Source organism: Orcinus orca, chromosome 10, assembly GCF_937001465.1.
Source record: "Orcinus orca chromosome 10, mOrcOrc1.1, whole genome shotgun sequence".
Classification (NCBI taxonomy): Eukaryota; Metazoa; Chordata; class Mammalia; order Artiodactyla; family Delphinidae; genus Orcinus; species Orcinus orca.
The window spans coordinates 17,207,500-17,704,086 of record NC_064568.1 but is presented as its reverse complement, the minus strand read 5'-3'; the positions used below and the strand labels follow the sequence as shown (position 1 = coordinate 17,704,086).

General features: G+C 44.4%; 1 protein-coding gene and 1 pseudogene across 3 annotated transcripts; both read right to left on the bottom strand.

Annotated features, from left to right (window-relative positions):
• Nucleotides 1-71,538: 71,538 nt before the first annotated feature.
• Nucleotides 71,539-72,217, bottom strand: LOC101281484 (S-phase kinase-associated protein 1-like; annotated as a pseudogene).
• Nucleotides 72,218-237,581: 165,364 nt separating this feature from the next.
• On the bottom strand, nucleotides 237,582-484,968 carry PDZRN3 (PDZ domain containing ring finger 3). Of its 3 annotated transcripts, none has more exons than XM_012532345.3 (10): nucleotides 484,117-484,968; nucleotides 469,047-469,133; nucleotides 462,519-462,626; nucleotides 264,548-264,795; nucleotides 261,346-261,433; nucleotides 245,780-245,878; nucleotides 244,545-244,607; nucleotides 242,168-242,269; nucleotides 240,732-240,848; nucleotides 237,582-240,010 (listed from the first exon to the last, which is right to left on the bottom strand). In XM_012532345.3, exons 1-10 carry the CDS (start codon nucleotides 484,837-484,839, stop codon nucleotides 238,439-238,441), a joined length of 3,207 nt encoding a protein of 1,068 aa, XP_012387799.1. In that variant the 5' UTR covers nucleotides 484,840-484,968; the 3' UTR covers nucleotides 237,582-238,438. The 3 variants fall into 3 exon arrangements, with proteins under 3 accessions (XP_012387799.1, XP_049571514.1, XP_049571515.1); XM_049715557.1 differs by having other exon boundaries at nucleotides 237,582-240,007; XM_049715558.1 differs by lacking the exons at nucleotides 462,519-462,626; nucleotides 469,047-469,133; nucleotides 484,117-484,968 and adding an exon at nucleotides 293,545-293,836.
• Between the last annotated feature and the right edge of the window lie 11,619 nt (nucleotides 484,969-496,587).

Here is a 496,587-nt window from a genome sequence, read left to right as displayed (position 1 = left end):
AAGTGACAAGAGGCATGGAAACAGCATCTGGCAAGGCACCTGCTACACCGTAAGCCTCACTACACGTTCTTGTCAGTGAGTCATCGGTTAAACGGGAATAATAATAGTTCCTACCTCCCAGGGCTGATCTGATGCCGAAGTGCTTTAGTCTCGGTAAAGGGCTAAACCCAGCATCGCACAGGCGGGCTAAATATTAGGGACCTGGGGGCAGCGGCAACGTGCAGCCTTAGTTCTGCCCGAGCCCAGCCAAATCAGCTGTCCGCTCAGGGTCCCTGTTTCCCAGTCTGCGAAATGGGCACAGTCGTAATCTTGCCTCTTGGCCCGGTTGTGAGGATTAAAAGAGGCAACATTGGAACAGCCTGGCCTGCCCCAAGCTCTGGTGACCTTTATCATTCCAGCCTCAACGTGTGCTGTTGCTGTTCATTTATTTGAAAGCACTCAGTCTGATAAACCGACAGCCTCAGAGAACACAATGATTACGGAGAGAAAGTTGCTTTAAGGGATTCCTGGGGAGGCTGCTGGCTTCTGCGTTGGGGTTCCCACCCTTGAGTTCCTGCCGTAACCCTGCCATTAACCTGCCGGGTGACTCCCTCCCTTGGTCTTGGGTTCCCAGTAGTAACGATACAGGGGTGGAATGAGAGCAGCGGTTTTTACCTCGGGGTGGGTTTCAGAGTCACCTGGAGAGCCCACGCCCCACCCTAGGGGTTCTGAGGCTCCAGTGGGGGTATCCTGGGGGCCTGAGGTTTAAATAAGGGTCCAGGGGATTCCGATGCCCACAACAGCCAGAGAAGCTCTGGACCAGGGCGTCTCCAGGGTCCCTTCCACCTGCTCTCTCCAGCCGCGGAGGCAACTCTTGGCAATGAGCCTCACACGGGCTCCGGGAGGGGCTGGGTCACGGGACCTCCCTGTGCTTGGCGTGTCCCTGCCACGTGGGGACGGGGAGGGTTACTGTTTGTGCTTCTCAGAGGCTGGTGAGAATGAGGGGGAAGGGAAGGAGAAAGGCGGGCGCACCTGGCCTCTCTGCGATCTGAATCCATCACTTCCACCTGAAGAGCAGGAATAATAACCCCGCCGCTGGGACTGGAGTGGAGGGAACGAGGCAGAGAGCGGACAGAGCAAAGCTCCCTCAGGCCCACGCAGTTGTTAGACGTTAATAAATCAAATAACAAGCAAAAATGCCGTCCCACGTTTGGAAATGTAAAACTAGTTCTAAGTAACTTAACGGTCAGTGAAGAAATAATGATGAAAATTTCAGTGCTTAGCGCGTAGCTTAAGTGCTGGGCCTGACCCAGAGCAGATCTGTTTAGAAACCGGATGGGGGTCTGCTTTCGCAGGCTGTTAAAGGGGCCTCCGGCCAGTCCCCTACCAGCCGAGTTCTACGCCCTGGAGGCCTGGGGAGGCAGGCAGACAGGGCTGCCAGGTAACACACAGGACGGCCAGTTCAAGTTGAATTTCAGAGACACGATCAATTTTTAGTATAAGTGTGTCCCGTGCACTATTTGGGAGATACTTATGCTTAAAAGATGTCATTGTGTCTCTGAAATTCAAATTGAACTGGACATCCTGTACATGTGTGTATGCACGTGTGTGTGTATGTGCACTTTTAGCCTGGTCACCCTAGCAGGGCACTGCAAGGGTGGGAGGGAAGGGCCTGAGCCCCGTCCCCCCAGGGCAGCTCCCAGCGTCCTCGGAGCAGGGGCTGATCCTCCCAGGCCTTCCCTCCCCCTGCTTCCACTCAGCCTCGCCCTGTTTCACGGCCCTCAGGAGGTACACCTGGGCTGCAGAGGGATCTCGCCTTCCCAGAAGTCTTAGGGCCAACGTGCCCCACGTGTTCCACGCCAGGAGCTGGCGCCGCCCACCCAGCTCCTGCTCGGGCCTCCGGATCTGCGTCTCCTCTTTGCGGCTCCCACCCGGTGCTGGCCCTGGGGCCCGGACTGTGGGGACAGTTCAGGACTTTGCTTCCTTGTGGTGGAGCAGGAAAGACTCTGATCTGGGACTGGATTCACTTGGCCTGAAGCCACATCTTTTATTTTGGAAAACCAGCAAAAGAAAACACAGCTGGGACTCTTCAAACAAACAAAAACCCATCCAGTGGACCTCAGGTAAATCGCCTCCTTTTTCTGACGTTGGCTTCCTTGTCTGTGAAATGGGGATAACTGCACAATCTCACGGATTTGTTATGAGGTCATGCGAGGGGCCCATGCCTAGGCCCAAGAAATGGTATCTGTTGTTGGTTTTATTTAGTGCTGACTTGGACGGTCTTAAGGGGCTCTCTGGGGGTGGGTCTTGAAGCTGCACTTACACGGGACTTCACATAAACTAGAAAATGTCATTTTTAAAGATGGGCGGTGCGCTGAGATGCTCATGAAGATTTTGAGAGCCCCAAATTTCCTTTTGTCTCTGCCACTGATGGGATTTAAACACTTCTGAGCCTGTGTTTCCTCGTGTAAAATAACCCAGGAGTTAAATGAGAACGTCCCTAAGCTTTTGGTGCTATCCTGACCCAGAGCAGGAACTTGCTGTGACTGATGCCCTCAGGACTGCTGTTGCCATGGCCACGTCTGCTGGGGTGGCCCCGGGGCCCTGCAGTGCTTCTGGAGACAGCCAGCCAGGGGGATGGGAGGAGTCTGGTGAAAGCTCCCTTTGCTCTAAAGTCTTCTCTCTGGATGCATGTGGGTCCATAGGAGAGAAGCATTGGGAATTGTTTGATCAGAGAAGTCACCCGCAAAGAGTTCTAGAGAGTTCCGGAGGGGGCTGATGGCTACGAATCGGATCTTGTCAGGTCTTTTTCTGTTTAACTACTGGGGCTTCGAAGTTTTCCTTAAACATTTGAACAAGCTCTCTATATAGCAGAGTCACTTACCTTTCTACCGTATTCCATGAAAACTCCTACCTTTCTGGTTTTTTTCTTTTATATTCTAGTGTTATTTTTCAGCCCATGAGGTTTTACATTAGGTAAATCCAGCAGTTTCCAAATCTGGCTATGCCTGGGGGAATTTGTTTCCAAAAAATGCAGACGCTTGGGCTCTGCCCTCAGCTTCAGAGGGTAACAGGCCTGGGACTCTGTATTTCAAAAAGCTGAAGCCAGGGATCTAATTCTGATGGGTAACCACGCCTGGGAAGCCTGGGTCCAATCTCACTTTTCTGTTTGTCTTTTCTTTCTTTGCTTAAAAGGGAGTAACTTACCCTGAGATCACAGAGCAGCTGTTCTCAATGTGGGGCCTTGTGGTCCCTGGGAACTTGTTAGATAGGCAGACGCGCAGGTCTCGCTGCAGCCCTGTGGAATCAGAAGCTCTGGGGTGGGGCTCAGAGCCCGTGTTGTAACAAGCCCTCCACGTGGTGCTGGCGCCCCTGAAGTTTGGGAACCATGGCAATGGGCTGAATATTTGTTTCTTTAAATTGACTTGTTTAATTCTCCTGGAGTTTAATTTTTTTTAATTTATTTTAAATTTTAAAATTTATTTTTATTTTTATTTTTTGGGTCATGCTGTTCAGCTTGTGGGATCTTAGTTCCCTGACCAGGGATTGAACCCGTGCCCTCGGCTGTGAAAGCACGGAGTCCTAACCACTGGACCACCAGGGAAGTCCCTGGAGTTGAATTTGTGTGCATTTCTCAGCGAGTCATTTCCCCCAGTTGTTAGGAATTTATCCCCCAAATGATTGATTAAATGATTCTTCCCATTCCCGAGCTTTGGAAAGCATTTATTGAGCCCCCATTGCATGCCGGGCTGGCCTAGGTAGAGGGGTTCAAATGCTCAGAATCATATAGGGGTAAATGAGACCCCTGTATGAGTGCTAAAATAGGCCAAAGAAGACAGGCAGCAGCTCCATGGGGGAAATAAAGGCAGGAGAGAGAAGGCGCCTGATGACGGGGAGACAGGGAACGGCTTCACAGAGGGGCCTCTGGCATTCACCTGACATGGGAAAAATGTCCATGCAAGGACTGGATTATCTTCTTTTTTTTTTAAATTAATTAATTAATTTATTTATTTTGGGCTGTGTTAGGTCTTCATTTCTGTGTGAGGGCTTTCTCTAGTTGTGGCAAGTGGGGGCCATTCTTCATCGCAGTGCACGAGCCTCTCACTATCGCAGCCTCTTTTGTTGCAGAGCACAGGCTCCAGATGCACAGCCTCAGCGGCCATGGCTCACGGGCCCAGCCGCTCCGCGGCATGGGAGATCTTCCCGGACCGGTGCACGAACCCGTGTCCCCTGCATTAGCAGGCAGATTCTCAACCACTGTGCCACCAGGGAAGCCCTGGATTACCTTCTTAACTAGTGGTATCTGGAGTAGAAAGAAAGTGCTTCCCGCACTCCCCCCATTCCCCGCCCCCTTGAAGTCCTGGTTCAGTTATGTGCATCCTACTCTTGTTTATGCAAATACATTACAAACATAGATGCCAGTTCTGGGGTGTGCTGCCCTGGCTCCACAGCTTTCCTCCTTCAGCAATATACCACCCCTGCAGGTCAGTGGACAGAGTTTACACTCATTTCTTCTCATAGTGCAGAGTTCTCCATAGTGTGGAATACCTGCTTGATTTAACTGTTCTCACATTGATAGCGTTTAGCCTGCTGTCTAGTTTTTCGCCACTTGAGATGAACAAGGGGGAATTTCGGTAGGTAGGGGTGATGGGTAGCTGGAAGGAGTTTGACTCTTGTTCAGAACAGGGTAAGAAAATTGGGCATGTTTCAACTTTACTAACAGAAAACACTTATCAAGAAAGAGGGGGGCTTCACTGGTGGCGCAGTGGTTAAGAATCCGCCTGCCAATGCAGGGGACACGGGTTTGAGCCCTGGTCCGGGAAGATCCCACATGCTGCGGAGCGACTAAGCCCGTGCACCACAACTAACTGAGCCTGCATGACTAGAGCCCGCGCTCCGCAACGAGAGAAGCCCGCGCAGCAATGAAGACCCAACACAGCCAAAAATAATAAATAAATAAATTTTTTTTTAAAAAAGAAAGGGGGGATAATACTGATTTCTGGTTGGGAAATATCTACACATTAAAAAAGTTGAGAGGAATGAACTGGGTGGGATTTTTCCAGCAGCGCTGGCACCCCTCAGCACTGCATCCCCAGATTCAAATGATCTGGGATCTGCCTTCGAGTGGATGGTCCAGGCGACCAGCACACAGCTGCTTTCTGTCTCCGGCTTGGCAGGACCCAGCTCCAGCTTTCTGCCCCAAGCCTCGATTTCCTTTCATGCTCCGCCCGGGTGGCTTTCCAGGGAAGTCACCTCCACGTATTTTCAGAAATTTACACCAGTCATCAAAGGGGATTGCGTAAGAAACGTTGGCGGCCCCGAGGAGGCTCTGAGCGCTTCAGATCCGGTCTTCTTAGCAACAGGAAGCCCTTTCTTGCTCAGCATAAACAAAGCCGAGCACTTCCCCCACCTCCCTTTCCCCTCCATGTTCAAGTTGGCTTTGAAATTCACAGCAGAACATTTGATTCGAGGTGTGGCCTCATTCTGGCATCAGCCTTAATTCCCATTAACTTACGACGAGTCTGTACCCACTACCTTCCCCCCTCTCACATATAATTTAATAAAAGTCACTTGTGAGAGGGGATTATCATTCAGTTAGCTGGAGTAAAAGGCCGTCTCTGTGTCCCCAAGGCCAATTCCCATTGCTTTCGGGGAGCAGGCACTGGGGGATGGGGGTGGTGTGGGTACGGGTGTTGCAGTTTGAATAATGACCACCAGAGGGAGCACTATGCTTTGAAAACCACCCAATTGTTCCTTTCCATCCTGGAAAAAGGGAGGCCTATTTGCTACCAACCCCGTGTAACAGAGGAGTTGTCATATCCCTTCCACACGTGGAGCAGCTAATGAGATAAGGCGAGAGGTTTCTTGCTGGGAATTTGAGAATTTAAGGAGAGACATGTCCCACAATGCAAATATTAAGCTCTGTAAATAATTCATACCACTGGGCAGCTCGTGGGTGTGGACCTGGTTGGCTGTAGTCAAGTGGCATTTACAGCTCTAAGTGAACGTGGATAGAAGTTTGTTTCCTGCCTTAATGAGTATGTCAGAACCTGCCCTGGAGGCCCTGTTAGCTTTTAAAAACTGATCTTTGGGTAAAGTTGTAAACAAGTGACAATTAATAACACTTTGGTCCCCAGACCTGTTTGATAATTATCTTCAACTGTCTATAGCAGCTCTAAAGAGACCTGTGCTGTGCTTGTTCCGGGTAAAATTATGGATTTGGAAGTCCAGGGAAGAACTGAAGGTAGCAACACAGCCTGATGTACCTGAGTTTGCTCTAGGAAGACTTCCGTTCTCCACTTCCCCTGTCTTGGACACTAGCTGTGTCTGGCACTGGGCTTCATGGGCAACATCTCACTTAATCTTCACGACACTCTAGCAAGGTGGGAGCTTTCATCATACCCAGGAAAAAAGATAAGGAACTGGCTTAGCATAGTTAACTATTTACCTCAGGTCATATGTTTGTGGAGCTGGGATTTGAACCCAGGGCTGCGTGACTTTGTACATTCATTCATTCATCAGACATGTACCGTGTGCCTTTTGTTCTAGGCAGTGTGCTGAGCGATGATGGGGATGCAAATAAGGAATAAGGAAGAGGAGATTTCTTTCCTTGTAGAGTTTACATTCTAGGAGGCAATGGCAGACTGTAAACAAGTAAAGTAAAAAACAAGATGCTTTTGATGGGTGCTCTGGAGAAAACAAAGAGGACGATTTGATAGTCATGGGAGTGGTGCAGGGAAGAAGGACCATTTTAAGTAGGATGTTTGGTGGAGGCTTCATGGAGAGAGGACAGTAGAGTGAAATCTGAGTGGTGAGAAGTTTCCATCCCGGGCCAGATACAAGGAGGAGCATTCCAGAGGGAGGCCCAGCCGGTGCAGAGCCCTTGGATGGGGACAGGCTCAGTGGGCTGGGGTAAGAGCCAGGAGGCCAGAGCACATGAGTGGGGGTGACGGAGATGGGGACAAGGTGGGCAGGCTGGGCTGTGTGTCACCACTGCACTGAGACGCCCCTGAAATTCTCCCCCTTAGAATCCAGCTTCTGGACATATGTGCCGCTGTCAGATGCAAGACGAGCCTGTGGCTGGATTCCAGCTCATGTCACCATTTTTTTTTTTTTTTTTGGTTTAACATTTAATTCATCCTTACTGCATCCCCCACCGCCCCCCCCACCGCCCCCCCCCACCGCCCCCCAATTCCCAAAGGAAGACCCAGCTGCCAGTTCCCTCTTTATTCTAATCTGTCTCTGGGTCCCACCATCTGCTTCTGATCAGGGTAGAAACTGGCATCTTCTCCTCTGTCAGAATCAGCCCTACATCTTTTTTAACCTAACTGGCACTCAGGCACCAAACCTCCAGATCAAGGGCAAGCCAGGCCTCTGGGATGACCAGAGACGTGAGGAGAAGAGAATTCAGCCACATTGAGTTGGAAGGAAAAATCCGGGCTGAGGCACGTGCCAGGATGGTCACTGTGATTTGTCTGCAAAAGGAGGAAAATGGGAACAACTTAGCTGGCTATCAGCGGGCGCTGTCTATCAACAACATTTTGGTCTCTTAATAAAACGGTGTACCGAGCCATCATTAAAATAATGCCATACCGCCTGCCGATGCAGGGGACACGGGTTCGTGCCCCGGTCCGGGAAGATCCCACATGCCGCGGAGCGGCTGGGCCCGTGAGCCATGGCCGCTGAGCCTGCGCGTCCGGAGCCTGTGCTCCGCAACGGGAGGGGCCACAGCAGTGAGAGACCCGCGTACCGCAAATAATAATAATAATGCCATCGAGCCATATTCATGGACCTAAAATGATGACCACCACATAGTGTGAAGAGGAAGAAGCAGACTAGAAAAGAGACTTGTCTGGTTCTGCGTTTGAACAGGTTAGAAGTCTGTGCTTGTGAACATAGGTGCCTAGAAAAAATTTCTCAAGGATCTGCAGCAAAATATTAACATATGAACAAAATATTAGCATATTAACATGTCATGTCTGGATGGTGGGATTCGGGTGATTTTATTTGTGCCTTCTCTTGTTTAAAACGCTTCAGTGGTGCTCACTTTTCTTAGGCTGAAGCTTTCCAGTCCTCACAGGACCTGCTCACAGAGCCTTGTGTTGTCTGACCGCATCATGGGCTGTCTCTCCTTTCTGCCAACGAGCTTTGTCCCTTCCTGTCTCAGGACCTTTGCACAGACTCTTTGCTTTGCGGGAATCTTCTTTCCCGGTAGTCCACCCCACCCACTTGCTCCCTCTCCTTCCTTTACCAGCTTATCTTCACTTTCTTAGAGATCCTGCCCTGCACTGACTGCCTCCGACCAGGCTGCCTCTGTCCCTCCTCCCCCCAGTGAAGCGCCTTTCATCCTTTGCTCCTGCCAGGATATCAATTCCAGGAAGGTGGGCGAGTTTTCAGTCTCAGTCCTGTCTGCTGTGTGTCCCTCACAGCAGCTGCTCAGAGCTTTGCTGAATGAACGACACAAAAACCCTTCTGCCTGTGTAAATACGTTTCTATAACTAGCATTTATCCTTCATTTGGGAAAAAAAATAATGACAAAAATATTTTTTCTGACAGTTCATAATCATTGCAGGAGTGTAAAATAATTCAGAGAATGTTAAATTACCTCTATTATAGCATTCCGTGGATCTGAACACTAAAACGATTCTCATTTGTGGGAAAAAAGGAAAGAAGGGAACGTCAGACCTTTCCATATTCTCTTTCTTTCTTGAAAAGTGTGGTGTGGTGGAATGTGGTCTCTGGGATCAGGCTGCCTAAAATCAATACCTGTCCAGCACCAGTCTTGACCAGCTGTGTGACTCTGAGCAAGTGGCTATACCTCTCTGAGTCTCAGTTCAGATGTATTAAAGGGAGAAAGTAGAAATGCCTGCCTAGGGTTGTTGTGAAAACTAAGTAAGATAATGGATGTAAAGTGCTCAGTAAGGGAATTCACCAGTGAGTATTCACCCAGACACCCACCTGTCTCTTCTTGGCTAACCCGGAGCCCCAAGTTGGCCATTTGGTAACTCCAGAAATATAGGGACATGGTCTGTTTTGCTACCTGCCATAATCCCAGTCCTAGGATGGAACCTAAGACGTATTATGAAGAGTTCAATAAATATTTCTTGAATAAGAAGAAGTTCCTGAGTCTCGTGAGATGCTTGTCAGCATTACTCTGTTTTCTTAGGCTGAGAAGTGGTAAAAATCACTGCTGTTTCTTTTTCTCTGCTTATTTTAGACGCAGCCGTCCTCAGAGGTCAAAAACTGTGAAAATAGAAAGTGAACTTTGGGACTTGAGGTCTGAGGAGCAGTAGCCCTCAGTGATAAGAGAGGATGAACTGCCCCAGGTTGGTTGCCTGAGATGATGTTCCCTGTGGCCCCTTGAGTTGGAGCCTCATTTGACAGGTGTTTGGGTGTTGCTAAGGCCTGTTCTTCTGGTGCTCAAGGCCAAGGGATGGCCCTTTGCTGCCATGTCGTAACCAGATCTTTGGGAGTTCATCCAGTCACATTGGCTGTGGGCAAACCTCCAAGATGTACCTGGTCTCACCCTCTTTGGCCTAATGACTTAGATTCAAAATCTTCATTGAAAGTTTTCTTCCTTACTTCCCTCTCTTTTGCTTCTCTGGGCATCGAGAGATATTCCAAAGGGAATCTATACAGAGAGGAATCTTTTATGAAAAACAGGAAGAACGGCACACAGGTGAAGGGCTCCAACCAGAATTACGAATACACACTCACCAGCCAGTATCCCGTTTGTCTCTTAAAGTGACAGTTGTCTCTTAAAGTGACAGGTTCTAAGCTTTTTCCTGTTCATCCAGAAAAGCTCACAGACCTTTGTTTTGCTTTCTAGGCAAAGGTAAGATCATATCTCTTGAATTTCCTAAACTGTGTCTAGGGGAACTAGGGTCCTGCAATAATGTTGTATTAAATCAGTTAAGTAATTAAAAAATGTGTGTGTTTACACGTTGAACATTTATTGAATCTGTAGTAGGTGACATCAGGTACTGTTGTATTTGCTTTATCTCCATTAACTCAGCTGATCCCCATAACACCTCTGTGAACTTCGTCAACTTTCATCAGTGAAGAAACTGAAACACAGAGAGGGTGAGTAACTTTCCTGAGGTCACACAGTCAGGGGCCGAGTCAGGTTGTGTATCCAGACACTCGTTCCAGAACTTGCACTAAACCACTGTGCTCTGCCACCTCTTAAATAGGTCTGGGGTTTGTGACAGCCCGAGTTACACAGCAGGATTTTGTGCTGTAGGACTTCTCAGAGCCTTTAATATGCTGATGTGCGTTGTGAGTCTCCAGAAGGTCAGAGGAGGGAGCACTTTTCTCAAATTCACTTGACCACACACCCTTTGTCAGACATTCCTATTAACAGCTTCAGGATCTGATGTTCCATGAAAACACTGGGCAGGGAACCCTACGAGTTAGGTTTGGGCATTTTGGCTGTTTCATTAGCAATTCATTTTTAGAGTGAACTATTGCTTTCAAGCGGTTTGTCGCTGGAATGGAACTAAAACTGTAACCCTACTATAAAGATGAACATACTTTTGATTCTGTACCTAATTCCTTCTGTTTAGTAAATTCACCAAGTTTGCTTTCCTGGTCCTGAAAAAGGGGCAGGTCTGGAACTCGGTGGTGCCTGGGGCTATGCACAAGCATTAGTGCTGCTACCGCCCTTGAATCACCTCCTGTTTCATCTTGAGGAAACATTTGTGATTTAGTCTCAGCTGGTCTGGTGAGCACACGGCCCAGCCCACTGAGCCTCCAGACAGTCAGATGAAGGTAGACGTGCCAGACCTGCCAAGGCCCCCCCCTGCCAGGGCAGTGATGCCCAGCTCTGGCTTGTGCTTGGGGAGAGTCCACACACCTTGAAAGTAGGACACGCTGAATCCCACCTGGCTGGCAACGGGTGTGCGTGATGCCTTGAACCCACACTAACCCACACCCACACCAGCCTTGAAGTCCTCATTTCAGTAAATCCAGCAAATAGTTGATTTTCACGAGAGGTGTTTGGGTGGACATTGGCTGAGAGCTGCTGAGAATCAGACTTGTTTCGATTTCTGGGCACAAGGCAGTGGTCCTCAGTCTTCAGTACATCTGAATCCCTTGGAATGCTTGTGAAAACGCAGATTGCTGGGCCCGGCCCCAGAGCTGCTGATTCAGGAGGGCTGGGGTGGGGCCTCAGAATGTGCATTTTTAAGACGCTCACAGGTACTGCTGCTACTGCCGGTCCAGGAACCACACTTGGCCAGAGCCACTGTTTTATTTTTATTTTATTTTATTTTAATTTAATTAATTTAATTTTTCTTTTTATTTCAGTCGCTAGACTCCCAGCTCTGCCATTAAAAAAAAAAAAATTGAGGAGAAATTCACCTGTAGTAAAATTAACATTCTTTTTTTAAAGAGGGGGAATATTTCTTTCCTTTTTTTTTTTTTTTTTTTTTTTGCGGTACGCGGGCCTCTCACTGCTGTGGCCTCTCCCGTTGCGGAGCACAGGCTCCGGACGCGCAGGCTCAGCGGCCATGGCTCACGGGCCCAGCCGCTCTGCAGCATGTGAGATCTTCCCGGACCGGGGCACGAACCCGTGTCCCCTGCATTGGCAGGCGGGCTCCCAGCCACTGCGCCACCAGGGAAGCCCTTTCTTTCCTTTTTTTTAAAAAATATATATTTATTTGGCTGCGCCAGGTCTTAGTTGCGGCATTTGGGGTATAATTCCCTGGCCAGGAATTGAACCTGTGCTCCCTGCTTTGGGAATGTGGAGTCTTAACCGCTGGACCACCAAGGAAGTCCCTAAAATTAACATTAAAAAAATTTTTTTTTTGAATTCTATTTTATTTTTTATACAGCAGGTTCCTATTAGTTATCTATTTTATACATGTTAGTATATATATGTCAATCCCAATCTCCCAATTCATCCCAATTCTGTGTCTCTATTTCTGCCCTGCAAACTAGTTCATCTGTATCATTTTTCTAGGTTTCACATATATGCGTTAATGTACAATATTTGTTTTTCTCTTTCTGACTTCACTCTGTATGACAGTCTCATTGAGTGGAAGCTGCTATTAATACTCTTTTTCTTAATTTGTTACTTCTCAGATCCTGTGATGAGGATTTGGGTACCAGTAGCTTATTTGGGATGTAATCCCAAGAAACATCTTTAGGGGAGTTAAGAAGTAAGATAGGGCAGGGAAACAGTCAATCTAGATGGTCTGTCTTATCAAGCCAGCAACCACTGCAGGCACCTGGAGCTTAATCCTGTTGGAATCACACCTCCCAGCATTATCCCACCACAGGGCAAGGGGCCTGGAGTATTTATACAACAGCTCCTGCCAGCCGTCTGGGAATTCTCCAGTGTTTTGGGCCAGAGAAAGGTGTGGTACTCAGAGAAATCTCCAGGTAAAGAGACTCAGGTGCTGGTCATTGGAGGTCTGACCTATGTGTGCTGAAGTGGCCAAGAGGATGTGGGCTGGTACTGGCAGCATCCTTTGTCTCTTCTACCTGGATGGTTCTGTTCTTGTGCCAGGACCTTCCTTATCTTTCAAGCCCATCTATGTTTGCTCCATCTTCCTTGTGAGATAGACGGATAGTGCTGTTAGAAGCATCTAAATGGCGCGTCTATCTATATTTCTCACAGAGCATAGCATGGTGCTTGCTAAGTAGAAGCTCTTACAAGCAACCCTACTTAACGTCTGATCAGCTGGTGGTGTTCATGCCTCAGGAAAGGTTCTAAGTGAGGCCCTCGGCTTGCCCACCAGGCAATTCTCAGCTGACTGAGCTAAATGTCTCTGCACCCATGCCCCAACACCCCTTGGACTGAGTTTGCTCCCAAACCTGTTTATGTCAATTGTGTTTTAATTTAGAATAACTCAATTCAATTAAATGGATTAATAAATAAATGAATTACATTGAATATCATGTAATCCAATTAGATAAAAGTGCAAAATTTTTCATTTCTATGAAAAGTAAGATGAATGCATTAGAAAGATAATTTGCTAAAAAAATGCTGTTGAATTAGATGTGGGCAAGAAAACTGAAATACTGAAAAAGTTTGTTAAAATGTAGACATAGTCTGCATTCTGATGGCTTTGAAATGCTTGTAGGTTTTCTCTCTTTTGGCAGACCCTGTTGACTGGGTAACTCAACATCTGTTTCAACCTTCTTTCCTCCTGGTCTGACACTTCCATAGAAGCTAAGTACATAAATTCTGAGCTTTCTTTGGAACTGGGTATGTCTGTGATTCCGTTCTGACTGAAGAATAGGTGAAAGTGTCCTGGGGAGGGGGTGATTCTGAGAAAATAGGCTTTTCTGATATAAGGAACAAATGTGATAGGCTCTACTGTTTCATCTTCTTCCTGCCTTGAATGCAGATGTAATGTCTGGAAGTGCAGCAACAATTTTGTGATCATGAGGCTATAAGCCAACACCTAAGGCTAGTAGAGTGGAAAGAGAAAAGAAGCATGGGTCCCTCACAGCATCAATGCCAAAATGCCAACTTTCAAACTCTTTTATATATTAAATAATTAAATGTCTGCATTGCTTCAGCCATTGTTAGTTACAACCCAAAGCATTCCTAATTGATACAGCCTCTTCGAAGAGCTTGAAATCAAACTTTACAAATGGTACATTATCGGTACGGTTCATGCAAGAAAGGTGGTGTACATCTCCAGTCAGGAAACCTATCCTTGGAAGTATTGAGCATTCATCAAAATATTGGCTAGTGAGGGTACATATATGTGTTTTAAGTTAAAATAAAAATTTATATATATAACCTCAATCTAATCTGGAGAAAAACATCAGTCAAGCCCACAGTGAAGAACATTCTCCAGGATACCTGCCCAGGACTCCTCAAGACTGTCACAGTCTTGAAAACAAGGAAGGACTGGGAAACTCTCACAGACCAGAGGAGGCTGGGGAAGCCTGACTGCTAAATGCAGTGTGGAGCCAGGAGAGGATTATGGAACAGAAAGAGAACATTAATGAAGAGAACTGGTGAAATCCACCTCAAGTCTGTAATTATTAGTAAGGTATCACTGTTAGCTTAGTTTTGACAAATGTGTCATAAAATTAGAATATGTTAGTAATGGGGGAAGCTGGCCAAGGGCTATATGGGATTCTCCATTCTATTGTTGCATCTTTGTTCTGTAAACCTAAAATCATTCCAAAATAAAATGTTTACTTAGGGACTTCCCTGGTGGCCCAGTGGTTGAGAATCTGCCTGCCAATGCAGGGGACACGAGTTCGATCCCTGGTCCGGGAAGACTCCACATGCCGTGGAGCAGCTAAGCCCGTGTGCCACAACTACTAAACCCGCGAGCGACAACTGCTGAGTCCGTGTGCCACAACTACTGAAGCCTGCGCACATAGAGCCCGTGCTCTGCAACCAGAAAAGCCACTGCGATGAGAAGCCCGCGCACTGCAACGAAGAGTAGCCCACGCTTGCCATAACTAGAGAAAGCTCGCGCCGCAGTGAAGACCCAACGCAACAACAACAACAAATAAATAAATAAATTAAATGTTTACTTAAAGAATACTATGGGGGCTTCCCTGGTGGCGCAGTGGTTGAGGGTCCGCCTGCCAATGCAGGGGACACGGGTTCGTGCCCCGGTCCGGGAGGATCCCACGTGCCGTGGAGCGGCTGGGCCCTTGGGCCATGGCCGCTGAGCCTGCGCGTCCGGAGCCTGTGCTCCGCAGCGGGAGAGGCCACAGCAGTGAGAGGCCCGCGTACCGATAAAAAAAAAAAAAGAATACTATGTATGCATTATCTATTGTTTTTCATATCGTCACTTGGACAGACTCTTGATTAACTCACCAAGTACCTGCCTTTCAAAGTGAGACATGAGGGCTTCTAGTGCACTTGGGGGAACTTAGTAATGCTTCCCACCTTGGTCACATGGAAGAAGAAAGATTTTACAGGGGACTTTCTCTCCCTTTCCAGTCCACATCTCACAGCTTCCCTATCATAGGGCTGCTCATGATTTTAAAGTTTATTTTTAAAAAAATTTATTTAAAATTTGTATTACTTAAATTGAAATTATTCTCAGTAATTTGTGATATAATTATTTTTACTAATCTAATTTTATGTTTAGTTTTGATATACTTTTTTTTTTAATTTTTATTTTATATTGGAGTATAGCCAATTAACAGTGTTGTGATTGTTTCAGGTGTGCAGCAAAGGGACTCAGCCATACATATACAGGTATCCATTCTCCCCCAGACTCCCCTCCCGTCCAGGCTGCCACATAACATTGAGCAGAGTTTCCTGTGCTATACAGTAGGTCCTTGTTGGTTATCTGTTTTAAATATGGTGGGGTGTATATACACACTGATATACTTTTGTTGTGCTCAGAGAGCAGATAAACGTTGTGGTCAGAGTTGATGTCTTCTGACATGCAGTGATTGGTTTAGGGATACGTGTAGGGCTCAGGACATCGCTGGCATCCCTGGGAATGGTGCCCTGACTTTTGGCTGGGGATGCTAAGCTGATGGATGTCTGCCTGGAGCGGGTGACATCTGTGCCATTGTCAGTGCAGAGGCCTGCATGGCAATGAACCCAGAGGTAAGCAGAGCCCACGCTTACAGACGAGCCTTCCTGACATTGTTTGAGCCACTGGGATCCAGCCACTGTCAAATTCCTGGGCTTTTCCATTTAATGAGCCAGTGAGTTTCCCTGTTCTCTTTTTAAAGCCACGTGGAGTTGGATTTCTATTTCTGTCACTTGCAACTGCAGGAGTTCTGTTGAAACAGTCACTTGTCCCTGTTCCTCTAGGTTACAGTTTGGTCCTCTTCCTCTGCCCTCCCACGGTCATTAGCATGGAGCCATCCACTGCCTTTTCTTGCCCAATATTCCTAACTAGCTCCACTGGGTTGGCGTCCTTGCTCTGCCCCTTCCTAACTATGAGCAAGTTAAAACCAGAGTGAATTCCTTACCTTCTCAGAGCCTCAGTGCTTTGTTTGTAAGATGGGAATAAAAACCCTACCTGAGGGACTTCCCTGGTGGCGCAGTGGTTAGGAATCCACCTGCCAATGCAGGGCACACAGGTTCGAGCCCTGGTCCGGGAAGATCCCACATGCCGCGGAGCAAGTAAGCCCGTGTGCCACAACTACTGAGCCCGCGCTTTAGAGCCCGTGAGCCACAACAACTGAGCCTGCGTGCCACAACTACTGAAGCTCACGTGCCTAGAGCCCGTGCTCTGCAACAAGCGAAGCCACTGCAATGAGAAGCCTGTGCACTGCAACAAAGAGTAGCCCCCACTCGCCGCAACTAGAGAAAGCCTGCACGCAGGAATGAAGACCCAACACAGCCAAAAATAAATAAATAAAATAAATAAATTTATTAAAAAAACAAGCAAAAAAACCCAAAACCCTACCTGAAGGCTTGTTGGGAGAGTGAAATAATGCAACACCTGTAAGGCATTCACAGGGTTCCGTATTAAATATTCAAATGTCAGTTATTTTTATCTTATTGTCAGCAAATGGCACGGTTATCGCAGGCAGTAATCCTATCTTACTTTTCTTTGTATCTTCCACCATACCTGGCACATAGTTGGTGGCTCAACAAATTTAAAAAGTGTTAAGGGCCTCTGTGCTGGTTTCTAGGAATAAAATGATGAGTAAGACAGAGTCTGTTGCCTTAAGTTCTTCAAGGCTAGTGAGAGCCACCACCCAAGGGAACGCCAATCAAGAGCAAAGAGGGAACATACTTAAAATAACACGGGGTCCGTTCATGAAAGCAACACGTATGTACCATGCCAGGCCCTGTGCTAGCAGAGCAGCAGTGAATGGAGACAGGGAAGCCCCTGCCCTCACAGAGAGGTGACGAGACGGATACAGAGCTTGCCTGTACACTTAGGCACAGGTGGAGCGGTGGAGCGTAAATGGAATCAACCCTGAGTTTGAGGGCCCCTCGTCCAGGAAGGATCGAAACTTTATGGCATGTTGGGTGGATGGCCCCAAAGAAAAGCTTTCCCGCCAAACAGGATGGGTCAGATGGCCTCTCTCAGACAGGTAGCTGCTACTTTTAAGTTCAAGCAAAAGAAACTGGCACCAAACTTGTCACAATTTAAATATAATTATTTTCATGATGTTATTACAGAGCAATGAGATATATATCTATATATACATATGTGTGTGTGTGTGTGTGTGTATATATATATATATATATGCATATATATTTTGGCCACGTTGTGCGGCATCTGGGATCTTTGTTCTCCAACCAGGGATCGAACCCACATCCCCTGCAGTGGAAGTGCAGTCTTAATCTCCTGGACCACCAGGGAAGTCCTGAGAGTGATCATATTAATTCAGAGAAAAATAATGTCTCTTGCCACTCCTAGCCCTCGTCGAAGAAAAAAGTAAATTTCCTCTTGCCTCCCTTCTTTATGAAACAAAAGCACTTGAGAAGCCAAATCTAAGCCGTTTCAGGATTGCAGACGTGCAAAAAAACTTTATGAAAAACATTTGACCTGATTTGTTTTACTAATCAACAAAGAACCCTCCCCTGAATGGCATGTTTCACCCGACAGCACACTTTTAATCAAGGCATAAATTGTAGCAAACCGAGGTTTTGAAAAAAACCACAAAGGCCACCTTGCACCAGAAGGATGGGAGCATGTCACAGCAATAACACAGTGGGAACCTGCATGAAAGGAGCGGGGAGTTACTTGGTGAAGGGAATGAACTGTCCGCATGGAATCACAGATTCCTGCCCTGTCTGGATGTGCTGCAAACGGCCACTAGGAAGTGGCTGGAGGAAGTCTCCTGTAGAAGTTCACGGTGACACCTGGTTGTCATCAAGGGGCTGATGGCATCCGTTGGCATCCAGAACAATTAAAGGAGAAAAAAGATGTCAAGAAGTGCATTTCCATGTGAGCCGTAATCTTGGGGCCACAGAGCCGTATTCAGGACTGAGCAGCTGAAACGCCAGGGTCGTTGGGAGAGAATTCCCTGTGGTTCCCTCGGGAGTTGAAGTGCTGACGAGGTCTGTGCTCTGCTTAGGGTGTGCCCGAACCCTGGTGCCTGAGAGTGGATTGTGACAGCCTGTAGGTGAACTTGGCGAAGACGAGAGAAGCTGATCCAGGAACACAATACCCCAGGCTTTTAGGGAGAGAGGCTGCGTCTAGTTTCAGGGCTGTTTACATTCTGGGGCGTTGCTGTGCTTCATTTCCAACTATAAAAAGTTAGCCTTTGAGTTTTCCTGTTTATGCAATAGTTGACAATAATCTTCTAGGGATTAGAGTGGTTCGGATCCTGCGTTAAAGGGGGAGCTGAGTTTCTCCTTCTCTCAATCCCCCTCACCCTCTTTTTCCTCCTTTCTCCCTTCCTTTCTAAGAGATGTCCTCCGTGGAACTCTTAAACCTATATGACAGTTCAAACGTTATGAAGTAGATTTAAAAAACCTTAATACACCCTGCTAGTTAAAATTCAATCATTATAGAAATAATCTCAAAAATAAATGTCTCTCATGATCCCCTTTCCCAAGGATAATGACTTAGCATGGTTTGGTGTCTATCCTTCCAAATTTATTTTTGATGTAAGAACGAACCTGATTGTCTTAACGGAAAGGCGCCGTTCATACGTCTTTACTTCGTTCACCGTTGGTGGTTATTTGTATTTGTGGCTGCCCTGTATCTCTGAATGCCTCGTGACATCTTGACAGTTTTGCGACACGCTGATCTGCTTTGCTTGCTTAATAATCTGTCATGGAGATGTTTCCATATTGGGACTTACTTATGCACTGCTTCATTGCTGTATTTGTTTAATGTCTGTGGCTGCATGGTGTCCCATTCCAGTGTCTTTTCGTCTGTTCCTCCCTGATGGACAGGAGCAGAATGTATAAATTTGGAAACTCAGTCTCTACACATACACACATATAGACAGTTGGAGTTTGTAGCTTTTCTCTGTAGGGTTAAGGAAGAGAGAAATGAGGCTGAGCTTTGTGCGTGCACGTTTATACGTACATGCAGGATCTGTATACCTGCGTGTGAATTCAGAGGTGATGGAATCTCTTCGTGTACGAATTGCTTTTGTGTGGTTATATATATTGCATGGATTATGAGAAAGTTACACTGCTGAAGGTGGTGAAGATCCTGTTCTTCCTAGAAAGGCTTGATAAATAAGAAAGAGACGGTAGGCTGCAGAGTCATGCTTTGAGCTATGCAGGTGGTGGGTCAGAGCCTTGCTTGGAAAAGAGAAACAGAGGGGCCACAAGATCCAGATACCAAAGACCAATGCATAGTAACGGAATGTTAATAAATAATGTTTCAGCCAAGGCAACGTCCCAGGAACTTGGGGGCTGTAGGAAGAACGATGCTAGGAAAGAATGCTGTGTTATTCCAAAGTGGTTTTTTTGTTTGTTTTTGTTTGTTGCGGTACGTGGGCCTCTCACTGTTGTGGTCTCTCCCGTTGCGGAGCACAGGCTCCGGACCCGCAGGCTCAGCGGCCATGGCTCACGGGCCCAGCTGCTCCACTGCATGTGGGATCTTCCCGGACCGGGGCACGAACCCGTGTTCCCTGCATCAGCAGGCGGACTCTCAACCACTGCGCCACCAGGGAAGCCCCTCCAAAGTGTTTTGAAAGGCAAGTTGGATAGAGATGGAAAATGAAAAGTAGGCTGGAAGTCTAAAGAATCAGGGTCGATGCTCCTTTGCCTAGGGATTGTGGGGTAAAGTTAACAAGCACATAGCACTCTTATGGTAAGTTTTATGTCCTTTGCCCATGCAGACGTTGCGAATTGCTGACAGCATCTTTCTTCCTTCGAACTCAAGGCAGCTTCCAAAGTCTCTCTGTATTGTTTGCGAGCAGTCTTTGTCAGAGTTAGCCAGCAAGATGAGATCCGTTTGGTAACCCAAATCTGTAGGGACCTTGTCTTGCAAGGGGCGGGGTGTCAGGGTGGTGGGACTTAGCATTGCCCTTGACGGGTTCTCCTCTCTTTCCAAACCTTTGTCATCCCAGAAGGAAAACAACAACAGAGAAACGCAGTATGGAATATAGTGAGACAAGGAAGGACTTTGGGCTTATCCAGATTAGAAGAAAAGCCACTTGTTAATTTGGGAACTTTAGATAAGTTAACTAATTTATCTTTGACTTAATTTCCTCATTTGTAAAGTAAAGAAAAAAATAACGGCCCCACAAGACCACAAGAGACATTAAAAAGTGAATGGCATGCTCTTTGAAACAATGTAAGTGCTAGATTGATGATTTAGATTTCAATAATGTAAGAGCATTATTTTCTTCTTTACCGTCATCTTGATTTTATTGTTTCTTAGAAAATAGGCTAATTTGCCTCTGGATGGGGCTGCAGAGCTCACAGTGGCCGGTTCAGGATGCTGTCCTCCTCCCGTCCCTCGGCACCCATTGGATCCGAAGGACAGAACCGTGTCTCTCTGACCGGAGTCCTTGGTTGAAGAGTGGGTCCTGACCCAGGTGGGCCCATCGCAGTATCCATTCCCTGGCACGGTGGTTTGGGAACGTGAGCCAAAACAATCCACCCTTTTGCCTGAGCTGTTTGGGTCAAGTTTTCTATCGTGTGTAACTAAGAGAGTGCTAAGAACGGCTAAGGTGCCAGGCTCTGTCTTGTTGTTGTTGTTGTTTTAATATGACTCCTTGATTGAACATCATTGTTGAGACGGGGCTGACCAGGGATTTGGTCCTGAACTCACTGCCCCTGCCTGCTGCTTCTGTCCACTGCTGGAGGCCACACATGCACCAGCCCAGGGCAGGAAAGAGTGGAGACACTGCCCCTTCCAGAAGGGGCCTGAGTGAGGAGGGATAGGACTCAGACCTCGGAGGTTTTGTCTCTTCTCGGGTTATGTTCTCCATAAGGGTCTACCTACCAAGATATCCTCCATGAGTTTTTTTTTTTTTAAATTAATTAAGTATTCATTTGTTGGCTGCGTTGGGTCTTTGTTGCTGCACACAGTCTTTCTCTAGTTGTGGCAAGCGGGGGCTACTCTTTGTTGAGGTGCGTGGGCTTCTCACTGTGGTGGCTTCTCTTGTTGCAGAGGCTTCTCTTGTTGCGGAGCACAGGCTCTAGGCACGCGGGCTTCAGTAGTTGTGCCATGCGGGCTCAGTAGTTGTGGCTTGTGGGCTCTAGAGCGCAGGCTCAGTAGTTGTGGCGTACGGACTTAGTTGCTCTGCGGCAGATGGGATCTCCCCGGATCAGGGATCGAACCTGTGTCCCCTGCATTGGGTCCATGGTTCTATTGGGAGTGTGTAGGCTCTAAGCAACAAATTCAATTGACCACAAAGAGAGGATTTATTGTAACGATAAAGGCACAGTGCCCAGCACTTTACGGATTATGTAATTTAATCCTCACAACTGCAATTACCCGCATTTAACAGATGAAGAAACTGAGGCCCAAAGAGGGTGAGGAACTTTCCCAGGAGTATGCAGCTTGTCGGAGGAACCCTTTTTTAAGGGGTTACTCTCCATCTTGCTTGTAGGTGCCAGGGGCTTGCTCATGGAATCTTTGCCCATTTGTGTCTTTGCTCCGTTCCTTTTCTATATAAGTCAGGGTTTGGTGACTTTCTTAGTTTGCCAGGGCTGCTGTAACGAATTACCACAGGTGGGGTGGCTTAAACAGAAATTTATTTCTCGTAGTTCTGAAGGCTGGAAGTCCAAGCTCAAGGTGTTGGCAGAGAGCAAGTCCTCTCTCCTTGGCTCATAGATGGCCATCTTCTCCCTGTGTCTTTTTATGGTCTTTCCTCCGTGTGTATCTGTGCTCTAGCCTCCTCTTCTTATAAGGACACCAGTCATATTGGGTTAGGGCCCACCCTAATGGCCTCACTTTAACGTAGGTGCCTCTTTAAAGACCTTCATCTTCAAATATGGTCACATTCTAAGGTACTGGGGATTAAGACTTCAACATATGAATTTTTTGGGGGGTGGAGGGAGTGGGGGCACAACTTAGCCCATAACTGTGGCAGAAAACAGAGATCACTCCAGGTATCTTAAGCAGACAGGGATTTAATAAAGGGGACTAGGTAACAGTCCCAGGAGTATGGGTGAAGGAGCAGGCACCCAGAATGTTGAGGAACACTGCAGAACTCAGCCACCAGAGGAGCTGCTGCCTCCTCCACAATCAGGGAAGAGGGGACTGGGGATGCTGTTGCTGGAACTGTTGTCTCTGGAAACACCACCATGCATGGCAGCTGCTCTCTGGAGATCCTGAAGGTGCTGCCCTATGTGTTGGCTTCAGAGCCACACTGAGCCAGGAAAAGCAGATGCCCGCAAGACTGCAGCCCGCTGGGACTGGCTGTGGAAGAATTCAACCCCATCTTCACTATCATGCTTGCTTGCTATGTAGCAGAAACCTCTGTGTCATTTCTCACAGGGGTCTGACTGGTGGAACCTAGTTTATATGACAAGCCCCAGCTGCAAGGTGCTCTGGGAAGTGTAGTACCTTCAAGAGGAAGGCATGCCTGGAAAAGGGCCCAAGGGGTGCTGAGCACAGGTCTATCCACCTATCCTTTATATGCCCATTGGAGCAGCTCCCTGTGCTTACTCAGTTTCTCCCCTTTATAACCTCAACTTATAAATGGCCTTGGCTTGTCATTCTTTCGTGCAGCTTTCACAGCTCACTGCTGCTGTTTCTGTGTTTCTCAGACCAAATATGTGCACAGAAGAATCTGATTAGCTCTGCTCAGTCTTACGAGCTAGGCCACATCACTGGTCACTGCACGGCTCTTGAGTTGATTGGCTGCCCTTAGATCTTGCACCCCTTCTTCATCCAGTCAGCTTTGTCCAAGGAAGGTGGGCGTGCGGTGCAGGTGGTAGGGGATACAGTGTGGCTGCCTCGGCTCCAGTGGCTGAGGGTGGAAGGTTTCAATTGGGAAAGTGTGTGAACGTGATAGACAATCACTGATGATTCTAGCATATTTTACATTCACGATTCAGCTCCGGTCCAGCCTCTACTGTGACTTGAGCGCCATAGCTTCTTTCACTGACTCCTGAGCATCACGTTCTAGTTTCTATGGCACTGAGTTTGTCTTTTACACCTCTGTTTTATTTTACTCCCTAACCCTCTTATCCAAAGTATCACTCCCATTCCTCTCTGTCCTCTCGCCAAGGTTTTGTTTTCATCATATTGTTATATATCTTGTAGGTTTTCACCTGTCTTTATATCCCTCCCTACCTCCCACTAGAAGGTCATCTCCACAAGAGGAGGGACTGGTTTTGTTTTCTGATGCATCCTCAGGACATAGAATTGTGCTCAGTGTATATTTGTGACTGTATTGACTATCTGCTGTTGTTGAGGGTGGAAGGGATGAGTAGCAGACTATGAGTGGTTGACACACAAGCAGAAGGGCATGGTGGTCAAGAACGTGTGATTGAAATGAAGCAGAACTGGGCTTAAATCACGTTTCAACCAAATTCTAGCTATGCAACTTGGGGCTACTTATTTCTTCTCTGAGCCTCGGTGGTCTCATCTGTAAAATGGGGCTAATGGTGACTTGAGATGTCTTTAACACAGCCAGGACTAAGCCTTATATATGTAGAGGGTCCCCATGGAGGCGGTGACAGATGAGCATGATGAACAGGACAGTACATGCCCAGCTAAAGCAGCAGCCTCTGCTTCGTTCCTGCAGGGCATGGAAAATAAATAACCTTGTATGGCCAGCCCTTCAAATACTTTTAGAATTGCTGGGAATCCAGATTCTTAAATGTTGAATCCATGAAAACAGTACCACTCTGTGAGCCAACTAAAAGATATGCACACCCCACACTGTTGGTCTCTTGGGTTGGAGAGTTTGTGACTTTTGATAAAAGCAAATAAGCGCAGTCCATCAGGAAGTCTAAGCTCTGCTCAGAGTCTGACATGGCTGACTGCAGGGAGCTTTGTGACCCATCCGTAACGAACCATGCCCCTCGAACATCCGTGTGGCTGACAGGGTCTTGGTGCTCCGGCCAGGTGTCAGGCCTGAGCCTCTGAGGTGGGAGAGCTGAGTTCAGGACATTTGTCCACCAGAGACCTCCCGGCCCCACATAATATCAAATGGTGAAAGCTCTCTCAGAGATCTCCACCTCAACGTTAAGACCCAGCTCCACTCAACGACCAGCAAGCTACAGTGCTGGGCACCCTATGCCAAACAACTAGCAAGACAGGAACACAACACCACCCATCAGCACAGAGGCTGCCTAAAATCATAATAAGTTCACAGACACCCCAAAACACACCACTGGACGTGGTCCTGCCCACCAGAAAGGCAAGATCCAGGCTCATCCACCAGAACACAGGCACCAGTCCCCTCCACCAGGAAGCCTACACAACCCACTGAACCAACCTTACCCACTGGGAGCAGATGCCAAAAACAATGGGAACTATGAACCTGCAGCCTGCAAAAAGGAGACCCCAAATGCAGTAAGTTATGCAAAATGAGAAGACAGAGAAATACACAGCAGATGAAAGAGCAAGGTAAAATCCCACCAGACTAAACAAATGAAGAGGAAATAGGCAGTCTACCTGAAAAATAATTCAGAATAATGATAGTAAAGATGATCCATTTTTGGAAATAGAATGGAGAAAATACAAGAAACGTTTAACAAGGAACTAGAAGAACTAAAGACAAAAAAAAATGATGAAAAATACAATAAATTAAATTAAAAATTCCCTAGAAGGAATCAATAGCAGAATAACTGAAGCAGAAGAATGGATAAGTGACCTGGAGGATAAAATGTTGGAAATAACTACCGCAGAGCAGAATACAGAAAAAAGAATGAAAAGAATTGAGGACAGTCTCAGAGACCTCTGGGGCAACATTAAACGCACCAACATTTGAACTATAGGGGTCCCAGAAGAAGAAGAGGAAAAAAAAAAGGGACTGAGAAAATATTTGAAGAGATTATAGTTGAAAACTTCCCTAATATGGGAAAGGAAATAGTCAATCAAGTCCAGGAAGCACCGAGAGTCCCATACAGGATAAATCCAAGGAGAAACACACCAAGACACATATTAATCAAACTATCAAAAATAAAATACAAAGAAAAATATTAAAAGCAGCAAGGGGAAAGCAAAATATAACATACAAGGGAATCCCCATAAGGTTAACAGCTGATCTTTCAGCAGAAACTCTGCAAGTCAGAAGGAAGTAGCAGGACATATTTAAAGTGATGAAAGGGAAAAACCCGAAACCAAGATTACTCTACCCAGCAAGGATCTCATTCAGATTCGACGGAGAAATTAAAAGCTTTACAGACAAGCAGAAGCTAAGAGAATTCAGCACCACAAAACCAGCTTTACAACAAATCCTAAGGGAACTTCTGTAGGTAGGAAACACAAGAGAAGGAAACGACCTACAATAACAAACACAAAACAATTAAGAAAATGGTAATAGGAACACACATGTCGATAACTACCTTAAATGTAAATGGATTAAATGCTCTAACCAAAAGGCACAGACTGGCTGAGTGGATACGAAAACAAGACCCATATATATGCAGTCTACAAGAGACCCACTTCAGACCTAGGGACACATACAGACTGAAAGTGAGGGAATGAAAAAAGATATTCCATGCAAATGGAAATCAAAAGAAAGCTGGGGTAGCAATTCTCATATCAGACAAAACAGACTTTAAAATAAAGACTATTACAAGAGAAAAAGAAGGGCACTACATAATGATCAAGTGATCAATCCAAGAAGAAGATATAACAATTATAAATATTTATGCACCCAACATAGGAGCACCTCAATACATAAGGCAAATGCTAACAGCCATAAAAGGGGAAATTGACAGTAACACAATCATAGTAGGGGACTTTAATAGCCCACTTTCACCAATGGACAGATCATCCAAAATGAAAATAAAAAAAGGAAACACAAGCTTTAAATGATACATTAAACAAGATGGACTTAATTGATATTTATAGGACATTCCATCTAAAAACAACAGAATACACTTTCTTCTCAAGTGCTCATGGAACATTTTCCAGGATAGATCACATCTTGGGTCACAAATCAAACCTTGGTAAATTTAAGAAAATTGAAATTGTATCAAGTCTCTTTTCTGACCACAATGCTATGAGACTAGATATCAATTACAGGAAAAAAATCTGTAAAAAATACAAACATATGGAGGCTAAACAATACACTACTAAATAACCAAGAGATCACTGAAGAAATCAAAGAGGAAATCAAAAAATACCTAGAAACAAATGATAGTAAAAACATGATGACCCCAAACCTATGGGATGCAGCAAAAGCAGTTGTAAGAGGGAAGTTTATAGCAATACAATCCTACCTTAAGAAACAAGAAACATCTCAAATAAACAACCTAACCTTACACCTAAAGCAATTAGAGAAAGAAGAACAAAGAAAACCCCAAAGTTAGCAGAAGGAAAGAAATCATAAAGATCAGATCAGAAATAAATGAAAAAGAAATGAAGAAAGCAGTAGCAAAGATCAATAAAACTAAAAGCTGGTTCTTTGAGAAGATAAACAAAATTGATAAACCACTAGCCAGATTCATTAAGAAAAAAAGGGAGAAGACTCAACTCAATAGAATTAGAAATGAAAAAGGAGAAGTAACAACTGGCAGTGCAGAAATACAAAAGCTCATGAGAGATTACTACAAGCAACTCTATGCCAATAAAATGGACAACCTGGAAGAAATGGACAAATTCTTAGAAAAACAAAGCCTTCTGAGACTGAACCAGGAAGAAATAGAAAATATAAACAGACCAATCACAAGCCCTGAAATTGAAACTGTGATTAAAAATCTTCCAACAAAGAAAAGCCTAGGACTAAATGGCTTCACAGGCGAATTCTATCAAACATTTAGAGAAGAGCTAATACCTATCCTTCTTAAACTCTTCCAAAATATAGCAGAGAGAGGAACACTCCCAAACCCATTCTATGAGGCCACCATCACCCTGATACCAAAACCAGGCAAAGATGTCACAAAAAAAAGAAAACTACAGGCCAATATCACTGATGAACATAGATGCAAAAACCCTCAACAAAGTGCTAGCAAACAGAATCCAACAGCACATTAAAAGGGTCATACATCACGATCAAGTGGGGATTATCCCAGACGGCAAGCATTCTTCAATATACTCAAGTCAATGTGATACACCATATTAACAAACTGAAGGAGAAAAGTCATATGATCATCTCAATAGATGCAGAGAAAGCTTTTGACAAAATTCAACACCAATTTATGATAAAAACCCTCCAGAAAATAGGCATAGAGGGAACTTACCTCAACATAATCAAGACCATATATGACAAACCCACAGCCAACATCATCCTCAAAGGTGAAAAACTGAAACCATTTCCACTAAGATTAGGAATAAGACAAGATTGCCCACTCTCACCACTACAATTCAACATAGTTTTGGAAGTTTTAGCCCCAGCAATCAGAGAAGAAAAAGAAGAAAAGGAATCCAAATTGGAAAAGAAGAAGTAAAGCTGTCACTGTTTGCAGATGACATGATACTATACATAGAGAATTCTAAAGATGCTACCAGAAAATTATGGAGCTAATCTATGAAGTTGATAAAGTAGCAAGATACAAAATTAACGCACAGAAATCTCTTGCATTCCTATACACTAATGATGAAAAATCTGAAAGAGAAATTAAGGAATCACTCCCATTTACTATTGCAACAAAAAGAATAAAATATTTAGGAATAAACCTACCTAAGGAGACAAAAGGTCTGTATGCAGAAAACTATAAGACACTGATGAAAGAAATTAAAGATGATACAAACAGATGGAGAGATATACCATGTTCTTGAATTAGAAGAATCAACATTGTGAAAATGACTATATTACCGAAGCAATCTACAGACTCAGTGCAATCCCTATTAAACTACCACTGGCATTTTTCACAGAACTAGAACAAAAAATTTCACAATTTGTATGGAAACACAAAAGACCCCAAATAGCCAAAGCAATCTTGAGAAAGAAAAATGGAGCTGGAGGAATCAGGCTCCCTGGCTTCAGACTGTACTACAAAGCTACAGTAATCAGGACAGTATGGTACTGGCACAAAGACAGAAATATAGATCAGTGGAACAGGATAGAAAGCCCAGAGATAAACGCACACACATATGGTCACCTTATCTTTGATAAAAGAGGCAAGAATATACAATGAAGAAAAGACAGCCTCTTTAATAAGTGGTGTAGGGAAAACTGGACAGCTACATGTAAAACAATGAAATTAGTACACTCCCAAATACCGTACATGAAAATAAACTCAAAATGGATTAGAGACCTAAAGGTAAGGCCAGACACTATAAAAGTCTAGAGGAAAACATAGGCAGAACACTGTATGACATAAATCACAGCAAGATCCTTTTTGACCCACCTCCTAGAGAAATGGAAATAAAAACAAAAATAAACAAATGGTACCTAATGAAACTTAAAAACTTTTGCACAGCAAAGGAAACCATAAACAAGATGAAAAGACAACCGTCCAAATTGGAGAAAATATTTGCCAATGAAGCAACTGACAAAGGATTAATCTCCAAACTATACAGGCAGCTCATGCAGCTCAATATCAAAAAAACAAAGAACGCAATCCAAACATGGGCAGAAGACCTAAACAGACATTTCTCCAAAGAAGATATACAGATTGCCAACCAACACTTGAAAGGATGCTCAACATCACTAATCATTAGAGAAATGCAAATCAAAACTACAATGAGTTATCACCTCACACTGGTCAGAATGGCCATCATCAAAAAAATCTACAAACAATAAATGCTGGAGAGGGTGTGGAGAAAAGGGAACCCTTTTGCACTGTTGGTGGGAATGTAAATTGATACAGCTACTATGGAGAACAGCATGGAGGTTCCTTAAAAAACTGAAAGTAGAACTACCATATGATTCAGCAATCCCACTACTTGGCATATACCCTGTGAAAATCATAATTCAAAAAGAGTCACGTACCACTATGTTCATTGCAGCACTATTTACAATAGTCAGGACCATTGCCAGATGAATGGATAAAGAAGATGTGGCACATATATACAATGGAATATTACTCAGCCATAAAAAGAAATGAAATTGAGTTATTTGTAGTGAGGTGGATGGACTTCAAGACTGTCATACAGAGTGAAGTGAGTCAGAAAGAGAAAAATACCATATGCTAATATATATATGGACATATAGGATATATATATATACTAACATATATATGGAATCTAAAAATAAAAGAAATGGTTCTTAAGAACCTAGGGGCAGGACAGGAATAAAGATGCAGATGTAGAGAATGGACTTGAGGACACGGGGAGGGGGAAGGGTAAGCTGGGACGAAGTGAGAGAGTGGCCTGGACATATATACACTACCAAATGTAGAATAGCTAGTGGGAAGCAGCCGCATAGCACAGGGAGATCAGGTCAGTGCTTTGTGTCCACCTAGAGGGGTGGGATAGGGAGGGTGGGAGGGAGATGCAAGAGGGATGAGATATGGGGATATATGTATATTTATAGCTGATTCACTTTGTTATACAGCAGAAACTAACACACTATTGTAAAGCAGTTTTACTCCAATAAAGATGTTAAAAAAAAAAAAGCAAATAAGCAGCCTTTATAACATTTGTGAGTGATCCAAAATCCTCCACTTTTCCTGTCTTCTCTGTGGCTTTGCCACAGTGTCTCCGACCAAAAGCACAGGCAACCAGAGAGAAATAAACTGAGCTTCACCAAAACACTAAGCATTTGTGGTTCAGAAGACACCGTCAGGAAGGTGAAAAGGCTATTCAGAGACTGGGAGATAATATTTGCATATCACTGTATGTGATAAGAGACTAGTATCTAGAATATATAAGAACTCTTACAATTCAACAATAAAGATGACTCAGTTAATAAATGGGCAAAAGATATGATTAGACATTCCTACAATGTAGAAATGTAGAGGTATAAATGGCCAATAATGGTTAACAAATCAATGCTTAACAAATCAAAACCACAATACATTACCGCTTCACATCCCCTAGGATGGCTACAGTAAAACAGATAAATAATGATAAATGTTGGTGAGAATGTGGAGAAATTGGAACTCTCCTACTTGGCTGGTGGAAATGTAAAATTGTGCAGACACGTTGGAAAACAGCCTGTCATTGCCTCAAAAATTAAACAAAGAGTTACCGTATGACCCAGAAATTCCTCTCCAGGTATATGCCCAAGGGAATTGGAAATACGTGTGCGCGCAAGAGCTCATACATGAATGTTCATAGTGGCATTATTCATCACAGCCCAAACATGGAAACAACCCAAATGTCCATCAGTTGATGAACAGGAAAACAAAACATGTATACACGTACGCGGGAATATTATTCAACTATGAAAAGGAATGTAGTACCGTTACGTGGATGAATCTTAACAACCTTATGCTCAGTGAAAGAAGCCAAAGGCTGTACCTGTACGATTCCGTTTATGTGAAATGTCCAGAATGGGCAAATCTCCAGAGATACACGGTAGATGGGTGGTTGCCAGAGGTGGAGGAAGGGGAAGTGGAAGTACAGACGATGTTATCGTCTGTACCTTTATCCACCTTTGAGCCTGTGTCCTCAAACCCTTTTCTAAGTAGGCTGAGAGTGTCACTTGTAGCCTCTTAGCTTCCCCACGTCCCATCAATCCTAAGCTCTGATGACTCCACTTTCTTTGATTAATGGCTTTCAGGATGGATTTTGCTCCTGCTGGATGTTGGCAAATTGTGGGATGGACTGAGGCCACAAAACCTGTTTTCTTTTGTGGCTTCAGTGAGGTTTGAACCCAAGTCTCCAGAGAGGAAAAATTACTTCTTTAATCCACTACATCAGGAGGCTCCCCTTAATCTGATTCCACTGGGGCCTGATGTGCGCTGGCCACACAGCTGTTGTGGTAATCGACTATTAATCAGGACGCCCACAAATGGAGGGAGAGCTGCTCCACGCTGCTGAAAAGCCTCCGTTGGCTCAGCTGGGCCATGTCAATAAGCCATGTGATCAATGAAGGAATGGCTGTAAAGCACCCTTTTGAAACCTTGAGAGGAATGAGACATTTACAATAGTGAAACGGGATGTTGGGTATCAAAGGATCTGTCACTGCAGCCGTTAAAATAAAGATTTATGGATTTACGGCTCTTTAGTTATTTCCCCCAATTGCAGAGGGATGAGATGTGACATATGGCCTTTCTTGTTGTTAAAGCTCACAGATCAAATGTTATAAATTGTCGTCTCTCACCGGGAGGAATGATAAAGCAAGGGGCTTCCATATTCAAACAAAGAATGAAAGAGTTTATGTTCCAGGTAACACTGTTATTTAGGATAGGCACCATTCTTCTTTTTAAAAATATTTATTTATTTATTTATTTTTGGCTGCATTGGGTCCTCGTTGCTGCGCGCGGGCTTTCTCTAGTTGTGGCGAGCGGGGGCTACTCTTCGTTGTGGTGTGTGGGCTTCTCGCTGCAGTGGCTTCTCTTGTTGCGGAGCATGGGCTCTAGGCAGACGGGCTTCAGTAGTCGTGGCTCACGGGCTCTAGAGCGCAGGCTCAGTAGTTGTGGTGCACAGGCTTAACTGCTCCGCGGCATGTGGGATCTTCCCGGACCAGGGACTGAACACGTGTCCCCTGCCCTGGCAGGCGGATTCTTAAACACTGTGCTACCAGGGAAGTCCCAGAACAGACACCATTCTAAATGCTTTACAGATGCATTCTCTAAGTCTCAACAACAACCCCAGGAGATAGGTGCTGTTATTATACCCATTTTATGGATGAAGACACTGAGACACAGAGAGGTTAAGTGACATAGCCAAGGTCACAAGGGTAGTGGCTGGTAAACTGAGACTGCATGAGATTTCCAGAACTTTTAATGTAGTAATAAGAATGATAAATCTTTAATATCTGGGTAGAGGATATGGCATTTTTCAAATTAATTGTCCAAAGTCAAGATGTTGTAATTTTGCAGAGGAGCTGAATTCAGACCCACACAATCTGGTCCAAATATTTATTAAACCATTCTGTCACACTGTGTCTTAATGTGGCCTAGTTTCTCAAAGCTGTTTTCCCCTAAAATGATAAAAATTAGAACTGTGAGTTCTAAGTCTATGTTTAAAAGCTGATCATCACCCTAGTGTAACTAAATACAGCCTGTCTATCCTGGCAGAGGACATCTGTCATTTTTGCCTGGCTAGCATCCATAATCCCTTCTTTGTCCTATACCCCACTTTTCCTTTGGGGTCCCACACACTCTCCTTGCATGCAGTCAAGGTGTTCTGCTGTTTCCTGCAAAGAGATGAGCACAGGATTCAAGTGAAGGCAGGTAGACACTCCCCTGGGGATTTGAATCTTTTGTAATTGAGCCAGAGGACTCAAGTACAAACAATGGTGGGAGCAGTTGTGTCGCTGCGTGCGGGAGCCTTGATATAGCTGGGCTGCCTACCTTTCTGAGTTACCTTGATTGTGTCTTTTCTGAGATCTGGTTATTGTATTAGTTATCTGTTGGGATAGTAATGCTGCATGAGAAACAGCCACAAAAACTTCAGTAGCATTCAACAATAAGCCTTAGTTGCATGTGTGTCTGGGGTCAGCTGCCTTTTGGCTTTGCTGATTTGCTTGGGTTGCTCACATGACTGGGGCAGATCTGCTGGCTGTCGGCAGATCTAGGGTGGCCTTGGCCGGGCAGCTAAGGTGACTGACTACGCATTACATGTCTCTCATCCTCCATCAGGCTCGTCCTGGCATGTTTTCATGGTGATGGTAGAGGCACAAGAGAGAAAGTCCTAATACTCGAGTCCACTGAGAAACAGAATTCTAATTTTTCCCTTTAAAAAACTATTTTGAGACGATTAAAGAGTCACATGAAGTTGTAAGAGAGACAGCAAGATCCCATGTACCCTTTACCCAATTTCCCTCAGTGATGTTGTCTTGCAAAACTATAGGATCACAACTAGGAGATTGACATTGATGTAACCCACTGATCTTGTTCAGATTTTCCCAGTTTGCTTGCACTCACTTATGTGTGCATATATATTTAGTTCTTTGCAATTTTATCACAGGTGTAGATTTCTGTATCTACCGTTATGGTCAAGATATAGTATAATTTCAACACGACAAAGATCCCTTTTTAGAACCATAACCACCTTTCTCTATCCCCTACACCCCACCCCCAGTCCTTTTTTTTTTTTTTTTTTTTTTGCGGTACGCGGGCCTCTCACTGTTGTGGCCTCTCCCGTTGCGGAGCACGGGCTCCGGACGCGCAGGCTCAGCGGCCATGGCTCACGGGCCCAGCCACTCCGCGGCATGTGGGATCCTCCCGGACCGGGGCACGAACCCGTGTCCCCTGCATAGGCAGGTGGACTCTCAACCACTGTGCCACCAGGGAAGCCCCCACCCCCAGTCTTTAACCCCTGGAAACCACGCATCTTTTTCCATTTCTGTAATTTTGTCATTTCAAGAGTGTTATTTAAATGGAATCATACAGTATATGATCTTTGGGGATTGGCTTTTTCTCAGCATTATTCTTTGGACATTCATCCAAATTGTTGAGATATCAAGTTTGTTCCTTTTTTTTTTTGCAACAGAAAAAATTTTTTAATTTAACTTACATATAATTTTCTATTTCTTTTTGTTGTTTTTTAAATTTTTTTTATCTTTTAACATCTTTATTGGAGTATAATTGCTTTACAATGGTGTGTCAGTTTCTGCTTTATAACAAAGTGAATCAGGTATACATATACATATGTCCCCATATCTTTTCCGTCTTGCATCTCCCTCCCTCCCACCCTCCCTATCCCACCCCTCTAGGTGGTCGAAAAGCACCGAGCTAATCTCCTTGTGCTATGCGGCTGCTTCCCACTAGCTATCTCTTTTACCTTTGGTAGTGTATATATGTCCATGCCACTCTCTTACTTTGTCCCAGCTTACCCTTCCCCCTCCCCATATCCTCAAGTCAATTCTCTAGTAGGTCTGCATCTTTATTCCTGTCCTGCCCGTAGGTTCTTTTGGCCATTTTCTTTTTTTTTTTTTAGATTCCATATATATGTGTTAGCATACGGTATTTGTTTTTCTCTTGAGTTTGTTCCTTTTTATTTCTGAGTAGTATTCCACAGAATTGACCTAGTTTAACCATTCACTGACAGAAATATCTGGTTTGTTTCCAGTTTTTGATTGTTACGAACAAAGCTCCTATTAACAGTTGCTTTTTGTTGCATACATGTTTTTGTGTGATTATAAGTTGCTGTTTCTCTTGATAAACGTCTAAAAGTGCAGTTGTCGGGGTGGGGGGCATATGGTAGTCGCATGTTTACTTGTAGAGTTGACCCTTGAACAAGGTGAGTGTTAGGAGTGCTAACCCTCCCTGAAGTTACAAATCTGCCTGTAACTTACAGTCGGCCGTCTGTATCCGTGGTTCCCTGTATCTGCCAATTTAACCAACCACAGATGGTGTAGTACTGTACTGCTTATTATTGAAAACAATCTGCGTATAGGGGACTTGAGCAGTTCAAACCCATGTTGTTCACGGGTCAACTGTATAAGAAACTGCCACACTCAACGTGGCTTTGCTACTTATCATCCCCAGCAGTGTATGAAGGATCTAGTTTCTCTGCATCCTCACTGGCATTTGCTCGTCACTATGTTTTCTCTCACACTTGATAGGTATGCAGTGATACCTCATTGGGGTGTTAATATCCATTTTCCTGATGACTAATAAAGTTGCAAATCTTTTGATGTCCTTATTTGCAACCTGTATATTATCTTCAGTGCAATGTCTGTTCATATCTTTTGCCCATTTTTAAATTAGATTGCTTGCTTTTTTACTGTTGAGCTTTGAGAGTTCTTTATATAGGCTGTATACCTTTTGATGGACTTATTGTCTCCAAGTCTGTAGTTTGTCTTTCCATATTCTTAACAGGGTCTTCTGAAGAGCAGGTTTCAGCCTTGATGCTGTCCAATTTATCAATTTTTCCTCGTGTGGATTGTGCTTTTGGTGTTAAGTCTAAGTGCTCTTTGCCTAGCCCTAGGTCCCAAACATTTTCTCCTATGTCTGTTTTAAATGTTTTATAGTTTTACATTTTTGTTCGTGATTCATTTTGAGTTGATGGTTGTACAGTGTGTAAGGTTCAAGTCATGGTTCATTTTTAGCCTGTGGATTCTCATTTGCTCCAGCACCAATTGTTGAAAAGGTCATTAAAATGCTTTTGCCCTTTTGTGAAAAATGAGTTGTATATATTTGTGTGTATATGTCTGGGCTCTCTGTTCTGTTGTATCAATCAATGTGTCTCTCCCTAAACCAATACCACATTGTCTTGATGACTGTAGCCATATAATAAGCCTTAATATGAGGTACAGGGAATCCTCCCACTTGGTACTTCTTTTTCAAGATTATTTTTGCTCTTTTAAGTCTTAGGCCTTTCTATATAAATGTTACAGTAAGCTTGTCTATGTCTATGAAAAGCCTTGTTGTGATTTTGACCAAAAGGACATGAAACCTATAGATCAATTTGGAAAGAATAGATATCCTTAATGTGTTGAAACACAATCCTTGAATTTGGCATAGCTTTCCATTTATTTAGGTCTTCTTTGATTTCTTTAATCAGAATTTTGTGATTTTCAGCATACAGATTCGATATCTATTTTGTTGCATGTGTATTTGAACATTTCATTTTCTTTGGTGCAATGGTAAACACAGTTGTGTTTTTAATTTCATTTACCACATGTTCATTTTTAACATGTAGAAATGTGATTGATTTTTGTGTGTTGGTTGATTCTGTACTCTAATACCTTGCTGAACTCACCTGTTAGTTCTAGGAGGATTTTTTCTTCTTTCTTTCTTTCTTTTCTTTTCTTTTTTTTTTCTTTCTTTCTCTCTCTCCCTCTCTCTCTCCCCCTTCCTCTCCCTCTCTCTCTGTCTTTCTTCTCTCTCTCTTTCTCTCTTTGTTTCTTTCTCTCTCTCTCTCTCTTTCTTTCTTTCTCCTTGAGGTTTTCTATATAGACAGTTATAACATCTGCAAATAGGGACAGTTTTACTCCTTACTTTACAATCTGTATGACTTTTATTTCTTTTTCTTGCTTTATTGTACTGGCTGGAAATTTCAGTGCTGTGTTAAATAAGAATTATGACAGAGGACATCTTACTTTGTTTACAGTATTAGGGGGGATGCAGTCAGTCTTTCATCATGAAGTATGACATTAGCTGTAGATTTTTGTAATAGATGCTTTTTATCAAGATGAGGTAGTTCCACTCTATTCCTAGCTTGCTGTGAGTTTTTATCATAAATAAATGTTGGATTTTGTCAAATGCTTTTACTGCATCAATTGATATGATCATATAAATTTTCTCCTTTAGCCTGTTGATATGGTGGATTACACTGATAGATTTTCAAATGTTGAACCAGCCTTGCATACCTGGAATAAATCCCACTTGATTATAATGTATAATTCTTTTTGTACATTGTTGGATTCTATTTGCAGTATGTCATTAAAGATTTTTGCATCTAGGTAGCCTGAGAGATATTCTGTAATTTTCCTTTTTTATTACTGTCTTTTTCAGTTTTTGGTATCAAGGTAATACTGGCCTCATGAATGAGTTGAGAAACATTCCTTTCTCCTCTTTTTTTCTGGTTGAAGAGGTTGTGCGAAGTTGGTGTTGATTCTTCTTTACATTCTCCAGGGAAGCTGTCTAGTCCAGAGCATTTCTTTTATAGGTAGCTTTAACATTGTATATTCAATTTTTTTTAATGATTATAGGAGTATTCAAGTTACCTATCATCTTGGTTAATTTTAATAGTTGGTGGTTTGCAAGAAATTGATGTTTTTCTTCTAAATTGTTGCATTTATGTGTAAAGTTGTTTTTAGTGTGCGCTTATTATCTTCCTTTTTATGGCTTCAGGATCTGTACTGATCTGCCTGTTTCATTCCTGATATTAGTGATTTGTGTCTTTTTTTCTTTTTGTCAGTCTTATTAGAAGTTTTAAAATTTTATAGGTTTTTTTCCCTCCCGATAACCAGTTTTGGTTTCATTGGTTTTCTCTATTTTCTTCATTTTCAATTTCTTTGATTTCTGCACTTACTATTTTTATTTCCTTCTTTCTGTTTGCCTCGGGTTTATCTTTCTTTCCTTTTCCTAATTTTTTTGATGTAGTAACTTAGGTTATTAATTTGAGAACTTTTCTCTTTTCTAATCTAAGCAGTTGGTGTTATAAATTTTTTTCTCGGTATTGCTTTAAATACACCCCACATATTTTAAACTGTTATATTTTAATTTTCATTTGGTTTTTGTGTACTTTAAAATATTTCCTTTGAGGGTTTCCCTTTGACTCATGGATTGTTTGGAAGCATATTATTTAATCTCCAAGTCTTTCTGTTATTGATTTACAGTTTGATTCCATTTTAGTTGAAAAACAAAATGTATGAGTTTAATTCTTTTAAATTTGTTGGGGTTTGTTTTATGTTCCTGGATATGGTTTATCTTGGTAAATGTTCCATGGGCGCTTGAAAAATGTATTCTGCTGTTGCTGGGTGTTGTATAAATGCCAGTTAGTTGCTGTTGGTTGATGGTAGTGTTCAATTATTCTATATTTGTGCCTATTTTCTATCTAATAGATGTATCAGTTACTGAGAGTAGGGTGTTGACACCCCAGGGATAATTGTAAACTTACCTATTTCTCTTTTTTATTTTCTTTTGTGGTATACAGGCCTCTCACTGCTGTGGCCTCTCCCGTTGTGGAGCACAGGCTCCGGACGCGCAGGCCCAGTGGCCATGGCTCACGGGCCCAGCTGCTCCGTGGCATGTGGGATCCTCCCGGACCGGGGCACGAACCCGCGTCCCCTGCATTGGCAGGTAGACTCTCAACCACTGCGCCACCAAGGAAACCCACCTATTTCTCTTTTTAGTTTTTGCTTCATGTGTTTTGAAGCTCTGTTTTTTAGTGCATCCACATTTAGGATCACTATGACTTCCTGATGAATGGATTGTTCTGTCATTATGTAATGTCCTTCTTCGTCCCCTGTAATTTTCTTTGCTCTGAAGTCTACATTACTTGAAATTAATGTAGCCACTTCTGCTTTTTAAAATTATTACTTGTGTTAGCATGATATATCCTTTTCCATTCTTTTACTTTCAAACACTGTCATAGTGTTTGAAGTGAGTTTCTTGTAGACAGTCTATTGGTAGGTCATGTATCTTTATCAATTCTGTGACTCCCTTTTAATTGGTATATTTAGACTACCTACATTTATAATAACTGTTGATATGTTAGAGCTTAACTCTGCCGTTTTATTACTTTCTCTTTGTTTCCTCTGCTTCTCATTTCTCTGCTCCTCTTTTCTTGCCTTCCTATGATTACGTGAATATTTTAAAGAATTCTTTTATATTGTTTTTCTTAGTATCTATTTTATTGTTTGTATTATCTTTTATATTGCAATTTATATATGTATTTTAATGGTTTCCCTAGGTTGTACAATATATTTATGGAGTTTATCACAGCCTGTCACTCTTGCTGGTATTGATGTCTGTCACATTGAATGAAGTACTGAAACCTTAGTTCTATTTAGGTCTCTGTATCACCCCTACTTTTAATTAATTTTTAAAAAAGATTTAATTTTATTTATTTTTGGCTGCATTGGGTCTTCGTTGCTGCATGAGGGCTGTTTCTAGTTGCTGTGAGCAGAGGCTACCCTTCGTTGCGGTGCACAGCCTTCTCATTGTGGTGGCTTCTCTTGTTGCGGAACACGGGCTCTAGGCACGTGAGCTTCAGTAGTTGTGGCTTGCGGGTTCAGTAGTTGTGGCTCGCAGGCTCTAGAGTGCAGGCTTTGTAGCTATGGCACATGGGCTTAGTTGCTCCGAAGCATGTGGGATCTTCCGGGACCAGGGCTCGAACCTGTGTCCCCTGCATTGGCAGGCAGATTCTTATCCACTGCACTGCCAGGGAAGTCCCACCCCTACTTTTTAAATACAATTGTTTCAAGTATTTCCTCTACATGCCTTAAGCACCACAGCAAATGATGTTGCAGTGTTTGCTTCACCCATAAAATATTGTTTAAACAATTCATGAGTATGAGGATACTCTCTTATTTTAACCCCCTTTAAACCAATTCCATTGTTCTTCCTTTTTTTAAAATGAATTTCTTATCCTTCTTCTGTTATTCTCATTCTGGTCTGAGAGTTTCCTTTAGCTATTCTTTAAGGGTAGGTCTGCTAGTGACAGAGTCTCATTTTTTTTTCTCATTTGGCGATGTCTTTATTTCCCCTTTTTTTTTGAACAACAGTTTCACCAGATCCACAACTCATGGTTGACAGTTATTTTCTTTTATCCATTGAAAAATGTGCCTCTCCTTTCTGGTCCCTATGGTTTCAGATGAGAAATGAATTGTTTAAATTGGCATTCCTTTGTAAGTAATGTTAAGTAACCAGTTCCTCTCTGGTTGCTTTTAGCATTTTTTTTTTGTTTTCAAGAGTTTATAACGTGTCTTTGTGTTGATTACTTTGGGTTTATCATATTTGGTGTTTACACAACTTCTTGAATCCATAGGTTTATATTTTTTGTCAAATTTGGGAAGTTTTCAGCCATTGTTTCTTTGAACTTTCTTTTTCTTTTCTTTTTTTTTTTTGCTCCATGCTTTCTCTTTTCCTTTAAGGATTCCAAAGATAAAAATATCTTTCTCTTAGTGTCCCATAGGTCCCTGAGATGCTGTTCATTATTTTTCTTTCATTTTCTCTCTTTTGCTCAGATTGAACAAATTCTATTTATCTGTCCTCACACTGACTCTATATTTTGTCATCTCCACACTATTCTTGAGCCCATGCATTGAATTCTTCTTCTTCTTTTTTTTTTTTGGCGGTACGCGGGCCTCTCACTGTTGTGGCTTCTCCCGTTGCGGAGCACAGGCTTCGGACGCGCAGGCTCAGCGGCCATGGCTCACGGGCCCAGCCGCTCTGCGGCATGTGGGATCTTCCCGGACCAGGGTACGAACCCGTGTCCCCTGCATCGGCAGGTGGACTCTCAACCACTGTGCCATCAGGGAAGCCCTGCATTGAATTCTTAATTTCAGTTTTTGTCTTTTCCAGTTCTATAATTTCCATTTTAAAATGTTTTATTTATTTGCTGAAGTTTTAATTTAAGAACATTTTACTTTGTTTAAGAGAATTAATAATTACTTGTTGAAGGAGTTTTAGGACAGCTACTTTAAAACCTTCATCAGATAGTTCAAACGTCTTATTCATCTCAGTCCTGGTGTCAGTTGATTGTTTTTTCTCATTCAAGTTGAGATTTTCCTAGTTTTAACCCTATTTAAGTCTTTTTAATTTTAGCAGCAAGTCACTTCGTCTGATTTAGTGCGTAGTTCTGGCTACTTTTGTGGGCTGTAGTTTCAGTGACAGTTTAGTTTTCCTCTGCTCTGCTTTTTTCTCTGGCTCCCTCCTGATCCCAGCTGCTGGACCCTCCTGGTGCTGCCCAGGGCTGGGAGGTGGAGGGTGGGCACTTTCCTGTGCCATCTGGTGGTTCTCTGCCACTGGGTGGGGAACCAGGAGGGTCCAGGCTTGCTTCACCTGCTGCTGCTGAGTGAAGGGCTGGAAATGCCAGATCTGGGTTGCCTTTTGTGTGGAGTGCCAGAGATGCTAGTTCTGCTCGTGTAACCTGGTGTGGGATGTGGGTTGATTGCACCTGCCCACATTTCTCTCTTAATGATGCTGTGGGAAGATTAAAATGGCTTGTTCCCTGGAGCTCTGCTGGTGCTGATGTTGCCGGTAGATCAGGCTCTCACTGTCACTGGATATGGGTCTCCTTTCTAATTCCCTGATGAGGACTTTGCCCAGGATATGGCAGACTTTCTTGTGGTTTTTGTTTTATTTTGTTTTTTAATGCCTGTTGATGTTTCTGGGTTATAAACTCTCTGGTACCCTATCTGGGGCATGTGGGAGAAGAAAACCCAGGGAACTTATTGTGTTTTGTTCCTGAAGTCCTGAGGTCCCTAGCCAGCTCACCTTCCTCTCTCCTCCCTTTATGGTCATCTGTCCAATTACTGCTGTGGTACTTGGTGGTACTTAAAGGGCAGCTGTGAGAAAAGAGAATGACACCATCTTGTTACCCAAAGAAGTCCATTTTTAGCCTCTGCTTATATCACATATGCTAACACCCCTTTGGCCAAAGCAAGTCACAGTTGAGCTTACAGCAGCTCAGCCCAGCTATGGTGGGTGGGCCCTGAAACGTTACATGCAGAGCACATGGAGATTGGGAGGGGTGAGAATTTAGGGCCATCTTTGCAAGCGACCACAGTTGTCCTAGTTAACTCCTCTTTTCTTTTGTTTGGGGTCAGTCTTGCTTATAAACAAAGAGCATAGGTGATGCAATTTTCTATCCCATCCTTAGGTTAAAAGTGGATGCCTCTGTGGGCTGTGAAACCTCACAGGGGTTGGGACAATGTACTTCAGTTAGTTACTATATCCTGAGTGTGTAGAGGAGGCAATTCAGCAAAATATGTTGAATTCAACAGCACTGGGGTGTGGCATCTTCCATCTCTGTCAGGATGCACAGTCAACGCGATGCCGCTTTGTTCTTCTTCCCTGTAGGTCTCCAAGCCCAGATTCGGACCCAGATACCCCATGCAGCCATATGTCAGAGTCCAGGCAGTAATATTGATCCGGGTTTATGTGTGCATCTTTACTATGTGATATGGTTGAGTGTGCTGCCCTTGTACTTTCTGTGAAAATGGCTACCACAGACCCCAGATCTCAGTGCTGGGAAGTCTGATAATCTGGGCTGGCACATGTAGAGTTCCCTATTCCTCTTCAGTCATTTGGATGCAGGCCAAAGAAGATTATGAGACTTTATTTGATCTCCCCAGTACCCTAGACTTGGATTTCACAGCTCTCCCTGCAGCTGTATAGAAAGAAGACAGAAGAGAGAACTGTGTCACAATCTCCTCACGCACATTGAATTTGCAAATGCTAGACCCACTAGGATACATTGACCCTCCTGAAAGGGGTTGTACCTGTGGAAAGGGTATATAGTTGGAGGACGTTTTGCCATGTTGCTAAGTCAGATACATAGAAGCGCTGTGTGTATTAGCTCCTTTTGTTATTGCTTTATTCTCGGCATTTAAAACTTCCACAGTAATGAAGATGACATTGCTGTGAGTAGTAATAAGAGCAACTAAAATTGATTCATTTATGCAACAAATATTTATATAAACTTACTAGGTCCTAATAACCCCCTAAGAAGTATGCACTGTGACTCTTCCCATTTTGCAGGTGAGAAAACTGAGGAACAGGGAATTTATGTAATTTGAATAGCTAGGGAGGAGTGAAGCCTGAAAAACGCTCTCCTAGTCCCCTGTTCCTCCATATAACCCCAGTCTTTGGAGAGGAGGAAAGCAGGCAACTGAATTCTCAAAGAAACAATTGCTTCTTTTGACGCTGGAGACACAGGCTGCTCCCACACTCAGCATCTTTTCTTCTCTAGCAGTTCTGCAATATCAGAGGATGGCCTCTGATTTATCTGGTATATCTAAATGCCAATTCTGAGCTGCATATTAATTTCCTCGTAATTTTGGCTTTTATCACAGGGCTTTTATCACATGCTCTCCGAGCGTAGCCTGCCCGCTATAAGTCACTGTCAGCCACCTGTCCCTTCACTCAGATCTGCACCCTAGTCCTGATAGGGAAGGGAAAGGAGTGACAGAGCAGCTGTGCTGTCACTGTCGGGAGTGCCGAGGAAATTAATTGAGAATCAAATATTTGCCTGCTCCAGGGTGATTTATCACAATTAAAAGGAGTAATTATTTGCCCTTTGGTCAATCAGAGATTCTGAGGGTTTGACTGCCGTGCCGTGTAAATAAATCACACTGCAGTAGAAGAGTCTTCTGGATTCGTTAGCACAGCAGAACTTTCCAACTGCGATGCCCGCGGGCGCTCAGGGAAGTGAATTCCTGCACCGGGGAAGGTGCTAAAGGCAGTGCGTCAGGAGCACGTGCAGGGTAGCCCCAGAACCACGGTTTATTCTCACAGTAAATGCAACACAGGGATCTTCTCCCCCGCGAACTGGAACTCTCTGTGGTTTCTTCAGTTGAGACCAGATGTGCTTAAGAGTTGGCTCGGGCTTAGAGTGACTGTGGGGCCAGCTGAGTCTTATTTCCAATCTCATGTTCTCTCTGGGACATACGCTCGTCAAGTGGATGGAGGGCAAAGTCATTTGCACTATTTCAATTATTTTCCTTTCCACCTCTCCCTCTTTTTTTCTTTTTGGCCAGTGCATGTAATTGAATTTGCAAATGCCAAACCCGCTAGGATACAGCCGTCCCCTAGTGAGATACCAAGAAGCCATGACTCTTCAAAGTTAGAAAGCACTTTCGTGACAGTTCTGGAAAATTCCATCCTATAAGCCATGATGACGGCTGGGATTGATTAACTTTCACTAGTGATTCCAGTCAAGCCCAGGGCTGGACCATGTGATCAAAGCAGATGTAGGAGTTAAAATGTAACAGTGTCTTGGTGGCAAAGACTTTTGTCTTCGATAAGGCTCTTACAGATCAACTTTTAGGGATGTTATTTTTAAGCAGGAAAGTGTGGTTTGTGTTGAAGCTTTTTCAGTGAACAGGGGGGTTTCTCATGCTTGCCTGCGAGGCATAAAACTACCCCAGATGAACCGTTTAGAGGCAAGAGCTTGCAGCTCCAGGATTTCGCAGGTTTTTGGAGAGAGGAGAGGGTTTGCTTCCAAAGAAAGTGGGTGGCGTGCGCCACAGTCTGCATATGTGACCTCAGGCTTGCCTGAGCTGTAGCGGAGTCTCCTAATTAACTCGACACAAAACAGCCCTCACCTGCCTGCAGGCTCGCAAGGCCTTTGCCACCGCAGTAACCTGAAACTCTGCCCCTTCTCCTCCCCGGGGGACAACGGATGGCCGCTTTGCACTCAGATGGGAGAATGGGAACTGCCAAGCAGCTGCCCTCGGATGCCCTAAGCCAGCAGAGGGCCCCTGTTCTGTCATTTTCCTTCTGACTTGTTCCCTTTTCTGCTTTAATGACCGAGGCTACCTTTTGGGCCAGCTACTTCCTAATGCTGCCTGTAATTGCTACTCAAATAGTAAAATATACATAACTGGCCGTTTTACCCGGTCATCATTTATGAATATAGCTCGATTAATTGGTTTAGTCAGATGGAGAGGGGCAATAAAAAGTGATTGACTAAAAACAATTAAAACAGTAAAAGTAAATTGTTTGTGTCCATTAAAACCTGCTGAGGCCGTCAGTTGAAAATTGTGGGCCTCCATGTGAAAATTAAAACTATTGATTTTCCCCTGTATGTATGTGAATATCAGAGTTCTAATTTGTTTTGTTTTTTACTGGCTGAAAGCCCCTGCGGTCAAAATGCAGGTGGGCTTTCAATAAGCTCTTTTGGTGGAGTTAATAAAGATTTGGAAAGGCAGATAGGATAAGAAATGGCTGAGATGTTTTAGAGAAGAATTATGTGTCTGGTTGGTACCAACTTGCACTGCTGCATGCTAATACTTTGTAATTTATGGCATTTTGGGGGTGAAAATGGAAAATCAACTGCAGAATATATGATAGTCATAGGTTGAATTTTTAGGGCTTTGCCTTAATTTATGTGAGCGAGATGGATTTTTTTTATTATTGTCATTTAATTTTTTTATGTGCTACACTAAATCTTGTATTCCATGAACTATTATTTTTTAGTGTTCAATTAAAATACCAACATAAAAGGAATTTTACATGGACAAATCTTGACTCATAAGAAGAAAACTTGGAAGAAAAAAACCCTCTGGATCAGATGAGGAGGTTTTTCAGTTGACAGATAGGATGGGATTAAACCTTGGAAGGGTGTAAAAACAGTGCAACATGTTTGGAGTTCCAAGTATTAGGCTGTCACTCATTGTACCAAGTTGGGCATGAGTTAATATCAGGGTTGCATTCTTAATAAATCATACGTTGAGAATGCAAACTGTCATATTTGGTAATTAAGTTAATGATCAGTAAACAAGTCAGACTTTCTTTTAATCTTTAAATATAAGTCAGGCATGTTTTTTAAAGAAGGGTTTATAAGGATGGAGATTTGGCCCTTTGAATATGGCGTTTAAAAAGCTGTTACAGGGACTTCCTTGGTGGTCCAGTGGTTAAGACTCTGTTCTCCCAATGCAGGGGGAACGAGTTCGATCCCTGGTTGGGGAGCTAAGATCCCACATGCCTGGTGCGGCCAAGAAAAAAAAAAAAGTGGAGTTTTTGTTTCATTCTCCACCCCCATCCCACCCTGAAGAGTTTTCTAAGGAGAAAGTAGATTCTTCACCTACAGCAAATGCTGTGTCTTCTGCACAATTCGTTTTGTTTCTCTAAATTTTATTTTTTTCCAGCATTATTGAGATATACTTGATAAATAAAAAATGTATATATTTAAGGTGTAAAAAGTGATGATTTGATATCCATTTACATTGTGAAATGATTACCAGGATCAAGCTAATTAACACGTCCATCACCTCACAGAGTTACTATTTATTGGTGCGGTGATAACATTTCAGATCTACTGTCTTAGCAGATTTTAAGCATGCAATACAATATTATTAACTGTAGTCACCATGCTGCATATTAAATCTCCAGAACTTATTCATCTTGCATGAGAGAACCTTTGTGCCCCTTGACCAACAGCTCCCCCCCTCCCCAGGTCCTGGGAGCCCCCATTCTACTCTCTGCTTCTATGAGTTGGAGTCTTTCCCTCCCCAGATTCCACATATAAACAAAGATCTTACAGTATTTATCTTTCTGTGTCTGGCTTATTTCACTTAGCATCGTGTCCTCAAGGAAGGTGGAATCGAATACTGTTCCACTGTCTGTATTAACCACAATTTGTTTATCCATTCATCTGGCGACAAACACTTAGGTTGTTTCCCTGCCATTGATCATTGCAGCATTAGCCACAATAGCCAAGATAGGGAAACAACCTGAATACTTCTCTTATTAGTGACTTTCAAATGTGAGCGAGCTGGAGACTCCTTTCTGTTTTATAGGTAGATCCTTAGGCACCGCCTGCAGATATTCTGTTGCAAGAGGTAACCAGTTTGTAGGAATATGCATTTTAAAAAGTGTTCTCTTCTGGGTGGCCCTGATGTGGGAAGTCTTGGGACCACACATGGAGATGTGTGTTCCAGAACAACGATGCTTAAACCTTTTGGGGTCAGGAATCCTTGAGAATCTTCTTAGAACAATATACATATTTTTTCTTTCCTGAAAATGTCTCAGTTTCATGATCTTATAGTAAGAACTCCTGCTACAATTTTTTAAATGGGGGATGGGTAAGTAGTTTCACCTGGGAGCATTAAGCAGGGAAATACCCAGGATTCAGTTGGTTTTTATTTGAGGACTCCTCATGGTCCTCAAAGATTTACTTGTCGGTGAGCTGAGGATTTTTGTAATTTGGTGGCTTCTGGCTGGTGTCTGGATGCCAGAGATGCCAGGTAAGTGGTGTCAGGTATGCAGCCTGTGATGTTCTGATCAGTCCCTCTCCTTACTGTGCAGGTTAGTTCTGTGGCCATAACTCTGAAGTTATTTAGGAAAACGAAATCCTGTGCAGATTAAGTTGGTGAATGGTGAATAGGGATTGGGGCATGCTTGGGATGGAGGGGTGTATCCCATGCCCAATGGGGAAACATCATCCCAGCTCTTTCTTGGTGCTAGCAGGCGGGACAAACAGGAGGGTTGGGCTGGCCCTGGTGAGTCACAGGGTCCTGCTGGACTAAGAATAGCTTGTGCTGTAGATTATCAGCTTTGCAGCATTCATCGTCATCTTTTCTGAAAAACAAAAGCTGAAAGCCTTCCTGCTAAATTTAGGAATAAGGCAAGAATGCCTACTCTTACCACTTCTATTCAATGTAGTATTGGAATTTCTAGCCACAGTGATCAGACAAGAAAAAGAAAAAGGTATCCAAATTGGAAGGGAAGAGGTAAAGCTGTCACTATTTGCAGATGCCATGATACTCTATATAGAGAGCCTCAAAGTCTCCATACAAAAACTGGTAGAACTAATAAATGACTTCAGCAAGATAGCAGGATACAAGATTAGTATACATAAGTCTGTTGCTCTTCTTTACACTAATAATGAAATATCAGAAAGAGAAAGTAAAAATAACCCCAATCTGTTTTAAACTGCATAAAAAATGTCTAGGAATAAACTTAACCAAGGAGGTGAAAGACATATGCTGAAAATTATGAAACATTGATAAAAGAAATTGAAGATGATTCAGAGAAATGGAGAGATATCCCATGCTCTTGGATTGGAAGAATTAATACCGTTAAAATGGCCATACTCTTTCTGACTTACTTCACTCTGCATGACAGATTCTAGGTCTGTCCACGTCTCTACAAATGACCCAATTTTGTTCCTTTTTATGGCTGAGTAATACTCCATTGCATACATGCACCACATCTTCTTTATCCATTCATCTGTCGATGGACATCCAGCTTGCTTCCACATCCTGGCCATTGCAAACAGTGCTGCAATGAACACTGGGGTGCATGTCTGTTGTTTTTTTTGCGGTATGCGGGCCTCTCACTGTTGTGGCCTCTCCCATTGCAGAGCACAGGTTCCGGACACGCGGGCCCAGTGGCCATGGCTCACGGACCCAGCCGCTCTGCAGCACGCGGGATCCTCCCCGACCGGGGCACGAACCCGCGTCCCCTGCATCAGCAGGCAGACTCTCAACCACTGCGCCACCAGGGAAGCCCTTGTTTTTGAATTATGGTTTTCTCAGGGTATATACCTGGTAGTGGGATTGCTGGGTCGTATGGTAGTTCTATTTCTAGTTTTTTAAGGAGCCTCCATACTGTTCTCCATAGTGGCTGCACCAATCCACATTCCCACCAGCATTGCACGAGGGTTCCCTCTTATGTGGAATTTAGAAAAATGATACAGATGAACCTATTTGCAGGGCAGGAATAGAGACACAGACGTATAGAATGGATGTGTGGACCCCGGGGTTGGGGGGAAGGTGGGGTGGGATGAACTGGGAGATTGGGATTGACATATATACACTACCATGTGTAAAGCAGATAGCTAGTGGGAACCTCCTGTAGAGTGCAGGGAGCTCAGCATGGTACTCTTTGGTGACCTAGATGGGTGGGATGAGGGGGAGGGAGGTCCAAGGGGGAGGGGATGTATGTATGCATATAGCTGATTCACTTTGTTGTATAGCAGAAACTAACACAACATTGTAAAAGAATATACCCCAATTTTAAAAAATGGCCATACTACCCAAAGCAATCTAAAGATTAATGTGGTTCCTATCAAAATACCCATGACATTTTTCACAGAACAAATAATCCTAAAATTTATATGGAGTCACAAAAGACCCAGAATTGCCAAAGCAGTCCTGAGGAAAAAGAATAAATCTGGGGGCATAACCCATTCAGACTTCAGACTTTACTACAAAGCTACAGTAATCAAAACAGTGTGGTATTAGCACGTAAACAGACATATGGATCAATGGAACAGAATAGAGAGCCCATAAATAAACTCACACACCTACAGTCAATTCATCTACAACAAAAGAGGCAAGAATATACAATGCAGAAAGGACAGTCTCTTCAAAAAGTGGTGCTGGGAAAGCTGGACAACTACATGTAAATCAGTGAAATTAGAACATTCCCTCACACAATATACAAAAATAAACTCAAAATGGTTTAAAGACCTAAATATAAGACATGACATAATAAAACTCCTAGAAGAGAACATAGGCAAAACATTCTCAGACTTTAATCATAGCAATATTTTCTTAGATCAGTCTCCCAAGGCAAAAGAAATAAAAGCAAAAATAAATAAATGGGACCTAATCAGACTTAACTTTTACACAGCAAAGGAAACCATCAGCAAAATGAAAAGACAAGCTATGGAATGGGAGAAGATATTTGTGAATGATGCAACTGACAAGGGATTAATATTCAAAATATACAAATAGCTCATACAACTCAGTATCCAAAAAACAACTCAACCAAAAAATGGGAAGAAGACCTAAATAGACATTTTTCCAAAGAAGACATACAGATGGCCAACAGGCACATGAAAATATGCTCAGCATTGCTAATGATTAGAGAAATGCAAATCAAAACCACTATGAGGTATCACCTCACACCAGTCAGAATGACCATTATCAAAAAGTCTACAAACAATAAATGCTGGAGAGGGTGTGGAGGAAAGGGAACCCTCCCACACTGTTGGCGGGAATGTAAATTGGTACAGTCACTATGGAGAACAGTATGGAGGTTCCTTATAAGACTAAAAATAGAGCTACCATATGACCCAGCAATCCCAATCCTGGGTATATATCCAGAAAAAAAGAAAACTCTAATTCAGAAAGATACATGCACCCCCATGTTTGTAGCAGAACTATTTACAATAGCCAAGACATAGAAACAACCCAAGTGCCCATCAGCAGATGATTGGCTTAAGAAGATGTGAGATATACACACACACACACACACATACATACATACATACATACGTACATACATATGCATACACACAATGGAATATTAGCTGTAAGGAAGAAGGAAACTTTGCCATTTACAGCAACATGAATGGACCTAGAGCATATACTAAGTGAAGTAAGACAAAGACAAATATGTGATATCACTTATGTGTGGAATCTAAAAAACAATACAAATGAATCTATTTACAAAACAGATTCACAGATGTAGAAAACAAACTTATGGTTACCAAAGGGGGCAGGAATAAATTAGGAGTATGGGATTAATAGATACAAACTGCTATACATAAAATAGATAAGCAACAGGGACTTACTATATAGCACAGGAAATTATATTCAATATCTTGTAATAACCTATAATGGAAAATCTGAAAAAAAAATAACTGAATCAATTTGCTGCACTCCTGAAAGTAACACAACAGTGTGAATCAACTACACTTCAATTAAAAAAGAAAGTGAAACTGAATTTAGTAATTTAGGTAGGCAGTACAATTCCAGTGTTCACAACTTTAAAAGTATAAAAGTTGCACATCCTCCTATCACAGGCCTCTGGTTTGTTGTGTAACTTAGAGGAAATTTTATGCAAATGAAATCAGGTAACATGTATATGCAATTATCTTCCTTTTTGTTTTAACACAAATGGTAGCATATGAAACATTGCTTTTTGTTTTAAAATCTAGGTTTGTATTCTTTCCTGGAGCAAAATTCAGAAAGAGACTCTGATAATGCCTGTGTAAATTTTATTGCTCCTTTTTTTTTCATACTGAACACTGTGTATAATCCCAAACAGATGTAGAGTGGGTATAAACATCAGCTCTTTTCTGGAGGGCCGATTCTTCCAGCTTGGAACCATGCTCTGGGGTAAGGCCAGAGACGCTGGATGGTATAAGATGCTGCATTTTAAGTATCCACTAAGGATTCCACTGGGGGTTGTAACAAATAAAAATAGGGAGAAAGATCTGGCCACGATTGGCACAAAGTCCCCTCAAAGTGGTGCTTCTGCTTTCCTGGCTCCCAGGACGGCCCCAGAGGCAGAGGAGGTTGTCTAGGTAGCTCACCTATCCCCTAGTAGAGCACTCAATGGGGAATCAGGGCTGGGGACTGTGGCATGTCACTTTGTTTTTCTCACCTAGAAGATGAAGTTTTTGTGGTTCTTAAACCTGATGATCACGAGAACCCCATGGGGGCTTCTAAAACAGCATGAATCCTGGCCTCTCCCTCTGGCCGTAGTCCTGGTGTGTGGGTCTAGGTTAGTGCATGGTTAACTAGCGCCTCCCCGCACAGCCACCAGGTGATTCTGATGTAGGTGGTCCATGGGCCAGAGGCTTTCTAAAGTCTTGCCAACTCTCAATGGAAATCATTTCATCAGTATCTATTGTATATAAGAACTCGTCTTAGCTGGACCAGTAAGAGTTAGTGTAGGTTTGACTGCCCACCTTCAGGCTGAGTCTGCAACAGATACCGTGTTGTCATCTGTCTTAGACTAAACAGAACTCCCTAAACTGTGAACCACAGAGCCTCAAACTTTCCCACCAATTAACTGCACCAGCTGTGGTTCAGACACCCCCTTCTGTCCTCATTAGGAACAGGTTTATTACCAACCAGCCGCCTTATTAATAATCCCCACGGCCCCCATCGTTCCCGGGAATCCCATATTCCCTGCAGCACCTTGCTCTACAACGTAGCACATGCATAGATGTGGAGGTGTGTGTGTGTGTGTGTGTGTGTGTGTGGGAGAGAGATGTATTTAGGAGTAGACAGGGGTCACTTCTTGTCCAGCTTCATCCCATAGTCCTGATGTCTCCTCCTCCGGCTGATGGGGACAAGAGCTTCTAACACTAACATCATTTTCTTTTCAGTTCACGGCATAATGGTTAAACCCTGAGGTGTTTATTATAGTGTGTTTGGGGACCATCTGTGTCAGAATCCTCTGGGAAGCCTGTCTCAACAGGCAGGTTTCTAGGTCTTAGCAAAGCCCTTTGAATGGGTGTCTGGTGGCAGGGCCGTGGAATCAGAATTTTCACATGGTCCAGGGGTGATAATCACAGCACCAGGGCCAGCATTTCACTGATAGCCTACACACAGGTTTGGTCCTCTTTTGCTGTGACAGCCCTGTGAATGAAGGCTGCGTTAAAGCTTAGCTTTCTGATGGTTTAAATCAAGGGCTCTTTCCAAACCAGATAAACAGGCATTTCTAATTATGGGAGTGTTGCTACTGACACTTTTTTCTTTTGTCGATCTTCTAGCACAGTATCCCATAAACTTTAATATGCTTGTGAATCCCTTGGGGATTTTGTAAAAATACAGATTCTGACTCCGTGAGTCTGGGGTGGGGCCTGGGGCTCTGCATTTCTAAGAAGTGTCCACACAATGCTGACACTGCTCGTCTGTGGATCACACGTGGAGTCGCTCTGTTAGCAGGCAGATGTCTCCCACCTCTGATTGGGGTGCCCTCCCTCCTGGCTGAGGGTGTGTTAATTTAATAGCTCTAAGGCCTGTCACATGCAGCTGCCTGGGCACATGAGTGTCCTGGTACCGCCTCTCAGTTCCTCTGGTTTTATTCCTTTTGTAGATGAAGGAACCTCTGGGAGAGAAGCTGGGCTCTGTCGCCACCCACCTGCACCTGCGGTGGAGAAAGGCAGCCGATGACATCGTGAACCAAAGGGTCTATTGATCCGGGGCGGTGGGCATAGGATTGAATTGGAAGCAGCCCGCTCCAGTGTTTCAAGCGGAGCCTCTGGAGAGCAGAGACCTTCCTTGCTTTTGTTTATTTTGTAATTAAGAGGAAAAGAGCCCAACCTAAAACGTTGCTTGGGGGCCCTGGCCTTTAAATTTATGTCATTGAACACTCTGTGAATCAAGGCACTCAGTGTGGAGCCATCCCTTCTGGTATCAGTTCTCTTTCTCAATGGCTGTATGCAAATTCGCTGGGCTCCCCCGGCAATACGCTTAAGGGGGACGCCAGACCCGGTCCGTCCTAAGCTGGATGTGTGTCGTTGGTTGTGCATCGGCGTCTGAATATGGAACTCCTCCTGCTTTGTCTCCTCAGCCTGGGGAGTGGAGGTGACATCAGTTATTTCAAAGTTATTTCAAAGGCCTGTGTGAGGACTTGGAAGTTCTGATAAATGTGAAGATTTATAAGCCTTAAGTCAGATTCCTGTACAAAGTGATTTCAGTTCAGGAAAACATCTCTTGTGCTGTTTTTTTTCTTTTCTTTTAGAAATCAACAAAATCAAATAACCCTGAAAGATACCTAGTTAAAACATATAAAATTGTTAGTTCCTTTGTGTGGTTTTTAAGTTCAGTTATAGAGAGTTTGCTTTTATCATCTTGATGATTTATTTAGCTTTCCTTAGTTTGGCACCTACCAAGGACCAGGCATTTTGCTAAGTCCTGTGAACGGCAAAAACAAACGAATGGTCAAGCTATAATTGCGCCGTTACAGGATTTCTAGAAATTGTATGTGTGCCTTTCTGTTTACAGAGCAATTTTGTGATATTCAAATAATGCTTTGGGAGGATGGAAGTTGGGAGAGTCTGATGCTGTGATTATATTGTTCCATCATGTTTGTGTAAATATAATTAAACTGATTCCATGTTAGCACAGGCATTGGCTGGCCAGCCCAGATGTCAGTTGCCTGCTCCTTGGAGATCTGATTAAGCTTGCCATGGATGTTTAATTTTGCAGTATTCCAAGGTTCCAGAGACCTGCTCCCTCTTCCCTGGAGACCTAAAGCTTCCTGGACCTTCCTTTCTTGTTGCTTCTCTCTGTCTTCCATTCCTGTTTTCCAAGTGTACTGCTTCGGTTTATATGTGAGTTCATTTAGTCTTTCCAACTAGATTGTCAGGAATTTGAGATCAGGAACTATGGCTGCTTCTAGGGAGTTGCTCACAGTTCTTAGGCTGGGGTTTGATGGGTCCTGCCTCCAAAGCTGGGCTGATCCACGGGGACAGCTAGATTCTCAGAGCACGTGACTTCCGTCTCTGGTGTTGAGGTAGAGACAGAAGTGGGCGGCCCCAAGGTCAGTAATAAGGGGTCCTGAGTTCTGTTCAAAAACCCAAGCAGTCTGGGCTGTGGGGCAGAACGTTTGCCCCTGTCTTTTTAGGTCAATACTTCATTTGCTTTGCCTCCTCTGGTTTATTGTGCCTGATAAAATAGAGTGGTTATTTTACTCTTTCATAATTTCTAACATCAAAGGAAGTTAAGTAGTCATTTCTGCTCTTATTAATTAGTCTTTCCTTTCTCCAGTTAGTTTTCCATTGATGTTCTCAACAGATAAATGCAATGTCATTTATTCCTCTCCATGAAGGCCATTTAAAGTCTTAGTGGATTTAGCTTTTAATGGATTGTTGAATTTTAAGTAGGAAAAAGAAATGGGAACGTAAGTTAGAACAGATACGTTTAAATGGACATGTAAGTTGCTTTCCCCCCTTGGATTCTCCTCTTTCTTAAGCAACTATGCCGTCCAGGCACCCATGAATCACACATGATTGTACTTACATGTACCATCTGTAGTTTGTCATTGGGGGATGGGGGCGGAGGGAACATCTTGGGCAGGTAGTGAAATAATTAAATCTCATGATTTTCTAATCTTTGTGGCAGATGTTCTATTGGTGTTTTTATTCTACTAAATAGTGCTTCATTGCAGAAAGTTTTGGCATTCTTAAGCTTCGGAACTTTAGGTGTTTCCATGATCACAGAAGGCACCTACTCTCAAGGAAACAAAAGTTCTGGGGAGGTTCCCAGAGGTGTCACATTCCCGAGAGGGGGCTGAGGTATTCACAGTTCTAGTTCTGGGAGGACCTGTGGAAAGGCACAGTCATTGCAAAGAATCCGAGCATTTACGTTCCTCAGTTATGTTCATGGACCATGCTGGGCACCTTCGTCAAAGCAGGAGCCAATGTTATCTCTGGTTTAGGAAGAAAAATGCTTTGCTTTGCTTTCTCGTAAACCAGGTTGGCGGGCAGGCCCGTCTATCAAAGGGAAGGTGGTTTGCATGACTTTTTAATTCTATTAGGTTACTTGCTAATTGGAAAATTTAAAACCTGGGTCTACCTTGAAAATGAATAAATAAATCTCTCAGTTTAGGGTGGATAAGTTGTTACACTGCGTGTTACATAACAGTCTTAAGCTGTTTGGGGTTAGTTTCTGTAGTTAAAACAGTGCTTGAAAAAAACTGAGAACGGTCAATGATACCAACATGCAAATATTTGTAGGCAAACAGAAGCAGACCATATCTTCAAGGACTTGAAAGGATGCTTGGCTGGTGTTATCTTCCCAGAAGCTAAAGGCTTACAGCCAACCAGGGCAGAACCTCCCAGTCTGAGCCACCAACTCCTCTTGGAAAAGGTTCACAGCAGGGCTTCCCTGGTGGCGCAGTGGTTGAGAGTCCGCCTGCCGATGCAGGGGGCACGGGTTCGTGCCCCGGTACGGGAAGATCCCACATGCCGCGGAGCGGCTGGGCCCGTGAGCCATGGCCGCTGAGCCTGCGCGTTCGGAGCCTGTGCTCCGCAACGGGAGAGGCCACAACAGTGAGAGGCCCGCACACAGCAAAAAAAAAAAAAAAAAAAAAAGGTTCACAGCAGTATATTTGTCCAGATCCTTATTTTCCCTTTGATTTTTTCTTAACTTGCAGTTTTGATTAATTACAAACATATTGATGTTTGGCTATGAGGTGTGGATGCTTCTCTGTACTTTCTCAGTGAAGGTTAGACTAAGGTGGCACACAAAATCTAATTAGTCCTTTTGAAGTCCCCTCCAGACCCCATTTCTTTCTAAGCCTCTCCCTTGGATAGTCTCAGGTTAAGTGTGTGGTCTCTTCTGGTGTGTGAAAGGGTTTTCATTATGTGTTTAAAAGCAGTTAGCATGCTACACATATGGAAGTATTTAGGGGGAAGTATACTTGTGTCTGCAACCTACTTTGAAATATATGTATATTTCTTATATAAAAAATAAGATGGATGGGTGAAGGAATAGAGCAGTGGATAGATATGTGATAAAATAAGAATAGTAAAATGTGAATTGTAGAATTACATAGTGGGCATATAGAGATTCACTGTAAAATTCAACTTTTATGTATGTAGGGAAATTTTTGTAATAAAATAGTGGGGGGGGGGAAGGGCAGGTTTCTATCATGTAGGATTATCACTCGGATAAAACCCAGGCTACAGAATGAATTAACTGTTAATGCTACAGGGAAACTCGGGGGGTGTTAATTACCTCTGGAGTTTGGAAAATTCTGTCAACATGAATTTGTTATTTTTTAATATATATATTTACAAATTATAAAACCTTGCTTTTTCTTAAAATACAAGAGTTACAGATGTGCATGACTTAAAAAAGTGAAACTTCTGCGAGTATTTCTTTTTTTTTCTTACCCCTTTTTCCCTCCTTGTTTCCATGATTTCTCCAGATTGGAAAAATCTGCATGAGCCTGTATAGCACTTTGTTTTTCAATGGGACCATGATATACAGGTCGTGATAACTTGTTTTTTATCACATAATAAAGGTGGAACATCCTTCCACGGCGTTACGTGTGAATCAACCTGCATTTCTTCTGAAAGCCTCCATGGCACTCCAGTTGTATGAATACGCTGTAGTTGATGTAACCAACTTTTGACTGATATTTTTCAGTTGCCATAACAAAATACCACAGACTGGGTGGCTTAAACAACAGACGTTTATTTTTTCACAGTTCTGGAGGCTGGAATTCCAAGATCAAGGTGCTGGCAGATTCAGTTACTGGTGAGGACTCTCTTCCCAGCCTGTGAGCAGCTGCCTTCTTGCTGTGTCCTCAGATGGCCTTTCCTCTGGGCGTGTGTGGAGGAAGAGATCTCTGGTATCTCTTCCTCTTCTTAATAAGGACACCAGCCCTGTAGGACTGAGGTCCTACCCTTATAACCTCACTTAACCTTCATCACTTCCTTATAGGACCTGTCTCCAAATACAGTGACTTTAGGGTCAGGGCTTCGACATATGTATTTGTGGGGGAAGACCGTTCAGTCCACAACAATAGACATTTAAGTTGTTTCAAATTTGTGGGCTACTATAAGCAAGTCTGCAGTGAATTTACCTGTGCAGTGGATGTGGAATTGCTGGCTTATAGGTTATACACTTTGAATGGGCAATGCTAATTTATCTGTTGGAACTAACTTACGTGATAATTTGTGTTTTCTGCACATTGCCCACAGTCACTTCTTACCAGATCAGTGTTTTTAATACGTGTCAGTGTGATTAGTGAAATATTTTGTGTTAATTTGTTTTTCTTTGATAGCTGGTGATTACACATTATTGTATTTAATTGTCTTTTGTATTCCTCTGGGTTTTCCTCTTCATATCTTTTAGTATGTTTCTACAGGGCTATCTGGATTTTTTTTTAAATTGATTTAAAAGACTCTCTTCACATCAAAGAGTGAAGTCTTTGTTGGTAACAAAGCTTGCGAGCATTTCTCTTCAAGGTATTTTTTTGCCTTTTAATCTTAGTTCTGGGTTTTATAGTTTCTTATCCTACTGAAGCCTTTTCATTTTCTACCGGCAGTTTTAGTATATATATCAGAGTACAACTTTGCTCCTTCGTAAATTGGTGTTGTCCATTTGTCTAACTGCTTCTCCACCTTATCCTCTGTTAGGGGGTAAACTGTGGGCCCCTCAAACTCCTATGTTGAAGGTTTAACCCTCAGGACCTCAAAATGTGACTGTTTTTGGAGATAGGGCTTTAGATAGGTAATTATGGTAAAATTAGGTCGTTAGGGCGGGCCCTAATAAGATGTGACTGGTATCCTTACAAGAAGAAGAGATTAGGACACAGGCCACATAGACTGAGGGGTGATAGTGTGAGGACGCAGTGAGAAGGCAAAGTTCACAAGCCAAGGAGAGAGGCCTCAGAAGACATCAACCCTGCGGACACTTTGATCCTGGATTTCCAGCCTTCAGAACTGTGAGAAGTGGTACCTCCTGTGGTTTTGATGTGCTTTTACTTTTTCCCTAATGACTAATGAGCTGAGCATCTTTCCATGTGTTTATTGGCCATCTGTATATCTTCTCTGAAGAACTGTCTATTTAAGTGCTTTGCCTATTTTTTAATTGAGTTTTTTTGTTGTTAAGTTGGAGGAGTTCTCCTACATGGATTTTGAACTGTTTCCCAAAGTGTGTTCCTTGGAACACTGGTTCTGCAGAATCTTACTTTTTATTTATTTATTTATTTACTTATTTTATTTATTTTTTGGCTGTGTTGGGTCTTTGCTGCTGCGTGCAGGCTTTCTCCAGTCACGGTGAGTGGGGGCTACTCTTGGTTGTGGTGTGCGAGCTTCTCATTGTAGTGGCTTCTCTTGTGGAGCACAGGCTGTAGGCACGCAGGCTCAGTAGTTGTGGCGCACAGGCTTAGCTTCTCCGTGGCACGTGGGATCTTCCTGGACCAGGGCTCGAACCTGTGTCCCCTGCGTTGGCAGGCGGATTCTTAACCACTGTGCCATCTGGGAAGTCCCCTGCAGAATCTAATGGGCTTTTTGAGTAAAAAGGGTTCTGAGACCAAATACTCAGAGTATGCTCTGGGTTAAAGTTTAAATTGGTTTCTTACTAATACATACAGTAAATCTCCATGTGGGGAGAGTATACAATATTTCCCAAACTTAATTGACCACAGAATGCTTTTTATATAGGACATTTTGCAGGACTAGAGTTTTGCAGAACAGGATCTCGAGACTGTTGGCCTTTAGCTGATTCACTATGTCAGCTTCTGTAGATTTCCTTCTTTAACCGTATGCCTACATTATTTTCTCTCTCATTATCTGTTTCCTTAATGGCTTCTGGCTTCTCCTCAGCCTCCTCTCTTCCCTTTTACTCATTCTTTCTAGTCAGTGGGCAACGAATCTTGTTGATCCTTCCTCCCTAAAAGTGTTTTGAATCCACCCAGTTCACTCTGTTTCTTTTTCCTCAGCCTTGGTTGCTTGGACTTCTGCAAAAGTCCAAACCGCTCTTTACATCAGGCTACCAGAATGATCTGTTAAAAATATAAGTTAGATAAAGTCATTTCCCAACTGAAATTCTATAATAGCAGTTAGCAGTGGTGTGTCACAGTCATTTTGGGCTGTGTTGGAAAATATTATTCAAGCAGCAAACTTAGTGATGTCTATTAAAAAAAAAATAAATTAGAGCAGATTCAGTTCTCTCCGATCTGTTCTTCTTGAAAACAGAGAAAACAATCCTTTCTTGAGGGGCAGAGTTAGAGGGGTATGAGGTAGATTGCATATTATCTACTGCCTAATGTCTTTATACCATAATAACCAACTGCTACTGTCCTACAGTTTATATTTTGTGGCAATTATTATAGTAACAATTTGTTTCTTCTTGGCATTTCTTGAGTTTTGGCAAAATGTGATTATACTTCCTGCATCTTAGAAGAAAATGTAAGTAAATCTCACTTCCCAGTGGTTCTCAACAGGGGGCGGTATTTCTTCCAGTCTGGGGTTGTTTGGAATGGGTATGGGAGTTGGGAATGTCATAATTATTGGGAGTGCTACAGGCATGGAGTGTCTGCTGCCCAGGATGTTAAATATCCTGCAATGGATCAAACAGTTCCAGACATAAAGAATTGCCCCACCCCCAAACGTCCTCATCATGAAACACCATAACAGGGCCACAAGTCTAAAACTGTGTGATGGATAATTTCTAAGTGAAACTGCTTTTCCCATCCTCTCTCTCCGTTGCTGGGAACTAAAACTTAAGTCCTTTGTTACTGTGCAGTCTTTGCTACTGATTAATGTGGGTGGGCATTCTTGCTGTTTTTGCTTGTTCCTCTGATCTTAACCCCAGCCCAAGACTTTCCTTTAAATATGCCTGCTTTCTCCCCACAAGGCAGGACGGTAGTTTTCAAGACGCTAGTCTGCTACTCTCCTCATTTGCTGGAAGATCAATAAAGTTCTCTTTCCTTTATCCTCAAAACCTCATCCTTGTTATTCTCATTTGGCATCGGGGACAAGGACCAAATTTTCGATAACGATAGTGTCTGTCATCACAGCGTAAACTTAACCCTGCCTGTGGTCCTTCATCAGACCTAGCCCCTGACTGTGTTTTCAGCCTAACACACATACCCTCTCCTTCTGCTCCCTATTATTCTCCAACACATGCAAATTTATTGGGCAAATGAACCGTTTATGTGTTTTTCTACCTGGAATGCTGTTCTGTTCTTGACTAGTTAAAAAACTCTTCATACTTAGCATTTATTCCTCTGTAAAACCAGCTCTGACCCTTTCTACTCCAAGGGGAGGTTAGTTGCTCTTTTCTCTGTGTTCTCATAGGAGCCAGCATATATCTGGTAGTCACTGGGGATGGTCTAAATATCTTATATCCCCTTGTCTGGGAACATGGTAGGATTATATTCCCCTGTCTCTCCTTAAACTTCAGCAAAATCAAATGACTGTGTAACTGCCCAATGGAAGCTTTAAGAGGCAGTCACAGTAGGCCATTTTCTCTTCCATTCTGCTCTGGTAACTTGAAGTAAGCCACATGGGAGCTGCTCTGACCCTCGGTCCTAGAATTAGGATGGCAGGGAGCTCAAGCACAATTGACATGTAACATGTCAAGAATAAGAAATAAACTATGGCAGCTCTACCCACCCCCAGTCCCTCCCATCAGGAAACTTGCACAAGCTTCTTAGATAGCCTCATCCACCAGAGGGCAGACAGCAGAAGCAAGAATAACTACAGTCCTGCAGCCTGTGGCACAAAAACCACATTCACAGAAAGATAGACAAGATGAAAAGGCAGAGAGCTATGTACCAGATGAAGGAACAAGATAAAACCCCAGAAAAACAACTAAATGAAGTGGAGACAGGCAACCTTCCAGAAAAAGAATTCAGAATAATGATAGTGAAGATGATCCAGAACCTCAGAAAAAGAATAGAGGCAAAGATCGAGAAGATGCGAGAAATATATAACAAAGACCTAGAAGAATTAAAGAACAAACAAACAGAGATGAACAATACAATGACTGAAATGAAAACTACACTGGAAGGAATCAATAGCAGAATAACTGAGGCAGAAGAACAGGTAAGTGACCTGGAAGACAAAATGGTGGAATTCACTGCTGCAGAACAGAATAAAGAAAAAAGAATGAAAAGAAATGAAGACAGCCCAAGAGACCTCTGGGACAACATTAAACGCAACAACATTCACATTATAGGGGTCCCAGAAGGAGAAGAGAGACAGAAAGGACCCGAGAAAATATTTGAAGAGATTATAGTCGAAAACTTCCCTAACATGGGAAAGGAAATAGCCACCCAAGTCCAGAAAGCGCAACGAGTCCCATACAGGATAAACCCAAGGAGAAACACGTCAAGACATGTAGTAATCAAATTGGCAAGAATTAAAGACACAGAAAAATTATTGAAAGAAACAAGAGAAAAGCGACAAATAACATACAAGGGAACTCCCATAAGGTTAACAGCTGATTTCTCAGCAGAAACTCTACAAGCCAGAAGGGAGTGGCATGATATACTTAAAGTGTTGAAAGGAAGAACCTACAACCAAGATTACTCTACCCGGCAAGGATCTCATTCAGATTTCATGGAGAAATCAAAAGCTTTACAGACAAGCAAAAGCTAAGAGAATTCAGCACCACCAAACAGCTCTACAGCAAATGCTAAAGGAACTTCTCTAAGTGGGAAACACAAGAGAAGAAAAGGACCTACAAAAACAAACTAAAACAATTAAGAAAATGGTCATAGGAACATACATATCGATAATTACCTTAAACGTGAATGGATTAAATGTTCCCACCAAAAGACACAGGCTTGCTGAATGGATACAAAAACAAGACCCATATATATGTTGTCTACAAGAGACCTACTTCAGACCTAGGGACACATATGGACTAAAAGTGAGGGGATGGAAAAAGATATTCCATGCAAATGGACATCAAAAGAAAGCTGGAATAACAATACTCATATCAGATAAAATAGACTTTAAAATAAAGACTGTTACAAGAGACACTACATAGGAAGGACACTTCATAATGGAAGGAAGGACACTACATAAAGGAAGGACACTACATAATGATCAAGGGATCAATCCAAGAAGAAGATATAACAATTGTAAATATATATGCCCCCAACATAGGAGCACCTCAATACATAAGGCAACGGCTAAGAGCTATAAAAGAGGAAATTGACAGTAACACAATAATAGTGGGGGACTTTAACACCTCACTTACACCAATGGAAAGATCATCCAGACAGAAAATTAATAAGAAAACACAAGGTTTAAATGACACAATAGACCAGACAGATTTAATTGCTATTTATAGGATATTCCACCCAAAACCAGCAGATTACACTTTCTTCTCAAGTGCACACAGAACATTCTCCATGATAGATCATATCTTGGGTCACAAATCAAGCCCCAGTAAATTTAAGAAAATTGAAATAATCTCAAGCATCTTTTCTGAAGACAATGTTATGAGATTAGAAATGAATTACAGGGAAAAAAATGTAAAAAACACAAACACTTGGAAGCTAAACAATACATTACTAAATAACAAAGAGATCACTGAAGAAATCAAAGAGGGAATCAAAAATACCTAGAGACAAATGACAATGAAAACACGATGATCCAGAACCTATGGGATGCAGCAAGACAGTTCTAAGAGGGACGTTTATAGCTACACAAGCCTACCTCAAGAAACAAGAAAAATCTCAAATAAACCATCTAACCTTACACCTAAAGGAACTAGAGAAACAAGAACAATCAAAACCCAAAGTTAGTAGAAGGAAAGAAATCATAAAGATCAGAGCAGAAATACATGAAACAGAAACAAAGAAAACAATAGCAAAGATCAATAAAAGTAAAAGCTGGTTCTTTGAGAAGATAAACAAAATTGATAACCATTAGCCAGACTCATCACAAAGAAGAGGGAGAGGACTCAAATCAATAAAATTAGAAATGAAAAAGGAGAAGCTACAACAGACACCCCAGAAATACAAAGCATCCTAAGAGACAACTACAAGCAACTCTATGCCAATAAAATGGATAACCTGGAAGAAATGGACAAATTCTTAGAAAGGTATAACCTTCCAAGACTGAACCAGGAAGAAATAGAAAATATGAACAGACCAATCACAAGTAATGAAATTGAAACTGTGATTAAAAATCTTCCAACAAATAAAAGTCCAGGGCCACATGGCTTCACAGGTGAATTCTATCAAACATTTAGAGAAGAGCTAACACCCATCCTTCTCAAATTCTTCCAAAAAATTGCAGAGGAAGGAACACTCCCAAACTCATTCTATGAGGACACCATCACCCTGATACCAAAACCAGACAATGATACCACCAAAAAAGAAATTTACAGACCAATATCACTGATGAATATAGATGCAACAATCCTCAACAATATACTAGGAAACAGAATCCAACAACACATTAAAATGGTCATACACCATGATCAAGTTGGATTTATCCCAGGGACGCAAGGATTCTTCACTATATGAAAATCAATGAGTGTGATACACCGTATTAACAAACTGAGGAAAAAAACCATAAGATCATCTCAATAGATGCAGAAAAAGCTTTTGACAAAATGCAACACCGATTTACGATAAAAACTCTCCAGAAAGTGGGCATAGAGGGAACCTACCTCAACATAATAAAGGCCATATACCACAAACCCACAGCAAACATCATTCTCAATGGTGAAAAACTGAAAGCATTTCCTCTAAGATCAGGACCAGGACAAGGATGTCCATTCTCACCACTATTATTCAACATAGTTTTGGAAGTCCTAGCCATGGCAATCAGAGAAGAAAAAGAAATAAAATGAATACAAATTGGAAAAGAAGAAGTAAAACTGTCACTGTTTGCAGATGACATGATACTATACATAGAGAATCCTAAAGACGCCACCAGAAAACTACTAGAGCTAATCAATGAATTTGGTAAAGTTGTAGGATACAAAATTAATGCACAGAAATCTCTTGCATTCCTATACACTAATGATGAAAAATCTGAAAGGGAATTTATGGAAACACTCCCATTTACCATTGTAACAAAAAGAATAAAATACCTAGGAATAAACCTACCTAGGGAGACAAAAGACCTGTATGCAGAAAACTATAAGACACTGATGAAAGAAATTAAAGATGATACCAACAGATGGAGAGATATACCATGTTCTTGGATTGGAAGAATCAATATTGTGAAAATGACTATACTACCCAAAGCAATCTACAGATTCAGTGCAATCCCTATCAAATTACCAATGGCATTTTTTATGGAACTAGAACAAAAAATCTAAAAATTTGTATGGAGACACAAAAGACCCCGAATAGCCAAAGCAGTCTTGAGGGGAAAAAAACAGAGCTGGAGGAGTCAGACTCCCTGACTTCAGACTATAGTACAAAGCTACAGTAATCAAGACAATATGGTACTGGCCCAAAAACAGAAACATAGATCAATGGAACAAGATAGAAAGCCCAGAGATAAACCCACGCATCTATGGTCAACTAATCTGTGACAAAGGAGGCAAGGATATACAATGGAGAGAAGTCTCTTCAATAAGTAGTGCTGGGAAACTGGACAGCTATATGTAAAAGAATGAAATTAGAACACTCCCCAACACCATACACAAAAATAAACTCAAAATGGATTAGAGGCTTAAATGTAAGACCGGACACTATAAAACTCTTAGAGGAAAACATAGGAAGAATACTCTTTGACATAAATCAGAGAAAGAGGTTTTTTGATCCACCTCCTAGAGAAATGGGAATAAAAGCAAAAATAAACAAATGGGACCTAATGAAACTTAAAAGCTTTTGCACAGCAAAGAAACCATAAACAAGACGAAAAGACAGGCCTCAGAATGGGAGAAAATATTTGCAAAGGAATCACTGGGCAAAGGATTAATCTCCAAAATATATAAACAGTTCATGCAGCTCAATATTAAAAAAACAAACAACCCAATCCAAAAATGGGCAGAAGACCTAAATAGACATTTCTCCAAAGAAGACATACAGATGGCCAAGAAGCACATGAAAAGCTGCTCAACATCACTAATCATTAGAGAAACGCAAATCAAAAGTACAATGAGGTATCACCTCACAGCAGTTAGAATGGGTATCATCAGAATATCTACAAACAAGAAATGCTGGAGAGGGTGTGGAGAAAAGGGAACCCTCTCGCACTGTTGGTGGGAATGTAAATTGATACAGCCACTATGGAGAACAGTAAGGAGGTTCCTTAGAAAAGTAAAAATAGAATTACCATATGATCCAGCAATCCCACTCCTGGGCATATACCCAGAGAAAACCATTATTCAAAAAGACACATGCACCCCATTGTTTATTGTAGCACTATTTACAATAGCAGGTCATGGAAGCAACCTGAATGCCCATCAACAGATGAATGGATAAAGAAGATGTGGTACATATATACAATGGAATATTACTCAGCCATAAAAAGGAACAAAATTGGGTCATTTGTTGAGACGTGGATGGATCTAGAGACTGTCATACAGAGTGAAGTAAGTCAGAAAGAGAAAAACAAATATTGTATATTAATGCATGTATATGGAACCTAGAAAAATGGTACAGATGAACCGGTTTACAGGGCAGAAGTTGAGACACAGATGTAGAGAACAAACGTATGGACATCAAGAGGGGAAAGCTGTGGGGGGTTGGTGGTGGTGGTGTGATGAATTGGGCTATTGGGATTGACATGTATACACTGATGTGTATAAAATTGATGACTAATAAGTACCTGCTGTATAAAAAATAAATTAAAACATTAAAAATTAAAAAGAAATAAGCTATGCTATGTTAAGCCACTGAAATGTTTAGGTTGCTTGTTACTACAGCATAACCATGCTCATATTGATGGATACCCCTGTTACAGCTCTTATCACATGGTGGTGTTACTGTTGATTTTCCATAGTTGAATCTTCACAGCGTTCACTGGAGATTTGTTCTGGTAGAGACTGTGCTGTTTTCACTCCGATGTTGCCAGAATTTTGCAAAGTCACGAGCTGTATTAGTTATTTATTGACACATAACAAATGACCCCAAAACTAGCCATTTAGAGCGATCGTAAACATTATTCTCCTCATGGTTCCAGTGGGTGGTTCTGGCTCTATGTCACTTGTGAGGTTGCAGTCAAGAGATCAGTTGGGGCTCCAGTCCTCTGAAAGCTGGGCAGGGCCTGAAGGATCCAAGTTCAAGGTTGCTTTCTCACATGGCTGGCAAGTTGGTGGCCGTTGCTGAGAAGGCTCCGTTCTTGCCCACAGGGGCCTCTCCACAGGCCGTTTGAATGTCCTCACAACATGGCAGCTGGCTTCCCTCAGGGCAATACAGTAAGTCCCCTACGTACGAACGAGTTCCATTCCGAGAGGGTGTTCTTAAGTCCAATTTGTTCGGAAGTCCAACAAAGTTAGTTTAGGTACCCAACTGACAAAATTGGCTATATAGCACTGAAGTGTAATAGGTTTATAATTCTTTTCACACAAATAATACATAAAAATCAAACACAAAAAATAAAGAAAATATTTTTAATCTTATAGTACAGTACCTTGAAAAGTACAGTAGTGCAGTACAACATCTGGCATACAGGGCTGGCATTGAGTGAACAGGCAAGAAGAGTTACTGACTGGAGGAGGGAGAGGAGGTGGGAGATGGTAGAGCTGAAGGATCGGCAGCAATAGGAGATGGAGGGCGAGCTGCAATTTCACTCACGTCTGACGTTGACAGAATGCAAGTTCGCATCTTTGAAAGTTCGCAAATTGAAGGTTCGTATGTAGGGGACTTAGTGTAATCCAAGGGCGAGTGAGATGGGAGTGATAGTGTCTTTTATGACTTAGCCTCAGAAATCACACACGGTCACATCTGCCACATTCTACTGGTTAGAAGTGATTCACTAAGTTGGGCCCACCTTCAAAAGAAAGAGAATTAGATTCTCCCTTTTGGAGGGAGGAGTGTGACTGTGGTCTGAACATTTGTGCCTCCCCAAATTCCTACCTGAAATTCTGACCCCTGAAGATTATGGGATTAGGGCCTGGGGCATTTGGGAAGTGAGTAGGTCGTAAGAGAGGAGCCCTCATGAATAGAATTAGTGCTCTTGTAAAAGAGACACTCTCAGGGATCCCTTGCCCCTTTCACCATGTAAGGAAAGAGTGAGAAGCCTTCAGCTATGAACTAGGAAGAAGGTTCTCACCACAAGGTGGCCATGCTGGTGCTTTGATGTTGGACTTTCCAGCCAACAGAACAGTGAGAAATAAGTTTCTGTTGCTTATAAGCTACCCAGTCTGTGGTATTTTGTTACCACAGCCTGAATGGACTAAGCCAGGTATCAAAAAAAAAAAAAATTCTGTGACCATGCCTTTAAACGATCACACTAGCACATAATGGGTCCTCAGTAACTACTTCCTGAAGGAATGACCAGCTTTTTTATTCCGTCTGGTAGAAAGTGCCTCAGCCGGTTTTCTCTTTGACTTCAACGTGTCCAAGTTGTTTTTTCCCCTCTCTTCAATTAACCTTTATTTCAAACTTCATCTCTTCATTTCTTTAGCTTATTTATGCTTCAGAGAATGAATTATGTATTACCAGTACCAGACAAGTTTTTTGAGTGTGCCTGAGGAGGTTCAAACAGTAGGAGGGCTAAGTCTCATCTGGCCTGTAAATTAAACCCCCCCAAATCATCACAGGAAATAGAAAATTTTATCCTTTCCAAACGTTGAGAAAATCATCTTTACCTTGTTACTAGAGGTTTTTCCAAACAGCCAGTGAGATGTGGGATTTCATCGTCACCATTTCTAACTGCAAAGAGGATCATTTTCCTCACCTATGGTTTTCGGGACAAAACCCAGGGTGGTCTCATTAGTCAGGTCATTTTGTCAGCTTTAAGCTGATGTAAGATTCTGGGTAGTGTTTCTGTCAACTGCATTGCCTCAGCATGGCCTACAGTGCTAAAAATATTTCTTTCCAAAATGCCTGAACTTCTAGGTTTGTTAAAGTGGGTTGCGTTAAATGTTCACGTCTTCAGTTCAAGAGATATCGTTTACCTCCAGTTTCCTTAGGGAGAAATGGAGCTTCTTGTTGACTAAAGCTCTTCCAGGCACTGTCTTCTCACGGGGAGACCCTTGCTGAGCCATGGCATAGAATCCTCTTGGTTAGTGGTGATTTCTTCCAGCTTCTCAGAGTGGGAATGGGACACCTGGGGGGTCAGGGCTGGTGCACCAACCCAGGTGATGACTCCCGTGTTGGTGAGGAAAGGCTGTAGCTGGAGCCCATCCTTGGCCCTCCATTGTGTACGCACTCTGTGGGAAGTATGGAGGGAGAGGTTCTCCAGCGTTCGTAAGCCACCCCACCATCTGTGCTCCATCTATGGCACTATGTAGAGCCCACGTCTCATCCTCCCCAGAGGAACCCCTCCAGAGCCCAGGCTGTTCAACCCCGTCTGTTTCTCTCCTTCACCGACGTCTCCACTTCTACATATGCTCATCTGCTTTATTTTGGGAGGAAATTTCACTGTACTCTACTGTCTTCTTGTACATTTTATAGCCAAGCTTTACCAGGATGGTTAACTGTTCTCCATTCACTTCCTCACAGTGAAGTCCCTTTTTATCCTCCTGCACTTGCAATATTGCCTGTCTTGTATTCCAGTGCATTGATGTCTCCAGGAAACATTTTGGGAATTGGTGGGGGCCTCATAATGATCGTGGGCCTCTAAAGGAATGTAGCAGGTGGAAACCAGGGATGCGGGATACTCCACACGTATGGATTCGTTCTACACAGTAATGAATTGCTTTAAACCTGTCTAACTCTTCAATGCCCTGCTGGTTACTTTTATGAAAGCAAACCTGTTTGATTGTATAGACGCCAACTACTTTTTATATAATAAAACATTTTTTAAACAGTTTGAGTATATGCTGACTTTTCCAATAATGCTGCTACAAAGAGTTTAGCATCTTAGAAAACTCCCTGACTCCTGGGAGCCACTTGTATTCGGATTGTCAATGCTATACACTCCCCCCATCTGTTCTTTTAATGGCAGTGTTTCTGTGATTCTGCATGTAGGTGCCTTTGTCTTTCTTCTCTAAGACTCTTTTTTCTCCCTTTTCTGCAAATGTACCTACTTTTGGGGCTCTGTATCTCACATGATTATGTCAAATTAATCTAAGCAGCAATGGATTTAGGTTACGTATTGCTTTTAGGTGGAGTAGCTGTACAGTGTAATGATTAAGAGTACAGATTCTGCCCAGCTCTGCCTGGGAACAAGTCCTGGCTCTAACTTTTAGTAGACCTGGGGACACAGCATCCTCATCTACAAATAATGAGACCCACTGAAGAAGCTGGTGGGGGTGAGGGCTAGGTACTTTCCCATAATATCTTTATCAGGGTTTACTGTATAACAAAATGAACTCAGACAAAATTTCTCCACATACACAGGCATTTGTTAGTCAAACAGTAACAAGTGAACAGAAAACATGCATATTCTCTTTTTTTGTGAGTGTGAGACGTGCTCTGTCATTTTTTAGCTGTTCTGGCTTTCACCTTTCACGCAAGGTTGACTTGAGGTGCTCTGACAGGTAGCATCGGGCAAATCCCATAACAGTGGACAAATACAGGACCATTTAGGGATTGAGATTTGGGTACCATTCCCAAGGATGCAGGTCACAGATCTTGGTAGATTCTTATACCTTGTTGGAGGGGGGAGATATCCTAAAAATATGTTAGCCAGAGTACCTTAATGTTGCCTGTAAAGAGTCTTCCTTGAACATTTATTATGCTGTTTAGCAAGCCATTAATTTCACCAGTAAGAGTCTGTTTCTGACGCTCATCATGCTAATTAACCCAACCTTGAGTGCTGATGGAAATACAGATAACAGAAACTTTGTAGTAGCTGCCTCTGGAGTGTGGTCCTTCTGATATGACATCAGTTAATCATTCTGAAATACAGATTTTTTTATTAGAGCAATGCATTGGCCTTTCGTGTTAGAGCTTTGACTAGCTAGAACATACTTAAGTGGGAGCATTTTAGAGTAAATTACAGACCTCGTACCACCTCTTTGGGCTGTTGTGCTGCTTAAGTGAGTTACTATATGTGAAGTGCTTAGAGCAGTTCAAGCGACGTTGTATGTGCTGTATAAGTACAGTTGACTGTTGAGCGACATGGGTTTGAATTGCATGGGTCCACTGACATGTGGATTTTTTTTCAATGGTAAATATACTACAGTACTGTATGATCTGTGGTTGGTTGAATTTGCAGACATGGAGGACCCACCCTAAATTATATGTGGATTTTCAACTGGTGGAGGGTTTGAGCCCCTAACCCTCACGTTGTTCAAGGGTCAACTGTATATGCAGTATTGTTATTATTGTTAGTAGTAGTCTGAGTGCTTTGACATATGTTGTCAGTTTGGTATCCTAATATGGTCTTATTTTCCCACGAATTGGCTGGGTTCTCACACAGCAAACTGAACAAAAAGCATAGTGCAGTCCCTCCACATTATTCAGAGATTGTGTGCTTGCAAATTTACCTACATGCTAAAATTTACTGGTAACCCCCAAATGAATACAGCACTTTCGGTCATTTCTGAGTATGCACAGAGTGGTGAAAAATGAGGGTCTGGGGTCCACCAAAATGACCTGGAACAAGGTGATGTTCTGTCTCCTCATTGCAGCTCTCACACTGTAAACAAGTGTCCTTCTCGTGGGTCATTCAGAGACAAGTTTTGCATTTGTTGTTATTGGTGGTGGGTGATTTCACTGTTTAAACAACACCCTTGCTTAGTGCCAAAGTGTTGTCTAGTCTTCCTAAGTGCAAGAAGGCTGTAGGGTGCCTTATGAGGAAATATGTGTTAGATAAGCTTCATTCAGGCATGAGTTATAGTGCTTTTGTCAGAATTTCAATGCTAATGAATCAATGGCATATTCTAACTAACGTGTCCTTGAGCAGAAACACACGTAACACATTGATTGGTTGATGAAAATGTTGTGATCGGAAGCTCACAGGAACCTAACCCTGTATTTCTCCTAGGAGCCTCGTTCAATACTCATTAAGTCAGTGTTCGTGGCAACTTTATAGAACATAGCGACCATGAGTAATGTGACTGTATCACTTTCTTGAGGCCGCCTTTTCAAAAGTGTTCCTCTGCAATGATTCAAGAATCTCAGGGGCAGGACCGGTTACAAAATTTGTAGGCTCACGCAGAATAAAAATGCAAGACCTGTTGTTCAAAAGTTAAGCAGTTCAAGATGAACATTGAACCAGGTAAGCTGAGCATATGGGGTCCTCTGCGAGTGCAAGTGTCACAGGCCCACAGAGATGGTCCAGCTCATGGGTTTACTCGATCTGAAAGACTGTACCTCAAAACAGCAGGCTGGGAGAGAAGGGGGAGAATGTGATGAGCCCACAATGGCTCCTGCTTTTGGTGGCCGGTGTGGAAGGTGTCACAGTTGAAAGTGAAGGCTCACAGTTCAATGGACACAGCTTGTCCACTAGTGTATAATGTCCTTGCTGGTCCAGGCCCTGCCCAGGCTGCCATGTTCCTATTTTTAGAGTTCCCATCACATGATCAGTTACCCATCCCCAAAGCACAAACGCCATGGGAGGGTAGTCAGCTCTTGGTAGAGTGTGGAGTGCAGCCCAGACTTCTCCCGCCTTTTTGAAGCTCTCTTTGGAGGACTTATTTGGCATCTCATCTCAGTCCCCCCAATGGTTTTCTAAAAGGTTTGATTTGGGGGAAGCAGATGTCCTTAATATTTTTACCCAGGAAGTTCCTGGAACTTGACGCTAATTTGACTTTTCTTATTCTAAAGGTCTTCACAGCACAGCAAGGGGGAGGGGACAGCTTTGCTAACTTAAAGGACCAATTAAAAAAAAAAGAGAGAGAGAGAGAAGATGAGGATTTAACTTTTTTTTTTTGCAAGTTGTTTTATTTACAGTGCCAGCTTTTAAAGGTCACTAAGGTAAAGTTAACTGGACAATAAACTAGGCAGAAATAGCTTTACAAAGAGAGGGGAAGCCCAAAATGCCACTTTCTATAGAGAACCCACAGTTCAAGTTTATTCAGAGCAAAGAAAAAAGAACTTTTGATCATACTAGAAGAAACTGAGCCATGAGTTTGCAATCTGTGCTGCAACTACACATGCAACGAGGATGACATTCTGCTAATACAACTGATTTGCTGCTGCATTTGTGGACCGTTTTTCTAATATTAACAATTATAAACAAAGCAGTGCAACTAGTATTTGCAACAGTCCTTACAGTGTTACAGCATCAGACACAAAATTTCACTTCTCCTCACACCACTGGTTCTCTTTGCATACCTGGGCTTCCTCTTCTTCAATAAAATCATTTTTGATATTGAATGTCTTTCTAATCTCCTCAGGAGTTTTCCCCTTGATCATATTGGCAACAGTCTTGCAGGTAACATCAAGCAAACCTTTGATGTCTAAGTAGTTTGCTGCCAGTATAAGCTCAAAAAGTGTTCCTTGGGCAACTTTCAGGAATTCTTGATCCCAAACAGGGATGTCATCTGTTCGCTTTTCTTTGTCCTCACCATCCTGAGGAGAAGGAGAATCACCCCTGTGGTGGGTGCATCACTGAACGACCTCTTTTAATATCGTTGCGTTAACATTTGGCACGGGGACTGGCTCATCATCTCCTTCATCACCCACTCCCAAATATTTCAGCATGGTCTTAATCGTCACAGATTGTTTCGCAACTTCAACATCAACTTCAAATATCTCTCCATCAGAACTCTGCAACTCAGCTGAAGGCATGGTGTTAGGACTCAAGGAGATGGCAGGCCAGAGGCTGATGAGAGCAGGGCGGCGTCTGCAAAAAGAAAAACAGAAAAGTGGAGAACAAGGGCAGCACTGCAGAGCGGCACGACGTCTGCCTCGATTTAACTTTTTAACTCTCTCCTTCCTCTCTCCTTCCACATACATACACACGCTCATGCACACACTTCCAGTCTCCCTAGCCTGGCAATTCAGTTAAATGATACCTTTTGGTTATATCAATGTCTCGGTTTTCTTACTGTGAAATTTAAATGTAATTCACAATTTTTCTATTTATTATGTCGTGCGTCTTATCATGCATTACTTCCTTTGTTGTACAACTCTGCTTGGAATAAAATTTATTTTTTAATTACTTAAAATAAAAGGGACCAATAGTTTCATCCCCTCAAAGTGTGAAAGCCTGGGAGTTTGGCCGCATGTGAAGAGGCTCCTTATATTACCCTACATAGAAAATAATGACAGTGCGCTCCAAGGTACCGTCTGGCTCTGCCTCGGAGCAGCAGTGAAGAACTGACACAGAGATGTCATACACGTTCATTTCTTTTTTTGGTTTGGCCTGTAAAGAGGTTTTTTTTTTTTGTAAAATTTCAAACAAGTTGTCAATATTTAAATTTCATAAAGAAATCTATTGTAGCCTCTCTGGGAAAAATCTGTGGATCTGAAAACAGATGGCTTATATTCCCACATCTGCCGTGATCTGGAACTGACAGCAGCTTCCCCTACAGGCAAGCACGAGCTTTCCTCTTCCACAGCCCCCTGTGCCCACACCTTCCTTTCACCTGCTGGGCCATGTGGGCAGGGCTGAGAGATGCTGACGGGGACTGTTCTGAACCCACGGGTGCCCAGGTAGTGCCAGTTGTTAAATATTCAATATTTTGAATATCACTCCCTCCTGGAGCCATTTGAGCTGCTAACCTTGCTCTGCAGAGAAGCAGCTGTCAGCTTCTTGCTAAAAAACTAAATTCAGACTCCCGGGTCATTCTGTTACAATGATTAATCTGTTAGATTGTCAGGGTTCTTCACCCTTTCATTTATCCGGAGCGGGGCTTCTAGATGAGTCTAAGGGATTCACTAACTGTGGCCATGTCTCTGCTGATGGAGTGGGCACCCTGGGAAGCCAATCTGCATGAGGACTGAGGCCCTTCCTGGGGGATAATTCGTCCTGATGAAACAAGGAGCCAGCTCTGGAGAGCCCGACCCTGTTAGAGGAAGCTCCGCTGTCAGATGACGGTGTGAAGTCTGTCATCCGGATTTCTCTCTGCATCCAGCCCTCACTGGATTCTCTCTGTACTCTCGGAGAGTAGAGCAACAAGTAAAAAAGGAACAATTTCTCTACAAACCCTTGGGTATCCCTTTAACAGAGTTGAACATAAAGAAGATAAAGAGACATTCTCCCATCAGTTCCCCATGGGCACTTTCAACACTTGGAACACACCTGTACACCTGGCAGACACTCCAGTGCCCCGTGGGAGAAGACATGTGGCCCCTGTGGATGGTTTGGGGTCCTAACTAATCAGCATCACACCTTTCCAGATCCTGAAAGTGTAGCAGACAGAAGGAACCAAATGGGTTCAAACTCAGAAATTGAGAATATGGCAGGGTGGTTATATTGTCTGCAATTTTCTTAAAATATTTCATTGTGGATGGTGGTGTGTGGGGGGTGTGTGTGTGTGTTTATTAACTTCAATATATACCCTAGGAACTGTTGATTAGCATTTCGATTATTTGTAGTCCGGTTACCTATTGCTGCGTAACCCACCCTAAAATTTGCTGGGTTAGAAAACAGCATATTACTATCGATATTTCTCATGGGTCTGTGGTTGGACTGACTCAGGTGGGCAATTCTCACTTGGAGCTTTCTGCGTCGTTGCCGCCTGATGACAGCTGGGGCTGGAGGCACCTGGAGCCTTATCTGGGCTGCATGTCAACATGGATTCTCTCCTCCTGGCTGGCACCTGGGCTGGGATGTCTGGAACAGCTGGGGCCTAGCTGAGCATCTCTTTCCCCTCAACCCCAGCCCCTCCCCTCTCGCTCCTACAATGTGCTGCTGTCTTATTTTGCCCCTTTAGTCTGTTGGTAAATGTCTTTCCCTACTCCCTCCCCACACTTTTATTAACAGTTTCCATATTAAACTCCCCTTGCATTACCCAATCTGAGGGCGTCCTCTCTTTCCTGCCTGGATCCAGACTCAGACACTAGGTCAGCTGGTTTCTCAACTAGGGACCATTTTGTCCTTCAGGAATGTCTGGACAGATTTTTGGCTGCAATTAAGGGAGGATGCTACTGGCATCTAGTGAGTAGAGGCCAGGGATGCCGCTAAACATCCTACAGTGCACAGGACGGCCCACAACAGAGACTTATCCACCCCGAATGTCAGTAGTGCCCAGGCTGAGAAACCGCACTCTAGGTGTTAACTCTCACGTCTGCTCTACAAGTATAAACTCAACACAAATCACATAGGAATAAAACTATATAACCAACGACATTTAAATTAACAATGTTAATTGTAAGTGAAGGATGCTGTTGTTTTGCTGAAATTAAACTGCTGCTCACACAGTACGAGGTGGTCCTGACTGCTGGGCGCTGGTTGCGTGTGAATTTGGTGGATGTCCATCCGTAAACCAGCCAACTCCCTTCTCTCCAGACGTCTCTCTGCTCAAGCTCCCAGGACACCTCTCCTCCTAGGGCACACAGCGGGGTCTTGTTGGCTTTTCCTTGGCATCAATATAATTTTCATCTAAAGTCTACCACTATCGTTTCTCTCATTAACTCGTTTCCATGGAAGTTATGCTAATTGGTACCAATATACACATGATTGCCAAGGAGAACCCTATGACAGTTCTCAATCCTTCAGATATTTTTTTAAGATTTCGTCGAAATGAAGGTAGGAGACTAAAATAGAAGGTTTATAGAGAGCTCATGGCACCCTGAGAAGCTATCCTTGGAGTCCTGGGAGAGAACCACTCTTGTGATGTTCGATGGAAAATGGAAACAGACCCCGTTCCTTCTTGTGGTTGAGGATGGAAATACAGAAAGCCTCCACTGCGGGCAGAAGCCTTTGCTAATGGACAACCACAGCTTTCTTCTTGGCTCTTTTTGTAGTGCCTCAAATATAAAGAAAGGACTTTCTGATTACAGCTTTATCCCCTAGCCACACAGCAGAAGTTCTTACACATTCCAGTCAACATGTTTTGCTTTCTCAGCTCTGGCTTTCTTAATGAACTTCCCCCGTGACAGGAAGATGGCAACATGAAATTCTTCTCTTCATCAAAGATATTTGTTGGATTTCCTCCTTTTTCCCCTGGCTGGGGAAGTGCGTAAGCTTCTGAGGGCTGTTGAGTTTGCACTGTACAGACCAGCTCTGTAAAGAGGCTGTGTTCTCTATTCCACCCAGGACATGCAGACCTCCTTCTTGCATTTAATGACATATCCGGCCTACCAGATCCATCTTGTTTTGCTCTTTCTTTTGTTCACGTGTTAGCACCTTTTGCAAATCTAAAACAATTATGAAGCCATTTAGAAACAATAATGCTTAAGTGCAAATACTTAAATGTTATTAAACTGTTGGCATCTTGCTGAATTATTTCCTTATGGTTAATTACTTCATTTCTTTATAGCTAGCCATGATTGATTCCTGCTTAGGGCTGTTTCTACTCTGTAAGAAAATATAGTTATATACTTTAAAACTGTAAGGGATGCCCACCACTGCTTTCCAAACTCTCTGAAAGCATTTTTTTTTTGGTCATGGGAGTTCTTAATTTTAATTTAGTTTTTATTTTTAAATAAATATTTAGCTACAGTGATTTTGATGAAAAGCTCTTTACTGGCTTAATGAATTTTATGGGTCTATATAACATCAGTGTCTTAATTACTACAAATGGATAATAAACCCTTTCTCATATACGGGAATAGGAAACACACAGAGTGAGTGCCATTAGGAACAATTGGATTTTCACTTGATAATTCAGTAAAAAGAAAAAAAAAAAAACGTAAATACCGCAAATAACAGCCCAAGGGGTAATCTCTGCAGCTCCACCAGAAACCGTAGAGTGTAACTAATTTTTACAGAGATTTTCTCTGTGTTTTTTGGGCTGTGACAAAAGCAAAGTATAAATTCATGCAGGGAATGAAATAGTTGTTCATTTGATAGGTGCTAATTAATTTCTCCCTGTATGTCAGAGACATTTAATTCCTCATCATAAAAGGTCCTTGAATTTAGGAGGACACCCGGAGAGGAATCTGTGACCCCAGGCGAATAGTTGCAGTGTACCAGGAAGAGTATCGTGGGTTCTTATTGTGTGTGTGGCTTTAAGAAATTCACTTGGTTTGAGAAACTGTCACTGCTGATGCAGAGTGGGCTTTGCCTGGTTAGCAAAAGGCCAATCAGAAAATAATCTCAGAGAGGTAGTAGGGTCAGTACTTCAAATAAGTGAATGAAGAGTTATTTAGTAGATCTTGAATGAGCTGTTGAATTGTTGCACTCTTAATATTTACAAATCAGAGGTTTTCAAGCTAGAGTGTGTCTAAGAACTGCTTGGAAAACGAGGTAAAGTGAAGATTTGGGAGCTCTTCTCCAAGAATTGATTCAGCAGGTTTGGGTGGAGTCTAGGAATGCTTTATTGATAAGAATCACAGGAATGGACCACATTTTGAGCACATTGATTTCTTTTGGTGGGTTAAGCATTCCCCTTGAAGTTATTCCTTTTATTTTTTTCCCCCCATTACATAAAAGCATTGAATTTTACTCAGTCCCTCATCAGATGGGCCCAAATTTCAAGTTAAAAATCTTAAGACCTGTTTATACACAGGAGGTATTTTCCCCACCGTCTTGGCCGTGCAATGCGTTATGGTCCTTGGATTGTGGCAGCCCAGAGATCGTTCTAGAAAATGGCAGTTGTTTGAAAAAGCTTGTAAATTGAGTACGTGACTGTATCGCTACCTTTTCTTCATAGCTCTGGTTTGAATTAAGATAGGGAAGCTGCAGCCCAGGTCTGAAGAAAGATTGTGCCCCCAGCTCCAAAAACGTAATTTATAAGCTTCTTGTAACAAGATTTTGGTTGGACCTATGTCTGCGATGTTATTTGATTAAAGATTTATCACTTTAATTGGGGGTTAGCTTTTATTTCTGATCGTATAAAGCATTTCCTTTGTCCTATATTTTTCTCCTTTGCATCCCCACCTCCATTTTTAAACCCTCAGTGCTCCATAATGTGTCGTTTATTTTCAAATGAACTAGTCACAAAACCAAAACATTTTCTTCATCTACTTCAATTTAGGATCTTAAGAAACTGACCCATTTTCCTCTTTGAAAAAAAAAACCCAACGTTTTCCTCTTTGAAAAAAAAAAAAAGGGTCCACCATATCTAACCTAAAAGGACCACTGGGGTCCTAGGTAATTCTTATATATCACTTATTAGTACAAAAATTGAGATTTAAGTTTTGATTCAAAAAGTAACATAGTTTCAATTTTTCAAGGATTTAAAAAGTACAAAGGAGAAAATAAAAATCGCCCATTGTACTACCCTGATGTAACTCAGTTAATATTTTGGCAGAGTTGACTTTCCGTCTTCTAAGCCTAGATTTTGTTAAAAGGAGTTTAAATTTTACAGTACTCGCTCTTAGAAATTTATTAAAAACCTCTGACCTATGTGGCCACGTTTTGTCTTGTGTTTTGGAGCATCTCCTAAGAGGAGAGAGACTACACTGTGGGGTTATTTTTTTTTAAATTTTATTTTACTGAAGTATAGTTGATTTACAATGTTGTGTTAATTTCTGCTGTACAGCAAAGTGGTTCAGTTATATATATATATTTTCTTTTTCATATTCTTTTCCATTATGGTTTATCCCAGGATTTAAAAAAATATATTTATTTACTTATTTATTTATTTGGCTGTGCCAGGTCTTAGTTGCGGCATGTGGCATCTTCATTGCCGCATGTGGGATCCTTAGTTGCGGCATGTGGGCCCTTAGTTGCGGCATGCGGGATCTAGTTCCCTGACCAGGGATTCAACCTGGGCCCCCTGCGTTGGGAGTGTGGAGTCTTAACTGCTGGAACACCAGGGAAGTCCCTATCCCAGGATATTGAATATAGTTCACTGTGCTATACAGTAGGACCTTGTTGTTTATCCATTCTATATATAATAGTTTACATCTGCTAATCCCAAGCTCCCACTCCATCCCTCCCCCACCCCCTCCCCCTTGGCAACCACAGTTCTGTCTCTGTGGGATTGCTGGAGATACTTCTAGGCTTTGCACCAATTCTGTTATGGGCTCTTTGCTACTGGTTCTCTCTCCTAATCCTCTTGGAGGTTATGGGATCCAATCTGGGGGACCAGTGAAAGAAATTTCTCTCCTCCTCTTCTTCCTTCCTCCTCCCCACTCATTCCTTTCCTCAGCTGGCTCTTCTCTGGGTAAAAACACAAACCTTCCTGTGGGCATCTTATTAATCAATACCCACATGACACACTAGAGAGGTAGATTTTTCTCTCTGTTGTGACTGCTGTCATTTGATATTTGCCATGCCAATAGCCACCACGTGCTGTCTTGTAGTTAAATGACATTTATTTGACATCCTTTGTCACATGAGTAATCTTTATCCTATGCTGCCCATTTATCTTCTTCCGGTCTTTTGGTGACAATCTTTGTTCAAATAATAACAGTAGCATGTATCCATCGGTTATTGACCATTTACAGTGTGCCGGGTGCTGGCATGAGTGCTTAAAACATATTTACTCAGAATCCTTGCAGCCTTCTCTGAGGCCAATGATGGCATCATGTTTTGACAGGCGAGGCAGTCAGGTTCAGAGGGTTAAGAAATTTTCTTTGACGTGGCAGGTTCCAATCCTGGTTTCTTGCATTGCTAGCTCGTGGTGACAATAAACGGAGACTGGTTTCTAGGCAGTGTTATTGTTTGTTTTAAAATTCTCTACAGTCAGTGCTCTTTCTTATTTCCTGTACTTGGGGAGGATCACACGTCCCACCCCCCCACCCCCTGGCCCTTGGTACATTCCCGCTTCAAAGATTGCTTTGGCTTCAGGTGAGTTTTGAGCTATTTCTAATCCATTTCTTGATTTCGTTTTCCCACCATTTTTCTCAGATGAAGGCTCCTGGACGACAGTCCGGGCCAGGGTTAGCATTGTTTGATGGAGGACGTCATTGGTCTGAGCACGTGAGCCCATGACCCCACTGCCAGGAAAAGAGGAGCGTGGTGATGCTTCCTGGAGGGCTGAGTTGGCCTCGGTCATTGACATTCTCATCCCAGCCCCCAGGGACACCACTGGCCAGGTGTCTCACCACAGTTGAAATGCCCCATGACCCTGGTACAGAGACAAAGTCAATGGTCTGCATTAAGATCGAATCTCTTTCTAATTTGGGTTCTTTAGGAGGGCGCTCAGATATACCAGTGCCCCCGTTTCCGCCAGATGCAGAAAGAGTACCAACCTAGCTCTCCAGGCCATGCCAGCAAGTTGTGTTCACCAGCTGCATTTACCCCCCTCCTCTGGTTGCATTTTCTTCTAAAATGGCTACTTAACAGCACAATGTAATCTTGATCAGCAAATCCCATTAGGAGATGGTCCCTTTGCAGGACAATCTCATCAGAAATTCCCCTGGAGAAAAAAATTATATTAAATTTGGTTGAGGGAATCCTAATTCCATCCAGTACAGCGTCTCTAAAATATATCCTTCTTGTGATGAGACCAGAAAGGCTTGTGGATTCATCCTTATCTTGCTGGTACTTGCTTCGTAGAGATTTTATTTTTACTGTAGAAATGATAAATACAGCAAGTGTATTCCATTTGGCTTTCCATGTGAGATAAAATACTTACTGAAATGAGGAGTGTTGGAAACCTCTGAGACTAGTAAGTCCATAGAACATCTGGAGGAGAGACCAAGAAAATGCTTTTGTAGGTTTTTGTTGCAGGGAGACAAGTGGGACTTGGGCTGTAGGAGGTCGGTGGCTGAAAGTGCTTTGTCTCATTTGAAAAGACGGAACAGGATTAGGCCGGGAGGTCCCCAAGGAGTTGGGAATCACGTGAACCAAGCCTGTTGTAGGCATAACAGACTTTATGTGTGAGAGTTGCTTTGCCAGTCCTGGGACTATTTGCCTGGAATCCAATCTGGGGGAGGAGGGGTGGCCCCTGCAGGCTCCTGTAACGCCTGGCTTGGTTGGGCCAATGGGATGCGTGAGTGGGAGGTTGGAAGCAGAGGTAGGGGTAAGCCAGGGTCTGTTTCCTCCCGTCCCCACCTTTCTGTCTTGGGCAGTGTCTCTGGCAGCAGCTGTGGTTGCTCGGTGGCCTCAGCCCTGTTGCTTCAGGGCTGTAAGGACTTTCTGCTGTTGCTTTTTCCTGGGGCCGCCTCCCTGTCCCCTATTGGCTTCTCAGCTCTTTCCTCCTTTGGGTAATCAATTCCCTGCTTTAAATTCCCTCTGCTTCAAATGCAGAGAAGTTTCCATTCTTCTGGCAGGATCCTGAAGGATGCAACCTGAATTCTTTTTTTTTAGAAGTGGCCCCATGGGAACCATACATGAACCATACATGAGGCAGATACATGTTTGGTTTATTCTTCACTTACAGTCATTCTTGTCCTTCTGGTTCTTCCTCCTTGTATTCCATCAAGGACCTGTTCTAGACTTGTATCTCTGCTGATCAGAGCGCCATTGGAAAAGAATTGTTGGTTTCATATTGATAAGGTTAATTGACTGGATGGATTTTGGGGGTTCAGTAAATAGACTGAATGCTGCAGCCCCAGAGTTGGGAATAGATAGGAAGCCCAGCACCGCCCTGGTCATAGAAACGCTCCTGCTACTACTTCCATGGCTGACCTTTAACCTGACTTTCCATTCTGATGATCCCCGAGACTCAAGAGTCCTGATGGGTAGAATGCTGTTGGCTGAGCTGAAGTCATGAGGCCCCCTCCATCTGTATCAGGGGACATGGGAGTGGGGAGGAAGGAGCCCCACGCTTTGATTTCCACAATGACTGTGAGTCTCTGTAATTACCATCCCACAAGGACCACACACAAAGGAGGATAGACGATACCCCAGGGGGAACTGGGCCACTGTTGGGAAGGGGGTGTGGAAGCTGGGCAGCCATAGTGGGACCAATATTCGCCACCTGCTTGAGGAAGGGTAGTTCTTGTTGGTTACTCTTCCTATTCCAGCTTCTCTGGGGAGGGTCTCCTAGTCACTACTGGTGTTTTTGCTTTTTGGCATTCAGCTAAGAGCATCGTTTCATTTGTCAGTTTACAGATGAGAAGACAGTGGCCCAAGATGCTGAAATAAATGCCAAAGCTCACACAACTGGAAAAGCAGCACAGCTAGGTTTTAGTTCAGGTGTGTCTGGCCCCAAGGCTTTGGATGGCAACCAGGAAGCCTCCTTCTAGAGAAGCTAGTTATGCATGGTCTTTGGTTGCATCACCTAGAAGGAGCTCTGTAGGATAATCTCCCTTCAGGGACTCATGGTGTATACCATACTAGAGGCTCTGAAAAGTCCTAAAATGATAGACCCTTTAGAGCTTTGTTGAACTTATAATTTACTAGCCTAATTTGACCTTGGAACCCATTCTACTTATTAACATCCGTGTTAGGTAGGATTCTCCGGAGAAACGGAACCAACAGGATACATATTCTAAGCTGGAGAGGCAGGGAAGTTGGTGGTATAATTCCAGGCTGAGTCTGAAGCCTGAGAACCAGGGGAGCCACTGGTGTAAGTCCCAGTCCCAGGGTGGGAGGAGATGAGCTGAGATGTCCCAGCTCCAGCAGGTAGGAAGGACAAGGGACCATTTCCTCCTTCCTCACCTTTTGTTCTATTCAGACCCTCAATGGATTGAGCCTAATCCAAACTGGACTTTGAGTTCCCCAAGTCAGATGCTAATCTCATCCAGAAAGACACTTGCAGACACACCAAGAGATAATGTCTAATCTGGGCAAGCGATGGCTAGTCAAGGCGACACATGAAATTAACCATCACAGTATGTCGTCTGATAGATACCATATTGGAAAATTGCACTGCACCGCCACTCACCCTTCTAGGTGAATAGGTGAGGATGCTCCTGGCTGAAGATGGAGAGCACAGGGGCTATGACTGCTGTAAGGAATGGGGGGAGATATTCTGGTAACTCAGTGTGCTGTGCCACACTGGTGCGGACGATGCCATGCAGTTTTGGTGCCAGGCCAGAAATTCTGGACTTTTTCTTCTCATTCTCAAATAAATAGGCATGCCACCTTGCTACGTCACCTCATAAAATGATTGAAATGGATTTAAGGAGATTTTTGGGACTGTTACGACATCACTTAAGGTAACCAGAAGTCTCCTTGGTGTTTCAAAATTACATTTGGGGCCAACATTGGTTTCAATATTTTGTTACTAGATTATTGTATTCTGGGATTAGAGACACACTCCTGAGGCCATCTTGTCTTTCCCCAACCAAGATGAATAGAAAAGAGGATTCTGTAATTTCATTCATGCATTTTTCATTAAAAAAGCAATCCTGCCTCAAATCTTTTACATCTGACTTTGTTTTAGAAATCAACACAGTAATCTTTCCAGATGGAGAGTTTTCTAACATGCACGTGTATGGGTGTGGGAATTAATGGTGGCAGCAGTGGTGGTCATTTCCTGGTATCATCATTAGAGAATTAAAGAATAAAGTCTCTGAAGAATGACAGTGACTGTGTTTGAACTGTCAGCCATCTTCCCATGACACACTGCAGCTTGCATCTTTTGGCTGTAAAGCTGCAATCCTATAAATCTGGAAAGAGGCAAATTACAAATTAGGCATCTTGTGCTATTAGCTGCAGATTTCATGATAAATCCTGCACATAAAAATTTCCCTGCAGTGGTTCTATCTATGAGAATTTGTACTCCACATAGATCTTTCAAAATGAAGATCGATGAATAATGCTTTGGCTAAGCAATAAATACATAACGAAGCAGCACCTTTGACCTTTCTTGCTTTCTATGAGGTCAAAGTTGGGATAGGTTATAAATCATGATTTATGCCTTTAAATCTCTGTTTTGTTTTTTTTCAAGTAGCCTCTTCCCCGCACTGGTTTGATTTTGAGGTGTTTAATTATTCATCAATCTGCAGTACTTTCACTTCTTCGATATTAGGTATATTTGTTTAATTTTGGATACCATTTGGTTTTTGAGGTTTGCCTTTGTTTTTCCATCACAGTGTATCGTTTTGTTTTTAATCTATTGCATGTTAATAACGTCACTGTGAAGACAGCTGCAGTAATAAAAAGCTAAAAGACATCTGTATATACATGGGATCAACTGCAATGGAAATAATAGATTTTAAAATAGAATTCTGAGGCATTTTCTTCACTGGGTACATCTTTTTCTGTTTTTCTTCAAAACTCAAACATCTAAATGCTCACAGGAGCCGTGGGGACTCAAACACATGGGATGTTTCTCACGCAGTTATAATGACTTTTAAAATACTGCTCAATGGTATAGGCATTTGATGAGAAGGAATTTTTTAAAATAGTGTTTCTTTATAAGATAATTGATTAATAGTAAGAGAAAACTCGAGTTGGTTTTGCAAACCCGGGGATGAGGTGCAGGGGGGAGGCACACATACTTTTCAACCTAGAGAGACAACACCACGCAAGTTCCTTTTTATCTTAGTGGTTGGCTTTAAATTTTAGGGTTGATGGATAGACAAGACCATAATGTATCTAGCCCCTAAATTTTATGCTATCTGATGTTAAAATACATCCATCAACCTTTTAGCATAACTTGATGCTATAATTGGATACTGGCAAAAGCTTGTTTTATACATTACTTCTGTTAATTTGTTTTTAGGCCCCAGTTAAATTTCCCTGCCACTCAGTACCTCATGGCGAAGAGACAGTTGGCAACATACTCAAGAAAAACCCCGGAGTTCCTCACATACAGGGTAAAATACCTCTTTTCTCCCCCATATTGTCTTTGTACCTTGAGAGATAGTTCTGCCAAGGATGAGGTTGTTGAAACAGCACAGAATATTTTAGTGAAAGCAGCATCACCTCATTAAGCATCCTTAGCAAGGATTGAATATGGCCTTGTGGCCACTCTCATGAATATAGTCCCCGCACTAAAAAACATTTATCGCCACCATTAAAAAAGGAACTTTTAAAATGAGTTTGAAAGAAAGCCATTACCTCCTTAACTACCAAATAAACTCAGTGGTCTATGTATATTATGATGAAATATCTCTGGTGCTTCCATCTTATTCTCTTTGTTCTATAAGCTGTAATTCATACCCTGCTTTTGCTGACATTTGGGTGACTCTCCTCTCCAGGTCCCTCCCCTCGCCCGGCAGCAACCTTGGCTCGCTTATGGTTTTTGCTTTGTTTGCTTTATGCTCTTGTTTTCATCTTGGAATCAACTTGTTTGTTCATTATTTTCTTTTTAGCCGCATGTGTGCATGTATGTGTGGATACAGCCTAAGGTATAGAAACTTGAAATAAAAGTTTGTTGCTGTGGAGCATGGTAGGAACAGGCTATCACAGCAAGCATTACGTTTAGATTTCTGTGAGTGTTTCTTGCAAATACTGTAATTCACTGATAAGTATAGACTAGACTGCAACATATTTGGGAAAACTTAAATGAATTGACCTAGATCATCAGGAATAGAGAAGTATCCAGTCACTCCACCATCACACTGACCAAGGTCTAGAAATCTAGCTTCTCGAAAGCTCCATGAATCCTAAGAAGACATAGTCAACAGTTTTCCATGCCGAGGGGGCAGAGCACAAAAGCTTTTCCTTCTCATTTTCTCTTGGCCGCTTTGCAGTAGGTTCTGAATAGGGCTGTGCTCTGTCTTTAAAGGCAACAACAGGAGTGGAGTTTGGCAGAGTCTTTGGTAGGAGTAGTAGAATCCCTGGGAGGTCTGAATTTTTCTGCCGGTCAGCCGTTTTATTAGCCCTGTTCCTAACATATACCCAGCAACATCCAAAATGCTTTGGGCAAGAATTAGCTAAGTCTCTCTCTCCAACTGGCCATGCTTTAATTGCAAATCATTGATACCATTTTATGACTGGAGGGTTCCTGAACTTAATCCCAAGTCTTCTAATGCAAAGGGGCTCACAAGAGAACAACTAACCAACAAGCAAGTAAACAAACAGACACAGTATCTAAGTGAGTGAATGTTCATGTTCATTTTCAGCTCATAATCTCTCTAGTGTGGCTGAGGCCCCAGACTGTGTCCATGGAAGTTCCCACCTGTGACTTCCAGGGCTGGCAAACAGGACGAAGAACAAAAGACTTTGTGGTTGCGGAGTGGCAGGCGGGGTAGGGAACGAGCCAGGAGACCTGGTCTTAATTCCTCCTGTCTCTCCTTCCTAGATGCGACCTGACACCCGGCTAAGGTTCACTTTCTCATCTCGGGAGTCAGGATAAGGCCAGGGGTATGAAAGCAAGCAAAGTAACAGATGTGGAGACACTTATTAATAACATAAATTTCTTAATGATTGTTATTTGGATTGATTTGTGGCAGGACCAGCGTCACGGGAGGTGAGCGATTCAGTCACACCGGGGTCTTGCTCAGAAGGGCCCTGAGCTTGGTTGAATGCTCTCCTGTTGCCATCTTGACATTCTTCATACTTATTGACTACAAGACTCCACAGCCCCACACTTTTATCTTGCACTGGGTCCCCCAGTTCCGTAGCCAGTCCTGACCGTGAGTCCACATTTGGTTTGCACAGATGGATTTGTCCACCTAACAGGTGTTACCGGACCCTGCTCTGGGCAGATGTGATTCTTAGTCCCGCGTCCGTTTCCATCCTCACAGAAAGGCAGCGGCAGATTGACTGGAAAGCTGGTGCCACTGAAGCCTCTGGGTCCCTCCCTTGCGTGGCCCCCTCCAAGGCTTTGGGAGGGCCTTTAGAGATTTTGAAAGTATATTTACGCAAAATTGTATGACCTTCCGCTCCATCTCTGCATCCACCTCTGCTGTCAGGGAGCACTGTTTTGAGATTTATGGGAGTGTTTCTGGTTGTCATAGTAATCGGAGGGGGGCCATGCTGGCCCTTGGTGGGCAGGGTTAAGGATTGCTAGGCTGCCTGACATGCACACGCAGTTGCACATGTTAGAGAATTTCCTTCCTTCCCATGTGATGTTCGAATGACTTAACCAGACATTCTTGTAAGTGAACCCTGGTTTCTGTTTACAGAAGGCAGGATCTTAGTGCCATTTTCCACGTTAGTACAATACATTTTTGCCGGGTTTTAATATACACTGAATCTTCCAGGAATGCAACTGCAGTAAAGTAAAAATAGAGGGCATATTATATAGTGTGCTTCATGTGGAACTTTACTGAGAATTATCCTCTATTTTTGAGGTTCTTAACCCCTGATATGGCGCTCTTGTCTGAGTCCACACTGGCTGAGGCGTTCAGGGTGCTCTGATACACATATATACACAGGTATACTTACTTACATAGGCTTTGTTTAGACATGTCCAGTCCAGACCTAGTGATGATAAGGAGATACAAGCATCTGACATCTTGTTTTTTTTTTTTTTTAAATAAATAAATAAATTTATTTATTTATTTTTGGCTGTGTTGGGTCTTCGTTGCCGAGCGCAGGCTTTTCTGTAGTTGTGGCGAGCGGGCGCTACTCTTTGTTGCGGTGCATGGGCTTCTCATTGTGGTGGCTTCTCTTATCGCAGAGCACGGGCTCTAGGCGTGCAGGCTCAGTAGTTGTGGCGCATGGGCTTAGTTGCTCCGCGGCATGTGGGATCTTCCCGGAGCAGGGTTGGAAGCCGTGTCCCCTGCATTGGCAGGCGGATTCTTAACCACTGCGCCACCGGGGAAGCCCCTGACATCTTGTTATAGATCTAGTTACTGTTGTTGTTCCCGCAAACTAGAGCTTCTGGGCCAAATCCATCCCATGGCCTGTTTCTGTACAGCCCACGAGCTAAGATTGATTCTTACATCTCTAAAGGGTTGTGTATAAAAAAAAAAAAAAAAAAAAGAAGTATGCAACAGAGACTCTCCGTGGCCCGCAAAGCCTGCAGTGTTTACTAAATGATCCTTTACTGGAAAGGTTTGCTGACCCCTGGTCCACCATAATAATGTTCAAGCACCTATATACCACAATACATAGTTCAATTAAATTATTTTCTTTTTTATTTCTCCTTTATGTTAGAGTCAGGACAAGGTATTGATTGAAGCAACTTGTCAGCTGGTAGGATATTTACTACTTCCTTTCCGAGCAGTAGATGATGATGTTATCCACGACCTCTCCATCTCTTGCCTCAAGGTGACCTTCATTCTCAAGCTGGTCCTTCCCACCTGGGAGCAATGCTAGCTTTGGGTGAGGAGGAAATGCGTATCTCCTCACTCCTCCTGCCTCCAGAGAAGCAGGAACTTCTATTACCCTCTCTCTCCACACGGGAGAAGGAGTGACGTCTGATGCTCTTTGCAAGAAGGAACTGGGCACGTGCAACTCAGTGGCCTTTTCTTTTTTGGGATGATCTGTCTTCAAGATGATCGTATTATTGGCTGTTCATGTGACAAGCTTACTAGGGTGGGGCCTGTCCTCCTCCAGTAATAAAGCTGATATTGTTTATCTGTATCATTGACTCCTGTGTCAGGCTCTCTTAATTAGATTTGTATACAGGAGTGGAGAAAGAGTGCGGTTTAACCACCAACTTCCAAACCCCATGTATGACCACAATTCACGGCTTCATTTCACCAGTTTAGCAACCTGGAAAGAAAAGGTTCCTTTCTCTGTATCGTGTTAGCAGAAGTGTCCATCTGACCCTCTTGGATAGCCCTGAGTCCCATGTGTATCCTTGAACCAGTCTTGCAGATCAGCTACGTCTGTGGGTCAGCCCCACTGGGGTCACAGACACAGTGAGCAGAGAAAGGGTGGGGGTCTTAAGACAGTGCTTTCCAAACTGTAATGTACAAACAGGTTACCTGGGTATCTTTTTAAAATGCAGGTTCTGATTCAGTAGGCTCCTCTGGTGGGGCCTGAGATTCTGCATTTCTGACACGCTCCCAGGCGATGCTGATGGTACTGGTCCGCGGACCATCCTTTGCATAACAAGGTTTTAAGGAACATTTTAGTGTGGTTACCATAGGGGTAATGATGGTGGGCAGGGGAAATAACCCACACATGCTCATCGTACTTCCTATTGCCCACCTCTTCTGCTCAGTGAACATGAGTCCCAAACTTCCCATGAAACTTCCCTCAACAACTGCAATCCACAGTGATCTGTTCCTCAGTGATCTCTTTAATGGTTACTGTACGAAATCAATCCAACTTAAAAAAAACATTTTTATTTATTTATTTTATACAGCAGATTCTTATTAGTTATCTATTTTATACATATTAGTGTATACATGTCAATCCCAATCTCCCAATTCATCCCACCCCATCCCCGCTGCCGCTCTCCCCCCTTGGTGTCCATAGGTTTGTTCTCTACGTCTGTGTCTCTCTTTCTGCCTTACAAACAGGTTCATCTGTACCATGTTTCTAGATTTCACATACATGTGTTAGTATACGATATTTGTTTTTCTCTTTCTGACTTCACTCTGTAGGACAGTCTCTAGGTCCATCCACGTCTCTACAAATGGCCCAATTTCGTTCCTTTTTATGGTTGAGTAATATTCCATTGTATACATGTACCACATCTTTATCCATTCGTCTGTCTATGGGCATTTAGGTTGCTTCCATGCCCTGGCTATTGTAAATAGTGCTGCAGTGAACACTGGGGTGCGTGTATCAGGGTTTTTTTTTTGGTATTTATTTATTTACATCTTTATTGGAGTATAATTGCTTTACAATATTGTGTTAATTTCTGCTGTATAACAAAGCGAATCAGCAATATGTACACATATATCCCCATGTCTCCTCCCTCTTGCGTCTCCCTCCCACCCTCCCCATCCCACCCCTCTAGGTGGTCACAAAGCACCGAGCTGATCTCCCTGTGCTATGCGGCTGCTTCCCACTAGCTATCTGTTTTACCTTTGGTAGTGTATATATGTCCAGGCCACTCTCTCACTTCGTCCCAGCTTACCCTTCCCCCTCCCCGTGTCCTCAAGTCCATTCTCTACATCTGCCTCTTTATTCCTGTCCTGCCCCTAGGTTCATCAGAACCTTTTTTTTTTTTCTGGTTCCATATATATGTGTTACCATAAGGTATTTGTTTTTCTCTTTCTGACTTCACTTCACTCTGTATGACAGACTTTAGGTCCATCCACCTCACTACTAATAACTCAATTTCATTTCTTTTTATGGCTGAGTAATATTCCATTGTATATGTGTGCCACGTCTTCTTTATCCATTCATCTGTCGATGGACACTTAGGTTGCTTCCATGTCCTGGCTATTGTAAATAGTGCTGCAGTGAACGTTGTGGTACATGACTCTTTTTGAATTATGGTTTTCTCAGGGTATATGCCCAGTAGTGGGATTGCTGGGTCATATGGTAGTTCTATTTGTAGTTTTTTAAGGAACCTCCATGCTGTTCTCCATAGTGGCTGCACCAGTTTACATTCCCACCAGCAGTGCAAGAGGCTTCCCTTTTCTCCACACCCTCTCCAGCATTTGTTGTTTGTAGATTTTCTGATGATGCCCATTCTAACTGGTGTGAGGTGATACCTCCTTGTAGTTTGATTTGCATTTCCCTAATAATGAGTGATGTCGAGCAGCTTTTCATGTGCTTCTTGGCCATCTGTATGTCTTCTTTGGAGAAATGTCTATTGAGGTCTTCTGCCCATTTTTTGATTGGGTTGTTTGTTTTTTTAATATTGAGCTGCATCAGCTGTTTATATATTTTGGAGATTAATCCTTTGTCTGTTGCTTCATTTGCAAATATTTTCTCCCATTCTGAGGGTTGTCTTTTCATCTTGTTTATCGTTTCCTTTGCTGTGCAAAAGAGTTTAAGTTTCATTAGGTCCCATTTGTTTATTTTTGTTTTTATTAATCCAATTGTTTATGATGGTAAGACATACGGATGTGAAAAAAAATCCTTGAGGAGAAATACATCCTTACAAAACTCGAAGAAAGGAAGAAACATTGTTTCCCACACTGGAGGACATTCCGTAGAGCTTTTGCTCTAAGTCCATCCATTCTACAGGTAGATTGGGACTGAGAGGCTTCTGTGGCCTGGCCCACAGAATAGATAACTTGCTTTGCTGGAGAAAATTGGTTCTACATTGCAAACCAATAATTTATAAAAAACAGTCTTCTGGAACAAAAAAATACTTGGTTGAGCAAGTTCCTTCCGTTGCTTGGGAATAAGCAAGAAATCTGTATATCATTTGAGAGAAGTATATGCCAATGTGGTTACAGTGGTTGATCTGAAGTTGTTGGGCTTGTTCCTTAGTTAGCTAATGCTCTGTAACAAAACATTCCAAAACTTTAGTGGCTTAAAACAACAACCATTCATTTGACTCGGGAGTCTGCCATCTGGGCAGGGTTTGGCAAGGACAGCTCATCTCTGCTCTACTTGGCATCAGTTTGTGGGGGGCAGACACGGGAACAGGAGGGTGGAATCACCTGGCGGGTCACTGGTGTGTCTGGTGGAGACTCAAACAGCTGGGGCTGGACAGCCGGAGCTTAGCGTTTATCTTCTATTTAGTTTCTCCTTGTGATCTCTTCAGCATGGAGACTTCTTTCATGTCCATCCAGGGCTCCCAAAGCCCATGTTGAGAGAGAGAGGGAGAGGGGGAGAGAGAGAGAGAGAGAGAAAGGGGGAAGAGTGGAGAACGCAGCTACAGCCACATCACCTTTTATGACCAATCCTTGGAAATTATACAGCATCACTCGCACTGAATTTTAAGTGATCAATGCAGTTTCAAAGACCCACATAGCTTCAAGGGGAGGAAACATGGATTCTCAATGTGAAGTATCCATTTCACAGTGTAAGAAGAACTTGAGGGGTGGTGTGTGTGTGTATGTGTGTGTTTATAGCCATCTTTAAAAAATAAAAACTGCCACAGAGGCTATGAGTGACATTATAGCCTTTAAAAGATACGTACCTTTTTGATTTTTTCAAGGAGAACATATTGTGTTAATAACCAGAAAAAATTACAGTAAAGCAACTTTGATAAAAAGGACTTTGTATAGGATCTTAGAACCAAAGACTTGGCTAATATATAGTGTTTTTCTTGGCCCTAATCTCCTCGCCCCTCTGATCACTGATTATGACTGAATCAAGCCTGCTCAGCACAGAACAAGCCATTGGTAACCTGGCTGGCCAAATCACAAACAAATTGATTTCTTCTCAGTACTTCTTGATATTTCAGACCAGCAGCAAGTGAAAAGCTGAGGATTTTCTAAGTCAAATTAGAGAACCCCCGCCCCAAAACGCTTGTCAGTCCTTTCTGTTCAGTGGAACTGTGCAATTGCTGAGGCTGGGGTTGGGCTCCAACAGCAATATCATGGCTGCAGGACATGGCGACAGGTGGAGTATGGCGTCTGATAAGCTCAAACTCTCCATCATGGCCTGGCCACATAAGGAGAGCGACAGAAACACTCAGAGAATGAAAACATCCATCAAAGGCTGACAACCGCTGACACAGATTTCCTTTCTGTTACTAAAGGAGCTAGTTAAATGTGATGGAGCTGCTCATAAAAATTCTTTGTTGGTCCTAATGAAACAGCTTTGTATGCCCCATCTCCTTCCTTGTTAGGTGAGCAGAAAAGAAGCACTAGAATGTTCGGTGGCTAACACTGTAGTCTAAGGCAAGGAGACCAGTGACACCCAACTCAGTTGTCTTTTGGAACTGGTGATGACTCGGCGGTGAATTGTTTGAATGGTGGTCTTTGCCACTGAGGGGCTCGTTTTGTTATTGTAGCCAAAGAGCAGATGCTTTAGAGCCAGCGAGAGGTGAGGGAGACAGGATCTGCTCTTCCCTCCATGAGTCTAATGTGTTGCTTTCTTCTGTCATCAAAGATGGTACCTTGAGGCGAGTGAGCTACTTCTTCTAGGGCTCAGCAGAGGAGAGTGATCTGTTCCATGCTGAGGGAAAAACTGGTTTCAGAGGAATTAGTGAATAAGGTACTTTAGTTGCAACATGGTCATTCTTAGGTTGTGTCCCCTTCTTAACTCACCTGCACTGACCACAAAACATCTGGGGTGACGGGGCATTGTCTTGGTCCACATTGATTACTTCCTGTTTCCCAGTGTCCACTGCCAGGAACTTTGATTCCGGTGGCATCCTTGCTTTCCTGACATTGAAGGGGGTGGCCTCTTTGGCCAAGTAGGAGACCTGTGGCCTGTGGGCCCTTGTCCTCCTGTGCTCTACACAGCCATCCCTCCTGAGATCTGACCATCTCCCAGGGCACAGTCAGGGAGCAGGGACTTCTCCGGGCAACGTAGATTGTGACTGTTCTCAGGAACCAGAGACCCCTGTCTTCTTCCCAGTCTGGGGGGATTCCTCTTCCTCATCGTTCTCCTTCCTTTCCAAGCCTCTAGTTTCTTGGCTCATCTAGCATTATGGCTTTCTTGGAGTTGGGCTTTCATAAAACACTGGGAAGGTGGCAACGTCAGTCTGCTTCTGCTCTCTTTCCTATTAAACAAACAAAAAAAATCCCTGAAACAGTTTAGAAGGGACTGTCTACCTTCCAGGAGGGGAAAACAGAGAGAAAAACATATAACGCAGCTTCTCAGAAACATAGCCTTCTCTATCACCAATTCTGGCATGGCGTGCTCTTCTGCAGATGAGGAAATCAAAGCCTGGGGAGATGAAGGGATTTGGACACAGTGACGTTATTAGAGGCTGCTCTAGGCCGAGGTTCTGCCAGTCAAAGCCCAGTATGTCTGAGTATGTCTCCATCATTTGGAACCAACTCTGCTCGTCAAATGGGTAACGCACTTCTGAGTGTTGACTCTTGGCACGGCTACGACTTCTGTCCTCTGGACAGATAGGTGGACCGTCAGAACACCTTGGAATTCCAGCTTTCCAGCTGCCATAGTTGTGTGATTTTGGACAATTCACCAGCCCTCTCTTGATCTCCAATTTTTAAAATTTGAAACACTTCCTAGATCAACCTCAAGAGATGGTGAGGATTAGAGGAAAATTCTGGAAGTCTTCAGTGCGTCATAAGCCCCCCAAGGGTGGGGTGTAAGCGATCAGGATTGCTATGATCTTCCTCTGCTTGCTTCAGACTTCAAGGGATCGTTTTCTTCACCTCTTCTAGTCTTGAAAATCTCCAGAGACCTGACGTCACAGTGTGGGCATTAGAGACATTTATTTGCTTATTATTGTTTTTACGACCTGCGACTATCTCTTGCCTCATTGGGATTTGACTCCTCCTACACAGAAGTAGTTTGGGATGTCATCCTGTTGACAGAAGTCACTGAACAATTAACCTGTGTCCTTGATAGTTTGTTACCAACCTCTAGGCTTTGGTGATGTGTGGCCCTGGGCGTCTCAATGAACCATTGTTCCTCCCTGGTCTCTCGTGAAAGGGATTGACTGTGCTCTAGGGCAGCTCTATCCTGGAGGAAGAAGTTCTCCTTATTGAAAATAAAAGGTTCTTCTCACATCTGCTTTGCCAATACAGCCCCTTCCCTTGCTCAAGGCCTGTAGGTCTTAGGTGCCAAGTAGAGCAGAATGCTTCTTTTGTAGGTCTTTGTTACCATCAACATAATGGAACTCTTGTTTACTTAACGACTTCTTTCCTGACCAGATTGAGTTACCAGGGGTCAGGGCTCCTCTATTCTTTCTAGTATCACCAACACCATGTAGCCGATAGTTCACATATTATATTTGGTGGCTAAAGCTTGTTTTGAGCTGAATTTTCCTCCTGAGTTGCCTTCTCCACACAGTATGGCTGGTGGACTTATGAGCTGTTGGTATTAACCTAGCAAGTTTATTTTGCAGATAAATGGCTTGTTTAACTGCAGAGGGTGAGTAGAGAGACTCATCTTGTGCCATGTACGATTGCACCAGATAGTATGTCGAAGTAGGAGAAATCATGGCGTTGGCAGGTCTGACGTCTTTCTGCGGCAGCTGCCGGAATGCCTCTAGAATTCCTTTGGAAATTGCCTTGAAAATAAGCAGGCTCAGAGTTTCAGAAGGTCATGAGACCAGAATGCATATATGTTAGGCGTGAGGGGAGTGTATAAAAATACATGTTTTAGGCTTTACCGTCAGAGATGAATATTCAGTGGGTTTGAGACGGGACCCAGGAATCTACATATTTAACAACCCCAGATGTTCAGATGAAGGTGGTCCTCCGAACACGGTTTGAGAAACACTGATATTTTCTCCCAATTCCTGAACAAAAAGAAAACCGGACATCCGAGTGATTGGCAACGTTGAGATTTCCGAAGTATTGTGTCGACTAAAAACATTATTCACAACCTACAAGTTGAGAGTTATGTGTTATTTGGTGGGAATTTTTAGGACTTCAAGCCCGGGAGGCAGCATCTCAAGTCAGCTTTAGAGAACTGCTCCGAGGAGGTGAGAGGGGAGCTAGGCTGTATAGGAGTTTTGCAACAAAGGGTGGGTAGTCTGAATGTCAAAAGATTATTGTTAATTAAAGAAAACCAGATATCCCAAGTTAAGGAATTTAGCGCTTTTTTATGTATGGGAAGATGCAAGAGTCTGGGCTCACTGAAATCATTCCTTTGATATGCACCTCAGCTATCTGGGGCTAGTATCTCAAAGTTTCCTCCCTTGAGTCAGGAGGGCTCCCCGGAGGGGGTGGCTGCAGTCTGATGGCTGCTATATGGCAGGTATTCTTTCCTTCCTGAGTTTCCTCAGGGCTCACTGACACACAGCAGAGGGCTGCAGTTGCTGCTGACTGTGACATCCTTTGTTTACTATATGGCAGGAAATATTCCATTTCTCAAATGAAAAGTTGCATGACAATATTTCGGAGAAGGATGAAATCCTTAGAATGCAACATGGGCAAAATACACATTTGCAAGGTGAAGTTCAAATGTGGAAGACTGATATTCTGGTTATCTACTGCTGCATAGACAACTATCTAATCTGTAGGTTAAAATAACCATTTTAGTTTGTTTTCGAATTTTGGGGGGGTCAGGAATTGGCGAAGGACTTGGCAGGGCAGTTGGAGTCTGACTCACAGGCTATCAGCTGGGCCCACACAGCCGGAAGATCCACTTCCACGATGGCCTTTACAATCACATGCCTGGTGCCAACAGTGCTTGTTGGCCTCTCTCTGTCCACATCCTGCAAGGCCTCTCTGTGTGGCTCGACCTTTCCGAGCGTGGTGGTTTCAGCGTAACTGTACTTTTTCACAGTGGCTGACTTTGGAGAAGCAGAAACAGGAAACCACCAGGCCAGTGAAGGGCTACGTGTATAACTGGCGCAGTGTTGCTTCTGGGGCATTGCACTGGTGAAGGCTGCCCAGGTTTAAGGGGATAAAGGAATATACTCTACCACCGGATAGGGTGTTGGGAGGTCTCATTGCAAAAAGAGCCTGTGGGTTGGAGGATGTTGTTGAAGCCATCCTTGGAAAATACAGTCTGCCATGTGTAACTTGCCCGGGATTAGGCCATGAAGAGGTCTCCTGGAGGATGCGTGCCTAGGGAAGGGGTCCCATTGTATGTATCCTTTAGGAACAAGTGCATATATTGGTAATGAAAATGTTGGGGGGTAGACTGTTACAGCACATGCTTAATAATCTCTACGTTTACAGAATGTTTACTCTGTTACTTTGCATATTTTCTTGGCATTTTTGCGAAATGCAAACTCCCATCACACACACTTTCACATTTATTCTCTTTGTCCTGTGTACCTTTGTGAAGAGTAAGACTGCACATAACACGTGCCTCCCATTTCCTGGATGACCTTGGAATGTTCACCTGTACTCATGGGTCACTTTTCAAGTTACATATCCTCTGACTTTTTTTTTCTAGTTAAAAAAATTCATAACCTCGTGTCTTTGGTCCTTAGTGGTGTTTCCTCTTTTCCAATCATACTTTAAAATCCAATTTCATTGTCCCATTAGATGTGGTTCTTCTATTTCGATTTCTGCTTTTTCACTCTTTTGCAATTGGTGCTATCACATCAGTGACACTGACTAGTGGTTTTATTATACAAGAGTGCAAAAGAATTGCCTTTCCTCCACTTTTATAAATGTCGTACCCACATTCGGGCTGTGCATAGATTTCGCTGAAATAACCTGAACTCGTCAGTTGTTCCACAAATAGTTCCTCTCTCTGTTTATGCTAATACTTTACGCTGAACAACAATTTCACACTTAGAACTGTCCCTGTTGGTTTGTCTGTTTTAAATGTCATCTGCTCTATTTATGAACATGGAATGAGCTTACTTAAATTGGATTTCTTGGGTCCAGGACACTTCTGATTTTCCTAATGACCAAATAACCAAAAAAGCAGAACCGATTAAGAAGAAAAAAAAGAAATCTCAGGCATACACAGCCTCCAAGCGGTCAGGGTTTGTTTAAAGCTGCTTTGTTCGGCAGGAATGGTTAATAAAAGAAACATTTCCCCAAAGAATTGTTGTGGTCTTTAATTAAACTCCTTTCGCATAGGTTTGCAATATAGCATTGGACAATATTTGGTCAGTTTCTCTGCCTCTCTTTCTTAGTCACAGGCTGGACTTGATTGGATCCCAGGTCCTAAGGGAACATTAGGAACAGAGAGAGGCAGGCTGCATCCAATGAAAAGTTAATTGTGTTTAAGCTGTGTTGGAAACCAGCCTCCTGTGCACCTCAGCTGAGAGCCAAGTTCAACGTGCAGGTGCCCTGGCTGTCTGGCTGGGTCCACAGCCAAGAGTTGTGTGACACAGAGTTTAGCAGCACAGAGGCTCGGCATCGTGGAAAAGGCCGGTCCTCAGCCTCACCATTTAGCTGTCACGGGCTCTGGAACGATGCACAGTGGAGATGATTGATTCTGCTGGGGCGGGGGGGGGGGGGCTGGAAGTTGGGGTTTTTTCTCTTTGAAAAAAGTGCTCCTGGGCTGCAGTTTCAACATATAGTTCGTTAAGACCCAGAAGTGTCTTGTGGGAAAGCTCTGATGAATTGTTCTAAATGATCAGGAAACTAATCGCTGTTGGAGTTGTTCAAGAAGTATTTCATCTGGCTTTCTTCCCCTCCTTGAATTGAAACTCACTATACCAGAGCAGACATATGCTGTGGGCCATGTTTTTAGAGGAAATGCGCCCTTTCCTTCTTGTCTGCACCTAGGGTGGACCACTCCCATCTCCCCCAGCCTTGGCACATCCCTGCACACACATCATTGGGAAGGGATGCTCGGAGGTCTTCTGGGGGCGCTGTGAACATTCTCTTTCTTCATCTGGATGGTGGTACCACACCCGCACGATTTATGATTACTTATCCACTCGCGTGTTTTACTTACGTTAGGGTGTGAATTAAGATACAAAATTGCTAGTAGTTGAGCGTTTTTCAGCCTATAAAAATGGAAGTTTTATAAGGTTAAACATATATTTTACAAGGAAATCATAAAGTAACGTAGTGCAAATACATCAGTATTTGATCAGTAGTCGTGAGATGTACGTAGGGCAAAAAAAGAGGCATTTTCTATAATCTAGGTGTTGGTGGTAATTATAGAAGCTATTCCATTAAATAAGGGTCCTATTTTCTTTTGCTCTGAGAAACAGTGCAGTGTGGTGCTCCCACAGCCAGACATATTTGGGTTTGAGCCTCTGCTCTACCATCTACCAGCTGGTTGGCCTTGGGGCAAGCTCAGGGCCCCAGTTTTCGCATCTGAAAATAAGGCTGGTAATAGTACGTACTTTCTAGGATTGCTAAGCAGATCATGTTAAATAATAGAGTCGATCCTTGGACAATATGAGTTTGAACTGTATGGGTCCACTTATGTTCAGATTGTTTTCAATAAATACATACTACAGCACTACATGATCTGTGATTGGTTGAATCCCCAGTTGGTTTAAGCCACGGATGCATGAGCTGACTGTAAAGTTATACTCGGATTTTCTACTGCACAGAGGGTCGGTGCCTCTAATCCCTGCATTGTTCAAGGGTCAACTGTAGCTATCTTGCCAGATACATCTCCCACCACATTCCTTTCACATTTGATGCTCTAGATGCTCTGGACTTCTTTTCCCTTGAGTCTTCTGGGTCTTCCCTTCTGCCACTGAGTCTCTGCATGTGCTCTTCCGCTCTCCAGAAAGTTCTTCTCCCATTCCTTTGCCTACATGATTCCCCCTCCTGCTTGGGATCTCAGCTCCCTTCTTGTTTTCTTAGCTGTCCTTGACATCTCTAGCTGGGTCATGATTGTTGACTTAAACTCTAATGGAACCCTGTAACTTTCCTTTGTGACACTGATGACATCTGTGATTTCAGAGTAAGACATGTGATGGTTTGATCCATCTGTCACCCTCATTTGACTGTGAGCTCCATATGGGCAGGAAATGAGATGTTTCATTGTTGTTCTCTGGGGGATCTGGCTCATAGTTGGGGTTCCAGAAATATTTAATGAATGAAGGGGCTTATGTTCTAGCCATTCTTATGATTTAAGACTTTCTGATATTTCTTGTAAAATAATGAAATAGGAAACCATGTACTTAAGCACATGTATATGTGTCTGCGGAAGAGTAATTGATCAACGCATCAGCTTTCAGAAAGTCACTCTTGGCATTTTTTACAAAGTAGGGGGTGGGCAGTGAAGTGCAAGGTTTAAGAGCAAAGTCTTTGCAGAAGTTGAGGTTCAAGCTTAGCTCATCACTTGTGTGCTCTGTGATCTTGGAAAAGATACTTTTTCTGAAACTCAATAACTTTATCTGTAAACTGAATATTAAAACTAGTACCTATATGTTGCAGGTTGAATTATGTCCCTCCAAAACTCACATGTTGAAGTCCTAACCTCCAGCTACCTCAGAAAGTGACCTTATTTGGAGGAAGGGTCTTTACAGAGGTCATTAAATTAAAACAAGGACGTTAGGTTGGACCCTAGTCTGATTGGTGTCCTTATAGAAGGAGAAATTTGGACATAGAAACACAGATAGAGGGAACATGATTAAAGAGATATATAGAGAGAAGATGGCCATCTACAAGCTAAGGAGAGAGGCTCGGAGACGGGCCCCAGAGCCCTCGGAAGGAACCAAAACTGTCAACCCCTTGATTTTGCACTTCTGGCCGCCAGAACCTTGAGGTGTTAGATTTTTGTTGTTTAAGGCACCTAATGTGGTACTTTGTTTCAACAGCTTTAGCAGACGAATATGCTGAATCAGTTTAATATACAGTAATGCTTTGTGTTGAACAATCCAAAAATCTCAGTGACTTACGGCAGAAAACATGCATTTTTCTTGCTTGTGAGCCTGTGGGTTGGTTGAAGTTCACCCAGACTCTAGACCAGTTGGGTTCTGATCCTTGTGCATTTCTCACTCTGGCACTGGCAGCTACCTAGGGCATGTTCTCTCACGGAAGAAGGTAAGAGAAATGCCCAATGCAAATGATGCGGACCCACTGAAAGTCTTTCATGGCACTGTAATCATGCCTGGTATCATTGCGTTGGCTAGAGCAAATCACCTGGCCAAACCTACTTCCGATAGGCTGAAATAGATACACTCTGTCTCCTGTAGGGGGAGGCATTGAGAGCCACATGGAAAAGGCAGTGAAATAATCCAGTTGACCACAGTACCTACACATCACAGGGTTGTCTTCGATAGATAAGATTTTGCAGGTAAAACTCTTTGCACAGTGCCTGGCACCTAGTAGCTGCTGCATAAATGGTCATTGCTATTGTTGTGGTTTTTGTTCTTATTCTTGAACAAATTCTAGTGTTCATCTTCAATTGCAAGTCTTCATGGACACTTTCCTTTCAAACAAGCAGAATTAGCTGAATAAATTGCATTAATACTTGGTTAAGTAGAAGTCTCTGTAGACTGCATTCTCGCATCTGTGATTAATTCTTTTAAATTCTTTTAAATTGCATGTCTGCTTCAGTGGATTGGAACAGAGATATGACTTCAAGCTTATGTTTCTCGTTAGGATGCAGAGGCCACAATTAAATGTACTTTTTCTTCTTCTTCTTTGAAAAAAATCAAAGTCTCTTAAAATGGATTGTTGTGAAAGGACACATAAATATGTCTAAATCGATAGCTGAATTCTCCAAAGCACCATCGAGACAAAACTGTTAAATGTTCTGATTAAATTTGTGATTGGTTAAGCTAGAAATCCATACAGTTGCATGTCACACAATATTTAATAAATGGCATGTAGAGTATCTTAATTGTACCCATTTCTCTCTTCCCTCTGCTTCTAACTGCATAAAGTTATCAAAATCTGGACACTCAAACATTTTTATTTCAACTTGCTTGGTTGGGCTTTGTTCTCTGTATTTCTTGCCGTATTGGGTCTGGTTTTGAGTTAAATATTTCTGACACAACCTTCATGACTCATTTACATTTAAATAGTAACAGGAAATCTCTTTGCCAAGAAGGCTATTGGAATCAAATTTTATACCAGATCTTTTCTTTTAAATACGTTATTATCAAATATTTTGTACATCAAAGTACTTTTTTGCTTTCCTTTTTGTCAATCTAAGTATTTTAGGCTGTATACAAATGTTTCATTTTTCATCTTGGGTGATTATTATTGCTTCTGACGCTCATAATTTATGCCAGTTGCTATAATGTTAAAAATTAGAAACGGACTTCTGAGACGTTCATTGCCATTGAAGTTTTGTTAAAGAGAGTTTAAAATATAATGCATGCCCTTGACCTTGTTATTTCATGTTGAATGAGATCTACCTATAGGATAGGGAGTATATAATTACAGGAAAGGTGATGAAATCAAACGGATTCCTAATCAACAAATTGAGGTGTGATTTACCGACATCCAGATGATGAGAAGATTTAGTGGAACTTGGTGCAAGTTGAAGATGATCAAGAGTAAATCTCTCGAGCTGGGAAAACAAGTATCTTTTTTTTTTTGCAATTAATTAATGAATTGTTTTTGGCCGCGTTTGGTCTTCGCTGCTGTGCGTGGGCCTTCTCCAGTTGCAGCGAGCGGGGGCTATTCTACGTTGCAGTGGGCGGGCTTCTCGTTGCAGTGGCTTCTCTTGTTGCAGAGCATGGGCTCTAGGTGCGTGGGCTTTGGTAGTTGTGGCGCATAGGCTCAGTAGTTGTGGCTCGTGGGCTCTAGAGCGCAGCCTCAGTAGTAGGCTACTGAGTAGGGGTAGTAGTAGTAGGGGTAGCCTTCAGTAGTTGTGGCGCACGGGCTTAGTTGCTCCGCGGCCTGTGGGATCTTCCCGGACCAGGGCCCGAACCCATGTCCCCTGCATTGGCAGGCAGATTCCCAACCACTGTGCCACCAGGGAAGCCCAAAACAAATATCTTTAATAGAGGCTCAGAGAAAAAAAATTCCCAGGCATCCAAGTGGATTTCACCTACCACACTAACTCATATTCCAAGGAACTCTTTTAAGGAGGTATTCGAATCACAGGAAGGTTTCCAAGCTTGTAAACCAACGTCAGTGGCATCAGCTTCATTAGACATTGTTATTCTAGATGTTGTCTGTAGGAGGAAGAACAAAAGCATTGTGTGCTGAGATCTTCTCATGATTCTCCCTGAATTGGATTTTTTTGAAGGGCTGGTTAAAGCCTTGTTTAAAAATAACTTACATTTTACTGAGTACTTAGTTTGTACCAGGCATCGAGGGTCTTACTTATATCAGTTCATCTTATTCCTCCCCAAAGTCTTTTTTTTTTTTGGAGGTGATGGATAGGTTTATTACCTTGGTTACAGTGATGGTTTCACGGGTGTAGGTATATGTCCAAATTCATCAAATTGTATGCGTGTAATATGTGTAGTTTTAAAATATATCAGTTACATCTCAGTAAAGCTTAAATAACATGAGAGGATACAGGTTTCCTGAGCTTGAAAATCTCCCCATTTTCCTCCTGAATCTTCTTTGAGGGAGATTTTTTGTTTTTAACTTTTTATTTTATATTGGAGTATAGCCAATTAACAATGTTGCGATAGTTTCAGGTGCACAGCAACATGGCTCAGCCATACGTATACATGTACCCATTCTCCCCCAGACTCCCGTCCCGTCCAGGCTGCCACGTAACATTGAGCAGAGTTCTCTGTGCTATACAGTAGGTCCTTGTGGGTTATCCTTTTTAAATATAGCAGTGTGTATGTGACAATCCCAAACTTCCTAACTAACCCTTCCCTTTGAGGGAGATCTTTGATGCCCACGTTTCTCCACTACACATCCTCCTGTATCTAGAATTCAGTGAAATTCTCCTGCGAAATCCTCATGTAACAGACTCACTGGGACAGGCAGGGCTGGGGGTGTCCTCCCCAAAGCCTTCTGGGGTAGGTCGTATTATTCCTATTTTCAGAAGACAAAACTGAAGCCCGAGGAGGCTGGGCAGCACTGGAGCTGCACATGAAACCTTGGTGGCCAACCTGGAGTGTCCACGGTCTTAATTACTGTGCTTGTCTTCACACTCTCTTGCTGTCCTTCGTGCAGTCTCTCCCTCATTCCCTTGGGTATATATATAGACACTGTATGTGCTGTGCTCTGTTCTAGACACTGGGGATGAGATGTATTTACAACAGAAACGATGCCTGTCTTCAAGGAGTTGATAGTCTCCTGGGGCAAACAGACAATAAATAAGTAAGCGAACAAAACCATAATGCAATTTCAGGTTGTGCAAAGTGCTATAAAAATAAAGCCATGTCGGGCTAGAAATGCTGGGAGGAGAGATGCTGTCATAGAGATGCTGATGTTTGAGAGATTTCCAACAAGGGATTCAAGATGTTGAAAAATTCATCGACTTGCAAAGTGAGCAAGCCCGCTCTCCCAGTGTAACTCAGGGTGTGATCTGGGACGTCCGGGAAACTCTTTGTTAATCTTTTACCACATTGGACCACAGATGTAGAAAGTTTAAAAGCCTGTAGGCTACATTTTTTTTTTTTTTTTTTGCAGTACGCGGGCCTCTCACTGTTGTGGCCTCTCCCGTTGTGGAGCACAGGCTCCGGACGCGCAGGCTCAGCGGCCATGGCGCCCGGGCCCAGCCGCTCCATGGCATGTGGGATCTTCCCGGCATGGGGCATGAAACCGTGTCCCCTGCATCGGCAGGCGGAGTCTCAACCACTGCGCCACCAGGGAAACCCTAGGCTGCATTTTGAATGATCTCAGAACAAACTTGGGACTTACTTGTTTTGCCCTATTCCCCTCCCCAACCCCCGGTATCTTCCCTTTGAAAATCCAGGCTGGAAGACTCAGCAAATCAACTGTTTTCTCCTTAATTGGGAAGGTACTACAACTGAAATAGTTCCTCTGTATTACAGACCTAGTGGGGCAGATCACCATGGAAGGAACCTGCTGCCATTGAAGAAGATTAGATGGTGGGGGGGGGGATTTAAAAACATTGCAGAGTGATAGTTAGAAACCAATATCAGACTATGTGTTGAAAACTATGAGATAAAAACAGCTCTTAATCATCTGCTTATTACTTCCTTTCTTCATTTAACCAAGTACGGATAGATTAACATCAAGGACTATTGGTGAGCTAGGATGGGGATAAACCAGAAGAGGAATGAGCAGTAGGCTGCATCTCAAGTGCCTGCTCTGATCCTTTTTAGAGGCTTCATGGAGTGCAGTGTTGAGAAGGATTCTGAGGTTGCATTTGGGCTTGATGGTAAGAATGCTGTAGCCAGTAGTGTTTTCTGCTGGGAGCCCAGGTAGGAGGTGTGGTTCTGTGTCTATAGAGTGGCGTTGGAACCAGGTTGTGGAAACCATTATACTGTGACTTCTCTGGCCTGATTGAAGTCAAGCAGCACAGTGAGGAAGTGTAGCAGGTGGATGTTAATTAAGGCTGACTTCCTTCCTCTGTCCCTTCTTAGTTTCCTCCCTCCCCTGCCCTCCTCACCCCTCCATTCCCTTCCTCCTTCTCCTTCTCAGCCACGTAGTACAATAGGACAGTCCATTGTGAGGAAGATCAGAAGTTCTAGAGTTGGGCTCCTTGACTCCCAAGTCTGGTTCTATCACCTTCTACTCGTGTGACCTTGTGCAAGGCACTTCAGCTCCCTTGTCTGCAGTCTGGGAGAACAATGCCTGCTTCCTCATGCCTCTCATTTTCGGTCTCTTGTAATATTACTTAGAAGGACTGCTTCTCAATATGTGACACATACACCCAAATTGGCAGTAAGTCTGAGACAATTTTCGGTGTTTGGCAGACAAGGTGTTAAATAATCCTGTCTTACAGAGTGAGATGTGAGTCTTCTTTGGCTTCTCTTTGAATCCTTCTGTGAAATCAAGGATAAAGTCTCAATGTAGAGTGCTGTTCTCTAACACTTTTTCTAACACTTGCACGTCTACCTTATTAGCTAAAGAACAGACCTGAGGCTCAGAGCTTTCTGTTGGGACCATCTCTAGCCTGAAATTAATGTAATTTGTATCATATCGCATTTTGGAGTTACCTTTCTTCGTGGCAAGCGATACTAGTTTTATGCTGAGAGAGAGGATACAAAATTTCTGTTCACATTTTTGTGCAAAGAGAAAAAGTCAGTCTCTTTTAAGAAAAAATCTCAAATGCACAGTGGAATGGGATATAATCATGACTGAAGCGTGGCATGCGCATGACTAATACTCTGGCGTTTGCAGTGGGATAGATGGAGAAGGACAGCAGAGATGGGCAACCAGTTGGGATTAAATTTGAATATGGTTCTCTCTGTTCAAGCCAAACTGGGCTTCCCTCTGTCCTGCCACCAGCTGTTTGCAGGGCTTTTGCCAGATTGTTCCCTCTGCCCGCCTTTCCACTCCCCTTCACCGAGTATTTTTTTTTGCGGTACGCGGGCCTCTCACTGTTGTGGCCTCTCCCGCTGAGGAGCACAGGCTCCGGACGCGCAGGCTCAGTGGCCATGGCTCATGGGCCCAGCCGCTCTACGGCATGTGGGATCTTCCCGGACCGGGGCACGAACCCGTGTCCCCTGCATCAGCAGGCGGACTCTCAACCACTGCGCCACCAGGGAAGCCCCACCGAGTCTTTTTAATATTTCAGATTTCTGCTCCTTTATCTCATTCTCAAAAAAGCCTTCCTTGATTCCGCATTCAAGGCCATATTCTTTGTTAGTGGTTCTCCTAGACTGGTGTTCAGTCCTTGTGAGCACACATCTCTTGTGAAAACACACAACCAGAGCACACATCTGGCTAATTGTATATTTCTTGGCAAATGTGTTAGTGGTGTCTGCCTGTGCTGTTGAACTCTAGGCTATATGTGGACAGGGCCCATGTGTATTTGAGCTCATCCATTATCCCCAGAACCTACTAGGATGTAGAAGTTATATCTTTGGTAGTTTACTGTAAATATCAATACATCAGTATTGACAATTTCATATATCTTTCCATGTGGGTTGAAGTCAACTTTATATTCTACTTTAGGCATAGTTAATGTCTGGATTAGTGTCATCATGGACCCACACTCCAGGGCAGCCAACAGGTATCGCTCTCTGAATATGCACCATTGGGTCTGTTAATTTACATAAGGGACATTAGAAATAAGTTTTATTACTTATGACGCTTGTTACAGATGGTGAGGCAGGCTTTCTTCAGGACCATCGTGACAGGTGGGTAGTGTCCACTGCAATGGGATGTTACAGCGTGGGAGAGAGATTGGGCCCAACCCTGAATACAGCATGAGAAAGCGGGGATGTATACCAAAGGAGCAGGCTGGGGGTCCGTGGATGGGAAATTACTAAGAGGGAAACATACGGGGTCCAGAGGATTCTGGCCAAACCAACTAACAGGATTCTTGCCGAGGCCAGGCCAGGGTAATCAGACATCACCTGCGGACGGGTGGCGGATGAGGAAAGTGGTCAGATATCGAGGGTGATCGGTCATCGAAGGTGTGGGGAATTTTGATTAAACTAATTCAGCCGGGTTCTTGCTAAAACTGGATTTTACAAGGGATCTAGGAAAAGGTTCGGGAGCCTGACTAAAGCGTGGTCAATAAAGTGTCTTTGTCGGGGTTTAAAAATAAGGTTCATCGAGGTCTAGAAATCCGAAAGGTTCTAGTCCTCTGTTCAAGGGAGAATTCTGTTGCCTGAATTAATTACACAGAGTTGAACCTGCCTTTAGAACACTGTGGTACTTGCCCCAGACTGCATCTATGCAAAGTGCTTTATAACGCGCCTAAAAAGCCTGAGAACAGGGACTTAATTTCCCTCTGCATAGGCCAGGTGGTTTGATTCTCTGGGGACCTGCTTGCTCATAAACGTTTGTAGGGGTGGTGGAATTCAGCGTGAGACTTGCTTTAATCGTGACCTACCACCTGGCTAGGAACAGGGGTTTGAGGAGACCTATGGTTCTCAGCCACCTCTAAACATTGGACGTTACCCAGAGTCACTAAGAGAGCTCGGCAACCATTAATGGCCAGTTGACTTGGTCATCTTACAACAAGAGAGCGATAGACCGTTGTTGAAGGAAGACCTGAATGGGAGAGGCGGGGGTGGGTTGAAGAATGTGGAGACAGAGTTGAAGGACCTTGATGACTGATTTACATGGAGGTGCAGGGCGGGCGGCAATGATGCCTGGTCCTGGGAGCAGGTTTTGAGGTGTGGGTTGGTTGAAGGAGTCTTATTATTCCATCTTGTAAACTGGGCTGGTCCCTGACTCTTTTAGCAAGCAGACAGTGTTGGTTTTTGATAACCTCTCACCTCTCTTTCACTGTGGCCCATTGTGAGATATTTCTTCCACCAGTGCTTCGTCTTAAGTAACATCCTGCCTGTCTGGTGTGCTGTGTGTAACAGCAGGCTCCCAGGCTTTGTTTTCCAGAAAAGGCGCTTCAGGGTCATCTATTTACCCAACCTTTGTTGTGATGATTATGGTTGGAAATCCCATGGGACTCCAGCCCATGTAAATAAATCTTTTATATTCAACTCATTTTAGATTTACTGAAAAGTTGCAAAAATACTGTAGAGAACTCTCTGATACTGCTCACCTTACTTGCCCTTAGCATAACATCTTATATAACCACAGTGTTATTATCAAGAATAAGAATTTGATATTGGCATGATATTATTAACTGAACTACAGACCTTATTTGAAATTCACCAGTTTTTCCTCTGACGCTCTCATTCTGTTTCAAGATCCCATCTAGTCTCACGTGTTGCCTTTGGTTGTTATTTCTCCTTAGTTTCCTCCAGTCTGGGACAATTCCTTGATCTTTCCTCGTCTTCATGACCTTGATACTTTTGAAGAGTACTGGTCACTTATTTTATAAATAAACCTCAACTTGGGTTTGTTCGATGCGTTCTCATGATTGAACCGAGGTTATGCATTTTGGGCATGAATTTAACAAAAATATTGTATCCTTCTCAGTGAATTATATGAAGGGGTTCACGATGTTGATATGTCTCATTACAGGTGAGGTTTTCCTTGATTGCAGCTTGGTACGTTGGTGTTTGCCAAGTTTCTCCTGTGTAAAGTTACTATTTCCTCTTGTAGTTGATAAGCACGTCTGTGATTTTAAACCTGGTAGCATGCCAGTGAGGGTACTGAAATTTTGGACAGGAGAAATTGTCCACCTCCTCCCAACCTTCCTTTAAAAAGCATCCGTTTGAACACGGGGGCTCGTCCTGGAAAACCCACGCAGAATGGTTGATACAGCTCAAATGAAACTATCTCATGGCTGCTTCGGTGGCAATTTTAAAAGATGGAAAAAGTGATAATTCCTTTCTCCCTCCCACCATTAGTGTAGAACCCATCTTTGATCATTTTATCTTCCTGATGAAAAACGTCTGGGTTCCAAATGACTGTAGGAAAATGCTCTAACTACTCCACGTGCCACCGAGGACCCTCCACAGTAGGACTGCGATCGACTTTTCCATTTTCCTTCTTACTTTCTCTCTCCTGTGCCCTCCACGCTCACAGATCCCATATGTCAGCCATGTTCAACCAACAGCGGTCCTTGGGTCTCTGTTTTGGCTTATGCTGTCCTCTCAGCCAGACGTCTCTTCTTTTCTCACCTCTGCCTCTTAAAATGCTTCTTTTGTGTGGATTACATCATTAGTTAATTACATCATTAGTAATTAAGCTATTGTCTCTCAGCTCCGAACCCACCTTTCTCTATTCTGCTCTGCGAGGCTTGGGACACTGCACACCACATTTCTGCTTCGGTCAACTGCTTCCTAGGAGGCTCTGCCAGTGTGGGGAATTAGAGGATACTGGAAGCTCTTGTATTCCTGTGAGCATCACCCCAGTCATTCTTCTTCATGCCAGCAGTGGCATTTCCTTCTCGTAGCAGCACCGGAATTCATCTGCAGGTTTCCCAGCACTGTCAGAATCAGCCACGTCGTACCTTCTCAGACGCTGGTCCTAGCTGCCCGTGCCCTCTCCTTGGATATCAGAGTCCCAGCCGCATGGGAACCCCTCATTTAAGCTCAGAGTTCACAGCACCAGCCTGGCAGTACCTCATCCCCAAAGATCTGCATTTTCAGCTCTGCAGAGAACCTTCTCTAAGCTTTGAGGTTCTAATAATTCCAACCTGTTCCCTTGGTTCCTGCAGTCCTGGGAGTGGTAGCTTTCTCCCTAAGTGGTCGCTTAATGTTCCCTTTTTGCTCTTTATAAAGTTAACAATCTGATCCTTAGGTAATACTTATTTTTATTAAATTCTGTGTTACAAAACCATGCGACCAAACAAAAAACCCTGGTATCGTTTCTCTCTCCTGATGGGACCCTGAATGATATGGACATTGGTACGAGGGGCAGTCCTAAGAAACTGGTGCTCCAAGATGGGTTTGGGGCTTTGTTTCATGGGGCCCTAAGGCTTGGGCACGGCTGGGTTTTGCCAGCGGCAAGTGCGCTGCTGGGGCTCCATGCAAGCAGTCACATCGTAATTTGTGGTACCTTCTGAAGCAAGGATCAGGGGTCCACGTGACTTCTGTCCTTGACTGTAATGGCAGTCGTGATGACTACTAAGATGACACGCTCAGATATTTAAGCTCTCGGCTCATGTCATGGATACAGAACCAGAGAGCTTCCCTGGCAATCTGAAAACAAACTTGCTTACTTACATCATAGTTGGAGATGATGGTGACTCTCTTTGTTATCATGTTTCCCTGGTTTGAGAGAAAGAGAGAGAATATGAATAAACCCAGCTTGGTTAAGAAGTCTCCCCCTGTACAGTGAAGCTCTGGCCAGGCAGGAAATGCCCCACAGTGGGACCAGGGCTGCCAGCTGTGAGCAGCTATTTCGCACAGCAGAGGGTGGCAGCAATACACCAATAGTTGTCTTTTTAAAAAATTGAGATATAATTTACATATAACACTGTGTAAATTTAAGGGGTACAACGTACTTGATACATTTATATTGCAGTATGCTTGCCATCGTAGCAATAGCTAACAGCTCTGTCATGTCACGTCATCATCATTTGTTCTAGTGATGGGAACTATTCAGATCTAGTCTCTTAGGAAGTTTAATGTTTTATTGTCTCTAATCAGTGTACTATGTATTAGGTCTCCAGGACTTACTTATCCACCAGTTGCAAGTATAAGCCCTTAAACAACATCTACCCGATTCTCCTGCCCCCAGCCCCTGGTAACCCATTCTACTTTCTTTTGTTCAAGATTACACATATATGAGGTGTCGTACAGTATGTGTCTTTTTCTCTTTGACTTATCTCACTTAGCATAATGTACTTAAGGTCCATCTATGTTGTTGCAAATGGTGGGATTTCCTTCCTTCTCATGGCTGAGTAATATTCCATGTGTATATATTTCACATCTTCTTTATCCATTCATCTGTTGGTGGGCACTTAGGTTGTTTTCCTATCTTGGCCATTGTAAATGATACTTCAGTAAACATGAGAGTGCATATATTTGATAACCTCTTCTCATTTCCCTGGGGTCTATACCCAGAAGTAGAATTGTTGAATTGTATGGTAGTTGTAGTTTTAATTTTTTGAGGAGCCTCCACTCCGTTCTCCATCGTGGCTGCACCAGGTTACATCACCACCACCACCAGTTGCTGCCTTTAGAATAGGTATGGGGGTGCAGACCGTGGCCCAGGGGAGGAAATCTGGCGCCTGGTCACCTTGAGGGTGGGGAGAATTGTTTTCCAGCTCAATCTCAAAAACAGAGTCTGACCTTTAAACCGAAATGGCCTCCGGCCGATATATGAAGAAGTTGTTTTCGAGAAGGACTTTGAGGGCTTCCCTGGTGGCGCAGTGGTTGAGAGTCTGCCTGCCAATGCAGGGGACACGGGTTCGAGCCCTGGTCTGGGAAGATCCCACATGCCGTGGAGCGACTGGGCCCGTGAGCCACAAATACTGAGCTCTGTGCGTCTGGAGCCTGTGCTCCGCAGCAAGAGAGGCCGCGACAGTGAGAGGTCTGTGCACCGCGATGAAGAGTAGCCCCCACTTGCCACAACTAGAGAAAGCCCTCACACAGAAACGAAGACCCAACACAGCCAAAAATAAATAAATGAATAAATAAATTTATTAAAAAAAAAAAAAAAAGAAGAAGGACTTTGAGAATCAGGGCCAGAGCTTGGCTGCGCTGCACCTTGGTAACAGAGCAGGACTCCGAGTGAGGGAAAGGGACAACCTTTCCTTTTCTTCACGGAGCTCAGTATGGCTCTAGAACGGCAGAGACCGAGGGTTGCTTGGTGCCATGTGCCCCTTGAAAACCCTGTGTGTTTCGTCTTTGGGAGTCTTAAGGAGACTGCAAGCCAGGCAGAGAAACAGCCTTCTCGAAGGGGAGAAGGGGTGGGCAGGGTGGGGCTCTTTCACCCAGCAGATGCCAACCGGGACGCCAGAGAGAAAGACACATCCAAAGGACTTCCCTAAATAGTGAGAGATTTTGAAGTGGCGTCTGAAGAGCCCGTGTAATTCAGATATAAGTGTAATTTCATTTATGCTCTCCTGCTGGCGAAGCTTGGGATTGCTCAGGTTACATTAAAACCTGCCTAAACAACTTTTTTCTTTTTTTTTAAACATAGTATTGTTATTCTGTACCATTAGCCTATGGCAGGCTCTCCTTATCCTGAAGACTTAAGTGTTTGAAACCCAGACCAAGAGAATGGCAAAGAAAGCCGTGGACATAAATCCCCTGGTTTTCACTTGCATGTCTTTTTCACTGGCATCTTTTCAGAGTTTCCAGGAGAATGAAGCTGACTGGCAAGGGGCTTCTGAGACCGTCAATTCCTCAGAGGCACTTTGGAGTTTGTCATTAGCAGACCTGGCCAAGCACACATGGAAATAGCTCATTACTTGTTTTACCTGTTGTTTTAAGAAGGGAGCTTTGAGGCACTTTGAATATTTTGCTGTAGGGGTTTTGGCAAAACATATTTCAAATGCAGGGGGCGGGCAGAACAAACAGTGGGAAAGAGCAAATGAGTGTCCTCTGAAGGAACGCTAGTTAGGACACATGTGTACGTTGCTTGAGGATGTAAATGAGAACACTTGGAGACCCCCTGGTATTATTTCTGAAGCCCTTTACTTATTATTCATGGTTTCATTATGGCCCCTTTTATTCACAGACACATCTAGGAGCAGGGGAGGGGAGGGGGCAGGTGCTGTGGTTAGCCTTAAAAAAATTAAAAAAACTAAACATAAAACTCGCCATATATTTTAGAGTTATAGGTGCATGCATTTTTTTCCCCCCTTCCATCAAATCTTACTTTTCCATTTTAGCCACATAAATGGTTGTCATAGTGACGTTTGCTTCCAGCCTCCGTAGCTTTGGTACGGAGAAGAAAGCTCAGACAGCATCCAGTGACCGTAAATTCGGCTCTAACTGTCTCCTTAGCTCGCTGAAACTCATCAGAAACAAGGGCTGTCGTGGAGCCTCTCCTGCTATCACAGAACAAGTGAAAATGACGTTGAAATTAGGCTACAACGGACCCTTTATCTGAGTTACTCAGAATGGTGTTATTCACTTTTAGGGCAGAGTTTGCAAGCTCAGCATTTCAAAGAACATTTAGCCACAGCAAAAGTCATGATTTCTGTCATCCAGCAGTAAAGTAGGACGTTGAAATCCTTCTAATAATCTCTGCATATCTTGGGTCTGGAGTCGACCCTTAGCAGTGGTGAGATGGCTCAAAAAATAATTTTTCAAAATTTCTTCTCTAAAGATATTTCCTTAAGGATTTTTTTTTTTTTTCATTGAAAGATTTAACTATAATCTGGAGGCAAAGTCTTCAGGTTAAATTCAGCAGTTGAAGGTTCTAAGGTATTGAGCAGACTGTGGAAGACCGCTGAGGTGGAACTAATTTATGGGGGAGGGGATGGAAAAGTAACTTCCTGGTCTTAGTTTAGGTTGAGGGTCTGTCAAGGACTGGTCATTTCCCTCAAGCCTTTCCCGGTGGTCATGTGGGCCTTTTGCTGTGGCCAGTCTAACGTCCATCAGAGTAGGACACGCAGCTGTCAGCAGTGGCACAAAATATGAAAAAAAAAAAAGGCAAAGATGACCCGGGATAATAGATCATCCGAGATGCTTTTGACTGCAAGAAAGAAAATAGCACCTAAAAGTGGCTTAATTTGTTTGGACTTATTTTTCTTCTTATAACAAGAAGTCAGGAGGTAGAGAATTCCAGGGTTGGTTCAGCCAACCCATAATGCCGTAGATCTGGGTCATTGTCTCTGCAGTTTTCTTACTCTTCGCCTCCTGCTGCCACTTCAAGTTCACATCCTGAGTTGTCATCATCCGTTGTTGAAGGAGGGAGAAGATGGGCAGGCTCCGCTTGCTCTTCCATCTGTCTCTTTTTCTCTTTCTCACGCACTTTCTTTTTTAATCTGAGATCTCTCTCTGGTCCTGCAGTTATCCACTTATGTTCACGGGTAGGATCGTATCACACGACAACCCCTGGTGCCAGGAAGGCTGGGAAATTGAGTGTCTGGCATTTTTAGTCTCTATTGTGGGAGGTGGAATCTGCCTACAGAGTAGAAGGGAGAAGTAAATGGTTGGGGTTGAGTGTTGAGAACCAAAAATGTCAGCCCTAGATGGAGTTTGGGAACTGAAAAAACTTCACGGCATTGCTTTGCCCCTCTAGTCTGACTTAGGAGGAAACTGGCACCAGAATAGAATAGATGACCTGCCCGCACAGCTTGGTGTCAGGTGCAAAATTTGAGTCTAGATCTTCCGGCTCACAGCGTCAGTGAGGCTGACGATGACTAACGTCTGACCTGCGTATTCCAGCTGGCACAGTGAGGGCTTTGTTCAGCGTGCCTCAGCTTGCCTAACTTCTGCCTTTAGCATGGAGGGGCCCACAGGCTTCTCAGAGCAGAGGGCACCGATGCTGCGGCGTTTCGCTTCTCCTGCTGAAAAGTGGCCAATCGTTGCTTCCTAATTAAAGATCAGACATGATTTCAGATGGTCCCCTTCCTAAGCTGTCACGGGAGATGTTCCTCATATCTGTCAGTGGCGCTGATCATGTTGTCATTCTTGGCAACGAATTCCTGGAATGAATAATAAAATTATAATAATCTCGCACCAGAGGGAGGACAACCAATTTGTAAAGTCCATTAAGAATTGAGCAAAGGATTGTCCTCTAATGAGGTGGAGCACGTCACGGAGACCATACATCAAGCTGCTCTGTCACCGATGCACAAAGGGATCCTGGAGGGAGGGGCTCCTGCAGGGCTGGCAGACAGGGCGCGTTGTCCTGGAGGCACATTTACATGTTGTCATTGATGGGCTGCCAGAGAAGGGAATGGCAAGAAGAACACCAGCGTTCTCCATTGTGAGGCCTGAGGAGTGTTTATGTCACCAGTGATTCATTCCGCATAGGGCAAGAAGCATTACTCACCATTTCCTCGTGTGCCAGAAAGAGAAATGGAATCAACGGGCATATCATCTCCTTGTTGGAAGATGACAGCTCCCTTATTATAAATCCCCAATAAATTGATGGAAGAGCCGTTCAAGCTTCATAGATATAAATGTTTCCTGGGATTGATGGAAAGTTATTCCTAGAAATGATTTACAGTTTAGGAACCAATCTTTGAATTTTGAGGTATTGTTTTTGGTTTTTGTTTTTCCTCTAGATGTCATGATGCCCCTCAGAGCAGCTGAGTACAAATGGCAAAGTTTTTCCATTGACCCCTTTCCTATACCCACCATTTTCCCACTTCTGTTGCTAAACATTTATAGCTTAAGAAAAGTTAACTTATACCTTCTTTTTGGAGGAAATCTTCTTCCTTTTGAAACTCCTTTATAGGGGAATTTAAAAAGTACAAATCTCCTCGTGACTCTTGGGGAGATGGAACCCTTCCCTGGTAGCACAGAAGCTAAACTACTGCTTGTTACTGTATTTTAAGGAGTTGAAGTGTTTTATTCAATAGATATCTTAGCATTTTTGCTTTCAGTGTCGTTTGTAAATCAGGGTGTTGAGCCCCTTGACTGTCCCTTTGGGAAGGGATTGTGGCTGCAAATGGCTTATCTGTTGAGTTATCAGAGTGCTTCTCCCATGTAGCCTCCAAGGGCCATTTGGGGACTGTCACTTGGTATTTATATTAACGTTGATACTCTTTTTAACCGAGAGCTTTGACAAATGGAACTGGATCGTTTGTCCAGCACCAGGAGCATGTGGGCACTTAATAAGTACCAATCAATAGCTTTTGCTGATACTGGAATGTGGACCCATCTGCTTCCCACATGGCTCCATGGGGAGAGATGTGTCGATAGCTTGTGATTTATTCTAAAAAAGATGCTAAGGGCTGACACTCTGTTGCCTTTGTTGAACCTGCGCTGGTTATGACGGTTACCCAGGTGATGCCGTTTCTGTCTGTCATTTGCTGGGAGCCAGCACTACAGTTCGTCTTCCACCCGATTTGCTCTACTTTTAATTTGCCCCAAGAGCACCTGACTGGGGGGTGAGGGTGTTGTCTGTAACCCTGCCAGCCTTCCAAATGGCTTTGAACCCACACCTCAGCCTCCTGCCTGGACTTCCAAGAAGTCAGAGTTGGCCCTTCCACACTTCACCTAGCTTCTCCAAAGCGGGCAGGATTCTGGTGACTGCTACCTTCTTGCCGTTTCTACAGGAATTGATTCATGCCACCTCTTCCCCCGCAGTCCCAATGCTACATGGATGTGGTGTATAACAACAGTTTACAGAATTTGAGGGTAATGGAGGAGGAGAGCACAGGGAACATGTTAAATCTGAGAATTAGATATCACTTTTTTTTTTTTTAAACCAGTGCCTTGGTTTCCCTCTCTAGGGGCACCCTCACGGGTGGTCTTGACGACTTAGGTTCCGGACTCCTGCCATGCTACTGCCTCCGCTCTCCTCTTTGCTTATTCAGTCGACAAATTTTTTTTTTTTTTTTTTTTTTCCGGTACGTGGGCCTCTCTCTGTTGTGGCCTCTCCCGTTGCGGAGGACAGGCTCCGGACGCGCAGGCTCAGCGGCCATGGCTCACGGGCCTAGCCGCTCCGCGGCATGTGGGATCCTCCCGGACCGGGGCACGAACCCGTGTCCTCTGCATTGGCAGGCGGACCCTCAACCACTGCGCCACCAGGGAAGCCCCCAGTCGACAAATTCTGAGGATCTACTGTGCATCAGGCGCTAGACCAGACGCTTAGACACAGACCAGTAAATGCAAAACAGACTCCAGCCTTGACGTGAGGGGGCTTTTAGTTTACAATGGAGGGTTACAGAGGGGAGGAGAGGTTAACTGCACTACACACAAATGAATTCTAGCTGCGATAAACTGAGATGAGGACTAAAAGAAGGAAAACTGGGTTCTGTGAACAAGATTAGTATTACAGGGCTTCCCTAGTGGCACAGTGGTTGAGAGTCCGCCTGCCGATGCAGGAAACATGGGTTCATGCCCCTGTCCGGGAGGATCCCACATGCCGCGGAGCGGCTGGGCCCGTGAGCCATGGCCGCTGAGCCTGCGCGTCCGGAGCCTGTGCTCCGCAACGGGAGAGACCGCGGCAGTGAGAGGCCCGCGTACCGAAAAAAAAAAAAAAAAAAAAAGATTAGTATTATATCTTCCCTGTTTCCTAGCTCTGTACATCTCCCTGCTTTTACAGGTCACCTTTGAACCTGTGGAACTCCAAATCTCTCTCTCCTCATCTTTCTTTCTTTCTTTCTTCCTTCCTTCCATCCCTTCCTCCCTTTTTCTTTCTTCCCTTCCCTTTCCTCCCTTCCTTCCTTCCTTCCCTCTCTCTTTCACCTCTTTTTGTTTTGATGGCCTCATTCCAGATCTGTCCCAGGTTGGGGATCCTCCCCTTTCCCACCCAAAGAGACTATCAAAATACTTCCTTAAAGAAAGGGCCACCTCCCTGCATAAGAAATATGCTACTACTCTCCTATGGTAAGACCCCAGGGATATGGTTTTATTTTAAATTGCAATTATTTGCTTTCTGAAACACCGTCTTAATATTTTGTTTTAAAATGTGAGATGTCCAAAATGAGGGTGTGAAAGTTGTTTTAGACGGTTTCTGGGAGAATATTAACCAACAACATATTTCATAGTGATACAGACATTTTCTCCACCTCCTTTTATTTTTATTGAGATATAATTGACATATAACATTGCATTAGTTTTAGGTGTATAACATCATGATTTGATATATGCCTATATTGTGAAATGATTACCACAATAAATTTAGTTAGCATCCATTCCACAAAGTTACATATGTGTGTGTGTGTGTGTGTGTGTGTATATGTATGTGTGTATATATATATATAATCTATGATTTTTTTTTCTTATTTCATTATTGCTCCTTCCCTCCCTCTCTTCTCTCCCTTCTTTCTTTCATATTCACTGGAGGGTAAAACCTGCCACTTAGCAGTTGCCCATTTATGTGTTAGCAAACATTTTTGTAGTACTTTTATGTTCCAGGCACTGTTCTGAGCACTCATTCCAAATTGATACTGTCGATTGGGTCCAAGAAAAAAGTCCCAGCTTGGTGCTGTTATGATTTGGTTATTTCCGCCTCTGAGTCCATAATGACCAGCTCTGGGCTCAGAAGCTCTAACGTCTAGCTAGAGTTATAGAACTCTGTTTGGTTTTGTTTCATTTTACTATCTTATTTCAAAGATTATCTTCTACTTATAGAAATCGACTAAAAGTTTCTTTTCAAAGTAAGTTTATTGTTAATGTTACATATAACATGATGGATAAATACATTAGGGTGGGTAGTGCCCGGATATAGCAAAATCATGGAGCTAACTAGACTGTCGAAAGCTTGGAAGTCCTTAGTACCGTGTGTTTCAGCAGAGAATGCAGTGGGCAGGCTCATGTCGTGTAATGAGGATGGAAAAGGATATTGGGTTAACGTCAGAAGACCTGGTGTGAATCCAGGTTTTGCCCCATCTTGTCTACGTGGCCTTGGGTAAGTCACTCTCCCCTCTCAACCTTGATTTCTTCTCCTTCCAAGTGATGATGGATACCGGGCTGCTGTAAAGATTAAATGGGAAAAAGCTTGAGGAAATTCTTGGCATGGTGTCTGGCAAGTAGTTGATGTAGAACAAATGTTTGTTTTTAAGTGGAAATCGCAACATTTTATTGAATTAAGAATTAATTATTTAAAAACTGAAAAGGCCTCATTATGGAAAGCTGCTGGGTTCCAGACCCTGGGTTGTCCATGATGGAGATGAAGGACTGGGCCCCATGCTCCAGGAACTTCAGTGCCACAGGACAGACAAGACACATTTCAGTGAATCCTGGAATGCGAGTTGCGATCATCTTGAGGAAGAAGAGAGAGGTTGGTGCTATGGGAATATTTGACAAGCAGGCTTCACATTTACTGGGGAATGAAAAAGGTGTACCAAGACAACAATGATGACAAGAAAATGCTGAAACTGAGACCCTACCCGCCGCAAATGTGTAGGTGTCAGCCAGACAGAGAGGGGGATGAGGGAATAACATTTAGACGATGAGCCTGCTCTCACTTCTACCTGAGAACTTCACGCTGCCCATCGTGCACAGAACAGATAAACTCATAGCAAGCTCAGTTTATGACATCCATAAAAGGATTTCATCCATCCGCCATTCTCCAGGCCGTCCGTTTATAGTGGTGATCTTTCTTCCTGCTTTATATTACAACCAAAGCTGCTCCTTTTCCAAATTGCCTGGCAGCCAGGGGAGTTTTATGCATGCCTGGGTCTCTAGGAGCAAGCCATGGTTCCAAGGCCTCGATTTCTCCATCTCTGCTGGCCTAGTACACTCATCTCTTCCAGGCACTCCGTCGTCCTTAAAATGAGAGTCTCATTCTGTGATGGCTGATGTTAAGTTTTCCTGAGAGTCATATTTGATGAGGACAAAAGACCAGATTCAATCCTATTAGATGGCATCTCCCTTTATATTTTTGGCTCGTTTTGAAAAGAGGGTCTGTATCGATGTTCACCGTGATATGCCCTGTAAAGAGAGGGGCATGTCAGAAGCCAGGCCTGAATTAGGATGGAGCATATTAAACTTTTCCTATTCATTGGCTTAAAAAAAAATCCCTGTTCCCATAAAGGCAACTTGACCAGAAATGGGTGGTTGCACTAGCTTTCTGCTTCTTGCTTATTATTCCAAGCCAGGGACTCTTTCTGGTTAGGTAAGTTTGCATTTCTACTTTCATTGCTGTAAAAATAGCTCCAGTTCTGTCTAATCTCATCTCTTGCTACTTGTGGGTATGCTAAGCGTGAGCCATACCAAACGTTTTAGTTTCTTGAATAATACTCGTCCCCACTCGCCTCTTGGATCTGCTCATGAAGTTCCCATTTCCTGAAATGCTCCTCTGCCTGGAACACCACCCACCTCCCCATTCACCTGGATGTCTCCTTCCGGTTTCAGCTGATACATAACCCGTGGGACGCTCTCTCTGAAAAGGGCAAGACGAGGTTGGAGCCCCTTTCTCCACACACGCTCAGATGAGGCTCTATAATTCTCCTACCAGGGCACTTATCACAACTGATTATATTAGTCTGATTACTTGTTAGCTTGACCTCCACTCTCTGCTGAGGCTGGGGCAAGCCACCATGTTTGCGTCTGTATCTCCTGAGTCTAGCAAAATCCCTATACCTGGTGTTCAATATATATTTAAATGAATGAATGAATAAATTAATGAGGGAATAATGTGGGTGTTTTCATATGGGCTTGGATTTGCCTTCGAAATCATTAAAAGTCAGTATTTTTCCCAGTCTCTTGATATGTTCCTTTATTTTCACCCAAGACATATCCCTCTTTAAAATGTGTTAAAGGTAAAATACTGTCTTGGGTTTCGTCATCTTCATTATTCAAGGCAGTCCTTATAGGGTAGTATCTTTCTTCCTGTTTTATATTACAATTTGCCTAATTCAAAGTAGTACTACAGGAGTGCTTTTCTAATAGACTCCCAGCAATGAACTCAGTGGCTGAAGCAGGATTGTTGAGGGTAGAAGAAAATTAGTCCAAGCCTGACTTGGCACTGGCCAACTGACTTATCTCTTGAGTTTTTGGTTCCTCATCTGTAAAACAGAGATATTCGTAGTACCTACTTCATAGAATTGGTGTGAAGAGTAAAGGCCGTCTATCTGAATGAAGTATAACTGAGAGGTGACTGTAAAATATTCCTTAGAGCAATGGCCTTTCTCACCAACACGAGTTGTAATGTAATTTCAAAGCTCACGTTAATTTAATTTAATTTTTTTTCACATTAATTTTAAACAGCTAGGATACGGTGTCAGGCACTGGACAAGTACTCAGTAAATAGTAGCCATTACGGTAATGCTCATTCAGATTAGCTTATGAATACACGTCAGTGCTTGCCTCGATCTGGAGCACACTGGACAATGAAAGCATCTTCCAAACTTCTGAGAGGGAAAGCAAATGAACCCTCACCTCTGCCATCTTGAGAAGTCCTCGTCAAAAGATATTTCAAGCATCTCTCAGATCAACCTTCCCGTCACCACCAACTCTTAGGCTCTTGCGGCTGGTGACCCCAGTGACTAAACTCACCCTGTAACAGGGATGATTGTGACAAGGGGCAAATGACTGTGAAGGAAAACTCTTGGGTAGAGGTTGAAGATTAACGCGCGCTTTGCAAATTTCCCTAGAGGCGCTCGTCAGAGAGTTTCAGCCAACTGGCATTATTCATGATCTAGTGTGAAAAATTGGTGCTGAAGCCGCTTTGAGTTTTGAAGGTAATTTGAGCTTTTTATTTGCTTCCGTGGATTTAAGATATTGACCACTTCAGGGAAGTTTTGAAAGAGAGGCTAGCCTCTTTCACCCCACAAAGCAGTATTCACAGCCAATCAGACTGTTTTGGTTAATGAAATACTGTTGACCTCTTTTTGGAAATCACCTTCAGACTTAAAAATATGGTTTTATGCTTAGTTTTCATGGAACTGGGCTCACGTTAGCATTTGATTCTTCTGTCCATTGGGCTCTTCTGCCTGGAAGTAGAAGACAGTATACCTGGAATATCTTTTCTACCTCTGTAGATAAGAGTATACCTAGAATTTCTGGAATTTGACCAGAATTGGATTAATAATAAATCTGGAGTTCACATAGTTTAATTATAATGATCATAATGATGGGCATGAAAGGGAGAATACAGCTGTTTTAGTACACGTTTGTGTGTGTGCATCTGTATATGAACATGTATATATTCTGAGATACATGCGTATGTATATACACATGCACATGTGTACATCCACAGGTAGAATTGCAGTTCATTGGTTTAAAACAGTTGTCACTTGCCAAGATATATAAATGACATAGAACAACCCTTTCAACTTGTAAATTATGCTTGGGACTGATAGTCACGTGAATGTGATCAGCCCTTTTCACCCGTCCCATTCTCCCCCAATTGATGGATCAGTCTATCATGACATCCCCCATGAGACATTCATAGCCTTGCTATCACTACACTTTGTACATTATTTACAGCGGTGTGACTTTAAAATTGAATTATTGGCAGGACTTCCAGGTATGGCTGAATAAGGAAGTCAGTAAATCCTTTCCCCCCAAAACATCTGTAAAGCTGGATGAAATTGACACAGCAACCGTTTCAGCATTCTGGAAATTAACCAACGGCATACAGCAATTTAAGAAGAATTTATGCTTGAAAATCTGCTGAAATTCTAGAACCCTGGGGAAGTCTATGGTGTGCTGGTCTGAAGCTTCTCCCCTTCCCGGCTCAGTTGGTGCTGTTGCAGTAGAATGGCGCTTTTGCAGTTTTGAGCAGTGGGTGACATACTGGTTACTGGTAACCAGCATAGTGCTTTTATGATCTCGGTGACCAGCAAGTGGAGAGGGTCAGTAGCTCTACTAGCCTCAGTTTTCAGTCATGTTTGGGGCATGTTCTGAGGTTGTGTACATGTACAGCTGAGACCAGAGAGAACCTAAGCTATTCATATACTCCTGGCCAACCCTAAACCTTTGCACATATCCACAGAATACATGAAAGGGCCTAGCAGGAAGCAAAAGCTGGGACAGACTTAAGAATAGCCTGACCTTTTAACGTCCACTTTTATCCTCTACCATCAGCAGGAGATAATAGACTTACTGGTTCCAGTGTTTGAGTACAACCTCTTTCTAGTAGCTGACTACTGAGCTATGCTGATACAACCCATATGATGCCAGGTTTAAAAGTAAAATCAAGAACTTAAAAAAGCCTGAACAGAAACAATAGCAGGTACACACTATGGAGGTGATAGGTTTCAAAGTTTAGCCAAGGAAAGTTTCTAAATAAATAGAACCAATGAAATAGCAACAGTTACCATCGCAGGGAACAAATCAGAATCCAGAGTTGCTGCAATACGCTCTCCAAAATGTTCAGCGTTCAACGAAGCAGATGAGACATACAGAAAAACAGGTGTGACCTGTAATTGGAAGAAACTGCAGTTAATAGAACGGTTTCTGAATGTGCCCAGATGTTGGATTTAGCAGACAAAGCTTTCAAAGCAGCTATTAAAAATATGTTCAAAGAACTAAAGGAAACCATGTTTAAACAACTAAAGGAAAGTGTGTTAATCATGGTTCTCCTGAGAAACAGGACCAATAAGATAAAACATATATGTGTATATGTATATATATTATATACACACATACATAAAAACAAAAGGGAGGGGAATGGAGCTATGCTGGGGCAAAGTTTCTATACTTTATTAGTATCATGTTAGTATCAATCTGAAGTAGGTTGCAATAAGTTGACACATGTTGTAATTCCTAGAGTGACCACTAAGAAGATAACAACAACAAAATAACAGAGGAATTAAAATGATGCACTAAAATTTATTTAATACAGGAGAAGGCAATCAAGCAGGAAAAAAGGAACAAAAAGGAAGAAAAAGATACAGGAAACAAAGTGGAAAATATAAATCAAACCATATCAATAATTTCAATAACTGAGAATGATTTAAATATTCTAGTCAAGGAGCAGAGAGTGTCAAATTAGATTTACTAAGAAGCAAGACAGTCCCTGAGAGACAACACAAAGAGCACCATCTAGCAAAGAAAAAAAAATGCATTTGTATAATCAACGTGAAGAAATTTTGTGCTTTAGAGAACACCATTAAGAAAATGAAAAGACAGGACACGCACTGGGAGAAAATATTCAAAATTCATATATCTAGTGAAGGACTGTAGCCAAAATATATTTTAAAAACTCTTACAATTCAATAATAGGAAGACAACCCAGTTTCTAAAAATGGTCAAAAGATTTGAAGAGACATTTCACCAAAGAAGATACAGTGAATAGATGGCTAATAAATGTATGAAACGATGCTCAACATCATAAATCATTACAGAAATTCAAACGAAAACTGACATGAGCTACCACTGCACATCCATTAGAATGGCTATAATCAAAAAGGTGGACAGTACTAAATGCTGACAATATGTAGAGAAATTTTATTATAAAGTACGGATGGGAATATAAAATGGTATAGCCTCTTAGGAAAACAGTTGAACAGATTCTTAAAAAGTTAAAAATAACTCACCATATGACCCAACAATTCTGCTTCTAGGACTCTTTCCAAAAGAAATGAAACCATGAGTCCATATAAAGACATGTACCCATAACAGCATTAGGTATAACAGCCTCAAACTGGAAACAATGTGAAGGGCCATCAGTTGTGACTGGGTACACAAAGTGTGGTACCCATACCTGCTGCAACATAGATGATCCTGAAAAACATGATGACGAATGGAAGGAGCCGGAGGTAAATGACCACATGTTGTATGATTCCATTTATATGGAGAACCCAGAAGAGGACAATCTAATAGAGGTAGAAAGCAGAGCAGTGGTTGCCTTGGGCTGGGTAAGAAAGTAGGGATTAAATCAAAATGGACATGAGAGAACTTTGGGGGGTAATGGCTGAGTTTTATGGTATGTCAGTTATACCTCAATAAAGCTGTTTTTTTAAAAACACTAAATCGTTACATGTTATCTTTGGAAAATTTGATTAAGCCATTCAGAGAAATTCTTCCAGTGTGTGGATATCTGAACAAATGGTCTACTCTTTGGTCACATCTGAGAAAAACTGTTTCAAATGAATATTTGTAGTACGTTACTTAATTTTACTTTGTACCTGTGCTTTACACACACCCAGAAGTATACTCTGAAGCTGCTGGTTTCCCAACTATTCACCTGTGTGGGGTGTCATTGGCAAACAATCTCTTGATGCATAAGAACCTTCCTTCAAGGACAGGACTCATTAAACGTCAATTAGCACAGATTTTTTTTATAATGCTAATTTTGGGACACATTTTCAAAAGTATATTCATATATAGCCCTCCTTCATAGTATATTATAGGATAGAAATACATTTCCCTGTAATCTGCATGCTACATTATTTGCTCTCACTCAGTAGGGTTTGACAGGCAGCAGTGTATGACTCTTGCTGTTGAGTGTCACAAGGTGTTTCATACAGTGAAATCTGTTGGCCAGTTGGTGTCCTGTCACGTTATTTTGAGTGAGTTCTGTAATGTGTTCTGCATCATCTCCTTCTGTTGTCGTGTGCTATCAGACACCCACCCCACTGCTCTTAAATATACACACGTGGTAACTTTCCCTCAATTTTGTTTTCAAGTCTCTGTTGACATGTCTGGCAGGCTCCCTTCCCCCTTATTGCTCAAGGGTGGCCGACGTGCCTCTCCTAACTGTTCCCTTAGTATTTCCTAAATCTTGCTTTCTTGCACTTACCACACTTATGGCAGGCACTGCTGATTACCACCCCAATATCCATTCTTTCTTATTACCAGAACCCTGATTTTTCTCAGAGTAACTGTGTGCCCAGTTAAAAATTCTTACCTTCCCAGACTCCCTTGCAGATGTGTGTGGTCATGTGACCCAGTAGCAGCCAATGAGATGGAAGGGCAAGTCTACAGAGTAAAATTTCCAAGCCATCATATCCATTTAAAAGAGAAGTCAACTAGTCTGTACATTGTTTTGCCCTTGTCCTTCGCTTTGTCTCCTTTGTCCATTTGGAATTCACCTTTGAGCCTTGAGGAGCAGCAGGCTTCTTGTGAGAACAGAAATGAAGCAAAATGTTAAGGATGGCAGAGCAGGAAAATGAACTGTATCTGTGGCCTTTCTCACTGCAGGGACTGCCTTAGATGTCTGGGACTACCTGCCTTTGGATTTCTTTTCACATGGAAACGTATCCGGTTAAGTCAAATCCATGTTTGATTAAAGTATTACATGCAGCTGCACACATTCCTAACTGATAGTACAATCTTCTAACGGGCTATTTACTTAACTGGCTTTATTTCTAAGGAGTAACTTCCTCAGAAGGCAGGAACCCTGTCTTGTTCACTTCTGTATTCTTCGTGACTTGGTGATGAAAGTTGGCACAGAGTAGATGTTTAGTAAAAGTCTGTTGAATAGATAATTGGTTGAGTGAATGAGTCAAGGTGAAAATGTATGGATTTCCCCATGATTTGCATTTACTCTCTTTGGATATTTTCTCTTAGGGAGCTGGGTCTTGAGACCCAATAAGACTTTTTGGCATACTTTCTAGATCAGGATTTCTCAGCCTCGACACAATCAACATTTTGGGCCAGATAATTCTTCATTGTGGGGAAACTGTTCTGGGCATTGTAGGATGTTTGACAGCATCCCTGGTCTCTGCCCGGTGGATCACAGGAGCACCGAACTTCCTCCAGTTGTGACAAACAGTGGTGTTTCCAGACATGGCCCAGTGTCCTCAAGAGGGCAAAATTGCCCCTGGTTGGGAACCACTGGTATGGAGAAGGGATTCTGAACTTGAGTTCTATGAACTACTGGGTAGTATGCGTGCGTGTATGTGTGAAGCCTGTAAATAACACACAAAATTTGCTACGTGTGTGCGTGCATTGTTTTGGGTGGGAGATCTGCATCTCTTATATATCCTCGAAGGCTAATGGTTCCAGCAAAGTTCAGAACCATTGCTCTAGAATTGTCAAGCTGCTTCTAAACTTTTCACTGTGTTCTTTTAACCTCCTATACACTGTTGAACTTAATAGTTAGAGAGGTTAAGACCACTGCTTAATGACTAGGTAAGTTCTAATCAAGTGTTAAAGTCTAATAAACTGCAATTGCTTTGAGGTCCACAAAACAAGCCATTTGAAATATTTTGGAGAGCTGTTATAAATATGGAAATCGAGGACAGTATTCTTGTGCGTTGTAACATAATGGTCAATCCACTTAACAAAGGAGAATCAAATCGCAGTTCTGAAACTCTAAATGCAGCAGTAATTGGATGAAAAGTAAGAAGAGAAACTCTCATAAACAGATTACTTAAAAATGGTCTCAGGTGAATATATACTGGCAGGAAAATTTAAATTATAAAAAAGAAATAAGATGGATGTAAGCATGACTGAACTGAATTTAACGGTTGATGTTCTCACTTACTTAATCACATAATGCCACTACTTGGGACTCTTACTGAAGCAAATCATTTGTTGCATCCAAAGAGAGCCATAATAATGCAGAACGTGCCATGAAATACCCAATTAAATTATTTTAACACGTTGGAGATTGTGGGCCGATGCATGTGTCTTAGTGTTTCCTCAGCCTGACAGTCTGGAGAGTATGATCCATGTTTAATATCTGGTTTGTATTTCTTCGCTCTGACCTGTGTGTGTGTGTGTGTGTGTGTGTGCGCGCGTGTGTGTACGTGTGGATTCATTGCTCTGCTCTAGCTCTGAAAATGTTTGAGCACGGCACAGCCGGGAATATAAGGAATGAAAAGAATCTGTACATAAGACAGTCACCTCCTGCAGCACTCCTAGGGGAAGCTGGGAACGTGACATACCAGGAACTTGGAAATGAGGTTTCCTAAACTTCATACCGCAGCAGAGGCTTATTACGGTGAATGTGCCGGGGGCACGTTCCTTGCTAACCGATAAAATAGAGCTGTGTGATGGAAACAGCTGCTTCACTTGCTTGCATGATTTTTGCGGGTCGGGAGTGGAGAGACTGTACACAACTTCCCTTTCCACCTGTAAAGTGTTTTTACAAATTTCACTTTTAATCATCCAGCTTATTCTTGACTGTAACCAAGTATGTAGATGACCCACGTATAATTTAATTATATATTCTGTGTATAAAAATTATATGCATTCATTAGAGAAAAAAATAAAAAAGAAAATGAGAATTTCCATTTCACCACCAAAAGACAACTGCCCCGTAGTATATTTCCTATTCATATGTATTGAAATCTAAAAAGTTTCTTTTTTTAAAGAAATAGTCTCGGGGCTTCCCTGGTGGCGCAGTGGTTGAGAGTCCGCCTGCCGATGCAGGGGACACGGGTTCGTGCCCCGGTCCGGGAAGATCCCACATGCCGCGGAGCGGCTGGGCCCGTGAGCCATGGCCGCTGAGCCTGCGCGTCCGGAGCCTGTGCTCCGCAATGGGAGAGGCCGCAACAGTGAGAGGCCCGTGTACCACAAACAAAAAAAACAAACAAAAACAAACAAACAAACAAAAGAAATAGTCTCATTAATACAGAAAGCTGGGGAAATAGCCTGTAATACTTGGGCCCAGAAATAGCAGTTTTTCATTTTCGTTTTGTTTTGTTTCTTTGGCTGTGCTGAGCGGCCTGCTGTATCTTAGTTCCCCTACCAGGGATCAAACCTGGGCCCATGGCACTGAAAGCGTGGAGTCCTAACCACTGGACCACCAGGGAATTCCCCAGTTGTTCATTTTTGTATGTTAATGTTCCACTTCCCCCCCCCCAAACACTTTTGCACCCACAGACATTTGTAGATGGGATGTTACCCCACCATGGGTACCCATTCTGTCATGGGTATCTTTCCAAGGCAACAGTCAGACCTGTGTAGGACACAAAACTTTATTGTCTTTATACAAAAAGATATGTTCTACGGGATAGGAGGAGAAGAGATCTACAGAAAGATTTGCAAAAGACAGTAATAGTCTCCCAAGCCCACCATGCTGATATAAGCTATGCTAACACAGATGGACATTTAAAAACACATGTCCATCCATTTTAATTCAATTTTACATGGTATTGTAGAAAGCCAGCTTTCATCTACAAAGTGCTTTCGTGCGAACTATAGGAGGTACTCCGTTCCCGATGGATACAGCTCCTGCTTGCCCCATCGAGCACAGGGAGAGCTCAGAGTGCTCACACGTAAGGAGCAGACCTAGATTCTCTCACTCAGCGACACGTGGAAGACACATACTATCAGCTGGAGATGCACCGCCATCTCCACGTCAACAGCCCCTCTATGAGAGAGAACACTGAGTCTGGTGCCTGCTGCATTCCAGTGCTGTTCTGAGAGTTTTACAGATATCACCCTATTTAACCCTTTAACAGTGATGTAGTGGGTACTGTTATTTTCCCCGTTTCTTTTATGAGAAAACTGAGGCACAAAGAAATTAAATCGCTTGTCCAAAGTCATCCGGCTAGTGAGTGGCAGGGCCGGGATTTGAACTCTGCTCTTAACTGCTCTGCCATTCGAATTCATCTCTTCTTGGCTATTTCTTCTTCTTTTCTTCCTTTTAAAACAATGTTGCAGTGAACATTTTTATCTAATTATTTACTTAGGATCATTTTCTACTTCGTTTTTGTTTAAATAACACGAAATGCCTGACACTGTTATAAACATTTTACCAAAATTAATTCACTTGATTCTCCTACCAACCCTAGGAGTCAGTATTTATTATAAACTTCATATTAGATGAGGCAGAGAGAGATTAACTAAAGTGAGTGCCAGAGCTGAGATTCCCACCCAGGCAGTCTGACTCTAGGACCTGTTCCTTAACCATCAAGTTATGTAGCCTCTTCCTCTCTTCAGGAAGCAAGGAAGTATCACGGGCCTTAAACTGGTTATACAACTACCAGATTACACTCAATAGAAACTATCCCAATGGATGATTTCCATATTAGGGAATTTTGTTCTAGCCATCTTTTCAGATGCACATCAAAATAGAATTTATATCATACCCTATATATAAATTTATTTGTAATTAATTTTTTTATTAAAAGTAACTTAGAAAACGAAAAATAAAGAAAATACTAAATTTGCCAATGACAAATCATGCAGAGATAATTACTGACGTCCTATAGGCTATACAGTACTTTTTTTTTAATGGAAGTAGAACTATACACACATTAAAAATAAAATTGCTATCCTTCTTGCAATGAAAATGATTTTTGACACTAACAGTTATTAAAAAAGTAGTTTTTATTTGTGTCACAGTGAATTGTAAAAATGCAGTATAATATTTAACAAGTCGTTTAATGAAACAGATTACACTGAATTTTTGTTTTTTGCAGGAAAAAAATATTACATTGATGAACGTCTTCATACATTATTCTTGTTATGATTTTTTATTCCCTCAAGATATGTTCTTGGGAGAGGAATAATTCAGTCAAGGGCTATGAATATTTGAGGGCTTTATAGATACACTTTTAGCTAACTTGTAAGAGGCATTTTTCTAAGTTACTATAAACTATAAGAACCATTTTACTCTCTGAATAATATGTGGTTATATATCTAGACCATACCTTACTTAACTCTTTCACTCTAGCGTGATGACTTTATTTAGAGTGGTGTTATTCAATCATTTAAAGTCCCCTTTTGATAAACATTAAAACCTCACACCTCCTTTAATGTAATTTTTAGACAGTATTCAAATCAGTGACAACTTTAGGAATAAAAAATTCATTTTGATTTTGAAAAATTATTCCCTTCAGCCTGAAAAATATTTTATCATTTCTTAGAGTTCAGGTCTGATTGCAACAAATTCTTTTAGTTTTCTTTCATCTGAAGATGTTTTTTTATTTTGCCTTCCTTCTGAAGGACATTTTTGTTGGGCATAGAATTCCTTTTTGACATTATGTTTTTCTTTAGGACTTTACAGGTATAAAAGCTAGTCCATATGATATTATCCCCAATTTTTCTGAGGCTCTGTATATTTTTCTCAATCCTTTTTCTCTGTTTGCTTTAGATTTGGTAATTTCTTTTGACATAGCTTCACTTTTACTAACTCTTTTCCCCGTCATCTCTCTTCTTCTGTTAGGCCCGACCACTGATTTAAATTTCAGATATTTTAATTTTCAGTTGGAGAATTTCCATTGGGGTCTTTTTTCATAGTTTCTATGTCTCTTCTCATTCATCAGGAGAAATTTTAAAATGTACTTCATTAAACATTAGTTAGAACAGCTGTTTCAAATGCCAGCATGGGGTCATTTCTGGATTAGTCTCTGTTTTCTCTACTCTTGCAACTAAGTCATGGTTTCTGATTCTTTGAATATTGAGTAATTTTGGATTGTATCCCCAATACTGTGATGTTATACTGTAGAAATTCTGGATTCCATTATACTCCTCTGAAGACTATTGATGTTTTTGTTTTATCAGGCAATTAACTTGGTTGAATTCAAATGGTTAACTCTGACTTTTGAGCAGCAGCTCGAATCTCTGTTCAGTTCTTTTGTCTTTAGCTGAACTGCTTGGAAATCTGCCCAATTAATATGTCAGCCAGACACTTGTGCAGAAACTACGTATAGAAATTAGAGTTCTTTCACTGTGGCTTTCTCGTCTCTCTCCTTACTTTCTAGCGGCAGTAGTTGACCCAGACTCTATCCTCTTGTTCCTCAGGTCAGAAAAATTAGGATATTTCTTTCAGAGTTTCAGCCACCTCGTGTGGAGCTCAGGCTTAAAGCTGTAGAGACAGGTAACTCATTTTATGCCCTTCCTCCAAGTTTTGACTACCCTCTTGTTATTAAACAACGATTTGCATACCTATTTGTCTAACATATCTTTTCCATGAGAGCACAGGAAAACCTGTGATCCCAGCACATAGGCCTGGTACATAGTAGTATCTCTTTAAATATTTGTTGAGCAAACAAATACAGCCAGGAGATGCTGAGAGTCTAAACCAGGGCACAGGCAATGAGGGTAGAGAAAATAGGGTGTGTTTAAGAGAAACCTCAGAGAGAGCTTTCAAGGAATTGGCTTATTGGCTAGATAGGTGGGGGGACTTGTGGAAGATGGAGGAGTTGAGGTAAAACCTCAAGGACTCTATCTGGGGTACCTTGGCAGATGGTTATATAGGGTCAGTGAATGGGTGCTTGGATTGAGACGGGACTTCTGAGCATTGAGAAAAATGATCCTTTGGTCTTTGCATGTTGTCTCTCCTAATTTTTGATTAGCATTTATCCTGCCCTTGGCCCATCCTCGACTGGAACTGAGATTAAACTGAGACTGGAACTGATCTTTCGATCAGTAGCCAAATTTCTAATTCTTCAGTCCTGATCCGGTGCAGCTGGCTCTGCTGAGAGAGAAATGACCAAGTCTGGGATCCAGGGCATCTATTAAAGAAGGGTGTTTCTCTATGATAAGAAGCTGAGTATTGAAATGTAATCCTCCAAACCCCTGCGTCCCCAGGACTGCATTAAATTGTTCCTATTAGTGTGATTGCTCCAAGATACCCAAAGAGCAGGGGAAATGTTAGAAAGCCTGCAAACGAGGGGAGAGATGCTGGAAGCTGCAGCTCAGTCATGACTTAGGAGCCTCACTAAATTCATAAGCGGAAATGTCTGACAGCCTCGGAACCTGAAATCTTTCATCCTCCTGGTGGAATATGAGTTAGCTGGTGCAGTAAAATGAAAACTGGTGGTGAGCGCGGCAGTCAGGTTAATGTTCCCTTAGCAGCGGGGTTTGGGATGAGAGCATAATTACATGTAGAAACGGTGCCCTGGGCTTCCTTTCCTGCGAGTAGCCACGATAAAGGCAGCTTCTAATACCTGATGCCAGGGCAACCTGCTCTGTCCAGAGGTTTCTCATTAGCGCCTCTGATTTCAGCTGGAGCCACAGGCTTTCGGCTAATCCTTCCGTGGAGAGCGGCTGGTCTTGCCGGCCTCAGTCCAGGCATTTAGCCCCAGGAATGCCTCTCCAGCCACAATTAAGAAAAACAGGTTTCCAAGGGGAGGAACTTGTGGAGGGCTGTGCCTTTCAGCAGGGTGTCTGTCACTATTTCTGTTCTGAGGCGGGTCTCACCAGGATGTCTGGTTCTCTGCCACCCCTCAGGCCATGCACCGGGGGACTGGTTACCTTGCCATGGTCGGGGCCGGGGGGTTGCATGCTCTTCTTGTCATGCCTTTAGAGGTGGAGACAAGGAGATGCTAAAGATAGAAGCCAGCCCAGCAAATGGACGGGGGGTGTCCGAGGGCTCCCCCTCCAATTCCCTCCATTCAGTCACCTTGTGTGTGGTCAGAGCTTCACGTTATTCTTCTGGAAAACAGACCCTGCACTTCTTCTCTGCTGTCCTCCCTTTGCAGCTGTGGTTCACACCTCTGGCTCACAGTGGGTCACACATGCAGCCTTTTATAGACACTCCTGTCCAGGTCCCAGGCCAGAGCTTTGAACTTAGCATCTCATGGGCTGGGCCCTGGAGTTGTGGTTTTTAAGCTCCCCAGGTGACTCTAATGTGTTGCCAGGGCTGAGGGCCCCCTCTCTGCAGGAAGCAGGGAAGAACTTGACCTCATTGTGGGCTGGGCAGAGGGTTGCTATCCATACCCTCGTCTCCCCATCGCCAGCCTCAGATGCCTGCAGGCTTCTGCCCTTCCGCACAAATTGATGTCTGTCCTTGGATGGTACTGGCCATGGGCCAGCAGTTTGGCTGGAAGCCAGACTGTGGATTCCAGTTCACTCTTAAACATTTTAATGTAGTTATTTCAAATATTACTTTGGCTTAACTCACATAAATCTTATCGGAAGCCGTGAGCTCAGCGTCATAGAGATGGGAAAAAAAGGTGGGGTGGGAGACTTAAAGTAGCCGCAGAATCCACTTCTAGCTGTGTGATCTTCAAGAAGTAACTCATACTCTCTGAATCTCAGTTTCTCCACCTATAAAATGGGTAGAGAGTTTACCTGGTGGGGTCGTTACCATGTGCATATTAGGTGACATGTGTGAAAGCATTTTGTAGGAGTAAGGCACTGTGGGAAAGCAACACCTTGGTATGTGATATTGACCAGCCATCTTGCAGATATAGGACTTGAATTACTTGTGCTATGAGTGGTTCAAAGGGGATTCATTACCACTCTTGGAAAGGCCATTCCGAGCACACATTCTGCGGGTGAAACCTTGATGTTTTATTTTTGTGACTGCGGGAGCAGCGGCATCACTAGGATTTAATTCTGCGATCCTCTGTAAGAGTGCCACTCCTACGGCAGAATTATCCATTTTTTTCCAGTACTGGGAATTCTGACCCTGGAATATTTTCACATTTTTCAAAATGATATCTTCTAGCCCGGAGGTTCTTAAACACTAGAGGCATCAGAACCACCTGGAAGGCTTGTTAAGACAGATTGCTGGGCCCTACCCCCAGGCCCAGAGTTTCTGATTCAATAGATCTGGGGTGGGGTCCAAGAACTTGCCTTTCTAACAAGCACCCCGTGGCGCCGATGCTTCTGGTTCAGAGAGCACACGTGGAGAAGCCCTGTGCAGACGGTTTCTGCCGTGTCACAGCATTTCCTCCAGGGCAGCGATTCTTATCCTTAACTGCACATTAGAATCACGCGGGGAGCTTTTAACCATACTGATCTCTGGACCTCACCCCACAGCAATGGCATTGCTCTCTGGAAGTGGGCCCACGGTACCATTATTTAAAAATGGTTCTGTGGGTCATTCTCAGGTGCAGCCAGAGGTGATTTCCCTTCCCGTCTTAGGCCCTATAACACATTTTCCACTCGGCAGCAGAGCCTATTTTGAGAATACACATCAGATTAGCTCATGGCGTTTCTGCTTAAATCCCCTCGCTTACTTTCCGAAGTCCTTAGGAGAAAGTCCTTAGGAGAAAGTCCTAGCCCTGTGCCTCAGCTCCGAAGTCCTGCCACACCTGCTTCCTCCTGACTCGACACCCTCGCTCTGCCATCTGCACATCTCACCTATGTGCCAGAGCACGGGCTTTCTTTTTTCCCTCCGATAGACCTAGCCCTGCCCCGAACCAGGGCCTTGCTCTTGTCCTCTGGCCGGGATGCTCGACCCCACCTCCCAGCACTGCTGTCTCCTTTCGTCCCTCCAGCCTCAGCTCCAGTGTCCCTTCCTCACAGAGGCCTGCCTTGGCCAGCCTGTTAATGGTTAATGGTGATGCCACTACTAAAATAGGTCCTTTCCCATCCCCCAGTTCGTGCACTCCTATTTTCCTGATCACATTTTAGTATCTTGTTTATTTACGTGATTGCTTGTGTATCATCTGTCTCTAGAAATCATTTTCACGAGTGCAGGGACCTTGTCCACTTTATTCATTGCTGTTTCATGTGCTTGCTAAGGCAGAAGGGCCATAGATATATTTATCAAATGAATGAATGAATGAATGAACCCTCCAAATTGTGGGCTACAGGAACCTACTCTGTTTGGCGACTGCAAGGCACCATCACTCCAGACACACGTGACAATAGACTCTTCCAGCCCATTGAGCTCCAGGTGGCCAACACTGGAGGCCACATGCCCGTCAGGTCATCCCTTGAGCCGGCTTGACTGCTTGCTGAGTGCCCATCACAGCTTAGGTCAGACAGTGGGGGGAGAGGCCAGGGCAGACCAGCACTGCATTTGCATTTGGAAGGGAGATTTGACAGGGGTGATGGAGGAGCACTGGCATCCTTTACAACACGGTTCCCTTACAGAGGGGTGGAGCCATGCAAGTGTCAGTAATCGATAATTGCCTATTTTATATGGATGGTTTATAGGCTAATCTCAATTAATTGTTTCTGAAAGAGCAGTAAAATTAGGCAGGGAGGCCATCCGCTGTGATGCCCTGCGAAGTGCAGCAGCACAGACAGGCTGTTAGCATCGCGGAGGTCACAGCAGTCTCTAAGTGAAGGGCATAACGCCTCCAGAACGAGATAAGACGTTCAGCTTCCTGCAGAAGAAAAGGCTGAGAGGACAGAGTCTGTGCTGGAGGAGGGAGGTATAGTCGAGAAGGGTCAGACGGAAAATCGGGTGATCAGAGCAAGCAGGTCTCTTTCTAACAGTGCATTTTCTTTTTCTCTTATACACAAAGAAGTTTTTCACGATCAGTGCGACTCCCTCATCTCTTTGAAGTCGCAGTCTTTTCTCCTTGTACAAAGTGATGCAGCGTGTGCATTTCTATGTGAAACTGAAGTGAGGTGGGAAAAAAATTGTGCTTCTCCAATTATTATCCTTGAATTCCAGGATAATTGACAGGATAGTCCAAAATGTAGCCACCCTTGCTGTTTATCAGTGAGAGGGTGTTAGGGGTGTGTGTGTGTGTGTGTGTGTGTGTGTGTGTATGTGTGCATTTGTCATTAAAAAATTTAATAGTATAGGAGAAGATCTATAACTAGGACGTAATACCTATGTGTTTTCCTTTGTATTGTGGTATAAAGTGTTTTGTACAAACCAGTTTACTTTAAAAAGGATGGGTTGATTTTAAAGAAAACTAGTAAGGAACTATCAGAAGGAAGTAAGGAGATAAAGCAACAATTATTTGGGGTTTGAGAATTCCTGGGAACCAGGACTAGGACACCCAGACCTAAGTAAACGATTAAGCAAATTTCTTCTTTGTTTAACGGATGGAACTGGGAGAAAAATTGGCTTTGCTCAACATCTTCAGCATAAACACTTGAGAAGTGCAAGGTTATCCAGCCCCTCTGACCACCTGTTAATTCGTTGGGTGAGCTGAGCTTCCTCATGGTGGACCCATGGAGCAGAAGAAGATAGCAAAGAGACTGCAATTAGCTGGAGTAACCAAACCAGTGTTGGGTTTTTTTTTTTTTTTGTCAGCGGAAGATAGATGCTGCTGTCACATGACGCTAGCTTCCTTAAAAAACCTGCCCTGGCTCTGGACACAGGAACTCATCAATCTTTCCTAGCAGCCTTTGACCCCAGCAGGAAGACAAAGTTGGGCAAGGCTTAGCAAACTTGGATCTCTTCCTAGTTCAGTTACTCGAGAGGGAACAGTTTGCACTGCTGGTCACACTAAAGTGCCGTCAGTTGCCTGTTTTATGGGAATGCCCCAGAATGAATTTAGCATGGTAGTATTTTCAGATGATTGAAATGTGGGCCTCTCACTGTCAACCGTTGCTAGTAGTTTTGAACACACCAGTAGGTGCTGACAACTGCTCTTAGCCCATTTCTCTTGATGAAGTTACTCTAATTGAAAAGAGACTTGGGTAGGAGAATTTCTTTTTTAAAAAATTTATTTTAGGGCTTCCCAGGTGGCGCAGTGGTTGAGAGTCCGCCTGCCGATGCAGGGGACACGGGTTCGTGCCACAGTCGGGGAAGATCCCACATGCCACGGAGCGGCTGGGCCCGTGAGCCATGGCCCCTGAACCTGCGCGTCTGGAGCCTGTGCTCCACAGCGGGAGAGGCCACAACAGGGGGAGGCCCCTGCATACCGCAAAAAAAAAAAAATTATTTTACTGAAGTATAGTTGATTTACAAAGTTGTGTTAGTTTCTGCTGTACAGCAAAGTTATTCAGTTATACATATATCTATATATTCTTTCTCATATTCTTTTCCATTATGGTTTATCACAGGAGATATATATATATATATATATATATATATATATATATATATATATATTTTGTGATACGTGGGTCTCTTACTGCTGTGGCCTCTCCCGTTGCGGAGCACAGGCTGCGATGCGCAGGCTCAGCGGCTATGGCTCACAGGCCCAGCCGCTCCGCGGCATGTGGGATCTTCCCGGACCAGGGCACGAACCCGTGTCCCCTGCATCGACAGGCAGACTCTCAACCACTGCGCCACCAGAGAAGCCCTATCACAGGTTATTGAATATGGTTCCCTGTGCTATACAGTAGGACCTTGCTGTTCATCCATTCTATATATAATGGTTAGCATCTGCTAATCCCAAACTCCCAATCCATCCTTCCCCTAACCCCATCCCCCTTGGCAACCACAAGTCTGTCCTCTATGTCTGTGGGTCTGTTTATGCTTCCTAGATAACTTCATTTGTGTCATATTTTAGATTCCACATATAAGTGATATCATATGGTATTTGTCTTTCTCTTTCTGACTTACTTCACTTAGTATGATAACCTCTAGGTCCATTCATGTTGCTGCAAATGGCATTCTTTCATCCTTTTTAATGGCTGTGTAGTATTCCATCGTATATGCATACTACATCTTCTTTATCCATTCATCTGTCAATGGACATTTAAGTTGCTTCCATGCCTTGGCTATTGTGAATAGTGCTACTGTGAACATAGGGGTGCGTGTATCTTTTTGAATTATAGTTCTGTCTGGGTATATGCCCAGAAGTGGGATTGCTGGATCATATGACAACTCTATTTTTAGTTTTCTGATGAATCTCCATACTGTTCTCCATAGTGGCTGCACCAATTTACATTCTTGGGTGGGAGAATTTCTAAATATATAGGCACTTTGTTATTGGCGATCTGCACTATTCAACATGGTAACCACTAGCCCCTGGGGCCATTTAAATCTAACTTAATTAAAATTAAATAAAGTTGAAAACTCGCATTAAATGTAAGAGTTAAGGTTCAGCTTAAAATTCTCCTTTGCACCAGCCACACTCCAAATGCTTAATAACATCATATGGCTATTAATACTGGATATCATATTATATAACACAAGTATAGAATATTGATTCAGGACAGAAAGTTCTTTGGACAGTGCTATATGAATGAATCCTTTCTGAAACTGGACAGAATCAGCCTGGTTTCAAGGAGGATCATTGCATCCACGGGGGTTCGAGTGTGTTGGGGTGGAGGTGTCAGCAATCAGCAGTTAGAGATGTTTTTCACTTTTCCAATTCCCAGCCGTTTCTTAGTGTACTTGCATCACCCCCGAATACGTCTCGCATCAGCATACCTACTCCATCTGAGGGTGACTGGCTTCTCCACATGAACGTGTTGTCTGTTCTGGCTTTTCTAATTCAAAGGGATTCTTGCCATTTCTGGAGAGTGTTAATAGTCGATGAATCAAAAAGGGAAAGTCACGGGCTTCCCTGGTGGCGCAGTGGTTGAGAGTCCGCCTGCCGATGCAGGGGACGCGGGTTCGTGCCCCGGTCTGGGAAGATCCCACATGCCACGGAGCGGCTGCGCCCGTGAGCCATGGCCGCTGAGCCTGTGCGTCCGGAGCCTGTTGCTCCGCAACGGGAGAGGCCACAACAGTGAGAGGCCCGCGTACCGCAAAAAAACAAAACAAAAACAAAAACAAAAAAAAGGGAAAGTCACAATTAAATCCATTCTTAAGACTTTCACTGTCTTCATTCTTAAGTCTTCCCCTTAAGGTGGTAAAACAGTCCGTGGTCAGTACTTATCTTGTAAACATACTCTCTACCAAAAAAGATGAAGAGGTGATCTAGAGGTGGGAGGAAATTTATTTTGGAATTTCTCTAGGTGGAGTCAGGACATTGGCTTTTCTAAAAGCCAGGACTGGACGTTTTTGTTGAGTGGATCTTGTCCCTTGCAGCACAGACTCCCTACTGCCCTTTGAGGGATGCAGAAGAGACATCGATTGAGCCTCTGCTAAGAAAACAAGTATCCCCACTCGATTCGAGAAAATACAACGTGTCACACACTTAGTGAAAATCAATGATGCAGGAAAATTTACTGGCCGCTATTCAAATCTCAGTTCCTCTAATTGTAGGGGCTGGAAAAGCCCTGGTTTTTGAAGTTTAGAGGTTTTGCCGTAAGTACAAGTCACTCGCTCTTTGGATGACCTGAAAAGAGTCTCAATTGAGTTGTTTCTTGTGATAATGACATGGGAAACAAGGGGAGGAAGCCAGTGACACAGACACACAGACTGGAGGCGCCTGTGTTCAGAGCTGCTACTGAGGCTGCAGGCTGACTCGGTAGAAGAGGATGATAAAACGATGCTTCTGGTGGGGTTTCTCAAAGCAGGAATCCTCTCCTGGCTCGCTTCACCCGTATAAGTCATCCACCTCGCACTGGCTGGGATTTACGTTTATGACTCAACTTTAGGGAAACCTAGATATTGCTTATAAATAGTTGGATTTGAAGGCAAAGAGGAAAGAGAAGCGGAACCCTCAAGGAGCCCTGGAATCGAAGAGTTGTCTGCTGTGGTCCGAGTTGAGGCAGAAGTCGCCTACCATGCTCCATCCCTTCCATTAAAAAAAGAAATTTAGAAGCAGAATAAGAGAGTTGTAGAATGTAGGGCAGGGGTGGGCTGGAGGATGCCGATACGGAAAGACTGATGAGAAATTGTAAATGAGTATTGAACTGTGGGCAGTAATATGGTGAATTATAGCCCCAGCCCTTGAACGATGGCTGGAAGTCATCAAGTCTCTGGATTTTACTAAGTTGTCGTTCACATGTTATATTAGCTGCAACTGTAACGGCTGCATCCCTCTCGGAATGGCTCTCCAGCCTATGTTACCGCCCCCATGGTACTGATTTTGGGTGGGTAGGCAGTGATTCATGGGGCCCTCCCCACCACCACCTTTCTTCCCCCTAGCTCCGGATTTTCAAGAGTCTTGTGTGAATTGTACTAGTTTAGTGACAACCCAGCAGGAAAACTCATCGTATTTGCAAATGACTGCTTGGGATTTGGGGGAGGCAGGAGGATTAGGGAGAGAATCACCAAATATAAGGTGAAATCATTAAGGCCAGGAATAAGGGGACATTTAAAAATCTATCAGGGACAGGGGGCTTCCCTAGTGGCACAGTAGTTAAGAATCCGCCTGCCAATGCAGGGGACACGGGTTCGAGCCCTGGTCTGGGAAGATCCCACATGCCCCGGAGCAACTAATCCCGTGCACCACAACTACTGAGCCTGCGCTCTAGAGCCCGTGAGCCACAACTCCTGAGCCAGCGTGCCACAACTACTGAAGCCTACACGCCTAGAGCCTGTGCTCCGCAACGAGAAGCCCCGACAATGAGAAGCCCTCACACCACAATGAAGAGTAACCCGCTCGCCACAACTAGAAAAAGCCCGCACACAGCAATCAATACCCAACACAGCCATAAATAAATAAATAAAATTTAAAAAATCTATCAGGGACAGAAGGGAACAGTTCTGCCTGGAGTTCTCACCCGTTAACTCTGGCATCCCTGGGGAAGAAAAGAGGGGAAAATAAATATTTGGGCTGGTTCTGTTTCTGTGTTTTATTGACAGTTTCCACGACACTCTCTCCCTTTTTTGCTGAAAAACTTTCCCAGAGCCCTTCTCCAGTAGGCGAGGGCTCTCCTTGAGATGCAGCGGATGCATCAGTAGTACTTAGGTGCTTTTCTGCCTCTTTCTTCTCAGCTGGGATTTGGGATCGAAGCAGGCTTCTGCTGCCTATCAGTGTTCATCCGGACACGACCCTGGAGTCTCAGTCCAACTCCCCACCACGCCTTGCCCCATTAGGATGAAGGGTGACATTCGTGAGAATCTTAAAATCTGAGGGTTTTTTTTTTTTTTTTACGTTGGGTGATGGCTTGACCTTGATCTTTGATCTAAAAATCCCCAACTTCATTCTGGGTATACTTTCACCGTCATTTTTTCTGTTTTATTCCATTCTATCTCCTTGATTTTAGGTAACGTATTTAGCAGGTAGCTCTCATCTAAAATGTGATATAGTAATTAAAAAGATATAATAATAACAGTAATAGTTATCATTATACTTTTAGTAATATATTACATATTAGTTATAGTAACATGTAATAATTGTTATAGCTGTATACTTTTCTACTGTTGATATAATAATACTCTTTTTGTCACTGCTAACATTTATTGAGCTCTTACTGTGAGCCAGACGATGTGCTAAACACTAATCATGTATTATCTGATTTAATCCTCAGAAAACCCTGTAGGTGAGTTGTATCATTTTACCCAGTTCATAACTGAGGAAACCGAGACTTACAGAATTTAAGGGATATGCCCTAGGACACACAGAGAGATGATGGCAGAGCTGGGCATTCTGCCTCTATTGTCCTCATTTGTCACCTCTGTAAACACTGCTCTGTGATTTGGTGGGGCAAGACAGGTGCCTCCAGGCCCAGGTGTCTGGCCCTCCTTCAAGCCTTCTGTTCTCCGGATGATGGAGAAGCCAATTTCAGCCTCCAAGATGATGTCATTTTCCAATTAATGGATGATGGCCCCAGGCCCGATTAGTTGGCCGGCGTGGTGGGTTTCAAGGTGGCTGTTTAGTGGATCATGGGGCCAGTGCACATATGGGTCACCCCATCCTTTCTGACCCCAAGTGATGCATTGGTAGATGGGTGTGGGGCTCCATCCAGCAGTAGGTGCGTTCTGCAGGGTGCAGCCCCGGGGGGCAGTGCAGTGAATCCAGTCTGTAGATTAGCAGGATCTCTCCTCCCACTGCTGGCTGCCTCATCTAAGTAACGTGTGAGGAACTGTGCAGGGAGCCCGTGATGATGAATTACAGCTGGCGCCGGGGCTGGGAAGTGGGCAAAATCGACCCAGTCTTGTCTTTGTTCTCACTGACAAGAATAACAACAAATCCCAATTGCTGAAGGTAGAACCTTCCACCTCATCCCATGGAATCAAAAGGGCCTGAGTTTGCCTTATTCACTCCGCTCTGGGGTCCGCAGATCAGTGCACAGGGCTAGTCTGGGCAGCCACATGCTGGCATATATCTTGGAAGCAGCAAGAAAAAAGCATCTGGAATTTGTCCTGTAACATATACCTGGGAATTTACAACAGTGTTGTCCTTCCAGCCCATACTCTGAGCCCCTAGCAAGTCCAAAGGCCCACCCGTGGACCTTCCTGCTAGAGGACATTCCAGAGAGGCCCCTTATCCCAGCGGAGGAGGGTTGCCTGGGGCAGTCACAGTTCACAGCCATCGTTCTAGAATAATTATTAATAGCGTCTCTTTTCACTCTTCAGAGTTCCTGTTGGAATATAAATTATGTGGTCATTTTATGACCTTGTACAGAACAAGAGCGCTGGCGTCCACAGCCGAAGTGTGAACCTTGGCTTTTCCTATTCAAATCTCTGCGGCCTTGCACCATTAGCTTTCTAAGCCTTCACTGCTTCACCTCTAAAATGGGAGGAATCATGGCCACTGTGCCTGAGGCCGGTTCTGAGGATTAAATGAGATGGTGTATGTGAAGGGCTTAGTAGGAGGGGCCTACATGATAGGCACTGTGCACACTGCATCTAGATGTGGCGGTGAGTGTGGCTCTTGGACATTCTGGAGTGCCAGCAATGCAAAGTAGCTTGTTTTCTATACGTCAGTTGAATTTCTGGTTCAGACCCTCCTTTTTTTTTTTTTTTTAAATGGAGAAGGTGACATGACCTTCACCTTCTTTTTTTAAAAAAATTAATCGATGTATTTATTTTTGCTGTGTTGGGTCTTCATTTCTGTGCGAGGGCTTTCTCTAGTTGTGGCAAGCGGGGGCCACTCTTCATCGCGGTGCGCGGGCCTCTCGCTATGGCGACCTCTCTTGTTGCGGAGCACAGGCTCCAGACGCGCAGGCTCAGTAGTTGTGGCTCACGGGCCTAGTTGCTCCACGGCATGTGGGATCCTTCCAGACCAGGGCTCAAACCCATGTCCCCTGCATTAGCAGGCAGATTCTCAACCACTGCGCCACCAGGGAAGCCCGTGACCCTCCTTTTTTTTGAGGCTGATAACACCAATCTATGAGTGTCAGATTTTGACCCTGCTGGTGAATAGCTGTGCTCCCTAAAGTAATTTTGCAGTTCCTCACTCAGTGTCGCCTTCTGTAAGTTGAACTGATTTGTTACACTTTGAGACTCTGGAAGCTGAAGCCAAGTGTCTGCTTTCAAATCCTGGCTCATGTACCGCATTGCCATGTGACCTTGGGGGGGACTCCTTTGCCTCTTTGTGTCTGCTTCCCATCTGCAAAATGGGCATAGAATCTGCCCTATAGGGTGTTATGAGAATTAAACGTGTGAACACACATAAGCCTCTGAACTGTCCCCAGCAAATAGTGAGCATTTGGTGAATGATAAATATAGTGTCATTTTTCTGGCAAGTATGAAGAAATGTTTTAAAAAGTTCATGATCCCATTATCTAGAGATATCCACTGTTAAAATTTTAGTGTATTTCCTTTCATTTATATTTTCATACCTAATATTTTAAAAATAGAGTAATGACGCACAGACCCTTGGCACTGCGTTTTCTTAGGTCACAGTTTTTTCCCCCATTTCATTGGTGTTAAACTCAATTTTTTTCTTTTTCGCGGTACGCGGGCCTCTCACTATTGTGGCCTCTCCCGTTGCGGAGCACAAGCTCCGGACGCGCAGGCTCAGCGGCCATGGCTCATGGGCCCAGCTGCTCCGCGACATGTGGGATCTTCCCGGACCGGGGCACGAACCCGCGTCCCCTGCATCGGCAGGCGGACTCTCAACCACTGCGTCACCAGGGAAGCCCTAAACTCAAATTTTATTAGCAGCATTATATTCCATCACAGGATGAAAATTATTTATTTTTTATATTTTTTTATTTTTTATTTTTGCGGTACGCGGACCTCTCACTGTTGTGGCCTCTCCCGTTGCGGAGCACAGGCTCCGGACGCGCAGGCTCAGCGGCCACGGCTCACGGGCCCAGCCGCTCCGCAGCATGTGGGATCTTCCCGGACCGGGGCACGAACCCGTGTCCCCTGCATCGGCAGGCGGACTCTCAACCACTGCGCCACTAGGGAAGCCCGAAAATTATTTTTTATTCTCCTGCTATTATATATATTTACATGATTTCTAACTTTATTCTCTTATTTGCTAAACAAAATATTTTGTTCAGCAAATATTTTGAACGAAGACTGCAGAAATTTCTGGACCCCTTCTTTGGTTACTTCCTTTGGATGGAGTCCTACCTGCAGAAACACTGGGCCGGTGAATATTGATCGTTTTTCAGGTTCTTGATATAGATTGTCAAGTCGAGCTCTAGAAATGTACCAAATTTATGTTCTTAGCAGCAGAGTGTAACAGTGCCGTTTTATCACACCTTCACCAGTGTTCTCTTTTTTTTTTTTCTCTCACTCGCTGGCTTTTGTAAACAACCTACTCTGTTATCTCTAGACCAGTGCTGTTTAATAGAACTTTCTGGGATGATGGAAATGTTCTTTATCAGCATTGTCCAGTATGATAGCCACTAATCTCGTGGGGCTATTGGGCTTTTGAAATGTGGCTAATGCACCCAAGGAAGTGCATTTTTAATTTCACTTGGATCAGTTTGAATTTACAGAGCCACATGCGACTGGTGTTTGTGGTATTGGCCAGTTCAGCTTCTGAAATCCACCGTGACCACGGCGGAACAGCACGGTGTGTTGTCACCCTGGAGCTCGTTTTGTGTTTTCGTCTGGTCCACACGGGGGAGCAGAGCGAGTGGCCAGACCACCGTCAGTCAGTGCTATTGGGGAAATAATCTCCTTTTCCTCCTGCGTCCCTCAGCAGCCCTCCCAGAAGGCCACCAGCCCCGAGAGCTGAGGATACTTCTTGCATTAAAGAAGATTTAAGTTGCGTACAAAATTGTTGGCCGCTTTCTTTTCCTTATGTTCCAAGGTTGCTGCCTCTCATACCCCGTTATTCTTAGACCTATTTCCCAGGTGCTATACAAGCCCCGGAATAGTGGTCCCGCTGCTGCTCTGCCACTGGCTCGTATTGGTTTGGAAAGTGATGAGCTGGTTCTCTGCTTCCCGCTGCCCTTTCCACAGATGATGCCTCTCGTAGCTCAGAGTCCAGGGCTTCCGCTTCTCACTCCGCAAATGCTTAGCTTGTAACGCCTTCCAGTAGTGTTTGTCCCAGTCACGTGACTGGTGACACACAGCGGTTTGGTGCAGGCCTGAGCTCAGGACCTTGAGCTGCGAAGTGTGACTCCGCCCGTCTGCTCAGCCCCGGCCCGTGGGGCCAGAGTGGAGCGAGCCCCAGACGCCCAAGGCGACAGCTGCTGAATGGCTATTGGCAGATGTGGACATGCCCTGTGGTCTCCTCCTGCCCACATCAGAAGAGAAACTAATGTCACGCTGTATCTTCTTGTTGTTTCACTCTTGGCAAGCCCAAGCTACTGATCATCTCATTTATCAATAGTTGGACTCATTTTCAAAACCCTGAAAGAAACAGGCAGCAAGAAGCAGTTTTTAAAAAAAGGCTTAAAATCTGCTTTGGGGTAGCACTCATCCACCGTTCTGTTCAGATAAGAGTTCACTTGCGTGGTCCCCCTGGGGTCTGTCCTTGCCTTTTATTTTTTAATCATAACTTTTAATTCCACTAATTTAAGAAAAGTCCAGGAAATGACACATGTAAACTCTTACGTATGAATTCGCTCTAAGGCGCATTCTTCCCCATGTAGCTGGGACACTAAGAGACAGCCCTCTTGGACGGTGCCCGTGAGTTTGCTGAGTGTCAGGCGTGAGCTCTGTGCTTTGCATGGATTACTGTGTTTAATCCTTACAACATTTTCCTAGAGGCAGTGACGTTTTTATTTCCAGCTGCAAATGAAGTGGTTTTAAGGGTAGAGAAGGTAGGTGGCTTGCTTCATGTTACCCATTTAGTAGGTGATAAAGCTGGGATTGTATTCCAAGCAAATGGACTCGAGGGTCTGTATGCCTGCCCTATGTACTTAACATACTTACAAAGGTGAACAAATGTGCCAGGCACTGTGCTGGGCATTTTATGAGGATTCTTCTTTTATAATTGTTTTTTAACTCTCCCAACAACCTTATAGGCTATGGGTACTACTCTTGCCCCCAATTTACAGACGCATAAACTGAGGCTTATAGACTTGAGGGAGGGGATCCCAGGTCACATAGGAAGGAAAGTGGTGGAACCTGGGTGGGCGAAAGTTTGGCTCTTCACAGAGCCCAAGTTCTTAACTACCAGGTTATACTTCTACCCTAGCAGTTTGGAGGTTTACATAGGGAGGTGGCCAGAGTGTCATTTCTTAGAGCTTGCCAACTGATAAATAATATAGTTACATGCTTTTCAATTAAATTAGATCTGTGCTGATTGGTGAGAGAGACTTAATGGTATCCATCAGTGCTTCTTGAACTCATAGTCATGGTGAAGGACCAGATTTTTAAAAACTTTCCAATCCAGTATAGCCCCACCATACATAGATAATGATGGTGCTTGGGCCACACACAATTCGCTAGGGAGTTGGAAAGACCCAGAATTCCGAGAGACTGGAAATGTCAGCATTGTCAACTTGCTATAAAGGTTGCTCAATGCTTATCCTCAGTTTCTGTACTTACGTCATTGCAGACAGGCAACAAAGAGTTCATGGATCAGTGCTGGCCGTGGACCACAATTTGAAACTCATTTCCAAACATGAGATTTCAGGCTCAGGTTTCAGGAAACACTCATTCTAGCTCTGCCTCTACCTTGCAGAGTGGCCCTAGGAAAGTCACTTAACCTCTCTGAGTTTAAGATTCTTCATCTGTCAGTGGATAGGTTTGGAGCAGACAAATACAAGATCCCCGCCAGTTCCCAGGCGCTAAGATTCTATGTGGGTTTTGAGGGTCTCCTGCACTAGAGATGCCTGCGATCAGAAGTGCAGGAACAACACACTTTTAGAATATGCTGAAAATGGTCTGTTTCTTAACAGTGCCTGGCACAGGTGACTTGGGAGCTTTGCCTTATAAAGGGCTCTTGTGACTGATAGCCTGTGACACCCATTTGTTTGACAAATGAATTCCAAGGGCATGGGAGTAGGTTGAATTTGCTGAGCATCAAAGCATGTGCAATGTGCCCAAGTGAGTTTTGTGTGGTCAATCTTTGAGTTTAATTACAGTGATAGTTAAAATAACAGGAAATATAATGAGGTTTGTAAAGTACAATTCCCTTGTTGGTTGTTAAGTCTGGTTTCTTTTCACATCAGTCAGGAAACTGGAGCTGGTGTCCTGGGTTTCTATATCAATAGTATTTGAGAAAGTGATTCAAGGGCCTCTGCTTATATTGCAGCGTCAGTGAGATTCCTTTAGTCTGTGTTTTCTAAATTCTCACCATCATCTAAAGTGTGGTCCATGGACCAGCAGCCTCGAAATCTCCTAGGAACTTGTTAGAAATGCAGAATCTCAGGTCTTACCCCAAACCAAATGAGTTAGAATCTGCTTTCTAAGAAGATCCCCAAGTGAACCTTATGTATTAAAGTATAAGAAGGGCAGTTCGTGGGCCCTGGAATTGCTCTTGCAAAGGTGAAAATGGAAGACTTAGTCATTCAGTGAGTGGCACTCTCGGTGGCCTGTTGGATGGCAGGCCTTACACCGGGCACTGGCCTGGCGTTTAAAGGGGACAGATCTGGTCTCCTCCTCACAGAGAGACACCACACGGTCATGTACCTCACACTGAACTTGGTGCTCTGATAGGACCCATGAATGGGTCCATGCACATCCAGAGGACGGGTGCTCACCCAGTCCACGGAGGTCAGGGAGGGCTTCCTGGGGCTATGGCTTTTAAGCTAAGACACAAAAGTATGATTAAAAATACTGGCGAAATGCTGTTGCTCCTCGTTGGGGGAGAGGGACTTGCTTTGCTCTCTGTCCTGGAAGGTTCCTGATTCCCCTAGACCAGTGGTGTGTAATCTGTGGCCCACGGGGCCCAACCCAGCCCACTATTTATTTTTGGAAATGAAATTTTATTGGAGCACAGCCTTGCTCATTTGTTTATATATTGTCTGTGGCTACCCTCCTGATAAACAGCAGAGTTGAGTAGTTGCAACAGAAACTCTATAGCCTGCAAAGTGAAAATGTGTTTACCGTCTGCGCCTTTAAAGAAAATGTTCTCAGACTTCTCTTCCAGAGCGTGGTTCCCAAAGTGTGGATTCCAGCTCAGCATCGTCGCTGTTGGCTGGGGACTCTCTAGATGGGAAAATTCTCAGGCCCCACCCCAGACTCATTGAATCAGATTCCGGGGGCGAGGCGCAGTGATGTGTTTTTAACAAGTCCTGCCGGCGATTCTGATGCACAGAAAGTTCCAGAAATACTCCCTCAGACCGGACTCTGCTGTGCTGTGGGACCTTCCCGTAGTCACATCTTCTCCCTAGACCGCGAGGCTCATTCTGTCCTCCAGACCCCAGCTCAGACAACCCCCTTCAGAAAGACCTTCTTTGGACACACAGTCTAAAGGGGGCTCCTTAGCCAGTCTGACCCATCACCTATTCTTCTATTTCTCATGGCTCCTATTCTATTTCCCCCACTTTTTAAAATTCATACCACACCCCCCTTTTTAAATCTGCAAAGTCATTCTCTCTTAGCTTCAGTTTCCTCATCTTTAAAATGGGGATGCTAATAGTACCAGTGCTACCAGCTTATTGTGGGGGAGGAATTGAGTGACCATGTTAAGTACTTAGGCTCTGGCACCTGTAGGTGTTAGCCTGAGAGATGACACAGTGCTCGACAGGTGTCCTGTGGCAGGAGTCACTTGTCATGGTGAGTGAACTGGCCTTGGTTTGGAACTCATATCTCCTGGACTCAAAGTTCTTTTCTTTTTTTTATAATTTTTTTTTTAATCATTGTGTTCTGAATTCACAGCATTTTAAAAAATTTAGTTTTTACTTCAGACTGTGTTGGGTCTTCATTGCTGTGCACGGGCTTTCTCTAGTTGCGGCGAGAGGGGGCTACTCTTCGTTGCGGTGCGTGGGCTTCTCATTGTGGTGGCCTTTCTTGTTGCGGAGCCCATGCTTCAGTAGTTATGGCTCACGGGCTCTAGAGCGCAGGCTCAGCAGTTGTGGCGCACGGACTTAGTTGCTCCGCGGTATGTGGGATCTTCCGGGACCAGGGCTCGAACCCCTGTCCCCTGCATTGGCAAGTGGATTCTTAACCACCGAGCCACCAGGGAAGTCCCTCAAAGTTATTTTCACTGGGCCCTCTGGTTCTCTGTTCTGGTAACTGGACCAGTGGAATGTTGTAGCTGGTGAAGCTTGAAGATCATCAGGTCTAATGCTCTTGTTTTCCAAGGGAGCTGGGCCTTGGTAGGAAGTCCCGTGTGCTCTGTTGCTGTGGAATGCTAACAAGTACTTGACATGTCCTATCTCTTTAGTTCCACAACCACTCCTCCATGTCCGCAAGTTGAGGAGAAACGCTCAAAGAATTTCACTGACTTGGCTAAGATCAAGAGCGGTGGCTCACACACAAAGGTCTGTGTTCTTAACAATTTAATAAGCTTATCCAATGAGGTCACAAGGAAGTGTGATTTCTGCCTGGGGTGGCTCCTTCTGAGGTTGTATTCTTCCAGAAGAGTAGGGTCTCAACCCCCAACCTTGACATCAAACTCGCCAGCACTCTTACTGCCTCTGCTGGTGTGGCATTGATAGCCTTCTCTCCATGGACACGTGATTCAGGGAAACCTGGGTATAGGAAATGCCCAACCGACACAGCGGGCTCCCTTCCCTTGTATGCTGCACTTCTTTCATGACCTTTGAAATGGTCGGCACTGAACTCAGCACTGCTGGAATAGCCTTTCGCAGCCAATTAGCTTGAGATCTGGTTGGAGGTAGGGTGCAGGGGACAAAAAACCCGCCCCACCAAAAAGACACTATGTAGGGAATTAGATTGTCAGGGTTACTTACAAAGGTAAGGGCAGTAACATACCCACTTAAACATGGAGAAAATTTCCCCTAAGATGCCTATGGAAAAATATTAGCATGCAATGAAGAATTGTTGGAAAAACAGATACTTTCTTATAATTTCCTTGCATGTTTTAAGGGAGAGGCCCTTTGAAATGAGGCAGGCATGAGCCAGGTCCTCCTTGTTCATAGAATGAGACAATAGGAAGGGATGCTGGCTGTCCCAGGCAGCTCAGCTCAGGACTTTGTAATTACTTTCATCCTGATAACATGCTGGGCCAGGATATTTTTATTGCTTTGCAAAGAAGAACTGCCCTCGAGTTATCTAAGAAAAGCCAGTCAAAGGCACGTTTATAAAGGGATTGACCTTAAGATAATAATAAAGTGTGTGGCTGAGGGAGTGTGGAGGCATATTGGGTTTGTGCGGGATTTGGAGGGAAGGGGGTTGTCACTGGGAATCGAAGGGCAGAGGAAGGATCGGAGAGCTGGAACCTAGCAAATGAGGGAAATGCACGTGGGTTCTTTTATTGTGCTCTGACTTGGAGAGGCCCGAGGTAGTTATAGAATGGAGATCATCATGGTGCCCTGTGCTCGTATGGCTTTCCTTGAGGCAGTTTCAGTGTTTGGAAAGTGCAGGAAGAAGAAAAAGGGATTTAAAATAAAACCACTAGTTCAGTGCTTTGTACTGTGTCCTCTTCCAGAATGTCATACAGCTGGAATCACAGAGGACGTAGCTTTTTCAGATTGGATAACTACATTCTCAGTGACTGATTCGGAGACATTTAATCAACAAATAGGTTTATTTGCTTGGGTTCTGCAGGTGGATAGGTGTCTGGTTGCTCTGGAGGCTAACATAACACTGTAAAGCAAAAGTTGGCAAGTTTTTTCCATACAGGACCAGACAGTAACCATTTTAGGCTTTGTGGGTCAAGAGGCAAAATGAAGGACATTAGGCAGGTATTTGTACAATCATTTATGATATAACCACTTAAAGATGTAAAGGTCGGGACTTCCCTGGCGGTCCAGTGGTTAAGAATCCATGCTTCCACTGCAGGGGGCATGGGTTCGATCCCTGGTTGGGGAACTAAGATCCCGCATGGTGCACGGTGTGGCCAAACATACCCACATACACGCATAAATAAATAAATAAATAAATAAATAAAATAGACGAGACCCTAGGGGTTAATATCCAAAATATATGAACAGCTCATACAACTTAACATTAAAAAAAAGATGTAAAAATCATTCTTAGCTCATGGGACATACTGGATTGGGCCCACGACTATAGTTGGCTTACCTCTGATACTATAGATTTAGAGAGAGAACTCAGCATCCAGACAGCCATCCCCTCTTCAGTTTGCCACGGATCACTCCACTCCCATAAGCTGACTGCTTCCTCTATTTACATCACCTGTCTGACCCGTTTAGGCCACTAAGTTTGCAACTCCTGGGCTCAAGGAATGAGCGCTAAAGCATAAAATCGTCCTTCAGATACTTTATATGTCATGTCTTCAAAGAGCTGGTGTCAATGTTGCGTATGAGGGGAATGAAGACGAACAGTTGAGGGTGGGGTAGCGTTACAAGCTGAGAGAACAAGGACTAGGGGCTCCGGTAGGTGGTTCTCTTTGGTTGGAGTAATCCATTTGAGCAAAAGCAGGCCTGGCTCTGCCATCTACAGGCTGTGTGACCTTGGACCAGCCAGCTCTCCAAGACTCAGTGTCTTCATCCATAAAATGGGGATGATGATCCCAGCCTTCTGGCTGGATAGGCTCGTTGTGAGACTCAGGTCATATTCCTTTTCTTTTTTTTTTAAATATTTATTTATTTATTTATGGCTGTGTTGGGTCTTCATTTCTGTGCGAGGGCTTTCTCTAGTTGTGGCAAGCGGGGGCCACTCTTCATCGCGGTGCGCGGGCCTCTCGCTATTGCGGCCTCTCTTGTTGCGGAGCACAGGCTCCAGACGTGCAGGCTCAGTAGTTGTGGCTCATGGGCCTAGCTGCTCCGCGGCATGTGGGATCTTCCCAGACCAGGCTCGAACCTGTGTCCCCTGCATTGGCAGGCAGACTCTGAACCACTGCGCCACCAGGGAAGCCCAGGTTATATTCTTTTATTATGTGAGGCTGTGTTGGGAAGTATAGTATTTAGTATTTTTTTCTCCTGTATTTAGTATTTTTGACTTTGGATCATGGAAGATTGAATGAAGGTAAGTTTGAAGAGTGATTTGAAGGGCCTGGGAACCATAGCCTAAGAGACCAGAATTGGAGACTCTTAAATGGTTTAGTTTTAGAAATGAGAAGAAAATGTGTCACCGTTTGACAGACAGTTCTTGAGAAGCTGTTACTCTGTAAAGCCTGATGGATGAGAAGTGTCCATTTAGAGACTTAATTAGGACAAACAGAGTAGCTCCCTTTGGTCCAGAGTCTGGCCCTTAGCCATGTGGCCTCCAACGGTCCACAGTGTCCTGACTGTGTTCATCTTTCAGGACAGGACTCAGGCTGGCAAGACTCTCGTGACCAATGTTCCAGAACCAGACTCTTAATTTATTCATTTCTAGTGAAAAGTTCTAGTGCCAAAGGGATCACAGCACTCATGCCTGGTGATCCTCTGCTTCTCTCCCTCTTTGCAGAACCATGTGGAAGCCCAGTTGGACCCAGAAAGTTGCCTGGGGAGTGAGGTGTGGGCACCAGAGAGGCGAGTGAACTGAGTCCACAGGTTCGGGGTGGGGGTAGCCTGTTTCTGTCATATCCCAAGTTCCCGTGGATGGCTTTGCCCAGGAGACAGGAAAACTCAGTCTTTTGCCTGAAATTTCCTATATCTCTCTGTAAAAATATATACCTATTTCCAACAGCCTTTGGAAAATGCAGACACACACACACAAATAGAAGTGGTCTGTAATTCCATCACTCAGTTCTACCCGCAGTTAATATGTAATGGTAAGTTTTTTCTATGTGTATACACATTTTAAACAAGAATGTCATTATAGAATGCAAAAGTGGACTAGTCAGGGTTCTCAAGAGAAACAGGACCAACAGGATCGATCGAGGTCCTTCCATCCATCCATCCATCCATCCATCCATCCATCCAGAGACAGAGGTGATGGAGAGTGGGGGGAGTAGAAAATACCCAAGGGATTGGCTCTGGCTCACACAGTTACGGAGGGTGAGAAGTCCTGGGGTGGGAATCAAGATGGTGGAGTAGTAGGATGTGGAACTCACCTCTCCCCACAAATACATCAAGAGAAGTCCCAAGATCTGGGTCACCAAACTGGAGACCCTGGTGTAGCACCAGTCCCAAAGCCGGCAGGCTCGAGACCCAAGTAGAGCCAATGTTTCAGTTCTAGCCTGAAAGCAGGACAAGACTGATGTTCTAGCTCAAGGCAATCAGGCAGGAGCTTCCTCTTATTCTAGGGCAGGTCAACCATTTTGTTTTATTCAGGACTTCAATGCGTTGGATGGGGTCGCTCACATCGGGGAGGGCCATCTGCTTTACTCAGTCTACTGATTGACGTATCATCTCATCCAGAAACACACTCAGAATAATATTTAACCAAACATCTGGGCACCCCATGGCCCAGTCCGGTTGACAGATAAAAATTAACTGTCGCAAATGCTGCTTTAGTATTTATATACCTTTTCCATATAATATATTGGGAATATTTTCCATTTCATTACATAACCTTCCACAACACCTTTTAAGTTATACCACGTTTTAATGAACCATTTCACCATTGTTGTACATTTACATTGTCCTTCCTAGGTTTTGGTGCACTTCCTAAAATCCTTTCTGAAACAATAATAGTATAAATAAAGAAGTAATATACTCTATAAATAAAAGGCGTAATACAGTTAACCCTTCAACACCACTGGGGTTAGGGGAATCTCCGTCTGCACACTCAGAAATCCACGTATAACTTATAGTCGGCCCTCTGTATCCTGGGTTCCTCCTGATCTGGAGTTCCACATCTCCAGATTCAACCAACATCAAACTGTAATATTCACTATTGAAAAAATCAGCATATAAATGGATCTGTACATTTCAAACCTGTGTTGTTCAAGGGTCACCTGTAAACATCATAGGGGATAAAATGCCTCCCCAGGCAATGATATGTTATTCCACTGTCGCAGATGGCCCATGGGTCTGACTCATGGGACAAGTCTAGTTGCATTGCCTGAAACCCCTTTATATAGATTTTTCCGTTTTCTCTCTGGTCAGCACCTGCCAACCCTTTCCCTGACAATGAGCACAGTTCCTGGCATATAGCAGGTATATGCCTCTGTGTTTCTTGTCTAAAATTATCTCCCCAGCCCCTTATTCTGTACAACTGTTGTTACCTTCATAGCACCTACCTCTATCTAAAATATTCTTGGTAATTTATTACTTATTTATATGTCTTCCCACCTAGAATGGAAACTCTATGATGGCGGGAACTATCGTATCTCGTGCACTTAGAACACAGGCACATAGTCAGTGTTCAATGAATATCTGATAAATGAAAAACAAATACCTGGGTGGCTATCCTATGAAACATCTCTGAATTTCTAGAATCAAATTTATTGGTCCAGGAGGGAAACGTCCATGATTCTCTTCTGTAGTTACAAACGGGACAGATACGCATCCTGTATTGGTTAGCTTTCGCTGCAGTTACTCTGTGCCATTTTGATCCTTTTTTGTGGTCTTCTTGAATCCACTGGCGTGTATTTCTGGTAGTATTCTCTCAAATCAGATTTGGGGAAGCGTGTCCTACACAGTGGTCCCTTTCTGCTCTCTTGTAGCTTTGACGTCTCCTTTCGTTAAGCTTCTCCACCCCCCAGGAAAAGGCTCTCACTGGAAAGCTGGCAGAGAGTGTTTGGAACACCTGTGAGTCCATCCACAGAGGGCGTGGGCCTTGCTAACCCTCCCTGCCAGGGGCCTGTTATTGGGGGGCAGGGGCTCAGTGACAGAAGAAGGAGGGAGATGTGTGCCTGGTCCACAGAGACCTGCTGGGCCTTCTCACCTTTGACTTCCATGTATCCTCTTGCTTCCAGTAAGTGGGAGCTTTCTTTCATGTCAGGGGTGAAAATGTAGCCTGCAAAAACATCAGGGCTGGTCAGATAAGGCTAGGCCATCGTGGCATAGAAGGCTGCCACAGGGGCTTGGCGTCTGCTCCACAGGGAGATTCTGTCCGGCAATGAAAACTACCAGTTGCGTAGTTTGGTCTCTTGTGGTACAGAGCTGAGTTCTACTCTTCTTATCGACTGGGACATTTTACTGTATTAGGAGTCAGCACACTTTTTCTGGTAAAGGGTCAGATGGTTGCTAGGTTTGGTTTCGTAGGCCTTGTGGTCTTGGCTGCACGACTACTCAACTTTCCTGTTGAAGCGTGGAAACAGCCCTGGACAGTACTGAACGGCACGGCCGTGTTCTAATAAAACTTTATTTACAGGAACAGGAGGTGGGCTGGATTTAGCCCATGGGCTGTAGTTTGTGCACCCCTGTGCGTTGCAGATGTGGATTCTGGAATCAAATGTGCCTCGTTTCAGAAGACAACCCCACCACTTTCTGGCTGTGTGACTTGGGGGGTTTGGGGGAGGACAGCGGACTACCTTAAATTCTGTCTCCTTGTCAGAGGAGATCTGGTGAGAAAACTGCTCAGCACAGGGCCTTCACGTTAGTTTTCTTTTTCTCCCAGAAATTAAATCAGGAACATTTTACTTTTTACTGAGAGTTCCTTTAGTGGAAAAGAAAAAAATCCATTCTAAGGCAAAACATGAGACCCTTCTTTACTTAGGCAAAATATGATCTTGTGACCACTTGAGGCAGCCAGTAGCTTAGGGCATCAGACAGGAACCTGATCCTCTAAAGAATGTTTTGCTTTGAAAGGCATAGGATAAACCAGACCACTACTGGCATCTTTTAAAAATGTTAACTGTTTTTTTTTTTCCTAGAGAAAATACAAGTAGGTTTCTAAAATCAAATTTCTCTTTGTTTCCCGTACAAAGGTACTTAGAATAGACAAAACGAACCCAACTTGCCTGTGAGACCTCCTCCATGTGGTCCAGCGGGGGCCGCCAACTGCACAGCCCCTCACGGCAGTGGCTGCCCAGTGAAATCTGGGGGGCCTGCTTAATGAGGGGTGAAGACAATATGGGCTCCGGGGTGTGGCCAGTTGCTTTTTCACAGTTGGTAGGCAGTGTTGCAGGTGCATTCTCTTAATGAGGGTTAATTTGTCTCATATTTTAATCTGACAGAATCTGGCCGAGTTGCTAGTATTCCTTGGAGGTGACTTGGTTGTTCTTGGTTGGCATAAAGAGAGAAAATGGAGTGTCATTTGGGGGTTATTCAATGAGGAAGCAGTGAGCTGGAATTGGTAGGAAATCCCGCCTTTTGGGGACCCAGAGTAACAATTACCTGGAGGGAGAGCATTTTAGTAGAAATGGCACATATGAAGGAGGCCTGAATAATGTTTCTGGAAGACTCCACTTTGTAATGGCTTGCTGTACAATGAACTGAATCAGCAAACGAACCAGAGGCCTACTGTGCACTGCTTGTGTAAATTTGCTGGTTTCAGATATTGCTACCTGTGGGGTATTTAGTGGTTGCTACTCGGACATGAACACAGATTCTTCCTCTCCTTAATTAGAGACAAAAGTGTTTCTGAAAAAACTGGGTTTTACCTGAAAAATCAATCATGAAAAATAATAAGTACCTATTGAAAAGTTAAAATAAGTGAATAAAATGGAACATGTTTTCCCTACCTTAAATGTCAATCCTAGATTTTTAGACCTAAGTGTTGTTAAACTGCTTGGATGTGTTTTGAATTGGGTAGGGAGGCGTACAAAAGCATACATGTATATATATATTCACAGTATTTGGGAAAGTTCTTTAGTTTGAGCGCGATAGAAACCAAACTCCAATCGGCTTGTGACAAAAGTAGAATGAATAGCTGTGCTGTTGGGAAGCATGATTGAGTCCTGGGGTTCATTTGAAGTCTTCCCTCCTTCTTTCTCTCCCTTTCTCCTTTCCCATCATCTCGTTCTTTTCTTTTCATTCCAGTCCACTGCAGAAGGATCTCCTTCCCTTGAGGGGAAAGATGCTTACCTGTATCCCCAGGCTTATAACACATCAGTTCAGTGATCCCCCGTGAAAAGAGGAACTTCTTTATCTAGGGACCTGTAGATCAGTCCCAGGGAAGGATGGTGACAGCTCTGCTCGGGCCAATCTCCGTGGACAGTGGGGACTATACCACGACAGACCTGGGTCACCTCTCTTTGTGACCAGGTCGGGGGTGGGGTGTTATTATGGGGCACTGCAAGGGACAGAACCACATGAACTCAAAGGAGAGGGAGCTGCTGATACCAGAAAAAGGAGATGGAATGAATATTAAATAAACCCACGTATATGTGCATGCACACACGCACATATTAATTTTAAACAGAAAGAAGAATGTAGAATCTTTGGTATTCTACGGCTTTATTTTTCACTGGGTGTGTACCTTTCTGTGTGTATGTGTGTCCTTCTAGTTTCCTTTTGAAAAGTTCAATAAGTTTCATAATTGGCATGCATTCTACTTTACCAAAGCCAAAGGAATAACCACTTAATGAACAACAATCATTTCACAGCCATCTTAAAGCACGTGACAATTTATATTTCAGTATTCCCTGTGCGTCTCTGACAGCTATCACCAAACTCCTAATTTCATGAAATAGATTTTAAAAACAGAGAGACACCATATTCTGTGTCGGATTGGCCTTTGTCAGCAGGAAACAAAGTAGAGAGTTCTGAGCCTTTAGAGAAGCCCCTCACTTATTTCTTACTGCCTGGTGTCTACTTCTACAGCTGCTTTCCTTTAGGCTTGAAAAATGAAAATCTTAGCCCTAGAGGGGTGATGATTTTAGCCATGAATCATTTTTATTCCCTAAGGTAAATGAGTTTTCTAGAGGCTTTCTCTGCTTAGAGGTTTTGATAGGAGATGAGAGGGAATCCTGGACCCTGGGAGCGAGTGTTCCTTGGAGTGGTGGGCTGTACAGGTAAGGGGGAGAGAAGAAAAGAGGGGTAGGGTTGACGTAAAATACATGGGTGCTTCGGGGGACAAGGCAGAGCTCAGTGTTTCATAGAGAAAAGATGAAAACGTCTCCTGCCTCTCGGGAATTTGCTCCATCTGTACCAAGACCTGTAGGAGTCCAGAGGACTCTCCCCTCCCCAATTTCTGCCTGTGTCCTTCTGCCTGTACACGCCCCCATCTGCCTGTGCTGTTTCGACTCCACACTTGTTAATATCTGCACAAAGCCCAACCCCTTCTTGGTTTGCACAAGACACTTCCTCATCCCCCAAACATTAGTAAGCATAATAACTTTTACTGAAAACTTCAGAGAATTCATGGAAAGGAATAACAGTGGGATTCTTGTGCCTCCTTTTACCACCTCTGGTGCCCACGTGATTTTTTTCTTTATTCCTGTCTCTCTGGGATCAAAAGAAATTCTCTTGTTTCCTGTAGAATAGTTCTGTGTGAAGTTCCCAAGTTCTAATAACCCCAAGCACTTTTCAAGAGGCCGAATAATGTTCTCCATCGGACTAAAGCAGTGTAGGAGGAAGAACATACGTGTTGGAATCAGGCAGGCTTGATTTGAAATTCTCGCCCTTCTGCTTCCTGACTGTGCAACCTTGGGCCAGTCCCAAAACCTCTCCAGACTCAGCTTCCTCGGCTGTGAGATGGTGGCCGTGACGCCCACCGGAAAGCATTGCTGGGAGCCTGCAGTGGTGCTTCCCAGGCAGAAAGCCCAGCGCGTGGACACTTGTGGGGCTGGAGGATAGGGGGATAGCTCTGTAAGAGGTGGGGTTTAAAAGGGGAGCAGAGGCTACGTTGTGGAACGTTCTAAATGTCAACCCAGTTTTTGACTTTATTTTGTAATCCAGTTAGGAGCCATTAGAGGTATATTAATAGGGCTGGGCCTTAGAAAGATAATTCTGGGAGCATGGAGGAAGATGAGGGTGGTCCAGGCAGGCCCAGGAAGTGCTGATGAGCTCTGGTGCTAGGAAAACTGCACCACCACGTCTGAGGTGGTGTCAATGGAATTTGATAACTTATTAGATTCTAGCTGGGAGTCAGCTTCCATTCATCCCTTTCCCTCTGTGTTTAGTTTTGTGATTTGATGCTACTCATTGATTACGTATATTATGATTTTTTCTAATCATTTATTTTAATTTTTAATGGCGACCAAGAGAATGCCTTTGCAAAGTTCTGGTTCCCAAGAATGAGGACTACTTCTTTTACCAAGGTCCCCTAGAGAACTTGCACCCAGCACACTGGGGGTCCTTAGTACCTATTAAATGAGCTGTTATCTTCGTACTTGTTTGCTGTGGAAAGTTGCATTGAGGGGTATGAACGGTAGGGTTCTTCAATGGACAGTTTGGAAGGAAAAGAATCTCTCTCCCAGGCAAAATGGCAAACATTTCTTTACACATGGTAGTTATCTGCCATTACGGGTATCATCCACAGTACATCTCTCAGTAGAATTCTGTTGCTGCAATGTCAGAGCAGATCCTCAGCTGCTGGCGTTAGAGATGGTGCTTTAGGCATTTCTGTTGCCTACTCTGTGGGGTAGGATGCTTGCAGTGGGGCTATTTGCAGGGAAGGGGATTGGAGAATGCCACGAGAAACTTTGTATATGCAGACAAAACACTAAGCTGCTGGTAATGAGAGTTTCCAGTTTCGACAAAGGCACAAGGGCTTCAGAATTTCCCCACACCTCAGGTGTGAGAGCTAAATTTACCTCTAGGCTGTTTCAACTGAATTGCCTAATTGGTACTTCTTTGATGAATCCGTCTCTAAAGGCTTGGCGACCAGTAAGGCTGATCTTCCATAAGGTTGAACAGTTCTCAACTTCCCTGGCAGTTTAGACATGCACTGGGCTTTCCCCACCTCCGCCCCAGTCCTATTAGTAACGCCTCCTGCCTTGTTCTGCTCTTGCGTCTTCTAACCGTGTGGGTACACGTAGCATGAAATTCCCAATTTGTTTACGTCTGACGTGTCCCGTGTTTATCAGGCTCATCTCTCCATAATTAGGAAGCCCTGAGATGGACCTTTGAAATGGAAGCCAAATCTTATTAAAGACTTAATCATAGGTCTTCAAGTTATATAATTGCTTGTGATCTCCCTCTCTTGGTCCCTCTTATGCAAATTAAGTCTGGTATCTAAATTTCTGTAAGGTAATTGAGCTGGAAGAGGCTGCATCCAGTAAAAGCCTATTCAAATGGTACAGAAAAGTGTGTGTGTGTGTGTGTGTGTGTGTGTGTGTGTGTGTGTGTGTGTGTGTGTAGGGAGAATGGATTCTTGTTATGTATTCTGCATGTTCATTTAATCTTTTTAGATGCATGTCCTTATTACTATTGTACATTGAAAATCACGTTGTCTTCCCTGGGTGAGCCCCGGAAAAGTGAAGCTTGCAAACCAGACTTGCTTGGCAGAACGATGAGCCTTGTTTCGTGGCCTGAATCACTTAAGTGCTACCTGTGTGGGCGTCTGTGTCTGGATTTCTCTTGCTGTAGGATCCAGGAGCCTTCAAATCTCACTCCCAGAGGTCCATGAGACCCATCTCTCAATGAAACGAGAAACTTTTCCTGAGTTAGATAACGTTCGAGTCTGCCTAAGGGCTTGAGGCGAAGGGAATGAGAAAACGCAGAAGGCTGTGCTTATTGAACAAAGCTGCCCATCTGGGGTTCATCCAACCAAGGCTGACATAAAATGGGTAAAAAAAACTGAAATGGGAGACTTTGCTTAGTTTTATTTCATTTTTTGCCTGCTGTGGCCAGAACTTTGCATTTGCTGGGTAATATGCACATTACCCCCTGTTATCCCTGTCTATGCTTTATAGCTCTTGAAAAATCAAACTGCCCTTCATGTTGACTGTTTTTCATCAAATCCGAATGCTTACAAATACACTAAGGCATAAGGTCAGAAATCAATTCCATCTTCCTAGAATTACTTGCATGCGGGAGATGGCTGCTCCGGGGAACCTAGTTCAATATCTCATATTCTACTCTCGGAGATTACTTGTTTAGTTTCCTAATATCTGGAACATGCTATGGGATATTTTCTCTTAAAGCAAAAATTCAAAAGTGCTTGGTGAAAGGAGATCAGCCTTTAAAATCCAGGACTGGGCATCACTGGAAAAGCAGCTGGGCCGAGGATACTGCTGGGTGGCTCCTCTGGACACTTGAGCATCTGAAGGTTTTTTTTTTTTTTTTTTTTTTTTTTTTTTTTTTGCGGTACGCGGGCCGCTCTCTGTTGGGGCCTCTCCCGTTGCAGAGCACAGGCTCCGGACGCGCAGGCTTAGCGGCCATGGCTCACAGGCCCAGCCGCTCCGCGGCATGTGGGATCCTCCCGGACCGGGGCACGAACCCGTGTCCCCTGCACCGGCAGGCGGACTCTCAACCACTGTGCCACCAGGGAAGCCCCAACAGCTGTTACTCTTATAATCAGGGCTCAGCTAACCTAAGGCTCGTGGGCCGAATCCGACCCCCACCTGGCTTTGGATGGCTCACATCCAAGAATAGTTTCTACATTTTTGAAATGGTTTTAAAACAAAAGGAGGATGATATTGAGTGATAGGTGATAGTTCTATGAAATTCAAATCCTGGTGCCCATAAGAAAACTTTTACAGCGACAAAGCCTCCTTCGTTACTTTACGTACTGTGGAGGGCAACTCTTGCTAGATAGCAGCAGGGCTGAGCGGCTGAGGCAGAAGTCGGGTGGCCTGCAACGTCCAAGATATTTACTATGTGGCCATTGGCAGAAGAAGCCTGCCCACCCTGCTCTTAATCAGTGCACATTCACCTATCTGTTGATCATCACTCACAATACTAGTCACGCTCCTGTTACACTTGCTGTGTCCTGGACACTGTTCTAGCAACTCAAAAACAGCCTTTTGTATCTGATGTCATCAACACCCCGTGTTCACCCATGAGGAACCCGAGGCATCAAGATGCACGTTCTGGGGACTTTGCACCTGAACACAGATCCGTGCACAGGTGCCCTCCTCGCCTGCATTGGACAGAGGAGGAGAATGTGAGACAGAGAGGACACGGGACTTTCCCTGGGTTGCACAGGAAGCTGGAGACGGACGTACCCCCACCGTCACGCTCCTCCGTGCCGCTCTCAGAGCACACCAGGGCTGCCACGTTTTTACGGAGCTGCCCTCGACACGTGTCCCCCAGGTGAGGTTGTGCCCTCGGTGCCCCGGATGGCCTGGCCACACCGTCTTTCATCCTTTGAGAGCCGGCTCCCCTTCCCCCCTCGGGGCCCCCCACGCCTATCCATCCATCGCAGCTAAACCGAGCCTCAGTAATGATCTCATTTACATCTGGGAAGGAAGGGAAGATTTAGTTCAAAACCGCGTGGGCAAAGGCGTCTTCCAGTCGTGCGGCTTCTCAGCCGCGTGCTAAAACCGGTCTCGGTAATTCCTTCTTCCCCCTTCTCTCCCCGGGAACCAGAGGATTCAAATCCCAGCAGGCTGGCAGCAGGCCCTTCTCCTTTCAAGTCGGATAAGTGGAGGCTCACGCGGCATCTGCGGGAATAGTTTTGATGGTCTCACAAGGTGAGAGCAGCCCTTTCCTTTGAAGACCGTGCTTTTTAGGCCTTACTGCTGAGTCCCTGTTAGAGTAAATGTATGTGGTATTTCTTGAAAGCTCTCGTGCCCACACTGTGGATGCTTACGTAGGATGTCTCTTTTGGAGGCGTGAGAAGAGAAAGGTACTGTTTATAGTCTTAGAAGAGCTTCCCTTCCAGACCTCTCTCCATTTCATTCTAAGCCACCCTCCCCTTCCCCACTGTCTCTCCTCCTCTCTCTCTCTCTCTCTCTCTCTCTCTCTCTCTCTCTCTCACACACACACACACACACACACACACACACACAGCTTGCACCGATTGCAAGAAAATGTTCATTAAGCACCCCACAGCAAAGCAACTTCATTTAGTTTTTTTGTGACTTGTGTTCATTCCTAGAAATATTCATCCCCTGTAAAAAATTGGACAAAACAGAGTTACACGGGCATCTGAATCGACTGTGAGAAAGCTCTGCTCTGTGTTTGTAAGTGTGGGCAGTATACTGGGAGGAGAGACGCTTGTATTTAAAACAGAAGACAAAATATTTAAAAAGCCCTTCTAAGGCGAGGCAAAGTGCGAAGTCCTACAGTGTATATTGCTTGACATTGACTCCTAGTGTGTGGGGAAGCCTAATTCCTATACGTGGCTGGGGATAGTTTTACGATGCTCCCTGATGCAGGTAGGGTTAGAAATCAGCTTGAAAATGAGAATATGATTTACAGAAGAACACTGGGGCTGGATTAGCCACAGGAAATAGGCAACATCATTCAAGAAGTAAAAAGAAAAGAAACATGCTTGAATTCCTTAGCGTAGCTAGGTAAAGCACAGGTCAAGGATTGGCGAACTACAGCCCACGGGCCACATCTGGCCCTCTGCTGGATTTTGTAAATACAGTTTTATTGGGGCACAGCTATCCCCATCTGCTTTTGTATTATTTCTGGTTGCTTTTGCCATGCAATGGCAGAGTTGCGTAGTTACAACAGGGACTGAATGACCGCGCAAAGCCTAAAATATTTACTATGGACCCTTTTATAGAAAACATTAGGAAGATGCACTAGACGTTGGTAAGAAAGCTGCAGTAGGGAAATAGAATGGAGCAAAAGGTGAGAAAAAAGGGAAAAAGAGGAAAGTTTAGAAGAGTAAGTAAAAAAAAAAGAAAAATAGAGAGACGGAGAAGGCAAGAGTTTACTAGGTTTTGTGTGTGTGTATGTGAACCCTTTCTTTCAACCAAATATGTCATAACTGTTATTCATGGTACTTGGCAGTGCCACTCCCTGTGGGACTGTGGAATCACGGTAGAATCACTGTTGGCCAAATGACAACAGGTTGGCCTGAAGAGTTCAGTGTCATAGAAAATTTGAAAGAAAAAATTCAGAACTCCTGAGAACTAAATAATGTGTGGATAAGAGCCGTGTGAGGCCTGAAGGCAAAAGCATTGCCATCCTGCTTTAGATGTTTCACACTAAATTTGACAACCAGAGCCACTCACTAGGGTGAATTTAGCATTTCCCCAATTTCTAGAACATTCTCAATGGTATCACATGCTTGGTCAGGGAAGTTAGGGAAGTGCTGGGTTAAATACAATTAAACTTGCTGCAGGACTTCTCAGAGCCTTTAATGTGGCTCACGAAGCTCTGGGAGCAGAAGAAAAGGTATGGTGCTTCTCAGATTTATTTGACATGAATTTCATCTGGCTTTTCAAGTAAAGCCCATTTGGAGATGCAGTGGTGTAGGCATTAGTTTGAGATTAATATGTTCATATGCAGACAGAATCTTAAAGGTCTTGTAGCCCCATGCCTTCATGATAATGTTACGAATCTTCTTCCTAGGAACTTTTTAAAATCAAATTTAAGCCTGAGAGTCTGTACTACTGATTTTAATGTTGTTCTTGGAAATTTGTTTATGAAGTTTGGGTTTAGAGATTTTGTAATTGAGATTTCTAATCCAATTCTAAACTCAAATTCTACTTTTCTCTTGACCCCTGAATTCTCTCCTTCCTGAGGGGGTAATGGCAAAAAAAAAAAAGGGGGGGGGCTGAAAATGATAAAACTTTGTAATTGGACACTTAGAGGTCAGTCACTGGAAAAAATGAACCAGCATGTTGCCTCAGTGGTCGTGGGTGATGAGTTTTGGGTTAAACAAAAATCCCGTATTTCAAATACAGCACAGAATCAGCCCTAATTGACTGAACTGTGGGCTTCCAAATGAGTGTCTGGAAATTGGCAATCAGCACAAGTCCACATCTGCTGTGATAAACTCCTGACTGCACTGTGTCCTCGATCACATGAAGAAGCCTTACTCATTTTTCCAGTAATACTGTCCCCTCAATGCAGATTTTGCGTCCTCTGTGACCTGCTTTGCAAACAAGGGAGGGCCACCCTAGGGGCTTGGGGAAGTGTGCAGGGTTTACTCAAAGCTCTAGGATAAACCCGGTGTATTTTCCTGGAGAATCTTTTAAAATAACTTTTTACTGAAGTATAATACACACACACACACACACACACACACACACACACAGAGAAAAGTACACACGTCCTGATGGTATAACTTAGATTTTCAACATATGAACTTACCCACATAACCAACACTCCCAGAGTATCAATTTTAATCATATTTTATATTAAATTATGTGGAGCTATATTATCAAGTAATATACCGGATTTTTTTTTTTTTTTTTTTTGCGGTACGCGGGTCTCTCACTGTTGTGGCCTCTCCCGTTGGGGAGCACAGGCTCTGGACGCACAGGCTCAGCGGCCATGGCTCACGGGCCCAGCCGCTCCGCGGCATGTGGGATCCTCCTGGACCAGGGCACGAACCCGTGTCCCCTGCATTGGCAGGCAGACTCTCAACCACTGCGCCACCAGGGAAGCCCCTTATATTTTTTCAAGATGAGATTTCAAATAACTTTCAGAGCTCTGCGTGGATCACTCCAGGCTCTGTCCTCGGAAGAGCTGGTGTCCACTTCTAAGGGAACAAGTGGATGCCTCTTTGCTGTTTGGTGGAAAAGTTTAGTGGCTGTTTGGTGAAAAAGTTCCAGGAGAAATGACTAGGCAGGTATGAGAAGTAATCAGCATCACACTGAGTCCTTACCGTGGGTTAAGCATTGCATGTGTATATTGTGAATGTTCACAACATACCTGGGGGTAAGTGCACAGCGCACTTGAAGCAACTGGGGCTTCAAGGCACAGTATCAGTTACAGAGCTAGGATCCCAGATCCTTCAGAACCGAACATCCATCCTCTTAGTCTCTCTGTTCAACTGCCTTCTGTGACATTTCCCTGTTTCCTTTTGTTTGGAGCCAAGCGATCTTACAAAGGGATGTTGTTATCATTTTTTTTTTTTTTTAATGAATTGAACATCCTGACTTCTTGTTGTAGCATTCTGAAAGCAGAAAATTCATTTTTAGGATAGAGATACACACCAACGGTCTTGTAACATAGCCCCCTGTCAGTTTTACAGGAAAAGCAATCCAAGTTGAATTTGGAATGAATTACCTTCAAATGGCCATGCTCTGCAATGTACTACTGTAATCTGGGATATTGCAAGGAAGCTTAATGTGCTGGGTGATGACACGTATGACCATTATGTGGCTCTCCCTCATTGAATGCATTGGGTGCAACCCGAATCATAAATCTGCCAGCAGACGAAACATAAAATTTACATGCGAGATCAAACCTCTCCTGTCCTGATTTTTACACAAGGGTCACCAGTGGGTAGTAAATTAAGATTCAGAATAAAAGTTACCTGCAAGTGCTAAATCACTAGACCATGTCAGGATCATAGCAGTTTCTTTTGTGAATAATGTCACTGTTTGTTATCAGAGCCTGTGCTTATAAAAAGCACGGGTCGCTGCTTGTATAAGGAAAGGTGCCCTTTGTCCCTTAGAGATTTTGGATTTCTTTGGTCAAAGGTACTCACGTTGTTTTCCCGAACAGCAGGATATCTGGTATCAAGATCTGGGTTTGAAAGCTAGATGTAGGAGAAGCAGACATGCTTGGATGGTCTTTTGCACTTATAAATCTCTGGATACCAAGAAATTACACATATATTTCAATTTCATTAGCTTTCAAGAAATATTTATTGAGCACCTGCTGCCAGTTCCTGTGTTAGGCACTGAGTGTATAAATAGGAATAAGACAATTCCACTGAGAAATGATCAATCAGGGAACAGCATGAGAAAATACCACCCTAGGTATTTTAAGCAGGTAGAGGTTTAATGTTGGAAAGAGGTTTAATGCTTAGGAAATTGCAGGAAGCACTGAAGGAGTACCGTCAGCCCTGGCCTCCAGGGCCGATTCCATAAGCACCTCTGGTCATCAGGCAGGAGGTACAAGAACCATTGTCACCAGCGTTATTACCTCAACTGCCCCTTGACACACAGAGACTGGAGAAAGCACGCTGAATGCTGCTGTACAAAAACGTGTTTCTGAGCCCTTCCTTGGTAATACGAAACATCCTACAAAGTCAGGAAGATGGCCTCTGCTTCACTTCTGCCTTCCAAAGGTTGCATGAGTGCAGTTGAGTTGCTGAGTCTACTTTATGTCCAGCTGCAAAGGAGTCTGGGAAGAGTCATTCCAAACACTCCTACTAGAAAGATGGCATGGAGATCAGGAGAGTCAGTCTGTAATATCTCCCACTGGAAGTGGGGCAGGGATAGATGTAAACGTGTATACTTTCCAAATAATATGTTAAGAATAGTCACCGTCCTCTGCATCAAGTGTTGCAGGAATAGAGGGGACACATGCTTATCCAAGCCTGAGGGGTGTCTGAGAAGTTTCTGGGCGGGTGATGCATCTTCATTGAATCTCAGAGGGTGAGTAGGAGTAATCCAGGTGGAGGGGTAGAGAAACAGCCATGGGGACAGCATGAGCAAAAGTAGAGGGCTGTGTGTGTGTGTGTGCGTGCGTGTGTGCGTGCGTGTGTGCACATGCATGTCTGCCTGTGCACACACACATACAAACCATAGAAAAGTCAGGGTAAATAAACCATTCAGTGTGAAGTGGGCTTTATTAGGCGATAGTGTCGGAGAGAGACGCAAAAGTACTGAGTTAAAGAAGGCCTTGTTTCCCGTACCCAGGAACGTGGCTACTTTGCAAAAGGAGAGTGTGTTATGAACATTTATTTTTTTTATGTATTGTCATTTGTTTCCTGTACCTTTAAGAGTAGCCCTTAATTCCTCTGGGGAACTTCTCCCCAGTCTCAGTCAATGTGGCTGAAGTGAGGTTGACCCCACCCCCTGACTGCAGTGGAAGACATGGGACCCAGGCCTGCCCAGCGAAGATATTGTATATTCCGTGCCCTGCAAGTAGGAGATTCGAGTCGAGCCAATCGGTGACAGTATGCATCAGACCTTAGACTCTTACTGCATTTATTGGTAAATATAAGCGTATTTAAACCCTCCTGGGGTTGCTAAGTGGAGATGCCGAGGTTCCCTAGGGGGATGCCTGAGCATGACATCAATAGAGAGGAGAGCAAAGCCCAGAGATGGAGAAAGACCGGGTGCTAGTAATTTTCCTTGCATCCATGAGCCATTGGCCATGCTGGTCACTAGCCTAACAGCATCCCCAGTTTCCTGAGCCAATGAACTCTCCTTTTCTGTTCAAGCAGTGGTGATTTGGTTGTCACTTTCCGTGGAAGCAGTCTTTAGGGTTATTTGGGACCATTGAAATGTTTTAAGACAAGTATCAATACGATCAGACAGAATTGATGGGTCTAAGACTGAAAGCAGGAAGATGATTCTGGAGGCTACTGTACGCATCCCACAGAAACACCGTGTAAGCTGGCTTCCATAGCGAGCAGTGGTGGAAGGGACAGATTTGGGAAATGGTGAGTATGTAAAGTCAGCAGTGCTTATGGCTGCTAATTTTATCTGGGTTAATGGCCACGTTCCTGGCTTGCGGCTCGGGCAGTCATGTGACTAAGTAGTAGCTGGTGGGAAGTATGCAGAAATGATATATACCCCCCTCCCCCATCAAGTCTTTAAAATGAAGCTGCTTATCCTCTGCTTCTGCTTGTTCTCCTCCTTGGCCTCTGATGGACTGAAATACAGACCTGGAGATTGTCGGCAACCTCAGCCATGCAGATGAGACCAGCGCTCTAAGAAGGGCAGGGCTTGGGCTTCCCTGGTGGCGCAGTGGTTGAGAGTCCGCCTGCCGATGCAGGGGACACGGGTTCGTGCCCCGGTCCGGGAGGATCCCACGTGCCGCGGAGTGGCTGGGCCCGTGAGCCATGGCCGCTGAGCCTGCGCGTCCGGAGCCTGTGCTCCGCAGCGGGAGAGGCCGCAGCGGGAGAGGCCACAACTGTGAGAGGCCCGCGTACCGCAAAAAAAAAAAAAGAAAAAAAGAAAAGAACGGCAGGGCTTGCAGAACCCTGGATTCTGATGGCCTCTTGGAGCAAAACTGCCTACCTTCTTGTACGACTTACCACCTTCGCCTTCTACTGAGAGAGAAGGAAACTGTTACCTTGTTTAAGCCAGTGGTTCTTAGTCTATCAAGGGTGGCTGACCCATTATTGTAACTAATATTTATATTTAAATATAGAGCGTGAGGACAAGGAAAGAATCCAGAGGGAATGATTGCCAGGTAAATTTGTGTTTCAGAAAAATTGCTCTGGTGGAGAGTAGATTTGGAGGATGGTACCAGCTGAGGAAATGGAGGCCAGTGCAGTGGTCCAAGGGGGAGAGAATGACATCTGGGACGAGGGTGTTAGTAGATGGGACAGAAGGAGATAAGTGGATGGACTAGATATATATTTAAGAGCTAGAAGCCACTGGACGTGATGAGTGACTGACTTTGGGGGTGAGGGGGAAAGAAAGAGTCAAATCGCCTTAGGCCATTGGGTTGAAGATGGTACCGTTTGTTGAGTTTGGATAGGTTTGCAGAAGAAGGAAAAGAAGTGAAGTTGAGGCACACTGAGTTTGAAGTGTGACACCCAAGAGGGGATGGCCAGTAGGTTTTAGCGGACAGGGGCCCAAAGCTGGGGTAAAGATCTGAGAGTTAGCAGCAGGGAAATGGTAATTGAATTCATGGGTGTTGATGGAGTTGCCTGAGAAGGGGACAAGGTCTAGAACAGAATTTCAAGGGTGCGATATTTCCGAAAAAGAAGTGTCCATGAAAGAGTGGTCAGAGAGGTGGGGGGAGGGAGGGAATAGGAAGATGTTTTGAGAGGAGGAGGTTAGAAATAGGCTGCTGCTGAGAATCTGGAAGAGGAAAGATTCTGGAAAGGGTCCACATGGGTTGATGACCTTGACAAGGGCAATTCCAGGGGAGAATTGGGGACAGAAACCAGCTGGGAGTGGTTTGAAGAGTGAGTGGGAGTGAGATAGGGAAGACAGGGTGTGTAGACGACTCCTTCAAGGAGTTGGGTGGAAAGGGAAAGCCAGGGATCTGGTGGCAATTGGAAGATGACATCAGACTCAAGGTGAAACTGTACTTGGGCTTTTTTTCTTCCCTGTTTCTAACTCACATCAGCCTGTGAGCTAGTGGGTCTGCATAAAGGATGTAACATTTTCTCAAAAAGAGTTGGAAAGACTTATTTCAATGTTTTAGGTAGATATAACAGGGCCATGTAGAGGTCTTCGCATCTGCCACCAGGTCCATAATGTACGGAACGGACTCACTTTGTACTTTCATTAAGCCAAGTGGCATTTATTGAGGACCTACTATGTGCTTAGCACCATGCTAAGTGCTGAGAGGGCTGCAGAAGGCAAGTAAGGTATGATTTCTGTTCTGCTAAAATAACAGCGGGTAACAGCCCAGCGTTTTGAAATGACAAAGTGCTGTTGAATATGTTTTCTTATGTGAGTCTGATAGCCGCACACCTTAAGGGTGGAGTGCTGGGTACCCACAGGAGCAGAGCAGCAGTGAGGGATCCACGTGTTCCCTCTCTCCAACCATCAAACCCCCTCCTTCTTGCTAGAAGCATTTTCCAGAAACATGGACCCGAGGATGGAGAGTGGGTGGGAAGCAGAGCCTTCCCTTCTCCCTGCCATGACTTGCCAGGCCTTTCCTAAGGGCATCCAGCCCCCATGCACAGGATGAGTGGTGTGCTGGCAGAGGGACACATCAGAGCAAAGAAGCTTGTCGTTCAGGACCCTAGAGGTGGGTTGAGGTGGCTTTGGGTGACAGAGAACCCAGGGGTTTGCGTTTCGTCGTCTTGTGCTAGTCAGCTTCCCTAAATCAACCTTTCATAGCCGGAAGGCTCTTTCAAGTGGCACTGAAATAGGGATGCACAGCGTGGAACAGAGTGATGTACTGTCTTCGTCAGGTGATATTAAGGTAGATTGGGGGGGCAGTGGCATAGGGCATGGTTGGGGAGAAGTTAGTGTAAGGATGGAGTGTAAGGAACATAGAAACATTTGGCCAGGTCCCAGGAGGCCAGGGCCATCATGGAGAACACAGCATAAGTTACATGTCTGATGAGGGCTCCCAGGACAATAGTAATGATAAATAATCATAACCAAAGCCACTAATAGTTACTGAGAGCTTATTACATTCTAGGTACTGTGCTAAGAGATGTGTATCCATTACTGTTTTTGTTTCATTTCTCTTTAAAGTTTCATTCTTTGAATACATAAGAGTCACAATTCAGAAAAGCATACGTGGCTATCCCTGTCTCCTGGACAACAATGCTATTAATGATTTTGGTATATCCTTGCAGAGATATTTTATGCATAAGCAAATACCTATGTTTATTCTTTGCCCTTATCTTGTTTCTTTTAAAAACACAAACAGAAGCACTCTGTACACCTGTTCCATACCCAGCGTTTTCACTTAATAATGTAGTATAACTTGCGGTTCTTTCCGGGTCAGAAGTAAAAGAACCCATTTATTTTTGTTTATTTTTGGGAAGACAGCATTATATCCCACTGTTTGGAATAATATAATTTGTTTAGTCCTCTACTAAAAGCCACTGAAACTGTTTCCATTTGTTTGCAAATACAAATATTTGCAAACCTTGCGTATAAGTCATTTTCCATTGCAACTAAATCTGTAGGATAAATTCCTAGAAGTGTAATTGACACATCAAGGGGTATGTGCCTTGGTTATTTTGGTAGATAATGCCCAAGTGTCCCGCCTGGACATCTATTTATATGGCCTGCAGCCCTATATCTATTCCGTACAGCACAATGGGTTATTCAACGTTTGTACTGTTGTTGATAAGCTAGGTAAAAACTGACATCTTAGTATAGTTACAATAGACAGTTTTCTTATTGTGAATGAGCATCTTTTCGTGTGTTTTGTCATTTGCTATTTGGTTGTATGTATGTTTTTTTCTCTGTTTTGGGCTGTCTCTTTGACTTCAATTTCTAGACGTTCTTATTTATGAGAGAGGTTAATTTTTTGTCAGGGATGTGAGTTGTTGATATTTCCCCATTTGTTGCTCTTTTCACTTTATATAAGTGGTTTTGCCATGCTGATTAAAAAGTTTTCTACATAATTTATCAGTCTTCCGTGTTTTATCAAAAGAGTGTCTCCATTGTGATGTTATAAAAACATATTCCCATGGTTTTTTTCCAGGACTTCTGCGGCTTTATTTTTATATTACCATTTTTGATCCATTACTGTTTATTCTGGTGTAAGATCTAGGTGCATGTATCGCTTTGTGTATTTCTGACGGCTACCCTGTTATCCCAGCACCATTTGTTGAAAACCCATCTTTTCTCACTGATTTGAGATGCTTCGTTTATTATACGCCATTATTTCATTTAATTCTTATGACAATCCTTTGAAGTTAGTGTTGGTCCCCATTGTACAGATGAGGACACCGAGGCTCAGCGAGGGTGCATTACTCGAGTCACACGTCTAGAAGTGGAGTCGCCAGGGTCTGAGCCCAAGTGGCCGCTCTGCTGTATTGTTTGTTGAAACAGCAATTCTAGAAGTGTCTTGGTCAGGGGCTTGTGCCTCTGCTTGGCCCCTGTGACCCCATGTTACTGGGGCTCTGCATTTGTCTGTCTCTGTTCCTGCCGTCCCTGCCACTATGTACTGAAGTCCTCTCTGTGCAGCTTTTGGGCTCAACTGCTTTAAAGGGAATACTGAGTGCGTCAGCCTCCAGCCATTCACTGGAGCACTCTTGATGGGCAGGGCTCTTAGGCAAGACTGCATCCTATGTCGTGAGCAGCTGGCTGCTTGTAGATCCACTGCCCGCTCCAATGGTAGCCACAACCAAGGTAGAGGAACCAAGCCATGCAGTGTCAGCCACTGCAGAAGAGGAGTGTCCTCCAGGCTCAGGCTTTCCAGGGTGAGGCGCTCTGCTCAGCTGACTACGGGTATGAGCAATGTGTGGATGAAGTCTTGTATCCTCTGTACAGATCGAGACGCTTTGGGTTGTAAGTGATAGAAACCCAACTTGAACTAACTTGTGCAAAAGGGGAGTTTCTCTTCTAATCAAGCCACAGAAAAAGCTGTGATCTTATTGGCCCAGGATGCCTGGATTCGGGAAGATCAAAACCATCAAGTGTCTGTCTGTCTGTGTTCTCTCCCATTGTCCCTCCTTCTCTTTCTGTGACTCCATAATTCCAGAAAAGGAGGTTCTGAGCTTACAACATTACAGTTCGTGAATTTCAGGGAAAGATTCTGATTGGCTGGACTTGGGACACAGATCTTCCCTGAAACAATCACTACGGCCAGGGAGGGGAGGCGTGGGATATATGACTGGCCCAGATAGCCAGGTGACCACCACCTGGGTGAGGGTAAGTGGGTAGGGTCATTGGAAGATCCAATAAAATCTTGTGGTTGGAATGGAGAGAGGCCAGAAGGTGATGACTTTTTCCAAAGACCATCAGGCAGAGGAAGAGAACAGATTTGCTCCACTTTATTCTGCCCTTTGCTTCGGAGCCAAAGCAAAGTACTTTGCCTGGTGTCATCTAATTTTGGCACTAAATACGGTCTCCTCATCTCCTTCCTATTTCTGGAAAAGGGCTCATTCTACTTAGAGGTTCCCATGAGTTTTACATCAGTAATTCTCTTCTTCGTTCGTGGCCCCTGATCCGTTTGTCTCAGATAAATTTATTCACATATTTACAGATGGTTTCATCCAACAGATTTTATTGAATTCTCCTGTGTGCTGGTGGGTCTGCTCTGTTACCATTAATGTGGAATTGGAGATTCAAGATTTATATAAATGCTCAGTATTGGAGGTATTAGGAGAAATAGAAATCCCCTGGAATTAGCTCAAGGAGAATGGTAGGAATCGATTAAGGTACATTGGAAACCAGAGCCTCAGGAAGCGACCAGAAGCGGGCCCGGAAAGGATTCAAGAGTTTTCCGGCATCTCTCCTGTCTGCTTCTGCCCTTAGACCTTTTTTCTCTTTAGGCTCAGCTGACTGACTCTCCCAATGGTCCCACCCCCATCCCTGGAGCTTCCGCATTATAGTTCTGAACACCTACAGAGACGAATTATATCAGTCTTCTAGGAGTGCCATAACGAAGCACCATAAACCGGGTGGCTTAAACGACAGAAATGCATTATCTCACAGTCCTGGAGGCTGGAAGTCCTAAATCAAGATATCCACAGGGTTGGTTCCTTCTGAGGGCTGTGAGGCCTCCTCCATTAGCTCTAAACGTTGACTTCTCTCGTCCGCTTCTAAACTGCAAATGCCCTTCAGTGGTCATTCGTTATTGGTGGGCATTGTGGCGATGAATTAGCAGAGAGCTGTTAAGACTGTCCCCCTTCGTCTGGTAACCGATATCAGGCTGGCCCTGCCCAAACTGGGATCCCAGTCACATTCCCTGAGCTTTGTTGTGCCTGGGAAAATGTGCTACATTTGGTGAAATAGCTCTTTTGCTTTCTTATTTTCCCAAAGAAAGGAATGCATTTTGTTTCAGGTTATAAATGTTCTTTTTTTTAAGAGAAATGGATAACACAAAATACTAAGAAAGTATAAAGGGCTCCTAATCCCACGTGCCTGAAATGAGCACTGTTAGCAGTTTGGTGCACTTCCTTGCAGACTGTTGTCATTTATGAATAAATACATACACGTGCAAACGCATGCACCCGTGTGTTGATGTGTTAACGGGATTGTATCATATATAAATTTGCCTTTTTTACTAAAATCTTATTGGCGTCATTCCATGTTAATCTGCCTAGATCTACATCAGCTTTGTAAAATAGCTACATAGCGCTTCAAATCTACTTACTCCTTCTATTAATGGATACTGTAGGTGATTTTCACATTTTTGTTCGTGACTGTCCTTATCCGTGTGTCTCTATGAATTTCTGGAAGGAGAATTTCCAGGTCAAAGGGTGTGCTCTGCCTTAGATGGAAAAATAGAATAGGAATACTAGGGGCCTGGTAATCACACCCCTGTCCTCCACCCCTGAAGCACACACAGGCATTTAGAGAAAAGTTGCTTCTGCGTAGCATCTGGTAGATGAGAGGATGTGGTTTTCCTGGTAGTGTTCTCTCTTGGCTAGAGTTTTCATCAGGCTGCTCCTATTATTGGGCACGATTTCCTTTGCTCTCACATGGCAGTTTACAGCCTCAAGCCCTGTACTCCTGGGGCAGCAGGCACAGACCCAGCGTTCAAGTCCCCACCCATCAGAGTAAGTGTTGATGGGTTTTCCTGTTCCATTTACGATCTAGTTGTAGATATCTTCTCTTCCTGTGTCGGGGTTGAAACCTTGCTTGTGAGCTGGCCTCATGCCTGCTGAGCCCACGCTGGATGCCAAGCAGAGCAGGTGGTGGGCCTGCTGTGGCCCAGAGGCTGGTCAGGACGGGTTTTATGTTGACTGGTGTGGCCAGGTGATTTTTTTCCTTTAAGCCACCCATGAACCTACAAAACAGCAACAAAGGATAAATCAAGTGGCCCTTTGCTCTCCAGGAGAATGTCTTGGTGTCTCTGATTTTCGAGGCGTCTGCGTTACAAAGGAGGATCGATGTGTGGCATTTTATCTAAGCTGGTATTACTCATTATGTCACTGCAGTCTGTTTCCAAGTCGTCTGCACATGACAGATGATAAAAATCAGGCCGTTGTGACATCTGGGCTGAGAAACAGTCCCTTGTAAGCCTTTGTCTCTGGGGGCGTTTATAGATCTCTCATTCTAAGCTTGTCTTTGGGTTTATGGAACCTGCAGAGAAACTTTGCAGGGAGGGCAGTGAAGGCTGCGTGTGTGTGTGTGTGTGTGTGTGTGTGTGTGTGTGTGTGTGTGAGAGATGCATAGCCATGTACACAAACAACCATCAGGCATACTGTTAGTGCATCATCAAGGGAGTTCCACCTGGGCACAGATGTACAACTTCTTAAAAGCTTCACACAAAAATATATTTTTAAGACGTGCCCCCTCACTCACTCGTCATACTCCCTATAGTTCCTCCTGAGTTGACTGCGATCACTGACAGGCTTTGTGTTATGACAACCACTCATCAGCCCATCACTGGCCCCAGTAACAGTGCAGCAGCAAAGGATGGAGAAGGACCAAAGGAGAGGTGGGTCCACCAGGCTCTGAATGCGGTGGTTTGCAGGGAAGGAGGAAGTTCTAGCCTGTTTCTAAGAAAACCTGTGATATAGGTTGTGAAGTAGGAGAAATAGATGAAGGGAATCCAGAGAAATTCTTAAAAATGCACATCGATGGTGCGTTTGGAGTGAGATGAGACAACGCTAATTTTATCATTTGTAAGATAAATTATACATACCCAGAGCTAACTATGTATCAGGCACCAGTGCTAAGTGCTTTATATTTTATGAAATACTCATAAAACTCTCTGCGGCTGTATTAGTCCCATTTTACAGATGAGGAAGCCGAGTCGGGGAGAAGTTACATCGTGTGCCCAGGATCACACAGCTGTGATTTCATCCCATTCCTCTCAGATTTCAGAGCCCCCTGTGTCCACAGCCACAGCCCTATATAGTCCCACAAGTTCATGTGCAACTTTTGGTTTTGGGGAGAATGCTTTTCCGAGACGATAAGTGAAATCGAGGTGGACGTCATCTCATCAGCTATACATTTCCTTTCAACACTGGAAAGATGATTCTTTCCTAATTATTTGTAATAATAATTTGAGTTGACTGAGCATGGACTGGGGGCCAGCTTTTGCACAAAGGCCTTGACGTGTATTATTGCATTTAATCCTCTAATAACCCTGTGATAGATCCCATTATGATCCCTACAATTTCCAAAAATGTTGCCTGTTTACTTCTGTTTTGTTTTGATCCCCTCCCTGCAATTAGAATCCAAGCTTCCTGAGGGTAGGGACCATTTCTGCTGGTTCTAACCCTAGCAAAGATGAGGATTCAGTAAATCATCACTGAATCCAGGAACGAATCCGTATTCTAGGGGCAATAAGTGAAGCCTGGAGAGATTGGATAACTTACCCAAGCCTCAGGGCCGGCTAGTAAGTAGGGGGCCAGGGGCACTTGGATACTTTGTCTACTCCAGCTGAGAGTTAAGAACTTTACTTGCTGACTCCAAGACGATTCATGTGGATGGTTATAATTAGGGGGAATCAGAATTTTAGGACAGTTTTTAGAAAGTAAAAATCTGACCCATTCCACCTTGGGTAGACAGTACATATCAGCTGTGCAGAACTTTTAGCCAGTGCCCCTGCCAGAGAACAGGGCTACCCACCTGTGGGCACGCTGGCCTCATGACGTCCACGGGCCATCTGTGGTTGAGCTGTCAGGATCCCAGCCTAGCAGTTGGAATAAGTTGCACTTTAAAATCCTTTTGTGTCCAAATTGGGAAACATCAAGGTACCTATATGAAAACTGCACAAACGTTTTGCGAGAAGGGCCCTAGTTTCCCTGGCACATGGTGCTCTTAAGTTGGTCTTCCTATAAAACCATTGGAAATCGTGACCGGGGCTCTACTGGCAGGAACACTGTGCCCTGGCGGCATCTTTCTCCAAAACCAGTAGGGGAGACCTCAAGGAGGGCATTTTTAACAAAAAGCTTCTGGGTTACTGCAACACGGACCCCATTCCCACTCTAAAGGCCCGAGCAGTTACCTTGCTTCTGGACAGGGGCTGCTGAGACTAGGCCAGGATGGGCCAAGAAGGCACTCATCTGGGCTTCGGATGAGAAACAGCCCATTTGCAAATAGGTACCGAGTTCTTTTTTTTGTTTGTTTACATCTTTATGGGAGTATAGCTGCTTTACAATGGTGTGCTAGCTTCTGCTTTATAACAAAGTGAATCAGTTATACATATACATATGTTCCCATATCTCTTCCCTCTTGCGTCTCCCTCCCTCCCACCCTCCCTATCCCACCCCTCTAGGTGGTGACAAAGCACCGAGCTGATCTCCCTGTGCTATGCGGCTGCTTCCCACTAGCTATCTATTTTACGTTTGGTAGTGTATATATGCCCATGCCTCTCTCTCGCTTTGTCACAGCTTACACTTCCTCCTCCCCATGTCCTCAAGTCCATTCTCCAGTAGGTCTGTGTTTTTATTCCCATCTTGCCTCTAGGTTCTTCATGACATTTTTTTTTCTTAGATTCCATCTATATGTGTGAGCATACGGTATTTGTTTTTCTCTTTCTGACTTACTTCACTCTGTATGACAGACTCTAGGTCCATCCACCTCACTACAAATAACTCAATTTCGTTTCTTTTTATGGCTGAGTAATATTCCACTGTATATATGTGCCACATCTTCTTATCCATTCATCTGTCGATGGACACTTAGGGTGATTCCATGTCCTGGATATTGTAAATAGAGCAGCAGTGAACATTTTGATACATGACTCTTTTTGAATTATGGTTTTCTCAGGATATATGCCCAGTAGTGGGATTGCTGGGTCATATGGTAGTTCTATTTTTAGTTTATTAAGGAACCTCCATACTGTTCTCCATAGTGGCTGTATCAATTTACATTCCCACCAACTGTGCAATAGTGTTCCCTTTTCTCCACACCCTCTCCAGCATTTATTGTTTGTAGATTTTTTGATGATGGCCATTCTGACTGGTGTGAGATGATATCTCATTGTAGTTTTGATTTGCATTTCTCTAATGATTAATGATGTTGAGCATTCTTTCATGTGTTTGTTGGCAATCTGTATATCTTCTTTGGAGAAATGTCTATTTAGGTCTTCTGCCCATTTTCGGATTGGGTTGTTTTTTTAATATTGAGCTGCTTGTAAATTTTGGAGATTAATCCTTTGTCAGTTGCTTCATTTGCAAATATTTTCTCCCATTCTGAGGGTTGTCTTTTGGTCTTGTTTATGGTTTCCTTTGCTGTTCAAAAGCTTGTAAGTTTCATTAGGTCCCATTTGCTTATTTTTGTTTTTATTTCTATTTCTCTAGGAGGTGGGTCAAAAAGGATCTTGCTGTGATTTATGTCATACAGTGTTCTGCCTATGTTTCCCTCTAAGAGTTTGATAGTGTCTGGCCTTACATTTAGGTCCTTAATCCATTTTGAGTTTATTTTTGTGTATGGTGTTAGGGAGTGTTCTAATTTCACACGTTTCTATGTACCTGTCCAGTTTTCCCAGCACCACTTATTGAAGAGGCTGTCTTTTCTCCACTGTATATTCTTGCCTCCTTTATCAAAGATAAGGTGACCATATGTGCATGGGTTTCTTAGGTGCATGGGTTTCTTATTTTTGTGATGGAGTAGTTGACCACAGTTGCGTGGGTTTATCTTTTGGCTTTCTATCCTGTTCCATTGATCTATATTTCTGTTTTTGTGCCAGTACCATACTGTCTTGATTACTGTAGTTTGTAGTATAGTCTGAAGTCAGGGAGCCTGATTCCTCCAGCACTGCTTTTCTTTCTCAAGATTGCTTTGGCTATTCAGCGTCTTTTGTGTTTCCATACAAATTGTGAAATTTTTTGTTCTAATTCTGTGAAAAATGCCATTGGTAGTTTGATAGGGATTGTGTTGAATCTGTAGGTTGCTTTGGGTACTACAGTCATTTTCACAATGTTGATTCTTCCAATCCAAGAACATGGTATATCTCTCCATCTATTTGTATCATCTTTAATTTCTTTCATCAGTGTCTTATAATTTTATGCATACAGGTCTTTTGTCTCCTTAGGAAGGTTTATTCCTAGGTATTTTATTCTTTTTGTTGCAGTGGTAAATGGGAGTGTTTTCTTAATTTCACTTTCAGATTTTTCATCATTAGTGTATAGGAATGCCAGAGATTTCTGTGCATTAATTTTGTATCCTGCTACTTTACCAAATTCATTGATTAGCTCTAGTAGTTTTCTGGTAGCATCTTTAGGATTCTCTATGTATAGTATCATGTCATCTGCAAACAGTGACAGCTTTACTTCTTCTTTTCTGATTTGGATTCCTTTTATTTCTTTTTCTTCTCTGATTGCTGTGGCTAAAACTTCCAAAACTATGTTGAATAAGAGTAGTGAGAGTGGGCAACCTTGTCTTGTTCCAGATCTGGAAATGGTTTCAGTTTTTCACCATTGAGGACGATCTTTGCTGTGGGTTTGTCATATATGGCCTTTATTATGTTGAGGAAAGTTCCCTCTATGCCTCCTTTCTGGAGGGTTTTTATAATAAATGGGTGTTGAATTTTGTTGAAAGCTTTCTCTGCATCTATTGAGATGATCATATGGTTTTTCTCCTTCAATTTGTTAATATGGTGTATCACATTGATTGATTTGCATATATTGAAGCATCCTTGCATTCCTGGGATAACACCACTTGATCATGGTGTATGACCCTTTTAATGTGCTGTTGGATTCTGTTTGCTAGTATTTTGTTGAGATTTTTTGCATCTATGTTCATCAGAGATATTGGCCTGTAGTTTTCTTTCTTTGTGACACCCTTGTCTGGTTTTGGTATCAGGGTGATGGTGGCCTCTTAGAATGAGTTTGGGAGTGTTCCTCCCTCTACTATATTTTGGAAGAGTTTGCAAAGGATAGGTGTTAGTTCTTCTCTAAATGTTTGATAGAATTCCCCTGTGAAGCCATCTGGTCCTGGGCTTTTGTTTGTTGGAAGATTTTTAATCACAGTTTCAATTTCAGTGCTTGTGATTGGTCTGTTCATATTTTCTATTTCTTCCCAGTTCAGTCTCAGAAGGTTGTGCATTTCTGTGAACTTGTCCATTTCTTCCAGGTTGTCCATTTTATTGGCATAGAGTTGCTTGTAGTAGTCTCTCATGATCCTTTGTATTTCTGCAGTGTAAGTTGTTAATTCTCTTTTTTCATTTCTAATTCTATTGATTTGAGTCTTCTCCCTTTTTTTCTTGATAAGTCTGGCTAATGGTTTATCATTTTGTTTATCTTCTCAAAGAACCAGCTTTTAATTGTATTGATCTTTGCTATCGTTTTCTTCATCTCTTTTTCATTTATTTCTGATCTGATCTTTATGATTTCTTGCCTTCTGCTAACTTTGGGGATTTCTTGTTCTTCTTTCTCTAATTGCTTTAGGTGTAAGGTTAGGTTGTTTATTTGAGATGTTTCTTGTTTCTTAAGGTAGGATTGTATTGCTATAAACTTCCCTCTTAGAACTGCTTTTGCTGCATCCCATAGGTTTTGGGTCATCATGTTTTCACTGTCATTTGTTTCTAGGTATTTTTTGATTTCCACTTTGGTTTCTTCAGTGATCTGTTGGTTATTAAGTAGTGTAGTGTTTAGCCTCCATGTGTTTGTACTTTTTACAGATTTTTTCCCTGTAATTGATATCTAGTCTCATAGCATTGTGGTCAGAAAATAGACTTGATACGATTTCAATTTTCTTAAATTTACCAAGGCTTGATTTTTGATCCAACATATGATCTATCCTGGAGAATGTTCCATGAGCACTTGAGAAGAATGTGTATTCTGTTGTTTTTGGATGGAATGTCCTATAAATATCAATTAAGTCTGTCTTGTTCAATGTATCATCTAAAGCTTGTGTTTCCTTATTTATTTTCATTTTGGATGATCTGTCCATCAGTCAAAGTGGGGTGTTAAAGTTCCCTACTATGATTGTGTTACTGTCGATTTCCCCTTTTATGGCTGTTAGCATTTGCCTTATGTATTGAGGTGCTCCTATGTGGGGTGCATAAATATTTACAATTGTTTTATTTTCTTCTTGGATCGATCCCTTCATCATTATGTAGTGTCCTTCTTTCTCTCTTGAAATAGTCTTTATTTTAAAGTCTATTTTGTCTGATACGAGAATTGCTACTCCAGCTTTCTTTTAAGTTGCATTTGCATGGAATATCTTCTTCCATTCCCTCACTTTCAGTGTGTATGTGTCCCTAGGTCTGAAGTGTCTCATGTAGACAGAATATATACAGTTCTTGTTTTTGTATCCATTCAGCCAGTCTATGTCTTTTGGTTGGAGCATTTAGTCCATTTACATTTAAGGTAATTATCGATATGTATGTTCCTATTACCATTTTCTTAATTGTTTTGGGTTTGTTATTGTAGGTCTTTTCCTTCTCTTGTTTTTCCTGCCTAGAGAAGTTCCTTTAGCATTTGTTGTAAAGCTGGTTTGGTGGTGCTGAATTCTCTTAGCTTTTGCTAGTCTGTAAAGGTTTTAATTTCTCCATCAAATCTGAATGAGATCCTTGCTGGGTAGAGCAATCTTGGTTTTAGGTTTTTCTCCTTCATCACTTTAAATATGTCCTGCCACTCCCTTCTGGCTTGCAGAGTCTCTGCTGAAAGATCAGCTGTTAACCTTATGGGGATTCCCTTGTGTGTTATTTGTTGTTTTTCCCTTGCTGCTTTTAATATTTTTTCTTTGTATTTAATTTTTGATAGTTTGATTAATATGTGTCTTGGTGTGTTTCTCCTTGGGTTTATCCTGTATGGGACTCTCTGTGCTTCCTGGACTTGACTATTTTCTTTCCCATGTTAGGGAAGTTTTCAACTATAATCTCTTCAAATAGTTTCTCAGTCCCTTTCTTTTTCTCTTCTTCTTCTGGGACCCCTATAATTTGAATGTTGGTGCGTTTAATGTTGTCCAGAGGTCTCTGAGACTGTCCTCAATTCTTTTCATTCTTTATTCTGCTCTGCAGTAGTTATTTCCACTGTTTTATCTTCCAGGCCACTTATCCGTTCTTCTGCCTCAATTATTCTGCTATCGATCCCTTCTAGAGTATTTTTCATTTCATTTATTGTGTTGTTCATCGTTGTTTGTTTCATCTTTAGTTCTTGTAGGTCCTTGTTAAATGTTTCTTGCATTTTGTCTATTCTATTTCCAAGATTTTGGATCATCTTTACTTTCATTATTCTGCGTTCTTTTTCAGGTAGACTGCCTATTTCCTCTTCATTTGTTAGGTCTGATGGGTTTTTGCCTTGCTCCTTCATCTGCTGTGTGTTTCTCTGTCTTCTCATTTTGGTTAACTTACTGTGTTTGGGGTCTCCTTTTTGCAGCCTGCAGATTCGTAGTTCTCTTTGTTTTTGGTGTCTGTCCCCAGTGGCTATGGTTGGTTCAGTGGGTTGTGTCGGCTTCCTGGTGGAGGGGACTGGTGCCTGTGTTCTGGTGGATGAGGCTGGATCTTCTCTTTCTGGTGGGCAGGTCCACATCTGGTGGTGTGTTTTGGGGTGTCTGTGGCCTTATTATGATTTTAGGCAGCCTCATTGCTAATGGGTGGGGTTGTGTTCCTGTCTTGCTAGTTGTTTGGCATAGGGTGTCCTGCACTGTAGCTTGCTGGTCATTGAGTGAAGCTGGGTCTTGGTGTTGAGATTGAGATCTCTGGGAGATTTTCACCGTTTGATATTATGTGGAGCTGGGAGGTCTCTTGTGGACCAATGTCCTGAACTTGGCTCTCCCACCTCAAAGGCACAGCCCTGACGCCTGGCTGGAGCACCAAGAGCCTTTCATCCACACAGCTCAGAATAAAAGGGAGAAAAAATAGAAAGAGAGAAATAAAAATGTTATTAAAATAAAAAATAATTATTAAGAAAAAAGATTTTTTAAAGTAATAATAAAGAAAACACACAAAAAACGGACAGACAGACCCTAGGACAAATGGTAAAAGCAAAGCTATACAGACAAAATCACACACAGAAGCATACACATACACATTCACAAAAAGAGAAAAAAGGAAAAATATATATATATTGTTGCTCCCAAAGTCCACCTCCTCAATTTGGGATGATTCGTTGTCTATTCAGGTATTCCACAGATGCAGGGTACATCAAGTTGATTGTGGAGCTTTAATCCGCTGCTCCTGAGGCTGCTGGGAGAGATTTCCCTTTCTCTTCATTGTTCTCACAGGTCCCGGGGTTCAGCTTTGGGTTTGGACCCGCCTCTGTGGGTAGGTTGTCTGAGGGCATCTGTTCTTCGCTCAGACAGGGCGGGATTAAAGGAGCAGGTGATTCGGGGGCTCTGGCTCACTCAGGCCGGGGGGAGGGAGGGGCACGGAGTGCGGGGCGTGCCTGTGGCGGCAGAGGCCGGCGTGACGTTGCACCAGCTTGAGGCGCGCTGTGCGTTCTCCCGGGGAAGTTTCCCTGGATCACGGGACCCTGGCAGTGGCGGGCTGCACAGGCTCCCGGAACGGAGGCGTGGAGAGTGACCTGTGCTCGCACACAGGCTTCTTGGTGGCGGCAGCAGCAGCCTTAGCGTCTCATGCCGTCTCTGGGGTCCGTGCTGTTAGCCGCGGCTCACGCCTGTCTCTGGAGCTTGTTGAGGCAGTGCTCTGAATCCCCTCTCCTCACACACCCCAAAACAATGGTCGCTTGCCTCTTCGGCAGGTCCACACCTTTTCCTGGACTCCCTCCCGGCTAGCCGTGGTGCACTAACCTCCTGCAGGCTGTGTTCACGCCGCCAACCCCAGTCCTCTCTCTGCCGTCCGACCTCTGAAGCCCGAGCCTCAGCTCACAGCCCCCGCCCGCCCCGGCGGGTGAGCAGACAAGCCTCTCGGGCTGGTGAGTGCAGGTCGGCACCGATCCTCTGTGCGGGAATCTCCCCCACTTTGCCCTCTGCATCCCTGTTGCTGTTTTCTCCTCTGCAGCTCTGAAGATTCCCCCTCTGCCACCCGCAGTCTCCGCCCGCGAAGGGCCTTCCTAGTGTGTGGAAACCTTTCCTCCTTCACAGCTCCCTCCCACTGGTGCAGGTCCTGTCCCTATTCTTTTGTCTATATTTTTTCTTTTTTCATTTGCCCTACCCAGGTACGTGGGGAGTTTCTTGCCTTTTGGGAGGTCTGAGGTCTTCTGCCAGCCTTCAGTAGGTGTTCCGTAGGAGCTGTTCCACATGTAGATGTATTTCTGATGTACTCTTCCGCCATCTTGAAGCCCCTCCCCTCAGAAAGCATATGTATTTTTAACGCAGTATTGCAAAGTAGCTGCTCAACATTTTTGCAAGCCCAATCGGTTAAGTTTTTTCTGAGTTTCTCTCCCTTCTTGGGTAGACGATGAGGTTTGGTGTTCTTGCGAATCATTTAATAATAAAGGTGTGGATCTAGCCCATTCCAATCCCCTCCTAATGGTCTAGAGTTGAGGTTGTGATTTTTTTTTTTCCCAAAAGGGGGAATTTTGTTTCATTTTAGGTTCAGTGTGAATCCTTCCCATAAGTTTCTAACACTGATGGAAGTCTTTTGATCAATGGTACCATAAACACAGGCAATTTTCTACATCATGTTCGTAGGCTTTTGAAATTTACAAGGTTTCTCTTTAATACAATTTTCTCTGCTAGTTAACAGGCAGTTTTATAGTCTATCCGTATTTATCATTAGGATAAAAAAAAAAATACCCTCACCTTAGATTCTTTCTTCTCCCAGAGACATAAATAATCCCAAATAACCAGCAATATCTTAGCCACAATTTGATTTGGTAGCTCTGGGGGAAATAGCTCCTGTGTTGCTAACTGTTAAAGCCCTTTCTACCACCGACATCTGAGTTTTGAAAGGCCTGGGCAAATTCTAAAATGTGTGTGATGAACCTGGTTAATGTATACAAAAATGTCAGAATGTGGTTTTGAAATAATCATTACATGATTGAAGTTCCTCGGAACCCTTTTCACACTTTTATCTTTGGCTTCTTTGGGGGAGGGGAAGAGAAAAGTGGTCAGAGTGGCCAGAGTTTTGAGGTTCCATTTGTGACTGTCATAGCTCACAAATTTATAGATTTGCTGAAAATCAAGTTACATTTCTATTATATTGGTGCAATCAGTCAAACAGTTTGTCATCCTGTTAAGACCATAAGATCAAATCAGTTTTTCTCCCAAACGTGTAAGTTAACCCATTTCAACAGTTCTTAGTAGTTATTTTAAAAATAGATTTTTGGCCTCTGCTCTGTATACATCTAACCAACTGCTACCAACACGTTATAAAATATAACAAGATACATATGTGTGTAGCAGGAGATACATTAAATTTTAGGTGTATAAAAACTTATCTTTCCTTATTGGCCATTATTTATCGGCTCTTGTTCACAAGACACTTTATCAAGACTATTTCAGATAAACACTACTACAACAGGTAATAGGAAAATGACAGAAACTTAAACAAGATTCATAACTTTTCTTTCACGTAAAAAAAAAAGTCTGAAGATGGGAGATTGAGGGCCGACAGGACAGCACCACATTTGTGATGACTGCTCCTGGCCGTTTATTCTCCTTCCTTAAAGCATGACCATTGACTCATTGTCCAAAATAGTTGCTGGGGTACCAAGCATCACATCCAGGTTCCAGGCAGCAGGACAGAGGAAGGAGAGAAGTCTCTGCTCACATTCTTTTAAGGAGACTTTGTGGGAGTCTCATAAAACATATCTATTTACATCTTACAGGCCAAAACTTAATTACATGGTCACATCTGCTTGCAAGGGGCAGGGGCTGGGAAATGTAATTCTTTAGTTGGTTGGCAATATACACAGCTGAAAATCAGGATTCTTTTACTGAGAACATTGGGCAACAAGCCACCCCCTTATTCCACTAGGGGAGAGAGTCTTGCTAAGTAAAGGTAACTAGGACTTTTCCTGTTGAAAACAGCTGCTTTTAGGTTAACTCTGTCTCTCTTGAGTAAATATGGATTCTCTCCTTTTTCCTCCTTCTCTTCTCCCTGGGTGGCATCTGGTTAAGGAGGGTAGCAACCTCACAGCGGCACCGCTGGGTGGAAGGAGGTGCCTCTTGTTTGTGCTGACCCTCTGGGCCTGAATGGTTCCCGCTGTGTGTGGCCCAGGACACGAGGCTGGCAAATGCTGCACTGTGCCTGGTCTTGTTCCGTCTCTGGGGGTTGCACTGGCCTCCTGTGGTTGCTGACCGCAGACCATACCTTCTGTTCGTGAGGTCTCTCCTGAGCTCTCCTGATCTCTCAGAACCTCCACAGCTGTGCCCTGGAACACCCATGAACTTCCCACCTTAGCACAGGCAGGTAGAGGGGACTCACAGGTGGGACATCAGGCCCGTATCTTTTACCTTAAGTGTCCTCTTCCTCTCTTAGGTGGGTGTCTCAGAGGGGCGAGGTCTCCCTACAGTTCTTCTAGGGGCAGGGGCTGCCAGCCCCCAAATTTCCACCATCTCCTTCTCTCAAGGTCCAACCCTGCTGGTGGACGAGAGAGAAGACTGAGGGCTCTGAGGTCTTATGTCTTGGTCCTGCTTGCCTTTTTCCTTATGTCCGTAGGTTTCCCTGCTCTGTGGACTTGTTTTGGGGTAAACTGCCTTTTCCTTTCCCAATAAGCTTCATGGCTAAGCCTTATTGGTGAAAGAACTGCAGGGGGAAAAAAAAGAAAAAGAAATGTATTGTAAGGAAAAATACTTAAGAAAATGTCCTTTGACACATGCAAAAGCTGCTTATTTTCTGGGTAAGTCAGAAACAGCATTGCAGTGTCCTGTGTTCATGTGTGTGTTTTCTTGTAGATGGCATAAAAATCAACTTTAATTCTCTCCTGGTCCAATTAGCAACAACACAAAATTAACAAGAATCCTAGTCAAAAGTTGTTTATAATAATATTAGTATGTGGTAAGATTAGAATATGTACCATTTCGATGAATAGTGAGTGATTTGGATTTTTTAAAAAAGGTATTATTATTGTTTTACTACTATTAGTGTTTTCGGTTCCTGGCGTGTATTTGTTGATTGAATGAATACCTGAACGCCAGATCAAGACTGCTTAAGGGGGAAAAGAAACTAAGAAAAAGAATTCACCGTTCTCAAGCTCAGCCTTTGATTTTAACTTTAGATATTCTTTCCCCTTCGGCATTTTGATTGTCTTAATTCAAACCTAGATGGCCCTCGGCACATATTTTATCCCGCTCAGGCAATATGCTCAGGCAATATGAAATTTACGCTGTCTGTCATGGGCAGTAATTGCTTTAGGGAGACTCACCAACGCACGCCTCTCTCCAGCCCCCCGCTTGGGGCTGCACCTCCTGCTACACATCAGCTTATCTCTGTCGAAATGCAGGGCACCCACAGTAAGAACATGTTTTATTCTGCATCCCTTACTCAGTGACACATGTTTTATTCTGCATCCCTTACTCAGTGACACTGAAAAAGGACAATCGTTACCCAGCTGAGAGGGGAGCGCCACTGTTTCTAAAGCCATAAACATTTTCACTCTCTTCTTTCCTGTTGGTGGCTATTAATTGTAAACTTTTGTGATATCAGGAGCAGTAAAAAGGCCAATAAAATTGTTCCTGTGAATTGTGGGGCTTTGGGCCTGTGGCATTTATTTGTTTAGATATGTATTTATTACTGAAAATATTTTTTTTTCTTTAAAGATCTAATAAGTCTGCTTGAGAGACCCAGGTAGCCACTTTTTTATAAGGTGACCAAATATTAATCTAAAGATTAATGAAGTTCTGCCATTTTCCTGGGGCTGTACAAGGTACTATGGCTTTTGGTCATACTTATCTTTCTTTTTTTTTTTTTTAAATTCCGTTGAGAGATGAAAATGCCTTATGATTTCAGGCGGGCTTTATTAAACTGTAAGTGGAAGTTTGAGGCTTTGCCATTTATGTAAGAGAAACGGCCGTCTCTGTAGTACTGGTATATCTGCTGGGTGTTTTATTCGTGGCCAACATTTGCTTTGGAGGGAGAAAGCCAGTTTCTCACTCGCCTCAGTGGGCTATTGGAATGATACCTCTGGGTCAGTTTGGATCCTTTGAGAAATTTAAATCGATTAAATCCCCTAAGCCCTAAATCACATTCTAAAGCAAAACCTAAAGAAATAGGAGTGTGGGTTTCTCAGCACCCCTGTGGTACGTGGGAGGCTGTCTGCTTCACCCACACTTGGAGAGAAAAGCCGCCCCCATTCCCTGGTCCCCATCAGTGGTCCCCTGCAAGCTAAGCTAAATATTTATGTCCATTTTTTCTTGTGGCCAAATAGTACAGAAATATATATGTATGCAAAAGCAAATAATACAGAAATATAAAAAGTAGACAGTGCAAGTCTCTGGGTAAACCACCTTTAGAAATACCTATTACTTGATGCATATCAAATGACATAGATTCTAAAAGACATGGAAAATTTAGAATGTATGGGGACCGTAGGATTTAGGAAATGGGGAAAAGTAGAGAAGATGTGGTCATTACGGAAATCAGTGATTCCCAGTTATACCCTGCTGCCCGTCTCGTGGGGATGGGGGTGAGATTCCACCAATTTCTGGTGAGATGAGAAAATAAGAATAACATAAGAAAATAGGAATAATATAAGCTCTGTTCTTCCTATTTTTGTGGTGTTAAAGTATCACTAGTGCAATAATAATAGATGTTAGTTAATGTTATTTTCTTAAATCCTTTCTTGAAGTTGTAGATTGGGTTGTTAATTCAAAGTACATAGTTGCTGCCCCTCCGTAGAGGGGAAACATATATATATCCTCTCCCACTCTTGCTCCTGAGACATCAGTCTTGGCCGTCTGACTTGCTTTGGCTATTTCGCTGGTCAACTGTGTCATTTCCTATGAGAATCTTTAAGAGATGCTGTATGTTTCTCCATTCTTTCTTTCTTTTTCTTTTCTATTATGGTTTATTACAGGATATTGACTATAGTTCCCTGTGCTCTACAGTAGGACCTTGTTGTTTATCCATTCTCTATATAATAGCTTGCATCTGCTAATCCCAAACTCCCAATTCATCCCTCCCCCACCCCTCTCGCTCTTGGCAGCCACAAGTCTGTTCTCTGTGAGTCTGTTTCTGTTTTGTAGATAAGTTCATTTGTGTCACATTTTAGATTCCACATATAAGTGATACCATATGGTATTTGTCTTTCTCGTTCTGTCTTACTTCACTTAGTATGATAATCTCTAGGTCCATCCACGTAGCTGCAAATGGCATTATTTCATTCTTCTTTTATGGCCGAGTAGTATTCTAGTGTGTGTGTGTGTGTGTGTATACACACATGCATTTAGATTGGCTGTTTAGGTTGTTTCCATGTTTTGGCTATTGTAAATACTGCTGCTATGAGCATAGGGGGTGCATGTATCTTTTCAAATTATACAATAGTTTTGTCCAGATATACGCCCAAGAGTGGGATTGCTACATCATATGGCAACTCTATTTTTAGTTTTTTAAGGAACCTCCATACTGTTCTCCAAAGGGGCTGCACCAACTCACATTCCCACCAACAGTGTAGGAGGGTTCCCTTTCCTCCACACCCTCTCCAGCATTTGTTATTTGTAGACTTCTTGATGATGGCCGTTCTGACTGGTGTGAGGTGATACCTCACTGCAGTTTTGCCTTGCATTTCTCTAATACTTTGCGACGTTGAGCATCTTTTCATGTGCCTGTTGGCCATCTGTATGTCTTCTTTCAGTATGTCTTCTTTCAGGAAATGCCTATTTAGGTCTTCTGCCCATTTTTGGATTGGGTTGTTTGTTTTTTTGTTATTGAGTTGTATGAGTTGTTTGTATTGTTTCTCTGTTTTTTCTTTTCCTTCTTCCCTAAGGCAGGATCTCTTCCATCCGCCTAGGTCTCAGAGTGACGATGATGTGGAGCAGAGTGGCAGGCATTTCGTGTTGGGCATGTTGCGTGAGGAGGAAATGAAACTGGGTTGTTCAAGCCACTGAGCTCTGGGGCTGCTTGTTACTGCAGCCAACCAATACACTTGGCAAAATTCAATATGCTCAACCCTCCAGGGCCTCATCAGGTATTTAGAATTTTATGTCTATGAACTTTAAGCATCTGGGACTCCTTGCTGTACGTCAAAATAAAACGGTAGCAAATGGCACTGTTACTCTAGGGTATGCTGTCTAATAAAGTAGCCATTAGCTACACGTGGCTTTTTAGCGCTTGAAATGTGGCTGGTCTGCATTAAGGTATGGTATAAGCTTGAAATACACACAGATGTCAAAGACAGCACAAAAAAATGTGAAATACCTCAGTAATTTTTATATTGATTACATGTTGAAATGATAATGGTCTGAATCTGTTGGGTTGAAAATCAAATATATTAGTAGCAGTGATTTCACCTCTTCCTTTTTAATCTATTTATTTATTTTTATTTGTACTTTTTTAATGTGACTACTAAAATGTTTTAAGTTACGTATGTGGATCACATGAGATTTTTATCAGACACTCCTGCTCTAGGCTGTGGAGTCAAACAGACCTTGGTTTCTGTCTCAGCTCTGCCAGTGCCTTCCAGTGAGACCCTGTAGAAGTTACTTCACGTCTTATACTCCTCACCTGTAAGCAGGGAGAAAATCTGTCTCCCAGGGATATTATGAGGACTGAGTAAGATAACGAACATAAGTCGTGCAGCCCGTGGTAAATGGCCTTCTTCTCTCTCCTGCTTTTCTCAATAATGTATTTTTTTAGGGGCTTACTTTTACATTGTAATTTGCTCTTTTTTTTTTTTTTTTTTTTTTTTTTGCTGGGGATGGGAGTGGGGTGGTTAATATCATGACTTCCAGATGCTTCTAGAATTCAGAACCTTGGAGTCATAGGTGAGATGAACAGGTTGGGCCAAAGTTTTGCTCTGAATGGCGTGAGTGAGGCCTTCTCGGTCTGTTTGTACTTTGTCTTCCCTGGAGGCTAGAGAATTGTCTTGGATTACTGTTTGCCCTGATTTCATTATTCGCCTCTTTAGAAAATGCAAATGGCCTGGGCATTCTCTAATGGATTGTGTTGGGATGTTCATCCTGAAATCCTTCATCTTTATTGATTCTTTTGACACAACACATTTGGGGTGAATGCAAAGCAAATTCCCCCTGGACCACGAATTAATGTCCTTCATGAATCTCCTCAAAGATGCCAGGTTAGTTTGTTTATCTTGGTGGCTGAACCATGAGACAGATTGAGTCATGTGAAAAATATCTGTCTTACCAGTTTAAAACATTTTAATATAGAGACTTGCTTCTATTTTAGTTAGGTATTCCAATTCACTTATATGTATGTGTGTTATGAACATCTGGAACATTTCTGAGAGTGTTTTTGCCTGTGTGAATAGCTGTCTGTCAAGTTTTAAAGCATCATTCATATCGTAAACCTATTGAGGCTCAATGCTGTGAGTTAGCAAATGAGGAAGGTGCAAGCTTTACGCTCTATGACCCAAGTGTTAGACATCGCCCTTCTTTGTGACTCTCATGCTACCTTTCGAAAAAGGTTTCCTCTTATTTCCATCAGAAAGGCCTGAGTTAAAGGAGTGGAGATTGGATCCAGCCTCTCGGGCAGCATGTAAAAGAACCCGGATTGGGGCACAGTGGTTGTCATTCCCAGTACCGTCGCCACTATCAACAGCCTATGTTGCTGGGCTCTGATCTATGTAAGGCAATACAGTGAGCACTTCCACAAGCTTCTGATCTCCCACGGTCCCCGTTAGCTCATCACATTGCTTGAGATACTCTTTTCTTCATAATGGGATGCTGGGTCTCCTTTATCCCCTTCCTTATTTAACTTCAGGTTCAGCTACAAATCAAGGATGAGCCAAAATAACTGATTTAAACAAGATTAAAGTTAATATCCCTCCTTTGTAAACAAAGACCAGAGGTAGCCGTCCAGGGCTGCTAGTATTACCTCCAAATTCCTTTTCTCCTGCTGCTCTGCAGTTCTCCACCTCACAGTCCACAGGGGCTGCTTGACCTCCTGCTATCATGTCCACCTACCAGTCAGCAGAAAAGAAGAAGGGAAAGAAGGGTCAGCCCATAGCCTTTTAAGTGAATATTCCAGAAGTTGCACATAACACTTCTGCTTACGTAAGATTGGCCAACACTTCATCGCTTGGCTGTAACAAGCTGCCAGGGAGACCGGGAGAGACTGCCTTGATTCTGAGCAGCTAAGCCCCTGCTGAAAAGTACAGAATCTATTAATAAGGAAGAAGAGGAGAGAGGATATTGAGGTTAAGAACCAGTAGTCTCCTTCTAATCATCTTCATTTAGTAATCCTTAAAAAGACAGTTTTGTAAACCTTATTTTACAATACCCGATTAGTCCTTTCTCCCAGCCAGATGAGGGAAGTGGTATTATCTTCATTTTCCAGATAACAAACTGAAGTTCAGAAAGTGCCTCTGTACTGAGTCAAGGGCCCAATAATAATGGCAACTATTATTACTGTGAACGTTTAATGTGCATAACTGCCATTAATTTTGGTCCCTCCAACATCCAGTGAGTTGGCTCTTTTATACCCCAATTTTATTGTACATAGAAGGAAATGTTGGATGACTTGTCCAAGGTCACAGATTACTCTGTAGTAAAAGGAAGAACTTCAGACTTTTTGGACCATTTTTCTTTTTCTACTGCTGCCATAGCAATTACCACAAATTTAGGGGCTTGAAGCTGTACCCACTATGTTGTCCCAGCTCTACGGGTCAGAGGTCCCGTGGGCTTGGCTGGTTTCTTGGTTCCAGGACCCACAAGCCTGAAACCCCTGGGCCCCAGAATCTGGGAAAATCTCCCTATTTTAAGAGTAGCTGATTAGTAACCTTAATTCCATCTTCAAAATCCCTTTTGCCATGTAATGTAATATAGTCTCGGATCCAGGGGACTAGGGTATGGAACCTTTGGAGGTACCGTTATTCAGCCAGCCGCAGACTGTGACCTATCAAGGGATATACCTTTTACGTTTCAACCCGGCACACGTGCGTAACAGAGAGTGGAAATGAGTTTCACAGGCGATACTTACCCATTCACTTCTTTTACTTCAGTATCACGGAAGCCGAGCAAACCCCAGCAAGCTGATTTCATGAGGTACAGCTTGAAAAACACTGCCTAAGCTTCTCCCGTTTCCGCCGCTCTTACCTCTGTCTGGTCACTGTCCGCTCTCGTCTGGATTGTTAGAAGAAGCAGCCTCTCAGGTGCTATCTTCTCTTCTCAGCTCTCTCCCTCCCAGAGAACCCACCAACTCCAGCACTTTTATACTCCCTACACGTGTGCTGCTCTTGCCCAGATATCTGTATTCCCCATGGTTACCAAGCTAAGAAGCCTGGTGGGCATTTCTAAGAGGGACCCCGAGTGAGCTGCTAGCTGTTTTCATAACCAAGGCTTTGGAAAAGACTATAACTTCAAAAATTGCAAATGAGTTCAACTTTGATCTACTGATAATATCTAAGAGTGGAGCACCGTGAAAAGCACTGTGAAACCTCGCAAAGGACCGGCAGAGGGTACTGGAATCGATTAGGGGTGTCTGCTCTGGACATAGGAGGGGAGAGAGATGGCTTAACAGCCAGACGTGTGCTCTCTCTGTGGTTAGTGGATGTCTGTCACACTGTCCTTACAATTAGCAAAACCAAACCAAACATCCCTCGAAAAGCAAAACCCAAATAAAAAGGAAGGAACTTTAAGCAGGACTAGATCTGAATTTTAAGAAGGAAAAGGGCCCCTGTATTTGTGTGGAGAACAAGATAAATAAGATACCGGGATTTGTAGGAGCCTGGAGAAAAAAATAATTTTTGTAATTTGGGCTTGTAGAACTGGGAAGAATACAAATCACTCTCTTAGGCTGAAAGAGTTCGTAGCTCATTAAAGCATATTGCTGCCTTTACAACCATCCTTAGCTTCATAAATCTGCACTTCATCATTTTGTGAGGTCTTTGTATTTTTCTTGGTGGTTTTTCTGTTTCTTCAGACCAGAGGTCAGGAGCTTAGATGCCTGCAAAGGAAGACCTTTGAAGCCAACCTCATGACCTGGTTGAAAGCCCTCCTCTGGAGTCAGGTCGTCTGGGTTCAAATCCCAGCTCTGCCACTTACACCGAGCTTGAATTTCAGCAAGTTGCTTGACTTCTTGGGGCTTCAGTTTGTCTTTCTATGCTGTTAATAACTGGAGGTGCTGGGAAGCTGGGTGACATTTGTTCATTGATGATCTGTGGATCAAGCCCCCTGCTTCATAGGGTCCTTTGGTGGAAGACGTAATGTGTGCGGGGCATGAGGCACGTAGTTGGTGACTGACAAATGGTAGTTATTATCATTCCTTAGCTAGAATTGGTGGCTCTTGTTTGTACCCTTGCTTAGCCATGTTTTAATTATTTCTTTACATGTTTCTTCTCCCCAGAGAGGGTAGACCAAAGGTCTACCTGTCCCTCTTAGTATCTAACAGAGTAGTCTGAACTTTCAGTCATGTTCTGTGTCCACTCTGGCTCCCCAGAATCTCCTCTCCCCACGGTGGCCAGATGGATCTTTCGGACGCCTACATCTGATCATGTTGTCCCTGGTCAAACTCTCTGATGGTTCCAGTGGCCCACAGGGCCCTTCATGACCTACTCTCTTCACCTGTACCCCTCTCACCTCATCTCCTATCCCACCGCATCCCACGCCAGCACACGGGCTCCTTGCACGTGCCAAACAGGCGCCCACCTTAACCTTTGTACTAGCTATTCCCACCTTCTAGAACATTCTTCCCATAGAGATCTTCCTGACTACGCTTTTTAAAAATTGAAGTGCAGTTGCTTAAAAAAATTATGTTAGTTTCAGGTGTAAAGCAAAGTGATTCAGTTATATATATAGATTTTTTTCATATTGTTTCCCATTGTAGGTTATTACAAGATATTAAATACAGTTCCCTGTGCTCGACAGTAAATCCTTGTCATCTATTTTATATATGTATATTTATATATTTATGTGTAGTAGTTTGTATCCATTAATCCCATACTCATCCCTCCCTGCCTTTCCCCTTCGGTCATACAAATCATTTGTATTCTATGTCTGTGAGTCTATTTCTGTTTTACATGTAGGTTCATTTGTATTATTTTTTAGATTCCACATATAACTGATATCATATAACATTTGACTTTCTCTGACTGACTTACTTCACTAAGAATAAAATGGCAATATTTCAGTCTTTTTTATGGCTGAGTAATATTTCATTTTATATATATATATATATATACACACACACACACACACACACACACACACACACACACACACACACACCCCCCACATCTTCTTAAACCAGTTGTCTGTTAATGGGCACTTGGGTTGTTTCCATGTCTTGGCTGTTGTAAATAGTGCTTCAGTGAACACTGGGGTGCATGTGTCTTTTTGAGTTATGGTTTTCTCAGGGTATATGCCCAGTAGTGGGATTGCTGGGTCATATGGTAGCTGTATTTTAAGCTTTTTAAGGAAACTCCATACTGTTTTCCATAGTGGCTGCACCAATTTACATTCCTACCAACAGTGTACGAGGATTCCCTTTTCTCCACACCCTCTCCAGCATTTATCACGTGTAGACTTTTTGCTGATGGCCATTCTGACCCGCATGAGGTGATACCTCATTGTGGTTTTGGTTTGCATTTCTCTAATAATTAGCGATGGTGACCATCTTTTCACGTGCCTGTTGGCTGTTTATATGTCTTCTTTGGTGAAATGTCTTCTGCCCATTTTTTGATAGAGTTTTTTGTCCTTTTGATATTGAATCATATGAACTGTTTGTATATTTTGGATATTAACCCCTTGTTGGTCATATCATTGGCAAACGTTTTCTCCCAGTCCATAGGTTGCCTTTTCATTTTGTTGATGGTTTCATTTGCTGTGCAAAAGGTTTTAAGTTTGTTTAGGTCCCATTTGTTCATTTTTGCTTTTATTTATTTTGCCTTGGGAGACTGATCTAAGAAAATATTGCTACAATTGAAGTCTGAGAATGTTTTGTCTATGCTCTCTTCTAGGAGTTTTATGGTTTCATGTCTTATATTTTGGTCTTTAAACCATTTTGAGTTTATTTTTGTGTATGGTGTGAGGGTGTGTTCCAATTTCATTGTTTTAAATGTACTTATCCAGCTTTCCCAGTACCACTCGTTGAAGAGACTGTCTTTTCTCCACTATATACTCTTGCCTCCTTTGTCATAGATTAATTGACTGTAGATGTGTGGGTGTATTTCTGGGCTCTCTATTCAGTTCCATTCATCTATATGTCTGTTTTTGTGCCAGTTCCACACTGTTTTGATTCCTGTAGCTTTATAGTATTGTCTGAAGTCTGGGAGGGTTATGCCTCTAGCTTTGTTCTTTTTTCCTCAGGTTTGCTTTGAGAATTCTGGGTCTTTTGTGGTTCCATATCAATCTTAGGATTATTTTTTCTATTTCTGTGAAAAATGTCATGGGTGTTTTGATAGGGATCACATTAAATCTGTAGATTACTTTGGGTTGTATGGCCATTTTAACAATATTGATCCTTCCAATCCAAGACCCTGGGATACCTTTCCATTTCTTTGAGTCATCTTCAGTTTCCCTTATCACTGTTTTATAGTTCTCGTCATGTAAGTCTTTCACCTCCTCGGTCAGATTTATTCCTAAGTATATTATTATTTTTTGATGCAATTTTAAAAGACATTGGTTCTTTTACTTTCCCTTTCTGAAATTATTAATTGTAGTTATAATCACTTTTGCTAAGTTTTTTGGGTTGCTTTTTAATCTATGTACTGGCTTATTTAAGTGATCTTCAATCCTTTTATTTATTTGCCTTTCCTGCTGTGTTTTTTCCTTTCCTGTAGATTCTTGCTTCTTTTTTGTTTAGATAAGATCTTTCAATATTTCTTTTAGGGTAGGGTAATTATTGCTGAATTCTTCTGGTTTTTGCTTCTCTGAGACTTTCTTTCTCTCTCTTTCTGTTCTTAATGATAATTTTGCTGGGTGGAGTATCCTAGTTTACAGGTTTTTTCCTTCGAGGACTTTGAATATATCATGCCACTCCCTTCTGGCCTGCAAAGTTTATGCAGAGAAATCAGCTGATAGCCTTATGGGAGTTGCCTTGTGACTGACTCTTTGTTTTTTCTCTTGCTGCTCATGGCTTTGTTTTCACTTCATTCACAACGTTGCTCAAATACTACCTTCTCAAGAGAGGCCTCCTGTAATCCCCTTTTGTAAAATAGAAACGGCTCACCCCACCATCACTCTTTGTCCTGTTGATCTGTGCTGTTTATTTCCTAAACATTTTGTCGTACCTAAGCATGCTGTATTTTTGCTTGATTTTTAGTTTTTTTTAAAAAATTGTTGTGGTGGTGTTTTTTTGTTGTTGTTGTTTTTGTTGTTGTTTTACTGTCATTGCCTATTTAAAATGAAAACTCCCTTAGAGGAAGGACTTACTTGATTTTGTTCATGGCCGTATCTGATGTCCCTGGCACCCTGCCCAGCATACAGTAGGCTCTCAATAATATTGATTGATTGAATGGCTAAATAAAATCCACTCAAAAGATTTTAACTGAGGCTCTACCATGTGCCAGGCACTGTGTCAGCCTTCAGTATATACACATTGAACAAGATTGGACACGGTCTCTGCCATCTTGGATTTTGTGGCCGATTAAAGGAGACACACAGATAAGCCCCCAAATTTTCAAATGTGTGAAGAGAATTATGGCAGAGGAACTAGAGAGGGCTCTGGAGAGACCTTGCAGAGGTTTCTATCTCATCTAGGGCCTTACAGAAGAAGGCATATTTAACCTATGCCTAGAGGATCAGTAAGACTTCAACTGAATGACAGAGTATCTTGGGGTGGGGAGGAGTGTTTCAGACTGAACTGGAAATTTAACCAATCACTGGAGACTTTCCTGACAAGGTGGGCTTCTGAGACTCCAGGAGATCTTTTACAAATGATAGTAAGCGTCTCCAAATAGTAGGGATTTGGGGGCAACAATTTGGTTGAAAGGGGGATTGCTTTGAAGCAGTATTGGCCAAGAAGAAATATACACTTGGTTCTTATTGCATCTTCAGTGGGGGCTTAGGTTTCTGAAGAGGATTAATTAAGGGCCAGAGCCACTCTTGGCCACGTTAGTGCCGCAACTGTGGACGCTTCTCAGAGAGGTTGTCTGGCAGACCTGATGGAGTATGATTTCCTAGACTAGGCAGAGTAAGGGGTGGTGGCTTCTCCCTTGTCCCCTCTGTTAGCTCCCTTACCGTGAGGGAACCCACCCTCCAGGTCATGAGGATACTCAAGTAGCCCATGGAGAGGCCCACAAGGGGAGGCAGCGACGTTTTGTGCGAACATCCGGCACCATGGGAGTGAACCACCTTGGAAAATATTCTTTAGTCCCAGTTAAGTCTTCAGATGCCTGCTGCCCTGGCCAATATATTGAATGAGACTTCATAAGAAGCCCCAAGTCAGAATCACCTGGCAAAGATGATCTCGAATTCCTGACCCGCAGGAACTGCCAGGCAGTAGATATTTGCTTTAAGCCGCTAACTTTTAGGGTAATTTGACACACAGGAGAAGAGAACTCATCTAGAATGCCACTCCTATCATTTATTTTTTATTTCTCTTCTTCAGTAACGAACACTGTTCTCAGCTCTTATCCCAACTTCCAAACTTGTTCTTTTTCTGCTTTCTCCGTCTCTGTGTTAGGGATCATTACTGTCCCCATTGGATAGATAAAGAAATTGAGAAAAGGCTTTTGTAAAGCGTCCATAGCAAACCTGAAATTGGTCCCATCGGTGCCTTTCTATCACGCCACGTTTGTACCATTGATTGAGCTCTTACTGTGTGCCAGGCATCTCCCTGTGAGCTTTGGCATACATTGTCTTGTTTAATCCTTTCATCATCCCCTTGAAATGGGTACTGTGGTTTCCCCTTATTTTCAGATGAGAACACTGAGGGTCAGAGAGGTTAAGTAAGGTGACTAAGATCACACAGTCGGTGACAAAGGGACTCTCTCGCTCACTACACTTTTAGCTACACTCTGAGGAGCCGTCCGGGGTTTGGGGATGGAGGGATGGGGGAGGTGAGAGGGATGACGATGTAATCCAGGGTTTCTCAAGCTTTAACGGGCAGGCAAATCTCATGCAGATTTTGGTAAAATGTAGCTGCTGATTGAGTAGGTCTCGGCTGGATCATAGGAATCTGCATTTCTAAGAAGCATCCAGGCCCTGCTGCCCCAGCTGGGCCCAAGCCACACTGTGGTTGGCACGGGCGTAGAAGACTTGAGATGGAAAATAAAACTACCAAGGGGACCCTCTGGCCCCAACCCCATGCCTTGTTACAAAGCTCTGGAGATCAGATGTCTTGGAGCAGTAAGTGCTGAGAAAGCCATAATATAAAAGGACCGGCGCTCGGGAGTTGCGCCTCATTTTGAAAGCAGTTAGCCAACTAATTTGGTTTAATCATCACAGGAAAATGCAACCAGAAAAGAGAAGGCACACAGCCTTCATCTGCCACGTTGTGTCTCAGGCTGCCAGACCTCTGGACTCTGGGCTTTCGCTGATACTACACAAAGGATTTATACATGGAATAAATATTCTTAAATCTTTGTAAGGTGCCTAACACATTTATGGCTGTTTCAGTTGGCTTTGCATGCCGTATTGTGCTCTTACATTAAGCAGTGTTTACACCATCGAGGTTTCCCATTAATCATTGCGGCCTGTCCCCAGCTCTCTTAACTGAGGGGAGATCTATTACAGTCCACAAGCAGAGCCAGATGATCTAATTTCTCCTTTGGCTATTTCACCGAATGGTTCATAAACCGATGGCTGTTATTGTATTAGGAAGACACATTGTGGTCCTTGAGTGTCATGTTGACATGTTTATGTTTCTTTCTGTGAAGAGAAATCCTGATTAAAACGGAATATCCTTTCACAGGAGGACGTTTTATAACAATTTCGATCTGAGGAAATTAAAAAATGGGGAGCATTCGGTCTCCACCAAACGCTGAACTGGTTGAATCAGTTTCGCTGAAAGCACAAAACAATCCCCCTCCTTTCGTCTTAGCACCCAGAGCTATTCCAGTGGTGCTTTAAAGAACAAGGAGATTTGCGGGGCGAGGATGATTGTCGTCCCGGGAAGACGAAAGTAGGGGTGATATTTTTTAGGAGGAGACCTAGGGCTTGGGATGGGAGAACTTGATGGTCTTACTACTTCCCTGTCGACTGAGTATGTACACATTCTTGAAAAATAATTTTCTGGGTGTCTCGGAGTCCACCTTGACTCTTGTGAAATTGATCTTAAAATAGGTAAGAACCGAAGATGACAAATGCCATTTTCTTTTCCTGTTTTATTTGGTTGAAGTATAGTTGATGTACAATATTACAGAAGTTACAGGTGTACAATATAGTGATTCATAGTTTTTAAAGGTTATCCTTCATTTATAGTCATAAAATACTGGCTATATAGATAAATGCCATTTTATTTTAAAAAAATTTTTATTGAAGTATAGTTGATTTAAAATATCATGTAAGTTTCAGGTATACAGCACAGCAATTCAGTAATACATATGTATATATGTGTATATATATTCTTTTTCAGATTCTTTTCCCTCATAGGTTATTTTATAATATTGAGTATAGTTCCCTGTGCTAAACAGTAAGTCCTTGGCTATCTATTTTATACATAATATTGACAAATACCATTTTAAACTAACGTTAAAAAATGGAGGGCTTCCCTGGTGGCTCAGTGGTTAAGAATCTGCCTGCCAGTGCAGGGGACACGGGTTCGAGCCCTGGTCCGGGAAGATCCCACATGCCGCGGAGCAACTAAGCCCATGCGCCACAGCTGCTGAGCCTGCGCTCTAGAGCCCACAAGCCACAACTACTGAGCCCATGTGCCAAAACTACTGAGCCTGTGCTCTAGAGCCCGTGCTCCGCAACAAGAGAAGCCACCACAATGAGAAGCCCGTGCACCGCAACGAAGAGTAGCCCCCGCTCACCGAAACTACAGAGAGCCCATGTGCAGCAACAAAGATCCAAAGCAGCCAAAAAGAAAAAAACAGAGAAGAATGGAGAAAGAGCAAAATTTCCTCAAATAAATTCGGTTTCCGTATATTTCTTTGGATTGTGTGGAAGTGTGCGCATGCATGTGTGTGCTTCCTTTTTTTAAAAAAATTATTTTTTTTGTATATTTTATTTTTGGCCGCGTTGGGGCTTTGTTGCTGCACACGTTGCGGTGCGTGGGTCAGTAGTTGTGGCTCGCGGGCTCTAGAGCGCAGACTCAGTAGTTGTGGCGCACAAGCTTAGGTGCTCTGCAGCACGTGGGATCTTCCCGGACCAGGGCTAGATCCCATGTGCCCTGCACTGGCAGGCAGATTTTCAACCACTGCGCCACCAGGGACGCCCATGCTTCCTTTTTGACTGGAGGGTAAATGGACATGATCGTCTCTGCACCTAAGCCGTATTTAGACTTCTTTATATACACACTAATGTTAAGCACCGTCCCGAAAACAGCCTAACCTCTTGAATCACAGGATAGGTTTTAAGGAGAAAGCAAGGCCTGCAATCTATTCAAGTTATAAAATTACTTTAACTTTTTAAGCTTCCCTTTATTAATCTACACATCCACAGTTAAAGTGCTCCAGAAAGAAACATGTTGTTTTTCGCTTCACTGATGAGAGAATTTATAGATAAAATATATGTAAGTTCAGAAGTCATTTTTGTAAACCATTCCTTCCTTTCATTCACTGGGTCATCACTAGCAGAATGTAGACAGCACACAGCCATGCCGTATTCCTCTGAAAACCACACATGCTGTCAGTAGTTTTCCCAAGGATCCCTCTTTGCTTTCAGTGGTCATTTTGCATATTTATAGACAGATTTGAACTAGCCATGTCACTATCTCCCATGTCAACCTGATTAATTTGCCACAGTGTCCAAAACTACACATGGCAGTCGGGAAGGGGAATTCACATGTAATCGCAGCCAGCCCAAATCAAGGCCAATGGGCTGAGCCGCGAACCCTGGAGGCCCTTCCCCATTCATCCACGGTCACAGCCGCTTTTGTGAACTTGAGGCGCAAGATTCAATGTTTTTCTTACACCTTAATTCTTGCTGGAGTAGTATGCTGGTGAGGAGAACGGATGAAGGGCTAGAATTCACCATCGTTGACCAAGGTTCAAAACCTAAGTAAGTTTTGTTTGCAGGTTGACGGTCCCAAACAGTCCATTAAAGATGCATGAATGCAGATGGCTGTATGCAGGAAAGTCACAGCTGTTCTACCCTGCAAGACCCGCATGCACATGAGCTTTAAGCACAAAGGCACAATAGGGGGTGTCCTTGTTTTGATAGAATCACTCCTTACCTCTGCCCTTCCTTGCTTCCCTCCCCTACCTCCAGCATCACGAAGCCTGAAACATGGCCAGGCTTCCCGAGTCCCACGGGGCCATGATTATTCCATGATAACAGCACTCCCTGGAGTGGTCTTATCGGTACTATAAAAAGTGTTTATTGTGGAGAAAGCCGATATTTTTGGTGCTGGCAGGAAAGGCTATTGAGCGGTAAGCACAGCTGTGGTTATGATTTGAATGGATACATCTCACGCTTTAGACATCTCATTAGCTAATCAAAGGAATCCTAAAATAAGAGGGGAATTTGTAGAGAGAGGCAGAGCATGTTCAGAACGAGGCCAGTCCTCCCTTCCTGTTGCAAACTGCAGCCAAGCTTCTCCCGGGTCCTGCTCGCTCCCGTTGCAGGAGAAAATGATTCCCTCCAAATCCTCCCCGCCCACAATCAAGCCGGGGTGCCTCCGTGGCCCTCTCAGGATTTCCTGAGCCAGGAGGTATGCTTTGTTTTTATCTCAGAGATTTGGAGCTGAGCAATGGGCGGCAGCAGAGAGTCACCGGAAGACCACCATAGGTGTGGGGATGATTTGCACCATGACTTTGGCGGGGTGTGGGTGGGGAGGCAGTGGCAGTTCTCGTCTTTCTGGAGGGAACTGAACAGGTTACTTGTCCAGGCAGCACCCCCAGAATCACACCTGGGTGGAGTCCTCGGTGTAAGGTGTGAAAAGGAATCTCATGAGATATCTCTAGCAGACACATCAAGCCAGGTCTTGGTGTTGCAGGGCGATCAGATGCTGCCTGACATGTCAGAACGGGCACAGCATAGGCATGGATCGGCAGGGAGGGGTGAACTGGGGTGGTAGGTGTGTTTGGTTCTCTCAAGCACGGAAATGGTTTAACAGCCCAGATGGGTCTGCCTGTCTCTAAAATGCAGCCTTACTCTCGCCTCAGTGGCAAAAACCTCTTTGTACGTGGCTAGTGGAGACTCTGAGCCTTTTATCAGGGGCTGTTTATTGAGCACCTGGTATGTGTGCTGTGCTGTGTTTGGGTGGTAGAGGGTCTCACAGGTAAGTGAGAGCTGGACTTTGCCCTCGAGTCAAGGAGCTCAGAGTCTGGGCCATTAAGAGGTGAGTCTTTTTTTTTTTTTTTTTTTTTGGCGGTACGCGGGCCTCTCACTGTTGTGGCCTCTCCCGTCGCGGAGTACAGGCTCCGGACGCGCAGGCTTAGCGGCCATGGCTCACAGGCCCAGCCGCTCTGCAGCATGTGGGATCTTCCCGGACCGGGGCACGAACCCGTGTCCCCTGCATCGGCAGGCGGACTGTCAACCACTTGCGCCACCAGGGAAGCCCAAGAGGTGATTCTTAACCTACTGTTTGCTGTGACCCCCTTTACCCATCTGGTGAAACTTTAGGCTCCCTTCTCAGAACACTGTTTTTAAGTTAAGTGAATAAGTAACATAAGGACAATAAGGACATCAATGACACTGACAGTATCAAAATATTTTTAAAAAATCTGTGATCTAGTACGAAATGTGGTTTTTTTATTAATGCATTACATAGCCACAGCTTGTAGTGGGTCTAATAAGTAGTTTCAAGTTAGGAATTTGTGTTAAGAATATTTTGATGTAGCTACAATAACTATGACGTGTTGTGAAAATATTTGCCTTCTTCTGTGAATGGCAGAGTCAGGGGTACTTGTTGCCTTTATAATTGAAAGATAAGCACAGTTTCAGCTAGATGTCAGTGGAGGGGGAGGTTTTTTTCATATATAAGTTCGGGGACTCTTGAATTTTCTCCTAAGGACCCAGGTTAAAAGCTGAGATGGAGGGGGTGGAAATATAGAAGTTCATCTGTGGCAGTCTCAAGTGATAGTGACCTGGGTGATGGAAGCAGGAAGAGGGGAGATTATCTACCTGAAGGAGTCTGGAAACTCTTTGTGGAAGAGCTAACATTTGGACTAAAGGGTAGTGTTCCCTGGGAATGGAAGTGAGGAGGGATTGAGGGAGACACGTGGTAGGTCTGGGATCCTCTTCCAATAAAATCCCTTCTTTCTCAGTCTTGTAGCTTCACCCTCCTGTGTTGAGCTGGCACGGTAACACTCCTAGGTACAGCGTGAAGGCACACAGCCCAGTTGCTGCGCCTCAGTAATCCCATGCCCAGGGCAGACATAACCAATCAATCAGAGTCCTAAACATAGATGTGGTCCCACAGATCCTAAGAGGAGTTTCAAATAGCCTTCCACTTTTCATGTGTATTCTCAGGTCAAACATACTGGCCATTGCAGCCCTAAACACAAGAGTGTCCTCAATAATGTCGTGTAGAAGGACAACATAAGGTTATAAATTGAATACCCAGCTCCAGCTATGTGGAGTTCATGAGCCATCAGGTTGCTTGGTCTTGTTGTGTTTCCTCCATTCATGATACTTTTGTACAAGCAAATGAATGCAGATTGCAGTCAGCAGGGCTACTGACTATGGTGTTTGGGTGTGTCTTTTTTCCTGTATCCACTTGCCACCTCTGCTCTTGTTTACTTAATATTGTTAAACCAAAATTTACTTAAAAAAACATAAATTAGCATACACTGCAAGAAAACTTTAACTTGTAACTGTAAGTAGAAAATAGAAATTACTTGCCACAAATAGGAAGTAATTGTGAAAGTAAGTACTATGCTATTGAAAACAAATATTATTATTCAGTTCTAGTTAAATACTGTTGTCTTGAGGGCTCTGAGCTCAAGGCCTATTCCCTGTCAATTAGCAGAAGATATAACTATTACAGAAGTTTTAAGGACCCGTTTGTACCAATAGGAGGCTTGTTTTTAAGAAGCACTGAAAGAAAATCGAAGAGGAAATAGCTTTCTCTCTGCTTTTCAATTTAATATTATCTGAATCTTCATACAGAGGGACCCTGTTCCACCCTACCTTGTCCTATAAAGAAAATCAGAGCGAGGAGGCATCTGTTTCCGTGGAGTTAGAGAAGAATGTCATTTCACAAGATATAAGGAAATGGTTTATGCCAGCCACCTGATTCCCAACTAAATGGGGATGAGCACTTTGCAGATTTCATCCCCTCAATTCAACTGTTATTTCCAGAGCCTGATTTGAGTGGGTCTTGAAGAGGCAGCTGGCATGGTTGGGGGTGGAGGTGCTCATTACCAAGGTCGTCCTTGGCCTTCATCTAGTCCCCACGTGTATCCCTGGGATCAAGCTGCGCTCAGCCTCACAATCAGCCCCACAGGTATCGTAAGTCAGCGGCCAGGTCTCCTAGGAGCGAGTCATTTGATGAGGAAACAGCATGACATAGTTGTTGTTTATGGGACGTGTTCCCATGGCTTTCTTACCACAATCTCCTGGGCTCCCTTCCCGCTGCCTTCTTATGTTTAAGCAGGGGCTTCTGTTGGCTTACAGCAGGGTTTCTCCACACCCGCAATGATTGACATGTTAGACAAGATTATTCTTTGGTGTTTCTGTGGCAGGGGCGGCGAGGACGGGGGATGGTGCAGGACTGTCCTGTGCACTGTAGGACCTTCAGCAGCAGCCTTGTTTCCCTATCCACTCTATGCCAGTAGCACTTCCCCACTCCCGATACTGTGTGACACCAAAAATGTCTCTAGACATTGCCGAGTGCTTCCCAGGGGGCAAAATCCACCCACCCATCCCTGCTGAGAATCAGTAGCCTAAAGGCGTTGTATTTCTTGGTGCATTTTGGGATGTAAACAGACCAAGCGGCTCAATACCACCTCGTGTCCTCCCCCCTTCAGATGCTTTCTGTCCTCCTCTGACACTGCCTGGTTACCGGATGGGCAGAGAGTGAGTGGATAATGGCTGATAAGGAGACATGGTGTGGTCTTCTTTACCCCTGAAACTCCAGCCTATGATGCAGCCCATGGCTGACATTAACAGTCTGCTTGTAGGATGAATGAGTCTGACAGGCTGCAAGAGCCGTTTTTGGTATTCAGGTCATCTGTGGTTTTAAAGACCAACATTACATTGCCTACAGGAGACCCACATTAGCTTTAAAGACACATGTAGCTTAGAGTAAAGGGATGGAAAAAGATATTCTAAGCAAATGATAACCAAAGAAAGCAGGGGTGGCTATACTTATATCAGACGAGGTGGACTTCAAGAATGGTGACAAGAGACAAAGAGATCATCATATAATAATAAAGGTCAATTCGTCAAGAAAGTATAATATTTGTAAATATTTAAGCATCCACCGTAAGAGCATCTAAATATGTAAGCACATACTAACAGAACTAAAAGGGGAAATAAATAGCAGCACAATAATGTTGGGGACTTTAAAAAAAAATTATTTATTTATTTTTGGCTGTGTTGGGTCTTTGTTGCTGCTCGCGGGCTTACTTTAGTTGTAGCGACTAGGGCCTATTCTTCGTTGTGGTGCGCGGGCTTCTCATTGCGGTGGCTTCTCTTGTTGCAGAGCATGGGCTCTAGGCGCGTGGGCTTCAGTAGTTGTGGCTCGCGGGCTCTAGAGCGCAGGCTCAGTAGTCGTGGCGCACGGGCTTAATTGCTCCATGGCATGTGGTATCTTCCTGAACCCGTGTCCCCTGCCTTGGCAGGTGGATTCTTAACCACTGCGCCACCAGGGAAGCCCTAATAGTTGAGGACTTTAATACCCCACTCTCAACAATGGATAGATCATCCAAACAGAGGATCAGTGAGGAAATAGTGAATTTGAACACTTTAGACCAAATAGAACTTGCAGACATATACAGAGCATTCCATCCAACAGCAGCAGAGAATACATTCTTTGACATTGATCTTAGAAATGGTATTTTGTATATGACACCAAAAGCGCAAGCAACAAAAGCAAAAATAAACAAATAGGATCACATCAAAATAAAATGCTTCTGCATAGCAAAAGGAATTATCAATAAAATGGAGAAAATATTTGTAAATCATATATCTGATAAGGGGTTTATATCCAAAATATATAAGGAACTTATCCAATTCAGCAAAGTAACAAATAATCCAGTTGAAAAATGGGCAAAGGACCTGAGTTAACATTTTTCCAAAGAAAACATACATATCGTCAACATTTCCCTACATGAAAGGGAAATGCAAATCAAAATCACAGTGAAATGTCACCTCGTTTGAATGTTAGAATGGCTGTTTACAAAAAGACAAGAGGGCTGGTGAGGATGCAGAGAAAAGGGAGCCCTTGTGCACTGTTGGCGAGAACGTAAATTGGTGCGGCCAAATGAAACACAGAGGCTCCTATATGATCCAGTAATCTCACTTCTGGGTATATCTCCAAAGGAAAAGGAATCGCAATCTGGAAGAGATATCTGCTCCCCTGTAGTCATTGCAGCATTACTTACAACGGCCAAGACACGGAAACAACCTAAGTGTCCACTGATGGATGGATGGATAAAGTGTGGTATAAATATAATGGAATATTATTCATCTAGAAAAAAATCCTGCCGTTTGCAATAATGTTGATGAACCTTGAGGGCATTATGCTTAGTAAAGTGAGTCAAACTGAGAAAGACAAATGCTGTATGATCTCACTTATGTGTGGAATCTAGAAAAAAACAACAACAAAAACTCACAGAACCAGTAGATCGGTGATTGCCAGGTGTGGAAGGGTGGGGGAAAAGGGTGAAGGTGACCAAAAGGTACACATTTCCTTTCTAAGATGAATGAGTTCCGGAGAGCTAATGTACAGGATGGTGACTATAGTTCGCAATACTGTATTGTATATTTGAAAGTCGCTAAGAGTGGATCTTAAAAATTCTCATCACATGCACACACACGCACAGGGTAACAGTGTGTGTGTGTGTGTGTGTGTAATCATGCTGCACACCTTAAATCTACAATATTACGTGTCAATTGTATCTTAGTAAAACTGGAAAAACAAATTAAACTTGTAGTATTATTTTGAAAAGCGGTGGTGTTTAAGGAAGGAGTTTCGGAAAGGAGTGCAGGGTCAGTTGATGGTACGAGTGGCTCTTCTAGTAAATGATGGACGAGATGATGGCGAGTCATGGGGTACCATCATCAGTTACTGTGGGCCAGGCAACGTGATAGGGTTTTACGTCTTTTCTTCCATTCGATCATTATGACAACCTTACTAAGCAGGTGTTAGTATCTGCATTTTCTAGATGACAATACTGAGGGTAGATAGGTTAATTCACTTATCCAAAGTCACGCAGGTCCTTTCTCCATCACCGAGAAGCTGTGTGACTTTCAGAAGGTCATGCCACTTTCTGTCCTCCTCTATCCTCATTTCTAAAGTTAGGGAATTAGACTAGTTATTTTGAGCTCGAAAGCTCTATTGCAAACTGGGTGGCTTAAAACAGCAAAAATATACTCTTTCACAGTTCTGGAGGCTAGAAGTCCCAAGTGAAGGTGTCAGCAGGCCTACCCTCCCTCCACAGGCTGTAGGGGAGAATCCTGCCTTGTTTCTTGTAGCTTCTTGTGGCCTTGTGACAGCATCACTCCATCGTCTTCACGTGGCCTTCTCCTCTTCTGTCCATTCTCCTTTCTGTCTCTTACAGGGATGCTTATTGGATTTAAGGCTTACCTGGATAATTCATGATGATATCATCTCAAGACCCTTCATTATAACTTCGAGGAGTCTTTTCCCAATAAGGTCACATTAACAGACACGGACGTATCTTTGGGGGGCCTACAGTTCAGCGCACTACACTGGGCTCCTGGTTCCCCAATGGAAAAGGAAGAAACTCAGTAACACTAAAATTCTAGCCAGTCCTAAAATGCAGCAGCCCTCAGCCCTTCAATAGGATGGTGGCAGTGAGAAAGGGGAGAGAGAAATAAATCCGAGAGACACTGAGATGAAAGAAAGAGTCTGTCTCAGTTGTGGCTTTTAGAGTCACCGCTTTCCCTGACTGCACTGTAGGGCCAGTCCCAAGGCTGAGTCACCGGATGGCCCACCTGCCTTTTATGCCCTTGGGACAAGGTTTTCTGAGAAAATCTACCCTGGAATTGCTTTGACGCATGGCTCACCCCACGGCTTGAGAAATCTCCCAGGTTTTCCGCTGTGTTTCCCAGTGGTCTGCCCCCTCCAAAGTAAACCAAGTTATCACTCAGAAAAGGCCTGGTGATATCCTCAAATTTGCATACCCCGATGAGGCTGCAAAGCCATTTATCTCCTGAGAGCAGCCTGCCGTGGTCCCTTTTATTTTTTTTATGGGATTGTCCTTAAATGGCTGATTAGTTTGGGGTGATTTATAAATGCTTCAGGATTGGCAATTTCCTCCTTAATGATTGGACAGATTTGTGTCTGACTTTCATCAGGCTTGGCTTTTTTTTTTTTTTTTCATTTGTTTTAGTGTATTCTCCCACTGCCCATCACCCTCTACCTACTGCTTCGAGTCTGAGTCCACTTCAGTCAAAGTCAACTTTATCTTTCTGCAAGTTTTTCCAGCATTTAAACATTGCCTGTCTCTGGTCGTTTATTTTTTGGAAAGGCAGAAAACCGGATACAGATAGTTTCGTCTTATTCCCTTCTATTCAGGCCCAAGAGAGAATTGCACTGACCTTGGTTCTGTTAGTTATCTTTTCTGAGCCTTGGTTTACTTGCTGGAAAATGGGAAAATGATAGAATCTTGTTCTGCCTCAGGGGCTGTTTGAGAATGGAATTACCTAATGTTACGAAACTGCTTAGCACTATTCTCTGTTCACAGTTAGCCCTTGATAACTGTTAGCTGCTGTTTTTACTATTCTAATGATATGGCAAAAGGCAAGCATGAAAAGTGAGGACATTTGCACGTTATCCTCTTAAACCCATTTAATCTTCTCACAGTTATTTATGCCTGGCCTCTTTCCAGTGAAGCTTATCTATGGGGAGTCCAGCTTTGCACCACTCTGTGATAATATACCCTCACGTGTTAAGTAACTCCTTTATATTTTGCTTTTTGCTATTTTTAATTTCATTTTTAGTGTAATACATGTACACCAGCTTTTTCTTATGCTGGTTACTTTTATATTTTTAAGAAATATGTTTGTATTGCTATTTCTTGACTTATGTATTTTAGACTACTTACGGGCTTCCTAAAATGGAGGATGATAGATTCACCTTCTTATATACCCTCCCCCAGAGACACAAACCCACATACATTTTCCCCTCTCCACATTCTCCCATTATCGTTATATCGTAAGCTTTGGTCAAATTAGTATTCTGTAATCATATTATTTTTATTATATAAATAGCGTTCACTGCTGAGCCATGGAGTATACTATATAGTTAATTTTTCCTTTCCTGTGAAGACTTTTGTTTTTCCTGGAGTTAATAATTGCTTTGATTATTTATTTGAATTTGCTTAATCCTCTGTGTACTTGTCTCTCATTTTTTCCCTCAAATATTCTGATAAAGCTATAAGGCTCTTCTCATTATAGACTAGCACCTCCGATAAGACATAGTTTCCTTTCCTGAGAGGCATTCCTTCTGTACCAACCTGAGCTGGTTATCCTGTAGGCCAGCGGTACCATCATCTTCCAGGGATTTCCTTTTACCAACAGGGAGTTTTCTTTCCTCCTGTGATAGGTATTCTCTTTCCTGTATCTCGTGGAAATTATCCTTGGTTTACTCACTCATTTTTCTGGCACAAATCCCCTAGTAACTGGCCGAGAACGGATACGTAGAATGCCAGAAAAAAAAAATTAAGTACATGTCTAAAAATGTAAAGACATTTTATTATTGCATTTGACTCATACTTTATTTGGGAATGTAATTCTGGGTTGGATACAATGATTTCTCAGGGTATTTGAGGCCTTGCTCTACTGCCTTCTCGTTTTCAGGTTTAATGTTGAGAAGTCGAATGCTCGCTCCTGATCTTCTGTAGGTCATATGCTGTGTATATTTGCCTCTCTGGAAGCGCTTAGCTCGTTTTTCATAGCGTTCTGAAATGTTCGAACGATTACAGTGGACTTTTAGCCAATGCTTGTGCTGTGCCTCCTCTGGGCCATTTAATCCTAGAAATTTATTTCCTGCTGCTCTGGCACATTTTCTTGTTTTACATCATTGATGGATTACTTTATTTTCCCTGTTTACCACTTTCAGCCTTCCATTTTGGACTCTTTGGGTTGAGCCTTTAATTTTATCTGTTCTCTTCTGCTTTCCACGTACTTTGTCTTTTTGTTATACTTTCCAGGAGATTTTTTCCCCCAGCTATTTCTCCCATGTCTTGAACGGATTTTTTCCAGTATCATATTTTAAATTTCTAGATCCTCTTTGTTACTTTCTGAATGTTTCCTTTTATAGAAATCTGGTTTTGTTTCATGGATGTAATATCTTTTAGTCTCTCTCAGTATTGTGATTATGCTATTTGGAACTTTTATTCTGTTCCCTGTACTATCTATCTTTTTTTAAAAATTCTGGATTCTCCTCCCTGCCCAAACTCACCCCAGTCTAATTTTTGGGTTTTTTTGGCTTTGCTGTTTCATTTTAGAAGATCGATTTAAGCATCTGGTTGTCTTTTCCCAGTCATATTATAAGAATCAGGGGAAAAGTTTCTGGAAAGTTAAGTGTGTATGTTCAGGGTATGTGTGTCTATAGGTTTTAAGTATGTGTACGTGTCTGAGATAGTTGTGTAGTGTTTGGTATTTGTGGTTTGTGTGTATATGATATGCATGTAAGTGTGTTTGCTCTATGGGTTTGGGGCATTATGTATATACGTCTTTGGGGTGTATGTGTGTGTGTATGTTTGGGGTATGTGCATATACGTCTTTGGGATATGTGTGTGGGGTGGAGTATGTGTTTGTATTTGTGTCTGTGTGACGTACGTGTATCTGGAGTGGATGTGCGTGTGCATTTCTGTTTGGAGCGGGTCTGTTGGTGGGAGGAGATTGATGGCTTCACTGTAAGGTAAGCAGGTGCAGTCCTGCCATTTTATCACGAGACTCCTCAAATGTCGATATCTGGAGGTATTTTTCTCTCAGATCCGTGAGTTTTGCAAGCTCGGCTCTTTCATCTTCTGCCTCCTCCTGTCTGAGCTCTGCTCCCGGGATGATTGTCGAAGTCACAGTGGACAGAAGGGACGAGGCTCGCGCTATGGGTGTGCAGACTTCTACTGCATCCCCGTTTTCAGTGTGATGCCTCACTTGAATCTTCACTGTGCCTTGAGTTTTCACGTTTGGAAAACGTGTCTGGTCTGATATCTCCAGATATAAAAATCCCCCCAACTCTTGGGGTCAGGATGGGTCCTGACCTAGCCATGTGGTGTTAGGGGAGGTGCCCTGGTGGTTTAAATATTCCTTTCCTGGATGTTGAGCTAATTTTTGTTTTACCCTTATCGGTCGCCCCTCTCTTTAGAGATTCCCGGTGCCTCTGATTCCCGAGTCTTTCTGTGGCCGGTTCAGCATTTCAAGGTGACATCCTTGTTTTTTGCTGTGCCCACCCCCAACCCATGCACACTGAGGGCCCAGCGTTCTGTGTTCAGAACAATTTTACTGATGTCTTTCAACTCTTGGCGTCTTATCTCCTATTCTCTTCATCTTTGTGAGTTTATACCTTTTTGTACCTTTATAGTATTTATTGAGATTTTTGGGAGGAAGCAGGAACAATTGCATGTGTTCAATCAGTGAAGGCCTTCTAGGAGTCTCAGTTCTTTTTGCCACCTTATCACAAGGTCCGTACATCTTTAAGCAGTGTGATGGAAAGTGGGAGTCACACACACACACACACACACACACACACACACATTTACATGTTATATATATATTTTTTCTGGGCTAGATTCTATGTATTACATGCTGTGCACATTTGTTTCTTTCAACATATATTTATTGAGCACCTACCATATGGCCAGGAAGTGTTTTAAATTGGAGTGGGTGGGGATGCCCAGGCTAACAGACAATCTGTGTTTGGGGGAACTGGTATTCTTGATGGCGGTAGGAAACAGGCTATAAAAAGTAAGCAAAGTCAGCGTTGTCAGGTGGTCTTCAGTACTGTGTGGAAAGTAGAAGAGGTGAGTGCTGGAAAGTTAAGAGGGAACTAGTTTAGATCGGGTGGTCAGGGCAGGCCTCCCCGGAATCAGGACATTTAAACTGACCTGTGAGTGACCAGAGGGAGGCAGCTTTGCCAAGGCCAAGGGAACGGGCAGCAGGGACACCGGGAACAGCTGGAGCAAATGCTGCAGGTGGAGACGGATGTCACCAAGAAGCGTAAAGAAGGACCCACAGAACCCACGGGAAACTTCCAGGAGCTCAGGGAGAGGTGCTCATGGCTTGACCAGCTGGTGGGGAGAGGGCCGAAGGGGCTTTGTGTTGGCAGCCGAGAAGGCAGGGTGTGCGGTGAGCTGGATGTGGGAAGAGAATCACCGAGGATCATGTCGGGATTTGGGGCTTCTCCGGGGGGCGTCTAGGGAGCAAGTTTATAGAAAAGAGCAACTGAGAGCGTGGTTCCAGAAGGTTAATTTAAAAGGAAAATGCTTTTTCTTGCAGCCAGAAAAACACAAGCGTCATCAAGGATGAGTTTTTGCTGAGTGAACACAGTCACGTGAGCGCCGTGGAGAGCAGGACATCGAGTCTCCTCGTCACTGTGAGATGTGGTGCGATTTGGAGTCTTCTGTGCACAAGGAGGGATGTGAGGTAAGTGTCTGGAACAGGGACAAGGTAAAAGTTTGGGAGCCATTGGCATATGAATGATACCTAAAGCCAAGGAACTAGATGAAATGAAGTAGAAGGAGCGTATGGTAGAGCCCAGAAGGTTTTCTGCTGCCAGCCTGTGGGTGGTGCAGGCGGTCGGATTGGGAGCCCAGGGGGCGGGATGACATTAAGGCAGCGAACAGCAGCCGTCAGGTAGGACAGACAGAGAGAGAGAGGATCACGGTGGGCCGGACGTCAAGAGAGGGTGTAAAGGGGCGCGTGATTGGATACGCTGCAAGGCGCTGGGAAATTGGAGGAAGATGAGGTCAGAAATGTGCTCTCTGCCCTGGTTAGCACGAGGGTCCCCTGTGACGCTGGGGCCTTAGTTACCCTTGTGGGGATGGGCGTCCAGCTGGAATCAGTGACAAAGGAAACAGGCTTTGAGGAAGTAGAAACAGCAGGAGGATATAGAATTAGATGGATCACTGATGGGAAGGGAAACGGAGAGATGCTGTGATGTTTGCAGGGGGTCCTGGGATTAAAAAGGAGGATTTTTTTTTTTTTTAATTTAAGATGGGAGATGCTCTCTCTCTTTTTTTTTTTTTTTTTTTTTTTTTATGATCCAGTGGCAGGGAAATAATGATGACACGGGAAAGAGTGGATCTAAGCTCTCAGGAAGGGGAACATCCAGAGGACAGTTAATTTTAAGGAATAATGACATTTTCCTGATGAGAACAGAAATTTTAAGCAGAGAGGGACATCTGCCTGCAGGTCAGGCTGTGGACGTCACAGTGGAGTTCTTGTCTCACTGCTTCCCCTTTGTTCCTGAAGTATCGACCTAGGGCATTGGCTGGGGGAGGGCAGAGGAGGGAAGCAAGGGGGTTTGAGGAAACGGAAGACGTGAAACAGTCGTTGAGAAACTGGGGAAGTAAACTTACCAGAGAGGTACGGTTGGCCTGGAAATTCTCCGTGGCCCCTGGGATTTGTGGGTGTGAATTTCACATGAGGTCAGCCAGCCCCGTGGTAACTTTGTTTCCTGCAGCCACATTCAAATGTTAGGTGTCAGCCTGGAATAGGGGGTGGAGAGCCACCAGTGCCATCACTTAGTCCTCCGGCAGCGCTCCAAGGCGTGGGGTGAGCTGTCCAGAGACCAGAGCTTGTCGGTGGTGGGGCCGGAGTCCCCGTGCCTCTCGAAGCAGTGTCACTCTGTCCTGCAGAACCACTGCCAGGACACGGAGACAGACCGTAAGGTGAGAGGGCGGACGGGGACTTCTGGAAGTTGGGAGCTTTTTGATCTGAGAAAGGGGCCTCTTGATTGGAGCATCGCCGGAGATCCTGGTGCGAGGCGTCGTCCGCTGCGCTTTGAGCCGCGCTGTCCTGGAAACTTATTCAGTGACGTAGCACCTGTAGAGCCCTGGGCACGGGAGAGCCCGGCGAACCCGCTTTGCCAGCTACTGAGGCCTCCATCAATGTTAGTGGTGAGGATGATAATGATGTTTTTTCATAATCGTTCCTAAGGCGCCACTAGTAATTACTGTGCTAGGCCCATTGCCAACAACCTTCCTTCTCCCCAAAAGGAACAGGGATTGGAAGAACAGACGTGTGTCTGTGGCAGCCACTCAAGGAGAGAGCAGATGCCTGGGTGACCCTGGGCAGCCAGATCGCACGCTTCAGTGCCTGCAGGAAAAACGAGAATATCAGGGTTTGCACAAAGGAAAGGAGCCGCCTCTGTGTGCCATTGCTCCCTGAGCATCCCGGGACCAGGTGCCGGGTGCCTTACCAACCAGCCCGAGTGGGTACCACAAGTCTCTCCCTGAGACGTGCTGGAGTTGCCCTTAGCACAATATTTATCTCACCACGTAAACCAATCTAGCTGGTTAGAAAAACAAGTTTTATTGCATTCTTAGGCAGTGCACTTGGGTGACAGTGCACTTAGTGTTTCTGACAGTAGAGATAACTTACCGGCATAAAGGCTGGGTAAATTGGATTAAGGAATCACTGTGTGCTGAGAAAGTGGACAGAATAAATTTAGAAATGGAACAGAACAAGAAACAAACAAAAAAATCAGGGAGGAAGAGTGGACTGGTGGCTGAGCCCAGCTGCAGAGCTGGAATCTCTGAGTTCAAATCCCAGGTCCTCTACTAGCTGTGTGACCAGGGGCAAGCTACTTGACTTCTCTGTGTCTTAGTTTACACACTCAGTGGGGAATTCAATGAGCAAATAGATGTATTTAAAAAGGCCTTCAAACAGTGCCTGTAAATAGTAACAGCTTGGTAATATCAGTTATAATATAACAGAACTTTGGAAAAGTTGGGATGTGGGCGCTAGGCGGCTGGGACTGGGGTGAGGGGTGTAAGGTGCTCACTTGTAGTGTAACATTTAGGGGGTGCCAGAAAGGTTAGCAGTCGAGATATAAAGAGGACTTTAATGTGATATTTTTAGAACATCAAAATGCATGATAAGAAAATATCAAAATTGTAAAATAAACATAAGATGTGACCCTGTAATTGCCTCACCCTGCCTCACTTGCCTTACTCGAATCCCAGCCCTGGATTTCCAGTAAAACTTTATTTACAAAAACAGGTGGCCAACACAAGGGCCAGAGGTTGATACTTTGATTTCTTTTGAAAGGATTGCATTAAAATATTATTTATCCTTATCATTGAGGGTTTTGGCACCCCCTTAAATTTTACACCCAAGGTTAGTTCCTCACCCTAGTCCCAGCTCTGGATGTTTTCCTTCTCTGAGAGTATCAGAGCAATTCTAAATCATACACTGACCTCAGAGCTCTTAGGGGCCAACAGGAATTTCCCCCGAGCTGGAGGACACAGACAGTTAATTGATTCCGTGCATGTGGGAGTTTGGGATGGAGTGAGGCTGTCGGAACTGCTCTGAGGTCACCTTAAGACTAAACTTCCAACCCAGAAAGGAAAAAAGAAAATCTGATTTCACATAGTCTCCTTCTGCCCACAGAGTGTATTTTTGAAAATAAATTAGATGCAGCGGGGAGGGAAGGGCCAAAGCACAGAGAAGGCTGGATGACAAATTCCAGGACCAAGAGTTGCTGCCTTTTGCTTTGTTGTTTTAACCTTCTTGGGGCTCTTCAAGAAGGAGGCATTTGTCATCCCGATGATCAACTTTAGTGCCCTCCGCGTTTATAGCTTAGAATTTAATAGAAAGGACATAAACATATACTTTTCATCCATTTTCACTGTTACCTGCTCAGCTCAGACAGCAGCTAGGATTATCATAGCCCTTCGGAGGGAGATATTATGAGGCTGCGGTTTACCCCTGCCCTAGCAGAGCCATAAAGACGATGCCTCTGTGTGCAGAAACACGCTGTCGTTAACGCGGCCCGGTCATTTTCAAAGCCCCCCACCCACCTTATTTGTTAGGATTAATCCCCTCTTTTCAAAGCTTAAAGTCAACCAGCGTTTAGCTCTCCCCTGACAGTTGCTCCGATGTTGCAGTGGGTGAATATAAAACGCAGGCTGTGAACTGACCTTTCTCGAGGGAAAATAAGCCAGAGCTTGGAGTTTTTGCTGCTTTGGCCCACAGCTAGGGCAGCTAGGGCAGTGGCCCTTCTGCATCATTTGGACCCAGAAGGCTGCCAACACAGCCACTCATTCCTGAGAGCCAGGGAGGAAATGAGCTTTCTTGCTGCCTTAGCTGCAAGCAGCCAGTGAGATGTGAGCCAGGCCAGCTAAGTGGCCCCGGCCTCGGGCCCTGTGGGTGGAAGATGACGGGGTGCGGTGTCAACCCGGGGTAACGTAATGCTGATGGGAGGCGTTGGCGTGACTGCCACATCCGAAAGCGGTAGCGTGGGGGTTGTGATTACAGATTTTGTAGTTTTTTTTTTTTTTAAAAACTTCCTTTACTAGTAGTCAAAGAAATGGAAGTTAAGGTAACTGGATAATTCATAATTTTTTTCAAGATTTTTTGATGGGAACCATTTTTAAAGTCTATTTTGAATTTGTTACATTATTGCTTCCCTTTGCTGTTTTGGCTTTTTGGCCCTGAGGCATGTGGGATCCTCCCCAACCAGGGGTCGGACCCGCGCCCCCTGCACTAGAAGGCGAAGTCTTAACCACTGGACCTCCAGGGAAATCCCGATAATAAATATTTTAAAATAATATTCTTTGCTGCTGAGGGTATGAAGAGTGAGTTTCTTACAGTCTGCTGGTCAGATTTTGAAACTTTGCAGAGAACTCAGCAATGAAAAGAGTCCTTCAACTATGTAGTCTGATGTGAAGGACAGTGTATTAGAAGTCACTTAACAGGAAGACAAGATAAATCAAAATGCGTGCACACACACACGGACACACAGATACCAAATGACCATCCTGTCCTAATGCGGAAATTCTGACACAGCAAAACAAGGATTAATGTTTTTTCCTTTCAATACCATGCTTTGGCTTGGGTGCAGGTAGGGAAGTTGTTTCTTTGTGTTAATGTGAGTTTTGTGACATCCCGGATGGTATAAAAATTATTTAGTAGTTCTTAAAAAAATTCAGTTTATTAAAGTCATACTCTAATTTTTCCTTAAACTTTTTTTTAATAAATTTATTTATGTATTTATTTATTTTTGGCTGCATTGGGTCTTCATTGCTGCGCACGGGCTTTCTCTAGTTGCGGAGAGCGGGGGCTGCTTTTTGTTGAGGTGCGCGGGCTTCTCATTGCAGTGGCTTATCTTGTTGCAGAGCACGGGATCTAAGCACGTGGACTTCAGTAGTTGTGGCACGCGGGCTCAGTAGTTGTGATGCATGGGTTTAGCTGCTCCGCAGCATGCGGGATCTTCCCGGACCAGGGCTCGCACCTTTGGCCCCTGCATTGGCAGGTGGGTTCCTAACCACTGTGCCACCAGGGAAGTCCCTAGTGTTTCTGCAAACTTTTAATTCCAATTTCTCAATCTCATGATCTTGTTTATAAATCTCACATTTTAGCCATCTCATTAAAGATTTTGTTTGTTATTTGAGATAATTTACTATTAAAAACATAGGTGATTAAACCTTTTTAAACATTTATACAGCTGATATATTTAATTTCCTTTTTTTTTTTTTTTTTTTTTGCGGTACGCGGGCCTCTCACTGCTGTGGCCTCTCCCGTTGCGGAGCACAGGCTCCGGATGCGCAGGCTCAGCTGCCATGGCTCACGGGCCCAGCCGCTCCGTGGCATGAGGGATCTTCCCGGACCGGGGCACGAACCCGCGTCCCCTGCATCAGCAGGCAGACTCTCAACCACTGTGCCACCAGGGAAGCCCCTAATTTCCTTTTTAAGAACTTCAGTTTATTCAGTCATATGGAGAGAGGGTCTTTACAGAGACGGTCTAGGTAAATTGAGGTCACTGGGGTGGGCCCTAATCCTACGTGACCAGTGTCCTTATAAATGGGGACATTTGGACATAGAGACAGAGACACACGGAGGGAAGATGGTCACATGACACTGGAGTCAGGATTGGGGTGAGGCATATACAACTCAAGGAACACCCGAGGCTACTAGACGCTGGGAGAGAAACATGGAACAGATTCTCCTCCGGAGTCTTCACAGGGAGCGTGGCCTGCCATCACCGCGATTTCAGACTTCTAGCCTCCAAAAACTATAAGACCATAAATTACCGTTGTTTTAAGCCACTCAGTTCAGGGTACAGTATTATAACAGCCCTAGGAATCGAACCCACGTACTAAGGATGTCCGTTTCTTTCTGCCGGTTGGAAGGATGTACCTCAGCTTTAGAGTAAGTTGACCCCGTCTTATTTTTAAAAACCACTCTTGCTTTTCCCTGGCCTCAGTTCTTCTCGTTGCCATCTCCTCAAACGTCACCTCCTCGGAGAGGCCTTCCCTGACCCCCGCCTGTAGCAGTGTCCACCCTCGTTCTGCACGACCCACCTGTGTTACAGGCTTCTTCAGTCTGGAGTCGTCCTGTTCAGGTATTGGTTCGTTGTTTATTTGCTCTCTCCTCTCCCATCCTTCTAGGACATGAGCTCCAGAAGGCTAAGGACCTTCTCTGCTGTCTACAGCAGGGCCTAGGACACGATGGGCACCTGATCAATATTTATCCAATGGCTGAGTGTAAAGCAAGTTTGAGATAAAATAGAGCTCGCATCTCTAGTTCTTCACTCACTACTGCAAGTTCTTCCTCCTCCTTTCTGCCTTCCCTGGAAGATCTCAGTGGCAAATCTAACTCCCTCCTCCTTCCTCCCCTCCCTTTTTCCCTTTCCTCCCCCTCCCTTCCTTTGTTCCACCGCCCCCTTCCCGCCCCCCTTTATTCCTTCCTTCATCACAGTATCACCAAGCATCTCCCACGTCAGAGGCACCGTGCTAGGTCTCCGGGTGTCCTCATGGAACCTAGAGTCAATCAGAGGTGACAGACATTCAAGTGACTGTTAGCATTTTCATACATTTTAGGAAGTAATTTAATACATTGAGGAAGTATTCCAAGGGGCTCTGAATGTTGACGATGGGGGACCTTTCTTAGTCTGCAAGGTGCCTGTGGATGGCAAAGCTTCTCTGAGGAGATGCTATCTTACCTGGAACCTGAAAGGAGAGGAGGAGTGACCGGGGAGAGAGGCGAGGAAGAGATTCTAGAAAATGAAACTGTGTGTGCTAAGGTCCTGAGTGGGAAAGAATTCTCTGGAAGAAATGGAAGAAGACAAATGTGGCTAGAGCACCAGTAGGGCTGGAGTAGTCAGCCTCAGGATCAGGGGAATTTTCATAGGAGGAGTGAGAAGTGGAGAATTTAGGCATAGGGGGGACATGATCAAATTTATATTTAAAAGAGATCATTTTTGACTGCCTCGAGGAGGAAGCATGGGTGGGGTGGGCAAGACTGAATTTGGAAGACCAGTTAAAAGACTATAGCGGTGGCCCTGCTGAAAAGTGCTGGTGGCTTAGGGATGGGGATGCCTGGGTGCCCGGGTGCTCCCCCTGTGCTAACAGACAGCCATTTGTGTGGATGGTGTTCCTCTGGTCGTCTAGCGATGGGATCTGCTAAGGCGTCCCACATAGCTGGGCGGTGGAGCATTGGCACAGACTTCCTGGAAGTGGTATCTCTCAAAATGAAAAAGAATATTGCAGTTCCCCTTGTGGGATTGCTAAATGATGAAACAGTGGAACAGAGGTGCGGAGATGATTCTGCTAGCACGTTTACCGCAGAGCTGGTTAGGAGAGTCAGACATTGGCAACAGTGCAAAAGTCCCGTCTCGTGGCGTGATTGAAGACATGTGTGTACCTGTGTGATGGTCCACCACGTGCCCGTGAAAGCGATGATGCAGATTTTTATTCATTTACACAGGAAAATGTCCACGGTGTCTTCTTTTATGGAGAGAAAGTTACAGAAATTATTCTGTTGGTGTAAATAAGCAGACAGTTGTGCTCCAGCATGCAGGCAGATATAGAAATGCTTCTCCGAGTATTGTCTTGTGTAAGAGACTCTATAGGCTTGCTCTCGTTCTGGCAGGAGAAAAAGAAAAGACTGGGGGAGGGTTGAAGTGGTTGCTTGTGGAGACACAAGGACAGAGGCAGAGTGACCTCATGGGATCACTGTCAGTCATGCCGTTGCTTTTATGACTACCCTCGCACTCTAAAGGAAATCCCGAAAACGTAGTCTTGTCTAGTTAAAGTGGTGCTCTTGATTTCACGACTGGTCAGAGGGTCCTGCAGGGAGCGGTTAAGAGCCTTGGCCTTGGAGTAAACCCTGAGGGTGCCTGGCAGCCCTGCTGCTTGCCGTGTGTGTGACTTTGAACAGGTCACTTAGACTTGCAGAAGGCTGCCGTCCTCACCTGTGCAAAGGCACACACTTCAGGGGGTTTTCTAAGAGCCAGATGAGGTTTAAGAGCTTAGCTCAGTACCTGGCACATGGTAGGTGCTCAGTAAATATTAAGAACTTTTAGCACCTACCTGCTCCCAGACACCTGACAGGTTCTTCGGGATTTGACTTGACTTTTACAGCCCTTGGGGACACAGTAAAAGGAGGATCGTGTAGTGATAAAAGCATGGAGTGTAAACAAGAAGCTGGGGTTTTTTTACTCTTGGTTTTCCATGAACCTGGTAGGTGACCTTCAGTACCACTCACCCCCCTGGGCTAAGTCTCTTTTTTTTTTTTTTTTTGCGGGGCCCAGCCGCTCCGCGGCATGTGGGATCTTCCCGGACTGGGGCACGAACCCGTATCCCCTGCATCGGCAGGCGGACTCTCAACCACTGCGCCACCAGGGAAGCCCTGGGCTAAGTCTCTTTAACTTTAAAGTGAGAAGGTTAGACTGAGAAAGCTTCCAACTCTATAATTCTATGACTGCATGGCCTGAAGACCTGATAAAACCTATTCGACTATCTTGTTGAGGCTTCCAGGTAGAGGCCGGTTATCTGTGTGCCCTAGGCTAGAAGGCGTCTTTAATGGACTCGTAGCAAAGAATTCAGTTTCTGTTTCCTGATCCTGTTGCACCAGCTGATGGGCCTGCAGAAGGCTGTTATCAACGATTTATGGTCACCTCCATGCCTTGCTCTTATCAGCAAAGCTAATCATATTTTAAGCTTTTTGAGTTTTTCTCCTTGGAATAATTGCTTGCTCTTACTGCCTAATGAATCTTCAAATGATAGTTTGATTCCTTGGTGTGGGAGAACTGGAGGATGTTTCCTACAGACGCCAGCTCTTTCTGCCCCAGGTAGGGACCTATGAGGTGAAAGTAACAGTGACTAACTTTTCCTTCCTCTGCACGGGTGCCATGGGCCTCGGGGTCCGGCTGGCTTTATATTGGCTGACTTCCTGCTTTCTCTTCCGTGTGTCTCTCTATCCATACTGCAAAGCTCATTACCAGCATCTTCCAATTACTTTCCTTAGTAAGTAGTTCTCAGAGATGTGATGGGGTGTTGTGAAAAGAAGTGCAAGATGAAAAAAAAAGTTGGTAATGAAATAAAATTGGAGTCTTTGTTGATTATATTTCTTTTTTAAAAAAATTTATTTCATTGAAGTGTAGTTGATTTACAGTGTTGTGTTAATTTCTCCTGTACAGCAAAGTGATTCAGCTATACATACATATACATTCTTTTTCATATTCTTTTCCATTATGATATATCACAGGATATTGAATATAGTTCCCTGTGCTGTACAGTAAGACCTTGTTGTTCATCCATTCTATATATAACAGTTTGCATCTGCTAATCCCAAACTCCCACTCCATCCTTCCCCCATCCCTCCTCCCCCTTGGCAACCACAAGTTTGTTCTCTGTGTCTGTGAGTCTGTTTCGTAGACATGTTCTTTTGTGTCATATCTTAGATTCCACATATAAGTGGTTATATTTCTTTCTTTTTTCTGGAGACTGATAAAGTACCATGTCATATCAAAGTCACTGCAGAGTCCTGTAGTCAAGAAATAACGTTTCACTTGGTTTAATCCAACGTATCCATATTCCTTTCAGAATATGGAACGTTTTCATGAATAATACTTCTTAGCATCTCGGTAAACTGATACTTTGAAAAGATTCAGGATTGTGCTGTTGACCCTTTGAGCAGAGCTAGACTCGAATTATGGCTTCTGTTTAGAAGAATCCTTATGAAGTGTTGGAGGTTTGACCACCAGCTGCCTTGCTAGGGGGTGACTGCGTGAGTCGTCTCAGCCGAGGCTCCCTCGCTCTCCCTCCTTCCCCACCAGGATGTGTGCCCCTTCTGGGGCCTCCGTGAAATGTCTTCTCTCCCCTGCTTCTGAGGCCTTTGTGTAGCTGGGCCAGGCTGCCAGGATCAGAGGTGAGGGAAGGAAAACCTCCTGTTGCTCCAGCCGCCTTCCGGCAGCTCTGGGGCGGGCCAGAGGCCCAGTAGCTGTTCTGAGCCCTGAAATCCTAGGGGAGAGACCAGCTGCTCCTCCGTCTTCTTGGTCATCTAACGTTGGAAATCTGGGCCACCTGCTTCTTGTCTGGAGACTTGATGTTGCCAGTTTCCACCCCATCTTCTTCTCACATATTGACCCAGGGGTGACGCCTCTACCTGGCTCCTTGGAAACGGGCTCTGATTTTATTTAACTTTTACATAGGCACTCAAAAACCATGCAGTGATCCTACCTGAGAGGAAGCAAGTGGAGCAATAGGAAACTTCACTGTAAAGGGAGGCCAGGGCTTCCCTGGTGGCGCGGTGGTTGAGAGCCCGCCTGCCGATGCAGGGCACACGGGTTCATGCCCCGGTCCGGGAAGATCCCACATGCCGCGGAGCGGCTGGGCCCGTGAGCCATGGCCGCTGAGCCTGCGCGTCCGGAGCCTGTGCTCTGCAACGGGAGAGGCCGCAACAGCGCGAGGCCCGCGTACCGCAAAAAAAAAAATAAAAAAGGGAGGCCAGGGCCCCGTTCTCCTCCGTGTTCTGTGCTTCAGTGTGCTCGTTTGCCAGGACTGATGTAATGAGATACCACAAGCTGGGTGACGGGAAGAACAGAAATTCATTCTCTCACAGTTCTAGGCTAGAAGTTTAAAGGTCAAGATGTTGGCGGATTTGGTTCCTTCCCAGGGCCGTGGGTGAGAGTCAGTTCCAGGCCTCTCTCCTCGCTTCCGGTGGTTTGCTGGCAATCTTTGGCATCCCTTGGCTTGTAGAAGCATCAGCTCCATCTCTGTCTTCATCTTCGTATGGCCTTTTCCCTCGGTGTGTCTGTCTCCAGATTTCTCCTTTTTATAAGGACATCCGTCATAGTGGACTAGAGGCCACCCTAAGGATCTCATTTTAAATTGATGACCTCCTTAAAGACCCTTTCTCCAAATAAGTTCGCATTCTCAGGTGCTTGGCGTTACGACGTCCACATGTTATTACGGTGGGGGGGGCGGGGGGGCAGGACATAGTTCAACCGTAACTTTGAATGTGAGGGAACACCGGGATGGTGATGACAGTATGGCATCCCTCACTCCAGATGGAAGCTGTGGGAAGGGGGGCTGTTAACATTGCCGTGCCATGACCTGTGGGAGACTGTGGTAGACACAGCACCGGAAGCCTCAAATATTTGGGACGTAGTACTCATTTCATGCTTACAGAGCATCAGTCAGCTTTGCTTCCGTCATCTCATCAAATCCTTATGAAAAGCACCCCACGTCCCTAGAGACACTCCTCCCAGGTGCCTCCCCTGACCTCTCCAACCATATTTCCAGTCATTTCCCTCTTGTTTTCCTGCTCAAGCCACTCAGGACTCATTTCCTCGAGAGGAATCTGTTATCAGGGAGGTAGGCAGAGGCCAGACAGGAAAATCAAGGGCAAAGCATTTGCGACCTCTCTGGCAGAGGCTCTTACACATTCGAGTCAGGCTATAATATGTGCTGGGAGCTGACGGATTGTTGAGGAAGTTTCTCAGAGCAGTTCAGGCAGGAAGTACAGAATAGCTTCTATTGGACCAAAGTCAGAAATAAAGCCGAAAGACATTTGTGTGTACACAGTGCACTCAGAAATTTGTTTTCCGCCCAGGGTGTGAAGGAAGGGGAGCTCGGGGAAGGGGAAATGGCCCCTCAGGGAGTCTAGGAGACGCATGTGTGCCTGAGAATGGCTTGGATGCAGGCAGTCGTGGCATCTCCAGGGACGTGTTGGTCCCCAGCTGGACAAAGCCAGATCCTCCACCTGCATCGTGGAGCTGTACCTGTCCAGGTGTAGTTAGAGCCACACATAACTCTCAGTTTTAGGAAAGCAGGTTACACTGCAGCCACGGCAGTTTTCCAGCCACTTCCTGGCAGCTGGGGCTGTGGGAAGAGAGAAGGATGCTTGAGTTTTGGAACCATGGTCTCGTGAGGAGTCCGAAGATATGGATGGTGGTGGTCTGTGATGGTCAACCTTACGTGTCCACTTGCTTGGCCATGGGGTGCCCCGTTATTCGGTTACACATTATACTGGGTATTCCTGTGAAGGTGTTTTTGGATGAGATGAATATTTAAATCAATAGACTGAGTAGAGTAGATTCCTCTCCCCGATGTGGGTGGGCCTCATCCACTCACCTGATGTCCTGAATAGAACCAAAAGGTTGCCATTCCTCTCAAGTAAGAGAGCGTTCTTCCTGCCTGATGGCCTTTGGACTGGACATCAGCTTTTTCCTGCCTTTGGACTCAAACTGAAACATTAGCAGTTCCCGGGTCTCGAGCCGACCAGCCTTAGGGTCAGAGCTAGAACTGCACCGTTGTCTCTTGTGGGTTCCAGCTCACCAACTCACCCTGCAGATCTTGGGACTTGCCTGTCTCCATAACTGTGTGAGCCAATTCCTTATTAAAAAAAATACCTTTCTATCTGTGTTCATCCATTCATCCATACGTATGTGTACACACACACACACACACACACACACACACACACACACACACACACACACACACACATGTGCACAGTGGTTCTGCTTCTCTGAAGAATCTTGACTAATACAGGGTCTTAGCTAGAAATGAGCAAACTAGGGCCCATGAGCTAGATCCAGCCTGCCATCTGTTTTTGTACAGTCCACGAGGGAAGAATGGTTCTCCCTGATACATATTTGTAATCGATTGGATGATAGGAACATTTATAATAACTTTGATCCCCAAGTAAGCAGAATGTTACCCCACCCTAATTCCATTCTTCTCATTAGTAGACCTATATGACTAAAAATTCTTCTCATATACTTTGAAATTCATCAGTGAAAGTTGTGGAAATGTGTTTTTTCTCTTCTTATGTAAGTACCTACTTAACGTCCTTGATTTTGTGTCTGGGCCCACATATCTTAAGATATTTACTGAAAAAGTTCTCTGGCCCATCATCTAAGATCTGACTGTCCTATAACTGAAAAAATGTTGTGGGTAGCTTAAAGACATCTACAGCACATCTTTCCCCCTTTATAACTTTAAAAAGTATCTATGTTAATATTCTGCAGGAATCTTTTTAACATTAAAAAAACAACAAAAACAGGAAAATTTCCCAATGGATGTAATTAGAGCAAAGATGGCATCTTTTTCCTGGATGAAGGTGAATTCAGGGGAGGAGGAGAGCGGCGTCCTCGGAGTCTCTCAGGCCGGCTGGCAGTGTGTGTTGTGCTCACCGGAACTGGGTCTTTACAGTGTCCTGAGTAGCAGCCTCGATTTGGCCCCAACCCGTCCCTCTGGCCCCAGGCACCTTGAATCACTGCAGTCGTGTTTGTCATTGCTTTCTTTCATTTGCAGCTGTTCGTCTCCTTTTTATGAAGCCGCCTTGAATTTGTCTGGGAGCATTCTTTGTTTATTGGCTTGAAGTGAAGAGAACTCAGCTGCTTCAGAATAGAGTGTAGAAAGTCAGACTGCCCAGGGTCTCCCGCCTTGCTTACTGGGTGACACCTGGGAGCCCCTTTGTCCAAGGTCACTGAGAGTTCATCCTGAGGGGAGACCCAGCCAGGCTCTGTAAACGATGGCCTCGGCTTCAGTAGGCCCTCCTTGGTGGGCTGCCAAACGAGAAAGGCAGTCGTGCTCACAGAGAAGCGTAGGTTTTTCACCTGCTCGTTAAGCTAAGAGGAGATCTACCTTTGTGTTCCTTGAGAAGGTAAGACTCTGGATCCCACAGTCAGAGATGGGACTCGTAAGATGCAAGGCATGGCCTGTCGGCAGTCTGATTCCATAGGAAGTTTTTTCCTACCCCAGGCCTTTTGCACTTGTAGTTCTAGTTGGCTAGGAACATTCTGGCCTACACTCTGCATGGCCGTCTCTTTCTCAAACTTCAGATCTCAGCTTAGGTGTTTAGAGTGGTCTTTTTCAGCGTAAAGTACAATAACCCAACTGAGTGTCCCTTCGACATATTTGATAAAGCCCCTACTTTGTCCAGGGACTGTTCTAAGAATTAGGGATAAAAACAACCAACCAAACAAAAACCTTCACAACCCAAACAGTCAAAATTCTGTTTATTTGCGGTGTTTCTCAAACTTTGGCATGCGTCGAGTCATCTGAAGGGCTTGAAAAAACAGACCGCGTGGCCCCCGAGTGTCTGGATCTGTTGGTCTGGGGTGGTGTTCGAGAATCTGCATTTCCTATAATATCCCAGGTGCTACTGGTCCTGCTGGTCCGGGGACTCCACTTTGAGAACCACTGGTTTAGTGGGTAACGCTCCTCTCAGACCAGTGTTTGTTTGCTTAACATGATTTGCAAGTCTTTTTCTTTGTTTACTTGTGCTTTTTTTTTTTTTTTTTTTTTGCCTCCCCCCGCCGGAATGGGGACTCTGTGAGGGGGGAGTCATCTCTGCCTTATGTAGCCCTGGTGCCAGGAGAGTGACCAGCACACAGTAGGTGCTCCGTAGATACTTGAAGGACTGAGGAGGAGTGAAGGCCGGCAGGCAGCAAGGAAAAGCTCCCTTTGCTGTTCCTCCCTGTGTCTGCCCTTCTTCATTTCGCCACTTCCACGATCCATGAGAAATCTTGGCAGGTGGGATGGGTAGAACCTGGGTTAGCTTGTCATCCCCAGTGAAAACCTCAGGTGTTCAGTCAGATTATTGAAGTGAAAACAATTCTTTATGCCTCAAGGGGGTAAGATTGTAGAGCAGGCAAGTGAGAGATCGGGGAATGGTGGGTGTCCACACGTATGGGATGGGCGGTGTGAGGGAGATTGCAATCGGAGACCTCGTGACATTTAAGCATCCAGACTGTTTTTTTTTTTTTTTTTTTTTTTTGCGGTACGTGGGCCTCTCACTGCTGTGGCCTCTCCCGTTGCGGAGCACAGGCTCTGGACGCGCAGGCTCAGCGGCCATGGCTCACGGGCCCAGCCGCTCCGCGGCATGTGGGATCTTCCCGGACCAGGGCACAAACCCGTGTCCCCTGCATCGGCAGGCGGACTCCCAACCACTGCGCCACCAGGGAAGCCCCAGACTGTTTTAAAAAGAGCTCCCAGAATTTGGGCAGTGAGATAACCCTTGTTGAGAGTTATCTTCGTGCCTACATTTTTTAGATTAGAGAGAAGTCTGTGCTATGAAATCTCCCCACAGAGGCAACAAGAGGCCAGCCTTCTTTATGCCTGGACACAGACCTGCCAGTTACAGAAGAGCCCTAAGTGTCTTTGTACCTCCCATCTGGCATCTTAAGGAGTTTTCTGAAAAGCGTTTTGGTATTATTTGGCACCATGTGTAATTGATGGGTCCTGCGATAGAAACCAAGTGTCTTAGTCCATTCTGTCTGCTGTAACGAAATACTATTGACTGGGTGGTTATAAACAGCGGAAATTTATTTCTAACAGTTCTGGAGGCTGGAAGTCCAAGATCAGGATGTCAGCAAGCTCAGGTTTGGGGCGGAAGGCCCTCTTCTGGGTTGCAGACGGCTGTCTTCTTGTTGTCTCCTTACATGGTGGAAGTGGGGAGGCCTCTCTGCGGGGCCTCTTTTATAAGGGCACTAATCCCGTTCATGAGGGCTCCAGCCTCCTGAGCTAACTACTTCTAGAGGCCCCACCTCCTAGTACATCACCTTGGGGAATTAGGTCTCAACATAGGAATTTGGGGGGGCACAAATACGCAATTCTGTAGCACTAAGGCAGGCGTGGCCCATGCCCCGAGCAGTCCCTAGGCCCAGGAGACATAGGTATAATTTGTTTCCCGGGCACCCAAATCGTAAAAGCATTCTCAGCACAAATGAATGGTCACCAGCTTCCTTGTGCTTTGGATCCATTCTACCTCAGATGAGATCCAACGCCAGTATCTGGGAGGACTTCCGCAAAAACTGTGGACCCCCTAGGACTGCAAATAAAATGTGGCACTTGTGTTCATTTTCTGATTGCGGGGGTGTGTGTGCAGCTCTCCTCAATGCTGGTAACAATCTACACACCCAAGAAGCCAAAGGGAATTTGGTTTGAGATGTTAGAAGACATGAGTTATTTTTTTAATTGTGATTATTTACATACACATGTGTATACCTATATATGAATATATATCATAAAATTTGCCATTTTAATCATTTTTAGGTGCACAATTCAGTGCACTAAGTACATGCACACTGTTGTGCAACTATCACCTTTACCTGTTTCCGAAACCTTTTCATCACTCTAAACAGAAACGCTGTAGCCATTAAGCAGTAATTCTGCATCCCTCTGCCCCCCAGCCCCTGGTAACCACTTAAGTTTCTGTCTCTATGAATTTGCCTCTTCTAGATATTTCATATAACTTGAGTGATACAACATCTGTCTCTTTTTGTCTGCCTTGTTTCACTTCATGTTTTAGGGGTTCATCCATGTTGTGATGTGTATCAGAACATCATTGCTTTTTTTTTTTTTATAACTGAATAATATTCCACTGTGTGTTTACACCCCATTCTGTTTAGCTCTTGATGGGTACTCATGTTGTTTCCATCTTCTGGCTGTTGGGAATAATGCTACTATGAACATTAGTTCACAAATATCTTTTCGAGTCCCTGCTTTCAATTCTTTTGGGTTTATGCCTGGACGTGAAATGACTGGATCATCCGGTAATTCTACATTTAATTTTTGAGAAACCACCAAACCGTCTTCCAGAGCCGCTCTAGCATTTTTACATTTTCACCAACAATGTACAAGGGTTCCGGTTTCTCTCCTTTCCAACACTTGTTATTTTCTGTTTTTCTGATAGCAGCCCTCTTAGTGGATGTGAGGTCGTTTCTCGTTATGGTTCTGATTTGCTTTTCCCTAATGATTACTGACGCTGAGCATCGTTTCATGTGCATATCGGTCAGCTGTGTATCTTCTGTGGAGAAATGTCACCTGAAGTCCTTTGCCTGTTTTTATTTATTTATTTATTTTTAACATTTTTTTTTTTTTTTTTTTTTTTTGGCGGTACGCGGGCCTCTCGCTGCTGTGGCCTCTCCCGTTGCGGAGCACAGGCTCCGGACGCGCAGGCTCAGCGGCCACGGCTCACGGGCCCAGCCGCTCCGCGGCATGTGGGATCTTCCCGGACCGGGGCACGAACCCGTGTCCCCTGCATCGGCAGGCAGACTCTCAACCACTGGCCACCAGGGAAGCCCCCTTTGCCTGTTTTTAAATAGGGTTATCTTTTTGTTGATGAGTTGGATTAAGGTGGGCCCCTATCCAACATGACTGGAGTTCTTTATGGATTATAGACAGTAAACATTTATCACATAGATGATTTGCACATCCTTTCTCCCATTCTGTAGGGTGTCTTTTCACTTTCTTAATAATGTCCTTTGGTGTACAAAGTTTTAAGTTTTGATGAAGTCCAATTTGTCTGTTTTTCTTTTGTTGTTCATGCATTGGTATCACATCTGAGACTCCGCTGCCAAGTCCAAGCTCATGAAGATGACCTGAGGTGTTCTTGGACTAGGAGATCAAGTCAACATTGATCACATCTTTGCTTAAGATCGTACTGATACACTGCTTCTGTGAATCCCCTGAATTATATGCAAAATTTTCTGCTTGCTCTGGCACTTTACATGTGTCTCTTTGTTAAAAACTAAACAGCACTGAAGCATTTTGGTATCATATGAGTTACCGGCTGGTTGCTATGGAGTTTTGATTGCTCACATCTCCCAAGGCATTACTTTGAGAGGCAGGTGTCCTGGCTTACCCTGTGGACCTTGAACATGCTCATCGAGTCTGGTAGTGGATCTATCATACTTGCACGTCTCTTCTCTCTCTATAGGATGAGGATTCGCTGAGCTCTCGTGGGTTTTAAGAAACACAGTTAATATGTGGCCTTGTTACAAAATGTAAAACTACCCACCAAAGTATATACTTCTTTTGGAATTACGCTTGACGCTAAATGAAGGAATGACTTCCAAGCCTGGCTTATAAATTGTGCTTGTTGCTCATAAGGAAAATGAGATCATGGTACATAAGGTAGATATTAAAGAAGTGATTCTGGTAAGGAGGAGGGAAAAGCAAAAGGGTTAATGGAGTGGAAAATAGAAACCGGGTCACATTCCTGGAAAGGCTGGGTCAACCAGAGCCAGAAGATTTAAAACTCAGCTAGAAATTGGTCATGTATAAGTCTCCCCGCGGAAGTACCGCTTAAAATGTTGGCTTGGAATCCAGCAAGCGGGCATGCCCATGTACTTAAGGAAACAGAGTCCATACGTACTGGCAACAGTGCTCAGGTCAGACTGAAGGGGGTTCTTAGAAGCTCATTTTTCCATCAGCCCCCAATACCCCTTGTCCCTAAGACTCAACTCAAAAACCAAGTGGGCAGGTTTTGTTTGTTCATTCTGGGTAAATGTTAGGCATTTGCAAAGTCAACATTCCTTGCCTCAAACACCCTGCTTCTCAGAAAATGGAAAAGCTTAAATCGTATGTAATTAGGATTTATTCAGCCCCTCTATGCAGTCCATTGGCACCGAGAAACTTCTTTCTGGAGGTGCATGGGCCTTTGGGACCTTGTGTCCTCTGCTTACGGCACTTTGGAGATCATTTATGAAGGCAGGAAGAGCTGACTGGGTGGCAGCAGGGGTTGGAAAGCCTCCCTGTTTGACAGGAGTCATTGACATTAGTTTATACAGCAGGGCACCATTCAGGAGCCTGCCTACTTAGAGAAGCTGTGTGGCCCTGAAACGAAATTTCCTTCTTCATTATGCATGTGATGAGACCATTTCATCAGATCAGGCACTCCTCCTCTGGATGGTGGTAAAAACTGGCAGGAAAAGCTCTCGCTGGAAAGGAAGGGAGGAGGAAACTCACTTTTTGTCTAAGCTCCTGATCTGTGTGTGCATGATGGGTGATGGCAAGTGGAGCCCTGGATGGAGAAACATGTTCTAGCCAGAAGCCAATTTGCACTTTGTAGAAGTGAATTGACTAAGCTTATTAAGCTTATCACCTGTCATGGCATAGAAATGGGAAGCAACGTGGTTATAAACAGATTTATCCTTGGGCTGGAAAAAGGCAGAGGATGAAAAGGGTGGCAGGTTATCCAGACTCTTAACGACGAAATGTTGTGTGCCCCCAAAGTCATGTGTTGAAGCCCTATCCCTCAAATGTGATGGTATTTGGAGGTGGGACCATGGGGAGTTAATTAGTTTTAGATGAGGTCATGAGGGTGGGGCCCCCATGATGGGATTAGAGTCTGTGAAGGAAGAGAGAGAGACCAGAGCTTTCTCTCTCTCTGCTGTGGGAGGACCTAGCAAGAAGACAGCCATCTGCAAGCCAGAAAGAGAGGGGTCACCACAACCCAGCCATACCGGCACCCTGGCCTTAGACTTCCAGCCTCCAGACTGGAAGTGAGAAATAAATTCCTGTTGTTTAAGCCACTCAGCCTGTGGTATTTTGTTAGGGTAGCTTGAGCTAAGAAACAGTCAATTAGGTATGAACCTCCCCCAGAGTGAAAACCCATGAGCCCCTGTCATGGAGATGCTGCTTCCCAGGCCAGTGATGAAGTGTGGGTACAAAGAACTGGTCTCACTTTGCCCCTGAGCCTGTACATCTCTTTCAATTTGAGTGAGTTGCTTCCCTAAGTCTTCTTTGTTTTCTTATCTGCAAAACAAGGATAATAAACCCACCCATCTCACAGGCAATTTAAGGTTAAGCAAGTAAAACATTTAGCATAGTTTCTAACATATTAGGTGCTCCGTAAGTGTCGGCCATATTGAATAGGGATTTATGGTCAAGTGTTTGGTTCTCTCCTGTCCCCCCACTCTTACTACACACCATTCTCTCTTCCACTGCTTTATGCGCTCAAGCCACACTGGCTGTCTTTTCGGTTTGTTTTAAATAAACCATGTCTCTCCCACCACAGGGCCTTTGCACGTGCTGTTTGCGTGGCTTGGAATATCACTTCTGTCTTTTCCTAGTTAACTCACATTCATCCACTGGCTCTCAGCTCAACCATGACTCTTGTGAGAGACCCTCCTTGAAATCCATGGCACTAGCTCTCCGGTCTGTCGTCCCCTCTCCCACTCTAACCTTGTTGACATTTTAAAAGTATTTGTGTGATGACTGGATTTTTATTTTCTTTCCCACTAGATGTAAGCTCCATGAGAACTCATGGCCCTGAACACAGTGAGCACAAAAACTCCTGGCTGAACAAATCCATCCTGGCTTCTGACACAGTGCCTAGAGCATAAAGGTGATCATGATTCTTCAGAGCTAAAAGTGCTAAATCAGACCCATACCGTTTGGGCTGGCAGCTGAGGAGGAGGAATGAATGCACGAGTCAACGTGATCCTAATGTGTTTTCGAGAGACTCAGACGTCTAGGGAGTTTCATTGGGCTTTTGACAAGAATCACTGCATTGGTAAGCAAGTTTAAGTTTGCAATAGCCCCAATTCAAGTAAGGATCATTAATTCCTCATTTTTCATTTTAAAAAGATGCTGAGTGCATGTGGTCAGCGTTCCGCCATTGAAAGGCAAAACCATGTTCGTTATAGGCAAAGCACGTGCCCCCACGGACCGTGCCCTTTTAGGATTAGCTTAAACTGGAAGCTAAAGGAAAATGGATCATGTAATCAGAAAAACCCATCTGAATGAAACCCCAGGAACCACACTTTGTTTTCTAGCTGCTTTCGGGAATTCACATTTAATCAAAATTGAAGAGTACAGCGGTTGCCGTGAGAACTCTTGCATCTCATCTCCGTTTTAATGATTTCTTTTTAATTAGTTGATGCTCTGCAGATATCCTAGTGTGCTTCAAACAACTGGGAAACAGAAAAAGAAGTGGGAGTTGCAGTTGCTTCTGGCAGAATTGTGTTTGCTTCCTTGGTTCTGGGGCAATCTTGCGAACAAGTAACCTGTAACCTACCGCTAAGGCTACAACTAGATAATTACTTGGTTAATTTTCATACTTTAGTTTACAATCCTAATGAGTTCTCTGACTCGTATTCCCTAGGCAATGTAGAGTTCTATCTCATCACATCTGTGGTTCTTGTATTTGGAGTCTCCTGTTTTCATTTAAAAGATGAAAAGCTTAATTAGTGCCCCCAGTTCCTAGATTTTTATACGCTGTCGTATGCTTTTGCCAGGAGTGTTAGGATATTTTGTCATTTAAAACTCAAAAGGGAACTGAGTGAAATGCCTGTCACTTTGAAGCAGTTTCTTTCATCGTAATCATGACTAGGTTACAAAGAGTAGCATAACGCAAACGGACTTAAGAGTCACTGCCTGAGAAGCCCGTGGAGGCAGAGTTGGGAAAGGTAGAGGGTTTGGCGTCAGGAGGATGCAAATTCAAATCACATCTCTACACTCATCTGGGCAAGGTTCTTAGTCTGAATGTGAACTGGTGATAAGGCCCTTTGCCTGGCAGAACTGCCCTATGGATTTGGTGAGATCGTGAGGTCCCGTGTTTTGCACACCCACACCTGATGGTCTCTGTATTGGTGCTATCCAACAGAAATGAAATGTGGGTCGCATCTGTGATTTAAATGTTTCCAGTAGCCACATTAAAAAGTAAAAAAGGTGGGCTTCTCTGGTGGCGCAGTGGTTGAGAGTCCGCCTGCCGATGCAGGGGACACGGGTTTGTGCCCCGGTCCGCGAAGATCCCACGTGCCGCGGAGCGGCTGCGCCCGTGAGCCATGGCCGCTGAGCCTGCGCGTCCGGAGCCTGTGCTCTGCAACGGGAGAGGCCACAACAGTGAAAGGCCCGCGTACCAAAAAAAAAAAAAAAAAAAAAGTAAAAAAGGTGAAATGAAGTATAATTATTTTATTTAATCCAAGATATGCAAAGTATTAACATTTCAACATGCATAGACTTCTTGAAATAGTTTACATCATCTCTCTTTTGGAGCACTAAGTCTTTGAAATCCATTTTCTCAGAACAGTTCAATTTAGACTCACCATACTTTAAGTGTTTAATAGCCAGCTGTGGCCAGTGGCTACTGTACTGGAAAGTGTAGCACTGGATGATCAATCAATTTTCATTTCTTTCACTTTATATTTTAGGAATAAAGTTGCCATCCATCCAGTGGAGTGGCTGTTACGGAGCCTCGGGACTCTTTCCTCGTCGTAGTTCGGAAATCGGTTTAATCCTGGGAGAAACGACCGTTAGCACGACTGGAAGAGTACAGGTAAAGTGGTTTGTTGAATTTTAATTGCCTTAATATGGGTCTCATGGGGGAAAATGTACTCCTTGATATTTAAAATGGTCATTGAAATCAAAGAGTGCTATAAAATGCACCTAAAGATAGTGTGAAAAATATAGAGCGATCAAATTCAGTTGGTCGAAACTTGAGATTTTTGTATCTTTAGAAGAGGTCCATGAATGGATTTCGGGGGCACATAAAGCCTCCAAAATTATATGCAAATTTTTTTGTGTTGTGTATCATACGTATATTTTCCTGTGGGGAGAATCCAGTTTCCATCACGTTCTTAAATGCGCCAAGGAAATGACAGTGTAAGCAGCTGTGGTGGTAGAAATCCCTGTTGGCTACAGGGGAAATTCTGTTTACGTGGGAACTACGGTTTCATATCTGGGAGGATGGAAGTTGTACGTCGTCTCTTGTCACCGTTAACCAGGAAAATCCCTCAACTCGCCTGTTGAGGAAATGCCTGTGCTCGGAGGCACTTGGGGGCTCAGACTCACTGAAAAATGGGATTCACGTCTCCTGACTGATGTTCACTCCAGGGCATCCACTGGTGAGCTGTGTTTATATTTTGGTTGAGGGCACAGGACTGAATACGTTCAAGTTAACTGTGCACTTGACAGCGACCTTTCCCCCGTGGGAGTGGCCATAAGGGCTATGGGAACGGGTGTTGGGTTCTGAATTCAGATCCCAGTTTGTTCATTAAGCAGCCACCGTTTGTCTCCTTGAGTCTCCTGCTCATTGATCAAATGATTTCTCAGGTCTCTTCCGACTCCTTTTAGGAGTTGATTTGCTAAATTCGGTTCGGGAAACCTCGTATGACATTGCAAATTAGGACCAAGTGTATCCATATGAAAAAGTGATTGAAAAAATAAGTTGGAATTGAAGGGTCCGGAATTGGGATTAGAATGTATGTTACTTTTTATTTCCCTCTACTTTTTCACACGGGGCACAGACTGACCCCTAAATCCAGAGGCACCCAGGGAGCCCTGATTGGAAACCCCTCAACTTCAGCCTGATGGCACATGACTGTTTAGGTGGGAGATCTTTGCTCTTGTAGCCACGTACACCCCTCTGGCCTTTAATGAGAACACACAAGGCAGGAAGCCTATTTCTCCAAAGAAACCCACGCACTTAGTCTTATACCCAACCTGTGTATGTCTTGCCGCGTTTTTGTTTGTTTTGTTTTTGCGGTACGCGGGCTCCTCACTGCTGTGGCCTCTCCTGCCGCGGAGCACAGGCTCCGGACGCGCAGGCTCAGCGGCCATGGCCCACGGGCCCAGCCGCTCTGCGGCATGTGGGATCTTCCCGGACCGAGGCACGAACCCGTGCCCCCTGCATTGGCAGGCGGACTCTCAACCACTGCGCCATCAGGGAAGCCCTCTTGACGCAATTTGTAATTCATCTGACTGGTGTTGGTTCTTGGTGACACACTAACTAGCAAGAAAGGGTGTGAGGTTAAGAGAGCTGGAGATGGGGCGCTGCTCCTGGGAGCCAAGGATCCAATTCTGTTGGAAGTTGAACTTGGAGAGTATTGGAAAACCATGGTGCTAACAGGCAAACACTAAGGTAGCAGGTGTAATTATCTTCACGATGCCTGGTCTGGAAGCGGTTATGAACAGATATCTTAATAGTGAGGAATAAATATATTGGTGTCGTATCTACATTAAGTTTGTTCTAATGGAAGTACGACTACTAATGACTAATGACTAGTCTTAAGATGTTGGCCACAAGGGAGGAATATGGGTTCGAACAGGGTGTGTTGGAGGAATCTAAGTCTCAGATACCTAAACACCTGGCCACTTCCATCCAAATTTCAGTGAGAAAACCAGGTGTCTGGCATCACGGCAAATGAAAATGATACCTTTTGTAATCCCAGTCATTCGTTCATTTGTGTACGTATGTACGTACGTATGTCTTTTTAGTAGACATTATAGCTGACACTTGTGTGAACGCTATCATGGGGGAACAATTCGTAGCGAATTCAGTATTTGGGATCCTGTGGGCTGTTGCGGTGTGAAACATACCAGTTTTGAAGCCCACCCACTTTGGTGACCCTTGCTAGTCTATGAAAATATTGTGGCTTTTGCAGATGCATGTTAGAAATGGAAAGTTGGGCCTAGCTACTCAGAGATGTTGTTAGATATTACCGACAGGCAGTAATGGTGGCAGTAAACCAAAGGGGTTTTGTTGTGAACACGAGCTTGGTTGATAAACTTGCTCAGTTATTCCAGTTTATAGCACAGTGGGCCAAGTTGAGGCTTTCTGTAAGGCAGACAGTCATTCGAATGCCAGATTTTTTCCTAACAGACAGACCTGTCTTTGGATTCCGAGCAGAATGAAGGTAGTGGAGGACCTGAAACGCTCAAATTCTTCCGAGGCAGCAGGTAATACAATGAAGGAAAAAAAAAATACACACTGCAAAAGGCTTTTATTTTATAGGCACCACTGCAAAATGAGGAATCACTTCAAAACATATCAAATAGAAAATAATAATTTATTTTAACTTCATTTTACTTACTGTTTATAACTAACCATGGTTCTCTGAATTTGCTCGAAAAAGTCTGTCCCTTTGAATCTACAAAGCAAAGGTTTACTACAGTGAGCACTTAAAATTCCACAAACCGTCTCCATCCACAACTTTCCTGTACATGCAAAGTCCTCCAACGGGTTGCAGTATCTGCAAACATGCTTTAAACTTCCACGAAGCTGTGTTATAGTTTGCCTTCTGTTAAAAACCTTTACACTCTCTTGGGAACTTTAACCAGGAGAAGAATGTTTAAGTGGGTCTCCCAATTCTAAACAAATTATGTGTAGTATACCTCGTGAACCACAGAGTTTGGTGGTTTTTGGAGCTGAAGCTTTGACCTAATGTTAAACGGTCACTCACATATTATAAAGTAGGGTTCCATTAAAAATACATACTGGCAAGTCGTATCTGAGTTTTCGGCAGGCAAAAAAAAAAGTGTGTTTAACTTTCGTATATGAATATAGTGTGTAAACAAATTCTTCTGTGAAGGTATGCTTAATAAAAGAGCTTTTTGAAATTTTAAAAACTTCATGTGAAAGGTAACGAGTATAAAAAGTACCATTGCTATTTGAAAAAAAGCTCTGTTTTGTTAATATTGCCTTCCAAGACAGTTACGGGTGGTTTTTCTCCGCTTAAAATAGAGCTAAGACGACACCCAGAGTGAGTGGGTAGGGCTCGCTGATTTCGACTATAAACATGATGACACTATTTATCTTATATACAAAAGCTTGCCGCATTGAACGAGGCAGGAATTGCTACCTCAACGGTAGTGTTCTCTCTTATGTACATAATGCAGAAGTGAAAATTATACAGTAGTCACCGATAGGAACGAATTGTATACTCTAGTGCCGTCTGGAGATTTCGTGCCGTGGGTTAAGAGTTCTTGGATCGTCATCCAGTTATCAAATATCTTTTTATTCCTCCTCTTCATCATCTTTTTGTGGCTGAGTTCCAGGATGTTCATCTCCTTCCTGTCGTCGGCCCCTTGCTGCTCCTTCAGGCAGTCGAGCCGGCTCTGCATCATGAACTCGCGCCTCCGCCTCTGCTCCTTGGCCTTCACCACGTGCTGCTTCCTCTCCTCCTTGCTCCAGTACCGCCCCATCTTCAGCTCGCTCACCGCATCGTCGTCCGTGGTCATGCCGCTGCGCTCCTCGCGGATCTTGAGCGCGCGCTCCCGCAGCAGGCGATCCCGCACCGGCCGCTTGGTGATGTAGCGCGTCCCGTCGCTCCGGATCTTCACTTTCCACTCCATTCTCGGCTCCGACTGGTTGGCCGAGTTCAGGTCCTTGCACATGCTCACCAGGCTCATCTGGCTTTGCGCGTACTCCACGGCCGACTTCTGCTGGATCAGCTGCATGTAGCTCTGGTAGTGCTGCGCGTGCGCCGGGATGTGGGCGTGTTTGTAGGGGGAGTGCGGGAAGGGCGACAGGTACGAGCCGCCGCCCAGCTTCTGGCTGGGGGTGGGGCTCCCGCTGCCGTCGTCGCTGGGTTTCCTCTCCTTGCCCTCCAGGGCCTGGCTGGGGTCCAGCTCTTCAGGGGAAGGGCTGTAGTCCGGAGAGCCCACTTCGGGATCTTCCGTGATGGAGAGCAGATTCCTTGGGGACGGCCCGTACGCCTCGGTGGTCCCCGTGGCGCCTTCGCCGCCGGGGCCGCCGACGCCCTCGGCCGCTCGCCTCAGAGAGTTGTCGGGGGACATCTCCAAGGTGAGCGGGGTGCTCCGGCAGCTCTCGCCTGTGTTGTACGCGCTCGAGCTGTCTTTGTCGGACTTCTCGGGGAGCTCGGTGATGTCCGAGAGCTCGCGCCTGCGCACGTCGACGCTGGTGTTGTAGTTGCGGAAGCCGCTGTTGTGCAGCATCCAGGGCTCGCGGTACTGCTCCTTGAGCTGCTGCATCTTGTGCGCGCGCACGATGCTGAGGCACTCCAGCTCGATGCTGCGCAGCTCCTCGTTCAGCAGCTCCAGCTCCTTGTCCACGCTCTCCGGGTCGCTCTTGCTGGCGTCCAGGGGGCTGCCCGGGTAGTACAGGCCGTAGGGGCTGGCACTCTTCACCTGGCACTTGAGCTCCAGCAGCTCGCGGAAGCGCTCGCACTCGTCCACCGGGATGCCCAGGTAGTCGGCGTCGGCGCAGTCGGCCGAGATGAAGGACTCGTTGCTGAAGGGCAGGTCGCTGCTGCCCAGGGTGTCCTGGCTGCACGTGAGCTTCCTCTGCCCGGCCAGTGGCGGGGAGGCCGCGGGGGCGTCGTCGCCGTTGTTCTCCTGCTCAGAGCTCTCGTCGTTGCGCGTGCTCTCGTCCGTCCGGCCCACGCCACTGTCCTTCTCGTGCTGGTTGGACAGGATGGTGGCCGTGTCTGTGGTTCCCCCGTCTTCCTCGTGCTTCTTCTACACGACAGAAAACAAGAACACACGGGCACAGTGAGGGGCGCCAGAGGTGCAGTTCCCAGGTGTGACTCTTCCTGTAGGAGGGGGGGCCTGGGAATTAGCTATGGGTTAACTACCCGGTCAGCCTGACCTGGGGGAGCCACTGAACCTCCTTCTCAGCCTCAGTTTCCGCACCTGGGAAAGGAGGACGATAGTCACCTTACCTCACCGAATGATTCCAGCCATTCGAGGACCCCTGTGCACGCACGGGAAGCAGGAGGCATAGGTGATGTCCTTTTAGCTCCTAAGGCCCTCGATTAGCAGTCACTTAGGGTATCTCTGACAATGGTGGTGGCATAGAAGGGGGACGGAAAGGGTGCCAAGCAGCTCAGGTTAAACAGAGGGAATTGCTTTGCTTTTGAAAACATGACTTTTTTCTTTCTCTGCTCTAGTGATCTATTAATGCCGGCACAGGGGGGTTTGGTTTCGAAACGAGTGTCAGAAGGTCAGGGGTACCCGGGCATTACTGCTTTTGCTTTTATAAGCCACACGGCACTCTCGTGGTCAGGGAAACTACAGGCTTGCCTTTCACTCGGGCGAACAGAAAAGCACTTCGTGAGTTAGTTTCCTGGCCGTCTTCCCGGCGGCAGCTGGGTTGCTCAGGGGCTTGGGCATCCCGAGGGAGATGTGGGGCCGGGTTTCCCTGCTGCTGAGAGGGCGCAGGGGCTGGCGGGGGTGGTACCTGCTGCAGCACGCCGGCGGTGAACTGCATGGCCTGGTGGTGCTGCTCTTCCAGCATGTCCATGTGCAGGTCGTCCAGAAAGTCGTTTCTGTCGTCGTCCATCCACCCCTCGTCCAGCTGGGGAGAGACAGCCGCCCACACATGCCCTTCAGCTGAGGCTCCTTTCGCTCTCATTTTATGTATTTATTTTTAAGAAAGGACAGTAACCCTAGGGAGAAATACTTCTGGGGCCCCCTCCGGGGGTCATCGAAATGCAGGCTGCCTGTCGTTTTGCTCTACGACAGACGACTACCGCACGCTCACGGTGAAGACAGCTCCCACCCTACACGTCCGGGGGACGGGGCTGCAGTCTGCTCTTTTACTGTTGGAGGGTGAGGCGCTTTCCCCCAGGTTAGCTCCTTTCGGTGAAGGAGGCCACTGAGTATAGGGGCGGCGTCCAGGAGCCCTAGCCCTGCCTGCCCTTCTGCTTGACGGCCCGCACACAAGTTTAGCAGGTCCCCACGAGAAGGCACTTACGGTACGGAAAGCATTCTTTCTGACAAAAAAAAAAAAAAAAGGTAGCTCTACTAACCTAGCCGTTTGTTAGTCTTGGGCAAGGCCTATCACTTTGATCAGGGCTCTTCTCTCTCATGCTTATAAGAAAGCAGACCGCTCAGGGGTCTGACATCTACCACCCGTGGGCCAAATCTGGCCTGCGGCCTATTTTTGTTTGTTTAAAAACAGCGTAATTGGAACACAGCCAAGCCCCTTTGTTTACGTATTGTCTGCGGCTGCTTCTGCACTGCAGTGGCACCGGAGACCATATACACAGCTCCCAAAGCCCATCCTACTTCTTCTTTGGCCCTTTAAGGAAGAGTCTGCTGACCAAAGTTTCTTTCCTTTTTTTCCAGTAAAAACTGTCCTACGTGGCAGATGTACGTCACGATGATTTGATGTGCATATAGACATAGTGAAATAATTACCAGTCGAGTAACTAACGTATCTCACAGTGACTGTTTTTTGGGTGATGAGAGCACCTGGAGTTTAACTATAATCGTCATGCTGTGCGTTCCTTAACACTCTGCGGTTGTAAATGAGACCCACACGGATACTGGTCAGGTCCTGGGAAGTCAAACATGTTGACGGGCATGACCCTGGCTGTGTTTTCCACGCCCTCATGTTCCCTCCTCTTTTCTTTCATTATGCTCCCTGCGTTAACGAACGTGTGGGGCCCGCGGTGTAAATGCCAGGGTGGATGTCAGCACGCTCCTTAGAAGGTCAAAACGAGAAACGGATTGGAAGTCCGAGCAACTCAGATTACCTTTCCGGGGTACGGGGTACCCTTCAAGCTCAGATTCGATAGGTGGGCAGTGTTCTGCAGGGCCAGGGACTTCGTTAGACTTTGTTACTGATTTTAGGACTACAGACCCAGCTTCACGTGCCGGAAGCTGACTCACCTGGAGTTCGGGCCTTGCAATTAGCAAGGAAAAGTTCTTGTTGTCTTCACTGGTTAGAAGAGCCACGGCCTCTTCGCGGTTCTGTACCTCTATCCCGTTAATCTAAAAAGGAAAAGGTGGAAGGGTAGACAAGGAGCATGAGTAAGTTGTGCAGAATCATTCTGCACTGTTGCAGGCCTGCATCTCACAGCTGGAACAGAGAACTTCCAGGCAGCTTGAAAAGAAAACGCTGGTGTTCAGAAGGAAAGGCCTTGCTCAAACTGACACAGTGTCTCTGGGCTACATGACAGCCTCCACGGGCGTAGTGCCCAGGCGGAGGCTACATGAGCAGAAGTAGCTGGGACTCCAAAAGGCAGCCCTGAGAAAAATCACAGCGTTGTGAAGAGGGAAAACATCTAAGCAATTTAATGACACGTAATTAAATATACTCAGGCAGGAGTCTAAATGGAGTCTACTAAAGCGTGACTACAGCTAATTTTCAGATAATATCGGAGAAAAAAGCAGCACTGGGGGTTGTACGTGAACGTGCTGGAATTATGCAGCGTGTGCTGTGTTCCCAGTTTCACACTTTAATGTTTTAAGGTGGGACACAAGGTCAAGCGGGAGGGGGTCTCTCACCATCACGCCTGATCACGCTAGGGCAGGATTCTGGCTTCCTGTCCTGTCACCTTCGAGCTCTGCTGGTCTGGAGGTCTCAGCTCCAGGGTACACGGCAATGGTTCCATGGAGCTGGAAGGGGAGCCTGCCCTCGACTCTCTATGCCAGTGAAGGAACGGGCAGCAAAGGGGGCGATGGCTCTCGGTCAACGAGGGGAGGTGTGGTTGTCCGGGAGGCAGGGAGGGCCAGACAAGGAGCTCAGTGCTTCCGTGGCCAAGGGCAGATGCCAGTGGAAAACTAGAGCCGCTGAAAAGGCCGTTACTCCTGAGGGTTCAGCCCCGTCAGGAATGACAGTCCGGGCTGAAGTCAGGGCAAGTGTAAGAATAAGCAGTGGCAAAAGGAAACGAAAATTACTCGCAGGGAGGTAGGCAGTGAAACGTCTAAACACAGTGGATTCGAAATGAGAAGACAGGAATGAGCAGAGGTAGAAGCTAAGTCTTCTACCCACGAACCAGAGCCTCTCAATTTCTATGAGATTAAAAAAGACTGTAATAGAATTTACCATGTGATCCAGCAGTGCCACCCCTGGGCATTATATCCAGACAAAACTATAATGAATTCCAAAAGACACACGCACCCCAGTGTTCACTGAAGCACTGTTTGCTACAACAGCCAAGACATGGAAGCAACCTAAACGTCCATGGACAGATGAATGGATAAAGAAGGCGTGGTACATACAGACAATGGAATATTACGCAGCCATCAAGAAGAAAGAATGAGACGATGCCTTTTCCAGCAACGTGGATGCAACTAGAGATTACCATACTAAGTGAAGGAAGTCAGAAAGAGAAAGACAACTATCTTATGATGGCACTCATACGTGAAACCTAAAATATGACACAAATAGACCTATTTCTGAAGCAGAAACAGACTCACGGACACAGAGAACAGACGGGTGGTTGCCAAGGGGGACGAGGAGGGGAGAGGGTTGGATTGGGAGTCTGGGATTAGCAGAGGCAAACTGGTATATATAGAGAATGGATAAACAACAAGGTCCTACACTGTGTGTAGCACAGGGAACTATACCCAATCTCCCGTGATTAAACCTTAATGGAAAATAATAGAACGTATACACATGTATAACTGAGTCACTTTACAGCTGTAACTAACGCAATATTGTAAATCAACTGTACTTCAATAAAAAATGTTATTTGTTAAAAAAAATAATTAAAGCTTAAATTAAAAGACAATTAAAGGGAAAAAAAGACGGGTCTCAGTTTGACTCGAAAGAGCAACAGGTATCCTTTACAGATAAAGAAACTGCTCGTAAAAGCCATGGCATATACTAGTTAAATGCTGAGGCATGGCGTTTAAAAGATGGCTCAAACTTGAAATGTCCGGTCCAAAATTAATCCATCCGAGAAAGCTCAAATGAGCATTATTTTGTTTCACAAGAACTGTGGGCCTGATCTGGCCCACTAATGTGTTGTCTGTGGCCCAAAGAGAAGGGAAAGGAAAGGAGATGAGCTGGCTCATATGCTGCAAAGCGCTGGGGCAGCCTTCCTGCTTAGGTGGGGCAGGCATCCTCTCCAGTTTGTCTCACGCCTCACCACACCCTGTTGCCAGGTATTTTCCATAGCTTGTACTTCAGCCATTACCTTCTCTGGCCTCACCACACACCCGATATTTGCGACCCCGTTTGTTAACTTCTGCATTTCCACCCCAAAGCTATTAATGAGAACCAGTTTGCTCTGTAGTGATAAACAGGAAGCTGACCTACCTGGATGATGCGGTCTCCTTCTCGGATGCGCCCATCCTTGGCCGCGATGCTGTTAGGGTCGATCTGAAACACACAGCAGACATCTCAGCACCGAGGGGGTAACTTAAACACGCACGAAAATAAACAACGGCCCTTTCCAAAGTCTGCCTCTAACACATGGTCGTGCTCGTCCCTCTGTTTTCGTTTTGCGCCGAAATAAACAAGACTTAGGGTCATGCAGAGGGAGACGAACAGGGACTGATCTGTTTCCAAGCCCTTTCCAGGCTGTGTTCCGGGATCCTTGCACGGCAACCCTGCTACACAGCAGTGTGCACAGACCCTGGTGACCTGAGGGGATGAAGAGGCACAGCTGACTCCTGTTGCACGCACAGGAATGAAAAGCAAAAGTGTGCTGGAGAACAGGTTAAAGGGTACCCTTCATCATGTGGGCTAGCAACCTTGAAAATAATTAAAGCAACTTAATTATTTTACCAAATGGGTATATTGAAGTTTGGAAAGTAACTTTAAAAATGAAATATAATTGAGACAAGTGGGATTGAGTTTGGGAGAGACACCCCCGAAATGCAGTCATGATGGGCCAACTTAAGCTTGGTGGGCGAAGTATACCCCAAGGGATAATTGTTAAGCCTAGCAGACACATCCCTTGATTCATCCCATGGGGATGGATTGTATTTCCTGACAAAATGGGGTTTCTGTGCTTGCAAAGAGGGCAGTGCGTGGTAAGGTATCCATCCTGAAATCAGTTGCTTTGCATTGTCTCCTCTGGGAAGATAAAGATAGCTTCCGTCTATGTACTTTGAAATTGCACTGAACTTACGTGAATTCAACTGTACACACCGCACCAAAAGCAAAGAAAAAAGAGAAACAGACGCAGAAATACTTTAAAAAGTGTAAGTGATGCCCTCCCCCATCCCATTCAATGAACACGAGAAGGGAAATGTGAATCTGCTCTTCCCTCGGGGTTGAACACGTGAAGCCATGTACACGGCTCCATTTTATGGCCGATTTGCAGGCTTCTGAAGGGTAGTTTTGTCTTATGTGCCAACATTAGGACTTAACCCCTATGTAAAGACGTCACTCTGTGGAGCGTGATAAAGGGGACGAAGAAATCTGTCTGCGTCTTTCCACAGACATCTCCGTGAGCCAGAGTTAAGGTTGGTTGACACATAAAAGGCAAAAAAGAGACCAACTCTCTTGCTCTTGCTATGACAGTTATAAAAAATCAGCCCCGATACCTCGCTTATATAGATCCCAATGTCATCTTCATCGTCCGTCCGGTAGCATACTGTGAGGCCCAGCTTGTCCTGGCTGTTCATTCTGTAGAGATCCACTTCCTAGACAAAGAAAGGGCATTTCCCTGTGAGACCCCGGCAGGCAGTGAGGGCTGGGAGGACGTCCAATGCTTTAAAAAACATTTCGTTTAAATGATGAACTGGATTTCTTCGCATTGGATGTGGGCAGAGCGGTTAACTTACTAAACAAAAAAGTGATTACGGGCATGGGATCAATGCCCAGGGCATTTCTGACCTTTCAGTCAATATAAAGTCATTTTGAAAATAGTTATTGTATTGATCCCCCCAAAGAAAAATTACCCATATTTCACTCAGCGTCAAGACTTCTGGGGTCGGGCTTTGAAAAAGCATTCTTTCAATGTCTGCCACAAACAAGAATATTTCCAAACCCCAACCCATCCAGCCATTTCAGTACAAATGCCTCCAATGTGTGTGGTGAGATTATTTCCCGTTGTGTTCTGTTAATATGCACAGTAACAGAACTTGCAAACAGACTACACATAAATTGATCCAAGGAAGGAGGGTAACGTGATAGCACGCAATTAATGCTTTCCCCAACAGCTGTGATATTTACAGTCGAGAAATTAGTTTCCGCCGCTATTACAGCAAATTAAGTAAAAGCAAAGCGAGCCCAAACGCGAGACACAAGGGCACAGGGAACGCCACTGTATTTGCCAATTAACCTGCACTTTGGAATGAAGTCAGAACTTTGAAAACTGTTGGACCCCTGGAGGAAGTGGCGTGCTTCTCTGAAAGCGTTCACGGGCCAAGTCTCCCTTTCCGCCCATCCTGCCAACCACCCACACGAGACGCGGCAGCACGAAGGGCCAAGGGCTGCCCGATGATAAGTTCTCAGGCAGAGGCCCCGGTCTGGTGTTTAGTGTTAGCTGCTTGCCAACCAGCTGGAGCTCTGAGATGGGGTCGGTCTCTGGAAATATCTTCTCTCTCCCGGCTCTTCTTGGTGAGGGCACAGTTGTTTTTGTGGTCAAAGCTCAACACAGTTACATAGCAGATACTTACGGAACCCTCCCCTGGGTGCCCAATACCATGGATACTTTCGAGACAGAAGAACAGGAGGTGCAAAGGCCCTGGGGCCAGGAGGGCTGAAGCCCTGTGAACGAGGAAGAGCGGGGCAGGCTGAGCATAGCCAGGCAGCGGGGCCAACGGGCCAGCGTCGGGGAGCTCAGATTTGATTTCAGCATCACGGGAAGCCTTGGAAAACTTTTAAAGTGAAGACTGCCATGATCTGCTTGATACTTTCAGCAGGCTTTCCGGCTGATGTGTAGAGTATAGTGCGGTGCTGAAGAGGCTCAGAAGACCTGTGTGCAGATCCCAACTGTAGCTTTTTCTAGCAGCTTCATCACGGGGTTTCATGGGCTCGTTACCGTATCTGAGCCTGCTTCCTCACTGGCGCATGTCACCCTGCCGCCTGGACAGGGTGAAGAGTCACTGAGACGAGACTGCCGAGCTCTCAGCACAGTGACGGGCCCAGAGACAGTCCACGGAAAACCGCAGTACAAGACGTGCAGGCAGCTTCTTGCCGGAAGTCACAGCCGTTGTCTGCAGCAGCCGAGTGCGTGTATTTCTCGTGCCCCCCAAGAAGATACTTTTATTTTCTGAATATTGACCTGTGAATTAATTCAATGACTTCCTCATTACAGCTTTAGCAGCCTGGCACGTTTCCCTTAAATGAAATCCCATTAATTTCTGATAATTTAGTTGAGTTGGATGGAAATTTCGTTTCTCGTTGTTTTGAGAAAAAGACTAAGCGATCAAAGAGGCAGCACGAGTTTAACCGCGAGGACACATAACTTTCCAGGTACTTTGGAATAACCCGGTTGCATACCGCAAATATACTAGGCCCACAGCATCCTCATGTTTCAAACGCATGCCCAAGTCTCTGTCTCAGGTTGCACCTCATCTGGGTACAGGCAAAAGGGAAGACCTTCTCCGTTTCGGCGCTTCCTAAGAGGCAGCGTAAATCCGTGGAATTTCCTGATTACTCGTTTGTCTCTACATGCACCGCTGCAGCCCCACTGCTGCCACAGAGCCCTGGCTTCAAGGTGGAAGCCAGCCGGTTCTGGAACAAGGTCACGTGCAACCAAAGCAGAGAGAAGGGTAACTGGAGAGGCTGAAAGAAGAAAACTTAGAAAGATAATAAACATTGTGATATGACTTTTCCCAGAATAAAAGTGATACTACAGGTTATAGTTTTCACTGAATGATTGGCCACCAAGGTGAACAGCTCTTAAGAAAGGTCAAAAGATACCAGAGTTCCACTGGGCTTCACTCTACTATGACTCAAAGTTTGCTTCAAGGTCACGGCGAGGTAGGTGCAGAAAATGAGGGCAGTGTTTAGAAATTTTATAGCACTTGGACGCTGTCATGATAGCCAAGGATAGGATTAGCAGACTTGTCTCGCTGACCACGGTGTAAGACTGCGTCAGGTACTGTTGAGCTGAAGTGGCAAGGGGTGAGCTATGGAGTCACTCATGGCAGAATCACGTATTGGTCAGTGACATGTTAAAAATTAAACCAACCGGCTAACCTGGTCACCGCCGAGAGTCTGAGAAGCATGACTCTGTAATACACGTGTAGGATTGAGGGCTCCATTTAAGAGCTCGGGAAAGTGAAAAGTCTGGAACTGATGTCTTGGGAAAAAAACAGCATGACATACTAGGAGTATTCAAGTAGGAAAAAGGAAGACTCGAAGGGAATGTGACAGATGAAGGTCCGACACGTAAAAAAAGATTGCATGCATTTGGCCTAGTCCCCAAACTCTGTGCAGTCTGCTATCTACAATCAATAGGATTTTGATCAAAACCTAACTTGAAAAGCACTCCTACTCTATCTTTTGTCAATATTTTGATTGACAGAAATTGGAAGAACTACTATTATAACAACTTAGACAACTTTCTTAGAACAAAACAGCAGGTTGGCATGGAAGAGATCCTAAAACATTTGTTGCTTTAAAGTATTTTCACCTGAATCACTGATAATTAATCAAGAACAGTAGCCTACGCTCTTCCTTACTTAAACCCTTTTTATATGCTGCCGTTAACCCCATATGTGGTTCGAAAATTAGTCACAGATTCCCCATAAATGCTGTTTGGACTTATGTTACATACAACACGTGTTGGTGAAAATGACATTTCTGCCTGGTAGACAAGACGTTCTGATTACCAGGTCTGTTTGCAGTCACTGATATTCTGAAAACAACGCTTCCTCGCTCTAGCAGAATGATATACGGCCCAGCACTGCACTGAGCCTTTAAATCCCACTGCAAAATTTCCCAGGACAGGCTGTCATGGGGACACTCACTTTCTCACTTTGGATAGACTTGACTTAAAAACTGCAAAGGCCAATTTACGTCCTTGCTGCGGAGGAGAAGCCCAGGCCTGGCTGCGGCCTGAGGCATATGCTGTGTGTCAGGGCAGTGCATGGGAGGAGCCAACTCCAATCTGAAACACTCGCCTGAGGATGTCCAAGCCTCACGCCCCACCCCAATTCCAGCTGGCTGCCAAGCACAGCTTTAGCACTCGAGCCTTTAAACCAGACTCAAGAAGGGGAGCGCAATGCTACTTTAAGGGCAGTCCTTTAGGAGCCGCTTTCTATCTTGGAAGTGGTCTGGTTCTAAGAAGGATGTGTGGTTCTGGATAAACAGATGCTGGTAAAGCACATTTTCAGTAATAATAAAGCACAGGGGAACTTCCCGGGTGGCTCAGTGGTTAAGAATGCGCCTGCCAATGCACGGGACACGGGTTCAAGCCCTGGTCTGGGAAGATCCCACATGCCGCGGAGCAACTAAGCCTGTGCGCCACACTACTGAGCCTGTGCTCTGGAGTCCGTGAGCCACAACCACCGAGCCCGTGAGCCACAACCACTGAAGCCCGCGCTCCTAGAGCCCATGCTCCGCAACGAGAAGCCCACGCACCGCAATGAAGAGCAGCCTCTGCTCGCGGCAACTAGAGAAAGCCCGTGCGCAGCAACAAAGACCCAACGCAGCCCAAAATAAATAAATAAATAAATTTATAAAACAAGCAAACAAACAAAGCACAGGGTATTACTCTGGGGTTTACTCCAGGTATGTACTTGACGATGTTAAGATAGCATGGGCTATAGTATTTCCTTTTGTTACCTGGATCTTCTTGGGAACTCTACACAGAAGTTGGAAAAGTGTCACTTACAACCCACACGAGGACAGAGACAAGACAGTGGAGTAGAAGGATGTCAGCTCACGGCTTCCTACACAAAACAACCAAATCACAACTAACTGCTCAACCACCATGGACCAAAAAACCCCTGGAAGCTACCAAAAAAAAGATACACTACATCCAAAGACAAAGAAGCCACAACAAGATGGTAGGAGGGGGTGCAACTGCTGTAAAATCAAATCCCAGACCCACCGGGGGTGGGGGGCGACTCACAAGCGGGAAAATAATTACACCACAGAAGTTCTCCCACAGGAGTGAAAATTCTGAGTCCTACGTCCGGCTCCTCAGCCTGGGGGTCTGGTTACAAGAGGAAGGAGCCCTCAGAGAGTCTGGCAGGGTTTGATTGCAGGAATTCCACAGGACAGTAGGAAACGGTAAGTCCACTCTTGGAGGGCACACACAGGGTCCTGTGCGTACTAGGAGCCAGGGAAAAAAGCAGTGACTTCATAAGACTCTGGGCAAGACCTACCTGCTAGTATTGGAGGGTCTCCTGCAGAGACGGGCATTGGTTGTGGCTCACTGAGGGTACAAAGACACTGGTGGCGGCAGTTCTGAGGAGTACTTATTGGCTCGAGCCCTCCTGGAGGCTGCCATTTTCTTACCAAGTCCTGGCCCTACCCAACAGCCTGCAGGCTCCAGTGCTGGGATGCCTCAGGCTAAACAACCAGCAGGGCAGGAACACAGCCCCACCCATCAGCAGACAGCCTGCATAAAGTCTTCCTGAGCCTACAGCCCTCTAGGCATGCCCCTTGGCATGGCCATAGCTACCCGCCAGAAGGACAAGACCCAGTTCCACGCACCAGTGGGCAGGAACCACTGCCTCCCACTGGGAAGCCTGCACAAGCCTCTCAGACAGCCTCCTCCCCCAGGGGGCAGACAGCAGAAGCAAGAAAAACTACAACCCTGCAGCCTGGAACGGAAACCGCAATCACAGAAAGTTAGACAAAATGACATGGCACAGGAATATGTCCCATATGAAGGAACAAGATAAAACCCCAGAAGAACAACTAAGTGAAGTGGAGATAGGCAATCTACCCGAAGAAGAATTTAGAGTAATGGTAGTACAGATGATCCAAGATCTCAGAAAAAGAATGGAGGCACAGATCAAGAAGGTGCAAGAAATGTTTAACAAAGACCTTGAAGAACTAAAGAACAAACAAACCGAGATGAACAATACAGTGACTGAAATGAAAAATACACTAGAAGGAACAAACAGCATAATAACTGATGCAGAAGAATGGATAAGTGAACTGGAAGACAGAATGATGGAAATCACTGCCACGGAACAGAAGGAAAAAGAATGAAAAGAAGTGAAGACAGTCTCAGAGACCTCTGGGACAACAATGAACACACCAACATTCACATTACAGGGGTCCTGGAAGGAGGAGAGAGAAAGGACCTGAGGAAATACTGGAAGCATTAATAGCTGAAAACTTCCCTAACATGGGAAAGGAAATAGTCACCCAAGTCCAGGAAGTGCAGAGAGTCCCAGGCAGGATAAACCCAAGGAGGAAAACACCGAGACACACAGTAATCAAACGGACAAAAATTAAAGACATAGAAAAAGATATTGAAAGCAACAAGGGAAAAGCAACAAATAACACACAAGGGAATTCCCATAACGGTATCAGCTGATTTCTCAGCAGAAATTCTGCAGGCCAGAAGGGAGTGGCACGATATATTTAAAGTGATGAAAGGGAAGACCTAAGAATATTCTACCCATCAAGGCTCTCATTCAGATTTGATGGAGAAATCAAAAGCTTTACAGACAAGCAAAAGCTAAGAGAATTCAGCACCACCAGACCAGCTTTACAACAAATGCTAAAGCAACTTCTCTCAGTAGAAAAGGAAAGGCTACAACTAGAAACAAGAAAATTATGAATAGAAAAGCTCTTCGGTAAAGGCAAACATACAGTAAATGTAGGAAATCCACACACAAATATGATATCAAAACCAGCAATGGTGAGAAGAGGAGAGCACAAATGCAGGAGATTGGAAATGCATTTGAAATTAAAAGACCAGCAATGTAAAGCAATCTTGTGTATATATACACTGCTGTATCAAAACCTCATGGAAACTGCAGACTGAAAATCTACAATAGACACACACACACACAAAAGACAAAGGAATCCAAACACGACACTAACATTAGTCATCCAATCACAAGAGAACAAAAGAGGAAGGGAAGAAAAAAGACTCACAAAAACAAATCCAAAACAGTCAACAAAATGGCAATAGGAAATACATATCGATAATTACTTTAAACGTAAATGGATTAAGTGCTCCAACCAAAAGACACAGGCTCACTGAATGGATATAAAAACAAGACCTGGATATATTGCTATCTACAAGACACCCACTTCAGATCGAGGGACAGGTACAGACTGAAAGTGAGGGGATGCTAAAAGGTATTCCATGCAAATGGAAATCCAAAGAAAGCTGGAGTAGCAATACTCATATCAGACAAAATAGACTTTAAAATAAAGACCGTTACAAGAGACAAAGAAGGATATGACACAATGATCAAGGGATCAATCCAAAAAGAAGATATAACAGTTGTAACTATATATATGCACCCAACATAGGAGCACCTCAATATATAAGGGAAATTGTAACAGCCATAAAAGGAGAAATCGGAAGTAACACAATCATAGTGGGGGACTTTAACACCCCACTTTCACCAATGGACAGATCATCCAGCAGAAAATCAATCAGGAAACACAGGCCTTACATGACACATTAGACCGGGTGGACTTAATTGATATTTACAGAGCATTCCGTCCAAAAGCAGCAGAATGCACATTCTTCACAAGTGCCCATGGAACATTCTCCAGGACTGATCACATGCTGGGCCAACAAAGTAAGCCTCAGTAAATTTAAGAAAACTGAAATCACATCAAGCACCTTTTCCGATGACAACACTATGAGACTAGAAATCAACTACAAGAAAAAAAACTGTGAAACACTAAACACGTGGAGGCCAAACAACAATATGCTACTCCACAACCACTGGATCCCTGAAGAGATCAAAGAGGAAATCAAAAAATATCTGGAGACAAATGAAAATGAAAACACAATGATCCAAAACCTATGGAACGCAGAAAAAGCAATTCTGAGAGTGTACTTTATAGCAATACAATCTCACCTCAGCAAACAAGAAGAATCTCAAATAAACAACCTAAGCTTACACCTACAGCAACTAGAGAAAGAAGAACAAACAGGACCCAAAGTTCGTAGAAGGAAAGATATCATACAGATCAGAGCAGAAATAAATGAAATAGAGATGAAGAAAACATTAGCAAAGATCAATGAAACTAAAAGCCGGTTCTTTAAAAAGACAAACAAAATTGATAAACTTCTAGCCAGACTCATCAAGAAAAAAAAACAGAGCGCTCAGATCAATAAAATTACAAATGAAAAAGAAGTTACAACTGACACCACCACAGAAATACAAAGGATCATCAGAGACTGCTACAAGCAACCACATGCCAATAAAATGGACAACTTGGAGAAAAATGGACAAATTCTTAGAAAGGTACAACCTTCTAAGACTGAACTAGGAAGAAATAGAAAACATGAACAGACTAATCACACAAGTAGTGAAATTGAAACTGTGATTAAAAATCTTCCAACAAACAGAAGTCCAGGACCAGATGGCTTCAGAGGCAAAGTCTCTCAAACATTTAGAGAAGACTTAACAGCTACCCTTCTGAAACTGTTCCAAAAACGTGCAGAGGAAGGAACACTCCCAAACCCACTCTATGAGGCCACCATCACTCATACCACACACACAAAAAGAAAATTACAGGCCAATATCACAGATGAACCCAGGTGCAAAAATCCTCAACAAAATGTTAGCAATCCCCATCCACCAAAACATTAAAAGGATCGTACACCACGAGCAAGTGGGATTTGTCCCAGGGATGCAAGGATTCTTCAATATACGCAAATCAATCGGTGTGATACACCACATCAACAAACTGAAGAATATAAACCACACGATCATCTCAAGCAATGCAGAAAAAGCTTTTGACAAAGTTCAACACCCTCTTATGATAAAAACTCTCCAGAAAGTGTACACAGAGGAAACATACCTCAACATAATAAAGGCCGTATATGACAAACCCACAGCAAACATCATTCTCAGTGATGGAAAACTGAAAGCATTTCCTCTAAGATCAGGAACAAGACAAGGATGTCCACTCTCACCACTTTTGTTCAGCATAGTTTTGGAAGTCCTAGCCATGGCAGTCAGAGAAGAAGAGGAAATAAAAGGAATCCAAATTGGAAAAGAAGAAGTAAAACTGACACTGTTCGCAGATGACATGATACTATACATACGAAATCCTAAAGTTGCCACCAGAAAACCACTAGAGCTCATTAATGAGTTTGGTAAAATTGCAGGATACAAAATTAATACACAGCAATCTGTTGCGTTTCTATACACTAACAATGAAAGATCAGAAAGACTAATTAAAGAAACAATCCCATTTACCATCGCATCAAGAAGAATAAACTACCTAGGAAGAAACCTACCTAAGGAGGCAAAAGACCTGTACACTGAAAACTATGTCACCGATGAAAGAAATCGAAGATGACACACAGATGGAAAGATATAGCATGTTCTTGGATTGGAAGAATCAATATTGTGAAAATGACTATACCACCCAAGGCAATCTACAGATTCAATGCAATCCCTGTCAAACTACCAAAGGCACTTTTCACAGAACTAGAACAAAAAATCCTAAAATTTGTATGGAGGCACAAAAAACCCTGAATAGCCAAAGCAATCTTGAGAAAGAAAACTGGAGCTGGAGGAATCAGGCTCCCTGACTTCAGACTATACTATACTAAAGTTACAGTCATCAAAACAGGATGGTACTGGCACAACAACAGAAACCTAGCTCAATGGAAGAGGATAGAAAGCCCAGAGATAAACCCACACACCTATGGTCAATATATATATGACAAAGGAGGCAAGACTATACACTGGAGAAAAGACAATCTCTTCAATAAATGGTGCTGGTAAAACTGGACCGCTACATGTAGAAGAATTAGAACACTCTCCAACACCACACTCAAAATGGATTAAAGACCTAAAGGTAAGACCAGATACTATAAACTCTTAGAGGAAAACATAGGCAGAACACTCTTTGCCATAAATTGCAGCAAGATCCTTTTTGATCTGTCTCCTAGAGTAATGGGAATAAACCCAAAAATAAACAAATGGGACCTAATTAAACTCAGAAGCTTCTGCACATCAAAGGAAACCATAAACAAAACGAAAAGACAACCCACAGAATGGGAAAAAATATTTGCAAACGATGCGACTGACAAGGCGTTCATCTCCAAAGTTTACAAACAGCTCATGTGACTCAATATCAAAAAAACAAGCAACCGAATCAAAAAATGGGCAGAAGACCTAAATAGACGTTTCTTCAAAGGAGACATACAGATGGCCAAGAGGCACACGAAAAGATGCTCAACGTCACTAATTAGAGAAATGCAATCAAAACTACAATGAGATATTACCTCACACCAGTCCGAATGGCCATCATCAAAAAGCCTAAGAGCAATGAATGCTGGAGAGGGTGTGGAGAAAAGGGAACCCTCCTACACTGTTGGTGGGAATGTAAATTGGTGCAGCCACTATGGAGAACAGTATGGAGGTTCATTAAAAAACTAAAAAGAGAGCTACCGTATGATCCAGCAATGCCACTCCTGGGCATACATCCGGAGAATAACATGGTTCGAAAAGATACATGCACCCCAATGTTCACTGCAGGGCTGTTTACAATAGCTAAGACATGGAAGCGACCTAAATGTCCATCGACAGATGAATGGATAAAGAAGGTGCAGTACATATATACAATGGAATGTTACTCAGCCATTAAAAAGAATGAAATAATGCCATTTGCAGCAACATGGATGGACCTGGAGATTATCATACTAAGTGATGTAAGTCAGACGGAGAAAGACAAATATCATATGATATTGCTGATATGCGGAATCTAAAAAGAATGATACAAATGAACTTCTTTACAAAACAGAAACCGCCTCACAGATTTAGAGAATGAACTACGGTTACCGGGGGAAGAGGTGCGGGGGAGGGATAGAGTGGGAGTCTGGGATTGACACGTACCCACTGCTATATTTAAAACAGATAACCAACAAGGAGCTACTGTATAGCACAGAGAACTTGGCTCAGTATTCTGTAATTACCTAAATGGGAAAAGAATTTGAAAAAGAATAGACACATGTATCTGTATAACTGAATCCCTTTGCTGTGTCTACCTGAAACTAATACAACATTGTTAATCAACTGTACTCTAATGTAAAATAAAAATTTTTTTTAAATTAAAAAGATTTTAAAGTAGAAAAAATTAAATTCAGAAAAGTGCAAAGAAGGGAATGATCATTTATATTCTTATCACCCAGAATTAAACATGGTTAATCTCTTGACAGGAAAAAAAAAAACACCACCACCAAAAAAACCCCACTATGACTTAGTTGTGGTCACTGCATTTCCAGGGGATGGTTGCACATCATAGAGAAGAGCCTGGTTGCTAATAGTTAAGCAAAGAGTGAACCATAGAGGTTTTCAGAAGCTCTGGAAATACAACACTGTTAAGAGCCGATACCGTCTTGGGATCTGTATAGATTTAGGTTTTACCTTGGCTGCTCATAAAGAAGATTAATTACAGTAACGCAGTAGTAGTTGAACTGTGCACTAAAAGCAGCGTCTAGCCTTATATACCGCGCATGGTAGGTGCTCAATAAAACTGAATTCGCTTGAGATTCCAAGGCGGACTAAAGATCCAAACGAAAAATGAACTTGGCTCTGCCATTAGCAAGCCAGGCTGCCCTAGGAAAGTCACTTCACTTCTCTGAAACTTCTCGGCTCTTCTACCGTCTTATCCCCAGAGACAACATCTTGGGGCTCGGTGGAAACTGCCGTTCCTCCAGCTTATTGAGTGGTTAGTAAATTCTCAACATTTCATTCTCACTCCAAGCTAGACGTAGAACCTTCCACAATTGAGTACCTCATGGAAAGCACAGAGGGCATCAATACATATCTGTCTGTGATGATGGAGATAAGATGGCAAAGCAGACCATTAATCAAACTCGTATGAATAATGGATTACCATTATCTGGATTACGCCTCCCCCACCACTGGTGTCCTGTTGCTTACCAGTCTAGATGGACGGCTGGATAAAAATGAACAGCTAAGCCTGACATTTTAGATGAAATGGAAACGATAGCTCAATTGAGTAAAGTACGGGGGCCATTCCGCCTTGGTTGATTCAAGCTTTCTGTTTCAACGACAGCCACTTTCATCAGAGGGCATCCCAGAGACTAATTTCGATGGCTTTTGCACCTCTAGGAAGACTGGTTACTGAAGCACAACTCTAAGACCTTATCGATCCAGAACTGCTTGTTCATATTTCTTGAAATCATCTCCACACGTTATCTATGCGTGGCACTGTCGGGGACGTAGAGATGTCTCTAGGAAGACTGCACTTGCCTTCAAGGTCCTGACATGTGAGATTGGGTCACAAGGCATTTATTCCTGTATCCAAGAGATGTTTCTTGGGTGCCTACCCCCTGCCAGGAGCTGTCTGAGCACAAGGAGTCTAAGTAGGAAATGGCCCTACTGGGGGAGGGGTGCTTTAGCCAGAGCCGTACGGAAGCTTTGCTGGAGATGAGCCACACTGAGCCGGGCCAGGATCTGGGGGGATAAAATAAGAGCAGGGGGCAGGTTCTGACTGCAGGTGGCAGGAGAAAGAATGGTCAAGTGCTGATGAAATCGCGAGGGTGGTGAGGAAGCTGACTCAGTGAGGATAGGGCCGACCAGGGAAGGTTCCCCGGAGGAGCCCTGGCGCTGTGCCTTAAAGGCTAAAGAAAAGGGCATAGGATGGCGGGGACAGCCTGCATTACCTCCAGGACGGTCTCGCTTCCCTTGAGATCTTATGACGTTACACTCTGCAACCAGGTTTGGAGATCATTTTAGTCTCCCTGGTGAGAGCGTAGCTTTCTTTTCCTTTCTGGTTTCAAAATGACATCATCAAGACACAGCATAGGTGACGGCAGCTTCACAGCCCGGCTAGGATGCTACTGATGAATCAACTGGGAAATTAAAACAACAGACGAAGGAAAAAGAAAAGCCTTCTTCAGACGTCTATTTCTCCGTCTTAATTACCTACAGGAAGATCCAGAGCAGGTGTTCAGTACCTGAAAATTTACGGGTAATTATTTGGCGGCTCGACCCTTGGGTATACTGGGGTGTAATCCTTTTAACGCTAAGCAGTTTCACAATAACAGGGATTTGACACTTACCTAAATATGATCATTTTGTGTGCTTTAAAAGAGAGAACATCTGTTTTTCTCTGTGCATTTGCTTCCATAATATCCCCAAACACTCATGTATTTTCCTCCTATATAATATCCATGGAACGGGTTACTTTTCGAAAGGGGCAGATGTTGATCTACTTCAACTTAACACGAGGAGCGGTGGCGGGCTGAGGTTGGCCCCCTTACTCACAGCAAGCCTGGGTGGGGGGACCCAACAGGCTGATGGGACCTAGCAGGGACACACTGTTGACGGCTCTAAGAAATCTTGCGAGGAAGCGGCGATGATGGTACACGCCGTTCCCCCAGAAAACTGGGTCTGCTTTAGGAATGCCAGCTCTTGGCCGTGCTGCTGTTCATTAACCTTCTCGAACTGACCGGGTGACGTTCCAGAGACACGCCTCTGCAACAGAGCCTTCCTGGAAGAATACACACTGTCCTCTCCTGGAGATTCCCTCCTGGTGAGGGGCCACGGAGAGAACCTCCCTGAATCTTGACCTCAGAACTTGGGACGCGCCGCTCACCCAAAACCACCAGGTTCACTTAGTTAACAGAAATAACCTGGTGACGTCCAAGCGGCTCTAAACGAAAGTCCAAATGTAACAGCAGCCTTCCTGCCTGGTATGGACTCATGGTACTTCGTGATGATGCTCAAAGGAGCTGTAGATGGAGAATGGCCACAGTTTGGTTTTCTAGATGAAAAGCTCACGTCTAAGCTAATGGCTGATGACCCAAAGGGACTATGGCCTCCTGAAGGGCAGGCAGGGTGATGACTTGCTGATTTTGCCTTTCCAGCACCAGAAAGGATATTCCGTGTAACAGATGCTCAGTAAACGCAGGCGGGCAGAAATGAATGTAAGCGTGCGCGTAGGCTCTCTTTTTGCTTTCTGTTTAACAACAGGAAGAAGTCTGAGCAGAGTCTTGAATGTCCGTGAGGGGCTTAGTCATCTCTAGTCCACGGGACTTCACTCTGCCCCAATGGCGTGGGTGGTATTCGAGGCTCGGAGGTACAGCTTCCCGCCATAATGAAGGAAACGCACAGAGCCTCGATCGTGTGACTCAGGACGAGGGCAAATGGAAGCCTGGGCTTCTCTGCCTGGGCCTGGGGCCTCCAGGTCAAGGGCCCTGGGACTTGTGCACCAAAACACCTGGGGATCTTGGTAAAATGCAGATTCTGATTCTGTACGTCTGAGGGCCCAGATTCTGTGTTTCTCACAACCCCCCACACGCTGCTGTCCCAGTCTTTGCGCCACACTTTGAATAACAAGGCTCTAGGGAGGCGTTTCAGAGTGGCCTCCTCCCACTAAAAGCAAGATGCTCTCAGATAGTTCACGTGGAGAAAGTTACTTCCTTTAGGAAGAAAGCCTCAGTTTGGGCTAGTCTTACCACTTCTGTGATACTAGCCCATCTCCTTAGACAGAGAGAAAGGCAGCAGGAGGCAGTGGAGAGAACGGGCCCCAGGCAGCCAGCGCTGGGCAGGTACCAGTGACAAGCACCAGGATTTAATAACACTGCCTCGTGTCCGCTGTATTGATTGGACACCTTCTATTCATGTCAAGGGATGCTGATTTTCTGACTGAGCTAGGGATACAGCATTTCCTTTAAAATTCTCCTTCGTTTACAACCCAATCCAGAAATGGGCAGAAGACCTAAATAGACATTTCTCCAAAGAAGACATACAGATGGCCAAGAGGCACATGAAAAGATGCTCAACATTACTAATTATCAGAGAAATGCAAATCAAAGTGACAATGGGGTATTACCTCACAGCGGTTAGAATGGGCATCATCAGAAAATCTACAAACGAATGCTGGAGAGGGTGTGGAGAAAAGGGAATCCGACTACCGGGCATATACCCAGAAAAACCCATAATTCAAAAGACACATGCACCCCAGTGTTCACTGCAGCACTATTTACAATAGCCAGGTCGAGGAAGCAACCTAAATGCTCATCGACAGACGAATGGATAAAGAAGATGTGGTGTATAAATACAGTGGAATATCAGCCCTAAAAAGGAACGCAGTTGGGTCATTTGTAGAGACGTGGATGGACCCAGAGACTGTCACACAGAGTGAAGTAAGTCAGAAAGAGAAAAACAAATATCGTATATTAACGCATATGCGTGGAATCCAGAAAATTGGTACAGATGAACCGGTTTGCAGGGCAGAAATAGAGACACAGATGTAGAGAACAAACGTATGGACACCAAGTTGGGGAAAGCGGGGGGGCGGGGGGACAATGGTGGTGGGGGGATGAATTGGGAGATCGGGATTGACATATATACACTACTATGTATGAAATAGATAACTAATAAGAACCTGCTGTATCAAAAAAAAATAAAATAAAATTCAAACAAGAAAAAAATTGACCTTAGTTTAAAGGCGTTGGGTTAAGCTAGAGGGAAAGAGAAAGCAAACAGCGGTTCTGGTGTATCAGATATAACAAAACAACTGTAAGGCAGAGTGGGCCACATGCGGCAGATACTGTGGGAACTCAGTGACTCTCCAGATATCACATGCAAACTCTTAGAGACGGGAGCATTTTTCCAGGGAGAGACCACAGCTTCCATCAGATTCTCAAAGGTGTTAGAAAGTAAGATGGAACTAAAGAACCCACTGCTACAAAGTTAACGAAATATCAAAGATTTACAAAGTCGACATCCTACTCCAAAAATCTAGCTCCTGAGGTATTTGATAGCTTTTTAAAGACCTCTGCTTTGTCACAATGATCCTCAAAAAGCAGTGTTGTCCTATAAAGGTTATTAAATAGCCCTTCTTCTTGCCAAGCAGTGTTCCAGGGAGGCCTCAACCCACTGAACGCGGCTCTTCTAAAAGAAATCCACGAGAGGTGGACATTCCATGAGCATCCGTAATCTCAATGCACGCTGCTAGAGACGTATTAGCCTTCACAGCGACTATTGAAACGAGCCAGGGACGTGCTTCTTACCTCCAGCTCCAGCTCCTCTCTCTCCATCTCCTGATGGATGCCTTCAATGTAGTCATTTGGATCGTAGTATTCATGGGCTGAGGGATGCCTGAAAAAAGATGAAAGATCGTTAAGGCCCTGCTTGCAGTTCTAAGTATCTGTTCCCATCACCCCATCACAAGGCCCATCAGTGCCACAGGGGCTGTTCTCAGAGGCTGAGGTTCTCACTCAGTTCACTTCTCTCTGGTTGCGTTTCCCGGCACAGTCAGGACCTCCCTCACAATATTTCCACCATCTTCTCTAAAGCCCATTTCCTCCACAAGAAGGAGTTTAGATGCAGGTTGAGGGCGAGGGATGGGGTGGGAGATTGGGGTAAGCACACGTAAGCTAGTATACAGAGAATGGATCAACAACAAGGTCCCACACTCTAGAGCACAGGGAACTATATTCAATATCCTATGATTAAACCATAATGGAAAAGAATATAAAAAAGAATGTATATATATGCATAATGAATCACTTTGCTGTACAGCAGAAATTAACACAACATTGTAAATCAACTACACTGCAATAAAAAAACTTGTTAAAAAAAAAAAGATGCACGGTGAGAGAGGGACTGGCTTTGTGGCGTGCACTGATCATTCCCTGGCCCACTAGTCATGTGAGTCAATGTGACTAATTTCTAACTCAGTCTGTAGGTGGGAGACAAACTCTTATTGACTGCTCATGGCTTCATTCTTAGATTTTTATCTCTGGGGAGAAAAAAGCTTCACTTCAGGCAACACTTAAAGACACGTGCCGGCCTCTGAGATAGGTTCAAAGGGCTGTGAAACTGAAACTGCTATGCTGTCATCTAGGACGTTTCTTTTCAAACTTCTTTGATTGTCTCGCAACGAGAAATACATTTGACATCACCCAGTATACACGTATACGTATGCAGAACACGTGCATACATGCACACATATAATGCACGTGTGTATATATGCAGACCCACACGCGTACACACGCCTAGGAGAACGGAAGCTTGCATTTCTCTAGGCTAACAAGTGTACAGCACAATTCACAGAGCCCACCACCTCTTTGGAAACACCACTAACGGAACCTCTAGGACCAAAGCCAGCGGGAATTACAACATGCTCAGTCAGGTCTGTGGCTCTGAAAGGTGTCAGATGCGGATGGAGAGCTTCAGCCTGAGTGTTGGCTGGGGACCCAAACCTCCGCGTTCTCAAAGGTCAACAGGGCAATCAGTGGGCTCTGGTCTTCTCACCCAGGCACTTAGTTTTGAAACAACAGACCAGACATGAGCGGTCATTCAAACGAGGGCTGGCTTTCAATTTTCTGCACCCATCAGGCAAATATGCTGCCTGCACTTAAGGAGCTGTTAGTACTGAGGACGCTGCTGGAAGGCCTGGGCTTTCAAGCCTCAGGGTAAACCCCCGCCCCACCCCCACCCCCCCCATTCAGCCCTGATGCACACTCCTGCTGTCCTCTGACCTCGCAGCCAGAAGCAGGAGAGCACTGACCTCCGCACTCTTCTGACATTTCTCAAATTGCCCCTTGGGGGAAGAGTCATGTCACGTTAACTAGACTTAAGAGGAAATTAAGGGTTTAGCTTCTAAAAGGCCTGTCATTGTGACGGTTCAACATCGAGAGTCAGGAGTAGCCTTAAAGGTCTCATCAACGTGAAAGGCAGTTTGGGTCTAAAACATCAAACAACTGATTTGAATGACTGTAGTCAGTGAATCATCCAGTTGTTTCCTAGCAACTGGCATGCTATGGAGTATTGACGCTGAGGTGGGACAGACCTGCCTTTCCATCCAGCTGCCAGCTTTCATGGAGTACCACCGCTGAGTCTGCAGTTCCTCGTGGCACAGAAGGGACAGTCATGAGAAATGGGTGAGGTGACAGTTCTCTGCATACTGCCTTGTGCACTTTGAGTGTCCGACGGGATCGGGGGCGGGGGGGCACCCCCTCCTCTACCTTTACACGCTGCCCGCCGCCCAATTCACCTTGTCACGCCTGGGGAATTAGCCCTGGGTTCTGATGACAGCTAACCGTCAGAACCACGGGATGAGAGGCCAGCCTCTGTCTGGAATCTGGTAGAACAACAGGAAACGTGTGCTCACTCCAGCTACTGAGTTACTAATAGGAATCCAACAGGTATTGCTCAGAGGATCTCCCTAGGAGAGGTGGAGATGCCCTTTGAAATAAGGCATCAAGGCAATGATCTAAACCAGCAGCGAGATGGGAGGAGGGACTCTAACATCAACCAGAGAGGCTAAGAAGGGGAGGTGGACACCTTGTCCAGAGATGTGCAAAATCACATCCAAAAAGCCACCTTAAAATGGACATCTTTTAAGCCACTTGTCCACCTGAGAAAATTTCTTGCTTTTCATTTTTGTCCCTCCATATTTTACATCAATCACTAAATTACCAGTGATCGCCACTATCGTTTATCCAGCGCTTACCGTATGCCACGCTGAGAACCTGCCACGCATTAGTTCATTTAATCCTTCAACAGTCCTACGAGATGGGTACTATGATCATCATCCCATTTTAATAGAAGGAAAATGAGGCCCAGGGAAATCAACTACCCAAGTTACACAGCTGGAGATTAGGCTTTGTCCAACTCGGAGCCTCTGAACTACCTGATATCTCTGGCAGTAAGTAAGGTAAGAGGAGAGTCGTGTGTAAAGTAATTTACGTGATGCATTGGATCACAGCTGTTATTTAATCGGTAACTGCAGTGCTTATATGAGGCACGTGTGAATTTACTCCGTGGATCCAGGTTTGAAATGAGACCCAAGAAAGCAGAAGGCACAACCTCGTGGGCTCTCTTGACACTCACAACTTGCTTTGCTGTCTCTTTAAAACAACCATCAGCACTCCCTCTAGTGAGAACTACCAAACCTTCCCACTGCCATTTGCGGTGATTAAATCTTATTCGGAAACAACTTTTATGACATTTGTAAGTCATTTTGTTCTTCGAATATAATTTGAGTAACTCCGCTCCAGGGTTATAACAAAGTAATTAATATGTCGGAGCGGTTTTGAGCAGGATTCAATTTATTGCCTCTATAAACAAGAAAGTGAAACGTGGGCAACTTGGGGGGAAACTGTAAGATGTGTTCATTGTTTTCACCACACGGAAGGGGAGAAACCAACTTCTCTGTACTTCTGTACCACACTTAACACATTTAAGATTCATCACCATGTGACTTACTCCTCGGGCAAGAGATAGGGATCCAGCACAGGTGGGGTGGGTGAGGACATCTTGGTAAGAGCCATGATGTGCTCAAAGGTGATGTCCGTTTGGGTTCCCGTGTCCACCATCTGTGACTCTGACGGAGGCGTGAACATTTTGGTCCGTGGTGTTCGCCTCAACACCTGGACCACGATGGGCTCCTTAGCTGTCTTGAAGGCTTCCACAGCCTGGTCATGAGTTGCTCTGGATAAGTCTTTGCCATTAACCTGTCGAAAAACAGTAGAGGGGGAGAGGATTATAATTAAGCGGAAGCCGGAAAGACGGTTTTCGTGTGTAAGCAGCTAAAAGGAAAACGTGCGGGCGTCCGAGGACTTCACTGCTCTGTTTCAGGTTTCCCCAGGAATGCCTGGTGGGAAGGGGGTAGGTTTGGAGGTGTGCAGATCAGGCATGAAATAATAAATCTCACGGCGGGGAAGGCATGGCTTCCCACTGGAGTGTCTTTAACACAATTTCATCCCCTTCTCATCTTGCCTGGGAGAGAAAAGAGCAGCCTCAGGCTCACAGCCTTTATGGGACATACTAGCTAACTGGAAATTAATTATATTGTTCTGTTTTAATGGTGTGTATTTTCCCAGTTCCTGTCAGGTGAGATTAGTTTCCCTTTTATGGAAGCGATATGACATTTCCTTCTTAAATGAATGCCTTTGCTTTTCCTTAAAAAGTCAATGAGAATATTAAGTAAGTGATAATACAGGTCACAGGTAGATATGGCAAGTATCAAGGAGGAACTCAAATGACCTGACATTCTGGCCCATGTTCGGGAAACAGCAGCTAGCTTAACTGCTGTGTTGTTTCCCACTGTGCACACAGTCCTTTGCTACTGCTGCATCCTCAATGTCTACACTTACCGAGTGCCCACTGTCTACCACATGACTTAAATGAAGACGCCTCTTAACACGTCTGTCATCACAGTCATGGGAAGCTGGCAAGACCCAAAGTACGTGCATCCCTCTCCCCTTATAGCCACAAATAAACCGCGCAAGATGACCTTGCTGGTGACTGATGGGTCAGAACTTCGGACGCTGCATCCAGCATTCTTTCCAACGACAGAATCCGAACTAACTGAACACGGCTGTCTTTAGAACAGCTTACACAAGAGGAAACAGAAGCCGGAACGTTATGTCTAGAAAATGAGGTTATTCCAAGCAACATGGAAGCTCAACTATTTACCCTCCCCGTCCCATTCCCCACAGCAAAGGACTACGACACTGTGTTCCGATAGCGAGGTGATGTCTCATGACTGCACTCACATGAGAGTTATCAGGCTCTGAAATATTTTGATACCATCCCCCAAGTGGTATGTATACTGCTTAAAGGCCAATATAAAATGATGGCATAGGAATCATATTCTGCAGAATATATGTTTGTAGAAGTTCCTTGGCTTCTCAGATCTTCTCTGGACAGCAGCACTGACAAACTCATGTCATTTATTTGTAAATGCCAAAACCAACACCGAACCTTTTCTAGTGTGGCATCTACATGCCCCACCTTAGCATCGTGTACTTCAAAGCACACTGACGACTAGGTCTGTCCCCTGAGGTAGAGCACTTTGGTTTCTCTTTGCCAAGCAGAACATGAATACCGATTATGCAGCAGTTTTTCTGTTTTTTTTTTTTTCCTAAGCCCTTTCACTCTGGCCCTACAGGGACAAGAACTCTAGGTTGGCGTGCCTTGCAAACAACTGCTGGGTTGAGGAATAGATGTCGGATTCTTTCCTTGTAATGAAGCCCAAATGAATCGCCAGTGGAGATTATTAATGATTTGGAGTCAGTCCACTTAAGTAATTTACTATCATCATGAGGGAGTTAGGCTGAGCAGCAACTGTGGGCTGCAAAATGACTCAGGTGCACCAGTAAATAAGTGAATGGCTGAACCATCAAACTCTTACCATCCCTCACCCTGGAGGAGTGGAAACACCAGGATTTAACACCACGGCCGTCTTCATTCCTCCTCCATGGAGGACAGAATGAAAGGACATGAAGGAATTCTTCCTAGCTTTGCAAACCAGTTGAGCACCTCGACCCCTTCCCTGCTCAGAGCCTAGAACTCTGAGGGCTTGGGGATGAGGTGAGGGCGGGGGAATGAAGCCCAGGTTGGAGTGCTGTGAAATTCGCGCCAAGGCCGAACTGTCTGAGCCGTATTTTCCACTAACGCGTGACACCGGGAGTCAAATCATCTACGAATTTATGATGCCATAGTAAATTTCTCCCTGGATTAAATGAATGCCGTAGACAGCACCCTGAGGAGATGTCGGTTTGGCCAGTGCCAGCTCGCCATGCTGGGGATGGCGTGTGCTAAAGGTAGTTTTACCCACAGTGAACTCACAGTAAGACTTTTGAATGGGTCTGCAAGTTGGCCTTTTGCCAAACAGGAATGAGCATGGGACTTTCTTCTAAGGGAGCCTTCCAACTGTGTCTTAAAAAAAAAAAAAAGAAAGCCATCCTAGGAGTCTTTACGTTTTATCCACATAATTAGGTCTTGCAAATACCTCAGCGGAAAGGTCAGCTGCCTGATAAAAAGCACCCCTCCTTGTTCCTCCTGCTTCCTCTCTGCTGAAAGAGCTTGGACTTTCTTTCCTTTCCACCAGATCAGAGAGCATTCCCTCTGGGGGAGACTTGAGATGTGGGTTTAATTGGCTTTAGCCCATTGTGGAGGTCTGGTTCCTTTTGCTTAGACATGGAGCCGGGTCTCTGAGGCCAGGTTAACACACTAAGGGATGCAGAGCAGAAAAATAGAGAATTGGGGTCTCTTGATGATTATCATTGAGCAGATGAACCGACCAAGCTTAGAACCTCTTAACCCCAAACTTCTTGTCATATTTGATAACACAATCCTCATACCTGAGGCCATTTTCACTTGTATTTTAACTCCCTGCAGCCCCAAACGCCCCAATAGATATAGATATTGCACCGATGTACTGTAAAGTTAGACAGGAGTGTAGTATTTGTTCCTACAGACATTCCTCTGATGTGTATAAAACAGTGGGTGAAAATGCTTTTCTCATTAGGAGTGTATTTTACTCAGCTTATTATTATTATTATTTTGTACAGAAAAGTGATGGCAACTCTTGCTTTCTTGTACAGGTGTCTAAACCAATGCTAGAACCACTAAGCAGATGCTTAAATGGTACCTACAACACTTAAAGGATGGACGCGTCTGCAGCAGTCTAAGCTAAGAAGATTCTCGGGGGCAAAGAGCTGCCCTGTGTCCGGGCGCACACGATTACAGACGCAGGCAAGCTTTTCCGAATCTCTCTGACTTTGGGTATTATTCAACGGCATTGATGCATCGGCACCCATAACATCCCGAGGGCCTAAGATGCAGAGAAAGAGGAGGTGGCAAATCCCAAGGGAGGCCAGGAACTTGGTCGGCGACTGTGAAGCGTCCTCTCATCCCCACCATATCGTCACCCCCGCTCACGGCCGGGTCCCACAGAAAGGCAGTTCTGACCACTGAAGCGGACCCAACAATTTCAGGAGCCCGGTGCCCTGTATATGTTAATCGAACACAGTTCCAATATGCCGCTCCACAAGCCAGGGGACCGGCTCCTTTCTTACGGCTCAGGGCTGCAGTGCCCAGGGGCTCACACTGTGGAATCAGACCGGGGTTAGACTCCGGACTGTCGCTTTGGACAATTTATTTCCCTCTGAGTCTTGGTTTCCTCATGTGCAAAATAAATGTAATTATAGTGTCACGCCTCTTAGGGTTATTATAAAGTTGAATGAGATAATCTGCTTTACAGCCTAGCATGCACATCGTAAGAGTTTACTAAGATGCCAGTGCTCACGGGGATCCTACCCCAAAACAGTCACATTTTCCCAGGAGAAAAGAGTCTGCAAATCAAAGAAGCAAAATGCAGCCTAGTTAGGTGGTCTTAAGAGGCATTTGTATACTGAGAGGCTTTTTGATGTTTCAGGGAAGTTCCCAGCCCAAACGTTCCTCCGCTACCGACACACATATTGATATTTTCAGTCCGCAGTTTGGGATTCTCTGGGGCGGGCGGTGCAACGGAGAAATCTTACAGGACGACTTGACCCCTGCCACACAAGCTTCTTGACAACGTATTTTAGGCATCATTACATTCTCTTAAAAGACGATGAGACAAGGCAGGAACTTACTCTCCTAGACAATCCATTTTTGCGGCCAAATTTGTTTGCAATTACCTTGTGCACATAACACTTATTACCCTGTCATCCTGGAATCACATCACTGAGAGACTTAGCGAGGTGATGAGTCCGGTGCATGCCGTCAGCCAACCGAGAATGACAACCTTTATTCCCGGGATTAGCATTACATGTACATTACACAAGACGGCGGTGATGATGGCTGCAATGACAGGCGCAATGCTCATCCCGTGACGTTTGGCCCAGTCAAATTAAATATCATTAACTCGCCCAATTGAGCAGATTGCCTTTAAAACAGTTTATGCAGCTCTAAAACCAAGGAAATGGAATGTTTGGGGAGAAAAAATGCTGCTGGTAAACTTTATTATAAATTAAATGCTTACGTTATTCACCTAAGGCTCTGGATGGTCCCCTGGGATGTAGGTGCCATTAGGGTGAAAATCCAATTCCTTTATCTCAGGGTAAACATCACTGCTGCAAAAGTGACAGGACACTAAGGGACCTTCAAGAGGTCCTTTAGCATACGATCTCCAGGGACAAGATGCCGAGGGCATGGAAGGATTCCCTCCCGGTTGCATTTAAGCCTGGGTAGCATGACTCCGGCTCTTTGCATGAGGTGCCCGTGGGTATGTTTTCCACGGTCCTGAGAACGAACGCAAAGCTGGTAGGTTTTCCCACATGGGGGTACATTTCATGGATAACCCAGCTGTCCATCTTTCACCCATTCACCAAGTATTTTCTGAGGTTACTCAGGGAGACCTGTTCCCCTCCTGGCTGACGGGACACCACTTGGAAGGATTTCTTGGGGAAAAATGAGGCCACAGGAGGTGCAAGCCACTTAAGAAACGGTCAGATGAAATGCAGTGTGGGTAGCATTTCACCGTGGCATCTAATGAGAGGTTGGATCTGGCCGAGGAAGGCAAAACCTACACACGCTGGAACGGTAATTAAGCTCACGACCTAGAAAGACTCTTGGTTTTCACGGTCTACCTAGAAATTCCACTGGTGAAACTACTGTCATACTCTTTTTAAAATCACCTTTCAAAACAGGAGCCAGAAAGCTTTCAAAGTTCCCTACAACATAATTATAAGCATTTCGCGGTATTTTAAGATCTATCTGGAAAAGACATAGCATATTCTCTCTAAATTAGGCAATACGTTTCTATTTATGGGAAGACACTTGGTTTCTGAGGATCTGCGTATCACGATCACCTCGATTTCTATTACCTGTGCAAACGACCCCAGTATAAAGTGCTAATGCAGTTTTCAATTCAGCCTACTATAAATTACGCCCCGGGCTAAAACCCCGGTTTTATAGGGTTCATTTAATTAAATACAGGGGCAGTGATTGCATTCTGTAAAATATCACACCTATGTTGTCAAACTAATTAAAACTTAGATTCCACTGGAAGCAATACGGAAAAGTAAAAGGTTTCAAGCCCTGATTTAGGTTGGATTAAAAATACTTCTTTCATTCAGGCAAACTCCTGTCTGCCTTAATTTATTTCAAATTTATAGTCTGCTCTGGGGCTTGATAAAGGGAAGGCCAACTTATCTAAAATAGAGGGATTATGGCGGTGAAGAAGGAATATGGGTCTTAGTGAACAAATGGTGTTCAAATTAATATGTTTCTGTGCAAAGTACTCACTTTCAAGACGGTATGAACAAGGAGACTACACTCACAGAGACCTCAGTTCCGGTGTAGTAGAACTTACATCTGTACGGGTGCATTCGGTTTGCAGTAAGGACCGCAGTGAGGTTTGTCCATGGTAATTTCTAAATGTGTCCTGATGTTTTTTTCCTAGGTTTGGTATTTCTTCAGCGGGAAGATCCCCTCATTATATTCTGAGTGCCCTGTGTGGATGAAATGTATAGCCTGGCTAATTTTCCTATTAGAGGAGTCTTCCTTCTGTCAAACTTAAGCCTATCATGTTTCAAAATGCTTTACTGTTTTTTTTTCCCCCCTAAATATAGAATATACATGGCTACCAGCCTCCGAGTGATAAAAGAGATGACACATCTTAAAGAAAGAGGCTAAAAATCATAGATGTACTCAGATTAAAAAGTATTAGGCCTACACTATTACAAGATGCTTTTCTTCTCAGGTCAAAATCCTATCTTCATCAACAAAATTGTGCTTATCTCCTTTTGGAAGCCTTGATTTCATCACCCCGAAATCCCATTGTGAACGATGGGTCACAGAGGTCCATTAAACTACAGTGGTTTTGAACCATTTTGCATCTTAAAATGAACATGCCTACTTTAACCTCATCTTAAAGGTGGTAATTTAAAGAAGCAGCTCAACATATCATAGGAAAGCCCAGTGGTGAGTACTTGGAAACAAGGTGTTTCTACAGCTGAATCCCTCTACAGTCTAGGTCCCTTAAGTCCTTCTTTGAAACGCGAGTGTCTTTTCCAGGTATGTATTTAATGCTGGAGGAGGGACTGGTTTCAGGTTACAAGTCAGTTAAATATGGTCCTTCACATTCCAAGGGTTCAGCGCTGTTCATCCCTGGAGGATGTTCTCGCAAATGTCTTCAACCATCCCTGCCCCTCTCTTATTCTTTCTTACTCATCTGAAAAGCCCTGGCCTATCTTTCTGGCCAATCACCTGCCTCCCCGTTTCTACCTGAAGACTAGTGATGCTGGAGAACATTCCCACAGGAGATGGCGCTGAGTCAAACGGGATCACACCCTTCACAGCTGTTTTGAGATGTGTAATTATGTACTTATTTGATTTTCCGTTGATGGCCGACATTTTCTCATGGGGCCCTAAGTTCCACAAGGGCAAGAACTGTGTGTTTTGTTCACTATAGGACACCCAGAGCTTAGCACAGCGGCTGGCATGTAGCAGCCTCGCAAATAATTTATCACCTGAGTCACCTATTCACGCATCTGTAGACTGTCATGTTCCTCTCGTGCACAGTTGTTGGCATTTCATGGTCTTTCCTACTCTCGAAACAAAAGCATTTTCTGCTCTGATCTTACATTCATAGCTAAGATTGACACAAACCTGATTATGTGTCCATTTTTATAACTGTCAGATTCCAAACAAGAATAAAACGTGTGTTGTATCTTGTTACATACATACATATTCCGTGAGGAGTGCTTTCGATCTTAAAGCGTCTCCTGTTCCATTTCTTGACACGATCAAAGTGGTATCAAGGAAAGTACCCTCTGATGTTTTGGAGAATGAAATATATGAGGCCCAGAGAGGTCTTGGAGTGTTTGTGAAGCAACAAGGCAGCCCTAGCTAAGCCCTAGCTAAGCTCTCCTGAAGTTCCCTGGGTTCTGAACTTGCAGGTGACAAGGTGGAACCACTAGAAGTCAAAAAGGAACCTTGAAAAAAAAAAAAAGGAACCTTGATCCCCAATGGAGAGGAAAGAAATAAGAAATACCAAATTGACAGACCTCACCCAAAAATCCGAAAATGGGAAATAGCTTCTTTCTCTTTCTCGGACCATTTTCTCTCCTCCCCATATCTGTCCTCCCCCTTCCAGCAGTGGCGCAGGCTCAACCGTGAGCAACGTGCCCAGGCCGGGAGGTGATGAGGACAGGTGGGCTACAGGTGTGTCCGCCCAGAAGAAGGCGGGCCCTTCTCTAACTCACAGCGAAAGCCAGAAGGGCTGGCCTTGGGCCCGCTCGGGTACCCAGCTCTGGAGTCGGGTGTGGTGGAAGCGCGCGATGGCCTGGCCTACGGGCATTTACACTTGAGTCCTGGATACATGGAGGGGACTGCTGGGCGCTCAGCTACCTCACCCTGCGCCAGGAGGGTTGTCAACAGGGGTCCTCCCTGAGGACATCCAGGTTGAACACCGAGGAAGCTCTCTGTGCGGCATCGCTCACCTTGGTACCTAACGAGTGAACAGAATACGTGAGGCCAAATGCTGGAGTCTCTGACACGTCAATCGTGATACAGCCAACAGGGCGACAGCGCCCTGCTGTCCTGCCAGACGAAGACTTAGTCTAAGCACTCTGTCTACGTTAACTCACGTAGTCTTCCCATGAGGGTGGTGCTACTATCATCACCATTTAACGGGGATGAAACCCAGAAGCACAGAGAGTGTTTGTGCACCTGAAGACCTTCCGCTAAGGATGCTGGTGGTTTTCACCTTGAATTGGGAGACGCACGCTTAGTTCAGAAGGGTTCACGCTTCTTTCTACACGTCAAGTTTACTGCATTTAACCATCCATACTGGCATGATCTCCTACGGTAACAGCAAATATAGCCGCACGTAGAAGGAAGAACGTGTGGCCAGGTTTTTGCAAGCATCACAGCAAAGCCTTATGAAAGCCATTTTATGTCATTTCCATCTCCTTGGTATAAACTTCATATTGGTCTCATAAATCTCCTGTACAAACTTAAATTTGTTAGTTGATTTCCTCAGACTAGAGGGCTGGCTAGAATAAAATTTCTACCCTCAGGTCTCTGACCATTAGAGGAAGGGACGTGTAGGAAGATTCTTCCGTCAACAGAATTGTCGTCACACAGGATTTACAACAATGTTTCGTGATGTTTCATGTCACCACGGTCATTTAAGTTTCAAGTGAGGAGGGGCTTCTAACGGATACTGCATGAAGACGGGCAAGAGGAGGCAGGAGTTTTACATGTGATGGGGGTCCGCGGTGAAGGTTGTAAGCTCCAGCCCTAGGGCTGATTGCCTCGGCTTCAATGTAGGCCGTGTCACTTATGTGCTGTAGCATCTTGGGCAAGTTAACCTCTCAGTGCCTCAGTTTTCTTACCAGCGAAATGGGTTTACAGCAGGACCTATCTCATTGGGTGGTGTTAGAATTAATTAGGCTGTGCAGAGAAAGTAATTAGGGTGCATGGCCCTGCACAGAGCGAGGGCTCCATAAACGTTAGCTATCTGTTGTCCTCACTCATTTGGAGAATTACTGGGGAACCCATCATGTGCCAGGCACTGATACAGTGGTAACCAAGGCCCAGTAACACTGGGTAAAGAATGAACACTGTCGGGGCTCTGGGGGGGAGACACACAGGGGTCTGAATCCCTGCTCCGTTTACCAGACGTGTGACTTTGGGTAAATCATTCTACCCCTGTGCCTCAGTGTCCCAGTTGGAAATGGGGGACGTTAAAGTATTTCCCTCCTAGGGTTTTGAGACAAAGATCTAAGCACAGGGTCCAGTGTTAGCTGTTGTTATAACCCTACAAACCTGGACAAATTACCTACCTCTCCCTGTGCCTTACCTATAAGTGGAGTTGTAAAGATTTGTAGAAAAGGGCTTAGAAGGGAGCCTGGCTCGTAGTCACCACTTTTACAGGAGATACTGGCCCACATGTGGTTCCTAAAAATTCCAGCTGTCAAATTTCAGTAAATGCTTAGCTGCAAATAAATCACATAAGAACACCCATAAAACAGATCTTACGTCCCACTCATTTATGGGGAAAGAAAGCCTCTTCTGGATCCTGGCATCCATCTCAAGGATGTGATACTGTGCACTCCAAGCACTGGGTGTTTGCTCTGTGCCAGGTGCTGTGCTAAGTGCTTTACGTGCACAATTTCATCCCATTTCACAGTAAGAAGGTCAATGGTGACCAGGAAGTAAAAGCCCGAGGAGTGCTGGCAGCTTCCTAAAAGATGTGCAGCTCATGAGCAGGAGAGATGGGATTTGAACAAGGCCTGCCCAACTTCAAGTGCACGCTCTAACCACTGGGCAGCACAGCTGGACTGCTATGACCCAACCTCAGCCTTGAAGCGAAGGGAAGTGTTAATGGCTGATTATACTGACCCCAAGAAGGGATGGTGGGATGAAACTGGGATGAAACGGTGTCATCAGAAAGACAGACGGGTGGGCCCTAGACAAGGAACATACTCTCAAGTGGGAAGAACAAAGATCCTCGTCAAAGGAGGACATTCACTGGACGTGCCTTGCTGGGGATGGGTGGGCTCCTCCATGCCGAACCAGGTGGGCTCACCTTTCCCAGGAACTCGTGGTGGTAATGACACCACATGTAATGATGTTCACTAACCCATCCCTTCCTACTTAACTGCAGAGAAGCTCAAAGCAGAGGGGAATCTATCTTTTCTCTAAATTCTTTTCTCACTAAGTTGTCTCATCAGATTTTAGCCTGTCTGTCCTACGAACGTCCATGTCCCAAGGCATGTTGTGAAGCTCTGGCAACGGAACACCATTTAAAATAGTCCAATTAGGGCAAAAGTAGCCTTTTGTTAAAAAAGAACATTCTTGAGCAGTAATGAAATAAGTAGCCTCAGAGTTTCTGAAGCCTTTGAATCTTAAAGAGGAGTCGGGCCAAGAGATCTAATTGCGAAAAATGCTTACTGGCCTTAACGACCTGCACTTTATTTGCTGCTCTTAACAAGATTATGAAATTTCCTAACTATCTCTAAAGAACACGAAGGTCAGGCAACAAACCAATGAATTCCACAAAGAAAAAGCTAAAGTTGATTCACTTTGAATAGAATTTCCTGGCGCTCAAGGATTTGTGTAACCTCAACAGTGATTTGGAATCTTGTTTGTTTGTTGTCGGTTTTCTATCCAAAGAAATAAAATTATGATGCGTATCACTTAGATGAAAACTAATTTTGGCTCCTGCGTCACCAACTAGTTCATTTAGTGGTCTACAGACCAATTAGTAAAACGTCTGTTAAAATGACTGTGGAGGATCCTTGAAGAAAACGCTGTAGAAATTAAATGTCGTCTTAGCGGTTAAAAAAAAAATCAGTTGAGAAGGGCCTGGTGTCAGTATGAAAATAAAACTACCCCTGAATGTTTAGAGAATGGCTAGTTTTCCTTCTGTCCTCATATAGGAGTAATCATTAGTTGGCTTGTCCATAATCACCTTCCTAAATGAATTATGCTGTATCTTCTCAAATACCTCCAATTTCCTAAAAAGCATTTTTAAAAGTTCCACATCAGGGGAAAACTAGAAAGCAGGGCTGGAACTCGAAATGTCCTCCAAAGACCAAAGCTACTTGATTCTTTGAACAAATACTGTCTAACACTTCTGAGTATCTTCTATGTACCATACACGAGGCTTAGCACTGTACACTCAATCACTTATTCATGTGCAATCAGCCCATGAATAACAAAACCTGGGAATGATTATGTGCCCAATACCCCTACTGAAACCCCAGTGCATTAGTGAGCAAAACCAGAAATGGGAGCTGCCCCAGGCAGTTCACAGTCTGGGTAAGGAGACAGATGCTAATAATCGCGTAACTGAGGGAAGGAAAGAGAACCCGGCAGGGTTAAGAGGGCGGGTGTTGGGAAGAGGGGGCTCCTCTGAGGAAGAGACGTTGAGGACAAATCAGAAGAATAACCAGGATTTACGTGGAGAGGAAGAGAGGAGAGATTATTGCAGACGGAGGGAGAAGCATGTGCAAAGGCCCTGAGGCTGGACGAAACCTGGTACACGAGGATCAGGATAGGTGGAACCGAGATGCTTATGTGATGAGACTAGAGGGGTGGGCGGGTGCAGATGATGTTGACCCTCAGAGGCTACAGATGGGACTTTGGTTCTGAGATGATTTAAGCGAGGGTGGGGGGTGTGGTGGGGGATGTGGTGGAGAGGTGACAGGACTCAAAGGCTACGTGTTCAGGTTTACATCTTAGAAACATGATCATAGCATCTGGCTGCTGTGTGAACAATGGACTGGAAGAGGCTAGGAACGAGGCGACTGAGTGGCACAAGCAGACCGAAGAGATATTTGGAAAGTGGAGCCCTCCCAACCACCAGGGGAGTTCTTTCCATTTTCACAGGAAGTTGAGACTCAAGAAGGTAAGTGACTTGCCTAAGGGTTCCATAGCTATTCAACAGGAGACCAAGTTCAAGCTCGCCGGAGCTACTAACTCCAAATAGAGCATTCTCTGCAAAGTAAAATACCTGTTGAGGTGTGACTATCAAGACAAAACAAACGCAAGCTCCAAATCTCAACACCTTGAACTGAATAGGGACCTAGGCAGGTCCTGGGTTTCTTGATAATGTGGGTGGTTCTGCTACTGGGTTACTTCCTGCCTAGAGGCTCTCTGTAATGGGCGGGGTCCTAAGTCCCTGCTCCCTGCTCCTTCTTGGGGTGCTTTCCTCACAAGTTCACGTGGATGCTGAGAGCGTCCTGCCCCGACCGACCGAAGCTCCTAGTTATTGCTGGAGACTTTGCTTCCTAAGACTCTGGAATCCTGGATCTCCACCCTTTTGCGGGAAAACCATAAGGAGCTTAGATTAGAAGAGGAAGAACGGTTTATCTTGCTGATTGATTGAAAAAGCTACTCAATCTCGAATCTCAACAATCCCCTCTGGCAAACGGGACACAAATTCCCCAGCTTCAAAAAGCGGAGCTCCACCCACTTGCTCCTAACACTCTTCGTCCTTCACATAAACTGTCCCATGTTATTGGTGTTTTAGTATGAAAAATGCAAACCATGTCCACTGACGAGAATTTTTGGATTTTTAGTTTTGACCGTTACTAGACAACAGCAGTTCCAAGCGGTATTAACGATAGCTAACGGTGGGCATTTTCATTATGAAAAATTTCCTAATCTTCCCACAGGGAGAGGTAAGAAGGGAAAGAAAAACTGCAGAATTGAAGCCTGCAGTTTGGCAGGACAGCCCTTGGTTTGGTTTTGTTCTGTTTTGGGGGACAGCCCTTGTTGCGCACGTGTTCTCAGAGTCGGGAACATGACTCCATATTTTATGCTAACAGAATCATTTTGGGGAGTGATGCTGCGTAATGGGGGGACGGGTGCCATTTCACTGCTTATCTAGTTGACATAATTACAGCACAAAAGCTAACCTCGTGTCTGTCCTCAACTTTGGGAAGATTCTATGTTTTTAATTGCAAGTTACTGTTCAATTTGTTAAGGAAATTTAGGTTAGAGGAGAAAATATTTGCCTCTCTTCTGCTGGGTTGAGCTGTATTTCTAAATTTGAATAACATTTCCAAAAGGAAAAACACTTCATCCTACCAGCTCGCATTTCATCTGTAATATGTACGACTACTCCGTTTAGGAGTGCTTACATGCAGTAATGAATCCGGACACATCTTTCCTGGATTGCCAAAACAGTCATACTTTGCTGAGACCCCTCCCTTGCAACCAGAGCCCAGGAACAACTTTACATCAATAGATTGTATAAATCCTAAGTTACCTCCACTGAAATATGCAATTACTTCGTGGCTGCTGTGAGAAATTAATGCAGATTTCTGGAAATACTGCCTGTGAAAGAAGAACCAATGAAAATGAGTGGGAATAACCAACTCTGGAGACATCTACAGTGGAAGAAACGGAAACTGGGAAGATTTAGAACCTTTATGAATCAAAAATAAACTTAAGTTGGTACTCCTTTCTCAAAGATTTATAAATGTGATTTACAAATGGCACAAAAAGAATAATGATGACATTCTAGGATATTTATCACCTCTGAAATAGGAAATAAAATGACTCTCCCTCTTGACTTCACAGGCACTGAAGGGCTTAAACTACGACCCCATTATAATAATTGATCCTCGTTTTTTTTTGGTGATTAAACTCTGGGCAATAAGAACGGCAGAATAATTGCATATTTCAACTGCACAGAATACCTAGCGCATAGGAGGCCCACGATAAGTCTGTTGAACTGAGCAAAAATAAAATTAGAGATATTTGTAGAAAATATGAACTGGGTTAAAAGTACTAAATCACATACGCATGAGTCTTGTCCTTGATAAATGCTGCGAACCAAGAAGATAAAGTAAGCAAAATATTATACTTTTTGTCAAAAGAAACCACGGGTCCTTTCTGGGCCTCAGTTTCCTCACCTGTAAATGAGGGGATTACTCTAGGGGATGATGATGATGACTTTTAATGTAGGATGAATCTCAGTGGACCCTGGGGCCCTCCTTGATTATTTCTGATTACCCAACACCTGGCCTATGCCTTACAGCCTTTCTAGACACAATCCCATAATCCCCTGCTCCAACAATTCAGTCACCTCCTGGGAGCAAGACCTGTGTCCCTAAACCCTTTCACATCCTCTGGATACTCACTTAAAACCTCTTGATTTCCCACTAGCTATCTACCTTACGTTTGGTAGTGTATATATGTCCATGCCTCTCTCTTGCTTTGACAGCTAGTGGGAAGCAGCCGCAGAGCACAGGGAGATCAGCTCGGTGCTTTGTGACCGCCTGGAGGGGTGGGATAGGGAGGGTGGGAGGGAGGGAGACGCAAGAGGGAAGAGATATGGGGACATATGTATATGTATAACTGATTCACTTTGTTATAAAGCAGAAACTAGCACACCATTGTAAAGCAATTATACCCCAATAAAGATGTAAAAAAACAAACAAACAAACAAAAAACCTCTTGATTTCACTTTCTTGCTCTCCATTTTGGTTACATGGAAGCATCCCATCAGGGTAGCACGTCCTTTCAGTCATCCCCCTGACTCTCAGGTCCAGCAGGGGACACAGAGGAGACGGACCCCTTGCCTGCAGCCACCTGGAGAAACTTTGTTTAGATGACAAAACAACCCTGAGTATGTTGCAGGGAAGTGAGCCATGGGGTGCTCCAATGAGAGGGTGGCCAGCCCTCCATTCTGCAATCTCTCTTCTGCTACAGGATGGTTAGAGAGCTTTAATAATTGAAGCTGAAGAGGATACTCTTGTGAGAGGAAGGAGAATAAAACCGCTTGCAGGGGTGCAGAACTCTAGTCTCTAGGATGGAGAAGAACCTGCAGCGTTTTCTAAGATGATTTATTAGACATGGGTAGAACTTGCTAGAAACCTACCAGGAGCAAATCATCTGGGAAGGAATTAATGAACCAAACAAAACACTTGACAATGCAATTAGAATATGAGGAAATGTAGGGGTTTTCCAAAGAGAGAGAGAGAGAGAGAGAGAGGCAAGTGTGTGTCCATGATTTTGATTATGTCATACAGAAGGCTGGAAAAAGAATGGAATAATATTTTTGAAGGTAAAGTTATCACAGGGGGAGACGGAGATGGCTGCGGTTGATATTTGCCGTTTGGATGCTTCAGTAGAGTTAGCAAGTGTGCCCAGATGGGTGGAAATTCACTTGCAGCTGTGTTTCAGCAAAATGGTGCGTGGGTCTGAGAAACAGAAATAAGACCGCTGGCGGCAAAAATGATTCCCCATCACGCGCAGCGGCAGAGGGCAGCCGTGCAAACACTGTGTTTCTCTTCAGTTGCTTTAGGCAACAGTAGTTTTTTTCCCTCTGTTTTGGTTTGGGTCAGGGATTTTTCCTTTTTAAAACCTTTTCTTAGTTGAGTTAGAAACCAAGAGTCTGAAGCTCTGGAAACTTCCCTTCGACCTCATTTCATCGTGCCTGTCGGATGAGCTCACTGAAAAACAAGCTCGGCAGTGGTAACATTCGCTGTGTGTGTCCAGAGGAAACTTCTGGCTGCATACCTGTGCTAACTGCTATCCTAGACTTTGCATACAAACTCTATCTGGGAATAATACAGGCTCCTTTTTATTGATATGAATGTATAAGTCTAAATACATACTTAAAAAAATTTTAAATTGAAGTATAGTTAATTTACAATGTTGTGTTAGTTTCAAGTGCATGGCAAAGTGATTCAGTTATATATGTATGTGTGTGTATATATATATTCTTTTCCATATTCTTGTTTTAATTTTAGGCAATAATTTTTTTTAATTGAAGTATAGTTGATTTAACTTTTCATACTCTTTTCCATTATGGTTTATTACAGGATATTGAATATAGTTTCCTGTGTTCAAAATCTACAGTCGGACAACTTATGCGCCCTCATCCCGTTTGCTAGCATTTTTTTTTAAAATTTATTTTATTTTATTTTTTTTTGCGGTACGTGGGCCTCTCACTGTTGTGGCCTCTCCCGTTGCGGAGCACAGGCTCCGGACGCGCAGGCTCAGCGGCCACGGCTCACAGGCCCAGCCGCTCCGCGGCATGTGGGATCCTCCTGGACCGGGGCACGAACCCGTGTCCCCTGCATCGGCAGGCGGACTTTCAACCACTGCGCCACCAGGGAAGCCCCTTCGCTAGCTTTTTTAGTTTAGCAGGGAGATGGTTAATATCAAAACATTTCTTCTTTTAAATATACGTCACACAGTCACACCACCACCTACACAGACCTTTTATTCGTTCAAAAGTGTTTTCGTCGGCTGGAGCTCAACGAGTAAGTGTCAAAGTTTGCATAGCATGCTGGAAACAAAGCCCTCTCTGGATAGCGAAGCATATGTGGGACATGTGCACGTGAAAGTAATGATACGCTTCTCCTAGAATCCGGGACTCTTTCTGCCCCAGAGCCTCTGTCTGGGGACCCGTGACTATTCACAGGTCAGGAAGCCAGCCTGGCCACCATGACTCAGTCCTAATCCCCGTTACAAGTGCCCCGAGTGCTGGTCACAGGTGTGACTTCACCTGAGAGGCAATGTGGCGATGTCTCTCTCCATCTCTGAGTGGTGAGAACTGTGAGGGCCGTAACCTTTTTAGTTAGCTTTGCAACCACTGCAGCATCGTCAGTGGCTGTCCCGATGTGGCACATGGTCGGCGTTCAAAAAATAACCTATTGGGGCTTCCCTGGTGGCGCAGTGGTTGAGAGTCCGCCTGCCGATGCAGGGGACGCGGGTTCGTGCCCCGGTCCGGGAGGATCCCGCATGCCGCGGAGCGGCTGGGCCCGTGAGCCATGGCCGCTGAGCCTGCGCGTTCGGAGCCTGTGCTCTGCAGCGGGAGAGGCCACAACAGTGAGAGGCCCGCGTACCGAAAAAAATAAAATAAAAAAATAACCTATTGAACAAATGACCGAATCTGAGCATTTCCTCCAAACATATGGCGTCATTCCACCTCTGCATATTATTTTGGGGAAGACTTGGCCTTACAGACATCTCCTGAAAGCCCTGTTCTCCACTGTTGCTTTAACAGAAATGACTTAGCTACAGTGGTACCCAGTGATGTCCAGAAGCTGGCCTTTCTGGATTCATTCGCGGCGCTTTACGCATTGCCCTGGAGACTTACGACCCATAACGATGATCCTCTTTGACCCAATTTTGGAGACCTGGCTGCCCCCGCCTCCTCTAGAAATGCCGGCTTTCTCCCTTGGTCCCCATAGATGGGCTTGTTTGACAATATATAACAGTGTTCAGTGCAATATCGTGCCGTACATACACTCAAACATATCACAGCTCACTTGCACACTCCCAACACCCTAGGCAGAGGGGGAGTTTGTATTCCTGTGCTTCAGAGGAAGAGTCTAAGGTTCAGAGAGGCTCAGAGGACTTTCCACAGCACAAAGTTACTCCATAGCACGGCCCTGAGTTTCCCCCTTTTATACATCAACTCTGAGTAAAACGAGGTCTCTGGTTTGTCTTCTCAACTAGGCCATGAATGCTGTGAGCACAGGGGTTGTTTTCAGTCTTTCTCTCAGCATGTGGCCCAGAGAACACAGTAGGCACTCAATACATGCTGCCCGTAGGACCACCAGAGGGTGACCCTCAACTGGGGTAAGCTTCAGGTGGAATCCCTCTCCTGCCTTAATCAAACAACAGGATGAACTTCCACTTGAAGGCAGTATCACACTGATAACATCACATAACCTCTAAAGCTGTAGACCTACCTCCATTTAAAAGAGGACAAAACCATGCACAGTTTCTTGGTTAGGTCTTTCTAAGATGCTTTTGTAGTTGACCAACATTCCTTTGCAGTTTACCTTACGCTCACTGGTGTAAGATTTAACTTCGGACCCCCTCCTCCCTTCTCCCCACGAATGTCAACCCCACAGGGCGGGGACTTTGCTTTCCATTGCAATGCCTGATACTTAGCACGTTACCAGGACCACGGAGGGACCTCTGAGTGTGTGTGGAAGGAAAGAGTGAGGGGGTCTGCCCACATTCAGGTCTCTGCTTGAGTCAGGCAGTCCTGCGTTAGGATAACTGCTCTCCCTCTCACCAGCCACGTGATCCCAGGCAAGTTAGTCAGCCTCCCTCACTAACTCTCAGTTGTCTCATCTGTAAAATGGAACTAACAATAGTACCTGGACGTTACGGGGCTGTGTGAGAATTACACGTATATGTATGACACATGTATATAAGCCACGTGCACAGCAAATAACAGTCATCTATCATTGCTATTATTATTTATTGGATGCTAATAAACAAAACCCCCAAATCATGAGAATATATTGTCCTCGGGCCTTCACTATTCATTCGAGGATAAAGAATACGATGCTGGAATTGCTTCCTCCTTTGTCTGGACATTTCTTAACTGTGGCTGGATAGGGAATAGAATTGGTTCTGAAACCTCAGAGCCAATTGAGATAAAAGAGATGCACTAACTCTCACACTGATTTGCCCCCCTTCCTTCAGTCTTAGGGGAACAGCCATATGCTCCCAGGTTCCCCTCCATGGAAGACCTTGAACAGAAACTTCATCGGGGTGGGAGAGATGAGACAGACATGCCGAACAACTCAAACTTCAATTCCTGCAAAGTTTCCAGAGGCCTAGCCCTACCCTACAAATCTTAAGCTTACCAAGTTGCTAGATCGAGAAATAAAAAGGAGAAAATGCCAGTCCGGGGGCAAGAGAGGCACCCCTTGCTAAGGAATTATTCCAAATGGGAACACATCAATATATGCAGGTAAGTGCAGCATAGGGTCGCTGGTATCTAACACGGAGAGGATGTGCAATACTTATGCCGGGCATTTCAAAACTAGATAAAAAGGTACGGAATCCCGGATGTAAAAGACTACTATGATTCTGCGGGGGGGCGGCGGGGGGGAAACATCCACTGCTTTTCACCTCCTGATGCCACAAGGAATGTTGTTATGAGGGATACTTATTTCTCTCGAGGTTTTTCCAACTCCCCAAATATTGAGCAGCTGCCTGATAGAGGGAAATTGGTTCCTATCCTTTGCGGTTTTCTTTTATTAAAATGCACGTCACTTTGAATGCTATGTGTGACAACCACTGACATTTTGGGCAGGGGAGGGGAATAATTAATTGTCATATAGGGTAGAACAGGAACATGTCTGGTAATTCTATGGTAAACTGCTTAACACAGGGAGGAAACTGTTATCTTCCCAGATGTCTGACAAATTACCTGCTTTCATTGGTTTAGTGCTCTGAATAGTAGGTGTCTGCATTATTTAGTTTACGCATTGTTTGTTCACAAAAAAGGCAACATTTTTGCCAAAGACTTCTTTACATAAAAACATGCAAACTCTTAGGAAATGTGTTTATAAAGACGCCAGCTCTGCCTGTAGTCTTATGGATGTCTTCTCTTCTGTTACAACAAATGTTATGGTTTGAGAGGATTCTTTTATGGATGAAGAATGCTATATGTGAAGAAAAATATGAAGTAGTATTCTATACTTTTTAAAGATCTTATAGCTTATCAACTCCTCCCCTGCCCGCCTTACTATTTGTGAGTTACTTTCCTTCAGAACTGGGGGAAAGGGGAGGTTTTAAAATGAGTTATTTCTTCTTGGGTCTTTTACGAATACTTTTATTTTATTAAATATTGAATAAATTTAAAAATATCAAAGATATATGTAATTGAAAACACTGCTACAATGAAGACTTGTGAATCTCCCACCCACTTTGAGAAAAAGAACACTACCCATGTTATCTTGACAAGCTGAACTTCCCAAGTCCACAAATGATGAGAGCGCCATGAACAGCCCAGAAGAACGCACCGAGGTGGCTCTGCTCTACCAGGGACCAAGAATTACTGCATAACGACAGCAGGATATAACAGACGCTCTGAGTGCAATGCTGGTGCCGAGGGAAGAAAGGGAGCAGAACAGAAAGGCCAGAAACAGTCCCTACCACACAGGGAAGCTGGTATTGCCCCTTGATGCGGAAGAGATAGGCTTTTCTCCAAGTGGTACTGGAAAATCCATATTAAAAAAATGAAGCTGGGGCTTCCCTGGTGGCACAGTGGTTGAGAGTCCGCCTGCTGATGCAGGGGACACGGGTTCCTGCCCCGGTCCGGGAAGATCCCACATGCCGCGGAGCGGCTGGGCCCATGAGCCATGGCCGCTGAGCCTGTGCGTCCGGAGCCTGTGCTCCGCAACGGGAGAGAGGCCACAACAGTGAGAGGCCCGCGTACCACAAAAAAAAAGAAAAATGAAGTTGGACTCCAACCTTACACCATATATAAAAAGGTGCTGTGAAAGGCATTATTTATATTAAATTTTTAGAAGAAAACAGGTGAGTAGTTCTATGACTTCAAGGTAGAGATCATGTTTGAGACTAAAAGCACAAACTGTCAGAAAAGACTGATATATTTGATGACATTCAATTAAGGGATTAGGTTCCTTGGAAGACATCCTAAAGAGAAGGGCAAGATAGTTACAAACTGGGAGAAAACGTATAAAACTACTGAGGGACTCGTATCTGACTATGTTTTAAAAAATCCTACAAACCGAGTGAAAAAGATGCAAAATCCAATAGAGAACTGGGGAAAGCCTGGACAGGGACTCCATACACGGAAAAAGAAACTCAAATACGATGAATGTACATATGAAAAAAAACACAGTCAGCTCCGTGTATTTGGGGGCTTCACATCTAGGGATACGGACAGCTGACTACTTTCACTTGATTACACCATTTTATGTAAGGGACTTCTGCCCCTATGGATTTGGGTATCTGCAAGGGCTTCTGAAACCAGTCCCCTGAGGATACCGAGGGTATGTGCTCAACTTCATTGAGGATTAGGGAAAAGCAAATTTAAACCATAGTGAGCTACCTCTCCATGTAAATTACATTGGAAAAGTTAAGAATTCAGACAGTACCAAGTGTCGACAGGGATGTGCAGCAACAAGAATCTCTCTACCACGATGACGAGAAACGATTTGGCGTTAGTGAAACTGAAAAGGTATATCCCCTAAATGCCCCCCTTTCCTTCACATCCTGTCCTTCCTTCCCCTCTTTCCTTCCATCCATCCACTCACCCACCCACCTACATGTAAGTACCTACGTTATCTCCTAGAGCAGTGGTTCTCAAAGGGTGGTACGCAGACCAGCAGCATCTAAAACCGGAGGGTGATGCATGGGACCCAGTGTTTACACAAGCCTTCCAGGTGATTCTGATGCCTGTTCACACTCGAGAACCACTGTCCTAGAGGGATTTTTATACCTTGAGACTGGTGTCAGAATGAAAGTTACAAATGAGGTTCCATTCTCCTCTCCCACTGTTCTTTGCTATCAAATAGGCAAAATGAAAAAAAGAGGGGAAAAAAAGTGAGACTCTTCTTAATACCCAGTGAGTGTGGGAGTGGGGGTGACGAGAGGCGGACACTCACACACTGTTGGGTGTTACACAGAGAGGCTTATTTGGCAACACTTACTAAGTAAGAACCGCTAAAAATGCAGATCATCTGACAAAAGAACTAGAGACGTGTCCTAAGAGAATTATTTACGATTGGCCAATGCTGTCGTTTAATTGACAGATACAGTTAGATCAAGTCCTGCAGCCTGGATGTCCCCCAGAAGTGGGGTGTGTAAATCATGAACTGTCATTACGGTGACAGCTAAATGACTCATCACCGCCAAGAAGTCCCCGATCAAACCTACTTCCTCCAGATTTCTGAAAACCAGGATTCATTTGGGTAACAAGGTCCTTTCTAAAAACACAGTTTCTTCCGGCAGGAGGACTCTGCCCACATTATTCGGCATCACTTTAGATTACTTTCCCATTTACTACTGGGAAGGGAAGTGTTTGTAGAAGTAGGAGGGTCTGTGGCTAGGAGGATACAGGATAACTTCAGAGGCTGGGGTGGCTCTGAGAAGGACAGTGGTTAAAAAAAAACAACTGAAGGTTAGTGTAGTTTTATCTGTGAAAGATACACACACACACACACACACACACACGTGTGTGTGTGTGTTTATTTTATAGACAAAACTTCACTGACCTACAGTTTTTCGCTTGTAAACTAGAGAGTACAAAATTATTCCCTTGAAAACTCTGCTTAAGCAAAGTAACGTTTCTGGTATTAACCAACAGATGGTTAAATTTTCGATCAATTTTCTTTCACTTCTGCACTATTTCAAATGATTTTTTATTACAAGCTGATGAGTATAATCAAATGTATTTGAAAAAACTATTATTCTGCCAGTCAGGGGGCCGGTAGACTGGGAATGAGACCGCTTCCCCAAGGTTCCCCAACAGACACACACAGTGCAATATGCCCTTGGTGAAGGAATAGGAGCGCAGGCCATGTGAAGTAGATGAACTCATTCTTGACAGTTCTGTGCTCGCCTCTCCGCCGCATGGCCCGACGGCCTCTCACTCATATGATGACACCTGCCATACCACTGAAGGGGACGCTGCCAGGAACACGGCTTTGTGCGCTTCAGAGAGGATGCTATGCTCTCTGCTGAATCCCACACTGGTGGAGAGTGCGGGAGGGTTACTTTGGCTCTGGTGGGCCTTCACCCAGAGCTGCTGACGGTATTCCTCTGTACCTCCCCAACTTAGCCATAGCCTCTCCCTGCATTACTGATGCGGGTAGGAAGTCATGTATAAACACTGCACTTTTCCTCACTGCTCCATATGTCTGTTTCTGCCGGCCATGGCAGGCCGTTGACAGGAATGTGGTGAGCGGGGCAGTCCCCTCCCCTGTGACCGCCTGCCTCACGGCAGCGCGCAGCTATACCGATGGGAGCCATTAGAGGCCTGGGACCCGGCCTCACGTGTCACCGCGTACACCTTTCCAGACCAAAGTGGGACCCACTTGAGCCATTCCTCATTCAGAAGTTAACTTGGTAAATATGTCCTGATTAGTTACTGGTTACGTGTCAGGCCCGGGGGTGCCACAGAGAACAAGGCAGTGTCCCTACCTTCACATTTTCCTGGGGGCTGGGGTCGGAGACGAACGATAAGCAAGGTCGTAAGTGCATGAGTTGTGATAAGTGCCAGAAGGGAAATAAACTCTGCAGAGAAAGGTCAATGCAGGTGCGGGTCGGGGGACTCTCAGATCAGGGGCGCTCTCTAGGGGGAGGGACGTTTAAGCTGAGCCCTCAAGGATCAGTGAACTACGCTGCAGGTGCGGGGGAACAGTCTGTTGGAAAGCCTGGGGAGGGGAGGAGGAAGGTGGGTTCTGGGTGCTGAATGGAGCCCTGCGGGGACCAGGGCAGATGAAGAGCAGGCAGGTGCGAGGCATGAGGCTTGTGCAGCCGTAAGGAGACCAGGTCACACAGCGCCCTGCAGCCTGGGTAAAACGGTTCCTTTTATTCTAAGGGCACGGGGGAGCCGGTGAGGAAGGCACAGAGCAGCTCAGAGCTCAGAGTGCGGCTGGCTGGTTGAACCTGCTGGCTGAATGAATGAAAAATAAATGTCTTGTATCCCCTCTGCTCTCCCTCCTGGCCTCTTGGGTTCAAATCATGGTCATCTCCTCTCCTTCCGGGCTCCTAACTAGAGCCCTTGTTTCTTTTCTTGCTCCTCAACCCCTACAGACACATACAAAACCCCACGTGGTCAACCAGCCATGGGCTGAGGGTACATGTGGTGATGAGAGCTCCCAGGCGGTTCAATGAACAGAGAACGTGGAAACCAAGTGGAAGGAAGTGCAGGGATAGAGTGATGTGCAGGGTATCATGGGAATACTGTGTGCAGGGCATCATGGGAAGGCTCAGTGGAGGGAGCCAGGGGTGTGCAGGGCATCTTGGGAAGCCTCAGTGGAGGGAGCCAGGGGTGTGCAGGGCCTCTTGGGAAGGCTCAGTGGAGGGAGCCAGGGGTGTGCAGGGCCTCATGGGAAGGCTCAGTGGAGGGAGCCAGGGGTGTGCAGGGCATCTTGGGAAGGCTCAGTGGAGGGAGCCAGGGGTGTGCAGGGCCTCTTGGGAAGGCTCAGTGGAGGGAGCCAGGGGTGTGCAGGGCATCTTGGGAAGGCTCAGTGCAGCGATCCAGGGCTGTGCAGGGCCTCATGGGAAGGCTCAGTGCAGGGATCCAGGGGTGCGCCCGGCCTCCGGGGAATGCTCAGAAGGGTATCTAAGCTGGGTGGCAGCTAAGTGGCCTCAGTTCTACGGGGAAAGCAGGACAACTCCCTGCTGGTTCCCCCACAGCTTTCTACTTACAGAAGAGACAGGGAGAAAGAGGGGAGTAAGCCCTGGTCTAACCCTAAGCTCTACCTTTTCAGTTCTTAACATAAAAGTGGCTTATGATCCACCGTTAACTGAAGAGAAAACAAGAGCCAGTGACAGTAGCCCATGTTGAAAACAGTGACTTTCTCAGCCACAGAGAGACGGCGCCATACTCGATAAAGGGCCCCAGGTTGCCAAGGCAGGAGGAGACGGGCTTGTTTTTTCCATACCTGCTTTGCTTAAACTAATTCAGAATAGAAAGCCATTTCTGAGACAAAGCTTTGAGAATCTATCGATAGGTCGTTGGAGCGAGCACACTCTTACTTGCAGGAAAAGGATGCCGGGCTCCACACTGCGGTGTAGAGGTCAAGTTTATGTTCATCTAATTAGCCACCATTAAGTCTGTACGACCACTGGGCTGATTCTCAGCGGACTCATCGTTGCTTTGCTTTAAAGCAGTAAATTCATCTAATTGAGTATTGAATGTAGCTAATTAAATATGAAAATAGGACTGTGTACACTCAAGTTTCCAGAATATTCCTTAAACTTGTTGCTCTGCATTAGCATTTCCTATAGAAATCTGTTTTCCTAGTCAACTGGCTTATTAATAGAGTGGGGGAGAAAGGGTCACAAAGACATACATCTTTAGTTTTCTGGCAAGTCACGGTTATTGGGTGAAGTTTTGGCTTTTCAAAACCAACAGCATTTATGGCAGAAAGAGTCACAAATCCTCTTCTATGATACTTTTTTTGTAACTGAGAGGCAAAAGAACATAAGCTTTCTCAAATCATCCATTCTTAAAGCTGCCTGGGGCGTTAATGAGAACTCTCCGCTCCACTCCCCCTCCCATGCCCTGCCCCACGTGAATGACCAGAGGCTCTACGGAAACCCCTCTCATTTGTAAGAAAACAGATCCAAGTAACAGCAGGCTGACAGAGGTGTTAAGCACACATGGCTCGAGTGAGACCGTGGTGTCTGCAAGAGAGCCCCACAAAGGCAGGAGCAAATTTTAAAAACCAACCCAAGTGTCCCATATAACATGGGTGACTTTGATGAAAATGACTTATACGAGAGAAGAAAGCACAAACTTTAGAATTATAGCACAGATGTGGCTCCTGGCCCCATTTATAACTCCTTTGTGTTTCAGTTTCTTCATCTTTGAAATGGGGATAATAACACCACCTATCTCTTGGTGCTGCTGTGAGGATTTGACGGGGAAATGCATGGTTGGCGCTTAGCACATCACCAGCATGTAGTAAGTGCTCGATAGATACTACTATGGTTAGAGTTTGGGAATAACAGATACACACTACTATATATAAAACAGATAAACAACAAGGACCTACTATATAGCACAGGGAACTATAGTGAATACCTTATAATAACCTGTAATGGAAAAGAATGTGAAACAGGATACATACCCACATATGTACGTATAACTGAATCACTTTGCTGTACACCTGGAACACTGTAAATCAACTATACCTCAATAAAAGAATAAAAATTTTAAAAAGTACTGTGGCTGCTGAAAGGAATATCACTACCATTTATCGACACATTTTACTTGCCATCTTGAAAATGTGCATGCAGATTTTTAGAGAACGTGTTAGCTGTTGTAATTTTTCATTTGAAGCCTAAGTCCCAACCAGAATTATTTCTCTGTTGTGTAATCAAACAGCAAAGGTCATTAATGCTGAGTCTCTGGCTGACCTCAGAGGAGGCGGGAGGAATGAACGATACTGCCTAGTGTGTCCCTCCTTTACCCTCCCCCAGGCCTCCGTTCGTGGGAAGAGCCTCCTCAGAGCGTCCCCTGGGTGGCCTTCCCTGGTCCTGGAGGGGCACAGCTGGGTGGAGTCACGGGCACAAAGCCAGCTGAGCCGCAGACCTCCTCATCTCTGCACACACCCTTCCCGCACAACAGGTCACCAGCTTTAGCCGGATTCCAGCCACAGCCCTAGAGCTGCGAGGCTCCCTGTCCCATGACCCTGTGAACGTGAGATCTCCAGGGCCAATTAATTTATCCAAGAAGAAGACCGCACCCCTTGATAACCTGAAAGCCTCTTCCCTTCTCACTTGCCCAGCCTTTCACTTTAACAGTGCTTCTGAGTATTCTAAGTCACCCTAGGCAAGTGAAGGCTTTCCGAAGCATGAAGCAGCTGCTAAGTTAAACTTTAAATCTCACATAGGCAGGGGCCCTGTCTTGATGCTCCACAGGACGCCACAGTCACCGGAAAAGCACAAAGAACTGCTGTGAGTCACCTGATCCTACAACCCCAGGGTGGGCAGTAGGCACATCTTATACTCTCCTTCGAAGAGCTCCAAATATCTCAACGCATCCCTTAACACACGGCGCAGATCACCGGGATGTGTGCACTCTGTGCAACGTCCTTTAACGACCAGGCAACTTTGTGTGCTGTCGGTGTTTTTCTATTGTGATTAAAGGTACAATAAGGTATGTTTGCAACAAGAGGCAAAGCCATTGTTCTGCATCATTAAGTTCACAGCAGCCCCTAAAAGAAACTGTGGGCAGCTTGCCAAAGGCCCTAATGAAGAGCATCTCTTTGAATTATCTCTGGATGAGGAAAGGATCAAGTCTGAGCCCCAGAATATTTGATCCTCTTTGTGCTGCTGTTAGAAGCGCTTACGGAAGCCAGACACACCGGACCTTCTGGAACTGTAATTTATGGAAACCTTAATTTCTCTGCTCTAATAAGGCTTTGCATAATAAGAGTGGGAATGCAATTATTAATTCCTGCAAGTGTTTCGTGAATTCCTTTATGCTACGGTTCAGGACTTCCAAAGAATGGGAGAAAGGGGAAATTTACTTAGTTGGCACAAGGGTAATGGGTCTGAAAAGTAGTTTGAGTTTCCTGAAAATAAATCTGCATGGCTTCCCAAATTGCTGACAAAGTGTATTCCAGATGGAAGTCATTTATCAGCAATTTACTGCACGATGCTTTGGCCAGAAATATTTCCATATAAATTCACCTAGTAAAAAAAAACAAACAAACAAAAGCCAGGCTCCCTCTTTCTGAAGGCAGAGAGGGGAGGAGCCCAAATAACACAGACAAATAAAGCACAAGTTAATGCAGATTTGCAGGAAATGCGGTAGGGTTGCCTTTTGGAGGGTGCCAGTTTAACTCTTACAGCTACAGCAATGTATGTGAAATAATACTTGCGTGCATTGATGGTTAAAAGAACAAAAAGCAAGTTATTGTAACTCCATTTTTACACAGAGCATTTACTTTCTGTGCAGCGGTGAGTGACCGCATGCAACCACCTTGGTGATCGTTTTGTCGTTCTGCTTGTTTCACTTCTGAATGCCTGACTCACTGAGCACCAGGGCTCACTGCACATGGTAACTTGGCAAATTTAGGATTACAACGTTACCATATGATCACATAAGGGGTGGGGGCCAGATCTCCAGGGGCAATAGCACTTCTGCCCAGACCTCCAATGTGCCCTCGGACTGCTCTGAAAGGACGGGAATCCAGCAAAGCCCTGAGCGTGAAGTCATACCTCAGAAGTATTACTTCCCAAACTTATTTAAGAGGATTGTTTTTTGTAAGCTATGTGCTCTCCACACAGGAGGGTGGTGGAGGCGCCTAAGTCCCAAAAGATAAGATTTGTTTTGACCTTCTCTATGCCTCAGTGCCGGTGCGCGCGCACACACCCACCCACACCCAACCCTTTTATTCACCCAATCATTAGAATTTGTCCACTGAGGCAGCCAACTCACAAGCAGCCCAGTCTCGCTGTGTTTTTAATGCTAAGCGCCCTCTGCTGGCTCTTGAAAAAATGGCACCCAATTGACGGCTAATCAAATTCTTTTTTAAGCTGAGTCTAGCCCCGTTGAAGACTATATTAATATACCATGTATTGTCATAAATTAAACAGCAAGCACCGTTTTTCTCAGTATAACAACCTTCTTCTAATGTGCTAATGTTAACATTCCTTTGTAACAGAATTATGATTTTCTGATTACTGGAGAAAAATTTGAAGGAGTTAGAATGATTTAAGGGGAAAATCATTAACTGTCAGGTATAGCAGCGTGAAAACCTCCTAGGTGAGGATAAGACCGGAATATTAAAAAATAAAACACTCAGCATGAACATAAGGTAAGTTCTCTGGGTCGTACCGTAAATACCCCATTTCATCTCCACTGAAATTTCCTGCTAGTGACACTGCAGAAGTTTAGAGGAGTCATCGGCTGTGGACGAAAGCACCCGAGATCAAGCCACTTGCTCTGGAAGTTCTTAAAGTTTTCACAGGAGGAGGTATAGAAATGGCAAGTGTGAAGCGTGAATCTGAACCACATGTTCTGTTACGAGAAGTTGCTGAGAGACTGAAGAGTGCAGTAGACGCCTGTGCTCTCCTGAAAAGAGCGCCTTACGACTATTCGTAAACAGAGACAAAACCGTGCCAGCATTAATCATCCTCCACGTCTTCTGCAACTTGTTCACAGGGTGTGTGACCACGCGTTGACCCTGCCTAGGACATCTGTCCGCCACTCCGGGGAGAGCGGGCAATTGTAAAGGAGCTTTGTGACATTATAGCTTGAACCACACCTTACGGCCCTCAGCATCTACTGAAATATTCAAATACAAGCAGTTAGGTGCCACTGAAAAGGAAATCACCTAAGAGACTTAATAGAAAATATGCAGAAACGTCAGAGAGGCTGTCACATTCCAAGTACACACACACGCACAGAAATCCCCAATTCCTTCCCCAGAAGTTACGCTCAGCCAGGTGAGTGCCCGGGCGCTCCCACAGGAAAAGAGGCAGCGCGTTGTTACCTGACAAACTTCGTAGAGTAATTTGTACTGCTCCTCTGGCTTCTGCAGGCTGCACAAACTGCATCCCATGTTTAGAGAACCGGCAGACGAAGGCTGCAGGACTCGCCGGCGCCCGGGAGGAGCAGCGCCTTCAGCATGCAGGCATGAAGGTGTCCTCCGAGAGCCTCAGGTGCCAGGTGCTGCGACACGACACTGCACGCTGGCGGTGCTCTCCTCAGAGGCTGCAAACAACTCTCTCCCCTTCCACGCTCCCTTCCCTAGCAGCAGCATGCACGCGCACACACAGACACACACGCACGCACACACACACGCGCACACACACACACACACCACTCCCTCCTCTGAGTGACTCTGGCAGCTGGATTGTGGTCCAATGCACACGCTATATATACTGCCGCTCATGCATATTAATCAGCCCTCATTGACTATTCATAACAGACAATGATACAGAAGCTATAATTGCCAACCATGACAGTTGAAATTTCTCTAATTAACAAGCAAGTACTCCGGTGGCAGGGAATAATAAAACACACTAACAGTTTTGCAAGCCATTTTCTGGCAGTTACAAATAAACATGACTGCATTTTGAGCCGGGTCTCTTAGGATAATCCTTAATGCATTTAAGCTAAGTAGAAATTCATTTTTAAATATACCATAAAATTTCTGATGATATAAAATGTATTTAATGCTGTAGAAAATGACAGCATATAAACGGGTTTTATGGAATGGACATGTTTTGAATCACGTTCATGTAATATTTAGCGCTTTACTATGCTGCAAGAATAATCCTCCACGTATGAATAAAATATAAAAATTTAAATTGCAAGATATATGCGTGAGTATGCAAAGTAACCAGGGGGGTGTAAGGAGAGAGGCTGCCCTAAAGGTGAGCAAGCAGATAATCATTGCCAAGGTGCATTTCCAATTCCCAAAGCAGAAAGTTATTCGTGAAAGGGCTCCCGGGCTAATTGGAAGGAAGAGAAGCGGCCAGTCTCGCGCATCCCCACAGCCATGCAGCAGTGAGCTAAGCAGCACTGGCTACTGCACATCTGTATCCAATGTTCTGTATCTGCCTAGACTTCTGTAGCTTTGCCCTGCCCTGAGTCTCAAAGAAGCAGGGACTTGTCATTGCCCACGGAAGGTGAGCACAGATAGGACTGAAGACATTTGGTCTTTGCTGCATTGCTTCTTGCCCCGCTTTCATTCAGCCTCTGTACTTACTATGTAAGCTTGATGGCTGCAAAAAAACTTAAAAAAAAAAAAATTTATCAACAATCGTCCCACTACCAGAACGAAATGCACAGTCAGTTCCTTTTTTCTCAACCCAAGTGGTTGATGTTTAAAATTCTCACAATTGGGGGCTTCCCTGGTGGCGCAGTGGTTGAGAATCTGCCTGCTAATGCAGGGGACACGGGTTCGGGCCCTGGTCTGGGAGGATCCCACATGCCGCGGAGCGACTAGGCCCGTGAGCCACAACTACTGAGCCTGTGCGTCTGGAGCCTGTGCTCCGCAACAAGAGAGGCCGCGACAGCGAGAGGACCGCGCACCGCGATGAAGAGTGGCCCCCGCTCGCCACAACTAGAGAAAGCCCTCGCACAGAAACGAAGACCCAACACAGCCAAAAATAAATAAATTTAAAAATAAATAAATACTCCTGTTCTCTGTTTAAAAAAAAAAAAAATTCTCACAGCTGCTTCCACAGCCTTCACTCCCTTCAGTTTATAAAGGCTGGACTGCTTCTCAGGAGGGCTCCCACGTCTCCTGTCAAGAGGCATCACGGAGCCTGAAGAAGAAAGCTCCCTTTCTCTGGGAACCAAGACACACCTGCGATGCGAGTAAACCAGTCCCAGTAAACTTCGGCTTGGGCTGGTGGCCAGCGGGCACAGCTGGTCCCATTTCTCACCTCTGTCTCAGGTCCTCACCTGGCGTCACCATCTGGGCTGGAGCAGAGAGCTGAGGTGTGGCACCAGGGAGAGGAAGCCGCAGACAGAGCTGGGCAGTGGCAGTGACCTCTGACTCGCTTTGATGCTGGGAAGGGGCCTTATGCATCCATGAGTAAGTCACTGAGACCTCCGTTTCCTAATCTCCAAGTAGGTATAATGCGAATGACCTTGCAGAGTTTTGTTGCCAGGATGTGAGAAAACACAGGTGGTTCAAACCCAAACCAGAGGCTATGTTTGTTCATGCCCCCGGCCTCATCCCCAGAGCCTTCCGTCAGGAAGTCCGCTCTCTTCTACTCCACACTAGATCTCACATCTGCCCACTTCTCTGTTGCCCAGGGCCCGCCATCCAGTCTCACCTGGATGACATCAGGACCCTCCTGTCCCGCTCTCTGCATCCTCTCGTGCCTCCCCACTGACTGCCCCTCCCCCAATCCACTCTCCACATGCCAGATTGTTCTTTATGAAGCAGGTATCACACCACCTCTTTCGTTTGCTTTGGGACCCTCCGATGACCTTTCATCACACTTGGATTAAAATCAAACCCTCCGCCAGGGCCTCCAATGCCCCATGAAGTCAGATCCTTACCCATCGATTGCTCCATCCCCATCATCCCCCACACTCCCCCCCTACCCCGCTCCAGGGCTCACCTCACTTCCACCAAGTCATGTCCTCTGTCGGGGCCTCTGCAAGTGTGGTTCCCTCTGCCAGAAGGGCTCCTGCCCTTCTCCTTCTGACCCACCCAGCAGCCCCATCTCAGCTCAAATGAAGCCTCCTTAGAAAAGCTTTTGCCAGGCACCTTGCATGAATTTATTTCTCATTCCTCCAAATTACTGTGTCATTTCAACCCATTCATTTCCTTTGCGTCACTCTTCAAATTAATGAATGATCCTGTCCACGCATGCTCATTTGCCTCCTGAGTCTCCCTGGCTAGGAATTCCAGCGTCCTGAGAGCAGGGACCGGGTCCGAATGTGACCACAGTCCAGCCCCGTGAAGGGGCTCGCAGAACACATACTCTGGCTCAATGAATACAGGAGGTTGGCCCAGCGGTCTCAGTAACTTTCAGTTAGAGCGCAAACCACAAGTGCCACATGCAGAGGAAAACAGCGTGCTTGGGTCCCCACGAGGGGATCACGGTTACTTTTCCTCCCCCAATGCTGTGGGCCTTCGAATTATTATTTTTTTTTTTGGCAAGTTTTTGTGTTTCACAGTTAGCTTTCTTCGTCGTTTCACTGTACATCCCCAAATCAGTGTAGAAATGGGCCCTGGCTAAGTGGATGGGCAACTTCTGCCAATCCTTCTCCTGTTGCTTAGAAAACTTTCACATCTCAACCGAAAGCCAGGAGAGTTTTATTGCATAAGGCTCTGTACTTCAGAGCGGTGTTCCTCAAACTTTGGGGGCTTACAAACCCTTCACATTCTTAAAAAATCACCGACACCCTCCCCAAAGGGCCATTGTTTGTTTATGTGGGTTATGTCTACTGCAGTGTAGCATGTTAGAGGCAATGAGAAATTTAAAAATATTTATTCCCTAATTCATTTAAAAGAGCAATAACAAATCCATTACAGATTAATATAAACAACATTTTTGGAAAAGTTACCATATTTTCCAAAACAAAAACATTTTTTGAGAAGAATGGCACTGTTTTACATTTTCACAAAACTCTTCATATCTCGCTAGATTGAAGACAGCTGGCCTTTCACAGTGCTTTCTGCATTCAGTCCTTTCTGATACCGGGTCATAGAGGAGCTTCTAGAAAACTCCACAGTACTGTACACTCATAAAGGAATGAGAGTGAAAGAAAGAGGAAAATAATACCTTGGTATTCTTATGAAAATAGTTTTGACCTCAAGGACCCTCAGTGGTACCTGGGTCACGCTCTGAGAAGGTCGCTTTAGAAGGACACGTCCATGAGCTGGGTGTCTTAGAGCCTCTTGCTCTAAGAAGAGGAGGAGTAGAGAAATTACTCGTGCAAATTCAATTCATGGTTGGTTTTCCACCCACTTGTGATTAATTGGAATTCTTTGGATTCATTAATTGGAATTAATTGGTATTATTTGGAATCAACAATGCAAAACACTCATGCACCCATTACAGTCAAAACAAGACTTTCTTGTGATAATCTGACTTAAAACTACCCTTTACTTTGGAAAATCATCTAGGGCATCAAGAATACGGTTTCGGGGGCTTCCCTGGTGGCGCAGTGGTTGAGGGTCCGCCTGCCGATGCAGGGGACACGGGTTCGTGCCCCGGTCCGGGAAGATCCCACATGCCGCGGAGCGGCTGGGCCCGTGAGCCGTGGCCGCTGAGCCTGCGTGTCCGGAGCCTGTGCTCCGCAACGGGAGAGGCCACAACAGTGAGAGGCCCGCGTACCGCAAAAAAAAAAAAAAAAAAAAAGAATACGGTTTCGCTTTCAAAATGTTGCTTTCGCAGAGTATGTAAGAAATACAATCGTGTGAAGGGAGGTTCACCTATCTTGTGCCATACACGAGGCATTTCACGCCGTGGATCCAAAAGGCACAGAAAGTCTGTGAGCGACAGGAAGTCATTTACAACAGAACTGTTTTTGAGAGAACAGCTGTCCCAGGAAAAATGAAAACTACTGGCTGTCCACAGGCGCACATGGTTTGCCGAAGACGCTGAACATCCTTTCCAAGTTAGTTATCACACCATTGGAAGGTGCTTCGTAGGTTCACCAGCGCCCACGGCACTCTCCCCTCTCTGCACCAACTGACGCCCGCTTCTTCCTGCCTTTGTGGAAAGGAAAACTACAGTGCAAAGCAGGGTCACTGAGGAAAACACACTGAGAGAGATGGACAGAAGAGACACGTACAGTGGGGGCTGACGGGGACCGGGGAATATCCTTTACAATCGTCCTTTGAACTTCCGTAAGTCATCAGGGATGCTGCAAGAGTCAGCAGATGGAGACATCAACTCACGTTCACTTAATTGAGGATTCATCCAACTAATTCAAGCATATCATTTTCAGCACACAGACTGGGGCGTCTATTCGTCTGACACCTGTAAGATGGCCTTCTTGTTTTTCCCACTGTATGATAAGCACAGGTCTCAGCAAAACTACAGACTTTCAGCCGAACTCTATGTTCTTCTGGGAAGAGCCATGACAAAAAAGAGGAGGGACGATGGGGCTAAGGAGGAAACAAGACCATATGGAGCGATGGAGCCCTTCTGGGGCCAGCCCCAGCTAGTCGAGGAATAAATCCCATCTCCCCCCAGTCTCTGAGAGACCTGCCTACTGGCTCTGCCTCGCCTTGGGCTCCTTTCAGCTTGTTTCCAGATCATACGGATTCACTAACTTGGCTTCCTCCTGGTTTGAACCTCACTCTCACTTCAATTCCTACCATATACTGTGGCTAGGATACTCTCTCTTGTGCACACACACACACACACACACACACACACACACACAGCTGATAAACTCACTGCCCTCAAGGTGCAGCCCAAGCTCCGTGTGTGTGGCTCTGGCCTTCTTGCTCTGCCCCAGCTTCCTCTGTCTTCTCTGTTGTCCAGCAGCACTTCCTGCATTAGGTTCCTGCACGCCTCCATGACTGTGCACCTGCTGGGTCCCTGGCCTGGACCGCGCATCTCCATCACCTTCGATGTGCCCCTTAAATCTCCCCACCTCTCCCCACCAGCAACAGGGACCCTCCTCAGTGCTCACTGCACTTCTGCTGCCTCCTTACGGATGCTTCTCCCTGCGTGGTCCTTCTGTGTCTGCATCCCCTCTTCCTCCCCGGAGAGGGCTATTCCAGCGCAAGGCCCAGGCCTAATCCAGCTGGATGTGTCCACCACCCTCCCTCAACCAGAGATGGTCAATAATGAATCAATACAGCATTGGGTATTTATGGGGCGCCCACTCTGTACCTGGCACTTTCCTGGGTCCTGAGAATATAGCAGTGACCCAAATGGACAAAGAAGCCTGTTCTTACCGTCAAGATCAAGGCCATAAACCCGGAAAAAGCACTTTTTATGTCTGCTAGGGTCTGAATGTTTGTGTGCCCCCAAAAGTCGTATGTTAAAATCCTAATGCCCCCATGTGATGGCATTGGGAGGTGGGGCTTTGGGGAGAGGCTTAGGTCATGAGGGTGGGGCCCTCCTGAACGGGATTAGTGCTCAGATAAAAGCCACTCCACAGAGATGCCAGTCCCTTGCACCATGTGATGATACAACTCAAAGTCTGTGACCTAGAAGCAAGGCCTCACCCATCATGCCGGCACCCTGATCTTGGGACTTCCAGCCTCCAGAACCGTGAGCAATAAACGTCTGCTACTGAAAAGCCACAGAGTCTACGCCGCTTTGTTACAGGAGCGCGAACGAACTAAGACAGCACCTTCGGGACAAAAATTGCTCCTACAAGCCCCCCTACTAGTCACGGCCAGAGATTCAAAGTTACAATCTGTTGAGGAAACGCGTTAGCAAATTCTAGTTAACCCTCGTCTTTGTCAAGGTGACTTTTCTACAGCTTGTCTGAACCCCATTCAGTGACTTCTTGAATTGATTCTTGAACAAAAAGTAAGAATTGCTAGAAAGCCAAGTGTGGATGGAAACCACATCATCACAGGAAAGAGAAAAAGCAACTTCAAAGAGGTCAGGACACATAGAAAAATGTCAGATGAGTCGAAAGGATGTATCAGAGCAGCTACGAGTGCCATTTTATTTCTGAAAAGCTACCTAAACTCAGAACATCTACTCAGGACCTCAAATCTTATTTAAAAAAAATGAAAGGATATTCTTCCCTTGCCAAATGGATGGAGGTGCTGCTGTCCTGGGCTCCAGGTGCTTGATGAGGTGCTGGGTGCTGGAGACGGATAGCTCGCTGTTCTACTGGGAGCCATTTGGAGAGAAGGCGCACGCTGGGCCCCGCAGGGGTGGGGTGGGTGGAAGAGAAGGCGGGCTGAGGGCAGCCTGGGCACGGCTGCTGCTCAAACCCCGTGTGGGTGTACGAGCATCAGTCTCTGACAGCTGCTCAATGAACCACGAAACAGGCCACCGGACACGACTGCAGCAAGAGCAACAGGGATCAGCCCCTGGGAGGCTGGAACGTGGGCGTCGAGGACAAAGACAGCCAGTGGGAAAGGGCTCCGATGGGCCCTGACTTCAACGCAAGCCCCGGGGATGCCCCTGGAGATGCTTTAATTCCTTGCAGCCCCACAGCACGTTGTATGTTTCTGGGGGGTGCCAGTGCCTCTATTTCCCCGAGGAGATTTGAAATTCCTATAGGGTGGGTTCCTGAGTGAGTCATCTCTGTGACCCCAGAAATGCCTAGAAAGCATCCGACCCCAAGGAGGCTTCGCTCTGAAAGGCATGTGGAAGTGACGTATGTCATAGCCCTGTGACCCGGCCCAGGCTCCCGGCAACCTTGGGGGTTATCTTGGCCTTGAGGAGACCCTGGTGGGTCTGCTCCAACCACTGGACGTGAGACCTGACAGCCAGAAAGAAGATTAGAGGCCGGGAGTCCAGGTGGGAGAGATGGAGGTGACAAAGAGACATGTGGACACGGAGATGGAAGAGACAAGAAATGACCGGAGAGGGTGTCGGGACAGGATGTGGGAGAATGAAGGTGGGAGCCCTGCACACGCTTTAACATCCCAGGCAGCTGAGCTGTGAAGAGAGACTTGGACGAGAGAGAAGGAAAGCAGGTGACAGTACAGACAGCCAGGACGAAGACACCTGGGGAAGAGGAAAGTTGGGAGACATTCAGAATTGGAGCCGAGGGACACAAGAAAATGGTACCAGGCATGTTATCAGGGATTCACGGGAAAGACTAGACTAACAGGCTGGAAAAAAAGTACATAAAGGGACAAATGAACATTATAAAACCCTGGAGGGACAGAGGAGGAGATGTGACCTCATTAAGTTAAACATCTAAGTCAGAGGTCACAGACTGCATGCCGGACCAGCACGGCATCTTCACCTTTGGATCAGGTGCTGATTCAATAAGTCAGCTGTTTTCACCTAAATGTGTAGAGTTCCTCTTTGTTGTTGTTGTTGTTTTTACATCTTTTGATACATTTTCTAGGTCGGGCACACAGGGCCTTGCATCTCCATGTGACAAACGTGGGGCAAGTGCAGAGTCCGGGCTGCCGCCTTGAGATAGGGGTGTGGTCCCCATTTCCCTCCCAGGCCTCCTCGCTCGCAGTTTAAGCTGGCGCCCAGGTCCCCGCGGTTGTTGGCTTAAAATATAAAATGAGTCTGGGTATAAGACCACAGGCGGAGACTACAGGCCGGGCTGCTGGGCGGCCCACCTCCCTCCTGCACCTGGGGAAGCCCTGTTCCCCCAGGCTGGCTCTCCCGGGGGAATCAGGCTGGTCTCAGCTCAGCAGCTCTAGCCCAGGGGTGGCGGGAGGAATGTACCTGCAGGACTCATTGCCATGGGTGGAAATAAAATACCTTCCCCTATTGACTCACTACCTCCTTACTAATCGCCTGCCGTGAGCCAGGCACTATGGTTGAGGGATAAACAAAACAGAAAAGCCCTGCCCTCATGGAATAGCCACCCTGGACTTGACCTGGGGCCTCCCCAGGACTGCAGCTGCTCTAAGTTCACCGATGGCTTCTCCACTGTCAAACTGCAACAGTCCTTCAGTCCTTGGTCTGGGTAGCTTTTCTGCAGCAACTGTCCACTCAGGTCTTCCTGGGTCTACATCAGTATGTTCCAAACTTCCAGACACAGGGAGCTACCATGATTGTTGATATATTAGCCTCAACACTACTTACCTGATACTTTTCTTTAAAGCTACTCAATTGGTTTTATTTAAACACATGTATCTTTTGTTAGTGTGCGGTACGCGGGCCTCTCACTGTTGTGGCCTCTCCCGTTGCGGAGCACAAGCTCCGGACGCGCAGGCTCAGCGGCCATGGCTCACGGGCCCAGCCGCTCCGCGGCATGTGGGATCTTCCCGGACCGGGGCACGAACCCGTGTCCCCTGCATCGGCAGACGGACTCTCAACCACTGCGCCACCAGGGAAGCCCTAAACACACGTATCTTAAAGTGAAACCTAATCCTGACTGTAAATGGAAACCATTATCACTGGCTATGTATTGATATAAAAAAATTACAGTAAACATTATCACATGAATTCCAAAATATAAAAGGGGTTCATTCTCATACCACAAATTCTTCTGATGTCCCACGTTTACCACGTTGTGTGGAATGTACATCCACTTGGCGCTCAGTTTCAGCCTCACCGTGACCTTGCCCATGTCTGTTTTGCCAACCTTCTCGATCTCCCCCTACCCTACCTGACGGACATCCCCAATCTCTTCACTCCATTTATGCTTTTATTGAGACTGTTAGCTCTAATGAGAATACCCTTCGACAAGCACAAACCTCTGCTTGTCGAAATGTGGACTCCATCCTTCAAATCCCATTCATATTAAGGCCAACCCCAATCTCCTCATCAAAATTTCTCTCCCGTCCCTGGGTGCCCTGCCAGAGCCGTGTGCTACAATCTGCACTGTGCTAGCTTCTTGGGGGCATGTCTGTCTGTCTTCCCAATCATTGAGCTTGAAGCTGGCAAACGTTACCCTGAGGGTCTGGAACAGAATGGTGACCGTGACCAGCTTCTTCCTTCTAAGAGGAAAGCTACAAGGTCCTGGAGACAGACACTCTGCCATGTTTTATGACCAATAAATAGTGATTCATCAGTAAGCGAGCATTTACCGAGCATCTGTGCTCCACACCGCACCAGCTGACGGAGCACGGAAAAATGGTCAAACCTTGCCTCTGTACTCAGGGAGCTCAGCACCTCCTCTGGAAGACAGGACTGAGCTGTGAAGGGGGGAAAGGGGAAGTCAGCACTACAGACAGGAGACTGAGACACATTCCTCCTAATAACCCCACTGGGGCAACTACAGCAAAGCTCCTTGGGACCATGCCTCTGGGTTTGTTGTGATTCCTCCAGCCTCTGTGGGGCGGGCGTGATTTGAGCTGGTTGCTGCAAGATGGAGGGAATTCGGACCTAGGAAGAAACGATCCAGGCTGGAGACTGAATGCACTTCCTGCTGGACATGAAGCTGCGTGCCAGGAAAGGTAAGCCCATGGGAATGGTGGTCTGGAAAGCAAAGGGGTGCTGGGACAGAGTGACGTCTGAGAAAGTGGCCTGGGATGTGAAGGGGGAAAGGTATAAAATGGCAAGAGGGTAACACCAGGGTAGAGCTCACGTCGGGAATTCAGAACTGGGTGTCCCAACCGGCAAATTACTCTGTACTTTCTTTGGCGGATGTCAGGTGGAACTGCAGCCATAAGTGGATCTGGGAAACGCAGCTTCTCTTTTTCATTCCTGGCCAGATTCTAGGACTCAGGACAGGCCCCTGCAGCAGACAGTCCTTTCCAATAGCCTGTAACTGAGCCACAGGCTACTGGACAGTTTGCATCTGAAGGAATTTGGAGGACAGGAGAAGCATGAGCTGGATGGATGACTTGGGCACTAAGGAGAAGCTCGTTCAATATTTTAAAATCACTCAGAAGATAAACAAGTCATTGTGACAAAGAGACTTACTTGAGGAAGAAAGAGCATCGCAAAGTGAGGCTTCATAATTCACCTGTACCTATAAGGTTCATGTGCTATCAAGTCTGAAATTACTTATCAGGCTTCTATCCTGGATTTACTTCCTATATAAAATAGCACTTCAGAGAATAAGTAAACACTATTATGACCAATGGTTGGTTTTAAGAGAAAAATGCTCTCTCACCAATGGCAATACAATTTTTTTTTTTTAACATTCTAGGGGAAAATATAACGACGCAATATACTGGAGAACCAGGTAAGAACTATTGACGTTGTACTTAATCTTTAAAACTGATATACGTGTGTCCAAAAGCTAATAAAGTTCCCTCTAATATAAATGGCGGGGTGGTGGGGGGAGTAAAACACTAGATCACAGGCAGTACTCATGCTTCGGCTTCTGGTCTTACGGGCAGAGCCCAAGGGCAGAGAAAATTGAAGTGATTTAAAATAGTCCCTGATAGGATATATCTGATATTAGTGGGCTTGTTGAAGCGGCGGAACAGTAATATCAGAGAAACACAAAGGTGTAAAACCCATTAATGTGCGTCCAAATGTTTTGATGGCTGGACCTCAACATCTTTCAGTGATCTGCCCATGGGACAGGCAAACTTGCCCTGGGTAATATCAACGAGAAAGCCAGTGAGCGGGTGCTCTGAAACCACAATTTATTTTATGGGATGAAGCGAGGAACACTAACAGTTTCTTTCACTTTGCACCTTTCACGGTACAGGTGTCCCCGTCAGCATTCTGAGTTCTGCCCATCTTGTTTTTGCATCCATCTACCATGACCTACCTTGGGGCAAGGTATTTTATTATAGGAAAAGGAACAAATACACTGTTACGTCAGCAGTGGGTGTTCTTTCAAAGCTTTGCTTGACCAAGCCATACTCCAGTCTCACTCACTTGCACACCAGCCAATCTTTGAATCGTGCCATGCACACTACAAAACGATACTTCTCCATCACTTGGAGTTCACCGACTGGTAAAATTAAAGGGGAAAAGATATCTGAGGACTAATAGAATGGCCAGATACATATCGTCTTGCAAGGACCTTAAAGAAACAAAAATCATCTGTTGGTACCTTAACTGAAAAAACAAGCAAACATAAGAATCATTGGACTTAATCTAAGAATTTAAAAAACAGAATGAATTTCTATTTCCAAAATACCGCACTGTCATATTTGACTCTCTTTATAGGTTATTTGGTCGCTGTAGCTACAGACAGCCCACATTCCAGGGGAGCCGCAGAAGAACACGAAAGCCAGGCTGCTTCTGGTAATTTCCCTGGCTTTAGGAAGAAGGGTTAACCCGGGCGCTCAGAAGAACAGAGGATTGAGCATGTTTTCTGCTCACTTCCTTCTTTCCAATACTGAACTGTAACGCACCTTGCTGATCAGCTTTCTGTATCTTACCGCCTTTTTTTTTGTAAATTGAGGAGTAGCTAATTTACACTGTTGTGTTAGTTTCAAGTGTCCAGCAAAGTGATGCAGTCATACATATATAGGTATGTATTCCTTTCCAGATCTTTCCCATCATAGGTTATTATAGGATATTGAGTAGAGTTCCCTGTGCTATCCCGTAGGTCCTTGTTGTCTGCCTATTTTATATATGGTAGTGTGTGTATCCTGCCATCTGAACCAGCCCTCAGTGTTTCCCACGTCAACGGTACCAGGTGGGGCTGAGCCGCAGCTCCTGCCTCACCCCCTTGCAGGGGTTCCCAGCCTGCTGGGCCCTCTGCTCCCCGTCACAAAACAGCACAGAAGGATTCCTGAGGGATTCACACAGACATGGGCTGAACCTTCCCTGCTTCTTTCCAAGCTCTTCAAATCCACATATTTTGCAATCCATGTATTTATCTCTGCTACCTCCTCTTCCCAAATTATATGCATCGGTGGAGAAACAAACTTTGCGCACCTTCTTTTTTTAAAAAAAATTTTAAAAGTTGTTTTTATTGTGGTAGAAGTCACGTAATATAAAACATGCTATTGTAACCATATTTAAGTGTACAGTGTACAGTTCAGGGCACTAAGTACCTTTGCACTGCTGTGCAACTCTAACCATTATCCGTCTCCCGAATGTTTCATCTTCCTCAACGAAACTGTCCCCACTGAACACTAACTCCCCGTCCCTCCCATACCCCGCCCCCCTCACCCCCGGCATCTACCAGTGTACTTTCTGACTCTATGAATTTGACTGTTCTAGGCACCTCGTATACGTGGTATCAAACAGTATTCTTCTGCACCTACCGTAGAAACCGCATATCCTTCCACATTCCTCTCCCCCAGCTTACGCCGGAAACGGAGGCCTCTCTGCTTCTGAACTCAGGCCCTCCGTGCTGGCAGCCGCGGCCTCCCAGACTGGACCCCTCCCACCGTCCAGTCTAGTCTGTCCAGTCTGGCCTCTGCTGCCTGTCTCTTCCCTCCCCAGGCCCAGGGAAGTGTCCCCATTTTAAAGGGGGCGGGGCCACGCTCGACTCCGCCCCGCCCCTCCTCCTCCTGGTCGCTGCCGCGCTTCCTGACGGTGGCGTCCGACGGTGCCCGCGCTCCTTCCTCACCTCGACACCACGTGGGATGCTCGGCACCTCACCCCTCCCTCCCACTGCCAAACGCGCTCCATCTCAGGTCACACTGCCCTCTCAATTGTCACAACTGAGGACCCTGTGCAAATCCTCGATCCAAACTATCTAAGCAGGAGGACACAGAGATCCACGGTCCAAGATGCACCTCCATCCACTTTAGGGATAAGCCGCTGTCCAAAATGATTAGGGGCCGGTGGCCAAGGTCACCCAGCTACTTAGTGGCACAACTGGGATGTGACCCCAGCCTTCCGGCCACTGTGTTAGGGTCCTTTTTCCTAGACACCACCACCTGCCTTGCCTTCTCCGGTAAGGTCTGACCCTGTGGACCATCCACTCCATCTTAATTCCTCCTTAGTCCTCCTGTTCGCATATATTCCTCATGTCCATGGATCCCCCTCGTGCTGGTTTCCCTTCCTCCTCCTCCCTTACAAATAAACGGGGAACACCTAAGTCAATTAGAGAAAGAAGAACAAAAAACCCCCAAAGTTAGCAGAAGGAAAGAAATCATAAAGATCAGATCAGAAAGAAATGAAAAAGAAATGAAGGAAACAATAGCAAAGATCAATAAAACTAAAAGCTGCTTCTTTGAGAAGATAAACAAAATTGATAAACCATTAGCCAGACTCATCAAGAAAAAAAGGGAGAAGACTCAAATCAACAGAATTAGAAATGAAAAAGGAAAAGTAACAACTGACACTGCAGAAATACAAAGCATCGTAAGAGACTATTACAAGCAACTCAATAAAATGGACAACCTGGAAGAAATGGACAAATTCTTAGAAAAGTACAACCTTCCAAGACTGAACCAGGAAGAAACAGAAAACACGAACAGACCAATCACAAGCACTGAAATTGAAACTGTGATTAAAAATCTTCCAACAAACAAAAGCCCACGGCCAGATGGCTTCACAGGAGACTTCTATCAAACATTTAGAGAAGAGCTAACACCTATCCTTCTCAAACTCTTCCAAAATATAGCAGAGGGAGGAACACTCCCAAACCCATTCTATGAGGCCACCATCACCCTGATACCCAAACCAGACAAAGATGTCACACACACACACAAAATACAAATAGGGGCTTCCCTGGTGGTGCAGTAGTTAAGAATCTGCCTGCCAATGCAGGGGACATGGCTTCAAGCCCTGGTCCAGGAAGATCCCACATGCCGCGGAGCAACTAAGCCTGTGTGCCACAACTACTGAGCCTGCGTGCCACAACTACTGAAGCCGCACGCCTAGAGCCCATGCTCTGCAACAAGAGAAGCCACCGCAATGAGAAGCCCGCACACGGCAATGAAGAGCAGGCCCCGCTCACCACAACTAGAGAGAGCCCAAGTGCAGCAACAAAGACCCAATGTGGCCAAAAATAAATAAATAAATAAAATTGAAAAACAAACAAATAAAGGTGGATACACTCAAATGCCATAGCCTTTCCAGTTTGACGCTGGAACATCTAGCACAGATCTTAATTTCCTTCCTCCTGCCTCTCTATGTACTCCGGTCAATGGCAGTTCAACACAGCAGAAATGCCCTCTTCCATCTAAAAATATCCTTCCCTTTCATTACCTACAAACACGCACCTACCATGTGAGGTTGAGCAGGGCAGAGTGAGGAGACAGGGCTCAGGGCTCCGACTACCACATTTCAAATCCAAGCTCCGCCTTCAATTTAGCGCACGACTTTGGGACTTGGCAAGTTTCTTCCTAAGCCTCCGTTTCTTCATCTTCGCACACAGGACTGTTGTGAAGACTAAAGGGAAAGCTTTTATGAGTTACTCAGTAGAGTGACTGCCTCAAAGCATTCGTGGTAAGTTCTCAGTAGATTTCTTCTTCTTCTTCTTTTTAGTTGAATTTCATTATTAATGTCAGCCAGAGATGATGCTAAACCCTAGTTCCTTCTCTTGAGTAGCTCAGTGTCTTGTGCCCACAGACGTGTCCACTAAATGATGCCATCAACTTTAGATGTGCTCTGACAGATGTATGCAGAGGCATGTGGGGCAAAGGGAGAAAAGAGTTCTTTCTACTTAGGGCACCAGAAAAAGCTTCCCTTGAAGAGCTGAACACTGATCTGAGTCTTATTTTCCCTCCTGGGAATTAAGCTCCTCTATGGACCACATGCAAACTTTACAGAAAAGGAAGCTTTGCAAAAGGGCAGTATCATGGCAAGGAAAATCTCCCGAAACATTTAGAACAGAATTACTCCGACTTTGCGGCGCATCAGAATCCCCCCCTCTAGGGAAGTGAGAGGTTCGTGTTTGTGAAATGCAGATTCCTAGGCTCTACCCATTCAGTAGACCTTGGCACCCTTGTATTTCATGTAGGTGGTCCCTGAATCATACGATAAACACCCTGATTGTGGGGAAGGGTGGATGCAACAACAGACACCAACCAAAGTCACTTCTGATGATTGGCACACGCTCTCACTTCTTTCTAGGAGTGACCTCCGTGGCCCGCGTAGCAAACATGCTTATGGTTTCAGAAGGAAATGGCTGCATTTCGCAAATGTCCTGGCTTAGTAAATAGTTACCTAGTTTGAGGGTCCACCCCGCGAAATGGTTTGGATACTCTGCCAGTCTCTTCTTCAGAAGGAAACCAGTTCACGATTCTCTCTGCTTTGTTCTAGCCACCAGGGGCAGGCAAGAAACACAGGCGGGTATAATTCACGGCCACCCCCGGGGGCATTCACAATAGCTAATACCTCAAGCCAGAGAAGCCACGGAAACACCTGGAAGCATACATCCACCCCTGCAGCACCAAAGTCAGAACAGCGTCTTTCTATTTTAGAACAATCACCATGACGACCACGACCCGATTTCCAATGCTGTGAAGACCCTTGGTTTTCTCGCTGCGTTGCGGCTGGTGCGTGGCGTGCCCGGCCGGGAGGCTGATTTTCACGGGCCTTTGAACCTCGAATGTTTGTATGTTTCTTTGAGTTTCATTTAAAGCCTGGTCTTTGAGAGACTGGGGAAGAAATCACGGATAATTACAGCTGAGAATATTCTCATTTCACGGCGGGGCTAACAAGTGAAACTACAAGTAATGATGTAATCCAACTTGTCAAAAGGAAAATAAAAAGAGGAGACAGAAGGCAGGTCAGAGCCTTGGGACCCGGCATGCCGTGTCACCTTCTAATTAGCTAACTGATCCTTTAAACTGTCAAACTCCAAGAGGAACTCCCCGGCTTGGAGTCTGATTAATATTCATATTTGGGCACGGGATGCTCTGATTGAGGTCCCAGTGGTTGTAGTTAAACGTGAGTCTTTAAAAAAGAGAGAAATAAAAACCTGCCTGGCCAGCCTCAGTCCCCAGGTCTTACATTCATAGGGAAATGAGGGAAGGCCACCCTGGAGTCCGTAATCCACGGCGAGCGCCGATCCTCCAAGGATGCACACTGATTTCTGAATCATGATGAGGACTTGTGTACAGAAAAAATAATTATTTTGCTTCTTCCTCCTGGCAGCCACATTGTTAATCACACGCCATGCCTCATGGTTAGATAAGGGAAGGATGCACGTAAAATTACATAGCATTCAGCAATATAATCAAGCATTTAATTTCAAACAAAAATAACTGAACATGTAATTTAATCAAAGCAAGCTAGAATCGATCATTTCGTTAAACTGTGATAAGTGGCAACCTGGACTTTTACTTGTGTGGCACAGGCTGCAAAAGAATACATTCCCTCGTACTACTGACTTCCCTTGACTAAAAGATGTTTTGATTGGGTGGAAACACCATTGAAGAATGGGTGGAAGACCTAAATAGATATTTCTCCAAAGAAGACATACAGATGGCCAAGAGGCACATGAAAAGACGCTCGTCATCACTCACCATTAGAGAAATGCAAATCAGAACTACAGTGAGGTATCACTTCACACCAGTCAGAACGGCCATCATTAAAAAGTCTACAAATAACCGATGCTGGAGAGGGTGTGGAGAAAAGGGACCCTCCTACACTGTTGATGGGAATGTAAATTGGTGCAGCCACTATGGAGAACAGTAGGGAGGCTCCTCAAAAAACTAAAAATAGATTTGCTATATGATCCAGCAATCCCACTCCTGGGCATATACCCAGACAAAACTATAACTCGAAAAGATACGTGCACCCCTATGTTCATAGCAGCACTATTCACGACACCAAGACAAGGAAACAACCTAAATGTCCATCAATCGATCAACGGATAAAGAAGATGTGGTACGTATATACCATGGAATACTACTCAGCTATAGAAAAGAATGAAATAATGTGATTTGCAGCAACATGGATGGACCTAGAGATTATCATACTAAGCAAAGTTAAGTCAGAAAGAGAAAGGCAAATATCATATGATATCACTTATACGTGGAATCTAAAATATGACACAAATGAACCTATCTACGAAACAGAAACAGACTCACAGACATAGAGAACAGACTTGTGGTCACCAAGGGGGAGGGAAGGATTGGGAGTTTGGGATTAACAGATGCAAGCTAGTATATATATAGGATGGATGAACAACAAGGTCCTACTGCAGAGCACAGGGTACTATATTCAATATCCTACATCCTGTATTCAATATCCTATGTTCTATAATCAATATCCTCTATTCTATCTTCTATCCTACTATATTCTACCCATAATAGAAAGGAGTATGAAAAAGAATATATAAAAAATGTTTTAGCCTAGGGCGTAAGAAGTTCACGTTCTACCTACATGCTTTTTGTGGAAAAGGCAGTTGGCTTAAAAAAATAAAACCAGCATCCCAGACAGTGTCTGAGTTGGGTTCACACTCCCAGCCACCAAGAGCCACGCAGGACACCCTTTGGGTTGCTTCTTTGGAAGACGGTGACATGAAGAAGGGTCCTTCAGAGACACTGGACTGGCCAGGCTTTTTCTTTTACTCTCCATTCACAGTTTGTTAAAGGCCTCCAAGGAAGAATATAATTCAACTCAGTTCCAGAGCGAGTTCTAAGAGCATTGGCTTTTACAAAGTATTTCCCAAATTCTAATCTGAGCCTTGCCTCTCAGGGTGTAATCCATCCTACATTACTCTATCCTGTATCGAGATGCCACGAATCCCGTCAGCCTCCTCCGTAGGCATTCTTCTTTATCCTTAGACCTTGTTAAACATTCTTCAGCCCTTGCTAAACTTACCACTAAGCTATTTCAATTCCCATTAAACACGGGTGCCACCGCTAATGAACGCACATATTGGGGCCATGATTCACACACATGTGGAATACAAATGGCGTGGAACGGCTAGACTGAAGCTCATCCGTTCAACCAACAGATATTGAGGCCTAGCATGTAATCAGACACAGTTCATTTCCTTCCTTGGGCGGGGGGAGGGGACGAGGACATGCCACATATACAATGAATACATTTTAATGAAAGAATAGCCTCCTCCTAGTAAATAAATGTATACATTCCAAATGACTTGTGGGTTTTCCGGATTGAGAAGAAACACGCGGTCAAGCTGGTTTAGGACATAAGCTCACATTCCAGAAGGCGTTCAGGTATTTCTGCCAACTAGGGTAGGAGAAGGATGAAAACCACCGCACAGCACCAAGATTGTTCTGGCTGGGTCACGCCCACCTGTGAAAGATGAGAACTAAAAAGCCAAAGAAGAAAGCCTGGCCCGTCAGGACCCTCAGTTCTTTCAGCCCCCTCTGGATGAGACCATCAAAATTAACGGTCAGAAGTGTTCTTGCCCTTGATCATGATTTCTAAGATGACTTGGAACGTTTCTCATGCTCTTGAAAAAACAACAAAAAAAGCTGACACACTCCAGATTCACTCCCACCCATGTGGAGTTGAGACCATTGGGAAAACCCACCAGGACTGCCAAGCCTGACCTGTGAACTCCACACTGGAAAAATCCAGTATCAAGTCAGGGAAAGTCTTGACATCTCACTTCCAAAGTTGAGGCACAGCGTCTGTGGACTGTTTGCCAGGCGACATCCTGAGCTGTGTCTCCTGGAGCTTCAAATACTCCTTCGGGTGGGGGGCAGGCTCTAGGGACACCCTAAGTGGCTCAATTCCACAGGCAGTAAAGTAATTAATGGTATCTTTCAGGGCAAGCGCCGTAAAGAAAAAAACCTGCTCTCAAATTTTGACTGCTGAGGAATGACTGGTACAGCCCATATTTGTGTTGTGGGGAGTAGCTATGTGAGAAAGAGAAAGACCTAGAAGGAGAGGAACATCTTGGCTACAAATACCCAAGCCAGCCCCTCAGCCCGGTTAACAACTCTGAACCGTCAGATCACAAATGCTGAACACGCTGACTTTCAGTGTCTACGGGGAACACATGCCATGGATCAAAGAGCACACTGATTAATCCAACAGGGACCAAAGTCTGTCACTTCGGTCATGGTGCACGGATGTGCGAAACGGGGTCACTAAAGAGCAAATGAAGAGGAGAAAAACACCAAAGCAAAACTGGTATCAGAAAGGGGCTCGACTGCCAACTCCCTGTCTATACGCAACTTGAGGAGGTAGGTGAATAGCCTTCCTCCCCAGCACATCCCCCCACGTGTGTTAAAGCAGGGCTTCCCCTTTCGTAAAACAATGACCCGCCTGCCGATGCCAGGTAACTCTCACTCACACCATCATCTTTTAATATCACACGAGGTCATCCGCTTTCCCCCTACTGAATCCCCCAGACCCACTAGCTTCTTGTCACACACACGGCCCCGTAAACAGAGATTTAAAGATAACTCTGCTCACGTTGTTTATTGGGAAGTCAGTTCTCGTAAGTAACAGGAATCCATTGCTGGAATAAACAGTGAACACAGGGAGAAAACTGGGCGAGCCTAACACAATTGGATCCCGACCGGTGTATGTAAGAAATGAGCTGCCATGTGTTTACAGGCCAGCTGGCTCGGCTGGTTGGAACACGGCTGCAGCTGAGGCCACTGTGGTGAGTCTGATTCCCATGTGAAAAGGACAAAGGGCCTCAGGGCTACAGAATGAATCCCTACTCTCCACCCATCATCCCACATATATACACTCTCGGGATGAGGGTGGAACACAGGACTAAAACAAAGACATAGCCAATACGGTAGATTGGTAGTGGGGTCTCAAGCAGAGGCGTGGTAGGAGGTGGACTGATACCTAAGCAGAAGACACTTTTCTTTGCCAGCAACGTGATGACACTCATTTGTTATTTTCCCCCAAGAGACCACAAAACGTCTGCCACACAGAGCTCTCCGGAACTGATATGGAAATATACACTTCGGGTAATTCTCTTTAAATTCACTTTCCTCTCATTTCACGGAGGGCAGAGCCATGTGCTGGGAACTCCATGCTCACAGGGAACCGAAGGTAACGTCAAGTCAGTTCTGCCTGGGCTTCTAACGCATCCCAGAGCCCCCCAACTGGTGGCATTATTAAGGCACTCATCTCATACTTGGAATTCCAGAGTACATGCTCTCTCTTCGGGGCAACGTATTTTATTTGGTTTCAAGTTTTGAGCTCGTCCAGTGCTATCCCCAACACCATGCTAGACACTTGACTAAAAGCACACAGTAGAATGAATTTGTAAGTTATTCACGAAGTAACAACTGGTGCCGGGAAAACAAGCTTTCCACAGGAAATTCTTTTTCACCGGCCACGTGTTTGTTTTTTTCAAAGTCCCCCGCGGTTGTTTTTGCTTGTCCCTCTGCCTAATTTATTGGGCAGCTGTCAAACATGCACATTCTCTTGTCTCGTATCTGACATTTGTACAGAGAGGAATGACATTGGAAACGTGCCGCGGACAGACACTCTGAGACTGAATAATGAGAAAGAAAAAAAAGTGTAATGATGAGAGAAAACAGCTGGGAGAAAGTACGCTACTTCCTTTGCAGCCAGGCAGGCCTGTGAGTGCCTTCACGGTAATTCTGGAAGATTCCACAGAAATGGACTTACTTCACAGAAACACTTCCTTTACACTGGCTTTTTTTTTTTTTTAAAGCACAGTAATTTCCATGTACATAAAGTCGTTTTCTTCATGCTTGAAGTATATGAAAATCTATATATACATAGTTTTTTATAATCTTATACTTGTAGACAATATCTATATAATACATAGTTTTTTATAATGTTACTTTTAGACAATGATTTTGTCTGCAGTCAATATTGTAGACAACCATCAATAGTCAACAATGTGGATATTATAATGAAAAACACAGTCTGAACGACTTTCTTAAACGTCTCAGGAGAGAACGCCTAATGCCTCCAAGTGGGCCAAACAATATGATTCTGAAACCCTCACACGCACAGACCATTGATCTCCGTATAAGCCCATGAAGCATTGTTACTGAGCTCACACTCATTCTTTTTGATCTCTTTCCATTTCCTGCATTGTATTCAGTGTTTCTTATCCTCGTCCAACATCAACAGGTCATTTCACAGAGGGGTCAGTGTTGGCCAATATAAATAACATTATAAAACCTCTAGCACGCTTTAAGTCAAGAATCAAAGTGGCCTACACTGTTTGAAGAATAAATTCCAAATATTTTCACGGCACAGGGTAGTCAAGGCCTGTGAAAAGTACAGGTACAGATTACAGCTAAATAATCAGATGGCGGCAAGCTAACCTAGCACACGGTTCCCTATTTTTAAACCAGCTTGAAAACAAACAGCAATGGCAGTGCCCCTTGGGCAGGACTGTAAGCCTGGGCTCTGTACCACAGGCAGGTATGTTTCAGAAGACTTGCATGCACGTGGCTGAAATGCCCGCCACATACATCAACACAAGGGGTCTCGGCCAAACCTACAAGAGCCAGCAAGTTAGAGAGCCCAGAGAGACTCAGAGGCAATGATTCTCTTAGTTTCTAGGTGCCTCCTCCCCAAGCCCCTGCGTGACCCATTAGCAATGACTCCCACCCAACCCCACCTGGGCAAGGTGACGCGCTGCAACATCAACGTGGCACCGAACTCTCCCTTGACACGGGGGTCAGAGAAAGGGGTCGATGTGAATAGTTCAAGAGTTACCAACATCTGGCTTTGGGAAGCACTGCATGTATCCTGACTCCAGATTTACCTCTTCCGTCCGCTTTACCTCGGTTGTTATTGGAATTATGTGCATTACCTAAGAACACAGTCATTAAGCTGGGTGGAGCAGTGTCTATAAACCCTAAAGACCAAGCAAGCCAAGGATAACACTGACTGACCATGACTGTGGTGAAGATCTACATTTATTGCTGTGGAGAGACTGCTAGAACGTGGTGCTGACTGAGAAACAGGAGGTTCTAGGACAAGCATGAACAGTGTGGAATTATTTTACATAGAGAACTAAACAGGTGGATTTAAAAAAAACGCATGCAGGGCTTCCCTGGTGGCGCAGTGGTTGAGAGTCCGCCTGCCGATGTGGGGGATGCGGGTTCGTGCCCCGGTCCGGGAAGATCCCACGTGCCGCGGAGTGGCTGGGCCCGTGAGCCATGGCCGCTGGGCCTGTGCGTCCGGAGCCTGTGCCCCGCAACGGGAGAGGCCACAGCAGTGAGAGGCCCGCGTACCGCAAAAAAAAAAAAAAAAAAAAAAAAATGCATGCATAAATAAATGAATACATAACGTCCAGAGGATGTTTATTCAATCTCATCTCTGATTTGAATCAGCTGTTATTCCAGTACATCACTATCATTATTATTTGTTATTTATTTATTTTTTTGCATTGACATTTTGGTTTGATTGACCTATGATCCCTAGGAAATATGTCTGAATTTCTATACTTTCTTGTGCACTGGCTGGTTTCTCCTGGAGTTCCATGCAAGTTTGCACCTCCTGTTCCAAGCTGTTGGTTTAGGAATGTATATATATTCCTACTGAACTGAACCCTTATCCTTAGTAAGTTTATAGTTTTCATAACTGGGAAAAAAAGCTGTTTTCATATTAGAGAAAGAATCACCATGAGTAACGACCAAAGACTATTCTCAAATCGTCATCATCAATACACTTTAAGAATTACTCTGTACCATGGCGTTATGTCATTTAGTCCTTACAGTAACTCCATGAGGTAAAAACTCTTGCCTAGAATATTCTTTCTAATTTATGGGCAAGAAAGGTGAGGTCAAGAAGGTTAGGTAACCGACTCAGAATCACACAGTAAGTGCTGGAACCACAATTCAACCTCGGTTGATCCAACTGTAGAACTTTTGCTCTTACTGATCACACGATGCTGTGCTGACGTTAAGAAATGGCTATATTACAATCCCCACGTTGGTAGCAAAACACGTGTCAGATCCGAAGTCAAGACACTGGCTCCTATGTGCCACCTAGAGAAATCTATTTTCTTAGCCTGTAGAGACTTCTAGAAGTCAGGCATATATAATTTCTGAGCTTCTATTTTTCTCACCTGCAGAACAGGTATTATAGCAGATTTTGTTCTAAAGACGAAAAAGTCATATTTGTTCCCAAAATCCTCTGGGGGGGGGGGATGCACTATGTCAGTTTAAACGACGACACATCATTTTTTCCAATATTGAGCAAATAAAAGCATAAAACTGTGTTTAGGTTTTTCACACACCGATTCAGACCAGTCAAAATGTCCATTTTCTTCACTTTCTTCATGAGGCCAACTGTCCTCCTCTGACCTGCTCCTTTTCCTGATGCTATCTGAACAGACATGCTGATCTGGGTAGTTCCATGTCCATACTCAAAAATAACTGATGGCATCAGCATAGTTATGGGAATTAGACTTATTAGTTAATTACAGAACCAGCAGAGGGAGCACAAAGCCTGCATAAATAATACCCATTTCTTCTGTGCTTCTTAAAAAACGGCAGTAAGGGCAGTAGTGAGAAACACATTTAAACTTCAGTGGTCAACAGTCAGAAGATGGTCCTTGCTTTATGGGAGCAGTGTTAGGTTAAAAATCCAATGCGTTATTCATACAGTCTATGTACAAATGTTAGTTTCTTGGGTATCTAAGAGGAAGAAAGCTGTGTGTGTGTGTGTGTGTGTGTGTGTGTGTGTGTTTCTCTTGGTATCACAGTGATACCTTCCCCACTGGTGGTGGACTCATTAAGGTCAGATGGTGAGACTTGCCTAGAGTTGGCAAATATTCCCTTCACCCTGATAGCAGAGCATCTTTCATTTTAGCGTTGTTCCTCCTAACAAAGTCCTCAGTGAATAGGCCTGTATTATTCTACGATACAATCAAGGTTTACATTTATGGTTGCATAAAATTTTGACCCAAGTAAAACAAAATAATGCCTATTGGTAAAAAAATATAATCATATTTCTAGAAATATGTGCCTTAATTGCTGCTAACATTTTATTATTTATTTATTCATTCATTCATTCATTCATTCTTGGCTGCGCTGGGTCTTCATTGCTGTGCGAGGGCTTTATCCAGTTATGGCAAGTGGGGGCCACTCCTCGCCACGGTGCGTGGGCCCCTCACCGCGGTGGCCTCTCCTGTTGCGGAGCGTGGGCTCCAGGCGCGCGGGCCTCAGCAGCTGTGGCACGTGGGCTCCAGAGCACAGGCTCAGCAGCTGTGCTGCACAGGCCTAGCTGCTCCACGGCATGTGGGATCTTCCCCGATCAGGGCTCGAACCCGTGTCCCCTGCACTGGCAGGCGGACTCTCAACCACTGCGCCACCAGGGAACCCCAATTACTGCTAACATTTTAAATAAATGATCATATTTTCAAATGTGAAGCAAATGACTTTCATCATTTCTTCTGGAATAATACTGATAAATAGTAAAGAGACACAGGCCTTGAACCAAAGTAACAGTTTCATGTATAATGGAAGTTAAGACAAAGGATGTCCACTTATCCATCCTTCGATAGGTTACGTCCACTGCTTTAAAGACAGCTATGATCGCTACAGCACCACCTAGCAAGATGTAAAGTTTAGACACAGAGATGAATACTATAACAAAGGACTTATTTTCTATTCCTTTTGTTGATTTTGAGAAGATGGTCTCCCCACACGAAGTGGGAAAATTAAAAAGGAAATAATGGTACTTATATTGATATATTAACATTTAAATTATAGAAATCCCAACAGTACACTAAAACACAATGTTTATTTTGAAGAAGTCTCTGCGGAGGGCGGTGGTGAGCAGAAGTTGCGGCTTTAGCGCACATGCCGAGAACCATCCAGGCTCAGGAACAGAGAAATGGTGTTGGTGAACAAATGGTACCTGTTGGTGAAGAATGGCCCCCATGTGGGCTTGTCTGGCTCTAGCTGGAAACAATTCAGGGATGCTGGGGGCAGCCACGCTGCTAGGGTGCCTGCTGCTCCCACGTGTCCCCTTGGGCTTCTGCTGGCCTCTTCTTCCACATCAAGCCCCCCTGTCTTGGGGGCACTGGTTCCCATCACCCCACCAACCCAGTGCCTGCCATGCCAGGGACATGAAAGGGCAGAGTCAGCAGAAGTGCTGCTGTGGAAACTGCAGAGGCACTCAGGTGCAGAGACCTGGGGTTTGGATACCAATGGGGAAAACCACGCCCTGCCCTTGCTTTTCATCCCTTTTCTCGGTTAAGGACCCCGAACGCAGTGGACCCTCCAAATGTGGCCCTCATCAACTGGCTGCGGTTTACCTTGGGGTGCTTCGCTTTCTTCACCAACACGATCAGAAAACAGGAGGCACCAGGGTGGTCCTAGCGGGTGGACTCACCTCTGTGTCCAGCAGGTGCCCATAACAGCTGTCAATTGACTGCTCCCAAATCAGAGGCCAACACAGCTCCCTCAGAGACTGGCCACATCTGAGTGTTAGTTTCTTTCACTGCTTTGAAAAAATGCAAATGAGTTTATCTTACAGGGTCAGGTAACTGCCTGTCCTCTGTCTCACCGCAGATATTTCTGAATCTTGTCTCCATTTAAAGTAATTTTCCTCCAACTTTTGTGCATATCTGAGGTTTTAATGGCAATCTAGGAGGTACTGGACACCTACTGTATACTAAGCACAGGGCTAGGAACCTTAGCTACCTGTTGTCACCTAGCCCTCAAAATAACTTTATGAGTTAAGCACTCTCTTTTATTCCAGCGTCATCGACGAGGAACCCAGGACCCAGAGCAGTTAGGTAACTTGCCCAAGGTCACCCTGCTGGGATGTGGTAATCAAAAGTCACATCCAGATGTCTGCCTGTGCAGTCCACACCCGCCTTTTCCACTGGAGCTCACTGCATCTCCCATTGCAAGTGAAGAAAGGTAGATGACAAGGTTTACGGGAGACGGGAAAACCTCTTATTGTTAGAATTCTCATACATACATCGTAGGGTTTTTGTTGTGGTGCTTTTATGCGACAGAAAGTTTGCTGGTTTTGAGAATTAACAGCCAAAGAATCCTGTGACTGAAAAAATAGCAATTGGTGAGAGAATGACGATTGGGACAATCACGACCGACGCTAACATTCTCTCTGGTGAGCCTGAGTTATGAGTTGTGTCCTCCATGGAAAGGAGCTTTTTTTTTTTTTGGCTGGTCGGCATGCGAGATCTTAGTTCCCCAACCAGGGGATCGAACCCATGCTCCCTGCAGTGGAAGCGTGGAGTCTTAACCACTGGACCGCCAGGGAAGTCCCCAGGAAGGAGCTTTCTTTTCCACCATGATGGCTGAAGATCACCACAGACCCGATCGGCAAGCCAACTAGCCCCTCATCTGTCGGTATCATTAAGACCAAAATAAATGGGACCAACATTCTGAAGCCTCAACTTCTGGTTTATCTCGACAATCCGCTGGAAACTATAGGTTTCGTACGAATTAAGAAATTTTTAAATTCTCCTCTGGGAGCATATTAGATTTCTAGCTAGTGTAGCGCCATCATTTTCTTTATTTACGATGCCACATTTTCTAAATGAAGAGTCCTAGCATTGAATGTGATGTGAGTGCACTCTTAGTAACCTTCTGTAATCAATCAAGAACAAAGAAACAAACTAACAAGGCTTATTTTCATCCAGTTAGTGAATTCAGCACAGCTCCTCTATGGATTAGGCATGAATACAGGGATTCATGTTACATTTACTACTACTTCTTATAATTTGTGTCAAATGGGTCTCAAAATGAGTAAATCAACACACACTAGCACTGGGTCTCATCCAATCGTGTTAGGAAATGGTTGAAAATCTAAACCCTATAATATTTTAGTGAAAACAGCCAGCCTTGAAAAGAGCTAACCATTTCATCAGGCCTGTGTTACGTGTGTAAGTTTTTATTTCTAGGAGCTCACACCCATTCTTAGCCAACTTTGCAGATAATTCAGGAAGCTATATAAACTTAGGATAAGTAGTATGCATTTGGAGTCCTCAGAAATATCATAATAAATCCTTTGGACACTAGCTTCCCTACCCCACCCACCCCGTTAAGCAAATAAACACCAGTAAGATCTGTGTTAGTGGAACTCATCTCACGAACATATGAAGTGTTGATTACAGCAAATGTGCTTCTGTTAAGAATAGGTGGCTTTCTTCATTCATCTGTTTAGAGACACTGTCTCCCCACCAGCACCCTGCAGGCATCAAGTTTTCATGATAATCTGAAAAAGAAACCCCAAACTTTTCACCTAGACTTTGCTCCTAGGGTTTGCTCTTTCATAGAGAGATGTGGGAGACAGCATTAAGTTATCCGGATGGTTCTGTAGCCCGTGGCTGTATCCTACCACAGTCACATCACACATGTGTGAAAAAGTACATGTCACAGCAACTGCCGAGTCACCCACAGCCCGAGGTTCCCCAAGGACAGGGGTTCAGCCGGGGGGCGGCCAGAGAAAGAGCCATGATTCACGCTGGCAGGGCCGGGGCCTGGACACAGTTGTCTTTAATTGCCTGGCTGTCATCTCTGAGATATTCCTGGGTGACACTGTGGCCAGAGTAATGAAGAAAATAAATACACAGCATCCCATATATTCTGGGGTCCTGAAATGCTCTACTTATTTGCTCAATATTCATTAACGATGAAAAGTAAATGCTAGACTTCGTCTTTCATGTTTCACATCGATACCATCTATCATCTTTTGCTCCAGCGTAATTTGGCGTGTGCGTTCTTTCAATTCTATAAAAAGCAAGGTGTCAAATAGATTACGCATTTGAAACGATGCTTTCTTTGTCCTTCCATTTTTTATTGTGCAGGCCTGTAGTTGGAAGGCTCAGAAAAACCTGAATGGTAAATTGGCTCTAGAGGTGTAAAAATTACAATTTTATCACTAAAGTGTTCTAGGGCTTGTGAACCTTTAAAGAGAACCTGATTCCATTTAAGTTGTAGACGTTTTCTTCCTTTTGCATAATGGAGCAAGAAGTCTAGCATTTAAGTTTGGGTACAAGGGCATGTCGAGGGAAAACCAAGCCCTTTGATCCCTCTGCATGGGCCGCTGGGGGCTGGCCCCATTCTCTCAATTAACTACAGCAATGGCGGCAGCCGCGTACGTATGAAGTGGCCACCACCAGATACCAGGTCCCACGCTAAGCACTTTGCTCACATTATCACGTTTCTCAACATCCTTTTTCCATAAGCAATACTGGTCACGCTTTTACAAATGAGAATACAAAGTTTAGAGGGCTAAGTATTACGTCCAAAGTCGGGATTCACACCCAGGTCTGTCTTGCTTCCAAGCTTGTGTGCTTAACCACCAAAATATTCCACCATCTTTAGGTGCTCTGCTTGTTCTGTGACTACTCACTGTTGAGACCACCAAGGATGGAAAGGAAAAGGCAAAGAAAGATGCGAGGATAAACTTTTAGCCTTGCAAGAAAGGTCTGCAGACACTGCGAGGAGAGAAGGCAAGCTGCTAAAAGAAGTGGTCCTCTTATGGGGGGGGGGTAAGGGTTGGCAGAATCCCCGCTCTCTTGGGGCTCACTGCACTGTGACCTCAAGGAGGGCCCGTCCTTACTCTATCAGACTTGGGAAGGAAGGTCTAGCAAAATCAAGAAGCAGGCAGCTGAGACCCTCAGATGGAAGAGGCTGATCCTAGGACAGTAGTTGGGAGCTACGGGGTTGCTCAGTGTCAAGACGACCCAGGATGCTAGGAGCATGGGAAGCCGTTTTATCATTCGCGTGATACCACTTATTCCAGCTGTTCCTCATTCCTTGGAAACTTTATAGACAGACATTTACTCTAAGAGGATTTGTAACTTAGAAAAAGGTGTCTCTTTTTAAAAAGCTAGAACCAGACTCTGCTCTGCTAGGTTTCTGGATGCCCCGATCACATCTTTCAGTGGCTAAGTTGTTTCCAGGCTGATTACCTGTACTGTAATGAGTTTAGTTATATTGGAAGAGAGTACGCATCCTCCCTTTCCCCCCCTAGAATAGAAGCGCTTACTGGAAGAGTTGGTGTCTTATCCACTGCTTTACCCCCAGAGCCTAGCCTGGTGCCTGGTATATGCTGAGCGCTCACTAAGTATTTGATGAAGGGTGATGTGTACTTTCTTTTGTGTTTTTTAGCGTTTGCATCTTGACTCTCAGCCTCTCCCCTTTTTTTGTATATTTCCCTTCCTTCACCTCAGATCAAGCATCCCCTTCCTAAAACAAACCGCCTTCCTTAGGCACGGTGGCAGAAGATGTGGACCGAACATCCACCAAGTTGCTTGTTTCCAGGCTGCAAAATGCAAGGAGGACATTTGGAAAACAAAACCCCAAATGAAACAAAATATCCCTTTCTCATTTTTCAAGGAAAACCTCTGAAGGGGCCGGAGTTGATGAACAAGACCCCATACAAGGAGGAAGCCAACTGCTGAGGATCAGAAAACGGCTACTGGGAACTCACAATTATTGTCACACATTATTTGTCTTTAGCGCCAGAGAAACAATTTTCCTTTAGCAATATCTCTGTCCCAGTAAAATTAAGAAAGCGCAGGATCCAAACTCCCCCCAAAGGAGTCAGCTTAAAAAAATTTACTAGCTCTACTGCCACAGGGATTTATGGTTTCTTTTTTAATAGTTGCAGTCTGATATACCTGTTTCTTAGGTCACAAGGTAGATTCATTTATCTTTCTTTTGAACATTTCATGCAAATTCCGGCCCTGTAAACTGACTGAATTTTTACATCAAGGAATACATTATAGAACGGGGTTGGAGTACGTCTCCAAAACAGGAAGACCTTAAAATAAAAACAGATACTGAAGTCTGTATTTTCCTGATTGTCAGTCAAGCTAATTATGCTCTACTCTAAAGCTCTATCAGGCAAGAAAGGAAAAGGCAATTGGGGGCTCTTTCCTCGCCTAGCCTGATGTCTGGGAATGTAACACCAGTTTATTCACAGCAGGAGGCTGCTGTAATTGGCAGCTCCGTTTTCCCCGACTAGAGGGTAATTCTCTAGCGAAGAAAACACACTGTTAACAAGATTTTACAAATTTGACATATGGTATCCTATCTGAAATGACCAACAAAAGTTCCTTCTCTCCCCAAGCAAACAGTTATCTCTGGTTAGGACTATAAGACAGTGCAATAAAAGTAGGTAAAGGGCCCTGGAGTTCTTTGAGGGGGCCGGTAAATCTCTGATCATAAAAAAAAAAAAGAAGCCAATTAATAATGAAAGGTAAGATACTCAGGGCAGCTGGGTCTCTGAGAGGTAGATGAAATGACAGTAAAAACCTCACCTGGAACACTGGGCTACATTCCTGGTGTTCGATCATCCCTAAAGCATTTAAGGCGAGGATTTGGACCCAGAAAGAATCCTTCGTGAGTCTATTAAGGTGGGGCTGGGTGTGGGAGTGAAAGCAGGAACCCTAAGAGATGCACTGGACCTAGAGATGGTCCTGGGCTTACCTTTATCCCCACCCTAAACATACAGAAACACTAGAACGAATTTTTAGGGAGGGACAAATTGCTTTGATGTGACTCCAAAAACTTCATCACAACAATTCTTGTTTAAATCCATAACCCCCCAGTGAGATCTCTGCATTCTCCTTTAACTAACAAAGGAATGGAAGAAAGAATATTCCAGTAGGTAAAATACTAGGCAGAAATACATAGAGTTTCCAGGAAAAAAGGAACAAGGAATTTTCCCTTTCCTCCTGCGCATGTTAAGTGACGCATCGTTTCATCCGTTCTTGCCAGGATGCTGGGTAGATTCCAAAGAGAGGAAAAAATGGGTCCCCAAGAAGTTATCCTGGATTCGCTAAGATACCCACAGTTTAGTGCCTACGGCCAGAGCGCAGGGACCGACTCTCGCCAGACGCCATCTGATGTTCCATCTGACCCCCAGTGCAGAGACGGTGCTCAGACTGCAGATTCATTTGAAGCTTGGTGATCTCAAGGGGGTTACACAAAGGGATTAATGAGCCACTTCCAAGCACCAGGTACTCGGAGTAAAGACACAGAGTCAGGTCAAGTCCTAATTTTCATGGGGAATTAAACTGACTTCTCTCACCTCCCGGTGACACATAATTGACAATCGACTGGAATCTGCCCAGGTGAAGGAAGGACGGACGGCAGAGCCCCTTTTTGGTTTCTATGCACCCAATGGCGCACACACTCCAAATACTCCAGGAACAATATCTGCTTCTTCACTGAGGTCATTTGCTCATGCGTTGTACCTGCCCTTTTCCTCTTTCCTTTCTGGGTGTTCTCCGGTGGTGAACGCCAGTAGCACCTGAACTATTTTTAAGTGGTACAAGGACAGTCCTTGAATTAACACTGAATCACGTAACAAGACAGTTTTGCTTTCTCCAATGTCTTTCCTCCAGAGTGTGAAAAAGCGAGAGGCTCAGTCTGGTACTGATACATCTTGCATCTCGCTAATATCTGCCGCTCTCACAGGGAGGTGAGAACATCAGAGTGTCCAAGAGCCAGTAGAACCCAGCTAGCACCTAATCACGGGCTGTTTTCATTGTATTCATTTTTATAGCTACTCCTTCTCTTATGACAACCACGACTGATTTTCCATTTCTAGATGTTAGAGAAAAGTTTCATTTAAAATAGAATATCTCAAACCAAGTGAAATAAGCCACTCACAAAAAGACCGATACTGTATGATTCCACTTATATGAGGCATCAAAGCAGTCAGATTCGTACAAATAAAACTTCGTATGGTGGTTGCCAAGGGCTGGGGCAAGGAGGGAACGGGGAGTGGTCTAGTGGGTACAGAGTTTTAGTGTTGCAAGATGAAAAAGTTCTGGAGGTTGGTTTTAGAACAATGCAAATATACTTAACACTACTGAACTGCACTCTCAAAAATAGTTAAGATGGTAAATTTCATGTTATGTGTATTTCACTGCAACAGAAAAAAACGGGGAAGACAAAGGTAGAGGAAGATATGGCTACAGAAGACAGACGTAACGTCGCTGGTTCTGAACATGGAAGAAGGGGCCACGGGCCAAGGGAAGCAGGCAGGTTCTAGAAGCAGGAAAAGGCAAGGAAACAGATTGTCCTCTAGAGCCTCCAGAAAGGAATGCAGCCCTGCCAACACCTTGATTATACTCCAGAAAGACACATTTTAGACTTCTGCCTTCCAGAACTGTAAGATAATAAAGCTGTGCTAAGTGCCCCTTCTCTCCTCACCCTGAAAAATATAGTTACTCAACGTTTTTTCTTAGAGTCAGAACGCATTTGGAAATGATGGTGATGAGGTACGTGTCTAGGGGAAAATGGTGGTGTTTGGTGAACACATACCCTGTCTTTTGGGCTGTAAAGGGCAAACCAAGTTTTCCAAGATTTATTATACATAAGAGGCATCAGGGGAGAGGAACCAAGATGGCGGAGTAGAAGGAGGTGCTCTCACTCCCTCTTGCGAGAACACCAGAATCACAACTAGCTGCTGGACAATTATTGACCGGAAGACACTGGAACTCACCAAAAAAGATACCCCGCATCCAAAGACAAAGGAGAAGCCACAATGAGAAGGCAGGAGGGGCACAATCACAGTAAAATCAAATCCCATAACTGCTGGGTGGGTGACTCACAGACTGGAGAACACTTATACCACAGAAGTCCACCCGCTGGAGTGAAGGTTCTGAGCCCCACGTCACGCTTCCCAACCTGGGGGTCCAGCAACGGGAGGAGGAATTCCTAGAGAATCAGACTTTGAAGGCTACTAGTGGGATTTGATTGCAGGACTTTGACAGGACTGGGGGAAACAGAGACTCCACTCTTGGAGGGCACACACAAAGTAGTGTGCGCATCGGGACCCAGGGGAAGGAGCAGTGACCCCAGGCAACACTGAACCAGACCTACGTGCTAGTGTTGGAGGGTCTCCTGCAGAGGTGGGGGGTGGCTGTGGCTCACCGTGGGGACAACACTGGCAGCAGAAGTCCTGGGAAGTACTCCTTGGCGCGAGCCCTCCCAGAGTCTGCCATTAGCCTCACTGGAGAGCCCAGGTAGGCTCCAGTGTTGGGTTGCCTCAGGCCAAACAACCAACAGGGAGGGAACCCAGCCGACTCATCAGCAGACAAGTGGATTAAAGTTTTACTGAGCTCGGCCCACCAGAGCAACAGTCAGCTCTACCCACCACCAGTCCTCCCATCGAGCCTCTTAGATAGCCTCATCCACCAGAGGGCAGACAGCAGAAGCAAGAAGAACTACAATCCTGCAGCCTGGGGAACAAAAACCACATTCACAGAAAGACAGACAAGATGAAAAGGCAGAGGGCTATATACCAGATGAAGGAACAAGATAAAACCCCAGAAAAACAACTCAATGAAGTGGAGATAGGCAACCTTCCAGAAAAAGAATTCAGAATAATGAGAGTGAAGAAGATCCAGGACCTTGGAAAAAGAATGGAGGCAAAGATTGAGAAGATGCAAGAAATGTTTAACAAAGACCTGGAAGAATTAAAGAACAAACAGAGATGAACAATACAATAACTGAAATGAAAACTACACTAGAAGGAATCAATAGCAGAATAACTGAGGCAGAAGAACGGATAAGTGACCTGGAAGACAGAATGGTGGAATTCACTGCTGCAGGACAGAATAAAGAAAAAAGAATGAAAAGAAATGAAGACAGCCTAAGAGACGTCTGGGACAACATTAAAAGTACAAACATTTGCATTATAGGGGTCCCAGAAGGAGAAGAGAGAGAGAAAGGACCCGAGAAAATATCTGAAGAGATTATAGTCCAAAACTTCCCTAACATGGGAAAGGAAATAGCCACCCAAGTCCAGGAAGCGCAGCAAGTCCCATACAGGATAAACCCAAGGAGAAACACACCGAGACACATAGTAAGCAAATTAGCAAAAATTAAAGACAAAGAAAAATTATTGAAAGCAACAAGGGGAAAACAAAATGTAACATACAAGGGAACTCCCATAAGGTTAACAGCTGATTTCTCAGCAGAAACTCTACAAGCCAGAAGGGAGTGGCATGATATACTTAAAGTGATGAAAGGGAAGAACCTACAACCAAGATTACTCTACCCAGCAAGGATCTCATTCAGATTCCATGGAGAAATCAAAAGCTTTACAGACAAACAAAAGCTAAGAGAATTCAGCACCACCAAACCGGCTCTGAAACAAATGCTAAAGGAATTTCTCTAAGTGGGAAACACAAGAGAAGAAAAGGATCTACAAAAACAAACCCAAAACAATTAAGAAAATGGTCATAGGAACATTCATATCGATAATTACCTTATACGTGAATGGATTAACTGCTCCAACCAAAAGACACAGGTGTGCTGAATGGATTCAAAAAGAAGACCCATCTATATGCTGTCTACAAGAGACCCATTTTGGACCTAGGGACACATACAGACTGAAAGTGAGAGGATGGAAAAAGATATTCCATGCAAATGGAAATCAAAAGAAAGCTGGAGTAGCTATACTCATATCAGATAAAATAGACTTTAAAATAAAGAATGTTAAAAAAGACAAGGAAGGACACTGCATAATGATCAACGGATCAATCCAAGAAGAAAATATAACAATTATAAATATATATGCACCCAACACAGGAGCACCTCAATATATAAGGCAACTGCTAACAGTTATAAAAGAGGAAATCGACAGTAACACAATAGTAGTGGGGGACTTTAACACCTCACTTACACCAGTGGACAGATCATCCAAAATGAAAATAAATAAGGAAACAGAAGCTTTAAATGACACAACAGACTAGATAGATTTAATTGATATCTATAGGACATTCCATCCAAAAACAGCAGATTACACTTTCTTCTCAAGTGCACACGGAACATTCCCCAGGAGAGATCACACCTTGGGTCACAAATCAAGCCTCAGTAAATTTAAGAAAATTGAAATCATATCAAGCATCTTTTCTGACCACAACGTTATGAAATTAGAAATGAATTACAGGGGGAAAAAAAAGTAAAAAACACAAACACATGGAGGCTAAACAATTTGTTACTAAATAACCAAGAGATCACTGAAGAAATCAAAGAGGAAATCAAAAAATACCTAGAGACAAATGATAATGAAAACACGACTATCAAAAACCTATGGGATGGGCTTCCTTGGTGGCGCAGTCGTTGAGAGTCCGCCTGCCGATGCAGGGGACACGGGTTCGTACCACGGTCTGGGAAGATCCCACATGCAGCAGAGCGGCTGGGCCCGTGAGCCATGGCCGCTGAGCCTGCGTGTCCGGAGCCTGTGCTCTGCAATGGGAGAGGCCACAACAGTGAGAGACCCCGGTACCACAAACAAAAAGAACAAAAAACCTATGGGATGCCGCAAAAGCGGTTCTAAAAGGGAAGTTTACAGCTATACAAGCCTACCTCAAGAAACAAGAAAAATCTCAAGTAAACAATCTAACCTTACACCTAAAGGAACTAGAGAAAGAAGAACAAACAAAACCCAAAGTTGGCAGAAGGAAAGAAATCATAAAGATCAGAGGAGAAATAAATGAAACAGAAACAAAGAAAACAGTAGCAAAGATCAATAAAACTAAAAGCTGCTTCTTTGAGAAGATGAACGAAACTGATAAACCATTAGCCAGACTAATCAAGAAAAAGAGGGAGAGGACTCAAATCAATAAAATTAGAAGCGAAAAAGGAGAAGTTACAACAGACACCACAGAAATACAAAGCATCCTAAGAGACTACTACAAGCAACTCTACGCCAATAAAATGGACAACCTGGAAGAAATGCACAAATTCTTAGAAAGGTATGACCTTCTAAGACTGAACCAGGAAGAAACAGAAAATATGAACAGACCAATCACAAGTAATGAAATTGAAACTGTGATTAAAAATCTTCCAACAAGCAAAAGTCCAGGACCAGATGGCTTCACAGGTGAATTCTATCAAACATTTAGAGAAGAGCTAACACTCATCCTTCTCAAACTCTTCCAAAAAATTGCAGAGGAAGGAACACTCCCAAACTCATTCTATGAGGCCACTATCACCCTCATACCAAAACCAGAGAAAGATACTACAAAAAAAGAAAATTACAGACCAATATCACTGATGAATATAGATGCAAAAATCCTCAACAAAATACTAGCATACAGAATCTAACAACACATTAAAAGGATCATACACCATGGTCAAGTGGGATTTATCCCAGGGAGGCAAGGATTCTTCAGTATACACAAATGAATCAATGTGATACACCATATTAACAAATTGAAGAATAAAAACCATATGATCTTCTCAAGAGATGCAGCAAAAGCTTTTGACAAAATTCAATACCCATTTATGATAAGAATTCTCCAGAAAGTGGGCGTAGAGGGAACCTACCTCAACATAATAAAGGCCATATACGACAAACCCACAGCAAACATCATTCTCAATGGTGAAAAACTGAAAGCATTTCCTCTAAGTTCAGGAACGAGACAAGGATGTCCACTCTCACCACTATTATTCAACGTAGTTTTGGAAGTCCTAGCCATGGCAATCAGAGAAGAAAAAGAAATAAAAGGAATACAAATTGGAAAAGAAGAAGTAAAACTGTCACTGTTTGCAGATGACATGATACTATACATAGAGAATCCTAAAGATGCCACCAGAAAACTACTAGAGCTAATCAATGAATTTGGTAAAGTCGCAGGATACAAAATTAATGCACAGAAATCTCTTATATTCCTATATACTAATGATGAAAAATCTGAAAGAGAAATTATGGAAACACTCCCATTTACCATTGCAACAAAAAGAATAAAATACCTAGGCATAAACCGACCTGGGGAAACAAAAGACCTGTACGCAGAAAACTATAATAAGACACTGATGAAAGAAATTAAAGAGGATACCAACAGATGGAGAGATATACCACGTTCTTGGATTGGAAGAACCAATATTGTGAAAATCACTACACTACCCAAAGCAATCTACAGATTCAGTGCAATCCCTATCAAATTACCAATGGCATTTTTTATGGAACTAGAACAAATCATCTTAAAATTTGTATGGAGACACAAAAGACCCCGAATAGCCAAAGCAGTCTTGAGGGAAAGAAACAGAGCTGGAGGAATCAGACTCCCTGACTTCAGACTATACTACAAAGCTACAGTAATCAAGACAATATGGTACTGGCACAAAAACAGAAACAAAGATCAATGGAACAAGATAGAAAGCCCGGAGATAAACTCACGCACCTATGGTCAATTAATCTATGACAAAGGAGGCGAGGATAGACAATGGCGAAAAGACAGTCTGTTCAATAAGTGGTGCTGGGAAAACTGGACAGCTATATGTAAAAGAATGAAATTAGAACACTCCCTAACACCATACACAAAAATAAACTCAAAATGGGTTAGAGATCTAAATGTAACACCAGACACTATAAAACTCTTAGAGGAAAACATAGGAAGAACACTCTTTGACATAAATCACAGCAAGATCTTGTTTGATCCACCTCCTAGAGTAATGGAAATAAGAACAAAAATAAACAAACGGAACCTAATGAAACTTCAAAGCTTTTGCACAGCAAAGGAAACCATAAACAAGATGAAAAGACAACCCTCAGAATGGGAGAAAATATTCGCAAACGAATCAACGGACAAAGGATTAATCTCCAAAATATATAAACAGCTCATGCAGCTCAATATTAAAGAAACAAACAACCCAATCCAAAAATGGGCAGAAGACCTAAATAGATATTTCTCCAAAGAAGACAGACAGATGGCCAAAAAGCACATGAAAAGCTGCTCGACATCACTAATTATTAGAGAAATGCAAATCAAAACTACAATGAGGTATCACCTCATACCAGTTAGAATGGGCATCATCAGAAAATCTACAAACGGCAAATGCTGGAGAGGGTGTGGAAAAAAGGGAACCCTCTTGCACTGTGGGTGGGAATGTAAATTGATACAGCCACTATGGAGATCAGTATGGAGGTTCCTTCAAAAACTAAAAATAGAATTACCATATGATCCAGCAATCCCACTACTGGGCATATACCCGAAGAAAACCATAATTCCAAAAGACACATGCACCCCAATGTTCATTGCAGCACTATTTACAATAGCCAGGTCATGGAAGCAACCTAACTGCCCATGGACAGACGAATGGATAAAGGAGATGTCATACATATATACAGTGGAATATTACTCAGCCATAAAAAAGAACGAAATTGAGTCATTTGTTGAGATATGGATGGATATAGAGACTATCATACAGAGTGAAGTAAGTCAGAAAGAGAAAAACAAATATCATATATTAACGCATATATGTGGAACCTAGAAAAATAGTACAGATGAACCGGTTTGCAGGGCAGAAGTTGAGACACAGATGTAGAGAACAAACGTATGGACACCAAGTGGGGGAAACCGTGGTGGGGTGGGGATGGTGGTGTGCTGAATTGGGCGATTGGGATTGACATGTATACACTGATGTGTATAAAATTGATGACTAATAAGCAGCTGCAGTATAAAAAAACAGAACAAAAAAAAAGCCCCTGGGCCCTGCAGTGAAAGCGCCAAGTCCTAATCTCTGGACCACCAGGGAATTCCGTATAACCTCTCATTTATTTATGGCAAATCAAGGTTTTCTTCTTTTTTTTCTTTATTTTCATTTTAAAAGTCCACTAAGTGTATACTCATAAAAGAAATCATTTCTGGAGTAATAAATGTTCTGAACAGCTAAAAATAAATAAATAAATACATAAATAAATAGGCATCAGGACCATCGGGATGGATTGAAAACAGGTGTCTATCATGCTTCACATACGACTCAACAACAGGCAGTGATCTCTAATTATTACAAGCGTCCCCTTCCCAAACTCTCCCATTGTGCTGACTGATGCAAATATGAAGTTAAGTAGCTCTGCCAACGTACCAACCGTGTAAACTTGGACTCGTCACCTAATCTCATAGCCTCAGCTTGCGCAACAGTAAGATGGGATAATCACCACTTCCCTCAAAAGAGCTATGAGAATCAAGGAGGAGGATGCCTGTCAGCTTTTGGCTCAGGTCTGATTCGTATTATGATTATGATTACCAGGCATTATGATCCTACCAAATATCTATTTTCTTTCTGGAAAAAAAAAATAAAGGATTCAGCACTTTAATATCAATTAAGCCTGAGCAACTGCAGCCTTTCCATATGTTGAAGGCCCCATTATTTGCAGTCATGGTGACCCTGAATTCCTCCAACATGTCGGGGCAGGCGTGCTCTTGGGGATGGCTCTACCGTTTGGTCTGCTCTGAGTAAAATTCGCCAGCGCTGTGTGCTCGCTCACTGTGCAAGTGCAGTGAATGCAGGGGCCATCCAAAAGCTTTAGCCGTTTGATGTTTAAAGCCTGGCCTGAGTGCCAGGTTCCTCCACAACTGTCATTTATCAGCAACGCAATACCACAGGGATATGTATTCATCAAATGCTTATCGACTTACGCGGCAGGGTTTTTGGGTTTTTTTTCCCCCTTTCATAACATTAGAAAATACTGCTTCTGATTTCAATAGTTTTCTTTGCAGGATGGAAATAAAAAACGAAGTGCTATTACATGGTACCCATTTTCTCATTGGATGCATTGATTGAAGGTGAGCAGTTATTCATGGAAATATACTGGAGGCTTAAGGCAGGGTTCCTCAAGCCTAGCACTACTGACATCTTGGGATGGATAATTCTCTGTTGTAGCGGCTGTCCTGCACTTTACGGGATGTTTAGCAGCACCTTTTGCCTCTACCTACTAGGCGCCACTAGGACCACCCCCAGCTGTGACTACCAAAAATGTCTCCAGACATTAACAGATATCCCCTGGTGGCAAAAATCACCTCCCATTGAGAACCACTGCATCAGAGGATGATATCAGTGCTGAGATTAACTGCAGCTGTTTGCTAAAAAAAATAAATAAATAAATAAATAAAATGTTTAACATTGGAAGATTCACAGTTATGGCTACCAGTTATGAGTAATTTAAAAGAAGCATTTTAATGTTTTTAACAGTGTCCATCCATCCAATAAATATAAATTAAATGTAATAATACGTGAAATGGCTTTGTAAACTGTAAAGTATGGTATTAATGATTATTAACATTATATCAGCATGCTCTGGGATTATACAAAGGATAGGCTGCTCAAGGAACTAACTTTTTTTTTCCCCCTGGCCGAGCCGTGGGGCTTGCGGGATCCTACTTCCTGGACCAGGGATCGAACCCATGCCCCCTGCAGTGGAAGCGCAGACTCCTAACCACTGGACTGCCAGGGAATTCCCACAAGGAACTAACTTTTTATTAAGCCCATGCTGTGTGCTAAGTACTTTGCTCTTACCATCTTATTTGAACTTCATCCTCTGATTTTCATGGATGAGGGAACATGATCGAGGTCATCAGCAGTACTAGGACCAAGGTCGCTCAGCTGATAAGATGTGTTGGCAAAATCTGAATATAGGTCTGTAATTCTCTAACCTCATGCACTCCTATTCCCCCCACTGCCTGCCATGTGTTGCGGATACCATTCTCAAATGGGAGAGAGAGAACTCATACACTCTTTGACATGCTTTTCTAGAAACAATGGCATCTATATCTAGAGAAGGCAGCGGGGTTGGAGTGAAATCTACAACCTGGAGCTAAAGCCAGTTGAACTGGTTAACCTGGGCCTAAATTCAGGACCCAAGACCCATTGAACCAATCATCCAAACCAACTGCTCACAACCTGACATTTTGAGGATCAATTGTTAATACCTGTCATCCTTTTTTTCTCCCTTAAATACCCAGAAAATTCAGCTTTGATGGAAATATCTGGGAGAAATAAATTCCAAATTGCCCTGGATGACAAGAAGAATTTAGATTCGTAATTTTTTTTAACTATAATAGGTTGAAATGTGTCCCCTAAAAAAGATTAGGGTGAAGTCTTAATCCCAAGTCCCTAAGAATGTGACCTGATTTGGAAAGAGGGTCATTCCAGAGGTAATCAAGTTAAAATGAGGTCACTGGAGTGGGCCCTAATCCAGTATGACTGGTGTCCTGATAAAAAGGGGAAATTTGAACGAAGAGGGAAGATAATGTGAAGAGACACAGGGAGAACGCCTTGCAAAGCCACAAGATTGGAGCGACGCTTTTACAAGCCAAGGAACGCCAAAGACTGTGGGCCAACCACCAGAAACCAGGCAGGGCCAAGGAAGGATTCCCCTACAGATGTCTCTGATGGAGCACGGCCCTGCTAACACTTTGGTTTCTGACTGACAGCCTCCAGAACTTTGAGTCAATATATTTCTTTTTTTCACACTAAGTCTTTTTTTTTTTTTTTTTTTTTTGTGCGGTATGCGGGCCTCTCACTGTTGTGGCCTCTCCCGTTGCGGAGCACAGGCTCCGGACGCGCAGGCCCAGTGGCCATGGCTCACGGGCCCAGCCGCTCCGCGGCATGTGGGATCCTCCCAGACCGGGGCACGAACCCGTGTCCCCCGCATCGGCAGGCAGACTCTCAACCACTGCGCCACCAGGGAAGCCCCAATATATTTCTTTTTTAAGTCCCCCAGTTTGTGATTTAATGGACAAAGGAAACAAGTGTTATGGCAGCCCTTGGAAACTTAATAGAGTATCTATGTTTCTCAAATTAATCCACTGGCAGTTTCGGGGAAATGCATATGGTGTGTTTTCAGGGGGGTTCTAGAATACTGTATTTGTATGAGTGTAGAGCAGACTGAGTTTCCTGGGGTGGCTTGTCACTGGGTTGTGCTGGCCATATGCACATGTTGGCTCACAGCCATGAAGCCACAGGGCCACTGTGCCAGCTGACAGCTGGGCCCCAGTCAGCCTTCGCCTCTGGTTTTGCTCTCAAGGAGGCTGGGACTTCCTTGCTGTCTGTCACTGGCTGCTCGCCGCTTCCTGACCACTTCCATGCACACATTCAAGGTGCGTCTCTCCTAAGTCCCATGCAAAACAGCCTCCTGGCTTTCGCCCCAAAGATCTCAAAGGTTTATACACATCAATTCTAAGGAATCTGTAAAAATCACATCTTAGAGTAAAATTTCTATTGTAAGACAGCTGTATAAATAGGTTCAGAGAAAAAGGAAGACTATTTACAAAACACAGAAACACAAGGGGCTTTCATGTTGTACACCCACCTGGAAAGCGGACCAAAAATGGGGATAAGTTAGTAGGCTGCAGGGAAGAAACAAAAACAAAAAAACTGTTCGTGAAATTTCTTGAAGTATAATAATGCTGACCTGCTGTCTTTAAGAGACGGCTGCAGAGAAAAATCTAGGTGGAAACTTAAAAAGTGCCCATCTGGCAATAGGAAGCAATGCAGAAATCAACATAGCTCCTATGCAGTGGGCTAGGCTGGCGCTGCTATTGGATGATTTCAATTCTGCCTTTGTCAGAGCCGAGGGCGCCGGCTTTGTTTATAGGTGTCCTTTCCTTCAAATCCGCCTGCAGGGACTCACCCGTGTCATTTGTCAGGGGCTAAACAGCCCGAGGCCAAGAGTAGACATTTACTTACAGCATCTTCAGACTCTTTTAAATAGGCCTTTGGGATTTTGCCACTGACCGCTCAGTAGCACAAGGCCCTGGGATGCCCTACCCTGGGTGTTTCTCTTAATTGACTAACCTCGATGGTGCTGTTCAAAACCGCCGTAACCCATGCGTGCCCTCAGTCTGAAGCTTCGAGTGACCTTTCTCTGGCCCTCAACACATATGGCGGAGACAATGCAAACATCATTTGGAAGAGGAGTAAATTCAATAACTCAATTACAGCTGCACCAAAGCTCCATTTATCAAACTCGGACTACAGCACTCTTGTCTCTCTTAGACCTCTGGTTTTCCACGGCCAGGCATTTGGGGAAAGTCACTAATCAATTTAGGAATGATTAAATTGGACTTTGTAACACTTTCCATTATTAAACCTTCAATCTTCATTACGGCAACTTAATGATTACATCATGGTGGGGAAAAACAAATTATGGGGAGCTGGCATCGTTCAGAAAGCTGGAGTAGCAAGTAAATTGTCAAAAACACCAAAAGTCTAATACATGTGGCTGTAAAAGTGATGATTTGATGTATTTAAGGCACACCTGATTGCTATTCGCTTTAGATAAAAAGTGAAACGTGACATCCTGGGCCTTTACTACATCACTGCTCTTTTTATAAAGATTGAGTTGATTTACCTGGAGGGAATGGGTGGGAGCTGGGAAACTCATAAAATCCTATGCAAACTTGGATGTGTGCACATGAGCTTTACTCCAGGAAGAAGGTCCAAAGATCCTTATCAGATCCTTAAAGGGGAGGCGGTCTCTGTTTAGTAAGCAAGGGCACATTCTACAACTTTTCACTATTACTTTCTATGCCCTTTGTCCTCTTTTTCTCAGACTCCAGTATTAGCTTTTGGACCAAAAACTCCTGTAAAGATTTTTTTTCTCCTTGTTTTAACGACCAACGTTTTGTGCAGGTTCTCTGCGAATTCTTCCGTTAGCCATATTGTGAAGGTTCTGGCTGCCAGCTGACGCAGCAGGGCTACCCCTCTGACTTTAGGTACTGACGTTCTGGTGGGTTCTAATTGCGCGCGGCCAAAAAAGACAATGAAATTCAAAGAAGTGGGAGGATCATTCAGGGCAAAGAATTAAAGAAACCCAGAAATTGGAGATATACAGGCCCATTTCAACACTGCAGAAAGTTACAGGGTAGATATCGACAATGATGATGATGATAAAGATGATACGTAATATTGAGAGTTTATCGGGAGTCCAAGGAGGTACTAAGCATTTTCATTAAAATTCAATATTCACTATAACCCTTGGAAGTAAGTATTGTTTTTCATTTTACAGAAGAAGAAATGGAGGCTCAGAGAAGTTAAGTAACTTGCCCGGTTGTGGTAGCCAAGGTCCCGACGGTCTGTGTGTGGTACTCACGCTCTTGCAGTTCTCTCCCACTCACACTGCACCATGGCTGGTCTGTGTGACCAACAGAATGTGACAAAAGTGGCTGGATGTCACTCCACGATCAGGGTGCAGAAGATACTAAGGCTTCTGTCTTAGGCGTTCTCTCTTTCTCTTTCTGGGATTACCTGCTCTCAGGGAATCCGGCTAAAGTGTCACAAACAGACGCATGTGGTAAAGAACTGAGGCTTCCTGCCAAGGGCCATGGCCATGAGCTCAGAGGTGGAACCTCCAGCCCCATCCAAGCCTCAGATGTCTGCTGCCCCCAGTAACCTGCCTGCAGCCTTGTGAGAGATCCTGAACCAGAGCTACTCAGAACCTCAGCCACGCCGGGCTCCTGACATTCAGAAACTGTGTGACGGAACAAAGCTTGCTGTTTGAAGCTCCTAGCCAGTTCCACATCTACTAAAGCACTAGAGCTTGGATTCAAACCCAAGCCTGCCTGGCTGTCGAGTTCATGTCCTTTATCACGATGCTACCCTGTTTCCTCGGCGTTCCCGAAGCACTGCCGTACGCACCTAGTACCTCTTTTATGGGAAAACAAACTTTACTTCTGCTCCCCCTGCCACCTCACCAGGCGCTTTTAGGCATGGCTACAGTCTTCCCCAGCCAAGAAAAAGGTCAAAGGTAACACCGCTTACCACCCAGACAGATGGGAGAAATCCCAGCGCTTAGCAGGTGTGCCCCCTCTCGCTGGTTTTATCGGCTTTGGAAGTTTATTTTATACACGTGGGATTTCTAAGGCAGACTGCTATCCATGGTATTCGGTGGGAAAACAATCACATCTCATAATCAAACCTTATTTATGAAAAAAGACAGAGCAGATTAAACTCACCAAATACCATCTTCCACGATGGGGTTTACACATGAAGGTAAATTTACTCAATAAGGTCATCCTCATGTGTTCCATCTTCACTGGAAAATCGCCTACATTAAAACACTGCAGGCCCATAATTTCTTTGCAATCCAAACTTCATTGGTGGTGAGGGTGTACAGCAAATGCTACTATTCGTGGCAACGGTTTACACTTTTAAGCTGAGAGAATAGAGAGGCATTAAACAAAAGAGGGCCAGCGGGAGACCCATCCATTTCAAGCCCTGAGAAAGGTCCCTCTCGCCAAGTGAAGGGGGGAAAATGAGCCGTGCGGCATTAAGAAAGGAGCAAGCTGTGAAATGAACCAAGGGGTAGATGGTGTGGTTCATGACCCTGCAGCCTCATAACACAGTCCTTCAGCCACGGGGTCGCTAATGAAGGGCGATGCCTGGAAATTAATGGAGTGATGTGGGGTGTGAGGGTGAAGATGGGAGCACGGCGATTTTTCCAGTCCTTTCTGCTCAGACTCAGGGCAGAATGGTTATTAAAGCTTCCAGCACTTTGATAAGTTAATATTTCACCATTATGTTATTAGAATGAGCAAGACCAGGCATCAAGTAACCAAGCATCTTCTTTTTGAGACACAGAAGGGATCACGAGCTCTAGCAAGAAGAAAGCGAATAAAGACGTGCCCATCTGATTCCAAGCTCTGACGTTCTGATGAGGCAGCAGCCTTCCTCATCTTTTGTTTTAATTCGAAAGGCCCCTTTAGCCAAGTGGACCCTGTGATAATCGTCTACCGAGAGCTCACACCCTCATCACATCCTTCCAAAGCTTCACAAATAGATATTTATGGCAAATACAAAACACCAAGCGTGCTGACTTATGAAAGGTGATTTGTTCCACCTTGAATTGAGACCTGAAACCTTCCTACTTTCACGTGAGCTGTCATTTTTCTCCTACAAATGAAATGAATAATTCCTCCTCATGGCAGTCAATTTCAAATTCATAGGGTTGCCCCGCCCCTGAACCCATTATATTTTGTTGCATAAAACCCATCTCATAAAATAAACCTCTCAAAGTTGTAAATTAAAAAATAAACTTTCTTGAGAAAATGTCAAATGCAGGCCTGAGAGAAAGGCCAGAAAATCCGTTTAAAGGAATACTGCAGTGAATCTGTCCCCAGGAAACTGGGGGGAAACACTCTGGTGATTGAATATAAATTCACTGTCTTCAGCCAGTTTGTAGTGAAATGAACCTTTACCTAGGGGTTGCGATATGCTTTTAGAGCTGACTGTAAGATGAGCTGTGCCTGCAGTGGCGGGAGATCAAAAAAAACAAAATATGTACCAGAATATTAAAATAAAAGCCAGGGCGAGCAAACGGCAGAGGGGCCAACAAAAGTGTTTGGTACCATCTCTGGGTATGCAAATAAAAAGTCACCGAAAATACTCCCCCCACATGCATGGTGGTTGCACTGAACTTATACAATACGGAACCATATAATGACCGGTCAGGCTAGTACTCTATCGGCGGCAAATCCTTAAGTCTGGAGTTTTCCTAGGGTCTCTGGTCAACTTCCCATCTTTATGGTTTGGCAAGTGATTCGATGTAGTACTTAGAAATGCACAAATACCACGGTGGTAGTCAGCCTCCAAGATGGCCCCAACAACCACTGCCTCCTGGTATGCACGCCCCTAGGTAGTCACCTCCTACACTGTGATGGAGTTGTTTTGTGTGCCTAACAGAATACGGTAGAAGCGATGGTATGTCACTTCCAAGACTGGGTTATAAAAGACACCGCCGTTTCCGTTTTGCTCACTCTCCCTCTTTCTCTCTCTTTTTGATCATTTGCTGTGGGGGAAGCCAGTTGGCAACTCCTGAGCAGCACTCTGGAGAAGCCCACAGGCTGAGGAACCAAGGCCTCCTGCCCACAGCCAGTGAAGACCTGAGGAAGCCTTATCAACAGCCCTGTGAGTGAACCACCCTGGACACGGACCCTCCGTTGAGCCTTCAGATGACCACAGTGCAGGTCGACATCCTGACTGCAACCTCGCTAGAGACCCTGAACCAGAACCACTCAGCTAAGTTTCCCCCAGATTCTTGACTCTCAGAAGCTGTGTGAGATAGTAAGTTTTTGGTTTTGGTTAAAGCACTAAATTTGGGGGCAATCTGTTTGTTACACAGCAATAGATAACTATTACAACCACCACTGACACCATGTGTTTACTGAGTTCTTATAATGTCCCAGACAGAATGTGAAACGCTTTTCAGGAACTATCTCAATAGTACATCACACCCTATTATGCAGGTCCCATTTTATTATTCCCAGGCGCACCTTATGGGATTGCAATGAGGATTAAGTGACATGTAAAGCACTTAGAACAGTGGCTGGCACACGGTAAGCACTTACTACGTGTTAGCTATCAAGATTATTATTATTCCCATTAGACAGAGGAGGAAATCAAGGTCCAGCAAAAGAAAGTGCTTTGTTCTAGGCTGTACAGCTGAGAAGTAGCAAACATGAGTCTCTCTCATTCCAAGGCCCACATTCTCAACCCAGGAAGCTTACTCTAACACAGCAGTCTTCAATAAACAAAACGCTATTCTCCATGTCTGTGAGTCTGTTTCTCTTTCGTAGATACGTTTATTTGTATCATATTTTAGGTTCCACACATAAGTGATACCATATGGTATTTGTCTTTCTGACTTACTTCGCTTAGTATGATAATCTCTAGGTCCATCCATGTTGCAGCAAATGGCATTATTTCTTGCTCTTTTATGGCTGAGGAAATCACAGACATAGAGAACAGACTTGTGGTTGTCAAGGGGGAGGGAAGGATTGGGAGCTCGGGATTAGCAGATGCAAACTAGTATACATAGGATGGATAAACAAGGTCCTACTGTATAGCACAGGGAACTATATTCAATACCCTCTGATAAACCATAATGGAAAAGAATATGAAAAAGAATATATATATGTATAATTGATCACTTTCTGTACAGCAGAAAGTAACACAACATTGTAAATCAACTATACTTCAGTAAAATTTAAAAAATAAAAGGGTACTGACTTTTAAAATAAAATAAAGTAAAATACATGCTAAAAGCAAAGGTAAATAATTCCTGGATTGTCTACAATCTTGGATTAACCCTGATCTTGGATTCTTTACACTAAAACCCCCTTCACGTGGGCTGCTGACTGAGCCAATAGTATTCCCTAATGCTCTAAAAGTATTCTCAAACATTAAAAAATAAGGAAAGAAATGACTTATCAACAAAAGCCCATAGCAAATCAAGGTTTTTATCTGGTGTAAAAATTTATCGAATATCAATGACATTTAGAGCACTGGCTAATTGGAATTGGCCATGGAATTGGCTAATTGCAGTGAGTGCATTGTGGTGAGTCACTAAATCATGGCTCTCTTTAATCAAAGCAGAAAGAGGTGTATGTGCATCACTCTGGCCACATCCTGAACCTCCAGAGAAACTGTAACCTAAGAGTTTCTGTTCCTGGGTTCGCCAGTAGCGGTAGGATTTTAAACAAAGAGAGGGCCAGCCCTCTGACCCAGGTGGGTCAGTGCATTTTTCCTTCAGTGCATCCCAGGTGGGGTTATAATCTCTCTAAGATTAATAGAGATTAACAGAAACTGCCTACTGATATTGTTTCAAAATCACATGTTGACCAAGTCTTACAGAATCGATGAATCGATGTATAGCTGTTATCCCCAGAGCAGAACCTTAGACTGTATATAGTTCACCACTGAATGAACATCGGTTCACCATGGAGACTCATTTATCATCAGCATTTGTGCAACGGAAAAAGAAGAAATGTGGCCTGAATCCTATTCTACCTTCAAGAGTTCTCTGCTCCTTTGAGCTCAGGCAGCTTGAAAAAGACCCTGACTTTTTCAGATCTCCTTTCTTTATGATACTATCATCGTCAATGAAAGTAACACAGCAACTTCAAATAAAACTGCCACTCAGAGCATCCACGCTCTTTCAGCCCTCAAGGAGGAGAAGCTAAATCCCTTCTGTTCACTGGTGTTTTCGACTTCGGAAGGGAACACTTAGCAGAACCCAGCCCCGAGCGAGAGCCTCTCTTTCGTGGAGGGGCTCCTTTGAGCCAGCATACACTTTCCCACAGTCAACCCAGTGAGTTCCCTTTCCACTGTTATTCCATTGCTGGGCTACATCCAACAACTCGCCGAGCACTCCAGGGGGGAAGTCATCGCCCAGCCTGCTATATGTAGCCCAGGGCAGGTACCTGGTGGAATCACTCAAACCCGAGATCCGTGTGTGGGCTCGGCCTGAGAAGCGGATCCCCCTTTGTGTGGCCGCCAGCGAGTGCTTGGAAACTGTCTCTGTGATGAGAGCTTGGACCAACAGGGCCAGCCCTTCCCTTCCCCTTCCTCGACCAGCATCACCAGATGGATGGAGTGACCCAAAGCAACCCTGTCTCCCCTCCTGCACCCTGCCAGGCTCCCGAGTCACTATGTGGTAAGCTCAACTCAATATTCACAAGTGTCGGAGGCTCTCACATAGTCACTAAAAAACAAGAGCTGCGATTCAAACCTGGCTGTGCGGGGTGTTATTTGGCAAAGGGAGAGGGACAGACTGAGCGGGATGGGGAGACGACGGGAGGAAGCGAAGGAAATCAGGTTAGGTGCAAGGGAGAGTGTAGTGCAGGGAACGCCACTTCCAACAGAGAGGCTGGTACCAGGTGTTCCAATAAACCCTGTTGTTTGTAATGGGATTTTATTGGGGGCAATCCAATTAGGAGACGTTCAAACCACCATCCTCAGGGTAAGACCTGAGGCCAGGGACTCACTATTAATAACTCTATTAATACTTCTTCTCACCAGACAACACGTGTCTTCCCTTGGCCCTGGTGACTGCCCGTCAGAGAGCGCCCTGATCCCAAAACCACTGGGCACGAAGGCCAGCCTAAGGTCTAGCAGGGCTGCAGCCACTGTGGTCAAAACTGTGGCCAACAGGCTCTGGAGTCTGGAAGGGTACAAGCCTCCCGGAGCTGAGCATCTGGGCAAGCCCTGCACGATCCGGTGTTTCTTACTGTCCTGCCGCCCACTCGACCCTCCCTGTCCTGCCTCTGTTGAAACGTGTCAGTTCAAGTTGCAGGAAAAGCCGGCTCAAGCCTCTGGTCCTCGGCACACACGGGGCTCTCTGCTCAGAAAGGCTTCCGGCGTCGGCCTGATCTCTTTTTGTCTAGCTCTCCTCGAAACCATGCTGATGGCATACTCTCTATTCTTTCCAGGCACCTGCTTCAATTCAGCTTCTCAAGTCTGATTGGAAAGCTCTCCCCGGACCTTGTCCCCACCCTCTGACCCACGGTGCTGGCCTCTGTCAAGGCACTTGCTTCAGCGAGAAGGACGGTGATATTTCCACCTGTCTCCCCGCGGCACTGTGTGCTCCTTCACAGGTGGGGCGGGGCGCTATTCCTTCCTTCATCTGCACAACCGGAAATGCATCAGCCTAAACAAGTGCTGTCCTACAGAAGGTCCTTGCTCCTAATTCAGGGTGTTTCTAGTGGCTGCTGGCCCTGGACACGTACTGCTTTCTTAACCCCATGTCCCACATCTTCTCCGTCATCATGAAAAGAGGACAAGCAACTTCTGTATCTCACTTCCTTGGGGTTACTGACTGCTTAATTACATGCGCTACCTCACCTCTAACACTTCTGTGAATCAGGTACTTGTATTATTCTTTTTTTTTAATTGAAGTATATAGTTAATTTACAATGTTGTGTTAGTTTCAAGTGTACAGCAAAGTGATTCAGTTATATGTGTGCGTGTATATATATATATATATATATATACACGCACACATATATCAATATATGTATTCTTTTTCAGATTCTTTTACATTATAGGTGATTACAACATACCGAATACAGTTCCCTGTGCTACACAGTAGGTCCTTGTTGTTTATTTTATATATAGTAGTGGGTATTTGTTAATCCCAAATTCCTAACTTATCGCTTCCCCCCTTTTGGTAACCGTAAGTTTCTTTTCTATGTGTGAGAGTCTATTTGTTTGGTAAGCAAGTCCATTTGTATCATTATTTTTTTAAGATTCCACACATAAGCGATATCGTATGGTATTTGTTTTTCTCTGTCTGACTTACTTCTCTTAATATGATAATCTCTAGACTTGTATTATTCGTGATTTACACCTGGGTGATACGGTTTGGGTAAGTGACTTGCCCAAGGTCACAACAGTCCAGTAAACGGCAGAGCTGGGATCTGGCCCCCGTCTGTCTTGACCCTGAAACCTGTGCTATTCACCACTATGCACGAAGTTCTTATTCCCACAGGGCTTCTAATGGGCTTCTGAACCCTCTTGACACAGGACTGTGTGTAGTGATCAGATATGCCAGAGGTTAAACAGAATATAATGCCCGTCCAGGAGTGTATTACTTCGGAGAACAATCTCCTCCTCTTACCTTAAGAAAACAAAGAATAAAGAGATGACAATTAATTCAACTTAATAAAAAGCTTTGATTGATAGGCGTCTAAATCTCCTACAAGACAAACAACTGGACACATGGGTACCCACTGAGCTCAGGAGCCACAAACTGCCCGTTCTTATTTCTTACCCTTGAAAAAAATGGCATAAAATATTCAAATTTATGAACAGGTTGTTCTTAAAATTTAGAGTGTAATTTAAAAAAAACTAAGGGATATCAGAGATTATCCAACCCACCTCACTTACTTTATAGAGGAGAATAGAAACGCCCATGAAAAGTGTAAAAGACTTGACCAAAACCACAAAGCTAGCCGGTGGCAACCTCGGGACTACACACAGGTGTCCTGGATCCCAGCCCAGTATTCTTTCTATCATCCAAACATAGCAAAACATTTTCAGTGTAAGGGCATCTCTCACTGATTGGCCGTGACTGTAAGGGGCTCTGAGGAGAGGAAGGCAATGATTGATTAGTCACGCCTGATGCAGGTGTCAGGTTAGAGTCCACAGGAGCAAGCTGTTCCCTTCTCAACTTCCTTTTTCACAGAAATGTCTCCAGGTTTAATTGTAGTAAATTCATAATTTATCTCAAGAGCTATTGTATCAATACCATCCCAAGTCAAGTTCCTTGGAATGTTACAACTCTATTTTTAAGAGAATACACATTTTGATTTGCAACACAGGACCCCAGAACCCTAGACCCAGCCTTAGAGGCAAGCTGTCAGAAAGGGAGATGAAGCTGGAACTCACTGAAGAGTAATCCATTAGAGAGCCTCAACTCTTCATTCTCTTAAAAAAGTAGGTGACAACTTTAGATGGATACACCCTTTCCAGGTTGCCGCAGTGGTGGCTATCACTCTTCTAGGCTGTGTCACAATGGCCAAATCACACATTTACCATCTAGTTCCTTAAAGCATTCGAGATGTTTTTAAATGACATCTCCAACGGTCTTCAACTTCTTTTTTCAAAACATTGTGTGCGGGCTTCCCTTGTGGCGCAGTGGTTAAGAATCCACCTGCCAACTGACGGGACACGGGTTCGAGCCCTGGTCCAGGAAGATCCCACATGCCACGGAGCAACTAAGCCTGTGCGCCACAACTGCTGAGCCTGTGTGCCACAACTACTGAAGCCCACACGCCTAGAGCCCGTGCTCCGCAACAAGACAAGCCACCGCAATAAGACAATCCACCACAATGAGAAGCCCGCGCACTGCAATGAACAGTAGCCCCCGCTCGCTGCAACTAGAGAAAGCCCGCGCACAGCAACAAAGACCCAACACAGCCAAAAGTAAATAAAATAAAAATAAATTAATTTAAAAAATAACAATGTATAAAAAAGACAAAACAAAACCATTGTGCGCCCTAAAGTACCCATGGAACGCACTAAGAGAAAGTTCATCAGTTTGGGGATTGCCCCTGAGCAAGGTCAACTAAGTACCTAAAGACACCCCAGGGAGTGGGGTCATGTCCTAGGATACCCACAGGGCTAGCCTGGGAAGCCCTTCAACAGTAAGAGTAAAGGACCCTGGGTTGCCACCAGGCACCATTCCATAGTAATATAGCGTTTAAGGGGTCTTAAGCCTACACTGTTTCTGAGGATAGACTATATCCTGTCTTTCTGCAGGACAGACTCAGAAGCTATCCTACACGCCCTGGATCAGTGTAAAGTAAGCATCGTTCTTCAACTTTCCTCAGCACATCTGCATGATGTTTCTCTGGACACCACAGGGCTTAGCAAATGGCTACTGACGGTTTCATATTTGTGAGTGAATTAAGCTCTCCAGCATTAGAGAACAGAAAACAACTAACACGCACACCTTGCCCTTGCATCGTACTCTAAAGGTGGCACTTTCTCTCTACTTCAGAGAAGGCCAACTAAAGAAGAAAAGATGGCTCTGACTGTCATAGAGATATCAGGCATTTAAGTGGCTGATCAAAGCACTCCAGATGGAGAAAGTCACCAAGAAAAATCTACCAGGATGAAGGGAAGAGCTTCACTTTGAAGCAGTCCATAAGAAAGAGATGTGCTTTCTGGAACTCACTTCTTCCCCACTTGTACAGTCAACATGATGAAGATGCGAAAAAGAGCAGTTGGCATAAAGTATTTCAGCTAGAGGCACTTGTGCAAGCAAGATACGCCATCAGCCGTGTCTTCACCGCGCTGTCGGTCATCCCACGGCAGAAACGTGCCCCAGATTCACGATGCTCAAGTGTTTACAGAGTAGGAGAAATTTATTTGTAGTTCACCAGATGCTATCATGCTACCATAATGCTCTTTCAAGTGTCCTGTCACTACCTCTTCCCTGGGCGATGTAGGTGTCATGTAATTAGGCCAATATATACATACCTTTTCTTTAAAAGGCAAATGTGGAGGTGATATAAGTTAATGGCACATGCTATAAAGTGAGGGTGATAAACTTGTTGATCATGTTATTCACAACACAGAGCCTTAGGGAAAAAGCCATGTGGAAGAATTTAGGATGAAGCTACAAACGTAACTTTGTCTACCAACCACTGGAGCGTCTACTGACTTGGAACAATGGTCCAATCAAGAATTTGGTGGAAAAGGTACTAGCAAATGGTACTAGCAAATGGTATTTGCGAACTATGACCCACATATGCTCCAGAGGTATCAGTGAAATCTCTCCACTTTTGCTCTTCCCTGATTTGTTTTTGGAGGATGGACAGACAGTCCATTCTCTCAGTCCCTTTTCTAGAACTGAAAAGTGCAAGGCCATCAGTTGAAAGATGGGCTGGATTTAACTGGCAAGGCTAGGAAGGGCATCCCAGATGGAAAAGACAGTGGATGCAAAGGCACGGAGGCAGGACGTTCCAGATGTGCTTGGGACACGGGACAGCTAGCGTGTAAGGTTCGGGTGAGAGCAGGCTAGAGAGGGAAGTGGGGGCTATAGGAGAGGCTGGGAAGAGCCCCAGACGCCAGGCTAAGTAACTGGCACTATAATAGCAACCAGCAGAGCCTTTCTTCACAAGGTAAAGATACGTCAGATACAGGTTTTAGAAAAATTTTAGTGCTTGCAGGTAGTATTAAAAAAAGGATTTGAGGGCTTCCCTGGTGGTGCAGTGGTTGAGAGTCTGCCTGCCGATGCAGGGGACGCGGGTTCGTGCCCCGGTCTGGGAAGATCCCACATGCCGCGGAGCGGCCACAGCAGTGAGAGGCCCGCGTACCATTAAAAAAAAAAAAAAAAAAAAAGGATTCGAAGGAGAAAACAGAGGGGAGGGAGGGAAGAAGGAAGGAGCTATAATAGTCATGGCAAAGGTAACGGCGGGGGAGTTTAGGCTGGATATGCAGAGGAGGGGATGGACACGAGAGGCAATATGAAGTCAGAACTGGAAGGAATTGACAGGTAGGTGAGCAAGGAAAGCCCAGAACACGTCCAACATTTGTAGCTTGAGAAACTGGGTGGATGACGGTGATGTTAAGTAAGACTGGGGACGTGAGGAAGAGGGGGAAGAGGAAAGAACAGGAGGAGTATGGATTTATATACCGTAGGTTTGAGACGCACTGACTTTGGAGCAGGGATGTCCCAGAGATAGGCAGCAATACAGATCTTGGTTCTGGAGGGGGCGCATGGACGATGTGGGAGTTGCGTAAGTCACGACTGCCCAGAGCACGAGAGAGGCGAGGTCAGAGGATCATTTTCCAGCGAAGGGGAGTGGTTGGCCACATGCCCCAGAGGGCCCAGGGTAAGGTGAGAACTGACAGTACTTGCTGGATATGATAGCAGAAAGGCCCTACAATGTCCTTTGCCAGAAGAGCTTCGGCAGAGAGTTGGGAGAAGAAGCCAGGCTGCGACACAGAATGTCAGGAAAGAAAGCAGGGATTGACTGTTCCTTCAAGATGACTGGTATTCAATGTGAGAGAGAGATGAAGCAGCACTTCCAAGGGGAGGAAGGTGTGGTCTTGGAAAGGAGTGAAACACAGAACCTTGCTGCGTCGAGTGTGGTCCCTGAAGCAGCGTCACCCATGAGCTTGTTGGATCCTCAGAATCTCAGGCCCCTCTCCAGGCGTAAGGGAATCAGAATCTGCACTTCAGCAAGATCCTCAGCTGCTGTGTTCACATATCAAAGCCTAAGTAGCTGGTATAGGGAGGCTTGGGCTTCCTCTTTAAGCAGAAGGGGAGGCCCCCGGAAAGAGGGAGCATAAGCGTTCTACTAGAGGAAGTGAGATGAGATTAAAATGAAAGAGTGAAATTAACCTTAAAATGAAGCCAGATGGGACACATATTCTAACCTTCCTTCCTTTTCCCAATTTCCAACAAATATACATGGGTGATGAAAGTAAGCTTTTTATGGGGTCCCAGTTCCCTAACTGGTTAAACAAGGATAGTGAAGAATTACTTAACTGAACAATCAAAACTTTAACATCATCATCATGGAATGAGAAATACTTTCCTCAAACTCCCTTGACCTCTTTGCAGAATGAGTCTCCTGTGGAATTCAAACCAATGACACAAGGATTTTTCAGAGGTTCCAATACTGCTCTTCACTCAGATCCTTCAGGGGAGAAGTGGTTTTCCTACTGCTACGTGGTTACTAAGTGCCTGCAGCTTCAAAGTCAAATACAGTTTGACTGCATCACAAAAAAATTAAGCTCTACTGTTAGGATAGGTGGTAGTATTTTAATCTTGCAACAACTTCCTTAATGAGAGCTTTGTCAGGTTCCAACTTACTGGTAGCAGGAAATGTTTGTTCATTTTAAGCTGTAAGACCACGAAAAATGGTTTTTTTTGTTTTTTTTGTTTTTTTTAATGCAGGCACTCAAAGAAACATAGCCAGCATGCAAAGGATGACGATTAAATAAGTTAAGTTAATTTCAGGAAAATCTGATGTGTGTTAACCTATCCGTCTCCACTTGTAATCTTCAGAAAGAAATTTGGAAAAACTTACAAGCAAGGCAAGGATGATAAAAAACTATAATTACAACCAAAAGGCAGCCCATGTAGCAACTCTATCAAGTAATTAACAACATGTCTGGCAATGATTGCACATGACTCACTGTTTCCAATTTCTTTAAGTGAATTTTAAAGCTATTACCAATGCCCTTGCCAACACACAGCATGGGATGTGTCTGAGCAGCTTTTGTGCAAAAAAACTTTATCTTCATCAGCGGAAGGTAAGTGGATCAAGCTGACAGGAAGCTGGGAAGCAGCACACTGCGAGGACCGAGGTGCGTGCCGAGGGAAACGGAAAAATAACATGCACATCACCCGACAGTGGGGTCTGGGAGATGCCGGTGGCTGGGAATGGCTTGCTTTTAGGTCAACAGCTTGAATCTAACTCTGATGGGTAATAACTCCAAATTCTATGGCCTGTGTAAGAGCCCAGGGATGGCAGCGGTGGGATTACAATCCAGGCCCAAGTATACAGATAGGGATTTCCACGGCTTTAGAGTTGGCAAGGCACGTGCACACTGCAGATGAGCACGAGGCGAGAGACAAAAGATCGTTGGGCTGACGGATATGATTTTCCGAAAACACTATTAATCCAAGCAACGAAAAAAGCCATCCGTTTACTTAGTGGTTACAGAGTTTCTGTTTGGGATAATGAGACTGTTTGGGAAATAGGGATCATAGTTGTACAATACTGTGAGTGTCATTAATGCTACTGAATTGTACATTTAAAACTCGTTAAAATGGTGACTGTTAAGTTATATTTTGCCACAGTAAAAAAAAGAAAGAAAAAAAAAAAGCCACACATTTAATTTATCCAGTCCATGAAACTCTCCTCCCTGTAGCACTGGCTCAGCTGGGGGGCAGAGCTGGGAGATATATTGTTCTGTGACTATTTGCGGAACTGCCAGAAGCAGATTGGCATAAGTAACATCTACGCATGATCGTCAGACATGTTTTATTTCACATCAGGCAAGCTAAATATTTCGAAAGAAAGATATGAATAAATCAACCCTAAGAAATAGCCTCAAACCTATTATAAACTAAATGTGCCTTGTCTGGTTAATGTCTTTTGCTCCAAAGTTGGTGGTCATTGTTTTTTATACTACCGCCCTGCCCCCTGCCTCCCCGCCAATAAACTGGTTAAAACATAGAAATAGTCAACATTTTTCCTCTGTGTGGGAATACATGGATTTTCAGAGTGAATATAATACAAAAATTCCACAATATTAATTGACTTTTAAAAGGTAGAGATCTACATGTCACTGTGCTTTACTTTTTTCCAGTAACTTCAGTGCCTCAAAATTTATAGAGATGTGTCGAAAGTGACAGTTTCAGATTTTGGAATTCAAGGGAGTTCTCAAAAAAAATTTTTTTTAACCACATTTAAGTAGTATTTTAATTCTGTCTTACTATTAGAAGGTCATGTTCTTCCTTAAAAAGAAAACAAATGATTTTTTTTTAACCACTGGGAAAATAACGCCAATACAATAAGTACTTAAATAATGTAGCAGAGGAACCTGAATTGTCATTTCATACATTCTCTGTACAAGTCCCAGGAGAAGGCTGTCTTCCCTTTCTATGTCTTCTGAGAGGTGGACTAATCACTTCATTATACTCCGCAAGATGAAGATGTCCCAATTACCTGATCCCAGCTAATTACTGCTGTGACTGTCCAGGCCATTTCAGAGCTGTGCTCTCTTGGGACCCTCAAGCTTTCTTCTACTTTTCTTTTTCTTTCTTTCTTTTTTTTTTTTGGCAAATCCAGAACAAATGCGCCCCATGAAGCAGCCAAAACATTCACCATCTTGAATTTTGCAAGTGTCTAAAAACAGCTTTTGTGTAAGCTGAGTAATTTGTGTCACTGTTTAAGCAAGTGCACACCATGGTTGGAACCCATCTGACTTTCCCAACGATGTCACCCTCTCTGCCAGAAGTGGGGCCTTTTATTGCTCACAGCTTAAATCATTCACCTCTGAGGCCATTTCACAACAGAAGCAAGGCCTCCCAGAAACTTCACCTAATGAGAACCCCAGAAACTATCTTCTTATCTGACAGCAATGTGCAGCAAAAAACCACATCAGATATCTACTGCAGGCTGATTTTCCCCAATTTTAGATAAGCTCTTTTCAATAAGCTTGTGATACTGGAGGCCCTTGCCTTTCGTATTTCACAGGGGCAAATGAGAAAGCACGAAGTGTGGTTTGATTTTTAGATTAATTGTCAACACATGTGCCGACAGGCGCTCTAGCTACTAGATGAAATCCCCCTTTGAAGGAAACAAACTAAAAAATCTAAACTTTCCTCTTTTCGGGTCTCCCTGGGGTGAAAAAGCTGAGCCTTTTAGGCAGGAATTAACCCAAGAGAATGAGGTGTACAAAGACACAGGTACTATTTAAGGAAAAGGGGGCTATGAGGAACAAAACTTAGCTTGTCCCCAGTACTCCTCTAGATCTTTCCCACCTTCTCCCATGCTGCTCCCCTTGTCCATCCTCAAGCCACAGCCACAGCACCTGCTTTCAGTTTCAACAGCAAGCCAAGCAATTTCTGGCCTTAGGGCCTTTGCACATACCGTTTTCGCCGCCTAGAATAACCTTCTTCCCCACTCTTCCCTTGGCTGCCACCTTCTCACAGCTGGGTCTTAGTTTAAATGCCGTGTTATCCAAGGTGCCGCCTGCCTACCATCTCTAAGAGTCTGTCACCTTCTTGGTCTTTCTCTGCCCTGGCCTCCTTGTTTCTTTCTTACCTTAGTAGAAAATATATTCATTGGAAGGGAGGCGGGGTAGGTGTCTTCTTGACTATCTTTCTCTTTTATTCCTGTAGGGGCTGGCTTCATGCACTCAGATCGGTCCTGTGCCTGGGGCTTAATATCCTGTGGTCACTGTCTTGAAACTTTCCATACTTCCATCTGTGAATTTGCATATTGTAAGTGAAATCTGATGGGACATCAGACATGCGCCGGGAGCTTGGAGACTCGGCTCATGCCGGGGCCCTGCGTGACCTCCTCCTCCCTGCCTCTGCTGCTGACCTCACCCTTGCTAGGGACTGGGCAAGGGGAGCAGTGGAGTCATGTGTGTGTGCGCCTGTGGCATCTTGGGGCGGGGCAGGGCAGAGCGGTGGCGGTCCCTGCCCCAGGCTGGCCATTCCACAGTATGTGTAGTGGGCCAAGCACATCCTGGCATACTGGTTGTAATACTCTTGGAGTTCATCCATCAGCTGTGGATTAGGGCTGCAGGCCCATGCAACAGGGAGATAGCTGGCTCAACTCCCCTCCCCCGGGTGAGACACAGTGCACCGGGCAGGTGACTGGCAGGAAGGGGACCCAGCAGGTGGTGGCTGTGTGTGTGCCATGATGCAGGGTGGGGCCCCCGTAAGCCTATGAGGGTCTGCACTGCACTTGCCCTGGGAGCAGCTCCATACCTGAGGGTGCATGGCATGCAATAGCAAACAAAAACACCATGACAGGTAGACAGAGAGACCACGGAAGAAAAGAAAGTGCTTTATGTTTTAGTTTTAACGGCACTTCTCCCTGCTTTTTCAAACAACGGGGCCCTACATTTCATTCTGCAGTGGTCCCAGGGAATTATGAGGCTGATCCTTTTTACCACGGTATCCCCAGCACCCAGCTCAGAGTAGACACTCACCTTCTGTCGAATAAAACGCTCTACCCCATTCTGTTTCGGGGGCGAGAGAAGGGCTTTGGTGGAGCGGCACTACAGAAGACTAAATACAATCCCTGAGGTTGTAAATACAATGTCTGAGGTGATCCTACCCAGGCTCAGGGGGCAGTTTCCAATTTTCCTACAGGCACCTGAGGTGGTGGTGTTTCAGACTGTTTCCCAGGTATCTAAACCCACACATCTGATTACAAGGTAATGACCCGATTTCGTGAGCAGCTTGTACAAGCAGCCATATTACTTATAATCACATCTTTTCGTATGCGAACTTAGGGACTGACTAAAAATCCTCTGATGAACTGATTTTAATTGACACTACCTGCCCTGCAAAACCTTAAAGACATTATTTTTTGTTTGCAAACAACTGATTTCATCTTCATGCCCCAGCACACCTGCAGCCCTGGTGGGGCACTGTCCCCCTCCCCAAGGACGCATACGCAGCAAGCCCTGCTTTCCTCCCTCGGGTTTCAAGGGCGAACTCCCCACAGGAGGCTCTGCACGGCTGCAATAACACTGCCTGGTCCATCTCACCACTGCACACAGAACCCTAGGACCCCTTCTACCCACCCAGAGAAGAGAAAACACAGAGCCTGGTTAGGAGTCTTGTTGTTCATATATAACCAGAACATCCTGAAGGTTTTCAGTTCCACGCTCAGTTCGGCTGAGAGAATCCGAGCCCCTCCCATCACTCCCTACAAGATGGGTTCTTGCTTCTTTTTGCACAAGTACCCGTACCCTCCGGTGGCAGGTGTAGGCAAAATCCTCACTGCTGTATTTGCACCAGTGGCCGAACAAAGGTGTTTTTCTTCACCGGTTCTCTCGCTATAAATTCCAATGTGGGCAGAGTCAGCAAAAACTGGGGATATGGGGTGACTTTTCTTGACTGCTGAATCAGCATGAAAGCCCACTGAAAGGGGAACAGGCTGAGGATATGGTACATTCAGACCAACATGACCTTTCCCGTGAAGGCCTGGTTCTTTGGCAGGTAAGCCGCTGCAGAACCCAGGCCTGCCTTCCTGAATAGGGAATGCCAGCAGTGGCTGCTGGTCTCTGGATCCCTGAACTTGAAAGGAACCCAAGGGACTTGGTCCAGCTGGCTGCCAAAGGAAACAGTGACTGAGGACCCCCTGGCCAGAGGTAAGTGCGGTACGGCCGTCCTTAAATGTACTGGACCCCTCTTTTCCTGCGCCTCTCGGGCTGAAACTGTAATATCAGGAGTCCGTAAAAACCGGCCCGGCAAACTTTCCAAGTTCACGGTAAGTTCAGCGAGCCCCGGGAAAGCTCAAGGAGGCGGCTGCGATTCCCAACAGCCCGTTTGCCTCACGCTCACTTACGTTGACCCTCCGGCCTCCTGGGAGGCAGGCTGGCAGGCTGCGTAAGCCCCTGCACCACGCGGGTTCCTGCTCAGGTTACAGCAACTCTCCTGGGGCGCTGAGGAGGAATTCCTGCAACCCAAGTCGTCCCCTACTTCAGGGGCTGCGCTAAAATTAGCCTATAGATGACTCAATGGTTCACACCAGGGGCTCCTTTTTCAGTCTCCCGCACAGAACAAGCAGCACGGAGGGGGATCTTGATGTCTGAAGGCGTTTCACCCACGCCTTGTTCCGAGCTGGCTCTTGCCCACCTGACACTGTGCCTTGGAGCCTGTTCTTAAGGATGCAAATCTATCCTGCCGGTTGGGCTTTGCGCTGGTTGGGCTTTGCACCACTTGCTCCAAAACAGATTTGAAACTGCGACAGGGGGAGGTCCTGAGAGACGGGGCTAGTTAATTCAGATGAGGAGGCTTCCCAGCCACTGGGAAGAACAAAAGAAGAGCCTCACAGGGAAGGTTCTTGATTGGACCAGAGGTCCGGCATGCCAAGGGTCTCCCAACATGCGCTGCAGCTCGGATGAACCTGGGAACCCCTGCAGCCGCTCTGAGCTTGTGCAGACCCCCTCCCCGCAAAAGAAACACACACAAACCACTGAACAGAGCGATCTGAAAAGACTGCAGTGAAGACATCTTCAACTGGTGTCTCTCATATTCACAGATCCTTGAATCTCCGTCCCAGGCCCTATCAGGCTCCTACGCCCATTTCAAGGGGGATCTAATTTTTTAATTGGTTTCCAATTACTAAATAATGGATATATTTCATCAGAAAAGCCCCGTTTTCTCTTTTCTCTTGCAAAAACCGAGAAGCACAAGCAGCCGCAGGCAGGCTTGCATCTCCTCGTGGCAGCGAACGGCTGGTTCTGACGGTGGCTTACGGCCGAGGCCAGGCTGTGTGTCCATGAGCTGCCACACAGCGGCCCACCTCACTCCCTTAGTCCTGTGCCCCCCCCCCGGGGCCGTAGGAGGCAGATGTGTTTACAGCCCTTGTCTCATCACGCTCTGGAAAATGTGGGATTTACCAAGTGTCCAAAGCACGAGTGAAGGATATTCATTGGGTGCCCACGTGCAGGAGTCGTTCTCGGTGATCTGGGACTGTAGAGGTAAGAACGCACCCCCCAGGGGAGCTGAGAGCAAGGTGAAAAGACGAGGTGAACTCACAGGGTTGAGTTCACGGTACTGGGCGGCACTGAGGCTCTGATGCCCATGCTTGGCAAGGCACCTGGCTTTTCTGGGCCTCCTGGCAGATAAGCATTACCTTTTCTTTTTTACTTGAACTTTGGAAAAACCTTCTCATGCACAATTTTACAAAGGATGACATCTGAAGGGGATCGCGAGGGTATGTCCGGGGCCTCCACATGCTTGGCTTTCCTTCCTAACTTTAAACTTTTTCCTTGACCCCAGAGGGATCTCTATACTGGGATTCAAGGCTCCTTAAAGCCCACGTTGGGCCTCAGTGCCCGCATGACGCCTGAAGTCTCTTCATACTCTTATATTCTACCTGTCTTTCGAGAAGCTTCAGGGAAAAGGGAGGGTGGACGGGAAATGGGAGAATTGCCTAGCACCTGACCGAAGAAAATAACTGGGAAGGAGAGACACTGACAGCACTTGTGACCTCATATACACGGCGCATGTGACCCTGAACCTGTAACATGGAAGGTCAAGTACCATCTCTGCAGCATCTCCAAACCTGGTGGAGTGGAACTCATGATAGAGCATGACACCCCTCAAAAACAGCACCCTAGTAGATGACGACTACGTGTTTATGCGTCTGTGTGCGTACACAGACACACGCACGTACACACAAGAATACGAGCCCCTGGGGAAAAAACCCAGGACTCAGTATCTCTGAAAGGTGCATCTCTTGCTGCCTGCCTGTATCCACGCTTGGTAACAGCTCCTTGTTTCCCCTTGGGTTACTACCCCTTCTTATTCTCTCAGCATGGTTCACCTGAAGTTGACTCCATCACTAGTTCCAGTGCTGAGCATGTGTCTCAGGCCTGGCCAATCAGACTGCTACAAATCTTTGGCATCAGTGATTGGTTAAGGGATGGCACATGACCTAACCTGGGCCAATGAGAAACTGCCCTAAGACTTTTATGGAAATTATCAAGAAAAAAAGACTTGCTTTTACCCTGGGGTTGCTGGGCTGATAAAACCAATCTTGGAGATGCTAGGGGCCACATTTACCACCTGGGGGAAAAACACAGCCCAAAACGGAGCCAACAGAGTTAGGCAAAGCTAAGAAAAGGATGACAAGACTGGAATAGCTGGATCTAGCTGAGCCAAAAGCTAGATATGCCGGTATTTTTCCATTGCTTGAGACAATGAATTGCCATTTGTTCTTTGTTTTGTTTACTGCTATGGCCAATTTGGGCTGGGGTTCTGACACGTGCATTCCAAAGAATCCTGACTGAAGTAATCTTTCTTCACTGACCACCACAGTACTTTAACTTATATTAACACTTTAAATTCATACAAAGTCTTTCTTACTATAAAACCAAAAGACCAGATCAGAAGAGTAAAAGGCTGTTTTCCTTATCTCTAACATTACTCATGAGAAAACTAATTTTAACCATACCATTCCCTAAAATAACACACTTTCCTTGGTTAACTATGAAGCTCAGAGCAGGACAGTCCTGACACATTTACATAAAGTTACTCCTCGGAAGATGTGTGAATAAAATCTGTGTTTGCCTCATGCAAGGTCATTTGCTGTCATACAAAACACCAATAAAGGAACTCAAATAACTCATGAAACACTTACCAAGGGAAATATTTACAACCTCTGACATAGCATTTGCAAAAAAAATTTCAAGGCAACTGCTTATGAAACGCATTATTGAAATGTAATATTTAAGAGCTGTTGGTTTTGGACATAATTCTTTAGTTTCAAGAAGCTGAATTTATAAAGCAATTTTTGCCTCTCCATGACCTTTTTCTTCTGCATTATTTTAAGAACACTTATGTAACCTCATTTATTTACTTAGTTCCATGCACCATTCAATATAAAAGGCAACATCTAAGGAGTATACTTTTTTTAAAATGAAGAACACGATTTCAGGTTTCTTAACATGCCAAAAAATAGAAGATATAGCTTACTTTTCAAGAACTGAATAGACAAAAATCCAGTATTATAAAACAAATAAAGCAAATCAATAAAATTTTTTAAAAAAACAAAGAAAATCAATCACTTTATAAAAATTATTTACTCAAGAAGTCTTTCCAATAGCAAGGTGCACTTAGCAAGTGGCTTGCCTTTTACATAATTTTTTTTTTTTTTTTTTTTTGCGGTACGCGGGCCTCTCACTGTTGTGGCCTCCCCCATTGCGGAGCACAGGCTCCGGACGCGCAGGCTCAGCGGCCATGGCTCACGAGCCCAGCCGCTCCGCGGCATGTGGGATCTTCCCGGAACGGGGCACGAACCCGTGTCCCCTGCATCGGCAGGCGGACTCTCAACCACTGCGCCATCAGGGAAGCCCCCTACATAATTTTTAATTGCAGAAGTAATACACAAATATATTATGCCTGTAAAAAAATTAAAGCATGCCCTATATAGCTAAAATTCCTCTGATCATCTCCTTTTCCAAGAGGAAACCCCTGTCACCTGTCTGGGTATGCCCTCCCAGATGTTTTTACTTATAGATCTATATTGTGTCATAGATATGTGTCTTTCCATAAATGCTATCAAACATTGTGTAGTATTTTGTAACTTCATTTTTTCTCTCATTAGTACATCTTAGAGATCTTTCCGCGTAGTGCACATATATTTGTCTCATTATTTTTAACTCCATACTTTAATCATTCTGTTGTTGATGGGCATTCAGGATGTTTCTGATTGTTACGTACAACACCGCAATGTACATCCAGGTATAAACCTCTTTACACACATAGGCAAGGGCTTCTCTGGGGGTGATCTACACTCACTTCTTCAGGCAGAGAGCTGTTAACGTAAAACAAGGTGGACTTCTAGGACAGTATTGGCAACCAAAAAAAAAAAAAAACCCCACCCAGATCCAAAGAAAGATTATCATGAACCAAAGTTGTTTTGTCTACTTTTTAAGGATCAGATCACTTTCTTTCCTTTTCAAGAATTCTTGTCGCTTTAAGGAAAGCTGCCCAATTCAGACAGAAGCTATAGCTGGTACGCGAAAGCAGTTTTTTATTTGATCAATTACTCTGCTCTGCCCCTCCCAAGAATTTCAGCACTGTATGATTTGAAGGATTGTTGATTCATCAAAGTACAGTCCTAAAGACTCTTACTAAGTCACAGTGAAGATACGTATTTGAAAAAAAACAAAACTGTTCCACATAGATGAGCTTCATTTCTAAAATGCAATGTATAGTACATACAAAACAACAGGCTCACACACAGTGCACGCAGTACAAAGAACAGTAAATTAAATACCCACGTCCCCACCATTCAGCTTAACAACAATCTTCAAACTGCTGATGCTTCTTGAGGGTTCCAACCCAATTTCCCTATTCTACATCTTCCCAGGGTAAACATTATTCTGATTTTTCTGTTGAGCTTTTCCTTTGCTTTGTTATTGACATTTTATTGTGGAAATCTTCAAGCATACTCAGAGAGACTAACTTAATGAACCCCCGTGTATGCAACACAAATTTGAACGAATATCAACTTTTTGCCACTCATGTTTCATCTATCCCCACCCCTCCATTTTTTAATTTCCTGGGGTCTTTTAATGCAAATCCCAGAGAACATGTCATTTCATACATAAATACTGCATAATATTATCTCGAAATAAAGAGGACTTCAGAGAAAACCTACCATGCCATTATCACACCCAACACAATGAATAATAACTCCTTAATTTCACCTAACATCCACCCATACTCACATTTTCTCAACACAAAGATGCTTTTCACAGTTAGTAAAAAAAAAAAAAAAAAAAAGAAAAGTTAGGATCCAAACAAAAAATTCCCACGTTATTTTGAAAATATTTTACTTCAAGCTATTAAATGGCCAATCTTTCCCACAAATTAGCACGCAATAATGAGGTTTTATTATATAGCTAATAACTCAGTGAGCATTACTAAGTATATTCAAGGAAGCTAAGCGAGGACACCGTGTTCCCTTGCCCTCCCTCCCCATATCTGCTATAATATACAACAGAATCATTAATGTATGGGCGAAGCAATTGGTAGAGTTTTAAGATTCACAAGTGTATTGATGCGGTTAACTGAAGAACTAAATTATATGGTGACTACAGTGTTACAATGTGACTATTATACACTCTGGGCCTTATTTTCCAAGCTTAAAAATAATTGGGTAGACACCACAGAGTATTTGGGCTAGGAGCTTGTCTATTTTGCTTCCTTTAAGGAAGCATATGATTAATTTAAACATGGCTATTCAGAAACATTTACTTCCTTGTTCTGTTTGTTCTTTACACTCAGAGGGGGAAAAAAATATATGTTTGGGAAGCAGTAACATACATGCACTTGACAGGAACACTGTTAGGTAAATGATGAAACTGTTTCTGTGGGGTTTTGGTCCGGCCTTTCTCGGCGTATTTATGAAGACTGAGGAAATACATGAAAACTCATCTTTAAGCTGAATGATCAGAATTCTGTCCGCTCAGCTACTTTTCTAAAGCAAAAGTCTCGTGATAATTGCTGCTATGATAGGTGCATCTCGAGTTAAGAAAACTCAAAATCCAAAAGGCTCAAGAGTTAGAGGGTGATTACCGATGTTATAAAAATATTTCTTTACTATGGAAATTTTCAAACATATATAAAGGTAGAGAAGTAGTGTAATGAAACCCTATGCACCCATCACCCAGTGTAAACAGTTAGCACCTCATTGCCAATCTTGTTTCAGCTACTCCATCACTAGTTTTACAGCAGTGACATCACATGGGGATTGACTTGCCTCCATGAGTATCTTAGGAACATAAGGAAGTTAAGAAAAGTCACCTACAGCTGGGGCGTAGCACCTCCTAAGCTCGGCCCAAGGCTGGGCACGTAACAGGGGCTCAAACGTTTGCTGAACCCATCAGGAGCCCACAAGAACCCCCCAACCTTCACCAAGGGAGAAGTGACCTCGGTGCGATTTGTTGATTTCTGAAGGGAGACCTGTAAAATCGCCTTTCTCCCCTGCATTTTCCAGTTGTGGTAAATCACCAAGTCCTGTCACTCCACTGAAAATACAGTCATCCCTCGGTATCTGCAGAGAATTGGTTCCAGGACCCGCTGTGTATACCAAATCCAAAGATGCGAGCAACCCGGATCGCAAACATAGTACACTATCCCGGGCTGGTTGAATCCAGGCATGTGGAACCGTGGAGACGGAGAGCTGACTGCATTTATTGAAAAGAATCCAAGCACGAGTGGACTCACACAGTTCAAACCCGTGCTGTTCAGGGGTCAACTGTACCTCCTAGACCCGTCCCCCTTTCTGCACCCTCCTGACGCCACTCTTTCCTTCTTTAGGGTCCATCAATGGGTGACTCCATTTGTACCCTAACTTGAAAAGATCTTCATCCCTGTGGCTGGGATAAGTATAACATTCAGTGGTTAGTTTTATAAGGGCGGCTGTTCCAGAATTACTGCTGACATCTAAGTATCACATGAGAACGCAAGAGTTTAACACTGCTTTCCTTCAAAATTAAAAAACAACAATAACAAAACCTAGCTACCTGAAAAAAGAGTAAATGTTTGAGTATTTTTTCCTAATTGCTGCATCTGAAACAATGAATGACTTGCTATTAGCTGTAACCTAACCCTACCTTTTCATACCAGTAGTAGAAAGGGAGTAGAGTAGGTAAAACGCTCCAAAGCTGTGATGAATCAGTAACAAGCTAACTTTTTTTTTAATAACACACACCGGGTAGGGCCACGTGGTGGCCGCGTGACTCACTGGTCAGACTTGCTGCTGTTTCTGAGGTAAAAGCTATGCATCCCGACGTCCTAGAAACCTGCCCTGTCGCCGCCTGAAGATGAAGAACTGCAACCAGGTGACCCCCAGTGGCCAGTGATACCACACGAAAGGGACAAATGGCCACATGGCTTATTCTTACGCTAAGAATGTGACGGAGTTTCCTGGACCCCTTTAAGTAACCTGCCGATAGCCTACCTGCTGCCTTTCCCCTTGCAACGCACTCCAGGTCCCAGGCACTGGTACAGAGCTGCGGAAAAGACTGATGGTCCCTGATCTCATGCCATCTGCCTTTGAAACTGCAGAGCGTGATGAAGGATCACCCATGACCATGACCAAGGCACGAATCTGGTCATGCCAGATTAACCAGAGCTGATGCTGGGTAACACACAGCCACGAGCTACAGTCTCCACACCTGGAGGCTGACCACGAGCCGCCATCCTCCCAGGCTCTCAGGGCTGATCTGCAGTCACAGCCTCCCTGCTGAGTCCTCACACCAACTCAGCACCTATCCCATTTCAGACGCATCTATTTCTATTAGTGTCAGGCTCTAGATAAGAATGACTGCAACAACTGGATTTCCTGGAGATATCCTAATTCTAATGACTCCGCAGATGTTAAGAAACCATTGAAATTTCAAAATCGTGGCATCCAACTAACAAGCTCCAAAATGCCCATGCCTGGGAGGGGGGAAGAGGAAGGGCAAAGAGACCTTCTGTTGAATTATAAAAGGAAGTAGGGGGTCTGGGGAGGCTTCCTGGCTCATATCTGGGTTTGCCACTTATTAGCTGCATCTTCTTGGGTGAATTACAGAACCTTCCACGCCACAATTCCTTTGCCTGTGAAATAAGGATCACGACAATACCTACCTCTATGTTGTGACAATTAAATGACTTAATACACATTCAGTATCTAGAAAGAACCAGCCACAGGGAAAGCTGGATGGATATTAACTAAAATTATGTTGTGGTTGTTACTGGTATTACTTGTCAGAGACTTATTGTTTGGAAAACCCAGTCCCCGTAGGATGGGGGGGGGTTACAAACAGTACCAGGGGAAGGCCTAGCTGTTTTCGAAGTCTGCTACTGATTGAACTTGAACTTCCCTTTTAAACTTCTTTCCCTCCCCTTCCCCATATCCACGTGAGGCGTGGCACATTTCACTTTGGTCCCTGACTGTCTCTGAGCTGAATTACTAGGACTGCTGAACGCTAATCGCCATGGCTCCAGCCTGCATCAGCATCACCGCCGGGGTAATCCCCCTAAAACATACACTTAACACGCTCTTCCCACCAACAATGCTTCCTTGTTACAGACTGGATTAAGGGCGAGCTCCTCCTTTTACTCTGGCATCTCAATAACTCAGCCCAGCCCACCTGCCAGCTCCTACCTCCACGCAAGTTGGGTCAGCCCCTTTAAACCACCTACATACATATTCCAGGCCATTTCTACCTTCGTCCTATCTTCCTGACACCTAATCCATCCACGGTAGCCCTTGTGAATATCTCCATCAACTCTCTGCTCCTTCTGAGTGATGTCGTTGCTTCTTTTGTTCAGCTCGGTTGGGTTCGGCTTCCTCTATGCCAAGTCTTGTCTCCCAAGACGGACTCCCAATTTCTGAAGAGCAAGCGTGCTGTCACACCTTCTTCTTGTATTCCACCTTCCCTTTTCTTTTCCCACAGAAGTCCAGTCAGGTGACTCAGAAATCTTGTAATCCTCGGAACTATTTGGACATGTTATCATTACAAACTTTCGCTGAAATTTTGCTACGACTTCATGAACCTGATTCGAGCTGCAAAATCCAAACACGAAACCACAGCCGCCTTGGTTTTCTGTGGGGCTCTTAATAACGGAACTAATTTCTCCACTTGATTTCCACCTCTGATTAAAATCATGCCCACTCCTGTGCTGAGCGAGGGGTATCTTTCCAAGTCCTTTCCACTCTCAACTGGGAAGTGGCTTTCAGAGATGATACCCTGCACTCAAGGTCCCATCTACTCTTAGTATGTTTCTCTGGTTTGTTCCTAGGTTCTGTGCCACCTGCCTGCCAAACAGGGCACAGCCAGCCTGTCTCAACTTCCCCAGCAATTCTCCACACAATTCTCCATACATACCAATTCTCCATCATCATCACCCACTTTGATGACTGCAGAAGACTCTTAACTATTCCCTCCCTCTCCAGTCTCTCCCACTTCCAATCTATCGATAATTCATTCAACGAATATCTCTTTTGTGCCTACTATAAAGAGAGCATAAACAACAATCTTGGAAAGACAGGAGGCTGCCACCCTAGGCTCACAGGGTGTCGAAAGGAAGCCTGGTTAAATCTGACCCTCCGGCTCCGTCCACATTCGGTGGGAACAAGGTGGGTGACACTGTCATCTAAATTGTAAAACAAACGATCAGAAAACGAAGCTCCGTGAGTTGTCGCCAGCTTTTAGATCCAATGAGACCCTTTTCTTAGAGCTGTGTTATTAAGCAGAGAGGAAAACACAACAGCAGACGATACCAGAGACGATCAGCGACCAGCGGCGCAGGCATCTTGACGCACCTGGCTCACGAGCACACAGAAGCAAGTGTAAAACCTTTTGTCTGAGGTAATTACTATGTTTTCAGTCAAAATTACAACTTGGTTGCAGCCCAAAATTACAACTTGGTTGCGGTTTTTATAGAGAAGATTCCATTTCCATAATGGTGTTCTTTACCGTCTAAATAAATGGCTTCCCGTAAGACAGAGATTGTCAGATGGATGTGAGAAGAGAAAAACAAGATACTCAGTTCTCGATACGTTTAGGCCCCTAACAAGTAAAATTATTTTCTTCAATACTCATCAATTCCATTTAATATTTATCTTTCTGAATGTTCTTTTACTGCAGTATTCTCCCAACCCCTGAACCGCCTCTCCCCCCGCCGCCAACATACGTAAGGCTGCTTGATGGGAGTGGCTATTTTGCGGTATATTATGTTATTATGTTCCGGACCTGACACCACGAATCCAGGCAAGCGTAAGAAATGATAACTTTCAATGTACAGCTACGGAGAAAGCAGCTCGGTCAAGGAGTGGTCAGATGGAAGGCAAATCCCTCAGGGATCCAGGTATTTCTAAAGATAAGCTATGTGGCATCTTACAGAAAATCCTGGGCTCCGGTATGCAGTGCGACTGTAGTCTCTTCTGTGGAAAGGAAGGATGCAGAGCTATGGTATCAGAGCGCCACCTTCTGGCAGAGCTGTGACAATGTTTTACACACAACACTTCCTAAAGGACAGTTACTTTGATCCTATATAAATAAATTTTTTAAAAAAAGAAAAAAGAAACTCTTCCTATGAGCAAAAGAGACAACACACGAAAACTCAGCTGTGGTTTTGCATTATTGGGGCTGGGTATATGGATATCATTAATCCGAGAACTTTACACTACCAGGGCTAGTTATTCTGTCATTTTAGATAAGGCAATTTTATCTCAACCTTTGGGGCAGAAAGGCATCGCAGACGAATAAAAAACCTACAATTAAAGCTTTTACACAAAATTTATACATAGATCAAGTTGTGCTCTGTTAGACATAGGCAAGATAGCAAGGCGGGTAGGGAGAGAGCCTGGACAGATGCGTTTTCATATCACGTAGACGACCTCTACATCTGAAATATAACTCAGTGAAACAGAAATCCCAGCTATGTTATTCCTTTTCCAAGGAGAACAGAGATGCAAATATGGTATCCCAAAGCTGCAGTGCACATGGTAGATGTTCATTTATTCATACATCAAAAAGATATATGCACCCCGATGTTCACAGCAGCATTATTTACAACAGCCTCCTTTATTAAATGGAAATTAATATTACACTATGGGCTGTGCATGTGTGTCTGTCTTTTGTGGGTACATTCTTCTTCTTCTCAGATGACCACCCAATGCCCCTCATTCTCACCATTAATTAAAACAGTTATATAGTTAAACACATAGGAATATGGGGTTAGTTAGCAAGTGTTGTGTAACAAACGAATTCATATAAAATTTACCTGTGATTTAATTAGCTGATAACGGGTCATTAACTGAGGGGCTAAAGAAAGGAAACATATTCTTTTGGACACATAAAGGCACCATTCAGGAAGAATAGATTTGTTTTTGTTCAGCCCTTCTCAGCTAGGAGAGCCACCTGTGCAAATACGGGACTCAGGTCAGATGACAAGCAGGGGTTTTATGGTACCAGGAAGATTTCCATCTCCATGACAACTTTCCTGGTCCCAAATAGAGAACGTTATTTTTCTGGAGTCAACATCTCAGCCATAGTAGCAGACACAGTTCCGGCCCGGTTTGCATCTGAACACTCTTTCTTGGGCAGCCATCATGCACCAGGGCTGCTTGTGCAAAATCATTACTGATGGTTGATTACAGATACAGAGCTGACATATTTTATAATGACTCCATCTTCTGAATGCCTCATTTTCAAGGAATGAAGTGATGCTCGCACGCAATAACTCACTGGAACTACAAACCACTTTTTCCCACCTCCAAAGAATAGCACTTAGTATTTTTTATTTTTAACATCTTCATTGGAGTATAATTGCTTTACAATGGTGTGTTAGTTTCTGCTGCATAACAAAGTGAATCAGCTATACATAAACATATATCCCCATATCCCCTCCCTCTTGCGTCTCCCTCCCACCCTCCCTACTCCACCCCTTTAGGTGGTCACAAAGCACCCAGCTGATCTCCCTGTGCTACGCGACTGCTTCCCACTAGCTATTGGTTTTACAGTTGGTACTGTATATATGTCCATGCCACTCTCTCACTTCGTCCCAGCTTACCCTTCCCCCTCCCCGTGTCCTCAAGTCCATTCTCTACATCTGCGTCTTTATTCCCGCCCTGCCCCCTAGGTTCTTCAGAACTTTTTTTTTTTTTTTTTTTAGCTTCCATATATATGTGTTAGCATACGGTATTTGTCTTTCTCTTTCTGACTTACTTCACTGTGTATGACAGACTCTAGGTCCACCCACCTCACTACAAATAACTCAATTTCGTTTCCTTTTATGGCTGAGTGATAGTCCATTGTATATATGTGCCACATCTTCTTTATCCATTCATCTGTCGATGGACACTTAGGTTGCTTCCATGTCCTGGCTATTGTAAATAGAGCTGCAATGAACATTGTGGTACATGACTCTTTTTGAATTACAGTTTTCTCAGGGTATATGCCCAGTAGTGGGATTGCTGGGAGATATGGTAGTTCTATTTGTAGTTTTTTAAGGAACCTCCATACTGTTCTCCATAGTGGCTGTATCAATTTACATTCCCACCAACAGTGCCAGAGTGTTCCCTTTTCTCCACACTCTCTCCAGCATTTATTGTTTGTAGATTTTTTGATGATGGTCATTCTGACCAGTGTGAGATGATATCTCATTGTAGTTTTGATTTGCATTCCTCTAATATTAATGATGTTGAGCATCCTTCCATGTGTTTGTTGGCAATCTGTCTATCTTCTTTGGAGAAATGTCTATTTAGGTCTTCTGCCCATTTTTGGATTGGGCTGTTTGTTTTTTTGATATTGAGCTGCATGAGCTGCTTGTAAATTTTGGAGATTAATCCTTTGTCAGTTGCTTCATTTGCAAATATTTTCTCCCACTCTGAGGGTTGCCTTTTCTTCTTGTTTATGTTTTCCTTTGCAAAAGCTTTGAAGTTTCATTAGGTCCCATTTGTTTATTTTTGTTTTTATTTCCATTTCTCTAGGAGGTGGGTCAAAAAGGATTATGCTGTGATTTATGTCACAGAGTAGCACTTAGTATTAAGTAGGTATCTACCCATGTGAGTCACTAGATGTTATATATGAGGGTAACTGAGTTAGTGTCACTTATGTGCATGCATATAGGCTAATTGTTCAGGTAGTAATTAACAACATGATTGATTGCTATGTGGGGGAAATACACAAAACAAAGCATTGCTGAGAAATCCTTTCAAAGTAAGTATGGGAAAAACACAAAATCACCATGTTCTTATATGACCGTGCTTGTGATATGAAAAGGACAGTTTTTGCATCAACTCAAGTGCTCCCGGCTCTTTGGAAATGATAGTCTATCAAGTTTTTGATTTAGAGCCAAATCCCATTTCTATTCTAAGAGAGCCCCACTCCCCAGGGAGGTAGTTCAGAATAGAAGATTATGAGATCACAGAACTGCAGGCCAAGAGTTTGCTCTTTTCCTTAAGAGCTAAACTATACTTCTTCCACACATGATGCCGTTTTTGGTACGTGGTTTCCCATGAATCATCATTTTGGGCACTACTGGGAGGAAGTCCTTCTCTGACCACACTCTTCTAATAAACCCAGGCCCCTTAAAGATCTAGACTTTCAGGATTCAAGGCATAGACTTTGGCTCAGAATTAAAAGTCACAGAATTTAATTCACGCAACTTTCTTCACTGTGTCAGGCATGTTGGTGGTGGTTTTAATAGAACTGGACTACAATGTACTGGGCAGGAATAATATCACACAAGACCCTCCCAAACAAGGTGGCAGAACACTGATTAACCAGATCAGAAAAAACATATTCTACTGTATAAACCTGTAGACCCATCAGCCTAAATATTACAATTTTCAAACTGCCCATCTTGTGAAAGTCCATAACATTTATCAACTCTTTGAAGCCTAAAACCTTATGCATTATTTACTAATTTATTATTTAATAAACAATTTGTTAATTAACTAAAGGTTGTTTATTTGTGTCTCTCAAATCTCAGGAAAAGGCAAACCAAACGAATGGGAATGAATGTTTGCAACAAAGATGCAAGTGTTGCTGTCTCTAATATAAATGAAGCTCTTCTACATCAGTAAGATAAAAGATGAACATTCCAAGCAAAACCGAGGGAAGGCAACAAGGCTTGCACCAAAGAGGAAATACGACTGGCTAATGAATAAATGAAACAAGGTCCAACCCAATTAGGTATAAAAACAAGTGCTAATTTAAATAACAAGGTGCTGGTTTTCACTTATCCCCTAGCAAAGGTTAAAAATGACCCAGTACGAATGAAAGGGCAAGGAGAAGAGCTGCTCAGACACTACCTGTGGGAAAGCAGTAGCCCTCACCTTTCTGAGGAAATATCCATAATGGCACAAACACTCCAAGTCTAGAAACTTTTAAGAAAAATATACAAATGGATGTAAGGTTTTATACATAAGAATCTTCAATATAGCACTGTTTATAACGGTAAAAATGACAACGATAATATGTAAAGGAAATCGCAGTACAGCCACATGTTGACAACTACACAGCCATTAAAAGCACTGTAATGACAAAGGATATTGTTTATGATATGGTGCTAAGTAAAAAAAAAAAAAAAAAAAGCTATAGTACCCCAGGAAAAAGGTGATCTCTTAAAAACTGTGTGTGTGTATGAGCGTGTAAACATACATTTTTATTCTCACTTTCTAACATACTTATTCATACATACACACCTACACAATAAACTACAAATAAGGCAGAAAGTAAAAGGGTAACAGCTTTTTTCCTGCATCGTCAGATGACAGGTGACTTCTCACTCTCGGTTCTTCCCGGTGCTTTTAGAAACAAGACTGTATTACTTCAGTAACTGGACAAAGTGATGGAGTTTCATTACGTCAGGTCTAATGAGAATCGGCCAAATGAGAAATCACGACCGGCAGGTGAACACTTGGCAATGGAAAGATGGATTTAAAGGAAGATGTAATCAATCTCTAAAACTGTATAGAGCAAGGAGGTCTCAGGCATCAGCAATCGTAAGTCAGACTTCAACAAAATTTTGTAATTAAAACACAGCTACTGCCAGCCCCGTTCTCCATTCTTAACGGGTGTGGCTATCGATGAGAAGCCTGCTTGAAAAACACCTCTCTTTCTACACAGTGCTGGACACCCCAGCTGAGCTGCAGTCACCTCCAAACAATCCCTCCCATCACACGGCCTTGGATGAAGTACTTGCCAAGGAAGGCCTCCCTCTCTCTGGTCATCAGAGCTTTGGGCATGAGATCCGTCTTGCATCATCTCTAGAAATCGGGGGACAGCAGCATAGAAGTAAAAGAAAAACCATGGGAATGAAAGAAGAAAAGCCAACCAGCTGCTCCACGCAGAATTATGTCACTGTGGCGGCCAATTTCACCTCTGAGCAACCCAGGAGGCTGACGGTGGTGCTTCCCCCAGGGACCAGATCTGCCAGTGCCTTTTGCACGAGACCATCAATAACCTATGGGACCACTAGGGGGCAATCTCGGCGTGAACAGTTTTCCATCCTGAGCAAGAAAGCCTCTAATTTCCAACCTTTAGTTATTTGAATGGAACTAGCTCCCAGGTAAGGTCTGTTTTAAATTGTTGATTATAAATATAAGCAAGGTCTTTCTTTTTAACATCTCTGGAAATGTAGACATAAACGGCTTTGTGCTACGGATCTGAGAAAGCGTATGACACACAAAATTGATTAAGTTCGAGAATAAGTATTTTTTCCCTCCTCTCTGTACTTGCGTAGCCATCCCCAAGCTTTCCTCCTCCAAAAGACAAAATAAATAAGTAAACCCCTGGCAACAGAGCTTCTAGTGTCCCTCTGAGGTTCTATTTATATATTATGACTGTGGTTTATACAGACAGACCTGCACACGTTCTTTAGAGACAAAGATAATTCCACCTGCCCCCTGCCTCTCAGCATTTATCTGTAAGCCTCACGTGGCAATCAGTTACTTACTGCCTAGTGAGGGCCCTGCTACTGGCGTTTAACGCTCATAAGCTGCTTCAAATCCTTTGTGGAAGGAGGCAAGATATAAACAATAATTTTAAAAACAGGCAGGCTTACTCTGCTGTTTACATTTTTTATGTGTTTGACTTTTCCTTTCTTATTTCCCAAGGCCCCCGCGAGGAAGTGACTTTGCCTTCATATTCACGTTGGTAACCAGCCACCCCGGGGATGGGATGCTCAGAGGATGACGTGTTCATTGAACACCTACCACGTGGCCGGCGCTAGTGGGGTTCTGGAGGGCACAGATCCAAGCGGTGGTCCCTGCCCTTGGAAGGCAGAGGAGCTGGCCCTCTGCAGCGCTGGTCCCCTAACTTCTCGAACATGTGTGAGCTAGTGTGACCGTCTCACTCCCCGGGCCTCAGTTTCCTCCTCTGTCATAATCAAGGGGTTGACCGAGATGATGACTAATGTCCCTTCTGGCTCTCCCAGCGCTATGGGCTCCAAGGGGCGTCTGTCGATATCGATTAACTTACTGAGGAACGAGGCTTTGAGCCCTGGAGGGCAGAAGGGTCTCATCGGGAGAGTCGTGACAAAGTTTGATTTTCAACTGGGGTCTCAGGCTTTTCGGAGGAAAAAGAGCCTCTTCCCCCCACCATCTCAGCAACTGCAAGCGGTCACTGTCGGCTCTGACTGAATCATCAATTCTTGCCAGAAGATGCCTGAGTAAATACCAAACAGACAACTTCCTGCCTTGAGCCCTGGCCGGCGGCTCTTCCCTGTGACGTCTCTGAAAACCCACTGCAAATGTTTCCACCTGGGGAAACCAGCGGCCAGGGCCTCCGGCCACCCATTCCTTGAAATCAATAGCTGCAAATGTTTTGAAAACAACAGATTATCTTTAGAGCAGGGGCAGCAACAACAAAAAGCCATTTGTTTCTTCTACGAGGACTGATTCATTTGCTGTACGCTTGGGGGTGCAGGGGTGCGGAGGTGAGGCCCTCAACCAAATGTTTCCTATCAGAGGCAAGTATTGTGACGATCAGGACACCACGAGATAGATGCGCCAGCAGCATGGTAAATGACTGAGCCTGAGGATTCCACACCATCCCTACTGCATCCTGTCTGTCCCCTCCGTCCACTTTCCTGTCCATTAATCCGTTGCCCGGAAATCAAGCACAACTATTATAAATGGACTCAGCGGGGGCATGAGGTTAAGTGCTTTTGCCTGCCATGTTCAGAGTCTGGTCTTGCCCAGGAACCAGCAACTCCATTCCTAGGTCTCCACCACAGAAGAAACGCCAGCACATATGCACAAGGAAAAATGTGCAGGGAAGCTCACAGCAGCATCACTTGGAAAAGCAAAAACACAAAACCAAAATGGCAAACAACCTCGATATCCAATAACAGGGGGATGGATAAAATATGTGCTCTAGCCTGGGGAAGAGATCTGAACCAGAGGGCAATCTAACAGACCCAGAAGTAGAAAATACAGACGGAAGGAACACATATCACATTCACAGCAGGGAGTGCCCTTTGCACTGGGGAGGGGTCTAGCTTGGGAGTAGGGCTGGGGTTAGATTCAAGGAGGGTTTTAGATGTATTTATAACATTCTGCAACTTTAACGTGAGAATATGAAGGAAACTATACTCAGATATTCTCAATGTATAAACAGAGGATGAAAAAAAGCTCTGAAAGCAGGTGTGGCAAACGGGGCTACTTTTAGGCAGCAGGAGTACAGGTCACTCAATTTCTCTTTTATGCTTCTCTCTATTTTTCACCCATCCCTCGCCCTCATAAAACGAAAACAAAAACAAAAAAGCCAGCCTTTCTCCTCTGTGGGCTCCTGGATGCCCAGCGTTTGGGAGAATGAACTCCACGATGCAAAAAAGAAGCAGCAAAGCAGGAAGCAGGTACTATTCTCTCCTTCCTTCTTGTTCATGCCAGAAAAATGGTCCTCCTTTCCAACCCCCCACCCCACCCCCCGCCCTGGGTATCCCTGGATCCCCCTTTGGCAGCCAGGGGCCCCCAGAGCTGGCTTTCACAGTTGCGTGGATCTGGTTGGATCCCACGCTTGGTCTTTCTTGTGTCTTTGGACAGTCTCTCTGGGGCAAGTTTTCCATTCTCCCGTTCCAAGCGCTCCTAAAGGCAGTGACTTTGCTGCACGTCTCATCATGAAATCCCAGGCCTGGGGCAGATCAGGGATGGAGGAAGAAAACAGCAGTGTTTCTCACCACCCTCAAGTCCCGTCTACGGCTTCAACACACAAAGCAGCTCTGCTGGCACACGGAAAACAAATCTGGGTAGTATTTGGACCAAGGCTTGGCGGCCTCATCTAAAACAGACATCTCATTGTGCTTGGTTTTCAAAGGAGCCCTTCCGAAGCGGGGGCCTTTGGGGCTGACAGTTAAATCACAACGGCCGGTATTTACACGAACGGCTTCCAACTGTCTGGGCGAATACATAATATTTCTATTTCACAGAAACCAGGGATGGTGAACAACACAGAAGCTGGGGCTACCAGAAAGTAAACCTCTGATTAGTAAGAACGGGTTTCAAAACCAGACCTCACATACTTACAGGAGTGAACACACTCGTTTCGTAAACAAGTTTGTTGTTTTTTGTTTTTTGAAAGCAAGTGACAAATGGAATAGATCAGAACACGCCCATCTATACGCGTCTCAAGACGGCTTTACGTTCATGAAATCAAGCCTGCTCCTGGGAGCACTTTCAGCCATCTAGGCATTATTAGGGAAGCCGCGGGCTTCTTAGCTTCTTCTGAACAGCTAGGAAAGCAGAGCAGCAGCGAACCATTCCAAACGCAGACAGGAAACACCTGGAACTCTCTATGCCACTGGGCCCACACTTTACATTTCAAAACAGAGGATTCTGAATTGTTCATAAATATTTGTCTTGTTTCAATAAAACACTCTTCAACCAGTTTCATAAACCCTCGGTTCAGGAGGCTACAACATACACGCTACTGGTCGTCCACATTCTTTGAACATTGCATATATTTCTGTGGACAATATCCTGGAAGCATAAAACCCAAAGGAAGGCGTTTAACAGCGTCAGAAGGGAATTTCAGATTTTTGGGGGGAGGACAGCTCCCCATCCAGAAAGCCCAAATCAGGCTTGTTTTTGAAAAAGATGAAAAAAGTACTGAATTGAAATATAAATGACACCCAAATTTCCCTAACTTGCCTATTACGGTAAATAAGACCCAGACAAACCCTTCCAGAGACTTAGAAAAGCTTTAGTATAATTGATGATTAGACCTCCAGCTACAGGGTAGAATCATACCAAAGGCCATGTAGCCAAACACTCATACTTGCATGTTGAACCCTTTAAAATGTTTTAAAAAGCTCTTTTTAGACACTGAAATGAAAATTAACTCAGCTTTCTTCTTGAAAATTAGATTTTTGAAAGCTCTTTTTCTTTATTTTTAGACTCTTCCAGATTTTTCACCCTGTACGTAGACACGTATTGATTTCATTTGTTGTTATACTTTAAGAGTCAGAAAAATGAAAATGTCACACACAGATTTAGACACACAAAGAGGGAAGGAGCAGAGAGGAAAGAAAAAAGATGGGCCTTATTCAGAGCAGTTTAGAGATGCTGTGTGTCGCCCCCCACCCCCCGCACCCCGCAGGAGAGACTGGAGTCCTGAGAGCATCTGTGAAAATTACAAGGCCTGGTTCCAGGGCAGGGACCCTGCCAGGAGCTGAGCTGACACGGGGAGGAGAGGGGCACTGAGATGGGGCTCCGGGATGGTGCCAGCCGGAGCCTCGAACCCAGCCCTGCCTGCCAGGGCACTCTGACTACTCCCACTAACCCAGTCCTCAGTCAAAAAGAAAATGGAGAGGCCCAGGGTTATCAGGGGTTAAGTGGAGAAGTAGGTCATGAGAATATGAACTTCTAAGCATGGTCCGAAGACTGCCATGAGTGAGCTGCTATTCTTTCTTTCTTTTTTCCCCCTTTTCTTTCTCTTTCTTTTTAAGCAGTTGTGATTAAAAATTCAACTGGCCATAAACGGCTCACTCTGGTCCAACTCAGAAATATCAGCACACTGTCTCCTCCCCCCACAACCCCGAGTTAATGAAGGTTAGGCTTGGCGGTGATAAGAGATTTCATAGAAGCTCCTCGGAACCATAAAAGGCAGTAGTTAGAGGTAATGATAAACTAATTCTGAATACACGGGGCAGCAGACGCTCAGGCCCAGGTTAATGATTAACGTGCTGGACTCTGGCCAGTTAAGAAGTTGTTTAACCAGCGCCCCTGAGAAGCAAACCTGTTAACATTCGCATGTCCATAACGACGGCCACTGTTCTTCCCCTCCACCAACACAGAACTGAACTGCAAGGAAGTTTTCACCTTTCCCTCATCAGACCACAACATTCAGCATCCAGGTCCTGAGCTAAGACCCAAGAACGAGGCACCTGCAATCTTCTGGGATCCCTGAACGTTGATTGAAACAATGAACCAAAGAAATATGGGTCTCCCTCTAAAAGAAAATATTCTGACCCACCGTTGAATGGTAACTGCTAAGAGAGCTTAGGCTGTAGTTCTTCAAACGAACTAATTTTTAATTACTCTTGAAAATAGACACCCACAAAATTTAGGCATGTTGATGAGATTATACTTAAAATAAAGGATGGAGAAGACGAATCCCATTAGTTTCTGTATCAACGCTTCTGTGACCTTCTTGTTGAGACCTTCACAGAGAGGCCAACCCGTACTGAAGGGTCAGACGGCCTTTGTCAAACACGAGGGAACCGGAACCGTTTAGGGACATTTAACCTGATTTTAGGAACAAGACATCTGAAGAGGGTGATTAGAAATGCAAATGAAAAATCACCTTTGATTGAGGATAAGCAGGACAAAGGATTCTTAGAAGCCTCCGTGCTGTCTTCTGGGGTAGGCAATGCTGCTTTGATCATGTTGAAAGGCAGATTTAAAAAAGACTGAAAAGCTGAGTCTCCAGGGTAGGAGGTCTGGGGTCTGTTTATCCTACTTAGTTCAAGTTGGAATTAACGCATTGAAAGGTGTGGGATGACCCTAAACTACTCTTCCTCGGGGCAGGCCTTAGCCAAGTGGTTGATTTAGGCAAATGGAGTATAATGAGTGTCTGTGTATGTGTGTAACAATGAAATAGTGGTCCCGTGAAGATCTTGGTTGAAAGAAGATATGACAAAAGGGGGGAGCCTGGAAGGCTGGAGTGGCAGGGGAGAAGGTGGGAGTTTACTTAGGTCTTTTTATCTGGGCAAATTCTCTGGTCTTGATTTGGGCTGTGAGGGCCATGAATACACAAATACACTTGCACCCCTCCACTTCCAGTAAGTCTCTAACGCAAGAAATTTCCACCAACAGGTATGGAACTTGCCTATTTTGCACTTCACATCAGGTAACTAGCCAACCATTCTGAGTTCTGAGGCTCTGCTGGTTCTGCCAGCCAATTAACGAACGGTCCGAATCCCAGGCCAATGACCTATCTGACCTAGTTTACGCAGAACTGCACAAACTCGTGAGTTAAGGTCGTAGAGCTGCGGTTCAACGGTGATGACAGGTACCAACAACGGCTTGTCATGTGCTCCCAAGTGCAGATTTTCACCTACATCATCCCACTTAATGCTTAGCAGCTCTGTAAGCCAGTTATCCTTCACAAACCCATTTTACAGATAAGGAAACGAGCTCTGCTAGATGACAAAGGGAGAAAGCAGCGGAAGCCGATTTACATCTGGTGTGAACAGACTGTAAAGTGAAATCCCCTCATGTTTCCCAACATGAAAACTCAACCCCTCAAAAAAGAGTTTACCCTTACATGCTCACTAGCAGTCTGGCACAGAGGGGCTCCAAACATCCAACAGTTTAGGTGTTTTTTTCTGACCAGATAATCTAGTGAGCCTCCCTTTCCACCGAAAATCAGCCCTGCATACAGCCTAGAACGAAATGTGCTTTCCTCTCACCCCAGGAAAGTTCCTATAAGGAAATGACCTCACCCACACATTCTGTTTCCAATGTAACTCCACCCAAGACTTTTAAAAAAGATGGACTTCCATAGAAAAGCAGAGCCCCAGGATCTATCCAGATCATAGTCAACTTTGGAAAACAGCTCTCAGCCCCCAAATAGATAACCCTGTATTTCTCCCTCCCCAAAGAATAGCTCTGGACAATTGTATTGCATAGATTAGATCAAGACTTAGAGCTAAATGGGGTTATAACTGCTAGAACCATCCTCAAATGCATTTCAATCAAATTTTAAATTTTTTCAATAAACAGACTGCACTGGGGAACACTTCTTTCCCCACAAAGTATAAAATGTAAAAAGGAAAAACAAAAGCTTATCCACACCCCTAAAACAGCAGTCCCAAAACTTTAACCACTGGCAACAACTTCCTGGGTATAAGCATATACGTACAAACAGCCGGACCTCCACATCCACTGGCGTCACAACCGCAGATTCTACCAGTCGTGGATTTTCTACCATGAAATTTCTATCTGTGGACACAAAGGGACGACTGGATTTACTGTACCAGGCCACCTACAGAAGGGACTTGAGTATCTGTGGATTTTGGTATCCAAGGGTGGCGGTGTGTGTGAGGGGGGGTGTTCCTGGAACCAATCCCCTTGGGGATACCCAGGGATGACTCTAGCAGTATATAGGTATCATTTTAAGAAATGATTTACACAGGTACTTGCTGTTTCAAATGATAATGAAACTCAAAAATCTGTCCAACTGAGCACTTTCAGATCTATTTCATTCTATTTTTAATAGTGATTGTCATTAATTTAACATTCAGCTTGTTTCTAATTTGGGAGGAACAGCTATTTTGTTGTGGTGTTGGTTTTCCATTGCATAATGTTACAAATAGCATCACTGCCTGTGTGTGTGTGTGTGTGTGTGTGTGTGTGTGTTTTGTATGCGTGCGCAAGCACAAATCCTGGCGTACTCTTTTGTGACTTTACCCACAGTGTAGATGCCTTATAATGGAATTTATGAGCCAGTCAGAATGCACATTTTAATAGATATTGACAAAAGCTGCACCAATTTACACTCCCACCAACAGTTTATGAGGGTGCTTATGTCAACACGCTCGTCAATGTTGCACATTATTGGACAGTTACATCTTTGCCAACATCATCTCGTTTTGCATTTTCTTGATTATGAATGAAGTTGAGCACCTTTTCATACATGTACTGAAGGTACTACTGGCTCACTTTTCTATTGAATAGTTTTTCTTTTTCCTACCGACATGTAGGAGCACATGAGGAAAGCAGGAAATCAGCCCTTTGTCTGCTCTTGCCAGATTATTTTTTATTCTATTTCTGCCACCATATGTCAGTTCTAAGTTTTATACAAATTATCCATCTTCTTCTTTATGGCTTCTGGGTAGACCGGGTAAAAAAAAACAGATTTCGATTCAGACCCATAAATAGGTACCCATGAAAAATGTAAAACCAAGCCTGGCCAAAATTATCCTAGAGTTCTGACATTTACAACAAACACTCCAGAAAGGGATCTACACTTGTTACAGTACAAAGAGTTCTGGACACCTGCCCAAATCTTCCGGAGCACAGCACTGAAAAATCCATTTATGGTCTTGAGCTACTGCTGGTTCTGTTCGTTTGCCTATAGACTTTGAGGATTCTTTCAGGCCAAGGCAAACAAGAGAAAGCTGAGTTTGAGTTGCTGAGCGGAGCTGTTGCCACGACCGTGCTGGAGTTCAGGGGGATCTTCCATTAACCCTGGTTCCTCCAATCCCACCCCCATGGAAAAAATACAAAGGACTTATTTAATATTTGGCGAGAGTATTCATGGGCTACCACAAAGGAGGTGTGGAAGCAGTCCAGATATCTGAGCGGAGAGAGAGAGAGAGAGAGAGAGGGAGGGAGGGAGGGAGGGAGGGAGGGAGGGAGAGGGAGAGAGAGAGAGAGAGAGAGAGAGAGAGAGAGGGAGAGGGAGGGAGAGGGAGAGGGAGAGGGAGAGGGAGAGGGAGAGAGAGAGAGAGAGAGAGGGAGAGAGGGAGAGAGAGAGGGAGAGAGAGAGAGAGAGAGAGAGTGTGTGTGTGTGTGTGCGCGTGCGTGTGTGTGTGTGTGTGTGTGTGTGTGTGTGTCCTATCACAGGTGATACACGTAGAGGGAGAGAAATCATGGATGCAGTGGAAAGACCAGGGTTTAAGCTCTGTAACCTCTGTGTACTAGCTCTGTGACTTTGGGTAACTTAGGTTACCTCTCTGAGTCTCAATTTCCTTGTCTAGTAAATGAGGATAATTCTACTATCTTTCAGGATTATGAAAGTAATAATAAGACCAGATAGCTGGGTCTAATTGCTAAGTGCTTGGGCTATGGTAAGTACTAAAAAAAAGTTACTCGTTACTATTATGTAAAATAATTCACCTGTGACTAACTTTTGGGAAAGGTATAATACAATTTCAAACTAATGACAGTTTCTTGTAAATGTATAATCCTGGTATACCAAGGATTTTTCCAAATAAGTCTTCTTCCTACATGAAAAGAACCCTCAACTTGACCATGGCATAACATGCTATTCCTACAAGCACCTAAAATTTAGTTATAGAAAAACAGGTATTAGATAAACAAGCAGAAACCCCCAAACTTAACATCACAGCTAGGTTTAGGTCCAAAAGGATGCTGAGAGACTCTTTAAAAGGTTGGAGGCTGGACCACTGAGGTGTATACAAGAGGATACTTCTGAAACGACAGAGAGGAAACAGAATATTTGTAGCATCTGTAGCCATGGCAATCAAAATCCTCAGTATGCCATAACTGAATAATTATAATTGAATCCGTATCTGTAATTTACACAACTGCTTTGAAAACTGGCTTCGTATTTCCCCAGCAAGATGATGTAAAGTTTCCGCAATGCACTTTGCTAAAACTTTCTGTGGACCAAATTACCTGCCAGCATCAAAATGATAAATGGGTTAAGACAAAAGCAGCTGACCTCACAGACACGACCGAAATAAGTTTCTTTGATGTGGGATACCATAGAGATAGAGCAACTGTAAGAGGGGGCTTTTCAGGTCAAAGCAGCAGAAGATGAAAACAGCATAGTGGATCCTCAAAATATTAAAAACAGAATTGCCATATGATCTGGCAATCCCACTTCTGGCTAGATACCCAAAAGAATTGAAAGCAGAGTCTTGAAAAGATGTTAGTAGATCCATGTTATAGGAGCATTATTCACAATAGCCAAAAGGTGGAAGCAAACCAAGTGTCCACTGGTGGGTGAATGGATAAACAAAATGTATATTTTGTATAAACAATGTATAAATGTATATTTTGTATAAACAATGTATAAACAAAATGTATATGCGTACAATGGAATATTATCCAGCCTTAAAAAAGAAGGAACTTGGGACCTGTCCTACAACATGGATGAAGCTTGAGGACATTATGCTAAGTGAAATAGGCCAGTCCGAAAAGGACAAACACTTTACGATTCTACTTCTGTAAGGTGCCTAAAGTAATCAAATTCGCAGAGACAGAAAGTAGAATGGTGGTTGCCCGGGGCTGGGGAGCAGGGAGATTGGGAATTGTTGTTTAATGAGTAGGGTTTCTATCTGGGATGATGAAAATGTTCTGGAGATGGACACCGGTGATAGTTGTACAACAATGTGAAATGTACTTAATGCCACTGAATTGCACACTTAAACATGGTTAAGATGGAACATGTTATGCTATGTATATTTTAAGACGATTAAAAAAAAAAGAGTGGGCTTCCCTGGTGGCGCAGTGGTTGAGAATCCGCCTGCCAATGCAGGGGACACGGGTTCGTGCCCCGGTCCGGGAGGATCCCACATGCCGCGGAGTGGCTGGGCCCGTAAGCCATGGCCGCTGAGCCTGCGTGTCTGGAGCCTGTGCTCCGCCACGGGAGAGGCCACAACAGTGAGAGGCCCGCGTACCGCAAAAAAAAAAAAAAAGAGTGAGGTATACCTCTGTAGTGAGGTTCCCAGCAGGAAAAGGATGCCATACTTAAGACAAATCAAGTTGACTTGCAAAGTAGGTATCGGAGGACCTCAAAGACCAAGAACAGTGACTAGGACCAAAGGAGAGCACGTCCTACGCAACGTTCCTTGAGAGATGCGGGGTGCTTCCCTCCACAGCTGTAGCCAGCCTGACATAACCTCGCAGTGGGAGGCTGAGGAATGAGTCCCCAACCCCATTTTCCTTCCTCACTCTGATATCCTGCAGACCTCCCCATGGCCAAACCCACCTAGGAGCCAGGAAGCACTCGAACTGCTGAGAGGGTTCCCTGAGCATAGAGCAGGGGGGCGGAAAGAAGGGATGATAAGAAACAGCTGGGGCAGAGAAGAGGGGCAGTCCAAGGAGCTTTAGACTAATCTGTAATGTTTCCAAAATTCTCAACAAGAATGTGGTCCTGTGCTGCTTGTACAGTTCAATATTAATATGAAAATAGGTAAACATCATCATTTGATTTGATTTTATAAAATGGAGATACCGCTAGCTCTTACGAAACTGAATTAGGTAGCCCCCGCCCAGGCATGTCCTAGGAGCCCTAAGTGAGCAGTGTTACAATAGAAGAAGTTTCACATTATGTCAAGCTGTATCTATATCAGTGGTTCCCCGAGTGTGGTCCCAGGACCAGCAACATCACATCACCTAGGAACGTGAAAGAAATAGACTTTCAGGCCTGACCCCAGGCCTACGGAATCAGAAACTCCGGGGTTGGGTCTCAGGGAGAGAGTTGTATGGGATACGGTAGGGCTGGAGTTCAAGGACAGATGCTGCCGGAGCCTGTGAGCCAGAGCTGCCATGTACAGGAGTACAGGCTGTACACTGTACAACTGAAGGAGATGCTATTCACGCAGCTAGGATGAGAAGAATGGTGCCTCCTAGGGTTGTGCAATGCAAAACGTGCATACTATACCTGGCAGTCCTTACAACAGTGGGAAACTCACAGAAGGATTTTAACAGAGGGAAGACACGATCAGATTTGTCTTTAAAAAGGTACTGCTGGCACTGGGCTTATCTAGGAGAGAGGCAAGGAGGAACTACATCCAGCCACTCTGTCCCATGTATATCCTTGGGGTTGTTTATGAGCTGCATTAAGAGTGAACTAAAGTAAAGACACCTTAAATGGAATTCAAGTTGTCTTTATAGCCAAACCTCAAAATCAAACTACAAGATACTTGGGTCTAGATAAGCAGAGGGACAGGCGAAAGACAAAGGAAGACTTCAGGTTAATTTAGCACAGAGAGAGACACAAACACGAAGAGAGAGCAGGGAGGGGTGGGGAGAGAGGGAGGGAGAGAGAGAGAAACCGAGGGGTGAGAGATAGGAGGAGAGAGTTGAGGGGGGAGAGGCGGACAGAGGGAGAGGGAAAGAGAGGGAAAGAGAGGGAGAAGGAGGGAGGGAGGGAGGGAGGGAGGGAGGGAGGGAGGGAGGGAGGAAGAGAGAGAGAGAGAGAGAGAGAGAGAGAGACGGGGAGAGAGAGAGAGACGGGGGGAGAGAGAGAGACGGGGAGAGAAAAAGAAATGGAGGCAGAGAAGAGGCAAGCCGGTCTTGGTGAGGAAGACATGAGCTACTGGGCAGGCAGTTTGAAGAAGCCTGAAGCCAGAAGCCAGGGTGCAGGTCTAGCTGGGGATACTGATCTGAAAACCGTGAGCACTTGGATAGTAGTGAAATTACAAGCACAGAGAAGATGACTTGGAGGGAGTACGTAAACACTGGAAAATCTCTGCTGGGGACCGAGCCCTGGAGAACCTCTACCTTTAAGCAGAACAGGCTGGTGAAGGTGTGTTTTGCACCTAGCTTGGAAGCTAGGGGACTGGAAAAAGCCAGCAGGGACACAACCAAAGAACCCTTGGTAGGGCTTCCCTGGTGGCGCAGTAGTAGAGAGTCCGCCTGCCGATGCAGGGGACACGGGTTCGTGCCCCGGTCCGGGAAGATCCCACATGCCACGGAGCGGCTGGGCCCGTGAGCCGTGGCCGCTGAGCCTGCGCGTCCGGAGCCTGTGCTCCGCAACGGGAGAGGCCACAACACTGAGAGGCCTGCGTTCCGCAAAAAAAAAAAAGAACCGTTGGTAGGGAAGAGTCAAGAACTTAATTCTAGAGACACATGTCAGCAAGAAGACAAAGAAGGAGACAAGCACGGGGCAGCGTTGCCCATGGACTTTGTCTCCCGGGAGCATCCTTCTGTGGTCAGTGTGCCTGCAACCCCATCAAGCCCCCTCACCCCTGCTCAGCCTCAAGGAAGACTTCACGCTTCTGGACCTCAGGCACAGCCGCCCCCATTCCCCATTATATTTCTCATTTCTGAGGAGCTAGAATCAGCTGAAGGAAGATTCGCCAAGCTTCAGAGCATCACAGTGTGCATCTGGGAGAGGTGGGCTGGCAGCTGGCACTGGACTAAAAAGTCGCTGGGTTTGCTCACCGCTCTGCGGTCTCTGAATGGTCTCTAGCACGACAGTGTGGAATCAGGAACTCCGTCGCATGACCTAAAAACATGCGTGTCTCTCCGAAAAGACTTTGCACCTCCTACAAGACACTGAGAGGGGATGTAGGGCAGTTCTAGAGGGTCTGGGCCTCTAGAAAGCCTACCACTCACCAGGAGCTTGCTGGAATCAATGATCACATGCAAATCTGCTTTAGGTCTGAAGTATTTTTGATATTGCGTGGCCACTGTTCATGCAAAAGTTTCTACCACTTCCACCCTGCTACCTCACCCCTCTCTCCAACTAGACTGTAAACTCCTTGGAAACAAAGATCACCTTACTCATCTCTGTATCCTTACTGCCCAAGGCGTAGCTGCCATGCAGCAGTCGACCCTCAGAAACATTTGTTAAATAAATGTGACGGGAAGAATGATTTGTACAAGGCTTGGTCGAATGTATACCTCTTCATTTACCTGAGGTTCTAAGACTTAAGTGTGTAAAGTAGGGTTGACAAACTCAGCCTGTAAGCCAGCTCTGGCCCATGTGCAGTTTTTATAAAGCTTTCAAGCTTTTAAATGATTGGAAAAAAATATTTTGTGTGTGATGTATGAAATTATATGAAATTGAAATTTCTGTGTCCATCAATAAAATTTTATTGGAACCACAGCCATACCCATTTGGTAACGTCAACGGCTGCTTTGGGGCTATTTCAGTATTGTTGGGGAGTTGCTACAGAAATGGCACGGCCCCAAAAGCCTACAATATTTATTCCCTGGCCCTTTATTGGAAAAATTTGCTGACCCCTCATGTCCAGCAACACTAAATGAGGAGATAAACATAGTATATTCATGAGAATATGAACTTCCTGACAAGTAGACTTCCTTTCACTTTGAGACTTTCCAGTCACTGGCATGAAAACAAAAGACATTTGAATACGAGGCATGAACAGCAGAACATCTTAGTAGCGCAGGGCAGCAGGCTCTGGACTCAGAAGGGCATGCGTTTAATCAGTATGCTATGGTAATGTTTAACAGGTTACTTACTTTCTAAAACTCAGTCTCCTCAGCAGTAAAACAGACACAAAGATAAGACCTCTTCTCAGGGAGTTGTTCGAACAATCAATTAACGCAGTGTATCTTTACCTGTTAACCTGGTATCTAACATCTAGTAAACATTTGATAAAAGAACTATAATACTTTTCCTCATTGTCTTTGGAGGAATGTTTCACTTTGTGGAAAATGTGCTCTTTGATATGTGTCTCTGACATGAATTATTCATATCAGACTGCAGTTTTTGTATTTAAGGATCATAATATGAATTGCTACTCTAGGACCTAGCTGCTAACGATGAATTCACTCAAACCTCAAACCTGTCTCTGTGAAAACTTAGATTCTTGTGATAGAGCAAGAAATCTCTTGCTATTGGCTATTGTGATAGCCAATGAAATACGACAAGAAAAAAGCAATAAAAGGCAAGAGATATTTGAGAGAGAGAATGAATTCTCATTATTTAGACACGACACGATAGACTTCAACAAAAAAAACCATAGAATAAACCTTAAAACTGTTTAAGCAGTTATGAATTACAAAAGCTATATGTATGTGTGCATATATATGGACACATACACATATGTATGCATAAAGATGTGCATATATACACGTATATATATACACATGCACAAATATAAAATATCAAACAGCAAATGAAATGCGTAGTGATTCTCTGCAGAAAAACACAATGTTTTACTGACACGTACAAAAGAATGTTATGAAAGAATATGAATTGTAACACTTTAAATCAGTGAAAAATAAGACCACAGAAAGAGAACACTTGGTTAAAGGTCCAAAGAGAAATCTGGTGGCGTAACGACAGGGATGGAAGGGCTTAAAACAAACCTCAATCTCAGGATTACACAGCGGGACAACACAGCCCTCCCATTGCTCAGATGTTGGCCGGCGCTTTCTTGAAGCTGCTTTCATTTAGGAGTGAGCAAATGCAACTGGCAGAAAGGAAGTAGGAGGCTTTTCAAAAAGCAGCAGGAAATGAACAAGTAAGGAACACATTCACTGAGATCCTGGCAAAGGATCCAACGTGTTCTGTAAAAGGAGTTTGGAGCCTGTGAGTCGATTCATTGGACTTAAAACCCAGGACGGGATAGTTTCAGTATTGTGGACTATATCTTTCGGGCAGATACCAGAGGGCACGCTTACCCTTCACTGGAACCTTTCTGTTCACCAGACACTTTTTTTTTTTTTTTTTTTTTTTTTTTGCGGTACGCGGGCCTCTCACTGTTGTGGCCTCTCCCGTTGCGGAGCACAGGCTCCGGACGCGCAGGCTCAGCGACCATGGCTCACGGGCCCAGGCGCTCCGCGGCATGTGGGATCTTCCCGGACCGGGGCACGAACCCGTGTCCCCTGCATCGGCAGGCGGACTCTCAACCACTGCGCCGCCAGGGAAGCCCTACCAGACACTTTTATTCTGGGAGGCTGGGAAACATTTTTGGACCAGAAGGGCTGATTTTTAGTTTAATATAAAATACTGCAAAAAGAAGACAGGGCTAGATACCACCATCCCTTCTTATAGTCAAGGATGCAAATGTATCAAAAATTTTGGCGACTAGAAAACAGAGAAGGTGGGAGACTGAAAAAAAAAAAAAGGAAATTTAAGTAAAAGTAGAAGTATGTACATATTTTTCCTTCTTATAATACAGAACTCCTTTCTCCCACAGATCTTCAAAATCCGTCTTTAAAAAAAGGCTTAAAAACTTCAGTGATGCGTATTACTGCCAGTAGCCTAAAAGAAATCACATGGAGATTTCAAGTTTTCTCTGATTAACAAATTAGCCTCTCTAAACACACCAAGTTCTGAAAAAGCCATGACCTCCGAAAGTAGGCTGTGACCTCCATGGGCCACTCGTCACAGGCTGCCAGTGCTGGCTGCACTGTGGTCAGGTGTGCCCTTGGGGATCAGAAAACCTCTTTATTAAAAACGAAAGAGAACTTGGTCTTCTCTTGTTGCTTTGATGTGAGATCAGCAATTTCTAATAAAAGGGATTTTTTTTTTTTCCTGAACAGGGCTACAGAACCAAAATCTGAATTTAGAAGGGCATGTTTTCACTGGCAAGCTCTAGTTTAATTAAGTTCAATTTATAAAGGAATAGCAAAGGTTAGCGACACTGTTACCCAGGCATGCAAATTCAAAGTGAACATAATCCTAGTTTACATTTTGGGAAAATAGCCAGTGTGTCTCCGGAGGTGGAATGTACCAGAGAGGGACAAAAGATATGTGATTTCAATAATGTTTTTTAAAGAAATGTTGCCTCCTGGGGCAGATTCGAAGGGTATGGGTAGGCACGAAAGGTTTCTTCGTGAAACCTTTTTGGTGGTCTGCGTGACGTTGCTCCGTTAAAAGCAGAACAGATAAATGAGCATTCATTAATTTTACGCATAGCATATTCCAGCATTTATAATTGCGATTCTCTTTTGAGGGCTTCCTTGCTCAGAGTTATGACTCTGTTAAATCTTTTTTTTTCTTAAGAAAAAGAATGTATATAAAGGCAGAGGAACATCATGTTTTATGAACACATGTCAGGTTCTAAGAAACCAAGCCCCATAAAAGACCACTAAGGAAATATTTGGAAGCAGAACTTCAAAACTTCTCCTTCCTTCTGTTTTCCCACATTTGGGAGTGGGGAGGCGTGGTGCAATGTGGTCAGTTATAGGCATTCATGAAAAGGCTGAATCGCTTTCATGTTTATACAATTGAACGTATGTAATAAAACAGAGAAAACACTAAAGCCACAGAGGCAGCTGCAGAATCTTTACTCAACTGATTGTGAAGAGATTTCAAGCTCAAAGTAGTCTTTACCAATAACCTTGGTCACTCACTTTGAGCAGCTACTCTGAGTCCCTCGTATCCAGATTTTTCCCACCTCTAGACTTCAGCGTGATGTCCCGCCCCCATTGAAGCCCTCTGCTCCCCACTTGTCACTTGGCTAACTGCAATTTATTTCTAGATCTCAGCTTAAACATCACCCCCTCTGAGAGGCCCTCCCAGATTCGCCCCTCTCACTTGGGTCATCCTGTTTATTTTCTTCATAGCGCTTAGTGCAGCATGATGTCATTATGTTTGCTTATTTTCACCCTTTCTCTACTGGACTCTGAGCTTCCTGAGGGCAGAGACCCTCTATGCCAGTAGAGCACAGACATCATAATGTCATGGTTAAAATGCAGGTTTTAGATGTGGACTGTTGGGTTCCAATCCCAACCCCACCATGCACTAGCTGTGTGACCTCAGCAAGTTACTTAACCTCTCTGGGCAATGATTTCTTCCTCTTACATGGAGGTAGGGTTAAGAATACCTACTGCATGTTTTCCATGGTTAAAATCCAATGTGATGATGCAAGTAAAGCACCTAAATGACCCCTGGCACATAATAAGCACTTCATAAACGAGCACTATTATTATTTGCCACTGTATACCTAGTGCCAAGTACAGCTCTCATGCTGAAAGGTGCAGCATAAATACCTAGTAAACTGATACACTTTAATATAATTATATCAGAGTATTCTCACAACAATCCACGAAGTATTTCTACACCCACTTCACAAATAAGGGACTACAAAGATTAGCAATGCCTTTCTCAAAGTCTCACAGCACTCTGGAAACTTCTATCTCCTGAGCCCCAGCCCCACCAGCATAAATTGAGGACATTATCTCTACTGCATTTCTCCTGAGAGGGTTTCACATCCACCTGTAGTGGCCAGGGGTGGTCAGAAACAAAGTACATACACAATAAACCTAGTAAGAACCAATCTATACTCATGAAACAATGTTTATTTGATTACAAAAATGGTGTGATGTGGATGCTTTCCTGTCCGGTCCTACAAACCCGTTGAGCCTCAGTTTTTACCTTCTGTGAAATGGGGATAATAAAGATGAAAGGAGATAATATATGGAGAAGCCCTTGCATAGGGTCTGGCATTAATCAGGAGCTCAAAGTGAGCAAAGTAGGACCTGCTACTCACTTCCTTCTCCCTCCCAGAGGATATGAACCGGGAAATGATTTTTAAGGCCGTAAGTTACACTTTATCCTAGATCTCATTAATTCAATGTTGAAAAACCATCAGGAATAGCTATTGTGCTTTCAAAGAACAGGGCGGCTAGAATGCTGAGGTCCTTGCACTTGCAATAGATACTATATGAGGTTGGGCTATTCTTCCTAAGAGTTTCTAAGCTCTCTTAACATATAATAAGAAGAATCAAAAATCCCAAATCTGGGGCATAAAAAAAAAAAATCATACATTCTGAGATATCCTTAGAATTCTTTGACTCATGAATTAAGTTGTTTCAGGAAAAGTGGCTGTCTTCCTTTGATCTATTTAAAGAATCTGCCCACTCCTAATATTAGAAGGTTTTTTTTTGTTTGTTTGTTTGTTTTTTACCAGAACTCTAGTTAATGGGGACTCAGCACTGGTACAAGAAAGACAAGGAGGTTCCTAAATAATCATGGTTCATGTCACGTCCCAGACCACACAAAAAGACCACTTGACCTAAAAACCCAATGACGGAAATAAACCCCCCGTTTACCTGGGTTGGGCAAAATACAAACAACAGACAACTCTTCTCCCATGATGAGCGGAGGGTTCAGGCTCCATTCATGAGCCATCCTTGCAGGCAGTGTCCACAGGCTTAGGTCTGCACACAACTGACCTGGACAAATCACTCATGCTGACTCAGAGCTTTGAAGGTCAAGGTCAAAGGGCAGTGGGCTCTGGGGTCAAGGGCCACCCACCACACACTAAAGAGGCTGCGGGCAAGACCACTCATTACTGCTGTGGTTGGTTGCCTTGGATCCCTCCTGGCCTAGACTTGCCGAAGAAGCGGGTATTCTTTAGCAGCAGGTTTTAAAACCTGCTGGTTAATTCTTCAAACACCCAGTCCTGCTTTCTGTCCAGTGTGTTGAGAAGGTGAAACTGAATGACCTCCCTTCTGAAGGTCAGGGAAGCTTGCTAAGGAGTTTGCAGACTACTGCTGGAGGGAAAAGCATTTCAATGGGAATAACGGCCAACAGGGCAAGCAGCAAGCAATTATCAATAAGGATTAGATAAATGCAATACGCAGGAGAGCTCTTGTTAAAGTTAGACAGGATAACGTGGCCCCGACATTACTCCAAGGAGAGGCAGAGATGCAGGAAGGACGCAGGTCACTCAGAAAGTTGACCATCTTTCACACATAATTGTGAAGTAATGTGGATGATTCCAAATTCTGCTGACTTAAACCTTCAATGCCATTCCTCACTCTATTTCTGGCTGCATTCTTAATTTTATTCACAGCGTAAGAGGGCCATGTAGTGGGGATCAAAACAAACAGCAGAAAGTAACAAAACGAAGCCATGTTCACAGACTAGTGAAACAGCATGAAACAGAGAATGAGGATTTCGCATGGGACTGGGGACCGTAAAAGGACTGTACGTCTTACACACAATCTGACACTGAGGTCATCAATGCCTTTTGGAATAGAGAGGAAGAGGGATGGCCATGAGGAAAAGTGGATATTTTTAGTCTCAAGAACCTTTCTGAAACAAACAGCTGACAGGAAATGCTTTAAAACCTTGTAAGAAAGAAATAGCTAACCCAAAGGGACAGAAAACTTTCTGACCAACCTATGTTCACTAAAAGAGATCTAGCAAGAGTAATACACACTTAAAAATATGTAAGAGCTTTCTGTTTTGTTTTATGTCCCCATGGCTAGAATGAGGGCTGAGGAATGAGGATTTGGACCTGGGGTCCACGAGTGCAAATACAAATTAAGCACCTCTGCTGGAATGAATTATACACAGTGACTTTCTACCTAAACTGGGCCTCATTCATTATCCTACTAAATGAGGACTTACAAACCTTACACACGCGACCTGAAGGGCTGCTGGGAGCTCTGACTCCTTGTTCAGGACCTGTAAGGCAGAGACCTTGGAAGGGCTCTGATGGTCGCCTCTGGCCCTCGCCACCGGCAGATCAAAGGCTCATCCAAGACATTAAGACAAAACTGAACTGAGGCCAGGGCACAGACCCATCCCTAGACGGGGATGCAGACAGGTGGCCTGCGGTCTCCGCTGCGTGCTCTTCACTACACTCAGTCCCCACCCTCCCTGTTATCTCACACCCCTGCTCGTCTGCACTGCCACCTCTGGTGCCCGTCACCCCTCCCCTCACCCAATACAGCTCAGACCGTCCATTTCCAATTCAAGCCAGCAAATGCCGACTCTGTGCTCTGCAAAGCACCATGTTAATAAGCAAGGGGGCTTTAGGGATGGGAAGTGGAAAAGGAAGATACAGAAACGGTACGACAGAGCCTGTCCTCAAGGGGATGGCAAGGCGTTGGCTGGGAAAATAAGAAACCTTTCTTTTTTAAAGATGCCTAGGTCTAACTATATCATCGTGATACTCTTACTCATTAATTCTCCATTTAAAAAGAAAAAAGGAAAGAAAAAAAAAAAGAAAAGAAGGAAAGGGAGAAAAGTGAAAAGGAAAAAAGCAAGAAATGAAATGAAATAAATGGGGCCTGGTCCTGACGTTCCTTCGGGAACCTGGGCTGCTTTCTGGTGATCACATCACTCTTTTCACAAGCCAGCTGGCCTGCCCTCCTGTCTATATCACATTAAAAATGAGAAGCAAAAAGAGAGAGGAAGTGGAGGGGGGAGATTTGTACTCAAAATCCAACGGTACGGAGAAGACCGGAAAAAACCACAAAACATAAAACTGTAGATGTGTGAACTCCCAAGTACAGTTTTGGGCTCTAAAGAGTAAAAGAAAAGCACCTGATGCAGTGACCCCTCTCTGTTCTGCCGGGAGAGTCACGGCCATTGGAAACGATTTGCAGTATAGCCACTATCTGTTCTTTAAGACAACAGGAGAGTAAAGTAATATACTTTATGAAGAGTTTCATCAAACTGGTACTATTCAGTGCACTCCTGGAAAAAGTGTCCATTCATTTCCTGACAGCATAAGATCAGAATTGCCATGCTGCCTCAAGAACTGTTCAGGCCGGAGGGAATTAATCAACAGGTGAAAATAAATGTTTCTCTTTGTGTGTTTGTTTTCTCCAGACACAGGAGTTCAGAACATCAACCAGGCTGGGTTGCCTAATCCTGCCACTTCACTAGATGCTCTAAATTGGGCAAGTCATTTCATCTGTCTGTGCCTCAGGCTTCTTATGTGTAAACAGGGGAGAGTAATAATACCCTCCTCATAGGACTGTTGGGAAAATGAAACGAATTCATGCACAGCAAACCCTTACACCAAGACCTGGCACATAAGCTCTGTAAGTGTTAGCTGTCAACATCATCATCATCATTATTAGCATGACTTTACTTCTCACCCTTTCACTTAAGCATAATTCCTTAAACGTCTGATAACCACCACGAAAGCCTAATGCAAAGCCACAGAACACAGAATCTCTTTACACTCTGGGGGTCAAATTTTGGCCTCACTGCAGTGGTTCTGTTCAACCATACTCCCTACCAGCCTGAAGTGAACTTGGAAATGCTGGAACAATGACCACAGAGATGTCTAGAGAGGTCTGGTTCTTTTACTGGGCACAGTGTAGACACTTTTTCCAACTTAACACTAGCGCAATAAAAATTAAGCGGTTACATAAGACCTCTACCAAATGACAAAAACATGATTATTTATTGGTTCACTACAAAATCCTTCAGAGAAATGGATGCTATAATTGAGAACTAGTTATTAAGAATCAATAACCTCAAGATCAATGCCAACATAGTCATGTTGTTATGAAAACCAAGGTAATTCTTAGTTCCTTGAGAATTAAGGAAGAAATCACAATACTCGTCAAAGTGATCTTGTAAAAAGTCTTGATGTACCAGGTTATGCCAAATCTGGGTCTAATACAGGAACCAAATGGCCTACAAAATTGTAGCTGTCATTTAAAGCAGCATGTAGACCCTTAAATTGTAGTGAGAAAAATACAGATTAAATGTCACTTTTTAAAGTAAATTTAAGCCCAAAGTCTTAAATTTATTTCTTGGGGAGAAAATCATGGATATCTTTGATTTATAATCATTCCTTATACACCTCAAAATGTAATCAATCAAAACTTTGGAATTTTAAGGAAGAAATGTCATGCATTCATTGACTGGACCAGGGTATCGACTGACACCACTTTTGTCACTGTGCTGTGAAGACTTTAGCAGGTTGTGATGAAGACCAGATAAGGGATATAGCTTTGAAGAGAAACAAGTCAGGGAAATGCAAAATTTTATGACTGGACTATACTTTTTAATTGTCTTTATTCAATCAAGAGTGCTGATTCTGTCCCAAAATATGTCTGGTAATGAATTATCCTGTTTGTTGTGGACCAACTGAATCCTGTCTTTTCTCTTGATTTCTCCATTGCAAGCTTTATGCCCTATTCTATTCATGGTACTACTACAATGTTCCCCCATTCATAACCTCTGTCATTACCATGTCTGCCTTTGTCATACTGAGGATGACTTGGATGTGTATCTATCCCCCGCCCCCCCACTCAGTGGATGACTGTAGGGGCTGATCTTCTTGCCTGACCCAGTGTCCCAACCCCCTCCCCGAATGCCATTTTTCATTAGCTGAGGACAAAGCTGCATTGTCAATCAAACAGATAGCCTCCCTGGAAGGAGGTACCCCTCTTCTTCAGTCAGGGGTGTGCAAGGGGTTACCTTTCCTTGCTAGAGCCAAACACATCTCAAGGCCCATATGTAGCTTCCAAACTTCTCAATGCCATATAGAGAAAATATACACATGCTGGCTCAGCGAATCCAGTCAGCCTAATGTCTAGACTGGGTGTTGGTAACACTTGAGGTACCCTCAGGGAGCAGGCAAGAACAAGAAGGAGAGAAAGGAGCTCAGTGCACGCATCCTCCCTGCGGGAAGCCACCACCCCTCAGCTGCTGCTGGTTGTTGGCCTTGAACGGAAGAGTGGGGCAGATACAATGTTTTGAGGCAGTCTCAATTTTCAAATAAAGCCAGAAACCCAGACTTCTCTGTAAAAGTCTCCAGATTTTTAAATGTTGGCAACAAATTCCAAACATTTTTAAACACAGTGGTCAATACGCCAAACACTTCTTTTAGCCACGTCCAATCTACAGGCTGCTAGTTATGGAGATGAGTCCCCCCAAAGGTCAGGCAACCTGAGTAATCATTTCCATCTCAGTATATGCAAAGGACCAACAGATAATGAGCACCTACCATGTGCCAGGCACCATGCTAACTGCTTTCCATGAGTCATCTCATTTTGAACCTCATTACAAATTGACTGTCATATCGTTACCCAGGTTGAAGAGATAAAGACGCTTCGGAAAGTTCAGACCTTGTCTAAGTTTTGATAGTCAGGCCGGGGCAGGGTTCGAACTTGAGTCTGCATGACTTTAAACCCTACCTACTTCCCACTGGCCCACAGGATCCACCTAGAAACAATTGTAGAATAAAGCAGACCTTGCAGGAAGGGCTTACTGTGCCCTGGGGAAACAGCTGAGGTGGCATACGGATGTCTTTTTTATTTGTTGGGTACACAGTACCAAGCCTGCTGGTTGGGGCTCAGTGGTTTAACGCGGTCACCTAAATAGGGACAAGTAACAGTGTATTTGACCACGTTTCAAATTTTTGATTCAGCCCTTCGGCGTGATGATTGCTGGCTGGTGTGTTTCTGGCCAGAGGAGGTCAGACATCTGGCCCCTGACTAGATTTGCAAGCGAAATCACTCTTAATAATAACAATAGCAACAACAATAATAATTTTTAAAGAGGCAAACCAGAAAAATCTTTTTAGAAGCCTTTACTCAATGACACTTCCTTACAGCTCAAGGTTTCACATTTAACAAGTTGATTTTAATCTTCTTATTTCAACATCAAAGAAAGAAAAAAGGTTCAACATCAAATGGATCAGAAATGAAGTATTTTACAAAAAAATTCCAGTAACCTCATGCAGCACTCTTTCCTAATTACATGAACTTAAGTTTCCATATTCCTTAATGCTTACTTTTGGCAAAAATTAAAGCCAAAGCAACTGAATCCAAAATGAGTGCACAAGCCAGCTGCGACTTGTATTTGCCTTAATTTGACTTGACAATAGAGCGATTGTGAAGGATACAGCTTCCTCCCAAATCTTCCACCTCCACCCTCTCACTCTAACCACTTTCGAGAACAAACCTCTGGTTATTTATATAGAGCTGCACAACTACAAGAGTGTTCAACCGTGTATCAATCCACTACCTATTTGCAACTCCAAGTGCAAAAAAAAAAAAAAAAAATTGAGAAAACATCTATCCGTGAGTATATTATAAACTCAAAGGGCAATTTTATTATTTAAAAAAAAAATAGCCTGGAATTGCGTGCGGCTACATTCCCGAATGCTTTATGTAACAGGAGTGGCTTACTGGAACTGCCTAGGTGACACGTGCCACACAGCAGACAAAGTATTCACTAAAGGTCCATAGGAACCGCCGCCCTCTGCGAAAGGCATGGCTAGTAGGAGAGGGAAGTTCTTACAAAGAACCTCCTTATACCACGTGAGAAGCCCAGGTGAGAGACAACCAAAGAAATCAGCTGGGCATCCCACTCTGCACCTTCTACTCCCTCCCTCTGGAACATCCTCGGCCAATATCACCTTCATCGCCTCCGGGTTTCTGTTTCCATGTCACCTCTTCCACGAGGCCCAACCTGACCCAAGAGCACACTTAATGCCAACCCTCCACTCCCAAACTCCCAACCCCATTACCTTCACACTTTATCACAGCACTCGGCACCACCTCACATTTTGTCTAACAACTCATAGATTATATCCTAGTTATGCCCCCAGGAGAATGGCGTGTCTATGAGGGCCGGACCTTGGCCTGTTTTTGTTCACTGTCGAGTCCCCAGTACCATACTTCATAAAACAGATATATATATATATATATATATATATATATATTTTTTTTTTTTTTTGCGGTACGTGGGCCTCTCACTGTTGTGGCCTCTCCCGCTGCGGAGCACAGGGTCCGGACGCGCAGGCTCAGTGGCCATGGCTCACGGGCCCAGCCGCTCCGCATCATGTGGGATCTTCCCGGACTGGGGCACGAACCCGTGTCCCCTGCATCGGCAGGCGGACTCTCAATCACTGCGCCACCAGGGAAGCCCTAAAACAGATCTATTTTTAAATAAAATAATATACAAGTGATAGTTCATTAACAATCGCGCCCATTAGAACGTAAGTGCCTCAAAAGCAGGTCTCCTGTGTGTCTCAGTACCTACAACAATGCATGACAAACAGGAACCAGTGCCTGAATCAGTGGGTCAGTGAAGGCCACTCCCTGGGTTACTGGGCAGCTAAGCCAATTCCACCGGCCAGGCTGCCATATTCTTCCAAGTTCAGGCAAGTCTCCGGTGGACCTTCAAGATCCCTTTCTCCTTTTTTGGATCCTTGGAGGTGGATTCTGTGCCGAGTTAACCTTATCTTTTATGTGCTAATTTTATTTTAACTCTTAAAAGGGCACCGGTGAAGGGAAAAGACTCATTCCAGTGGCCTCATGAGATTGCATGTTGTTGGAGAGGAATACATTCATGGGAACCCAGGAGAGACAATGACCAGGTCTCAGGTGGTTCAGAAAATTATGGGTCAAGACTGACAAGGAGTCTGTGAACCTCAAAGCAGGGGCTCCTAGGCCTTGCCCGGGCAGCCCTGGAAGCTCCCATTTTGCCACACTTATCATATATTTCCTATTTTTCTCCTCATTTCTTGCAGACGACACCTTTGACACCAAGGATTCTTGGTCACTCTATGAAACAAGGACCAGCAAAGAGCGAGCAGTCCATGTCTATCCCTCCCCTAGCACGTCCTTCAGTCTCCATCGGCCAGTATGAAACCCTTCTAGTTGACAAAGGGCAGCACTGAGGAAATCTTGCCTCGCCGAGCACAGCAGGCTCTACTACTGCTCAGAGTATTTGCTGCCCTTCCTTGTCCTGGTGATGTCAGACTCACTCATGTCACTCACTAGGGAAATGGACTGGGAGGGAGTGTGCCCCTTCTGAGCAGAAGATTAAGGACCATCACCTGGTTCTGCACCGTGTCTTTCCCTTCTCCCTTGAGACCAGCAACGTCCCAGGTGGTAGTGGGGCACTCCTTCAGCCTGGGTTCTGGAAGGCTGATGACCTGGAAGACAGCTGCTGCTGACCGCAGAGGAATACATCAGGAGAGCAGGAAACAGACCACTGTTGTTGTAAATTGCTGAGATTTTCAAAAGCTGTTACTGTAGCAGAGCTCAATCTGCGCAGAATGATAACGGCTTCATGGTAGTAACTAATTTCCTCACACTCCAATCCCTTCTTAACACGTGTGAATAAGGTCCCGTTCATGCCGTAACAGTAACCAAAGTTTCCTCTTTCTACGTGGAATGGAGACTAACCAGAGCATCGGTAACGCAAGCACCCGGTAACAGCAACGGCCAACAGAGCCCACCTATCTGTGCCCCCAGCCCTACTCCTGATGCTTAAAATATGTTTGAAGTGAAAGCAAAAGCCCTCGGAAAAAAATGCAAACAGACATACATCCACAGAACTGGCTTCCTGGGGAGAAGTTATCTTGTGAAAGTTTCACCTGACAATTCACATGGGCAGATGGTTCCCTACTGGTCCATAACTGGAGTAACTGCACGCTTAGTATCTACATTTCTACAACTGTCTACTGTTGTTACCTACGGTGTAGCCCTCACACCTAATGTGCACCTTGAAGGTGATTACAGAACAGTATTTACGGTGCACCCACACGTGTGGGACACAGCACAAACAAGCAAAGCAGACTCCAGCTATGCTGTGGAGTAACTCAGCTCAGGATTTAACTGCAGGGACAGGGAGAATTTACAAGGATATGAACTGGGGGTTTCTCCATAACTATATACTACATAACATCACTATAAAAGGAAAAATGATATGATCTAGACAGACTCCCTTAAATACACACAATTTGATAAATGTGACTGAGAAATAAAAGCTAGAAGGTTTTTTTTGATGCTCATTTGACTTTAAAAAAATCCATGAAAGTACTGTAATTTCTTTCTCTGGGTCACTTTTGCTCATGGTAACCAATACAAATGTCTGTGGCACTGCACTCCCCAGTAAGTCATTTCTGACGTCACGGCATTTACTATCTCTAGTGACTCGCAGGCACCAGGCGTGTACCCCAGAGATGTTTAAAGTTTCATTAAATCGGACTGATTAATAAACTCTCAAGATTCAGCACTCCCTATTAAATTCTCCTGGAGTCCTTTCTGCTTGTCTGCAGGCTGGGGGTCCAGAGGCGCTCTGACAATCCAGGCATCGCTGCTGCCTGGGGGGGACACTCCGAGGATATGGTTTGCCAGCATGACAGATATGTGTGTCATTCAGGATCATCTGCCACGCCCACTGAAAAAATACTCAGACACATCTGAAACCTTTGCGCCTTCGCAAAGATTTCCAGCTGCTTCTAATCCTGAGCACTGAGCACTTATTTTAAGACACAAAGGTTTCTTTAAGCCAATATCCATAATTTAGAGACTGGAAGGAGGGTCTGTGTCTAGAATGCCACACATGTTCTTCAGCTGTCCCTGTCCTTAAATCCCCCACGACGGCAGGTCTCTACACAAGGAATACATGTTTTCCACACTCAGGAACCACTGCATCAGAGACCAGAAAGGGGATGCACCCAGAGGGGAATACGGCCATGTGGCCCTACTTCTGCTGGGTGGCAGGGGTAAAGGACATGGGGGTCTTGATCGCTCCAGGAAACATCTTACGCTTACAGAGAATTTCTCCTATATACGACAAGAGTCATTTTCATTGCACAGCATCCCAGGGCCACTGGAGAAGCCTCCCATTGTTGGTGCTAAGACTGGCGACTACATCTGAGAATCCAAGGTGCAGTTACCCCCCCCCCCCCCGTTAGTCCTCAAGCACAGAGCAAGAGCCCAGGCTGCCAGCGCTCACTGACACTGACCATTCTCACAGCTCACTATTCCTTTCAGCCTCTCCTGCAGTTAACTGAGGTCACGTTCTGGCCAAGAGAAGGTGAGCAGAAGCCATGAGCATCACTTCTGAGTCTGACCCAGATTCACCGCCCCTGCCGGTTCCTCACTCACTTTCCAAGTGGAGAGATTCAGGAGTCCTGTAGAAGGTGGGGCTGCAAGATGGGACAAGCTGGGCTCCTAAACTGCTGCGAAGAACAGAGGCCCCAGCCCCTGCCAAACTGCATCTGGTGCTTGACTTGAATACGTAATAAATATTTATTGCGCTGAGCCTCTGAAGTTTTGGGGTCATTTGTTCCAACAGTCATCTACTCTAATACAGTGATAAATTTGCTTTAATTGGCCAGATGGCTTAAACCTATAATGCTGAACTGTGTAATACTTGGAAATGTGTTGATACTTGGCACCAACAAACCTTAGGCGATAGTCTCGACTCTCCATCTTTTAGAGAGCACTACAGAATCTGGACAGTACGAGTCAAAGGATGGCCAGTAAGCCCCAACTATTACCTTCTCTAAGAGATGACAGGAGGCCTTTCTTTCACGTTCTCCTCGTGTAGAGACCTGCCACCATGGGGGGATTTAAGGAGAGGGGCAGCTGCAGAACACATGTGCCATTCCAGACACGGGACCCCCCTTCCAGTCCCTAAATGACGGCTATTGGTTTAAAGAAACTTTGTCTTTTAAATTGTGTTCAACATCAGCACCCAATTCACTGTTCTAACGGGGGCTTCTGGATCAAAATGACTTCCTGATGCTCCCAAAAAACTCAAGGGAACGTGGTCACGGAACCCATGAGGCATGCTGACAACTGAAAATACATCAACTGTGTTCAGCTGTCCCAGGCCTGGGCCGTCACCTGAAGATCTAGGACTCGCAGAGATGCGTCCCACTTTCATTTTCCACCTTCATTTAACACTTCAGACTTCCAGGAGTCTTGCATCTGTTTTCCAGCGGCCACAAAAGACGCCCTCTAATTGCTTCTGGATGAAAAGCAGAGACTCTTAATTTCCTTGCACAGAATATGCACGTATTACACACACTCCTGGCACAGTGTGGGGTGTCTCCTTCTCTGTAAGTACTGTGCTTCGTCTCAGTGGCAAAGAAGAACTTCTCAAATCAAAATACTACTCCTAAGAGAGGCAATCTAGTTTTCTGAAGGTCTTCAAAATGAGCTGTAGCCAGGACTCCAGGGACTCCAATTACACATATTTACCTGATGTACTTTTATAGGAAACATAATTCAAAAATTGCAGTCTGTCTTTTACACTGCGTACTATTCATTTAAAAAATGTCCTTATGACGTCGAGCCCTTTCTTCTGTGGTTTCTCGACGCTCCCACTCATTTGGAGTACTTTCCTGGTCTTTCCTTATGAGACAATGCAGTTACTCTGCAGCAATATGAAGCACTTAAGGGTTTTGCAAGCCTTGTTTGGCATCCATTTTCCTCCCACACGGAGCATTTGATTTTTCATCTGGTTTTAATCTTATACAATGAGGTACGTAAAGGCAAACTCCAAGACTCACGGCAGCCCAACAGATGCACATGAGATGTTTGCTAACCGTCGTGGTGAAGGGCTCCCCGTGCTTCTTCCAATCTCTCGAAAGTTCCTTATCTTGTTGCTTCCACAAAGACACAAAAGGGCCAAACTGTTCCCTTGTAACAAAGCATATTCCCAAAGAAATGCTGTTTTTATAAAATACCTGCATATTTTGACAACAACTGTAGACAGCTTTTCCCCCCACCCAGCCCCCATGGGAACACCACCCCAAATCTGTCCCGTTCTTCAAGGCTGACAACAGACTTGTGTTTGTCCCAGGGTCACTAACTTTATCATATTTACTGAAAGAAAACATAAGGTGATTATTCCTCAGAGGAGGCATTCCCCTCACATTTGGGTCCTTAAAACGGTTTTCACATTACAAGTCATTCTCTTACTTACTTAGTTTTGAACCACCAAACAACGTTCAGGGAAGCTATGTTAGCATGAAACGTTTTCAGTGGAAGAAACTTTGGGATGTCTGTGGAGTCACTGGAGGGGATCAGTTAAAAATGGGGTTGTAATGGGTTAACAATGGCCACAAATTCTCTGCTGCTACTCTCGCCAAGAGGTGGGACTCTACTTCCTCACTTCAAACCTGGGCGGGCCCTCGGACTAATTCTGGCCAATGGCATGCAGGAGAGATGGCACTGGGTGACTTCCGCGTGAGGTTTCAAGGACCTCTTGACTTCTACTCTTCCCTTTTGATGCTCCGAGTCAAACATACCAAGAGCCCACATTAGCCTCCCGGAGCAGGAAAACCTACTTTGAGAGAGGGGCCCAACCAATATCCAGCACCAATAGCTAAACACATGGTTGCGACCATCTTAGACATGTGAGACCCAGCTGTCACATGAGTGAACCCAAGTGAGACCAGTGCAAGCAGAGCCCACTTGATTTCAAGAATCATGAGGAATTATAAATCATTGTTCTAACAGCAAACCTGGAGATGGTCTGACACACAGCAAAAGATAACTGAAATCGAAGGGAAAAAATTGACAGAGACATATTATTTATTCCTGATGGGTGTATCTATATAATTCCAAGTGTCAGACACCACTGGAAAGAAGGCTTTTAGAGATTAATTTGAAAGCGATCAGTGAGGGGTTAACTGTGGAGAGCACAAATATACGTTTATGGGATGATGGGAAAATACGTTGAAAGGCTGCATGAGGATGAGGATTTATGGCTCGGATGAAACTTCCTGTGACATATATGACAGAAGAAGTGCTGGGCCTCTAATAAAAGTATGGTGTGCACTGAAAAACTGCTGGATTAAACAAGCAAGTGAAGTTTTAATAAAACTGTTTTTTTGAAATACGACAGTAAAAAGGCAGTGTTTCTAATTTAGCACATTATTTTTATGTGATTTACCTCAAAACCTAAATATGTACAGCAGAAAAAAATTATATTATTAGTTAACATTTGACTACTTTATCTGCATCTATCCAAGTTTATATTTTGGTGTCGGCCCCTTCCAAAACAAAACACGTTTTTGAATGTTCTCATGGGGGAAGTGAGGGAATCATCCTGTATTGGGGCAAATATGGTATTTTTGAAAATGATAAAGCACAAAAGTATAATAAATGACTGGAGATTACAATTTGACAAAACTTACTCTAAGGAGGTACAAAAGCTCTATTTGTTTTCTGGAAACAATTGCATTACCGACTGAGATGCCTGGGTATCCGATTCTTCAAACAGACTTTACCATTACAAGTGATAAAGGGAATGAACTAGTTTATCCTAATGTACACGAAAACTTCTTGAGAAGCAAAGAGGTTCTGGGAGCTTTTTAACTCCATTTATGGAGGTAATGACGAATGGGAGTTGAATGTTAGCAGCAAGTACTGCCTAACCTCATGAAAATATGTTCTAAATGGCTTTCCAGTCATCTAAATATGACTCACCTGTGCTATACATAGATTTAAAACCCTACTAAGAAACTCTAAAAATATTTTTCTTCTAACTATCAAAGCCACACATGTTCACTGTAGAAGAGCAAGATATAATATCTCATCATCTCGCCATTCCAAACTGGCCAAGTTAGCTAATACTTCCGGAACATTCACTGCAGGCCAGACAGTGGTCTAAATTCTTTACATATATTAATTCAGTTAATCCACCTAAGCCTCTGAGTCATGTACCAGAACTATCCCCGTTTTACAAATGAGGAAACTGAGGCAGAGAGAGATGTTAAGTGACTTCAGTTACATGGTCTGATAGCCAGGAAAAGGAACATCTAGATGTTTGGGCTCAAGACTCAGGCTCTGAATCACCAGATATGCTGCTGCCACGGGGCTGTCATTCTACTACTTCCTTTCAGTCTTTTTTCTACATTATGTCTATGATGTACACATACTGGACTTATATTGAGATTGCTGTTGTTGTTGAGACACCCAATAACCATCAAGCAGAATCTTACCTTTGCCACAAAATCTTTCCAGCTGTCTCCAAACCCACACTAATGTCTCCCAAGTGGCTCATTCATCTATTTCAAATATTTAGCATTTTACACTGTGGTGTTTAGTTCAGTGTGTTCCACAGGTCACTGAGCGCAGGAACCATATTTTATCCTCATCTCCCAACTCTCTGGTACTGTCTAAAATTTTGTAAATGCTGGAAACATCTGGGTGCCTGACATCTTGCCACCAGAGAGGTATCCGAGAAGAGTAGTATTTGAGTAACTGATTTTCAAAAACTCTTTGGAACTACTCTAGACCCTAAACTACTAATGAAGGAGATGTCATCAGAAACGAATGTTCTGGGGAACACAAAGGCAAGATAAGAATAATCTGCAGTTTCTCCGGATCGGGAACTATTAACAATGGGGTCAGTGTTGGAACAGGTGTCCCAAGTTTTATAAATGACCTGGGGAAATAAGTATACAATAAAATTCCCGCTTTGATAGCATTATTAAATAATTACAGAGAAATGCAAAGCCAAAGAGAAATCAGCAAAATTATTGTACAGGTCTCCCTGGAAGAGCAGACAGCAGGGTGGTCAGTAGTGTCGGGGCAGGAACACGCTGGTGGATTTGTGTTGCTAAGAGCAAAAGCCCTGCCATCATGTCATCACACCGCCTGGGTTTCAATGTCAGTGCAAACACACCTTTATCAGTGGGTCTTCAGCAACCAATTTTTCTAGCAGATCTATAAGTTAAATGTAAACAATCTTTCCTTAGATCAAAACACAATAAAGGGCATTCTAAGACCTCACTGCTGATGATCACTGCATGAAAACACACAAACACACTAACTTCACACAGCTATGCGGAATGTCATCACAATTGGTACTTCATGAACCCCAAGCACTCATGTGAGTTTCAAAACAAAACTGAAGTCACACAGAAAAAATGATGCCTTCCTGCTGTGTCCTACCAGTGTTTGGCACTTTTGGCCACACCGAGTTCTATTCTGGGATTCGTATTTTACCTGTATAAATGCAAATATGCCCAGTTCACATTCATGGACAGCCTTAAGAAGGTAAAGATGCTGTCCAGAAAGAATCCCCAAGGGCTCAGACCTGCTTTCTCTCTCCAGGCATCTCTAGCAGCGGTGTGCCAGGACAAACAGCATATCCAGAGCAGAGAGGACCAGGCATCCGATTTCAGCAGGGAGGCAAGTGCAGAGCCCTGCACCTGGGAGGCCAGCACTCAGCCTGTGGCATCTCCCAGGAGCCCTCCTCAGAACCGGAAGGGCAATTTCTGCAGTGAGATGGGGCAGCACAGAGAGAGGAGGGAGTTCCTTCTTACACAAACCAGGCAAAATTGAATCTTGCATTGAAAAGAAAAAGGGCATTTCATCCAGCCTTTAAATTTATTCTTGAAAGTTTACAAATGCTATTTGGCTCTAGATAGATGGATAGATAGACAGATGGATGAAAGAAAGAAAAAAGGAAGGAAGGAAGGAAGGAAGGAAGGAAAGAAAGAAAGAAAGAAAGAAAGAAAGAAAGAAAGAAAGAAAGAAAGAAAGAAAGAAAGAAGGAAAGAAAGAAAGAAAGAAGGAAAGAAAGAAAGAAAGAAAAAGAAAGAAAGGATACACACACACACACATATATATTTTCCGTCCTAACGTAAACTTAAAAATGAAGGCATTTCTGACAGACAAAAGATTCAGTCTTTCCTTCAGGCTTTTCATTTCTTCCACAGTTATTTCCAGGGAAAGTTCTCAAGGCAGCTGGCAACGACGGACGCCACAGGCGTATTTCCTAAAAGCAGACCAACTATTTAACTGAGAAATGAAGTTCACTGTAGGAACGGGTTCAGCACAGTCAATCCTTGGGGCTATGACACAGGATATCTCATGCTTTCACATCTGAAACAGACTCCGAAGACTGACTGCAGACCAACACGCACACGGCAAGGAAAGAGAACTCCCCTGGCCTAACTCAGATTCAGCACTTTTAGTTGTTATTATCAAAATAAATACCTTTTCATTATATAAAAAAATTTAAAGACTAAAACACGCATAATGAACTCGTTAAAGTTCCCTACACTCACCCAACTCGACCGCCAACCAGCAGTCAACCGTGTGCTTCTCCAAACTGCTGTTCTGCCCCTATGTGTGTTATTATTTTACACAGATGAGACAATTATGTTTTAAAACCTGCCCTTTTTACTGCATCTGAAACTGTTATGCATATCTGAACTGTAAAGCAAACTGTGAAGAAAAACTCTCAAAGGCACCGTTCCTTCATTGTGCCACAATATTCCGTTTTACTGAAATTTTGCCACTGACTGTCTTGAATCTCCACCATCTGGACTTTTTCCTGAAACAACCAAGTCAAGGAGATGCCTTGGCATTTAGAAAAAGCCTAAGGAAACATGCTGTATCATCAGGTAGTTGGTTTTATTTTGAGAAGGAGGGAACTGTGTGTTGGAGTTACTGTCAGTAACGTTTTCTGGGGAGCTTATTATGAGCCGGCATCAACCTGTGGCCTGTTTCCTTACAGATTTCAGAATGTGCATGAGATCTGATATGAAAACTGAACCCGATTCTGTAACCTTTTCATCGAAATTTCCACAGCTGCTTTCCTCATTTCCAAGTACTCGGACACATATCTACAAAATATCAACAACAAAACAACAGAAACAACTTGCAAGGGAAACAAAATGAAAGAAAGAACATCCACTTAGGTTATTCTGTTCATTTCCCAGCATGCCTTCCCACACTGGCGTTTAATAACAAGTAAAAAGCCAACCGCTAACTTTCACTGAGCCCAACTAGCACCTGTGTCTCGTGCCAGGGCATAAGTGGGGGCAGGTATGCCGGAGCCCGCCCAGGGATGATGGTCCCCAACATACAGCATCTTCATCTATTATGCTTTATGTCCGGTGCCTTTGGAACCCCTTTCAGTAACGCCGTAAGAGGTGGTGAGGAAGGCACCTTCTTCCTCCGTAAGGTCACAATCTGAGAATCTGAGTTTAAGAAACCCTTTGGAGAAGGGCAGATCGCCCTGTGAAAAAATCCTGTCAGCTACTGCTGCAAAGGTTACGAATACCAAGTTTTGATAAAACATTATATCACTTTAGCTATCTACAGAAAAAAACACAAAATGGACCAAAGTTTAGACTGCTCAGAAATGCCTGAGTCCCTGGGACATACACAGCAATTCTGCTTGCATTTAAGTACTTAAAAGAGGAAGGAAGTGTAGTGGACCAAGCCAGAAGGAATTACCGATATTCACCCATTTTGACCTACAACAAAAGGACATTGCACATGGCTCGCCCTAGCAGTTCTAGTCCTTGAGACATTCTCAACTAGAAATGACTCAAACATGCAGGCAAAAATCCCCAGATCTCTAAACTTCTTGGCAACAGCAACATTTTGATAAAAATGCTTTTTCCTCGAAGCCTTAGATTCTAACGTCGGGGTTTGGCCGCGTGCAATGGCAGAGTTTTTTTACACATGGTAGTGGAAGGGCTGACGGGAGTTAGCTACAGGGTGAGTCGGGAGGAAAGTCACCACTTATTAAAAATATGTATTAAAATTTGTATTTAAACAAAAGACAAGTGAGCAGGGACTTATTCGCCTTACTTAAGAAATATCTGATATAAGAAATAGTGCATTTTAAATGCTAATTTCCAAAAACTGTTCAAAACACAACTCAACTTGCAAATATTGAATTCAAATTCACCTATAGCGAGGCCTGAGGTACAACTGCCACTGAGGGGCTGTGCACACAATTTAGGCTAATATGATTAAGGAGTAATATATCACATTGGGATTGATCACTCTGAATCAAATTCATCAGTCCTATTTACATGAGATGAGGCTGGTGCAATGAAAACCAAAACTTCCATGGGCCTGGGAAGAGTGAGAAATTCCCACTGCTATTCAAACTGGAAATTAACCAGCTGGTAGGTTACCAGTTCTGACGCTTGACCTTGACTTGCTTAATGACTTTCAGTTCAGGGAAAGTCATCACTTTTTGAACAAAACCAAAGGTCCAGGCTCACCACCTGGCTCTGCCACTCCCCATGTGACCGCTGGGATGGAAGCTCCGTCCACAAGCACAGAAGTTGTGTGAGGGCAGGGACCGCTTTTGTCTGGACGCTGCTTCCCCAGCACCTAGAATAAGACCACACCCAGGGAAGGCACTTCCACCTGTTGCATAAATGAGCAAATCGGTGAATGGATCACACCGGGCAAAATTCACTGGATGAACGTCAACTATTATTTCTCCACCTGGAATGACAGTACTGAGAGACCCGGGGGAATTACACAGACTGTGTGTATAGCATTGGTTTATCTGTAAACCTCAGATAAACAAATAGATTGTGTGCAGAGTATTTGTTTATCTTCCAAACCTTTTATGTCTGGAAAGTAAGGACCCGTTGGAAGCAGCACAGAATGAAGAAAATCTCACCTGCGCTCATGCAGCCAGTGGTCCTCACTATGTAGCAAATTTCAAGCCACTTGAAGGTACTGTGGCAATGGACTGACAGCTATCTGTCCTCAGATCACAAAAGTACTGGCTTATTCACTTTGAGAAATAACTAACCAAATAAACCCAGCACACTCAGGCCAGGTCCTTTCACCAGTGAGGAAAGAGCTTCAACACAAGCATCTCTGGTAAAGGTTTTCCCTGCTATGGGATTTCAGGTGAAGCTCAGATTTCAAGGTTTCACAAGCGTTAACTCAGACTCCTTACCAACTCGCCTAAACATTTTACAATTGCTGTTAAGTATTCTTAAAGTTCTGCTAAGAATGGTTCCCCCACTTACACACACACAAAACGTATACATATAATATTTAATTATATTGTCTTCGTGTTGCAACTAAGCATGGACTTTATCAAATTCTTCATACTGGAAGATAAAGAGTGCTTCTGCAGAGAAATATCCTTGGAGTCCATGTAATTTATGAATAAGTGGATGGCTGTTATCACAGTGTTATGCGTCCACATGCAGAAATAAACACACTGCAAAGAGCCTGAGTTCTGCAGCTGGGAGGAGGGGCAAGAACATTCAGGCCCAGCTCTGCTCCCCACTCCCCGCCTCTGCATTTCCACGTGCCCAGCTTCTGGCCCCCGAAAGGCCCAGCGCCATCCTGACAGAGGAGGAGAAACAAGCCGAGACGTGCAAAGACAAGGGCAGAATTCCTTCCACCCCACTCATGCCAACAGCCCAAGCGAGGAATCCTAAGCTCTGGAATGGCTTTCCATTAATTCATCATCCTTAGGATGGAGGAGGAAAATCCACCCCCCGCCTCACTAACCCACCTCTAGAAACAGGTTGACTCATTTCATGTCTGTGGTTTGACAGACTAGAAGCTCTGGAGTCTTCGTGGCAGTAGGTAGTTTTTTTCCTTAAAGCTTATAAGCCTTTCTTGATGAAGAAAAATGAAGAAAGACACAACACTCCAAAATGTCATAAAATGATGACCACGCTACCCCGAAGCCCTGTTTACAGTTGTGGGTGCTTCAGCCACCATCCCAGCAAAAAGACACAAGTCACGGGCGCAAAGTAAACAGCTTGGTAAGAACCTGTGGCCGCGAAAGTCTGAGAGCGAGAACTTAGGGAGCGGTGAGTGGATAGAGGTGGGGATGGCTGCAGAAATGCACTCTGAGCTCTGCGCCCGGCAGAGGCTCTCAGCTCCCCGGCCAGAGGGAAGAGGCTTGGCTGCAAAACCACTGTGTGGAGGCAACTGGCTGCCTGCTCCCAGGGGAGCAGAGGGGAGCTCCAACTCACTGCCATTTGGGGTGTAAGTGGCATGAGGGCTGCTTCCCTGGCACCCTAAGAAGGGGGCAGAGAGTCTTCTCTGTTGTTGCTGAAGTTGTGAGTCCACTGAAGTGTAGCGAATAAAACCCTGAAGCTTGGTTTTATTTATTCTTGGCAAGTCCCGACTTCCTGGTTCTAAGGGAATGGAGGAGGGGTGCGGGGGTGCGGGGGGGGGCGCGGCGGTTAAAAGTCTCATAAAAAGGCTCCAAATGCTTCTTGGACACCGAAGAGCTCTTACAAAACTACATTTTGATGAGCTACATGTAAATGAATCAAAAGCATATGGATCTCATTTCCTTCATAATACACAGGGGTTTAGGAACCCAGAGGTAGGGGAGGATTCGCGAGATGAGTCCGGGCTCTGGCGAAAACGTTAAAGGGCGGAGGGAGCTTCAGCCATTAGCTAAACCTGAATTAAGACGAAGACGACACCCACACCCACCCCCTCCTCTACGGGCCTTTGGGATCCACCAGCCAACTTTAAATGCTAGAGAGAAGCAGGACCCCAGAGTGACAAGCACGGGGGTCTGACGCTTTCTCTGATGAAGAAGCTGGGTGAGTTGGAAGTGCTCTGCAACCAGCTGAAAAATACTGGATATTCTGGGGGCTGCTGGGAATCACGAAGCAGAGAGTGGGAGGTCTTATGTCCCTAGGATTCCACTAAAGGGAATGGGGGCAGCACTTCCGTGAGAGGTGTCTCACCGAGGTACCACAGCAAAGAGGGAATCCTGCTTTTGAACACTCACCGACTGGAGATTGTTCGAAGCACCACCTCTCGGAGGCTTGACTATCCCACCGAGAGCTTGGTCGGTCCCCTGAAGTCCCCGGGATGCAGGCAGGGGAGGGGCGGGCAGGCAGGAAGGCATCCACACTATATATAGCAGTGCTTTCGGCCTCGGCCTTTCACACATGCGTTTTATTAAGCTAATGAATTATGAGAGGGTAATAAAGAAGCGAGGAGTAAATGAGGTTTCTGGAGTGAGGGTCAATCACTCAACACCTGGTTTGGCTAAAACTTAAACGGACTGCTTTAATTTTACCTGTCAGAAAGCTAGCGGCACGTCCAAGTCGAGAAAAGCGATTCTTGCCAAAGAAGAAACAAACAAATAAAACAAAAAGCAGGGAAACAGATGCAGGTGAAAGAAGACCTACAGAGAAATGGCAAACAGGCAGATGGTACAAAAACAGTACCGAGAACTGAGGAGAAAGAATGTTCAAACAGCCGGAAGAGAGAGAAAATGGTACGTAAAGTGGCACCTGCCCCGCCATCGGGCAGGGAGCTGGCTGTCTGGGGAGAACGTCAAACATCCCCAGCACCATTTTTTTGATCGGTCACATGCTTGCTGGCTTATCTCTTCTCGCCTCTGAACACAAGTACAATCACTTTCTGATAATAATCATGTTCAGCTTAATTACACAGAGGTTGCACTTGGACATTTCCTTCCTTAAAGCTGAAGTGATGCCATTATTTTTCATTTAATTGCAGAATAAGGGGTGCTCTGTTCGTGCAGTCCAGGAATCGCTAAGACAACAATGGTGAATAGCCATGGCCGTGCACAACTTCAATTTTCGTGATTACTATTAATTAAGGGTCTGTTAGAGGGATAGAATGGGCTCTTTTCTTCTCTATCAGCCAGCATAGGGACTTTCCCTAAGAGAAGCTGCACGGCAGGAAGGAAGCGTGAGTCAGGCTGCGCCATGGTTTGGGTTCAAAGCCCAAGCCCACAGGCCCAAGATGGACACGGAAAAGCCGCGTTTACAAGTTCGCTCTTCCATAAAGGTCACGGGAAGGTAGGTGGATGGTGAGGCAGGAAGCCACGCTCTAGGGGCGTGGCAGAGCTGGCACCCTAGAACATCCAATGTTTCATCATAGGTGTTTCACTTAAGGACTGAGGGAAGCGTTTGCAAAGGGAAATAGGAAAAGTCCTAAGAGTTGGAGAAAGAGAAATTTACGGAGTCCACTGAAATAAGAAATATACACGTCTAGTCACAGACTGTACCTTCTGCAGCTAGAATGTTCTCTTTTGGGGGCCAAGGACCATGTTTTGTATTCATCTTTCCACTTCCATGCCATGTCTCATGTTCTCTAGAACATTAAAAGTGTTGCCATGTCATCTTTTCCCAATCTACATGTCTCAGGAAAGCTGCACAATCTGTGGGTAGTTTGCTAGCGTGAGCAATGATTCTACAGACCCCTGCAATGTTTTCTACTTAAAAAACAAAACGACAAAACTTCTCATCTGCCTTGAATCCAGTTCCTTTCAGATTCTGGGTCTCTAGTTGCCTGCTAGTGAGGATACTGGTTTAAAGAAAAAACTAATGGTCCAACTCGCCGAGGAAAAGAGAAATGTATTTTAATATTTGTGCCTAAAGTGGTTGTTCTACTAAAAGCAATGCTGGTTATCTGTATAGGCATCTTTTTTTTTTTTTTTAAATAGAATCATATAAAGCTATTGGAAAGATCTCTCTAGGCCAGAGGTCAAAGCAGGTTCCCAGAACGAGTAGCATCAGCATCACCTGGGAGCTTAGCAATGCAGAATCTGAGACCCCACCTCAGACCTACTGCACTAGGAATTCTGGGGGTGCAGCCTGGCGGCCTGTGTTTTCATTAGCCCTTCAGGAGATTCTGTGGCATGCTCACGTTTCAGAATCACTGCTCCAGGGCACTAGTTCTCAATCCTGGCTGCGTATTATTAAAGCCTGGAGAGCTTTAAAAACTACCAATAGGGCTTCCCTGGTGGCGCAGTGGTTGAGAGTCCGCCTGCCGATGCAGGGGACACGGGTTCGTGCCCCGGTCCGGGAAGATCCCACGTGCCGCAGAGCGACTGGGCCCGTGAGCCATGGCCACTGAGCCTGCGCGTCCGGAGCCTGTGCTCTGCAACGGGAGAGGCCACAACAGTGAGAGGCCCACGTACCGCAAAAAAAAAAAAAAAAAAAAACTACCAATACGTGGTCCCACCCAGATCAATTAACCAGAAATCTCTGAAGGTGGGACACGGGCTTCAGTCTTTATTGACAAGCTCCCCAATTGATTTAGTGCACAGTCAAAATCAAAAACCACTGTTGTTGGTGAGTAGACCTGCTCTGTGCAGTTTCAAGGTAAATTTCGCTGTGGCAGACATTTTAGTGACCCCCAAAGCACTTAATTATTGCAGATTAAGTACTACTTTCTAGAAATAAAGGGCTATTTATATACTGTGGCTTCGACCCAAAGAAGTCTTTCTCTAACAACAGGTTTGGGTATTAGAAAGAAATACAAGTGCCAGGGATCCAGGCAAGGAGAGGATGCATGAACGAATGTTCAAGAAAATAAATACTGATGAGAACCTACTGTATAGCACAGGGAAATCTACGCAATGCTCTGTGATGACTTAAATGGGAAGGAAATCTAAAAAAGAGAGGATATTAGGTATACATATAACTGATTCATTTTGCTGTAGAGCAGAAACTAACACAGCATTGTAAAGCAACTAACTATACTCCAATGAGAATTGATTTTAAAAATAAATAAATAATGCCGGCCTCTCGGCCCACATCAGAAATCAGATTTGTCGAGACGAGGGTCATACGGACAGCGATGCTGCAAGTGTCCCTGCCCTGCGGAAACAGAATGTTCTTTTTGATGTTTACAATGAGAGTACCAGAAAGAAAACTAGTTAAGGCTGAACAGTACAGAAAAGAGTTCTGGATGCTCTCAAGGAACCGTGGTTTATTTTTCTGATGCCGTCATCCTCCCAGTCGATGTTTAAAGTGATAAACGGTAAAGTCATTCACTTAAGTTCAAGTGAAAGGAGCTGACATGAAGATGGAAGCCAGTCCGACATCACTGTGTGCGCAGGGTTTCCACCGGCTGCCGCTTCGGGGGAGACTGGTCCTGGCTCAGAGGCTCAGGCAATTGAGAGCAGACCCACCGCCAACCCCGACATCTCCTTACAGGCGGCAGCTGCCAATGTGCAGCATCTGAAACATGACTCACACTCATCACCACCCAGGAAGGCAGTGCTCTGGTCTGACTCAGTTTCCTCATCTGTAAACTGAGATGTTTACCTCACTTCCCCCTCCCTTGAAAGGAGATCATGCTTGGGAAGCCCTGCTCTACACAGTAAAGTTTTGATCTTCAAATTCTTTACAAATAGGTTCAAGTGTGTACTTCTGCAGAGCGGCTCCTTTCCCTCATTTCCCACTGTTGCTCTTTACCAATACCCCCCATATTGAATAGGCTACTCCAGTAAATATACTCTTTGTTCCTAGACTGCAAACTTGCCACTAGACGCTCTTCAGTTTAGGTTTCAGTATAGTTCATGTTCATCTCAGTGTGACAGTTCACAAGGAATAGAAACAGTAAAGCACTGTACCTGCAACACAGACTCTGAGGTCAGACCAACAGAGCCCCACACTGGCTGCTCCACTTACAAGCTGTGTAACCTTAGTAAGGATCATTTTGACTTAAGCCTCAGTTTCTGCATCTGTAAATGGGGATAGTAATATTACCCACTTGAGGGTTACCGTAAGGAATGAAGGAATCCGTTTTTCCTACCTGATTCTCAATCTAAGAAAACGCCTGTCTTAATTCCAGAAATAGTCTTTAAAAATGCATAGAGACAGCAAAGTCAGACACCAACTTTAGCGGAGGCTTTACATGTCTGGGGATGGAGGGGATGGGAACAACAAGAGCTGGAAATTGGTAGACATCTTCCACCACAGTATTTCCCCCTTAAAAAACTTTCAAGACTATGGTAAAATGTCAACAATTACTAGAATACGCCCACATCAATGTTTTAGTCACTCTTTACAGAATTTGAGTATATTTAAATCTCGAGTATAATATCTTATGAAAAATAAATTTAAGGCAAGCAAAAACGGAAAAGCATGCACAAAACCTTTAGATTTGGTCACTTGCGAAAAAATGAACACCAACTCATAAACTATACAGAAATTATGTTTTTACCTATTTTCCAAGGTTACAGTATTACCGATTTTCAGTTTAGGTTTAATTCTGTCACTTCTATATTGTAGCTACATAAGGAAAAGTGTATGTGTTTTGAGAGACAGATACTGAAGTACACTTCAGTACAGAAAGTGAAAAAAGAAGAAAGGAGGGAGGGAGGGAAGAAGGAAGCAAAGAAAAGCAAATGTTGCAAAAATCATGATCTGTATTGAATGCAAGTAACGGTTACAGTTGTTCAATGTCCTTGGCTACACTTGAAACATACATAATTATTTTTCCTAAGTCTAATATTAGAAGCCTACAGATAGAATCCTGAAAGCGGTAAAGGAACATATTCACTGGGTGCTACAACCTTGAAGCAGCAGACTAATAATCCTTTTGTTATATGTTATTTCTTTTTCACAGCATCACAACGGCCGTTATGTACCAGGGAAGAACCTGAGGCCCAGAGAGCGTTAGTAACTCACTTAAGGCCAATCGCTGGGAGGCAACTGAGCTGAAATACCCCATCCATGTCTCACTGTGATGCCTGTGGCTGTCCAGGTCCCTTCACTGTCCCTCCTTCCTTGTGGACCGTCCCCTCCACTTCAGTTCAGGGACAACTTCTGTCTGCAAAGGGAAATACGCCAGCCCCCTGGAGCTTTCCAACTTCCTACTCAAGCCCCTTCTGTCCCCACAGTCACTCCTCTTCTCTGGACCTCGGTGTCCTTTCCTCAACATTTCCTCTTAGATTTCTTGAGGGAATTAAAGGAATAAATGTGTACATGTACACCTACAAAACTTAGCACAGTCCCTGGATATAGGAAGTGCTAAATAAACAATCACTGCTGTACTGGTGATTAGGTACTAGTTAGCCCAGTAACTGCTCACCACTCGAAAGTTTTTCCCCATGAAGTGTCTCAGTGACTAACTTTAATTGGAGAGTAATCGTATCTAGACAGGAAGTTTACTGAGGAATTCACACAACCATCTCATTTGTTCCTCATGGCCCTAGAAAATTAGGGTATTTTCTTCCCGAAGAAAAGCACGAACTATAAAAAGCAGATATTTCTGTTGTGTGTGAGTTGTGTGTGTGTGTGTGTGTGTGCGCCCATGATAGTTTTCAAAAGGACATTTCATTTTTTTATCAACTAGATTCTGTAGAAACTAAGAGAAAGATTATATGAAAAACTACTGCTAAGACATCACTATTTGTGTAATTCAGCAAATTCTAACCGGACTGATCTAGATGTCTGCCTATGGAATATGTGCCCAGAGAAAACAGGTGCCCCTGCTTGGGAGATGTATGATGGATAAACTGTTTGGAATTTGAAGATACTCAGATGTGGTATTTGGAAAACAGCTCTTCAGAATTAAGGTAAATGTTTCTATTCTTGGATAAACAGAGCACAGTCGTCCAGAGCAGAGTCGCCCAGCATGATGACTCATGAATTCTCAGCAATACAGCCCTCAGTAACAAGCAAGGTCTACTAACTGCTCACCACTGTGGGCTGGTTCTCCGGTGGCCAGATGACCTGAGGTGACCTGAGCTCCAATAATCTAAAGAGGCAAAACTAACATGTAAAGTAGAATAATTAAGGGCTAAGGCAGAGGCTACAGAGAGAGGAAAGCATTTTGAGAATGTAATTGGTAGTATAAAGATAATTAACGTTCTTTAAAACATTATCTCATTTATTCTTCATGACTGAAGTAAGAAGTATTACCCCCATTTTACAGATGAGGAAGCTAAAGGTCAGCAAAGCTAAGTATCCCAGAGCCAGTACTGGAACCCAGGCCCTCTGACTGCACAGTTCCCATCCTGAAGCTTTCCAGTAGATGCCTTCAGAACACAGAATGAGAACCGTCAATACAGGCTGCAACGGCTGGTCGGCCAAGGTGACACGGAGAAGACTGTCTTCAGCTCCGGCAAAGCGATGGTAGGATATGGATACATGAGAAGGGCACGGACAGAGGTGAGGAGAGATGCTGAAATACGCACGGCACGAGTATGACAAGGGTGCTCATCCTGGCCAGTGTCCGTACAAGGGGTATAAGGAAAACAAAAATGAGAAGGAATGGGGTTGGGGAGCAGGAAACCTACAACTGTACGCAAATGTCTCACTGGCAGCTGGTGATGCAAAGCAGAGGCAAATGAAGCCCAGAAACCTGGGCGGCACCAGCACAGAGCTACTATGTAGCTTTGAGATGGAAGAATAGAGGGCCAAAGTCTGGGTCTGAGTCATGGCCACCATTTAGGGCAGGAGGAAGAACTAGGGAAGAAGATTATGTATTTTAATGTATTGATATACCTATCAGGTTCTAGTTGGATCAAATCCCAGTTAGGAAACCTACTAGCTTTGTTACTTTGGTCAAATTAGAAAACTTCTCTGGGTTTCATTTTACTCAAATATAAAATGGTGATAATAAGAATACTTTTCTCATAGGATTGTGGCGAGGATTAAAACACACACACACACACACACACACACACACACACACACACACACACTCCAATGATAAAACTAATGCTGGGCACACAGTAAGTACTTCCTAAGTGTCTGCTTGTTGTTACTGCTGTCATCATCATCATCATCATTGTTCATATAAGTACGGTCTACAGCACTGTGTGTAGTAGGGAACAATTAGAAACAATCCTAACGTACCTTCACAGAGAAATGGCTATCCCATGGAATACCGTGTGGTAGTTTAAAAAGTTTGAGTAGAGTTCTATATATCCCAACCTGGAAAGGCCTTCAAGATATAAAGTAACAGAAATACATAAGCTAGCTTCTAGAATTCTCATCCATATTCACTAATTCTGACAAAGGCAGTGATGATGAAATCTGTCATACAAACATCTCAGTCATTTCTCAGTAGAACGAGTCTTTGCAGACCCCTACATGGAAGGGAGAGCAGTTTTCTATACTGATGTATTTAGCAGGGCCAAGCACGTTGGGAGGACTGAGCCAGAGTCCTCAGTGGCAGGGAAAGAACCAGATTCCAAAAAGCCTAACTGGCTGCCGCCTGTCTTAATCACCAGACAACGCAGATAAGTTGCACAGGGGATAGAAAAATTAAACATGTCTGTTTTACTTTTTAGAGGCAATTAGGGATTTATGGCCAAAGTGTTGTAATTTTTTGGATCAGAGCCAGTCATTTTTTTTTTTTCTCTCAAGGAAGATGATTGTGCCATAATCATCGACATCTTAAAGGAACATTTTACAGCCACTACTTTACTCCCCTAGAACGAGCACGAGTTACTAAAAACCGAGCCATGTCCCCTGGGACAACAAAGCAAATTTTTGAGTATGAGGCCTTGGAGAAGCTCTCAGAAGAAGCACCTTTGTTCTCAGAGTGAACCAATAAAACAGAACAGCTGCAAGGGTTGTCGAAAGGCAGAGTCAGGCTCTGAATCCACAAACCCATGGGGAGAACCCTAACTTTCAGCGATTCCTACAGCCCAGGATGTTTAGAAACAGTTCAATTCTCTTAAGTAATTCAAATTTCCCACTGACATTTGTGTGAAAACAATTGTTCTCCTTGGCATTGCCTTTCCTTATGAAAAGTAAGGGTTGTCTTCACACTCCCTCCAGCATGACGACCTCCCATTCCGCGTTACTTGAGTCTGAATCAATGCCACGTCTCAAAGTCCTAAACTTTGGGAAGATAAAACTGACAGAGATCTACACAGTGAATTTACAGGGTAGGAGAAGGGGAAACTCTATGAAAAGAACAAAGTTCAGGATATGGAGAGGTGACAGGGAGAGGCCAATGGTAACCCGGGTCTCTACGTCTGAATTTAACGTAACTATTGTGTCAAACGTATAAGTTAAAAAGAATAGGCTTAAACACAAGACTGTTTCTAGCTGAATCTACGTCTTTCTTCCATGATTTTATCCGTAACTAAATACATACATAAATTCAAACGAATACCAGTACTTAACACAAGCAGGGCGCTGTGCTAATCACGGAAGAGGGCAAAGCGACCCTGAAGACAATAATTACAAAATATGCTAAGGATTCAAAAGGGAAAATTCCCGAAAATGCCCCCCCACCGCCCAATTTTCTTTCCCAAATCCACCACTGATTTGAGAAATTCTCTCGACTTTCAAAATCCTCATCTTAAAAAGAGCATAATTACTGCAAACTCTTTACTCTTGAAAATTTTTAGAATGGCTTGAACAGCAAGGAAATCGCAAGCAAAAATCATTCATAATCTGTATTTTTCACTTAAGAAAACAATTTGCATTAAAAGGTAAGACCTTGCCAAAAACAATTTCAGGCATTAATAATATAAAACGTACATAAAATAACATAGCGTTATTTTATAATAATATAAAATTATATTAAAATGTAATAAAAATAATCTAAGGCATACTGTAATTGTCTTTTTCCTGTTGGCGAATGTACTACTATGCCACCAAAAAAGAGCTTTCAAAATTTACGTGACTATTTTCATCAAGAGATTTTAGATAGCTAAACTAACCAAAGAGCAGTAAAATAATCTGTCAAAAAGTCTTTTTTTTTCTTTCAGTGACTATTTACCCAGGGCTTTCGGTGGACCAGGAATGGTGCCTGCTGCTGGGGATAAAACAGTGGACAAAATAGGGAGAGGAAGACATTAATCAAATAATCCTAATACATAATTACTACAAACTGTGCTTGGAGATGATTTCGTGCCAGGGATCAAAGGCAACCCTGAAGAAATGAGATCCCGAGTGGCTCTCCAAAGGACACCGAGGTCACACAGCAGCTTTGCGGAAGCAGCCCAGGAACTGGGGAAGCTTCTAGCCCTGAGGGTCTTCCCCACTCGTCCCTACGGAGGCTGCTGGGGGCAGTGATTCAAGTGCCATGCGCGGAATTCCACTGGGAGCCTGAGTGATGAGTAGCTGACAGAGCACTGCCTCCGCCCTCTCCCCTCCCCCTGGGACTCTGCCTCCCGTCTCCCTTCCCCTCCAAGTGCCTGGGGGACGGGGTTGCTCTCATCCTGCCCCTCCCATCTGAGTACCTGGGGCAGGGTTTATGATGGTGAGACACCGCAGCAGGGCTGGTACGGGGGAAGTAATAACGGGACCCCTGCACAGGACTGTGGAAGCCTGCTCCCCCTCTCCACCCATGCCCCCAGCTCCTTCCCAAGGAAAACATCCAGGGCCTGGGGTTTCTGAGCTCACAAACAGCCCAACGATGGGAAACCAGCTGCTTTCAAAAAGAAACAACACAAGTACTCTTTATTTTATACGACCTTTTCCATTTCCGGAAAAAAAAAAAAAAAAAGTAGCGTATTACAGACAACAGCTGCTTCAAGTTAATAAAATCTAAATTCTCTTTGCTTGAAAACTGATCACTAGTTGTAAGTTACGAAGCTGGATTTCTGGGATGATTGCTCATCTTGTGATGTAAGTCCTTCGTTCTTGTGGTTGTTAAAATCTTGAGTGTATGGTTATTCTTTATTCTTAATTTAGGTCAATAGTGACATTTAAAATCTAGAGCTTCAAATTAAAAACTATGCAAGCAAACTAGTGGGAGTAAATAAAAGTAATTACACATGTGGAATGAATCTCAGCATTTTAATCAATCTCTTTGGCTATCTTCTTCCATTTAATATTTAAATGTCATATCTTATGTCTAAAGATTAACATTACATTTCTGAAGAATATTTAAATATACGAGGGACTATGCTGTCACAATGATTGGAAAAGGCAGGCAATTTAATAAGGCTATAAAACACTGTTTCAAATCATTTAACTAACTCTATGAGCAGTGAGTTTTAGAACATAAATACCATCTAGTTCAACTTGTGTCTTACAAGGAGAGAAGCAAAAATAAGAAAATTCACGACGTGGTTTAATTTCAACGGTTTTTTTCCTATGCATAAAAATCAAAGAGTAGAAGACACACCAAAATATTATCTCCAGTTGGTGGGCTCTCACTCTGTCACATATTTTTCCGTATGTTCTATAAAATGAAAATACATTACTTTCATAATTTGAAAAAAGTTTGTATCTTTAATATGTGCTTTTTGTCTTTAGGACTAATGAAATCAAGCACAGAAACTCTGTTTTCGAAAACAGCTCTCTGTAATGTACTTGCTATTTTTAAATAATAAAAATAAAATCCATGGCTATCTGTGTACAGAGGAGCAAAGTTCCCTGGGCATGCGAAAACACAACCAACCAACCCCAGACCCTCCAGGAACATATCTGGAAAGCTAGCAGGCAAACAATTTTTTTTAAAAAAGTAAGTACTAAATATTAGTTTAAATGTCCTAATTTTTGCACAGTATGAGAGTTCTTTGTTAAGATACAAATATCATGGGGAGGGTGGGAGGGAGGGAGACGCAACAGGGAAGACATATGGGAACATATGTTTATGTATGACTGATTCACTTTGTTATAAAGCAGAAACTAACACACCATTGTAAAGCAATTACACCCCAATAAAGATGTTAAAAAAAAAAATGATTAAGATGCTAAAAAAAAAAAAAAAGATACAAATATCACAGCATGGTTCAAAAGTATCATTATTTTGAACACTAAATTTTTTTGCTCTAACATAATGACCCTCCCCCTGCCAAAAATAATTATGATAAGCTTAGAGTATCCACTCAATCAAAACAGAAAAGCAGGCAAAAATAAATGAGATGACTCATCCCTCACTGGCGTTTGCCAGGTCTGAGGCACACCCAGTGCCCAGGCCCAGAAGTGTGAACAGGCAAACTCTCCTTCCGACTCCTTTTCCCATCCGTCCAGCCTCCCTGCTGTTCAGGGGCTGTGACCCCAGGACTGATAAGGTGCGGTGAGAAGTAGGTGGCTCCAAACCTGAAAAGAGTCCATTCCAAGACCTCTCTCCATGCAAATGGCAGGGAGGGGTGGGCTAACATTTTAACGACCTAAACACGCTGTGTCAGCTTCACATTAACCTCTTACGTCACGCCCTCTCGTGAGTCTTCGAGTTTCATCACTGCTCCCACAAGCCAGGAACACCTAAGAGCTGTACTGGGTGGCAGCGTCTGCAATAGGATTACAAAAGCTTCCAAGGAGACGGAACTGCCCTGCTTGGCAAGCTGCCAGATGCTCCAAGTTTGCCCAACAACTCATTACAGAGTCGACTGTACACATGGCACCCGGCTTCGAATACAAGAGAAACGCTACAGTAGCATTGAAACAGCGGTCCTATCCTCAAGAAATGCCCAGGTGTACACCTAGCAATCAGGTCACCCCGGTAGCCTCAGTTTCCCGGGGGCTGTACATGGCAGTTCTCTGGCTAATGTCTTTCAGTGGGTTTGGATTTATTACATTCTGCCTGGTTGGCAATGTCCTTCCCAACCTGATGGGCTAACTGAGAAAGAGTTACTCAAATCTGTGTTTCTGAAGAGTACAGTTGCAGCCCGGCAATGCGCTGAACTTTGTTTCCAGGGGAGGAGAAAATGGGAGCCCCTAATGATACTGGCATTAATAAGAGATTAGGTGATGGCATTAAATGGGGTCTAATCTATAAAATATGTTGACACAGGAATCCAAAAAAAAAACCCTCAGAACTTGTCTAAGCTGTTCGTGTTAAGGAGAAACTCTCTGATGGGCGCTAACACATCTTAAACCTCTCTCTCACCCACTTAATAATTTCCTTTTGCACAAGGGCTGCAGGCCTTAAACTTGGTGCCTTCAGCAGACCTGAAGACACTGTTTTCCCTGCACATTAAAGCACTTTCTAGTTACTGCATGTGGCAGTTTTCCACTCACGGTAAGGAGAGCATTGTTTCCTTTTCAAATAAATTCACATTTTTGAAGAGTGTACTTAAACAAAAATATTAAATAGGTAACAGTATGGAGCGCAGAAGAACTGGCGGTGGTATCTGGTTGACCGAAGTCTGGCCAAGGCTGCGTTGCAGTTTTAATGTGCATGCAATTAAATACAGCAAGGCAAAAACCTAAACAAGGAGAAAATGTCCCACCACAATATTATTTCAGTTCCTCCTGAGAATCAATATTTACACTTAGAGAGGACATGTGAGCATACAATTCATTTACAAACCCCAGATAATACATTCTGTCAAAGGCAGATGCGGCAGACCTGCCCGCTGTCCCTAACATGATCTAATCAGCAAGGGCAATGTCAAAACTTCTATCTGCATGGGACATCTCCCCAGAGTCTGCACCAGACAGTGCCTGCTCTCAAAGTAAACAACACTCGGGACTTCCCTGGTGGTCCAGTGGTAAAGAATCCAACTTCCAATGCAGGGAAGGCGGGTTCGATCCCTGGTCGGGAAACTAAGATCCCACATGCTGCGGGGCAACTAGCCCCACGCCCCACAACTACTGAGCTCGCGCACCTCAACGAGAGAGCCCACGCGCCCTGGAGCCTGTGCACCACAACTGCAGAGAAACCCGAACAGACCACACGCCATAACGAAAAGATCCCTCACACCTCAACAAAGATCCCGTGTGCTGCAACTAAGACCCGTTGCAGCCAATCAATCAATAAGGTAACCAACTTTCTGCAGATATCAACGTGGCTCTACTCCAATCTTATTCCTCAAAGCCTTGGAAACCTTTCCCTTAAAGCCTCAAGAGAGCCTCTTTCATGTGCCAAGAGCTACACCTGGCGATTTACACATATTCCTCCTAATTTGATTATCACGAGGATCCTATACTTAGCAGTAGTAATGTAGCCGTTTCACAGATGAAACAACAGAGGCGAAGACAGAGAGTGACTGGAATCCTCTTGAAGCTGAGTATTCTTCCCCCACCCCTACCGTACAAGGGTGTATTTGAGAATACAATCTCTGGATCCCAATTTACATACACATACTGACAAACAGGACCTTCCATAAGAAAACCTGCACTACTGTACACATGCAAGAAGAATTGGGAAATTATTTAAACACATCAACTCAATGGCATGTCAGATACATTTCGCTCCATATCTGGAAATACTCAACCTACTCATTCAAAGGTGCTTAAACAAACCTTTGCAAACTCTGCCAATTTTATCTGCTCCTTTTCTCATCATGGTGGGATGGTACCTTGGCCTTCGGCAGATGGACCTCTTTGCATCAGCATCGTATTAATTAAACGGAGATGGAGGTGTTGGAATAGGGACACTTCCGTGTTAATACCGCCAGGACTAAGCCTCACTCACTTAATGATGCAGAAGAACATTATTATGTTAGAGGATTAAGATCCTCTAACATAGAAAACCTCCTGGCTCCTGGAGACCATCACCAAGGGTCATGGTTCACGTGCATGAAGTGGGTTTGGCATTTTTGGACCCTGAAATCTATCTCCTAGGTCTAAATGAGGCTTGTCAGAGACAAACCGGGAAAGACAGAGGGAAAACGCAAGGGGAGGAGGACAAGCAATCATGGAAACAGCTCATGTGGGGAAACCATTTGAAAATTAAGCAAATTTGTCTATTAGCAGAAGACAACCAAACAAAGGGATCCGGGAAATAAACTTTATACGACTTTCCTACCTTCAGGGAAGGTTTTTTTTAACTTTTTTTTTTTTTTTTTTTTTTTGCGGTACACGGGCCTCTCACTGTTGTGGCCTCTCCCGTTGCGGAGCACAGGCTCCAGACGCGCAGGCTCAGCGGCCATGGCTCACGGGCCCAGCCGCTCCACGGCATGTGGGATCTTTCCGGACCGGGGCACGAACCCGTGTCCCCTGCATCGGCAGGCGGACTCTCAACCACTGCGCCACCAGGGAAGCCCCAAGGAGGAACTCTTTACTTCTCACTGATCAACTGGATACTGAAATAAAATATGTGTTTTGTCTGAGATTTGACTCATCTGCGAGCAGGATAACGTTTAGTTCTTACATCTGCTCAACCACTCTCGCGGAGCTGTTTTAAGAGAAGCAGCAAATATTCTGAAAGCTTTCAACCTCTCAACCATTAGGGCTCATTCCCCACTTAGATGAGCTCCTGCACCCTCTGCCTGCTTCATAATTGCTGTGACCAGAGCACGCTGCTGCCCGTCTGTCCACTGGCTGGGATGGAGTGAGTGTCCCAGCTCTGATTACGCAGAATTCCCAGAAGGCTGCTGCACACACCACAGGGCAAGGGCTTCCCCGACCACAGACACTGTTTCTACTCACTAACGGAGACCCCCCAAGTGTGTTCTAAACATGTGGGTGCGAGCTTCCTTTCTCAGCATCTGATACGGCTAATCCGCTCAGTTGCCCAGGAAGCCAGTATTCTCAGGGAAACACTGAACTGCACTAGTGCTGAAAAATACTACTGGGTCCACATGACGGGCATGGGCAAGGATGCTGGGGTCGGTCTTCACATGCAGATCCTCATGCACTTTCCACCATGGATGAGGCCCGTGTTTGGGAAATGTCAGCCCGAACTCAAGTCCAGGGTTTCCATTTCTGGACAAGCAAACTTTAAAAAGAAGTTCTTTTTCCTCATTTCTTGGTATGATTTTAAACAAATAATCACAACTTGGTACAGGTAATATCTCATAGCAACCCAAATTATCTTTTCTGTTGGAAAAGCTCTTTTTTTTTTCATTAGGAATCCATTGAGCTTACTGGATTTCAAGAAGATATATTCTGCTTGCCAAACTCCACTGCCAACATCCTCTGGGAGATTTATAAAGTTTGGTCAAAAAACATCACCTCATCTGAGTCAATTTCTAATCTCCAAAGCAGCCCAGAAAAGCCTGAGTCATCGTGACTTACACATTCACAGGGATAAATGGACGGACATCCCCATGGTCCCTCCTACCTCTAAGTACTGCACATCGTAGGAGCTGACTGACACTTAATAAATTAATGTCCAACATATTAAAAAAAAAGCAATGAGAACTTCATTACCATTATCAGAGTTAAGCCAATAAAAGAAGTCTAATAGGTGATGTGATGCAGAGTGTATCTGTGAATAGAGGACACCCTGTTACATGATGACCATGAGATGCAATTCTTATAAAACACTGGCCCAAGAAACCCCTGATGTTAGGAGGTGTTTCATTAGATTGAAATTAGACATGGTTTCCAGAGTCTCTTTGAAAAAATAAACAAAAAGGCCCCGTTCCTTGTAAAGCACGACAAAATATGTCATTACTCAGACCTCAATTTGCTTTTGGAGAGCCATGTTACAAAACCATCCTCCAGCCCCACAAAGCCCTACTTACCAAGGTTGGCCCCATCTGAGGCACACCATGTACTTTTTTTTGCCTTCATTTACTGCAAGAGCATCTAAAATTTACAAACTTGGGGGCATAATGAATACACATTGCCATTTTCCCCCCAAATCAGAGCTCGAATAGACAGCACCACTGAACAACTTCTTGCGCTTTCTTTACTTTTCTTCACTTTTTAATTTGAGGAGAGGGCAAGAGAATTCTTTACCAAAGGTTCCTAGATACACGCCTCAGTTACCTGTCACCTTCAGAATGAAGTGCATCTTCTCAGCATTTCCAAATCAGCCTAATCCCTTTTTCTATAAACAGAAAACACGTTTTCAGACTTGAGGGCGATCCTTACTTAACCATGGGCTGCGACTTGTCAAATTATATTTCTAGTTTTTAAAAATGGTAGATGAGCTGGATAAATCAAAAGCAGCGTTGAGGAGAAAGCTGAGCAGACGTGCAGAGAGGACATGCCTCTTATAATCACAGTTACACGGACTGAAACCCTGTATTTAAAAAAAGTTATCTGTTTTTTGCATTTGACTATGTTAACAATTTGGTATCTGAAGCTGAACATTTACGGCTACCATTTTATGGGCTTTCATTCACAAGCCAAGGGCCACTTGCCTACTGCGGGATTTTCTGCAAAGTTTCTATGACAGATAATAGGTTTTCAAATGCCTGAGTTTTCCACCAACTTATAGGAGAGTGGAACAGTCTTGACAAAGACCGTATGGTCCCCAAGGGCAAAAATATCCATGAACTGTCCCTTTTAGAAAGGTTTGCCAACTCCTGCTCTAAATCTCATTGAACTCTTCCAACATTCTAGGAGGTATTATTCTTATCCCAATGTTCACAGAAGATGCACCTGAGGCCCAGAGAGGGAAAGCAATCTGTTAGAAGTAACACAGCATGAGGATGCAAAAGCTAGGGCGTGAAGCAGTCGGCCTCCAGAGCCCAGGCTCATCCCCGGGGTGCAACCTGTTACTGGTGTCACGGTAATTCTGATCATCCACATGCACTGTGTGTAACACACACGTTCTTCCCTGGGCTCCTGGGCTTCCGTGAGCGTGGCTGAAGCCTTATAGGTTGAACCTCTTTGGTCTTTGGTGTACTGCCTTCTTCCTACCTCTTGTCCTTCTCGCTTCCTGAGCCAGCCCTTCTAGAACCAAACCTGTATAACTCTACATCCAAGATCTCAAATCCAGGGCCTGACAAGCCCAGCTGAATGACTCAGAGCTGTAGACTTGGGGCTGTCACTTAAAGTCTCCAAAATTCTGTTTTCCCATCTGAAAAAGCTTTTTATAATCCTGGGACTCACCGCCTGCCTTGCAGGGCTCTTCAGACTTTAGCTGGTGCCTCCCCCTAGGACACCTGTCCGTGTGTCCCAGGCCCACCTTTTACTTAAGCATCTGGTCTACTCTCACTAGTAGCACTATGGCTTCAATCCAGGGTGTGTGTCACAGGGAGCTGGGATCTCAACCCCAGCCCCACCCGAGTTCCATCAGCTCCCTCCAGCACCTGTAGCTGACTTCTCATTTCACAGCCGGAACCCCTGGTTGAGGTTTCCTCTCTCGCCAGCACTTCCTCTGCTGGGGCGAAAGGAAGTTATACTTTTCCCCTGATATATACAGTACCCTATGCCCACTCGGTGATCCAGTCCTTCCTAGGGCTGGTCATGCCTGATGTCACTCAGGACCTTTCCTTCTCAGTGTCACAACCGCCGCCCCTGCCCACCACGGTTAATGGCAAGCCTCTTCATTAAGAACCCAGGCTCTAAAATCAGACAAACACGGGCTGGAATCCCAGCTCTGCTACTCACCAGCTGTGTGACACTGGGCTAGTTTAACCTACAAACTTCACTCCTTTCATTTGTAAATGGGGACCGATACAGTTATTGCTGGGCTGAAGTGAGAGCATGCCAGTGAAACTCTAGGCATGCTGCCTGGCACACAGTAAGTGCTCAATAAACGTTAGGCTGCTGTTCTGTTGACTTTTATCATTCTCATCATCACTATTACCACCACTCCCAATTGCTACTTTTACAATAAATATCAAAGTTACCTAAGTAGAAATTTGTTAAGGTGACTGTATATATACAACGCTATACAATATTGCATGGGCCGTGTGTTCTCTGGGGCTATAAGGAAATAGTATATCCCCCCCAAATGAACAGATGTGAACAAGTCCGTTAATCTCTTTAAGCCTACGTTTCCTCATCTGAAAAGGAGAAAAGTTGGATGAACTGACAGATAATGTTTCTTAATGCTGTCTCTAAGAATAAGGATGATAAACCTTTATGCTGATTTCAACCTCCATAATACCCTGTAAAGACGGGACCAATCCGACAGGTTTCCAAACTGGCACCGTTTGTTGAAAATTATGTTTCTAGTGAAAAGCATCCCTGTTCTCATAAAAGCCAGGTTGGTCTTCATTCCTTAACCCATCTCCTGAAGCTTCTCCTGTGAGATAAGGATTTTTATGTCAAAGAAATGAGTGACATCTGGGAAAAGTAAAAATAAACTCGATACCTTTTCTCAACTTCAGAAAAGTCACACATCGGAAAGCCTAAACATTCCAAGTATTAACATAATTAGGGGAAAAGGCAAGGTAGTGCAAGCTTGAAATTTCCAGAGACCACACGATGATTGTTTGACAATTTTGAGTTATATTTCTATTTTCTATCGCAAGAGAGAGACAGAGGGTGGGTTTGATTTTGCAAACTTCGCAGTCAGACTTACTTGAACCAATTTCCTTCTATAGTCTGCACGAAATGACATCTCTTCTAGTACAAGAAAACCTCAGCTGGTAAACAGGCGTGCTCACTTAGCACATCTGGATTAAAACACTATTTTAAAATCTTATCCAAAGAGTCTTATGACCTGTGAGCGCAGCATTCATCTCATAAGAGAAAATACTGCAGAAGGAGCTTTCATCACAGAATTCCCAGGATGAAAATCTGACTTGATGGTGGGAACCATCCACACAAAGAATTGTCACTTTGTTCCAGTTTGGTCAAATGTTCATTATCAGAGAGAGACTGACACACATCCGTGAAGAGGACTTTTAGCAGGATAAACCTGGAATGGCAGGGACTTCCCTGGTGGTCCAGTGGTTAAGAGTCTGCCTTCCAATGCAGGGGACGCAAGTTCAATCCCTGGTCGGGGAACTAAGATCCCACATGTTGTGGGCAACTAAGCCTGCGTGCTGCAACTACTGAGCCTGTGCACTCTAGAGCCCATGCACCACAACTAGAGAGCGCGCGTCCTCTAAGTACTGAGGCTGCGTGCTCTGGAGCCTGTGCGCCACAACTAGAGAGAAGCCCGTGCACCACAATGAAGAGCCCGTGTGCTGCAACTGAGACCCGATGAGGCCAAATTAAAAAAAAAAGAAAAAAAAATCCTGTTAAAAACCCCCAAAAATACCTAGAATGGCAGAGACCTCTTACTGCCTGCTCATCTCTTTTTCACCTTTTCTTTGACAGAACAATCCACATTTTAGTCACCCTCAGAGAAAGTGAATAGATCCCAAGTGGTCCAAGCCAATCATGGTAATTCAGGCCCCATAACTCGATGAGGGGTGTGGCCCCTCCTGCCTAGCAAGACACTATAAAGGTGCATTCTTTTCTAGGGCTTCTAGGAAAGCGTCCTTTACACTACTGCAGAGACAAGGAGATTATGCCTTGCTGCCGTCTCTGGAGGCTGTCATGTCTAGATGTGATGCCAGGATCTTCGGACCACGAAGAGACCAAGTGAACATGCTAAGGATGACCAAGGAGAACTTGAGTCCTTGACAAGAATACTGAGCTGCTCAACTCACTAACCTCGGAATCACCTAGTCTGTATCCCTAAGACAACATGTTTAAGCTGTTTTGATCTGAAAGTTCTACCACCTATAGCTGAAGATACCTCAAGTAATAGAGTTGGACCCGTAGAAAAATATAAGAGAAAGATCTACTTGTTCATTAGACAAGTTCTCCAACAGTCATTCGGAACTGGACTGTCCTGCCTCACCCAAATGGTGAGATGTAAAAAGAACAAGTTTTAAGAATCGTGTAGTTTGAACAACTTGGACGCCTATCACTGAGGAGGGAGCTTTTTCAACTGACCTGGATACTTCCACAGCAAGCCTTCTAAACTACATGCAGATATGCTAAGAGTCAAAAAACAATTAGTAACTACACAATCTGTTAAAAAAAAAAAAAAAGCCAGGTATGACTATTATTAGAAATAAAAGTTCAAGATCATGGCCTGGGTTTCCAAACTTTAAAAATTCCTCAGGTGTTTTAAGCAAAACTGATGATTAACAGATTTTCATCAATCCTACTCAAGTAGAACAAGCACTGAAATGTCCTCTAATTCGAAATGTGTTGTATTAAAAAAAAATCTCCCAAAGCAAGTCTTATTTGTCTGCCAGACATTATTCAGAAAACTATACACATTAAAGCACAAACCTATTTCATTGTTGGAAATGTGTTTTCATAACAATGTTTACACCTCAGTCAACCTTCCTTCAGTCTGCTTTCTGCCTTCTGAACATAAACATTCAATGAACAGCTTAGCCTTTAAAACCTCAACGACTACCCCCCTTGCTTAAATATTAACAAAGGGCCTCACAGGTGTCAGGCACTGCACTAGGGCAACAGGTACAAAGAGGGAGCCCTGGCCTTTAGGGAGTACATGTTCTTACAGTAGAGACAGACTCATAAGTAAAATTAAATAATAAACACTAACAGCAAGCTGTCATAAAGAAAATTACAGCTCCTGACTATTGCTAAGAAGGGAATAAGCGGCAAAAGGAAACAACGGGTGGGGAAAGCAGTTTTACTTTCAAGGAAAATGACGCAAGGCCTCTTTGACAGGCAGCATCTAAGCTGCGGTGTTAGGGATAAGAAGAAACCCACCAAGGGAAGAGCCGTGTGAAGCCTGGCATCAGAGAGAAACGGACGCTGGAAGCCACAGACCTCGGTGATCTCATCTGTAAAATGGTGCAGACCATCACTAACTTGTTTATCTCCCAGGAGCTGGTTATAATTACAGAAAAAAAAAGTCGTCTCTTAAAATTCAAGGTTAAAGGTGCTACAAGCAATAAATGTCCTTATTATTAATCTTCCCTTGGAAACGCAGGAGTCTTTAGTTGCTCCAAAAATACACACCCATTGCTGTCTTGGGTTTCATACTGCATCTCTGAAGCAGTAAATTCAAACCAGTTTTGACTGGAGCAGTTTTATAGCCTCTGAGGTACCTGGAGATCCACAGGGCTCTCTCCAGGCAGAGCTGAAAATGACTCTCCAACAGAATTTTGGTAAATGCATGTCATTACTATAATGACCGACACAATGACACTGCAAAACTACCTTCGACACAGTCACCCAAGGGAGAACGAGCCATCAGCGGCAGGCGGAGGATCCCGGCGCAACTCATTTGATATGGTAACACGTGGCAGCAAAGGCAGCTAGGAATTTGCTGGCCCACGACCAAACCCTGTTTGTGGCCATACTCTTTTTACAGCCCTACCTCCTTATGCAGGATATTTGCCACACAATTACGTCAAAATTAAATAATCAGCCACAGCGCTAAGAGAAAGTAAAATCCTGTGATTAAAACGAGTGACAAACCTATTAACCAGCACAGGGCCTTACGCTGAAACTGTTCCTATTTCATGGGGGTAAGCCAGACCTGCAGTTTTTCAAAGAGATTTGCACTGCAACGGGGGCAGGTCACAGTAATTAAGAGAGCTCGGCTAAAATTCCTGTTCAGCCCCGGATCCCTGAGGATGGAGGTATCATTACTCCCACTTCCAGATGAAAAGCTGAGGCTCTAAGGAATGAAAAGTCTCATCCAAGGTTAAATGCTGCTGCTGCAATCTGAATCAGGCTCGTCTGATCCTACATCAAGTACGCTTCTTCTTCATCACACGGCCTCACCTGGTGAATTGCACTCTGGTCTTTATTCCTAAGACTCTTCTTTGCAGGTCCTTCATAAGAATGTCAGTCCCTCAAGATGAACAAGAGGAACCTGGAGACTGCCTTATGAAATGAAGTCTGAGCTTCTCTCCAAACAGCCTCTGGGGAACCTCAGCACAAGCAGGTTACTGATCCTTTGTGGCGGGGAGTGGGCGCCACCTCATCCTTGCACGATGGGACATATTCCTGCCTCTTGGGTGCCACGTTTTTCCAAGCCTCTAGGCTTCTACACTGATAAGTCCCACTGCTGGAAATGCCCTTTTCTTCTCTGCTCTCTCTACCAAGGCTGCTCCCTCCTCGGTGAAGCCCTCCGAGAAGTGCCACCCACTCCCCACACCACCACACTTGGGGATAGACCCCGCCTGGCCCTGCACCGCAGGGCCTGTGGGGCTCAGCTGGGACACTCCGAGCACGGTGGCGGAGCGTCCCAGGGGCCTTCCTCATTGGACTGGGACTTCTCCAGGCAGGACCTGCGTTTACATTTCTTTTCCTTCCCAGCACGGAGCACAGTGTGCCTTCAAGTATCAAGCCTAAACAGATCCTCATTGAGCCCCATGCCAGGTACTGGGCTGGGGGTGGCAGTGGTGGAGATGAGGGACTCTCACGAGGTTGAGAGAAGGGTTTCTGAGTGACCCGACATCTACCCTCTGAGTCACCTTGCCTGTCTCTTCAACACTGTGCCCTGCTTTCCTCATCTGTAAATGGGGAGGACAGTCCTGGTCAGGCCCCCAGAGCTGCTGTCAGGATGACAGGCAGAGAAGGCCAGGAAGTCACTGACACCTGGAGAGGCTGAGAACACAATGGATGCTAGCTTATCCTCCCATCACTTTCTGTTCGCCACCACCGCCACTTCATTTACTTCCAGGCACTTAAGACCCAGCGGACACACTTTATATCTGACTTTGCGTATTGCCACGCTCTGACCTACTAGGATGTAAGCGCCCTGAGGACAGGACTCTTGTTTTCGTTGCTGCTGGGTGCTGGCACTGAGGATAGCAGGTAGAAGGCCTCAAGTATTTCTCGAATGGATAAACGAGCAAATGAATAAGTGAACGAACAACTAAATAAACAAATACTGACTGAGGAACTCATGGAGCATACAGCACCTAGAAGAGACCAGGAATGTTAAAAAAATGGAAGACTCCGACTTGACATTTTATGGCAATAATCACAGGGATATTTCCTTTTTTACGCTAGTCACAGAGTAAAGGCTGCACATGCATTAAATTCTTGGAAAATAAGTGATGGCTGATTTCACGCTAGGTGGCACAGGAGTCCTCACATCTGTACCTTACCTGTCCCCAGACTCCAGTATGTAATGAATGCCGCGTGAACCCACACGCTCATTGCCGACAGATCTCTGCTCTAACAAAGCCCTGCGGAAAAGGATGAGTCCTCTGGAAGGAAGTCTTTCACTCCAGGTGGCCGGCGGCCTAGATTCGGGTTTCCTCAAAGGCTAGTCTTTGACCAGAGCCTTCCTATCCACAAGGAGGCATCGGTGGAGGCCAGCAGGAGACTCCACCCATCCAAGTGGCAATGGTATGAAGTTAAGAGGAAGAGAAGTAGAGGGGAGGAAGGTCCCAGGAAAGAAGACCTCGAGCTTCATAATCCCTCTCTGGACTCACACCTTCCGAGACATTCCTAAAAAGTTCCTTAAGGTGCTTCCTTTGTTCTCACCCTTAACATCTTATAAGTGCATTTGCGCCTGTTTTCTCAGATCCACCCGGCTGTGGGCAGTAAGAAAACTTACACAGAGTCCAAGATACAGGTCCTGATTTTTATCATCATCATAGTCACCTCTTCTACTTGCACGAAAACCCTAAATTGAAAAGCATCACTTACTCCACCCAAGGTATGGACTGAGTTTTTCAAGATTCCATTTTCTCCACGCAGATCTTAACTATCACTTTACTCAAAATGAAATTAAGATATTTCACGTTAAGTGTACACATACCCACAATCCCAGTTCTCTAGCAAACTTTCTGCCCTGTATCACGTATAAACCAAAATGCTCTGGAGTGCTTTTACTTTTCCTACGGCTAAAAGGTCTTTGTATCCCTTTCTTCTCGATATCCAGTGGTGAGAAAAGTGATTTATCACCTGCCACGGTAGCTACGCGGTATTCCCACCATAAATCGTCCTCTGTGACAAAACGCTTATCTGCAAAAACAGATAGCATCAACCATTACTGCTCTTTATGTCAATGTCCCTTTTATTTAAGAAGGACTCTGTTTTCCTTATAAATCCTTAAACATATTAGTAGAAGACTCATTCGTAGCAAACGCCTTCAGGGAGGGGCAATCCGGCTGAAGCTGTGTTCTCGCTTCTAAGCAAAGGCAAAATCCCTCAGCAAACAAGTGCCACAGGGGCTCGGCCGAAGTGCATTTTTCAAAGACCAGTGCCACTGGGTTGAAGTCAGCTCCAGAGGGCCGCATATCTTTTCAATCAAAGCCACAGCTGCCCCAGCGAGAGCCCCGCCCTGGGAGAAGGGCCGGAGACCTCTATCTCTAAGAGCAGGTGGTCGCCCACCTCATCAACAGAGTTCATCTCTCACTCAGTTGCTCAGAACCCAGAGATCAGAGGCAGCGCCGTGAAAGCTGATAGGGACACACACACTTCCCGAACAGACAGGGATGTACCATCCCCATCCTGCACTGAGACAGGGCAGGACGAGAAATGTTACAGGGGCTTAGGTTTGGGGAAAGGGTCCCAGGCAATTTGGTACCTATCGTGAGCCAGGGACAATGGGATGGTTTTCGGAAAATTAAGCAGGTTTGTGTCAACAGAATTTTGACTCATACCAAAAAAAGATCTCAAGAATTGCTTCATTTAGCATCTTCCTTACACAGAGAGGGGAGCTGGAGTCAGGTCTCCAAAGGAAGTCTCTCTTTTCAAACCCGATCATCACAACAATAAAAACAACACACCCAATCTGGTTGCTCACAGCTGTGCGTTTTCTAACTTTTGACCGATTTCATGGGTGGTCACGTGGACTGTCTTCCTCGACCTCTTATCCCCTCTTTCAAAAATTTTAATCAGTTCTTCCCGAGGATCAAAGTCCATGTGGTCAAACTGCGAGTTTTGCTAACTCCTAACTCCGCTGGGTGGAAATCCAATGCTATGTTTTACTCCAGGTTGATTGGAGAAAAGAAAAGAAGTCCTGGATCAATTCACCACAACGCTTAGAAATACCGTGAACTTCCCTCTGTTCCTTGGAGTGTGCCCCCAGACCTCACATGGATGGCAGGGAATTAAGCTATCTGCTGATCTCTATGTCAACAACCCCCATAAAACACACTGTACATTCCGGCTGTCATAGTGCATATAATTCAGCCACAGCTGAATTACTGCGCCCCAGTTACAGGCACACCAGAGTCACTGCAAGCAGTAGGACAGAAGTATTAAAAGGAGCCACTCATCAGGAACTAATAAAAATAATCACACCAATCCAAGAGCGGTCGGTCGGGCAAAGAGGGAGACGCTCGATTTTGCAAAAGGCCCCTCCCACAGCTTTCTGATAAAAATGCAGATTCCTTCCTGCATTTGAGAAAACACTACATATATCCTGCTTGGATTTCAACAGTTTAAGGAGAAACGTGGAAAAACTTCTGGAGTTTTGAAAGGCACTTACTAAAGCTTTCATGCTGGAGGCCTCGGATAAACCAAAAAAATGCCACGAGCTCATCAGCAAAAGGGAGGTTTTCAGCTCTCCTTTGGTGCCCCACAGCGTGTCCCTGGAACTGTGGCTTATCTCAAAGGCTATAGCAAAATACAGAGCTTGCTGATCCGTTGGCTGGAAACCAGCAGCAGCTTGTACAAATGCGGAGCTGTCTTCCTTGCCCCAAAAGTCTCTTTGAGGTCCGAAGGCGACCATCTCCTGCAGTACAAGAACCCAGAGCAGACAGCTAGGCATGATCTCCAGGGCCTTCCGTGGCCAGGGAAGGACAAGAGTGTGTACGATGCACCCCAGGATCGGTTGCTTTTATTACAAGGTGTAGCAAGTGACAATCTGGAATGCTGGAGCCCCGGAGCACCAGGACAGAACATAAGGGACAGACTGGTCTCTGAGATGAAATCTAGCCACAAAGCCAGACCTACAAATCAGAAGCAGTACTTTCTACCAGCGGTGAGCACACCACAGCCTGCCAGCCAAACCTGGCCCACCACCTGTTGGTTTTGTTTTGTTTCAACAAAGTTTCACTGGAACCTAGCCACATGCATCTGTTTACACACTGTCTGTGGCTGTTTAAACACTAAGATATCGTTGTGTTGATTAGTTTCAAGGGACTATAGGGCCCCCAAAGCTGAAAACGTTTACTATCTGGCCCTTTACAGAGCGTAAACCCCTGTTCAATGAGAAAATGTCAGTGTTATGGGCCATTTTCAGTCTTCCAAATCTATACAAGCCCTCCAAAATTACCTTTTATAAGGCTTCTTAATAAGCCAAAAAATATACAGTTTACCCCTCCCAGCCTTGGGTCGTTACCACACTAGGCCCTCAAATTCACCCATGCTGTGACACTTTCAAAAAATCACAGCAAATAGTGAAGGGTGTTTCCACCCCACTCAAGACAAGCTGTTCACTCCTGCCTTGCCATGAATGCACACTTCTGACTGCCAGGAAGAGTGTGTAGCTGGATCTCAGCACAACCTCTGGACATGAGCAGTCTGCAGGAGGCAATAAGGCCTGGAATTAAAAGGGCAAATACCCCTCTAGCATCAAGAGAGAAGTAACAGTTGTCAGGATTAACGAGCTGGCTCTAGCCCTGTCCGATATTTGACACTCAGCCTCTAAAGGAAAAAAAATGTCCAATATTAATTACCTTCTAGTGCTAAAGGCCGTCCTCTAAGTACATTCTAACCCCCATACTCAGAGCCTCTTCACTGCTAATCTCCCCATGGAGAAAACCTGCCACAGGGTAGAAGTGTCTTCTTGGCTAAAGCTAGATAAAGCTTCTAAAACCCAACAGAGTATGCACTTGACCATGTTAATTAGGCAGCGGGAGGCTGTGGGGCTGAGAAATCCTTCTCAACTCAGCCTCCTTCCCCAGACGCTTCTTCCAAAACAGAAAGAAAATCAATGAGTTCAGTCAAACAAGCACATTGATGACTGCAAAACAGCCAAAAGGGAGAAACCAACATTGACTCAACGTAAGAGACAGGAAGGTGATTTTTAAAACGAATTCAGGTTTCTTTCTATTTTTTTTCAGTTTAGTATTTTTCTTTAATCGATGATATTCTGTGTGAGAGACAGTCCAGTAATACAGCTCAGAGCATGTTTTCTTCTCTATGGCTAAAGTGCCTTCTTTGGACCTTGACTTTCCATCTGATGTGGCACGAACCTTTTTCATTTCTTCCCACACATCTTTGATTTTATGGTCTTCAAGCATGACTTCCTCCACACTGGGTCCAAGAGTTGAAAATGTCATTTTTAGCAAACAAATTTTCAAGGTTTCCTGTTTCTCCTTCCCGCATCTAGCCCGTTTCTATCTCTGGCAGTTCAGTCCTCGCTGAACAAAGGCTTCATTTATAACACAAGTCCTATTGGGACAGCTGTCAAATACAACTGAGTTTTCTACCTCTCAGCTTCCCAAAGAGCTAAGTTGTCACTCCTTTGAAGTGTGGGACCAGAGAGCAAAGTGATGGTTTTTTAAAGAAAGGGGGAAAAAAGTTAATAAGTTAACACACAGAAAATCTCCAAGCTCTGGAGGATTTCATCTTTATCGCAAAAACCAGTACTTCTGTAATTCGACATGATCGCCTATAAAAACAATGAACACAATCAGCATCGTACTGTACTTAAAAGGAAGCACGGGGTTTATAATTACACACGTAATTCTTGAGATGGCTCACAAACAACTACAGAGCAAATACAATATGTGTGCTGCTCACAGATCACAAAGGTGCCTAGAACCTTCTGGAAAAGCCATCCTTGCAAGACCAACTCGAGTGTAACACCTTATACCGCCAAGAGTGCTTGGAGATGCCATTTCTAAGGCAAGTCCCCTTTCCCAACTAACATCGGTGACAAGCTCAAGGAAGAGCCACACGAGAAGAAGTTGTTCCTAGAATGTTCGTCTCATCTTTTTCTCCCAGAAATCTAACACAGTGACTTTCTCAAGGAGACACTTGAGAAATGGCACTCAGGTCTAATGGAAAACTAACCATCAAACTTGATCACATTGACAGGTGGGCCAAAACTGGGAGGTGTGTTTAAAGGACAAAGTGCTTATAGAAGCACAAGAACTTTCTAAGTTCAGAATGAAGAAACACAAGAGCATGTGACAAAACACACAGTGTTGTGTTTGTGCACCTTGACAGTAAAGCCTGGTTCCAGCCCAGCTCTGCCACCCATCAGCAGGTCCTTCAGCTCCATGTGGCTCCATTTTCTCACTACATGAGGAGGAGACAGAATGAACTGGTCTCTAAGGATCATCCTACTGTTTCTACAATTCTCTATGTATGTTGATCAAAATCAGTTTCTGTATCATAACTCTGCAGCAACGCTCTTAAATGTAGGTTTGACTGCCAACAACACTTGAAGAGTGATGTAATCTGAAAGTTAGGGTGAAATATTAGAGAGAGAGAGAGAGAGAGAAGAGGGGCATCAGGATGAAGAAGGAAGGGAGGGAAGAAAAGGAGAGAAAGCCTCAACTAAGTCACCTTTAGGTATCTATCATTCTGCAAGGAATAACTATATGTCCTTTAGAAAAAATTATACGTGTGTGTATGCCCCCGCACGTACATAGGTGCACACATTGGGGTAGGGAGTCACCTATTTCCCGCCCAAATCATTTCTTTACCGCACCCTGCCAGCCACCCCAAACTGGGGAATTGAGCTCTAGCAGGTGTTAAGGACAGATGAACCAAGTCCAAAGTGAGACTGATTAAAATAATGCAGTTGACATACCTGACGAGAGGAGTTACCAAAGCCACTGAAAAATAAAGCTGATTAAAAGGACAGTCCCCTACCTAAATAACTGATACAGGCTGAGGCAAACTGCATCTTCCAGATCTGAGCTGCATTTTGCCCCCACCACCAATCTACAAATCAAGACAGCTGCATAGCTTTCCCGGATGCAGTGCGCCAAACAACGATGCCACAGCCCTGGCTCTTAGCGGGCACTTTCCATGTGCCTTTCTCTGCATGTAAAAATAAATAAGTGATCCAAACTACAAAAATGCAGAGAAACAAGTTTTCAGGATGATGCAAGGAGAATTCTAAGGTCCAGAATACTAACAAATTATCTTTTCAAGATAATTTGTCAGAATACAAGCATCGACACCAAACATAAATTCCCTGGAAAGCCTGCTGAGATCATCGACCTTTAGCCTTTTATTATTTTGTGTGTTTAAACTCACCGACTAGATATACTTGTTGACAGAAATCAAGACCCGTTTACCCCGGTTCCTGCAAAAGTGGACTTTAAAGAACTGACATCTTGTTGGTGTGGGTTACTATCCGTTTAGAGTGGTAGTTAAGAGCTGCAAATAAAGAAGTCAAGGTCCTAGAGGTAAGTACAATTTCTAGAGAAAGCACCACGAAACTGAATTATGAGCAAAAAAAAAATAATAATCAGGAGTGGGGAGAGACAGTATAGCGGTGGAGGAGTAAGACGTACAAACTATTAAGTATAAAATAAGCTACAAGGATATATTGTACGACACGGGGAATATAGCCAATATTTTATAATAACTATAAATGGACTATAACCTTTAAAATTTGTGAATCACCCTAATATACACCTTATATAACATATAATATTGTATAACAACTCTACTTCAATAAAAATAATTTTTTAAAAGAGAAAAAGAAACAGGATAAACCAAGCACAACACGCATTTTCAAGACACCTATCTTCAACGTGTCTATTACTGAGGACTACAAGGTTATCAAGACATTCATTGTGCTGGCCTCACTTTAATCTGAAATGTGATGTGATATTTTGGGACATAACTCAAGTAATACTTTCCGTAAATGGAAGCACTCGCTCACGCATCGTTGACGTCTCATTCGATAAAAGGTCAATTTCCATTCATTCCTTCTCGCAAACACGGTTTCCCTGCTCTCAAAGCCCAATTGAGAGCTTAGTGTAACGTCTTTCCAAAAGCATCCTTGCAGAATGAAAAATCCGGAGGAGCGCGTGACTGGCCCAGGGGATTAGAAACTGTTACATGACGAACTTCTGCACTGAGTAGGTCTCTAGGGAACACTCTGTTCATGCTCTCTTTACTCACTGACCCTTTAGATTGTAAATGGAAAGAACGCATGCAAACCCTACATGTAGTCAGAGATGCAGGTGTTTACGACTACTAGGATTAATAAACAAAAACAGGAAAACAATGTTTACAGAGCCCTTGGTGCTGGGAGAATCCATGCTAAGTGTGTTGGGTGCCGGACCCCATTAACTCCACCTGCCAGAGAGGCTGCCTTTTCCCACCCTGATCTTTATTCCCAGGGAGGACTCCCTTTACAGAACAGGCTAATGGGCCCCTCTGCTCAGCTGGCTTCAGTCACAGCAGAGGAGAAGAAAAAAACAAAGGAGAAAGAGGACCTGGATAATCGTCCTCCTTGTGGAGTGGCTTCTCAACCGTAGCATCTTTCCAGAGACCAGCGCTCCTGTCTGTGCAGCCCGCTCCACAGTGCCCTGTCCTCCTGGCTTCTGTACCTCCTTCCTGCCCTTCAAACCGAAGCGGGTCACAGCACTGCTCTTGGCCCAGGTTACTGCCCCATCACCTAAGTGTCCCTGGCACTAGGGGTCAACAAGCAATGGCCCATGAGCCAGACCCAGCCCAAAGCCTGTTTTTGTTAATAAAGTTTTATGGGAAGCTACATCCCTTCAGGTGTGTGCTGTCCATGGTTGCTCTCACACCAGAACAGCAGAGTTGAGCTCAAAGAGAGGCAATGTGGCCCCAAAGCTGAAAATATTTACTATCTGGCCCTTTATGGAAAAAGTGTGTTAACCCCTGCCCTACACTCTTCCCATACCCTTGAAAAGATGCGTCTTACCAACCTCTCCTGACTTATCCCACTGCAGGTGTGCCGTCTGTTTACTCCTGGGATTCTGAATGCCACTCAACTACTCCTGTGGAGTACCTTTAGTTACTATAATTATTCCCATCTCACAGAGGACAAGGAAATTTAAGATTCCTTCAGGAGGAAATATTTAGGTGAAAGGAAAAGAGAGTGAGAATGAGTTACCGGAAAAAAAAAAAAAAAAGGCCAGCCAAAACGAAATTTAAGGGCACGGGGGGAGAGAATGACCGATTGGTGAAGTGTTAAAAATCTGTCGATACTTTAAGCATCTGGAGGATTCTCCTCCCTTATTTAAAAGATAAATTAAGAGCAGCCGAGAATCCAAGTTGCTTTGGCGACCGATGAGAAGCCTGCATCCCTTGCCATTTCTTGCTCTTTCCTGTTGGATATGAGAACCATTCATACTTCAGTGAGCATAAAATAGATTCTGCTACAGAATTCTTTTCTTCATTCACGAACGGTGGGAAAAACAATTGCATGGGTTCTTGGCGAACAGAGAGCTACATGGTTAAACACAGTCCCACTTGGCCAGTCCCTACTCCCTAGATTTTGCAAACTAACTCAGTAGTTTGCCCCATCCCTCGGTAGGTAACATCTGAGTCAACTCTGAAGACCCAAATCTTCCAAGGCACACTGATCCCGGAAGGCCCCACTCTGTGTGGCCTGAGACCAATCAACAGCTACGACTAGATAATAATAAATGGTCCTCGATTCCATTTACCAGTTATTTAGCACTTTAGACATGCCAAGGCCTATGCAAACACTTCATGTTCTTTTTTTTTTTTTTTCATTTACTGACCCAACAAACTTATTTTTTTCCTTTTTTGCGGTACGCAGGCCTCTCACTGTTGTGGCCTCTCCCGTTGCGGAGCACAGGCTCCGGACGCACAGGCTCAGCTGTGCTCTGGACACACAGGCTCAGCGGCCACGGCTCACGGGCCCAGCCGCTCCGCGGCATGTGGGATCTTCCCAGACCGGGGCACGAACCCGTGTCCCCTGCATCGGCAGGCGGACTCTCAACCACTGCGCCACCAGAGAAGCCCCCAACAAACTTATTTTTAAAAACACTACTGTGACTTTTATTTTTTTGGATGAGAAAATAAAGGTGAACAGGTATTGAAAACTGGCCCAAATTTATACAGAGCCTAAACTTTAACTAGCCTTTCTGAATGAGGCACGTCGAAAACTGTCGTTGCATGAGAGGTGCTGTCACTCCTAAGAAATGAGCAACCTGCCACTGACATTGCGACTATAACAACAGGACAACTCAGAGGTCACTTCATAAATCATGGCACCATTGTTCCTGGAGCTCCCGGTGGTTGGAAACTATTAATGTGATCCCAACGCTAACTGGACAGGTAGACTGTCTGGTCCGCGGGATCTACTATTAGGTACAGAATGTGTGCGTGTGTGGGGGGCAGGTTTACATCATAATATTAGACTAAGCTCCTTCAGACCCGTAGAGAAACAGTTATGTGTCAAACTTCACTGGAGAAGCAATAACTCCAGATAAACTTATCCCAGAAAAGGAAGGTCCTTCCCAGCACTCCGAGTCACCAACTATCATTTTCCGTGGTGTTTGATACCTCCTACCTTCAAGTCCTTATTTTGGGCAGTGCTCCTGTGGATGTTCCTTTATCCAGTTGGAAAATGGAAAGGCTGTTTTAGGACTGAGTTGATCTTGGCTGAAGGAGAATAATGATTTTCAGAGCTTTGTCTAGACACTGCAAACTTAAGAATCTCTAACAGGGGGCTCAAGGATGGGTTCCAAACAGTCTGTGTGTCCCATGAAATTGTGTGTGTGTGTGTGTGTGTGCATGAGGGAGAGAGAGGGAACAGGAGAAGATGAGAGTATGCATTTTTTGGCAAAAAAACCCAGAACTCTCATCAGATCCTTACGGGGGAGGGCGTCCTCAAGAGGAGTCCTCTCCTCTTCATGCCAGTGGCTCACACAGCCAGGTGGGCCCAGGTAGAAAGGCCAGCAGGTCAGCCTGGAGCCTGTTCCTCTCCCTAACAAGCCTACAGCACTTCCCATCACTCTGAATGATGCCTTATTCATCAGTGACTCAAAATGATCCTGTGATGTCACTATTCCCCACAGAGTGGAATCCGACACAAAGAGGAGAGGGCTGGACTGGACTCCATCCAAATGGCGTAGCTACTCAAGTAACATGGGGCCTCTTCTGCGGCCGTTTCACCTATAAGGCAACTTCCTGACATCCAGCCTAAGACACAAAATAGGGTTTTTCTTGCATCTTGACTTCAGTATGATGAAAGAAAATGAAACAAAATATGCATACGGACCTCTTCACATACCATCTCTGTGGTTTGGTAATTCTCCATAAATGACTATGTTTTGTTACTGTTGTTATTTTTCCAGAGACTGGCTTGAATTATACCTTGCTTCGTAACAATAAAATTTACCTCCAATGAATTCTGAAATACAATACATCCACCTTTGCAGTAACCAGTCCAAAGCTTCCACATAACACATCAGAAGCAACCCGCAACTGTTTTTATTTTAGTAAAATGCCGTTTTTTTGTGGAGGGGGTATGAATTCTGGGGCTTGAGGTTTACCCAAGTATAAAATTTCAAAGTTCATACATACTCTCGTATGCAGAAGAACAGGCCTATGCAAAAGCATAAGCAACATTCCTTCGGGATTCTTCTTCGTACAAAGAACCGTGTGTGTACGTGAATGAGCATGTGCACAAGCATGTGTGTGAGTGTGAGTGCAAGCACGTGTGAGCACGAGCGCGTGTGAGTGCGAGCGCGTGTGCGCGCGGCTTTCTCCCAGGCAGCTGAGTAGGCAAAGAGAACTGATGGTTTGCTCACTACGTTTACTAATTTCTCCCCTTTTTAAAACAAAAACACTCCCTGTGTCGTGACCATATGTCCTTAAATATTATCTTTTACTACAGAACCCCACAATATCACCAATGAACACCCAACTGTGTTACTTTAGCCTTTGAATTAATGTGACTCTGCTTTTGGAAGCTCCATCTTTCCATACCAAGCCCTGGGGTTTGTGTGGTGCGTCTGTGCGGGGGTCTGAACGTGTGATCACCTGATTCTATGTATTTTATGGGAAGTCTTATCTCTGATTACAAAGAAACATTTACTCATTGTGGAAAATAAAATCTCCATACTCATATGAATATATACAGCACACAATCAGCTTTTTGGAGTCCAAGGACCAGGTCCAAAGGGAACAACCACAGGCATGTTATGACGGCAACGTTGGCAGGTCCAAAAAGTGCAAGATAACTGAAGGACATATCAATACATGTGGCATCGAATAAGCTGGGGTCACATGCGTGTGATGAAACAGTATGCATTATTAAAGCTGAGGGGTTATCTGTGTAACTGTTGGAGGCCTGTGCACGACACAACGTAAAGAAAGCAAGCCCAAGAATGAGTACAGTAGGGTTTCACTGTGTAAAGACAACGATCTAAAGAAGAAAAGAAACTAACATCCCGTGTGTGTGCGTGTGTTTCTTTTTCTCTCTATTCACAGACAAGAACATGTCCCAGGCTGAAACACAACTTCCCTCAAACACAGGAGGAGGGAGAGGAGAGGAAGGTAGGTGGAGATCTACCTTTTTGTTTTAAAACTTCTACTGTCTCAGTGATTGTAGCAACAACACATAACTTTACGACCTGGGCAGTGGTAATTCAATAAAGGATGTTAGTTAAGAAGAGAACTGTATATTTTAATAAATATCAATAAAAAGGTCTCAGCACCTATCCCCTCCTATCCTTCAAGTGAGGTCACTGCCGGCAACTTGTTGTGTGCAAATTCCCATTATTCTTTATGCCTACATTAACTAAAATAACTTTTTACAACAAAATAAATTATATATATACAAACATACACATATATAGTTCTGTTGTACGCCTGTTCACTTAATGAGGCTTCGACCCACTTTCCATGGACATGGGATCTGGCTGGGCAGAAACGTGACATCAAGGTGAGCACACAGAGAGTCAGATGGGGATGTGGATCCTGTCATCCGCAGCTGCCAGCTGTGAGACCCCAGATAAAGCCCTTCACCTGAGTCTCAGTGGCGTCAACTCTATAGTGGGAACAACGCTACCTGCTACTGCAGGGCTGTGGAGAGAATTAAATGAAATGACCCACCAGGATAATGAAGTTCCCTGTTTGATATATAGTAGGTACTCAACAAATGCCAACCACCGCTAAGAACGATGTAGTATTAAAAATGTCACTGAATACTTGCCATGTACTAAAAACTCTTCTAAGAGCTTTTAAAATCTTGAGACATATTAACTCATTTAATCTGCACACAATTAATGAGATAGGCACCACAGTCCTCATTTCTCGGACCACAAAAGTCCAGAGAAGTTAAGTAACTAGCCCAAGGCTACACAGCTAATTGTATCAGAGCTGGGCTCCCGACTCAAGCAGCTAGCTTACCCTTATCCACTCCACACACTGCTGCTTAATGCTGAGATTGTGGCAGGAGTTTACAGAAGTAAGTTCTTCTGCAGGAGCATCTGTGTGGACCATGTCACAACAAATGAACCACACTAGCTAAAGCAGCCTCAGGCTAGCGGGTGATTTTCTCAGCACTGGTTCCCAGACCTTTTCACTTGGGTACACAGGTGTGCACTTACCCGGACATCCCAAACTAGCCCACCTGGGACGTGCAGCACTCTCCCCCCATCTCTCCCCGTGTGTCCCACCAATTACACTCTACAGAGGAGACCCATCAGCCAGGAGATTCTCCTTCCCCCATAAGCACTTCCAGCATCCCAAACTAAATTGAACCAAATGGAGGGGAAAAAAATGGCCCACGTAAAATAGGACAAGGTGGCCTCAAGTCTGCACCCACCTGAAACAGTCCTTCACTGGACCACCCCAGGAGTCTGCACCCCAAGGGGGCAGCCCTTGCCAGTGGCCAGGCCTAGCCCACACAAGCCAGCCCATCACTAGCTTATGATGGAATGAAAGGTCTCACGGATCCTGATCAGGAGAATCCTATGACCAGCTTATTAAACATACAGGCGACCCCAATGTCATGTAAAAATAACTTATTTCTAATCTGCACATCTAGCCATGTGTCTACCTCTTCCAGGACTCCCCTAAATTAAAAGCAAAGTGGCATTTCTGTCTCCGTAAAGGTCGAAAAGACCTCAAGTTCGAGCTCTGTCTCGTAGGTGGTCTGTAACATTAAACCATCAATCAGCTTTATACTTTCACTTTCAAGGCCACAGCAGTTCTTTTTCTGTCTCTGACAAGGCCAGGACATTCCCTCTGTTTGGTGTAAATGAAAAGAAAGAGAGGAAAGAAAGAGAGGAAAGAAAGGAAGGAAGGAAGGAAGGAAGGAAGGAAGGAAGGAAGGAAGGAAGGAAGGAAGGAAGGGAGGAAGGGAGGAAGGAAGGGAGGGAGGGAGGGAGGGAGGGAGGGAGGGAGGAAGGAAGGAAGGAAGGAAGGAAGGAAAGGAAAGAAAGAAAGGAAGGAAGAAAGAAAGGAAGCAAGGAAGGAAGACAGGAAGGAGGAAGGAAGGAAGGGAGGGAGGGAGGAATGAAGGGAGAGAGAGAGAGAGAGAGAGGAAGGGAGGGAGGAAGAAAGAAAGAGAGAGGGAGGGAGGGAGGGAGGGAGGAAGGGAGAGAGGGAGGGAGGGAGGAAGGGAGGGAGGGAGGAAGGGAGGGAGGGAGGGAGGAAGGGAGGGAGGGAGGGAGGGAGGGAGGGAGGGAGGGAGGGAGGGAGGGAGGAAGAAAAAGCAGGCCATTTATAACCCAAGAGTTTGCTTCAATGGTCTTAATGAGCAGAATCTGGCATCCTTGTTACAGAAGCATCTTCTGTGATAGCTACTGAACCTCAGGTATCTCGGCGGGGTGAAGTGAGGAAGGAGGGAAAAAAAGAAGGAAAAGAGAAAAAGAGCCACTTGTGCCGAGGAAACAGGATAATGGCAGATAGACCCATTTTGCTTAGGAGTTGAACTTGAGTGCCAACAACACATTTTCCTCAATTAAGACGATGGCTACTTTTTCAGCAGAAGTTACCAACTTTTATTTCTTAATCGGACGCTCCACTGAATGGTGTGTGTGTGTGTGTGTGTGTGTGTGTGTGTGTGTGTGTGTGTGTGTGTGTGTGTGTGTGTGTGTGTGTGTGTGTGTGTGTGTGTGTGTGTGTGTGTGTGTGTGTGTGTGTAAGAAAATAAATAAAAACTCATTTAGGAAAAGAAGAAAAAATTATTGCTATGAAAACAACCTAGTGTTTAAAAACTTTCCTTAAAGGTCCTTTAAATATCTATTTCAAGATCTCTAGAGTTATTCTGTCTTGGATTCTAGCGTTACTTACAGGATGTCCTTAAAGAACATTTCACGGCAGTTCCTCTAAAGCAAATACAGATACTATTTTGCATTCTTTCACTAATATTGTGCATTCTTGCTGGGCACCAAGCTAAGCAAAATGTTACATTAGATGCATTCAAACATCACTGACATGTGTTAACAAAAGCGGCTAATTATGCACAGAGCTGCCCGTGATCCTTTCAACTGGTGCAAGAGAGAGAGCACTTATTTTTTAAAACGTCCATTGAGTGAATTCTGCCATCCCACATCCTGAAAGGTGAGAGAAACTGCATGATTTTTCGTTTTATCTCCTCCTTTTGAAACCTTTAACGAAAAATTATTTTTTCAAAATAAACTCTTTTTAATGAGTCCAGGCTGTGTCCACCTTTGAGAGAGAACATTTTCACTCTTGAGCTGGTTGGCATGGCAACACACAAGCAAATGCCCGACTCTAAACCAGTTTGGTTTCCCTTCTTGGCTCAAGGGTTTAAAGGAAAAATTAAGACAGTTGCTCTGTATTAGTCTTAGCAGTTTAGAGCTTAGGAATTCACGTTTTAAAGTTTCTGCTAGCAAACGGTATTAGAAAAACAGAGCAGGAACTGTCTAAGAAGCCATTTCTACCTGATTTCTTCATTTTTATTCACATTTGCATTGTTTTTAGCTTAATGTTAATTCTATGAGGACATTCATCTTTTTTAATATTGTAATTTTATTGGAGTATAGTTGACTTACAATGTTATGTTAGTTTCAGGTGTACAGCAAAGTGATTCAGTTATACATATATTCATTTTTTTAAGATTTTTTCATATAGGGTATCAAAGAATACTGACTGAGCAGAGTTCCCTGCACTACATAGTAGGTCCTTTGTTGGTTACCTAAATATCTTATGTATAGTAGTGTGTGTATGTTCATCCCAAGCTCATTCATCTATTTTCAGCTTGTCATCTTTTCTCACTAATACAGCACAGAACACGTATCTCAAACATTTTAGCACAAAGATAACAGTGAAAGGGTAAAATACATCTGTTTACTACGCTGGGCTGCAAACATCATCTCACTCATCATCCTGGGTGTGATCTGGGGGCAAGAAGCAATGAAGGCCTTTCCCAAGGCCTTCGTTTAGTGCTCTAAACGTGCATTTCCCTCCAAAGGAGCCCTCGGAAAGTCCTACCACGAATTATGGCTTCACTGACAACTTGGTTTGATAAACCACAGAATTATTTCCCGGAACAGGCATAAAAATTCCGTGGCAACAACAGTGGCTAAACATTCATCTAAAAACACGACACACTCAAAATAAAAGGGGGTGAAGGCATCTTCCAGAACTTAGTTGCTCTTGATTTCATGCTGTTAAACGTGGGTCCTACAGGTGCGAAGACCGAAGTCAATGAGGGGACAGAGGTGGCCAATGTCAAACATTTTCCAAATATGGTGGCAAAGCCTGCAGCTTCGTAAGCAAAGACCACAACTGTTCAACGAAACTCATACTCTATCTCACAGAAACTGAGTTAACCAGAGAAGAAGACACAACTTCCTATATCTTACTGCTAAACATGACTAAAAACAATGTTTTCTTAAAATGTAAAGTCTGGAATTCATAAATGTAGGAGTTTTTTTTAAAGTTTAGTTTATAAAACCCAACGTGGTATATCAAAAATTGAACTCTTGATTTTCTTAGGATCTCATTATATTTATATTGCTTCCCGATAAAGGAACTCTACTCCTAAGCTCCCCCCGGCACCAGGAGATACGTCTATTTTCAGCTGGTGCTATTCCTGTATGGACAGCTGGTAGATTCCACCTGTCCACAGGAGGTGTTGTCAAAGTCTCAAATGTCCCCAAGACCTCATGACATACTGCCACCTGCCTTTAAGGCTTCTAATGTTAGACTTCCTGCAGTTTTACCCTCAGAAGCTGGTCATGTGACTTGAAAATCTATTTCCAAGTCACCAGGCATCGGGCCAGGCCCCAAGAACACTACAAATCCAGGGCTCAACCGATGTGGCCCTGCTCTCAGGACCTGACACTCAAGCAGGACCCGCCTTAGTCCCTCCATCATGAAGTCAATTTCCCAGGGGGCCCTCCTCCTCAGGAGAGCCCAACAGAGGCTGAATTCACAAGCCACAGTGGGTATAGCTGACAAACTGCCCCACAGAAAACACCAAAAAAAGCATCCACATCAGACACCAGGCAGATACACATTTCCTCAACGTGTAGTGAGGGGAAATCACCCTGCACGCCAAAGCTTCGCACGTAGAAGCAAGTTAGGCTTCCAAAGGCTGGACCTGGGTCCCCTTTGTAGCTAGTCCATTATGACGCCAGTGCCTCTCATGAATGCCCTCCATCTGCTGGTGGCCTGCAGAGTCCATGAACTTTGCCTCAGGCAGGAAGTTCATAAGCGGAGAGTTGACAGGGAGCGGAGCTTAGTTTTTGTCAATACAGTCATATACCCTAATAGATCTGACTCCATTCTTCGGCCAGAGGCTGGGGCTCACATGGGTCATCAACAGGGCATAATGTCAGAAAAAAACATCTGCTGCTAACATGGAACGTACAGTTCTTTCCTCCACAGGAATGTTTCCAAACTGCTGGCCACTGCCTTTCAGTGAGCCATGAAATCAACCCACTCGGTGGCAGACAGCATTAGAAGAGAAAGAATAAAATAGAAATACCAGACAGCTCTGCATGTCCTAAGGGTAAATATCTCTCATGAACTTCTTCCTCAATTTTTAGACACATATACCAGGACCTGCTCACGTTGGTGAGTGCTGCACCGAGTTATATAAGCATATTTCTTGCCAAAAAAGTTTGCAAAATGCTCTTTCAAAGAGCAGGGTAGCAGGAGAGGCTGCCGGGGCAGGACTTACGTATCTATGGGCTGCATCGATGGACAAACGGGCACACTATACACAGCTACAACTGGAATGCAGAAAGATAGTACAGATTTTCAAAACTTTATAAAAACAAAACTGTATCGCAGACGCATTCCCTGATGTCTGGCCTATTACACGATTACTCACCTTTCTGCCTCTGAAATTCTTTACCAGTGATGAAATTATTCCTCCCTGTGGTGGACTCAAACTTCTAAGAGCTCCTTCATCCCTCCACCAACCAAACTCAAGCGCCTACACAAAGTGTAGCTCAGACTGGCACATGGCAGCAGTGGGCAAGGTGAAGTCTGGAGCGTTTGACCTTATTGGAGGTGGCATAAAAGGACCCGAGGGACAGGATGCGCAAGGTATCCCACTGTCAATCTCCAACTTGTCTGACTGCCTCCAGGGGACAGAGTCAACCTGGGCCTAAGTGTTTCCAACACCATTTGGTAAAATAAGTGTTATCTACATGTAACAGACCTACACAAAGTGCACGTCGCGGTGCGTATGCACAGCCTGAGCACGTTCACTGACCATATCCAGACGAAGAATAGGACGGGACCAGCGCTCCAGAAGCCCTCCTGGGGCCTATTCCCAGTCACCATCCTCACTTCTAACCCCACAGGATAATTCTGCTCTTAATCACAGAGAAAGCAAGGTTCAGGCTCAGAGTCTTCCCCAAGCAACAGTATCTAGATGAAACTGACCAACTCTACACTTTTACGGTATTTATTTTTACTGTCACCTTCTGTTTACAGCACGTGAAATGGCTTTCCACTTGCAATCATGACATAGGTTTCCTTTTAAAATAAATCTAGGCGAAACAAAAGCTTTAAGGACAATATGAAGTGTTGAACAAAACAGGTGGTATATGAAAGGCAAAAACTGAGCAGGTGGTATACAACTGACTCGAGTTTGCGAAATGCTTGTTCAGGTTTGCTGATCAGCGTGAAATGCTAAACTGGCTTAACTGACTGTACCATACCCTGATTTTCCAAGGAGGATGGTGGATTCTCTCTCTGTTGCAGGGTCTATCAGAAGGACTAATTTCCTCTCTTACATAGTCTTGAAACAGTTTCACATCAGCACTCCCTGGAGATGATACGATGTTATTTTTTTATTTTTTTTGCGGTACGCGGGCCTCTCACTGTTGTGGCCTCTCTCTTGCGGAGCACAGGCTCCGGACGCGCAGGCTCAGCGGCCATGGCTCATGGGCCCAGCCGCTCCGCGGCATGTGGGATCTTCCCGGACCAGGGCACGAACCCGTGTCCCCTGCATCGGCAGGCGGACTCTCAACCACTGCGCCACCAGGGAAGCCCACGATGTTATTTTTACAACCGTTCTGACTTGTACTTCTCACACGCATCACGCTTGAAAAAAAAAAAAAAAAGACTGGACTAAGCTGATTCCGAATGAAAAGAAACATCGATTTTTCTCTTCTTAAATCTCTACTATTTTAAGTTTTAAAAGATCACTTGGAACTGGGATCAATTACAACAAAAGGCCACAAACAGATCACACTGAATGCCTTTAGTGTTCTAATAATGGCAAAAAATAACAAACCCTTACCTGGACTTAACTTTCAAACAAACTGAAGAAGAAAGGAAAAATATCATTGCAATGGAAAAAGCAACTTCCTTCCCTGGCCTCTTCTCTCTGAATTAGTGTAATTCCCCGTACGTTCTGTTAAATCTAGTAAATTTAAGCAGAGGAGACTCTCTGAATTTCACTTTTAAAATGTACTTAACGTGTCAGGCAAATTAACCTAATCTTACCTATGAATAGGCTTCGCAGGTAATTCAATAACCTTGTCAAAACAAAGATTTCCTTGCCTGCACTTTACCTAATACCACCTGCCCAAAGGATTCTCCTTTCATTTCTCACAAAGTGTAAACAGAGGTTATTAAGCAGGGACTACATTTGAAACAGCTTAAAACTTCATCTGATTTGTCTTGGGTCTCCAATGAGCGGCTCATACAAAATAAAGACGAAATCTCACAAGCAACTCGTGTGAAGTCAATGTATTCAGGCATATACACTTACTCACAGATTCATATATATGTATACTCATACACGGACTCATATAGATACATACAGTTTTCACAAGCTCTCGAAGCAGTCCTAAAACAAACCTTATTTGTCAAAACACAGTCTACGAAAGGTTTGTGGCTAATAAAAGTTTAAGCGTGGTTTAGCACTTGATGAAAACGCAGATACCAAGGTTAAGGTGACGTTTCTCTGAAAATGATTCAGCCCAGTGCGGCATTTAATGTCCTTCCTCTATCTGATCGTGTTTCCCTCTGCCGCTTCGTATACCAAAGCAGTCAGTCCTTCAGATACCAAGATGCCGATCAGGGCAGCTGAACGGAGAAATTACAAACTTCACCGACTTTGTTACCACCATCATTAGTCCTTTAAAAGGAAAGGGGAAAGGAGATCGTTTTGCTAGCTTTCAATCTTCCCTTTCAGTCACCAAAGAAAATTAAGATGTTGCTCCACTGATAGTGAGTTTCCAGCTTTCAGTAAAAATATGACATATTTTTTTCTTGCTTGATTCCCTCTTCTCAAGTTCCTTTATCACCAGCAATTCTATTCCGAGCCCCCAACATATGTTAATATTATCCCACTCCAAGGTTCCTATAAGCACACTGACTCTTTCAGATATTTCAGAGAATGATACAAAGTATCTGAAATCCACTAGCATGGCTGTAAAAAATCATACATCATCCTGTTTTACTTGTGCTCCTACCGTCTCATTTAAGCTAGGGTTTAGAGCAAGTAATATTATGTGTTCCACATGCAATTTCCATGTCTCATCAGATTCTAACAAGTAGGCCGTTGTACCCTGTGATTAAGCAAACTGATTAAAGTTTTTTTCAAGACACTGCTTACTATCCGTAAGGTTTTCTATTTTCGTCTTTACTGTTTACCGTATTTCTCAATTTTTCTACGTTGGTGTATTGCACTGACATCAATTTATAAACGTTACCCTAAAGAGAAGTTGACGTGAGTTGCCATCTTAAGGGAAGATTTTGTTCAAAGAAATACAAACTCCACAGTTTCAAGAAAATCCCAATATTCCTCATGAGTCGATATAAAAATGGAAATCGTAATCGGTTCAGGCACTTTAAAAATAGCTGATATTAAACATGAATTGTTTTACGTTATTTTTAGAACACTGAAGTCAGCACATATGCAATGAATTACCAGGTTCCCACTAACATGTAAACTAAGAATTATTCCTGATTGATCAATTACCGTGATTTATATGGCCTTAGGAGGTGATAGCTGTTTCTCCATCCAGATTCAAAGGGTCACTAATTAAAGAAAAGAAATCTAAAACAAATTAAAATTATCTATTCACAACTGTAATTTGGGGTTTATGAAACTGTACCATAAAACCGTCATCAAAGCACTGGCTTGTTAGAAGGTCCTTCCAGCCCAGCCTCTACAGAATGACAAGAAACAACACCAGCGAAGCTAACCACCCGGGGAGTGTTTATTCTGGAGCCAAATTTACAGTTTTCAGACACGTGCATTATATTCTTTACTGTAGCAACGTTATGATACACGTACAGGCAGACCTCGTTTTATTGCGCTTCACCTTTCTTGCGCTTCGAAGATTACTGCATTTCTTACAAATGGAAGATCTGTGGCAACGCTGCGTCAGGCAAGTCTATTGGCACCGTTTTCAATAGCATTTGCTTGCTCCGTGTCTGTCACATTTTGATAATCTGCAACATTTCAAACTTCTTCCTGCTTGTATTTCTTATGGTGATCTGTGATCAGTGATGTTTGGCATTTTTTAACAATAAAGTGTTTTTAAATTAAGGTCTGTTACATTTTTTTTTTTAGACAGAATGTTACTGTACACAACAGACTACAGTGTAGTATAAACATCACTTTTATATGCACTGGCAAACCAAAACAATTCATGTGACGCCTTTTATTGTGATATGTGCTGTACTGCAGTGGTCTAAAACTGGACCCACAGTATCTCCAAGGTGTGCCTAAATGGTGTCCATAATTTACAGAAGAAAGCCATGCTCAGAGGTGAGGAGAAACTTGTCCAAGGTCGCAAGGCTAGCGATGGTAGAGTTAAAATTCAAAACCTGGTGTGATTCCAGAGTCTGTGACTGCTAACCACTCTATACAACTGACTGCCTTTCTCAGGGCCCTAGTATCAGCTACCTTCCTCTGTCCATCAGTCTGACATGGAAACTCCCCAGAGCCAGGGACCACATATGAGCTCTCTAGGCATCTTGGCCTAGCTCAGTATTAGGGAGAATACAACTCACTTCCAACAAGTAGAACACATGCCTGCTGATGGTTTCTCTTCCACTGTGAGCCTGAGAACTCACTCAACATGAAGATTTTCAACAAGCCACGACCAGAGATCACTCTATATAATGCATCCCCCCGACCCCGATTTTTAAAATAAACACCGAATAGGAGTTGTATGTGTCTGGCTAACAAATTCTCAAATCGACGTGTGTAGAAACATGAATGTCCTAGTAACAATCATTCCAGGAAAAGAACAAACACTGCCTTCTTTGGACAGTGACTGCCAGCAACTTCTAATCCACCCCAGAGTTTCTCCAGATAGTGAAAAATAAAACGTAAATATATTTAGCTCATTTTAAAAAAAACAGACTGGCACGTCTCTTTGGGGAGGTGGCAAGTGGCTAAGAAAGCAAACACTCTTAGGCTTTCAGTTCTCTTGGTCCCCGAGAGCTGTCAAGTGACTCATGAGGAGTAGCCGGGAAAGAGGAAGTGATGAAAGATGGAAATTAAGAGAATCAAAAGAGCCAAAAAGGAAGCAGGGAGCGCTAGCTACCCTCAGGAGAAGAGAGATGGGACCCAGACTGTCTGCAGTTCAAATGACTGTCAAAATAGACACAGACAAATAGACAAAACAGAAGAGCCAAAGGTCTTCTTGGAGCAACGTGGCACTCTGTGTGGCCGAGAACCCCATCCCTGCTGCCCTCCCCCAGAGGCTCATGGGAATCATTCATCACCATTGCACGAAATCGTGCTGTTGCAGCTTCCCACCCTGGGGTACTGGGAGTTTTCAGTGAAAGTGGCGTAATTGCAAATCAGCGCTTGCGGCCGCCAGTCCACCTGAGTCTTCCGCGTGTCATTCCCAGTGACAATTCCTAATCTAACTCTCCCTGCTCCTGTTCCCAGCCCCCTCATCTATAGGCCCCCTGCTTAGTTTTTGTTTTCAAAATGATGTGGACCTACTGCTTTCAAAGGTTCTCCCAGGGCCTCTCCCACACAGCTTATTTTACATATACTTCATTGTTGATCATTTAAGTCAGACCATTCCAAACATACCTTTCAAGTCCGATAAAAGTGCACCTAGGGCTTCCCTGGTGGCGCAGTGGTTGGGAGTCCGCCTGCCGATGCAGGGGACACGGGTTCGTGCCCCGGTCCGGGAAGATCCCACGTGCTGCGGAGCGGCTGGGCCCGTGAGCCATGGCCACTGAGCCTGCGCGTCTGGAGCCTGTGCTCCGCACTGGGAGAGGCCGCGGCAGTGAGAGGCCCGCGTACCGCAAAAAAAAAAGTGCACCTAACTCTTTGTGTCTTACACCAACAGACTGAAAGACAAAAACTTAATTTTTAAAAAAATGACATCGGTTCTTGCTCTCAAAACCCCCATACTTAAAGATAAGGGTCTCGATATGGTGTACAAAGAAGACAACTGAATATAAACTGTATATTATCTGTACTGTTGTCAAGGGTTTGTTGTTTTGTTGTTGTCTGGGAATTACCAAAGATTTAATTTTTCGACCTAATCTTTATTCAAAAAATTTAATGGGGATGCCAGTCACTTCTGATTTATTCTTATTTTAAAGTGCTTTGTGGATGATCTAAATAACTCTTTTTACTAAGGGTTGACCATGAGGGGATAGATTTAAAACTTCTGGGGAGCCGCAACCCCCACAGAAGTACACAGTGTCAAGAGGAAGTAAACTCTGATAATCTGGACAGAGAACGGGAGGGAGGAACTTCCAACAGCCTGGTTCCAGCGTCTCAGCATGAGCTGCCCGCCCATTTCATGCGTGAGGCCATCTGCTAGGAGCTTTTGGAAAAGAGAAGGACAAGTAACATACGAAAGGAAACACACAAGCAGGAGTCAGCTTTGTGATACTTAAAACTCAAAGGAAACTTCTAACTCATCATTTTTCCTCTTTACTGTTTTCTGGATTATAAAAAAGAATACTCACTTCTCTGGAGAAGCCCAACATTATAGAAAGATGACTTAAAAGATGTAGAGTTCCCCCATAATCCCACTCTACAACTTTATATATAACTTTAAAATGTTTTATTACCTCAGAGTACGTTTTCCTATGAAAAGACTAATATACATAAATGTCTTTAAAACAAACAAATTGCATCACGCCATACGTTTTACTCTTCACCTAACGTTTATCTGGCTGGTGTGCAGTGATGTCTGTTACAAACATGTTCCCTGAAAACCTAGTGTTTTTTTTTGTAAAGCTAGTTTTTATAGCGAAACAATAATAAGAAAATAAGAACAATAATAAATATTACCAAGTCAATACATCAGTACAGTCATTAGAAAAAAAATGAATACAAAATGTTATTCTTTTAAAGGCAACTGGGAGTGAAGAGGAAATATTTGGTATTAATTGGTCACATTGTTAACTCTGAAAAGTATGTCTGCCTGAAACAGTTCAAGGTTTCCTCAATAACCTTGCAGCAGCACTACATTCTGGCTAAAACACACAAGAGGAAAACAGATCTCAGAAGTATTTTGCTGACTTTTATAATTGGCTTTGGTATTAAGTTCTTGTATCAGACACTAAAATTTGAATTTTAAAAAAAACCCAAACAATTCTTCATATTGGCACTTAAGAGCAAAAATCCTTTGACCTATGTTATCTCCTTGCTCTACTCAGACAGCATGACAGGTACGGGAGACAGAGAGTAATGCTCTTCCCGTTTTAGACATGAGGCACGCGAGGCTCAGCATTTAGGATACTAAGACCACAGAGCGAATAACCTGGTAGAAACCTAAACCTGGGGTCGTCATTGAAACCTCAGGGCTCTTTCCACTTCCACATGTGCCTGCTAATACTAAGGAAATCAGCTGCTTTCATTTTGCCAGATCTTGTATTTCTATGGTACAGGCTATAAGAGTAAGATGAAAGTGAAAAGCGTCTTTAAACAGGGGGAGGAGGGAAAAAGAACTGAGATGCAACAAAGGTGTCCACTTTCTTTTACATCTGAAGACCAAAAAGAATGACTGATACATTATTATGAAATACACACCATCCCAATGAAAGGAGAGTCATTACTTCCAAATGATAATGTCGTCATTCCCAAAACATCGTATGAGTCCAGCCAGAGATAACAAATCCAGAGTCGAACTGCCATCCCTCCTCTCTTGTGTCCATGGTAAACATCACTAAATGATCACCACACTCACCCCCACTCAATCCAGACATGGCCTCGGAATCCTGCCGCATAGAAATCCAGGGTACAACACTGTCGACCGACCGAAATTGGTAACTCAGATGAAACTCTAGTCTCTGCCTCTGGAAATGGAGAGTTGAGGCCCATTACTAATAAGGGGTCTCTAAAACCTGCTTATTTTTGCAGCTTAAAAAGAATCTTCTCAACATAGCTTGAATTATACCACATCTCTTTCATCAGAACAGATTATTTGTGTAACTGAGGTAACAGAGATTTCAAATTGACACAAACAGGTTTTACTTCTCAGGAGGATAATTGCCACAGAATTTTTTCCTCTCCTCTGCTGAGTGTGGTCCATGGCTATCAGTCACTACAGAGGACAACAGCACAGCCCCACGTGTTTATTTATTTATTTATTTATTTTTTTTTTTGTGGTACGCGGGCCTCTCACTGTTGTGGCCTCTCCCGTTGCGGAGCACAGGCTCCGGACACGCAGGCTCAGCGGCCATGGCTTACGGGCAAAGCCGCTCCGCGGCATGTGAGATCTTCCTGGACCGGGGCACGAACCCGTGTCCCCTGCATCGGCAGGCGGACTCTCAACCACTGCGCCACCAGGGAAGCCCACGTGTTTATTTTTAATGTCACCCCCAAATGGCTTGTGCATATCTCTGCCTGTTGAGCAATAATAGGTTTCCTGCATACAGTTACACAAGAAATACCGAGACTTTCTTACCCCATAATGAAAGAAAAATGTAATTACAAAATCACCTACTTTAGAGCACATTTTTCCTCCCAAAATCAAACCAAAAATAATACAGAAATATTTTAAACAATGTTCATCAATAATTTTTACTTCACTGATAACATCTAAGCAAAGATCAGAGTTTTGATTCAAAAGAAAAGAGTACATTCATCACTATTTCAAAAGGGATTCCTCTAGGAGTTGCAAATCTTCAAAGAAGGAGGAGAAACTTAAGCATGCAGACTTGGACTGGAATAAGAGGTACTGATACAGGCATAGTTTTCAAAATATATAAAAGGACGAACAGAGAAATAGAAGGAGAGAGGTGTGTTGTTGATGATGATAATGTTGTGTGTGTATGTGCATATTTACATTTTCTAGCTCTGTCTGCTGAGAGTGCCTAGAAACAATGAAACCTCAATTATAACCTCGTATAATTATATATGATCACCCTAGCACCCATATTTTGGTTTCTAAATGCCACTCACTCTTCACTCAATGGAGTTAGAGCTACTTGGAAAAAGAGCTGATTCTAGGGCTGGGGCAAGGAGAGCACAAGATGAGCCTGGGACATCTCGTGGTGCCACAAAGTAAGGAAGTGCTCAAAAACTGATGGAAACATGAGAAAAGGACAGAGGTACTAGCTTGAAAGAGCGCCTTCTGGCCCAAACTGGCCAAGGTGACCACCAAATTATAAGAATCCATGAGTCCATACTGAAACAGACAGACAGACACATGGAGATAGGCAGAAAAAAACAGGGAGGAAAAGAACACTTCTTCTTACAACTCATAAACAGAGAAGGAATGTACTTAGTAAATCACCATTTGTCAACCATTATAATAATAGTAGTCAAGTAAAATCCATAAGTGGGTGCTAAAACCAGTGTATGAGAGTTTGAGTCGCAGCAAGGTATTTCCACAGCCTCAAAGTATCCCCCCACCCTCCCCGACAGGATACAAGACAAAGGAGAAAACAATACCTTTACAGCAGAGAGACGTGGCAGATAAGACTTTAACCAAGCAGCCCAAGTTAACATCACTAATAAAGGGACAAAGTGGCATCGTGTGACCCCCGACAGGATGCGCTGAGAAGGACACACTATCACTTCTTTGGTATTCCTGCCCAAAATGTATGGCCTGAATCCGTACTCATGAGGAAACATCAGACAAACCCAAATTGAGAGACATTACACAAAAGACCTAGTTTGTGTTCTTCGAAAACATCAGTAGCATGTAAGACAAAATACTTGAGCCACTGCTCTAAAGGAAAGGAAATCACGAACTATGCCAACTCAGTAAAACCTATGATCTGCGGTTTTCTCTCGCTATCAAGGACACTGTACGGATTATTAGAAATCTGACTAAATTCTGTAGATGAGACAATAGGGCCCTCCCAATATTAATTTCCTGACTTAGATAAATGGATTGTAGTTATGTAAGAGAAGGTCTTACTCCTAAAAAAAAATACACACTGATGTATTTAGGAATAGGGGTAGAGAGAGAAAGGGATAAAGTAAATGTAGTAGATGTTAGTGCTGGGGGAATCTGGGTAAAGCCTGTACAGGAATTCATTAATGCAAGCCTGAAATTACGTCAAGATAAAAAGTTAACAGAAGAAAAAGAGCGTCTTCCTTCTTCTAAACCTAAATGCTTTTGCAGGTGAATTCACATGCCACTCTGCCATTTTAGTTGCTGGGAGAACATTATCTTCACTAACAAATAGTAAAATCTTGCTTTACCAGGTAGCCTAGCTCGGGAAGGGAAGGCAGTGTTAATCTGTTCTAGTCAACCCTGTAACCCAGCCTTTTTAGCAATGACAAACAAAACAGAGAATGACTGATGTACACAAAAGCCACTGAGCTTACAGACCTTCTGTGAACACATGCTTGGGTCTTCAAATCATAACACTCCCAAGATGAACACGTATTTACAGAGGATTGTACAAAACAAAGGTTAGTGGCAAAAGAGGGCTTCACTCCCTGCCTGCACTGCACTCGGAGAATAGCATTTACTATCTCAAAGCAGAAGAGGACATTGCATTTAGCCCAGACAACTGTCAGAGAAATTCACTTACCGCCAAATGAGAGACGAGTACAATGCAAGAACGAGCTTCTGAGCAACGCACCTTGCATCATAAGGTTGGGACCAAGACAAATCTCTACCCCAGTCATTCTCCCTGGGGTCCTTATCATAACCCGAGGTACTGCTGGAAATCTATGGAAGCATTTTTCATTGTCACAAGGATTGGGGTGGGGACCAAGGTTGCTAGAAGCCCTAAACGCCCAGAGTCTCGGGCAATGGAGAATTATTGGGCTTCCTGAATAACCGTCCCGTATCCTACCAGACATTAGTAAAGGTAAAGTGACAAACTTTTTATAATTACCTGAGGGTACACCCTAACTCTGTTTTACATATAAACCCTGAGGGGTTTTTTGTTTTGTTTTGTTTTTGCAATTTAAATGCATACAGATTACACACCCACGTTCACAGCAGTATTATTCACCACAGTGTAAAGATGGAAGCACGCCAAATGTCCATCGATGGATGAATGGATAAACAAAACGTGGTATATACTTCTATACATACAATGGAATAGTATTCAGCTTGAAAAAAGATGGAATTCTGACACATGCTACAAGTCCACAGATGACTGTGCAGGCCATCATGCTAAGTGAAATGGGCCAGACACAGAAAGATAAATACTGTATGATTCCACTTATGTGGGGCACCTAGAGTAGTCAAATGCATAGAAACAGAAAACAGAAGGATGGCAGCCAGGAGCTGGGGGAAGGGGAGGAGGGGTGGGTTAACGGCTACAGTTTCAGTTTGGGAAGACAAAAAAGTTCTGGAGATGGATGGCAGTGACGGTTGCACGATAAAGTACTTAATGCCCCAGAAAAGTACACTTACAAATGGTTAAAATTTTATGTTACGTATATTTTACCACAAATTTTAAAAAATACACACACACACACACACACACACACACAGAGATGTGTGTAAATCAAAGGAAGACTGTATTTAATTGTGCCGTATCTTAACCACAATCTGTTCACCACCGTGGAAAATCCAATCGTGGACGGCGATGCTGCTTGTGGTGCCAAACTCCACAGCACCGCCTTCCTGGACCAGCAACTTCTGTCGCCGGTGCACCGTGCCGAGACCACAAGGACATGCCAGCGTCTGGCAACAAACATCACAGTGTCTTCTACTGCGGCTGTGCCCAAGCGTTTACATACCGATGCATACATTTTATTATAAATGATCTTCCTGTTACTTTTCTATTAATGTCAGTATATAGGTTCTACCATCAGGTGTGCATATATATAAATATTATTTATGAATTTCGTTTCATGAGAGTATTGATGGCATTTCACAATATTTCTGATAAAAAACGAGGCGAGTGTGCTTGGCTCCGATGTGGGTGAGAACAGCTCCGGTCTCAGGGAACAAAGAGCGGTAGGAACACAGTAACCGTTGACAACTCTGCACTGAGGATGAGATTTAGTCAGTCTCTATGGATTTAATATAAGCTTCCTTTTGCCAGGATGAAAGTGTTTATGGTGAAAATCGAGTGGGAGTTTGCTCACTCCTCTGAAAAGGAAGAAATATGGAGGAAAACTAGAAAGCCGTTGACTCTTCTTAGGGAACCCACGTGCACACTTAAAATAATCAAATTCATGCCTGGTAATAAACTCAGATACAGACAAGGTGAACAGGAGAACATCGTTTTCAGGCATGGGAATCACTGTATCATGTCAAAAGAGATTAGGATTTGACGGAGAAGGGCACGGGGTGTCAATTGCAATTACACATATGTTGTTTCCCTATTGTGATCATCCTTCTTTCCACCTCAACGCTGGGACATGATTAATATTTTACATACTGTCCAAAAGGGGAATGTGACTCACCAGAAACCGTACTAAATGTTTCAAACACGGATCCCCCTTTGCCAAGAGAAAATCCTGCCCAGCTGTACATTTCTCATTTGCAAAACGTAAGAGCAATGAAATTCCATTACTTACAGAAACTGGCTGTTCCACCAAACCCTTGGCAATGGGAGCTGTACTTATCTTTTGGAACACTAGTCTCAAAAAATGTATTCTTGGGCTTCCCTGGTGGCGCAGTGGTTGAGAATCCGCCTGCCAATGCAGGGGACACGGGTTCGAGCCCTGGTCTGGGAGGATCCCACATGCTACGGAGCAACTGGGCCCGTGAGCCACAACTACTGAGCCTGCGCTCTGCAACGAGAGGCCGCGATAGTGAGAGGCCCGCGCACCGCGATGAAGAGTGGCCCCCGCTTGCCACAACTAGAGAAAGCCCTCGCACAGAAACAAAGACCCAACACGGCAAAAATAAATAAATAAATAAATTTATTTTTTAAAAAAATGTATTCTCTCTTCCTTGAAAAAAAGACAGTAAGGATGCATTTGAGCTCGTGAAAAAGCATCTTGCCCAAGCAAATTCCTGGTAGGGAAAATCCACTCCCCTGACCGGGGAACTATGAAGACTGACCCTAAAACGTGCAGCAAAAAGATCTCCAAGTTTAAGAACCCTTCAAAAAGTCAAGAGGGATGTAGCAGTATTAATGATGTCCTTAAAACAAAATCAAGTATCCTTTTTTTTTTTTTAATAATAACGTCCCATCTCATTTTTTTTTAAGATTTGGGGGTAGGAGTTTATTAATTAATTAATTTATTTTTGCTGTGTTGGGTCTTCATTTCTGTGCAAGGGCTTTCTCTAGTTGTGTCAAGCGGGGGCCACTCTTCATCGCGGTGCGCGGGCCTCTCAGTATCGCGGCCTCTCGTTGCAGACCACAGGCTCCAGACGCGCAGGCTCAGTAGGTGTGGCTCACGGGCCCAGTTGCTCCGCGGCATGTGGGATCCTCCCAGACCAGTGCTCGAACCCGTGTCCCCTGCATTAGCAGGCAGATTCTCAACCACTGCGCCACCACGGGAGCCCCCAAGTATCCTTTTAATATGTAAACCGTCACACTGCATCCACTCTTTCAGAAAAGTAACTCTTATACCCTAACTCGTTCAGTTTGTTTTCTTGGGGAAATATAACCGTCTGTTCCCCTAAGGATATAAATTGACCTGAAGTGTACTGCTTTGCACATTGCAGAATTCATCCAAATGAGACCAGAAAAGCGAGACTCTGTCCTCCTCTCCCCAACGCTCCCTCCCCCGGAAGCACATGGCCACATTCCGGCGGGTTACGGGAACTTCCCTCGTGGCTCATCCCATGGTCAGAGTTCCCACTCGGTCCAAGGTTTGAAAGAGACCACACATATACTCAAGAAATATAGATGCTATGCAAATGTGTGTTTGGAACATAAAACATCCAGTGGTCACAGTGCCATTTTTCCAGTTTCCTGTTTCATGTGCTATATTATGGCTACGGCCCATGGCTGAGTTTCTTACGGGCTTCAACAACTCATCCTGGATTCTCGTATTTAATTTTTTCCTCATAGGAGAGCCAACAAATTGAGCCCATGTATATATATATATAATTTACCCATTAAAAGAGCAATCAACATAGTCAAAACCACCAGCAAAATACAGTCATTTGTATCAAACTTTGCAACAGGAGCCCACACAAGCAGGCCATGAATCACTCTTTCCCTTTCAGCAACTCGGAGCATGCTAGGACACAGTGTGACCCTATCCCAAAGTGTCCTGTGGCGGGGCGGAGGGAGCTACCTACCTCCCCCGGTGAAAATCGATAAAGCCCCTAAGTAAAAGTTTAAAATGATGAGTGAAAATTGAAAACGAGGAAGTCGGTGATGAGACGAGTGGCCACCCTGAATATCAACCTTTGCCTGCACGTCCCCGGACAATCAACTAGTACAAGTGACAACAGGCAGAAAAGACACGCATAAAAGAGGGATCTGTAGAAATAACTGTGTGCCGTGAGCTCTGAGGACGTTACAGTGATTCCAAAGCTGACACAATGATCCCCTCCCTGGTCACCGATCCGAACAGAGTCACCATTTGCACCACAGGGACTGCTCATCTGGTTCTAACTAACACACGACTCCCCAGTGGTTTTCACACGAAGCTCTAATGGAAGAACGCAAAACAGATGCGCGGCCGCGTGACAAGAGCCAAATCGTGAATAAGCCACTCGTAATCTGGCTTCTCTGCACTGAACGTGAACAAAGGCTTAAGAGCGAGGCAATCAGCACCCAGTCTGGTCCCACACCCTCGGAGAGGTCTGACTCCTGCGCCGCAAGAGTCCCAGCTGAGGCCTCCCTGCCCCACCGAGCACCCTGCCTTGAACCGGATGAAGACGGGATGCCATTCGGCCTACGGAAGACCCTGGCGGTGTCCACATACCTCGATAATCCTGTCGTGGATTTGCAGGCCTCCGTCCTTGGCTGCAGGTCCACTGTCGACTATTTTGGATACAAAGATTCCTTCAGTGGACGATCCGTCTTGGTTGTCCTTTGGGTTAAAAGAAACACACACGTGAACGCTAGGCATTAAGTTCGTCATGAAAAGCAAGCTTACACTCTTAAAACAGTAATGGGTTCTTGCTGCCGGCACAAGTGGCAAGGGGGTAAAAGCCAGCTGTCTCCCCCGATTTCTGTTTTAAACTAAAAGTAACGTGATAAAATAAGTCAAGCCGTACCAAAAGGTATAAAATGATAAGCCCCTGCCGTCTCTAACCCACTGTCCTTCTACCCCTTCACTGCATCGAGTGGCAGTTTATCCACCCTTTCCAAAACACTTTAATGTATTTCTTTCTTTCTTACACACAGAAATGGGATTATGCTCCCCACGTTCTTGGGTGCCTGGTTGCAGATTCTCCACCATCAGGCCCACTGTCTACCCCACTCCCTTAAGTGACTGGACAGTAACCCCACACAGGGATAATGAGCACTGTTTACAGTTGTTGCTATTAGAGACTGTGTCACCTCTAATTCCTTTCTATCTGTGTTCTGAAATATCTTTGCTAGTGTATTTCTGGGCAAATCCCTAGCAATGGAACCGCTGGGTCAAAGGGTACGTGTATTTGATAGACGTCGCCAAACTATCCTTCAGAGAGCTTGTACTTACAGCTCATTAGAGTGTATTCTCATATCCCCACAAGCACAGAGTATTATAAAACTTTTAAATATCCAAGAATCTGATGGTGAAAATAGGCGTTTTATCTTTGTTCTGATTTGCATCAGAAAAGCCCACCACGACCCCTCCCTCCTCCTAATAAATTCTGATCTCCAATCTTCCTGAATTCCTTTAGATCTTTCGAAGTCCAGACTGAAACTTTCTGGGAAAGAAGACAGCTCCATGCTCAAAGTCCTCCCTTTATTTAAAATCAAAAAGCTCCAACTCATAAAAAAAAAAAAACCCTCACAGCTTGTTCATGAACTTCTTTCCAAAGAGCACTGGGATGAATGCTCTCCAAGTGTGTGGATTAAATTTCTCGTGATTAACAGATGGATTTATAACTGCAATGGCAAAAGCATGTGTTGTTTCCAAACAAAAAGCATTTGGGAAGTAAGTTCAGGATGTTCCACAAAAACTCCAAAATCTACCATCATGGCAATTTCCCTGACATAATGCCATAAGAAGATCTACTTCACTACTAATTTCTCTACATGCAAATACATCAAAATTCCATTTGTTAAAAAATAATTATGAAAATACAACATTTTCCTCTTTAAACTGCAAAACAAAAACAAACCTATATTCTAAAGAAGGAGAGACATGGCTTTGAAGTGGCTCCATCTACCCCTTGAAGTGTAACAGTAGTAACCAAGGGTGGGAAAATGCACATTCTCTACCTCTTCTCTCCCCTCCCATCCCCGCTTCTCACAAAGACACACACACACACACACACACACACACACACACACTACATAATGTTATAGATATGATTCAAAAGACACCAAAATCACAAGCAAAAATGAACCTTAAGTGTTTTTCCCAACATTTATCCCCACAAGACAAAGATAAGTCTCTCACTGCCATCTGGATTCTATCAACACTCTTCCAAGGGAGAAGGGTCTGCAAGTCTGTGGGTGTTGTGCTGGATCAGCCGGCCCCCAAAGGCACCCCTGGCCAGCATCACAGCACTCCGCTCAGGCCTTCACTGTCTGAATTTCTATGAGGCTCCTTTCTCTCTCACAGCCACTACTGATGATGCACGACTCCCAAGGCATCTGTGTAGCTCCCTACGTGCCTATATCAGATACAAAGCAGTGCAACAGCTTCTATTTACTGAACACACATTAGGTACCAAGTACGTAGTGAGCATACTCTGTCCGCCATTTAATCCTCATAATAACCACAACTGGTATGTAATATTATTACCCATTTCATAGATGGAAAAAATCTGAGACAGAGAGGTTAAGTAACCTACTTAAGGTCACACAGCTAAAAAGTGGCATAGGTCACTTTCAAACTAAGGATAGGTTGATTCTCTTATACAAGCTCTAAGTGCAATGCTGTCTCCCATTGAGAAAAGTCTCAAAAATACACATGAATTCCAACATTCCAGGCTATGGGAATATTCCACTAGAGGAACCTCAAGAGTCTCAATGGACCACAAAGGATTTATGGACAAGCTTGAGTTCCCTAAGGGATGATGTCAATATATCAAATGAAAACAGATCTGTGTTTACTCTGATTTAACTGTTTTGCATTTCTTGGCTGGGGAGGAAGGGGGGAAAAAAGGGGATGGGATTTGGGCTTTGGCTTGTTTTTCAGAAAAATACATCGTACACAAGTCATTTTTCTTAAGGAGCATCAGAAAGTCCAGGCAAAAATCAGAGAGGAACAGGCAAGAGCAAACACCACAACTGAGCTTAAATAAAGACAGTGGTAGGGGATGGTAACAGAATTCAAAAAATACAGAAAGCACAAAATAAAAAAAAAACCAATCAAGCCCGTCGCTGATAGCGAGACTTTTCTCTTAAGAGCCATCTCTTTAGTCTTTGTTTGTTGGCTCCTCTCCTAACACATTTTAAGGTACAGCTATGCACGAAGGTGAACCAAGATGAATTAGGATTTGTTTGCTTTTGTTGGCTTGAGAAACAGAAAAATGAAAGGGACTGTTTTCATCCCAGGGGTGCCTGACAATGAAGTATATTTGCCAAAGGCTGAAGGGAAAGGTCTGATACACCAGACTGGGGGCTGTTTCTTTAGGGATACGAGCACTCATGAATGGGTGATGTGATTTTGCTAAGAGCATCACGGACTGCATCATGCAATGAAAAGCCTTATGTCAGAGCCCCCGGCTGGGCTTATGTCACAACCCAACCAAGCATCCAACACAGGAATTCCTTGGGAAACACACACGTCATCCGCACAGCGTTCTACTTCCAGTAACTGACAATGAGTGCGCATTGTTGCTTATGCTGGCTTTTTAGCATGTTCTCAATGACCTGCCAGATTTCCAGGCAACAGTGAAGAATCCATTTAGGTTTCCCTTTGCTGTTTCTGCTAATCAGGACAAGTTTTTAAAAACACAACGGCAAACACATGCATATGGAATTCAATCTTCCTCCCCAGGGCCATGCATGGAGTTCTTGCAAAAAGACCACATAAACTGAGAACACTTTTGAACGCTACAAAATTGAGTCTGGTTTGTGCTTAAATCACTTTTTTTAAAGGAAAAAGAAAATGACCTAAAACATGTTCTTTGGTAAGTCTGAGAAAAAAAAAAAAAACCAACAACTGCATTCTAGTGAGGCTGGAAGCATCCTTTCACCCCTGGGGAGGTGCAGAAACTAAACACCATCTTTTCGGGCTTTCCCACAGTCGGCTGCCCAACAATTGTCAAGCCGTAGGCTTGCCTCTCTATTTCAGGCATTTTGCAAACATCAGGCTCCCTTCTTCTATATATGCTTTGGTGTGTGCAGAAGAGATCTTCCTAGTTTGGGCGCTTTTGGCTGCAGAAACTTCTAAAACATCTAAAAGTGAAATGCATCTTCGCTTACGGTACTTGTTTCTTAAAACTGGTAATGATGGGTATGGAGAGGAGGAATAAAAATTATGAACAAAAACCAAGTACAGGGCTTCCCTGGTGGCGCAGTGGTTGAGAGTCCGCCTGCCGATGCAGGGGACGCGGGTTCGTGCCCCGGTCCGGCAAGATCCCACATGCCGCCGAGCGGCTGGGCCCGTGAGCCATGGCTGCTGAGCCTGCGCGTCTGGAGCCTGTGCTCCACAACGGGAGAGGCCACAACAGTGAGAGGCCCGCCTACCGCAAAAAAAACAAAAAAAAACCAAGTACAGTCAACTCTCTGTTATTTGTGCCAAACGGCAAAAGACGTTCTTGATGGTAAGTTGGAGAACTTGGGTCCGTCCGGTCCTGGTGTTTCCTAGGGACAATTACTGAGCCAGTCAAGCCCCAGTTGGCTCCCTCACGCCCTCCCAGGGCTGGAGAGCCTGACCCCTGGCAGCAAGAACTGAATCAGAGTAGCAGCGGGACATGCCACCTAGGATCTGAGTCAACTGGAAAGAGGGGAAAGTGAAAAGTCCCAGCCTGACACAGTGTTAGTTTCCTTTTTTTTTTTTTTTAAAATGGGTGTCAGGAAAAACCTGCTGGGATTTTTGTTTGTTTTTTATAAATTTAGTTTATTCATTTATTTTTGGCTGCGTTGGGTCTTTGTTGCTGCGCACGGGCTTTCTCTAGTTGCAGCGAGCGGGGGCTACGCTTCGTTGCGGTGCGCGGGCTTCTCATTGCGGTGGCTTCTCTTGTTGCGGAGCACAGGCTCTAGGCACGTGGGCTTCAGTAGTTGTGGCACGCGGGCTCAACAACTGTGGCTCACGGGCTCTAAAGCGCAGGCTCGGTAGTTGTGGCGCATGGGCTTAGTTGCCCCGCGGCATGTGGGATCCTCCCGGACCAGGGCTCAAACCCACGTCCCCTGCATTGGCAGGCGGATTCCTAACCAGTGCGCCACCAGGGAAGCCCACAATGTTAGTTTCTTAAGAAACCCCTCGAGACGATGGGAGGAACACAAGGGTGTGTGCACAGTGCTGGGGCCCAGCCAAGTGGGACTGGCCCCTACCCCTGCCCACCTTCATTCTCCTCATTGTCTAGAAGTGTGCTTTTTAAAGTATGTTTTATAAGGCAGATAATGTATTAGTTCATCATTTTAATGACTTCGTATCACCTACAACTAAGCTGTCACTTCTTGCAATAAACGGTGTGGAAGTTTCTTGCAAGAAACTGTGGCCTTGGCTAAAAGCAAAGGGAATTTAATCATAACCCGCCTCTGCTTCTCCAGCCTCCTTCTGACCACCTCCTGCCACCCCTCAACTCTGTTCCTGTCCTTGTCTGGGCTTCCCTGGGTCCGTCCACTTTCTTTTAGCTCAGTGGTCTTCAAAGATGGGTACGTGCAATGCAACACATTGGAATGACAAAAAAGCATTTTAAAAATCATATTCATATTTTAACTTCATAATTTAAAATGACTCTTGCATGTAACTTTTATAAGACAGGTAACATTGGTTCAGTAGTCAATATATTTATAATCTGTAGCTAACTAAATATGCTCAATATATATATATTTTTTAAAGTTAAGACTGCTCAAATGTATAAATGTATTATATATGGACCCTCTGATCTAGCAAACTCCTACTTATCCTTCAGAACCCAGCTCCAATGGCCCTGCCCCAGGAGGCCTCCTTCCCTACGGCTAATGGACCCCCCACTCCACCGTCCCCAGGCATCTTTAGCTGGACCCAGGCACAGCGTGTATCAGTGAGAACAGTGCTTTCCTCTCCTAACTCATCAGTTCCTCCATCTGGACTTGAGCTCCATGAAGGCGGGGGCAAACATTAACCACAGCTGGATGGCTGACACCTTCTTATCCTTTAGGATTTGCCTTAATATCCCTTCCTCTCTTTCCTGATTACTCTAGCCAATGATGGCCGTTGCTCCTTGGTAGCTACCACATGCCATCCTCCCACTTTTTACCCTTCATTGTACTTCTCCCATCTGTAATTACTGTATTTGCTTGTTTCTTGCCCAATATCACCCAGGACATAAACTCAATGACCACAGCGACCCAGTCTCCCTGGCCAGTATCTCCAAGCCCCTAGCAAACAGCCTGTGTTCAATACTTATTTGTTGAATGAGTGAATCTGATTTTCTTTTTCCTTCCCTTGACAATTTTCCTTCAAAGCTAACAAACAAGGAGAGGGTCAGCCCCCAAAAAGAGCAAGAGATGACACATACTCGGGCAATCGTGAAAGGTGAGATCCCAAAACACATCCTCTGCCGCACCCTCCCCCCTCCCCAGCCCTCTTAGCAGACATTTTCTTTGCAATTAAATTGACAGATTTGAATTCAGTCTCTCCTTTCTGGAGGAGAAGATCATGATGAATGGGGTGAACAGCTCCAGAGGGAAGAAAGAGCACGGGATGCACTATGCCACAAATGGGGGAACTGCCCCTGACTGATGAAGGGCAGACAGAGCAGAAGCCCCGCTCACATGGCCAGTCTCAGAGCCCCCACTCTAGCAAAGTCACTCCGTGCAACTGCACACGTCTCACGCGACGTGCCTCAGCTCAACTGCTACCCAACCAGACACGCATGCCCAAAGCTAAACGGCTAAGATGAGCTGCTGTATGACTAGGACAATTCTACATTAGGAGATCACAATGAAATAAAAATCCCCCAAACGGAATCATTTCGCTGTGCAGCTGAAACTAACACAACATTATAAATCAACTATGCTTCAATAAAAAAATGAGATAATAAAAATCCCTGAGCATGAAGACGTTAGATACACAACGAACTCTAATAAGAGCAGAATGAAGTGACCAAGGTTTCCTACCCCTCGCCCCCCAAACCCTGACCCCTCTTCCACCTGCATTAGGGACAAGAAAAACCCATTTCAGCAATTAACATACCACACACGGCCGGCCACCGATAATATTGAATCCCAGGGAGCCGGAGTCCCGATGCAGGACAAGAGTCAGGCTTTTTGTTTCTTCACCCTGCAGGGAACAGATGAGTTCAAAATTTTATTTACAAACAGCGAAAAAAATGGGAGGAATTTTCTTTCTATCTAAGTGGACTCATGGGCTGCTGAGCGTTAAAAATCCTATGTCTCTAGGGAAGTTTAACCAGGGAGAACTTTGGGGGCCCATGATGAAACTCTGTCCTGCGCTGAAGAGGTTACAAACATTTCTTGATACCATCTAACCCTGGAGCAATCACTTAAGAACGTTTGGAGATGTCCAGACACGTGTAATGAATATTTTCTCTCAGTGACACCTTGGTCTGCAAACACATCTTTCCTATGGCCAGCCCAGCGCCAGCTGGCTGTCTAGATGACTACTGTCTGTCTGTTTCTCAACCACTGTCAACAGCAGCATTCACGTTATGTCATGAAAGATTCCAACAGCAATCCCCTCGGAAGTCTGTGTGCACGTACGGCCCATCAGTAGTCATCTGTGTTTGGGAGACTTGGGGGGGAAATGGCTCTTGAAAAGTCCGATGCAAACATGGGTGGGAAAAAGAAAAATCCTGAATCTTACTGAAAAGGGGGGAGGGGGCATTTTCACAAAGTAATGACTGTCCAGTCCTGAGGGGATGCAGAGCGTTCAACAGAAAACACTCTGTTTAAGGGGGGGGGGGGTGTCTACGTGAGCCCCTTTAAATCAACCAAGCAGAAATGGCCCCAGCAGGTCTCAGAGGTGCAACGTTCAACAGTCAAACAGGATGGAGATGCCAGGGCACCCCAACTAACACTCTCAAGTAACAGACAGACAAATAAAAATAGATTTAACCTTCTGCGCAAACTATCACTTAATAGGCTTAGACATAAATATTAAACTTGCTGATACACCTCTGAAACAGTTCCAACTACCTGAATGGTATGCAAAACTCCACATGTACTGGCTATAAATTTACAATTGCTTCACTCCTGTTTTCTGTTTAAACAGGGTATCATTTAAATGCGGTATTGTTTTTCACACTTCTCAAAAACAGCACTGACAGCTCATCACAAAGAGGTTTTATTCTGCTATTTATTGCTTCCTGATGAAACCTGCGCTTTCTACTTCTGCTGGGGAAATAAATGGCAACATCTGAATGACATGAATGCAAATATCTTATTCGACCTCCACGGTGGCAAAGAAAACCACTCTTGCCGACTGTGCAGCGCCCAGTGGTTTTTCTAGAGCACTGCTTCATTTATTGCTATAGTTGTCAATGTAAAACACTGTTCCATATTTGGTGAGGAAAACCGTATGTAACACAGCCACACACACACACACACACGAAAGACTAATGGGTCTCAGGGACTTCCCTGGTGGTCCAGTGGTCAAGAATCCATGCTCCCAATTCAGGGTGCACAGGTTCAACCCCGTTCAGGGAACTAAGATCCCACATGCTGGGCAGGGCACGACCTAAGACATTAAATAAATAAATAAATAATAAATAAAGATTAAAGTTTCTAAAAAAAAAAAACCTAACGGGTCTTCATGTGTAAAAGTATCTGCAAGCGCTTAAAGTTCTTAGCAACAATGGCTGTTTCTCATGACTAGTTCGTGTATAGCAGAATTCAAAATATTTTCAAAAATGTCATAGAAGCCTTAGCATCAATTACTAAAACCCTGTAAAAACAAAAATGATAATTTATTAGAAAAAAGCAGTTTCTGATGAAAGAACTAGGTGTCCTATAAGAACAACACAACAAAATCTTCATTTCTGCAGTGTCATTTACTCAATGCAGAAAATACAGTAGGTAAATATAAAAGAAGCGAGCCTCTATCAAACTACTGTACTTTAACAAAAAAACAGCAGAGCCTCAGTAATGACAACCTATTTATGAACTTAAAACAAAAGAAGTCCTCTTCACAGCACCACCACCCAGAGCATCTATCAACGCTATCAATCTTTATCGTTCATTTGACCTGCAACAAGAGAAGAGGCAACAATATTCACTGCTGTAAGAGAATAAAACTTCAGAATCACCTTAACAGTTTTGAGATGTAAATACAGTGATGTGCAAACTGAAAGAGTTTATATCTTTCTGCCTTGGAAACGGAAAATGTTGCTAACTCCATTTCTTGCTTTGTTATCTTAGAGAGGTGAAAAAGTTGGACATGCATGGGAATTGGGGAGAGTTATCATACGTATCTTACATTTCTGGCTTTCATAACTAATCAAGGATAGACACTGTACAGTCACACAGTAATCCAAGGCAGATGTCTCTGGTTGAACAAGCTCAGATGATGCACAAAGGAGAACGCAGAGCCAAACGATTAAAACAGACCAGTTTTAAATCGACTGTGACAACTATTTATTCTTCTAAAAAATGAAAGAAAAATAAAGAAATCTCATTGCATTGCATTAACAATGATAACAGCTAACCTTTATTGGCTCTTCATCATGTGCCAGAAATGATATTGAGCACTTAAGTGCTTTATTTTATTTAATAATCCAACCAATGTTATCAACTGGCACTATTACCACCCTCATGATACAGGTGGGAAGACTGACGGAGAACAAGAAAGAAAGCTGTCCCTTGTCAAAGAGCTAGTAAGAGGTCAAGCTGGGATGGAAACCGATGATCTCCCATTCTAGACCTTAATTACTGTCTACACTAACTCCCTTTTCGTGTGGAACATAGAAAAGAGTGCCACGTAGACTAGCAACATATTTGGTCTCGCCCAAGATCGTTCCCTTGTTGGAGTTCCAAAAAGTTCCACAAAGGAACTCATCATAGGAGGTCTTACCCAGGAAACCAGTTTCAGAACAGAACTCCAAACTCTTTAGTGAACTATTTATCTCCAGAAGACCCAACCTGAGATGCCCAAGGACACCTAGGTATGGTCCCAAACTCAGAGATCTCTCTCCAGGGACAGTGGAGACCAACTGAGACGATGCCTGAAATAAGATTCCTCCGCCAAATAGCAATGTGCAAAGAACAATCAAGTTAACTGTCTACACCTCCTTGCCAGATGCACTCAATCCCAGGGAAGAAAGAAAGGAGGTTCTCCTTTTCTAGAAGTGTCTTGACCCAGTCTGTTGTCTAGGACGGATAGACACGGGTTTTAGGTGACATTGCCTATTCTAGGACTAATTTACAGGACTGAGCCATCATGTGGAAGATTCAACACATGATACCGGGAGCACTGACAGAGAAGAGAAAAGCTCTGTCTGAGCCGAATTCCTTTCATTTCTCCATCTAATGATCAAAGGTCATTTCCTTTTCTCCAACACCCCGAGCTTGATCCTGATATCTCCTTTCCACTCCCCTTCTCACAAGCAACCTTAACTATCAATACTTTCATTGAATTTCTCATTCTTCAGAAGAAATAATAGAGAATTTAAACACCAGGCTTCACACAACACCACGTTTAACAGGTTAACCTTACTTCCTGCTTAATTATTTAACCTGTTCCTGGGTTCAAAATGCATCAGATCCAGGGCATTTAAATGAGTCTCATTCAATTATATCGCACTGAGTGAAGACATGTACAAGTGGAATAAGGACAAAGGCTCTCATCAATACTGTGTTCCCGGCGGCTCACAGACATTATGTTAATAAGTGACACTGTTCATCCAAAGGAAAATTTAACCTATATTGCTCTGTTTTGGTAGTTTATCAGAACCCATGCTTTGAAACTTTCTCAGTGGCTTGGTATAGTAAAAGAAGGGAACGAGGACTTGCCTGGTGGCGCAGTAGTTGAGAATCCACCTGCCAATAATACAGGGGAAGTGTGTTCGAGCCCTGGTCCGAGAAGATCCCACCTGTCATGGAGCATCTAAGCCCATGCACCACAACTACTGAGCCTGCGCTCTAGAGTCCGTGAGCCACAACTACTGAAGCCTGCGTGCCGCAACTACTGAAGCCCGCGCACCTAGAGCCCGTGCTCCACAACAAGAGAAGCCACTGCAATGAGAAGCCTGCGCACCGCAACGAAGAGTAGCTCCTGCACGCCGCAACTAGAGAAAGCCCACGTGCAGCAATGAAGACCCAACACGGCCAAAAAATAAATAAATAAAATTTTTAAAAATATATATACCAATTAAAAAAAAAGAAAGAGCTCTGTTTCACAAAAACAACTGAACAACCGCAGCATCAGCCTTGGGAGGCACGTATTACATCAATGCTCTACACCTGAGAAACTGAGGATGGAGAAATGCATACACTTGCTGAAGATCACGTGGGACCAAGAGGGAGGGGCAGGGTTGGAACCCAGGTCCACAGGACTCCAGCACCCATGCCGTCCCTCCTGGGCTGGTAAACATGTGCACCCTACCCTAAACTCCTTTGCCTCAAAAGACACGGCTTTCACATTAAAACGTCATGAAGGATTAGACATCTAATTAGCTTTGTAATTAGAGTTTTAAGCAAGGCTTCTTTGGACTATGCAATAACAGTGGCAAAGATTAGAGTATCTATTATACCCTGAAGGGTGTCATAAGAATACTATACCTTTGACAGGAACAGGGTGATGGTTAAGATCTTGGACTTCACAGTCAGAACCTGAGTTGAGTTTCCTCATTCTTAGAATGAGGACAATAATGGTTTCTTCTTGAATGAATGAGATAGACTATCACTGCCTAGTGCCCCCGTACAAGGCCTGGCCAATAGCAAGGGTTCCAAACACAAGCAGAGCACAGGGTGGGCCGGACACTAGCACATCTCAGCAATGAGGCCATGGTGCTGTTTAACCACATAAATGACTCTGCTACAAAAATCTGGAAATGAGGAATGTCTAATCCTAAGTTAACTTAGTCTACAGCAAGTTTGGGAGAGCTGAGGCCTGAAGTTAAGGAAATAAAGACAGTTGTACATTCATCCCAACATCTGGTCATCTGATGGGAGCTATTACATCCACGTGCACGTTCCTCCTTTCCCCAAGTCTGGAAAAAGAGCAGCACATTCCTGGAGGACTGCACAAGTGCCAGGAGACAGATTTTATCCTGGAGGTAGTGGGAGAGAGACACGATAAAGAACACGAGGGGAGCAGCTCGGCGTGGACCTTCGGGGGCATGGAGGTGGCACGGGCAAAGGGTGCTGACCAGACGGCTGTGCGGCACGAGGAGGGGAAATCGGACACAGGACACCCCAGGCCCGGAGGGAGATGGCCCTGGGAGCAAAGGGGGTGGGGGAACAGATGGTGGCTCGCAACAGGACAGGAGAAACATCAAGTCCAAGGAAGTGTGGGCTTGGATACGGACAGTGGAGGGAGGAGTGTGGGGCACAGGATACCCAGGTATTTGCTGAGACACCTGGACATCTCCCACTTCTATCGGATGAGCGAGTCTTGATGGGCTGGGAAGAAAACAAAAAGAAAACGAAAGAAACCACAAAACTGGAAATGAGATAGATTTTCCCAGAGCCACCCTCTTCCTGAATGGCAGGGTCTCTTCCCTTCCGGAGCCAGGACTCAGGAGGGAGAGGCGCTCTCACCAAGAGCCCGGGGTGGGGGATGGAGAAGGAAGATGCCTTCATATCCTGGAGTCCAGTGCCAGCACTGCCTCCTTGGGAGAAGGGGCACGAAGCTCTAACATGCTCAGCACCCTGTCTCTACCCCAGAATCCAAACCTAGTGGACAGTCAGGCCCCTAGTGAAGTGTAGGGTCTCCCTGGGAGATGCTTAGGTCTTTAGGATTGAGAAAGGGCAGAGATAGAGTAACCCTGGAGAAGCGGGTGTGGCATGAGCCATCCACAGCCAGTAAGTTACAAGCAGAAAGAGAAGCTCCAAGTTCAGGAACATACACTAGATTCTGCTGAAAATAAGCTTGGCTATCATATTCAAACGTGTAACTACCGATCAGTGTTAAAATCACCCAATTTGTAATCTGCTCCATTCAAGGTCTAACTGGACAAGAATTTTGGGGGGGGGGGGGGATAAAAGCCACAGCGAAAAAGCAGAACTCAAATGTACTTTGTCAAAAAGACACCTCATGGTGGCTGCTTTTCTTTTAAGTCCAAGAATGCAAACTGTCTTCTATGGTAGAGTCCTTCTTCCTTTCAGCATCACTCTGTCGCTGTTCTCCTCCGAACAATCCAGCCTCAGAAGCTTGGATGCCAGCCATCTCCTAAGCGGTGTGGCAGCCCCCAAAGTCCATCGTGCCGCTGTCAGTGTGGATTCTTTCTCAAAACTCCTTTCCGCCCAGTGACGGGTGTTCCTTGATTACTGCTGTTGTGGGACTTGTAGCCGAGAACGGGCTAGACTGGAAAGCTGCCCGGCGGGTTGTGAGAACTGTAATTGACTGACCACTAGTCTGTGTATCTGGGGTGACACAACACCTCTCAGCCTCAGATTATGCAAAGCTCCCAGAGACTCGCACAGCTGGGAAACAGCTCTGTCTGTTGACTAGTGACAAGAGAGCGCAAAAATGTGGAGGGGCGGGGCTGGGGGGACCGGGAGGCAGAGATGGCTGCCAGAAATTCTGTCCTAAAGAGAATGGGGATGCCTTCTCTCCCCGCACCAAGATGTTTCTGTCCTCTTCGTTGGTCAAACTATGTTTTTAATGAGGAAGCAGCTTGGACCAAGCCCTCCCTGTCATTCCAACTTCAGTTCTAAAAGAAGGGATTCTTGGAGGAAGAACAGAAGGGGGAAACTGTTCAAGTCCAAGACTGAAGGCAGTCGTGGGAATGACGGTTGAAAATGAATTGGAAACGGATGAGACAGTCCACTGAAGTATTAGCGGTGTTTATCTGTCACCAGAATAGGTGCAGAGAGGATGAAAAGAGACAAAGGGCAAGGGAAACTGGCAGAAAGGAGCAAAGGTATAGCGTTTATGGAGCTATAATATCTACAGAACGGGATATATTCACCCACGGCCAAAGATGTTTCTGAACCTAAGACATTAAGATTGTCAGCGCTGCCCTAGGCCAAGAATATACACATATTTAAAGCTGCTGCTATATTTAGATAACCTAAGAAATCCCTCAGTCTACTTCTCTGTTTCCATGAGTTTGATTTCAAGTCCGTATCTCTCATTTCTATCATCCGCTCATCTGCTTTTCTGGTGAACGCCCACAAGTGACGCTTTCACCAACATACGGACAAGAACAAACCGAATCAAGGTGCGGCAGCATTTTCACATTTCCACTTGACGGACTACAAGGTGATTTCAGTTTCTGAAATGGGATCATCCAACTACCCAACCTGGAGCATTTTCTTGTCCAAATCGGCAACAAAGCAGAGGCTACCCAGCTGCGAAGTCCTACATTGTCACTTACAGGAAGGTGGGAGCTTGGCCTGGCCCATCCCTCTTTACCTTTGTTAACTGCGGTTGGACGACTATAAATTCAAGTAAACACACAGTAACCTCATCTTATTCGCGCCTTTGGCCTCCTCCTTTACACCTTAGCTCAGAGCTGCTACCCAGATGCAGTGAACTTGACTTGAATATCCCTCTCTCACAAACTTTCCAGCGCTGACAAGCAGTCAGAGAAGAGAAAGACAGAGATTCTGGTCACCCAAGGGCATTCCATGGCTTGCAACGAGCCCGTAATCCTTCGAGTAAAAATCCCTTTCCTTCTTCTCTATGAAACCATCTCCAATTTCTAATGTTTCCTCAGTGATTTACTTGAAGAACATCCCTAAACCTATAGGTACTGAATAAACATTCACTTAATAAATGTTCAACAAATGCTTGGTAAGCCTTACTGTGCACATGGCGTTCATCATCTAACCCTAATGCCAGTCCTATCAGCATTACCCCATTTTGGAGATGAGGCAATTAAGGCTTAGAGGAGGTTAGAAGATCCTCCCAGAGATGCTGAACAACAAGGCAGAAGGAGCACAGGAGCCCGGCTGTCACCAACTCCAGGGTCTGATACTCATCACAGGACAGCTCAGTTCAGGGTACCCTGGAGCTGCTGGTGACACATCCAACCCTGACCCACAACCTTAAAGCGGCTTCACCCCCTTCCTGATCCACGTGCAGCAAAGACAGAGGGCACCTGACAACAGCTTCCAGCAAAATTCTAGGGCTGACCCCTCTGCCCAGGAATCATTTCTGCACACCCGTCCCCCTCTGCCAGGGTAAAGGCTCACCCAACCACCCCTCCTGGAGAAGGGGCTGCTGCAGGGCCCACGTGCACACAGGCTGCACGCGGCTCCGCCCCTTAGGCTCCCTGTAAACAGACATACGGGATAGGGGAGAAAGATGGACGCTCGGGTCCATCTGTTAGTTATTTCTTTACAAGGGTAATCATTATGTTACACCACTTCCCTTTCTTATTGGAACAGGCTTATTAGAACACCATTAGTCTGGGGGGACAGAGGTGACCCGCGGCTAAAAGGCTTCGCTGAGCAAAGAACAGCAAGACGTGTTGTTTTCAAAGGCACAAGTGGGTGTCTGACTGATCCAGGGGTGAAAGCCGCTCAAGTTCCCCTTTGCACCCAGCGGTGCCTATCGCAGCGCCTGAAACGCAGTGTGTAAGCATGTGAGGAGCTGGACTGAAAGAACACATTTGGGAGCATTTCATTTACTTCCTACCATCAACCACTCTTTAACTCACTAGGTTCGAAATTAAGGAGATGAGGCGTGATTCCATCCAGGACAACACCTCTTTTCTCTTCTTTTTCTTCCCTTTCCCTTTCCTTCCCTCCCTTCCTTCTTTCCTTTCCTTCCTTCCTTCCTCTCTTTCTTCCTCTAACTCTCTTTTACAGGCAGAACCTGTTTTGTTTTATACTGCATGTATACTTTCAGAACTCTGAAAACAAGAATTACAGCGTGGGGTGAACACACCTCATCACCATGGACCAGAAGCCATCAGACCAACTAAACGGAGCCAGAAAATGATGCTGGGAAAGCTGTTTAATCTTTGGAGGCTCTCTTTTTCCATCTGTAATACGAAGGGCAATGGGCTGTGGGTACTAACCTCACAGAGTCTTCCTGAAGATGCACCCACATCTCTAACCTGCACAGTGCTTGCACCTATAGTAACAGTCCTTTGGAAACCCTGTATGAGACTTTGGAGGGGACTCTGCCTCAGGAGAAAATACTGTTCTTATTTTGGTAACAGCCTGGAGTCGAGTGCTGAGTTCAAATCTCAGCTCTACACTTAGAATCTGTGTAACTTCTGGCCTTAACCTAGCTGTTTGATAATGTTTTACAATCCTCCTCTCTTACCAAATGAATAAGATGGGGAAGCTAATGTGTGTACATACACAATGTACCCTAAGTGTACAGCACCCAGTTAAACTCAACGAATGTTACTTCCTTTCCTTTTAAGCTCCTTAGTCTACAGCCAACACAAAACCACCTTATAAATAGATTCTCTCACATCAAGTATTTTTACAGAGGAGCAAACATCATTTGTGAACTCAGAAAGAATCACTTACAGATAAACGGCAACAGAGTTCCCAATTCAAATTATTCAGTTATGATCATTCAAGCCAGTGTAGCTGGGTAACATATTTGTAAGCCAAATCCTAATTTTCTTTATAAATCACTGAAATGAAATGGACACAACAACCCACAATTCCTTTAGCTGAACTGGGCTGTTCTGTAAGATACACCATGGAATGGCCACTTGCTGACACTTTTCAGACACAGAAAAGACACTGAACTATGAACATTCTAATAGATACATTTCCAACTGTGTGGACATCTGGAACACCTTTTCATACAATTGTCTATTAGATTCACTTATCTCCAGGAGTTCTGAAATGGACAAAATCGTTTCTGGGATTTGGGAGTTTACACAAATGGATCTGGGGAAACAAAAGCATACCTCCCACAAGCCTGGAAACAATTTTGTTAACTTGCAGGTCACGGAAAAACTCGTTCTTTTTTAAGAGTGCGCTAACAAGCTCACTCTTGGTTAGCAATCTGAAAAGTTTCGAGGGCTGACAAGACAGCCCCTTGGATCTTGAATTTATTCACTGAACAAAGACATATCGAGAGTTCACAGGGTACACGGTAATCGAACTGGTGCCGGAATACGCAGCCCTGAAGAACACACACATGGTCCTTCCTTTATTGTCCTTCACAGACAATGAACAGCTCTTCCCATTATTCACTTACAGCTGTGATGAAGGCCATGCAGGCAGAGCACCAAGGTGAGAGTCTCAGGGCACCAGACCTAGTCTGTGAGGTCAGAGAGGGCTTCCCACCGGCAGTGATGCTTGAGCTGGGATGGGAAGGATAGAAAGGTTATCTAGTCAGGGGCAAACCCTAAGTGCTGACAGAAAGGCAGGGGCTAGAAGGGGAGAGTTGGAAAACTTGCCAGTTACCTAACAATGAGCAACTGGAAAGACTATTCCAAGGAGAAAAAGGAGCAAGTGCAAAGGCCCAGGGGCAAGAAGGAGCTCAGGGACATATTCACGGACCTGCCAGAAGCCAGTGAACCTGGGAAGAGAGACTAAAGGGGAGAAGAGTACAGGCAGGTGGAGGCCAGCAGGACCCAGAGTGTGCTTGGCCTTATATCCACCCAAGAGGAACTCAAGGCAGAGCAGGGTTGAAAGAAGAGTGACATCAGATTTCCATTTCTAAGAAATGATTCCCAGCTCGAGGTAACTGGAGGGGAGCAGGAAAATACATAGAGGGAGCAGCTGTGATCTAGGCAAGAGATTATGCGGGTTGAGACCAAGGATGATTTTTGTCCCACAGGGAACAAGGGCAGTGTCTGGAGCTATCTGTAACTGTCACGACGTGAGGCATGCTTCTGACATCTAGTAGGTAGAGGCCAGGGATGCCGCTACACATCCCATAATGCACACACTACCTTCCCCACAACACACACACAACCAAGAATTATTCACCCCAAGATTCTAATAGTGCTGAGGTCAGGACACCCTGGTTTGGACCAAGGTCATCTTCTGATGGGACTGGAGAGCAATGAACAGATTCAAGAAGTGTTTAGGAGGTATAATCCACCTGATTTAATGACAGACTGGAAGTAGGGCTACAAGAGCAGAAGCTATCAAGGCTGGGTCTCAAGCTTCTCAACAATTCCAAGGAAAGTTACACGCAGAACTTCCTCTTTCCCAGAAAGCCAAACAAGTTTTTTGCTGTGGAATGCCTTTGTTCTTAGAATCAGGTGGACAAGTCAGGGTAGGAAACTGAGGCTGGGAGCCCAACTCTTTAACATCCTCAAGCATAGCATCACCAAGTCTGTTGTAGCCCGGATGAGGCTTCAGACTGGTTCAAGAAGCCTTTCTGGACCATGTTACCTATCATATAACTGCTAGGCAGTCTGGGTTTTAGAACTTCACCCTGGTCTTTCAAAAAACGTTCAGGGGGCTTCCCTGGTGGCGCAGTGGTTGAGAGTCTGCCTGCCGATGCAGGGGACGTGGGTTCGTGCCCCGGTCCGGGAGGATCCCACGTGCCACGGAGCGGCTGGGCCCGTGAGCCATGGCCGCTGAGCCTGCGCGTCCGGAGCCTGTGCTCTGCAACGGGAGAGGCCACGGCAGTGAGAGGCCCGCGTACCGCAAAAAAAAAAAAAAAAAAAAAGTTCAGGAAGGGATGTTCAGACGATGATCAGTAAAATCATAACTGTGTGAAGACCAACATGTGTTGATCTATATCTGTACTTGAGCCCACACTCCTTGTCTCGCTGAGTAGCTACCTAAAATGTGATAGGTGGCCCAGCATGAGCTGGTAGCTTGTTAGAAACGCAGAACCTCACGCCCCATACCAGCCCTGTTGGATCAGCATCTCTAAGGGTAAGAATGTGCGATTGAACAAGCTTTCCAGGTGATCCCAATCGTGTGAAGGTTTGCGAAGACCTGTTCCAGCTCACCTTGTAGGGCAGGAGAAACAATGCCTAAGTAGGTCCAAACCCTAAATGCTCAGCTGGTATCAAAAGTCCGAAACCTTATATTATTTAAATAATGCCAGATCATTTTATGGAACAAGTTCTAGGCCTTGAAGAAAGGGTATGGAAAAATCTTCTGAGTCTTTCTTATCTACTTCAGCTTGTAACAGAGAGGTAAATGATAGGACTTTTAAAAAAAAATAATAAAAGTGTTGTGCATGCGAGTTTCCAAGCAATATAAATCCTTCTGCTTTTTAGAAGAGAATAAACAGTACCCAGCAGGAGCAGGGAGTCTGGCCAATGAAATAAACAAGTTCTTAAACAGCTTGCAGTGGGAGGGGTCCCTCTGGCAGGCGCTGGAAAGCAGAAGCTTTCCACAAGGGCCACTGAGGGTTAACCAAAAGGCAAAAGGAGCGAGCTTCCCCCTAAGGCCTGGGCTGGGACCAGCCAGGGTCTGAGGCCAGAAAAATGAACTAGTGCAGCTTTGAGGCCAGGCCATTCTTGGCTGTCCTCAGGCCCAGCAATGAGGTCCATAAAAGTCCCAAGCAGCGCTCCAACTCCAGAAGGAAACTCTCTCTGTAAGCTCAAAAAGCAACATCTTGTCCCTAAGCTTAATGCCCTGATGAGCCAACTGACTCACCCAACAGAGCTTCAAAAACTTGCACAGTTTTGATTCAAGTATCATATTTTTGATTCCGAGACGGAGTTTACCCAAACACTCCAGAAAGAAAACAGAAAGGCAAGAAGAAATAATAAACTAGCTTCACAATGAATGATGTATAAACTCTGGGGCAGTGAATGGCTTATTTATAAATAAGCATCACTTAAAACTATGCAGGAAGTCCAGATGACAGCATAAACAGGAGAAACTCCGGAAACTCCTTCACCCCAAACCCGGCGCCTGCTTGAAGACCCAGCTTTGCCCCTTGCTTTGGTGACTCGCAAGCTCACGCCAGTCTTTTGTACGCCTGTGCGGTCCTGGGTGAGCCTCAGAGCTGTAAATATTTGCCCTTCGCCCAGAGCCGGCCAGCTGCTGAGGCTGCTGCTGACAGACAGGCCAGGGGCCAGGATGGGGTGGAGGTGGGGAGGGGGGAGTCGGAAAACTGGCAGACCGGGTGTGCGCTGTGGAAGAGGGGGCTGGGCGAGGGCAGGGAGAGGCAAAGCACACAAGCAGACACAGGCCCCTGGGGGCCCCTCAGGCAAATACATTCCCCAGAATGGCAGCGGCAATGGCCCACGTCCCTCCCCAGCTGGTGAAAATGTGGCCTTTGCAGTCAGGGAAATCTTGGTTCTCATCTTGTGACTGTGCCCCACTCAGAGTACAGGTGACGACACATGGAGACATTTCTGGTTGTCGCCACTGGGCAGGGGGCGGTGCTACTGGTAGCCAGTGGGTAGAGGCTAGGGATGCAGCTCAACATTTAACAATGCGAGCTTCTCTGGCGGCGCAGTGGCTGAGAATCTGCCTGCTGATGCAGGGGACACGGGTTCGAGCCCTGGTCTGGGAGGATCCCACATGCCGCGGAGCAACTGGGCCCGTGAGCCACAACTACTGAGCCTGCGTGTCTGGAGCCTGTGCTCCGCAACAAGAGAGGCCGCGATAGCGAGAGGCCCGCACACCGCGATGAAGAGTGGCCCCCGCCTGCCACAACTAGAGAAAGCCCTCACACAGAAACGAAGATGCAACACAGCAAAAATTAATTAATTAATAAAAACTCCTACCCCCAACATCAAAATATATATATATATATTTTTTTTTTTTTTTTTTGACAATGCACGGGACGGCCTCCCATAACAAAGAATTTTGGGGCCCAAAATGTCAAAACACCCCAAGGTGGACAACTGAGGTAGAACCTGAATGCCAGCTCCGAACGAGTTCTATGACCTGAGCCCGCTTTCTCATCTCAGAGAATTAAATACGGAATGCCTCCGAAGTGCTTTGCCACAGTCTCTGGTACATAATAAACCCTCAGTAAATGGCACCTGTGGTTACACTGGGAGGCAACACGATAGTGCTCACGAACTTGGTCACCTGTGGGTTCAGAAACCAATTCCGGCACCTAGAAGCTGTGACTCAGGCATCTGACCGCGCCTCACTGGTCCTGAGTTTTCCTCACCTACAGAACGAGAAGCAAGGTGCCTCCCTTACTTGATTACAAAGGAAACAGCTGAGAAGCAGAAGTGCTTAGAACGGGGCCTGGAGCAAAGCAAGCCTCCAGTAGTGGTGGCTGTTATAATTTCACCAACTCCCAGCACAAGGGGATGGCTTACAAGGGGAGGAGGTTAAAGATAAGTGCAGGGGATACTTGCTGAGCGTTGACTTTCCACCAGGCACCGTGCTAGATCCTTTTCACATGTTCTCTCCCTGAAGGGGGTAAACAAGCTATTTTACATTTAGGGAAATGGAGGCACCTGGAGGTTAAGCCGCAACATGACTCAGCTGTTTAGCCAAGAGCCCAGATTCGAGAACAGTTCTGATTCCAGAGGCCTCACTGTCAATTATTACTTTGTATTTGGTGGTGGTCCCTTTACTGCTTTGTGGAATTCTTTCAATCCCTGGAGGAATACTACAGAAGGGGCCTGTCTGTGTTTCACCCCCCGTGTCACATCTCTAGGGCCACACTTTCCAACTTGAGGGAGCGTGAGCTGCTAGCTCAAGGTCAGCCGGCTAGTTGGCAGCAAAGCCCACGTCGGAATCCAGCTATTACTCCAGAGGCCTCTCTGGCAGCCTTCTTAACTTAATCTACACGGGCTGGGGGCTCCTTTTATTCTTTCTGGAGCTCCTGAGAGTGCATGGATATAGCTCACGCCTGTGTCAGTATCTTATCCTGTGGGTCACGTGTACAGGAGCCATGTTTCCCAACCTCCAAAGAGGCTAAGCGACTTCCCCAAGATCACCCAGCTGGTCTGCAGCACAGCCTTTGCACACTTCTGACTCCGGAGCCACACTCATTCTTACTCTGCGCTGGTCGCGGATTCCTTTGAGTCTTTCCAGAACCCCTGAAGCTGCTGGAGCTATACTTCACCCTGAGTCTAATCTGTCAAAGGACCACAGTTCCCAAGTTTAGACCGACTCCCCGACCTTGCTCACGGTGATCTATCTGGCAAGCAGTGTCGGAAGAGGGAGGCAGAGATGCTCCCGGGCAGCTCCCGGGACCCCAGTGCCCAAAGGGACTGGGAGGCGCCCCGGGGACCCAGGAGCCCGGCAGGGGGTCGGGGCGGGCGGCGGGTGCCTACCTTGCCGCCGGGCGGCGTGGCCACGCAGCGGCTGAGCGAGTCGAGGCGTGCGCTGTACTCGGTGAACTTCTTCTGGTAGCGCAGAGCGGTCATCTGCAGCTCCAGCTGGGCGGCGGCCAGCTGTGCCACCAGCGACTTCTCGCGCTTGCCCGCGCGCAGCGCCTCCTTCTTGAGCGCCTTGTGCAGCGCGCCCAGGCGGGCCTGCAGTGCGCCGTTGTGCGCCCGCAGGGCCCGCGCGCAGCAGTGGCCGCCGGCGCGCTGCTCGCCGTGCGTCAGGGGCAGCCCGCAGCCCTCCTGGCAGCGGCCCACCGGCCGCGCGTCGCACGCGTCGCGCATGTGCGCCTCCACGTCGCGCCGCAGCAGCACCTGGCCGCAGCCCGCGTGGCGGCAGCGAGCGGGCGCGAAGTCGCAGCGCTCGAGGTGCTCGGGCAGCTGTTGCAGCTTGACCACCCGGCCGCAGCCGCGCGCCGCATGCGCGCACTTGATGTCGAGCTTGAGGATGAGGCGCTTGAGCGGCAGGACGTGGTTGAGCTCCTTGGCCGAGAGGCGACCGCGGCAGCGCGCCGGGCAGCTGCCCTCCTGCACCACCCAGGGCAGCACGCAGCCGGCGCAAAAGACGTGGCCGCACGGCGTGGTCAGCGGGTCCTCCAGGACCTTGTGGCACAGCGCGCACTTCAGGTCCGGGTCCACGTCGCCGTCGAAGCGGTCCAGCTCGAAGCCCATGGTGGCGGCCGGGGCCCGGGGTCGCCGCCGGGCGGCCGGCCGCCCCCTCCTTCCCTGCGAGGCAGCCGAGACGCGCCGGCTGCGCCGCCCGCTCTCTCGCTGGCTCTCCCCGGACTGAGCCTAATTGCTCCAGACTTCCTCGGAAAATGCCCGAGGAACAGAACTCCTCAGCCGTATTTGCGCGAGCGCGTGCGCACGCACATCCTACCTCGGCTGCCTCCCGCCCGCCCCCTGCAAAAGGGAGGAGGACGGGTGGCGAAGGAGGGTAGGAAGACCCAGAGGCTCGCCAAGGAGACTGGCCCGCCCAGGACGCCAGCCTGAGCCTTTCTCTCCGGAAACTCCACTCCGCTCTCTTGCAGTTTTCGCTATGGGAGACAAAATGCCAGCCGAGAAAAGCTCACTAGGTTAGGCGCAGAGGGTGCTGCTGTCGCCCAGACGAGTTTTCCTGGAGCCCCTTCCGGGCCAGATCACGACTTTTTACTCCCCTCCCCTGCCTCCTCTTTTTGTGGCTGATTACAGAGAGCGAAAAATATCGCGGGGCCCGCTATCTCAGCATTTACGGTCTTTATTTATTTATTTCATTCCGGGGAAAGTTACAGAGCCTGCGGGACGCTCCTGCAACTACAGGTCCCACCAGAGGTTCAGCGGACCCGGAGGTTTGCCAGGCCAAGGTTTCCAGAAGCAGAGGGCGAATCTACGAGGGCCAGTTTTCGGGGACGAGAGCTGCTCGCCGGCTGCCAGCGTGGGAGAAGCTGCCGGGCTGGCTCCGTTCACTTCACCGAATACCTCTGAAGTGTCTGCACTAAAGTGTGGCTTGCACTGTGCTGGGCCCTGATAAATCGGTCCCCTTAAAAATCATCAGTACAATATTGTAAGAGAGCGTCGTACTTAAAACTTATTTTCCCCCATTACAAAAGAAGTAACGCTGGTCTTACAGCGTTAAAAACCGCACAAGTGTAGAACTTGGAGAAGTTCCCCATAATCACCCCCACAATCATGCGAACTGCGTTCCTTTCAGTTTTGTTTTTTTTCCTATGTATGCACTTTGTTATATTTCCATTCTCCAGTTGAGGAAATTCAGGCTGAGAGAAGGCAAAAAATAAAATACTCTTGAAGGCCCCGGAGAGCAGTCTTTCTCAAATTTTAATGTGGATGCAGATTCTGATCCGGTGGGTGTGGGGTGGAGTCTGAGAATCTCCTTGTCATAAGAGCCTCCACCTGGTGCCGATGCTATTATTCAATGGATTTCCACCTGATTGGGAAGTGGCCACCCATGAAGCTGGACTTTTTTCTTCTGCTGGAGGGTAGCTTCAAGCAGGGCAGTTCTCAGCAACAGTCCTGAGTGTTGAAGAAATACTTTGGGATTCCAACCTAGGTGATCAGTTCATAGCATCACCCGTGGATTTCCTGTTTTGTTTTCTGTTTTTTCCCTCTCCCCTGGCTCTCGATGGCTGAGAGACATCCGGCCAACATTGGCAAGAAAGAAAAATCAAGCTATGGCATTCTCATTTGGAATGTGCTGCTAGATCCCGAAGAATGAAGCGGGAAAGTTGCATCTCTGTGTTTAGTGTGGCTCTGGGGTCTGGAAAGTGGGATGACAGCACCCATTTTGTCTAATTGCTCTTACTTCTCTCCTTTATGTGGCTGCGAAAGCCCCATGACCTTCACTACTTAACTGTTTCACCAGGGTGAAAGGGTTGTGTTGATGTCCACAAGGATTACTTGTTTTGAACCGACCTTTAGAAAGTTGTCACTGGGCTTCCCTGGTGGCGCAGTGGTTGGGAGTCCGCCTGCCGATGCAGGGGACACGGGTTCGTGCCCCGGTCCGGGAGGATCCCACATGCCGCGGAGCGGCTGGTTCCATGAGCCATGGCCGCTGAGCCTGTGCGTCCGTCCGGAGCCTGTGCTCCGCAACGGGAGGGGCCACAGCGGTGAGAGGCCCGCGTGCCGCAAAAAAAAAAAAAAAAGTTGTCACTGATTAGATTTCTCAGTGCCTTCCTGAGGTCACTGGACAGTGTGCTTTCATCAGTGTTGGTTGCATTTGTTGTCTATTTGTGGTAGGGGCTTTCGTTTAATTGCTTAAATCGATTAATGCATTCCTTTGCAAGTTCTCGAGGTGGAATGTAATTGGCCTTTGTTCAGATAAGCATGTTCCAGAAATCCTCCTTCAGTGTATTTATTAAGCTGCTCACAGGTTCTCAGATAATGGGTAAGAAACACATTCTTTCATCAAAGGTGTGTGGGCCTGTCAGTTTCACAAGGTGGGCTAGTGTCAACAGGGTGATAATCTTCAAACCAAACTGGTTTTGAGAAACAACGAAAGCGCATCATACACCATAAATGGGAAATGACTGCTTACTTTGGGTGTAGGCTTCTCTGCAGACTTGTTCCCCCCCATCCCCACCCTGTTGCCAAATGAGAGGCTGTTGATGAAATGCTACAGCTGAGGCCACAGAAAAGCTATAGCAGACTGTGGACTGGCCTCTTTCGGCACAAGAAAAAGAAAAGTCTGTCTAAACCATCCTCGCTGGTTAATTTTAGAAGCAAAATTCTTGGAGGTCAGAAAGAAAAAAAAAAAGACTCCTAGAATGTCAGAGTTGGCAGATCCTGCATACTATTTAGTGGCTGAATTTAATAGGGGAATTGAGAACCAGAAAGGTTAAAAGAAAGACCAGTTTAAGGACAAGTTTTCTCAGTTCTGCTTTCAGTCAAGTAATAGTTTGTCCTGTGCGTTGTAGGATGTTCAGCAGCATCTCTGGTTAGATGCCGGTGGTTACCTTCCCCGCCCCCTGCAGTGGTATCAACCAGACATTGCCAGTGTCCTCGGGAGGTGAAACTGCACTGGGTTGAGGCTGAGAACCACTGGTTTGGGGCAGCCTTTCATTCGTTGCTAACGTCAGACAGTGCTGGCAGCCCGTGTCCTCTGCTGGCTGTGGAATGACCTAATGAATGCAGCATAGTGAGAGAGGTGTTACCTTGAAAAGTTGGGGCACCACAGTAATACACATGAATACAAATGGTAGGAAGCTAAACGTTTGGTGTGGCAAGTCATCTGAGAAAACTAGCTGGTTGTTCTGACATGGATTAGATACTTACTCAGGTGTCTCAGAAGCAGCCGAATGTTGATGAAGGGATGATTCGTGGTGGACAAGAGCATCAGTCCCTTTGCAAATGATTCTTACGGCTTCCGCCATCTCTGCCATCAACGCTTCCTTTTACGGTCCGATTCTGCACTTTCTAAACAAGGCGTGGTCCCAAGCCTAACAAAAATTCAATATTCCCTGTCACTCCGATTTAGATTCTGTTCTTGACTCTCCGTTCCATCAACCTGTTTATTCAGAAGGTGATGATAATAATGTCTACCATTTTTGAGCTGCTACTCAGTGCCGAGCATTGTCCTCACCAGTTGACCTTCATTATTTCATTACTTCTCACAGCACATCAAGAGGCAGATGTCTTGTTGGCCCATTTTACAGATGAAGAAACTGAGGTTTACAGAGGTTATGTAGTTATTAAAATGGCAGTCAGTAACATAGACAGAAGGATTCCAGCACCCTCCCTCTTAATGTCTGTGAGCACATGATTCCTCCTCCACAGCCCCTAACTGGGGACTTATTATCTTACAAATGGTACAGATAATCACTCCACACCTCCAACATTACTCATCTCCTCTTTCCCTCTATCAGTCCTCAGTTTCCCCTGGGCTTTAGATAACTTGCGGGTTCAGTATTGGAGAAAGCAAAAAAAAAGCAAGTTTTTTTCTTCTTGTTTTTGGTGGCTTCCCTAGGCTTAAATATTCGTACTCCACTAGCTGAAATAGCACCAGACAATTAGATTAATAAGCATCTTTTTTTTTAACCAAATAGAAGTACCACCAGAGAGTAGTAAGTTATATCGGTCATCCACAAACAAGTGTGAAACATCTCAATGACATTGCTTGCCTCCTACCATAGCCAGTGTCACCCATTCTGGGGCCCAGGAGATTCACTGAGCCTTTAGTAGGGAGAAGAATAGGTAATTTTTGACCCTGGAGACTTTGGAAGACTTGGGTTAGTCAGGATGACCCATCACAGTGGACGCACTGGACAGAGAACAGGAAGAGTTGGGAAAACGCTTCCTACAAATTTGTGCAAAACTCTAACGCTGCACATTGGCAAGGCCTCCATCGCTGTCTCTCCAGATGGGATTAGCTTCTGCGGCACCATGTACATTCCTTGGTGTAACACTCATCACACTTGAAATCTCTGAATTTATCTAGTAGTTATTTATTTAGTGGATACTATATGCTAGGCAGGTGCTCTTCGGGCACAGCGGTGACAGGGGTAAACACGATGGGCGATGGTGCCTTCCTGAGCCCTCGTTCCAGGCTGGGCAGAAGGAAGCATCCAGAAACAAAGAGCTTCCTGAGACAACAGTGGGGTGGGATACGTTCTCTAGAGCAGGGCTGCTCCAAGTGTAGCCAGAGGCACAGGCATAACCCTGGAGCTTCTTGGAAATGCACAGTCTCAGGCTTCACCCAGGACCTACTGAGTCAGGACCTGCATCGTAACAATATCCCCAAGAGATTGGTGTGCACTTGAAATTTGAGAAGCTCTGCTATAAAGACCATAAACCAAGCCGATGTGCTGGAGAGAAATTAGAGGAGGCTGTTCCCAATAGAAAAGTCTGCTGAGAGGAAATGAGATGTTGCTTGAAAGATGAGATGGGCCAGCAACAGTCAGCAGAAGATTCCAGGCAGAGAAGCAACAGAAAGTGCAGTGGTCCACAGGGAGTCAAGCTCTTGGTTTACTGAAGTTGGACAGAGCATGCCTGGAACTTACAACAGGCTGAGAAGGGGGGAGAATGAAATCAGATAAGGGTAGAAAAGTCGGCAGGAGCCAGACATCCAGGGGGTTGCAGGACGTACATAGTAAGGAGTGTGAATTGCTTTTAGGAGCGCTGGACAGACGGCACTGAAGGGTTTTGGGTGGTAGAGGAGCACATTTGGTCAAAGTCTAGTTCTCACTGAACGTTCTATTAGAGAGTCGGGGCCTCGTGTCCACATTCTATCTCACGTATGTAACACTTAATTCCTGTTGAATTAAGACACTTAATTCCTGTTGAACAAATAAGCGTTCCCACTCCCTGCTCCATGTAAGTTCCTACTCCTAGGATCCCAAGCACAGGCTGATGCTAACAGCGTGAGTATCTGTGTCACAGGATGGGTTAAACAGGCCTCTGTGGCCTCTTTGGAGTACGTATCATCACTTAGAACATTGTTCCCAGAACAAAATTTATCCTGATATTGGGAACAACCAAATCCCGTAGGAACAGCTGGACCATAGTCTGGTTGTGAATTGGCAGGCTTTGCACAGAAAAAGTGTGTGTACGACAAACAGGATTCTACATGGCATTGTAGACATTTGGAGCTGGAAGACACCTTCTCTTTTATTCCACAAATACTTACGGAACAACTATCGTGTAGAGAACTTAGAAGGAAAGAATATGAAAAAGGACACAGGACCTAACTCCTACCTTTAGAGCACTTACAAGGCCCCCAAGGTGGCCAACTGAGTGAAAGTACAAATAGTTCTAACACAAAAACAAATGTATTAAGTATCTTATCCAGCCCCTACTACTCACTATCTGATGAGGAAACAGAAGTTCAAAGAAGTTAGATGACTTTCTAAATATTTATGATGAAACATAATGTCGTTGGAGATACCCTGCACCCCAGTTCAGTGGAGAGAGAATTGGACTAAGTGTCAGGAGATGTGTGTGACACTGATCAGTGAGTGGCCTGGGATCCGTTATGCGAGTTTATGTAAATATGAATGTGTATGTATAGGCAATTGAATTAGGATAAGCAAACCCCAAATTCTCAGACACCTCACGCTGAAGAATTTTTTTTTTTCACTCTTGTCCCCTGGTGTGGATATCCATGTGGTCACTCAGAGCCCCAGGCCCCTTCCATCTCATGGCTCTGCCCTCCTCAAGTCCTCTCCTCAAAGTCATCTCCACTGAGTCAGAGGTGGGGAGAAAGAATGAAAGACTTCCATTGACCAGGCCTGGGAATGGCGTACATTACTTCCACCACATTCTACTGGCTGTAATCCAGTCACAGGGCCACAATAATAGCAAGGAGATCTGGGAAGTGTACTCTAGCTATGTTCCCAGGAAAAACAAGAATTAGGCTTCGTGAGCAACCAGCCAATATATCCGTGTGTGTGCATACGTATATGTGTGTACATACTTATGTGTGTATACACACACACACGCACACACACGCGCGCAGGAAAAAAGAGGATTATGTTGAGCTAATGTAACAGAACATCCAAAGAGCCAGGGAATAAACAAGCTAGAATTTTATTTCTCTCTCAAGTAAAACCATATGATTCATCCTTTGGAGCCCAAGGCTGATGTAGTAGCTTCCAAGTCACAAGGACTCAGGATTCTTTTATCTTCCTGCTCCAACATCTGTACGACCTGGTCTCTACGCTCACTTCATGGACTAGGAGGCCTGCTGCAGAGCCGACAATTCCAGAGCAGAAAAATGGAGGAAGAAAGGAAAGGCCAAAAACGACGACCCCTTACTTAGCCAGCCTTCTTGCAGAGCTTCTCTGGAAGCCCCATCCAACTATGTTCTCTTACAGCTTAACAGCAACCCCTAAATGCAAAGAAGGGAATCTGTGAAATGTAGTCTTTTATGAGGGCACATTGCTTCATGGAACATTAAGAGGGTTTTACCACAAGCTATCACTTCACACTCACTAGGATGGCTAATGTCAAAAAGACAGATAATAACAAGAGTTGGCAAGGATATGGAGAAATCGGAAGCCTCATGCGGTGCTAGTAGGATTGTAAAATGGGGCAGGCACTTTGGAAAACCGTTTGGCAGCTCCTCAGAATGTTAGACGTTGAGTGACCATCTGACCCAGCAATTCCACTCCTAGGTATATTCCCAAGAGAACTGAAAATATATATCAACACAAGAACGTATACACGAATGTCTACAGCAGCATTATTCGTGAGAGCCAAAAAGTTTAAACAACCCAAATATCCATCAACTGATAAACATATAAACAAACTCTGGTGTATCTATGCAATAGAATATCATTTGCCATGAAAAGGAAGGAAGTACTGATTCATGCTATAACATGCATGGACATTGAAAACATTATTCTAAGTGAAAGAAGCCAAACACGAAAGGCCACATAGTGTTTGATTCCATTTATATGAAACCTATAGAGACAGAAATTAGATTAGTGCTTGTCACAAGCTAGGGGGAGGGAGAAGTCGGGGGGTGCCCGTAATGAATATGGGATTTCTTTCTGAGGTGATGAAAATATTATAAAATTAATCGTGCTGGTGGTTACATAACTCTGTGAATATACTAAAAGCTACTGAATCATACACTTTAAAAGGGTGAATTTTATGGTTTGTGAATTATATCTCAATAAAGCTATTATAAAAACACAAAAATATTAATAGGGTTCTGTTAGTAAGGAAGAAGGGAATTGTGGATATTAGATATGTAGGTAGTACTCTGCATGTGTCTGTATTCATGCATAAGCTTTTTTTTCAAAATTACATCTATTAAACTAGGGTTGATTTTCTTATGCATACCAAAGGCTATATATTTTTTAAATTACTGATTTGAATTGCATTAGAACTCTTTTTACCTACAAGTTTTTAACATCTAATTCACAGTGACTCAGGCATTGGGGAAAAAAAAAAAAAAGACGAGGCCACATCATTGAAAAGTCCTGGAGGTAAGAACGGCTACAGGTATGGCTAAATCCAGGTGTTCACAAGAACACAGTACAAATCTGCCCTGCTTTCCTCTCGGTCGGCTTGCTTCTCAGGCAGGCTCTCCCCACATAGTTATGCAGCCCCTGCAGTCCAGGTTTGCATCTCACCAGCTTCTCAACCCCAGCAGAAAGAGCGTCTCTTTCCTAACAGTTTGAATAAATGTCCTAGGCATTGTTGGCCTGCCTCAGGTCATGTGCCCATTCCTGAACCAGGGAGTGGGGGACAATCACACCCACACCACAAGAAATGAGGGTAGGGGAGGGAGTGGTTTCCCAAAGAGATGCCAAAAAGCCAAAAAATGGGTGCCTACTACAATCTTATTACAGGATTCATCACCAGTCCTAAAGGGGGAAGAAGCAGCACCTGTAAAATATATGTACACCCGTTGTCTACGAATAAAATTTTAAAAATCCATCTGCCTCCCTAACTGCTATACCCTGATTTGAAGCAATCATCTGTGAAGGGAAAACAAATACACATAACAAGGCAATGTAATGCTCTTTTTTTCAAATTTGTCTTTTAAAAACACAAAGTTTAATCTCTTACAGTTCTAGAGGTCAAAAACCCAAAAACGAGTCCCATGAGGCTAAAATCAAGGTTTTGGGAGGCCCGCATTCCTTGTAGAGGCTCTAGGGGAGAATTCTTTTCCTGACCCTTTTCAGCTTCTAGAAGCACCTCACACTCTTTGGCTCACAGCCCCTTCCTCTATCTTCAAAACCAGAAGTATAACATTTTCAAATCTCTCTCTCTCTCTCTCTCTTTTTTTTTTTTTTTTTTTTACGGCACGCGGGCCTCTCACTGTTGTGGCCTCCCCCGTTGCGGAGCACAGGCTCCGGACGCGCAGGCTCAGCGGCCATGGCTCACGGGCCCAGCCGCTCCGCGGCACGTGGGATCTTCCCGGACCGGGGCACGAACCCGTGTCCCCTGCATCGGCAGGCGGACTCTCAGCCACTGCGCCACCAGGGAAGCCCTCTCTCTTTTTAATAAATACATTCAAAATGACTTTTTTTTTTTTTTTTGCAACAATAGACCCTCGTCCTTCAGCTACATTACATGAAGATACAGTTTCTAAAGTCAAATTTAAGCTATTAAAGTTTAAAAGATACCTGTCTTGTCGGTCAGTGCCGGATCCCTAGGCCCCGGGACAGTGTTTGGCTTACAGAGGACACTCACTCAACATACAGATTGCACGTGTAACTTATCAAATATTCACTGGTCCAAAAAAAAAAAAATTCTGGTTTCTAAAACCTCTCAGATCTTTGATTATTCCTAAAGAGCAAAAAACCAAGGAATGCCATTTGAAGAGTGAGAGTTACAATCGCATGGAATACCCCATCAAAAATAAGACCCTCACAGATATATGGGAAGATATAAAATCATACAAAGAAATATTCATAAATAAAAAACAGAATCCCAGCACTGGTTTCACTGATAAATAGGACATTTTATTATAATTTGGAAAAGCTACTTTTCCGATATTTAAGTTTCACTTTAAGAAAGCGTGTTCTTTAAAATAAACAAGCTCTTTAAAATCCTTGCAGCTCGGGCCTGTGATCCAGGAACTCATTCATTTTAATTTTTCTCCTGGTACCGTCTCCATCATTCTCATTTACTCTGTCTGTAAAATTGTGATAATAATAATCCATGCTTACCTAAGCTACGGTAATAATTACTAATTAACTAATTTTTATAAGTAGAAACCCGTGAAGAATGTACATACACAGTTGCTAAATATAATAACTTTAAGCTGATGGGGAAGATAGCACTTTCTGTTTTCAAGAATGCTGTCCGCTCCACAGGGATGGAATTTCATACACTGCTTCCATGTATCTTCCATTACTGATGGATTTGACAAGCCAAGCCCTGCAGAGTGATATCACTTTGCCTTGTCACCTAGGACCTCAAATAGCCAGAGCTGTGCTTGGTGTTTCCTCTTTACAGCAAGAATCAAACCACTTTGGCACTGGCAGCAACAGAGGTCTGAGCTCAAATCATGTAGAATGGCAGCTCTCAAACTAGCAGATTTCCAGAGTACCTCCCTACCGCCTCCATGAAGTATAACACAATTGCTTTCATTTAAATCTCATTGCATTAAAAAGAGGCTTACCCATGTTTGTGGGGTCTTTTTGTTTGGTTTTTTGCCTTGCCTTTTCTTTGTATAATTTTTACAATCAGAGAATAACTTCTTTTCTTCTGGGAGGGCTTCAGGCAAAACATTTTTGAGATGTCAGCCAACCAAGAGAAATGTAACGTCGCCGTTCTTTGAAATCTTGTCCATAAACTGTGGTTTTGGTATCCAAATCAAGCGGGCACTTGGCAATGAAAAAGCTAAAACATAACATGAACGAAAATAGTGCTATGATGGTATGGGGTTTCTAGGATAATCGTTTGTTATATTTTAACAAACAAAAGTCACTTTAACCTTTCGTTCTCTTTTCATCACTTTACAGGAACAGACACAAAGCTGGCCCTGTGATTCTTTCTACCGGGGCAAAAAGCAACGATGGAAAAAAACCTCAGCAATGATAATATTCTTTGATACAGGTAAAGATTGAAAATATGTCCCAATGCTGGCGTACTGTCTGTAATTTTGGCAAATAGCACACTCCATCTTGACAGAATATAAAGAAGCTTAGAAGTGGAATCCAGAGAGACGAAAGGACTTGGAGGACAGTGAGTCAGTTTGTCGTTGGTGGAAATCTTTGTCATAACTTATAATTTATCTGTGGGTTGTATAAGCTTCAAGATGAAGATAAAGCTGGAATCAGAGAGCTCATACTGGTTTTCTTTCTATTCCAGAATGGCAGAGTTTCTGACGGTTCCTTCAGTTGCAGAAGATAAGTGCAAGTGTGTTTCTAACTTGTGTATTATATGCTTTGCTTTTGTTTTTGTTTTCCAGTAGGGCAGTAACTGACTAGCCGGGTGAGAGACTACCCAGTTTGTAAATGGAATCAAGGGGTGATGTTCTCAGAACTGCACACAACTCCAGATAGTAGCAAAAACGTAGGGGTGCCTTTTGGAAAAAGTCAAAAGAAGTTTCACATTTTTCACACGTTAATTGGGAATGATGCATTTTCTTCTTCATCCAGAAATCCCCCATGGACGGACTTACGACCTTTTTCTTTGGGGGGCGGCGGGGGGGAGTGACATTTGATAAAACTGTATTGAATGGAACAAATAATGTACACATATAAATTTAACAGTTAAACTGACCCTAAGCCTTGAATACCACCAGTCTGTTCACTAGAAAGAATTTAATCAAAGAAACAATATATATGATTGTGCTCTATATCAGGGTTTGGCAAACTTTTTTTGGTAAAGAAACACGTAGTAAATATTTCATCTTTGTGACAGCTTTCTGGGCTCTCTGTCACAGCTACTCATCTCTAATGGTGTAGCACAAAAGCAGCCACAGACAATATGCAAATGAATGACTGCAGCTGTGTTCCAATACAGCTTTGCTTTCAAAAGGGCTGGATTTGACCCACGGGCTTTAGTTTGGCGACTCTTGTCATCTGTAAATACACTGCCTTTGTGATGAGACAAAACCAACTAAACTTGAGACCATTAAGACCATCATAGTGAGATAGAGGGATATGGACTTTATGATAAATACATGCTCAATAAATAGTAATACTTTGAACAAAGGAGACAGTGTAGTATCATGAACTTGGGAGTCAGAGAAACCTACCTACAATTCCTGTATCTACCACTTACTGGCTGTGCCACATTTGCAAATTTCCTCAATTTGCAAAAGGCACAGGTTATTAGCGCCTACTTCATAGAGTTGAGGTAGACTCAATAGGATAACATTTAAAGTGTTAGTTACAATCGAAGAATAACTTCTTTTCTTCTGGGAGGGCTTCAGGCAAAACATTTTTGAGATGTCAGCCAACCAAGAGAAATGTAACGTCGCCGTTCTTTGAAATCTTGTCCATAAACTGTGGTTTATGGGAA

Excerpts from the sequence above, each read along its gene's own strand:
- PDZRN3 (XM_012532345.3), bottom strand. The coding sequence starts at position 484,839 with ATGGGCTTCGAGCTGGACCGCTTCGACGGCGACGTGGACCCGGACCTG. Across the intron at positions 462,627-469,046 it reads TCGGTGGCCGGCCGTGTGTG|GACAACCAAGACGGATCGTC; the intron begins GTATGTTAATTG and ends TTTAACCCAAAG. Across the intron at positions 261,434-264,547 it reads CCCTATCTCTTGCCCGAGGA|GCATCCCTCAGCCCATGAAT; the intron begins GTAAGTCACATG and ends ATCTTTTTTCAG.